The 455,652-nt window shown below is 44.1% G+C and overlaps 1 protein-coding gene and 1 pseudogene across 14 annotated transcripts; both read right to left on the reverse strand.

The window, feature by feature from the left end:
• Positions 1–313: 313 nt before the first annotated feature.
• On the reverse strand, positions 314–280,073 carry KIF16B (kinesin family member 16B). 14 transcript variants are annotated; one of them, XM_061125977.1, is made up of 27 exons: positions 279,973–280,073; positions 242,413–242,482; positions 237,715–237,828; positions 229,883–229,999; positions 227,657–227,754; positions 226,828–226,937; positions 219,368–219,510; positions 217,227–217,395; positions 216,909–217,040; positions 215,607–215,782; positions 210,709–210,774; positions 206,661–206,720; positions 143,142–143,261; positions 142,049–142,100; positions 140,365–140,502; positions 123,766–123,848; positions 121,791–121,879; positions 95,838–95,870; positions 95,420–95,473; positions 92,463–93,755; positions 88,858–89,010; positions 86,737–86,833; positions 85,975–86,025; positions 72,948–73,070; positions 54,552–54,641; positions 29,237–29,320; positions 314–1,491 (listed from the first exon to the last, which is right to left on the reverse strand). In XM_061125977.1, exons 1-27 carry the CDS (start codon positions 280,017–280,019, stop codon positions 1,333–1,335), a joined length of 3,921 nt encoding a protein of 1,306 aa, XP_060981960.1. In that variant the 5' UTR covers positions 280,020–280,073; the 3' UTR covers positions 314–1,332. The 14 variants fall into 14 exon arrangements, 12 of the variants coding, with proteins under 12 accessions (XP_060981960.1, XP_060981961.1, XP_060981964.1 ...); XM_061125982.1 differs by lacking the exon at positions 314–1,491 and adding an exon at positions 22,654–24,314; XM_061125978.1 differs by lacking the exon at positions 95,838–95,870.
• Positions 220,668–222,981, reverse strand: LOC133044520 (Krueppel-like factor 4; annotated as a pseudogene).
• Positions 280,074–455,652: the final 175,579 nt, after the last annotated feature.

A 455,652-nucleotide genomic window follows, 5' to 3' on the forward strand; every position in this document is an offset into this window, starting at 1 on the left:
CATTTTTTTTCATGCTAAACTCTGATATCTAATTAGTACAATAATAATTTCCCCCTTATCAGGATAATTGCATCTTTGAATATATATTTTTCAGACTGGAGAGCTCCGTTGCACAGGCATCTTCTAGAAGACTGAATGCAGGTCTGTTTTGTTACCCATTCATTTGTGACTTCAGTCATTACTGTAAGCCCATCTTCTACAAAACAAATGCTAAATTATACATTGTGTATCTTTCCAAGCACATTAGATAAATTTTTAAACAGACCAGGAGGAATGATCATGTCACAAGCTTAAAATAAACTAAGTTACAGGGTGGATTCCATAACTTCATTTAATATTGATAGCAGCTCCATTTAAACCTTGAAAAAGCAAATACCTTTAATAAATTTCATGTGAATAATTATATATTTTGATATAACTATCATACAGAGTGTGTACATATAGAAATCTATAGGTAGACTTATATACATTTCAATATATACCATACATATCTTTTTTTCTTCTCAAATTTTTCTTTTTAGTAAAACAAAGCAGTTTTACTTGTACATGGATGTGCGATGCTACATTCAGTCCTGAGTGATTTAAGGGATCATTAATAAACTACAGTAAATTCTAGTCTTGCAGCTTGAGATCCAGTAGATTCAGTAACAAAAATGTGAACGAAATGTTTAAAAATATGCATTCAACGAGGAGCTGGTTTTGTGCTTAGCAGAGAAAGCTCGTACGTGCACGACAGCCATTTGGTAAAAACTTCTTGAATATTCAAGATTAAACGAATATCCTATTTCAATGGATTTATAGAAGCTGATGTAACCTACATCCAATGTGTCAAGCATGGAAGACTCCAGTCATGATTGGACTGAAAATCCCTTTTGCAGAATGTGAAATTCTATGTAAACATCGGTGCTTAGGGATTATACAAAAAGTTCAGACTCAAATGGGGAAAAAAGAAAATACAGTGAAATAATTTAAAATGCTTTTCTTGGGATACAGCCAGCCACATGGAAGGGATATTAAAAAAAAAATAAGAGTATTCTGGTGAAAGGGGAAACCAGATGAAAGTCACGGGGGAGGTCTGACCAGGCACCCACCAGGGGAAGCCCCAGGCTGGCTCCAGGGGCCCACGGTGATGGAGCTTCCGGGACAGACCCTGCACACAATGAGAAGGCCACATTCACCCTGACGGGCGGGGGCGGCCGCCCCCAAGGTCACCGTGGCCAGCACGGCCCCGGCTCTGCTCAGGCACTCGGAGGCGGCGGCGGGGGGCCCAGGCCCCTGGCGGGGGGCTGCTCGGACCAGAAGGCACTGTGCGGCGGACTTCCATCTCCAGCCCTACCCCGTCCCGTGGCTGCTGTAGTCGAAGACGCCCTTCTTGAAGAACGGCGAGAACTCGCACACCGTGTGTTTGGACAGCGTCAGCCCCACCTTGTCGATGTGCAGCGGGGACGTGGCCGACTGGAGCATCACGCTGAAGAAGTCCCTGAGGTACCGCTGGGAAGAGAAGAGAGGCAAAGACACGGTCAAGGCACGGGCAGGGAGGAGGCGGCGGGGGGAGCGCCTAGAAACAACGCCCCTGCTGGGATGGAGGGGCTGCCACTGTCAGAAACAGGGCAGGGACCCTCCTCTGATGCCTTCCCCACGTCGGACCCACCTGGGGAGCAGCCACGGCGCCCAGCGTGCGGCTGACACTTCTTGGTTCTGAGCTCATAGGACATGTCGTCTGTAGACAGGCCCGGGGAACGCCGGGCAGCGGGCGCTGGGGGTGGGGTCTGCTTTCCAGCATCGAGCTGGTAGTTAATACCCAGCTTTTTCAGCCAAGTCACATGTGCTGACTCTTTGCAACACTATGGACTGCAGCCCGCCGAGTCATGTCCCCGCGCCCAACTCACTAATAGGAAGACCACTAAGAGGAAGGAGAACAAAACTGCTCATGGCCTGCACGATGCTAAATGCACATTTTTACTCTTGTTGACCGGGGGATTTTTGCAGAAACTAACGTCTCTGGCGCTAATATGTCCTTAGTCAATGTGTCGAGTGGCACAGGCCCTCTCTGCTTTGCAGCCTTCTTATACACTAAAGGAAAAGAAACACTGTGGGCAAGAGGGTCCACTGCAAACACCAACATTTACAGACCAACCAGTAAAGGAAGCTCTTGCGGAGATTAATTTGCTCTGAGCCCCGTGCTCACCCCCCACCCCAACCTTTGCACACGTCTGTGGCAGCACTGGCCTACTTCTGGCACCAAACTCTCAAAGCTGCTCTGAGTCCAAGACCCGAGATGCTGGGGCTGAAATCAGACATGGGCACCAGCAAGATGTGTTGATGGAAAAGAGAACATGCAGAAATATTTCATACAGTTCCAGTATGGCAGAGGTTACCTATAACTGAAAATGGGGTGCAGGGGGGTGGTTTTAGGCCTGAATCTTTATTACTCTCTCGGCTTGTTTAAAAAATAAAAATCCTATCACAAACTCAGAAGTTAAACACAGTAATCATGGACTCTGAGTAACAGAACAATTCTGTCTATGAAACATGGTCTAGAACAGCGGTTCCCAAGCCGGGGTGATCTGCCCCATAGACATTTTCACGGTGGGGGGTGGGCGTGTATCTAACAGGTAAAGGCCAGGGATGCAGCTAACATCCTACAATGCTCAACATCCTACAAGCCTCTGTGCAAAGAATTATTTATCCCAAATGTCAGTAGTGACACGGATAACGAACCTGTGGCCTGGGGGAAGCCAAATTCAGCTGGCTGAATGAATAGCCTACCTCCAACTTAGCTCTGAAAGAAGACATTCTGCTCAAGGAAAATCTCTTAGCTACTTTCTTAAAAACAGTAACAGGGACTACTAATAATTAACACTCGTACGGTAATTTATAGTTTCTAAAAATCTACCACCTAACTCTTTGTGTTTTACGGAAGTATAACTGATGCCCAGTGGCTGAGTACTCTTCCAAGGCAGGACCTGCAGAGTGCTGACACGTGGAGATGTCTGTGAAACCAGCAGCAAAGCAAGGTGACAGGCGTTCGGACCACACCCAAAGGGGTCCTGCGTCATCTAACTGTAGGTTATCTTCATGCTCTGCCTATACCTACCTCTTTCTTTTCTTTTAATTACTGTAACACCCATTATCTGGTGAGCAAGGCTAGTAATCCAGAGGAGACTTGAGAGCAAGGATTTTTAACTCAGGCTGTTTCCCGTGTTCAATATTCTTAACTTCCTGATCTCATGGTAATCGCTCAAGAAAGGCTCTCTAAACAAAAAGCAGGTCAGGTCAAGGTAAGAAGGTGTCAAAACCAATTGCTAGAAAATGGACACCTTGCTCCAGGACTTATTTGCCTCAAAGAAGCAGAAGAGAACAGCCTTGACTTTTCTGGGGGCAGAAAAGCCGGGAACATCGACCGAGAGGGACCTGAGGCCCAACAAACACGGTTACCGTGAAATACGCATCTGGCAGGAGGGGGACCGGGGCCGCCCCCGCGGGTGAGCTGTGGCGGCATCCCTCCGCGGGGTGAGGCAGGACCCGGGCCGTCACCTCAGCAGCTCCCTGCAGCCCACGCCCCCACGGCCACGCTCGAGCACAGACTGATGTCCATGCCGCCTGCCTTCCAGATGCTTTCTGACCAGACGGAAGGAACAGATGATGTATCAACATTTGTCATCATCAGTTCACGAAGCAGGGGCCCTTTAAAGGGCCAAGAAAGCCTGAAGGATACTGAAAAGAGAAGAAACAGTAAAAGCCAGAAATAAAGTGCAAAGAGAGGGGTCTGGAGATCCCCCTTCCCCACCCGGGGAAGCCCCGTAAAGAGAGAGCAAGGAAGCAGCTGCCAGTGATGGCTCTCCTTAAAATGAATGCGTCAGCATGCCTTGATGAAACCTCCTGAGAGAGGGATCTGATCCATATGATTCTCAACATTATGGAAGAGCCTTTTCTCTGTGATGAGTTCTTTGCTCAGCAGAATCGGGTGGCCTTGACTCCCTCTTCCTAGACCGCTTCTTGGTCAAAGAAAGGCTGTGAGTAGGAAGTGTTCTTTGTGGAGACCTCAGCATGCTCTGAAGTGAAGAGGTGATGTGTGGCCTTGGTTGGCTGTGTCCAGAACCACAGGCTTGCAGTGGGCTGAGCAAATCCTTTCTGGTGAGTGACGAACCCAAAGGCCCAGGGCTGGGACTGGGGACACAAGAAAGAACTAAAATTGCAGAAAGTGCCTGGGGTCACAGACAGCATCTCATTCTCTGTAATCCCCCACTGTCCTGGGACACTGCTGAGTTGGGGCAAAGTGCTTACAAGCAACCCTGATGACTAATATTGATGAGTTCATTTTTAAAAACTGAAATGTACAGAGAGAAAACAGCATCCATCATGAATGTACAGCTAAATGAGTTTTCAAAAAGTGAATGCACGGGTGTGCTGAGCACTGGGCTAAAAACATCATGTTTTTTAGAGCCCTGGCAGCCGTCCCCACACTCTGTCCTCCAGGGTAACCACTGCTCTGACTTCCTGTGCCACTGATCTGTTTTGCCAAGCTTTGAACTTGATACTGATGGGATCCCACAGGGCGCACTCTTCTGTGTCTGGTTCCCACCGTCTAATGTGACGCTTGTGAGACTTGTGCACCTGGGTGGGTGTGCTGTGGTCTGTTCCGTTTTCACTGCTGTGTAGTATTCCACGTGCCCCATCCACCCACTTACTGAGGTGGAGGGGTATGGAGTGGCGACGGGTTTGGTTCTTTTGTCTGACCTTTTCAGTAATGAAATCGACTTCTTTATAACGGTGTTGGGTGACTCAAGTTTATTACTATTCCTACAATAAAGAAGCTCCCCCTTAGGACTTGAGGCCTCAGTCTAATGTATTAGAACTCTGCTACTGCATGTATATCAACATACATCCGAATTATATATAAAATACATACTTAAGTACACACATTCATATTAATAAATTCTGCTGCCTGTGCTCCTAGAATTTTCCACAGCACCTGTGGCCAAAGGGAGAAAATTAAAGTGCTTCCTGTCAAAGCTCTCTCTAATGTTGAGTCCAAAGACACCCCCACCCTCCCTGGTATGTGAAAATGAGTCCAGGAACTGAGCCACCTCCCCAGGGCAGTTTACTTTTACAAAACTCAAAGACATCGGGAGCTTATGTGCTTATCAGGGTCAGAAGGGCAAAGTAGGAGAAGGATCTGTGAAATCCAATATCCAATTTCTGTTTCTTTCACATGGCTTCTTCTCCATGAAAATCAGAAAAGCAGACAAATTTCAATCTCTGTAGCCACTGTTGTTGTTCAGTCGCTAAGGCATGTCCAACTCTCTGCAACCCCATGGACTGGAGCACACCAGGCTTCCCTGTCCTCCATTATCTCCCTGAGCTTGCTCAACTCACGGAGATGCCATCCAACCATCTCATCCTCCGTCACCCCCTTCTCCTCCTGCCCCCAATCTTTCCCAGCATCAGGGTCTTTTCCAATGAGTCAGCTCTGCATATCAGGTAGCCAAAGTATTGGAGCTTCAGCTTTAGCAGCTATTAGGGATCACAAAAGGCCCGCAGGACACCAGGCTGCCCTGGTGGCGGGGTTGGGGGAGGTCACATCCAAGTTTCTGCTCTGTGAAACACCCCAGATCAGAGCTGCTGAGAATGGTGGCTGCACCTGCCATGGTTGGGAGACATTCCAGCCCTGCCTCAGCAAGTCAGATGAAACCCAATCTTCTTTCAGTAAGACTGCAAATCAGGAAATGGAATGCAGAGCAAGAGGGGGTCTGGGGATGTCCTGAGAGTGAGCAGCCGAGGAGATGGGAGGGACTGAGAGGAGATGGAGCCCAAAGAGAGGCGAGGGGCCAGCCGGGGGATGGGGAGGGGGATGAGGTGGGATCAGGGGTGGTGGGGAGAGAAGAGGAGGGAGAGAGGGGAGCCACACACCACGCCGGGGATGGAGGACCATGCTGCTGCTGCTGCTAAGTCACCTCAGTCGTGTCCGACTCTGTGCGACCCCATAGACGGCAGCCCACCAGGCTCCCCTGTCCCTGGGATTCTCCAGGCAAGAACACTGGAGTGGGTCGCCATTTCCTTCTCCAATGCATGAAAGTGGAAAGTGAAAGTGAAGTCACTCAGCCGTGTCCGACTCTTCACGACCCCATGGACTGCAGCCTACCAGGCTCCTCCGTCCAGGGGATTCTCCAGGCAAGAGTACTGGAGTGGGGTGCCATTGCCTTCTCCAGGAGGACCATGAGCTGCTTTCAAAGTTGGCAAAAAAAGGTCTAAGAACAATAGATATGTTAGACATTTATCTAGGTTTCTTTTAGCTGCTTGGACTGACACTGTAGTATAATGCATTTTCTTATCAATGCTTTTGGAAAATCAAATTTAGATGACAAGTCTTTACGGCATACTTCAGTACTGATGCACAGCACCTTGATTTCAGAAACTCTTTCTTCTACAGGTTGTGGGCATGCATATATATATATATATACATATATATGTGTGTGTGTATATATGTATGTATCTATGTATCTATTTTTTAAGTCAATCTGCACAGGGGCCTTGAGTGGGGTGGGGGGAGGCAGAAGTCACTGGGAGACATGGGCCCCCATGGGTCTGCTCCAAACAGAATGTTAAATGGCTTGTGGTTTTAAAAACTGCCCCCTCCCCACAGAACAAAAACAAAATCCTGTAAGGGACCATGAGCTTTCAAAAGAGGAGGCCAAGAGATCAGCAGAAGGATGAGAGGCACACAGATTGCCAAAATGCCCCGCACCAGGCTCCTGACGCCTTCTCTGCAAAGGGGTTCTTTCTGTCCTTTAACTCATACTTGCTGACACCCCTGAGCTCCTTGGGAACGTCCCCCACGTGGACACACCAGGCCGGCCAGCAATCGCCTCGTTCCTCTCACAGACAGGCCATTGATCAACAGCCTGCAATGCTCCAGGCACAGTGAGAATGTTTAATGGTCTATTTCATTTAAAGATCACAACAGTGTATGAGGCAGAGTCTATTATTATCTCCAACTTCTCAGAGAAAAAAAACCGCAGTCCAGGAGGCATTAAGTACCGTCCTAAAGGTGACAGAGCGTGGGAGTGTGAGGACTCACACCAGCTCTCCCAAGTCCAGAGACTGGTCTCAGTCCCCGGGCTCCGTCCGCAGCGCCCGCCAGCCTCCCCTTCTCGGGCTGACCCTGCTCTCCGGGTGCTGCCATCTCACTGGGCCAGGCTGATGGCACTGGGCGTCTCGGCTGCCTGGGCTTAGTAAATGCCACAGCATCTAGTACTGCCTGGGCCAGATGCTGCCTCTGCTGGCCTGACGGTGTTCTCATGGGGACGGGGGCTCAGGGCTGCCTAGAGTGAACGCTCCCCGCAAACCTGGGACAGAGGCCCCCTTCCTCTGACGCGTCTACCCTTCTCCACAGAGGCTATGCTCCTCTGCTCACATCCACAGACCTTCCTCACAGCGCCTTGCTGGGCACTGGTCATTTCTCGACCGCCCTTCTTCTGTTCCCCCTCCCAGACAACATTTAGCTTCCCTTCTGAAAAAATACCTCCCCATTCTTTAGGGATGGGTCATCTGGCTGACTCAGGGCAGAGGACTGGAGGTCTCTTCCTCTTCATCTTCTGGGATGGGCTCCTGTAGCTGAAGAGCTCGTCAAGATACCACGTGGAGCCTGCAGGGATGCAGGGTGCTCTGGGGCAAGCCTCTCCCAGAATGCAGAGCTGGTGCCATGGAGCATTTCAAGAGTTTGCTTAAGAAACCCGGGGCAGAAGCAGGAGAGCTCTAGGTCTGTCCATTCCCAAGCCCACTTGCTCACCAGGACCACAGCTGTTTCCTACTGTTTGCCTTCAACGCCCCTGGGGTGTTGGCAGGCGTCCGTCAAGAATAAGAGGAAACCTCCCACTTACAACATGCCCAGTTCTGGGGGTGGGGGCCGCCGTGGGCTCAGGGCATCTGCCCAAGATGCCTCTCTTAGGACAAGGTCCGTCCTGGGAGGCTTTCAGACATACTGTCTCAGATGGGTCAGCCCATGCGAGAGGTCCATTCCCAGCCAAGCATTTAGCTGGAAGACTCCTGCTTCAAACTCAGATACACACACGGGCCAATCTTTAAAATTCAACACCATTTCAAAAGTCAACCACTAAACATTATTAATCTTTTGAACCAAAAAGACAGGCTAATATGGTCTGTTGGCTGTGTTAATGAGTTCTGAAAGGCGAAACACACTCCCTACAGCAATACAGGGCAATTCAGCAAGAACTCAGTCAATTATCTTAGAGCTTTAGCCTGGTACCTCAATCAATACACTGCATTAAGGGGAGGGGGATGAAATATAAAGTGCTGCTACGTGCTACTTCACTTTAGACACTTTTGAAGAAGGTCATTATATTAACATGATTCACGTGTGACCTGTAATATGATTTCAGGGTTGGCTCTGGCTAAAAGGAAAAGTACTTAAGTTCCTGAAATAACCTTGGTAGCAGCTGGACTTGAAGTAGCTTCTGCTGGGTTTTTCCTTTCAACTTGGGAGCTTCTGGATGAAATGCTAGTCTGCTCATAGGGAAGACCTCATGCTCTACAGCTCATCCAAGCAAAAACCTGGGCGGTCAGAGGGACGTTGTTACATGGTGTGGCTGCTCCCATCTCACAGCCATTCCCCTTTCAGGTCTGGAATCTGGAAGGAAAGGCAAGTCTGAGAACAGGGAAAGTAGGGAAGGTGTGTGGTACCCAGGCTCAGTAAAGGATGTGAACAGGGAGCAAGGCCAGCATGTGGAGGGCTCAGCCTGGGGAAGGGCAGGGTCTGAAGGAGAATCCTGGGGGACTTGAACCTGGCTGTCGGGTCTGCAGGTATTTGTGCGAAGCCTTTCCGGGCTCAGGAGCTCCTATGACCCCTGAGACAGTCTAAGGAGGAGGAGGACAGGTGTCTGTATTCCTCTGTTTCCACATAAGAAGACTGAGATCTCAGGAGACAGGAACTTAGACAAGAAAAACGACTGTAAGAGACAAAATGACTGGCTCTTCAGATTTGGGAGAAAGTCCTCGAAATTATCAAGGAGAATCCTTTAAGCCCGTAACGTTAAGGTATAAATGTAAATGTACATGCAGCCCCTTTCTTTGGGGCTTTCCACGCCCTGCTCATGTAGGCTCAGAATCTACCCTGAATTTCCATCAGCTGCCACACACACATGTGTGGGTGTGTGATGTGTATGTGTGTGTCTAAGATGTGGGAATGAGAACAGGGCCTCAGAAGCGTTTGAAAGACTATCTTTTTTTTATCTTTTGGCTTCCTTCCTTCTATTTTAATTAATGGGAGGATAAAATCATGACCATTTTATGTTATTAAAAACTTTCTGTTTTAATAGGGCTCACGGCTGTAACTGCAGCCTACTGCTTATTTCATGGGCGATATTTCACCCCAGCTGTGTCATCTGAATGATTTCCCGGTCATCTCACTGTTGTGGAGCTCTTTTCATTTTACAAAATTTTAACACCAATCCATAATTTAATTTAAAGTTATTGAAATTATTAAAATTGAAATGTTCTTTAAAAATGTAAAAGTGCTCGAGCCACCTTTCCACCATGACATATTAATAGAGAAGGCAGTTCAGTGGCATTCCTCATTTCCAGAACTCACTGGCCATGCTGGCAGCTTAAAGACAACTCTAAGTCCAATAAGACTTAGAGGTGTCATTTACCTTGCAGTACTTGGGAGAATTAATCATTGATTGATGGGCTCTGAAGATGAATCTGGCCTGGATGGAGACACACTGGGATATTTCTAGACCCCAGAGAGGTCTGGTCACCACTGGCCATGTGTTATGAACCAACCCAGGTGGGTTGATGTTATTCACGGTCAAGTCTTCCCAGTTTTAAACTCCCATACATCCTACTCTGAACACCTCTCTCTGGCTACTATAGGAATCCTAAAATTTGTCTCCATTGGATCAACCACGCTGAGTTCCTTTCCCAACATGCCTCCAAGTGTCCTCCACGCTCTGATAAAATTAAGGACAGCCTCTGACCAGCAGCTTACTCAACCACTGCACAGCTACTGCACATGTGCTCCCCACGAAGTCACATGGGGAGTGGGCACGCGGGTGCTGATGGACAGAGCCTGCCCTCCCAGGGCACCTGGCTGCCCACGCCATCTCCTCGTGGTTCAGTCGTTCTTCCTGGTGCTGTGCTTCCATCATCTAAATCCTGCTCATCCTTTAAGGGCTAGATCAAGGTTTAAACTCTGTTGATGCCTCTCCCTTCAGACCCCATTCACGAGCCCAACAAACAAATATTTAACTGAGAGGTTGCCTCCTGCCAGTGCTGCTGGGGATTCAGTAAAAGACAAGCTTCATTCCCATCCTGAGTAACATGCAGGCTTTTCAGGGAGACTGTGGACAGGGAAAGCAGGAATTAAAATATGGCTCAAAAAAAAAAAAAAGGAATGAGATACTTTTAGAGCACCTAGGAAAGGCAGCCCTGGGGATTGGAGACATTTACACCAAGACCTGAAGGGTAAGAATCGAGCCTGTGAAGACACTGGAGAAAGATTCTGAAGGAAGCCTGTTCCAGGCAGAGGGCAGAGTGGGTAGAAAGCCTCACAGTGGGGCAGCAGAGCTTGGGGCATGGCCAGTGGTCCAGCAGGACTGGACTGTGCTCTCTTTAGCATGGGGGAGGCACTTCTGCACTGCCCACCAGATCAGTTCTCAACCAGGCCTTAGACCAGGGGTTCAGTATGTGTCTTGCGAAACTCTCTTCTCTCTGAACCATGGAGTCCTGCCAGGATGAGTCCTGTGACTTGCTTTAACCTCTAGGGTGCACTGGAGGTGATGCTGAGAGTGAAGCGGGCACCGTGCAGCTTCTGGTGCCCTGGCTGAGCCCAGTCTTCAGTGGAGCCACGATCCAAATGCGGCCACATACACGTGCCCTGGTCTGACAAGGACACTTGGAAAAGGAGAATCTCTCCCAGCGTAGGCCAGCCCATGTTCCAGAATCATAGCACCATAAGCAACAACATGGTATTTCTTTAAAGCACTCACTTCTGGGGTAGGTTATTACTCCGTAAGAGATTACCAAAATACATGTATTTGGGGAAAAGGTAAGAGGTGAGGGAATAAATGGTATCAGTCAAAACCGAACAGAAGTTTCTTTGTTGTCTGTTTATAATTTATGACTAGCCATAAATTACAGTCCTATTCTACTTCATGCCAACCTCTTCCAAGCTTTTCCTTATTTCTAACGAATAATTCTGTCTTTGCAGGTACTTCTTTCCTACCCTAGGTTTTAAAGTAAATACTTAGAATAAGTAGTCATCATTTGAAATATGGCATTTATTTCTTGATGTTAAATAGAATTCTGAGAGCTTCCACTTAAAATTCATCAGGGTGAAAATGTTCGTCTGTGATTACAGAATCCGAACTATTCATTACAGCTATTCAGAGAATCTTCTTTATGAGTTTAATGACATAAGCCTATTGTATTGAATTATTGTGGTACTGCATCAATTGGACTCATAAATTTAATATACTCAGTCTGGTTCACATATTTTAATAAAACCTAGCAAGCTTTAAAAATTTTATAAGGGATGTGCATTTCAAGTCCATGTGATGTACATTTTTATAGGTTGACATTTTGGCTTGGGGTATTAAGTAGCTTCAGTGATCTTGATGACCCAGCCGGGTCGAGCAGCAAGGTCAGGGTGAAACCCCACAAACAAACTGGCCACATGAGAAAGCCACTGTCTGCTTGAACTGAGAAGCTTGTTGAGCCTTTCTCCAGAGCACAAGTCAACAGCAGTCCCATCTTTTCGGCTTCCAGAGCGGAAGAGAGGAGTCAAGTGTTTGGTGCACCTGTGAGCCAGGAGTGATAGTGATGGAGTCTGACGGGCCACACTCTCAACTTTGTTTGGTGAAAGCAAAATATGCCAGGACACTGGGAGGAACCCAGCACCCAGGGCTCACTCTGGTTCTTTGACTTTTGTTTACTGGGTCTCTTTGCAAGAGATGGGTAACCGGCTAAAGACAGATGCAGAGCAACTTGACACCTTCAGCACAGAGGTGAGGCTGGAAGAGAGCCCTGGAGACACAGCTTGGCCGATCCAACTCTGCCCTGTGAGCTAGAGCCCCAGGCACCTGGTCACCCTTCAGCCACCACGCTGGGCATGGAGACACTACAGCGCAGGGACATGGAGTCCTCCGCTTCCTCACTGGACTGTCTTTTAAGGATCAGAATATTAAACGAGCTACTGTCTGTAAAAGCTCTTGGGGCAGGGCCCAGTTCACAAGGAGTCTTTATTAAGTCATCAACACTATTATCTATACAGTTTGGTCCTCTGGAAGTTGTTGGGTAAATCTGTTAACTCTCTCTTCTTTTATATGGGCATAGAGCATGGAAGTATTTAATGTTTTCCCCTTCAAAGGAAAGTAGAGGACAGCAAGAATCTGGATTTTTTTTTTTCTCCAAAGTCACCTAGTATCAGTCACTGGCAGACCCTTTATTTCAAGAGCTGCTTTAAAAGAAGGATGACTTCACATGTTTTTCAAAATGGGGAGTCATATTAAAAATGTTAAAAAAAATCTAACTATAAGGTAAATTAACTATCCTCTGAAAGATCATTTTGAATAATGAGATTCTGTAAAGTGCCATCTGGGGAAAAAACAAAAAACAAACTCCAAACCCCATTCTTTTGTTTCTAAGCTCGTGACTCCTCCCAGCACGGCATAAGCCTTCAAAGAGGTTCCTGACATCTGGAAAGAGAAGGACGACTCCTAGCGACCAACGAAACTGACAGACTGAACCTGCTGTGTGGCATGTCCAGCCACAAGGCACGTAAAGAACTGGTCCTAAAATACTTGAGAATTACTGGCACCCCTAAGCTCCCACCCCATGTGCAGCCCGGGAACGGGGTGCAGTGCGATGCTTCGAGACCCTGAATGACAATCTCGTCCCTTTCCACCAGCTGTGCCTGTGGGTGAGTAGGATGATCCTTCCCTTTCAATTCTGACCTAAGGTCCTCTGTACATCGATGGCACGTGTTCCCTGGATGGCCTTGAACTGGACCATTGTTGACCCTGAATTCAGGGCCAGGGGGTAAGCTCTGGAGACACTGGGGGAGGGAGACCCACTGCTCCCTTTTTGTTCTTTAGGCCAGGAGCCCCTGATGATCCCCGAGGGACTGTTTGCCTGGCAAATTACCCTCCTGCCTTGGGGGTTATCTCTCAGGGTCCACATGCCGCCCTGCACCCCAGGGGGGAGCCACAGTCATGTCCCAGGTATGAAGAGGACCGTGGCCCCGAGTGGTGGGCCTGTGACCCTGCCCCACAGGGAGGATCAGCTGGAGATCCAGATTATCTGCTCCACTGACCCCCTTTTCACAGGGACTGAGGTTTGGTGATGACAGGGAAGGTAGAGGCGGGGAGAAAAGCCAAACTTCTCTAAATGCACCACGTCTGATTTTCAAAAAGGACAGAGTAGGTCTATAACTCATATAAGGAAATGAAATACATTCCTTTACCAAACAGATATTACCTAGGGAGTCAAGCATCTCAATGAAAAATATATATATGTTGAATCCATGTGCTTCCTGAAAGACACGCTCAATTAGATGACTGACACAGAGATGGCCACTAGGTAAGCAAAACATCATGGGTTTTAAGAGGGTCTTCTTTCTCTCAAAGGGCTTTACTTATTTACTACAGAGAATGAAGAATAGAGGATAGAGAATGAAGTCTATCAAATCAATGTATAACTCAAAGTCAAACTTTTGAAACCTTTACCACTGTCCTGGACAGCTCATAAAACCCGAGGAGCCCCTGCAGAAGGGAGTGAAGGATGCCGCCAACCTGGAGCACAAAGACACACGAGCTTCCCTGGGCACCGGCGTCTAGCTGAGAGAAATGCCAAAGAAACCCAAAACTCCGTAAGCATCAAGCTTTCAGTCGTCGTGACTTTTCATATCTGTGACTGTTTTCAACTACGGGGCAGGGCAAGCAGGGCAGTGCCGCTTAAAAGGGGCTGACAGGATGTGGGTAAAGAGACGAGCTTACAGAGCGAAAGGAAACCGCGCCAGGTGAGGAGTCCTGGGGACAGCAACAGGGCCATTTAATCAAAGAAATGGGGGCTAACCCGACATCCACAGACTCTGCTGCGAGGAAACTGCCCGGCAAAGCAAGGAAGGTCAGTTCATAGGGACTATGCTAGTACCTGAATATACCCAGATCCTTTCGGATGAGGAACTGCAAATAAATGCAATTTTGTGAACTGGAAGATGAGCACTATAAATAGAAAAGGAAAGGGGAATCACAACATACAGCAAGAAGCATAAATACCCCAGACTGTGGAGACAGAGCAGACAGGGTCCCTCACTGCCCACAGCACTCACCAGTGTCTTAAGCATGAGCCTCACCTCGACCCCTCAGCTGGCTTAAAAAATCCATTGAGAAAAAGATGATGGCTTCATTTACTGCCATTTTCATCTCTGATTAGCAATTTTTTCTTCTTAATTTCACTTATAAATAATATGACACAGGTGATCTCAATTAGAAAATAGATTAGAGAAAGTTTTTTTTTGGTTGCCTGGAATATTATAGATGCAAATGTAAACACTTTGCAGTGAACTGCTGGGAATAAAAATAAGCCTGACTAGAAAAGGATGAGAGTTTTACATGAGCAAACAATAAAGATAAAAATTGTATGGAATTGGAACAAACTGATGTTTTTCTCCATTTGTTCCCCCCAAATATTGTCTCAAAGTGCTGCAGCAACACGGATTCATTACCGCTATGAAAAACGTAAGCAGCATGTACAGAAGAGAGAACGATTGTCTAGGGAAAACAAATAACCAGTAGAATCCTGAAATAAAGATGCAGTTTACAAAGGCAACAGAGGAGGTTTGTGGGCCCAGAACACGGTGAACACCTTTCATGTAAGAAAAGCACAACTCATTTGGCAGACAAATCTGAATGAATGGAGTGAAGGGGACTAAAGCATCTTTAAGAAAGCCTAATGCCGACTGGGTGGGGGTTTGTAGGAGGGAAAAGATAATCCGCCAGTGTCGATATAAATAGTGAGCAGAGAACTTTATGGAGACAGGACAGAGACAGTGGTTCTTAAACAAAAGCACAGGAAGAATTCTGATACTGTCTTTTGGGCTGCTGCAGCAAAAGCAAATGTATGAAGAGGAACTACCCTGACCCATGGAAATACACAAATCAACAATTTCCAGAAGCAAGAAGCAAGAAGCAAGGCCTCCAGGTTTATAACATGAAAAGATGCAAAAGTAACCAGTGGAGCTTTAAAGCAAAGGATGATGGGGTGAGAGGGACCACGTGGCAGAGTTTCTCAAACCTGCAGGGAAGGACCAGCCGAGGAAGGGAGAGACGGAAAGCAGAGGGAGGAGGTAAGAGGAGAATCAGGCCAGGAGGCTCAATATAGGCAAGTGGGACTCCAGAAAGGAAAACCCTCAAAAGAGGAAACGATCACAAAAATCCAGAGATGTCCAGAGATGAAGGACAGGAGATAAAGTCCATGCGGACAGAGGCCCAGAAAAGGGAGGGGCTGCTCACCAGGGAAGACCCCCGAGCACCCCAGACGCTGGGGACAGAGGTGGGGGGAATCACGACGCAAAGGGCTGGGCACTGAGATGGCTCTGACCCGCCTAACACCAGCTCTGGGGTCAGAAGACCAGGAAGCAAGCCCCCTAAACTACAGGGCAAAATGGTTTCCAACTAGCACATCCTGTCCAGTCAGGGGCGGGTGAAGAAAGACCTCATCAGACATGCCTCGAGAAACGCACCTCCTGTGCGTCCCTTCTCAGAAAGCTCCTAGGGATGTGCTCTGTTGAAATGAGGGGATAAGTCAAGGAGGAGGAGAACAGGGAGCACAGAAAGGGGAAACAACCTGAGAGGTGCAGAGGAGGGTGGAGGCCAGGGTGGACGTGACCCAGGTGTCTGTGAGCGCATCCGCAACTCACTGAGCCTACAAACTGTACACACATAGGACGGGGCAACAGGTCCGCACATACACAGACAGACACACGTTCAGACAGACACGCTCACTTTCTCTCTCTCTCACACACACATGAACCAACAGCAAAATGGTCAGAAAGGACATATGTCCAACCCAAAAGGATATACGACCAGCCCAGCATGAGCTCCTCTGAGAGCAAAGCCTGGGATCACTCATTTAGGGGTGACCTTGAAGCTTCCCTGGTGGCTCAGCTGGTAAAGAATCCGCCTGCAATGCAGGAGACCTGGGCTCCATCTCTGGGTTGGGAAGATCCCCTGGAGGAGGGCATGGCAACCCACTCCAGTATTCTTGCCTGGAGAATCCGCACGGACAGAGGAGCTTGGTAGACTACAGTCCATAGGGTTGCAAAGAATCGGACGTGACTGAGCAACTAACACACTTTGGACGTGGAAGCAAAGGGGTGGGAAAGCCAGAGAGAAAAAAAGGGGCTGTTGCTGAGCGGGTCACAGCCGTGCACTACGGCTGGGCTGGGTCCTGCTGGGTACGCTGAGAAACACCAACACTGCACTTCCAATCACCCCTGGAAAGGAGGGGGAGCCAGCAGGCTCCCCATGGAAAGACGTGCGGCCTCCCTGTGGGGTTCCTCCAGGGCCTCGCCCCACTCTGGGTCCCATCCGGGCTGGGTCCGCCTGGGCTTTGGAGGAGGCTGGGCGGGGGCGGGGGTTGGGGAGCAGAGCTGAGAGGCCCTGGGGACATGGCCCACATACGCTGGGCCTGTCGGGCAGGGCCGGCATCCCCTGGGGGCTACGGGATAAGGAGGAGCACGTGTGAGCTGTGGGATGGGCCTGGGGGGGATGATGGGGATCTCAGCCGGGGCTGCAGAGGGGGTATCCACACTGGGAGCCAGGCACCGCGCGTCAGTCTCAGCTCCTGGCTTGGCTGCTGCCCCGGCTCCTGGCTCGGCTGCTGCCCCCGCCCCGAGCTCGCACTGTGACTTCAGCGTGTGGTTTTCTGATGAGGATTTTCTGATTTCACAGCAAGCTGACTCATTACCTTCCTAAGGCTAAACAGTTCTTTTTAAAGACATTAAAATACAAGTTTTATCGCAACCTTAGGCGGTAAGAACTCAGGCGACTAATGAAACTCAGGTTTCATGCACTGAGCCTAGTGAATCTATCATCACGTGACTGCAAAGCATCCAGATGATGGAGACGCCCATGAGTCCCCACCCGCCAGGCTGGACTGTGACATGCTGGTGGGAGAAGTTGAGGCGGCTGTCGGCAAGGAGCCCCGGGCCTGGGCTACACTGCAGTCCTTCCAAGGACTCCTGGGCATCATGCTTTCTTGCTGTATCAGTGCCTCTTGCTGTATTATATAACTCTATCTACAGAATTATATCTATATACTATATTGATTATCTCTAAAATTGACATCTTTCTACGTACCTATTAGCTACACAGCTATAACCTCTCTACTATACCTATATAACTATATTTATAACTATGCCTATAATCATATGCACATAATATCATCTACAGTTAAATCTATACAATTATATCTTATTAGATGAAGGACAGAGAAGCCTGCCCATGCTGCAGTCCATGGGGTTGCGAAGAGTAGGACACGACTTAATGACTGAACAACAAGATCACGCTTTATCTTATTTGTAATTAGTAACATATCCACTGCATGTCTCCTCCTCCAGTGAGGATTAATAGGATGGTGATGCGGCTACGCCATCATCAGCAGCAGCCCTAAAGAACAAACTGGCTCCCAAGAAGGGACTAGACTGTTACTGGGACACCCCTTTATCTACACCCAAGACAATGCGTGCACTAGGGAAGAGGAAAAAGCATTATTTCTGGCAGAAACGAGCAAGCTGAACTGAACAGACATGAACACTGCTAGAAATGGATGATATAAAGATGACACTGTCACAGACATGACTCCAAATGGTCACTAGCTCCGAAACCATTTTAGTAACTCGGTGTCCCCGTAACGAGATGGGTGTTCTTTCCATCATCCAGCACAGCTATTCCCTCCCACTTTAGATGCATTTCTGACACTCCGCCAGGGCCAGGAGCTAATTAAGTGCTTCAATTTAGAAGACGGTCCCTCCCCATCCCTGCTGTGCTGCGGCAAGTGTGAGATGGAAGGGATGGCAGAGAGAAGAGATGAAAATGGCATTTCATTCTGCAGGGTAAACGGTGAGGTCAACAGGGGCCTGGAGCTCACAGCCGTCTCCAACCGAGGCAGGCCAGCTTCCCCCAGGCGCGGGCGACAGGAGTGAGGCCAGGCCACTGGCTCCACGCGTCACTGGGGATGCCTGCTTCTGTGTCAGAGGCCATGAGCCATGATAGGGAAGAAAACAAACAGGGGTCCCTTGCTCTATCTAGGAGCAGAGCAGGAACAATCCTCCAGCCATGGTTTAATTCTGTAATACTCAAGCTGCATTTCATTTTGCTTTTAAAAGTGACCTGGGAAATGAAAAATGTTCAGTACTGAACTCCACAGTGGAGCACGCCCAGCTCTGAAGCCCACCATATAGGGCTTGTGCTGCGATCTTCTCATCTGATGCTATTTCCATCAACAGGAAAGAGCCAGAGAATCCCGGTTGTTTGCCAAGCCCCAAAACACCTTGTGAGTGAGGGTGGAAGCCGGGAAGATGACAGATGTTAAGGATTTACTGGGGACTGAGGTGGGGTTCTCATCGGGACTGATGTTAAAGAGTATCAAAAGCCTCAAAAATGGAAAAATTACCACGGCAGCTGTATCTGGGGTGAACAGAAATGGCTTGTCATGGTTAATTTCATGTGTTGACTTGCTGGATCACTAAGCGCCCAGATATTTTGTCATCATTCAGTTGCTCAGTCGTGTCTGACTCTTCTGCAACCCCAAGGACTGCAGCTAGCCAGGCTTCCCTGTCCATGGGATTTCCAGGCAAGAATCCGAGAGTGGGTTGCCACATTACTCCAAACGCTATTTGTGTGTGTGTGTGTGTGTGTGTGTGTGTGTGAGACTGTTTATGGATGAGATGAACGTCTGGGTCAACAAACTGAATGGCGCACACCCTCACATGGGTGGGTCTCGTCCAACAGGCTGAACGGAAAGGCGGACCCTCCCCCGAGTAAGAAGAATGCGTGCCTGACTGCGCTGAGCAGGGACAGCGGTCCCTCCCATCTCTGGGTTTGAACAGAAACATCAACCTGCCGGATGGAACACACTCCACCAGCTCTGCTGGTCCTCTGGCCTCTGGACTGCGGCTCTCCCTGACCCGTGACTGCCGACCGCACATGTTGGGACCTCCAAACCCCAAGTTAGTGAAAAGCTAAAAAAAAAAAGCACTATTTCAGTGTCATCGACTGTGTGTAGAAATGCAAAAGACACAAATACGTTTAAAAGGGAATCTCACTGTCTGGGATGAATACTGTGGGTCTTGGGCACCCACGCTCATTTCATCACTGCCCTCGGCTCTCATTCTACAGAGTGGCGAGCCACGCTGACTCCACCTCTGGTGTGTCTCTCTAAGCCACCCACTTTCCTCCAAGCCAATGGCCAACACACCCTCCTTGAGGCCGCAGTCACGCCTTGTCTGGAAACAGTAACAGCCCAGCCACCGCTCTTTCCTGCCTCCATCTCCCCAGGTCCCTCCATTCTCTCCAGGGCAGTCAAATGTCAGCCCTCCTCTCGCCTGTGAACAGTGCTCCGTGGGCCTCGCTGTCCTGTGGCTCAGGTCCAAAGTCAGGAACACGGCTTTAGGATCTGGCTTTTCCTTCCCTGTCTACGTCCACATCAGTCTCATCTTTCTACGGCAGACTCAGATTCCTAGATCTCATCCCAGTCTCGCTGAATCAGAATATACTAGAACATGGTCTGAGAATTTATTATCTTTCAAAAAGCTACTTGAGATAAATTCAAAGATTGGCCACACGGGTTTGGGGGCAACTGCTTTGGGAGTCACGTCCTCTGATAACCTTGGAGGCGGTACATGACTATTTGAGTAGTTACCTGATGAGTCGTCTCCGCTCCGACGGGACCATGAGGTCCTTGGAGATGGGAAGCACTCAATTGATGCATGCCAGACAGGCCCAATCGTGCACAGGAAGTGGTCCTGAGCATGGGCAGTGACTGCCATGGTCAATGGATTGCTTTAACACAGACAGCAAAGACCGTCAAGAGGGAGACCACCAGACATCTCGTGCTTCCTCTGAGATGCGAGGGAACAACAGCACCACCTTTCCAGTGTTTCTGCCCCAGAAAATTAGACGTGAACTCAATCAAGCCACTCAGTCTAACAACTGGTTGAACTGTGGTGTTGGAGAAGATTCTTGAGAGTCCCTGGGACTGCAAGGAGATCAAACCAGTCCATCCTAAAGGAAATCAGTCCTGAATATTCATTGGAAGGACTGATGCTGAAGTTGAAACTCTAATACTTTGGCCACCTGATGCAAAGAACTGACTCACTGGAAAAGACCCTGATGCTGGGAAAGACTGAGGGCGGGAGGAGAAAGGGACAGCAGAGGATGAGATGGTTGGATGGTATCACCGACTCTGACATGTGTCAGAGCAAGCTCCGGGAGTTGGTGATGGATAGAGAAGCCTAGCATGCTGCAGTCCATGGGGTCACAAAGAGTCAGACACGACTGAGTGACTGAACTGAACTGAGAGGCACATGGTGAATGGCACCATGGGCTGCAACCAGCAAAACCTCAAATGTGAGAATTCCCTGGATAAATGACATGGTTTCATCAACAAACAAATGGTGAGAAAACCAGAGGGCAGGGAAATCTATAGATTATAAGACACTTTTTAGAGATTCATCCTAAAATATTCATGGATAAAATAATGTGATATCCCTGGTGGCTCAGTTGATAAAGAATCCCCCTGCAATGCAGGGGACCAGGGTTCAGTCCCTGGGTTGAGAAGATCCCCTGGAGAAAGGAATGGTTGCCCACTCCAGTATTCGTGCCTGGAGAATTCCATGGACAGAAGAGCCTGGAATGCTATAGGCCGTGGGGTTGCAAAGAGATGGACAAGACTGAGCAAAATAAGCATGCAATATGATAGCTGGCATTTGTTTTAAAGTAATCCTGTGAATGTGTGTGTATAGGGACTGAGGAAGAAATGAAACGCAACAGGTCACATGCTGACAATGATGAAGCTGGGTCATATGAGAGGGTGCCTTGGGTTTATAACATCATTCTTTCTGGTTTTTTAATATACACTGTCATAAGAAATAAAGTTTAACAAAATGTCTAAGCCATAAATTTCTATCTCATGATATCTCAAAGTACCTTTAGTGTACTGAAAGTTGGAGATGGTTATATAACCTTTTGCAGAGCAGAAATTTGCTGATTTTATAGGGCTGCAACCCTTGATTCTAAGAGTTCTTTGAATACCTGCTATCAACAAACCCAACACTCTTTAGGTAAAGGCGATTTCTCTTTTGAGCCAGAATGGGTTGCATAGGATTGCCAAGGAAGGCCCTCTGCTCCAAGGAGAACCAGGGCCATGTCCTGGAAAGAGGGTGATCTTCTCTTCTACACGAACATTCTAACTTTATCTTGATGTTAAAATTAATGTAACTCAAGTCCTTCTGCTTCTTCACACTAACTGACAGAAGATCATCTCAACTTTCCTGTCTGACAGGATGAAGGGGAATTTAGTTTTAGTACTGTTGAAAGTGGTAGAAAGAACCGAGAAAAAGGGCAGAGGAAGGGGCAGCCCGTTTTCAGATTTCATAAGCGACCCTTGAAGAAAAAGTCTTCAGATATCATACCGACAGTGTAATTAAAAGTAGCAACAGGTCACTTAGAATATCCAAAGTGATACTACAAGGCAGGTGAACATGAAGGCCCTCTGAACCAAGCATCAGTGAGGAAAAGCCTTTGTGGCGATACATGAAAATTACAGGGAAAGATAATCTTTATGACTGTCAATTACATCAGTATTCCACTGGGCCTCTCACCTAGCTTATGCTTCTGTGTGATTACAAGCAATTTCCTTCTTTTATTCCTCACTATTCAAACGTTTTAATTTTGAAACGCTTCTGTATTCAAATGTCTTAATTTACAAAGGCGGGTGCTGGGTGGGCACCTCACTGATTTGCATATTCTTAAAATCATTGATTCATAAAGACAGACATCTACCTTGAGTTTGGAAAGAACAAGTGAATAAAAATGGTGCTTGGCAAAGATAGATAAAATAGCGACTTCCAAATTTCAGAGTAATGAATGAGTCACTCTTAATGAAATATACATTATTATATGCTTAGCAGTAGAGAAAATATGTATAAAAATATAATTTGTTTAGATGATCACCTTCCTTATAATAATTAAAACTCAAACTCTTGAGAAAAATGTGTACTACTGCCACATTCATTCACCCACTCACCTACCTACCTACCACCCATCCATCCTTCCCTACTTTCTTGAGCAAAGCAATTAAAGGACAACAGAAAAATAAGAGGATGGAGGGAGGACAGAAGTGAAAGAAAAATGAAGGCAGAAAAAAGGGAAAGGAAGGAGATTACCAATGCATGATGACTACATTTATTAAAAAATTTTATAAAGTTCATAAATAAACTTTATTTTTAAGGCAGGTAAAGGTTAACAGAAAAGTGGAAAGGAAGCAAAATTTCTCATATCCAGCTCTATACACACAACCACTATTAAATTCACACACCAGAAGGTTATATCTGCTGTAATTAGTGACCCACACAGACACATCATTGTCACTCAAAGTCCACAGTCCACATTAGGGTTCACTCTTGCCTGTTCTATGGGCTTTGACAACATATTAAGTCAAATGTATTACGTCACCATGACAGCATCACTGTCTTAAAAATCCTCTGTGTTCTGTCTATTCATTCTTCCCCACCCCTGACCCTTTCACTGGGTCTGCAGTTTTGGCTCTTCCAGAATGTCATATGGTTGGAATCATATGGTAAGGGGTCTTTTCAGATTGGCTTCTGTCACTTAAGTCCTATGTATTTAAGGTTCCTCCATGTCTTTTCAAGGCTTGATGGCTCATTTCTTTTTAAAGTTAGTCATATTTCACTGTCTGGATGGACCACAGTTTATTTATCCAGTCACCTCCAGAAGGACATCTTGATTGCGTCCAAGTTTTAGCAATTATGAATAAAGCTGCTATAAACATTCATGTGTGGGTTTTTGTGTGAACATATGTTTTCAGCTCATTTGGGTAAACACCAATGATTTAAAATGCCAAACTGTATGGCAAGAGTGTGTTTAGTTTCATAAGAAACTTCCAAACTGCCGTCCAAAGCGGCGGTACCAAGCATTCCTGCCACCAGTGAAGGAGAGTTCCCGCTGCTCCACCTTCTCAGTGGCATCTGATATCCATGGAGTTGTGGATTTTGGCCATTCTAAAAGGTGTACAGAGATAGCTCACTGCTATTTCATTTTTGCATTTCCCAACTGACAAATGATGCTCGTAGATGTCCCTCCTATATTTGCCGTGGGTACATATTCTTTGGTGAGGAGCCTGTTCAGATCTTCTACTTGTTTTTTAATCGGGTTTTTCATTTTCTTATTGTTGAGTTTTAAAAGTTCATTGTATGTTTTGGATGAGTGCTTTATCAGATGTGTCTTTTGCAGATATTTTCCCCCAATATTGGTATTACCCCCAGGTAGTTATTAACTGGGGGTAACATCCGGGGTATTAATACCCCAGGTTGGTATTTTCATTCTCTTGGCATTGTCTTCTGTAGAGCAGAAATTTTCAATTTTAGTCAAGTCCAGCTTATCAACTGTTTCTTCCATGGATTGTGTCGTTGGTGCTATATCTGAAAAATCACTGCCATATCCAAGGTCATCTGGATTTCCTCCTACGTTATCTTCTAGGAGTTTTAGTTTTGCATTTTACAAACAGTCTGGATTACTGTAGCTTTTGAAGCTTGGGTAGTGTCAGTTCTCTAACTTTTTCTCCTCCAATTTTATACCAGCTATCCTGGGTTCTTTAGTTCTCCATACAGACTTGAGAATCAGTTTGTCCATGTCCACAAATAACTTGCTGAGGGATTTCACTGAATCCACAGATCAAGTTGGAAAACTTGATATCTTGACAAGATTGAGTCTTCCGATCCATAAACATGGACTATATCTTCATTGGTTTAGTTCTTTGATTTCTTTCATCAGAGTTTTTATAGTTCTCTTCATATAGATCTTATACATATTCTATTAAAATTTTACCTAAGTATTTAATCTGGGGTCCTAATGTGCATTCAATTGTGTTCTTAATTTCAATTCCAATGTTTCATTGCTGGTATACAGGAAAGTGATTGTTCTTGTATCCTGCGATCTTGACATAATTGCTTATCAGTTTCAGGAGATTTCTTGTCAATTATCTTGGATTTTCTATAGAGACAATCATGTCATTTGTGAGTAAGAGTTTTATTTCTCCCTTCTGAATCCAAATAATCTTTTATATCCTTATCTTATTGCAGTAATTAGAACTTTGTTTAATTTTAAAAGTAAACTGTATGTAACTCATATGACAACTGGAATGTAGCAATTTTTAACAGAAGAATTTCTAGGGTCTGCTGTGTTATCTATCCAAGGATTTTACATGTGTTCTCATTTAACCTTCACAACCACTCTATGAAGTGGGTATTATTAGTGTTTCCATTTTATGGATTAAACCCCATGGACTATGGCCCACCAGATTCCTCCATCCATGGGATTTCCCAGGCAAGAGCACTGGAGTGAGTCACCAATTCCTTCTCCAGGAGATCTTCCCACATCAGGGATCAAACCTGAGTCTCCTGCTTGGCAGGTGGATTCTTTACTACTGAGCTGCCTGGGAAGCCTGACTGCTCTACTACTTTCAAGAATACGCCCGAGAAATTTCTCAGGTTCCTATCTCCAAAGGTGGTGGTTTTATTCTTGAAAACTTTATTATTTTAGAGGATTCCCCCTGTTTGCATTAATTACAGTTACTCCTTGAAATGATAGACTATAAGATGATTAGCAGAAATGTTTCAAGTAGATGATAACATTTTCTGAAATTAGTGACCCAAAATGCACCTCTCATCAATCAACAAAAACAAAATAAAAACTCATCTACTAGAGATAATATAGGCAGATTTTCTAAGAATTCAGCAAAGGTGAGGCATGTGTAAAATATCATGGGAGACTGAGAATTCCATTAGATGTCAATTCTGCTGTCTTCAAATAACTGAAGAGTACAACAGGGGAAATTTGAGACATAAATGTATCTTTTGATACAAGCAGGAGAGTAAGAAGGGTCTTAAAAGAGGTGGAAGTGAAGTCTCACGGACATTCCAAAACAAAGTGTGCAGCAGACCCAGCTCATCTCAGACTCGGAGTGTGTGAGGGTTAAGAGGAGGCGCCTGCCCTAAAGACACTCTAGTAAAGACTGAGGCTTTGCCACTCACTGGCTACACAACCTTCTTTATCCTCCCCAAGACTTAATTTTTTCACCTGTAAAATGGGGATAATGATAGAAGCCATCAAAAGCTGGCTGGAGAAGTAAATGGCATGATGTACAGGCCTTTCACTCAGGCCTGGCACTTAGTAATGAACACACAGCCAATGGAGGAAGCTGTAGCACTCTGTGAAAGCCTGGGGAACTGCCAACATTCCACCCTCTTTGACCTACAACAATGGCAGGTGCGACCCAATGGTAATGGTATCTGCCTTTAAGTAGAGTATTGATAACAAGCACCTTTCCACTCCAGATAAACGCATCAGATAGAGACTGATGTGGCCATTTCCTGGTACATCCACAACCCTCTCTGCTGGGCAGTAGTCTGCGTTACTAGAAGGGCTGGGGGAGCTGGGAAGCATGTCACACAGGGTGAGTTGCTGTCAGAACCCTCTGGCTGCCCGACGGCAGACTCTGTCAACGACATGCACATTTACACTGACCAGTTTCAGTGGGGTCACAGAGGCAGCAACAGGGAGATCCGCCCACGTGAGAAACCTCCAAAGACCATGGCTCTTTTGGAGCAGAAGTGCTGCGTGGCATCTGAGCACAAGATGCAAAACAGTAACTGGCCAGATTCTCCAGGTGTAAACCAGAGCGGGCCCCATAACTCGGGATGGGTGGATCCCACACAAGTCTGTGAATAAGAGTGAGTTCTGGAGGACAAATTTACACTTCTCCACGTGGCATCACCACATCCTGACTCACTCCTGCCTTTTTCTGGTGCTACACACCCTGACCCTCACGGCTACCGCAACACACACCACTAATGTTCCTTTCTCCATGGTGAGAAAATTAATCTGTAGAACATCTTGTGACAGGCAGAAATTTCTGTTGCTACCCATCATCTTTACAATAATTATTTTAACATGTTTACAAGTAGGGTTTCTCTGATAGTTCAGTTGGTAAAGAGTCTGCCTGCAATGCAGAAGACCCTGGTTCAATTCCTGAGTCTGGAAGATCCACTGGAGAAGGGATCGGCTACCCACTCCAGTATTCTTGGGCTTCCCTTGTGGCTCAGCTGGTAAAGAATCCACCTGTGATCCAGGAGACCTGGGTTTGATCCCTGGGTTGGAAAGATCTCCTGGGGAAGGTAAAGGCTACCAACTCCAGTATTCTTGCCTGGAGAATTCCATGGACTGTATAGTCCATGGGGTCGTAAACAGCCAGACATGATTGAGTGACTTAAAAAAAAAAAGTTATAAAGTACGTGTCATGTCTTTCATGTGAAAACATTTCACATTTTTTTGCTGATAAAGTCAAACATGAGGTCCCAATCTTGGAGCTATTTTAACAGCAAGGAAGATCGAAATGCAATCGGATGCTTGCTTATGGAAGAATCCATAAGCATCCATAGAGTTGCTCTGTGCAGCTCCACTAGCCTGAAGAGGTTTGTAAAACTGTATTTCTGGATTTTAGAAATCGGCAGATAATTCCTCTTGTGCAAACACTCTGTATGTTATGTTATGTTATGTTGTGCCAGTACAAATGTGTGCTACTGTAATCTATCTTTCTGCATGTGCTTATGTATTTAACTATACCTCCAGGTAAAGTTTCACACACCAATGTAAACATGTGCTCTTAGAGGGAAAGAGATGGCTCATTCACCTTGATATTCCATGTAACACCTAAAACTATCCCCAGTATGTACCAGGAACTAAGTAAATGCAGACTGAATTAAATCACATAGGAAATTCAAGGGAAAATAAATGTTAATTTTCACATGAAAACCCACTAAGTCAGTGACTCTTGGTGTTAGACTGGGAAAAAAAATCACATAATAGTTGCATGCAATTAACCCAAGAATCTCACGTTAACTTTCCATTAAAGTGAAGCTGAATTACACTCTCTCCTTGACAAGAACATGATATTCTAAGACTTAACAGTCAACATGAGATTAAATATACTGAATTTAAAATATAAGCCCCTGTTTTCCTCCAAAGTGTAGAATCCACTCCATATGGACTAATGCTACAGGTAAGCCACCATCACGGGCTTGTATCAGCAGAGATGTTAACACTGAACTCTGTTCAATGCAGAGATGTTAATACTGATGCTCAACAGCTGACGGCTCAGTAGGGCTACACGGTTAAGCAGAGATCCTGGAAGAACAAATATGGGTTCCACCTGAAAGTCCCAAGAATGAAAGGGGGCCCTGAACTTCGCTCTGGCCCTGGAAGCTAGAGTGGAAAGCAAGAGACCCCGAGCGCTGGGCACACAAACGCCTACTCTGTTGTGGCATGGCTGGCACCTTCTGCATGTAATCAGAGCTCTGAGTAAGCTGCGATGACAACAGCTATTTCCTGTTGGTTTACAGACTCGTTTTCATACACTGTCATTCTGCACAGGTTTTAATGAAAGATGAGCCTAGAAAACTGAGGTGGGTAAGGGTTCGGTAAAGAAAACCATCACTAGTTCTGCTGTGAGCTTTAAAGTGTCTGTATGATACCATTAAACCTTTACAAGAACTTGGCTAAGCAGGCTCACCATGATACTCTCTGCTTTGAATGTAATAAGCTCTTCAGTCGGGTATCAGAGTCAGGCCATCTCATAGGATGATTTTTAGAGCTGTGCAATGATCCATCCAAACCTCATTCGTAGTAGTTTTTGGATCTTTTCTTTTTTTATTTTATTTTATTTATTTATTTTTTTTATTAGTTGGAGAAACACAGCTTAACTCTACCGTTTAACTCACAGGTCTATAAGCATGGCCACACCCTGAAACTCATCTTTCCTTAGTTCTACACCAAGGATCTTAAAACCCTAGAACGCCCCACCTCCTCATGGGCCATAACCTCCTGGCCTCCAATTTCTCCATGGTCCCCCCTCCCCATTTTGGCTCTCACTGGAACCTCCAGCCTCTGGATACTTCCCTTGGTTCACTGGTGTTCACTGCGCTCCATAGGCAGACAATTCAAACTGTGCCTCTCTCAACTGAATGAGAACAATACTGAAGTTTTACGCAGACTTTCACAATTCAGAAAGGGCTAGCTCAGGCCTCCTCTTATTTCATTTCATTTGCAAAAGGTCTTATTTTTTTTTATTCCTCTTAGAGCAGTGGCACAGGGGACTCTGCAAGGCCCGTAGGAAGCTTGTTGACTGCAGTGAGCTACTGTAATTTTATCTGCCGGCCTCAGTGGTTCAGAATGGCGAGAGAGCTGCCCACAATTGAAGGCCACCTGCGATCATGCCCTAGCATAGACACCCTGTCTCAGTAGCATCAGATGCCAATGAAATAAGCAGCTTTATCCTACAAAGAAAAACGAGCTATATAAAGCAGTCAACAACGCATGCTGGCAGAGAGGCAGTCAGAAAAACAACAGTTGTGTTGAAGCAAAGTTTTCCATGTAGCTGGCTCAGAAGACGAAGTTAAAGTAAGTCAAACAAAACCTAACGTGACTAAAATAGGTATGTGTCTTTTTGCTTCCAGCCATCTTGAAAAAGCAACAGCGATGCAATACTACAAATCTTCAGTTAATTAATTCAAGTTTTTGGCAGCAAGCTTTGTACCCCCATCCTGCATTGCGTACCATCTGTCTACGTGAATATTCAGTTCTCACCCACAACCTGCTTCCTAACCCTTGGAATAAATGTATCTCCTCAAAACCCAGGAAAACACTCTGTTAGAGTGGAGAGGGGGTGAGGGGAAGGCCTTATATTTTAAATAAACTGATCTCATTACTTTACAATCTGCTACTGCCATCTCCTGCGTTAACGATTGGCAGCACCTTCACAACTGTGAACCGTTAAGCGTTTAAGAGGACGACTTCTCACTGGTCAATCAGATGAGAAATTTTCTGCACACACAGGAAGAAAAGCTTGATTCTGTTACCTCTAATTGACTTCGCCTCTCAGCAATCACACGTTCATCCTTGTTTCCAAACAGTTTCTTTGGAGGGAATTCAAGGGTCGCAAGCTGAAATACATATTTTATAAGAGATGGATTACTATCACACTTAGGATCTTTGGGTCATTATTAATCTATTATTTGGAATCTCTATCACGGGGGGGGTGGGGGTGGGAAGAGAAAGAGGTTAGACGTTTCAAGTTCGTAAGTCCTGCCTTGCTTGGCCACTAAACAACTGTATGACTTCAGACCAGGTCAGGCTCCGCCAGGCTCACACAAGAGGCAGGAGGAGGCGCCTCAGAGGAAGGATGGACTTGAGTCTCAATGTTCAGTCCCAGATACAGAGTGGACTCTCTGCCAGATGCTAGTTCATAAGTTTCCTTTCTTAAAACGCAAGTTTGTTCTTCTTTTAGTCTTCTTCTTAAACTAGAATTATTTTTGTGTTGAGATGAAGTTTGAAAACTCAATAAGCACACTACCTACAGAGTTTGTAAGAGAGTTTTTATACCATTGCTGTGGTTCTTTCAACTTTCCACGTGGACTTTTCTCAGCTACTACTGCAAATGCAGACTGCCTTTGTGAAAAGAGGACTTCTCTTTCAGCCTTTCACCTTGTTTCCTAAAGAATAAATGTTTACAATTTGTTGTAGCCAGGTCTTAGAATTTCACAGGTATTATTCTTAAGCTCCTGTTCTCAGAAGGAGAAAAATCATAGCAAAAAGGTTAAGTTTTCTAATAGACTCCAAGACAAGTAAGAACTCTCTAATCTGGTGCAAACCTGACCTGCTCATGTGGCTTTGGCTGAATGAATGCTGAGCAGCAATAATTGCTGCTGTTGATGAAATTCACTTTTTCCTTCCTTCCTTCCTTGCCCTGTCAGGTTCAGACACATTGAGAAGCCAATGAAGCATTATTGAGGGAAAAAAAAAAGAACATTTCTCCCACAATCCTGGTCACAATGTGCCACACAAAATTCCTATTTCATGCATATGCAAATCTTGGCTGATTTAAATTTGTATTTCCACAGTGGGAATCAAAAATTAAGAACTAACATCTATATACATATAGGACTTTAAAACTTAGTATCAAAGGAGAATATACATATAGAAAAACACATACATCGGAAGTGAACATGTGAATTCTCAGCATCTCAACACACGGCAACCACCACCCAGATGAAGAAACAGAACATCCCAGGGCCCAGTAGCCCCCACTGCTCCTTCCCACTGCCCCCACATGCCCTGTGGAAGGCTGGTGTTAGCCTGACTTCTAACAGCCTGGCTCAGTGCTTCCCATTCTGAACTTCACGTAGACAGCATCAGGCAGCATGAACCTTCTGCGTCCGTCACTGCTCTACCTCATGTGTGTAAGGCCCACCCCGGTAACCACGTGCAGCAGTAGCTGCCTCGGTCCTGGGGCTGAACATTCCACTGGTCTGTTCAGTCTCTGGTTATGGGACATCTGGCTAGGTTCTGCGTTTTGGCCCTTAGGCATCGTGTTGCTATGAACATTTTTTCTATAGGTTTCCAATGCCATTTCCTATAAACGTTACGTAGGGAGTCCTGTTGGTCATAGTCTTAGTGGTGGTCATATGGAATGCAAGTGTTCAGTGGTATCTGAAATTATCAAACGGCTTTCCCAAACAGTTTTACTACCGACACTCCCACCAGTGGTGACTGCAAGACCAAATGGCTTCAGATCCTCGCCAACCCCTGATGCTGTGGTCTTTCTCATCAGGGAAATTCTGGTGGGTATGCCATGATTTCTGCTGTGGTTCAGATTTTCATTTTCCTAACGAGCCACGATGTTGAGCATCTTTTCACATGCTCATTGACCATATGGGGAGTGCCTGTTCAGCTCTTTTGGCCTTTTTTTCCCTGGTATATACCTTTTTCTTATTAAGCATAATTCTCCTTTTTGATTCTTCACAAGGATTGCGAAGGATTTGATTCTTCTAAAGATCTGAAGTCTTTAGAGGCCTTTTTTTAAAGTTAAATGAAGTCGTACAGAAGTTTCCAACTCCACAGCTCTTTCTACCAAACCAGAGAAACCCGGGGGTGAGAGAGGTGTGGGACCTCTTTCTCCTTTTCTCACCAATGTTTCAATCTGGTTGCTCACATCTGAAATCAGTTGAAGGTAAAGAGAGAGACCATGGGCAAGGAAGTAAGACAGGCTAATTCTGAATCATGACCACTAATTAGCTAGCTACTTTGTTTCTCTGAGCCTGAGTAATCTCTGCTGGAAAAAAAAAAAAAAAAATGCAGACAATGGTAGTAAATGTTACCAGGTATATTTAGTGAAGCAACGCCAAATGCACCTTAGCAACTCTTATTCTTTACTAGAGATCTGGTAATTTCTAAGAATGCAGCATGCCACTTTCTGTGGTTCCCTCTCTCCATCTCTAAACTGGTGATGTGGCTTCAAGGAGCAAAGAGATTTCTGGAACCCTGCCTTCACTGGCATAAGCACACTTCCCATATGTTGCAGCTTAGAGAAGACAGGTACCCAGAACGTGTCTTTTGGGCTCCATCCAGCCGCGACTTCATCTTGTACAAATGTGTTCCCCCCTCAAATGCAGTGATGTTGAAAACTTGGCAAGCATGCTTTCACAGTTGGCTGTCATTTTCTTACATGGCTGATGAGATGATGTGGTTTCTGTTGGGGAAACTCACAGTCACACTTACACACTCAATCAGAGCTGGTGCAATGAAAGGACCTCAGGCAGATGAACCAGGTAGGAAGCAAGCATCTGTATTTCCTCATGGTCAAATGGCTGTATGTACTCCATCCTGGGATGGAGGCCATAATGTGCCATGATGATCCATCCTGTGAAATAACTGTGTATAAACTATGTGTAACACAGTTGCTCAGATTTTAGGAAGAAAAGGGCGACCTTGAACGGCACTGAGGCACATAATCCTAAGACTATAATATTCAACCATCTAGCTTCAGAGATGAAGAAACACAGTTCAGTGACTTAGAAAAGTTCCATGTCATGGGGTGGGTGAGTCCAGATGAGGAACCAGGACCGACTCCAGGTTTTCACAACAAGGCTGTAAAGGGTATCCACAGAGTATGGAAGACTGTAGTGAAGGCCTCGAGGATCAGGGATCCAGATGAAAGAGAGTAACCCCTCCTCCAGAAAACTGATGAACAGCTGCTGGCAGTGGTCAATGGGCCCACCAAGAGCTGTGCACAAACCTCAGTGGGGACCTGCACTAACAAGGAAACAGAAGGTGACGGGTCAGTAACCATCGCAGGGACAACGGGAACTGGATGGGACTGGAGGCAGGGTCCCTGGAAGCCTGTCCTGGGATTATCAGCTCCTGTCAACGGACTCCATACATAATAAAACTTAAGAAGTATTGGAGGGAGGGAGAGAGGGAAGGGGAACAGAAGTTGCCACGTGAAGACGTGGCATGTGGAATCTGAAAAGAAAAGATACAAATCAGATGAACTAGTAAAACAGAAAGACACTCACAGACTTAGAAAATGAACTTATGCTTTGCTGGGGGTGGGTGGGGGTGGCTATATTTAAAATGGACAGCCAACAAAGACCTATTATATGGCACATGGCACCCTGCTCAATGTTATGTGCCAGTCCGGATGGGAGGGAGTTTGGGGGAGGATGGATACATGTACACATATGGCCGAGTCCCTTTGCTGTGTACCTGAAACTTCCACAACACTGTTAATCAGCTATACCCCAATACAAAATGTTTTTGGTGTTAAAATAAATGTTTAAAAAAAAAAACGTTGCCACATGACTCACGACTCAACACGCACGACCTGGTCCACATTCTTTCGGCAGGGCTGGGACATGAGCAAACTGAAGGAGCAAGGCAAGGCTGTGAGGCAAGGTATTAAAAAAAAAGTATTGCCTCCATTAAAATAATTACATTTACATCAGAATCAGCTCTCCAGCCTCATCCCTCTGAAAGAATGGCAACTACCTCCATTTCTCCTTTTTAGGGAATCTTGACAGTGCTATTTAAGCCTTGCCATCTATACGCTCTTAGGTTGAATGAGATGAAATTGCCAATTTTAAAGTTAAAAATGGTTGAATATCAGCAATTCCATCAGGTTAAACTCCATATAAAACTTCTGGCATTTTTAAATGACCGCTGAGGCGAACATACATTCCCAGCTGCCTATACCTGCCAAGGGCAAACGTTCTCAGTTGTGGGATTGTTGATCGGCTACATCTAAACCAGTATTCTTTCAAAGGAATATTTTTCTTAGAGCACTCAAAGATACAACAGAACTGGAAACATCTTATATTTAAAACATGCAACACTAGAACCTCCCTGGCAGTCCAGGGGTTAAGACTCCAAGCATCCCCTGCCAGGGGTGTGGGTTCCACCCCTGGTTGGGGAGCTACAATCCCATGTGCCTCCTGGCATGGCCAAAACAAACAAACTAACTAACAAAAGCAGAGCTGAAACAACAGCCAAGGAACCGGGGAAACAGTAACAGTACAGTGGGCACCAAAGCCACTTAGGGGCCACTCGCTGTCAATACAGAATGGATTACAGGGCCACTTTCAACATCAGCCCATCTTTTGAAAGGAAAAAAGCAGAAAAGACCATCATAGTCTTTTCTTGGATTAGAGGGAAAAGGGGCAGGAACTGATGCTTCATTCTCAGCATTATAAAAATCCTTATAATCCTTTGTATCTTTAATATTAGAAAAACCCTTAGAAGAATTAGACATCTGGAGTAGAAGAGAGGCCTGAGCGTTTCCTCTCTCCAAGTACGACCACCTCATTTCTTCTGAAGCAGAACAGCACAAGTAATCCTCTGTAGGTTTCATTTCTGGACTATGAATTCTTTAAGCTGTCCAAATGTTTTTAAAAATGGACAATTTACCAAGATAAAAAGAATCACTCGTCAGGACAAATGATGTGCCCGGGAGAGCCAAAAATAGGGAAAAGATTTCTATTGTGCAGAAAGTGTTGCTGTCTGAAAAGTAATATTTCCAACAAATGAAGAATACAAGCGAGGCTCAGCAAGGAGGTGACTGTCCCTGACTTTTCCTCTTGTGGCCCACATACACTGACATATGTTGTTTGTTTGTTTGGCTTCTCATGTTAAAGAGAAGATTGAAAGTAAAATCAATGATATTATCTGGATATTTACAATTTCTTCTCAAGTTCTTCATAGTTAGATTTTTTTTCATTTTTATGGCTTCATTTTTTTTGAACCTGGCACATAGTCAAGTCTGATTTCCATCAGAAACATCGGCAGGAACAGTAAACATCAGTGAGTGGAGGAGACTCCGCTTTCATTTCCTCTGTAACCTCTGATAAAGGAGAACACAGTGCCCTACCTTTCTAAAAATGAACGTTCCTGATGTCCTATATTCCTCACAACAACTCATGTAAGTATTTCTGACTTGTATAAAAATGATCAAGCTACTTGGGATTCAGTATTAAGGAAAAACTAACTTTTTTATTTGTACGAAATTCTGTCAGAATCATTTTCTGCCAGTTAGCTTGCTAATTTCTACTAAAGAGAGTATGCTGGGATTTTTTATTGCAGTTGTATTGAAACAACAGATCACTTTGGAAAGAAGTGACATCATAAAGTCTCGAGTTCACCATTCTATGAACAAATTTTTAAAAACTTCAGCTTCATAAAGAGCAAAAACCATCAATTTCCCCTTTTAACTTTCATGGAGAGAGTCTCATGTTAAAAAAAATATGATTGCAACAGAAATACTCTTCCTACAAACCGTAGCATTTGATGAAACAGCTCTGGTTAAAGACAGTGGACTAAAGCTTTTATTTGTTCCCCTTATTGCCTTCAAAAGCACCAAAGAGACGAAAAGTAAAAGATTCTGACTGCAAAATAGGAAACCACTAAGTCCATATGCCAGCCACGTGACCCCAGGGAGCCCAGCTTCCCCGCTGCCCTCCAGGCTGGGGGCCACAAGCCACTTACCAGAGCTGGCAACCAAACCCCTAGGTAGGTATTCCATGAAGCTATGATTAAAGACTGAAGCTGGGGACAAGGAGAAGGTGGGGGACAGCCGAAGCCAAGGGGGGCAGCGGGGGCTGCTAGGGGAGAGCCCAGAGCTGCTCAGGGTGTAGGTGGGAGAACAGCCCAGGGGCAGACACCTGGCTTCACTGTCACAGGCGCTGACCCCACAGTCCCCGCAAACACCAGAAAACAAGAAAAGGCATGTCTCAATGTGAAGGAAAAAACTGGTGGGACAAAACTTATAAAAATTCCAGGCAAAGGTTTAGGTATGTGGTAGATTGCTGCCTCCCTCTCCATAAGACCTGTGCCCTCCTTGTCCCCATGATTCACTGGTGCTCTCTTCCCCCAAATTAGCCTACATCGTAGCCAGCAAAATATAAAACCACACACTAAAGCCTGTCTGCCTCACATGACACTCTGCTTTCACATGACACATCGTGTCCAGCTTGCAACAAAAATGACAAGGCATGCTAAAAGCCAAAAAAAAAAAAAAAAAGACCACCAGTCTGAGACTATTCTAAAGTGAAAAATGTTGACTGAAAAAAGAAAATCCAGTGACACCATGCCCTCCTCCCCACTCCCTCTACCTGCTCAAAAAAAAAAAAGAAGCAAGACGAATTCAAGACAGAGATGGAAAAAACAAAACAACAACAAAATAGTAGAAAGTCCCAGTAAAATAAAGAAAAAGTTAGAATGACGACAATAAGAACACAGATTAGCTATTAGAGTAGGAAAAAAACAAGGCAAAATGAAATGTGCTAAAGGAAAGAAAGGCTTCCCATGTGGCGCGAGTGGTAGAGAACCTGCCTACCAATGTAGGAGACGAGAGAAGCAGGTTCCATCCCTGGCTCAGTTAGATCCCCTGGAAGAGGAAACGGCAACCCACTCCAGTGTTCTGACCTGGGAAAACCCGTGACACAGGAGCCTCTTTGGTCCGTAGGATCCCAAAGAGTCAGACATGACTGAGCACAATTGTAAGGGAAAGAAAATATGGCCCTAGAAGTTTATAACTAACACAAAAATGTCTTTAAACTGTGCTGGCCACAGGTAGACATTCTCAAACAGATAAAACTCTGGTAAAACAAATCAAGGTGAACCTTTAAAAAACATACTGGATGACCAAAAAATTCCAACAAGAGACAGTACAGTCTAAGGTTCTAAGGAATGAAGAAAGCAAGGTAAAGAAAATGCTGCCTCATTTTAAACTCACAACTAGGTGAGAATTACGCATAATTTATGTATAAAAATGTACTACAGTTTGACAATACAAAAATAATAAAAATTTTAAAACCAGGTTGGTGGGAGTAAATACACTGGGAGAATCTTATCTTTAAGATCATTTATAAAAGAGAAACACAATTGATAATTTATAAAATGGAAACACACCACATGAAAGCTAGCGTCTATCATTCCCTTCTCCAGGGGATCTTCCCAACCCAGGGATTGACCCCGAGTCTCCTGCATTGCCTGCAGATTCTTTATTATCTGAGTCACCAGGGAAGCCCCATTATTTTAATAGGCTAACAGGGTTTTGTCAAGAGAACGCACTAGTCATAGCAAACATCCAACATAAGAGATGACTCTACACACGGGCGTCACCAAACGGTAAATACCGAAATCAGATTTTATTACATTCTTTGCAGCCAAAGATGGAGAAGTTCTATGCAGTCACCAAAAACAAGACCTGGAACTGACAGTGGCTCAGATCATGAACTCCTTATTGCAAAATTCAGGCTTAAATTGAAGAAAGTAGGGAAAACCATTAGAACTTTCAGGTACGACCTAAATCAAATCCCTTATGACTATACAGTGGAGGTGACAAATAGATTCAAGGGATTAGAACTGATAGACACAGTGACTGAAGAACTATGGACAGAGGTTCCTAACACTGTACAGCAAGCGATGATCAAAACCATCTCCAAAAAAAAGAAGCTTCAAGAAGGCAAAGTGGTTATCTGAGACGGCTTTACAAATAGCTGAGGAAAGAGAAGCAAAAGGCAAGAGAGAAAGGGAAAGAAATACCCAACTGAATGCAAAGTTCCAGAGAATATCAAGGAGAGATAAGAAGGCCTTCTTAAATGAATAACGCAAAGAAATAAAGAAAAACAACAGAATGCGAAAGACTGGAGATCTCATCAAGAAAATTAGAGATATCAAAGGAAAAATTCATACAAGGATGGGCATGATAAAAGACAGAAACGGTAAGGACCCAAGAGAAGCAGAAGAGATTAAGAAGAGGTGGCAAGAATACACAGAACAAGTGTACCAGAAATGGGTCTTAATGACCTGGATAACCACAATGGTGTGGTCACACACCTAGAGCCGGACATTCTGGAGTGTGAGGTCAAGTGGGCCTTAGAAAGCATTACTATGAACATAGTGGAGATGACGGAATTCCAGCCGAGCTATTGCAAATTCTAAAAGATGATGCTGTTCAAAGTGCTGAACTCAATACGCCAGCAAATTTGGAAAACTCAGCAATGGCCACAGGACTGCAAAAGGTCAGTTTTCATTCTAATTCCAAAGAAGGGCAATGCCAAAGAATGTTCAAACTACTGTACAACTGCACTTATTTCATATGCTAACAAGGTGATATGCAAAATCCTTCAAGCAAGGCTACAGCAGTATGTGAACCGAGATCTTCCATATGTACAAACTGGGTTTAAAAAAGGCAGAGGGACCAGAGATCAGATTGTCAACATTCACTGGATCATGGAGAAAACAAGGGAATTTCAGAAAAACATCCAACTTATGCTTCACTGACTACACAAAAGCCCTTGTGTAGATCACAACTAACTGTGGGAAATTCTTAAAGAGATGGGGATACCAGACCACTTACTTGTCTCCTGAGAAACCTGTATAGGAGTCAAGAAGCAACACTTAGAATCAGACATGGAACAACGGACTGGTTCAAAATTAGGAAAGGAGTACAATAAGGCTGTATATTATCACCCTGCTCATTTAACTTACATGCAGAGTACATCATGCGAAATGCTGGGCTGGAAGAATCACAAGCTGGAATCAAGACTGCTGAAAGAAATATCAACAACCTCAGATACGCAGATAACATCACTCTAATGACAGAAAGCAAAGAGGAACTAAAGAGCCTCTTGATAAGGGTGAAAGAAGGGAGTGTTGGCTTAAAACTCAACATTCCGAATACTAAGGTCATGGCATCCTGTCCTACCTCTTCATGGCAAACAGAAGGTGAAAAAGTGAAAGCAGTGACAGATTTTATTTTCTTGGGTTCCAAAATCACTGCAGATGGTGACCGCAGCCACGAAATTAAAAGACATTTGCTCCTTGGAAGGAAAGCTATGCCAAACCTAAAAGCAGAGACATCATTTTGCCAATGAAGGTCCATCTATTCAAAGCTATGGTTTTTCCAGTAGTCATGTATGGATGTGAGAGCTGGACCATAAAGAAGGCTAAGTGCCAAAGAATTGATACTTTCAAATTGTGGTGCTGGAGAAGACTCTTGAGGGTCCCTTGGAGTGCAAGGAGATCAAACCAATCCATTTGAAGGAAATCAGTCCTGAATATTCATTGGAAGGACTAACGCTCAAGTGCCCATACTATGACCACCTGCTGCGAAGAGCCAATTCATGGGGGAAAAAACCCCAATGCTTGGAAAGACTGAAAGAAAAAGGAGAAGAGGATGGCAGAGGATGAGAGAGATAGACAGCATCACTGACTCAAAAGACATGAATCTGAACAAACTCTGGGAGACAGTGATGGACAGGGAAGCCTGACATGCTGTTTTTTCTTAAAAACACACTATTTTAGAGGTAATGGTGGAGAAAAATTTAATTTGAAGCTCAGAAATTTCTTCAGTTTTGATTTTCTTTCCCTTTGTTATATTCAAGTAAAATAAATTTAATGTTTCCAATTAAAAATGGCATATATACAATGACCCCAATGTTATAAAGTTATTTTATTCATTCTTCCTATTCTTTTTCTTCTCATCTTAATTTCTTTGTATCAATCTACATATCCGTCCCTTTACCTGCCCCTATCCATTTCAGTACTTTAAATAATGTTCATTAAATAGTAATATTAATTATATTCAGAGTATGATTTTGAGTAATCTGTTGCTTTCTTCTTGTATTATGTGAAGCTTTTATAAATGAGCATGCATCATTTTTAGAGGAACAATAAAAAGTGATTATTCTCCATATATACTTAAAGGAATGGTTAAATTAACATCATATGCCTTTTTCCTTTAATAACCTGAGATTTAGGGCAATCAGATTTCAAGTCTCAGCTCAGCAAAGAGCTGCTTGGATAATGTCTCTAGTTCTTAGTTTCATCGTCTATTAAAATGAAGGAGTTGAACTGAGATATTTCATTTTCGAGCTCTGAAATCCTGTATCTCAGGTACTAATGATTAAAATCTCTCCATGCTGAGTTACGAGAAGCACTTTTAGAAACCATGGAGATACTTAACTTGGCTATATCACATTTGAGAAGTGTACCTTACTTCCTGTAAAATCTTCATAGCATTCTTATTTTAAGTAAGGTGAACATGTGTATGGGAAAACAGACCAATATAATAATGAGATGTTACTGTTCAAGAGGTTGTAGAATTGAAAAAGGATAGAAACAAACGGGAATGCAGTATTGATGAGAAAACCTTTAAAATGGTATCACTTCCTGCTACAGTCATTATCCCTAGAGCAGGAGTGGGAAATGATGCAGACATTTTAGCTCTTATGGGAAAATTGTACGTTAAAGTTAAAAATGATGATTGAGGTCAAATATACTGGATATTTGTGAGAGACACGACAGGTCTAGAAAACACTGGAAGGAAACTGAACAACAGCCCTATTACCTACACTGCATAACTGTGAAATCTAATTATACAGAGTAAAACACAGGAAACAAATGAGGATTAAAATAGCACACTTCTTTGACCTAAGAGAAACATAATGGCAAGCTCATTCTGCAATTCAGTAAATAAAACCTTATTCTAAAGATAAATGTATTGAAACAAAAGCCATAAAAAAGAGAAATCGATAATTTTGAAGCCTACTGGTTTTCAGTGAAATCTGTCTTGCTCTTTTTCTCTGACTGTGGAGTCTAAAAATCCAAGTTATCAACTTTTATTTTGCATAATTGAGAAGCAAGCCCATAAGTTTCAGGCTGAACAATAACTGTATAGGAAGAATCACAAACAGAGTAAGAAAAGACAGTGGTTCCTTATAATACTAGCATTGCCAATTCATGTAATTATTTGTGAATCTCAGTTTTGAGAAAATGAAAAGAGTATCCATTTATTCATCAAGTTGGCCAGCTATATGTATATTAGAAATAGAGTCAGCATTCTCTGCTGCTTCATAATATTTCTAAATGATCTCAGCATGAAATTTTCATCTACAAGTTTGCTTTTCCCTTTTTGATTCCCAATGAACTGACAGAGCCTAATGTCTTCTAAGAGCCATCTTGCTCAAACTCTGACTTCAACGTTTATTACATTATAATAAGATAGGTCGGCCAGGCTGCTGCCATCAAAAAGACAAATTAAATGTAATGGAAAAGTCTGTTTTTATTAGAAGCCTTTCTCTCTTGGCCAAGTTCACTCTAGGTTAGCCAGGTGGTCTTGCAGGCAACAGACAGCATAGATTTTGATAAATGGCATCATTGTTTCTTTGGATATAAATAATGGCAGCCTTAATATAGAAAAGAAATTAAAGTCAGCAATAAAAAAAACCTCACCTATCTTTTATGGTTTTATAACAATTAAGCAGCTAAAGCTGGGTTATAAATCACTGGAGGAAAACATAACAACAACTAATAAAGTATGGAATCCTGACTAATGAAAGGAAAACATTTGACTTTTGTTACCACCTAATAAGAGTGTACTTTATTGTCATTCCTCATTTACTAGGCAATTTTCTTTACTCCTGTAATATGTGGCTACCTAAACAGTACCCAGTTTTTTTTTAAAGATTAGTGAGAAATGGGACTTCCCTGGTGGTCTAGTGGTTAAGACTCCACACTTTCAACGCAGAAGCATGGGTTCCACCCCTGGTGGAAGAACTAAGACCCTGAATGCCGCACGGAATGGCAAAAAAAAAAAAAAATTGAGAGAAAAATTCTACATGGCAAAACTATATGGTCAAATCAGCTTTAACCCACCTCTTGCCAGCAGACATAACTATAGGACAACTAGCAGCATCTGAAACACCCACATACTGAAGGTTTATGGTTGTAAATTTCAGCTTCTCCAGCTTTTGAGAAATGCAAATAATGAAAACTCATCAAAGAGCTGCCATAACTCTCACAGCTGACAAGAGGGAAGCATTTCTGACTACTCAAAATTAATAGCAGCTCCCAAGGCCTTATAAGAACAGCTGTCACTGAGAAATACACTCACAAACAAATACGCAATTCTCCTCCAAGTTTGACTTATTAGAGGCATGAAGTGGCCACTCTTCAGGACAATCTAGATAATCAAAGGAGCAATAAGCTTCCTTTAGACCTCTGATATGGTAACATGAGGGGCTTCCCTGGTAGCTCAGCTGGTAAAGAATCCACCTGCAATGCAGGAGCTCTCAGTTTGAATCCTGAGCTGGGAAGAGCCCTTGGAGAAGGGATAGCTTACCAGCATTCTTGGACTTCCCTGGTGGCTCAGACGGTAAAGAATCCACCTGCAATGCGGGAGACCTGGATTTGATTCCTGGGTTGGCAAGATCCCCTGGAGGAGAGCATGACAACCCCTCCAATATTCTTGCCTGGCAAATCCCCATGACAGAGGAGCCTGGAGGGCTACAGTCCGTGGGGTCACAAAGAGTCGGACATGACTGAGCAACTAAACACAGCACACAGTACCATGAGAGAACCACGCAGTATTTATGAGCATGTGCCAGGCACCTAGCTCAGAGCCTGGCACATCCTAGGTTCTCTTAAGCATCTGCCCAACGAACAAGGCAGAATCCTTTGCTGGCGGTCCACATGCAACAGCCAGCAATTATAATTAGGACATTCCACCATCAGAAGCTGCTGTCCTACCATCACTGAAGCATGGAAACTAGGTGAGATTCTAGGTGTAAAACTACAGCTGGAAATGCACTCAGACTTCCCTGGCAGTCCAGTGGTTAAGATTCCATGCTTCCACCTGGGAGGTGGGGCACAGGGTTTGATCCCTGGTTGGGGAACTAAGATCCTGCATGCCACACGGCACAGTCAAAAAAAAAAATAAATGTACTTATGAATGCACTGCCTTCCTTATATTTGGTACAAAGATTGTAATGTAAAATCCTACTCCTCCCAAAGCCAATATCAATTTTATTTAGGTATGAGCCAGGTAAGACAGATTTGAGGACATTCATGCATGTCGCAACAATTTTGCAAAGTGAGAAACATTTCAGATCTATGAGTATTTCATACTGCATTTTAAAGAAGAATTATGCAGTTGAATTAACTCAAATGCTTGTATTTTCCATCTGTTACTGTGATGCTAATTTGTCCCTTTCAGGGACTAAGAACATGACAGAAACCTGTCATTGCCATGACATTCGATAGAAGGAACCCTATTTCTAGTTTTCATCCATGGGGTCTTGCTATGTAACAGATCTTTATAGGCAAGAGATCATCTTCTTTCTGGTCTTGTCTGGAGCACTCTGCAAACTCCCCCTTTTTGAGTGACCATGGTCATGGAGACTCTGGGCCAAGAAGGCGGCCTAGGAGTCAGAAGACATGAACCTTGCCTGGGCCCCAAGTCTTGAGGTGACTCCAAACAAAACTCTCTCTGGGTATTTGATATCTAATTTCTAAAATGAAAACTGGACTACCCAATCTTTAAGGCGCCCCTGGAGTATGTATGTTTCATAATGTGCAAATAGTTCCAACCCAGTTACAGAAGTCTCCTTGCTGGACAGGAAAGCCTACTATGAGTCTATCTTTCATAGTCTTTGGTGCTCAAAGAGGCTATCAACCTGTTTTCTTGTCTAGTTTTCAACTTTCTTGTCATTAATTTTGACAGGATTATTTGTCACTGGAAATCAGCTTTTAGATTGGGTGATCTATAACAAGGACTATAATAATGAAAAATCAATAACGCTCCTGTGGTGGATGCAAAAGAAATGATAGGCAGCATCTTAACCAGTGATTCAAAGAGCATCATTTGGGGGCTATTTTTTTCCCTAACTACAAACACCCTCAGATCCCATGTCAGATTACTGAATCAGAATCTCTTAGCTTGGGGCCTGCATTCACGTATCTTAGAAAAGCTTCTGAGCTAATTAATGTCTTTCTCTCCCCAACCCACCTTTGAAAGCAGTGATTTAAATACGGATTATCTATCAGGCAGAGAGGATGGTGTAATGCAAGCCATACAGTGAGATACCTGGGCCTCTGATAATGTACCAGATCAGGGAGCTAGCAGTGTTCTATTTTTTGCCTACATAGCTGGTTGCTATTTAAAAATTCAAGGAGGCTGAGTGCTTGATGCGGCTGAATTTATCTAAGGCTTACCGAATGCTCCCTGTGGCTATGGTTGGTAGCTTTACAATTTGGGTGGTGAGTAGATTTGCAATTTTTATATTAAATTTGGAATGCTGGTTGTAAAACTGTTTAGAATGCATTTCAGTGATGGATGGCAGATAGCTGTCTAAGACAAATATAAAGCCAGTAGCCGGTTTCTTTTCTTTCCCTTTTTTGGTGCTGCTTTGGGGAAATTACTTGGGAAATAAAGAAGGTGAGAAATGGTCCTATCAGTACAAACTGAAAGTCCATATACAAATGACATAAGCTCCTGCCTAATCGTTTTCTTCTCCCAGTGATATTTACTGGGCACCCAGAGACTGCCAGAAGTGAGACTCAACAGTTGCTCTAACACAGCAATCTTTCATGTTCTACTTGAAGGCTCTGAAAGTGCTTTTCTCCCTCAGCTCCACACCAGGGAGAAAGGAGCCCCGCGCCGGGAACATGGCTGATGGATGCCGATCCTGTCTGACACTAGGGCACTCTGAAGACTCACTGTGATAACTCAGTTACGAGGCAGACAGACAGGCATGCCTGTTCCCAGTAACTTAGGCTCTCACCACACGTGGGCCTTAAAGTGACCTTAGCATTTATTTTGATTGTACGTTTTAATACTTAAAATATCCTGTTTTCATGGTTCATCCTCTTGCCTCTGGGCAGAACACAAACCTGCTTCAGAATCACCATTAGCCAAGATTATAAAAGGGCCCTCAACAATAGATTCCAACGCTTAACTGCTTTCACCACGAGATGTTTCTCTGGAGGCATAAGGGGTCCATTAGGCTCTAGTACTCGGGAGGACTCCTTGTTGAACGTACTAAAATGAGGTCCTTCGCATCTCTGGACTCCTAAAAGGAGCAGCTCCCTCAGTGACCCTCTGACCTCCTAGCCCCATGTCCTATACCTCATTCAACACACTCAGCCCATCAGACCACTCAACCAAGGAGGGGAGGGGGGAATGGGATGGGATACGAGCTCTTCATCATTCATTCTAATGGTTGAAAGGGAATGAGCTTTTAAAATAGTCTTTTCTGCTTCTGGATGAGCTATGCTTTTGTCTTGATGGACTCTCAGACTATGACCTGGACCCACAAGTAAACTTCACAGACATTAGACATCAACAGAAAACTCTGCCTCATCCATAGAGAGAAGAGGATATTTAATGGGGCTCTGTTTCCGAGCACATAACTTCACTGGTATCTAAAAGAGTTACACTGATTTTAATAGAGTGGAAAATGCACAGTTTTCATACAGATAAAGCACACTGCAGCAGTGATTCACATGACCAAATTTCAAAGGCATGCTCTCTGGCAGACACTGCACGGTTCTTTGTAGTTACTTTCAATAACGTGTTTCATCTGAGGCTCTCACGATCTTTTACAAACTAGCTGTGGCGTAATCATTTTATAGATGTGGACTCTGAAAACACAGGGTTTAATTTGATGAAGATTTCATACGAGGTCAATGAAGGGGCACGGAGAAGGGAAGCCAGGAGGAGCACTATCTTGCACAATAAATGTCAGTGCATCAAGGGGACAAACTAACTCAAAACAGAAGGCAAAGCTACTTAGGATCCAGAGGAAAACACTAAGATGACAGAACATAGATAGATAAAAATAAAACAACAATTTTAAAACCCTTGAATAATGCAGCACCTCCATCCAGGGAGCGCTCAGCCCACACACACAAGTGAATCTGGAAACAGACTGAGTGTAATGCTTACATACAAGCCCGGTCACCTGCAAGCAGCCTGCTCATCTTCAGTATTATTCAGGATGAATAATTTAGTTTTCTTTTTTTGTTCTGAAATTTGTCACCATAAAAAATAATGGATTAAATTTTTCTGTGATTTTTGCTTTTTCCCTGCCCACAATCCCCACACCCCAGAGTTTCAGGGAATCCACTGACCTCTCATCCTTTCAATTCACAAGTCCACTTTGTGTGTAAATACCCCAGAGTTCCTTCTATTTTCTTCACAGACATATGTTACACCTACTAACCAACAACCCCTGCCTGTGTTAACTGGTTCACCACCCGAGTGTATACAAAGCATCCCTTAGGGGCCCTTCAGTGGACATCATCCTCCTTAAGGAGACATTACAGTAAATAATTAAGCAAATGAAAGTGAACAAACAGGGAGATTAGAAGACTTAGCTGAACGACGCATAAGGAATTCTTAGGACCCTCTCACTAATGGGGTGAAGGCTCTCAGGGGTCTCAGTCACGCCGTTTCTGCATGCTTTCCCTAACCTTGCTTTTTCGCAAACTGGGTCTTTAAGGACAGGTGAACAACTACGAGAGTTCTTCCCAGAGACAGTCAGCACTTGCAGATAGGTAGATATCTTACAGAATGTACAGGGTGGTCTTCACAACAGTAAAAATCCGGAAACTGCCTGAGGGGCCGTCAAGTGGATTCTTGGAACCTGATCAGCTGACACGCCAACTGTTACCAGGCACCACTGCTCATGGGAAGATGATTCCTCGCTTAACAAGTAGATAAACTGTTTGTGAGCCAGGGAAACCATAGCTATCTGGGAGGAAGCCACAGCTTAAGGCTTCTCTGAGTGAGGTGACTCTTATAATTCAGCATGTCCCGCATGCAGATTCTGGACATTCTGCCCATGGAGCTGTTCCCAGAGAAAGTGGCTCTCTTTTGCCTAGGATTCTATATAGCAGACTGGTTCCTCAGGCCTCCCCACACAGGTCTCTTACCACCTAAATTATTATACCCTGGGAGAGGTGGGGCAAAGACAACAGCGCCTAGACAGCCATGCGGACTGTGGGGTTCACTGCGGCCAGGCCCTCCCTGCGCCTGGGCCCTGCTGGGAAGCAGTGATCTCTGTCTTACATCGTTCCTGGGCCACCCGGGCTGAGCAGGGCCTACAGACCGTGTGGAGGCAGCTGATGACATCAAGAAGATTCACATTAGATATAGGGATGGAGGTCATACGAACAATAATAAGAGTGACTATAATGGACGAACACTTAATACATAGATTCTTGATCTCAAATCCCAACACACACTTGGCAAAGAAGGCTACACCAAAGAAATGTCAACTTTATGAAAAAAAAAAAAATAAAGCTGATATTCAAGCTTCATCTTGAAAATCTTAAATGGACAATGCTGTCCTCTCAGCAAAACAAGACTGACTGTGATCTGGAATGACATGCTACTGTGTACTTAGAGATAATGCTTCTCCTCATTTCTGTCTGGATATTGTTTGGTTAGAAATAGGAATCAGAGTTGAGCTGCCTGGGCTTCTGCTCACAGGCTGTGTCACAAGAGGCAAGTCTCGCACTTCCAGCAGAGACCACGAACGTCAAAGGCAGAGCACAGCTTGGCAGGATGCACTCAGTGAATGGTGAGATGTCCATCAGAGCCGAGGCCTCGGAAAAGCTCCTTGGTGCTGGTGTAGTCCCACAGGGCTTGTGATGAGCTCAGCTTCCCTTTCTCCAGGCGGTGTTGTTTTAGGATCTCACTACGTGATTTCAACCACTACTCATATTCCCTCTTCTCTTTCAAATTCATGCGTGCTGTCTGCAGTTTCTCTTTCATAAACTGTTTTTTGTCCTCAGAAGGAAAAAACCAAAGTCGTGAAGCTGGACTCAGCATGGAAAAGCAACTTCCAGTCTTCGTTATTTACATCGGGAGTCCATCTTCAGGAAATGGGTTTCTGGGAAAAGACGCCTATTAACAGAATGGAAATTCCAGCCGGGCTTCGATATTCAGACCCTCCTTTGCAGCACCCAGTGTGATGGGTTTCCCGTGGCCCCACTGAGTCTCGGCCCTCCTCTCTACCACACTTGCCCCTTTTTACAGGGCTTTTAATTCTGGAAACATATTGAGCTTGGTCCCACCCCAAGGCCTTTGCACTTGCTGTCCTCTCACCTTCACATGAGCTCACCTCCAGATCTTCAAGCCTCCGTTTCTTTCCGGCACTGAGATCTCAGCTCAGTCTCACTCTTCTGAGATCAGCTTTCTCACCAACCCTTCTACAGCAGCCCACCGCCCAGCTCACACTGTCGCAGTGATTCGTTGTATTTCCCCATGGCACTTAGCACCATTGAAAACCCTCTTATTTACTGGGTTTCACTTGTCTGTTTATTGCACATTTTCTCTGACTCATGAGAGGATGGGTGCAGTAGTGTCGAACACAACGGCATGCACACTGCAGGGCTGCTTCAGACAGATTTACCACCGGATGAAAGGGGAAACCACCTCAATTTTTTTTTTTTTCCTTTGAAAGCCACTTAATTTTTTCAGCATTACGTAATACACTCTTCTTCCTTCTGAAAATAATTTTACACATGTGATCATCTCTGTTCATTAATTTTCCCATTAATTTTACCACAAAACAGCTTCAGTTCACAGGTTAACTTATTGTTGACCTCAGGTGACTTGTCTTCTACTATATCTTTAAAGATTGCTTGTGTCGGCTCTAAAATTTTCTTTAAAACGTTGATTCAGTCAGTTCAGTCGCTCAGTCATGTCCAACTCTTTGCAACCCCATGAACCGCAGCACACCACGCCTCCCTGTCCATCACCAACTCCCGGAGCCTAACAAAACCCAGGTCCATTGAGTCGGTGATGCCATCCAACCATCTCATCCTCTGTTGTCCCCTTCTCCTCCTGCCTCAATCTTTCCCAGCATCAGGATCTTTTCAAATCAGTCAGCTTGTCGCATCAGGTGGCCAAAGTATTGGAGTTTCAGCTTCAGCATCAGTCCTTCCAATCAACACCCAGGCCTGATCTCCTTTAGGATGGACTGGTTGGATCTCCTTGCAGTCCAAGGGACTCTCAAGAGTCTTCCCCAACATCACACTTCAAAAGCATCAATTCTTCAGTGCTCAGGTTTCTTCACAGTCCAACTCTCACATCTCATACATGACCACTGGAAAAACCACAGCCTTGACTAGATGGACCTTTGTTGGCAAAGTAATGTCTCTGCTTTTTAATATACTGTCTAGGTTGGTCATAGCTTCCCTTCCAAGGAGTAAGAGTCTTTTAATTTCACAGCTGCAGTCACCATCTGCAGTGATTTTGGAGCCCCCAAAAATAAAGTCTGACACTGTTTCCACTGTTTCCGCATCTATTTGCCGTGAAGTGATGGGACCAGATGCTATAATCTTAGTTTCCTGAATGTTGAGCTTTAAGCCAACTTTTTCACTCTCCTCTTTCACTTTCATCAAGAGGTTCTTTAGTTTTTCGCTTTCTGCCATAAGGGTGGTGTCATCTGCATATCTGAGGTTATTCATATTTCTCCCGGCAATCTTGATTCCAGCTTGGGCTTCATCCAGCCCAAGCGTTTCTCATGATGTACTCTGCATATAAGTCAAATAAACAGGGTGACAATATACAGCCTTGATGTACTCCTCTTCCTATTTGGAACCAGTCTGTCATTCCATGTCCAGTTGTAACTGTTGCTTCCTAACCTGCATAGAGGTTTCTCAAGAGGCAGGTCAGGTGGTCTGGTATGCCCATCTCTTTCAGAATTTTCCACAGTTTGTTGTGATCCACACAGTCAAAGGCTTTGGCATAGTCGATAAAGCAGAAATAGCTGTTTTTCTGGAACTCTTGCTTTTTTGATGATCCAGCGGATGTTGGCAATTTGATTTCTGGTTCCTCTGCCTTTTCTAAAACCAGCTTGAACTTCTGGAAGTTCATGGCTCAGGTATTGCTGACACCTGGCTTGGAGAATTTTGAGCATTACTTTACTAGCGTGTGAAATGAGTGCAATTGTGCGGTCGTTTGAGCATTCTTTGGGATTAGAATGAAAACTGACCTTTTCCAGTCCTGTGGCCACTGCTAAGTTTTCCAAATTTGCTGGCATACTGACTGCAGCACTTTCACAGCATCATCTTTTAGGATTTGAAATAGCTCACCTGCACTTCTATCACCTCTACTAGCTTTGTTCGTAGTGATGCTACCTAAGGCCTCCTTGACTTCACATTCCTGGATGTCTGGCTCTAGGTAAATAATCACACCATCGTGATTATCTGGGTCATGAAGATCTTTTTTGTATAGTTCTTCTGTGTATTCTTGCCACCTTTTCTTAATATCTTCTGCTTCTGTCAGGTCCATACCATTTCTGTCCTTTATTGAGCCCATCTCTGCATGAAATATTCCCTTGGTACCTCTAATTTTCTTAAAGAGATCTCTAGTCTTTCCCATTCTATTGTTTTCCTCTATTTCTTTGCACTGATCACTGAGGAAGGCTCTACTCTCTCCCTGTTATTCTTTGGAATCTGCATTCAAATGGGAATATCTTTCCTTTTCTCCTTTGCTTTTTGCTTCTCTTCTTTTCACAGCTAATTGTAAGGGCTCCTCAGACAGCCATTTTGCCTTTTTGCATTTCTTTTTCCTGGGGATGGTCTTGATCCCTATCTCCTGTACAATGTCACGAACTGCTGTCCATAGTTAATCAGGCACTCTGTCTATCAGATCTAGTCCTTTAAATCTATTTCTCACTTCCACTGTATAATTGTAAGGGATTTGATTTAGGTCATACCTGAATGGTCTAGTGGTTTTCTCCACTTTCTTCAATTGCAGTCTGAGTTTGGCAATAAGCAGTTCATGATCTGAGCCACAGTCAGCTCCCGGTCTTGTGTCTGCTGACTGCATAGAGCTTCTCCATGTTTGGCTGCAAAGAATATAATCAATCTGATTTCGGTGTTGGCCATCTGGTGATATCCCTGTGTAGAGTCTTCTCCTTTGTTGTTGGAAAAGGGTGTTTGCTATGACCAGTGTGTTCTCTTGGCAGAAGTCTATTAGCCTTTGCCCTGCTTCATTCCGTACTCCAAGGCCAAATTTGCCTGTTACTCCAGGTGTTTCTTGACTTCCTACTTTTGCATTCCAGTCCCCTATAATGAAAAGGACACCTTTTTTTGGGTTTTAGTTCTAAAAGGTCTTGTAGGTCTTCATAGAACCATTCAACTTCAGCTTCTTCAGCATTACTGGTCAGGGCATGGACTTGGATTACTGTGATATTGAATGGTTTGCCTTGGAAACAAACAGAGATCATTCTGTTGTTTTTGAGGTTGCATCCAAGTACTGCATTTTGGACTCTTTTGTTGACTATGATGGCTACTCTATTTCTTCCAAGGGATTCCTGCCCACAGTAGTAGATATAATGGTCATCTCAGTTAAATTCACCCATTCCAGTCCATTTTAGTTCACTGATTCCTAGAATGTCGACGTTCACTCTTGCCATCTCCTGTTTGAGCACTTCCAGTTTGCCTTGATTCATAGACCTAACATTCCAGGTTCCCATGCAATATTGCTCTTTACAGCATCGGACCTTGCTTCTCTCACCAGTCACATCCACAACTGGGTGTTGTTTTTGCTTTGGCTTCATCCCTTCATTCTTTCTGAAGTTATTTCTCCACTGATCTCCAGTATCATATTGGGCACCTACCGACCTGGGGAGTTCATCTTTCAGTGTCCTATCTTTTTGCCTTTTCATACTGTTCATGGGGTTCTCAAGGAAAGAGTACCCTTCTCTAGTGGACTGTACTGATTAGAACTATTAATTTCTCTGCAAATTTGTTTAAATATCGCTCACCTGAAATTTCAACTATAATGCCATTTTATTAGAAAGCATCCCTAAAACGTCCTTATACTACTTCTGCCCATCACAATTTACTGATATTCTTCCTAGAATACCTGTACCTCACTACTTTTTTATTTTTTCATTTATTTTTATTAGTTGGAGGCTAATTACTTTACAATATTTTGCCATACATTGACATGAATCAGCCATGGAACTTGTGTTCCCCATCCCGATCCCCCCTCCCACATCCCTCCCCATCCCATCCCTCTGGGTCTTCCCAGTGCACCAGCCCTGAGCACTTGTCTCATGCATCCAACCTGGGCTGGTGATCTGTTTCACATTTGATAATATACATGTTTCAGTGCTATTCTCTCAGATCATCCCACCCTCGTCTTCTCCCACAGAGTCCAAAAGTCTTTTCTATACATCTGTGACTCTTTTTCTGTCTTGCATATAGGGTTATCATTACCATCTTCTGAAATTCCATATATACGCGTTAGTATACTGTATTGGTGTTCTTCTTTCTGGCTTACTTCACTCTGTATAATGGGCTCCAGTTGCATGCACCTCATTAGAACTGATTCAAATGTATCCTTTTTAATGGCCGAGTAATATTCCATTGTGTATATTTACCACAGCTTTCTTATCCATTCATCTGCTGATGGGCATCTACGTTGCTTCCATGTCCTGGCTATTATAAACAGTGCTGCGATGAACATTGGGGTGCACGTGTCTCTTTCAGTTCTGCTTTCCTCAGTGTGTATGCCGAGGAGTGGGATTGCTGGGTCATATGGCAGTTCTATTTCCAGTTTTGTTTTTTTTTTCCCCAGTTTTTTAAGGGTTCTCCACACTGTTCTCCATAGTGGCTGTACTAGTTTGCATTCCCACCAACAATGTAAGAGGGTTCCCTTTTCTCCACACCCTCTCCAGCATTTATTGCTTGTAGACTTTTGGATAGCAGCCATCCTGACTGGCGTGTAATGGTACCTCATTGTGGTTTTGATTTGCATTTCTCTGATAATGAGTGATGTTGAGCATCTTTTCATGTGTTTGTTAGCCATCTGAATGTTTTCTTTGGAGAAATGTCTGTTTAGTTCTTTGGCCCATTTTTTGATTGGGTCATTTATTTTTCTGGAATTGAGCTGCAGGAGTTCCTTGTATTTTTTGAGATTAATTCTTTGTCTGTTGCTTCATTTGCTATTATTTTCTCCCATTCTGAGAGCTGTCTTTTCACCTTGCTTATAGTTTCCTTTATTGTGCAAAAGCTTTTAAGTTTAATTAGGTCCCATTTGTTTATTTTTGCTTTTATTTCCAATATTCTGGGAGGTGGGTCACAGAGGATCTTGCTGTGACTTATGTCAGAGAGTGTTTTGCCTATGTTCTCCTCTAGGAGTTTTATAGTTTCTGGTCCTACATTTAGATCCTTAATGCATTTTGAGTTTATTTTTGTGTATGGTGCTAGAAAGTGTTCTATTTTCATTCTTTTACAAGTGGTTGACCATTTTTCCTAGCACCACTTGTTAAAGAGGTTGTCTTTTTTCCATTGTATATTCTTGCCTCCTTTGTCAAAGATAAGGAGTCCATAGGTATGTGGATTAATCTCTGGGCTTTCTACTTTGTTCCACTGTACCCCACTTTAAGTGATAACTGCAACATTGCATGCATATTTTTAGAGTGTCAGTTATTGTTATATTTTCCTGGTTTATTGTCAAGCCTGTCTGATATAAATTTAAGATGCAGAAGAGAAGACCTTCTGGTTCTTGTCTGCTACTTATATTATGAGAATTTACAAAAATGTGCCTATGTAGAATGGCGTTGAACTAACGGCACTGAAAGAACTGATGTGAAGTAAGTAATGGAATGAAGTTACACACACACACACACACATTCCTGGTAAAGTTTGTATCCTTTTGTTTCAAGTAAATTGCTTCTCCACCTACTACTGGTGTGGGAATTTAGTAAGCTAACATGAAAATCTATACATTATTAAAGTACTGATATAGTAACTTACCATCAAGTAGTTAATGAGCTGCAAAGCTCACTGCAAAAACCAGTTGCTCTGTACATTTAATATGTACACAATTACTTCTTCTTATTGTCAAAATTAACTTGGGATAGGAAAAGTAAACTGCAGAAACAAACTTAATAACAACTTTGATGTAGTTACCTTCAGAACTGAAGCCTCTTGGGAACACTGAGCTAAAATTCATACCTGAAGCTTCTTCAATTTTTAACTGCATACTATTATGACAATGACTTAACAACAGAATTTCAGAGATAACTCAGTTTTTCCTGGACCCAAGATTCTTCTGCACATCAAGGAGTCACGTTATTTATAAAAAGGAATTCTTCTTTATGTTGTGTATCAGATAACAGACAGTAGAAGCCACGGAGGAAATACTATGTAATTAACATGAAACAAGCTAGGGACACATGTACGATTAAATTATTTTTAGAATATCATAAGAAACTATAAAAATAGGGCTAAACAGCCACACTTAGGGAAAGCAGGCTGAAAAGACAATGACTAATGATTGATTTATAGTCAGTTCAATCCAAAATTCCCAAAGAGCAATGCCTACACAAGGCTTCCTTTAATTGGAGCAAAAACAAACAAAAAGTAAGAATAATGTGTATCTCTTGGAAGATCCACATTAATTTTAGGAATACCTTCTTTTGCTGAAAAGTATTAAAAAACCAGTGTTTGTCCAAATTTTTAAAAAATGACTATTAATGTATCCACACACTCTGGGCATCTTATCAGATGCATGCAATGCCTCCTTACTTCTAGATAATTCTGTATTTACTATCCATCTCCCCTGCATGTGTGATGGCAAATTAACTTTTATGAGTTTACTCCTCATTATGTGGAAGTCTAAGCATTAATGTAGTCTTTTTTTAAGGGAAAAAGGGGCAAATTCATACTGAAAAATGTATTACTATTTCATTTTTATACATCTCACTCATGGTTGAGAAGTTGTAAATTGATCAAAATAATTATTTAAAATACATCATATAATTAATGAAAAGGACAAAATTCACTTACTGTTCCTTACTATCACCAAAATTCTGTGTTCAGAAAGATGTCTAAATTGTGTAAAATACAAATGTAACAGAGAACAAAAATCAAAAAGCTATCTTTGAAAGATGAGTGACTGAAGTAAAACTTGGTGACATGCATAAGCTAATACCTAAAGAGGAAGGAGGGGGCATTGACAGGGCAGCCAATGGCATTTACTTTTTAAAACAGATCTTCTTAATTGAAAATAACTATGTCATAACTCACCTCTGCATACTTCAGTTTCAGTGTTTTATGCATTTCTCGGAAACGACTGTATCGTCTGAACACGGTCCACGTCTCATCCAGGACAGTGATCTATTCATGGGGAAAAGTGAAACAAATCAGCATTAATTAGAGGAAAAGGTGACTCAGTTTCTTTAAAATAATTTACAAATTAACAAAAAGTGATTAGCATGTAAATTTCCCCAGAAGTGAAAACATTAATCTAGCGACACAAATCAGCCTTATAAATAACAACTGTGCTCTGCTGACACATGCATCTCTGCTTCCCAAATCTTGTTAGGAGCAGGATGCTCCCCTGTAAAGTGAAGGACAGAGTCCCCTCTTCAGGGCTTATCAGAAGTTCCCTCAGCTCTCCACGTGGGGCACAGAGAGGAAACGTCACGGCAGGACCTCTCAGAGCGCTGTGCCCACACAAAACGTTTACACTCTTATATAAAATGTAGTGTCGGTTCCAGATGCCACCACCATGGACAAGAGAGAAGCAGCAGCAGCAAAAAAAAAAGAGAAGGATGAGGAGAAGGAAGAGGGAGGGCAAAGGAGGAGAAGGTGGAGGACAAAGAGGAAAATGAAGAAAGAAAAAACTGTCTGCATGCCAGTGGTCATTAGCATCAAAACCCACACTATCACCTGCTTTGTTTCAGAGGAAGACTTCCCAGTCCAGCCTCCACCCGGCAGAGGCACTTCCTGTCCCTGTTGGATGATGTGTCCTTTGGACACTCTGGCACCCATCAGTCATACACCAAGGTCACGGGGACCTGAAGAAGCTGGGAGACACCACCCTCCTCTGTGGTCGCACTTGAGTCACCAATTCCCATCGCACCCCCACCACTGCTCCAGACCCATGTCCCCAGCCGGGCGACGACTTTTCTTTAGATGTCGCACAGCAACTTCAAGGTCAGCTTGTCTGAAACAAACCCATCCACTCTCCCCGGTCTGAACTCCGCTTCATCTCAGTGCCGGTCACGACCACCCACTGAGCCACGCCAGACGGACGCTGGTCCAGCTGCCCCACACACCACAGTCAGACAAGCCCCGGGCCCCGCGCCTTCCTCGGGGTTCTACCTTCTCAGCCTTTGCCACCACCGCCAGCTCACTCTGGGCCACCAGGTCCCACGTGGCCTTGGCTGAGCCTCCCACAGTGTCCCTACCCAGCTGCCCCTCCCATCCCTTCCCTGCACCACTGACGGGGAGCTTTCTAACACTTAAATCTGATCCTTCTACCTCCACCCGTAAGTCCCCAGAAGCTTCACGCCGTTCCTAGAAAAAGACCCACATTTTAGACTTGTGCCCCTCCAACAGCCTCTGCCCGCAGGTGTCTTCGCTCACGGGCACCCCCTATAAACCGCACACTCTTTTCCACGCTGGCCTCTGTAGGGGCCACACCCCTGAACCAGAAACCTCACCCCGCGCGTGAGAGGAACACCCTCCTCAGGCTGGTGATTCAGCCTGATTCGCCCACATGGAAACTCCTGGGGGTGAGCAGGGAAGTCGGGGATCAGCAAACCACCGGGATCAGCAGGGGCAGGACACCCATGCAGAGCCCTCGGGAGGAGGGGCAAGCCTTGAGTCTCAGCCTCAAGGTTCGCTCATTTCCCCAAGTGGCAAATGAGACGATTTGGGATTGTACAAGGATGTACGTTTCAGAACGTTCATCATCTGGCTCTAGATTCATCATTTACAACAAAGCTTCAATTGTAGCAGCTTTCTTCCTGTTTCCTTTTAAAAAGATATTTAAATAAGGGAAAGAAAAAAGATAAGTATGTTAACAAAAAAGCATTTAGCAAAAATGGTACCAATGTCACTGAAAGTTGGGAAATACTGCCCCTGGGAGCTCGGCTGGGGGCCTTCTTCCAGGCTCTCTCCTTCTCAACAGACCCTACCGAGCACAATCAGCAAGAGGGGGAGGGCTTCCTTAGGGCAGGAGCTCAGCCATTCACCAGCCTGGCTGGACACAGACCAGGTGGGCGTGATACTGCCTGCTTGCCAAGAAAGCCCAGCAACGAATGGAACCACACCTGTGACCTGGGAGCCGTAAGATGCTGGATGCTCCCCGGGAGACCATTCTGTCCTGGAATTCTGGAATCTACAGAAAGTCGCAGAAGCAGCCTGGGTCCCCCTCCTCCCTCAGATGCTAATGCTCCCTGGATCTCTGAGTGCTTCCACTGTTCCTCTTCAACTCACAGTCAATCATCTGCAAAATCCCCCCATTCCTAGCCTCTTTCGGGAACATCCCCTTCACCTTCACTCTAACTGGTCACCAGGGGACCCCTCCCCCTGCAGCCCTCTCAAGTAGGGACTCTGTTCTCCCCACACTCTGCAACCCATCATCCCGGGAGGTCGGTGGACGTGCTTGTGTTTCCACCCGACTTTTACACCACTGCTCCTCTGCCCTCTCTAAACGGCCCCACGTGAAGACCATGCCTTCAGATCTTACCTTTATCCATCCTTCTCACAGGCAATTCACCTCACTTACATCCCCGACTCCTTAAACATCTTGGGTTTTGCTCACTGTCATCTGCTCCCAGGCTACAGAAGTCCTGCCATGAATCTTGGTAATTAAATCAATGACAGATGATCCCTCCAATGCCCTGACCTCCTGTTCTTTGACTTCTGTCCTGGTTCCTTCCTCACCCAATGGGAAAACCATGGGCAATCAATACAACCATCCCCTTACATTCAACCCCAAATCTCTTCGTCCTGCTCTTGTAATTCCCGCGACTAGGCTAAACCACAACCTTGGTTAAATCCGACTGTCTGCTTACTCCTGGCCTGCAGCTGTCTAGCAGGATGGGGCTGCAGGAACACACACCACCGAACAGCCGCCTGGTCCTAATTCAGTCACAGTCACCATTCTGGAGTCAGGCAGGATGTCTCCCACCAGTTGGTTACGCCATGTTTCCCAACTCCATCCACTCTCCCACTCTCTTGGATGAGAGTTTTCTAAAGTTACCCCATCTTTCTCCTCGAGCCTTCATCACCCCCACTGCCTCGTCCTCCACACCTTTCTCAAGACAGCAGCCAGAGCAATCTTGTTAAAAACTGCCCGAAGGAGCCATTTCTTTGCTCAGATGGGACATCCTCTCAAGGAGTCTACAGTCTGTCTCCTCCCTGGCCTCGTCTCTGGCCGCACTCTCCCTGGCTCACTCTGCCTTCCTCGCTTATCTGGAATCCATCAAACATGCTACACGGTAAATGTGGCCTCAGGAAGCACATGTGAATTTTTCCTTTCTCTGGAATGCTCTTTCCATATGACTAGCTCCAGCACATCCTTCAAGTCTTTGTTTAAACGCCCACTTTCTCAGCGATGCCTCCTCTGGATATACTACTGCACCCCCCCACCCCTTATTCCCCATCTCCACAATACTTACTCCTCGTATTTTTCTACTAAGCATGTCTTCCTACCTAACATGGTACAGTTATGCCTTCAAGTCACTGTGGGTTGGGTTCCACCATAAAGTCTATATTGCAATAAAGTCAGTCACATGACTAAAGAGACATGCCTTCAAACAAGACATACAGATGGCCAACAAACACATGAAAAGATGCTCAACATCACTAATTTTTAGAGAAATGCAAATCAAAACCACCGTGAGGTTATCACCTCACACTGGTCAGAATGGCCATCACCAAAAATCTACAAACAAAAAATGCTGGAGAGAGTATGAGGAAAAGGAAACCCTCTTGCACTATTTGTGGGAAGGTAAATTACTGCAGCCACTATGGAGAATGGTATGGAGTTACCTTGAAAGACTAAAAATAGAACTACCATATGATCCAGCAGTCCCATACCTGGGCATATACTCTGAGAAAACAGTAATTCAAGAATACACCAATGTTCATTGCAACACTATTTACAACAGCCAGGACGTAGAAGCAACCTAAATACCCGTCAACAGATGAATGTATAAAGAAGATGCGGTACAAATGCACAATGGAATATTACTCAGCCATAAAAAGGAACGAAGTTGGGTCATTTATAGAAACATGGATGGACCTCGAGTCTGTTATACAGAGTGAAGTAAGTCAGAAAGAGAAAACCAAAAAACATACATTAATGCATATATGTGGTATGTACAAAAATGGGACCGATGAACCTATTTGCAGGGCAGGAATTAGAGACAGAGAACAGACTTGGGGACATGGGAGTGGGGAGGGGAAGGGGGGACAAGTTGAGTGAGTAGCACTGACATATACATACTACCACGAGTAAAACAGACAGCGAGTGGGAAGCTGCCGTGTACACGGCACACGGAGCCCAGCTCGGAGCTCTGTGATGGCCTGGAGGGGTGGGAACGGGGTGGGTGGGAGGCAGGTCCAAGAGGAAGGGGATGAACGTATATGCACACAGCTGAGAAACTAGCACCACATTGTAAAGCAATTATATTCCAGTTTAAAAAAAGTGAGTCACACAAATTTTTAGTTTCTCAGTACATATTAAAGTTACATTTATGTTACACTGCAGTCTATTAAATGTGTGTGTAATATGTTACATCTAAGAAAACAATGCTCATACCTTAATTATAAATACTGCTGAAAAATGCTAACCTTCATCAGATGACTTAAAAGTTGCCACAAACCTTCCATGTAACAGTACAAACCAAAAAACCCCTCAGTATCTAGGAAGGGCAATAAAATGAGATGTGCCTCTATTTGTTTACTTGGACGTCTCGTTTCTGGCTCTCTTCCCTGCTGGAGTGAGCCCCAGGAGAGCTGGGATTTCTAGCTGCTCTTTACCGCGCCTTAGAAAAGTACCTGATGCAGTGTGAGCATCCTGAGGAAGGGCTGGAGGGCAGAGCCTCGGGCTCAGCAGCAATGAGTCAGCAGGGCCCGTCTCTGTCTCTCTGGCGGGAGAGACGGCCTTAAGCACAACCGGGATTTGGATGTGGATGTGGGGAACTGGACACCAGCTTGCATGACTCTGGCCTGCACCCTCTTCCTTCTCATTGACTTCACAGCTCATCAAGTCGGACTGCATTTTGAAACCTCTAACTAATGAAACAGCTACTTCAAATATACCTCCTAATTTGGGTTTCATTCCTCCTTCCACAGTGGCCCCAGAACAAGGCTTTATAAGGGACAGCAGTTTCTCTAACACCTTGCATGTACCAGATCCTCAGGAGGACAGGCATGGATGAATGATTCCCCGGGCAGCAGAATCAGGGTGTTTGGGCACAAGACGACAGGACAGCAAGAGGACGTAAAATCCCCAGGAGAGCCTCCCGACCAAAAGCACGCGATGCCCGTCCTCCTGCTTCTGATATCAGCCCCTGGGGCTCACAATGCGAGGCAGGTGCTGCCGAGGTGGGGTGTGGGGCTGGGAGGAGACTGAGGAAGACACTCACTCACACCCTGATCACAGCACATGTCACAAGACATTAACTGTAGAATTAATCTTTGCCTCATCAATTTATATAACAGTAATTACATCAACATCTGCCTCTCTGCCCTAAAAGATGTAAGCCCTCTAAGAGAATGGGCCTTCGGTGGTAGCTGGGGTGGCGATGCAAGGGCTCTCACTGAAGAATAAATTAATTGAGCTACTACTATGTGTTGGCACCACCTCAGATGCTGGTGGTTTTCTGAGCGATGTCCTTACGGTTATTCTGCTTTTCGAAGAAGGTAAGGCTCCACTCTCTTGGCTCCATTAACTCTCTTCTGGTGGCTTCTCTGAGGTTCCTCTGAATCAAAGACTATTTTCATCAGTCACATAATAGTATCTTTTTGTTTGTTTTCTCTGTACTGAGGCGAGGGTGTATTCTCGATATATTTATAATCCAAGTTTATACTGAGGCATACAGAGATTTCTAAATTCTTTACCCTTGAGGTTTTCACCTGAATCCAAGTTAAACACAGGGATTACAAAGGTTCAAGCTTCCTGCTCTGTACATAAAACACTTAAATCTCCCCCTTATCTATCAACATGTAAACAAGATGTGGACAGTGACAATGAGTGAAGACCATTGTGAACACCACAGAAATGGTGGTCAGCTCCCCATAGGAAAATGGTCAAATCCCTTTTCTGTGATGGGGACACCTTCACGCCTAGAGTTGGGGAAACAGCACATGTGAAATTTAGGGTAACCCAGCAGAAAGGAGAAACAGCCATTAAAGTCCTATTTTGCCCCAAATTAAAACTGGGCCTGGGATGAGGTGCTGCTGCAGAGAGGAGGGACAGAAGATCAGCACACCCAACATATCAGGTCAAAACAAGCAACTGTTCTCTGCCATGCTGAGAATGCTGGGCATCGACGCTGCGTGCCTTGGAGGAGCCAATTCATTACTTCTCTCTCACTGAACAGGTCTGCAGATACAAATCCATCTTTTCTGGGCCATAAAATGATCAAGCGCAACTTAAACACCATAAATGTGTCCACAAGATGAACTGTGTTCACTTATGAACAATTCTCAATTGAGTGCTTTCCACAAATTTATGTTATATACATATTTTGCTGGTTTAAGGACTGTCAATTTCAGGACCTGTCATCAGTATATATTTGCTTGTGTAAGAGGAGAATCAACAGTTTTTCATTCAAAGAAAAATACTCTAACTGGCCCCAAGTAAATAAGCAGTTACTCACAGAGGTCTCCTCAGCAATGTTTATCTTTAAACAATGTTTGGAGGAGCTGCATCAAGTATATACAAAATTCCTTGTATTCCTTGTATTCATTAACAGTTCACAGGAAATGGTCTACCACCACCCTAATATATACTAAAACAAGTTTTGTCAGATTTCTGAAAAATAGAATCTTACGCAGTAACATAACTATGAACATGCTTGAGGAAACATGAACATATTACAAATATTTGAATCTGTATAACAGCAAGCATTAATAAATTAAATTCACTTCAAACACCAAATGGAACTGCCCAGGAGGCGGGAGGAAGCCAGCTGCCCATTAATCACAGTTGGCCATGTGGTCCTCCTCACCCTGGTCCACCTCTAGGATGGCCTAGGCTTTCTGAGAACCCACAGCCCAGCGCACTGGGATTTCCAGTGGGGATGCTCAACCCGCATGCGCTGCATCCGGTATCTGCCTCTGCTGTGATGCCCCAGCCTCTCACGGTCTCCCAGCCCTTCTCCTCTGATCACTCACCGGGAGCCCAGGGCGAACTGCAGGTCACTCTCCCTGCCCCGAACTCTCTGGCTCCCTAGACCTTCTGGTGGGGCCCCAGCAGAGTAACCCCCTCTCTCCTGTGTGCTGCCCAGCACTGCTGCAGACAGCCCCACAGCCCCTCCAGGGAAAGGCAGGGAACACTGGCACTAAACGTGCACTGTCTTAACTCCAGTACTCCTGGGCCCCCCTGTGGCTCAGCTGGTAGACCATTTGCCTGCTGTGTGGGAGACCTGGGTTCGACCCCTTGGTTGGGAAGATCCCGTGGAGACGGGAAAGGCTCCCCACTTCAGTATTCTGTCCTGGAGAATTCCCTGGAGTACAGTCCGCAGGGTCCCAAAGAGTCGGACACGACTGAGCGACTTTCACATCTTAAGTCTGCAGGCACTCCTACATGGAAATCCTTCTAAATTACACTTTCTGTGATGAGAATTTCTAAACGTTCTACATTTTCAATTCTCACAGATGGTGATATTTTACTGAGATGACTAGGGTCACCCAAGCCCAGCTTCTGAGCAGTCGCTTCACCCATGTTAAGAAAGATGCTGTTGCTACCGTCTTTCCCCCTCCCTTCAGCTTCCCTTCATCAGCCTCCTAGGCTTCTGCCTGAAAGCAGCTACCCCCCTCCAGCGCCGACCTCAAGCAGTATTACTTCCTGTTACCAAAGCATCATCTGAGCCCATCTGCGCGTGGGCTTGTCCCAGCACCCCGCTTCCCTCTCACTCCCACGTGCGAACAGAAAACCTAAGTCTTCTCGGGTGCCCATCACAAGCCTCCTTGTTCTGTTCTCTTCTTTTTCCCACTTCACTGACCTTAGAGGATGTGAACTGATTATTCAGCTCTTCTGTTCCTCAATGTCTTGATACTTCTAGTACAGTCTTAAAAAAAAAAAAGGTGTTACAGGTACCAAATAAATACTTCTTAAATAATAAGTGGGTGAATAATAAAGACAGTGGAGCCCAGAGTCTCTTCGTTACACACTTTTCTGTGATTTCCCCATTCCCTTTTTCTATGTTGAACTGTGGGCAGTAGAATGATCTGCAGCTCAGGCCTTCTCTGATTTACCTACAGATGTCTAAAGCTTTTGGACAACAGGTGCTAGAGGCGATAAGAAAGTAAAGAATCATAAAATTAAAACAAAATGTCATTCACCAGATTCCTTTGGAGAGAGGAGCCTCGGTTTAGTGATAAATGATTTGGGAGTAAGAATGAACACAGGTAGCTGAGAAAGAACTAAAACAAACACATCAAGAAACAAGAGGTGGTCTCTGAACTGCCTTTAAAGGGTGGGTTCTATTAACTGAGGAGACTTGTTTCTGAACATCATGTCCCCGGGTATGCAGGCATGGGGATACAAACCAAGGCAGGGGGTTGGAGCTGACATCCCCCCCGACCCTTAGCGGGGAGTGTGGGGGGCAGCAGCTGGAGCTCCCAGGGGCCATCTGGGAAAGGGGGGACGCTGGTATTTGGGGAGAACCTAACTGTCTAAAGAGGTATTCTCTGTTATTTACTCTGAGATGTAAAACGTTCTTCCTCCTCTGGCTCCCTGGGGACACTGCAGCAAAGCTGACGTACTTTTCTTTCTAGGGACCCAAAGGAGTGCTGAGCTCTCAGCCCAGTGGACACGAAGGAAAAGACAGTGTGTCAGCGACTGTCCTGGAGGTCCTGGAGGTCCTGGAGGCGGAGGGATGGGTGCCATCTGAACCGTGTCCTCTAACCACATCGTGAGTTCCTGAGCTGAGCTCACATCCCCTCCATGCAGTGTCTCTGTGAACTTGAACCGGAGCTCCACTAACTATAGAAATCCCATCTCCTCTGCACCTGTGGGAACATGACGGGCCCTGGCAGGAGGAGATGGTCTTAGAGAGAGCGCAGTGTGTGGGGAGATGGAGGTCTAAGGTCCAACCCTAGATTTACCCCCGCCTGCTGAAAACGTGGAAAGGAGGCTATGGGGCGCTTAGAGAATGAAGATTCCAGAAAGCCACGCAGATATAACGTCACTCTGCCTTATGATGCGGGAAGCGCCCCAGACATCCCCTGTGTAGATGCATCACCAGCAAGTAAAGAAGGTGCCTCGGAGCCTCTGGCTCCCGGACCTGGTCTGAACCCAGTGCGCCAGGCAGACAGGAGCCTGGCAGCCCACTGCTGGTTACAGAGCACTCTGCATGGCAGGATGTGCAAAATCAAACAAGGCTTTGGAGCTGGCCCAAACCTCAGCCTTCTGCAATAACCAGAAGGAATGCACCTTCAAAATAAGGATAATACCATTTATCTCAATACACTTTATACGGTAATTTGACGGTAAATTTGAAAGAATGTCAAAAGATTAAAATATTCTGATGAGATGGATGCCTTTCAAATCCAAGATCATTACTAAGGAGTACTTCTCCCTTCCCTAACACCTCTGAAACAGGTGAGGAACAGGCAGGACTGTAATACCTTAAAGTTGTGGTAAATTGGGAGAATGACAGCCTAAGCAATTTTCCTTCAAATTACTCAGATATTCAGAGGCAAAGCACCAAATGCAAATTATCCAGCAGTCATCACTGGAGAATGGAAAATGAAAGGCTCTGGACTAAGACAGACCTGGATCCTGACTGCAGCCCAGTCACTAATTAGCTGTGTGACTCTGGCGAAATTATGCAACTCCTCCAGCCTTAGTTTTTCCATCTGTAAAATGGACTCCTAACCTATAGCTAACACCTAACCTATAACTGAACTAAAAAAAGTGAAGCAACTAGCAGAGTGTTGCGGTACTCAGTACATAGTAACTGCTGCGCCCAGGATCACCTTACTGAAAAAACCCTTTTATTACACATATTGAAAGGCCAGGGCACCTGTGGAGAGCAACTGCAAAAAGGAAGTTCAAACCATTTTGTGATTTCTTTTAAAACAAATTTTATTCTAGGAAGAGTTGTAAAACTCCCCAAATTCTGAAATGAAGAAATATTAATAGATTCTTATAGCACAAAAACAAATCCGAAATGGAAATCCAAGGTAGGATCACAAGGTGATAACTGCTTTTCCTCTGGGCTTATGAATCAATCTCATCTCTTCTTCATCATTTCTCATGCATGCAATATTGCCTTGGTGAAGATAAACAACTGCCCAAGTAAAAACATGAAAGATGAGTTGTTTTGTATTAAAATAGGGGACAGGAAAGATGTTTATTCTTTTTTTTTTTTTTAGTGAAAGACAACATTCTCAAAGAGATGGGAGGCAATGCTTAAAAAAAAATTTAGGATAATATATGATTCTTTTAAGTCCTAATGTTATTTCTTCCACTTGATATTTGTGTTTGAAAATAGTCCACACACTAACTATTTGAATCTAGATGAACCACAGCTCGTGCGACCACCCATCCATCTCAACTCTGTGAATACACATGCGGGGAGACCATCTATCAGTTACTAATAAGCAGAGATTCAGATGCCAACACACAAATCCTTCTCAACATTTATATTCTACCAAGTTGGGGATGTTTCTAGAAGATGTATGTGCGCATAGTTTATCTAACAGACCAGAATGGCTCTTATTTCTGTTCTGCCAAATAAAGAGACATTTCCCTGACTCTAAATGTGATTTCTTCAGCTCCCAAACTGCACATTTTCTGGGCATTTCTCCTGGCAGATCTATCCACTATCAAATTCTCCAAGTCTGTCAAAACTTTAACAGCCCCAATTCAGAGTGCATGTGACCTGGCCTAGAATTCATGATAAAAGTTAAAGTACACACAGAAATAATGGCAACACTTGAAAACAAATAAGGATGTGGAAATGGTCACTATGTGAGGGCAACACTAAGATGTGGCCTCAACTTCCAAAAAGTGCAGGAAGTAATGACGTTGAGAAGGTCCATGAAGACGAGTAAGCAAAGGAACCTGAATGGCTGACTTTGATTCCATGGGCATTCGGTACCTCATCTACTTAGTTATGAGGTTCCTAGCTGGTGCTAGTGGTAAAGAACCCGCCTGCCAAAGAGGAGACTTAAGTGACTCGGGTTTGATCCCTGGGCGGGGAAGATCCCCTGGAGAAGGGAATGACAACCCACTCCAGTATTCTTGCCTGGAAAACCCCACGGACAGAGGAGCCTGGCAGGCTAGTCCATGGGGTCACAAAGGGCGGGCCATGACTGAAGTGACGCAGCACTCTACATAGTAGCTATGTGGCCTCAGGCAAGCCACTTAAGAGTTTCCTAGCTCATCGAATGTAAATAGCACCCCCTTCCTGGTACGTTTTCTACAGCTGGGGATGTGTCTTCAAAGTGCCTGGAACGAAGCAGGTGCCTGATAGATGTTAGTGTCCAAACCTGAAGCAAGACTGCAGACTCAGTTGCCTGCAGGGATCAGACAGGAAGGAAACTCCAAGAGGTCCTGTGAGTGTAGAAACAGGGAGCAAAGTGGGGGCCCACACACCACCTGTGCACATTCACTTCCAGGGAATGGACGGGGCCCGACAGGGGCTGAGCACAGCCGGGAGATGAGAGTGAGAGGCTTGTGAGATGCAGGCAAATCGCACAGAATGTGTCAGAACAGCTGAGTAAGCAAGCAGCATGTGAGAAATAACAGAATTCTTAAGACGTGCTAAATGCAGGCCCATCACTTATAAGGCAGGCTGAAGATGGAGGAAATCAACGTGATGGGACAATAAGAATGGCAGAGACAGAAAGTGCTGAGCTGTGATCATGTGCACTTTGGGCCGGCTTGTGTGGGCCATGTTACAGTCATCCGCAGGGGGCCCTTTCCCAGCCAGGCCCTGGGGAAGAGCTGGAGCCTCAGGGCTGCACAGGCTGATGAGGGTCCATGGAGCGGACACCTGCCGGGGGGGGGAGACCGGCGCTAAACACCAGAACAAACGGGAAAAGAAAGTGGGAGTGTGGCTGTGACACCTGCTATGGCCAGCAGTAGAGCAGGTTAAGGGGTTGAGTGGGGCGTGGTGTGGGGTCCTGGAGTCGACGATGCACTCTCCAAGGGAAACAGGAACACAGTCTCTCGTAAAGGTTATTTCCAGTTTTCCAGGAATAAAAACCCTCTGGAAACCAAGTTGTTTTTTTTTTTTTTAAATACCAGTGTTAGGTCATTTCTTTATATTATCATGTTAACATGTAAGTTAAAAGGTAGGGAATTTAAAACTATGGTGGAAACCTTGGCTTGTTTCTGTAACGTAAGGGTATGACCACCTCTCTTAGCCATAACCACGGATTCTGCGTCATGCTGAAATGCAACTGAAAAATTAAATTTTACCCAGTCTGGTCCTAGCTAACTGAGGATGGCAAGTATAACACAGGGTAACTGATTTCACATGTCAATCACTGAAAAGCAGTGGAAGCAGGAGTTTTAAGTTGACCTGCTGTGGTCCAGGTAGCGGAGGAACTTGTGACCGCTGCAGTTTCGTGCCATCACAGACTGTACAGGTATTAGGTTGGTACAAAAGTAACTGCAGTTTTGCACTGTTGAACTCTGCTATTTGATACTGGAATACATTCTTAAATAAATGTGGTAATGCTATACATCATTTTAATGTGCATTTCTCACTTTATGTTTTTTGCTAATGACTTAATACTTGCCGTGTATTTTATATTTATTTTAGACTATGGAAATGACGCTAGACAAAAAGCAAATATGAGCAATTTTCTTATTTGAGTTCAATATGGGTTGTAAAGCCCCAGAGACAACTCGCAATATCAACAACGCATCTGGCCCAGGAACGGCTAACGAACATACAGTGTGGTGGTGGTTAAAGAAGTTTTACAAAGGACACGAGAGCCTTGAAGATGAGGAGCGCAGCGGCCAGCCATCATAAGTTGACATGACCAGTTGAGAGCCATCATTGAAGCTGATCCTCTTACAACTACAGCAGAAGTTGCTGAGGAAATCAACACTGACCATTCTATGGTCACGCAGCATTTGAAGCAAACTGCCAAGGTATAAAAGCTCGGTAAGTGGAGGCCTCGTCAGCAGACAAAAATCAATAAAAGTGGATTTTATATGACAACTGGTGACAACCAGCTCAGTGGTTGGGCCAAGAAGCAGCTCCAAAGCAGTTCCCAAAGCCAAACTTGCACCCAAAAAAGGCCATGGTCACTGTCTGGTGGTCTGCTGCTGGTCTGATCCACTAGAGCTTTCTGAATCCCAGCAAAACCATTACCTCTGAGAAGTATGCTCAGCGAATCGATGAGATGCACCAAAACCGCCAACACCTGCAGCCAGTACTGGTCAACAGAAAGGGCCCAATTCTTTCACCCTGACTGCACATCACACAACCAATGCTTCAAAAGTTGAACAAATTGGGCTACGAAGTTTTGCCTCATCCACCACATTCACCTGACCTCTCGCCAATCAACTGCCACTTCTTTAAGCATCTCAACAACTTTTTGTAGGGAAAGCACTTCCACAACCAGCCGGAGGCAGAAAATGCTTTCCAAGAGTTCATCGAATCCCGAGGCATGGATTTTTATGCTACAGGAATGAACAAACTTATTTCTCATTGGCCAAAATGTGCTGCCTAATCATTCCTATTTTGATTAGTGAAGATGTGCTTGAGACTCGTTGAAATAAAAGTTCACAGTCCGAAACCGCAATTACATTTGCACCAACCTACTACGTTCAGCTGATGAGCCCGCCACCTTCAATGGAATGCAGCACACCATGTGCTCTCTGCCACGAGGAGCCAGGCTGCACGCCCGCAGCCTGTCTGCCACTGACATCAGCTGGCGGGACGTACACCTCTCCACATACATGCATACACAGCTCCAGAAGGACGTGCTGCTGGGAGACACTGGCAGGTATGACTTCACCCAAGGACGTCTTCACCCAGGGCTTTCCAGGCATGAGTCCTCCAGGGTCAATGAAATAAGGGTGGGGTGGGGTGGGGGTGTGTGACATGGAGATGACAGCTTCCTGTCCCGTCAGATGAGAATGTCAGAACAGACCCTGACCCAGCAACTATGATGCAGCCACACAGCGGGATGCTGCTAAGCACGAACAAGAAACAAACCACTGCTACACTTCACTGTACAGATGCATCTCTAAAAGGCATGTGAGAGGAAGCAGCCAGACGAAAGAGAGTCAATGTCTCCTGGTCCCATCCCCTCCACACACAACAGATCTGAGGAAGCTATAATTACCGAGAGCAGATCAGGGTTTGCCTGGAGCATTAGAAAGTTTCTAGAGTGAATGAAAACTTCAAAATCTTGATTGGGCTGCTTGATTTGGGTGTACACATATGTCACAGCTCATCAAAGTATACTTAAAATGGTGTAATTCACTGGGTGTAAATAATGCCTAAATGAAGTTGATTTTAAAAATTAAATTTGACCAAGACCCCAAAACCTTATACATATCCATTCTCACAGTTAGTTTATAAAAGAAAGTTGTTTTTAATCCCCCAAATAAAGAAGACATAAACGTCCTTTTGAATTAAAAACTCTTTTTTTTTCTCATTTTAAAGCTCAGTGATGGAAAGTTCCTCAGGACGCATTGTGGACCAGAAAGTGAGCATTCTGGCCCCTTCTCTGCCCACAGGTCCCCCGCCCTGCAGCCAACCTCAAACATTCCTTTAACAAGGATCACGACTGCTTCGTTTGGCAATGAATAGACCATGCTGGAGAGCTGGAGTGATCGGACTGGAGGTTAAAATGAAAATGGACAGGAATATGGAAAGTAAATAACTAATCAATTCTATCTACAGCAGAGTGGGCGGGAACGTAGGAGGTGGAGGAACGGGAAGGGTGCGGGAGAAGCTGAGAGACAAGCTCTCCGCAGTTGTCACTCTCTGCACACGTGTCCTCCTGGGCTCTCGGGGACCTGCCACTTCAACCACTGGGGACGTGCACCAGGGGGCCCTGTACCTGAGTCAGCTCGGCCCCTTAAATGAGCCTGATATAAAATATACATTAATATTACATATTATATCATATATAAGGATACCTAAGACTACACAGATTTTTTTCAAAAAATAGTATTTTTTTAACCTTCTCTTTTTAAAACCATTGGTTCAACAAGAGAATTTAGTAGCAGCCAAAATATTACCCTAAATGTGACGACTTGTTGTAGAAAACATTGCCTGTGCATGAAATAAAGTGATGGAAGGAGATGGTGGTTGCTGTTGCTCAATCACTCAGTTGTGTCCACTCTGCGACCCCATGGACTGCAGCACACCCGTCTTCCCTGTCCTTCACCATCTCCTGGAGCTTGCTCAAACTCATGGCCATTGAGTCGGTGATGCCATCCAACCATCTTATCCTGTGTCATACCCTTCTCCTGCCTTTGTCTTTCCCAGCATCAAGATCTTTGCCAATGAGTCAGCTCTTTGCATCAGGTAGCCAAAGTATTGGAGCCTCAGCATCAGTTCCTCCAACGAATATTCAAGATTGATTTCCTTTAGCATTGACTCTCCAGGCAAGAATACTGGAGTGGGTTGCCATTTCCTCCTCCAGGGGATCTTCCTGACCCAGGGACGGAAGCTGCGTCTCTCGTGTCTCCTGCATTGGGCAGGGCAGGTTTTTTACCACTAATGCTACCTGGGACGCCCAGGAAACGGTTAGCGTAGATCATTTTCAAACTCAGAACACTGAGGGAGAAAAACAACAACAACAACAACAACAAAACCCAAACAGTCATAAAGATGAAAGTCATTAAGGGATCTCCAAGAGTAAAATCTCACTCATTCTCAACACCTTATCCAGTACTTAGAATGTGGCCGGCCCTATTCCAAGCCTTTCACATACAAAAGCTCTTACAGTCCTCAGACCAAGCCAGCCCACAGGATCCCTCAGCCCCATTTCACAGATGAGGCGCGGCGAGGTTACCTGGAGGGGGAGTACCCAACCCCCAGCACTTCTCTAACAGCTCCGCTTCTACTGGAGCCCAGATACTTTTGTCTGTCCTGCCAAGGGAGGGACGGCACAGTCTCATCACGTGTGTGTCTAGGAACGGACCCTGATACCGCTGGGGACAGGGTGCACCCTACAGGGACGTGAGGCCCTCAGGCCACCGCCCTGAGAACGCACGAGGCAGCCCTTCCTCTGTCAAGAACTGGGACTTCTCCAGGCAAACGCTAACAGTCCAGTCCTGGTGCTAATAATGACAGCACCTGGGATGGGGACAGAAGGAAGCAGAGCAATGACGTGCTTTCAGCAGGGCTTTGATCAGCTCAGAGAGCGCAGCCGACACTTCATGTCTTTGGTTTCTCTGATTTGCCTTTACAGTTGCATCACAATTTTGGCCAGATCTGCATATGGCCAGCCTGTAATCTGCTTACAATTTTCATTTAAATCAACTCAGTTAAAAAGAATTAAGTATTTTCTTTACTCATGTCTTAAGTTCTACGCATGAAATCAATCTAACAATTATACTTTATTAGCACATTTATCCAATAAAATAAATCTCTGTACCAACCATGATCATTACATGTCCTCCAAGGCTGTGAGTTTTGAAGAATTCTGAGTTGGCGAAAGTCACTCTTTACCCTCTCATTTAAAAATATAGAAATAATATATATAAATACGCCTTACATGGAGATATTCACAGCAAACTTTTTTGGCCAATCCAACATATAACACATAGGTATGAATGGAACTTTTTGTTGTTCTGTAGTCACTAAGTTGTGTCCAACTGGTTTGTGACCCCATGAACTGTAGCCCACTAGGCTCCTCTGTCCATAGGATTTCCCAGGCAAGAGTACTGGAGCGGGTTGCCATTTCCTCCTCTAGGAGATCTTCCCAACCCAGGGATCGAACCCACACCTCCTGCATTGCAGGCAGATTCTTTACTGCAGAGCCATCAGGGAAGCCCCAAATGGACCTGTACACACACACAATTTCAAATGGCTGAGAAAAGAAATGGGGCAGGAATCAGGCATTAGGTCAGGAGCAACAGAAGCACTGGGTTAAGGACAGGATGGGACATTTTAATAAGAAACTGCAGAATCTGGACAAGTTCAGCCACCACCACTGCCACACAACAAGCATGCCTTCTCAACAGACACCTCAAATATATAAACTAATGCACAAGTTTTGTTAAAAAGGGGGTGGGGAGGGGATAATCAGTAGGTAGAAATAAGAACCTAAAAACTTTGATTAATTAGATAAGTTATTTGCATTGTTTCTCCAGGAAGACTGAAAGAACACACATGTCTAAAGGGAGGGATCCCCCAGAGCCTGAGGGCTCCCCTGAGATGCATCTGGGAGGTGGGGGGAGTGCTGGGGGAGGGTAGGCTGGCTTCAGGATCCCCCCACAGCAGATCCATGCTTATCTGCTTCTGCAGTGTCCTCCTCATACGAGATTCTCTGTTCAAAGGGTTCACTAAAGAGAAATCTGGAAAGCCCTGGTGATGTCCGATTTCCTTATTTTACCAGTGAGGAAACCGAAGCTCAAGGAAGGGGAAGACTTCAGGTCACTCAGTCAGCCGCAGTAGAATCCAAGTTTAGAGAACTCAACATCCAGACTCTGGCGACCAAAACCACCTCTAGGAACGCCCTCCCGCAGACTGGTGATCCTAGTGGACGCCATGGCACCAACACCCTCGCTCATCCTCAAAAGGGAAGTGCGATTACCCACCAATTCCCTGAGGAGGGGATGGCAGCTAGCAGTATTTAATGAAGCGTATGAGTCAATGGAACTCAACTAGAAATAAGATGAAGTCATTATCTGGGGAAGGATGAGGTAAGGAAAGAGGCACGTCTCTTCCTGAAAAGTCCTATAAGTCAAATAACAGATTAGCAAAGCGTCATACTCACTAATAACAGAAACAACAATGAAAACAACAGTAGGTATAATAACAACAGCCATAACGTATTCTTTATCATATACCAAAAACTGGAGTCAGCCTTTTATACGCACTTAACATCCCTGTGACGTAAATATTATTGGTCTAACAGATTTTAAAAAATTGAGCCAAAGTCCATGGTAGGATGGCCCGATTTCCTGGTTTGCCTGGGTACTAAGTAGTTTCCTGAGGCATAGAACCATCTATGCCCAAAGAAGGAAAATCCTGGCAATCCAGGGTGGCTGGTGACCTCACCTGTGGGCCTGGGAGGTGACAGCAATGTCCACGTCGGCCTGACTCCCCACCCACCACCACCTTCCATGGGGTAACTTCCCTCCACCTGTTCCAGGTCAGACTTTCACATACTGGTTTAAAGAAGGACAAGACCAGTATTGTACAAAACCACATGTTCCTGTGTAGCGTATCTCCTTTTACCAAAAAAGAGCACTGCAGAGCCTCATGCCTCCAGCCTCCAGGAGAGCAATGAAGGGACACTTACCTTGACCTCAAACTCGAAGTGCTCGTCCTTCCCTTGGCCGCAGAGGACATAGCGGGGGATACTAATTTTGATGGGGTCCTTCAGGTCGTCTGGATTTGCTCCCAAAGAGCGGGAAACCATCCGCTATCAAAGGCACAATGGATGGAAGAACAAAGAGAGACCAAGATCACTGCACTGCAAATACCCCGCCCCTGGCAGGCGGAGGAGAGTTTCAAGCAAAGAAAAGAGCATCCAACCAGCAGAGTTTATTTAGAAAAATGATGGTTTCCTTTGAAAGAGAAATGCTAAGTCTCTCATGACAAAAGACCATTGCTTAAGAGATACTAGTCCACAAAGGCAGCACGAAGGCACTTCCAAATGTTGTCTGGCTTTGATGTTCCTTTCAATTTACAGGAATGAGTAGGAAAAAAAGAACAGGTTACATATCCTGACTTAAAAAAATATATATGGTATAAGCCAGAATCTTTTCAGAAAGTCTTAATCACTGAATAACATCTTTTTTCTTCACCGACTACAAGACTGCGTGCTATACATAAAGCTCCAAAGCTGGAGATTTTATTCACATTCGCTTTAGTTTTAACTTCCAGGCATTTTCATAAGACAGTGTAGTGTGGAAAGCTCTTTAAACCACAATGAAAACAATCCCAAGTGTTTTCTTTAGGCTCCATCTGATTAACAATCAACTGAGCTCCCGACAAATGTCTATGGTCTGGATGGTGGCAAGGACGGGTTTGGCAAAGAGGTTAAAAAAAAAAAAAATCAAAAGGAATTCTCTTAAGTGTGAATGGGAGGAGATCTCTGAATAATCCTTTTTGTTAACACCAATGGAGGGCTTTACAAAACACTAAAAGACACATTATTGAAACAGCAGTAATAAAATCATTAAAATCATAATTACAGTTAGCACCTATTGAATATTTACTATCACCTAGAACTGTGTTGACCAGTTCAACTGTGTCATTTCATTTAATCCTCATGATCCTCCACATGAGGCAAGAACCATTATTAACCCAAATTATCAAGTAAGAGGCCCAACACCCAGAGTGTGGGTAAGGTGTAAGAGTTTAGGAAAATGGGAAGTGCTAAGAGCCAGGATTCAAACTCAGGTGAACTGAGGAAGCCCGTGTATATCACCACTGCGCTGCTAGCATGACCTTTATGTATTAATTTACATATTTTTAACTTTTTATTGGAGTAAAGTTGATTTACAAAGCTGTGTAAGTTTCAGGTATCCAGCAAAGGGATTCAGTTACACACACACACACACACATCCACTCTTGTAATTTATTTCTTTAATTAGAGTTGATTTACAATATTGTCTTAGTTTCAGGTATACAAAGTGATCCAGTTACAAATATTTTTCAGATTTTTTTTCATTATAGGTTATTACAAGTTACTGAATATAGTTCTCTGAGTATGGAGTAAGTTCTTATTGTCTATTTTATGTATAATGGTGGGAATCTGATAATCCCAAATTCCCAATTTATCCTATCTTTTCCCTTTAGGTAATGATAAGTTTGTTTTCTGTGTCTGTGAGTCTGTTTCTATTTTATATACAAATTCATTTATATAATTTTTTAGATTCCACATATAAGTGATTTCATACCATATTTGTCTTTCTCTGACTTGCCTCACTCTGTAGCTTTCAAGACATTTTAAAGTAAATCTGTCCACCTGAGATAAACTAAGCTAATAAACACCTTAGCACACAGAAAATAGATGCAAGATTCCACGATTATTAACTTTACTTATTTGACCAAAAAGACACCAGGGGCAACAAGCTCCCTCTCCCTCTGGGCCCTCGGCGCCTCAGCCAGGCAGAGCATGAAAGACCCAGCTTTGCCACGGGTGTGAAAGGCAGGTCTCTGGGAGACACAGAGGCGTGGGATTTGCCTCAGATGGCTCCTTTCCTCCAGCTGACACTGCAAACCTCCTGGCACAATATGAAGTTACCAGAGCCTTTTAGAGCATCTTAATTTTTCACTGCACAGCTGGTTACCCAAGATAAAAACCATTCATTTTATTGCAATGGTACACCTCTCTTTAGCTATCTGTGGTGTCAAAAACCATAGTGGAAATTCCTAATGAAAAAAAAAAAGTTGTTTGAAGCATAGGTTCATAAATCCTTTAAAGAAAAAAATCACTGTCTTCATATTTAACAGGTATATGAATACTGTACAGACCAGTGACCTGGGAGAAAATGGATCTTATCAGGGAACTCACCTAAATCTAGGACAGCCCTTTCCACCCCAGCATGCGCACGTGTACCTCAAGAAATGGTTCTACTAGATGGTACACAAAAGCCACTGCCCTGTTTGGGATCAGACAGTGAAGAATAACTGATCCCTTCATTGAGAAGAGACTATTTCTCTTCATTATTTTGCATGTCAAGGACTAGAAGTATTGTCAGCATTCCCACTAACATCTGGGGCCACAGTTTACTTCAATCTCACTGATTTCCCAGTAATTAAATATTAACAGGTAAAGAGAAATAAACACCTGCAGAAATGAACAACTGAAGAATAAGTCAGGAATCCAAAGACATCTGAGCAGAAGTATAGAGAAAAAGCACGAGTATGTGTTTCCATTGAATCACTGCTGCAACGGAATTTTTAGATGCTATGTTTTGAAATCAACAAGATATAAAGTGTTGAATTCTCAGGATATACTGTGCAAGGTTCCTGACGTTCTCCTAAACTACGCTTCTGTTGGGCAGGAAGGAAAGTTAACACAAATGTCTGCCAAATTTATTTTTTTATTTGAAAGTAGTTATATTTTGAATATAGTGAGATTTATTGTAAATGTGTGCTGCATCATATCATATCCTATTTTCTGTGAGAGTTTTTGAATATCTATGGAATTACTGGTTTTGGAATCAGTCACAGTTTCTCTACATGGGGCAAAGAAGAGTCTTAGACCGAGGAGGGGAAGCCAGTGGCACAACATGCCAGGAGGTAACGAAACATGAGAGGCTGTGGTGCGGAAGCTCCTCTTGCAGGAGATCTGGTAAACACATGGGATGTGTCAAGCAATTTTAAATGCACCACAGAGTGGCTCTACTTAGAAATAAAAGGTCAAGGAGAAGTACATAATTAGTAACTTAGATTACATTTCTATACACAAGAAATACCACTTTTAAAAATAAGATACAGAGAACTATTTTCTTCTGATAGCTTTTGCCAAAACAATGTTCAGTGTCAACAAATACACTATTTTTCCAGTGTCAGGGAAATACTATAGTCCGGTCCTCAGCCAAAGGAAGCAGACAGATCATAGGATCTATTTTGAATGTTCAGGTTAGAAGCTTCTCTTCCTTACTCAGGCTGTGTCTCCTTCAAAAGCAGCAAATAAAGGAAATTAACAGGAAGAAGCATTAGCATCCACTAGAATAGGTGTTGGCACTGCAGAGGGCACGGAGTGGACTGATCCCACAGGGAGGCATCAGCATTCTCCCCTAACTGCTCTAATTACGAACCAGATGGTTGAATTCAGTATACGCTGTAACTATGACAAGGTCAGGCCTCAGGACGGCCGGGTGATCTCTTAGCCAAATATCCACGCTTTGCTTTTAAAATACAGGCAAACCTGGCTTTTATCAGATTTAACAAAACTAGTGGTTCCCCTTTCTCTGTTTCCAGCATAGCACATATTTCTAATCCTTCCTTTTTCAACCACACGTGCCATAGTGACAGTTTTAATTAGAGGTCTCTGCATCAGGCACCTACTGTGACCCCCCCCCCCAGTTTGAAAACTGGGGTCTGGGGCATAGGCGGCAAGGGCCTTCTCAGGTATGAGCCCCGTCACAAGAAACAGGGCACAAAGGCGACCTATGTGAGCAGGTGTACCCTACGAACGTGGCAGAAAGCCAAGGCATGCTGGCACGCCTGTCCAGAAGGTGAAGCGTCCCTGAGCCAAGCAGGGACCTGGGGCCGGCCCCATGCCTGCCACTGACCCAGATGTGCTAAGGCACATGGCATACCTGCCCCCGGTACGCCCCCTGCCAAGGCTGGGGCTTCACAACTGGCCGACGTGTACAAACAACCCAAACTCTGTCTTATTTCAAAGTGACTTTAGAATACTCACAGCAGGAAACAGAAATATGAGTTTTCAAATAAAGGAGTATTTCTGTCTTTTTGCTATATACCTATATATCAGCAAGGATAAATTAGCCAGAAAATAACAAACTACTATATATAGATTCATGTGGAATATCTTATGGTAAATTCGAATCTGTGATTCTCAGTACAAATAGATTATTTCATCCACATTTGAGATGACTGACATTGTCTCAAGGTTTGGAAATACTGAATATCTTATGAACGATTCAACTTGAAACAATTAAAAATGTTCCCATCTTTCTCTAGTCCAAAGATAAGTTGAATGGCCCTGGTCTCTAACAATGGATAACCCATCGTTAGATGGACGGTTTAAAAAAGACTAGATAACAGGTTGAGTATGACTCACTGAGGATGTGGCAGCAACTATCACGTGGCTCTCATCACCAAACATGAGTCTAGGAGCAGAGGACCGAGGAGGGAAAAACAGGTGACCTTCCTCCTGGTTCTGTAGTGTCTTTAATGACCCATGAAAAGCGCCACTCCTCGTCAGTCGCTGATTTTTGCTGAGCCAAAAATCAGCGCCTCAAACTGTGCAGAATTCTCAGGTCCAGGAGAAACTAACGTGGGGGAATGGTGGGGACTCAATCACCATGTTTCTATGTTTCTGTGGAGTATACTGTTTAACCTGTCAACGAAAGGAGCAACTTGGAGCACGCAAAGTTATCTGTACTATATGCCACAATGGTTATATCCCAGCTTTTCTTCTGTAAGAGCTAAAATGCAGAGAGCAAAAAGGAGATATAAAGCATATCAAGAAACAATGGAATTGCTGCGAAACTCGTAAGGCAATTCTTGAAAAACAAAACTTATAAAAAGAGAAATAATCTTTAATGTCTGGAATTCCAACAAAAAAGTTAGAAGTCAGGAAAAAAATCAGCAGTTCTTCCAATTAATCATTCATGCCTATGAAAAAACAAATCAAGAAAAAAATGTATACAGGCACTGTCAAGAATAACCATGACCAGGAGATGACTTTGGCAAGAATATATGTCCTAGAATCAGGTCTGGGTTCGAGTTAAGTTCTCAATCGAGTGATCCTTTCAGACATGAAATGGAAATCGACAATTCCCCCATCCCAGCAGGATCACAGTGGACTCCAAAGGAACAGTATGTAGGAAACAACTCAGTAGGCTATAAACCACCGTATAAAGGGTGGTCGGGGCTGTTACCACAATGATCCACCGCATCTTCAGCAACAAGTGATTTTAACAAGATGACAGAAGAAAAAAAAAGTGAACACTGATTTGTAACAGAATCTCTTTCCTTCTCACCAACTGGATTATTCAGTTTCACTTCTTCTAAAGGAGAGTTTTTTGTTTTAATTACAAGACTGCGTCCTTAATAAGTGACTGGATGCTGGTAGTTCGGAATCTGTGTTATGTAAGAACCAGTAGGGGGTGAAAAGAATGTGAGCGGTAGAAGAAGAAAAATCAGAGGAGGTGAGAGAGGGCGCTGTGTCCTTGGAAGGCTTTTGATATGATACAATTGTGGAACAGACCTGCTCCACTCTGCCACAGAGCGGCCACCGGTGGATGAACTGCAGATGGAGGTCACAATGAGGAAGATTATGGGAAGAACGGTCTAACAGTGAGAGAAAGCGAAGGTGAAAGTCACTCAGTCGTGTCTGACTCTTTGTGAACCCATGGACTGCAGCCCGCCAGGCTCCTCCGTCTATGGGACTCTCCAGACGAGAATACTGGGGTGGGTGGCCATCCCCTTCCTCAGGGGATCTTCTCAACCCAGGGATTGAAACTGGTCTCCTGCATTACAGGTGGACTCTTTACCATCTGAGCCACCAGGGAAGCCCCTAACAATGAGAGCAGATCCCAGTGAATAAACTGCTTCAGAGGCAGGCAATGATCAGCCCATGGAGGGGTTAAGCAAAGACTGAATTGGGAAATAAGTTCAACTGATGACAGAGACTCAACACTTCCATCAGGGAGAGGTCCTATACGTTTTATCTGAAGTTATCTTCAAGAGAACCTTGGGAAACACGGCTGAATGCATCCGTGCGTGGTCCCAATTCTCTCTCATCGCCAGAGGAGGGAGAGGAGGGAGATACTCTTGCAGTGCTGCTTGGTGAATGAGTGCACTCTTCCTTGCCCTGGGCTTTGGACTTGGATGTGTGACCTGTGCTGGCCAACGCGATGTTGGCAGACACGATGCATGATTGTCTTTTCATGCTTCTGTCATCAACTTCGTGGCCACCGCCCCTTCCACACAGACCCCAAAATGAGACAGGTGGTACAGACCAACCCTAGCTGAGTTACAGATGACCCTGGCCTACAGCAGAGATGCCTCGGTTCAACTACAAACTATTAGTGAGAAATAAAAGCTGTCTTTTTTGGAAGTCACTAAAATGTTGAGGGTTGCCTGGTATTTGGCAATAGCTGACTGATATAACATCCATCACAAAAGGTATGTTAAGGAAGGAAGCAGTAGTAACTAAAAAGTGAGTTGTGCAGGCTGTGTAACTCAATCAGCAAAACGACCCCATTAGAAACTAGTCTGCCCAACAAGACCACTTGCCTATCTAAGAAGCACTCATAAAAGTGCTCCAATCTAGTTATCATTCAGAACTTTAATTCATCGAGGAAAAAGAATGTAAATAAAAATTACTGTAATTACTGCTGCTGGAAGGCATAAGCATTCTCTCCAAAGGATGCATGCACATTTTTTTTTAAAGTAACGAGAATGGGTAGACAAACTGTTTTGAAGTGTTTTTCAACAAAGACTAAATAAATTCACCCTGCCATCCACAAGTCTGCACAACAGGCAGCTGTGAGCAAAATGGATTTTAATCAAATTCAGATGAAACTGCTATCTCAAAAGGACTCAAAGAGGTATTGTCTAGAACACAGTAACAAGCTCTGCAATGTTCAGTGTTTATGCCGACATTACGACAATGCAAAGTGCCGTATAATAAAGTATGCATGAACCTATTTTTTTTTCTGATACAGGAACTCATTACCACTGAGAAGATGGTACCTCAGGCTGGACGCTGAAGCTGCCACACCTGCTCCGCTGCAGCAGCGTCCCAGGCTCAGAACCCCAGAAAAGGCGCCTGTGAGCCAGAGAGAGGCCCTGGGATCGAAGCCTTACCCATGCAGGATAAAGGAGCACACGTCCCTCCACTGGCTTCTCCCGGCCTCCTGACACCCTGAACGGTCACTTCATGATGGTAAATCAGGTCCTCAAATCAGGACCACATTTGATCTCAAGGTAAAAATGCATGCTTAGGTGAAATGAAGTGACAGGTGGAATCTGAATTGCCTGGAGGCTGCTTCTGTTTTCTAGTCATAGCCTCATTTCAGGCTGCGTGGCTCATAGAGCAGACTGTTGTCATAACCGATAATGTGATCTATATGCAGCACTCATGTCGCTGCACGCTCCATCTATGGACAATATTAAAGAACATAATTTATAACATGGCAGAATTCTGCTTCTGTACCTAGGAGGACGAGCAAGTCTGTCTAATAAGAACAACTCTGCTAAAACGGACTGCTTATGTACTGTTTCCTTCCCAACCACACTATCCTTCTCTGGCATCTTACATTCCACTGTCCCTGCTCTTCTCATTCTGTTCTTACAAAGAACACACAAGAAAATACTCAATTCAAATCAGGAGAAATATTGGTAAGATATTAGAAGACTCCTCTGGTTCATTCTGGAAGCTTTTTTCTGTGATAGAAGATCCACCAGTCAAGCAGACAGCAAACATTTTTTTTTTTAGCACTTAATTAGTTGTTGTTGTTCATTCAGTTGTGTCAACAAACTAATTTTAATGATGCCTTTATCACAGACTCAAAAGTCTTCATGTATAAGGCAAAAGGGTGTGAATGCGTGTGCGTGTGAGAGAGAGTGGCTGCCTCTGTGTGTCGGGGGGGAGGGATCATGGAAGGGTTAAAAACAAGCTCCACAGGAAAAGGAAAAAACATACGAATTCTACTTCCTCCAAAAAGATAAAAGACCCCACTTGGCCACCACCAGCCAGGCTGCAGCCAGCAGTGTGGACCCTGACACAGTCTCCTGGGTCCTGCCTCTCCCAGCTCCCTGCCCCCTCCCCAGAACCTGGGGGGAGAGGAAAACCAATGCTGGAAACACAGGGAAAGTTCAGCAGCTTGTAGTCAGCTCTGGTGGGGAAGGGGGGGGAGCTGTGCTTCCTGGCCAGAGGCAGGGGGTCAGTCTCTGGAGGGATCGGCTTGGCACTGGCCCACTCAACAATGAGGAATAGAAATGAACATCACTTCTACTGTACATGATGCAAAGATCTGACCGGAATAGAAAGTGGCCCTTGCAGCCCAGGCCAAAACGAAGGCCAAGTCGCTGTGGATGCGCTGAAGAGCAGCTGCCGTGACCCCAGCTGAAGTGCAGGAGAGGAGAAAGGGTGATGGGGAGGGGGCCTCCTTCCTCCCGAGATTCTGGAAGCTAGGAGAACACTCGAACTCGAGAAACAGGAGAAGAGAGGCAGGGCAACCCGGGGTCAGACGCTGGAAAACATAAACACAAAACGTGCAGGCCGCCTCCTCATAGGAATAATGACCAGAGATGGGTGGACAGGAAGGGGTCCACCAGAGGAGAGGCTCGGAAGAGCCAGCTCTAAGCCGCTTACGGAGGACGAGGACAGCTGGATGGTACCCGGAGGGGAGAGGAGCCGACCCAGGCTGACATGGCGTGAGCTCCCCCGAGAAGCAGGGCCAGCAGGGCCCTGTGGTGGGAGGTTGAGAGGGATGTGCAGGCCGAGAAGAAGGAGGGGGGTGGCAGGCAAGTGCCGGATGCCTTCAGGGAGGCCTCCTTCTGAGACAGCCGCAGCAGCCCAGACACTTACCCAGAGCTGAAGAGCCTTTCTAGGAGAGAAAAGCCTCAGAGAAAGGACTGGAACATGGGGGCACACGGCCCAGGGGGAAGAACAGTCCAAACAGCTGACGAGGGAGGAATTGAACCACAGGATGGAAAGGAAGGGGCCGGAAGTCTGAGCGGAGGACGACAAAGGCGATGCCCTGCAGAAGCCCCGGCAGGGAGTGGCACTGCCCCCATCCCACGTGTTATGGGAGGGGGCAGGTGTTGCAAACCCTCGGAGCCCCCGGGGAAGGCTGACAGACGCCTTCACTAACCTCGGCCAGGGGAGGACGCTGGGAAGGTGGCTGCCAGACCAGACACCTGCTCCGGCAGCGCACGTCTGCCTGCCAGCATCCGGCAGAAACCAACAGACGCTAAAGTACATGACCACAAGTCAACACACCCCGACATGCTTCCAGCACCTCACAAACAATGTGGCGGACCCAATTCACAAGGCTGACGTTCGGGAAAGTGAGGCGTGGTGGTGACAAAGGTATTTTATCAGTGCTCAGCTATTGTTTATTTCAGAGGAGATATTAAAATGTTTTACATTTCCTATTTAGAGAGGTCTGCATTTTTCCAGTTTCAAATCAATTAGCCACACTGAGCTATTCACAGCCCTGGACGGTTTTCATCGTGTTTATTCTATGTACAGCCTAAGAAACCCCGCAGAGTACTGCTACGAGGCTCCTGCCTAGAGCCTCGTCAAGTGTGAGGTCAGCCACAAAGCCTCGTCCCGAGAGTTGAAGGTCAGTTTCCAGACCTCAGGGACCACATCCCGGCTGCCCTGCAGATCCAAGGTGCTGCTGCATGGCTGAACCTTTCGGGCTTCCTGAGGGCGCCGGGAAGCACCACTTCCTGAATCTGACTGGCGTCTAAGTTTTTGGAGGAAGACGAGTTCGAGGGTGGATGATATCTTTGTCTCTGGAATGACGAGGCACCTGAATTCACTTAAGGCTCGGCATCTGACCACATCAAACCGCGTTCCTGGGGGCGGAGAGCTCAGAGCAGGGCTGCGAGGATGGAACACGCGGTCTTCCCTCACCAGGGCCACGTGGGTGTTCAGAAGGACGAGCGACTGGCAGGGGCCTTGGCCGGAGTCACCCTCGACTCTGACCGTCGTGTAAAGCAAGAGTTGAGCCTCTGCCAGAGACGGGGCGCCGGCATCCAGGTTGCAGTGAAGGAAGTAAATCAGGTCCACCAGGGTATTCTGGAATCTGGATGATAACCGGACTCCGTTTGCCAAAACTATGTCAGGGATTTCTGCCTTCCAGTCAAGGGAGAGCTGGACCAGATCTTCCCGGAACAAGGGATGCTCGGCGCAGGCGGCGGCCTCAGACGCAGACGCAAGGACGCACAGGAGGTCCCGGCATATCTGCTGGCAGAGGTTCTTGTTGTAAGGAAACACTGTGAGCAGCAGACTCTCCGCAGAGCCCAGGAGCCGAACGCTCTGCCCACCGAAGCCAACCTCAATCTCCCGGAGCCCAGAGAGGGGCAGGGCGTGAAACACGCCCAAGGAGCCCGGGGCGTCCAGAACCAGGGCGTACAGGGCGGAGCTGGACAGGAGCAAGCACGAAGGCCGGGGCGCCGGCTCCGCGCAGTTGGCCACGGCCAGCCAGTACATGGCTCGGGGTACATCCGTGCTGCCCCAGAGCTCTGGTAGGGAACCAGCCACCAGCTCAAGGAAGTCTGTGAAGGGGCATTCTTGAAGTTTCAGCATTTGGTCTGGAAATCGCACAAGGGTCTGCTTAAACACAGAGCCCCTTCTGGCACCTTCCAGGTCCAGGCAGGAGACAGAGCCCAGTGAGGAGCCTGAGAACTCGGTGACTGCGGGGCCAGCAGGCCGGCCCAGGGCTCGGTAGGGCGCCAGGCTCCCCGCCCGCCCCACGGCCCCTGCCTCGTCCCTGCTGCCAGCCTGAGCTTCCCTGGGGAGAAAAAGCGCTTCTGCTGCTGCCCCACCCATCTCCAGGAGCCTGTGCAGGGGTGAGAGCTTCAGAATCAGCAGCCTCGTGAGGAAGGTCGCTGCCTGCGAGGCCAGCCGGGTGGGGTTGCACAGGCTGTCCACGAGCCGGGCTTGGCCGACGGCCTCTGCACCTGCCCGCAGCAGGTGGCTGCTGGTGTCTTTGTAAAGGTCTGAGACCCGCTGGTAAACGAACCCCAACCCACGGCTTCCCTCTGGCTCCACAGTCATCAGGGACTCTGGAGAGCTCACCACTCGGGCTGCTGCCTCCTCCCAGCGGAGCTTAGAGGCCAGTGCCGCTGGGGGGACACTGGCCCGGGGGACCCTATCAGAGAGAATGAAGCAGAGGAGCTGGCTCCGCCAGGTCTGCTCGCACCTGCCGTCCACAGACACTTCCTGGGATGTATGCTGCAGCCAAGTCCAGCTGGACGTGAGCCCCGGGCTGGGCCCACCGTGAGGACTCGTCGGCTCGCTGAGGTTTTCTGACTCACCATGAAGATGTCCTGCACCACGGGTGCTGCTTTCGCTAAGAGGAGAGGTTTCAGTGAGACCGAGGCTTTCTGGTTGAGAGTCGCCTCTGTTACAACTGCTGCTATGTGACGGCTCGTGCTCCGAGGGCCGAGACCCCCACTGGTTTGCTCCCCAGCCTGGCGCTGAGCAGCTGGCAGAGGAACCGGGGATGCTCCAGGTCATGGGCAGGCTCCCGTGGCGGTTCTGGTCCACCTCCCCCCTCTCCTCTCGGCCGGGGGCATCAGTGACGTCTCTGGGCAGCAATGGGGCAGAACAGCTCTTCTGTCAAAAACAGGTGAAAGGGGGCTGTGGCATCTTTGCGATTCTTTTTGCATGAATGAAGATTCCTGAGGTCATTGGTTTTATCGTGTGGATTAATGCAGAGGTTCAATCGATAACCAAAGTCATTTGTGTTGATTGACTCATGATTTCAGAACAGAGGAACTGATTCACACACAGAGCATCAATTTCTGTATTTCACATCTTATAAATTGCCAAGTATTTTGATAGGAATATGTTAGATGGGATTGAGCCACAGTATCCATTTCTTGGTCTAATATTCTACCCTTAAAAAAAAAAAAAAAGACAGAATCCTAAGGCCTTTGATTCAATTTTCCAGGGGGCAAATTTAGTTGTGAAAATAAGTCCTTGAGTAAATGTCCAAAATGTAAGAGTAACCGGGGGCATACTTAACGTGAATGAGAAACTGGCAAGTATTCCAACCTCATGTGTTTCTCTGGCCTCTTGGTCTGTTTCATGGGAATCCTCCGTGTACATCTGCCCTGGTTAGAGCACCATTACAGTATCTGCAAACCAGCACCACAAAAGGCTCATGGCCAGCCTGCTACAGGCTAGACATGTGGATACAAAGAAGTGAGAGGCAACATCCTCTTCTTCACAAGGTCATCTCCTGAGGAGTCGGACATTCAGAGGGAGCCAGCGTTATTCCCGGATGGGTAGGATGGAGGGTGAGATGGTCCGTCTCCTGTAGGACATCCACCCCTCTGTCGCTCACTCTGTTCAGTGATGTAAGATTTCTACCACCTCCTAGTTTTGCTTTTTTTTTTTTGCTTTTTAATTTAGGAGTGTATGGGAAGGACAAGTCCCTCAGTGGAGGAAAATACAAGAAAAGCCTTACAAATCATATGCCCAAATAAACCCTGGTTTGACAAACCACTGGAGAAATAAGCTACCCAACCAAGAGTGTTTCCTCTGTGCCATTGCCAGCACGGTCCATAAACAGGCAGGGTTCCTAACACATTGGGAAGTACTTGGGTTCATTTCCAAACCCCCTATTTGATTCTGATTATATAATTCAGCCTCTTAAATGCAGACCAAGAGAAAGGATACTGTTACGAATGAAAAACTGGGCAGAGGGTCTCTACCACAGCTACACACATTCAAATAAAGTCAGAGCACTTTGCAACCGGCAGGATTCCGTTTAATTTTTAAGTCATATAATAGCTTGCCTTGCCTGTTAGCCATTAATCTCACTGGGCCTTCGAAATTCTAATTATGCAACTAAACATTAAGAAAATTTAATCACACAAGCATGCCGTAATTTAAGGCGACCCTATCAATCTGAAAAGTCATTACCTACCTCATATTTTAGCTTACGTTGAATGGTGCCATTGTAGAGTTTCTCATTATCCTGAAATGAAAATAAAAGCCTTCTATATTAAATTACAGCATGTTCACATAGAGGAAAAAAAACTGATTTGATTAGAATATTTATGAGAACAAAATTGTAAAGAAACATACTTGTCATTCAACAATGACCTTTCTTGAGAGTTTATATTTCCAAGGTAAACGTGACTGTGTGGATCTATCTGCCTATAAATGGAAGTGAACCATTTATTCCTAACCTTAAAATTCGCAACATAACAGTAAATGCAAGATTTCCTTAGGATACTTCTTCATTTGTAGGATAGGAAGGAAATGACTTCATTTTGATAAAAATCAACTAGTCACAAGTATGTATCCTCTCAAAGGCAAAACTGTTATTTCTACTCGGGATAATTTATCAAGTGAATTAAATACTTACGAAATTGATTATATTTTTGGAGAGAACAGAAAGGTGTTACGTGTAGAATTTTTGTAAATTAAGGTAAATAAAACATTTTAGGAAACTTCATATTCACTTAAGAATTTCCCCCACAAGTTCAAAATGTTCAAATAAAGTTACTCCTGAAATAAGACTATTTGTAAACAAGCTCCACCCAAGTAATATTTAATTATTCGAGAACATTTTATATTTCAGTTTTCTCACTGAAAAACTGTAAATGAAAGATCACCACCCCCAGCTGCTTAATGAAAAGTCATCTTGAAAACGACCGCCCGGACCACCAGCTCCTTCGCTCACCTTCACGGTGTCCGCAGGTTCACTGCTGCCATCACCAACCACACGCTGCAGGTCCTGCAGGCGTCTCTGGACCTCCTCCTCAATGTACGCACTGATCCTGAAAGCCAAGGGGACGGGAGTCCATAATCCCATCTAACCACACCCTTGGCAACCAGAAGCCTTCTCGTTCTAAATGCAAAACATAGCTAACTCAGAGCCTCCAACCTTTGCCTTCTTTCTAAGAGATGTGATATCGCGTATTCACTACCTTGGGTTTACCTCCAACAAGAGAGGCCTGGATAAATTACCGAATCCTGGGAACAGAAGGGAGACTCAGTTGTCCCGTCCAAATTCCCTCTTAAGTCCCAGGCAGAACGCCTGCTGTGGGACAAGGAAGAGTCAGAGACCCTCCACGGACTCAGAACTGACTCTGAGACCCAGCACTTCCCTCACCGAGCCTCGGTTTCCTCACAGACACTGGTGATATTTATTGTCACAAAACACAGTCATTTCAGAGGATTAAAAGGCAAGACAAAGAGGCGGATGCGGTCTCCACAGACGGCATGCTGTCTCACCTCATTCCTCCTCTCTCTCGCCGCTGCATCTGGCCGTGAGACACGACGCTTTACAGGTCTCTACCTGCCAAAAGGCCCGGCGAAGGGCCAAGACGGTGGAAGCCAGAAACAGCTGGCTTCTGAGGCAGCTGTCAGTCAAGTATGTGGCACTCCACACAACACACAGGGGAAACTGTATCAAGGGCAGCCACCCACCCAGAAGAACCAGGGAGAACAGAGGATTTTGGTTCCGTCAAAATCTTTCCAGTGACTCAGGCCACCCAAAGGCAAGGCTTTCTCAGTTCTAGGCTCCTGACTCAGGGTCTACAGATGCTGAATTACACAGATGGTTTTAAATGGGCTGTTTTGCATGTTTACATCTTGGCACACTAAAAAATTAAAAATCTGGTTTGATCTAAGTCTACACATAATTCTAAAAACACTTCTGTACTACTGACCATGGCTAAACAACTTTCAGATATGCTGGGTAAAGAGATTAATATATACGTAAAATAGCCCAAAAGAATGGTGCAAGGGTAGAGGAATACAGTATTTACATTTCAGTATTTCAGTAAAGAAAATCATATGCAACTGAATATGAGCCTCCTACAAACAAATTCTCTCCCTGAACCTTCACTTAAATTTTAAGTGCCACAGAGGACGACAACCTAGGTTTAAAGGACTTCAGAGGTTTGTGCCATTCTGAGTACATTTTGATATCTGAATAGCTATCTCCTAGTACCCAGGGCTCAGGACAGTGCAGTTTGAAATGTCCCCATGGCATAGACGGGGTGAGGGAAACAGTCAATTTTCTTACAGGCAATAAATGAATAGGTCGATTTAGCTGAAGGCTCCAAGCCACAGATCAACTCATGATGCCACCCAAATCGAAAATCACTTTCCTATGGTAACATCAGATATGCATGCATGCTCTTCATGGTCATTCTGAATAAACGGTGTGGTCTCTGCGGTATCTATTTGTAACCAATGACTTCTGTAAACTATTGGTCAGCACAAGGTCCTGCTTGGTACAATCCAATTAACTCTACTTTGCTCCTCTCGACCTGGCCTGGCATCACTCCTTTCGGGTTCTCCTGAACCTTTTTTTTCCTTTAAATATTTATTTATTTGGTTGCACTGGGTCTTAGTTGTGGCCTGTGGGATCTTCCTGGCATCGCTCAGGATCTTGCACTGTGGCACACAGATTCCCCAGCTGCGGCATGTGAGATCTTAGTGCCCTGATCAGGGAGTGAACAGACGCCCCCTGCATTGCAAGGCAGATTCTTAACCACTGGCCCACCAGGGAAGTCCCTCCCTGAACCTTTTAACAATTCTACCTTCTTACGCAAACTACTTGCATCAGCATTCTTCAGATGTGACTGGCCGAGTATCCGGTGTTGAGCCCTTTTAAAGGACATCTCACCCCACCAGGGGCCAGGCAGCAGCTGATCAAGACAAATATGTCTTGGAGACAAGTACTGCTCATCATCTTGTATAGAGTCCTTCATATGCACCTGGCCAATACAGGGCACCCTGAGTCATCAAATCACGTCACAAACAGGCCTGGCATCAGTGTGCTGTCAAGTACCTCGCATCCATCAGAGGGACCGGGTGAGATTTTTCTGCACTGGATGGGAAGCTGGAAGCAGCAGGCTTTCCCTCTAAGGTCCCACGATGCCCTTTTTGAACACCATCGACCTCACAGATCTTCAGCTTCAACTGCTGGATTTCATGCTCTAACCTACAAAGATGGAAGTTATGTGAATTCATTCATTAACAGTGTCTCCTGAGCTTCTTCCCTAGAAACCACAGGAGATCCAGACAAAAACTGCCCAAGGAGCTTTACCTTTTGGTAGAAAAGGTACTGCAGCCCTATACGATATTGTATAAGGTGGTAACAAGCCACAAGAGAGTTTCAGGACAAATGCCACAGACATCTAGGAGTTAAGAGTTCTACATAATGGGCAAAGGTATTCCTACTGTGCCCAGTAAATCCTCAGAGGTACAAGTGCAGGATTCTGAGCCCTGACCCTGGCTTCAACAAAACAGTTGGTTGTGGACTATACATCATATCCCAACAAGAATGTCTATTTGACAAAAGAGATTTTTGTTTTAAAGAATCTTTCAAAACCGCCAATCTAGGAGAACCTTCAAGGTCAAGGCAGTTCTAAATTGAGTCCACACAGGCCAGTGGGAATCTGGCATTTGGAGATGACAGTGAATGGTATTCCAGGTGCAGAAACAAAGGGACCAAGCCACAAAAACCAGGAATCTGCTCTGGCTAAGGCAGAGGGTATGGAAAAGGAAAAATAGGTGAGAGAGACCTAGGAAAACAGGCTGAGTATCTACAGAAATTAATAGAAACCATAAGCTGCGGAACCAAACATTTACTTTCAAAGGCAGACGATACAGCTAATACAAGGTCAAGTGTGTAGGAGGCTGGTCTCCCACTGGCGCAGGCGTGACTGAATTCAGGGCCATCAGGCCAAAAAGCCAAGCTGGCCCGTCAGTGTGTCCTGAGGAACACTAGACCCCTCTAGGGGCTGCAGCCCACTCACTGCTATGAGGCCTGGATCTCAGCATCTTCGTGTATCAAATGAGAGTAACTAGTCTCTCCAAATTCCTTTGGGTCCAAAATTCAGAGATTCTGGCTTTAGACGCCGACACGCTATGACACTGCCAGCTCTCACATCACCAGCAGCAACCTGACTGCTCTGCTCTGATCATGAAAGCCAAGTTCTTGGTTCTTGGACACATGATTATGGGATCACCACAGTAGGCGCTCCTGGGTTTCACAGGAGGCAGTGCCCAGCTTACCTCAGCCGTTCATCTGCCTACTGATTACCAAGTGCCAGCCTGCAGAGCACAGAGCATTCTCAAAGGAAAAGCGAGTGGGCACAGGGGAGGGATGTCAGCGCCCAGCTGGGGGCAGAGATCCAGGGAACAAGGTCCACACAGAATCTCAGAGATGGTAAGGAAAAAGAGCCGATTCAAGTAGGTGGTGGCCAAAGTTTATGATTAAGATGATGCCCATGAAGTTGTTCAAAGTCATCCTTCAGGGCTGGGCAGTGGGAAGGACTCCACCAGAGCAAAGAGGCTCTGGTGGGGCTCTGAAGGCTGAGCGGGATTTATACGGGTGGCAAGGGACAGCAGTGAGTCCCAAGGAAAGGGTCGAGGCACACGTGAAAAACTGGCCTGCCTGGCAGCAACTCTGCGGTCAGCAGACAAGAGGACAAAGGAGCCACGAGCTGGTGTTGAGGGGCAACCCTGCCACTTTCCAAGTGCCTGACACTTGTCCGCTGTGGTTATATAACCATCGAGGAGGAAAGAAGAAGAAAACGGATTAAACCTAGCTCATAAAGCAAGTTGGCAGAGGAAGACAAACGCAGTGCAGTGTTGGTCCAATCTGGCTCCATGTGAATCTAGTATTTTGCACTTTGGAAAATTCACAAATGGTCAGGTCAGGGTGCACAGCAGGCCCTGGCTCAGTTGGGAGAGCCCAGAGAAATAATAAGACACAAATACAAGACCCCCAGAATGCTACAGGACTCTCACAACCACAGCAAAGCGCAGAGAATCTGCCGGCCTCAATCAGGGCTTTGCAAAATCTACTCCCATCAAAACACACGAAGCTAAAAGCCTCCTTTGCACAGCTTCCAGAGAAATGCTGACATTGGGAAATCACTCAAGTGTATCTGCCATAATCGAGTATTAATACTAAATGGCCAGGGAGCGAGGCCGGCTGACAGAAGCCAGGGACGGCAGGCTCCGAGCCCCGCTGCATTCTCACCGTGAAGCGCAGCAGACAAACTGAGAGCACGCCCCCCTCTGCTTTGCATTTCCTGGGGCTGGAGGTTTGTCCAGCAATTTCATTTATGTAACAATCATTTTTTAAACCTCAGACCTATTTCTCTGAAGTCACAGCACTGTGGGTTTTGATTGTTTCACCTGTCACTGTTTTGCCTGAGGGAATCACCGGGGAGCTTGGTTAAGAGAATCATTTAAGCAGATGGTTTGAAAGGAGCCTGTCCTGACCCTGATGATGGCTGGGAGCTCCAGGAACACCTCACGGTATGTCTTGCCTTGTCACCAGCATGGATCCCAAGCCTCTGCCCATGTCAAGCTGGGCTCTGACAAGCCAGCAGGTGGCTTCTGCTGCAGCCCCGAGGAAGGTGTGGGAGGCAGGGGGAGGACTTCCAGGGAGACAGCCCCCTGTACCGGGGCTTCAGTTAAGATCCCAGTAGACCAAAGGGTCTGGAACTACTAAAGAAAAGCTCCATGTCCTCCTAAGGGTAAGGACAAACACTGCAGCCCCAAGAGGGAAGAGCCCGTCCACGCTAAGCAGGGCAGGAAGGGGCTGGACAGGGGACGAAGCCCCCTTGCAGAACACCACATCTGGAGACATCTGCAAACCACGTGGCTGCCAGTCTCGCTGACAGTCTTGGGATCACACCCACAGGGTTAGCAGAAAAAGCACCCTCCAGTGTGTGTGTGTGTTTTGAGGCCCTACCTCCGGGAAGCATGGGGACAGGAAGGAGGTGGAGGAAGAGAAACACTCTTCCTTTACTGTGAACACAGCGCTGGCTCCTAGTTCACAATCTCGGAAGTAGTATCAGTAAATCATCACCAAATGAGCCTGGAGAGACTTGTGTTCAGAACATCTGGAGAGCTTAATTTATTAATTCCGAATCCTGAGGCCTCCCATCAAGCACCGAGAACACCCAGGGTGGGGGGAGGACTGCTTCTCAGCTCACTGCCAGGCGTGGAAATCGGTGTCTACACCACCTGTGAACTCAGGAGCATCCCTCATCAGAGTAAGTGCTGCTCATCCTCACAGAGATGCTGAGGTGTGGGCAGGAGACAGGGAGGGAGGGGTGGGGGGTGGAGATCAAGAAACAAGAATCGGGGGAGGGGTGGGGAAATAGGGCTGGAAGCCTTTTCAGTATTCCATGGTTATTAAAATATTACATACACGATTAGAGGTCACTGAGGTAACAGACCAGGACTTGGTTTTTGTGTTTTTTCAAATTTAGGATGGTGATTCTAAAACAAGGATTCTAAGGAAAAAGAAAAGAGGAATTAGCCTTCACTGCTGTATCAGTCAGAGATACAGCATTCAGGGGTAGAAACCAAGCTATTAACCTAATGCCCGGGGCCCGGAAGGTGTGGCAGCGCTCCCCGGGCCGCGCTCACCTCTCCCGGTCCCGCTCCAGGGCGTCCTGCCCGGCCTGCTCGCCGCCGGCGGCCCGGGCGCAGCGCCTCTGCAGCGCGGAGTGCCTCCTCTGCAGCCGGGCCACCGCGCGCTCCAGCGCCTCGCGCTGCTGCTGCTCTCGGGACTCCAGGATCTCCTTCTCCTTCCGCCTCACCTTCTCCTCCTGCCGGGCCACGCTGGCCGTGAACGCGAAGGTGGCCTGCAGCTGCTGCAGCTGGCTGGCACTGGCCTGGTACTGCGCGAGCTGCTCTTCCTTTTCTTCCATCTCTTTCTCCACTAGGTACAGAGTGTTGTCCAGGCCGAGAGGGCCTCGGTCGAGGATCTCACGGACTCTCTGCTTCTCCTCCGACAGCCTAGGCAAATGCTGCTGCAGGAGGTCCTCGAGCTGACGCTTCTTACACTGCAGCCTGCCCTCCGCCGGCCCGGTCCGCTCCACCGCTCCGGCTGCCCACAGAACAGCCGCGCCGCCCTCCTCCGCCTTTTCTGACCCCCTCAATTCTTCCTGGCTGCCAGATGGTAAGCGCTCGTGGAGGATTTCCTGGTCCTCCTCCACCTCCCGTTTCAGGAGGTCCTGCTGCTGCACCAGCTCCTTCTCCAGGTTGGCCAGCGTGGCCAGCTGCCTTCGCTTGAACTCTAAGAACCGCAGCTGCGCCTGCTCGAGCTCCGGGCCGTCGCCACCCCCCTCGGCCCCGGCCTCCCTGGCGCGCAGGAGGGCGGCGCGGATGCCCTCCAGGTGCCGGCGCTCCTCGGCTGCGCGCTGCGCCTCCCCGCGCCGCGGCGGCCGCAGTAGCTGCTGCTTCGCGCGGAGCTGCGCCTCCAGCTGCGCCACGCGCAGGACCTGCTCCTGCTCCTGCTCCTCCAGCCGCTGCTTCTCCCGCTCCAGCTTGGCGTACTGCTCCTCCTTTTCCCTCTTGAGTCGCTCCAGCTCCTGAAATATCTGAACCTTCTCGGCCTTCTCGTGGCTGTTGAGTTCCTGCAGGCGCTGGAGCTCCTCCTGGACACGCAGGAAGCGTTCCTCCTCCTGCTTCTTCTTCTGCAGCTCCGTCTCCTGCTGCTCCCGCTGCCTGGCCTCCTCGAAGCGCTCCTTCTCGGCCAGCAGGTCCTTGAGCGTGCTCTCCAGGTGCGAGCTGCGCCGTTTGAGGCTCTCCTCCTGCTTGCGGATCTGCCGCTGCGCCATCTCCGTCTCCTGGCGCTGCGTCTCCACCTCCTGCTGCATCCGCTCCAGCAACGCCTTGTCGGACTTCTGCTTCTCCTCCATCTCTTCTATGAGTTTTCTGAAACGCAAAGCGGTGACGGGGTGTTATTTGATGGCTAGCTTCACATGCTGCTCTGACTTCTCCCTGAACTGATATGTCCTGGAAATGGACTTACACTGCACACCCTTCACTAAAATTTCAAAAAAGAGAACAGCACTTTCCTTTTAATATCCAGTGGCCTGCTGTTTAATTTTTTTCACTCTGTAACTGTCCAACATATCATTTGCCTAATCTCCTCGAGTAGCCTCTGATATCATTTCTTTGTAGTGCCTATAAGCATAATGTGTTATGCATGATATAATTTTAAAAGACCCCTGAGCTCAAAGAGAAAGAGCCGTGCCCAATTTAAATTTAAATGTGAATAATTTTATTCAGCCCAGTGGCTAAAACTCAGTGGAAATTCGGTGACAAAATGACATTAAATAAAAATGCTTATGCTGTCCTCAACTCATCGGGGTCAAATATCAAAGTCAAGATAATCAACATTTCATTGTTCCAGGTCAAATAACTACACGCTGTTGAGCACTTAATCACTAGTTTAGAACAAATGGCAATCACCATATGACCCAAAATATTAGTTTATTAATGCATAACATTGAAAATAATGGCAATCTCCATTAGAATACTTAAATGCATGATTCCAGGGGCTATGTGTCAAGTGTCTGAGAGAGCAAAGGGTCCCCACGGGGTGCTAACTCAGTGTTTCAAGGTTGGGAGGGATGGCCTCTAGAGCAAGAGCCCAGGGCGCTTCAGAGTGTGGGTGCAAGGTCTCTCTCCTGACCCACCCAAGCCCTATCTTACATGATGCTGGGAGCTAAACGAATTCATGTGTAACCTCCAGACTCCACCTTCTAGGAAATAAATATCCAGGGTACAGATTTTCTGTGGCCTTACTTTCTATGCTAGTGTCTGTCGTTGGTCCATTTCTTGGCTTGTTATATAGACCGGGAAAAAAATACAGCTTTTTCAAAGTATTATATTCAGAACCTATTAAAAAAGCCTCTCCAAATCAATTAAATAACCACACACACACACACACGTGCGTGCACAGACACATACCCCAAAAGAAAAGGGAGCTGAGAACATGCAGAGGTGGAGTAGAGAAGGTTATACAAATGGCCAATCAACGTAAGGAAAGATATTTAAAAAGTGAAAAGGCATAAGAAGGGGAACTGCCATTCTTGTGGCTTGTTTAAAACTCAGGGGATATTATTAAGGAAGATATACTTTTTAGTTAAGTTTAAATACATCTATTATTTGGTGTATTATATTTAATGAGTGTAGTAAATCTGCCTACTAACTCTATTCCCTCTCACAAGTATTTGAAAATGAACTAATTTTAAAAATCCAAACATTGAGACTATCCTGGTGGTCCAGTGGGTAAAGACCCTGCACATCCAATGCAGGAGACACAGGTTCACTCCCTGGTCCGGGAAGTTAAGATCCCATGTGCCGTGTGGCACAGCCAAGAAAAAAAAAATTAGTAATTAAAAAACAATTAAAAATTCAAACATGAAGTAAAATTGACCAGCTAAAGAAAAATGAGTTGCAGTCATCATATGTGTAAATGATGGACACTGAGCCAGAGGGGAACGACAGATGCAGGGGAAGTCAGTCGAGGACGTCAACACAGGCACCCACCCCTGTGTGGTGTGAATAAGACTCCACACCACGTGGCTTACCTTTTACTTTCTAATTTCTCAAGCTCTTCACGCTGCTGCCGCTCAAATTCAAGTCTAATAAAATCAGATGAAAAACGAGTTACTTTTCTGGAAGTGCTTTTTCACTCTTTCTCTCGAAAGAGCATCAGTTTGTCAAGCATGATTTTTAATCACTGTGGATTAGCAAGCTTAAAATGTATTCTCTGCTCTATAACTATGATTAGAAATTAGACATATTTTGGGGTGCTTGAATTCAGGCTGAGAAGGAACATACTTTACTTGAAGAAAAGGAAACAAAAAACACTACATGAAAGTCCATATAGTGGAAGCATTTCCACTATATGGAAGAAGCAGAGTTAAAGACGACTTCCAAATGAGAAGCATGCTGACCCCATGCAGTTTAGTCACGGATTAGTACAAAAAGAAGAACAATCTCTACCTTAGACAAATGGGTCCTTTTATAGGGAAAAAACTGCCAGGGAGGTAGAGAGAGAGAGAGCACAGACATCAATTAAGAAGAGAATTAACTGGGGAAACATCACAAGAAAAGCAGTAAGATACTTAATAGCCAATTGTCATGCACAAATTGAAACGTCTTTTCATACATATCACATTTCCCAACCTTCCCAAGCAAATACTCCAGAGTTGGCTGTTAGGTTTTGCACACTTCCCAGGATAATTACAGTGCTAATAATAACTGAGTGCCAAAAATAACTGCCCACAAAAGTCAAATTTATACTTTTACTACTTTATAGATGGTTCTACTGTATGTAGGTTTCTCAAGATCCTCCTGTAATCAGTAATTATATGATATAGCAGCTCCTGGGGGCTACAGAGATGATGAACAGATTGACCACATTGGTAGCAAAATAAAGGGAGCTAGGTCACTGGGCAATTTAAAATTCATTAAAATATGGATAACAAAAGTTGATTTCTTCTCAAATACTAGCTTGAATTACTTCAAGGTTGCACTATACCTTTTAAACAGCATGAACTGCAATTGTTAAACTTACACCTTTTCCTGTTGTGGGGGACGGCAGATCCAGTCAAAAAGCTACACTATGGAAAAATTCATTGTCAACTGTTTTCCTTGGATAACATACAAATCCAGGTTGGCAACAGTTACCTTTATGATGAGCTAATGAAAATTCAAACAGATCTGTCACCAACTGAATTTGGGTTACAACTGAGAGTACGATGTCTCAGGGGCAGCAGTGGGGGCGGGGTGGGGGGTTGGGAGCAGAATTGTGCTGTGCTGAGAGGTTTACACATTTGCTTACTCTGCCTTCCAGCAAATCCTGAAGGCAGCACACAGCATAAACCCATTAACATGTCAGGAGCCCAGAGCTCAGAGATGGGAAAGAACTTGTCCAAGATCAGGAGGGTAAGACACAGAGGAACCAGGACTTGAACCCACAACAGCCTGCTTCCAAAACATGCTAATTCATTCATTTTATGAGCAATGCTTCCAGTTTATGATGCATAATAAAAATATTAAATCCTTCATTGAAACTTATCATTTAGGGTTATATTTATTTTTCTTTCAAATGAAAATGGTCTGTAGATTATAGATACTGCCATCCATGAGAAGTCAATCATAAATCTATATGAAGAGTATTTGCCAATTCCCAAGCCTTATCTACATGTCATTACACTAAGTAGATGCAGGGCTTCATTAAAGTTCATATATGATCATTCTCTTTATATAATGGTAAACAGATCCTTGGGAATGATTCCTAGTAGGAGACTTTGATACAGTTTAGTCTTCTTAGAGGTAGAGTCAAAAAAAAAAAAAAAATCACTGGTGAAAACACTTTCAAAACCTGGGGATTTTCCTTGAATTGTCTTTATTCTCAATTTTTATTTTCTGTGAACACTGGCTCAATGTGACCATCAGCGGACAACACGGCTCTCCTCTGACAATGTCACAAAAGAACGGTCATAAGCCAAATGCTGCTCTGAGAGATTCGAATGAAAACCTATCACAGGACTTAGGAACTTTCCTGGAGTTTCAGAGGTCACAAGCTTGTCCTTACAGTGCAGGGGGCATGGGTTTGATCCCTGGTTGTTGAACTAAGATTCCACGTGCCCTGCAGTGTGGCCAAAAAAAAAAAAAACCAACACAACAACAAACCCTTATCACAGGACAGTTCACAACTCGCAGGTGCCGGGAGGCACTGCGCATGCTATGCCCCCACTTTGTTCTCTAACCTCTGCAGGTCTCATCCTCATTTTATAAGCCAGGAAACTGAGGCTTGGAGCAGGCAAGTAGCAGAGGGAGGGCTTGAACCAATTTGGTACTAAAATCTGTGCTAACCTCTACAACTGCTGGTAACTGGTGTCTCCAAGGGTCGTAACGTGTGAGTTTTACTATCTGCGTCTTCAGGCTGACACTCAGCACCTATGATTTCACTGAGCCCAGTGCCAGGCGCTGCGCAAGGCGCCAGGGATACAGTGTCTGAGAAGGGAGCTGTGGCCCCTTCCCCCGTGGGGCTTCCGGTCTGTAAGTGACAACGGGATAAAACCGGGAAGGGCACCCAGTGAGTCACGAGCCAGAGTGAGGAAGGACAGTGTTACACCTGACACATGGAGCCAGGGCCGATCTCAGAATTTGGCAGGATGAGAATCAAGGCAAGACTCTTGAGGGAACTTCCACCTAGGCTATGACAGTCTTCCTCGTGATGAAGAAGCAGCTTAGGAAAAGCTCTATAAAGCCAGGTCTTGGCTTCCTGGGGCGGGGGGAGGGGCGCGCGGGGGGTGGCAAGATCCAAAGTTCAGTGGGACTGCAGAAGCTCCAGGGTGCGGGGCCTTAGAAGTTATATTGAGGACTCTGAACTTGACCCTAAAGACGGTGGCAGAAAAGTGTCTCGGAACAGGGTTGTTGGAGGGCCCACAGACAACAGGTCAGAGGAGAAGCCAAGAAACAGATCCGGAGGACAGTGTCATCATGGATACAAGAGATGACAGAGGCAGGGCCAACGTTACAGGGACAAAGAAGCGCTGATATCTTCTGATATGCAGTCGTCAAGGTGACAGAACCTGGTAACGGCTGCACTGAGTTGTGATGGGAAAGAAAGAATCAAAGACGGTTTCCCGCAGGGTCACACAGTGGGTGGGGAGGCAGAGCATTACAGCCAAGAGGTTGCGCTCAAAGGTCAGTTGGTCTGAATACAGAGGCTAGTGGTCGGAAGGCTAGGCACGAGTTCTTTAACCTTGGGTGCTTTATTTTCACAGACTTAGAAGAAAATAACAGGCGTTCCCTCAAAGGAAACGAACATCCATCCCATCAAACAGGACAGTTCACATGAAACATCTGCAGAGAGCCTGCACACAGTAGGTGCACACGTCTGCCTCTCGCCTGTGACCTGAGGCCAGGAGAAGCCCAGCGGGCCAGGGGAGCAGCAGCAGGGGCGGCCGTGGCTGTGCTCACGGAGGTGCAGGCGAGGTGGGTGCTCAGCGTCCACACAAGAGTCAGTCCTCACCTGTCTCTCACCGCGGCCCGGGAGCTAGGCGCCATCTCCCCCTTTCCACACGCGAGAAGTGCCATGTCTCCAGTAAACGGCAGAATCAACTGACTCCAGAGGCCACCACAGTTTGTCTCTATGCTGCCTTCAAGAAAGGAAGCCCAGTTTTACAAGTACTGAATCTAATGATTCCAGGGTCAACCAAACTGACCTGTCCGGCAGGCAGGGGGAACACAAACAAAGATCTGGCACTTGGACCCTTCTCAAGGATGGAGACACAGACCTGAGATTCACCGGCATCCAGGCGGGAACGGAGTGGAGATGGATGAAGTTGCCCAGGACACAGGTGTGGAGTGAGACAGTACACGTGCACTTTCTGCAGAGCGCCTGTGCACAGTAGGTGCGCAAATCTGCTTCCCCTATGTGATCCCCAGAGACAAGAAGGAGCCCAGGGGCGGCCACGCTCATGTGGTCTGGAAGACCACAGACACGGCAGCACCCGGCGGAGAAGGAGGGGTCCTCAAGGCTGAAGACAAGCAGTCAAAGACAGAGAGAGAGAAGGTCCCCTTGATAAATAACGATTTCCATTTCCTCGAAATTAAGAGTTAAATAGACAAAGATGCTCAGTCTTAAACTTCTAAATAGTCTATGGAGAGTCATAATTACAAAGTCAGGAACTATATTTTAAATATGACGTGATATCAGCTGTTGCTGGCACTGTTTAGCTTCTATTAAATATTACATATTTACTAATCATACTTTAAAATGCACCTTTTTCCATAATCAATGATAATTATTTCAAAAAGCAAAACCTCAACAGACTGTAAAATATAAATGTGTGTTAATATCAAGGAAAGAGTATCTACTGCAATTGTACTTTAATACAGCTTCATTTTAAATAAGTGTAATTCACTATCTTGCTTTACTAGAATTATCTTGGCCCCAAATGCTAATTTCCTAAATGTTATAATTAAAAGGAAAATCACAAAAGGATATAATTTTTGCAGCTGTTTTTAGTGTTTTTAAATGACAGTTGGAAGTACACACACCGTGTCAGGGCCAACATAAAAGGCATAGCATACAATCTATCTGATGAGACATGACCTCTTTTGTGCGTTAAAAGACATCTAGCATTTGGAGACATCACTGCACATCTTGCGAATTATATCCCTGTTATTACTGACAATGAAAACACAAGGGGCTGGGGATTTCTCCATTTGCACCATTACACTGAAAGTGAGACTGTGATTATCAAAAAGGGAAAAAAAAGAAAAATTTTAATGCCTTAAAATCAGTGGTGATGAGTTTGGTACCTCTCATTTCACTTTCTGAAAGGAGGAAAGTGGCCACTGGAATGCAGTCAGCACCTGAGTGGCAGCTGCAGGGGGAGGTGGGCGGGACGTGGACGCTGAGCTCAGACCAGGAGGGAGCTCCCACCCCACGAGGGAGGTGAGCCGAAGGGGAGGCAGCCCCCACAGGAGGTACGAGAACAGGTAAGGGGAAAGTTCTTGGTCCATGGGGAGGCCTGGCTTTTTCCTATGTGACTTTCAGGTTATCATCAAATCCAGGCATGACCTCACGGGTGGCCAGCCCGTGAAGGTGCCCAGGGCCCTGCCCTCATGTGATGCTCTGCTATCATCATCCTGAAATTCTTAATTCTACATTTCACTATGCACTGAGCTCTGCAAATTATGCAGCTGGTTCTGATCAAGTATGTGTCATTTTTGAAAGAATCTCTGCTCTGTTGCCGGGATGTTTGGACTCGGTCCAGGGTCCGGTAAGGGACAAATGGAAAGGTGGCTGGAAACAACCAGTGTAGAGGTCCCCTTCTCCCGCATCCTTTCCAGGGACTAGATTTTGACCACAACCACAATGGGTCCTGTAACGGTTTAGCCCAGCACGGCCAATCTTCTCACCACCCTTCCACCCTCGGGAACTCCCTTCCAGCCAGTCTCAAATCACCGTACAGAAAGCAAATCCCACAGAGATTAGGGGATCTGAAGACTAAAGATAAAGTTTGGATTTGGGTATGACAGTTTGTGCAGGTCTCATCCAATTGTCTCCCTGACCTTGAGAACCTTGTCATTCAAGATGTTCTTTAAAGGCTGAGCAGAAACCAGATGCTACCCCAAGGGAGGCAAAGGGAAAGTCATGAAAGACTTTCCAGCCATTCTTCCAGACTAGACTCTGCCTAGAGAGGTCCTGCAGTCCTTCCTACACACATCAGAAAGCTACTAGCATGCAAACTAGCATGAGAAAACTACTTGTAGAGACAACTGAAACTGCCACATCAATCACTCCCAGACTCCCCCTTTTCTCCTTCAAATCATGTTATCCTATAGCAGAGTGATTTCATACAACTGTAATTCCAAGAGCTTACATCAATTGCACAATGCAATTTGATCTAGGAAGGTGTGAAATTAAACCCCTTTAAGGTAGACGTCGAAGTTTATAATAAAAGTATCCCCAGTACTCTGGGAGTGGTTTTCTAATGAACTTTCAAATCCTTGGTCTACAAAGTACTGGTAAAGATTTCCCAGAAGCCAGTCTTAAGCCTTCTGTATTGCAAATGGTAAGTGCTCAAAGAAACGAAGATTGCTTTAAAAAAAAAATAGTAAAATTTGATGCCATAAGCATTTTAAGTGAGTTTCTTCGCAGCTTATTTCTTGTAATAGTGCCATAACCTGCTCTAATAAAGACAGCCAGAACCACGTGTTAAACCCAGGAGACCTACCTGATCAAACCTAAGACCAAAGGTAATTAGAATGAAATGGGACTCAAGAGACCAAGTCATCAACCTGGCACACACCCCTGCATTCAGCTCCTGTCCTCCTGGACTGTACAGACCAGGAGACTGAGGCCCGGGGAGGCTCAAGGAGACGCCCAAGGGGACCTCCTCTTCATAGAAGCAAAGAGAAAAGTCCACCTCTTCCTACTCCTCCTCTATTCCTACCTCAACTTGAGAATTCCATCTCACCTACTCAACCAGACCACAGCAACCTGCACCCAAGAAACAGCCTCCCAGAGTTAAAGGTGGTCCACAGTTCTGAGGTGGACCTCTCCCCGTCGGACACACCAGAACAGTGCGCCACGAGGCCTGTTCCCGCCTTCATTCAGCCATGCCAGCCATGCGCCCAACAAGCCTTTAACAACCCCCTACTATGTGCAAGGTAGCATCTTAGACATACAGAACGGATAAGTTGCCTTCAGGTCTTAAGAGTGAACCGTAAGGGAAATAAAATACGTATGCATATCGATCACACGGAACGTGAGGAGCCTAAAGAGAAAGTCTCATTTTTAACAGGAGTCAGGGTGGAGGGAGGACACTTATAGCTGCAGGGACAGGAGGAGGCTGCATCGTCTATCTGAGCTGGGCCTTCACAAATGGACAGAAGGACGATGGCCATGATGTGAGCAGAGGGAAAATCAGGTGGAAGAAAAATAGTAGGAGGGAGATGAAAGAAACAAGCAAGGCTCTGAGCACGAAGCAGAGGGGCCAGTGGTTCATGCATCATCAACTCACTTGATCAGCATGCCATCCGTGTCCTAGGCCCTGAGACTCCGCAGAAGGAACCAAGTCCCTGCCATTGTAAGCCTTCCATTCTTGGGGGGATGGAGGAGGGTAAGTGAAAGTGTTAGTGGCTCAGTGCGACTCCCATGGGCTATAGCCCTCCAGGCTTCTCTGTCCATAGAATTCTCCAGGCAAGAAAACTAGAGTGGGTTGCCATGCCCTTTTCCAGGGGAATCTTCCCTACCCAGGGATCGAACCCAGGCCTCCTGGATTGCAGGCAGATTCTTTACCATCTGAGCTACCAGGGAAGCCCCTGGAGTTGGGGGAGTGGGGTAGCTAACTAATAGCGAGGCTTTTATGTAGTAAATGCTGTGAAAAAGACTGAAGTCAGGAGAGAGCGTTGGGGAGAGCTAAGGGAAGGGCGTGACCAGGAGGATGTAGTTGGTGCCACACGTGGGGGAAGCCAGGCCAAAGACTGGAGCACACAACAAGACTAGCATGGTGAAAGCCGATGGAAGCAGGGAACAGAGACAGAGTGAGGGCAGCTGTGGCCCAAAAGGGGGCCAGGGCCCAGACCCCCCAGGACCGTACAGGTCTAGAGGACGGACAGAGCCTTGTCCACCAGGCCTCCTGGAGGACAGAGACCACCTGAGCCGATTCTGCAACCTGAGGGCCTTCCGCAAGGCACAGAGCAGGTATTCAGCTCTGTGTACAGCTCTGAAGTCAGTGTCGTGAGACTCAGAGCCTGACCCTAGTTACAGAGAGTGACAGACACTTGGGCGAGGAGCAGACGACATCAGCCAGGGCAGAGCTCTCTGTGCCCTGAGAAACGACAACCTGCGGTGCTTCCAAACTCCTCAAGGTGAAAATGATTAACTGCAGCAAACGCAGAAAATACAGGGGAGGAAAATACAGTAAGGCCCCTCACCATGATCACAACATCTTGGTAAATGGCCTTCAACACCACAGCTGAACACACACACACACACACACACACACACACACGAGAAACCCTTTCCTCTTCATCCATATCTTGGACAGATCCCCAAATCATGAACTAACACCCTAAACACAGTTTCATATCATGCAGCCTTAGAACACAGATGCACCATGATTTACGGGAGCAATCTCTAGGCTGGAATTGTACATGGTAGATGATTCTGATAAAACGGTTTGGTGGGATCCACATGGGATAACCAAGGAAAAGGTTCATTTGTGAAAAGAAAAGCTGTGCATACCTGTGGGTACAGAGAAAGAGAGGGCGGAGGAGGGGGTTTGAACATGTGAAAAAGACCTGAAACGCACCACAGCTCCTCTGCCCTGGCAAGACACCCCTGAGGTGAAGAGCTCTGGTCTGCTTTGCACACCTGTGCTCCTTGGACTCTGAGTGCTAAGGGACACGATGCTCACGTGCTCAACCAGGCAGGGCTTGAAACTCACGGACCGAGGGAGGTCTTGACAGCACCTGTGACCTCCCAGGGTGTTCCTGTCCACCCCAGCCTGCCCCTGCCATCGCCTCTTCTAGGTCTCAAGCTTCCCATTCCTTATTTCTCTCTGACATCTCTCTCCGTCCCTCCGCTTGCTGCTGTAATGTAAGCAGAAAGTGAAGTGAGTGAAACTGAAGTCACTCAGTCGTGTCCGACTCTTTGCAACCCCATGGACTGTAGCCTACCAGGCTCCTTCCTCCAAGGGATTCTCCAGGCAAGAGTACTAGAGTGGGTTGCCATTTCCTTCTCCAGGGGATCTTCCCAACTCAGGGATCGAACCGGGGTCTCCCACATTCCAGGCAGATGCTTTAACCTCTGAGCCACCAGGGGAAGCCCAAGGCACTGTCAAATAGAGAATTCCAGGGTGTGTGGATTTAGCTGATAAAATAGTAAAGCAAGGGGCTTCCCTGCCGGCCCAGTGGTTAGGATTCCACACTTTCAACGCAGGGGCTGCGAGCTGGATCCCTGGTCAGAGAACTAAGATCCCGCATGCCATGTGGCAAGGCCAAAAAAGAAAAAAGAATAGTGAAGCAGGTAAGATTTATACAAGCTGATTAACTGCAATGTAATAAAAAATTTGGGCTTCCTCGGTGGCTTAGTAGTAAAGAATCCTGCAATGCAGCAGGCTCGGGTTCGATGCCTGGGTCAGGCAGATCTCCCGGAGGAGGACATGGCAACCCACTCCAGTATTCTTGCCTGGAGAATCCCAAGGACAGAGGGGCCTGGCAGGCTACAGTCCATGGGGTTGTGAAGAGTCGAACATGCCTGAAGCGACTGAGCACAACCAATAATTTATGGGGGCAAACAGAAGAAATAGTCCCAAAAGTCATCGGTGATGAAGCAAGAGTTACATGGTGATATAAACATGGAAGGAAGATGAGCATTCAGTGGCCTGGGCACAAATGCCCAGGAAAACAGTAAAAGGAAAAGCCAAACATGGAGCTGTGTATCAAGTGTGAGCTCACTGTTGTTTTTTTAAAAATACTCTTTATAATGCATGATTACAGTACCCAGCATACAATTAAATATATAGAGTATAAAATATAAGTAAATATTACAAATATAAACCAGTCATTATTTCTTGGTTGAAGGATTGTGAATACCTGTGATTACTTTATTCATTTCTGAATGTGTTATTTTTTGTAATAAGCATTTCAATTTATAATGAGACAAACTACCTGTTTCAAACATTTTTCTTAATCTACTCTGATTATAGCAACCGTCTTACTTCCTTTTTGCTCCCACAAATTTCTAGTTGATTTCCATTCATCTCCAGCAACAATGACGACTAACCTCAGTAGATCATAATATCTGGGGGTTGTTGATGGTGACTAAATATCTAAGGTCACTGATGTGGGACATGGCTTTTCAAGGTTAGCATCATGATCTGGGAGAAAAGAAGGGGGTGGAAGTGCCTCCTTAGGGCACAACAATTCACATACACACACATACAATCAATAATCACTTCTCAAAACACTTACTTAGAAGCAGGAGCACGTTATTAAGAAAATCAAAACTTTTCACTAAATATACTAAATACACAGACCAAGAGCCGGCAAAGAGCTGCAGCGAGAGACGCAGTCTTACCAATTATTTTAAGTGCCACCACAGGACTTGCCTGGTGGCCCAACGGTTGAGAGTGCACCTGCCAACGCAGGGGACACAGGTTCCACCCCTACTCCGGGAAGGTCCCACACGAACGTGCAGCTAAGTCTGTGCCCCACAGACACTGAGCCCACGCCCCAGAGCCGGTGAGGCTCAGCCCCTGGGCGTGCACCCCCGGAGCCCACGCTCTGTAGCAAGGGAAGCCACCCTAGCAAGCAGCCTGGGCACCGCAGCTAGCGAGGAGCCCCCACTCACCACAGCTAGAGAGAGCCTGCGCGCAGCAACGAAGATCCGGAGCAACCAAAAAGTAATTTAAAAAGAAAACCCACCCCAGCTGTGAACTTGTTCTTTATCTTTGACAGCAATGAAGACCCAGCACAGGCAAAAAAAAAAAAAAACAATATTCTTTAAATGATGAAATAAATAAATAAAAGAAAATGCTCTGAGTGAAGAGACAGGGAAACGAAATCTGGGCTCGGCTCGGCAGGGCCTCCCCACAGAAGTGACACTTAGGTGACTGGGATCTTATCCGACGGCACAGCACACGGAACTCTGCTCAGTGTTACCCGGCAGCGGGGTGGGAGGACGACTTTGGGGCAGCATGGATACACGCATGCGTTTGGCTGAGTCCCTTCGCTGTGCACCTGGGACTATCACGTGGCTAATCGGCTACATTCCAGCATAAAATTAAAAGTTTAAAAGAAATAAATAAGCCGAGATCTTTAGAGACAACGTACGTGGGATTTAGCATGTGAAGAGCGAAGGGACATGTGGACGAGTGGTCTGAGACCAGGAAACAGCGTGTTTCCAGCAAAGGCCTAGGGGCAACAACAGACACATATGTGTATCAGGAAACCATGACTCAATCAGCAGCAAGCTCTAATCAGATGAATCAACGAGTTACAGAGAGCGTGTGGCAGATAATCAAACGAGTGCAAGATGCTGCTGCGGAGGAGAATCACGCTGGCTGCCGTGTAGGATGAAGAGGAATCCGCTACCTTCCACCCTTGCCCATAACGGCCATCCATCACTGCACAGGGCACGTCCCTTCCTCAGCTACCACGTAATTCAGCTTCAGATCATACAATCGTATCAATACAACAGGGGAAACAGAAATGCCGCCACTGTGCAGACAACGCGAGGCTAAAGGGACCGAACGAAGACAGATGGCGCCTGGAATTCTACAGCTCATGGAAAACAAAGGAGCTCATCATTTACAGTGGCGCACAGTGGACTGATATTCAAGGACGAGAAAGAAAAAGGCTAAGTCAGTACAGACAGACCTCACTTTATTACACTTCCACAGATACTGTCTTTTTTCTTTCTTAAACAAACTGACGGTTTGTAGCAATCCTACATGGAACAAGTCAACCCAAGAGCTATTTTCCCATCAACATTTGCTCACTTCATGCCTGAGTCACATTTTAGTAATACATTTCATACTGAAAACTTTTTCATTATTATATTTGTGATAATGATCTGACCAGTGATCTTTTATGTTACTGTTGCAAAGACATTATGACTCACTGAAGGCTCAGATGATGGTTAGCATTTTTTAGTAATAAGCTTTTAAAATTAAAGTATGTATATTTTTTAGACAGAATCCTACTGCATACTTAACATACAACATAATGGAGTGTGTGCATGTGTGATAAGTCGCTTCAGTCATGTCTGACTCTTTCTGACTGTATGGACTATAGCCCGCCAGGTTCCTCTGCCCATGGGACTCTCCAAGAAAGAATACTGGGTTGCCATGCCCTTCTCCAGGGGATCTTTCCAACCCAGAGATTGAACCTGTGTCTCTTACATCTCCTGCATTGGCAGGCAGGTTCTCTACTGCTAAATATAATGGAGTAATACAGTATAGTTTTTAAAAGGACGGGGAAACCAATCACTTGGTATGACTCTCTCTATGGCAATATTTGCTCTATCACGGTGCTCTGGAACCCAGCCGGCCATGTCCCCGAGGCCCGCCTGGAACTGAAGCTGCTCTCTGTTAATGGCAGGAAGAAGTTCACTGTTTTCAGCTGCTTCATCACAAGTTCTCCAAGACGGTGCATCTTCACGAGCTATTTAAGGCACTATACAGCAACTGCCAAGTGAGTAAATGGTCCATGAAAAAGTGATACCACTGGGACCAGAGATGGGAAAGGAAGTCAGCCTTGTAGCAAAGCAAACTTCTGAAAAATAGAAAGCCCAATAAAGCAAACCAGCAAAGACACAGTACAAAACACATCAGCTTAAACACAGACTAACTACCAAATCACCAGCAACAGAAATATTTCCAACTACATGCATAAAAGTTTCATGCTCAAGGTCAAGCAAGGAAAAAAAAAGAAACGATGAAACAATGTTTAAAGCCCCAGAGAGTGAGGGAAGAACAGAAAAAATAGGGGTAGCAGGACACTCTATCCATGAGCAATGTGATTGTCCCTCCCAGGACCGACAGTAAGGACATGATCACACCTGAAGGTGCACGTCTTCCCAAGGGTATCTCCAGCTATAACCAGCTATTTCTGAAGTGCCTTCTACATGGGGTATGAGTTAAGGGGAAAACCTAGCTCACGTGTATTACATGGCAAGTAAAGTGCTACACTGGGTGCTGAGTGAACAGATTAGATCCTGCTGACAGGCATCAACAGGGAAGCTAAGCTCAGCAGACAGAAGAACACACCTTGTTACTGATGTCTCCTTACTCTTTCCCTAGAGTGATGCATTTATCTTTCCCACTGAAAGAAGGTAAGGGGAGTGGGAGGGAAGGAGCAAAGAAATGAGGAAGGTGAAAGTGAAGTCGCTCAGTCATGTCTGACTCTTTGCAACCCCATGGACTGTAGCCTACCAGACTCCTCTGTCCATAGGATTTTCAAGGCAAGAATACTAGAATGGGTTGCCATTTCCTTCTCCAGGGGATCTTCCTGACCCAGGGATCAAACTCGGGTCTCCTGCATTGCAGGCAGATGCTTTACCCTCTGAGCCAATGAGGAGGGAGAGTCTACGGAAGAAACCGGGAAGGGGTTGGAGAGAGGAAGGAAAAGGAAACCACTTTTTTTCCCTACAATCACTGTCAGCTGGTAAGAAGTCTGCACCAGTGTCTGGGAGCCTCTGGTTTTCTGCATCGCAATCCTGAGAACTCTTCATTCAGAATCTAGCTCCTTCTGGCTTTACATTCCAAAATCCCATCCTGACTCTTAACCTGAAAGGAGCGGGAAGGCTGGTGCTAACCGCACACAGCACGGAGCTCGGCACAGGACAAACCGTGCCTGCTGGATCCCTGCTGATGATCAGGATGCTCAGAACATGCTTGCAGAGGGAGCCTCTGGTAGGGGGATTCCCTACCCTCTCATTGTTGTGAAGACAGCCAAGAGCTGCACCCAGAAGGGTGTGCTCGTCCTGACACAGTCTACACTTCAAAAGGATTCCTTTCGAGTTTGCAAGCAGAGGGAAACTCTCATACGGTACTGGCAGGAAATCAATAGTGGTGATATGTACAACCATCCTATAGGACAGTTTGTGAATGTGTATTAACAGCCTTAGGACGTATTAAATATACCCTCTGGCCTGGTAATTCCATTCTACATTTTTCTCCCTTGAGGAAGTAATACTCAAGGATCAGCACAAAGATTTAGCTACAAATGTGTTCACCCCAATTGCTCGTCATAGCGCCAAACTACACACCACCACCTACCAACAGAAGATAAGTAAGGTGTGGAGTGGCCATACAAAGGAATTGCACATGGACTTAAAATGACAGAGGGTAACACGTATGAAGAGGAAAAGACAGGTAAGTGCAAAAAACTCTCACAAGACCAGTGTGAACCCATCTGGTAAAAGAACACATAAAAATCTATATAAATATACAAGTACACAAATGTACACATACATGCACAAACACACACAGAGAAAGACAGACATGACTAGACAGTGGGACAAACAGAAGTACAGACTGGGATATACGGCAACATGTTCACTGCAATAATGTCTTTTTTGCTTGTTTGTGAAAATAAAAAGTCGGGTTAAAAATAATCATCACTCAGGGACTTCCCTGGTGGTCCAGTGGTTAAGACTTCTCTTTCCAAAGCAGGAGGTGCGGGTTCCATCCCTGGTCAGGGAGCTAACATCCTACATGCCTCACGGCCAAAATACCAAAACATAATGGAGAAACGGTATTGCAACAAATTCAATAAAGACTTTTAAATGGTCCACATAAAAAAAAAAAAATCTTCAAAAAAATCATCACTCATCTGTCCTCATCCCCTGATGTCAGTGACTTGACTTGAGACCACCTTCAGGGTCAGGGGCCACGCACAGCTCCTGAGCTGGTGTTGATGCCCACCAATCCCATCCCAACACTATACTCCATGAAGTTCCCTGGACCACTTGCCAAACACAGGCGTGATTTTTGACTTTAGGTTATTTCTGGTCCAACTGGATTTGAAACCCAGGCATTTCTCCCCTTCAGAATTTAATTATCCACATACAGTATATCCATTCAAACAGGCTCCCCACTGGCTAGTGCTTACATAAAAATTTGTGTGTATGCACAAATAAAAATTTCTCCTTTTTACTTTCAAGACTGAAATGAACTTGGAATGCATATAATTTTGCTTTGAGCACTTTCAAAAAGCTGTGCAAGTGTCCACACTCTGCCAAGTTAGTTGCCTCGGAGTGGCGACAGGACACCTGAGGAGTGGGCTTGGTTTCTTCTTAGAGACACTGGGCCACTGAGAAGGAATGTTTTCCCTGCAGTGAAACTGCTTCCTGGCAAAGACCCTGGCTGGGCGCTTCTCTCAAGCGGAGCTCCCTCCCGAAGGAAGTCACTGGGCTGCGTCACCTCCTCCGAAAATCCTCTGGTACCAGGCACCACGCATGTGTGCACACACATCCTGGCTTCCAGAAAGCCAGTGATGTGGGCCAGCAGTCAGTTCCCAAACAAGGACCTTGGACACGGCACACCCAATGCCATGTGTCCACTTGGGCTGATAAAATGTTCTTGGGTAACAAAGATGTCACTTCTTAAAAGTTGAAATCTTGCTGTGATACACAGCATGGGTTTTTGGAGAAAAATTCTCTTTGGAGAATTACTAGGCTGCCTGTTGAAACCAGGTGCTCTGAAGATGAGCTGGGTCTTACTGGATACAATCATTTGCAAACCAGATTTAATTCTTCCAGAGAGCTCTGCTCTAAGAGGCACTGGATGCTAAGTAATAAACATTTTTACCCTACTGCAATAAACAAACTCAAATCTACATGATACCGAGGAAACCAAAAGATACATGTATGTGTAACAGTTAAGAAAGCCACAAAATGTGTAAGAAGTACATCTGTGCACCTGACAGCCTCACAAAGATGAGGCCCAGCTACAATGCAGACTCTGAAGTGTGTGGGACCATTTGAAGCACAAGGCCCTGGACACCTACGAGTGGACACACCTCCTGTTGCTGCCAAGTCCACATCTCAGGGAACATCTATGAAGTGCTCACTACATGCGAGATGCTGGAGATTCAAAGATGAGTAAGGCGTGGCTCCTGTTCTCGGGAAGCCTAGTGGGCAAGCAGGCAAAAGCATTAATGGCATGAACTTGGGAAAAGCTATGGTGATAAAGGTGTGAGCCAGACACCCGGCAGAGAATGAAGAGAAGCACTGAGCTCAATCTGGAGACACACAGCATGCCTCCAAGGAGACCACTCCTATACGCACCGTGGAAGACAAAGAGGACTGGCCGTGGGAAGGAGTGTGGGAGGGATTTGTAGAAGGCTTTATAGATGGATCTGGCCTGGAGAGAGCCATGAAAGAGCCATGTCCACTTATACCAAAGCATAAATTTCAAGGCAGAAAGTGACAGAAGATGACAGTAGTGGACAAATGGGTGACTGTGTCTGGGGCCTGGAAGGCATCCCAGAGGCACCGGGAGCCCGGCCCCATGCCGGGGTCACCACCAAGGGTTAAGGGGGGGATTGCAGTGAGCTCCATCCTGTGGCCCCAGGCTGGGCAGGTTCCAGGGGCAAGTCCATGAGTACCCCTCACCCCCAACCCAGCGTCACCTCGAGAGGAAACCAGGAATCCCATGCACTGCCACGGGAATCCTGACGACTCCAGAAGGTCAGCTACTTCTCACGGACTGACCGTGCTGGCCACTTAAAGAGGAAAGTCCCTCCCGAACGTTCTCCACAATGAGAAGCAGCAAGATTCTCAGAGGAACTTGTTGGAAGAGGAGGTGGGAGACTGGAAGGGGTACCTGGAGAGGCAGAGGCCCTGTGTGGAGCCAATCAGGGAGAAAAACTTTCCCGAGGGACAGAGCGGGATAAGATTTCTCTCAAGTGATGGAAAGCTGCTGGTGCTCAAGAGAAAGGAGCGGCTGAAACTCAAGAACCCAGCATCTTTACAAAGATGAAAGTTCGCGAGGGTTTAATGAGAGAGGAACTAAGAAGACGACAGGGTGTGTGTGTTGATGGTGGTGGTTGGCAGGGGGAGGCATGCTGGGGGTGGCTGACTTTATTAAGCTAGTACTAAGCATTAGGGAATCAGGAAGGCAGAAAGCTAGTTCGCCTAAGAGAGGGAAAGTTTAAAAGCAAAAAGAGAATGCTGACTCCAAAGCAGTCCTAAGAGAGGCAACAAGGCAAATCAGGGTAAGGGACCCTGAACTCTGCACGTGTCTCCAGGGCCAGGCCTGCTGAAGCCTGTGGGATGGATCCCAGGGTGGGGGGACACAGCCTTCTGCTGGGAGGAGCAGGCGGGCAGCCAGAGGCTGGGTAAGCTGCACAGCGGCCCAAACGCAGAGTCAGCCTGGAGGAGTGCAAGTGTCCCAGGCAAAGGCTACCGGCACCCTGACTCCCGCCAGGCTTTACCAAAGTCTGCCCATGTGCGTGCTCACACACTAAGGGGTCTGAGCCCCAATTCAGGGTCTTTTCCAGTGAGACAGTTCTTTATATCAGGGGGCCAAAGTATTGGAGTTTCAGCCTTAACATCAGTCCTTCCAATGAATATTCAGGACTGATTTCCTTTAGGATGGACTGGTTGCATCTCCTTGCAGTCCAAGGGACTCTCAAGAGTCTTCTCCAACACCACAGTTCAAAAGCATCAAATCTTCGGCACTCAGCTTTCTTGATAGTCCAACTCTCACATCCATACATGACTACTGGAAAAACCATAGCTTTGGCTAGACGGACCTTTGTTGGCAAAGTAATGTTTTAATATGCTGCCTAGGTTGGCCATAGCTTTTCTTCCAAGGGGCAAGTATCTTTTAATTTCATGGCTGCAGTCACTGTCTGCAGTGATTTTGGAACCCAAAAGAATAAAGTCTCGCTGTTTCCGTTGTTTCCCTATCTATTTGTCATGAAGTGATGAGACCAGATGCCATGATCTTAGTTTTCTGAATGTTGAGCTTTAAGCCAGCTTTTTCACTTTCATCAAGAAGCTCTTTAGTTCCTCTTCATTCTATGCCATAAGGGTGGTGTCATCTGCATATCTGAGGTTATTGATATTTCTCCTGGCAATCTTGATTCCAGCTTGTGCTTCCTCCAGCTCAGCGTTTCTCATGATGTACTCTGCATATAAGTTAGATAAGCAGGGTGACAATATACAGCCTTGACACACTCCTTTTCCTATTTTGAACCAGTCTGTTGTTCCATGTCCGGTTCAGACTGACACTCATCAGTTATTTACTGTACTTTCTGGGGGAGTAGACCTTGAGATTTTCCATCTTTCTGTATTTCCAAACACTGTTTTCCAGATAGGATATTCTTGAGAATATGGAAGAAAAACAGAGTGAAGAAAACCCACAATGAGTCAGTCATCTTTTCTGACCACAGTGCAGTAAGATTAGATCTCAATTACAGGAAAAAAATTGTTAAAACTTCAAACATATGGAGGCTAAATAACACGCTTCTGAATAACCAACAAATCATAGAAGAAATCAAAAAAGAAATCAAAATATGTATAGAAATGAATGAAAATGAAACCACAACAACCCAAAACCTATGGGACACTGTAAAAGCAGTGCTAAGGGGAAGGTTCATAGCATTACAGGCTTACATCAAGAAACAAGAAAAAAGCCAAATAAATAACCTAACTCTACACCTACAGCAATTAGAGAAGGAAGAAATGAAGAACCCCAGAGTTAGCAGAAGGAAAGAAATCTTAAAAATTAAGACAGAAATAAATGCAATAGAAACTAAAGAGACCATAGCAAAAATCAACAAAGCTAAAAGCTGGTTTTTTGAAAAAATAAACAAAATTGACAAACCATTAGCAAGACTCATTAAGAAACAAAGAGAGAAGAACCAAATTAGCAAAATTAGAAATGAAAATGGAGAGATCACAACAGACAACACTGAAATACAAAGGATCATAAGAGACTACTACCAGCAGCTCTATGCCAATAAAATGGACAACTTGGATGAAATGGACAAATTCTTAGAAAAGTATAACTTTCCAAAACTGAACCAGGAAGAAATAGAAGATCTTAACAGACCCATCACAAGCAAGGAAATCGAAACTGTCATCAAAAATCTTCCAGCAAACAAAAGCCCAGGACCAGATGGCTTCACAGCTGAATTCTACCAAAAATTTAGAGAAGAGCTAACACCTATCTTACTCAAACTCGTCCAGAAAATTGCAGATGAAGGTAAGCTTCCAAACTCATTCTATGAGGCCACCATCACCCTAATTCCAAAACCAGACAAAGATGCCACAAAAAAAGAAAACTACAGGCCAATATCACTGATGAACATAGATGCAAAAATCCTTAACAAAATTCTAGCAAACAGAATCCAACAACATATTAAAAAAATCATACACCACGACCAAGTGGGCTTTATCCCAGGAATGCAAGGATTCTTCAATATCCGCAAATCAATCAATGTAATACACCACATTAACAAATTGAAAGATAAAAACCATATGATTATCTCAATAGATGCAGAGAAAGCCTTTGACAAAATTCAACACTCATTTATGATTAAAACTCTCCAGAAAGCAGGAATAGAAGGAACATACCTCAACATAATAAAAGCTATATATGACAAACCCCACAGCAAGCATCACCCTCAATGGTGAAAAATTGAAAGCATTTCCCCTGAAATCAGGAACAAGACAAGGGTGCCCACTCTCACCACTACTATTCAACATAGTGTTGGAAGTTCTGGCCACAGCAATCAGAGCAGAAAAAGAAGTAAAAGGAATCCGGATAGGAAAAGAAGAAGTGAAACTCTCACTGTTTGCAGATGACATGATCCTCTACATAGAAAACCCTAAAGACTCTACCAAAAAATTACTAGAGCTAATCAATGAATATAGTAAAGTTGCAGGATATAAAATTAACACACAGAAATCCCTTGCACTCCTATATACTAACAATGAAAAAGCAGAAAGAGAAATTAAGGAAACAATACCATTCACCATTGCAACAAAAAGAATAAAATACTTAGGAGTATATCTACCTAAAGAAACAAAAGACCTATACATAGAAAACTATAAAACACTGATGAAAGAAATCAAAGAGGACACAAACAGATGGAGAAACATACCGTGTTCATGGATTGGAAGAATCAATATTGTCAAAATGGCTATTCTACCCAAAGCAGTCTATAGATTCAATGCACTCCCTATCAAGCTACCAACGATATTTTTCACAGAACTAGACCAAAGAATTTCACAATTTGTATGGAAATACAAAAAACCTCGAATAGCCAAAGTAATCTTGAGAAAGAAGAATGGAACTGGAGGAATCAACCTGCCTGACTTCAGACTCGACTACAAAGCCACAGTCATCAAGACAGTATGGTACTGGCACAAAGACAGAAATATAGATCAATGGAACAGAATAGAAAGCCCAGAGATAAATCCACGAACCTATGGACACCTTATCTTTGACAAAGGAGGCAAGGATATACAATGGAAAAAAGACAACCTCTTTAACAAGTGGTGCTGGGAAAACTGGTCAACCACTTGTAAAAGAATGAAACTAGAACACTTTCAAACACCATACACAAAAATAAACTCAAAATGGATTAAAGATCTAAATGTAAGACCAGAAACTATAAAACTCCTAGAGGAGAACATAGGCAAAACACTCTCCGACATAAATCAAAGCAAGATCCTCTATGACCCACCTCCCAGAATATTGGAAATAAAAGCAAAAATAAACAAATGGGACCTGATTAAACTTAAAAGCTTTTGCACTACAAAGGAAACTATAAGGAAGGTGAAAAGACAGCCCTCAGATTGGGAGAAAATAATAGCAAATGAAGAAACAGACAAAGGATTAATCTCAAAAATATACAAGCAACTCCTGCAACTCAATTCCAGAAAAATAAATGACCCAATCAAAAAATGGGCCAAAGAACTAAACAGACATTTCTCCAAAGAAGACATACAGATGGCTAACAAACACATGAAAAGATGCTCAACATCACTCATTATTAGAGAAATGCAAATCAAAACCACAATGAGGTACCATTACACGCCAGTCAGGATGGCTGCTATCCAAAAGTCTACAAGCAATAAATGCTGGAGAGGGTGTGGAGAAAAGGGAACCCTCTTACACTGTTGGTGGGAATGCAAACTAGTACAGCCGCTATGGAAAACAGTGTGGAGATTTCTTAAAAAACTGGATTTAGAACTGCCATATGACCCAGCAATCCCACTTCTGGGCATACACACTGAGGAAACCAGATCTGAAAGAGACACATGCACCCCAATGTTCATCGCAGCACTGTTTATAATAGCCAGGACATGGAAGCAGCCTAGATGCCCATTGGCAGATGAATGGATAAGGAAGCTGTGGTACATATACACCATGGAATATCACTCAGCCGTTAAAAAGAATTCATTTGAACCAGTCCTAATGAGATGGATGAAACTGGAGCCCATTATACAGAGTGAAGTAAGCCAGAAAGATAAAGAACATTACAGCATACTAACACATATATATGGAATTTAGAAAGATGGTAATGATAACCCCATATGCAAAACAGAAAAAGAGACACAGAAATACAGAACAGACTTTTGAACTCTGTGGGAGAAGGTGAGGGTGGGATGTTTCAAAAGAACAGCATGGTAAATCCATGGCTGATTCATATCAATGTATGACAAAACCCACTGGGAAAAAAAAATAATAATAATAAAAATTAAAAAAGAGAAAAAAAAAAAAAAAAAAAACAAAAGAACAGCATGTATACTATCTATGGTGAAACAGATCGCCAGCCCAGGTGGGATGCATGAGACAAGTGCTCCAGCCTGGTGCACTGGGAGGACCCGGGGGAATCAGGTGGAGAGGGAGGTGGGAGCGGGGATCGGGATGGGGAATACATGTAAATCCATGGCTGATTCATATCAATGTATGACAAAACCCACTGAAATGTTGTGAAGTGATTGGCCTCGAGGGTGGTACTGGCACAAAGACAGAAATATAGATCAACGGAACAAAATAGAAAGCCCAGAGATAAATCCATGAACCTATGGACACCTTATCTTCAACAAAGGAGGCAAGGATATACAATGGAAAAAAAGACAACCTCTTTAACAAGTAGTGCTGGGAAAACTGGTCAACCACTTGTAAAAGAATGAAAATAGAACACTTTCTAACACCATACACAAAAATAAACTCAAAATGGATTAAAGATCTAAATGTAAGACCAGAAACTATAAAACTCCTAGAGGAGAACATAGGGAAAACACTCTCTGACATAAATCACAGCAGGATCCTCTATGACCCACCTCCCAGAATATTGGAAATAAACGCAAAAATAAACAAATGGGACCTGATTAAACTTAAAAACTTTTGCACAACAAAGGAAACTATAAGCAAGGTGAAAAGACAGCCCTCAGATTGGGAGAAAATAATAGCAAATGAAGAAACAGACAAAGGATTAATCTCAAAAATATACAAGCAACTCCTACAGCTCAATTCCAGAAAAATCAATGACCCAATCAAAAAATGGGCCAAAGAACTAAACAGACATTTCTCCAAAGAAGACATACAGATGGCTAACAAACACATGAAAAGATGCTCAACATCACTCACTATCAGAGAAATGCAAATCAAAACCACAATGAGGTACCATTACACGCCAGTCAGGATGGCTGCTATCCAAAAGTCTACAAGCAATAAATGCTGGAGAGGGTGTGGAGAAAAGGGAACCCTCTTACACTGTTGGTGAGAATGCAAACTAGCACAGCCACTATGAAGAACAGTGTGGAAATTCCTTAAAAAACTGTAAATAGAACTGCCATATGATCCAATTATGTTTTAATTCATGGGTAATAGTTCTCTGTGCAAGTGGCAATTGGAGGAGGCAGCTAGGATCAAGGGAATGAATCTATGTTGAAGTATTAAGTCATCTGAATTTGAATTGGTACAGATGAGCACTGCAAAGGTAGCAGATACGAGATGCATGGATGCAGGTCACCACAGCCGCGTCCACTCATCCAGCACGTTTCCTCAGCCAACCGCAGACCGACTCTCACTGAGTTCTCAGACTACCTTGGCCCAAGTCTTCACTTCTTCATAAGACCCTCTTCCCACCTTTTGCCTGAGGATCTTGAACATGAACTTGAGGTTATTCCACCAATTGCAGTGTCATTCTGGAACTGACTCATGCCTCAGATACACATTCCTTTGCATGATGTGCCATTTTCCACCATTCGGAACACACGTGCCCAGAGGAATTAGTGAAAAACCTTCTCCCCTACAAAGGACATGTGTGAAATGAACTGAAAGCCACTCAGTCATGTCCGACTCTTTGCGACCACATGGACTATACAGTCCATGGAATTCTCCAGGCAAGAATACTGGAGTGGGTAGCCTTTCCCTTCTCCAGGGGATCTTCCCAACCCAGGGATCAAACCCAGGTCTCCTGCACTGTAGGTGGATTCTTTACCAGCTGAGCCACAAGGGAAGCCCAAGAAAACTGGAGTGGATAACCTATCCCTTCTCCAGTGGATCTTCCCAACCCAGGAACTGAACTGGGGTCTCCTGAATTGCAAGTGGATTCTTTACCAACTGAGCTGTCAGGGAAGCCCCAAGGACATGTGCATCTCACCATAAACTCATTATTAATCTGTTTGCTAAACGTTCATCAAGCATGATACATGAATGACACTGTAGAATATAGAAATTAGTAAGACTAGCCTCTGACCTCTAAAAATTTCCAACCTAGTAGGAAAGATACACGGACTGGACTCTCACCCCACTGCCAGCCAGGAAGGTCACTCCTGCTGCCCTTACCTCAGAATCAGGTTTGCCATCTGCCCAATTGTTTAAATCCAAAGCCTGGGGACAGCCCTCAATTCCATGATGCTCCATCTCCATGACGACCACCCAGACCCAAGCCGCTGGTACCTCCCACCTGGACTAAGGCAGCAGCTTCCTAAATGGTCTCTTGTTTCTACACTACCTTCTCCAAACGCCGCATGTACTAACATCTGCAGTAAATTAATCTTCACGTTCCTCTACTGCTTAAAGACATCTAACAGCTTCCCAGCACTCTTGGGAATAGCCAAATTTTTTCCAGGGGTGTCCAAAGCCCACATCAGCTGGCCCGCTGCCCTCCCGGCATCCCGCCCTCCAGAGACTGCACCCATCTGCTCTACCCTCACCCCACCCTCCTGGTTGGATGCCATGTACCTGCTTGCTCTTCCTCTGCCTGGAGACGTCCTCCCCCTTCCGGTCACACAAGCATCATCCTCGCTCTGCACCAGCCTTATAAGAAATGTCCCCGCCTCAGGAGGCCTCTCCGGACCTCTCCATCTAGGACTGCCAGAGTCGTTCTACTTTCATCTCATTTTCATTTCCTACCCTTATTCATAAATGACCTGTGATGGCTGCTCCCCTGAAGTGACCTGTAAGCCCACCAGGGGTCTTATCGGGAACCGTGTCCCCAAGCGGAGAACCGTGTCCCCAAGGGGAGAACCATGCCTGCTTCTCAGGAGGGGCTGAGAAAGGACCTGCTGGCAGACAAGTGTGCATCACAAAGAACAAGACAAGGCTGCCAGAGATGGCGTGATGAGCCGTGAGAAAGCCGTGGGAGGAGGGAAGTTAGGAACAGCATCCAGAGGAGGCCGTGTGCACTGCGCCTTAAGGACGGGCAGACAGCATCACCAAAGGCGCACCAGGCTCTGGGACTAGAAGAGAAGAAGCCCCAAAGGCATGACTGGTCCAGGGCGGTCTGAGGACGAGCGGGACCCAAAACGGAACAGTTGGTGCCCAGCGTAAGGGGCGGGAGGGCGGGCTGGCGGCCAGCACGGATGATAGGGAGTTGAGCTGTCAGCAGGGTGGGGCGGTTCACCGAGGCCTGGGATCTTACATTTCAGACCAGGAAAAAAAAATCACTGAAAAGTTTGAGGGTGAAGCTACTACATTCTGACCTACATTTCACAGACACTGAGAAAAACCACTTCAGCTTAAATACAAGCAAACAACAACAAAATAGCATCACTTTTAAGAGGATGGCATAGTCTCCTGTGTTTGGAGGAGATCCCATCTGTAAGGCCTGGGAGAGCGGGCCGCAGCTTGCAACACTGTATCCCAGAGCTCAGGCTGAATGCAGATTACTTTCTGTTTTCAGAGGCATGGAACAGTCACGTGTCACTGCCAAGTCTACTCAGAGTCGAAGCCGCCACCATCGAGAAAACGAAGCTGGTATCTGGATCCTGGGACAGGAAATGGGTTCCAAGTGGGGAGATGAATCCACCCATGTAAACACACTGCACACCCCAAAGATTCAAGCAGCCCCACAACACTGAACAGATGGGAACGTGCTTCTTAAATGGAAGACAACCCTAAACACCTGCATGTTATGTTAAACCCAAATAAAGTGAGCATGTGAAAGATGCAGTCTCAGTCATGGTAAAAGGCTGCTATTAAAACCAGACAGAGGAATTAAAGACCGACAACCTAATGAGCTTCCCAAGTACCAATAACCCAGCTGCTCTGAGACTGCTCTCATGTTTCAGGGGTCTTACCAATCACCAAGAGTTAGTCCAAGACAGATTTACCTAAAAAAGCACAACTCCTCTCAGTAACCCTGTCATAAGATGGAAAGGCTTCATGAACGGTGCTGGCAAGGGCTGACACAGAAGGGACCTGCCTACTTGTACATCCAGGAATTCTGGAAGGAGAGAGGGCCCAGGAGTCTGCAGCCAGTGGTCTACTAGCCAGACCTGGGCTTCCGCCCACTTGCCGATAGAAAGATGAATACAGAAACATGATCAAAGGCGCCCTCCCAGCTTTAAACTCCTACAACAGTGAAGGAAGTCCTTACAGGCGTGTCTACTGTACACAAACAGGAGGACTGACCCGAACTGAGGGACGAGGTATTCAGACTTTGTGAGAAGTGCTGAGACGGGGGCAATGGGCCATGGAACCGGTTCCCAGGTGGGAAACTGTGCCCCACGTGGGGAAAGGCAGGAAGGAACAGAGTCAGAGCACAGGCTGGGAATCAGGCCGACCTGGGCTCACACCATGGCTCTGACCCTGAAACTGGCAAGCAAACCTGTATGAACTCTACGTGTGAGAGTCACTGTGAGAAATACAGGAGCTGACGAAGATGAGGCACTCAGAACAGTGCCTGGGACAGTGACGACCAACGAACCATCAGTTCTGAAGATGGCAGTGTTGTCAATTTTAACACATTTAGCTATGAGATTTACCTCCACTGTTTTACATGAGATTCTCTTTGCAGGAAAGATAAAATAATGGACTCTTCACACGCCTGGCAAGGACCCCAAAGTCCTTTCATCCACTTCTCTGTTTTGAGGCATTTTCATGACCATGTCGGGGATGGAACCATGGAGGACTCAGGCAATTAAGCTAACTGCTCAAGGTCCCCCACCACCAAGTCCATTTAAACCACCACCGTTCTCAGTGGTCTCCTAGAGCCTGGAAGGAGTGAACACGACTCCCTGGGCATCTGAAGCCCTAAGAACCAAAGCTGTTTCTGCGATGACACCACAGTTACAAAATGAAGTGAAAGGACCTGAGCCAAAGGGATCGTGCACGGAGCAATCCAAGTGTCAGCTCTAAAATATTAGACTGCTATGAAAAGAAGAAGGAAGCCGTGATGAGGCTTACCAATGCTGATTACTTAAGAATCAGAGTGCATCACCTCATATGTGTTGTGATTATAATTCGTTAAAGGATACTCATACACAGTGAGTGCTGGAAAGGAACCTGAAAAATCACTATGGCTGATTTGATAAAAGAGGGTTGACTGCAGAAGCTTTATTTAACTGATTCTTTTTCTTAAGTAAGCGACTTTAATGGGGTCGACAGAGCAAACACAACCACAGGGGCGACCCCAGGGAAGGTGACGCTGCAGTCCACTCACCCTGGGTTGTAGAGCATGACGGCAGAGAGGTTCTCACGGGACTTGGACAGGTCGCTCATGGACAAGCTGAGGGAGGGCAGAAGGCCGCTCTAAGAGCAGACACAGGGCAGAGCGGTTACCTCGGTGGCAGGAGAAGACCGTGCTCTGCGCACACCCCTCTCTCCTGGGGAGAGGCAGTGAGGAGCCCAGCACCCTCCAGGAGCCCACACACAACTGGCCTCCCTGAGGACAGAAGCTGGGGCAGCCAAGCCCGGGGTCTATCCGGAACCCAAGCCCCACGCTAAGGCCAGCAGGGTCTCACACCCGCACCGGAGCCGCTCAGCCCCGAGGGGCTCCCTGACCTGCTGCTGCATCCAGGGAAGGAGGGGCCCTGGCAGCGGCACCCACGCCTGCCGAGGGATGGGGAGGAGGAGGGAGACCAGGAGAGTGAACGCTGGCCCTGCTCTGCTCCCACGGAAAGTTACTGGCAGTAACTTCCCTCTCCTCCCTGCAACGGGGTCCCAAAAGGGCCCTCCAGGGAGACCTGGGCTGAGCAGACAGGAGGCTCACAGGCTTGAAGCAGCGGTCCAGAGAAGACTGGGGTGGGGACTGCCGCTTTCTGGTTATTCCCACCTCAGTCACTGGGGACCCCAGCAGTCCTGAAAAAGTAGGCTGAGGCACGGGGCTGTGGGACTCGGGGCGGGGGCTGACACCCCATGTGAGGGATGAGTGACTCGGGGTGAAGGGCTGACCCCCTGTGTGAGGGGCCGTGTGACTCGGGATGGGGGGCTGACCCCCTGTGTGAGGGGCCATGTGACTCAGGGTGAAGGGTTGACACCCCGTGTGAGGGGCTATGACTCGGGGTGAAGGGCTGACACCCTGTGTGAGGGCCGTGTGACTCAGGGCAGGGGGCTGACACCCCGTGTGAGGGGCCGTGTGACTTGGGGCGGGGGGCTGACACTCCGTGTGAGGGGCCATGTGACTCGGGATGGGGGGCTGACACCCCGTGTGAGGGGCCGTGTGACTCGGGGCAAGGGGCTGACACCCCGTGTGAGGGGCCATGTGACTCAGGGTGAAGGGTTGACACCCCGTGTGAGGGGCTATGACTCGGGGTGAAGGGCTGACACCCTGTGTGAGGGCCGTGTGACTCGGGGCAGGGGGCTGACACCCTGTGTGAGGGGCCGCGTGACTTGGAGTGGGGGGCCCACAGCCTGGGTGAGGGGCTAACACATCTGGGCCTGCAGTCAGGGCTCAAGTCCTGAGGCCACAGGACAGGCCAGTCTCAGCCTCTGCTCTCACTCATCTGTGACTTGGGGGTACCAACAGTTCTGTGGACACAAAGTGGTTCACAGGGAGGCTCCACGTGGTTCTGCCTCAGACATCTCTGCTTCACTCGTCCTCCGTCTAAGCTCAGCGCGGTGCACAAGAGCTAGACTAGACAGATGGCTCTCCCTCTCACCCCTTCCCTTCCCTCTCTGGTCCTTGGCCCACTTCCCCATCTAGCGCTTCAAGCGCCCCCGGACGTCCCCATCCAAACAAGCTGCAATCTCTTCCAGTTGTTCAACTGTCCTAAACTCGCCCCCTCTCTGCTTCACACCCCGATCAAAAATCCAACTTACTAGGAATGAAAATAAGAGGTGAGCAAAGTTTTGGATCAAAGTGATTCTGGTGTGGAAGTAACTCTTAAAACAGATGCTCACGAGTGTAGGGCACCCTCCACTTAATGTGAAAAGGTGTCCACCTCCTTTTGAGGGGTGGGGACGCTGATGAGCAGCGTGGAAGAGCCGCATGTCTCCTCCACGCTGGACCTCGCTCGCTGTCCTACTCCACCAGCCGACCGTCCGCAGGGAAACCAATGCCCTGGAGTCAATCCAGGCTGTGGGCTGGTTCCTGCTCCAGGAAGTCTGACTGCTGGAGCCAGAGCAGAGACCCCTCTTCCCCCACCCCCAGGCCCACCCAGAGTGGACTTGGCTGCTGGGGATTCCATGCTGCTCACCTTCCTCTTCTCCCTGAGCTTGGCGGCCTCCTTTGGGTTGTTAAAACGAAACATGTTGGTTCTTCCCAAGAGGATCATGGCGCCTAAGAACACACAGAAACAGCAGTGAGTTTACAGTGAGAACCTGGTCAGCAGAGGACACTCTAATGTGGAATTCTGCAGCTGAGATGTGATTCCCAGGAACGAGAGGAGGCTTTCATCCCAAAAGTCTGCTTACCCAAGCCAATTCTACACCTTCAAATGCTTTTAATTTTTACAGCCAAGTGTCACAATATTTATGTCACCCAAGGCACAAGTGAGGGGTTTAAGTACTACAAAATCATGCAAGATTTAAAACTTAATATACACATAATTAGACTTTTGACTGTTGAGAAGAAAAACAGAAAGCAGTTCTCCAAAGAGATGTTGGGAGAGCAAACAAAGTATAGCGTCACCAATTTAGGAAATGTTTATTAACGCCAATGAAAGCAAAAACCTCAAAAGATGGTGCTTTCAAAAGAAAAAACCCAGTGAAACTGCCAGAGCACAGGTCACTGTTACTAAAATCTCCCTCAGAATTTGATAGGAAAGAAAACGTGCACGTGGAGTGTCTACTTCCTGTAAAGACGCTGCTTCTTGTGAAAATCCTGTTAAAATTGACATGGCTACATTAGACATACAAGAAGGGCTCCTTCTGACTGACAAGGGTCCAAACTGTACAAGGGGCAAAAGGATGGAATGTAAACGCACAAGGGTAACAAAATCATTAGGTGGGGAGGCAAATTTCAGCTTGACTAAGCCAACAAGCAAAAAGGCACTTTCTAAGGTCAGAGCTGTCCAAAGCTGGCACAGATGTCACAGGAAGCAGTGAGCTCCCCGTCCCTGGAAGCATTTAAAAGATGCACTATATGAGCTGGTCCCTCCTCCCAGGTGACGCAAGTGGTAAAGAACCACTTGCCAATCAATGCAGGAGTCATAAGAGACGCAGGTTTGATCCCTGGGTCAGGAAGAGCCCCTGAAGCAGGGCATGACAACCCACTCCAGGATTCTTGCCTGGAGAATCCCATGGACAGAGTAGTCTGGTGGGCTACAGTCCATAGGCTGCCCAGAGTCAGATGTTACTGAAGCAACTTAGCACGCAAGCATGTATCACACCTCAGAGTCTACCAAGCCTTCAGCACAGACCCCCACGTTCAATCTTTGCCCTGAAAATGAAGGCAACGTATTTGTGAAGATAAGACATTTGTATGAGAAGTCTTCGACCATGAAGGATCAAAGTGATGAGTTCAGGATGCAGAATGGGGAGACAGACTCTGGCACTGAGGGCCTCAGCTGGGTCTCACAGGACAAGCAGAGGACAAGAGAGGTGCTCCATGTGAGGGTGACTGGGGAGAGGGGCTAGGCCTGAGACAAGAGATGGGTCTCCTGAGGTTGGAGAAAGGAGAGTCAAGTCCAGCCAAAACACAGGGCATCTGAAATAGCAGCAAGAACCCATATTGGACAGATGAGGTAGAAAGAGACCACGGAGAAATAGCAGCCAGGATAAAGAATTTGCAACACAAAGGTCAGAGAAAAAAGTTCAGGTTCTGGATGTGTTTTGTGTGTCCCATACAAATTAAAAAAAAAAAAAAAACCAACAGTTATAACTCCATCAGTCAGTTCAGTTCAGTCGCTCAGTCGTGTCCCCATGAACCACGGGACACCAGGCATCCCTGTCCATCACCAACTCCCATAGTTCATCCAAACTCATGTCCATCGAGTCGGTGATGCCATCCAGCCATCTCATCCTCTGTCGTCCCCTGCTCCTCCTGCCCACAATCCCTCCCAGCATCAGGGTCTTTTCCAATGAGTCAACTCTTCCCATGAGGTGGCCAAAGTATTGGAGCTTCAGCTTCAACATCAGTCCTTCCAATGAATACCCAGGACTGATCTCCTTTAGGATGGACTGATTGGATCTCCTTGCAGTCCAAGGGACTCTCAAAACTTCATAGTTCTCACATGAAAGTCTGAGTTTCTGGCTTCCCTTCAAAAATTAGGAGATCTGGGGTCAGGAGGTCAGTGCTGCCACTGGGTTGCTGCCTGTTGCCTCCCCCTGACAGGGCACGTGACTTCTGGTTGGCCACAGCCATCAGTCTCTATTGGGTACCAGCTCCCCCTGGACCCTGAAGGTAGCATCAATATCTCACATGGCCACTCTGGAGCTTCAGACAGGCATATACATATGCCTACTTCACATACTGTCTCAGAATCTCAAAGGAGCTTCAAAATTCAATACAGTTAAAACCTAGTGGGTTTGGATCAGAACCCAGGGAGTAATCAAAGCACTGGTTCTGGTGACTGCTGTTATTTAGCAGAAATGGAGCCAAGAGGAGAAGGACACAGTTTGGAGAGACTCAGAAGGGCAGCAGTGGATATTATCCGCCCAACAATCTGCTTATCCTCCTCACATAAAACTGCATTCATGTGTTTCCCAATTATGGAACAGCACCGTGACCGTAATGAAGAAAGGTGTTTCCCATGCCTTTTATGACTGGGACTCAAAACTGTGTGCCACACAGAAAGTCAAAAATCAAACAGCCATGCCTAGGATATATGTGTATTTAATGCTCTTAAAGTGACATTAGAGATTAATAAAGCAATCTCATTTGAAGTGTTAATTATCTCTAATCGAATTTTTTTTCCTGTTAATCAAATGTCCAGCCATGCAAGTTGAAAATTGCTAAAATATGTTAATGGAAAAATAGGATAGTATTTCAGAGACATATTTCATGGTGTATTAAATGAATGAAAATAATCTTGCCACCCATGTATGTGCATGAAATACATATAAAAATCTCTTTGAGGAGTTATAAAAGAAAACAAAACCACCCGTGACTATTCCTTGCTTCCATCCAAATAATGTGTAAAAACTGCTTGGCACATAAAAGGGACTCTGTTAAGGCTGGTCCCTTCTCTTTCCTCCACTGCATTCCTTTCCTGAACAAACCTACCTACTGGCTGTGCATCCATTCACTCAACAAATACTGAGTGGGCACTTACTGTGCTCATCACTGTGACAAGCACCAGGGGTGAGGATGCAAAGAGGAACGAGTTAGACACAGGCCTTGTCCTTAGGGAGCTTGTAAATAAGGGGAGAGAGGTCACGCAGCAAACAACTTCACCAACAAACGCAGAGCTGCAATCAAGGAGAGAGGCGCTGCCTCCGGCTCAGGGGGCGCCTGAGAACCGGGCGGAGCGCAGGAGAGTTACGGAAGGACGCCCTGAGGGAGGCGGTGCCTCAGACAAGCTCCGGCGGCAGGAGAGCAAATGCAACAGAGACAGGAACAGACGACGAGATGATGGGAGACAGAGAAGCAGAAGCCAGGGAGAGTACTGCCCAAGATGAGGCCTGAGAGCAAGGGAGGGACAGAGCGCGTGGAGTCACTCGGCACACATGGACTTCATGTCCAGGCAACAGGAAGACCCCGAAGGCCTTTGTGCAGCAGCAGCATCACGTGGCTGGACTTGAGTTTCAATCCAACTCTTTCTACTGTTTGAAAAATGAACCAGAGAGCAAGAAGAGATGTAGGTAAACAAGACAGGTGACTATTGCAGCCGTCTGGGTCAAAGATGCTGGCAGCTCAGCACCGGGTGGGAGGGAGGCGTCAGAGGAGGGGAGTGAACAGACTGCAGCCGGCCAGGACTCGTGCTGGGCAAGAGACAGGGGCCAGGGAGGTGAGAAAGGCGGCTCTCGGCGAGGCTTCACCCGCAACTAGCTGGCTGAGCAGCTGTTCACACTGAATGAGAACACCGGAAAAGGATCAAACTCGGGCTGGGGCAGAAACACTGAGTGTGGTCTCGGACATAATGAATTGGCGATGACTTTTGCAGGTAGAAGGGCGTGAAGCTCCGGAAGAAAGGCAGGGAGACCTCTCAATCTGCCCATCTAACAACCTACCCACTTTCATACCTACTTACTCATATATACATATATATATATACACACACACACATGCCTATTTTTGATAATCTGCTGCTCTGTGCTGAAATATAGAGTATTTTAAGATGTTTTCCTGATGTTGGCAAGTATACTTTTGAAAGAATCCCTGGTTTTTGTCAAGTACATTCTTTCAAATGATGGAAATTAAGAAATTTAGAAAGTTGGAGGATTAAAAATTGCTTTTTAATCCTAACAATAACCAAAAAATTATACAGATGAGATACAGACCTCAAAATATATAGACAGACAGATACACACACATACATACGTATATCTCTAAGATCTGTGCATATACACAAGTACATACAAACACATGCATCGCTACAGATACCAGGTAGATAAGTGTACATACATGTGTGCATATATGTGCGTGTGTGAGTGTGCTACATCTCTTTCTATATATTTGAGTCATCTCTAATAAGGGAAGCCACAGCTGTGGTAAAGTCACCTGAGGAGAAGACAGAAAGGTGGGAACCAAGAGAGCCCAATGCCGAGTACCTAAAGCAACTCAGCTTTTAGTTGCTGAGTAGAAGAGGATGGACCCCTACAGAAACAGAGACGGGCCATCAGAGGGGAGAAGGAAAACCTCAGAAGTCAGGGAAGTCATGGTCGAGGTCTCTGAGTGCACAACTCATTCAAGAAGTTTGTGTATTCTTCCATATACTTGACACATGAATCAGCTACACTTCAATAAAACAAAACAGAAAAAGAAGTTGTCTGTATATGAAGAGAAGGAGAGTTTGTGGTAGCTGGAGGAGGGAGATGACAGATCCCATGGGATATTTTTGTTTAAAGGAGACTTTTGAGTATATTCAAAAGGCAAAAAGCTGAAAAGAAAGAGGCAACGAAGGAACGGATGAGAGTGACCGGCTGTGCAAGGCCTCCGTAAGAGACCCAGTGCCTGTGTTCCGCCCGCAGTAAACCCTCGCGGGCTCAGCGCCCTCACCAAGCCCTCAACACTGCCTTCTAGATCTCAAATTTTCTAACTATGATTGACTCCCTGATCTGAGGTTAATGCGATTAATCACAGCAGATGGACTTTCTGTGATGCACTTAATTTGCATGTTTAGAGTGTAGCTAAACCTCCTTGAAATATATGATGGCATCTTTGAGATCCCTTGAGATCCTGTTAAATACTTGAGGACAGACAAATCCCGGGGAGTCTTAAAAGGGGATGGAGCAGGAACAACATTATAAAAGGTAGACAGACACTTGTTAACAGCAAAAACAGCTTTACTGACGTCTCTTGTGAATAAAACCACTGAACAAGGCTTCATAGGAGATTATCTTAATATTTCAGGCACGCTGAAAAAAATTAATCATGTAAACATTTCCAGTGATTTCTAAGCAGTGTCATGATAATAATCATTAATATCACTATTAATTACAGTCCTCAAATTTCATGTGAGATTTTTCTAATTCTGCTACAGCCCAAATAAATCAACTGTTTGAAATCAAATGGTGTCAAATAAATATTTCTGAGGCGATGGTGTTTGAATTATTTCACTCTGAGTTACCATTAATAAAAACATATAAGACAACTGTATTCCCAAAAGGGCATGGTCAAATGTAATATGAGCTTCCTGGCTGAAAAACAGGTACCATTTGAAACTCTGCTTCAGGGCTCCAAATTCTGCATTTAATCCTAGTTCAGAAAGCCCCTCCCCAGCAACTTCCTCCCCAATATATGCACAACGTAACGCCCTGCTCAACCACGCTCAGTGAAGGACAGGTTTTCATTTTCGACACAACAGACTTAGAAAAGCAGGGTGCGATGAGGGGGTGGGAGGGAGGCTCAAGGGGTAAGGGATGTATGAATACTCACAGCGTTGTACAGCAGAGACCAACACAATATGGCAAAGCAATTACCCGTCAATTAAAACTAAATCTTGAAAAAGTTTAAAGATAAAAAAAGAAAAGCTCTTGTCCGGAAAAAATTTTCTGGAATGGTATATCACATGAAAAGTTGAGTGAGGTAGAATAGGTGAAGCTCTTATTTCCTAGTTCAAGCTAAAAGAAACTTTCCTTGTGTGTGATAATTTTAAGTCATATGAAAGATCTTTAAGATACTTAACACTAAAATAAGTTAAGATGACAGCACCAATTAGGGGACCTGACTGAGTCTAATTTCCACTAACATGTGCCAATACTTAAGAACATTTGACATAACATGTCCTAGGTCTTGGACTCTTGTGACACAGGCTTTTAAGACACCTGAAATACAACAGTTTCCCTCTCTCAAAAACGGTTTTGGGCAGCAAGATAGGGAAGACTTAAGATTTGACATGGTGCTGGTGGAGGGTATGAAATTTTTACATGAACACTAACAAATTCTTATAGGTCACATGGCTTGGGGCTGACAGCTGGCTCAGGTAAGTGACATGCACTGGGCATGAAGAAGAGCAGGTATAAAGCATGTCAGCAGACAGCCCATTAGCATTTGTGAAGGATGGAAATGCATGTGACACCTTACAAAAAGCCACCTAGGCCCTGTATTCTCCAAATGTTCATAGTCAAATGTGGATTTACAACTTCCTGCTTTAGATAAACCACTTTTTCACTTTTTTTAATTTTTTTTACTTTATGGCTCAGTCATGTCGGACTCTTTGCGACCTCATGGACTGTCCATGGAATTCTCCAGGCCAGAATACTGGAGTAGGTAGCCTTTCCCTTCCCCAGAGGATCTTCCCAACCCAGGGATCCAACCCAGGTCTCCTGGATCGCAGACGGATTCTTTACCAGCTGAGCCACAAGGGAAGCCCAAGAATACTGGAGTGGGTGGCCGATCCCTTCTCCAGTTGATCTTCCAGACCCAGGAATCAAACCAGGGTCTCCTGCATTGCAGGCGGATTCTCTACCAACTGAGCTATCAGGGAAGCCCCTTGTTCGCTTTTGGTGAAGTGAAAATTGCAGATTAGATTCTAGGACTCTGGAGAATACAGAAAACTGATTTTCGGTCTTCATTATTGAGATTTCTAGCCAAATAACTGACAGGGATCATTTGCTCCAACTGTGTACACAGGTTCAGTGTGGAGCTTTATAAAATTTCAAGATGCACCAGTCCCACCCCTGCCAAAGCAATTTTTAGTTGCATGTGCATGGGTGTTGGGTGAGTGGGAGATGAATCTTTTCCTCTTAAAGCCTCAGGGGAGATACAGTAGACAATAAAATATTAGATTCTGCAGCACTGAATGGAAGATAGTACACTAAGTGGTCAAACTCTCAGCACAGTGGCCCCTCAGTATCCATGGGGGTTTGAGTCCAGGTCACCTCTGCCCCTCGCCACAGGCAGACGTCTTCAGGACACTCAAGTCCCTTATGCAGAAGGGCCTAGTATCTGCATATACCTACACACAGCCTCCGGTACACTTTAAATTACCCGAGCTTACTTAGAGTACCTAACAGAATGTAAATACTATGTAAATAGTTGTAAATACAATGTAAATGATATGTAAATAACTGCCAGAGCATGGAAAATTTCAAGTTTTGCTTTCTGGAACTTTCTCCCTGAACAGTTTTAATCTGCAGTTGTTGGTTGGATTCACTGGGATGCAAAACCACATACTGAGGGTTGACTGTCATTTTCTTTCCATTCATACCTAGTAGCTCATACTCTCTGTTACCACCAATACTGCTTACTCTCTCACTAACAATCTCAACTATCCAGCTCTTGCTTCCAACACCCACCAAGCTGTCCACATCCTAGCCTTCCTTCCAAAATGCCTCTTTCTCCCGTCTCCCTAAACACAGACAGTCTCCTAACTGCATCAACTCCTTTTCTTTACGGTTCACCCTCAAGCCTCCTCTGGGATATATAAAAACTGGGCTGCCCTTCACCTCTGTGAATGCGTTCTCATTCCCCTGCCTGGTGAGCACCTTCCGCAGAGAATCCATGCCCCCAGCCTGGGATCTGGGAGTGCTACAAACCTGCCAAGCCTCAGCCGCCAAGGCGACTTGGCCTCCTGCTACTCTGCTCCCCACCTCACCCACTTTCCAGCCTTTAGATAATTCTTCACTAGACACTCTGGCCCAAGTATATCTAAGTCACTTTTCACCAAGGACCATTATGACAAATTCATTCATTTCAGAGCTCAGCTTTGGGTAAATCTCTCCTTTCTCATCAGTCTGTAGCTGATGAACTCTAGAGGACAAGTTCTGGTTCTGCCCAACGTGGAGCAGCACCCTCCACCTCAGTTGTGAGAGATCACAGATAATAAATGTAATGATTCAGACAAGAGAAGAGAAGGGTTTAAAGAAACTGACAAACGGTTGTCTCCTGGGCCAAAGCCTGGGGCAAGAATGTGTGATTACCCTTGGTCTTCATACTAGAGTGTGCATCAGAGTCACCTGCATGACTTGTGGGGTCAAAAGAATCTAGATTGCTGGGCCCATCCCCAGATTTTCTGATTGGATGGGTCAAGGATGGGGCCTAGGAAACTGCATTTTGAAAGGCTCCCAGGTAATGCTGATCGTGCTAATCTGGGGACACACTAAGAACTGCTGGCTTTGGGTACAGTCTTAAAGAATAGTTAGGTCTCTGACACTCAACAGTCTCTACTGACGGAATCATACATGTGCAAGCGACAGGTGTCAGCTTTGCGGATCTCCAATTAGAGGAAGAGATCTAATGATAGCTTAAGGGCAAGTGCAAGGGAGTTGAAGGGGAGATGAGACATTGTGATCTGCTGGCTTTTTGTGAAGTGTGGAAGGTCTCTTTCGTTCTCCAGACATCTTGGCTAAACTGCTAAAGAATTCCTCTCCCTTTCTAGTTGCACTACAATTCTTTTGTAATTTGTCACTGAACAACTCATAGCAGCCCTTCAACAGATGAGAATGCTATCAAGGCTCCTGAGCTCCACTCCAGACCACCTGCTCCCTCCCAGAGCTGGAATACACACAAGTACATTCTGGCGCTGAAGCATGACACATTCAAGTGCACCGGAGGGTGAGGTCCCTGGACGGACTTGCCGCAGCACTGCTCACGGCAGAGGTGAGCATGCAACGGCTCTGACAAACCAGCAAGACCAGCGCAGTCCACTGATGCTGAATGGAAAATTCATCACGTTTAGCAACTATCACCTTTAGTATATACATACTGGGGTAAAAAGAAAAAAATAATTAAAATTAGAAAGAATAGTTCCTAGCAACTATAGGACAAAGGTTGAAATACATTTTTAATGATACCTCATTTGGTTTTTGTACATTTCATATTAAACATATGAAAAAATGGGGGGAAAAAAAAAAAACAACTAAGGTCTGAGACTCTATCAAAAACAACTCAAGGCCCAGGGATTAGACACCAGAGTCAATGCATCCTTTATTCTCTGGCAAAGGCCTCCTCTTTCTATGGAATCATGGGAGTGAGGAAAACTACACTTCGCAGAACACATCCATTGAAAAGCAAGGTTAGATGCAATGCTGCAAATCCTACCACTGTCCCTAGAAGGACCCAAGAAAGAGTAGAAAAGCTTCAGGTGCAGAGCTCTAGACATATACAATATAGATGTAATCACAGCTACTTCTCAGAGTATTAGCAAGTACTTTTCTTTCTAATGACTTTATCAGATTAAAACATTCCTGTAATTAAGGCAGAGGAACTACTATTTATGCAATCTGAATGAAGTTAAGGCAGTTGACTGATACAGGTAAAAAAATTTCCCCTGCCATGGTGACAATCTGCTAAACACAGATAAACCTCCTACTAGTTGACATTCACAAGTGTCTTAAGTGATTTTTATAAGGAAATGGGAATTACTACATGACGTGCTTTTTAATGGCACAGCCTAACCAGCACATTTCCAAGTGAATATTAATATCTAATGAGAGAGACATTTAAATACCAAGTATCAGCAATATACCGGGTCTTCTCACATGGCTCAGTAATACAGAATCTGCCTGCAATGTAGGAGACGTGTGCTCAAGCCCTGAGTTGAGAAGATGCCCTGGAGAAGAAAATGGCAACCTACTACAGCATTCTTGCCTGGGAAATCTCATGGACAGAGGAGCCTGGCAGGCTGCAGTCCATAGAGTCACAGAGATTTGAACACGACCAAGTGACTGAGCGTGCAGGCACCAGCAACACACCGGTGGTGCTGGCTGAGACACCAAGTCGTGTCCGACTCCTGCGACCCCACGGACAGCAGAGCCTGCCAGGCTACAGTCCATGGGGTTCCCCAGGCAGGAGTACTGGAGTGGGTTGCCATTTCCTTCTCCAGTGGATCTTCACCACCCAGGGATCAAACCCGGGTCTCCTGCACTGCAGGCGCATTCTTTACCAACTGAGTTACAAGGGGAGCCCAACAATATACTAGAGACTGGTAAAAAGATAGGAAGCTGCTAGTGAACCAGAAATCCAGGCAAATGCAGAGTTATATCATGTTATACTTTAATATCTGCAGTCTCTGTTCTTGATACCTTTACTTAAAAATAGCTTCATGAAAAAAAAGTTTTTAATTTTTTATAAAATGGCTTCATGAGTAAAAGCCAAGGTAGTTTTTGGAGTATGAATACCCTGCTGTTTTTAATCTGTGTCCCTGTTATTACTAGGTTTAAATAAAGTGCATATACCTTTTGGGGAGTTTGATCTTTTTTCCTTTAAATATGAAATCTTATAGCTGAACATCCTCCTGAATTCCTGCCTGATTAATCCCCTCCCCACTTCTCTCCAAAGGTTAACACTATTCTAAAATAGGCATGTCCATAAGATCCAGCAATTGCACTCCTGGGTATATATCCAGACAAAACCACAATTCTAAAGGATACATGCACCCAATGTTCACAGCAGCACCAGTTACAATAACCAGGACGTGGAAGCAATCTAAATGTCCATCAACAGATGAACAGATAAATAGGAGATGTGGTACATACATAAAATGGGATGTTACTCAGCCATTAAAAAGAATGAAATAGTGCCATTTGCAATAACATGGATAGACCTAGAGAAAAACAAATACCATATGATATCACTTAGATGTAGAATCTAAAATAGTATACAAATGAACGTATGTATGAAACGGAAACAGACTCACGGCATGAAGAACAGACCTGTGGTTGCCAAGGGAGAAGGGAGTAAAGAAGGGATGGTGTGGGAGTTTGGGATTAGCAGATGCAAACTATCCTATATTGAATGGATAAATAACAAGGCCCAACTGTATAGCACAGAGAACTATATTCAATATCCTGAGACAAACCATAATGGAAGAGAATATGTAAAAGAATACATATGTATAACTGAGTCACTCTACTGAATAGCAGAAATTAAACACAATATGTAAGTCAACTATACATCAACAACATTTTTGAAGAAGTAGGCATGTGTCTCATTCATATCTTTTTATTTTTGCTACATGTTTTTGTAACCACAAACAATATATCATATTTTCTCTGTTTAAAAAACATGTTCCAGTTCTTACTTTAGTAATCTTCAAAAAAAAATTTTTTTTTTTTTTTCAAGAAAATTTAAATGGAGAATTCTAACCCTCAATTTTCCGAAGAAAATTACACGTTTTCCCCTTGAAGGGATCTTACAGTCTCAAAGTGTGTAGGTTTTTTTTTTTTTCAAGTTACCATTTTACCTCTCTTCTGTAATGCCCTGAAACATAAAGTTGGCTTACCTTTCTCTGCCCTAAGACCTACCATGGCATTTATATTTAGTGCACTGTGTTTTAATGGTTTAGCATTTTTCTGTCAATTTCATTGACGTCCACACTGAGAAAGCTGCTGAGCAACAGAGTAGAATTCCAGAGGAACTCAGCCCATCAGGTCTGAAAACCATGCCACCAGGGTAATAAAACAATTAAGAGTGCCCTGAAGGGGAAGATAATCCTGACAATTTAAGTTAACCTTGAATGCCAATTAGGAATCCTGATTTCCTAGGACAAGTCATAGCTTCAATATGAAGTTCAAAAATTCAGTTCTAGCCATTCCTAACTCAAATAGGCATCTTTTTCAGACGGACTTGATAAGTTTTAAGATTTAAAAACCATTTAATGAAAACACTGCACAGGAGATGCATTTATTATTCACCTTCCATGCTCCATTCCACAAGAGAACCAGAGACATAATCATCACTACATAAACAGATGGCAATGGGATGATGAAGGAATAACGCTATTAGATAGCATCCCAGACTCAATGCGAGAATGTGAGTACACTTGGAAGCCTGGCGTGCTCTGGTCCATGGGGTCAAAAGAGCTGGACATGACTTAACGACTGAACAAGAACAATGGAATTATAAGCCATTTCCATGAACTAAATGAAAAAGCTAGTGATTCTTACAGGATGACGGGAAGATAACTCCAATACTAAATTCTAGGCTGTTCACATATGAAACAATATATGCTCTAAAAGTCCCTTTTTCAGTATGTAGTTTAGAACTCTGGAGGTCGTTTTCTCACAAAAGCATCATTACATATTACAGTCAGCTTCCAGGAAAATCCACAAGAGACTAAGCCATAACATGGCAGGCGGTCTCTAGAATCCACTCAGCAGCCTTCTCAGCATCCAGTAACCAGGACTGTGGGTGGTGTAAGTTCTAGAAGCTCCAGGGAAACAGGGCTGCAGCAAGCAACGCACAGGAGGAGATTGCCTGATGGCCGGACTAAAGAGCCAGGCAGATCCAGCAGCTGACACCGACATCTGTGGGCTATTTGTATTAAAGCACTGCTCATGCTAAAGAATGTCCCCAAACCAACCTCAACTACAACTCCTTCTCTAACTCCCTGTGAGTGATTCCACAGACACACCAGGCTGCATCTGGAAGAACAATGTTCTAAGAAGTCCTGGAGCCAGACACAGAATTCCGTGGGCCTCTTTTCCACCCGGTTTTAAATTAATATCTTCAAAGGCCCTTTGTGCCCAAAATGATCAAAACAGATGATCACAGAATACATATAAGAAAGGTTTTTTCCTTTCTGTTTTTGAGCAGTTAATGTATACAGCTATGTTCATAATTTTGTATACATGAATAAACACAGTTCAACAAGCACATAAATTAAAAATCTTCAAAGTTTTATCAGAGAAAATAGATGAAAATTCAAATATGAGAAGAGGCATAGTGAATAAACCCGTGTCAAGATGGAAATACATTTTTTTAAATGTGAGTAAACTGAGTGAAATTAGAATCTTAACTTGTCAAAGGACATTTTAATACAACAAAACAATTCTAAAATTTCTTCAAAAAAATTAAGAGGCATGAATAGCAGAAAAACTACCCAGATAAGAACAGAAATTATAACATATTATAAAATATATATTATATATAAATTATAAGTATTCTAGGACTGATGATGAAGCTGAAACTCCAATACTTTGGCCACCTGATGTGAAGAGCTGACTCACTGGAAAGACCCTGATGCTGGGAAGACTGGGGGCAGGAGGAGAAGGGGATAACAGAGGATGAGATGGCTGGATGGCATCACCAACTCAATGGACACGCATTTGAGCAAACTCCAAGAGACAGTGGAAGACAGGGAAGCCTGGCATGCTGCAGTCCACGGGGTCACAAAGAATTGGACACAACTTAGCAACTGGGTAACAACAACAACATAACACAACAAGCATTAAAACTGTGTGATATAGGCACAAAAGTAGAAATACAAGAGTCCTGGAACAAAGTAAAAAGCCAAGAAATAGACATGACTTTTTTTTCTAGGTAACCTAAGTTTCTTCAAAAGGGAGGTGGTGGGAAGGTTTATGCTAATGGTACACCAATGTGGGGAAAAATTAAATTAGATCTATACTTTATGTACCAGTGAACCTCAGAAGCATGAAATATTTCAAAATGATTCCAGAGGTGTACTCATGCATTAACAATGATACTGAAAACCAGTACAAGTTGCTCATAAAATTCTGTAACAGTAAACACAGTCAGCATCACAAGGGCACCTCCCTCTGACCTAACTGAGGGAGACGCAGCCAGCACAGAGGTCTCTGCTGCACAAGGAGACACATCCTTTGCCTCGCATCATGACCCCTGCACCACCCCCGCTGCCTGAAGCAACAGCAGCAGGACCCTCACCTGAGGTCCTGACAGAGGACAGACAGGTGGTCTGGCTGTGGTCCAGATCTAGTTACAGAATTTATTTGCAGTGTCATCTGTCAACTGTGTGCCCTCCAGTTACCCCTGTTGTTCACACAAGGGCCTGTGTGTTCCCAGATAGGGGCTGCCACTGAAGAGCCTTCCATGGTGATGTCTTGTCTGCCAGCCAATTATCGTGACTTTCTGGGCCCAGGGCAGAGACAGCTTCTCACCATGATTAACAGCACTGCCTGGCAAGCACTACTGCCCTTATTGCCAGGGCCCTTGCCCTGGCTGCAAAAAAGCAGGGAATGCTGCTTTGGTGATGATCACCAGGCTCTCACTGCGTCCTTTGTTTGGTCACCTACTACTGCTGACCTTGGGCCCTCCTGGCCAGTTCCAGGGCACCAGCTATCTCCCAAGCTCAACTAACCTTGAAACCGAAAAATACTGACAGTGAAAAGTGACGAAGACATCAATGGCTAGATGAATGGGTGGACAATTTGGAGATGGTTCGTGGGCAGGTGCTCCATCATCTGGTCTTAGAATGTCTCCGATGGACTCTGTACTTCCTAAGAAAGCATGATCACCTTTGTCCATGCTCCATGTACTCTGTTTCTAAGATAACACCTTGCAACTGATTTCTTGTATAATTTCACTAACACCAATAAACTACACGCTTTCCAGACCCCATCTGTACAATTCCTGTATCACAGATACAACATTATAGTATGTAAGCATGAAAAACTAAAACTATAAAAACTATGTATAATATACTAAAAAGAGCTTAAGATATAATGTCGACATCTCTCTTCCTTTCCTTCTTGCAAAGTTCAGCACAAAAGCCATTAGACAGGGCTGGACAAAGCAAGCATCAGACTGGGAAAGGAAGGCAGCTTCGGCGCAAGGTGAGGAAGGTGTCTGCACTGGAAGGGTGGGGGCAGTGGTGGGGCGCAGAAGTGTAATGCTCAGCGTGGGGCATCACAGCCTGAGCAAGAAGAGGAGGGTCCTAGAATGAGGGGAGGGCAGAAGCGATAGGATACTGCTTACATAACGGGAGTCCAGTTCATCACTGTCAGAAAAGCGGCTACAAGTAAGAAGAAGGAGAAAACTAGAAAGAACTCTAAGGTACTGGGTTGGAATTAGAGGCATTGGTATGAACTCCTGGTTAGAAATACAGATACTGAAATACAGATATTTCAATATATCAATACAAACAAATACAGAAGTATAGTTGTATATGTTATACACACAGACTCATTTTCCCTAACTCTGACGTGAGCAGCAACACTTCAATGAGCAATGAGCACATCTACTGCCCAGATCTTGGCTTCTAAATCCCACTCTCCACTAAAAGGGAGCAGAACTGGCTGATTCCAGAAAAGTAGAAGATGAGCCTGGAATACCTCATTTGTCAGAAAGTAAGGAAGTAATCACAGACAATAGGGACAAACCAAAAGAACACAAAAAACAACTTGAAAGAATTCCCACTGGCCAAATCCAGGACAATCTGGGCATCAAAATAAGCAATAATAGACAATGACCAAACTTACCAATAAAATAGCAACACGTGTAACCTCGCTGATTTAAATAAATGAACAAATAAATAGCAATAAAGGAAAGCTCTTTCTCACAGTAAAAAGCCAACTGATAAGTGTAGAAAGAAGAAAATCGCCACATAGCAACCATCGGAATAACAATTAAATCAGACCACCTCCCCTCCTCAAAAAAACCCAACTGATTCTCAAACCAGAGGGTGAAAAGTAGGAGCAAGAACAGAGTATTTATGATTCTGAAATACCTTCCTAATATCCTTATTAACTAGAAAGCGGGGGGGGGGGGGGGGGGGCGCGGTGGTAGATTAACTTTACTGTGAAGTAAGCAATCAGGTAACAAGACGTGAGAAAAATGCAGCATCATTTCTCTACCGTTTGGCAGTTTTCAAAACTGCCAAAGTCATAAAAGTCAAGGAAAGACCAAGGAACATGTCCAGACTGAAGGAGACTAGAGAGACGTGGCAGCTGAATAACGGACACTGTTGGGACAAACGGCCAAGCTCAAAGGGTGTCTGAAATCAGGTGGTGGGAATGCACCTGTTACTTCCTCAGTTTGGATGGCTGCATAATTCCTCCTGCTTGGAGGAAACACACTGAAGTACTCAGGGACCCTGAGCAAGTAACTCAAATATCCTTGCAAACTTTCTGTAACACAGAAATCACTTCAAAGTAAAAAAAGATTTGATACAAGATCCTGTGTGCTATAGTTATAATTGGTCATAAAAAGAATATAAATAAGGTAATAAAATTATTAAAAGAAGCCATTGTGTTAAGGTCTTGCACCTGAAGGGCACTTTTTTAACTTAATATAATTCCTTTAAAGTCACAGTTCCATAGTAGCAGTAACTTTTAAGCCACAACACAGACGTTTAACTCAACAAGACGATGGGCATTTTATAAAGAAATACTCCAGCAAAACAGAAAAGAGCCTAATGAAGCTAACAGTCTTCATCCTTTTTATACCTAAACAAAATAATTAGTCCCAGGATGCACACGTTCCCCATTACCTAGCCAACTTGTTTTTAAGAAAAGACATGTACGAAGAACTGAGAACCAAAAGCCAATACCTTGATTGAGGTGTGTGGCCTCCGTGATCTGAACGCCGTTCACAGAGCACTGGGACCCACTCAGGGGGATCAGAGTGACCGTACCCCCAACATTCTCAAAGATGCAGTGCTCACTCTCCAAGTCGAGGCCGTGAAGAACTGAGAAGGGAAAACAGAGGAAGAAAATATGTCCTTTGGTACCTGGCGCAATGATTCCCAACCTTCATTTATTTTCTCAATTTGAACTGTGAGGGGAACACTTATGTTTAGTGAGAAAACTGAACTTCACGAGTTCACAGTGTCAACTGACAGAATCAGCTCTTACATGTCACTCAGTGGGGCTGGATATCACCGGAAACAAAGGACTTCATCTTCAGGAAAAAAACAGCTGAGTAACGTGACTTAGCTGATTACCACTGAGACGCTTTGCGTGAGTCTGAATGAACTTCCTCCTCCAGTTACCCGAAGGTCCCAGTAAAATGGAAGGGGCAGATGGCCCCGTGGTTCCAGGACTTACTGTGACCTCACTCTTACTGACGCTGCATTCCTGGAGCACAAACCAAAGGTGAAAGATGAACGTGGGAGGGCGTGGATCTTGGGAGGCCCAAGAAGTCTCCAGAAGTCCTGAGGTGAACTTGACCTCCACAGAGCTCTCAGAGCATGTGGCTGCCAAGGGCTACCTGCTCCCACCCAACCACCCTCCTGGTGACACATGGCCAGGCAAAGACACGAACACCCGTCACACAAACCTACGCAACTTCAGGCACAGTTCCTGGCCAGCTGCTCAGAAGCACAAACCAAACTGCTTCCACTATGCTCCCCAGACCTACACTGTGAACAGAACTTTTCTGTTTACAGAAAACACCTGTGCTGGGCACTTAGCATCACGAACAACAAACCCGAAGGTCAGCACATAACTTAACGATGAGAAGAGGAGGCCTGCTGGCTAGTTTCACCCAGAGACTTCCAGGAATTGGTTTCCAGCTCTCCCAAGTTCACGATAAACAGTAAATACACGTAGACTTGAGTAACAGCTTACACTGGGCAAGAAAGCAAGTTCATTGCCAGCATTTCTGAAAGCCAGCTGAAAAGATACAATTCTTCCCCCGCCAATCCCCACCTTGCCTGCTCCACCACACAAACAGACACACACTCCACCATCACCACATGCACGCTCTGATTTACTCTATAAAGCCTGGCAAGACCTCACCGGGCTCAGGGGTTACAGCGCTGGTTAGCCGAGTACCGCACAGAGACTGTGGGAAAAGCCAGGAGATGCTGCTCTGCGTGTGTGAATGCTGGGCATGTGTGTATCTTCTGTCCTCGCCTATGTGCAGGTACGTGCCAAGTGTGAAGGATTTCCCATCAAAGGATCGTATATCTTTTATCTGTACCTATTAGGATGTCTCCACTGCGACCAGGGGTGAGTGGTTTAAAGAACAGCCCGCCTGAAAGACGTGGCTGAGGACAGAAGGCACGTGGGGTGTGGGGAGAGGATTCGCAGCTCCATTCTAGTCACTAAACTAAGCATTCAGTGTTGGTCATTTGAGCCGAGTTCAAAATTATGGAAAGACACATTCTGATCAATGTTGTATTTGAAACGTTTCCTTTTTTATAATTACTTCAAAGTCAGTTGTTCAAAAGCAAGTTCAATGAATGATTTCTTAAAAACCACTGGGGAGAGGAAGCTGATAAAGATTCTCACCAATATCTTGTTCTGTCGAAGCATCTTCTCTGCCGACATGTGTCTGACCTTCCTAGGGAGAAAAGCCAAGCAAAATTTATTAGTAAGAACATGAAGAACGGTCTCCTCTCCATCTTTCATGGAAGCCCCAGAAACCTGCTGACAGGTGGGCGAGCTCTGGCCCAGGCAGAGTCCCCTGAGGCTCTGTAAGCACAGTGCGTGGTGTCCAGAAAGGGACACAGGACTCCTGAGGCTCGGGGCTCAGCAAGGCTGGCCTCCTGTTTCGGCATCAGTAACCTGCCTGTGACTGCAATTCCACAGCTATTCCCAATCCTTTCCAACAAATCTCTCCTCCAGCGGCCAGGGGTTTCTTTGTGTCTAAAGATATGGTTTAGGGGAGCCCGCAAAACACAGTATGATACTCTTTCCATTCTAAGTCATGGATCAGAGAAAAGATACTGAAGTCAAGGTTACAGAGCCCACCACTGATGCAGATGAGGAAATTCTTATGTTGTGAAAGGGCTACTCTGTTTGGGAGCAGGCCCAATAATGCAGGCGGGACCTGGTGGTTCAAGAATCTACCTGCAACGCAGGGGGCCCTGGTTCAACCCCTGGGTCAGGAAGATCCACTAGAGAAGGAAATGGCTACCCACTTCAGTATTCTTGCCTGAAAGATCCCATGGACAGAGGAGCCTGGTGGGCTACAGTCCAAGGGGTCGCAAAGAGTCAGGCATGAGTGAGTGACTTTCAGACACAACTTCATAACTAACCTGAGGGACCAGAAAACTGTACATACAAGCAATCGCAGTTTAGGTGCTGGTAGCCTTTCTTCCTAAGTCTGTCTTTTTGTTCCTTACCTCCCTCTTATTGGTTCTACAAATTAGAAGGCAAAGGGAATGGATCTTCATTTAGCTGTAGGATGACATAAAACAGGAATTCCTAATACCAGAGAATCCCAATGAACCAGTGAAAATCCCCAAAGAGCTTGAGGATTTGTTGTGCATTCTTTACTGTCACAGAGTGTTCACGGACACGGAGTATTACATTACACCTTGCCAGTGTCCAAGGGAAAGCAGAAACCAAACTGAAAAGGTTCCAGGCAAGCAGTTTCTACCTTCAAGTGATACAGGATCATGCCAGTGCTCAGGAGGTCGTCATAGATGCCGATCAGATGGGGCAGCTCGGAGTCCAAAACAACCCCAATCCCTTCCTTCCTTAGGGCCAGAGTCTGTTCCTGGAATTAGGAGGGAAAGAAAAGGAAGAGGTTACTTTGGGAAAAGAGAACTTCCTGTTAGGTGCTCACTAGACTTTACACAGGTTTCTCCACTGGGTCAGTGGAGAAAGAATCCACCTGCAGTATAACAGCCGAAGGAGACAGGGGTTCGATCCCTGGGTGGGGACGATCCCGTAGAGGAAGCGACGGCAACCCATTCCAGTATTTTTTTTTTTTCACTCTGGTATTCTTGCCTGGGAAATCCCATGGACAGAGGAGCCTGGCAGGCTACAGTCCATGGAGTTGCAAAAAGTCAGACTGACGGCACGAGCATGAGCATGGAAGTGTTAAAAATGAGCCATGTTTTTACTGCTCATGAAAAAAACTGCAAGAAAAAAGGATCATAAACTTCATGCTGAAATCCTGGCATATGGTGGCAAAGTGAGCTTGGAACATATAAAAAGCTCAATATAAAATGAATTACATTTATTGTCAGATAAAGATTTATATACATATGTATAAATGCACATACACACACTCACACGAAGCTAAGCTCAAATCTTGCCTTCCTGAGGAAGGGGTCCAAAGACCAGTCGACTACAAGGTAATCTTTCTCCCACTTCAGAACCTTTATTTCACTTAATACCTAGATGTCTCCTGATTCACTGGTTCTTCTTGCCGGTGACTAGGGTCAAACTCCGCATGTCTATGACAGCAACCCCTTCCTGTGCATTAACTCCCATGGACCAGAGGTGGCTAACCCTCGGAGCCCTGCACCACCTTCTACCCACTGACCATTCCCACCTGCTAAGGGCTCCCACCAACCACCGCCACCACTTCCCTCGGCCCTGCACCGCCCCCCAGCTACCGCCAACTTCTCTGTGCCCCTTCACAGGGAATCACCTCCAAAGAGTTCCCTACTTGTGGTCCTCCAGGTCCTCCCTGACTCTTTGCTCCCAGGGACTCAACTGTCTCCTGAATTTACTAGCAATCTACACAGTCATCCCTGTAGCAATTTACTAGCAATCTACACAATCCCCCCCTAGAGGGGGCTGGTTCCAGGACCTCCTCGGATGCCAAGATCCAAGGATGTTCATATCCCTTATGTAAAAACACATGATTTGCATATATTCTACACACATCCTCGCTTATACTTTAAGTCATCTTTAGATTCCTTATAACACCTAATACAATGTAAATGCTACGCAAGTCATTGCAAACATAATGAAAATGCTATGCAAATATTTGCTGGAGCAAGGCAAATTCAAGTTTTACCTTGGGGAACTATCTGAAATTTTTTTCCCCCAAACATTTTTGATGAGCGGTTGGTTGAATCCATGGATGTAGAACCTACACACACAGAGAGCTCAACTGCATGCTAATGACGCTCAAACCTTAAGTTAAGGGGAAGGCAGACCTCTCCCTTAAAACTCCCCCCTCATGTGTACAAACCTCCCTGCCTTGATATACCTGTCGCAACGCCAAGTAGGCAGCTCAAACTTAACACCTCGAAAGATCAATCCTTGATTCCCACTGCCTGCCACACCTGCGCACTAGCCCTTCTCAATAAATGCCAATCTTTCTTACAGTTGCTTGGGCCAAAAACTAGGCTGTCCTACTGTTTACAACAGCCAAGACGTGGAAGCAACTGAACGTCCATTGACAGAGGAATGGATTATGGAGATGTGATACATATATCATGGACTATTAGTCAGTCATTAAGAAGAATGAAATCATGCCATTTGCAGCAACATGGATGGATCTGCTGCTGCTGCTGCTAAGTCACTTCAGTCATGTCCTACCCTGTGTGACCTGACAGATAGCAGCCCACCAGGCTCCCCCGTCCCTGGGATTCTCCAGGCAAGAACACTGGAGTGGGTTGCCATTTTCTGCTCCAATGCATCAGAGTGAAAAGTGAAAGTGAAGTCGCTCAGTCGTGTCTGACTCTTCGTGACCCCATGGACTGCAGCCTACCAGGCTCCTCCGTCCATGGGATTCTCCAGGCAAGAGTACTGGAGTGGGTTGCCATTTCCTTCTCCAATGGATGGATCTAGAAAATATTATATTAGGTAAAATGAGCCAGACAGAGAAGGAGCAATATCATATGACATCCCTTACATGCAGAATCTAAAAAGAGAAGATACAAATGAACTTATTTATAAAACAAAGATTCACAGACTTAGAGAACAAGCTTACGGCTGCCAGGGAGAAGGATAGGGAGAAGGGATAGTTAGGGAGTAACTAACACTACACATACACTACACACTGCTATATTAAAATGGATAACTGACAAGGACCTACTGTATAGCACATGGAACAGTGCTCAGTGTTATGTGGCAGCCTGGATGGGAGGGGAGTTTGAGGGATACATGTGTATGTATGGCTGAGTTCCTTTGTTGTTCATGTGAAACTAACACAACATTGTTAATTAGCTATACCCTAATACAAAACAAAAAGTTTAAAAAAAAAAAAAAGCTATCCTTTGCACATGCCTTTCTCTAAACCCTTCAACACTCAGTATTGACTCTAGCTTCAAAATATGCGCCCAATCCAACAACAAACCACAGCACCACACTGCTCCCAGGCCCCAAGCACCAGCACCTCCAGCAAGATGGCCGCGGTATTTCTGGTTGCTCCAGCCCGTGCCCAACCCAGGGTCCACGCTCTCCTCTGCAGCCAGAGGGATGTTAGGGCAGGCCACTCCTCTGCCGGGGTCAATTATGCAGCCTCCTTTGCTCTGCCAAAGCCAAAATCTTTGCAAGGTTCTACGAAACTCCGTGTGACCTCACATCTCCCTGACCTCCTGCCACTTGCCCCCAGCACCCTCCTGCCCGGGAACCCCAGCTCCCTGCTGCTCTCCAAACCTGCTCCCACCTCAGGGGTTCCTAAGGGGGTTCCTTTTACTTTTGTGGCCACTGTTCCCTCTGTTCTTATTTACTCTTTCCCTTTCCCGACTAGGTTTTCCAATCTTGGCAGCACCAACATTTTGAACCAGATGGTTCTCCGCATGCAGGGCCGCTCTGTCCACTGTAGGAGCCTTAGGAGTGTCCCTGGTCTCTACCCTCCAGGTGCCAGTGAGACATATCCCTCCCCCAAGGCTGTGAGATGTCCCCAGACACCGAGAAATGTCCCCTGGGGAACGAAATCTGCCTCAAGAGAGACTGAAGCAGGAGAGACTTGCCTTCAATGCACACAAAACGTGGCCCTCACTTCCTCAGGGCTCTGCTCCAAAGCCTCCTTCCCCACCACCCCATTCAAGACAGCAGTCCCTAATCTCCTACCCCGAGTTGTTTCTCTCTTAGCAGTTACCACTCTCTGCACGTTATATAAGAGCTTATCCCTTGTCTCTCAACTAGAATGTAACCCAACGCCTAATTTCATGTCCGATACAGAGATGCTCCTCAGTGAGGATCTGTCAAATGAGCGAATGAGTGGGCAGACACTAGGAGAAAGGCAGGCAGGAGGGTCTCAGGGATGAGACTGGGAGGCCCTCAGGCCCATCTGCCCTGAGACAGCAGACTGGAAACCCAGGTTTCAGGGCACAGGCGGAAAGTGGACAAACTCCAGCAGAATGAGGTGGAAATACCAGCCTGCAGGCCGGGCTGGGCTAATGAGACTGCGCCCCATCCCAGAGCACAACACCAGGCTCAGTGACCACAGGCCGATGGGAGCCGTGGAGGAGCCAGTCCCGTGCTGCTGATGGGGGCCCTGGGGCAGGGGTGCTCTGAGTGAACACCTCCCTCACCCCCTCATGCGGCCGGACATGCTGAGCACACTGCAGTTCTGGACTCCGAAGCCCAGCACAGCCAGAACAGAGCTGGCACTCCTCAAATCCCTGGATCAAATAACTGCATCCTGTGTCATTTAAATATTGCATCAGAGCCTCCACCACACGCGTGCAGAGCTGGAGTCAGGCCAGAGGGTGACGGAGCGGAGTGGAAAAGATAGATGGTTAAAAAAAAACAAAAACATAAAAATCACCACTTGAGAGAAAGCAATTTAATTTAACAACCATTAAATAGATACACAGAGGAAATGACCAATGCATAACTTAGATTCAAGAAAAGGAAATGAAGCGTATCATTGTTCTTCAATTACTCCTCTTATCAGCCGAGCTCCCTCACCAGGCCCAGAACATCAGGCTGAGAGGCCGGGACTTCATCTTCCCTATTCACCACACCAAGGCCCTTGGCAAATCCTGACTGAAATGAACCCTCAATATACCGACCCCAACTCCTGCTTCTCCGGCAGAATTCATGCTTTTTCTCTTGCCATAAAGTGGAAAGTTTGTGGGTTTTTTTTTTTTAAAGATATATATTGCAGTGGAGAATTTAATCATACAGCCTCATTTCATAAAACAAGGTCCTCCCTGGCAGGCCTGGTAGCTGTGAACTGTGACAACACTGCACTCAGGGCAGGCGGCTCCCGGCCATGGACTGTGCCCAGTCGCCAGGCTCTTGTGAAAAGGAGAGGAGAGACTGTTCTCCGAGGTCCAGACACACAGTATTACCCTTCTCCATCAAAGTACACAATAACCCAAAAAGGAGAGTGGTAGGGGGGGGTGTTTTAAACTCTCACAGCTTCCACTCACTCAAACTAGAGAGACTGTTTAGGATACATCCCGGCATAGTTTAACATTGTTTTTTAACCCACTGGAAAACATGTTCTTTTTCCCTCCTTAAAATAAGTCTCATACATAGATTTTAAAAATCATTTTAAATTTGTAACTTCAGAGGCGTTAGGTCAAAAGCATTACTTGTCTCATCCCCAGCACGTGCGCGCACACACACATACACGCACATTCTCTCTCCCTCTCACACACACACATTTTCTTCCACACATAGAAGGGATAAAACCTGAATTAACAGAAAGTCTCTGAGGATCGGAGGTGGGGGCAGATGAATTTATGATTAACACTGCCCTAAAGCTCTATGACATTCAAGCTGCAGTCACTATATGATATTATAAAAGTGTCACCTCATAAAACTAAAAACGAGGGTTTAAATTATTGCTTGAGTGAAAAAGTAATTTCAGACAAAAATATCTATCACGTATAAAATATTTATTGAGTGGCATCTACTGTTATACATAATTGATGAAACACCTCTTTCAGATAAGATGGAATATTTAACAGAGCAGAGCTGGCAATCCCTTTCCCAACACCAGGCACACGGGGTTCCAAAGACAGAATGTGGTCAAAGATGTATGGATGCACATATTCTGTATTGAAACAAAGCTTCTGACAACCAGTGTTTGAATAAAAAGGAAATTATAGCCTGACAAAAAGTATAAGAAGATAGAGTCCACTTAAACATGATGCTCATCACATTTCCAAAAATATGTTCAAAATGATTTTCTTCAACCCTGAATCTAACACCTGTGTCAGGGACTTCCCTGGTGGCCCAGTGATTAAGGAGCCACACTTCCAAGGCAGTGGGCCTGGGTTTGATCCCTAGTCAGGGATCTAAGATCCCACATGCCTTGAGGCCAGAAAACCAAAACAGAAAACAGAAGCAATGCCGTAACAAATTCATAAAGGCTTTTAAAACGGCCCACATCTATAATAAAATTTTTTTAAAATCTTCAAAAAAAAAAAAACCTGGCCCCAGCAGTGCCTCCTCTGGCATGACGAGGGATTCAGGTGAGGAGCAGGCACAGCTGCCAGGGTTACAGTGAGAAGCCACAGGGCCTGGCTCACTGGCATGTCCCATGTGACTCCACACTCCTTCGTTAGACTCAGCAGGAATTCTCCCTGTTTTCATCACAACCACATCCTTAATATCTAGCCCTGTGCCTGCCAAAACACAACAGCCTTCCCGAAAAAGTAGGTGAAAATCAAGACAAAAGCTTGTCAATAAGAAAGCTTGTTTCTCCCTCTTGAGAAGCCTTCCTGAGAGCTAGGTCTTGCCTGGGAAAGACTGGGAAAGCTCTGGCAAGGTGTCTGCTCCACCTGAACTCAGAGTTCCAGAGGGACAGAAACTGTTTCCACACACCGAGTAGGTGGGTGAGCAGGGCTCACCAGGCACCCAGCAGTCACTCAGTCACTGCTGATTATTTGGCACTGTAAGTAGTTGGTTTTACATGTTTGTTGTTGTTGTTGCTAGCCAAGAATTAAAAGCCAGGCTTTTTTTCTGGTGAAAATTCTGTTTATGAAGAATCACGCGTTTCACTAACTAGAATTGTGTGGAACTGCCTCACAGCAGACTGTGCACTTAACTTCCGCAAACCTGACTATAACAGCAGAAGAGGAGGGGGCGCCATGATGGGGGCTTAGAGAACCTGGCTGGCTTGCGTATGAGGAGGAGGGAGGGAGTCAGGCGGATGGGAAGACTCTTATTAAAAATAAAATTATCTTCTAGCATAGATGCTTTTAATTAAAAAAAACACACCTGTATGTGATTTCATTTGAACTTAACAAAAGGAAAAGCAACTGAAGTATTTGTTGAATTTTAACCAGCTGTGCCTGAAACCATGTAGGTTTGTGTGACCAGTGTTTGTGTCCACTCCTGGCCATGCATCACACACAAGCAGGTCAGGGTGGTCAGGCGGAGCTGTAGTCAGCTTTGCAGAAGTTAAGTGCACTCTCTGCTGTGAGGCCACCCCACAAAAACCAGGAGCCACTGAGAACTCTGAAAACAGGGACTGGTTGACACATAGAACACAAACCTGACTAGGAAGAGGGAAAAGGGAAGTGAAATTAGGAAGGAAGGAACAGCCTCATAGACTCTATGTGACAATTTGACTGACTAACCTTAAGACTCTTCCAACTGTTTTATATGCTCCTCTTAATGAGAAATAAGGAAACTGGAGAGTTTGCAAGAGTTGCAAAAATCTGATAAATATCAAAAAAAGATTTTTATTGCTAGGGAAAAAAAGTCCTGACACTTCCCAGTAATACTTTCCAGACAGCTCATCAAGTAGATATTGCTGACTTATTAAAAAAAAATAGCTCACCAATTTGACTAGCAAATGTTGTCAAGTAATTTGCATGTTTCTTTTATAATATACAAACGGTAAATAGCCACAGTCAACACAAACCAATTAGCTCTGAAATCCTGAAAGTATACAAACTGGCATTCACCCAGAAGCTTCAGTTTCTTGTATATCCTTGTGCACAAAGAAGAATCCTGTCCATGTAACTGAGGAAGGAAATAGCTGCCAAGATAGCCAAAGTCGATGAAGCTTGTACCTGTCAACTGCCTGCAACACCATCCCACCTTCCTGCACCCTTTGTTCACATAACCTGGCCCGGCAGGGATAAAAAGGAGTAAAGATCTCCACTTTCCTCCAGGAAATAACTTTTTATTCTCACTGTGTTCCCAGAGAGCACAATGAGGTGAAGAAAAACAACCTTTGCTGCCTAGAGGCACATCCACGTCCCTGCAAGGCTTCCTGGTAACGTGTAACCTCCCTGTGAGAGCTCTACTGATGCTCCTGGACTCCTAAGATTTTAATTACAAACACAGGGAAGGGAAGGAAGAGCCTGTGAGAATCCAGGACTGACTGGAAATACCTGCACTGAAAGCGTCAGGCAGGTACCACAGACCCAGACAGGCCAGGGAGGGCTGGAAACCACCCTTGTCCCAATGAGGATGAAGGAGAGAGATGGTTCTGGGGAGAAGAAAGACTTAGCAATCCAGCGGCTGAAGAAGGAAAGGAAGGATCAAGTGGGGCGACCTCGACGTCACCCTGACCCTCCCTGTGCCTCTAAGCCCCCTGCGAACCCTCAGCAGATCCACCAGCTCTACCCACACGGCGGCCGGACTCGTCCGGGACCATAGGTCTCCACGGCCGCTGCCACCCCCACCGCCTGCGTAGTCTCTGACCGCCCCCGGGGGGTCCTTCTGCTTCGTCTCTTGCCAGCCTGCACTCCGTCCTCCACACGACGGCCACGGTCTTCTTCCCACAACGCCAAGGGTTCGCACACAAAGCCCTTCAATGGCGTCTCGTGCGTTTAGCACAAAATGGCGCCCGCCGCTCGCCTCCTGGGGCCCGGCCCACCGCCTCACTCCGCCCGCCCCACCCTCCACGGGACCCCCAGCCTCCAGCCACAGGGGCCTCCTCATGCCCAGCGGGGCCTCGGCACACGCTGTTCCCTCTGCGGAGAAACTCTCCCCCTACATCTGAGCTTGCCCCTTCCTGTCAGCCAGCCCGTACCCGCCGGCTGCCTGCTCTCTGAAGACCGAAGGCCCGGCTAGTCAGGCGGACGAGGCCCTCGCTCACAGAGAGCTCACCTCCGACGGGAAGAACCGCACCCCTCCTCTCCCTGACCCCAGGCACACCCCGCCATTCCACCCGGCTTGCTGTTTCCAGAGCACTCCAGTCTCCCAAAATTATGTGCGTTTATTGTCTGCCTGGCCCCCCGGAAAGCAAGTACTGGACCCAGGACAGTAAGTCAAGCTCAGGAAACAGGAGCGCAGGTGGGGGGCGGCGAGGGGCGAACTACCGCTTTGAGCCCAAGGCTGACCCTGTCTCGCGTCAGTCCTATGGGCACACTCGCCGCCTGGCAAAAGCAGCTCCTGAACCTCAAAGGAATGCTTCAAACGGCCAGAGACATCAGAAGCTTGTAAGGGAATGTTGCTTGCATATGAAGGTTGGATTCCAAAAGACAGTCATCATAAATAATTTAACGCGTGTTCACAACATCTGTACCAACCGTCAGAAAGTTGATGTCATGTTGGCACCTATTACTGCTGCTAAGTCGCTTCAGTCGTGTCCGACTCTGTGCGACCCCACAGACTGCAGCCCACCAGGCTCCGCCGTCCCTGGGATTCTCCAGGCAAGAATACTGGAGTGGGCTGCCATTTCCTTCTCCAGTATTACTAATACATTATAAAAACCGAAGTAGGAATGCAAAAACCTCGCTCCCTGGCCCCCCGCCCCGAAACAATCCATGTTATAGTACCCGCGGTCAAGACAGGACAGATGGTGAAGAGCTCCGGACTAACCAGGGCAGAAGCAAGAAGGGAAGAACCTGACAACCTCCTCGCCTCCTCCCCAGTACTAGCAGATAGACCTCTCCGGGCATTCCAGCCACTACAGTAAACAGAACTAGTGTTGTCCTTTCAGTGAACAGAAGCTCTAGGGACAGTTCAATTTCCATCACACCTCCCAGTGAAGAAACATTCTTGATGTAAATTCTGAACAGCTAACTGCTGGCAGGCAGTTCAGAGAGATGCTACGGATATCTCTCCGATGAAACCGGCCTTCACTGGATGAGCAAATCACCCAGATGTCAGGATTTAAATTATGCAAAATGCATAATCCCAATTAAAGAAATTACGTGTGAAAATATGCAAGAGCAAATTTCCTTGCATTAATATTTAACTAGCCTTTTTAAGTAGAGCAGGATCTTGTGATCACAAGAACTTTAGTGTATCTGACCTAAACGGAAGCCCAAAATACTCAGGAAGGTTCACCAGAAGGATCTAAAAGGGCGTGTTTTTTGTTTTGTTTTGTTTTGTTTTTATCATTTTTATACAGCACGAACTTTAACCCAAGATGAGAAAGCAGAGTGAAAGGATCACTTTAAGTGACACATTGTAACCCAGAAAGCTCCAATCTGACATCAGCCTTAAACTTCAATCTTATAAAGCTGGCTTCCTCATTGTTCTTACCCACAGAAATATGTCCCACTTGTCCCCACCTCCAGTCTTTGTTCCTGGGGCAGCTCTCTAAATCCTTCCTCTCCTGAGTCCTAGCCATCCTTCCCCTCCCCCAGGAAACACCTAGAGTCTCCTCACGTCCACAGCGGATCCTTCCTCTCAATGACCACAGTTATCTGGCCTGATCACTTGCATCTTAGTCAAAAATGACTAGTGTCTTTACACCCATGCCCTGCTTGATCAGTAGGTCAGTCAAGGAGTTTTTTAAAACACCATGCCTGACCCCTGCAGGGGCTTCCCTTGTGGCTCAGCTGGTAAAGAATCTGCCTGCAATGCAGTAGACCCTGGTTTGATTCCTGGGTCAGGAAGATCCCCTGGAGAAGGGACAGGCTACCCACTCCAGTATTCTTGGGCTTCCCTTGTGGCTCAGCTGGTAAAGAATCCGCCTGCAAGGCAGGAGACCTGGGTTTCATCCCTGGGTTGGGAAGATCCCTGGAGAAGGGAACTGTTACCACTCCAGTATTCTTGCCTGGAGAATTCCATAGACTGTATAGTCCATGGGGTCACAAAGAGCTGGACATGACTAAATGACTTTCACTGACCCCCAGCAGTTCCTTTCAGTAAGCATCTCATTTAAAGTTGGACCTGGTAAGGGTATTTTCTTAAGTTCCCAGGTATTTTGCATCCATAATTTTCTGTATTCCCAGTAGGAATGAGCCTCTGATCTGCTGGGTGCACTCAGGATTTCTGAAGGGAAAGTGCTGTACTTCATTCTCCAGCCAGCAGAAGAATCTGCAACTCGTTCAGCTCACACGAGCATCTGCTACTACCTGCCAGGTCAACTTAAAGCTGTCTGCTATATTATACAGAAAATGTCTTCAGCTTCTGTTTCAAATGTGTGTGAAGGATATATCAATGATTCAAGTGTGTGTGTGTGTATATGTGTGTTAGCTTGGGCTGCCATAACAAAATACCACGGACTAGATGGTGTAGACAACAGAAATGGACTTTTCACAGTTCTGGAGGCTTAGAAGTTCAAGATTAAGATGTTACCAAGAAGCCTTATTCTAGGGCTCCTCTCTTGGCTCACAGAGAGCCGTCCTCTCACCATGTGTTTTCATGGCCTTTCCTGGGTGTGTGCACATCATGCGGGGGAGAGAGAGAGGTAAGGCCACAGGCCTCCTGGATTAGGGTCCCACCCTTATGACTTCATTTATCCTTTCCTTAATTTCCTTCAAGGGCCTTACCTCCAAATATAGTCACACTGGGAATCAGGGTTTCAACAAACAAATTTTGGAGGGACACAATGCAGTCCATGGCAGGGTTTGTGTGTCTAATATATACATCATATACTTATAAATATAAAATATATTATAAATGCAATACATGTATTGAGGTAGATGGGAGAGACAAGAGAGATACTGAGCCTAGTAGAGATGTCTCATGCAAATTAGAAACAGAGATTATTGTCTCTGGGCAGTTTTTTCTTTATACTTTTTCACTTTCCCAATTTTCTATAACAAACACACTTATAATAATACAATGCAGGTAATAAAGAGTTTTTAAATAAAATAAAGGAATATACTTCCATATGAAATTTCTTAAACTTAATTTACTTAATTTATTCCAATTCTCATTTAAAATATATTTTAAATAATCTCAAGTAATCTCCAAGGCCGAGTTTTACTGTATGTTGTATAACATTCTGAAGCTGGAATTCTAAAATGATAAGACAAACATGCATCAGCCAAACTGAAAGCCCAGAGACCATTTCTCCAAACACCCTCAATATGGAAAATCAGGCCACAGCTAACATACTGAGTAGTGAAAAGCTGATAGCTTTCCCTCCAGGATCAGGAACAAGACAAGGAAAAAGAAATAAAAGGCATCTAAACTGGAAAGGAAGAAATAAAAGTGTCTTTATGTGCAATGACATAATATTATATATATAAAACTCAAACTCTACCAAAAAAATCTGTTATAATTAATAAATAAATACAGTAAAGTTTCAGGACACAAGGCCAATATACAAAAATAAGTCACATTTCAATACCCTAATAACAAACTTTTAGAAAGAGAAATTAAGAAAACTATGACATCTACCTTGCATCAGAAAGAACAAAATAACTAAGAATAAATTTAACCAAGGAGGTAAAGGATCTGTACACTGAAAACTATTAATGAAAAAACTGAAGATACAAATAAATGAAGAGATATTCCATTCTTATGGAATGGAAAAATATTGTCAAAATTTACAGGTCCATTCCACTCAAAGTGATCTTCAGGTGCAATGCAATTCCTATCAAAATTCCAATGGCATTTTTCATAGAAATAGAAAAAAAAAATCCTAAAATTTGTATGGAGCCACAAAAGACTGAACAGCCAAAGCAATCTTGAAACAGAACAAAACTAAAGAAGGCATTATGCTTCCTGACATCTAACTATATTACAAAGCTACAGTAATCAAAACAGTATGATACTGGCATAAGCACACACACACAGATCAACAGAACAGAATAGAAAGCCCAGAAATAAACCCACACACAAGTGGTTAATTAATTTATGATAAAGGTGCCAAGAATATGCAATGGGGAAAAGACAGTCTCTTCATTAAATGGTGCTGGGAAAACTGAACAGTCACATGTTAAAAATAAAACTAACCCCATACTTTACAACATACCCAAAAATAAATTCTGAAAACATAAGTCCTAAACCATAAAACTCCTTGAGGAAAACACCGAGGGGTAAGCTCCTTAACATCAGTCTTGGCATGATTTTTTGGGGACATGACAATCAAAAGCAAAGGCCACAAAAGCAAAAGCTCAAGAGTTCACAATGCTGCTAACAACAGCATGTAATTTAAAACTTATGAACTGTTTCTGTCTGGAATTGTCCCTTTAATATTTGCAGACTGAGGCTGACCACAGCTACTAAAACTTTAGAAAGCAAAACCACAGCTAAGGCAGGACTACTGTACATGAAAAGGTGCTCAACATCACTAACCACCAGGGAAATGCAAACCAAAACCTCAATGACATCACCTCCCACTCCTTAGAATGGCTATGACCAAAAAGAAACAAGTGTTGGTGAAGATGTGAAGAAAAGGGAACCCTCGTGCGCTATTCGTGGGAATGTAAACTGGTACAGCCACTATGGAAAACAGTACTTTTTTGAGGAGGTTTCTCAAAAAATTACAAACAGAACTACCATATGATCCAGCAATTCCACTTTTGGGTATTTCACTGAAGGAAATGAAAACAGGGTTTTAAAGAAATACCTGCAGTATCCATAATCACTTCAGTATTACTTATCAAGGCCAAGATATGGAAACCTAAATGACTATCAGCACATGAATGGATAAAGAAAATGTGACACACACACACACACACACACACACACACAGAACTACTGTTGGCCAAAAAAGGAAGGAAACTCTGCCATCTGCAACAATAAGAATGGACCTTGAGGGCATTATGCTAAGTGAAATAAGTCAGAAAAAGATAAATACTATATGATCTCATCCATAAGTTGATTCTAAACGAACCCAAGTAATAGATACAGAGATCAGACGGGTGGTGGCCAGAGATGGGGGGTGGGGGGTGAGGTGAAATGGGTGACAGTGGTCAAAAGGTACGCATTCACAGTTAGAAAGTATCAGTACACAGGCTACAGGGATGTAACGTGCAGCCTGGTGTCTCAAGTTAACAACACTGCGCCATATAATCAAAAATTTCTAATAGGGTAAATCTTAAAGTTCTCATTACGAGAAAAAAAAAAAAATGTGTACCCAAGTGAGATGATGGATGATAACCAAACTTACTGTGGTGATCACTTGGCATTATATACATATATAAAATCATCATTTGTACACCTGAAACTAATACAATGTTTCTGAATCAATTACATTTCAATAAAACTGGGGAGAAAACAAACAAAAGCCAAACAAACAAAAAGAAGGACAACCTTCAGGTGTCCAGAAGCTAAAGGAACTTTCAGTCACCCTTTTATCAGCAGAAATCACACCTGAAAGACCTATTAATGCTTTCAGAAAAATTTACCATCCTCCACGGGCATCATGATTACACTCTTGAAAATAATATTTAAAACTCTATGTAAGAACTAGTAAGGGTGCCTCTGCATGAAGTTGTGATGTCACATGACATCGGGATGCCTAGCTCTTAATTAAGCAAGAAATCAACCAGTATTAAAGCAAAGATCCTCAAGTTTGCAAGCTTCTTTGTATCATTCTGTCACATAAAGTAGAAAGATTTAAAAAAAAAAAAAGAAAAGAGGAGGCGGTCTCCCATCAGTGAAAAGTTAACTCCAGCAGGACTTGATGCAGAAATTCTGCCTGTTTCCGTGTCGGCATCAGAAGGAAATACAGAAAAATGGAAGAAAGACACCGAGAGAGAGAGGGGAGGAACAAGAGGAGGAGAACAAAAAGGAGGAAAAGAAAAAAGAAAGGGGCCAACTGCTGGCTTCCCACAATCTCCTTCAAGGAGGTGCTCACGTCAAGCATCCTGGTAAGTCAGTGAAGACACCCCCAGGGAATGGCTCACCACTTCTCCTAGTTCATAATAAAACCTGCTTTTTATGGAGAAGAGAGCGTGCACACCTCTCTTGTCTAGTAACTTAATATCCACCCTACTCAGCAAAACCCAGTGAGTCTAATGAATCACTGTTCGGACAGCTCCATACACTGTGAGAAGTGCTGGCCTGTCAAGCGCACACCCTGGTACAGAGGTGAGTTTCTGCCCTGGCCATGCAGTCAAGTCAGGGATGAGAGATGTGACCAGGTACTTAATGAGGGACTAGATAAAACCCCCTCCAGGAATCCAAGGAGTTAATATTTTCCAACTGGTCTGCCACTCAAATCCCACCCTATAAGAGTTCATGTCCTTCACATCGTAACTTTACATGGACACCAGTCCCAAAAGACCAGCACCTGCTCCCTCAGTCTATTTAGCAGAAATATATGTGTATGTCTTGGTTGCATAAATACTCTTTTATGGTCAACAATATTTCACACAAGTATTCCTGTAAGTGATATGTTACACTTGGAAACATTATTAATATACCTTTAGTAAGATACATTGCACGGTAGATCAAAAGGGCACATTCACTCAGATTATGCAAGAGGAGGACTTTCAAAAGCCCAAACAAGAATTTGAACACTGCCTGCACAGGCCCCAATAGTTTATTAAAATATCAAACATAACCCACTTGAGAAAGAGAAATTACATATGAAAGCATTTTACAAGTAAAACATGTGGCCAAGGTTATAGAATTGTTCAAGGAAAGTTGAAATTCAAGATAAAAAATTGTGTTTCCTGATCTAGTCTGTTCAAAGTAAACAAGACAAAAGGTACACACGTGACATTTACCAATCACATACTTCAATTATTTTTGCTAGTAAATGCCACGCCCACCACTTATCTATCAACATCTAACTTCTCATAATCGACAGAGTCAAAAGCAACCAAACAATCCTTTTCTAAGCCATCACAAAATCCAGACCGTAAAATCCTCGTCCTTCATTCACTACAAAGCCATTTACATATTGGCAATGGGATGCAATCTACTTTGGGAAACCAGCAGTGTCTTCCACAGTTAAATACTATCTATACCACGTGGCCCATCATCCCACCCTCAGTGCTGGCTCCCCAACACGGGTCAAAGGCCCCATCAGGCCAGCTGCCTGGATTGGTACTCTCCATGGGCTGAGAAGGAGTTTTACAGGGACCTCCCTGGAGGTTCAGTGGTTAAGAGTCTGCCGTGCAATGCAGGGAACATGGGTTTGATCATTCCCCCAATCAGTCCAAGTACAAACCGTTTTCCAGCCCTGGCGAGGTGTCGTCTCCCTTTCCCGGTGAGCTGTCATGGTTCATATCAATGCTTAGAACAAACCCGGCCATGACAAGCATTAAGGCGCTGTTCTGCTGCTACACTCTGTTTATAATAACGGAGAAGTGTGCTGTCTACTTTCTTAAAAATTTCCACCCCAAATGGGTAACATCTCTTTCTTTGCTCTAAAGTCCATAAACTTGTATAACCTAGAAAACAGAAATTTACAGCAAATGCCTCAGTCACCAGAGCAGATAAGGAACAGTTTCTTTTGATATTAAGTTATCACCAGGAATTCACTCTGGGCAATTTTGTAAAAGATGAAACAACAAAGTACATATAAATTTTTAAACTGTGTTACTGTGCTATCGCTGAGTAACAAACTATCACAAACTTGGTGGCTTAAAGCAACACAAACGTACTGCATATATACGGCTTCCACAGGTCAGAAGGCTGCACACGGAGCTGTTCTCTGCTCCGGGTCTTGCAGGGTCACAATCAAGGTTCTGTGCTCTCACCTGAGGCTCAGGGTCCTCTTCGAGGCCCATTCAGGATGGCGACAGAGTTCCTTATGGCTGTAGGACTGAAGTCCCCATTTTCGGTTTTTTGCCGACTGTAGGCGAGGGGTCACCCTCAGGTCCTAGCCAAGTGGCCATGACAATGTGACAGCTTACTTCGAAGTCAGCAAGAGAATCTCTCTCGAGTCTGCTAGGCCAGAGTCTCATATAATGTAACACAATCTGGGGAGAGACACCTCCTCATATTCATGGGTCTCATTCACCTGCATGAGTGTAGACGTCACACAGGGAATACACAACAGGAGCAGGGATCTTGAGCCAACTTAGGACCCGGCCTCCCATAGAATGAATAAAGGGAAGTTACTTCTTGAAGGTATTTACAACTTTAAAACCTGGTACTTTTTTTTTTTTTTTTTTCCTTCTGAGACACTTAAAATCTGAAGTTTCACAGAACTAAGATTAGTTAAAACTAAGTTTTTTCCTAATAAGAAAATAACCTAGATTCTTTCTACTAAGGTTTTCTACAAGCAAAGAAAAAATTGTATATATACCCAGTTGCAGTTAAGCAAATTATTTGAAGGAATATTCAGTTGCAGGAATAAAATTCTCCTTTCTATTATGTCTGTCCTAAAAATACTCTCAGTCCATCCTTCCTCATTTAACTGACATGCCTCTTACAGAAGCAGCATTGTCAATTGATTAGAGTCTGATCCTCCCTCTCTCATCTTTTTTTAAAAAACAGTAACCGTAAGTAATTTCTTTTCATCTAGCACTATTAAGCATTGAGTCAATCAACTTTATAACTTTTTAATCTTCATTAGAAAAGTAACAGAATGTATAACTATTACCCACCTAGAACAGAGACCGAAGTCTATATTTTAACTGAAGTGTAAGCTCCTTGAATTCTGGGGGACTCATTTATTGTTGAATTCAACATAGCCCCAGGCATACACTCCTTTTCTCATCTTGAATTTCAACACGAGACTAACAAAGGCTTTTAACTTGGCACTGAGAATAGGAAAAGATATTATATTCTTTTCACCCTTTTATGCATAAATTTATGTATAAATAGAGGATTATGCAGAATAGAAACTATAACAACAACCTGCAGTGTTCATCAATCAAAGAAAGGATGTCTTCTCCAGCTTTGCAGATTCCTCCTCCTGGAATCCTGCAACACTCTGTTTTATAATTAACATACTTCTCATGTGCCCAAGAGGGAAAAAAAAAAAGAAATATTTACCAAGTTACAGTCATTTCCACAGGAGTTCACTGAGGTCAGGACTATGCCTACACCTCCCTGCACCTGCCATGGTTTCTGGCACGCACACACACACAGTAGGCATTTTATCATTGTTTGATGACTATCGTGGGTTCACGTAAGATGTGACGAATAACATTAGTAGGACAAGAGGTGTCAGCTCGATCTGAAGACACTGCTTAAGGAGCCATTTTGCTGCAGTTCTGCTGTTTTTGCTATTGCTGGTTTGTTGTGCAAGGATAAGATGATGCTGGGGCGGCACCCGCTACAAACACAAAGACCGGAGGGCTGCGGCTGCGCGCTGTTGTGTCTTGGTCAGTCCTTATTAAGTCACAGGGCTTCCGGACAGTGTCTATTCACAGGCACTCCACGCTTGTGCTGAGCAGCAGCAGGGCGCTCTCATCCCACCTCCTCGATCCAATCCCGGGCCCCCACGCATGACCCATGACCTCAGCTCTTTAGCTTGCTCTCTCAGCTTTACAGAAGCAAGGATAACAGACACGTTCACATTTATCTCAGAAGGCACGTGAGTCCACCTAAGATGGTAAGCTGACTCATCCCAAACCACGTAGTGCCTGTTACAACCAGGTTAAAGTTCACTAAACGTTACGTGCCTATTGCTTCATCATTAAAACAGGTTATTTCTCAATAGGGCTAAATTTCCCTTTGAGAAAACAGTGATCTCTACTGAAATGGCGTGGTCCTCTCAGAGACAGCTTTGTCTAACCTTGTCCCGTGTTTAGTGGTGTTCCCACGATGTTCTCAGATCTGCTTTTTAAAATTACCAACAGATTGTGTTATTCCAACTATTTTTTTTTAATCAGTAGTATACCCAGAACAAAATTCAAACTGTGAAAGGAGTATGCAGTGTAACACCACCCTTCAGCCCTACACCCCAGCCAACCCGCAAAGACATCATCACTGCTGCAGTGCGCTTCCCTTTCTGCACACAAGAGGAGGTGCAGAGTGGGTGCCGCCCTGGGCCTTGTTCTCTCTCTCCACTTAACCGTATCTCTGGAGCTCATTTCACATCAACGTGTAAAGAGCTTCTTGAGGTTTTATACGCTTACATAAAATTCCGTTGTGTGGATAAGCTCCAATTTACTTAACCTGTCGTCTTTTCACAGGCATTTAAGAGGCACTCAGAACCTTTCAGTGGCAGGCTACTGCCAATATCACGCTGAGATGAACACCATTGTGTGTACAATGAACCGCCAGTGCTGGCTGAGGGAAAAACCACTGATTCTCATGGACACGTCAGAAACTATGCAGAACCTCTCCTCAGGGCTTGGGTTCTAAATGAGCCAAGTTCTACACTAAATTGAGACCAAAAAACCTCCTGTGTTTCCAAAGGCCAAGTGGACAGGTGCTAGTTATCATATGTGCATTTATTATGGTTTTGGAGGGGGAGAATAAATTTATTTAACGTTACTGTGTATGTATACATACACATGTATCCATATATGTGTGTGTGTTTCCCTTAATCTGAAGTCATTCTAACCAGACTCTACAAGAATTAATATAAATATACTTTTAAGTGAGCAATTGGAATAACAAACAAAAGTCACAAGCTGCTCAGAATTCCAAGTGTTGTAAGATGTCCTAAGGAGCAGCCTTGATGGCTGTTTGGGCTTCAGTGGTAAAGAATGCACCTGCAAAACAGGAGCCTCAGGAGATGTGGGTTCGATCTCTATGTTGGGAAGATCCCCTGGAGGAGGGCATGGCAACCCACTCCAGTGTTCTCGCTTGGAGAATCCCATGGACAGAGGAGCCTGGCAGGCTGCAGTCCATGGGGTCGCAGAGTCAGGCACGACTGAGCACACGCATGCAGACTCACTGCTGTGTCCCATTTTCGCCCACCTGCACGCTGAGGGGAGGACAGGGAAGCCTGGCAGGCTGCAGTCCACGGGGTCGCGAAGAGGTGGACACAGCTGACAGACTGAACAACGACAAACCACAGCTCTCAGGCAGGGCAGGTATGCCAGGTCCTTCTTCAGAGACTCACAGGGTCCAGAGGGGAGCGATTCAGGGTGACACATGCACATTTCCCACAATAAGCACAGAAAACAGACACAAGTATTCAGAAACTTTAAGAGCAATTAGAGTAATTTTATGAGTACTGAATTTAATAATAAAATACTGGGACTTGTATTTTTGTGTATGTCTTAATTTCCATTTTATTCTTCTAGTAATTCATTCTAGAATTGTTTTTTATATAAGTACCAGTGGCCAATAAAATTTTATATTAAAAAATGTAAAACAACCCTGCATTTGACTATGGACAGAGCCAACAATCTCCTCTTTCTGTAAATCCTGCCAGAATGGGCAGCTTACAGGAGAGGACTAGTCTGTGGACCAAATCCTGATGTCACCAGTGCCCCAGACAGAGTGGGAACGATGAAGCGAGGGAAGGAGGGTCTCGTCTTCCATTAAAACAAAACCCTGTGGATCAATTAAAGAGAAAACAAACAGGAATGCTGGAAGGCCATGTCTTTGCTAAAAGGTAAATTCAAAAGTTTAGAAGAAACCATAAGAGCGGGTCATTTTAATGAGAACAGTGTCGAACACCAGCCAATTCCAACTTCAACTGCCCTGTGGTCTAATCAAAACCTCAGATCGGGGTTAGATTTTACTTTAATTAATCTAAGAAACCGCTGTCTGGCTTGGGCAGACATTTGTTAAATGTCACAGTGGCCTCTGGGGCTGCGACGGAACCAGGCGGCAGCTCTCCTGCACCATCTTGATTCCATTAATGCCCACCCATGGGAACCTTCTACGTCTGCACCCTCATATGCCACTATGACATGGTCAATTCTTCCTGGTCTAATCCAATTAAAATAGAGTGAAGTAACATAAATCTAAAAACTTTAACAATCCCTTAAAATATACTCTACCCTTGATTTAGTTTAAAAAACAGAGAGAAATAAAATATGGCTACCAATCTCCAGTTACCTAAAAGGTCCATGAGCTCTAAGTGCTATACAGAGAAAACATTGATCTAATTCCTAAGGATCGTACCACTTAAATCCTAACTATTGCATCAATTTAGGCTTAAGACTTCAGTAGGCATACTAGGTAGGATGGTGGGTTTCTGAACACTTGATAGCTTTCAAGCGATCCCAACTAAAACTTGCAAGCAAACTCAAGAAAGCATTAGCAAGTCAAAAGAAAAAAAAAAAAAATCACCCTTACACTGAATTAAATCCACCCACATTAACCAACTTTATTCTTGCATTACCTCTTAAGAACAAGAACCTGGTCTTTTTAAACTTGACTTTCAGAGTTCCAGCACAGAGCAGACACTCAAACTCAAAATAAATGCCACTTACAGATTAAGCAGCACTGTAAATCCTTCAAATCATGGACTGTGCATGAAAACAGAAAAAGAGGAAAATGTTTAATGCATCTCTTTAGGGGGTTATCCAATCTACCTTAGATGGGGGCCACTTAGAACATCTTTTCATTTTCTCTTCCTCTTGTTCTAAAAGATTAACTATGACCAAGGAATTCCACTCTGCAATTAGACAGCAGAAGAAAGTTGCAGATAAGTAATAAATCACAGAGACTCGTTCTAAGGTGAATATATCTCAATGTTTCTGATGAACTTCTTGAATTAAGATCGGAGGTCTGCCCTCAACTTCACTAATCACAGGAAGCAGGTGAAGGGGTCCTAGAGGGTGACCTGCACTTTCACTGAAGAAAGAAAAAGTGTGCAGAAACATACACTGGAGAAGTCCATTAACAATGTCCACCTCGAGTCCAAAGCTCCTGGCTTCTGATGCAACTGCTGAAGCCAGAGGCTTCCACTCTCACCTATGTCCATGCTGAAAGCTAATGAAAACACAGAAAGAAATGCAAACTGACACTTTGGAATTCAGAAATACTGGCAATGATGGGTCACATCCTGAGAGATATTTCTATCAGGAAATTATGGACAGGTAAGTGAGTAAAAAGAAAGACTGCCTCTCCATTCCGCCACTGCCAATTCTTGGCAGGAGGAACCTCCTTTCTGAAGCAGCCTAAACTATTTCATCATCCCAAGCCAGCCATCCCCAAAGCTAGTGCTCTTTCTGCATTCACTGTCACCTGCAGTCGGGATGGAAGGAACAAGCCACCGTCTGCTCTATCTTGGCACAGGATGGAGGGGACATGCAGAGACGGGGCTACCCACGCAGTATCATGCTGCAGCTCTGCCCAGAGAGCGCATACAGATATCTCCATTTATTTTAGATAAATCCTCAAGTCATCCCACAAAACACAACGGGAATAGGCTATCCCCCTCCAGAAAGGCAAGCTGAGCTAGGACAAATGACTGGAGGATACCAAGAATCTGGCAAAGGGCAGTTCACCCAAACCAGGCCTTCATCTCATGTCTGGCAAAGAATTCTAACAAAGAAGGCAGTGTTGGGGACCAAGGAAAACCCCCAAACAGGTAAAAGCCATAACGATCAACAAGCTCAACTAACCACAGACATAAGTAACAACAATATCACAAGGTAAACCAACACAGACCAACATCACGGACAACAAGCAAGCGACAAGAGAGGCAACAAGAATCAACACCAGGGGCCCTCCTGCAAACTGTGAAGAGAGGAGAACAGTGCAGGGAGAGCTGACCATGAGAGGAAGGAAAACGGAAAATCTGTGTTAGAGGCAGACAAGAGAACAGATGACAGAGAAGCTACGGAATCAATGAAAGACGCTGAAAGGAGGCAGCACCTAGGAGGAAAAGGTCTCTCGGAGTAAGAGGGCAAAAGGAGAAGAATTGTGTTTAAATTTTTAATTAAAGAAATACACTTTAAAATCCTACATGTATCAAAATAAAAGGGAAGGACATTTACAAAGGAAAAAAGCATTAGGCTGGTAACAGGAATTACCCATGGCAATAGTGAATTCCAAAACCTAAGAAAGTGGCCTTCACAACTTCTCCAGGGGAGAAGATCAAGAACAAAAAAAATTCCACACCCACGTGGTCCTTCCATTTGCAGAAGTAGCAGAAGCACCAAAAAAGACAGTCTGCAAACTCACTGCAAGATGATAAATCAGAGATGATCTAAACAAAAAAACGTAGACTGGATACAGGCAATTACAGGCTAAAATGAGCAGCGACAAGCATGGAAACCATTCAAAATCAAGACTGTTCTTATCAACTGTTGGAAGGCAGGTTATAAAACTGGATTTGCATGTCAAAATAGAAAGGTAAATTAAATAGAATTATTAATGTTAGAATATAAAACATCCATCCACAGCAGTAAAATGAAATGGCAGATGGTGGGGGCAGGGGGAATAATTCCCAGAAAAAGTAGGTGCTAGAACTAAACTGAGTTCGCAAAATTTAGTTCAACAAACATTCACTGGGCACCACTGTGAGCCAGGCCCCACAGTACACGAAGGTGAACTGGAAACACAATCTTCAAAGAGAGTGACTATAAGACTGAACTGCCGAAATCCTAGGAAAAAAGTTTACGGTGGTTTAAAAAAAAACAAACAAACAGGAAAACTTCTACCTTTCAGGAAAGGAAGTTTTATAACTGATATACTGCGGGAGGCTCGGCCATGGTACAAGAAAAGCAGACAGAAATGTTTTAAAATTCTAAATGCAATCCCATCTACTTTCATATTAATCTATGGTAAAGTTCACTTGTATTTGAGTTTTGACCTCTTTCTATTTTACAGACTTTTACTAGTTTAGACCATAAAGGAAATAAATATGAAGGCAGGAGAGACACTGACACCCCCACACACACCTTGGGGTCAGTGTCTGTCCAAGCTAGGACCAGCACCACAGCATAAACACTTTAAGAGCAAGCCCCAGCTCTACCACTCAATGCTGGCTGGCACTCACAGCTCAGACACCCATCAGGTTTCCCCCAGTGAAAACACCCAAACATCAGGTGACTGGCTTCAAGTCGGCAGTGCCCTGCTGCAGAAGATTTCCCAGCATGAGGCAAAGGGCAGGAGAGCCGCAGAGGGCCAGGGGTCTGCGACCACATCTGCAAACACCTGCACAACAGGCCTGTCCCTCTGCTCAAGCGCACCGGGTTACACCTCCTTCGTGATTAGTCCTATCATTCTCGTCTGGCTTTCTCAAAGGGATGTGCTGTCTCCCTCCTTGGGCTCTAAGGTCATCAAAAACAAGGAGAGCATCTCACTGGGGTTTCTAATCCCAGCACCGAACACTGCCTGATATCTGGTACAGCCTCAACCGATGACATGGGGCTGAGCTGAGCTTTAAGTGAGAAGAGACGCATGACATTTGGAAACAAACATGCAGCATTTCAGATCTACAATACGACTGACAGGAGTTCGATTCTGAAGAGACTTGAACATGCCATTCTTTGGAGAGAAGCAAACAGGAAAATGGTGTGAGCGGGTTATAGCTTTCTGTTTTCCACCAAAAAACACTGCAGTTTGTTTTCAGTGACAAGTAATGTGAGGATATGAACAGTGTTGCAGGGCAGTCTGGATGGTAACAGTGTCATCTCCTGCATGCCTGAATCTTCTCAGACAGCTTTGGGTCAGTCAAAAATCATATACCCATGTTTCTTCCACATTATGTAGAAAATAAACCTGTCAGCACATACTCTGCAAGCTGCTTTCCAAGCTCGCACAGAAAGAAAAATACAAATGAGAAAGACTGAAATAGAGCAAGTCAATTAGCATCTCATGTGGCTCACGTCTTCAGGGAAAACATTTCTATAATTGTAACTTCCTTATTTGGCCCTCTGATGGGAGGCATTTATAGCAGCAAATGCAAGATGCCCGCTAGACTTGAGAGACATAAAAATACATTTCCTAGAATAATGAGGAGCAAGAAAAACAACACAGCCCCTCTCGCCACTCAGAAAGTTTATGAAGCATACACAACTGCGCTTTGCTTGGTGTTTAAATTTTCACTGACGGTGATTCCCAATCAATCACAAATGACCCCTAAATCCCTCTCTAAAGTTGCCTGATGACTTCTTTCTTTGAATCATTATGCCACTAGCATTAAACTGAAATAATTATCACCATGCAAAAAATAAAAATAAAAAATAAAAGAAATCCTTATTTCCCAAAATATTTTAGTCAAGTTCATTTAAATCCCTACCTTGTGAACTTGGCAAACGGAAGATAAGATATGGAGTAATCATTAGAGAAACTCTGTCTCGTGTTCACAGCATCCAGCTTCTAGTTGTGAAGATCACACACCCAGGGCACACAAAACGTCCCCACAGATGTCTGCAGAAAGGTTTGGGAACGGCTACTTTTTTATTCAGACCTTGGTTTCATTTTGCTTTAATGTTCAGCATTTTAAAATAAGCTCACAGATGATGAACCTGGAGTGAAGTTATTATACGGAGTGAAGTAAGTCAGAAAGAGAAAGACAAGTACCGAATATGAACACATATACATGGAATTTAGAAAGACGGGACCAACAATCCCACATGCAGGGCAGCAAAGGAGACACAGATGCAAAGAACAGACTTCTGGACTCTATGGGAGAAGGCGAGGGTGGGATGATTTCAGAGAACAGCACTGAAACACGTACATTACCACATGTGAAACAGATGACCTGTGCAACTTCAATGCATGAAGCAGGACACCCAAAGCCGGTGCTCTGGAACAACACAGAGGGACACAGCGGGGAGGGAGGTGGGGGGGGCTCAGGATCCGGGGACACATGTATACCTGTGGCCGATTCATGCTGATGGATGGCAAAAACGGCCATAATATTGTAAAGTAATTATCCTCCAATTAAAATAGTTAATTAATACTGCCAATAAAAAAAATTCAGCTCACAAGTTTACTTATTTTAAAAGGAATACAGAGGATCTATCTGGGTTTGGGAGGAGTACGGGAATTGCCCACAAGTGAATCCTCCCAATTCTCCTAAAAGCCATGAAAAGCAAGTAGAAGGAACAAAGCCTCTTAGGATGCCTACTTCAAATAATATGAGGATGTGGGGGAGCCAGTGGAAGGGATGGCACCGAAGTGCCCTCTGCGTGCAGGGGAGGGGAGGCCACAGGGAAGGACGCGGCGGGCGGGGAGGGGCAGTGCGGAGCAGACCCGGGCAACGTGAGACGGCGTTTACCACCAGGAGGACAGGGGCTCCCCTCGCCTGGAGCTGCTCCGGCAGGCCTGACAAAGGCAGGGGACAGCAGGCAGCGGTGGGAGGCAGACGGAAGAGGTTTGGAGGGCGACAGGAGAGCCAAGAGCCAGTGCCTCGTGGCAAAGAAGCTGCTCTTTCAGGAGCAGCAGCGGAGATAGGCTTTTCTGAAAAACCAGAAGGCTTCTCTAAGCCCCCTAGCCTCACAGGATCCTGAGGCTAGTAAGTAACTCAGGAAAACACAAATAATTCCAATAAGAATAGAAAAGCAAGGAAAACTGCCATATCTACTATTGAAAAACAAAATTATTTCTCAGCAGAAGAAAATTCACCAGAAAAATCCAGCTGCAATGCCAGAAGGTGGCTATAAAACATTCCAGGAATTCAAAGAAATGACTAGACAACAACAGGAAGAGAAAAGATGTACAGAACTCAGGGGGGATGAAAAAGAAAAAATTACTAAAAAATTAAGACAATTATTTGGCCCTTAAATAAAACATTCTCTTAACTTCGCTAAGAGAAATACAAATCAACACTACAACAATCTATTTCTAATATATCAGACTGGCAAAACTTTGTAGTCTGACAACACACACCGTTGACAGGCTGTGGAGAAAGCAAAATGGTACCCTCTAAGGAAAAGAACTAGATTAATTTATCCTTGACTCAAGAATTTCACTTCTCGAATTTTATCCTATGAATTCAAAGGAAAAAGTATGAGCTGATTTTCTCACACAACATACACACACACACACACACACACACACACACACACACACACACAAATTACTCAGTTATGCCTTACAATATTGCTTACATTCCAAAAGGTTAAAGAAAAAAATGCTCAGTAATATAGAACTCTAGGGGCCAATCGACATTGTACTGGATATACAGTGTGATATACTGTATCATAGTATACTGAATATCCATCCAATACAGTATATCCATCCACATAAGGATGTACTGTGCAGCTATAAAAAAAATGAGGAAAATCTATTAAGGAGAACCAGGATACATGAATAAAATAAGATGTAGAACAATGTATATATTTTCTGGTCTTATTTTTTGTAAAAAGTGTGGAGAATAAAAAAAAAAAAAAGTGTGGAGAATAAAAACATATTCATATTTGCTTTCCAAAAGCATAAGGCATATTCATATATTCCTATTTTCCAAAAGAAAACCTTGAAAGATAAATAACTAATAAAAAGTTACTTATGGGGAAAAATAAAAGATTTATCTACATTATCTTTCTATATTAGTTTACAGAATTATATAAATATACTATATAATGAACACATATATGCATATATATACATTTTATTTATGTATAACACATAATATGTAAATATATGTATAATTTAAATTTTCAATCCTAAAACTGAAAACAAATTGAAATAAATGAATTCCATCATTCATCAAAATGAAAACATAACCACATAAACAATTAGTCATCATTTCAAGTGAACATATAACACAGAATTCTGGCCATAAACCCTCCTTAACAGAAAGCATTCTAAGGGTAAAAGACCTACAAATATTTTAAATGACATTCATTAATTTTATTATTAGCTGTAATATTAGCAACGCTGTATTGAAACAGCTTTCAAATCAAATAGTAAATAGATTAAATCAAATAAATAATGTGTCAATGGTCTTAGGAATCAAGATTTTCAGTTAAAGGTAAAGACATATAATTATGAGATCAAGCAAGTTAAACACAAAAACTGTATTTACTAAGTAGTTTACAAGCCACAGCCCCTAGCAGCAAGGAGCAAGGTCCGTCTCTAATGCAGTTCATCACCAACAGAAACTGAAGTCGCCTAAAGAAAGGGCTGGTTTCCACTCTCGGACAGAAAAGATTCACTATGGGCGTGGGACACCTTGTTCTGGCAGAGATAAGGTTTTCAAAGATACATAAAGTTAGATAGGAACACTGGTTGAAAAAACACCACAAAGTTCTCTTAAAGCTGTGAGAGACTGCACATCAAAAAAAAAAAAAAAAAAAATGATCGTGGTTGACTAAATGCAATGAAACTAGGAAATCCCATATTCTAGAATAATAGTCAACAAAAGAGAAAGCTTAGACTTCCCTGGTGGTCCAGCGGCTTCCCTGCTGGCTCAGAAGGTAAAGCGTCCGCCTACAATGCGGGAGACCCAGGTTCAATCCCTGGGTCAGGAAGATCTCCTGGAGAAGGAAATGGCAACCCACTCCATTTTTCTTGCCTTGAAAATCCTATGGATGGAGGAGCCTGGTAGGCTACCATCCATGCGGTCGCAGAGAGTCAGACACGACTGGGCGACTTCACTTTCGTTCACTTTTCCTGGTGGACCAGTGGTTAAGACTGTACTTCCAATGCAGGGGGTAGGGTTCAATTCCTGCTCAAGGAACTACGATCCCACATGCTGCATGGCCAAAAAAATATAAAAAGCCGGGTGTAGGCAAGGATAAAGTTGGAGGTTGGGATTAACACATACACACTTCCACATATAAAACAGATAACCAATAAGAACCTACTGTCTAGAACAAGGAACTACACTCAGTATTATGTAAGAACCTGCAAGGGAAAAGCATCTGAAAAAGAACGTGTACATATATGTATGTGTGGGCGGCTGAATCACTGTGCTGTACGCCTGAAACTAACACAGCTTTGTAAATAACGACAATAAAACTCTTCTTTAGATAAAAGAAAGAGCCGACAGGGGGCGGCGGGGGGTGACCTTATTTGTCATCATTTGAAATAGCTATGAAACCAACTCCTTACCTTAAAAAAATGTCAACTACAGAAAAAAACTTATGTACTTATCCTGCCTTTTCAGAAGATTTAAATGGGCCCTGGTGATAAGGGAAAGCTCAGCTTTACAGGAAGAAGGCAATGGCACCCCACTCCAGTACTCTTGCCTGGAAAATCCCATGGACGGAGGAGCCTGGCAGGCTGCAGTCCTTGTGTTCGCTGAGAGTCGGACACGACTGAGCAAGTTCACATTCACTTTTCACTTTCATGCACTGGAGAAGGAAATGGCAACCCACTCCAGTGTTCTTGCCTGGAAAATCCCATGGATGGAGCAGCCTGGTGGGCTGCCGTCTATGGGGTCGCACAGAGTCGGAAACGACTAAAGTAACTTAGCAGCAGCAGCAACAGACGAACACTGGTTAGCAAAGGAGAGAGGAATGCTAAACCTAGAAAACACTCTGCAACTTCTAATGAAATCACTGATTCAGGCAAGAGTTATCAACTGTTGTCAAAATCAAAAGGTAAACAGTTTACAGGAACTAAAGGGACAACGTATTTTCTTTAATTCCACTCCAGTGTCCAACAAGATTCTGCATACAATAAAAACAAAAATCCAAAAATGATTATTATTCATTTCAATTATTATTTACATGCTATTAATATTTTCATTACTTTGTCTTGGAAAAAACAAGACAAAAGGGCAGCAGGCTAAATTAAGGAGGGTGGACAAGCTACAAACTGCCTGCCGCGACGTCCTATATATTCTTTCCTGTACAGCAGGACAAACTTACGACCTTCATCACATCTTATCTGCCAAAACAAAGAGGGGGCATGCCTGGCTAGGTAATTCACGGTGTCTGCAAGTTTAAAACAAAACCCTTCCTCAGCAGAGTCCCCCATCTACCCTGATCCCAAGAGAACAGTCCCCATGGGATTTCACAGAGACCCAAGGATAAGTCCTTGACAACCTCTCATATTAAATGTGTCAACCTGCTTTCTAGGGCATTTCTTACAACGTCCTTCAATACAACTTAATGGGATGAGGCCAAAAATCAGTTCAACTGAAGCAGTTGTACTGGGAGCTAATTTGATCCAGTCCAGAGATACAATTCTGAAGGTCTGACCTGAATCAGAGAAGGATTTCTAAGGATCTAGAATCCAACTCAACACACTCCATTCAGATAAAAACACGGCAGACTCGGATTTCCTCTGGGAGGCCCAGTTTGGAATACACAGCTCTCTGATGCCTAAATTCTCAAACTGACATTAATGCCACTGCAACAGACTACTTCTCTTTTTTCAAAACAAAAATGCAAACAGAAAAGGGCTTCCAACGATCCTGCTACAAATAGCCTCACTTTTTCTCTTATTCCAATTTAAAACACATACACATACACACAAACATACACACACGCGTGTGGGTGTGTGCTAAATCACTTCAGTCGTGTCCGTCTCTTTGTGAGCCTATAGACTGTAGCCCACTCCTCTGTCCAGGGGATTCTCCAGGCAAGAATACTGGAGTGGGTTGCCATGACCTCCTCCAAGGGATCTTTCTGACCCAGGGATCGAACCCAGGTCTCCTGCATTGTAGGCAGATTCATTACTGTCTGAGCCACCAAAAAGACAAAGATAGGCACTAAAAGAGATCACTAATATCCGAACAGCTAAAATGTAACTAACCTGCCCAAATTGCACAGCTAGGAACTAGTGCACCTGGAAGTGGACTCTAAGTAACCTGCCTTCAGAGCAGGACATCCGACACTCCTCTGCACTACTCTCCACAGCACACCCTTCTGCAGAACCGTGCGTGCTGTCCCCCAGCTGGCTCGGGAACAGCACAAAGACGCGGCCTAACTCACTTACCCAGTGGTGAGCCGAGACCACTGCATAGAAGCCGTGGCTCAGTCAGCCGTGGGAACGCCTGCCTCACTACACAGTTCTGGGCTTCAGGAGGACAAGTGTCTATTTCTAAAGCCACAGGGTAAGAACAAGTCTATGACCCCTGAAGATTCCAGTCATGTATCAAGTAAGACACAGAATCATAAATGAGGATAATCCCCCTCTCCTCACCCTATTTCCCCAACTGTTCTCATGTACAGGCCAGTCCGAGATGGCAAATAAAATGAGTCCTGGGTTTTATTCTTCCCAGTAACGTCTTACTCTTGCTGACAACTCTTGCTGATAAAGAACCCTTTACGTTGGTACAGGTTCTGGATAACCCTTGGTCAAATTACACTTCAGGCCTGCAAGAAGGGCCTTTTTCATATGGGCACACGCATATATATACATACACACATACAAATCGTGCCAGTAACCTAATTGTTTCTAAATCTGTGTACACTGCTGCCAAATGACAATTACACATATTCTGAAAAGGACAGAAAACGAAATGTTGAAAGTGTCTGCGAGCAACATCTCAGCCCAGAAATCACAGCCACTGCTCCTTAGCCAAGAGTGAAGACTCAACCGTTGCCTTTGCTCAAATGAGTCACAGACTTGTGATTTCATGTTCTTCACATCTGCTTTATGAGATGTTGAAAAAGGGGAAAAGGTAGGTACTGAATGCGACCTGCCCTCCAAAGCCTTCACCTGCTTCATCCATAAAAAGCCTGGCTGTGGTTTATGATCCAGTAAGAAACAGCTGAGCAGGCTGGGGGTGAATGCTGCCTACCCTACTAGTCAGGTTTTGTTTTCTACTCTAGTCTCAAGTAGAAAACAAAAAGGATGACTATCCACGCCTTGAAAAGTCTTTGTCTCGTGCGATCCTGAAGCTTCCAGCTCCTGTGTTTGTAACTGTGTAAACAGGTAGCTAGTGGGAATCTGCCAGACAGTGCAGGGCGCTCGGCTCAGCGCTCGGTGACGCCCTAGATGGCGGGGACGGGGGACGGGAGGGAGGCCCACCAGAGAGGGCATGTGTGTATACACATGGCTGATTCCCTGTGCGGTACAGCAGAAACCAACACGGCACCGCAGAGAAATCATACTTCCCCAAAAAATAAACAAAAGGTCATACCACAAATAAATAAACAAAAGTGAGTGATCCCTGGTGGCTCAGATGGTAAAGAATCTGCCCACAAATGCAAGAGCTGCGGGTTCGATCCCTGGGTTGAGAAGACCCCCTGGAGAAGGAAATGGCAGCCCACTACAGTATTTCTACCTGGAGAATCCCATGGACAGAGGACACACGACTTAGTGAGTGCACAGCAACAATCTAAGGAAAAACAAAAAAGAAGAGCAAGCCCTCCGGACTGACCCCCTTCATGGACAAGGACCCGCAACAGGGCATCAAGGTAGTCAAGGGAAGCTTCGCTGCTCAGCCACGCCTCCATCACGGGTCCACGAGCCTGCATCACTGGTTCAAGATCACAGGAAAAAGGATGGATGTGAAATCCTTTTACTCTTTGGAAACGAAAAAAAGCTGACCTGCACTACCCAAGAAAAGCACCACCCAGAGGAAAGCCCAGAACCAGTGTTTCGGGGGACGGTGGGGGGCAGTGCAGAACAAGGGGTGCTAACAGGTTTGACTTCACAATGCTCTGCTACTTCAACCCATCAAGAAATCTATTAAAGATTCTGCCACAACCCAGATCAAAACCATGTAGTTTTGCTCTGGGCCACTTTCCTGCCCAAATGCAGCTGCTGTGAGGACAGTCCAAGGAGGCAGTGACGGCTGCCAAAGATGAATGTCAGTTAAAGAAAAGGACACACGCAGCATGAAAAGCGGCCCAAGTGAGCAAGCCTGGCGAAGAAACACGGCAACAGAAAATGAACACGGTTGCTCCGTCTAAAGAGAAAATGTCAAATGAGAAACACCTCACCTTCTCACAGTGCTCACTTCTCGCAGTTACGCGTTTTTGCCACCTGGGCAATTGCTCATCCAATGGTTGACATAAAAATGAAAGCGATCATTAAGAAACCAAATCCTATTAGAAAAGCCAAAACAGGAAGCCACTGCTGCAATTCATGTTCTAACAGCATTTATGACTATCAATTCTTGATAAATGGTCTGACCTGCATGGGTAACATGTGCTGTTTTTTTCCAGAAAACTCTGTCTTTATGAATAAATGTGACTTAATATTCTTAAAATGGTATGCAACTGTTTGAAACATCAGACTTAAAAAATGCCAAGTTCATGCCACGATTAGATTCAGAAAATAGCTTCCATTAGGTGGAATGAAAAGTGAAGGAAGGGAGCTAGGGTTAGAAGGAAGGGAGGAAGGGAGAAATTCACGTTCAAATGTGTTCATACACACACGCACACCACTCCACACACCACTAACCACGCTGCAGGAAAAGAGATTAATTAGATCATTTCTGGAAAGTGCTCTGAATTCTTTGGAAGAAAGGTGTCCGTTAATAAATAGAAGGTATCCGTTTTCTTATTATTCTAAAAGGCATTTCCATTCACTTCCGGATGAAATATAACTAATATCCAGTTTGCTTTCTTTTAACAATGAAAATGAATCAAATCAGAAGTCTCTTTAGAACTTCTATTAAGCAAACACCAATTCCCTATTCACCAACTCTAATGCTTATATGATTACCACTTTTTAAACAAGTGCCTCAAGTCATGATTTCTTGCCGAACTAAATTACTATAAATTTAATTATAGGCATAGAAGTATTGCTCACTTTTGAAAATTACGCCCTCCTGACCAAGACTATCAGGAACATTTACCGATGACCTGCCCTGAGTAACATGAGAAGCATGGAACACAGCGCCTGACCTCAAGAAGCTTGCAGCTGGAGGGAGATTGACACAGAGCTGGAAAAAGGAAGGAACAGATGCCTCAGTTAAAACGGTGTAGAGCCCAGAAGGGGGAGCTCCCGTGCCGGACAAGGAAAGCAGGTGCTGGTCGGTGAGTCACTCAGCTGTGCCCGGCTCTTTGCGACCCTATGGACTATAGCCCCCAGGCTCCTCTGTCCTTGGGATTCTCCAAGCAAGAACACTGCAGTGGGTTGCCATGCCCTCCTCCAGAGGATCTTCCCAACCCAGAGATGGAACCTGCGTCTCTTATGTCTCCTGCATGGGCAGGCGGGTTCTTTGCCACCAGCACCACCTGAGAAACCCCACAAGGAAAGCAGAGCCCAACAGAAAGAAGGAAGACTTCCTCTTCTAGACTGGCAAGAGCTCAGTCAATGACAGACTGTCACAACCTAGCCCACCAAAAGCCAGTACAACTAATCTGTCTCTAAAAGAGTTACCCGGACTTCGTGGGGGCACAATGGACAAGAATCCTCCTGCCAACACACGGGACACAGGTTGGATCCCTGGTCCGGGAAGAGCACATGTTATCTTGGAGCAACTAAGGCCAAGCGCCACAACTACTGAACCTGTGCCCGAGAGCCTGCGTTCCACAAGAGAAGCCACCTCAACCAGAAGCCCATGCACCACAATAACAAGCAGCTCCACTCACCGCAACTGAAGACCCAGCGCAGCCAAAAATGGTTAATCAATCAAAAAACTTCTTTGCTTATCCCAAATAAACTCATTTTTGCTGGAGAAATAACTGGCAGCCTATTTGTTTTAGGTCAAGAACTAAAACAGAAAAAGTACCCACCGACATCATCTCTAACCACCACTGTGGCTGGGCTGGGTGTCAGGCACTCGCCAAAGAATCTTCCTGAAAGTCCAGACCTCCCTTCAGAAAGTTCTAAGCCAATTTCTAAAATGGATCTGCATTCCAGGGAAGCTGCGCTCTTGAGTACGCTGTCACCCACCCCTGGGACGCAGAGGCATCACTGCCACCTCGGATGACTACTGTAACAGAACGCAGTCTGTGCCTTTGGTTGGAGCGTGTGGAGCTGGTGCGGAGGCTGCTTTCATCCTAAGCCAAGGCGCCATCAAAGTGCTTAGATTTGTTGAAATTATTCTGACTCTTTCAAAATCAGCAGGTTGTCACTTATCCCTGCTACCTGGCCCTGGCTCCTCACAGCTCCTATCCCACTTCTAATTTGCTTTTTCCTAATCTCCTGTGGGCTGGGAAACTCAGAAATCCTTCTTAAGATTAGTGTGCACTGAAGGGTCTCTCGCTGAAGTTTCCGACACATTTCAAATCCTTTCTGGCCTTTCTCTGCCTTCTGAGCTGTGCTCAAAGGCCCCCCATTTCAGTGCTCAGCTACTTCCTAGGCACCTACCAAACTCACCTGTCTCAGTCTCACCTCTCCACTCACAAACGCCTGATTTAAAAGAACAGTAAGTATGAAAATGCAGAAAATGAGGAGCAGTACTGGGTGGCGGGAGAGGGGGAGGACCCGTATCTAAATAATGGAAATTTCACCTGGTTTTTGCTATTGATCCAAACAAAATGAGACAGAAGCGGCCAGTACCTGCACATCTCATGGTAATGTGCTTTTAAGATAAATAGAATTTGCCACAAAGAAGTACAAATGAAAACTAAATGCAGGTTGGCTTCAAGTAGCAAAAATAATCTAAAATTTCTCAACTCCAGGAATGGGGAGAAAATAGAGCATACGGTCTAAGCTTTAGTAAGAATACTGTGAGTCCCACAGACACTGCAGCTACCCTTCACCTGCAAAAGCCAAGAACATCCCAAGCATGACACCTCCATTCCGCCAAGAGATATATCAAAACGAAGAAAGGGCAACCAGTGGTCAAACGCACTGATGAGAAGCAGTAAAGATCAGAAAAAGCATTGGGTTTAACCTAAATATAGCCTAGATACAGGGAGAAAGTGGACCTTGGAAAGACAGTATAATAATAAATCAACAATCTGAAATTAAAATCCCAAGTCATGGACACTTTTAAAACATTCTCCTAAATATCTGACAAAGAAGAAAATAAAACTGTAATTAAAAACCTATACAAAAATATAACATTACATAGCAAAACACAGAGGATACTGCCAAATTTATACCCAAAGGAAACTGTATAGCCTTATATGACTTCATTTTTCTACAGAAAACATAAAATAATCAAAATTTTTTAAATATAAAAAAAAGAATAAGGAAATAAGACATAAGCAGAAATTAATACTTTGAAAACAAAGATAAACACACGACTTGAAGGTACATATAGGGGAATAAAAGAAAGGCAAAGTTTTAATACAACTAACAATAGAGGGAAAATATAAATATGCAAAATTAACAAAGAGAAAGATGAAGAATCTGCATCTTCTGGGTAGTTTTCCAACCTTTTTCTTAACTCACTTTGACTAAGGAACCCAAAGCTTATGAAACTCATTGGTTCCTCCTTCCATGGAAAAAATCAAAAAATAGGAAAGAAATGAAATCATGTCACCTCTGCTTAAAATACAGGCCCATTTTATCCATCACCATACCTAAAAAGATTTAACAAACATAATAAAGTATATTGATCATAGTGAACCCAATCTTAAAGAAATTTATCATTTATACATTTTAAAAAACCCAAAGAATATCAATGATTGAAAACCACTACCCAACTCAAGCCAAACTGAGGACCCTGACTGACAGCAGAGCTCTGCCTAAAAATTACAGACCTCACGGTACTGACCAATAATTTCCAATTCATCCACATAAGGATCAAGTCCTGGTGACCTAATAAGTTACTAACAAGGAACTGTTAGGTATGAAAACAAAAACTCACAGAATTGTCTACCCAGAGAACTGTGATCCCAGAGAACTGTGGATCATATGACCAGAATAATTACAAAGACATGGATTCTTTAGTAAGCTTCTGGCCTCCTAGAACAAAGGGGGGTATCTGAGAATTACTGTCCAAAAGCAGAAGACCCAGACTGGAAGTTTTCTAAGGAGGGAAACCTTCCAGAAGATACTGAGCGTGGCTACTTACGGGGATCTGTGTCCAGACCTCAGAGTTCTGCGTGTGTGGTTCTCTAACATGGGCGTGCCTGAGAAAGTGCCCACAGTACACCCCTCCATGACTCCCCTCTTCTGTCCCACCTCCTGTCACAACTGTTCTTCCCTTTCACACCAGCAAGACATACCTGGTACCCATCCTGACTTCTCTATGGTGCACTCAGGATGCCAAACAAGAGAAATTTTCAACATTTGGTTTAAATCTAAGCCTCCACAATCAGGCCAACTCCCTGCCTTTCTCTTCTGGCACATATTTCTGCTCTGGGCAAACCTGGTGACAGACTCTGGGTATTCAGTCCTGTGCTGGGATGCTCTGGATTCAGATACGCCAGAGAGTCTTGACAAAAAGGCAAGCAGATGGATGGGACATGTTGAAGATAGTCTCCTTATCTCACGGTGGCAAAAGCACTACCCCCACCTCTCCCCTCTAACTACCTTAGAACTGGGAAATGGAAGTGATGGAGATGCCACAGAAATAGATATTAACATACCTGCTTGAACTGAAGAATGAAGGCAGATGGTTTTAAACTAAAAGCCTATATTTTCTCACTGGAATGACAATAATTCTACAGTTCCATTACATGCACACACACAGGGACAAAACTACATTTAAAGTCAATATAGAAATGCATTCTCAGCCTTCCAGTGTATATGGAATTTTGTCTTAAAGTGAAAACACAACAGGTGTTATTGACAGACATCTGACACGTCGGGATAAAGTCTTTTTGGTAAACTTCCTGGAAACTGAGAAAGTGAATGCTTCCAGTAACTGAGTAACAAAGGACTCGTGGAAGTTGGGGGGGTCTCCAATTCTTAACCTTCAACAAAATAGGAGGACCAGGTCTCAGCTGGTCACCACACAGAGTGTTAAAGATTTTCGGCAAGAGATCATCACGTGACTTTTTGCTCCTCTCCGGACACCACTCTGAAGAATGAATGGCTATGTCTGAAGGAGCCCTCCCCCACGACCATCAACTCATATAAATATAAGTGAAAAGATCCATCAAGGGGAAATCTGTGCCCCCGGACAATGTCCCTGTGAATAGCCATCTACCTGAAGGGACTGTCCCATACAGTTTATTAAATGACATGTCTCTGAAAGCACTTCTAATGTTTAATAGTCAGTTATCAAAATGCACGCTTCTGAACTTCCCTGGTGGTCCAATGGTCAAGAACCCCCCTGCCAATGCAGGGGACACCGTCAGTCCCCGGTCTGGGATGACTCCACGTGCCGGGCAGCAACTAAGCCCGTGAGCCCCAGCTCCTGAGCCGGCGCCCGAGAGCCCGCGCCCCACAGCGAGGAGCCGCCCCAGGAAACCCGCGGACCAGGCAGGGCACAGCCCCACCCGCCACAACCAGAGAAGCAACAAAACCAGAACAGAAAACAAACGAATCGTACACTTTTTAAAAAAGAAAGAACACCTACCAAAGTTTTAAAAATGTATACTCCTATTGCTTTGATCAAGTATGTACCACAAGTAAGTATGATGGCACTCACTCTGGAAGAAATCTTCTTAATCATCACAGCCTCATGGTTATAGGAAATACTCTTAATTACATTTAAATTTATTTGCATGATTTTATTATAAGGGATTATGATAAGATGATCAAAGGGAAACATCCAAGCACAAAAAAATCTATTAAACTAGGGAAAACTTCTGTAGGGCAAACTGGATACACAAGTTCAAGGAGAAAAGAGAATGGTGTAAAATTTCCGACTGTAAATAAATTTCATTTATTTTTGCATGGATGGTGGTGGATTTTGAATCCCTATGGTTTTACATTTCACTGGATTCATGTAAAGGAGTGATTATTTTTTAAAATGTCAATATTTGAAATCCACCAAAAATGACACCTTGTGCAGATGTTAAATACATAACAAAACATAGACACCAAATTACAAATGTTTAAGGAATGCAGAGCTCTGAAAACTTCTTGGGCAGGTGAGCAAGTGCAGACTCAGAAGGCCCCTGCCCTCCAGTTCCCAGCACGGCCACAGCCTGTGACAAGCAAGCCTGCCAGGCTCCGGCGGTTCCTCTCTGGCGCCCAGCTCCCTGCTGGTGGGTTCTTCAAATAAACCGGTCTCTGAAATCCTGTGTTTACTCTCATACCTGTTTCCCAACTGCCTGCCACAATGGCAAACAACAGTCATGCAAAAAGTGCCAATTTTCAAAATGATATCAAATTACATTTGCCAAAGCTCTGAGAGCACTTCCTTACTCTTTGAGAACTTGTTCTAGCCGACTATTTATCAGCCACAGGAGAGCACATGGGCTGAATTTCAGACTAGATGAAGAGAGGCCAGGAGATGAGTTCTTCGCCACCATGAGTTCTAGGACTGACCTTTGATAAACCCTCATGCCCTTTCCCACCCATTTAAAAATAAATGTGGAAGAGACCACGACCCTGATCCTGCTGCAGAAGTGGCCTCAAGAAAATGAATACATGCCTGGAGAAGCATTTGCAGCTCTAAGAAGAAAGAAATGCTCAACACTGGGACAAGAAATGATTTTCAGCTATCCTTTATTCTAGTGTATTCTCTGCCCCGAGATAAAACTAGAACCAACCGATTCCACGCAGAGCTGCAGGCTGCACTCGTATTTAACCACCACGAGTGGAAAGTCTAGAGAGGTTCAGAATAGAAACGATTCTTACAGCTCCACAGCCTCTCTCGACATGGGAAGCGGTCAGACAACCCCAGCCCATCCCTCAGCCTCTGCCCTCCTCCTGTGACGCCTTCCACACGCCTCTGAAGTGCTATGGGTGGCTATTACAGTGAGCCCCTGCATTATTTATTTTAAATCATTTTTAAATGTGTTAATTTAAAACATGTGGCTGCCTGTCTATACACACACATTCATTCCCATCCAGGGCACACACGTGTATACAAAGTCTCTACATGAATTATTTTAACTAATTCAACAACCAAAGGTGAAAGAAAAAAATCACTACTAAGACTTCCAGTAAGTGTCCAACACGTCCACATTTCCAGTGCAGAACATTTATTTCACCCCATCACATACTCAGGTCTACATAGCCAAGGCTGAGCAGAGCATCAGTCTTAGTGAAACAATGAAATCATTCCTCCTGTACTTCTCTCTTCCCTTTTTCCCTTAAACTTCAGAAATGTGTAAGAAAATCAGAATGATGGAAGCTCAGTGGCAGTGGAAACCAGGTCTGTCTTGCTCCACGTTGTGAAACAGACCATACGACAGGGACCCAGATGTAGAACATGAGGTTCCACTATCACACAACCCAAGTGTGTAGGGCAGGTAGGCAACATAAGTTTAAATCAAGTTTGCTTAGTTTATGCTGATAAAATTATTTTTTCCAGCTTTATTGAGATATTACTGACATATATGTAGGTTTAATGTATACAATGTGATGATTTGACACCCACACTTGTTGCAAAACAATCACCCAATAAAGTTAGTTAACACGTCTATCACCTCACAGAGTCACTTTCCTGTGAGTGTGAGTGTGTGTGAGTGTGTGTGAGGGTGTGTGAGGGTGTGTGCGCGTGTGTGTATGGTGATGACACTCAAGATCTATTACTCTCTTAACAACCTGCAAGTACATGATACTGTATTAACTACAGTCACCACGCTGCACATTAGATCCTAGAACTGAGTCACCTTATAACTGGAAGCCTGCCCTTTGACCAGCATCTCCCCATCACCCTCACCCTTCCCCCAGCTCCTGGTAAGCACCGTTTTACTCTCAATTTCTATGAGTTCAGCATTTTTAGATTCCACATGTGAGATCATACAGTGTTCGTTATTCTCCGTCTCACTGATTTCACTCAGCATAATGCCCTCAAGGTCCATCACCTTATGCAAAAGGCAGATTTCCCTCTTTTTAATGGCTGGATAATATTCCATTATATAGATATCTATCTCACATCTTCTTTATCCATTCATCCATAAATGGACACTTAGATTACTTCCATGTCTTGGCTCGTTAAATGCTGCAGTGATGTGGCTGCAGATATCTCTTCCAGACAGTGATTTTATTTCCTTCAGATATAGTCCCAGAACTGGAACTGCTGGATCATATGGTAGTTCTATTTTCAATTTTTGAGGAACCTTCAAACTGTTTTCCATAGTGGCTACACCAATTTACACTCTCTTCAAAAGTGCAAAATGGTTCCCTTTTCTCCACATCCTCACCAACACTTGTTATCTTTTTGATAAGAGCCGTTCTGACAGGTATGAGGTGGTAATCTAATTGCGGTTTTGATTTGTATTTCCCTGATGATTAGTGATGCTGAGCTTCTTTTCTTGTACCTGTTGGCATCTGCATGTCGTCTTTGGAAAAAATGTCTATTCAGGTCATTTGTTTTTAACCCCTGTCAAATAGCTGGTTTGCAATTATTTTCTCCCATCTGTAGGTTGCCTTTTCATAAAAACTTCTAGACACTGGTCTCTGCACTGAATTTTTGGAAGTGATACACCAAAAGTGCAAGCAATAAAAGCAAAAATAAACAGGTGGGACACCTTAAGTTTAAACACTGACAGTTTAAGGTGTCCCACTTGTTTATTTTTGCTTTTATTGCTTGCACTTTTGGCGTATCACTTCCAAAAATTCAGTGCCAAGACCAATGTCTAGAAGTTTTTTCCCTCTGTTTTCCTATAATAATATTACGGTAATAATCTTACATTTAAGACTTTAATTTCAAGTCTATTTTTGTGAGTGGTAAAAGATGGCATCTAATTTTATTCTTTAATGTCCAGTTTCCCTAGCACCACTTTTATTGAAGACACCATCCTTTCCCCATTCAATATTCTTGGCTCCCTCATCAAACATCAGTTGATCAAATATACATGAGCTTATTTCTGAGCACTCACTTCTGTTCCATTGGTCTGTATGTCTGTTTATACACCAGGGTCATGGTGTTTTGATTACTATAGTTTTGTAACAAAAATACAAATTATTACAATGGGCAAAACATGACTAAGATGAGGGTCTGAACGAGAATCCCATTCTGGGATTAATTTCAAAACAGAAAAAGAGCTAACTTCTGGTTTCTAGCTCACCACGCAGGGAGTTTAGAAACCATAACAGCCTAACAATAAGTAAAAAAACTTGGGGGAGGGGGAGGCCCTGAAAAGCCAACAACTTTTCTTAGATCCGTCAGAGAAGTAAGGTCACAGGGCAAACTGCTATCCTTACGACTGGAGAGACAGTCAGACACAGACGATTACATCTCACTGGAGCAGAAACCCAGGAGAAGATGCCACACTATGAAAACCTAACTGGTAATCTGACAAAATGGTGGAGGCTCAGAGTGGACAGCTCTGCGGGTTAAAAGCTCCAGGAAGCCTCTGCCACTGGTTGGGAAGGTCCCAAAACCTCTGTGAGATAATTTCCCAGAGCTCCCCCAGATCCTCACAGAGGATATCAGAAAAAGTCCCTCTTGCTTTCAGAAGAAGGTGGGGAAAATAGCCATTTTTACATATGTCAAAGCCCTTGGGTCTTCTTACCAAGGAGAAAACATTTTGTGGGAGTCTAACCTTCCTGGAGGGCTTCCAGTGGCTCAGCAGTAAAGAATTCACCTGCAATGCAGGAGACACAGACTCAATCCCTGGGTGTGGAAGATCCCCTGGAGAAGGAAATGGCAACCCGCTCCAGTACGCTTGCCTGGGAAATCCCAGGACAGAGGAGCCTGGCGGGCTATACAGTCACAAAGAGTGACTGTAAGAGAGAGTTGGACATGACTTGGTGACTAAACAAGAACAACAAACTTGCTTGGGGGAAGAGAAACACACAACTCCAGCCCGCTCCAGCCACACCTAAGGGGACGTGGGACAATGGAGAGGCACTGTGAGGGTCACAGTCCAGAGGCACCGGCCGTGGAGGAATCCTTCACCAAAATGAACTCCAAACAGATCACAGATCCAAAAGTAAAACTCCTAGAAGATAAAATGGGAGAAACCCTAGATGACCTCTGCCATGGTGCAACTTTTCAGACACAACACCAAAGGCAATACCAATGAAAGAAACTATCGCCAAGTCGGACTTCATTAAAATTCAAAACTTCTGCTCTGCGAAAGACAGCATCAAGAGAATCAGAGGGTCAGCCACGACTGGGGAAAAACGTCTGCACTCTTGGTGTTGTATATTCTAGGGTCTCTGACACGTGTCCTATGACGGAACAGCTTCACTGCCCTAAAATGAGGCTTATCAAGATTAAGTAATTGGCCAAATTCACAAGTGGCCAAGCCACAGTTCAACCCCAAACTCACAGGCTCAGAGTAGATGCTCTAAACCACCAAGCTCTACCAAGTGGGAGCTCTGGGATAACGTAACTCTAGTGTGCTGCAAGCTCTGGTACAAAAGTAAAGAGCCGAACCCAATCTCTGGAATGGAGGGACTCTTGTACACTCTGGGGAAACACTTCCTGAATCCCATCATGTGACGTGTACCACAGTATCACGAACATTCCCATGACAACTCCTGATGCACTGTGAAGAGTCAGAATCCCTCAGTGGGCTGGTCACCAATCCACTGACCCTGCATGCGGCCCTGCTGACCTATTCCATGTGCCATCAACGCACTAATGCCCCCTCTAAGGACTGGCCAAGTCAGGATCTCAGCACCTCGTTCCTTGAGCTAAACAGGTTTCGGCGGCCAACCTCAGAACCTGCCCACAACTGAGGGTCAGTATCTGACGGACAGAGAGGAGTCCAGGTTCTGAGAAATGGTACATCACTCATTTTGGGGAACATAACTATCTTCTAATAATGAATACAACAGAGTTTCAACGGAAAACTTTTCACTATTTTAATAGCAAAAGACCAAAAGGCAACATAAAAAGAATTAAAAAAGCACTTTTGTTCTAAGGAATCCATTTAGGCTACAAGGTTTTCATAAAGTCTGGACACAAAACTGAAAAAGGCCATTTGGCTTGAGGCCAAGCAGCCATTCTCAGAACAAAGTGAGTGTGAAGTGCACGTCCCTCCTCAGAGCCACAGACACGGGAGCACAAGCCTCCCCCAAAGGCCTATAAACAAGCCTGGCTAATTCTTTTCACCCAGAACTGCCCAGATTTATTTGAACAAGAGTTTCTGTTGTCCACCCACGCCCCCTCCACCCCAGCAAGAAACCGTATTAACACTGCAACAGTCCATCAACAAACAGTTCTGAGTGCCTGCTTTGTAGCAAGAGCTCAACTAAGGGCTAGAACTAGAAGCATATCCAGTGTCCTGCTGAGGACACTTGTTATAACTACAAGTTGGAAATCATTAACCAAATATCAGGGACCTGAAGAACATACACAGGGATTAGAGAAGACACCTCGGGAAACACTGCTTGGTGGAAGGGCACTGGACAGTCAGACTATTATTTTCTGACCTAAACCCACTGACTCCCTGGGTTCGGGTGCCAGATGCCCCAGTCGGGGCACAAGAAGGGTGGAAAAGACCGGCTCTCAGGCCCCGTCCATTTCAAATATTCTACGCCATTAATTCAATGTGAAATGAGAGAAACGGGTAAGAAATTTCAATATACTACTCAGACACTTCAAAAGACACACTGATGGCTCAGATAATGAAACTAAACTGGAAACGTCTCCAGAATGTACATTGAGAATTTAAATGAGCTCTGAATATGTTTCCTGAAGCAATGATGAAACTGTGAGAGAGCTTTGGCGGGGGGTGGGGGGGGGGGGGGTGGTTTGAGTTCACCGTGACCTGATACACACTCTTTCTCCAGCGTGGGACCCCTATCCCCCCATCCCCCTGCTCCAAGCCCACTCAGTTTCCCTGGAAGCCCCAATATCCCAGAGTAACGGCTTCATCTGAGCCCCAGCCATCAGGAAGCCTATATCACCCCACCCAGGAATCCCAACAGCAACTGAATTCTACACTGACTTCAAGGGCAACTCCTCTCTGAACCGTTTCTGATCGTCTTCCAGAAGGCTTGACCTGTTGACCAAGGCCTCCCGTACCTCCACCAATCCTAAGACTCATTTCCGACTGGCTGGCTCACTTGTTAGCTGTGTGACAAGTTTCTTATCAACTCCAGCCTCCATCCTCTGTAACAGAGCCATCAACACCCACATAGTAGGACTGTTACAGATTGCAACCAATTACTACTACCTGCAGAGCGCTTTGAAGAGGGCCCGGCAAGTGCTTGTGGTCAAAACCGCCTTCTGCTTTCCCATTCTTCCTCCTGGGCAAAATCCCAGTTTTGTTAGAGATGGCAGGGTTCCCCGCTGAAGACATTATTCCCAGACTTCCCTGCAGGCAGAAGGGGCCATGCGGCACAGCTCCCGGCAAGACAGAAGCGGGGCTTAAGAGAGGGATGAACTCTGCAAAGATACACCCCGCTGCCATTCCCAGGCCTCCTAACTAAAGCTCACGTGTGATTACGTAGTTGCAGAAACTGTCTCGAAGACACTGAGAGAAAGACCAATGGAATGTCACAGACCCTGGTTCTGGACAAACCACTGAAGCCCCAGCAGCAGCAGCCCAGCTCTGTCATCCTCATCCAGGGAGGGGAAAAACCAACAGCCCTCCGCTGGCTTAAGGCACCTTTTCTCCGCTCTGCAGGTACCATTATCTGCAGCCAAATGCCCCCTTGATAGAGTTAACTGTTATTGACCTAGAACCTGTAACAATTTATCTCACTATTGATTTGAAGTTTGGTCTCCCCAACAGATGGAAAGTGTCTTATTCATGTTCACACAATCCATCTCACCACGCAGGTGCTCAAAAATGTTCAGTGATGGACAAAAAGACAATAAAGCCATTCATAGTTTGTCCCTAGACTCTTCTAAGAGTCTAAGAGAAAAAAAAAAAAAAGATTCGTCTTTGTCCCTCCCTAGCTAAACTGGAGATACTGTAGATTATTTAGTGTTTATAAAATGCCCACAGAGTGCCTGAAACTAAAGCTCTTTGCCTAACAAGCCCTAAGACATCATTGCCAGGCCCCACTTTCAAGGCCTTCCCAAGTGCTCCATCATTTAGTCAACTCTTTGCGACCCCCATGGACCGTAGCTCATCAGGCTCCTCTGTCCACAGGCTTCTCCCGTCAAGAATACTGGAGTGGGTTGCCATTTCCTCCTCCAGAGGATCTTCCCAAAGCAGGGATCAAACCTGCGTTCCCCGCACTGCAGGTGGGTTCTTTATCACTGAGCCACCAGAGAGGCCCACCTTCACAAGCAACTCGCTGAATCCTCACAACAGCCTGAGGAGACAGGCGCCGTTACCTCTCTTGCACAGATGAGCAATCTGAGGCACCGAGAAGTTAAGTAAGTCACCCAAGGTCACAGAGCCAGCCACTGGCGAGGCTGAGACTGGACTCCAGGCAACTGGACTCGAAGGTTCAAGTCCTTACCTTACTCTCAGTCTCCATGGATGGCTGTCTCCTTCCTCCTGTTCCTACAACAAAGGCGAACAAGCTGGGAGAAAATTCACTCTGATTCTCTATCAAACTCCTTGGCTTCACAAAGCAGGAGAAACCAAAGAGGAGAAAGCTGCAGCCACCATCCCGGGAGTCAAGGTTACTTTGCTGAAGTAAATACGGTCAGACATAAATTGGTGAGAAAGAGGGAAGGGGTTCCACATTGTAATTCTCTTAAGAACTTCCGGAGTTGAAAAAGATTAACTAACTGAAAAAGGAAAACTAAGAGCTGAAAATGAGGCAAATGTGAGGTAAAAGAAGAAAAGTCTTTTAAGGGGCAAATATAAGCAAACAAACAAATAAATACAAATAAATGACAAATAAAGCTTTCTACTGCAAGCTAGTCAAAATGACTACCTACTACCCAGATTAAAAAAATATCTTTTACCTGTAAGATAGTATCCAGTGATTTGAGGCAACTTTGAAAAAACTATTTTAAAAATTAAGAAAATAACCTCCAAATATGTGAGGGTTCATATTTACATCTTTCAGCATCAATTCCAAAGGAGGCTGCAAAAAGACGTTCCTTCTACTAAACTCTTCACAATTTACCTCGCTCAGACTCTATCCAGAAACCAGTAAATAGGCGCCAGTCCACTTAGCAACACCAGCCAAGTCCTTTCACTACCAAAGACCCTGGAATTAAAGACGGGAGGAGAGCTGGTTCTTCCTATCTCTAGCGACATCTAGTGCTGAGAAACTGAAATACACTGTGGAGCACAGTATTCCTTCCAATTATTATAACGATAACCGCCTACTATAAAATCAGAGTACGTATAATTCAAAAATATATCGCTTTTTCCATAACTGGAATTGCTGATTTTCAATTGTCTTCTAGCCCCCAATTTAAAGAATCTCATAAGATTAACCCATTGAGAAGATACAATTGTTTGAGGGGAAGAAATCACTCTGTTCTCCAATTTTTCGTTTTAAATGCAAACATAAGTTTATTTACCAACAGCAGACTGGGAAGTTAGGAGATTTTGCAGACATTAAAAGACTCCTCTTAAAATTAACCAAAAAGCACTCTGGCTTAATATAACAATAATATAATACAAGCCATTTATTCAAAACCAACTTCAAAAATCTCTGAAGAAGAATAATTTAAATGCAGATGAAGCCCATTATAGGATGGCTTGCTGATTTAAATATGCCATGGGCTAAAGCTTGTCTCCAGATTTTACATATTAAAATTATTCTAAAAGATGTGGGCCAGCCATAGTCTCTTTATCAAAGTAAAGCACCACTTTGGAATTAAGAATCTAGGCATTTGGAAATCATTTAAAAAGATAAGTAAGATATAATTAAGGAGCACTGGATTAGGAGGAAAAAACCCAGTCTAGCCCTGCTTCTAACTCTATAGAGTATCAAAACCAACTCATTTAATTTCTCGTGGCTTCAACTTCCTCACTAAAACAAAAAGTTTTTATTTTGTGAGATGAGGGAAGAGTTTCACCTAAATTCCTTCTTGGGTTGTTTGTGCTATGCTCTGTGCTTTATGAACAAGATGATCTTTACAATCTAGGAGCATTTTTTAAAATCAGCTAAATCACAGGCAATGACACAGCACTCTGAGAAATTCAGGACAAAGACTCAACAACGGAGATTTGAAGTGAAATCACTGCGGAGTATATAAAGCTATCTCCCGGACAGCTCAGCGGTAAGGACTGCACTTGCCAATGCAGGAGACATGGGCTCCATACCGGGATTGGGAAGATTCCCCGGAGAGGGAAATAGCAACCCACTTCAGTATTCTTGCCTGGAGAATCCCATGACAGAGAGCCTGGATGGCTACAGTCCATGGAGTGGCAAAGAGTCAGACACAAGTTAGCAACTAAATGACAACAACTTGAGCTTGATCAAAGACATATTAAACTGCACGCACTCCTCCTCCCCAACATTTGCTGTTTTCTGGAGTGACAAGATAGCAGAGAAGAAGGACGTTTGCTCATCTCCTCCTGCGAGAAATTCAAAATTACAACTCGCTGCTGAACAACCATCGAGAGGAGAATGTTGGATCCACCAAAAAAGATACCCCACATCCAAGGGCAAAGGAGAAGCCCCAGCAAGATGGTAGGAGGGGCGAAATCTCGTCTAGAATCAAACCCCATACCCGCCAGAGACGCTTGGAGGGCTCAAACAAAACCTTCTGCACACCAGAACCCAGAGACCCAAAAAGACTGAGCATTCGCTAAGACCTTGTATGCTCTAAACCATAGGAGTGCTGAATCCTGTTAGTTAAGATTTTCATAATTCACATAACTCAAGTGGGCTTTGTCACTAAACCAGGATATTCACAAACATTCTGGTCAAGTGAAGTTTTGCCACCAGAAAAACTGAGGTCTTTCCTTAGTGTACAGGGAATGTTTACTGAAAAGGCTAAGATGAGAATGAGGATGTAAGTGATTTAAAAGATTTAAAATCTGTCTGGAGTTTCCGACTACAATTATGTTTACTACTCTAACTTTGCAGAAAGAACGCTGACCTAGCTAAAAGCAACAGTTCTATCTTAGAAGAGCTGATAAATGACCTGTAGGGGTGGGGAGACCAGAAGGAAGGGCAGTCAAACTCCACAAAGACAGGAAATGAGGAAATGAGGTGAGTTGCATCTGGAAGACCCCCCCCATCCCCCGGCAAGATTTGGGTCGGTTCCAGCTCACTGCACTGGTATCCCCCAAGGATCTCAGGAGGGAGCTCCCCTCAATGGGCACCTGTGACGGGCTGCTGTCTGAATGAGTGACAGCTCTCCAGGACTGCGGGGGGCGATGAAGAGCTAGTTTATGGACAACCAAGGTGACGGGCGCTGGAGAAGGCTGCAGCAGTGCCCGCAATGGAGGGCAGGAAACGCTAGGACAGCGCACTTGATGCCAAGGTCTCAGGCAAGGGCATTTGAGAAATGAAGCTAATTAAAAATGATGGTAAGTGATACCATCATCAGGAAATTCAAAACAGAACCACCATGTGATACCACTGCACGCTACTGAAAATGGCCCCCAAAACTCAAAAGATAGAAAAGAGCAAATGTTGGGGAGGAGGTGAAACAACCGGCTCTCTCACATGGCAGGTGGGAGTGTGAACGGTACAACAACTTTGGAAAACTATTTTCACTCCCTACTAAAGAGGAGCAGACACTTGCTCTACAACCCAGCAACTCTCCTAGGCAGACACCCAAGAGAAACATGTACATTCGTTCACAGCACGGACAAGAAGGTTCACGGCGGCACTATTTCTAACAGCCCAATCCAGGAAACAACCCAAATTCAAAGAGTATAATGAATAATCTGTGATACAGCCACATTACACATTATGTAATATTATACAACAATGAAAATAAACGCAACGTTGCAAAAAAGAGATGGCTCTCACAAACATAATGCAGAGCAAATAAAGCCAGTTATCAAAAAGAAAAAAAGGAAAAGAAAACTATGTCCTGTATGGTTCCTTACATACAAAGTTTAAAAGCAGGATAAACCAAACTATGTTTTTATTTTTTTAATTAATTTTAATTGGAGGATAATTACTTTACAATACGGTGATGGTTTCTGCCATACCTCAACATGAATCGGCCACAGGTCCACATGTGTCCCCCCCCCATTCCTGAAGCCTGCTCCCACCTCCCTCCCCACCCTATCCCTCCCCTCTGGATTGTCCCAGAACACCGGCTTTGGGTGTCCTGCTTCATGCACCGAACTTGCTCTGGTCATCTATTTTACACGTGGCAATATACATGTTTCAACACTCTTCTTGCAAATCAAGCCAGACATCTTTCTTGAGGGGAGTGATGCCTAGAAGGGGGCATGGCCGGGACACCCGGGGCTGAGAACGTTCTGCTTCTTCACGCAGACACAGGCTATATGGGTGCCTTCATTCTGTGCAAACCCATCAGGCAGGACACTCGCATTTGTGCATTGTGCATACATATGTGACACATAAATGCCCGACTGAGAACCGCTCCCAGGGTGCATTCACAAAGGAAGGGTGGTCCAAAACAAAAATTCCCACAGCAAGTGGGCCGAAATGAAACCATCAGGGACCCCTGAAGACAGAGAAACGGGGAAGGGTCCCATACCCAAGACAGGTGACCCACAGGGATAATTCCATGCAGCCTCCTGAGAAAGAACCCACATCCTTCTCAAACAGAAGGAATCCTGAGAGCTCACCTCACCACCCACCTGGTCATGACTGACAAAAAAACTGAGACAGAGACAGACACAGACAGAATAATTTGCTCAAAGTCAGACAACTAGTTAGGGATAAATCCAAGTGTAAAAGCTGGGTCACCTCAATTAAGACAACTAATTATAAAATGGTCAAGATATTTCAAAAGAATGAGTTGTGCAACCACCCTGAATGGGTAAGAACTCAAAAAAGGACACAGCTGTTGTCCATTTCATTCAAATGAGATAAGCAGTGAAAGGTGACCGGTGCACACAATATCCACAAACAGAAGGGGACCTCAGAGAGAGGGGAGGAGAAGACAGTCTTGCAGGAACTGGGACACAGCACACTGACTGTGAGTGAAATACAGCAAGACTTCCACTGAACCCCTACACTGCCCTTCCTCCTACGCAGCACTTAAAAAGACAACACTCTGCACATCTGGACTACTTTTCCTTGCAAAGAGCACATTTCAGATCTCTGTTTTATAAACAAACCACCACTGCAGTGAAGAGCAATAGAACACTTGTATAAAAGCAAGTCTCATATAAAGTAAAACTATTACCTACAAAGGTAGACAAGAACACCCAGCTGGTTGAATATAGTTCAAAGAAGTATCTGAAAGATGCTCAGAGAAGTCATTAACACAAGAACAAATGCAAATAACACATCAGGAAAAAAAAATGATACCCAGAGAAATAACCATGATTGTTTTATAGAAAAAGACTAGAAAAGAGCCAAGGCGGAAGAAATGACTATGCCCAACAGTGGTAGAAATAAAAAACTTCAGAGTCTTGATTAAAGAAAGAGCATTACAAAACACAAAAGGAAACCTGAGCCATTATTTCAGAGAAAGCAAATCTTGTCTTGACATTTATGGAGATAACAGAGCAGATGGTGCTGAAACAGTGGCCATCACCTGTGTTGGTTTTTAAAACACCGATGAATAACCAAATTCACAGCCAATAAAGTATCCCTTTTTCAGACAACTTTTTTCCATCAATCTTTAAAACACAAAAAAGCAAAAAAGACAAAGGTCAGAGAAAGACACACACACAAAAAAAGCCAATAAACTAGAACAGGGGAATAAAAAGGTCAGTTTGGAACAATTAAGAACTAGACAGCAGAATGGGGTCATGAGCCAACTACGAGACAGGGTTCAAATTCCAACCTCATCTATTCCTTCCTTAACTGAGTACCCTCTGGGCCTCAGTTTCCTTGTCTGCAAAGTGAGAAAATAAATACTCTTCCACTTTGCACAACATTGCTGAGCAGAGCAGAACAAATTAACACAAACAATACTTAAAGTTGTGCATCTATGTGGCTATCAAACATTTGAGATGCAGCTAACGACTCACTGGTTTAAACTTTAAACTATGCTCAGCTGAGCGACTAGAAAACTTAAATATGTTTGGAACACAGTTTGCAATAAGAATCTATTTTTCAACTGTAATTTCATAAAATCAAAATACAGATCAAGTGCATCCAATGTAAATTTCACACTGAGTTGAGAGGTACTGCAAATGCAAAGGTACTGCAAATTTACGTCATGTCAAAGACTTATTTTAAAAATTATATTCCTCATTAATAATTTTTATATTGATTATATGTCAAGTGGTAAGTTTTTTATATAATGGGTTAAATAAGATGTACTGTTAAAATTAATTTTAGCTGTTTCTTTTTAAATGTGTATTAGAAAATTTAAACTCCCATATGTGGCTTCCATTACATTTCTATTAAACAGTACTGGCTTAGAACAATGCCTGGCACACAGTAAGAGTGCAGTAAATATTATCCACTGTTATCCCTATTAATATTACCGTTATTAATTTAAGTGCAAGGCAATTTAAGAGAGTACGAAAACAATTTAAACATGTCTCTAACTTCTGGACCTCAGAGTTGAGCAAAAGAAAACCAGACATACCATAATATTATAGCTTTATAGAAAACAAATCATCAAATATCATCTAGCTGTGAGAAAAGAGGACTTGCAGGGAAAAAGAAAAATCCACAAAGAATGTATTCAACTCACTGAAGACCTTCAAAATTATCATTCTAAAAATCGACAGAAATTACAATTTGTGTTACCCACCCAGTTCGACTATATACAGGTGACAACAGAAAAAAAACAAAAATTACATGAGGAACCCACACTGACTAAAGGCAAACATCTGTGGCTGGTGGATCCGGGGCGGGGAGATGCTCCTGCCGGGCCCAGACCTAACCCACTGGGGCAGGGGGTCCTCTGCTCTGTGGCCCAGACCAGCTGAGAGTCACCTGTACAGAGATAAGGGACCTTTGGATTGGGGGCACTCTGATCATCAATACTGGCAAGACGTATGCAGAGCCAAATTCTTCGCAGGTTTGGAAGCCAGAAAAGAGGGGGCCCGCTGAATGTACACACCCAACAAAACATGTTCCCATACGCTCCTAGAAGCACTATTCATAGTAACCAGAACACTGGAGATAACAACCCAAATGGAGCTAACCAACAGGAGAATGAATAAAGAGTGCAGTACAGTCGCATAATAAAGTAGAAACTACTGCTCAACAAAGCATGGGTGCATCTTAAAGACGACAGCCTGCATGAAAGAAGACAGAAACAAACACAGAATACGCTGCAGGAAGCTCAGGACGGCCAACACGCCTCCACCTAAGCGTTGTCTGAACACCTCTGGGAGATGAGGACAGGAGCGAACCCCTGGGGAGCAGGAACAGTCTGCATCTTGACCTGGGTGTGGGTTAGAGGGAGGCTACACACAGATGACAATTCACGAGCTGGACACTTCAGACATGCGCTTTTTTATAAGTTCACCAAGGCGCACATTTCAAATGTACAACTTTGTGTATGTTGAATCTCAATTTGAAAAATAAACTCAAATGCCTATGTGAGGTTTTTTAAAAGGTCCTGTGAACAGACCACCTTATTTAATGACAAATAATCTACTCAGTTGAAATGTCTTTTCAAATACCATCACCCGATGTCTCCAAACACGCATGTGTGTGCAATTTGGGGACTATAAAACTCTGCAAGAAGTTACATGGGCCACTTTCTTCTGGGAGCCTTCGCCCATATGATAAACATATCACGATGTGCTTTGTAGGCCTGTGGGTCCCAACTCCTGTGAGGCTCCAGGCTACTGTTTAAAAAAAGAGATTTAGGGGTATCATCCCCCACAACTCTCGATCCATGACACTGCAGAGCCCCAGAAAATGGTCTTTTAAAAAGGCCCCCAAGAGATTCTGAGCTGAAAACACTTCCCTATGGAAAATCAACTGGTATGAAGTGCAGAATAACTGGTACTTATGTTGCTTTGGATAAGAAACTGGACTTGGTGACTGAAACAGCATCATAGCAAGTTCTGTGGTTTCATTTCAGTCCCTTAATCTCCTGGAAATGCCAGTATAATTTTTACTTTAATAGCAAGGACAGGAAAGCCTAAGTAGAATACAATGATACAGAGTAGATTGGGTCTAGAAGAAAATGAGCATCTTTGGTGATGTTCATGTTGCTGGAGTCTTCCAGGGAGAAATCACAGCTGTTAGGAAATCACTCCTCTCATGTATGACACTCAGACGACTTCTCAGGAAGGCTGTTCTTAGCTGGTAAAGCCAATGTTATTAATATGAAGTATTACAAAAGAGTGCAAATCTATAACCCCTTGCACATATCAGAATATCCTGGTAATAAATATTCACTCACAACCTAGGTCCATATTTGTTTTTCAGTATCTGCCCATGGCTAATGATCCTGTCTTACAGATATATACTTTCTGAAACCACCACTTCTGCTAAGAGACTTGGAACTCTAGCGCCTGGAGTTTGGAGAAACAGTGGTCATCCTTAAATGATGCAAAGGCCAAATCAGCCCAGATGCTAAGGAACAATAATCTCCTAAAACCTGCCATTGCGCTCCAGATGGAGGGCAGTACCAACTCGCCGCTCATAGCAACGGTTGCTAGGCAGGCTGGGCTGGGATACGTCAAGTTAAAGGGGTCGATGGGAAATGAAGCCAAATTTAAAACCACATGCGTAAAGCCGAAGAAGAGAACAGGCGCTCATTTAGAGTTCTTTTTAAGTCACATAATCACCCTAGAAAAGGAAGGGAAATATGCATAAACACATGGAATTCACTGTGTGCCACCCTTCAATTCTAACACCAGAGGAGACTGACTTCTGCATGGAATGTTCCCACGAGGGTGCAGATACCCAAGGGCCTTTCACACAGCATCCCGGCTGGACACAGGGCTTCTGAGTCAGCAAGGAAGTGACTGAAAATATTTTCTCTGAAGTTCAGACAGTTCAAATCCCTGGGTGAGGAAGATCCCCTGGAGAAGGGGATGGCTACTCACTCCAATACTCTTGCCTTGAGAATTCCACAGACAGAGAAGCATGGCAGGCTACAGTTCACTGGGTCACAGAGAATCAAACACGAATGAGCGACCAACACTTTCACTTTTCAAGAAATAAAAGAATATTTCCACTGCATTACATCTTCTCTTTGCCCTGAGCATATTTCACAACGTATACTTCACAATGTAAGTGACCAGGCTCTGCGTCTCCATTAAAACACAGAGGGCGTCACCAGGATCCACCTGCACCCACCGCCCCAACAGTGCACAGCATCTCACCCCAGCTCAGAGGTGGGCCCAGGTTCACCCCGACCAACCCACGTAACCCATTCTCTTTATCAGAGTGACTGGCAGAGATAATCCGGGCCTAAGCCAGTCAGCACAGGGATTGGTTCACAAGCACATCATTCAAGCAGCGCAAAGCTCAGAACTTGGCTGGAGACTCTGAACCCAGACTCTGAATTTAGATGGTGTGGTGGGGAAACAGAAAGCCATCATTGCTGCTCTCACCCGGCCATTCTGAGAGCCTAAAGATGAAGGCCTTACCCCAAAAAGGCATAACCAAGTCCCAGAGAAGCAGAGCCGGTGCCCCCATCAACCCATGCCTAAACCCCACCCCACCACCTGACCACTACTCTTCTGCCTCACAAGCCAGTCTGGAACTGGGTTTTCTGTTATTTGAAATTAACAAACAAACATAAAACACTGCATAATAAAATGCCTTGTAAGTAATGCCCCATTGTAGCTGCATAAAACTATACTTTTTAAAAGTTTGCACATACATCACTTCTGGTTCTTCTGGCCAATGAGAAGACATATATTATTGTCAAGCCAGTTTTACATATGAAAGGATGGATTTGGAGAAAATAAAACAAAAAAAAATGGTCAACTATATGTGAAATCTGAAAGGAAAAAAAAAAACCCTGAGCTCACAGATTGGTGGTTTGGTGGCTGCCAGTAGAGGCTCAGACAGTAAAGAATCTGCCTCCAGTGCAGGAGACCTGGGTTCAAACCCTGGGTTGGGAAGATCCCTTGGATGAGGACATGGCAACCCACTCCAGTATTCTTGCCTGGAGAATTTCATGGACACAGGAGCCTGGCGGGCTACAGTCCATGGGGTTGCAGAGTCAAACATGACTGAGCGACTTTCACACTTTTTTACACAGGGTGGTAATGTGAAGTGGAATAAATGAACGTGGTCAAAAGGTACAGAATTTCAGCTATAAGATGAATGAGTCCTGGGGACTCATTAATAAAGTTAATAAAAGTTAATAAAACTTCTTGCATGTTTGAAAGTTGCTAAGAGAGCAGATCTTAAAGGTTCTCACTACATGAAAACAAAAAAAGTAATTATGCTGAAGAATGTTAACTATATTTACTGTGGTGATCACTTCGCAAAACACACAAATATTGAACTGTTATGTTGTACACTTGAAATTAATACAATGTTAGATGTCAATAATACCGCAATAAGAAAAAAAAAGGAAAAACTGGCTAACATTACTGTAATGCTTACGATGCTGACTATGTGTTGGACTCACCTTATAGACAGGTACCATGACTGTCTGCATCTTACAGAGAGACTGAGACACGGAAGGGCCAAAGGGACCAAGGTCAGCATGTGCAGAGACACAAGGCATCAGGCCAGGCAGGAGGAGGACCACCTCCTCGCTCCTAGGGTCTCTCCACCTCCCCACTCCTCTGCAAACCCACGACTCTGAGGACTCCTCCAAGGTGAGTTAAGTGTGTTTCTGGGTGACATGAACAATAAACTGATTGTACCGTGAAATGGTCACTGTTTAAGCTTTCCTGCCAACAAAACCAAGTTCCTACCGTGTAGCACCTCCAGAGAGTTCAGATGCACATAAACCATTACTTCCATATGACCAAGGCAATCTTTTCCTCCCTGACTGCAGCTATAAATAGGCAGTAAGAGCCCGTCAGCGTACATGCCTCACTGCAAAACATCAGAAGGAAAATCCCCTATGTATTCAAAATAATTTATCAGGTGGTTCCAATGTTTAACAGGGCACATTTGACTTATTTCTGAGCCTTCCGTTCCGAGAAACGTTACTCAAAAGTAAGAACCAACATACACTTGCAATACCTTTATTTATGAGCAGCTCCTTCAAGATGAAAACTGCCGCAGAAAATAAGGTAGCCTTGGCATCGTTGACAGCATCAGAACTGGTCTTGGGAACAGCTAGCTGAGCCTCTGACTCTGCCACATTCTCAGTCAGCCTCCAATGCTAAGGCACCAAGAGTCATCTCCCCTATTAATTATCAAATCCCAGTTTCAGAGCACAATGAACTTTATTACTTCACCTTTTATATTAAAAAACAAGTGTAAGAGCAGAACTTTAGAAAGGGGAGAACACAGAGTCTGATGGAAATTAACAACCAGAGAAGTCGACAAACTAACAACCACATACCATGAATATATAAAGGGCAGTAACGTCTTTTTCCTCTTGCGTCAGACTGAGAACCAGCCAGCAGGGCAGTCTGTGTGAATGCACTACAGAAAGACAAAGGGCTTTGCACCAGGGGTACCGACAGTTAACTTTTGTCCAGACACAGACTCATTCACATTAGTCTGCACACTGAAGCAGGGAGACAAATAATTTCTCTCACAAAGTTGGAAACAGTACGTGCGCCTGTCTAAGGTCAGAATTTTGAACCATCAAATCCCCAGATGGTTGCTAATAAGGAGGGTGACGCATGGCTGAAAGAGTTGTCTCCTCTTTCATCCGAAAGCTGAGCAAAATCAATGCCTGTAAACAGAATTCTATCCTAGAGCTACCCCAGGTTCAATTCTCATACCAAGAAGAGGTCAAGTTTAACTGATACAAATGGAGACACCGGCCACAGAAGATGTCACCTCTCCAACTGGTTTGTCTGTAGGTTATCTAGAAACCAGAATATCCAGGGCCCTGCGCGGCAGGAATTCAGAGGTCCGTGACCTGCCTGGCGTCAAGCCTGCCGAGCATCAGCTCCAGGTATCTGCGCTCCCACCAAATCCATTACCCTCCCCAACACACGTCTCCTCCGTGAAATGGAAAACCGCAGACAGCAGGAAAAAATTCTTTGATAGGTTTCTGTAATCTTCTAGAGACAAAAGTTCAGCTGATGGATTCTATCATAAAATGGAAATAAGTTGGCTTAAAGTATGCCTCTCCATGAAATTCGAACTCAGAAAATCTAAAGCCAGTCAAGGATTCCAATTTCATTTTACTCTATTTCTTATTAGTCAAAACATTCTGAAAGAACCAAAAAAAACAAAAAAGTTTCTCCATCAATGTGTTTCAGGCTCCTGCCACAGGCTTGCAGTCCCCTGCCTCTTCTGCGGCCCAGAGACGGAATCTCAGGACACTGGCACAACTTAAGCTGAAATCATGTGCGTTAGGATCGCATCATCATGTAGATTCAAATATGCACCACCCTCCAATTCAATTCAACATTATCTATCGTAAGAAAAAACTCCAAACAATGCCTGGTGAAAAAAAAAAGAAAGAAACACTTTAATTCAACAAATCGCTCACTTTTCAAGGACAAGTCTCTGCAGGGACAGCCTCTGCCTGTGAGCAACCTGCTTCCCCCACCTACCCCATACCAAACCAGTCAGATTGCCCTTGCAGGGCCGTGAAAACACAGAAGCCGGTCACGCACTAGAATAATCCAAGGATATGTCTGCAGTAAGGAAGAGACCCTGTTTGTTGAGAACTGGGAAGAATAACCCCTGCTGGGGGAGTCGACAGAACACACTGTCCGGGCTGTGAGCATCTGGGCTGTGAGCATCCACACTGCAGCCCGGCCCTGGACAGACCTGCACAGACAGAGCCGCGGGCCCTTCTGCCAGGCCAGCCACCTGAGCGGCCCACGCTGGCTGCGACTTATTCTGGAGCGCGGGGCTCAGCACGTTATTTGGAAGTCAGATAATAAAGTCAGATAAAAAAACTACCTCTGAAAGTTTCGTTTTAATCATTTAGAAGACACTAGAACAGAGAAATGAAAATGCATTGAGAGCAGACAAACCAAAAAAGGTGCATACTGGGTGGGGTTGCGGGGAGAGGGCGTGCGGGTGAGGGGTCAATGGATGGAGGGATTCTGCGTGACTTGAAAAAATTCATCAGCAGTAAGACGTACAAAGCCAGGCCAGAAGGGACACAGGCAGGATATGAAGTAGTCACTTTATAAACCATCCCAAATACACAGCAGCCAATGCCACGTGGAAGCCACGGAAAGCGGGCAGACATGAAGGCCCTGGAATGCACCGACCCCAGGCCTGGCAGAAGCCAATTCATCACATTAAGTTCCAAGAGCCAACAGTTACAGCAGCTAGAGACAAATTCAGTCAGAATGAAAAACCCACTGGGGCGGCCAAGGCCTCTGAGCAGCTGGCAGTGCCCCGCGTCAGACAGAAACGCCAGGTGTTCACAGCCCGGGGGCTCTAAGACAGGGAGCTGGCTACCCTGCTGATGGGAGAGCCGGCAGCCGGTGGAGCCGGTGAGGCCACCCACGGGCTGACGAGGCCAGGAAACCAGCAGTGCCCCGGGAGGACGGGCAGGTGAGGAGGAGACCCTGGAAGTCAGGGCTGTATCGCCAGGCGGTACCGCGCCAGGGATTCTTCAAGGAAACGGCATGAGAGCGCTCTGGTTCCTCCCTCCAACCCCTCACAGCAAATCCCACCCGGCACAGGGCAGCCCACTCGGTAGCTCCCCACGATACAGGCCAGAGCAGGAGAAGGGAAAACCCGGACTGAGGGCAAGAGAGCCCAGGATGGCCCCACCTTTCCTTCCCTGCTTTTCAGGTCCAATACACAGACCTGGAGGGGCAGACCCATCAGCCGGGCATCTTATTAATACACAGGTTCCGACTTCGGAGCCTGCACTTCCAACCAGTGCGCGGACGACACTGATGCTGCTGGCCCAGGAACCACACACGGAGCAGCAAAACCTAACCGACCCCAGGGACGAACCAGACCGTAGTCAACAGGAACGTGGCCACATTCCTTCTGAGGATGAAGAACACAGTCGTACATGAGCCTTTCAGATGGTAATGAGGAAAACAGGATGGAATGCACAGGCAGGAGCTCCAGCCAAGGACTGCTGCCTGCATGCCACCTCGCATTACCTTCCCCGCCAGCTCACCAGGTGTGTGCGGGTCGTGGTTGTTACGAGCTGAAATGTGCCTCCCCGAAGTTCAAATGCTGAACCTCTAAGCCCCAGTAACTCAGGATGTGGTTGATTTCGGAGATATAGCCTTTAAAGAGATAATTATGTTATAAAAGAAGCCATGAGGCTAAGCCCTAGTCCAATCTGACCAATGTCTTTATAAGAAAAGGAGATTAGGCCGCAGAGGGTGCCCAGGGCCGCAGGCACACAGAGAGGCCACATGGGACCCAGAGGGCAGGCAGTGCTCATAAGCCAAGGAGAGGGGGAGGCTTCAGGACAAGCCAGCTCCAGCGAGACCTTGATTTCGGTCTTCTAGCCTCCAGGACTGCAAGCAAATAAATGTCTGCTGCTTAGGCCTCAAGTCTGTGATGTTCTGTTATGATAGTCCCAGCAAACCAATATAAAGATTTTGTTTTAGTTCCTTGATACTACTACCAGTAACTTTTCACCATATGCCTGCTCTGTGAGAAACAGTTGAGTTTCTAGGAGCTGATACACAGAATGATCAAGACACAGTCCGAGCCCAGGTCCTGCTCCTACTAGAGGAAGAAAAAACAAGGATCACCAAACTCCAATGATGATGAATGTTGGGAACAAGGCAGAACCAAAAGCCCTTACAAACGCCAGGGGAAAACAAAATCATTCCACCTGAAAAGTGGGACAGAAGAGGGATCAGAAAGAGCTTCATGGTGGGTTCTGAGGGGCATGGGAAGGGGAGGACCTGAGATGACAGAGCAGCGCAGGCACAGGCCGGGAGACCCCTAGAACCCAACACCCAGTGAGGACAGGGACCCACAAGGCATCTGGCCAGGTGGGCGCAGGGTAGGGGGAGACCAGGAGCTAAAGGCAGATGGAACTATGGAACTGGGAAGGAGCTCAGCGCCTCTGAGGACCAGCAAGGGAGTCTAAACTTTAATTTCTAGAAATAAAGATTAATGAAAATGAGGAAGGTACATTAACAGGCAAAAGAACGGATAAACAGTGTGAACTGTAGAGGATGATAAAGCCTGCATTACTGCCCACCTAAGAAATGTCTCTTCAAGGTCAACACACTTCACACTGTCATCAGCTACTTGCATCATAATCCCGAGCACTTTATCACCTCTTGCCTCATGACCTTAGATACAAGGAAGAGGTTGCCATCCACCCTGACTTTCAAGCTAAGGATAAATGACACAACCCACGAGTAACTCAGGAAGAGAACTAAAGCCTGAGATACAGCTGGAAGGTCCAAGCCCCAGGATCGTGCAATTATCACCATGGCGTCACCAGCCCAGCTGCAAACACCCAGCATCTCATCAGAGCACCTTTCACCCCTCTTCACCCCACTCAACACGCCTGACTCTTGACTCTTCACTCATCCCCAGCAAGGAAAGCCCCAGACCAGATCACAAAGAAGGGGACAAAGTCACTCCTTGGTTTCTGAGCATCTGAGAGCTCGGGAAAGAAAAGGCCACAAAGCTGGCTCCTAGTATGCCAAGAGGCACTGAAGCATCCCGTATCGCCCTTCAGTCCCCCAGACTATCTCACACTCAGTCTTCTCTCCAAAGGTCTCTCCTTGGATGTTCAGGATTCAGGGCTTGGAAGGGACAACACTGACAAGTTGGCAGAGTCAACGACCAGCACTATGGTGAAGATGATCCTGGGAATCTACTGCCTCACTGGGCTCATCGCTAGGAACAAGCAAATGCAGTGGAAAAACAAGGTCCCAGAATTGAAGATTTGTATTTTAACAGGGGCACACGTCAATTAAACCACTGATATCAAAGCAAGATTACACCTTTATACCCTTGCCACGGCCCCGTGGGTGAAATACACTTCTCCCTCCTTGACTTTCTGTTCAGACTTGCTTCCATCATGATATGAGCAGACGCTTGAAATGTGCTTGCAAGACCAAGTGTGCCTGCTTCTACATTGGCCATAACCACGGATCATGCCTAGGACAACCAGCCAGTCCCAGAGAGTGACAGACAGGCCTGGAACCCACCCGCAGCCTGGCTCCAAGCCCAACCAGACCAGCCAAGCAGCCAATATGCACAGGCATGAGGGACAATGCATGCTATTTTAAGCCACTGGACTGGAGTGGATTCTCTGTAGCATGACTGGAACAAGAGCTGATGAAGGAACAGTCGGGCAGCAAAAATACCAGGAAGAATCACAAACTGAAAAGACACGAATTCATCGCAAAGCAATCTCTTTCCCCATCAGTTTCCAAAGAATGTTTTCAAAAGTATCTAAGTAGCCCTTTTCTTCACCTCAGCCCTCAGGCACTGTCTTCCAATAAGAGATGAAGACAGCTCTTAAAACACCAAACGTGAGCAGAAAGCAACTACGGGTTTAAAACACAGACACCAGCAGAGAGATCTAAAAAGGGCTTGCCGGGTCAAAAGAAGGGAAAAATCTGAAACATCGTGAGCCCTTCTCATAACTTTCAACACTGAGCACATAACACCTCGCTAGTCTTCTCATCTTAAAAGTTAATAAAAAATAAAAATAGTAAGATTTATGAAAAACAGAGTTGGAACTGGAAGAGGATTTATTTAGCTTCAGGGTCCACAATAACATTCGGGGAAAAAAGCGTTAGATAAGGTTCAGGGGTTCACCATGGTGAGTCTCAGTGTGGACAGCTCTGCAGGGCTGTTATAAACCCCAGCACAGTGACGAGGGCAGACCCCGCAGAAAGGGGGGGCTGGCATCTTTGCATTCACCGCCGCACTGCTGCCTATGCTATGAGGCACATTATATACCAACGGCTTTGCAAATAGCAAATGACTTGATTTCTCTTTTCCTTATGTGCAGCAAACTTTAGTCCTCTCTCAGGCAAATTTGCTGAGGAAAGTATACATCATGCTATGAACGGTCCAACAATCAGGCTTCTTAACACTGGGGCTGTGACCCCAACACCTCCAAGTGGGCGCGACAGAGACGATGATGAACAGTCTCATCTCTGCCCGTGCTTACTCCCACCCAACTCTTCAGAAATGCAACTGAAGTCTTTGCTCAGTTTTCCTGCACGAAAACCTCTCGACAAAACAAACACTGAGAAAGTACCTTAAAATAACATGACGCTATCATCATCATCGGGAGGAAAGACAAGAAAGTCTGGATGCAGAAGCCTCACTTACTGCATCCCTTTTCACAGCTGGAAAGAATGTCTCTGGGACCACCACGACCCACGGCCACTGAGGACTGCAGCTCAACTCTGCTTGTGAGAAATAAGCGTTGTGTCCCCCAGAGCAGGCCAGGCTGCCTATGTGGTACAAGGAAGCTTCACATAAGACGATGCTGACCCCACTCTCAGAGCGAGTAACTCACTGGTTATTGCAGGCCTTCAAAAGTCCCCCCTTCAACCCTGTGCGAAGGTCACCCTCCTCACGTGAAGGCCATCCAAGTCAGGGTTCTGCAAAGACACACAGCTAAACCTCATCATCCTACCAATATTCAAGGGAGGCCTCAGTCCTCTGGGCAAGTTTTACCTCCACAGATCTTAAAAAAACCCAGGATTGAGTAATCATCTCTGAATCGCCTTCTCTCATGTGTAAGGACAGACAGATGCTATCAAAGTGTGAAATTCCAGGCTGAACCTCAAACCTGACGTGGCTGATCCTCCACAGATGACACAAGTTTCCTACCAACTCGGCAAAAAAATGGGACCACAAAGAAATGTGTATTGTGAAGCATAAAGTATGAAACATGGAAGCTATTACTGACATCTTTTCACCATGAATCTTGCCAAAAATGCAGCCCATCACTGCCTAGCCTTTAAGACACACAGGAGAAAAAAATTCCAGAAGGAAATTACTAGTTGAGAAACTTCTTAAGTCTAGCATGCTACACACCTACTCTGCAGTATTGCCAAGGGAAGTGGTTTTTTTTTTTGTAATTCATTTTTTTAACTGGAAGAAAACTACTTTACACTATTGTGATGGTTTTTGCCATGCATCACCGTCAACATGAACCGGCCATAGGCATCCACGTGTCCCCTCCCTCTTGAACCCCGTTCCTACCTCCCTTTCCACCCCATGCCTCCAGGCTGTCACAGAGCACCAGCTCTGGGGGCCTTGCATCACACATCAAACTCCCACTGGCTATCCATCTTACATTTTTTTTAAACATATTGCTTTTATATTGGGTTTAACAAAAGGCAGAAAGACAAAGTGGGAGCTCTTGAATATTAAATGGAATTTAACATCTGTTGAGCCAAAAATGGAAAAAACTCCACAAGTGAGAGTGAATGCCTTAAGTATGAGCATCATCTCTAAACACACAGCTTTAATGACTAATAGTTCCCTTTTTTGTTTCTTTAAAATCAAACCAGAGTCCCAACCTCCCAAAAGTCACTACCCAGTTCCACTGACCTTACCTTAAGCGAAGCACACAACTGCCATATTTGATGGAGAAAGAAAAGAGTTTACCTACTTAAGCAAGCACAGTAAGATTATGACACCTTTTTACAGTCCTTACTTTCAAAATATTTTGGGTTTCGTTCCACTTATTTGTCCATTCCTTGGTCAATTCTTGAACCTAAAAGAAAAAAACATACATATGTCATTGCTCTATAAAAAAAATTACTGTGATTTTCTTTTAGAAAGCTTTCAAACTTTTATAGATTATAAAAGAACGTACTATACTTTTTTAAATTAGATAGCAATGCCTCAAAGTACCATCACCAAATATAAATCAAACAAGCTGATCTCACCCTACAACCTACATTACGGCAAAGGAAAGAATAGAAAAAAATTTGTCAAGTTGCGTAGAGCTTTACAGCAGTCTTTTTCAAGGTGTACTTAAATAAAAGCTGCTTCCTTGGATATTAACCAAAATTACAAGTTCAAAGATGCCATCATGCCATTACATGGGTTAATTTTTCCTGATTATACTTTAGGTCCTAAGAAATGGTGATTTACTTTACTTTCTAATTAGATGTGATGATTAAATCACCTTGGAAACCATTTTCTTTTAGGAGATAATCTGCTTTTGTAGCTAATTAATAGGGTTTCTAAATCTCATTTTATCTTTTTTTTTTTTAAGGTGGCTCTTTAATTGACTCTTAGTAAAGGTAAAAATATCTTTTTGATAATAATCAGCTTCTTTCCAGTCTGCAGTAACTTAAGGGAGAAAATAACCCCCACTGTTGAACACAGCACAGTTGGAAATAGCTTCTCAGTTAATGAAAATACTCTGCTAGTTCCACACAACTTTTTAAATGACCTGAGTGAGTGATTCATTAAGAAGTAAAGTGATACCTGATTGAGAGGTAGAAAAAAAGAATGGAAAATTCTGTCAAAAGCAATATACTTCAGATTAAGAGAAAGTGACCTCCGCGGGGCTGAGGGGCGTGCGGGGCGCACACCCTCCCGAAGCCCCTTCGCTTCTGTCCTTCAGTGTTCCTGCCACCTCCCCACCCAGCAGCAGACGCCACCCCAGGCCACCTGACTGGTCTCCCTACCAGTAAGTTACCCTTTTCAACCAGGTCAAAGTGGAAGCACAGAATACACTGGATTACGTGCTCAATGCTAAGAGGAAGATACTTTCCACAGGCCATTAAGTATCATAAACGGACGTGAGTCAGAAAGCTTCAAGAAAGGCTGAGTGGTACTTTATCCGAGAGCAAAACCGAAACACCTCTCACTCACCTTGTTCATTCAATGGCTAGACATTTTACTCCTCAATTTACCACAAACACCCTGGAGAAGGAAATGGCAACCCACCCCAGCATTCCTGGCTGGAGGATCCCATGGAGAGAGGAGCCTGGTGGGCTGCTGTCCTTGGGGTCGCTAAGTTGGACATGGCTGAGCGACTGAACACTTACCGCAATTAACTACAGGAGTTCTAAGGTAGCGTTTTTTTTTTTTTAAATAAAATATCTTCCTTAAAATGAGACAGATAAACTTACTTACGAAACAGAAATAGACTTAGAGAAGGAGAATGAACTTAGGATTGCCAGCGGGGGCGGGAGAGGAGGGCGGACAGTTAGGGAACTTGGGAAGGACATGTGCACACTGCTGGGTTTAAAATGGACAACCAGAGGACCTAATGCACAGCACAGGGGACTCTGCTCGATGTTATGAGGCAGCCTGGCTGGGCGGGGGTCTGGGGGAGGATGGATGCATGTACACGTACGGCCGAGCCCCTTTGCTGTTCCCCTGAAACGACCACAACACTGTTAATCAGCTATACCCCAATACAAAATAAAAGGCTTTAAAAACACATCTTCTTTAACTGGGCTTCCCCGGTAGCTCAGCTGGTAAAGAATATGCCTGCAATGCAGGAGACCCCAGTTCAATTCCTGGGTTGGGAAGATCCCCTGGAGAAGGGATAGGCTACCCACTCCAGTATTCTTGGGCTTCCCGGGTGGCTCAGACTGTAAAGAATCTGCCTGCAGTGTGGGAGACCTGGGTTTGAGCCCTGGGTTGGGAAGATCCCCTTGAGGAGGACATGGCAACCCACTCCAGTATTCTTGCCTAGAGAATCCCCACGGACGGAGGAGCACACACACATCTTCTTTACCTAGTTATTAATGTCAAATCTATCCTCTTCTTAGTAAGAGAAGAAACAGGACTGAGCCTCTCTACTTTCTTTTTTAGCTCACTAGTACTAGTTAGGCAAGGCTGTCCTGCCCACCCCCCTGGGCCAGCCACACACACAGGCTTTCCTTTCATCACTCAAGTGACGCCAGCCCCATGGGTCACAGGGCTTTTTGTGATGGAAAAGCTTTCAGAGAGGGAATATTCCTACACCTTCTCTCCCTACAGACGTAGAAGAGACTGGGGTGATGAATTTACTAATTTATAATAATCAGTTAACAGGTTCTCACTGGCAATTTATCTGAGAAACACCAAGTATTTAACAAATTATGCTTTGGGATTTCACCAACAGATAAGTTCTCCCTGAAGAAACGTAAGCCAATTAATCCTTTTCCAATTCAATCAAATAATTCCAGCTTTTGAAGAACTGTAAGTATGCCTTGGGTTTCTTTTACCACTGAATTTAAACCAAATAATCCTCCTTTTTAAAATTCAGGAAAAAAATGCAAAGTCTGATAGCACCTCTCACAATGTGACCAGGTGATAAAATTTAGAGCCAAGTGGATGGCAAATAATTTTAAGAGGTCAGCAAAAGAAGAGATGAAAATTTAGAAAATGCTATTAACAAGAGTCATGTCTGTCCCCACATGTATCACGATTCAAATTAAAATGTTTAAAAAAAAATTTTTAATGTTTATTGGTTTCTATTAACTTGCTAGGTATTCCTGAAAACTATCAGTAAGAAATAATTTAAGACTATATCCACACATATCAAGGGTTTTCCTCGTGGCTCAGATGGTAAAGACTCTGCCTGCAATGCAGGAGACCTGGGTTCAATCCCTAGGTCAATAAAATGCCCTGAAGAAAGAATGGTCAGGAAGACGCCCTGAAGAAAGAATGGCCCTGAAGAAAGCATCCTTGCCTGGAGAATTTCATGGACAGAGGAGTCAGCAGGCTAAGATAGTCCATAGGATAACAAAGAGCTGGATACGACTGAGCGATGAACACACACAATCCGGACACATCAAAGTCCTCAAAATTAAAATCTGAAGTACCAAAAAATAAAATGTCAAGAGAAAAATAGGGATTAAGAAACTAATGTTTTCACTAATGCTACTATCAGCAAATTAATCAGCATAATTATCCAGGAGGTGTCAACAAGTTCCTAACTACACTGTGATTTTTATATCTTCAATATTGTGTATTCTTGAAAGAGCTTTACCAACAGAATCCTACTTTCTTTCTCAATCTGCTTCAAACATTTGGCACAGTGAACAAAATCCACTCTGAAAACATTATTAATACCTGTTTCTCTTTTCACAGAAGGTCTTTTTCTTTTAAAAAGAAAAAAAAAAAAGACAGTATAGAAGCAGGTCATCCATGAAACTAGTTTTCAGAAAGCACCAGCACATAATACTGGCTTCAGCCCAGGACACACTCTCTTCCAACCGCAAATCCCACTTTGCTTAAGAGCAGCTAAGCACCTTCCCAGAGTATTCGGTGATTCCCTAAGTGCTGCAATTCCCACTAGTAAGTAAAAGGATGACCAAAACACCCCACGGTGAGGCTGTGGGGACCAGCATGTGAACACAGCCTCCCTCTCCTGAAGGTCCACCAGCCTCACCGCCTCGCGCAATGGCCCAGTCTCGGCTGCAACGGCCCAGTCTCAGCTGCATTCAACCCTTGACTACCAGACAAACCCATCTATTAAGTCACAGAGGACACAGGAGATACACCGGAAGTCAACGAGTGTGCGTCTTTAAAGCTCGGACGGGAGTGTTAACTGTCATGAAGAGAGAAACTGAGTCTCAGACAGCAAGTCCTGGGCTGGCCAAAAAGTTTGTTTGGGTTTTTCCTGTAACAGCTTGTGGAAAAACCTGAACAAACTTACTGGCCAACACAATACTAAAAAAGAATCCACTTAAAATAATGAAACTCACGATTAAAAAAAAAAAAAAAAAAAAACAAGTTAAGGTGTCACTTACTCTGGCTTCGTTCTGCTGAAGTTTCTCCTCCATACTTAAGGCTGTGGGGGAGTCCAAGAGGGCAATCTGCAATCAAACCACAAAAAGCAGCGGCAATGAGTGTACACCGATAATCCAGAGGAAGGGTCTGCCCTGACACTGCAAATCATCAAAAACTGCCACATAAACTATTAGAGGTGAAAAGTATTTATTTTCCCACACCTCCTCAAAAGTGTTAGTCACCACAAAATCTTTAATCTGCAGGGTACATGCCTCATAACATTAAAAAAACCACAGCATCCTGTAAAACTACATTTGCAACACAAATCAGCAAAGACAAGGAAAAAGACAAACACGTAACAGGCTGACATTTTATCAAAATCAAACACAGTCTAAATCCCTGGATCCTGAAGGACTCATCCATTTTCAATGTGCACAAAGTACAGGTTCAAAAAGCGGGGTTATTCAACCAGAGGTTTCTGAGATTTATCCACAGTGACACGTGCAAATGACCCTCCTTCATCACCACTGCTGGATCACACCCTGTTACAGTAAGGCCGGGCCACAGTCTGTGTGTCCATTTGCTTTTCTGTGTTGCAAAGATGGGTGTGAGAGTGACAAACCCCAAAATCAGGTTCACCCTGAGGGGACGAGGCAAGGCCGGGATGGGAGCGGGAGACCCAGCCAGGCAGAGCGCACAACGGGCTTTGACTGCATTCGTAACTCACAACCCGAGAGGCAGGAACGCAGGGTCCCGGACGACATTACCTGAAAGGAAAACGGAAGGGGGGTCTCCCTCCCTCTCCCCCTCTCCAGGCCATGGGCAACCTGTCTCACCCATTCTGCTGTGCAGTTATTCTGGTCATATGCAAGTGCGTTTGTGTTGTTTTTCAAACATAAACAGCATGAATGCTATTCTGAATATTGCCTTTTTCATCTCACAATCTATCTTGGGAAAAATTCAGCACAAATAAATCTATTTTATTCTTTGTAACAACTCCAGCTCCACTGTACAGCACTCCACTGTGCGATTATTCTACAATTTATGTCCACAGTTTCCTCTTAATGGACTGGTAGTTTTCCTCATCTTCTGCTTTACCAGTGATGTTACAGTGCCTATCTTATGCCAGCCGCCTACAGTATGCAAAGCAGTACGAACAGAATAAACTTCCAGAAGGGAATGTGTTAATCATCTACATGCATGACTATTTTCATTGTCCTCCTCCACAGAGGCTATCACATTTCCTTGACTACCTGGTCTGCTTTTGCCCATCTTCACAAACACGCTATCATCTAGCTTTACTCTGTGACCCTCCCAGAGATGTTGTCTACCTTGAAAGTTTACATGTAATGACACTTTTATTATCCAGCTATTATTCAAAGTTTACCTGCAAGTTCAGCTACACAAATGAGAAATCCTTTCTCCTTCCATCTTCTCTAACTCATTGCCTTCTTTGCTTCCTGGACTGCTCCTGCCTATTTCTATGTTGTTAATTTTCCTGCTATCTTCAGACACATTTAAGAGAGAAAAGTTAATGGACATTTTCTCTCTGCCAAACTCAAAGCAGAAGTCTGAAAAGATGCTTTAAATATAACAAAAGAGAACATGTGAAAAGAGAAGATATCCAAATGCTTGACTTCATTAATCATTGGAGACACGGAAACTACAATCATTCTTTGATACCACGATGCCCCATCAGAATGGTCTATGATGAAAAAATAGGTAATACCAGCTATTGGCAAGGACCTGATGCAACTAGAACTGGCACTTTCATATATTAATGGTGGGATATAAGTTGGTATAAAAACCTTTAAAAATTATTTGGCAGTTATCTACTAAAACCAAACATTATGTACCCCTTCTGACACAATTCCACTCTTAGGTATAAACTTAACAGAAATGAAGCTGGATGTTCACAAAAAGACACAGAGAAGACAGTCCACAGCAGCAACAGTAGCAGCAAAGAGAAAATCTCCAAAGCCCATCAAACAGAACCGGGGAGTGGGTGCACACTCGTATGATGGAACACAGCACAGTGATGATCATACGTGGACCTGAAACCACACGTCCCACCGTGGATGAATCTCACAAGGCCTCAGATGCAAGCTGCCCACATCATCCGGTGCCCAACACACTCCCGCCAGCCCCGTGAGGCCCCTCAGTCTGTCCTCTCACTTTCACTTTTCCCCCTGTCCGTCAATCCTGCTGCCTGCACTCCGTCACCTCCCCAGCCTGTACCACAGGCCAGCACCCTTGCCTGTCTGGAACTTTATGAAATGGGTTTTGTAGGTCTACGTTTTGAAATTCCATAAATTTGATCTTATATAAAAGCAAGAACAAGAGTATTTACTACATGATTACATTTATATAAAGAACAAAATGAGGCAAAACTAAAAACTAACCCTGCCTGAAGAAGTCAGGATAGAGGTTATCCTTGAGGGGAAGGGCAGGTGGGTCTAGGAGAGGAATGTGAAGAGAGTTTCTAGGGCACTGGGGAACGTTCTGTTTCTTGATAGAATGCAGGTCAGATGGGTGAATACAGCTTGTGAAAATTCACAGATACATACACTCAGAATGGGTGTCATTCTTCAATGGAGAGTTCACATGGATGTATATATACATATATACCACTGCATATGTATCTGTCTATAAACCTATGCAGCAGAAGCAGATACACGTCAGAATCTTTTGCTGTATTTAACTGTGCTTTTGAAACTCATACACGTGGCATTTTGCGTTGGCAAGTTATTAAACACAAAATTATTAAAAGCAGGAGCTTTTATCTGGCTGTACTTCAACAACCCAGAAATGGAGCTCTGACTGGAGCAGCATTTTCAATGAACCACAGCAGCATCTGGAACAGGATACTGTGGGAAAACAAGAATGTCACCAAAAAATTTATACAGAGATTTTTCTAATGAGCTCTTAAGAGCCCCTGCTTATTTTATTGAGCATCACAAATTTAATTAATTTTGGATAAGCTTGTATTGTCTCACAACAATTTATAGCTTCACAGTACAATAAATTATTTTAAATTGGACTCATTTTTATTGTAATGTATTGTTTATCAGAGTTTATCGTCACTGTATCCTAAAATACACAACAATCTTTTCCATCCTCACCCCCAAAACTACAGTAACTAAAATAACCTTTTAATGACTGTAGTGGTCTTTGGCCATGAAAGAGAAAGAGAACCAAAGATCACAAAGTATAAGGCAACTGGCATATACGACACCTCTGAGACATTCCTCAGACAGAATCTGCAAACGTTTGAATTAAGTTTTTCTGCTGGTGTGATAAGGCTCCTTTCAAGGACTTCCTCAGTTTAATGTTTAACAGGCTGATCTTTCTTTTCCTTCATTCTCATGACTTAGTAAATGTTAACCACAAAAATTTTCCAAGTCCTTCCCTTCACACACAGTAGCCTGGGTGACCCTATCAAACCACCTTTATATGTTTACCTCAGACAAATATTTTTAAAACATTGAAAAAAGATCCCAATAACAGAGTACATAAGTGAAAATGACAACTGTGGCTGGCATCACCAGTGATTCGAGCCTGGTAACACCACGAGCTGCCGGACCCGTTGTGCTGACGGCTTCCACGCACACACAGGGAAGTTCCACGTCAGAAAGCACCACTGGGACCCCCCTCCGGTGGTCCCGGGGTTAAGACTCTGAGCTGCCAGTGCAGGGTGCAAGGGTTCGATCCCTGGTCAAGGTACTAATCCCAAACGCGGAGCAGGATAGCCAAAGATTAAAAAAAAAGAAAGAGTACAATTGTGTGGAGCTATTTTTAGGTGCAGAGATCAGCTCCCAGCCCACTCCAGTCCCCTAGTTTGGAGAACAGCAACTCTCGGGGCTTCAGGATGCTGGAAACTCTGTGAGGCTCTTGGCCTGTTGAGTCTCATGAGTCAAACTGCTCAAGGGATGTCAAGGGCTTCAGGGGCCCCATGCTCCTGGAGGGAAAGCTGCTCTAAAGACAGCTCTGTGCATTTAAACAAAAGCTGGGTTCTTTGTTTTTCTTTTTAATGATACACTTCAGACATCCATTCATGGGTTAGGAAAATGGGAAGAAATGTTGGGGGTTGTTTTTCTTGGCCATATCATGCAGGATGTAGGATCTTAATTCCCCAACCAGGGACCAAACCCATGCCCCCTGCTTTGGAAGCATAGTCTCAATTAGTCAACCACCAGGGAAGTCCCTCTTTATTTCTAACCCCACTTTAACTCGAGTGTTTTAAAAAATGATCCTGACTTTCTCTCATGACAGTGTCTAAACCAACCAGCATGGATCACACTGTGATCACAGAAGTAGCTTGGAACACGCACCATGCAGAAGACTACAGTGAAAAGGACAAGGCTCCTTCACAAAAACCCCGAAGGATCCTGAAGGGAGGCTGTTTCCGCCATCATGTGGGGGCCCAGGCACATCACCTCCGCCAGGCCACAGGGATGTCTCAGGACCCCGCATCACTAACCACTGCTGTAAGGGGAAGTACCAAACAGAGACTCAGAAAGGGACTCAGAGGAGTCTCTCCTTCTGTTAAAATACATCTTCAAGTCATAAAATGCTTCGGTAGAATTTTAAACATTGCTCCAAGCACCTCGATTTCCTTCCACTAATGGAGATTTTGCTGCTAATCCTACTGCATGCTAAATTTCCATCCATAATTGATAACTATTAGGTAGTTAATCATCTCGGGTTTAGTGGATAAAATCTTAAACACAGAGCATATAATGAATTCGAAGGCCAACAGGACGGTGATGTTAAGGAGAGACCGGGCTAACTCACTCAAAGCTAGTAGCACTTATTTACTCAAATCAATACGACTCCCGAGATGAGTGTCTCATTAAGATCTAGAAATAGATGCCATTACTCAAAGAAAATTACCCGTAAGTCTCAGAAAAGAGCCAACCTGATTCCCCTGGGCAAGCAGCGTCTTCAGCCTGGCTATTTCGGCTCGCAGTTCACGGATGAGCTTGACGTTGGCGTCCTCATTAATGGTAGGCTTGTTGATGATGTTTTTGGCTCTATTTGCATAGCGAAGCGTACTTAGGGTTTCTCCGTAATTGACATCAGCAGGTGAAATGGCTGTGAAGAATGAATTCAAAAAATAATTTATCCAGCACTCTGTTTCATTTAACACAAAGTTGGTTTGTAATTTAAAAGTCAGATTAACCCCAGGTCGCTGGATAGACTAAATATTCATTACTGCAGTCATGAATATTACAAATTATCTGGGACTCACAGGAAAAGTGCTCACTATGCCAAATTAAATGCCATTTCACTCTTCTTCAGTTTAGAATTAGCCATCTAACCAAATCTAAAACAAGACTGGAAACACTCCATTGCAACTTAGGGAGTTTCCTCTGTTGAACATATAAGTAGAGGATTTCAAGACTATTTACACTTCTCAAGATAAAGCAGAAATTTAAATCCTTTTAAAAGAGTTCTGGCAAAACCTACCACCTATGAAAACCCAGAGTGTGATAACTTCTATAAAGAGTCTGTAGATCAGCTAATGCTCTTCCTCCCAAAGCTTTGGTTGATCACATCCCCACCTCAACCCCAACAAACTTTAGAGCTAAAGTGACTACACAATTGCATCTGGGGTGCACACCCCTGGGAAGACCCCTGGCCTCCACAGGGACTGCATGGCTTGGGCAGGAGGAGACGTGGAGACAAGAAAAGAGGGTGGGGGTGGAGCTGGAAGGGAAATTCTCAACAGTTATCTCCCCCTGGCACATTTTCCCCTCTGTTCTGCTTCTTCCTGTTAACTAGTGAAAACATAGAGGTAGATTATTGTTACCCTATTCACCACACTTTTTCCCCTCAATTCTTAAATTCCTTATTTTCTGCTTTTAAATAGAAAAACAAAGTTGGGTTATTTTTAGTTTATGTCTAAAGTTGGCATGAGTTGGCAGAGTTGGAAGTTTCTGTCCTATACTTTAAGCACCACTGAGAGTCACCCTGCATGGACGTCAGTTTGCATAATCAAGAAAACGGTAAGCTAATGTAACCAGGAAGAGGGGGAAAGAGGCAATAATACCATACTGCAGACTGGATCACAGTATTTTTCTTCAAAATAGAAAATTTCTTTTTCTTTTTTAAATAAAGAGGTGCTACTGCCTAATGAAATACTTTAAACTTAAAATAGTCACAATCAGTTCATATGAAACACCATACGTTGAGAAGAAAAAAAAACAAAACTTCTTACTGGCTATCATGATCGTTTTAGAGTTTCCGCCGAGGCTGTCTTTCAACAACCAAGTCAAAACAGAATCCCTGTAAGGCACGAAAACTTGCTTCTTCTTTACAAGAGGGTTTGTTGCATCCTGAGATAAATCAGCTGCAGGGAGAAAGAAAAGGTGGGGGAAGGCAAAGACAATTATTAAAGGTTGTTTTTTTTTTTTCTTGAACTTGGCTTCAAAAAACCTTGAAGCTGTTATTCTAGTTCGTAAGACAAACATTAAACCTAAGCTCTTCACGCCACCGTGGAGCACCGGGAAGAGGCAGGAGACGAGGGTGAACCCACCTAAGGCAGAAATGACGTTGCCCAGCGTCACAAGGGACTTGTTGATGTTGCCCCCTTCCTTCAGCCGGACCCCCGTGGCACCAGTGGCGTCCGCCCGCTCGCTGCCCGCGAGGTCGACCAAGTGGATCTTACTCACAGTTTCAGACGGCATTTCAGAATCAAACTTTGCCTGTGGTGAAATATAAATGCAAAATGGAAGCGGTATAAAGAATGCCAATGTTTATGTAACATTGTATGTTTGTTTTTCTCCTGTGTCATTCATATTTATTAACCTTCTCTCCCCAACTAGATTATTATTTAACAGAAACAAAATCTTTTACTTCCTCATTGATAACTAGCATTGGACTGGCAACATATTTAGCAATCAAATTATTTTTGGTTGACTAAATTATTTTAGCTTTTTTATTTTATATCAGAATATAGTCAATGAACAATGTTGTGATAATTTCAGGTGCACATCAGAGCGACTGAGCCATACATACACATGGCTCCATTCTCCCCCAAACTCCCCTCCCATCCAGACTGCCACATATGTTTATGTGTTTATAACACAAGTTCAAGGGCTTTCCTCATAGCTCAGTTGGTAAAGAAACTGCCTATAATGCAGGAGACCCGGGTTTGATCCCTGGGTCGGGAAGAACCCCTGGAGAAGAAAATGGCAACCCACTCCAGTATTCTTGGCTGGAGAATCTCACAGACAGAGGAGCTTGGCAGGTTATTGTCCACGGGGTCGCGACTTAGCGACTAAACCACCAACACAAGTTCTAATTATTTCCCACTCCTCACTGTGATCTCTCAGGGTAGATTTTTTAATTTTGTTTTTTCACTGGGCTTCTTCCTGATTACAATAATTATATTGGCCTCTATTGAGAAGCCGACCATATGTGAGTCTTAAACTTTCTGAAGAATCACGAATTCCATTATCCAAATCACTCAGTCATTCAACAAGGGCTGAGTCTGACCCTGGGAAAGAAGGAAGCTAGGCCCTGAGGGGCACTCACTCCATAAAGAAAAATATAAGCAAACAAATAATTAGTTTTGCTCTCACCTAAAATCTTGAACAAGACAAGCATAATGGCTTTCCAAAATATGATAAACATAGACAATTATGTGAAAGATCATGCAACCGTTATCTGATGTTAACATACAAGTTGTTTCACAATTATAAAATAGCGAAAATCTTAAATACTGTATTGATTCTGAATTTTACCAAAATTTTTCTTTCCCAAGACTTTTAACCTTTCAATATGTTTTACAGTCTGAACCAAAATGTCAAGAAGAAATTACTGCATTTTGATACAAAAGCAAGCCTCTTAGAAACTAGGGATGGCCACATCCTAATCCACATTAACCAGAAAACAGGAGAAAAACCAGTAACCGTAATAAAAGGTACACATTTCTGGAGAATTTATCAGGAGTTATTCCAACTGACCTTAGGGAATTTTTTCATCTTCTTTGCTCTCTGATCCCCCTCATGAATTACACTAAGTCTTTCTACCTGACATGTTCAATGGTTAATACAGGCCAGACTCCCCCAAACTCCTAATAATGTGCTGAGCGCTGACAGGACCCAACACTTTTAGGCTCATTGGTTTCACTGGCCTCGGTGTTAACATATTTCCCCTGAGTCATTTTCACGTGCGTTCTAAACACTCTCCACCTCCAGATCAGAACATTAATATGTAAAAACATCCCTTGTCCTTTAATATCATCTTAATAATCACAATTAGCATTGCAGGGTGAGTTCCATGGAGCCATAAAGGACCACTCCCCTTAGACCACTCAAGGTGATGAGTTCCTCACCCTGGCCTCCAGCTGCTCTCTCTGGCAACAATCTACCACAGAGCTTGCAACAACGAAAACTCTGGCTTAACTAAACACACAGCACCTTTTTTCATGTGGAGAACAGGGCAGAAGCCTGCTAAATATGTCTTAGGGGTCTTCATCAGGCTACATCTCAAATGAGCATGTTTGTAAGTGCAGAGAAACCATCACACAGCGCATGTTCAAGTCTAAAGAACAAGAAAACAGCAGTGGGGAGCCTCTGAGGCCCCCGGCTCAGCATAGACCAGTCTGCAGCCGGCGCTGATGAGCACGTGAAGCGCTCAGGGGCGGGCCCCCCGGCCCACGACTGCCCTCACCTGCGTGAACTTGATGGTGAAGATGGCGTGAGACCGGCTGCTGACGTCATTCATCCCCGTGGCGGCGGTGGTCCGGTTGATGTTTCCTGCGTCCATAAGCTCTTCAACATCACCATAATTCTGCACTAAATGTTTGGATAAATCTGAAAAAGAAGAGGAGGGTGAAGAAATCTCCCCAGTAGATAGTAGAGGCAAGAAGAGAGGAGGTACCTCTACAAAATAACACACGACTGTACGATCTGTGCGCTTCCCAAGTGGCACAGGGGTAAAAATCCATCTGCCAATGCAGGAGAGGAGGGTTCGATTCCTGGGTGCGGAAGCTCCCCTGGAGAAGGAAATGGTAACCTACTCCATAGTTCTTGCCTGGGAAATGCCATGGACAGAGGAGCCTGGCAGGCTACAGTCCATGGGGTCACAAATAGTCAGACACGACTGAGGGCACATGCATTTGCACCTGTAGAAACCTGTGGTGGTTTCTAACGCAGACTCAGGAGCTAACTGCCTCGGGTCAAGTCCCAGCTCGGTGGCTGACCAGTGGACTCGTAAGGTTGTGAAGAAGTCATTTAACTTCATTGAGCCCCGGCCACCTCTCCTGATAGGGCATGCCTATCGCATAGGCTATTCAGGATAACCACGAGATATCACAGTCAACACCATTAGCCCTAATCACAGTCAGGGAAAATGCAAACACTACCTCCATGCAAAACATGATCACATTCTTTAAAATCCTTTTTAAAGAAACTTTTGATTCATTTTTTTTGAGAACATTCATATGCTTTTATACTCAAAAACTACAAAAAGTACACTGTTCAAGGGTCTTTCCCCTCCACCATCTGATAACCTACCCCACACTTTCCTGTCAAGCAACCCAACATTCTCATTTTCCCAAAACTTTCTAGAAATAAGCCATATGTATACAGGACATTACATAAATATTAAACCATCTTTTTCCTCCTTTTACACATGGTAGCATACCATACACATTGTTTTGCATCTTGCTTTTTTCTGTGTAATAATACATTGAAGAATTTTGTGTATCAAAGTGATCCCTCATTCATTTTTATGGCTGCAGGGCACTAGACTGCACTAGCACTAGACTGTATGTATGTACCATAACCAATTTAATAGTCTCCTATTGAGATGACAGACATTGTTTTGAGTGTTTGCTTTCAATACAAGCAATGCTGCTACAAATAATCTTGTACACAGGTTTTTATGAGTATGTGAATAATTCTGCAGGACAAATCTTTTTTTTTCAGATAAAATATTATAGGTTTATTTAAAACTTAATTCTCACCTTGAGTATGCAAAATACAAACTCCACAAAATGTTCTTTTTTTTACTTTGTAGTTTACAAATATACAAAATAGAAGTTTGCTTAAATTTATATTATATATTTATTAAGGCAAGGAGCTATATAGAAAAAAAATTTGTTCTGCTTAAGGCATACTTGGGAATAAACCATTATACAAATTATTACACATCTGAAACCTCAATACATAACAGACTATATAAAAGATTAAAGTAAACCAGGTGTATTTACCTGACTTAGGTCATAAATTTAGATCAGAAGACAAAAACAGATTTTCCTTGTCAAAGTAAGCAGCAGTTTGAGAATTTGGGCCTCATTTGGTACCTTTAGAACCAAGACTTACCAAAGAACCATTGTTTAGGCCACTAAACACCATTTTCTGTACCTGAATTTCTTCCTCTTCTTCTAAGAGCGTCATAATGACTTTTAGAAGGCAAACAGAATACAATGTGATCTTTATGCTTATATTGCATCAAAACAATTCAAGGGGTTCTGGTCTTCCCTCCCCCCAACTTTCAGATCTAATTTATACCCTGATATCCACAACTTCCAGTCACCCCCTTGACGTTTTGTAAGTCCAGAAATATATATATTCAAGTTGGATTTAGAATTGGAACGCTAGAAGATCCAGTCACAGACTCCATCTGTTTTTTTCGTTTTGTTTTTTTTGAGTTTGTCTTTTGGTTTCCTGTGTCTCCTGATTATCCATTCACAAGTTTACTCCTTGGGAACTTGACCATGACTGTAGTGCTTTCTAGCTGGGTTCCTCCCCTCACCAGGAAGACAGTGCGGTCACATCCACTGTTTGAGGATTTAAAAGTGCTTCTTCGTGTGTAAGGGAGGTGGTCCAACCTGGAGAATGCCCGGTCGCGCTTCCGGCACTGCCCTGGGTGTCTGCCATAGTGCCTGGTCAGTTCATCTGAGCGGGCAAACTTCCACCCTCGGCCATCCCAGTCACAGTGGGAAGGTTTCGCACCTGTGTGCACCTGTGTGGGGTGCGCAGGTGTGCCTGGAAATGAGAACTCTCCCGGCAGGTTTAGCCGCAGCCTGCGTAATCACAAGTGTGAGAGGCCGTCCATTCCCGGGGCCACGACCTCCTCCTCCTCTTCGGCTTGGGCTCCTCCGGCCTGCAGGAACCGGCTGGCACGAGCGCTTGGTCATGGCGCGGTGGGACGTGCGTCTGCATCTGGTCAGGCAGGCAGGGAGGGTGGTTGGGCCCAGGGTGGGGATGGAAGCCCAGGGGGAGCGGCAGGGCAGGGTGACAGTCCGGGCTGCTCAGCAGTTCCTCGGGACCAGGGTCGGGGTGGCCCTGCTGGGGAGCTGCCGCCCCAGGGGAAAGTCGTGCGCAGGCTGCCGGTGGTCACTGCTGAGGGGAGGTCCAGTGCCCAAGCGGGCCTCGAGGAGCCGACAGACAGTGCATGAGGAGACAGCCTCCCGCTTGATCTTTGGGCACACGCGCGGCGGCCCGCCGCTGTAGGGCCCACCACCACCGAGTGGCTGCCTTCCGGGCCGCCTGTGCGAACACCGATGACCGACGGGCTGCCGTACTGGCTGCCAGGGGCACTCAGGCGCCCTCAACACGAACGTGCCCACCAGTCCACCACCTGGCGCTGCGGCAGAATGCACACCGGGTCCAATTTGGGCCACAGAAGCTCGGCCACGAAGCCGCTGGAGGGGCTCACGTCACTGATGTCCGCCAGGTTGATGGGAGCCTTCGGAGGGGGTGCAGACTCCCGCTGCTGAGGAAGCCGCCGCCCACGCCGCCCCCGCACCGCTGCGCCCAGGTCGCCCCAGCCGGGATCGATTGCTGAGGCTGCAGGTGGAGGGTGCGCTGGCGGGCCGCTGCTCCATGGGGAAAGCGAGGATGAGGCTGATGCCTACAAGGACGCCGTGGCGGCCACGGGCTCCTGATGCGACAACGAGCTGGAGAGGATAAGGTCCAGGTCCAGGAGATCACGGAACTCCCCCGCCTCCCTCCCAGGCAGGAGGGCCGGGCTGCGGCTGCAAACTCCACCACTCTCCAGGTCGGTGGCCGTCGCCGCGGCCGCCACCCAGGTAGGGGTGGCCGGGAAGTACCGGGGAAGCCGCTTCATGTTGGGGAGCTCCTTCTGCCCAGCGGTCATTCGGAGCACCTCATCCTTCCCGCCGGGCCAGACGCGAACGTGGGGAGGGAGGCGAGAGGCGCCTCGCTGGCGGCCACATCAGACTCGCCAGGTGGCTCATTAACATGGGGGCCCAAAAGGTCCTCAGGAGTCCAAAGCGGTAGGAATATCCAAACCCCAAAGTCAAAGAAGAGGAAAAAAATTTAGAAACGAAGCCAAAATCAAACCGCAAACTGACCAAGATCCTTCTTCTTTAGATTAAATACAAAAGGGAGATGCCTTTAAAATAAAAGTTGCTTTGTCAACAAAAGTTCTTAGAAAAGTTGTAAACTTGTAAAGATGGACAATCAGCAAAGCGCGTTAAGCAGGGCCGGTGGCCAGGCTGCGCTCTCTGCGACTCAGCAGCGTCCCCCACCGCTGCTGGTCGCCGAGGCTGTGGCCGGGTGGCACGCGACCGGCGCAGCCAGGTAAGGCTGGCCGCGGGGGCGCGGATCCGCGGACCCGCCAGCGGCGCGAGGCTCGGGGTCCAGGGGGCTGCACGGGGCGCACACTGGCGCGGGCGCACGGGGGGTGGGGTGCCGGAGGGGCGGGGAAGGGCGCTTCGCCCGCCACCGCCTCTGCCCCCACGCGCCCTCCGCGCGCCGCAGCCACGCTCGCTCTCTCAGCCGGGGCCCCCAGAATACTGTCTAGTCAAGGCTATGGTTTTTCCAGTGGTCATGTATGGATGTGAGAGTTGGACTATAAAGAGGGCTGAGCGCCGAAGAATTGATGCTTTTGAACCGTGGTGTTGGAGAAGACTCTTGGGAATCCCTTGGACGGCAAGGAGATCCAACCAGTCCATCCTAAAGGAGATCAGTCCTGGGTGTTCACTGGAAGGACTGATGCTGAAGCTGAAACTCCAATACTTTGGCCACCTCATGGCGAAGAGCTGACTCATTGGAAAAGACCCTGATGCAGGGAAAGACTGAAGGCAGGAGGAGAAGGGGACGACAGAGGATGAGATGGTTGGATGGCATCACTAATTCAATGGATATGAGTTTGAGTAAACTCTCAGAGTTGGTGATGGACAGGGAGGCCTGGCGTGCTGCAGTCCATGGGGTCGCAAAGAGTCGGACACGACTGAGTGAACTGAACTGAAATTCTTAACAGGGTGGAATTTCTATTGAAGCATATACAAACTGTTGATGGATATTGCAAAACTGTCCTCCATAGAAGGCAATTTACACACAACAGTAACAATGCATAAGACTGCATTGTGTCTCCCAACACACTCCCATCAGGTTCCTTACAGCTGCTGGGGACAGGTAACAGAAGCTATCTCAAAGAACTTTTATTCTGCTTTCCTCTGATTATTAGTGAGGTCAATCTTCCTTTCCTTCATTTAAAAATCATGCGTATTTCCAGGTGGCCAACAGACAAATGAAAAGATGCTCAGCATTATTAGATAAACGCAAATCAAAACTACAAGGTACTCCCTCACCCCTGGTCAGAATGGCCATCATTTTGAAAATCTACAAATAAATGCTGGAGAGGATATGGAGAAGAGGGAACCCTCCTCCACTGCTGGTGGCAATGTAAGTTGGTGCAGCCACTGCGCACACAGTATAAAGGTTCATCAGAAAACTGAAAGCAGAATTACGTATGCTCCAGCAATTCACTGGCTGTATATTCCTAGATATGCAGCCAGCCAAGGTACATGTACTCCTGTGTTCACAGCAGCACATTTTACAATAGCTGAGACATGGAAACAACCCAAACATCCCTCAAAAGATGAAGGGATAAATCAAGATGTGAGATGCATACATATATATACACGTGTGTGTATACACATCAATAAAAAAGAATCAATCAATACCATTTGTAGCAACATAGATCCAACTACAGATTATCATGCTAAGTGAATTAGGTCAGAAAGAAAAAGACAAATATCACATGATACCACTTCTATGTGGACTCTAAAATATGGCACAAATGAACCTATCTATTAAACAGTAACAGAATCACAGACACAGACCAAGGGTAAGGGGGTTGTGGGAGGAATGGAGTTGGAGGCGGAGGCCAGCAGATGTAAGCTATTATATACAGAAGGGATAAACAACAAGGTCCTACTGTATAGCACAGAGGACTATATTCAATATCCTATGATTAACCATAATGGAGGAGAGTCTTTTTAAAATGTGTGTGTGTGTGTGTGTATACACACACACACACACACACATATATATGTATAACTGAATCACTTTGCTGTATAGCAGAAATTAACACATTTAAATCAATTTTTTAAAATACTGATTAGAAATCATCAATATTTCTGTGGACAACCTAGTCACATCCTTTGTTCATTTTTCTCCTTGGTAGTGGAGCTGTCTGTAATTTACAGGAGCTCCTTATATATTAGGAAAACAAGTCCTTTGTCTGAAACTTGAAAAGATCCTCTCCGCCTTGTAAGCTGTTTTTTCACTTTGCCTATGGTGTTTCTACCAAGTATAAAGTTCAGTTTTTGTTTTGTTTCAGCATTTCAAATTTAACACTTTTATTTCATGGCTTCTGGATTTTAACTAAACAATTTTAAAAGCCCTCCCTTCTCCAAATTTCCAGAAAAAAGTAATCCAGGGTTTCTTGCAGTCATTATGTCACTTTTTACATTTAAATCTTTGATCCATTTGCCATTTACTCTAGTATAAAAAGTGAGCTCTGGTACCATTTTTTTTTCTTCCAGACAAGTTAATAACCCATATTCCCCAGTGTTTGAACAGCAGATTTATCAGAAACTAAATCCCCATTAAGTATTGACAGTAGATTCTGATTTTTACCCTGCTTGATTAACCTGTCTCTCCACAAACCCAGCTCTATAGTATGTCTTAACATTTGATAAGACAGTTAAAGGGAAAAGGCAGTTAGGCTAAAAACTATTAACGATAGTATTTATCACACACTCCATGGAACAAATACATAGTTACTCACCTTGCTGTGGGCATGAAACACAGAAGTTCAATCGAAAATTTACTACAATGCAGATGGGGTCCTGTTAGCACACCTGGCTTTCCAGGTGAAAAGACAACAGAAGCAGAAACATCTCTGAATCCATGACCAGTTCTCAGCCCTGCCTCCAGTGAAACAGGCAGAAAGGACACCACCAGGACAGGAGAGGCTGTCTGTGTGCGATTCCTAGTCCTTGGCCTCCCCTCAGCTGCCGCACACAGAGTGTGCAGAGCTGGCTGTTCTAGGGGCAGCCTTCCGTCCAGCCTGTTGTTAGAATAGCTCGCAGGAGCCAGTCCTTTACCCATCGCTCCTGGGGACAGTCCTCCCAGCGGACAGTGACCCGGCGAACGTGTCACAGCGCAAAGGCCGAGAACACAGCACGGGAACCTCAAACACTCTTCCCAAAGGTGAGGGGTCTCAGAATCACCCTACAGTCGTGTTACCGTTAAGATGAGTAAAAACGCACCCCTGAAATGCAACGCCATTTAAAGAAGCTATAGAGTTGCCTGAGAACTTTGGAAGTTTCTGGAGTTCTTAAAGGTAGACATGATCTATTGGCAAGCCCCTCAAAATCAGCTAATGGCCAGTAAAGTAGAAGCACATTAAATGAATAGAGCACAGTGGCGTGCTAACTTGCTTCAGTTGTGTCGGACTCTATAGACCCTACAGTCAGACTCTATAGACTGTACAGTCGGACTCTACACTCTATAGACTGTAGAGTGTATAAGACTCTATAGACTATAGCCTACCAGGCTGCTCTGTCCATGGGATTCTCCAAGCAAAAATACTGGAGTGGGTTACCGTGCCCTCCTCCAAGAAACCTAACCCAGGTATCAAACCCTGCATCTCTTACATCTCCTGCATTGGCAGGTGCCTTCTTTACCATTAGCACCACCTGGGAAGCCCCGGTGTTCAGTGGCAGCATGTGTAATTTTCACTATAATTAAACTCCAAAATTAGATTTTTTCAAATGTCACCATTATCCTTCTTCTTTTTCCTCTTAAACTATTACTCTTAAAAAAAATTCCCAAGAAGAAGAGAGCTGTGAAAACATCCGCTCTTACCTTCCACATAAGGCCCCTCTTTTGGATGCTCACGGACTCTTAGATTGAAGGTTTTGGATGACTTCCGTCTAAGTAGATCTCTCACACGTTCATTATAAATTTCTAAATAGCTAAAAATGTCAAACAGAGTTGAATTCAGTAAAATTACTTCAGGCACTAATAACAACAGCAGCAGCAGCATACATTTACGGGAGGTAACTATGTATCAGGTACAGCACTTTACGGGGATTATTTCCTTTAATCCCTACAATAGCTCAGAGGAAGGTACTATCATCCTCGTCTTACAGACTAGGCAGTAGAGACTTGGGGTGATTTAAACAGCTTGTCCAAGACCTCACAACCTCCAAGAGCTCAGGCAGCCAGGAGAATACCCTGATTGCCATATCTGCCCCCAAACCACTGACCAAACTGCCTCTCCACACAGGTTTAAGTTCAAGGAGACGGGGGAGAAAACACCTCAACCGCCCAGATTTATTTAAAGATCAGAATGACAGTGATCCAACCAACATAAAGAATAACACAAACCTTATTCAAATAAAAGAATAAGGCAAGTGGGTACACAATGAAAGGTCAAAAGCTCACTGCATTTGAGATGAGCATCATACATTAGTTTCAGACCAGGCTGGGTTACCTCCACTAACCTCCGAAGCCCTCATCCAAATGGTACCCAAGGAGGTCACTGAACACACTTGTGCTCTGAGCTTGACTTCCACCCAGCACAGCGCAGGAGAGGGAAAGGCAGACTATCTCCTCAGGGATCCAAAGGCCTTATCCATTCCTCACGCTTTGAATCCAGCTCACACACACTCACTCAGGCCATAAACCCTACCTGACTTCAGTTCGAAAAGACGCCTCATCCCATCTGGTGGTTTCGTTTATCTGACTGAAGAGCCCTTCACAGATCCGGGGTATTAAGCCAGAATCGCCCTGCAGTGGGAAAGAGGGGTCCCTCAGCTGTAACTTGAAATAAAAGCACCTGATGATTGCATCTGCAGTGGGCTGGGGTGGACTTTAGACTCCAGGGGCCTACAGGCCCACCCCAGGGACCTGGGCACACCACTCACCCCTTCCAGGACTGCTTCCTATCCTCTGAAATAAGAGGATTGAGCTTTGTAATTCCTACATGCTGGGACCATAGTAATAGACAGTAGTCAGGTGTCAATCAGCTAAACTGTGACTTGCAAATGTAAGATGTATTCTCTAGCTTTCAAACCAGAGTCTACTGCTGTAAAACAAATGTTAAAAAATTTGATCTGGTCAAAGGACAAAAAAAGATGAAATACACGCTGGGCAGAAACCTTAGGAAGTCCTCAAAGAAGCTATTTGTCTTACAAAGGAGGTGATGACCACATTGAAACATACAGACTGTGATGCACTAATTCCTACCCTGGCCTCCCCTCGACAGAAAGGTTTTAATACATCACATTACTTATGTGATGTGAGTATAATTATAGTATTCATGTTTCAGTCGGCACTGACAAGCTGACAAGCTTCAGAATGGTACCAAAGACAAGGAAAAATGCTCCTGTTAGGAGGCCAAACTCTGAGATTTCAATGTTTTCTTCTGAAATCTCTATTTGCACCTAATCTCCCATTCCCCCCACCCAAGAAAAAAAAAAAAAGATATATATACATATATATATATACACACATTTATATATATATCATCACAAGGTTTAGGAGAACTTTTTTTCCTTTATACCATTAAATCAGTGCCAATTTTTGTAAAAGAAAAATTGGCCCTTTCACCACACTTTTTGTTCTTACTTTAAAAAATCAAATAAAAAAGGAACACCCAAATGGTACTCAATTGTAAGGTCAGAGAAAAACAGCTGTAACTTGTGAGTGCTTTGTAAATGGTGAACTTACATAAACTAGCTAAGAGAAAATCAACAAGCAAAAAAAAAAAAAATTTTTTTCTTTCCTATTTTTTGGCCACACACAGCTTGTGGTATCTCAGTTCCCTGACCAGGCATCACACCCATGCCCGCTGCAGTGGAAGCTCAGAGTCTTGACCACTGGGGAAGTCCCATAAATTTCATTTTTAGAGAAGGCTTTTTTCCCAAAGCACAGCAGGAAAAAAGGAAGGGTGGAGTAATGGTGAAAGGAAATGTGAAACTGTTGAAATCGTCTGTTCTTCTCTTATTTTTCCCTATTTCTCAGGACTGAGGATTCACAGCACTGCATTTACTTCTCCTACTGCAAAGAAGACGCCTGGATTTAAGGAGCCAGGACACATGGGCTGAAAGGCTTTCATCCAGAAAGACCTATCCTCCTTTACTGCATTACTTCTCCCACGAACCACCAAACCTGCAGCATCTGGGCCCCTCTGAGCCTGCCGGCAGGAAGCCCAGCCAAGCTCTGCTAGGTGCTCGACTCTTAGAGTCAGTGAACAGTTTTCCAAACCATAACATGAGAAAAGTAAAACACAGGTCTGGAGAAAACACATAACGGGATAAGGTTCTGCAGTCACTCCCAGCTTCTCCTCTGTCATCTATTTTGGGGCACGTATGATTTTAATGTCCTTATGTATAGCATGACTACTAAACTCTACACACTACGTTTATAACTGTGTAGATGCTATATAACCTGTGTAATTCTAACACTTTTCATGTATTCACTGGATTTATGCAGTGCCTTTCCACCAAGGAGATTCTTTTTTTTCTACATTTTTCTTGGGGAAAAATGTTTTGAATAATTTTAAAAAGAACAGAGTTCAGTAATTTTATTCAAACTGTTGGGTTGGCAGAAAAGAAGAATAAATTACTTGCGGGCCCAGCACACTTTTTTTGATAAGATTATAAAGCCTTTAAAAACGGAAAATGAACTGAGACTCCCATCCATTATTCATGCTTATAAACTTAAAACTATTTCTAATTTTAAAATCTCTCAAAGGAAATTTCATCCCATTTATTACTGAGCTTTATCTTCCTACTAAAGAATGATGAAAACACGAAAAGCACGTTTAGTACCAACCACGGAGACAAAAGGGACACTCTCATGAGTCCAAAGAGAAAATGAGAAATTTGCTTCCCACACAGTGTAAGCAACGTACAGAGTCTCCCATCATAGTGTATGACTTTCCTGATCCGGTCTGCCCGTATGCAAAGACACAAGCATTATAACCTTCGAACGCAGACTTCACGACATCTGTGCCAAGGGTTTTGAAAACCTGGAAGCAAAAAAAAAGAAAAAAACCAAAAGATATAATTGCCATGGATTTTAACAGAAGCCCCTTCAGCGCTGACAGTATTCTTGAATGCCACTTTCATAGGATTATACCATGTAAAGAAGTCACTGAAGAGCTGTTAACAGCAGAACACATGGAGTCCAGTTTTTAATCAAAAGAAGCCTAACAAAGCAAAAGGCAATCTCATCCTTTTTCCCACCTGACAAAAGAGTCCTAAAATATAAAAAGGCAAACAAGGCGAAGTGACAATCATGGACAGAGGCAGAGACGATTTTAAAGCATGATGACTTACCATCTCAGAATTAAACAGACTTATAAAGTGATTCATTCTATACCAGGGCTTCCAGAAACTAAATATTCAAAACCTGAAAGTCACAGCAGCCAGAAGTTATGGCCCAAACCGTGCCAAATCAATGCCGTTGTTTTAAGGATACGGCTGTTCATCAGAGTCAGTCTCCAGAGGCTCTCACCAGCCGAGTGACGGGTGGGTGTGGGTGAGGCCGGGGTGATGGGCTCCCTTGAGTCAGAGTCCAGACGATTTTCCCTCTTTGGCTATTTTCCCAGGAAGATGGGCTCTGTGGGGCCTGGGACGGTGCCCACAGTCCTGAGTCCATGTCTGCACCCCACAACTGCAGTGGGACGCCCTGGGGAATGGAAGGGAGCGAAGGGCAAATGCTTGACCTACATGATCAATGGGAGTGAAGCAAACCGAGATGCCTCCTCACCCTACTTATCCCAGCGAGGGAGGGGACCAGCCAAAGCTTTCTAACCCCCACCTGGCCTCTCGGACCAGGACACCACGGGCACGAAGAACACCTCCCTCCTTCAAAAACAAGTCAAGTCAGCAGCTGGAGAGACAGCAGAGATGGGGGTGCGATCAGGTTCTCAGTCAGGGCAGGAAGACGTGTGGGATGCACACAGGCCGGGGCAGGATCCGCATCAGCCCCGCGGGAGAGCGAAGTCTCTGTGAGCGATGCCCGCCAGCCAACTCCAGAAACACCACCACCCCGTGGGGACCTGCGCCCTGCGGGCAGACCCCGCCCCTGACAGCCTGATGACCACCGGGCAGACCCCACCCCAGAAAGCCTGATGACCACCTGGCAGACCCCACCCCAGAAAGCCTGATGACCACCAGCCAGGCAGACCCCACCCCAGAAAGCCTGATGACCACCGGCCGGGCAGACCCCGCCCCGGACAACCTGATGACCACCGGGCAGACCCCACCCCAGAAAGCCTGATGACCACCAGGCAGACCCCACCCAAGAAAGCCTGATGACCACCGGCCAGGCAGACCCCGCCCCCGACGGCCTGATGACCATCAGCACCTCTCTCCCCTCCCCCCTTAAGCATCCCACTACCAACACAGGCTATCAGCCAGGATGCCTCCACCCCCTCATCCCGCCCTTCCGTTCAGGCTTCCTCTCCTCAGTCAGAGGTGTACAGCCTGTCCCTTCCACCAAGCCATCTCCACGGAGGACCTCTCATTACCCTCCTTCACTCTGACTTGAGTTTCATCCACTTCTGCTTCAGGAGCTGGCATTGTCTGATCTTTTTCTCACAGTCGGATGGTTAAGTCAACCTTCAACTGTGTTCGTGACCCACCCTTGGGGCAAGCAGTGTGGCCAGGTCCGCTGTCAGGGGACAGGTGAGGTGGCGGGCCACAGCGGCCACAGGGCTGAGACCCACAGCCCCCTCCCCAGCCCCGGCCTGCACGCTGGCTGGCGCTTAGCATCGTCCTGGAGGCCCCAAGCCCACGCGGAAGGCCTTCCCTCACCCCCTCTACACACACATCCACACACACCTCCATGAAGCAGCAGAACCAGGAATCCCACAGGGACTTTGGGCTCCCAACAAACCATCTGAGAGGTTGGTTTTCACCACCAAAACAGAATAGGAAGAAAACTGTAAATATTTATTTAATTCTTCCTAATTAGACAAAAAAAGAAATGACAGATTATCATTTTTAACACTTCACAGGGTGCCAGTGGAGAGGAAGAACAGCCTTCCAAAAGCTTCCCAAAGAATAAAGGAACAATCTCTCATACTTTTATCTGGGGCTAAATAAAGTCACGGAAAATACCATATTTAAACCAAACCCCAAGGACTTCCCTGGTGGTCCAGTGGTTAAGATTCCATGCTTCCACTGAAGGGGGCCTGGGTTCGATTCCTGGGCAGGGAACTCAGGTCCCACATGCCACAGGGTGTGGCCAAAATAATGACAATAATAAAAAACAAACCCCAAAGTTTTCAAGATGGAATTCTTCCCTTGGGTTAAAATCTACCCCCACCACTTTACTCCTCATTTATTCTCTAGAAAGCTACTCAGCTGGTGTTCCGGACTCAGGGGGCCTGGGGTAGGGCAGGGCTGGTGGACAGGACCCTGCAACAGGCACAGAAAAATGCAGGCCCCGGGGGCTGAGATGCAGGCCTGGCTCCATCTCAGCTCCAAGTCGGCTGGGGACCCTGAGAATCAGCGGGACGGTGCCCACACCTAGGGGCCCCCGGCAGGGAAACAGGCTCCCCATGGCAGCTCCCACCAAGGACTTGTCGACCACGGTCCACCAACTGAGGTGGGGACGGAGGGGCCGCTGGATGGGCTGATGGGCTGCCCTCCCAGGCAGGGACCCGGAGACCCACCAGCTTGTCTGAGAGGCTGTAAAGCTGATTCCAGAGCAGAGGGAGGCACTGCAGGGCCTCGCTGGAGAGCAACTGCCCACAGGCGGGCACCGTGCGAACAAAAGACTCTCCGTCCAGCTGTCAAGGGGGAGATTTTAGGTCTCAGGTTTTCTCTGGGGTCGAATCAAGGAACAGGCAAGCGTGAGAGCAAAGCCTCCCTTTGGAGCTGGAAGGCCCATTAAGAAAATGAGACCTTACTTAAATGGTCTTTAATCAAGATGAGTATGGACTTCAACTGCTCACTGATTTTTTTTTTTCTAAATTTAAAATTGATTTGGAAGGAAGAAATATTAACCATCATCTTACTTGGAATTTGTTTAACATTATGGGAAACCTGACTTGTACTACAGTAACGGGCATGATATACTGTCTCAAGGTGCCTTTACATTTTAATCATTTTTAAAGAGAAGAAAAAGACAAAGGGTGACCTCACGCTAAGCTGATGATCTTCCCCCTATTTAGAGCAGGTGTGTGACCTGTCAGCTCAGCTCCTGGGCAGGATCTGCCGGCATGAAAACGTGAGCCCAAACAACACCAGCTAATAAAATCAGAGGTGAGGGAGACTGCCTTTTGAACAGAGTAGAAAATGGGTGTTTTCCCCAAAATGCCAAACTTATAGAAAAAGAGATCAGATTTGTCATTACAGGTGGGAAGTAGGGAAGGGAGGAACTGGAAGAAGTTGGACAAGAGGTACAGCTCTGCAGTTATTAGAGAAATAAATACTAAGGATGCAATATAAAAGTGATGACTACAGTTAACACTGCCACAAAGTATACAGTAAAGTTGTTAAGAGAGCAGATCTTAAGAGTTGTCATCACAAGGAGAATTTTTTTCTTTTTCTTTTCCTTGTATCTATACGAGAAGATGGATGTCAGCTGAACCTACTGTGGTCATCATTTCACAAGATATATAAAGCAGACCACCATGCTGTATACCTTAAACTCACATGGTGATGTATGCCAATTACTTCTCAACAAAACTGGGGGAAAAATGCAAAAAATAGGTATTTTCCTGCATCTCTGCTGGTTCTAGTAACATGTGGTTCTACTAGAAAGCAGCGTTCACTCACATATCTCAAAGGTTTTATCAGTTTTGAAGTGAGTATAAATAACCTGAGACTGTTCAAAGTCAAAGAACCCAAACGGCTGAAGCTCAGTCCGGAAGCTGGGAAGTGTGCTCCTGAGTTGCAAACTCTTCATAGTCTCACTATTTTTAACTCTGGGAAGGTATTTTTGCCCCCTGTTACTGCTTCCCTGACCTTAACTCTCACTGAATCCAGGAACTGCCACCTGTTCCCATAAACGGACCACCAACCGCAGACGAGGCTTCCCGGTTAGCAAACGCATGCTGGGCACCTCCCGGGGCCAGGGCCCGCTGCCCACGCCACCACTCCCGTGCCTGGGCTTTCCCTCAGCACAGTCCCTGTCCCCAGCGGCCGCAAACCCAGGTTCAAGGCGGGGAAAGCCAGCCACTACCCGGGTAAGTCAGGAGGGAAGCCTTCGTGGTACTTCCTTCATCCTCTGGTGAAGACTCTCTAAGGAGCGGGGAAGGAACCAGCTTTCCCCTTAAACTCTCTCACACCGGTCTCCTCACCCCCATCCCTACATGGAAGCCCAAGTCCGGATTCCACTAGCCGTAACATTCCGTTCTTCGCCAGACTCCTAGCTACCAACGTTGGTAAGTCCATTCATCTCAGGACCAAAGTTACCTTCATTCCCTCGCTGCCCATTTCCTCACTCAACTGGGCGGCCCTGCCCACCTGTCACTGAGGACACACCCACCCTTTCTCTCACACCACAGGGCCTTCCGGTGGCATCGCCTCTGCCCTCAACAGCAGCCCTAGGATGTCAACTCCGCTTCAACTCAGTGGATTAGATCTGCGGACTTCCTCTAGTCCACTGAGTTACTTACCCTGAGTCTCTCTGACAAAGAAAAATGGAGGTACCGCTGACCTCGTTCGGTTCCTGAGGGGCTTAAACGAGGCAGCGGCCATGAGCACCCTGCAGCGTTTCTGAGTCCGGGGCAAATTCCGGCAACACGAGTTGCCCCTTCCTCTCCCTGCCCCTGCCTCGTGCCAGGCACCCCCCGCCTCCGCTCGCAGCCCCCATTCCTTCTGCCGTCGTCCTGTCGATGTTTCCCTGATGATGAACCGACATCTTCCAGGCACAACCCCTCCAGGCTCTTCCTTGGAACAACTTCTCCAAGTTCACAGCCCATCTTCACTCTAACCCAACACTTACGTTGCCTCAGAGAGCCGTCTCCACGAGACATTTCTAAACCAACTACATTTCTCAGATGTTAAGGAGTACGCAGATCATCTGGGGCTCTTCTAAAAATTCAGTTTGGTTCAGCAGGAATAGTCCCTGAAATTCTGCATTTCTAACACATCCCCAGGCAATGCTGAGATTCCAGCACGTGGACACACCAGGGGACAAGAAACTCGCCGATGATAGCACTTCAAGATGCTACCACGTGGGTAGGACAGCCAGGTTGGGAATTCTATTAGGTTGGTTGGAATACATTCTTAAATAAATGTGGTTATGTTATACATCATTTTAATGTGCATTTCTCGCTTTATGTTTTTGCTAATGATTTATTACTTGCTGTATATTTTATATTTATTTTAAACTATGGAAATGATGATAGACAAAAAGCAAATTCGAGTGATTTCCTTACTCAAGTTCAAAATGCGTCAAAAGGACCAGAGGACAACTCACAACATGAATAACACAGTTGGCCCAGGAACTGCTAACGGACATACAATGCAGTGGTGTTTCAAGAAGTTTTGCAAAGGAGTGCCTTGAAGATGAGAAGTGTGGTGTCCAGCCATTGGAAGTTGACAATGACAGTGACAATTGAAAGCCATCATCAAAGCTGATCCTCTTACAACCACACGAGAAGCTGCCAAAGAACTCAACGTCAACCATCCTAGTCATTCAGCATTTGAGGCAACTTAGGTGAAAAAGCTAAGTGGGTGCCTCATGAGCTGACCAAAAATCTTAAAAAAAAAAAGTCGTTCTGAAATATCGTCTTCTCTTATTCTATGCAACAACAATGAACTATTTCTCAATCAGATTGGGACGTGCAACGAAAAGTGGACTTTATACAACAACCAGCTCAGTGGTTGGACCATGAAGCTCCGAAGTACTTCCCAAAGCCAAACTCGCACCAAAAAAGGCCATGGTCACTGTTCAGTGGTCTGCTGCCGATCTGCTCCACTACAGCTTTCTGAATCCCAGCAAAACCATTACATCTGAGAAGTATGCTCAGCAAATAGATGACATGCACTGAAAACTGCAACACCTGCATTCGACACTGGTCAACAGAACAGGCCCAATTATTTTCCACGACAACGCCTGACCACATGTCACATAACCAAACTTCAAAAGTTAAACAACTATGCTACAAAGCTTTGCCTCATCCGCCACATTCACCTGACTTCTCACCAACTTTCTACCACTTCTTTGAGCATCTTAACAACTTTTTCTGCAGGGAAAATGCTTCCACAACCAGCAGGAGGCAGAAAATGCTTTCCAAGAGTTTGTTGAATCCTGAGCCACAGATTTTTAAGCTACAGGAATAAACTTATTTCTTGTTGGAAAAAATGTGATTTTAATGGTTCTTATTTTGATTAATAAAGATGTGTTTGAGCCTCGTTACAATGATTTAAAATTCACAGTCCAAAACAGCAATTATGTTTGTACCAACCTTAATACCCTCAGTTTAACACCTCGAGACCTGAAGTTACAATTAGAAAAAAGCTGTTAAAAAATAAAAGAAAAAAAAAAGAAAAAAGCTGTTAAGAAGCCAGGAAGAAGCCCAGAGATGCAGCCAGTTTCTCCCACAACACTGTGCTCCCCCAGGACCCCACTCTGCTCTAACACCCTGCTTGTCCCACCCAAGGAAATACACGAGTCCTTCTGGTCACGCGACACGTCATCACGCGATGGTCCCTGGAGGCCCTTCGGGTCTGTTCTTATCTGCCAATGTCAGGTCTACATTTCAGATCACAGAAGTCCACAGCACAGGTTTCCTGGACAAACCCCACCTTCATTCTATGTTCCACAAAGATTCTGGGCAAAACAATCTTTCTTTCTAGAATCCTTCTTTCTGGAAACTACAATGGTGCACCCAAGAAGGGGAAATGTGACTTAGGTTTGAAGTCTACATCCTACAGCTCTGCATCTGGGTAGGACTCAAGGTCAAATGAGCAATCTGCCAGGCTTAGCAGTACACACAGGCAGACCTCAAAGACACTGCGATCCAGTTCAGATCACCGCAACAAAGCAACAACTGCAATAAAGCTAGGCTCACAAATGTTTTGGTTCCCCATGCAAATAAAAGTTATGTTTATATTATATTGTAGTGCATTAAGTGTGTGGTAGCATTATATCTAAAAAGAGTAATACACATACTTTAATCAAAAAATATTTTCTTACTAAAAAATACTAACCATCATCTGAGCCTTCAACAAGTCATTATCATGTTGCAAGAGTAACATGACAATCACTGGTCAAATATGATAATAATGGAAGAAGTCTGAAATATCACAAGAATTACCAAAACGGGACACAGAGACACCAAGCGAACAAACGGTATTGGAAAAACGACACGAACTCACTTACACAGGTGGCCACAACCTTCGATTTACAAAAAAGAGTATCTACAAAGTATAATAAACCAAAGCACAGTAAAATAAAGCATGTCTATAAACGTCCCCCTCAAAATGCTCTATTTGCAGAGCTCCTTTAAAACTGTAGTCACGGCCAAGTTTTGAAACAAAAATTACGACCATGCTCAGAAGTGGAAAAAAAACTCCACCTTTTGGGGATGGAATTTATCTCAGGCCTAAGAGAAATGGTGCTATGTAACAACCAAAAAGCTAAGTTAGCAAAGACTAATTTTATATAAATCATATTCAGAAAAAAAAATTAGCCAAGACGTTTTAAAGAGTTTTAGGGTAGGCATGTTTTTCTCAACATGAAAATAAACCAAAATAGAGATTTTTGAAATCATCATACCATTTCTTGAGAAACATAATCTGGACTTTCTGTATCAGCAGAATAAAAAGAAAAGTCATAGGTGAAGGTCTTGGTCCGTTCTCTTCCTGAGTCCCCAGTCCCTCCTTCTGGTATCTAGAGAGAGAAGATTGTGATAACAAGAACAATGCAATAGAAAAACCATAATAATGTAAAGAATACTGTTAGCTGACAAGTAATCCACCCAATTCAAGGGAAAAAAACAATTTGTTAGAAGTTCACAACAATTGCCATTATGCATTATTTATACCCTGATTCAAATCCATTTACTTCGTCCTGACCACTTTCTCAATGAAGGAAGGAAGGAAGAAGAAAGCAAACATAAACTCCTCCCAGCCTCCTATTCAGGCTCTCTACAGTATGACCCAAGGCTACCTTTTCTGGACTTTTTACATGATTACCTTATATGACCTGACACTCCGGCCAAAGCTAGAGTCTGTACAACCCCAGGGGGTGCTGTTCACACAGATGACAGTGTGAGAACAGACGTGTGATCCACTGGCCCCACTAAAAACTCCAAGTCAGACGCCTCCTCTTCCATAAGGCTCCCCTTGGCACTCCATCCAGAAGTAATTTCTCCCACCTCTGAGAGATGAGCCTCTCCCAGGACACATCATATTATGAGTCTATTGCATATGTTTGCATACATCTCATCTACCTTGCTATATACCAAAACTGAACAAAAAAATCATGTTTAAACATCTGCATATGCCACCAATGCCTCACACAGCTCCCTGGATATGTGCTAAATAAATTTAATCGGTATCATATTTGCCAACATAATTCAGATACTACACTATGTCTCCTTTTCATCATAGGGGACTGGAATGCAAAAGTAGGCTTCAAGAGACATCTGGAGTAACAGGGAAGTTTGGCCTTGGAGTGGAAAAAAAAAAAAAAAAAAGGAAGCAGGGGAAAGGCCAACAGAGTTTTACCAAGAGAATGCATCGGTCACAGCAACACCCTCTTCCAGCACAAGAGAAGACTCTACACGTGGATATCGCCAGATACTCAATAGCAAAATCAGATTGATTATATTCTTTGCAGCCTAAGATGGAGAAGCTCCTACAGTCAGCAAAAACAAGACCGGGAGCTGCCTGCTTCTCAGATCATGAACTCCTTATTGCAAAATTTAGACTTAAATGGAAGAAAATAGGGAAAACCATTAAGCCATTCAGATATGACCTAAATAAAATCTTTTATGATTATATAGTGGAAGTGACAAATAGATTCAAGGGATTAGATCTGATAGACAGAGTGCCTGAAGAACCATATAGAGGTTCATAACACTGGGAGGTGGTGATCAAAACCATCCCCAAGAAAAAGGAATGCAAAAAGGCAACATGTCTGTCTGAGGAGGCCTTACAAATAGCTGAGAAGAGAACCAAAGGGCAAAGGAGAAAAGTAGATACACCCATCTGAATGCAGAGTCCCAAAGGAGGTAAGGAGAGATTAGAAAGCCTTCCTAAGTGAACAATGCAAAGAAATACAGGAAAACAATAGAATGGGAAATGCTAGAGATCTCTTCAAGAAAATTAGAGATACCAAGGGAACACTTCTTGCAAAAAGGAGAACAATAAAGGACAGAAATGGTACGGACCTAACAGAAGCAGAAGATATTAAGAAGAGGTGGCAAGAACACACATGATTTTTCTATCATACAAAAAATGTCTTAATGACCTAAATAACCGTGACAGTGTGGTCACTCACCTCATGTCAGTCATCCTAGAATGTGAAGTCAAGTGGGCCTTAAGAAGCATTACTTCGAACAAAGCTAGCGGAGGTGATGAAATTCTGGCTGAGTTATTTTAAATCCTAAAAGATGATGCCTGTTGAAGTGCTGCACTCAATATGCTAGCAAATTTGGAAAACTCAGCAGTGGCCACAGGACTGGAAAAAGTCAGTTTTCACTCCAATCCCAAAGAAAGACAAAGCCAAAGAATGATCAAACTACTGCACAATTGAAGTCATTTCACATGCTAGCAAGGCAATGTTCAAAATCCTTCAAGCTAGGGTTCAGCAGTACCTGAACCGAGAACTTCCAGATGTACAAGCTAGGTTTAGAAAGGCAAAGGAACCAGAGTTCAAACTGCCAACATCTGTTGGATCACAGACAAAGCAAGGGAATTCCAGAAAAACACCTACTTCTGCTTCATTGACTACACTAAAGCCTTTGACTGTGTGGATTATTAACAAATTGGATAATTCTTGGACCACCTTACTTGTCTCCTGAGAAACCGGTGTGCAGGTCAAAAAGAAACAATTAGAACCTTAAATGGAACAACGAACTGGTTCAAAATTGGGGAAGGAGTACATCAAGGCTGTATACTGTCATCCTACTTATTTAACTTATATGCAGAGTACATCATGTGAAATGCCAGGCAGGATGAAGCACAAGCTGGAATCAAGATTGCAGGGAGAAATGTCAATAACCTCAGATATGCAGATGACACACACCACCCTAATGTCAGAAACAGAAGAGAAACTAAAGAGCTTCTTAATGAAGGTGAAAGAGGAGAGTGAAAAAGCAGGTTTAAAACTCAACAGTCAAAAAAGCGAAGATCATAGCATCCGGTCCCAACATTTCATGACAAGTAGATGGGGGGAAATGTAAACAGAGACAGAATTTGTTTTCTTGGGCTGCAAAATCACTGCAGATAGTGACTGCAGCCATGAAATCAAAAGATGCTTGCTCCTTGAAAGAAAAGCTATGACAAACCTAGACAGTGTATTAAAAAGCAGAGACATCACTTTGCTGGAAAAGGTCTATCTAGTCAAAGCTATGGTTCTTCCAGTAGTCATGTACAGATGGGAAGGCTGGACCATAAAGAAGGTTGAGCACCAAGGAATTGATATTTCTGAACTGTGGTGCTGGAGAAGACTCTTGAGAGTCCCTTGCACAGCAAGGAGATTAAATCAGTCAATCCTAAAGGAAATCAGTCCTGAGTATCCATTGGAAGGACTGATGCTGAAGCTTCAATACTCTGGCCACCTGATGCAAAAAGCCAACTCATTGGAAAAGACCCTGATTGAGGGAAAGATTGATGGCAGGAGAAGGGGGAGACAAAGGATAGGATGGTTGGATGGTATCACTGACTCAACGGATATGAATGTGAACAAACTCCAGGAGACGGTGAAGGACAAGGAATCCTGGCATGCTGCAGTCCATGGGATCACAGAGTTGGACACAACTAAGCGATTAAACATTATATGTACTATAAGCTGTAAAAAAGAAAAAAATTTAAGTTCTTATTATTAAAATGTTTAAAACTCCAGGCACCTATTGCGGTTGTATCAAACAAGGCAATGTTTGCAAAACTCAAAAAGCAACAGAGTAATCAAGGAAAACGAGATTCCATAACACATGAAGAAAGGATATTCATCCAATGCTCGGGTCTCCCCACTGGTTCCAATAAATACAGTATTAGAATGATTGGACTTTGCAGCCCTGTGAACACATAAAGACAGAGGAAGCAGAGCAAAGCGAAGGTAACTAACAGCAGAGAAAGAGTGAGCGAAGCGAGAAGACGTGGGTGATCAGAGGAGGGGAAGCCAGGTGCGGCTGGGCAGAGCCAGGAGGAACAAGCCGTGCAGGTCAGCAGAGCAAGAAAGACATTCCACTGCAGAGGCCGCAGGCGAGAGGCAAGCACTGGCACCTCAGAGGAGGCCTCTGGAATCCCCCAGGGCACGGCCCGTTTGAAGACGGGGCACAGTACCCGCTTCCATCACTGGGGATCAGGTTACAGGACTTTGAAACTAGATTACAGAGCGTCCAGTCCCCTGAGCCATGAATTAACAGAAATCCAACCAGAGAGTGATCTGTACTTGGCCGCAGGGCAGCAGGCCTCTGAAACCCAAACCTGTGAGCTAATGACAAACCTCAGAGGAGGAGGGGGTTGGGTCCTTAGGGGCGAGATTCCTTTATTACTGATTTTACACACTTCTTTTCCCCTTAAGTGGAAAGCACCCAGGATATTTTAAATACAAAAGAACTTGCCATCTTAGAAAATTCTGGGATTTTTTTCACTTTTTTTTTTTTTTTTTCAGAAAAAAATTTCAATTTTTTACATTTTTTTTCATCTCCTGAGTTTTCAATAGTAATACCAGCTCCTCCTGCAAGGTTTATGAAGTTACTTTCAGTAGAAATGAAAACAGGGACTTCCCTGGTGGTCCGGGGGCTAAGATTCCACACTCCCTATGCAGGGGGCCTGGGTCCCATCCCTGGTCAGGGAACTACATCCCACATTATACAATGAAGATCAAAGACCCCGTGTGCCACACCTGGGACCTGGCAGAGATGAATAAATAAATAAAAATAAATACTTTTTTAAAAATGAAAGCAAATCTGGGGTCGAAGCTTATAATAATCCACAATGAGCTAATTTCCAGGCTAAAAATCCACAATAGGATAGACGATAAAAATGCCTGGTCTCACGTCCCCCAGCTGCGGCCTGGCTCTGCAGCTAAGGTCAACAAAACCAGAGGCAGGACAGGTGACAGGTATCACCTGTCACCCATTTGCTCCATGACCGATGCCAAGCCAAGTCCAAGCTGATGTCATTAACTGAACGAGAGAAGAAAGCTGTGGAAACAGATGTGTTGTACTCACCCACAAACCATTTAACACTGAAACAAACCACGTAACTCACAGAACTGGAGCCAGGCCAGGTCCCTACTTGCCTTTAAGTTTGTGATGGTCGTTTTGCTTTTCTCCATTTGAATAATGAATTTGGCTTCCAAGTCCTTTTCCCTGCAACACAAGTAATTCAGTATTGGTTAGGCAGGAGAGAAAAGGGTGTTTCTACAATTTTTGTTGTGTCTACTTTTTACGTACGGCGATCTGTTTTTATTCAGCAACGTGAGGCACAATCTCTAACTCCTCCCAAATCCTTAGGAACATAAACATGAGGACACACAACACAGAGGCCATTATCAAAAACTTAAGGCTGAAAACGCTGTATTACTCAAACCCTGGGAGCATTTCTACCTGGGAACCAAAAGGAGTATAAATGCAAAGACAGCGTGAATGGCGATCTGGGCAAGAGGGGCCCCGTCCACCCGGGACAGAGGAAAGGCACCTTACCCTCCACCCAGGACCAGCACTGGGAAGAAACAGCAGTGAGTGCTCACAGCCAGGATGCTTCCAGAGGCAGCCAGGTCACCGCCCTCCCCCACCTTCCCTCCACATCCATCCAGAAACTGTCATTCCCAGAAAACACTGGAACAGGAAGTTAGGAGAACTCCTAAAATAAACAAGCCGACACCCACACAAGGGAGTGGGGCATCCCTGGTAAAGGAAAGAGGAAGGTCTCTAAGTACTGCTGTGGACAGAGGCCAGGGGACGCTGAGTAGGAAACTGAAGGTGGAGAAAAGCATACATGGGATGCTACCCATGTGTATTTAAAGATAAAAAGGATAACCTATTTATCTTTCAAAAGGGCACCTAGGGAGAAAGAAGAGACAGAGAACAAAGCTAGATTTCTACAAAAACATCTTGATTTGTAGACTGTGTTTAGAATGACGAAGATAATTTACACAAAAATAAAACAATTTTTATTAAATAACCTAGAACCCAAAAGTTTTATGACCAACCTAGACAGCATATTAAAAAGCAGAGACATTACTTTGCCAACAAAGGTCCGTCTAGTCGAGGCTATGGTTTCTCCAGTGGTCATGTATGGATGTGAGAGTTGGACTATAAAGAAAGCTGAGCGCCGAAGAATTGATGCTTTTGAACTGTGGTGTTGGAGAAGACTCTTGAGAGTCCCTTGGACTGCAAGGAGATGCAACCAGTCCATCCTAAAGGAGATCAGTCCTGGGTGTTCATTAGAAGGACTGATGCTGAAGCTGAAACTCCAATACTTTGGCCACCTCATGTGAAGAGCTGCCTCATTGGAAAAGACCCTGATGCCGGGAAGGATTGGGGGCAGGAGGAGAAGGGGACGACAGAGGATGAGATGGCTGGATGGCATCATCGACTCGATGGACACGGGTTTGGGTAAACTCCAGGAGTTGGTGACGGACAGGGAGGCCTGGCGTGCTGGGATTCATGGGGTCGCAAAGAGTCGGACACGATCGAGCAACTGAACTGAACTGAAAACCCAAAAGTAAGTTGAAGTAAATCAATCTGTGTGCTGCACAGTGAGAAAAGATCTCATGCTAGATTCCTTGGGCAGGAGGAATCTAGACTAAGGAAAAACAGAACTATTAACACAAAGCAATCGTCAAGTTTTTTTTAGGCATATTTTGGTGATAAAATAAGTGTATTTATTCTAGCATTTCTGTCTGCGTATTGAGGGATAATACATGAGTAATTATGTTGCTGCCCCTGATAACCAAGGTTTTTGGTTTGAAAGGAGATACAAACATCAGATTTGTTAGAAAGAAACTGTAAGACCAAAATGGAATCACTCAAGCTAAGCCCCACCAAGACCTAATACCTAACTTAAGGCAGCTTCAGCCTCTCCCAAGAGTAAGTCTTGAACCAGTCCATCTGGAAATTCCTGGTCTAAGGTAACCTGCCTGGTAAGAACCCCTGCAGTCCCCCAGGGAAGCTGACTTGGCCAGAAATAATCCACTTTTTTTTAACTTCCTTGTCACAGCCTCCTTCTGCCCATAAAAGCCTTCCATTTTGTACAGCTCCCAGCAGGGCCTTTCTACTTGCCAGGTGGGGAGGCTGCCAGATTCAGGAATCATTGAATAAAACTAATAAAATCTTCAAATTGATTTGGTTGGATTTTTTTAAACAGATTGATGACGCAAGGTAAAAACTCCTTAGTCCTAAATCTAAACGGGAAATCTAAGATGAACTTCACCTGAAATTGAAAAGAAGTACTCCCCAGCCTTGTCCTCGGAAAAGGCCTAGAGTCTTATGGCCAAAGTAGTATCTAAATACCATTTTCCACTAAGGTACACCAGGGCTCACTGGAGAAGATTCAATTCAAATATACAGGCAGACCTCAGAGATGCTGTGGGTTCCTTCCAGACCATGGCAGTAAAGCGAGTATCACAACACAATGAGTCACATTAACTCTGCTGTTCCCCAGAGCGAATCAAAATTATGTTTAAAATGTGCATAGCATTTTGTCTAAAAAAAACAAGGTACATACCTTAATTTAAAGTTACTTTACTACTAAAAACTGCTAACCATTATCTGAGCCTTCGACAAATGGCCATCTCTTTGTTGGTGGAGGGTCTTGCCTCAGTGCTGATGGCTGCTGGCTGAGGCAGCTACGGCAGTTTCTTTAATATAAGACAACAGTGAAGTGCTCCTCACTGATTGACTCTTCCCTTCATGAACAATTTCTCCATAGCATGCAATGCTGTTTGATAGCATTTAAACCAAAGACTGATCTTCAGTCCTGGATGTTCATTGGAAGGACTGATGCTGAAGCTGAAATTCCAATACTTTGGCCACCTCATGTGAAGAGCTGACTCATTGGAAAGAACCTGATGCTGGGAGGGATTGGGGGCAGGAGGAGAAGGGGAAGACAGAGGATCAGATGGCTGGATGGCATCACCAACTTAATGGACATGAGTTTGAGTGAACTCTGGAAGTTGGTGATGGACAGGGAGGCCTGGCATGCTGCGATTCATGGGGTCGCAAAGAGTTGGACAAGACTGAGTCACTGAACTGAACTGAAACCACAGACTCAAAATCGGAGCCAATCCTCTCAAACACTGCTTTAACAACCAAATTTATGTGATATTCTAAATCCTTTGTGGTCACTTCAACAATCTTCACAGCATCTTCACCAGGAGTAGATTCCATCTCAAGGAACCACTTTCCTTTCTCATCCATAAGAAGCAACCCCTCATCCATCAGAGTTCTTTCATGAGGTATAGCAATTCAGTCACATCATCAGGGTCTACTGCTAAGTAGTTCTCTTGCTATTTCTACCACCTCTGCAATTACTTCCTCCACCTAAGTCTTGAACTCCTCAAAATCATCCATGGGGGCTGGAATCAACTTCTTCCAAATACCTGCTAATGCTGGTATTGTGACTTCTTCCCACGGATCATGCATGTTCTTAATGGCATCTAGAACGTTGAATCCTTTCCAGAAGGTTTTCAATTTACTTTGCTCAGATCCATTAAAGGAATCACTATCTATAGCAACTACAGCCTTATGAAATATATTTAAAGAATAAGACTTGAAAGTGGAAGTTACTCCTTGATCCATGGGATGCAGAATGGATGCTGTGTTAGCAGGCATGAAAACATTAATCTCCATCACATGGGTCACCAGGTCCATTGAAAATGAACAGAAACATTTTGAAAGGAATCTTTTTTTTTTTTTTTTTTGAGAAGGTCTCAACAGTGGGCTTAAAATATTTAGTAAACTATGTTGTAAAGAGATGTGATATCATCCAGGTTTTGTTGTTCCATTTACAGAGCACAGGTGGAGCAGACTGAGCATAAATTCTTAAGGGTCTTAAAATTTGCTGGAATGGTCAATGAGTAGTGGCTTTAAAGTTACCAACTGCATTACCCAGTGGCAGTCCTAAACGACATCTTCTTCCAACAGAGAGCTGTTGTGTCTACACTGACCATCTTTGTTTAGTGCAGCCACCTTCATTAACGATCTTCTTCATTAACTAGATCTTCTCCATCAGTTTGCACTCGGACGTCATGGAGACAGCTTCTTTCCTTAAACGTCATGATCCAACTTCTGCTGCCTTCCAACTTCTCTCCTGAAGCTTCCTCACCTATCTTGGCCTTCACGGCATGGAAGAGAGTTAAGGCCTTGCACTGGATTAAGAGAATGTTGTAGCTAGTTAGATCTTCTATCCGGACCACTCAAACTTTCTCTACATCAGCAATAAAGCTGTTTCACTTTCTTATTCATACCTTCACTGGAACAGCAATTTTAATTTTCTTCAAGAACTTTTCCTTTGCATTCACAGGTAGGCTAAATATTTGGCACAAGAGGCCTAGCTTTCGCCTATCTCGACTTTTGACATGCCTTCCCCACTAAGCGTAATCACTCCGAGCTTCTGATTTGAGATGAGACAGGCACCTCTTCCTTTCACTTGAACACTTAAGAGGCCACAGTACGATTATTAAGTGGCCATTTTCAAAATTACTGTGTCTCGGGGAAGAAAGAGGCCCAGACATCATATCATTTCCCAACCTGGCTTGTTCAATAACAACGACCATAACCTGCAGGGAATGTAAAGATGGAAGCAGAACCTATAGACTAAAAAAGATTTTAGAGACTTATCCACTGACTGGATCTCAATTCCTACAGAAAAACATTTTTAGAAATTATATGACATGAGGGAAATATTAACTCTGACTAGATATGTGATTATACTACGAAATTATTAAGTGTAATAATGCTATCATGTTGAGTCTTACAAGGTCTTGACCTTTTAGAGAGAGACACTGAAATATTTCAAATGAAATGATGTCTGGGACTTGTTTTCAGATAATCTAGTAGGGGGTGGAACCGGGAAGGGGTAGCACCCAGACCACCTCAGGGTGAACAGAGACAACAAATACCAGCCAGAACAATTATGCCTGAAGAGTATGTGGCAGTAAACACCATTCAGAGCTACAATGGATCCCCAGGGCCTGATTCAGCTTTTCCAGGCCAGTATGAGGAAGGCTGGGGTTGGGTGAACAGAACACTGGCTCAGAGACAAATAAATGGAATCCCTCTCGCCATGTGGAGCTTCCACTCCACCCTCCAGGTCTTTGGGCGAAGCTTCCACTCCACCCTCCAGGTCTTTGGGCGACTCCACTGTGAACCCAAAAGTGAGAATTGCCTCGGGGAAACCCCGTGTTCACGGAGCTGGAAAACAAATACTTATCTTCACAGCATTCAACTTCCAAAGCACGTTCTGCCCACTGAGAAAGCCACAGGATTCCTTTTGTTAATGACATCCCTCCCGTTTCCACCTGGGTCATTTCTTAGTCATTCACCAATCTACTGTGTCTAGCTCTTGCACTTTAAAACCACTAATACTGTCAACAAATACCTGCCAGGAGCACAAAAACCACCCAGGGATCTGAGGACTAGTCCTTGACAGGTGCTCATATCACTGGCCAATTCTTACTCATAAAACAGGAAGAAAGAAACTTCTCTGATGGTCCACTGGTTAAGACTCCATGCTCCCAACGCAAGGAGCTTGAATTTGATCCCTGGTGGGGGAACTAAGATCCCACGTGCCGCCAGTTCAGTTCAGTCGCTCAGTCGTGTCCGACCCCATGAATCCCAACACGCCAGGCCTCCCTGTCCATCACCAACTCCCAGAGTTTACTCAAACTCATGCCCATTGAGTCGGTGATGCCATCCAGCCATCTCATCCTCTGTCGTCCCCTTCTCCTCCTGCCCCCAACCCCGCCCAGCATCAGGGTCTTTTCCAATGAGGCAGCTCTTCACATGAGGTGGCCAAAGTATTGGAGTTTCAGCAGCATCAGTCCTTCCAATGGACATCCAGGACTGATCTCCTTTAGGATGGACTGGTTGGATCTCCTTGCAGTCCAAGGGACTCTCAAGAGTCTTCTCCAATACCACAGTTCAAAAGCATCAATTTTTCAGCACTCAGCTTTCTTCACAGTCCAACTCTCACATCCATACATGGCGACTGGAAAAACCATAGCCTCAACTAGACGGACCTTTGTTGGCAAAGTAATGTCTCTGCTTTTTAATATGCTATCTAGGTTGGTCATAACTTTCCTTCCAAGGAGTAAGCGTCTTTTAATTTCATGGCTGCAGTCACCATCTGCAGTGATTTTGGAGCCCCAAAAAATAAAGTCTGACACTATTTCCACTGTCTCCCCATCTATTTCCCATGAGGTGATAGGACCAGATGCCATGATCTTAGTCTTCTGAATGTTGAGCTTTAAGCCAACTTATTCACTCTCCTCTTTCACTTTCATCAAGAGGCTTTTTAGTTCCTCTTCACTTTCTGCCATAAGGGTGGTGTCATCTGCATATCTGAGGTTATTGATATTTCTCCCGGCAATCTTAATTCCAGCTTGTGCTTCTTCCAGCCCAGCACTTCTCATGATGTACTCTGCATATAAGTTAAATAAGCAGGGTGACAATATACAGTCTTGACGTACTCCTTTTCCTATTTGGAACCAGTCTGTTGTTCCATGTCCAGTTCTAACTGTTGCTTCCTGACCTGCATACAGGTTTCTCAAGAGGCAGGTCAGGTGGTCTGGTATTCCCATCTCCTTCAGAATTTTCCGCAGTTTATTGTGATCCACACAGTCCAAGGCTTTGGCGTAGTCAATAAAGCAGAAATAGATGTTTTTCTGGAACTCTCTTGCTTTTTCGATGATCCAGCAGATATTGGCAATTTGATCTCTGGTTCCTGTGCCTTTTCTAAAATCAGCTTGAACATCTGGAAGTTCTCAGTTCACATATTGCTGAAGGCTGGCTTGGAGAATTTTGAGCATTACTTTACGTGCCGCCAGGCATGGCCAAAAAAAAAAAAAAAAGAACAGACTTCACACTATACACAAAAGTTAGAGATGGATCATAGATCTAAATGCAAAAGATTAAAACAATAAAGGAAAAAATATTTAAATACAGTAAAATGAAATTGCAGGTCACACAGTGCCCACCACTCTTATCACTGGGAAGCCAGAGGGGAAGGAGCTCCAGGCTCAAAGCTGGGCGTCTTTGAAAGCCGCTAAGTTTAAAAGGCCCTCCCCAGGATCATTGACTCCAACCCATAGGAAGCCACAACAGTTACGTGCCCAGTTTTAAATTAACATCCACTCTATAAAGACACCAAGGAAGATAGTGACTGAATGAGCCACTTCCGAATCAAAATTGAAGATGCTCCAATAAATCAAAAAAAAAAAAAAAAACTGAAGACACTCAGTGGGTTTCAACAGGTTTGTACAACGTTGAAACAGCAGATGGTGGGCGGGGTGGGATGGGGTTGGGGAGGCGGCAGGCTCGCTTTTCCGAGGGTCCAGAGTTTCCTCGGTTCCTCAAAGAGCTCTGTGCCCCAAAAGATGCGAACCCCAGCTCAGACCCTTCTTATTCAAGTGCAACCCAGGAACCAGGAGCCGCCAGAGCTCATCAGCAACGAGGGATCTTGGGTCCACCGCAGACCCACTGAACGGAACCTTCTTGGGACAGGAGCCCCAAGGGACTCCGGTGACCACTGACACTGGAGCGCCAGGCTGGAGCGCTATCTGAACACGACAAAGTCATAACCGGCCTCACAGTTACTCTCACAAAACAAACTCTACCATGTGATCTGCTTCCTACACTGGGAAACACGCTAACTTGGTACTTCGACCTTTAAGTCTTACTTGCAAAATCGCATGACAGAACTGGAGATCACCTCGGTCAGCTGACACTGTCCTGACTCTTTGTCCTGAGTTGCACAGTGGCTTCAAACCAAGAGCAATACATGTCTAACATCATCAGAGCTCAGAAGTCATCTCAGTGTCCTGACCTCCAGGCTCCCTCATCCTTAGTACCCGGCCAAGCTTCCAGCCCTTTCAATACCCAGATGGTTTCCTAAAATCATTGTAAGGTTGCTGCCAATAGCTTGAAGTCATTTTAAGTCACAGCACAGGTCATCAAGATAAATAAGGAAGCCATCTGTTCCAAAGAAAATTTCACAAATAACAATTTCCTAGATTGCTTCTTTCTTAAGCATAAAAAGTAAAACTGTAAAAAAAGATGTATCTATCTTTACTCTGAAAGTAATCTCTAAGAACAGCACTATAAATATAAAGAAGCTAGCTAGAGATTTAGCTACAGACAGTGAATCTCAATCTAGTTACGGAAAATACGGGAAAGCTGATGTAATCTCTAGAAAGCGGTTATGATGGCTGGGGTGATTAAATGCTGAAACGAACCCCTGATGCCCTCATCCCTGGTGGATTCCAGGCGGCTCTCCGGCTTCCTCGGACTTCAGAGACAGAGGAAAGGCAGGCTGTGGCCCCTGGCTCCTCTCTCTCCACCCTGCTGACCCCCCCATGCAGGCTCCTCGTCCCCTGGAGACTGGCTGCTGCTCCAACCTCTTCTGCACCCCCAGGGTTTCTAAGTATCGTGGGTGGCTTGAGAATCCACAGGACGCTCCCTCCGGCAGCCTTGCCTTCTCCCCCTCCCCCCAGCCAACAGTCCCACCTGACCTACCACCAGGCGGCCGACCGTGGTCACCTCTGCCACCACCCCAGGTCGGCCACCAGGTCCTCCTGGGGTCTCGTTCCCTCCAGCCTTGTTCCTCCCCGCTTTCTGGACACACGGAGCATCACGTGGTTCCCCGGCTTTACAGCAACTTCCGCGGGCGACAGGGTGAAGCCCAGCTCCTGGCTATTCCCACGGCCTCCCGACCCAACTCAGCCTACCCATCCACACGACCCACAGCCCCCTCCCGGGCAGGGCTCGGCCTGCCCTCCGTACCTTCCCGAGCCTTCGCTGAGCCTCCGCCCAGCCCCTCGTGAGCTGGTCTCAGCCCCCCAAGTGTGAACCGCACAGAAGGAAGGACTGCCCGACAGGTGTGCACGCCTGCACCTGGCATGGTGGGCGCTCGTAAGACAGTTGCTGAATGTGACGGACCAGCTGACGAGAGACCGAAGCGTGGAATGCACACCCCTCTGCAGCCTGCTCCCCCCCAGGGCATCCCCCTCCTTAGCGCCGCTCTCCCTGCGGGGCTCTCATCACTTCTGCTTCCAGATTTCCCACTCAGGCCCTCGAGCGAGGCTTGTCCCAGGTCTAGCCTGACCCCCCCACCCTGTGAACCTTCAAAAACCCCTTCATCCCACCCACACGGGCTTCAACCCTGATGGTGTCACCTCTCCAGCTGGTCTAGAGGGTCCCAGGGAAGCAAGAAGCCCACTTCCTCTGCACCCCACAAGCGGAGCCCCCTGCACAAGGGCAACACCCACAGCCACAGCTCACTGCTCCGTCTTCCAGTCCTTTGGCTAAAATCCATGCCACACCAGGCTCGGGTCAATTTCCTCTGACATTTACGAAACATGGGAGATAAATCTTGACATTTTTCTCATGTTGAGGAAAATAAATCATCCTGAAATATTATTTGAACATTGATTTGATAATAGAGCAAAATGAACTATGTCTCCCTGGCCACTTTGGTGAATTGGGTTTCTCAAGCGAAAAGTCAATTATGGTTCACTCATATAAATAAGTAATTTATTTGAAAGGTCTGGAAACTAGATCATAAGATGCTACAAATGAACCCACCAGAATAATCAGACTGAGTTGTAGATCAATATTGGGGGGGTGGGGAGGAGAGAAAGGAAAAGATGCAAAATATCCAATCAGAGAAAGAGATGAATTGTATCAGCTGGTAGATATAAGAGTACAGAAAACTTGTTTAAAAAAAAAAACTAATGTTAATTCAAGTATTTTTTAAATGTTTTGAAATTATTCAGCAATTCAGACTGATTCCCCTTGTACAGCTGATAGTGTTTGGGCATCCCATAACAGAACAGTGAGGCTGGGAGACGCTGAGATCCCCAAACTGCGTCACGAGCCTGGAAGAGTCCAGAGAGTGGTTCACTCAGCCTATCTCTGAAGTGAGCTAGCATTCCCAAATTCACCTGAAAAGTTACATACTATGAACCAATACTTCAACTGCCTTCGTTTGGGGGGCAGGCGGACACTCAAGAGCAAAAAATTTTAAACTCTGTTTTTAAAAAGAATGCATGAACGTAATCTTTAAAATTGTGAATCACTACATTATGATATCTCTTATATGTGGAATCTAAAAAAAAAAAAAGTAAAAATGAACTTATTCACAAAACAGAAATAGAATCACATATAGAAAACATGTAGATGCAGAAAACAACCTTACAGTTACCAGTAGGAAGGTGGGGTGGGGGGGATAAATTGGAAGGCTGGGAATGACAAACACACTACTATTAACATAAAATAGATAATAAGACCCTACTGTAGGGGACGCCCCCGCAGTCCAGTGGCTAAGACTCCACACTCCCAATGCAGGGGCCTGAGTTCAGTTCCCAGTCTGAAAACTGGATCCCACAAGCTGCAACTGAGTCTGCATGCCAAAACTGAAAGATCTCACATGCCACAATGAAGACTGAAGATCCCACACGCGGCAACAAAGACCCAGCGCAGCCAAATAAATAAATATTAAAACAAAAAAAGAACCTATTGTATAGCACAGGGAACTCTCTTCAAGACCCTGTAATGACCTCTATGGAAAAAGAACCTTTTAAAAAGGGTGGATGTGTGTGTAAGCGATCCACTTTGCTGTACCGCTGAAACTAACATAACATCATTAGTCAACGACACTCCAAAAACAAAAAATTTTCAGTCGTGAATCACTATATGGTACAGGCCTCCCAGGTAGCTCACTGGTAAGGAATCCACCTGCCAAGCAGGAGACACGGGATCAATCCCTGGGCTGGAAAAATCCCCTGGAGAAGGAAATGGCAACCCACTCCAGGATTCTAGCCTGGAGAATTCCATGGACAGAGGAGCCTGGTGGGCTGCTGTCCATGGGGTGGCAAAGAGTCGGATACAACCTGGAGACTAAACAGCATGTGGTACACCTGCAACTTATATACTACTGTATGCCAACTATACTTCAATTTAAAAACAAAACACAAGTGTAAATTAATTGATATAAATACAAAATAAAAAGAATGACCTCCATGGGTACTACTATGGGAAGAAGTCCAAGGAACAGTGTTAAGTGCGGACAAGAACCAAGCACATAGATGACATCTAGTTTGCAATCAAATAAGCAGATAAATAAAGCAGAGAGAATACGCACATTGATGCTTCTAGATGCACAGAACACCTCTGAACATTTGCAAAATGATAAGTGTGACTGACGCTGGTCGCCTCTGGAGAATAAGTGGGAGGAAGACCTCAGGGGATGAGAAAATGAACTGAAATATTTCACTGTGGGAATTATTTCAGCATGATTGGATATGACTTTGATTAAAGTAAGTTTAGTTAATTAAAAGGCAAAACGTCTCTGACCTCAGGCACCGGGTGGCTCCTCAGCACCCCGGGGTGCGTCCCGGTTCTCAAAGGGCTGGCTCACTGCCCCGGCTCTCCCGTCACAGGGGACACCCCCCCCAACCACCCACCACCTCCATTTGCCTCCGCCACACCCCCACTCTCCGCATGTCCACCAGGCTCCACCAGGTCAATATTCAGAACCAGGCGAGATCCCGCCTTTGCAGGAAGCAGTCCTGCTCTCCAAGTGCTCAATGAGCCGTTCACTCCTCCGCCCCACCCAATGGCACTTTTACCCTTAACAGGGCAACAGAAAAAACACGGGAAGCCCAATTAAACTCCAATCTCAGATAAACAAATGTTTTAATATAACTGCATTCCAAGTATTGCCTGAGACCTATTCAGACTTCGCGGCTCTTCCACTTAGATGCAATTATACTCACCTCCCTCTCCCAACCCAGAGAGGGAGCAGCCTCAGTGCCCATCGCAGTAGCAGAGGCTCCATTAAGACGTGTCGCCTCGCCCGCCCATGTCATAGCTTGAAATCAAACTCAGGGCAGGCCACTCTCCTGCAACCCTCTCTCCCAGGCTACTCCTCAGCCTTTCCAGCTGGTTCTGAGCATGCAAAGATCTTGCTGACTTATCTTAGCTGCTGTTCATAAAAATCATAAAGCATTGGCTCAACTTTTGCAAAAAACCCAAGGGCTTTTCTCCTGAAAGACACACAGGAGTGGGTTTTCAGGCCATCACCCTGACTGCATCTTGGAACATGGCTCGCCACACAGCGGTCAGAGGACAGTGACCCACATCCCAGTGGGGAGCTTGCTCTGCTGGGCTGTCCACGGCGAGCCAAGGGCAGCATCCAGCCTCCAATGCTGGGAGCGTCTCTGGCAAGTGAGATCCTCTGCTGGGCCGGGACCCTCACCATGGGACAGAGCTATCAGGCTGTGCTTCTTACAATCTCCCCGGCCGCAAGAGCGTGCGATAAACCTAAAAGATGAGGCAAAGAGTCAACTGTTCCAGGCTGGGACCCCCAAGGAGCGGATGGTCTGAGGAAGCCTGGCAGGCAGGGTGTTCAAGAAGGTATGCCCTTGGGGTCCGACCCTGGAAGAGGACAGGGCAGCAGGACGGGCAGAGAGGGCAGTAAGCTGCGACCAGACCCAGGGGCGGTCCCGGCTGACCCATGGGCTGTTCTGGAGGTGCGGGGGCCTTTCACCACCCACACTGTACAGCTAGGGACCAGGACCACCGGTTGCCTGGGAGAGGGGCCTAACCTCAAGCCCCCCAGGGGCTGATACAGAAGGCCACACAGACAGCACCCAAGCAGCCAGGCAGCCAACGCTTCACAAAAGATGCTCTGCACATCATGGCACAGGGTCCCCCACCCCAAGTCCTCTTAAATCGATGCTGTGGAGGACACTGCTGAGCGGCAGCTTCAACCACCAAACCCCAGGCCAAACCCCCAGCCGAGAGTGAAGAGCCAGAGCTGCAGGCCTTAAGGCAGGCCTCAAACCTGCTTAAACCTGCTTTCAGGCTGAGCACCGCAGAATTGATGCCTTCAAGCTGTGGTGCTGGAGAAGACACTTGAGAGTCCCCTGGACTGCAAAGAGATCAAATCAGTCAATCCTAAAGAAATTAGTTCTGAATATTCATTGGAAGGACTGATGCTGAAGCTGACGCTCCAATACTTTGGCCACCTGATGCGAAGAACTGACTCACTGGAAGAGACCCCGATGCTGGGAAAGATTAAAGGCGGGAGGAGAAGGGGACAACAGAGGATGAGATGGTTGGATGGCATCACTGACTCAATGGACATGAGTCTGAATAAACTCTGGGAGATGGTAAAGGACAGGGAAGCCTGGCGTGCTGCAGTCCATGAGGTTGCAAAGAGTCGGACACGACTGAGCGACTGAACCACCACCTGCTTTCAGCTTTCCATTGAAGGAAGGACGGCCTAACCATCAGAAGTGTCTCAATACCCAACAGGCTGCCCTGAGACATGCAGAATCATCAGAGAAGGTTTAGCCAGAGATCTAAATGACAGATCCTTATCCAGGATGCCAGATGGGGAGATCCGGGTATTCCTTCAGTCCACAAATATTCGTGAGACCTTCAAATGCCAAACAGCTCTCTCAGCACAGGGATAAAGTGGTAAACAACACAGAGTACTGTCTGGAGTCTTCATTTTAGGGAGGGCGTTAAAAAAATAAATACCATTGTAGATACTGGTAAGTGCTGGAAAGAAATGAAAGGGTGTCCTGGGCTAGGACTAGGGGCAGAGGCAGGGGGAGGCAAGCAGTCAGACAGGACCTCTCCACGGGGTGGCGTGGGAGCAAGGGCTGAACCGCAGCGAGGCAGAGAGCTGGGAAGGCAGCCCAGGTAAAAGCAACAGCAGGTGCAGAAACGCTGGGGCAGGACCCAGCCAGAGGTCCGGGGAAGAGAGGGAAGGCGGGTGGGACTACAGGAGGGGAGGCGGGGAGCAAGACAGGCCAAAAAGGGGGCAGGGGCCAGATGACACCAGGAACCGACGTGGGACAGGAAGCCTCAGACACAGGGAGACAAGGGATGGCAAGACGCTTCTACATTTTTAAATGATCCCGCAAGCTGCTGCTCAGACTCTGGAGCAGGAAGAGAGCGCAAGGAGACCAGTAAGGAGGCTAATACAAGCCACACAGAGACACTGGACCAGGGGTGAGAGCAAACCTGTTCAAAAGACGACACGGCCAAACCCGGGTTCATAAGCCCTGCCAAGCAACAGAATCATCTCAAGAGCCCAACCCCGGCTTCCCAGGTGAGACTCTCCAGGATGGAGACCCGGTGTGGTGATTTAACCTCCTGCGAGACACTGATGACCAAGCTGGTTTGGGAGCCGCTGCCCTCGTTGCCCAGTGATGCCCTCCTCAACCCAGGAAAACTAGAATCCTAAAGTGTGGGGAAGCCTCACAGCCTTCCAGCTCCTTCTCAGGTACCCTCTGCCCAGTGACGCCCTCCCTTCCTCTGAATCCTCGCCAATTCCAGGACAAAAACCCAGAGCAGGGTTGTGCCTTCTACGGTATCACTGCTGCTTCCGGCTGGGGCTTCTCTTCTGAAGTCTAGAACATCACAGAACTGACGAACACCATTACGTGGGGAGAAAGAGCAGGTAGCAAAAGAGCGTGCAAACTCTGATGCAGTTTGCAGCAAAAAAGCAAGGAGGGAAGAGAAAATAGCATGTGCATAAACCAAGTAACTATATTCTCAATTTCCCTAAAGAAGGTCATAACTGGTAGCATTCTAAAAGCACAGGAGCAAGGTTAGTTCACTGCATATAATGGAAGCCTTACCCTGGGCATTACGCTTAATTGTGCCATGGAATCCTGATTTCAGCTGAGAAAAGCTGGTAGAAAGCTCAAGAATTTCATATGAGACAAACTCAAGCCTCAAATCGCGAAGGACCAAATTGTGCTCAAGACTGAAGACGACAATGACACTTTCTCAGGGAATTCTGGAGGTGACGCGGGGGAGCACCTGAGATCAAGATGCTGAAGGCTGGAGAGCCGAGGGGAGGCTCGTCACCGCGTGGAGGCGACAAGAGAGGGTGGGCTCAGGAGACAGGAGCCCAAGCCCACCCCTGGTCTCACCCAGAAAGAACCCGAGGCCCCAGAGGTGAAGTGACCGGGTTGAAGCTGCTCCTCCAGAGTCAGCCTTGGGAAAGGTTAGAGGGGTTCAGCCACAGAGGACCATCGAGGGCATGCCAGGACCCCAACTTGATTTCGGCGACATCCTCCTCAAGGTGGGAGCTCTGCAAGCTTGGTACCCATGGGATCCCAGTGGGCAGGTGAGCACATTTAAAGGGTCCACAGGAAGATTAGTCTAAACAGATGCGAGTCACCGGCTGCAACAGGTGCTGGATGGAGGGGCACAGGAAGCCCATCCAGCCTCGGCTCCCACCCACGCCTGTCGCCGAGCTCCCTGCCATTCTAAGCTAGCCCTTCTTCAAGACACATGAAGACCCTCACACCGGTCCCGCTGCCTGGAGGGCGCTTTCCTCCTCCATCTCACTTACCCTTCAAGATGCTTAACGATCCTCCTCCTCCAGGTCTTCCTAGATCAGCCCTAGCCAACATCTTCTGTGTGAAGTCCTACCATTAATCACCACACCCGGGCGGCGACGGCCCACAACACACCACGGAAGCTGCCACGTTCCACCCACTTACGGCGGGGCCACTACATTTCATCTTCCCCACCAGTCTAGATGCTTCCCAAAGGCAGAGGTTATGCCCTACTTTTGATATCTACCCCGACACGACCTGCCGTGTCCTTATATACAGCGAGCACTTGGATGAATGGATGAACAAAAGAATGAGTAAGCAAATGAAAGAATAAACGAAACAGCTGAGATGAAATAAGATACTTTTCTTCAATTCAAGCACTAAAGTGAAGGAAATGCTTCCAAGTTTATGACATGTTTTCAATTTTTAAACGCAGGTAAGTACACCCCCATAAACACCAGTTCACTTGGCAAATGTCAACTCCAAAGCAGACACGAAGCTCACCCTTCCTGCAGACCCACAGCTGTGACTGTGACTCCAAGAGTGAGTCACAGGAAAGAGGAAAAGCAAGGATGTGCATGTAGCCAAACTTCTTCAATGTGCTTCTCCAAACACACAATCGACCTATTCATGTTTTCCTTTAAAGTGAAAGTTTAAAAGGGTAGCAATAATATAATACTGAGAACATAAGAAGACCTGTTAATACTTCTTTTGTTTTCCTGCGCTCAGACATTAAGCTGACTGACGCACAAAGATATCAGCCTAGCGCTACAGCCCCGCGAAACACAAAGTTCTGTCTGCTCTGCACTCACCACCACTACCACACTCCTTCCAGGTTTACCTCCATTTGAGAAAAATGTTCTCAGTGGCAGCTTTTGAGGAAAAAAAAAAAAATACAATAGCTGGCCGGTAAAGAGAAGATTGATTCCTTTTACAACACTGCCAGCTAAGTACACCTGGCAGAAGGGTGTGCTATGAAATACTAAACTGCAGGGCTCTTTCTTCAGGACTTCACTTGGAGTCGGAGTGAAAGAAGATGCAATCGTGGTCTCTCGCAGCGTTTCCACCAGGCCCGGCCTCTGGTGTTGCCCAGCCGACTGCGTTAATCGTCGTCAGGAGAGCACCACGCTTCCGTGAGCTGGGTGCAAATTCTGACTCAGTAGCTGCGAGATGTTGGCACTTCATTGAACTTTGCTGAGCCTTTGCTTCCTCGCCTATAAAAGTACTAAGCTTCCCTCATGTATAATCTTTGGCTGAAAGATGTGACAGAGGAAAGCAGACCACACAAGGCCCCACACCAGCGAAAACCAAAGTACCCTTTCGTTTCCACCACAAACCCAAGACCCAACCATTTATTCAACATATATTCACGGTGCCTCTCCTGCCCTCTGGGACTGACATTCATTTTAACAAAACCTTTCCAATCTCTTCCCAAAATAAGTGGAAATGGAGGGAATCCAGAAAATAAATTTTGCCAAATTTTCTAGCCAGATCTCACAAAAATAAGCAACCACCAGAGAGCTGATCTTCATAAATTTTGTTTATATAATGCTTATCATTTGATGAACGACACAATCCAGAGGTCATAGTTCGTAAAAAAGATAAGAATATGAGAAACAGGGACTTCCCTGTGGTCCAGTGGCTACGAATCCAAGCTCCCAGTGCAGGGGGTCCAGGTTCAACCCCTGGTCAGGGAACTAGATCCCATATGCTGCAACTAAGAGTTAGCATGCTGCCATGAAGATTCAAGACACCACACGCTGCAACTATGACCCAGTGCAGCCAAATAAAAAAATTTTTTAAACTTCTATTTAGAAAAAAAACAGAACATCAGAAACACCAATATTCACTTAAACACCTATGATTAGGTCTGGTTCTTCCTGATTTAGCACACGGACCGCGCCATCTGAAGACACGCCAAGCTTCCCGCACCGTGGCCAGCAGCCCCACCCCCGCTCCCCGGGGCAAGCGTGCACCGCTCACTCATACACACCATTAATGGGAGCCACAGCGGCCAGAGGCAGGAGGAGGTCAGTGGACAAACACACTGGTCTCCCCTCACAGGGCTCTCCGGGGACGCAGGGACATATGATGGTAGCTCGTGCCCACGATCACCCCACGAGGATGAGAGCAAACAGGCTGTAGAAGACAAACCAGCATACAGACTGGGTGAGTGTCCAGACCAAGGAGAGACCCGGCTGCGGTCAGCACGTGAAACAAAGTCAGCCCAGAAAGGAAGCACAATCATGACCTAAAATGACACTTTTATCCTGGGAGAGGGGCGGTAGGCACCAGAGGGTTTCACCTGGGAGAAGGGCATCAACAGGAGGAAAAACCCCTGGGGCTAAGGAGCAAACCCCATCCCACCCCACACAGGCTGGCAGCATGCTCAGAGCTATGGCTGAGATTTGGATCCAAACAGCCGGGCTGAGGTTCCACACCTGTGACCAACCAACACTTTGGGGACCACGAGGCCCGTCCACCCATCCCCAAACCTCCTCTGAGGGGGCGCCACTTTCAGAGGGCAGACCCCAGGGCCTAGGCGGAGGACCAAGCCTGGCAGGCACCCAGAGCCCACAGACGCTCCCTCCAGACCGCGTCTCCCAGGAGCTCCCACGTGCCCTCTCTCCTGATCTTCATGGCAACCAGGAAAGCACCAGCATCTCTAAGCGCTCAGCGAGACTCAGGGATGCTTGTGGCTCGACAGTGGGACCGGCAAACGTGGACGACGCTGACATGCAGGCGAGTGGGGAGGGAAAGGTGCAAAGTAAATGAGTTTTAAATATAATAAAGAAAGGAGGAAGAATTTTAAACCTCCATTCTACACCAAAGGTTTTACAGTGGCACCCGGGGTAAGGACTGACACATGCTGTGTTCTAAAACACCTACGTGGGGAGGTATAAATTAGGAGTTTGGGATTAACAGACACACTACTACACATAAAACAGATAAACAAGGACCCGCTGTGTAGTGCAGGGAACTGTGTTCGGGATCTTGTAATAGCCTATAATGGAAAAGAACTTGAAAAAGAATATAACTGGATCACTGTGCTATACACCTGAAATTAACACAACACTGTAAATCAACTATACTCCATTAAAATTATAAAAGATTATTTAAAAAATAGATAAAATACCTTTAATTCGGGGTGTTTTTTTTTTTTTTTTTTAATCCATGGCGTTGATGTGGGAGGCAATCCTGGCAAAGACCAGCAGGAAGGAAGGGAAGTGAGATGGAGAAAGGACAGAGGTGTATTAGAGGTGTATTATCAAGCCAGTTACACTGTGGACGATGGAGCTTAGTTTCACCTGGGGACTCTGGAAACGGTGTGACATCCAGACTTCAAAGTTACCCCACTGAAGGGTGAGGGAGGGAGTGGGGGAATTTATACTCTTGTGGCTCACTGGTTGAGGGCTGGTTCAGGGGTGTTAATTACCCAGTGTTTTCAGCCTGTTTCACTTTGGTGCCCAAGACAGTTGTCAGGCAGGAAATGCAGGTGTCGGCAGCTGGCATGTCATCACATGTTAAAGATCAGAAGGTTTTACATACAAACATACAAATCTGGGTTTCAGACTTCTCTGGAAGCAGAGGACTGTCTTGCATCCGCACCCACAGGACAGCAGGACCGGCTCCTGGCAGGGTCCTGCCGGCCTACTCCTCACCTGGCTCCCGAGGCCTGGGAATTGAGGGCCCCCACCCCGCCACTCCACGGCAGGAAACCCGCAGACGTCACGGACAGAACTGTGCCTCTAACAGTAAAACCCTTGAGATGACCATCTGCCAGCAGACTTAAAGGATCTGACCGTGCCTTTTCAAACCTCCTGTACCTTCCGCTGGATTTCATGACCTCCGCCCACCCACGGTGCCTGGACAGGAGGACAGAGTCCTGGAAAAGCTGGCAGAGGCCCCGAAACTCATCAAGCTGACTTTTAGCGGTACATGATTTCACTCAGCCAGGAGCAAGTAAGGCTTGATTTGTTCAGGAATTAAGGGTTTATTGAAGAAACCACCAGCAAGTGGCTTTCTCTCAAATCCTTTTGTCTTGTCAGAGTGGGCTGCACCCTCTGATTATTCCTTCAGACGCCTGGACAGTATCTTCATCCCCGAGTGTCCTCAAGACACCTCGAGAAGAAGAAACTACCCTTCCCGGAGCTGTAACGCTGGTGCAGCATTCACAGGCTCCTGATTCAAGAACTCACCCTAGATTCCTTGAAACCGAATACCCTGCCACAATTTACACACAGAAATCAGAGCACTCACCTCGTCATCAAGCCTGAAGGGCCGGAGGTCAGAAAGTCCTCTTAACCCCCCGTGCTTTCTGCAGTAAAACAGAGAGCAAAACAGGTCTGGCCTCATTTCTGGGGCTCTGCTGAGCGGAGTCCTCACACAATAAAGCAGGCCCCTCCTACAGCGGCCACACGGGGGCCAGGAGGTCTCAGGTTGCACCTGGCCAGGCCTACAGCTCCCATCTGGACGTCATCCCCAAGGCGGAGATGAGGAGGCGGGGAGCCAGCCCTCCTGCAAGGACAATACGTGACACCGAGTGAGCAGTGCCTCTTCTGTCCCACTCAAGTCCTCAGCTTCCAAGTGTCGCCCTCCCATTCTCTGATGATTAATCAAGCTCTTCCATGTGGCCTCCACGCCGCTGCACTCCATCCACGCTGCCTCTGAGCCCCTCATGTTTTGTGGCTCTGCTGTTGGCCTTAAGCTTGGCAAATCCCGTTCAACATCTGAAATAGGAGACTCTCCAACAGGGGTTGCTGAGACCTGGCCCCAGGCTTCCCCGGGTCACACGGGAAAGAGACTTCAGAGCAGCTGTGTCTGCCTCTGAGGTTAAACAGTGGATAAAATCATCACACTGAAGCCACACAGAGAAAGCAAACTGCTGGTCTCTTCCTAGCAAATGCGACATTAACACAGCCATGAGGAACGGCTCTCAGCTGCTCTCGAGAAGCCTCGGGCCTCTAGACGCTGTTCCCTCCACCCGCTACACTCGCCGGTGCCCGCTGCAGGCCTGGCTGAGCCGCCTCTCCCTCCAAGGACCTTCCCCAGCACCCCAAGTCTCAGCGAGGCCCTGACCCCCACTGCAGGCTTCCACTGCACCACGGGGCCCTGTCCCACAGCTGCAGGGCCTGCGCCGGGCTGGTGCCCCACCGGAATCCCAACATGCAGCCCAGCGGCTTCTCACAGTCTGGGGCGGGGAACTGTCAGGGGTCACAACCCTTTTCACAATGACACCGGACACCACGTGCCTTTTCACTGTCACTCATAACTGCTCAGTGAGGCTTCCCAGAGGCTACAAGACGTGCGATGACAACGTGCTCGCATGTTCTGCTAAAAACGTCTGCTCTGGAGTTTCCCTGGTAGTCCAGGGGTTAAGACGCCACACTTCCAGTGCAGGGGACTCGGGTTCGATCCCTGGGCAGGGAACTAAGATCCCACTGGACATTCACCACAGTCAAAAAATTTTAAAAACAATAAACACTTAATTTAAATATAGAAAAATAAAATTAATATGTCTTTTACCTCTAATGTGGTAAAGATACTGATGTAACCCACAAAACAAAAGCTCTCTGGGTTCATCAATGATTTTTAAAGGATCTCCCAAACTTTTGAGAACTGCTGGTCTAATATAAGACCTGGCATACACCTGGCAGAGTTTGATCAATCTATCAATCAGTCAATGATGGGGAAATGAAACCTCCTCCAGAAATACACTGAGGTCTACTTTGCAGTCTGGTACAGACAAAAGATGGAGAAAAGAGGTGGCCAAGGATCAGGGATTTTTGCTTTTTTTTTTAAGTTGACTCTTTCTTAAGAAGAACAGATTCCCCAGCTAGCTGGCGAGGCAGGTGGGTGGGTGGGTGGGAAAGGAGATGAATGAATGGGTAGATGGGAGTGAGTGGTAATGAGGAAGGATGGATGGGTGGATGGACGGACGGGTGGGTGGACGGATGGATGGATGGACAGGTGGGTGGATGGATGGGTGGGTGCGTGGATGGAGGGATGGAGGGATGGGTGGGTGGGTGGATGGTGGCAGGACAGGTCGGTGGCTGGGTGGATGGTGGACGGATGGGTAGGTGGGTGGATGGTGGATGGATGGGTGGGTGGGTGGCTGGGTGGCTGGGTGGGTGGAGGGATGGAGGGATGGGTGGATGGCTAGGTGAATGGATGGGTGAATGGTGGATGGATGGGTGGGTAGATGGATGGAGGGATGGGTAGATGGAGGAATGGGTGGATGGATGGATGGGGTGGATGGGTGGGTGGAGGGATGGGTGGATGGATGGAGGGATGGGTGGATGGGTGGGTGGATGGAGGGATGGGTGGATGGATGGAGGGATGGGTGGATGGATGGGTGGATGGATGGGTGGATGGAGGGATGGGTGGATGGATGGAGGGATGCATGGATGGATGGATGGATGGGTGGATGGGTGGATGGGTGGGTGGATGGAGGGATGCGTGGATGGGTGGGTGGGTGGATGGGCTGGGTGGTGGTAGCGGCAGAGCAGGTGGGTGGGAAAGTGGGTCCACTCCAATTCCAAGGCACTAGTTCCCACCCCTCTGCGTTCAGTCACACCTGATGCCCCACCAGCGCTGCCTGTCAGTCTCACTCGTTGGCTTTCTAACACACGGTAGAAAAGTGTTACATCCATTTGTAAAACAGTTCCCATTACCTACAGAATCAGCTTTAAGTTATACCATTTTAGGACAGTGAAAAGGAAGAAACGACAATGAAGTCCAGATGGCACGACTCCCAGAATCTGGACCTCCCGGGCCTGTCCCCGGGCTCACCAGCCATCTGAAGTTTCAGACGCGTCACAGCACTGCAGCTCCCCAGTCACACTCCCCAGCTTAGGGCCGATGGACCCTTTCTGCTTAAAATGCCATCACCCACCTTGTCTGTGCAGCCAACCCGTGCACGAAGTCGTGCCCCCAGTGGCGGAGTCTTCTGGGCTGTTCCTCCCAGCCCCGAAAAGGTGCTCCACTCAACACCTCTGCAGCCCCCCACCACCATGCCCTGACTACCCACCGTCACCCACAGAACTGGGGACATTCTCTTTGTGGCTACGGCTCCCACGAGATCATGAGCTACTGGAGGGCAGGGATCGTGAGCCTGTTCATCTCTGATGAAAGGAAAAAGCCCAATAAAAGCTCAATGGCTGGACAGATGCCAAGGTCACCAGAAAAACACCTGCTCTTCACCACACGAAACCCATGTAGTCCACAGAGCTCCATTTCTGTTATAACATCTACCTGTAGACTTGAGCTCACATTGATTCTCCTTTATCCGAACATACACTGCATTTAATTATCTATAGAGACCCTAACACTAGGTGACAAGTCATTACTGAGTTATGCAAGATTCTGCTCCATCATCACAATAATCATGTGAAACCCCAAAAGGCACAACACGAAACTGTAAGTTCCACCGACTTGCCTGCTCTGTGCAAGCCCCTTACCGCCACGAATTCCTTACGCTGTGAAAATAACCTTACAAGTAGGTATCATTGTCCTCGTTGTACAGATGGAGAAAGAACAGACCAGCAGACTCAAGACTCCTTCAGAAAACCACGCAGGTAGTTACTGGCAATAGCAGGATGCAACTCTGGGACCATCTGACTTACCTACCTTTCAACACCCATGCCTCTCTTACCCCTTCACTGAGCACTGTGTGAAAGTCTGGGATTATGAGGCAGTGAAATTTTTGTCCTGCTAATTTAATCCAGCCACAGTACTGAGATGTCCCTCCAAGGAAAAGATCCCACACGAAAAAGCAGTTTCTCTTATGCAAGAGCACTTAATGTCTGCTGAGTGAAGGGAGGAATGAGTAAGAAATGGAAAATCAATAACTACAAACATGGGCCAAAGCCTGAAAAAGATGGCAGAGAAAATAAATCAGATTTATCCAAGACTGATTATCAATAGCTGTCTCTCAAAAGTCAGAGGAGAATATAATGAAGAGGGAGAAAGATGGTAAAAGCAAAAACCACAAAATCTTCTGACTCTTTATAATCAAAAGAGAGAGGAATTCCAGCCAAGATCAAATTAGAGACAATCAAATCCATTCCAGAGCACCTAGGTTCCAGGAAAGAAAGAATAAATTCCTTCCACTGGTCCTTTAATTCATTTATTAGTTTTCAGAAAGAACAGAAAATCTGAAAGCTGTTAGTAGGAAGTACAGGTTAAGTTACCACTAGAAATAAGGTTCTCTTGGGGAGAAGTCCCGTCGAGGATTAAAGGTCCCCAACTGTCCTGTTCATTGACATGTGGAACAACTAATCCAACCAAGGGGTCAGCAGCTCAAATAATCAAGGATGCCAGCAGGCGAAAGTCCTCAGTCCTTCGAGTAGACAGAGGTACTGGGGCCTGGGAGGAGGGTACCTACTCTCACCCTTAATACAGTGTATCAGTACAGTCAAAGGACAGACCCTAAGAACAGGAGAAGCTAAAAAAGGAGATATTTTACAAGACAATTAAATGTCTTGAGATCTTAGACCAGAGAAAAAGATACTATGGGGGCAACTTGGGAAATCTGGATGAATCAGACTGCTGAATAATACTGTATCAAGTTCCTCGCCTGGTTTTTAATTATACTATAGTTGTACAAGGTGAAAGACACATGTGAACACTGCACTATTTTTGTAACTTTTGTACATATTTCAAAATGAAAAATTTTTTAATGTTTTTCAAAACAGAAGAAAAACATCTCAACTGGATCACCATACATGAGCACCAGCCCAGGACTACAGCTGTTTTTCTCATAGTTGCCCTTTTATCTGACCAAGCAGAGATAACTCCTATAAAAACACTAACTTTACAAAAAGGAAGCGAACAGACCAAAAGCTAATATTTCAGAAGCTTTATCTCTGCAACATGCTTCACTTCTGAGCTAGTCGCCATCAACCTGAATGGTTTTTCTTGAAAGCTCCCTGGGAAAGTTCAAGTCCCACTCAGAGGGAACTCACAAAGTGACTTACCTATGCTCCAAGCTGAGTCACTGTAATGATTTAGACTTTGTTAACAAACCTGAAAGTAAGAATCTGGAGGTGCACCCAGGCAAGAGACCCCAAGACCAGGAGGGCACAGGGCTTGCGAAAGAAAGCTCCTGACAGTGGACATCCCACGGTCGGCTCAAAATCCTAGATTCTTTGGCTGAAAATTCACATTCTAAGCTTTATTTATCCTCTTGGGGTCAAAAGCCCAACCCCCACCCCCAGTTTCCCCAAGGAAAGAGGACCCCCTTTCTAATAATATCCTAATTTCAAAGTTCTCTCACATAGAAAAATCAGATTTTACCAAGTTCTGCTCTGAATGATGAATTAATTACACTAGGGTTTTCAAACTGCCGATGATAAAATCAGTTTAGTGGATAATAACTGTCTTTTTTTAAAAAAATGAAACAGTAGAGAGTAGAAAACATCAGCATGCACTGGGCTGATAAATGATTTACTGCAGACGTTTCAAGTGCGTAGTCCTGTACAATCGTCATCAGCCTTCCAAAGCACGAATGTCCTTCATTTTAAACATGAATAATCCTTTCTCCTCCAGCCCCTTCTCCTGAGGGCCGGAGAAGGGGACGACAGAGGATGAGATGGTTAGATGGCATCACTGACACAATGGACATGGGTTTCAGTGAACTCCGGGAGTTGGTGATGGACAGAGAAGCCTGGTGTGCTGCGGTTCATGGGGTCGCAAAGAGTCAGACACGACTGAGCGACTGAACTGAACTGAATCCTTTTTTACTAACTCAGAGGTAGAAAAATGTTTTAAATGAAGCCTATATTCACAGGAACTTTTATCAGAAAATCTGAAATGTTCCCACAGGCAAAAAAATAAATAAATACTGTTGCAAACTGAAGGCAAAAACTTTTCCTGCAAAGTATTTCCTTCAGATGTGTGCATTAATTACAGAAAGGAAAAAAAATGTAACAATACAGTGGACACCACCTTGACCAAGGGACCAAGGTCAACATCACCAGTAACAGGACACACTGGCATTACGAACCATAATGGGAGATGAAGGGCACTTACGTGGCATTCTATAAATGCTCCATACGCCAGAACTAAATAACTTCAATTTAATCATGACAAAATGTCAGAGAAACTCAAACTGAGGGACATTAAGAACAAAGCTAGTGGAGGTGATGGAATTCCAGTTGAGCTATTTCAAATCCTGAAAGATGATGCTGTTTAAGTGCTGCACTCAATATGCCAGCAAATTTGGGAAACTCAGCAGTTGCCACAGGACTAGAAAAGGTCAGTTTACACTCCAATCCCAAAGAAGGGCAATGCCAAAGAATGATCAAACTACCTCACAACTGCACTCATTTCACATGCTAGCAAGGTAATGCTCAAAATCCTTCAAGCTGGGCTTCAACACTCCATGAACTGAGAACTTCCAGATATACAAGTTGGATTTAGAAAAGACAGAGGAAACAGAGATGGAACACCTGTTGGATCGTAGAAAAAAGCAAGTGAATTCCAGAAAACATCTACTTCTGCTTGACTACACAGAAGCCTTTGACTATGGATCACAACAAACTATAGAAAATTCTTAAAGAAATGAGAATACCAGACTACCTCACCGGCCTCCTAAGAAACCTGTATGCAGGTCAAGAAGCATCAGTTAGAACCGGACATGGAACAACACACTGGTTCAAAACTGAGAAAGGAGTCCATCAAGGCTGTATATCATCACCCCACTTATTTAACTCACATGAGAGTACATCATGAGAAACACCAGGCCAGATGAGGCACAAGCTGGAATCAAGACTGCCAGGGGAAAAATCAGTAATTTCAGATATGCAGATGACACCATCCTAATGGCAGAAATCGAAAAGGAACTAAAGAGCATCTTGATGAAGGTGAAAGAGAAGAGTGAAAAAGATGGCTTCAAACTCAACATTCAAAAAATGAAGATCATGGCATCCAGTCCCATCATTTCATAGCACAGAGATGGGGAAAAACTGGAAGCAGTGACAGACTTGATTTTCTTGGGCTCCAAAATCACTGCGGACAGTGACGGCAGCCATGAAATTAAAAGACGCTTGCTTCTTGGAAGAAAAGCTATGACAAACCTAGACAGCATGTTAAAAAGCAAAGACACCACTTTGCCGACAAAGGTCTGTTCAGTCAATGCTATGGTTTTTCCAGTAGTCATGTACGGATATGAGGGCTGGACCATAAAGAAGGCTGATCTCCTAGAAGATCAAACCAGTCAATCCTAAAGGAAATCAACCCTGAATACTCATTGGAAGGAGTGATGCTGAAACTCCAATACTCTGGCCACCTGATGCAAAGAACTGACTCAATGGCAAAGACCCTGATGCTGGGAAAGACTGAGGATGGGAGAAGGGGGCGACAGAGGATGAGACGGTTGGATGGCATCACTGACTTGATGGACATGAGTTTGAGCAAATTCCAAGACAGTGAAGAAGAGGGAAGCCTGGCATGCTACAGTTCATGGGGTCACAGAGAGTCAGACACAACTAAGTGACTGACAGCAACAGCTACTAAATAACTCACTGGCACTCTCGAGAGTCTCAGAAACTCACTGACCAGAAGAGTTTAAGCAGACAAAGGAACTAAATAGCACGTGGGATCCTGCACTGGATCCCGAAACAGAAGGAGGACGTTAGCGGGAAAACCATGTCCAGTTACCAGGATTGCCCTTGTTAATACCTTGGTCCTAACAACTGCACCATGGTTACACACAATGCTGATTCAGAGGAAGCTGGGGAAAGCATATACGGCAACTTTACTGTATAACTATTTCAAGTTTAAAAAAAATTTTTTTTTCCAAAGGATCAGCTGTGTTCTGTCCCATAAACCACATATCACTGAAAAATAGTGTTTTACCACCAATCCTCTAACCTTAAGAGATAAACATAACACAAATTTGATATGTATCGTTTATAATTAACTTAATACATGGGCTTCCCTGGTGGGTCAGATGGTAAAGGATCTGTCTGCAATCTGGGAGACCAGAGTTCAATCCCTGGGTTGGGAAGATACCCTGGAGAAGGGAAGGACTACCCACTCCAGGATTCTTGCCTGGAGAATCACATGGACAGAGGAGCCTAGCAAGCAATAGTCCATGGGGTCACAAAGGGTCAAGCTCGACTGAGTGGCTAACACTTTCAGTTTCACTTTTTCAATTTCATACACAGGGAAAGCCCAAAGCCATCCTTGTCCTCACAGAGGCCTTTCCTTGGCCCGCTCCTACCACCCCATCCCCTAACATCTAACCGGAAGATCAAGATTCCCCTGCACTCACAGGGAGCAATGTGAGGCATCCCAAGGATGCTGACTCCTTATATGCATCCACGAACTGAGAGACTGGGGAGGAGGTGACAGTCATTAAGGCAGCAAGTACGTTCTGAGTGCCCATCCCTGCCAGGCACCGTTCTGGGCCCTCGGAAAACAGCCATGAACAAACCTGACAAGGTCACCGGTTTCATGGAGTTTGCGTGCAAGAAGGAGGGAGACGATAAACAAGAAATGAAACAAAAATCCTTTCACATGCACACACGCAAAACTCAATAATGGTAAAGGCCATGAAGCCAGATGACCAATTCAGTGTGATAAAGACTTCTCGGAAGAAGTGGTATTTGAGCCAGAACCTGATCTTTCTCTAATCCCCAGTTTCCTCATCTATAAAGTGGAGCTAAAAATATTCACTCCTGCGGACTGTTGTCAAGAATTAAATTAGATAATGATGGCAAATGATTTAGCAGAGTTCCTAGTGAGTGAGTGCCTAGAAATAGTAATTGATGACAAAAATCCCTTACCAACACTATTACAGTGAAAGCAAATTCTCAACTGACTTTAAATTCTATATTGAAATTTGCTCCATGTTTCAATGAAGAGACTGCTGATCACAGAAAACAGTTCCTTCCCCTCCGCGGGGCAGCAGCAATGAATAATGAATATGCTTGGAAATGAACAAGGCAGGAAACACAAGCTCGGTGCAGAGTTGGAGGAAGAGAAGGGACCCACCCAGGCCCCTCTGGCGGTCCCTCCCATGTGCCTGACGAGAGTCACTGGGCTGAATCCAAGGGGAGAAGGACTATCTTTCCGTCAGGGGTTTCTCCAGGCAATCCAGGCCTCCGAGAACGACCGGAGGCCCTGCTCTGGGGAGGGGATGGGGGTGCTGGGGCGTGGTCACATCAGCCCCAGGCCAGAAGTATAACATATTTTCTCCCACAAAACAGGCCTTAGCAAGATTGCGTCCCAATTCCAGGATCCACAAAAATAGAAAAAGGTATTGAAATAATTTAGAAAATTAATCAGGAAATGAGACTGTGTAGGCTAAATCAGCTTTAGACCAAAGTGCTCTCTCTACATTGCACCACTGGACATTATAAAATAACCTCTAACACAAACACACACACACAGATGCCATGAATAAAATAAAGCAAAGTTTAATATGAAATTATACTTACTAAATACTCAAGTCACTTAACATATTTCAAACTTCTGGTACTCACAAGTACAAGTGCATCAAACATATTAAGGTAGTTTTAAATTTTGTGTATGAAAAAAAACACCAGTCATTTGCTTCAGGTTACCTGTCAACTCCACCTGAAAGCGGAGGAAGTCAAGTCTTTCCTAAAAGAAAGGAAAAAGCCTCCATCTGCCCTAGACTCCTTGAGTCAGGGTCAGCGCCAGCACAGCGCTTCCCAGGGAGTCTCCCCGCAGGGTGGGCCCCACAGCTACCCACCCGAGTGCCTACTGCCTGGATCCCCCACCAGCATCCTAAGCCAACTCAATTCACCACCGAGGCCCTTTACTCCAACCTGCTCAGCCCACATCCTAACCTTGGGAAAGGTCATGCCTCAATTAACAGGGCCCACTCAGCCACTCAGTCATCTGGCTCTTCCCCTCTCTACGCCCTACTGACTGGTCTTCAGAATGTTTCTTGCAAATGCAAAACACAAGATATAAAACAGTTATACATTATGCTGTTACACAATCAGGGGGGAAAAAAAAAAGACTGGATTCAAATGCACCAGAATTTTGGATCACCTCTGGATCATGAAATTATGAGCAATTTTCAAATTGATTTCTTGGGTACACTTATCGCACACACTTTTTATAAGCACACAATCAAAACAATATTGTGAAAGTTTTTTCAGGGTCCTGTTCATAAGTTTCGATCTCATGCCCCTTCCTATTACTCAGAACTCCACCCTCATCCAGAGTCCCAGCCCTCCCAGTTGCACTCCAGTTCTCTGAACATCTGCCACAGACATCGGGGCTTGCAGCCCAGAATATGGCAGCAAAGTCAGTGGGATAGTAGGGCAAAAAAGGCACTCAGCACCGCCCTTGGGAAACAGTCAACCAATGCTCACTGTTGCTAGAGCTGGTCGTAGTAGTATTTCTCTACACTGCTATTGGACGAAACTTCTGAAAAGCCATCAGCAGCTCCCAGTGCCTAAAAAGAGCAACCAGTATTTATTACAGGGCCCTTACGCTGAGGCCTGATACTGTTAGCAAGGGCTACTTCATGCAAAAACCGTCTCAGCCCCACGAGGGGCTCCCGCGACAATCTCCACCTCACAGGCGAAGAAACTGAAGCCCAGAGCACCTGGGTAAAGCACCAGATCCAGAGCAAGGACGCGGCAGAGCTGGGGGCCAAACCCAGCCCGGCCAGCCTTCCCGTCCACCAGAAGTGTCCACAAGGACGGACATGCCCTGCTCCACATGTAGACACTGAGCCCTTGAAATGTGACTTGTACAGCTAAGAAACTACATTTTACATCTTATTTCATGTTAATATAAGGAGCCGCACACAGTCACAGGCTACAACACTAGCCAGCACAAGACGGGACTATAAAAGCCCCAACTCCCAAGCTGAACAAAGAAATGTCCGCAGAAAACCCTGCCTACCAACCTCTCAACCAATCCTTAGCAAAACCGCCAGTTCGCCTAAGATCCCCGGTAACTGTATTCGGTGCCATCTGCCAGGCATCCCCGCCTGTCCTCATCTGAGCCTTCTGTACTATGGGGGGGGAACCCATTCTCCTCCACGACCAAGCTGTGTGCCCTCAGGCAGGCTGTCTGGGTCTCTGAGCCTTCGTCCTCATCTGCAGAACGGAGGGACTGTGCCACCTTTCAAAGGGCATCCGTCAGGCAAGCACTTCACAGACCCCCCTTAAATGGTGGCCGCTGAAACCCCTTCTTCAGGGCTCAATTCAGTCTCCACCCTCTCCTCGAAGGGACCCTGGGAAGCCAGGAGACCTCTGCCTCCAGCCTCCAGAGCCCCCTGGAGGGCCCGACAACCACACGCGGATTCTGTGGCTGCCAGCGTGTGTGGCTCTGGCCCTGACTTCTCCGCCAGCGGCCCAGCCGCCCCCCGAGGCCAACAGCTCTGTCATCAGTGAGCCCAGGAGGACAAGCGCCCGGCAGAGGGCTCCGGGGGGAGGCGGGGCCAGCTCAGCCCGCTTTATTATCTGGGGGGCCGTTCCGTTTCCCCTCTGTCAAGTGGGGGTGAAAGCCTGTCAGTGAGTTGGCGGCAGGGGGAAAAGAAGCGGCCAAGCTGAAGAAGCGAGCGCGTGCCTGGCGCCATCGAGGCGGCGGTTCCACAGACACCTCCCACCCGAGGCTGGTGCCGAAGGAGATCGCAGAGGCCTCCGCGGAGCTACCTTCCCCGCCACGCCTGCTCTCCAAACGGGAAGGCTTCAGCAGAGCCTAGAGACATCAACCCCAGCCAAACAACCACCGGCATGTTTTCTTTTCCTTTTAACTTGACAGACATGACAGCAAATTCTACCTGAGAGGCTAATCCGGAAGAGAGGCTGAGAACCGTCATGGATAGACGGTGTGGGTGGACCGGTGTGGGTGGACCGGCCTTGTCAGATGAGAAAGCGCATTACAAAGCTAACATCTGTTCTGCTGCTGGCCCTCAACAAAAAAAAAATCTGGGGGGGGGGGGGGGGGGGACATTTTTAAAATACAAGTTATTGCATAAAGGTTCGATCGTGAAATTCTAAAACTAACAGTAATAACAGCAGCCATGGCACCCCACTCCAGCACTCTTGCCTGGAAAATCCCATGGACGGAGGAGCCTGGTGGGCTGCAGCCCATGGGGTCGCTAACAGTCGGGACAGGACTGAGCGACTTCGATTTCACTTTTCACTTTCATGCACCGGAGAAGGACATGGCAACCCACTCCAGTGTTCTTGCCTGGAGAATCCCAGGGACGGGGGAGCCTGGTGGGCTGCCGTCTTTGGGGTCACACAGAGTCGGACACGACTGAAGTGACTTAGCAGCAGCAGCAGTCTTCACAGAGCCCATGCTATATGCCAGGCACCACGTGTAGAACTTTGTCCCATGCATGTATCTCGAACCCCATGAGTGTTCTTCACACTGCCAACTGCAACTCATCAGTAGATCTTAAAGTCAATTTAGCAGACCTAAAAATAGAAATTTGGGGGGTTTCCCTAGAGGTCCAGTAGTTGAGACCCTGGGCTTCCATTGCTGGGGCTGTGGGTGGGATCCTGGTCAGGGACCTAGGATCCCACATGTCCCAAGATGTGGCCAAAAAATTAATTTTTAAAAAAATTTTAATAGAAAATTTTTAAAATGAGACAGAATACGATAAAATCAAAACTATGAGTGACCTGCATGTAACACTTCATAAATCTTTTACATATCTACAGGGCTTCCATTTTCAATGTGTTTCTTACTGTGAGTCATAGTAAAAAGTATTTGGAAAAAGACCTTGTCTCGGACTTCCCTGGTGGTTCAGTGGCTAAGACTCCGAGCTCTCAATGCAAAGGGCCTGGGTTTGATCCTGGTCAGGGAACTAGATCCCACATGCTGCAACTAAAAAAGATACCACATGCCATAACTAAGACCCACTGCAGCCAAAATAAATAATTATTAAAAAAAAAAAAAGAAAAAAAAGACCTTGTCTCACAAAAGATTTTATAAGGTATATATAATTATCATCACCATTTTGCAGATGTAAAAATTGGGGCTTAGGACAATTAAGCCTCTTGCTCAAAGGTACCCAGCTGGTAAATGACAGCTAAAACTGGAACCCAGGCCGTCTGCCCTCAGACCCCAACCATGTAACCCTGGTAGATAGGATAGATGACTCTGAAGAATCACCTAGTGTTTCCAGGAAAAAACAAGCAACTGAAACCGATAGGAAATGGACAAATTAGTTCCCAAATTATTATTTTGCTGGCTCTTCAGAAGGAAAAAAAAAAATCTATCTCGTAAGACCGTAAAAACTGAAACCAGTCAAAAAAGAAAAGATGAGGCATCAGACCAGGGGAAGAAATCACCAAGAAAAAGGCAGAGACAGTACATAAATAGTAAGCTTTTGCCCACAAAAATTATGAGTGAACGAAGTGTCTGCTGACATTTTATTCATGTTATAAAGCATAGCTGTGACTGTGCTAGGAAACTGACTTTTGGACAAGTTAACTATCTTCCTCAGTCTGGAAAATGGCATGATAATCACAGCCTCTACCTGTTGATATTATGAGAAACATTAAATGAGCTACTACACCACCGGTTCAGAGAAAACTCTCAATAAAGGGAGAGGCTTTATAAAGAACGTAATGGCTTTGATGGAACGTAATGGCTTTTTCAAACCTCAAACTACTACTTCTGCCACATAACCAAAAGCCACAAGGTGGTGCTGGGGTTCAGGGGGGGCCACCCCAAAATGCACCTCCATGGCATACTGATTGTTTTAAAGTTACTTAAGAAACGGTCAACCTATGAGGGAAACTCTGACCCTCCTCTGTCCCCCTGAACTCCCCGAAAGCAAGAAATCAATCTTCCATGGGAAAGGCATACGCCCTGTCTGTGGAGGTGGAAGGACACCCCTACTGCCAAAGACAGGGGATTCTGGACCTTGTTCTTTTTTAATGTGCTACCCCAGGGGGCTTCCCTGGGGGCTCAGTCAATATAGGAGGTGCAGGTTCAATCGCTGAGTCAGGAAGATCCCCCGGAGAAGGAAATGGCAATCCACTTCAGTATTCTTTCCTGGGAAATGCCATGGACAAAGGGCCCTGGTGGGCTACAGTCCACAGGGTCACAAAGAGTCAGACACCACTTAGCAAAGAAACAACCACCCCCAAGCCCAAACCCTGTTTAGATTCCTCACTAATTGGGCACACAAAACCTAAGGTTCTTTGACCTTTCAATTCCTTACAAGTTTGTTTCTTTTCCACCTGTTAACCTTTCATCAATTTCATTATTAGACCAGCCACAAGAACTCACCAACAGGGAGAGGAAGAAGTTTCCTCCTCCTGGACAATTATTAAAAAGGAATGCATCACATTCTGTCCTTAATCAAGCACTGGGTGCCTCTTCAGAGGACTGGTGACCACACAGGCTCCTGGCTCAGAGTCAGTATCTCACCCCCTTGCCCCATCCTTCAACAGGATGCAACCCAACCGCCCTATCACCCCAGGCCTCTCCTTCCTACTGGCTGCTTCCTGTTTGCCTTCGGGCTTGTACCCTTATTTGCAAAAGCCAAGACAGGGAAACAACTTAAGGGCCCATCAACAGATGAATGGATAAAGAAGACATGACCACACACACACACATAAATATGAATATGTGACTATTACCCAGCCATGAAAAAGAAGGAAATCCTGCCATTTGCAACAACACAGATGAATCTTGAGGGCATTATGCCAAGTGAAAGCAGTCAGAGAAAGAGAGCTACCGTATAGATGGCCCTGATGGGGGTCAAAAGTCACAAACTTTCTGTTATAAGATAAATCCTGAGGATATAATGTACAACCTGATGACCATAGTTAATACCTCTGGAAGGTATTTGAAAGCTGTTTTGAGAGTAAATCCTAACAGTTTTCATCACAAGGGAAAAAAGATTTTTTTCTTTTTTTTGGAACAACACGAGATGATGGATGTTAACTAACCTTATTGTGGTAATTATTTCACAACATATACAAGTCATTATGCCGTATATCTGACACTTACAAATATGTCAATCACATCTCAATCAAACTGGGGGAAAATTCTTTTAACAACTTCCTTCAAACCTTCTGGACAATGAGCTAAAAATTCTTTCTGTGGCGCCAATGACTTCTTGGATAACTCTTTAAAATTACATAAACAAGTTTTGAATTATTAATTATAAAACAACAAGAGCAAAGTAAAATCTCAAACAGTGAAAGGAAAAAACCGTCTTCTATCCTGGCCTAATAGACTCTTCATCAGCTCTCCTCCCCGGAGTTAGCTGTCAGGTTTCTTTCGAATCACTCTATACAGATACGGCCATGTGTATGCATGTATGTGTACATTTTTAACAACTCTACAACAGTGTATGCATCTGTGAGTATCTTGCTTTTCTTACTTAATTCTCTATCTTGGAACTCTTTTTAAGACAAAGATCCTAAGAGTCTTTTGTAAGTATTAAATTGTATTCTACCAAATGACTAGGCCACAATTTTAAAATTCCCCAATTACTGTACATTTAGGTCATTTATGATTTTTTTGCTGTTGTTATACAAAGAATGATGCAGAAATATCCTTACACATACATCTTGATAGATAGGAACACAATCTATAAAATAAAATCTTAGAAATAAAATTTCTCAGCCAAAGAGTTTATAAATTTCATATCTTGACAGCTACTGTCAAATTTCCCAACATGAAAGTTTCAAAGGTGTTGACCCTTTATGATCCCATCACCAGCACTCGAAGTTCAGCTAATATTCACCAATCTCATTGGTGAAAAATGGTTTCTTACAAATATTATAACCTGCACCTCTTTATGAGTTAAGCCAAGCATTTCTGGTTGGCCATTAGTATACCTCTTTCCACTTCACTGCCAACTTCCGGAACATTTTCTCTCCTTGAAATTGCTCTTTGGAAGGTTATCAACACTCGTCTCCTAGACCAAAGACCTCATCTTACTGGCATTAGCAGAGCACCATCTTGACAACACCAGACACCAACAAACACCACCTCTTTTGGGAGCCCCTTCTCCTTTCCTTTCACGACCATGCGCTGTGCTCTGGTTCTCCTATACCGCTACAGGCCAGTCATCTCCCTGGAAACCTAAAAGAAGCATATCCCAGCGCCCAACCTCTGATTCCCTCTTCTGATGGTAAACAGTCTTCTTTTTTAATCTACTGTGTATCTGTGCTTTATACATAAAAATAAGGTTTCTAGGAACTTCCCTGGTGGTCCAGTGGCTAGGATTCTGCGCTCCCAACACAGGGAGCCTCGGTCTGATCTCTGGGTCAGAGTATCAAGATACTAGATCCCGCACACTAGATCCTACATGCCGCAACTAAGACCCAGCACAGACAAATAAATAAACAAAATGTTTTTTAAAAAAAATTTCTCCTCCTGAGAAATCACCACCTCACTGTAACATTCTTAAACTGTCATCCATGTGCTAAAAATTTCCAAATGCCAATCCTCAGATCACCGGAGATTCGTGTTTTCTTCCAGTCTTCTCGACACCAGCAAAGAAATGGATGTCCTTCCGAAACTTCAGACAGTGAACCTCATCAACACTTGAGGGAGCACTCATTCTAGTGGGACGCTGTGCTTGTATTTGACATTTACTGCATCTCCTGAAACTCACAAACCCAAGAGAACACACGTTCCCCAAACCTCTCCCACCTTCTTAAGCACCAAACCTCAGTTAGCGACTCTCTATTCTTCCCCTCTCCCCACCTTCCCACCCAATGAACTGCCAATTCCTGTCAATTCTGCCCGCAAACTGTCTCCGTGGATCTGTCCAGGCTTCCCATCCCCACCTGGAGCCAGACTACTGCTTCCTTGGGCTCAGTTGCTCAGTTGTGTCCGACTCTTTGACCCCATGAACTGTAGCCCGCCAGGCTCCTCTGTCCATGGGATTTCCCAGGCCAGAATACCAGAGTGGGTTGCCATTTCCTTCTCCAGGGGATCTTCCTGACCCAGGGATCAAACACAGGTCTCCAGCATTGGCATGAGCTTAATAAATGCTTTCTAGTTACTCAACACAATCTTGTAGCATGTGCTCCAAAGCTTCTTTAGTTCAAAGAAGGAAAAGAAGGTTCATTTGTTGTACATGTAAATCCAAAATAGAGAACAATCTTTTAAAAACACCTAAATGGGGCCCATTTGTTTTGTAGGACTGAATATACATAGAAATGTATATGTCTGACTTACCAAAAAGTCAAACTTCTTCCCTAAAAAGCTTTAGAAATAACTTAAAAATCACAAAAGCACTGGTTTCCAATAGTTACAAATCAGAATAACGACTCCCTGCCTGCCAACAGAAAAACAGATTCAGGTAAATCAAAGAAGGCTGCAGCAATCTCTTGATTTTATAATCCTCTGATGCCTCAATCAGCTGTCAGAACTAACAATGACCTCCAAAGTCAACACAAGAAAAGTAGCAAAGGCCATATGGCAAGTTAAAATGTTCAACTTGCTTGAGAAGCCAATAAAAACAAGTGGCCTTGTGTGAACTGCTCCTACCAACTGGGAAGGACACATCCTATTTAGATCCACTTCATTCTTTAAAGCTAAACCAATTTTAAAAGTAACTATTCTCAAGCCAGTGATTATAGTCACTGAAAAGGAAGAACAGATTATTCTTCAGAGAATGCAGAGTCAAATCATTCTGTAAAGCATCACTTAGTAGAAACATTCAAGATTAAATTATAACCACCTCCCTATTAACATCGGCATATTTCAAACACGTGTACTTTAGTGTCCTTGAATTTTTTCTCCCAGGAAGCAAAACTTATTAATATAAGTTTTCCATCCGCTCTTTAACCTGAAGTTAAGGACGGCGAAACTACTGATCAGAAGTCAAGGTTCACGTTCGGTGAATCATAATCATCTCTTATTAAGAAATTAAAAAGTTACAGAGATAATAGTGAGAGAACTTCTGAGTTGGCACAATTGAGGGGACTTCGCCTCACAGCTCTGGTGCCCCGTAACCACGCTCGTGAATTTACACCTTCAGGAAAGTAATCCCTTGATGCTTTTCAAAGGGGGAGGGAAAAACTTCCTCAAATTCTCAGGACCGGGAAGAGTTTACAGGAATCTTCTCCGTGGCGCCGTAAACTCTTTACCCCCGGAGTCCCCTCCGGAGCAGTGTAAAAGCGAGAGCAAAGCTTCAAGTTGCCCCAGGCCCCCAGAGGCCACCACCGGGCCCGGGGGGCCGGGGACCGGCTCTGAACTCCAAGTCCAGGACGGCTCTGGAGGGGAGCCGGACACCAGCTCCCTCCGGGCGGGGAAGCGCGCGGGGGCCGCCTGCGCCCCAACCCCTGTACTCACCTGCGATTCATGGGCCGGACCCTCACGGCCACCTTGACCGAGGCCATCGCTCATGCCGGCCCGGCCCGCGTGCGCTCGCGCGGCCCCGCGCCCGCCGCAGCCCGCGGCTCCCGCCCCCTCCCCCTGCCCCCGCCCCCGCCCCCGCCCCTGCGCTCGGGCCGGACTCCGGGGCCGCGGCTGCCCTCCGGCCCCGCCTCTGAGCATGCCCAGAGCGACTCCGGCCCGCGTGATCCGCGCTTCGGCGGCGCCCGGGCGGCGCGCGGGGGCGGAGCCACGGTGCCCGGGAGCCGCTTCCGAGGTCAAGAAATCAGGTAGTTCGAGCCTCAGGGCCGCTGGGCACGGGGCGATTTCAAGAAAGCCTAAAACCCAACCTCATCTCTTGAAAAAACTGGAAGGAGGCAGAAGAGGAGTTCCCAGCAATTTAGGGCCAGCTCAAGAACCACAATCCTGAGGTCAGATTACCAAAAACAGTATTTCAGCCCTAACCATGGACCTGGCTTTACCCCACCGGGGGAGTTAACTCATCCAATTTAAAACCGGAGCAGAGAGATTATCACAGCTGGATAGTGGGCCACTCCTCAGGTCCTCTCTACTATTCTGACGCTGTCTGAGCCTGTGTTCTGGACCCCTCAATCCAGGGATACGAAGAAATGAAAATAAAAAGGTTATGGCAAGAATTGCTATATTGGCTGAAATCAGATCTTAATTGGACTTTTTTTGCACTTATGTTACAGTTTGGGCTTCCCAGGTGACTGAGTGGTAAAGAATCTCCCTGCAGTGCAGGAGACTGGGGTTCCATCCCTGGGTCGGGAAGATTCTCTAGAGAAAGAAATGGCAACTTGCTCCAGTATTCTTGCCTGGAGAATTCCAAAGACAGAGGAACCTGGTGGGCTACAGTCCATGAGGTTCCAAAGAGTCCGACAGGACTTAGCGACTGAGATCATACATGTTACAGTTCCATCTTCAAGGAATTAGGGGTGGGAAGGACTCTCTCCTGGGGCTTAGGGTCTTGGAGAAATGAAGTCCAAGGTCCTGTCCCTGCTCCCGGAGAATGCACATTCATTCAGTGGGTCCCTCATGCATACACTCTTTGGGGCATTCGTTCACACACACCCAGGGGCCCACCTATGAGCCGCAGGATTACCTGCGGGCCACATTAACCAGAACATCAATTCCACCTTTCTCCTGCTGCCCCATTCTGGGCCACTCAGCCCACCCATCCCAGCCCCACGACCCCACTCTTCCTGCCTCCGGTCTTACAGCTGAAGGGGGGTGGGGGCGGGCAGGAAAACCCACAGAAGGCAGTGCCCATACTCAAGAGCCAGTGCGCCCCCGGGTTCCTAATGGGCCACAAAAGGATGCCCTGCCCCCATCTCCTCCTTGCCGGTATTTCACACCCCCAGGGCACCCTGAGAACCTGGTAGGGGGCGGGAGGGCACTGCTCCTCCACAAGCCCAGCTATGACGGGGGCCGCAAGAAGCGGAGGCTGGTCTCCTGGGTTTGAGCTTCGGCTCCAGCATTAGCTTTGGGTGGCCCAGTCTGCATTATTGGGCGCCTCTAAGGCTCTTGCTTTATCTACAAATCAGGAACAACTGGTTGTTGGTTCACGCTTTGAGATGATGCCTGCAAACACGTGACCCACTTAAACGAGGAATCGCCGCGTCAGCTTCCCTAGAGCCCTGAGGCTGGCCGGGAATTAGCACCCTGCGAGTTCCTAGAGCCCGGAGACCCATGACTTTTCCCCTTGGGGAGCGCGGGGCTGGGTGCAGATTAGACCCAAGCGGCGGGGAAACCAGGCGCGCCGGTGTCCGGAGCGGGCCGGGCATGCGCGGCAGCGGCGGGCGGGGTAAAGGCAATGCGGAGAAGCTCGCGCGGCGCGGGGGATGCCCGGGCAGCGGGGGATGCCCGGGCAGGGGCGGAGCCCGCCTTATATGGGAGCTGAGCGAGGACAAACCGCGCGGGCCGCCTTCCCGGGGGGCGCGGCCCATCGTCTGCGTGAGCCGCCGCCGCCGCTGCTAGCGAGCACTCTATTCGAGTCGGGGGCTTCAGTGCACAGAATATGCGAGTGGCCCAGAGCCGACACAGCCAGCCCGTTTCTTAAAGACAACAAATTACACAAGCTTGCAGGAGTTCAAGATTAAAAGCTGTTTTCTGTGTCTAAGGCTTCACTGGTTGGCTCTTTGGAAGGTTTTGTTCATTCATTCATTCATTCATTTCCAACACGCTGCTCTTGTCTCTAAACCCTCTCTTCCTTCGTGACTTTGTCATTTGACGAAACAGACCAAAGCAGCCCCATAGACACTTTGGCCTCACCCAGCACTCCTGGAGCTTTTGAATAAAAGTGAGGCAGTTAAGTCTTCAACTCACGCTGGGCAGGGTGGGACAGAGACTTGGCCGGAGAACATTTCTAACTCAGAGTGAAAGAAGTCTCTGAAAGGGAAGACGAACGACAAGATAAGGAGGTGGCTCTACTTGTCAAAAGCACATTTCTGGAGTACTTTGCAAACCATAACGCTTATACACGTCACCTGGGGAAACTTGTGAACTGGCAGATTCTGATTGGACAGCTCTGGTGTGAAACCTGAGATGCTGCTTTTCCAGCAAACTCTGTGGGTGCAGCTGGTCTCAACTGGCCTAATTTATGGGGCTCGAGGCTGGAGGTTGGGCTCAACTGGGATTACTGGGAAGCCTGTGCGTCTTAGCCTCGAAAAGTTAGACGAGGTTTCTTAGTTGGGCGAGGCAGCCTTTCAGGATGGCACGCCCGGTGACTCTGTTGTAGCTCCGTTTGCCGACTTCCCGAATTGGTCAAAGGCAGCAAGTCCAGCATCGATGCGGAGGGCGTCACCCCCAGGAGCAGGTACCATGAGAGACACCAAAGTTACAAATCTACCAGAAGGTCCCTGAACTTGGATTGGGGGATGGGGGGGCGGGGCGGGGTGTAAATATCTGTTATAGCCTCTAAGTAAGATATATTCACTTTAGTAATACCAGAGATTTTGACACCTCTAGAAATTATGGATTTTCCTGTTCAATTTTTATTGTTTCAGCTTTCTCAAATTGTTAAAAGTCACTGTTACATTGAAATTATGGTCCTCATTAGACTGACACTACATCTTGTTATTTAATATAACCACATGCGTTAGTCTATCACAAATTTATCTTTTTTATATCTTGCTCACTGTGTTTCATTAAAATTGATTTTCCTTTCCATCCCGTGTATTTTATGCATTTAAAAAGGTTATTCTGAAAATGACATTTCACCAGACAACCAAAAGGGTACAGGGCACAAAAGCATTTAAGAACCTACAATTTGGAAATTCATTTCATTTGGATGAGTGAAGGGCAATTCTAGTTTCAAAAAAAAAAAAAAAATTGAGTGGTGATGGAGGGAAGAAAAGATTCTGAGGCCTATGTTAAAACCCGAATGGGGGGCTTCCCTGGTGGCTCAATGGTAAAAGAAGCCCCTGCTAATGCAGGAGACACTGGTCCAATCCCTGGTGGGGGAAGAGTCCACATGTCGCAGAGCCACAGTGCACCCCAACTATTGGGCCTGTGCTCTAGAGAATGGGAACTGCAACTGTTGAGCCCACACTTCAGCAATTACTGAAGACAGCACGCCCTAGAGCTGGTGCTCCACAAGCCACTGCAAGAAGAAGCCTGGGCACCACAACTAGAGAAAACCTGGGCAAAGCAACAAAGACCCAGCACAGCCAAAATTCAAATAAAATTGTAAAACAATAAAACCCCAAATGCTATCAGATAAGAATGGAATATTGACCCCATCACCCTTAAAGCCGTGTGTGTATATATGTGTTGGTTTGCTTTTGTTTTCTTGTTTCGATGTAGCTTGTTTGGGTTTTCATTTATTGTTGAATTCTTTTTTTTCCTCTAATGTTTCACAATCTCAGCACTGCCAAATAGTTGTGACTCATGTAAACTCCCTGAGACTTAGCTTCTTCATTTCAAAGTGAGATCGCATTGAAATGTTTACTCCACTGCAAAATATTTGAATCATCTTGAAATACCATTATCAGAAAAAAAAAAAAACCCACCCTCCTATCAGCTATATGTACAGTTATATATTTTTCCTCTAGTCTCTAAGGAACAAGGTTGATTTACTCTCTCACCAGTATGACTTTCAAAACCTTGATGAACAGCAGACTGGCACACTTCAATTGGAACATAGAATACAACTGACATCTCAGAAACCCAGTTGTTTTCCTGTTTGCAAGTACTGACTTCAAGCATTATATCACACAGCACACTTAATATCTTCATGTGGGTGTACATCATGGGACTTAAGTTGGATTTAGGAGGTATACAGTAAGTCAAAAAACTAAAGTAACTATTCTTCAGGTTCTCAAACAAATACATAATCGTATCAGAGACAGAAATCATAGATATGGAACACATATATACATATATACACACACACATATATACACAACACATATACACACACACACACACACACACAGAGCTTTAGGGGTGATAGGATTAATATTCCATTCTTATCTGATAGCATTTGGGGTTTTATTTTTTTACAATTGTATTTATTTATTTTTGGCTGTGCTGGGTCTTTGTTGCTTTGCCCAGGCTTTCATAAACATGGAAGATTTTCATGTTCTAAGTCATAAAATTTTAAATTAAATTTAGAATCTCCTAAAATACTGAACATTAAAAACAAAATCATTTGAGAAAGTGTACTCGGGGAACTGAGAGTGAAACCTGAGCTCCAAAGTAACAGTAAAGATAATCTTGAAAGTCATACATAGTAATTTTGTTGGCAAGCTATAGGCAGGTAGCTGTGAAAGGCAGTTTTCTTTTAGAGCAGAAGTGAATAAAGAAATCACAGAGACTCAATTTAATAGAAGCTATCACCCTAAATCACAGTCATTTTATACACTAAGATAGAAAAAAAGATTATTTTCAATTGCATATAACTAGACCTATGGTCACAAAGAGTTCAGAATCGATGGACTTTGTAGAGTCTGGAAGCATTTCAACTTCTTCAGAGTGAGAAACCACATTTAGTTGGAGAGATGAAGAAAAGTTTCATGGATGAATTGGTTGCAGAGACAAATCTTGCAGGACAGACAGTATTTGAGCCTCAAGATGGATGAGGAGATGACTTCTGAGGTGGAGGAAATACCTTGAACAAATATTCAGAGACAGGAAAGGAAGGGTCCTGCCCTGGTGGCTCAACTGATAAAAGAATTTGCCTGCAATGCAGGAGACCTGAGTTCAATCCCTGGGTTGGGAAGATCCCCTGGAGAAGGGAAAGGCTACCCACTCCACTATTCTGGCCTGGAGAATTCCATGGACTGCATAGTCCATGGGGCCGCAAAGAGTTGGACATGACTGAGCCACTTTTCTTTTCTTTATTTCTGCCCCAGAAATAGTGAGAAAGGAAAGCCTCTTTACCTAGAGCATAGTGTTAGAGGTTTAAAGATAGTGATACAGGGCACTTCCCTGGTGGTCCAGTGGTTGAGAGTCCACACCCCCAATGCAGGGAACTATCTCTAGACGGGAACTGGATCCCACATGCCACAACTCAAGGTCCCCCAGGCCAAACCAAGGTCCCGCACGTGGCAATGAACACTCCCTGTGCCGCAATGAAGACCAGTCACAGCCAAATAATAAATATTTTAAAAAATAAAGCTGGTGAGACATTCTCACACTCCCCGCCCCCCACACCCCTGTCCTGGCAGTGTCACTTTGCAGCGCTCGTCAGGGAAAGGAGTCTTTTTCTCCACCTGTTTGTGTGACTGGCCTGGTTACTTGCTTTGGCCCACCAAATGCAGCAGAATTAACTTTCCAGCCTAAGCTTGGAAAGACTTTCTGTGCCTTCACTTTTACTCCAGGGACCCTACCACTGTCATGTGAAGCAAGCAAGCTCAGGCTAGCCTGCTAAATGATGGCATGACCGGTCAAACCCAGCGCCACCATCAATAGCCAGCCAACCCCCAGACATGGGAGTGGGACCCCTTGCAGCAGCCAGCCCCGGCCACTTCATAAGCTGGTCAGAGGTTTATGAGAGCAGCCCGGAATGACAGAACCTGTCCAGACCAGCAGAACCACCAAGCTGACCTGTAGATGGACGGGGATCAGGATGCCAAAATATGCAACTGTGGCATAGAATTGTCTTAAATCTGAAGGCAATTAACAATAAACCAGCACAGGAAGAGCTCTTTGCCCTCCCCCATCTTCCAAAAAGCAGGACAGAAATTTCCCCTGGTGAAGCTAGTCCTCCTCCCCTCCCCCATACCAAAAGAACATGCCTTCTTACTAGAGGTAGAAAGGCAGCGCACCTTACTAAACTAACTTTTATCTCCCATTTGTTTCCCCCACATACTTACTTTCCCATGATTTACAACCACCCAGTCCTTACAGCCACTAGGAGATGAGAACCCTGTGCCTTTTTGTAGTCACGTCTCCACAATGTATTGCCTTTTGTTAAAATAATAAACTCCAATGCCTAACTGCTTTGGATGTTTTTCAATTCTTTTCAGTGATGCCTTCCATGCAAATTAAAAACCAAACCCTTCTTCTTGGTCTAACCTCAGCTAACCTTAACCTTTAACCTAATGTTAATCTAACCTTCCCCTTAACCTATCCTAACCTTAACGTTAATTGAGAATGGATGGTGAAAAGAACAGTTTGATCTGTTAGGTTGTTTGGCCAGTTTAATTTGCACACCCATGTTATCAACTCAAGAAGGTAAAGGAAGCTTTTTTTTTTTCCCACCCTGACAAGACTCATGAGCAATAAACCAGTGGTGGTCATTTAAGCCATTTGGTTTAGGGTAGTGTTGTTATTCAGTCACTGAGTCATGTCTGACTCTGTGACTCCATGGATTGTAGCCCAACAGGCTTCCCTGTCCTTCACTATTTCCCTGCGTTTGCTCAAACTCATGTCCATTGAGTCGGTGATGCCATCTAACCATCTCATCCTCTATTGTCTTCTTCTCCTCCTGCTCTCAATCTTTTCGAGCATCAGGGTCTTTTCCAATGAGTCAACTCTTCTTATGAGATGGCCAAAGTAGTGCAGTTTCAGCTTCAGCATCAGTTGTTCCAATGAATATTCAGGGTTGATTTCCTTTAGGATTGACTGGTTTGATCTCCTTGAAGTCCAAGGGACTTTCCAGAGTCTTCTCCAGTACCACAATTCAAAGGCATCAATTCTTCAGCACTCAGCCATCATTATGGTCCAACTCTCACATCTGTACAAGACTACTGGAAAAACCACAGCTTTGACTTAGGGTATGTGCATGTTATTGATTGCCTCCAAATATATCCTCATCTTATCTAAAAGAAAGGTTTTGGATAAATGGGATAATTCAGGAGCCTTGTTCAGTTCAGTTCAGTTCCTCAGTCGTGTCTGACTCTTTGTGACCCCATGGACTGCAGCACGCCAGGCCTCCCTGTCCATCACCAACTCCCAGAGTTTACTCAAATTCATGTCTGTTGAGTCGGTATGCCATCCAACAGTCTCATCCTCTGTCTTCACCTTCTCCTGGCTTCAGTCTTTCCCAGTATCAGAGTCTTTTCCAATGAGTCAGTTTTTTGCATCAGGTTGCTAAAGTATTGAAGTTTCAGCTTCAGTATCAGTACTTCCAATGAATATTCAGGACTGATTTCCTTTAGGATGGACTGGTTGGATCTCCTTGCAGCCCAAGAGACTCTCAAGAGTCTTCTCCAACACCACATTTCAAAAGCATCAATTCTTCAGCACTCAGCTTTCTTTATAGTCCAACTCTCACATCCATACATGACTACTGGAAAAGCCATAGCTTTGACTAGATGGACTTTTGTTGGAAAAGTAATGTCTCTGCTTTTTATTAGGCTGTCTAGGTTGGTCATAACTTTTCTTCCAAGGAGCAAGCATCTTTTAATTTCATGGCTGCAGCCACCATCTGCAGTGATTTTGGAGCCCCCAAAACTAAAGTCTGTCACTATTTCCATTGTTTCCCCATTTGCCATGAAGTGATGGGACCAGATGACATGATCTTAGTTTTCTGAATGTTGAGTTTTAAGCCAACTTTTTCACTCTCTTCTTTCACTTTCATCAAGGGGCTCTTTAGTTCTTCTTCACTTTCTGCCATAAGGGTGGTGTCATCTCCATATCTGAGGTTATTGATATTTCTCCCAGCAATCTTCATTCCAATTTGTGCTTCATATAGCCCAGCATTTCTCATGATGCATTCTGCATATAAGTTAAATAAGCAGAGTGACAATATACAGCCTTGACGTACTCCTTTTCCTGTTGGAACCAGTCTGTTGTTCCATGTCCAGTTCTAACTGTTGCTTCTTGACCTGCATACAGGTTTCTCAAGAGGCAGGTCAGGTGGTCTGGTATTCCCATCTCTTTAAGGATTTCCCACAGTTTGTTGCAGTCCACACAGTCAAAGGCTTTGGTGTAGTCAATAAAGCAGAAGTAGATATTTTTCTGGAATTCTCTTGCTTTTTTGATGATCCAACAGATGTTGGTAATTTGATCTCTAGTTCCTCTGCCTTTTCTAAATCCAGCTTGAACATCTGGAAGTTCACGGTTCACAACATACTGTTGAAACCTGGCTTGGAGAATTTTGAGCATTACTTTACTAGTGTGTGAGATGAGTGCAATTGTGCGGTTGTCTGAACAGTCTTTGGCATTTCCTTTCTTTGGAGTTGGAATGAAAACTGACCTTTTCCAGTCCTGTGGCCACTGCTGAGTTTTCCAAATTTGCTGGCATATTGAGTGCCACACTTTCACAGCATCATCTTCCAGGATTTGAAATAGCTCAACGGGAATTCCATCACCTCCACTAGCTTTGTTCATAGTGATGTTTCCTAAGTTTCCTGCTTGACTTCGCATTCCAGGATGTCTGGCTCTACGTTGGTGATCATACCATTGTGGTTATCTGGGTCATGAAGATCTTTTTTGTATAGTTCTTCTGTGTATTCTTGCCACCTCTTTTAATATCTTCTGCTTCTGTTAGGTCCATACCATTTCTGTCCTTTATTGTGCCCATCTTTGCATGAAATGTTCCCTTAGTATCTCTAATTTTCTTGAAGAGATCTCTAGTCTTTCCCATTCTGTTGTTTTCTTCTATTTCTTTGCATTGATCACTGAGGAAGGCTTTCTTATTTCTCCTTGGTATTCTTTGGAACTCTGCATTCAAATGGGTATATCTGTCCTTTTCTCCTTTGCCTTTTGCTTCTCTTATACTCACAGCTATTTGTAAGGCCTCCTCAGAAAACCATTTTGCCTTTTTGCATTTTTTTTTTCTCTTGGGGATGGTCTTGATCCCTGCCTCCTGTACAAAGTCACGAACCTCCATCCATAGTTCTTCAGGCACTCTATCAGATCTAATCCCTTGAATGTATTTCTCACTTCCACTGTATAATCATAAGGGATTTGATTTAGGTCATACCTGGATGGTCTAGTGGTTTTCCCTACTTTCTTCAATTGAAGTCTGAATTTGGCAGTAAGGAGTTCATGATCTGAGACACAGTCAGCTCCCAGTCTTGTTTTTGCTGACTGTATAGAACTTCTCCATCTTTGGCTGCAAAGAATATAATTAATCTGATTTCGGTATTGACCATCTGGTAATGTCCATGTTAAAGTCCTTGTTAATGTCCTTGTTAATCATATAGAAATATGAGCAACATAAACAAACAAACAAACCTCAGAGCTGGGACCCTAATCAGGGGACTGTGGAGTTATTGTTTGAAGCTGAAAGCCTTTGGGGTCATTTTGTACATGTAAGAAGACCAAGGCTCAGACAGGAAACATAACCGTAGATTCCCCCTTTTCCCACTGCCCACCTCCCTCAGTGAACTTATCACTGAAGCCAATTCGTAGAAGAGCAGATGCTCTCTGAACACACTGTGTTTGCGCGGCATCCTGTGTGCCCAGCAGAAATGTCTTTTCCTCTCCTCCTGGGTCCAGCTCTCCCTTTGAGGTTGATGGTCCCTAGTCTTCCCCCACTGCACCAGTTCCTGGCAATTGCTCCCTCTTCCAAATGCCCTATGACATGATCAGCACTTGTTACTCACTGGAAAATTTCCAAACTTGGTTTTCTGTGTCTCTCCCAATCCGAGTATAAACCCTTGAAGGGTAAGGAGTAGGTCTTAGCAGTTGTCTGCATTCCCGGTGATGCCAGATTGGCAAATGTTAACATTGACACTTAGCAAAACCAATAAACTCATTATACTGTTCTGTTTCTGTAGATGGCCAGTATATAAAGATGAATTTCTATGTGACGATTCTTTGGCCCATTTTTTGTCCTTTTCTGTTCCTCTAACCAGGTCATAACATAAAGGTTATGCCATTTGTTACTGTCAAGCTTAATTAAGCCCATTATAATTTGTTAACCCCTGTGCTTGCTTCATAATTAACACTGATTAACAAACACGTACAAAATAGGCCGTCAGCACTTTCCAGAAGCGCTGATGACAATTATGTTGGTAATTCAATGCAGTATAGAAGATGATGGGGTAGTTATTTGCACTCTCTTTACATAAGGAGACAAATATGTTACCATGAAAAACTAGCCTAGAAACTAAGCAGTTTGTTCACTAGATTCTCCTGATTAAACCTTCGCCCTGTGTATCCATCTACGACTGTTGAAACCTCGAATTACTGAAGGCACAGCTCCAAGTAACTTGCTTCACTGCATCACTGGTCTGAAAGAAGGAAGCATTTCAAAGCCAACAGAAGGAAGGAGGAGCGGCCAGTCACAGCAAAGCAGCCCCAAAGCTCAGACAGACAGTGATGCGGCCAACATGGCATTCCGTAGCTCTGGGCTGAGTCCAGGGCTTGATGGCAGCAGGTTGAAGTTTCACAACGATCAGCGCCGAGAGTCATTGGCTCTGAAAAGCTCTGAGTGACTAATTACTTGAAAATAAACTATTTGCCTATCCAGAATATAAAATACAAACAAGCAGAAAAATCCCCATGCGTGCTCAGTCGTGTCTGATTCTTTGTGACCCCATGGACTGTAGCCCACCAGACTCCTCTGTCCATGGGATTTTCCAGTCAAGAATACTGGAGTGGGTTGCCATTTCCCCCTCCAGGGAATCTTCCCGAGCCAAGGACAGAACCTGCATCTCCTGCATTGGCAAGCAGATTCTTTACCACTGGGCCACCTGAGACGTTCTCCCACCACTACCCAAACCTCTATATTCTAATACATCCAGGATTGTGTTTAAGTTCCCTTTCTCTCTGACCTCAGAGGCCATGGATGTATTCTTGGCATCTGGGTTAAGAGTACACCACCAGGCTCACCTGTGACTCTAGTCAACAGTCAGTGGGGATGGCGCAGTTGAATATTTGTGTTTGTAGGAATAGAGATGGGCTGTTTAGGAGCTGCAGCAGTTTCTGTTCTGCACAAAACATGTAAATGGGACTCTGCCCCACTGCCCTCCAGGGAAAGATTATCAGAATTGTTACCATCCAAATCAATTGGCCCTGTGCAGATGACTTCATAAGGAGGCCGTGGACTTCTGTTACTGCTGTGGAAATCTTTCAAACCCTAAAAGAAGTGTTAGTTCAAAATAGTGTGCTTCAAATTTGTTATTGAAAGAGTCGTAATGGTCAGGAAGATCCCTGAATTACTAGGACTTCTATATACACATGTGGCTCATCGAGAAAAACCTGCCTGATGAAAAAACATGGAGAATTTTCTGAAGGCATATAGCTTATGGGTATGGAAACTGGACTCTGAATTCAAATGTCTGTGTCCTCAGAGCTGGGATTTCTTTTTTTTTTTTAGCCCTCCTCCTCAGCACAGGATGTGTTGGAGAAAATGCTAGAAATGGAAAAGCAGCTGTCAGAAGCAGAACTAAATAAAAAAAGAAAAAGCACAAACATGCATTGATACAAAGGGTGACATTATTGACATCTGTCCTGGTGTCCACAACCTTCCTACCTGTCGTTATCAAACATCATATTTGGGGTCTTATATCAACCCCATCAGGGTCCCCTCCTCTCTCCCTCTCTCTTCCTCTCCTAACCATGTTAAAAAAGAAAGAGACAATAGGCCCAAAATGGAGTCACTTATGCTAAGCCTCATGTCACCAACTGATCACCATTAGTCACTTAGTTCTGTCCAACTCTTTGTGACCCCACGGACTGTAGCCCAGCAGGTTTCTCTGTCCATGGGATTCTCTAGGCAAGAATACTGGAAGGGATTGCCATTTCCTTCTCCAGTGGATCTTGCCAACCCAGGGTTGAACCCGGGTCTCCTGCATTACAGGCAGATTCTTTACCATCTGAGCTACCTGCGAAGGCCAAACCAAGATTTAATGCCTACCTTATTACAGTTTCCCTGGTGGCTCAGCAGTAGAGAATCCACTTGTGAATGCAGGAGACATAGGTTCGATCCTTGGGTCAGGAAGATCCCCTGGAGAAGGAAATGGCAACCTACTCCACTATTTTTGTCTGGGAAATCCCATGGACAGATGAGCCTGGCAGGCTACAGTCCATAGGACTGCAAAGTCAACACAACTTAGTGACTAAACTAATTAATTATAGTTCCAGCCCACACTTCACACTTGAATGGAATCTTAAACCAATTTCTAGAATTACTGTCAGCACTAGTGATGTAATCTGCTTGATAAACCCCAAACATCCCCTAAAATTAGATGATCTCGCCACAAACAGTCAGCTCTTTCACAGTATAACTTCCTCATCACACTGCCCTCCTGTCTATAAAAGTCTTCCACTTTATACAGCTCTCCAAAGCTCTCTTCTTTCTGCTAAGAAGGACTGTTCCCCAACTCGTGAACTGTTGAACAAAGCCAATAAAGATCTTTCTAATTTACTCGGTTGAATTTTGTTTTTTAACAACTACAATACTTTTTTTCTTCTCTTTTTCTAAAATAAGATACAAAATCCATTCAGCAGGATGCATAAAGTATACAAATCTAAACTGTACACCTTAATGAATTGTTTCATGCATATACACTCATGTAACCCCCACACAGATGAGATTCAGAACACGTCTATCATCCCAGTAATGTCCATCAAGCTACAGGCTTTTTATTTGAAAATTGGGCTTAATGAGGTACCATTTTAATACAGCAATATTTTCCCTAGTCAGTTCTGTGAGTCTTGACAAATGCATATAGTTGTGTGGCTACCAATAAAATCAAGATATAGAATTGTCCCATCACTCAGACCCACCTCTGAAAAAAAAATTCCCCTCTGCATCATTGTAGTAAATCCGTCTCTCCTTCTCCAACCCCTGGCAACCACTAATCTGTATTCTGTCCCTAGGGTTTATCTTCTCTAGAATGTCTTATAAATGGACCATACAGTAGGAGTCAGGCTGCTTTCACTGAGCATAATACATTTGAGAGCCATCCATGTAGGTGAGTGCATCAATAGTTCCTTTTTTTATTCCTAAGTAGTACTTAATTATACTACATTCTGTGTATTTATCAGTTAAAGGATGCATGTTGTTTCCAGGTTTTTGACAATTATGAATAAAGCCACTATAAACGTTCACTATAATATAGGATTTTGTGTGAATCTAAGTTTTCATTTCTTTTGGGTAAAAACCCAGGAAGTGGATATCTTGGTCTAGCTAAGTCCATTTTGAACATTATTACTTTTTTTAAGTGGAATGGTTTTTCAGAGAGCCTGTGCCATTTTGCATTCCCATCAGCAGCATAGGAGATTTTAATTGCTACATTTTCTTATCAGCACTTGGCATCACCAATTTTTTAAAGTCACTTCACTAGGTACGTGGCACAGATTTTTGAAGCTGGATAAACATGTTCACAGACTTTATTGCTGTCTTCAGAGAATACTTAAAATCAATCTTAAACATCTCTCTCTCTCTCTCTCTCTCTCTCTCTATATATATATATATATATATATATATATATATATATATATATGAGAGCTACTTGGCTGCCTGTTAATTAGGGAGTTCATGTAATGATCCTGACTGGAGTTACCTGTGCTCAGTCAGTCCAGTTTTGATTAGTTTGTTTATAACTCAAGCAGCATCCTTGCCAATTTCTTTAGCACAATTGTTAAGGGTGAGAGTCCTGCATCTTACCTGCCACCGCCCTGCAGGTGATGCCTCAATGTGACAGCTCCTCACTTCCTCTGGCATCTTTAAAACACTTTGTAACCTAGCTCTAACCACTCTGTTTATGTGTGTTTTCTGTACCCAGAAGATGAAATATCTTCAGCTTCTACTTTCAATAATATATCTATCAAAAACTAGATAGCCGGCGGGAAGCTGCTGCATAACACAGGGAACTCAGCCCAATGCTCTGTGATGACCTAGAATGGTGCAGGAGCCGGTGGGAGAGAGGCTCGAGAGAGGGGATGTGTATGTGGCCGAGTCTCGGTGCTGTACGGCAGAAACCAGCACAAAGCCATTATCTTCCAATTTTTAAAAATCTGTAAGTTTCAGCAGGAAAAAAAAGAATATATCTATCAAAAACACTCTAAGACGCAGGAAGGAGAAACATGCTTCATTGCAGCAAACAAGCTGTCATGCTTAGGCGGTCCCTAGAGAATTCAATCACTTTCTGGCTCTGCCTTCAATATGCACAGATCATATTGTACTGTTGTCTAGAAATAACTGAGGCTGATTTTTCTGTCTTGGGCAGAAAACACACGTAGTCAGAACCTGGTCCTCTCAGACTGGTTTTACAAATCCCTCCCTCCTGTGGCTTTTCTCTGCATTTCTTTGCTGGCACCTCATTCATTTGCACACACCCACCCTGTCTGCTGGTTCTAATGCTGTGCTGTCAGCCTTTAGCCTGTGACATGAGTCACCTCCTATGTGTTACATATGTCCCTCCTCTCCCCTGCCCCAGCAATTGCCATATCTCTGCCTCATCCCTAAACAGAAGAACACACTAGACATCCTCAGCTGCATCCTCTCATTTTTTCTAAATTATATTACTTACTGTAAATTATAAGATATACATACAGAAAGGATAAATCCAAAAGGTACGTGAGTGCCTGCTAAGTCGCTTCATTCATGTCAGACTCTGCGATCCTATGGATCATAGCCTGCCAGGCTCCTCTCTCCATGGACTTCTCCAGCCAAGAATACTGAAGTGGGTTGCCACATCCTGCGAAGAGCCAGGGACCAAACCTGTGTCTCTTATGTCTTCTGCATTGCAGGCAGGTTCTTCACCACTAGCACCACCTGGGAACCCTAAATCCTAAAGGTACCCAGGCACACAGATCTAGAAGGCTCTTGTTTCCTGGTTCCCCAGTTCCCTTGCTCAGAGTTAACTAGTTACCAGTGTCTTGTGCTCTTCCAAAAAGAGGTAGTCTACAAATCGACAACACATAATCTAGAGATTTTTATTCTTTGCAGAAACTATAACAATTTAAAACATCTTTATGTGCCTTTTTTCCACATAAAATATATATCTTGTAAAAGATTTCATCTCAGCATACCTACATATACTATGTAAACCTCAATAGATTTGCCTTATTCTTTAAAAAAGTTATTTAATGCTCAATGTTATATATGTACACATGGTTCATTTCAGCAAAGTCTTTTTAAACGTACCTAAAATAATGACTTAGTGGCTTAAACAAGATAGAAGTGTATATCATGAGAAAGATGAGCAGAGTTAGGTGGCTTAGGGCTGGTGTTGGTAACTATAGTCTCAGAGACTGAATGTCCTTTCATCTTGTTGTTCCTCTGTTCTTAGCACATGGATTTCTCATGTTCAAAGGTGGCTGCTTGAGCTCCAACCTTCATATATGCATTCCAGCCTGAAGGCAAACATGCTCCCTGTCAAGAAGGACACACCCCAGCTCACAAAATCCTTTCAGTTTTATCTCATTTTCCAAAACTAGTCACGAAGCTACACCTAGCTGGAAGGGAAGATGGGAAATGTCATCACAATCCAGGGAATAAGTGGAAAATTGGGGGTTCTATTAAGAAAGAAGGAGAGAAGAATGAATACTGAGATTCACCAATCAGTTTTTGTCCCAGAATTGTTGCTGATTCATTAACTCTTACAAATACAGCTGAAGTATATATCTTTGTGAACCTTCTATTTCATACTACGTGGGAAGATCTGTAGAATTTCTGGGTCACATGGTGTGTGCATTTTTACTTTCATGGATATTACCAGTTGCCACCCACTGACAAGGGAATGATGCATACCTGTACCGACATTGTGATAGTGCTCCCACATCCTGAACAACTCCGAGTGCTCACAATTTTTATTTTTTGATCTTTATCTTTACCAATGTGATAGCTAAAATACAGTACCCTCAATAGTCTTGACTTAATATGACTTTCTCTTATTTTTAGTGAAGCTGAGTACTTTTTCAAATGTCCAGTCATCATTTGTATTAATAGTATTTCCTTAACTCTGAACGGTTTCTGTCATTTGCCCATTTGTTCACTGGATCATTTCCTTGTTGCCATGTAGAAATCCTTCATAAGTTGGGGAAATAAGCATTTTCAGTAGTACATATGATAAATATTTTTTCATAGCTTTGATTTTATTTATTGTTTTTATTTCCATGACTTTTTAATGGGATGGAAGCCTTTATTTCTTTGTTTCACAAGGAAAGTTTAGCACCGTTGGTTGCTATTTGGTGGTTAGTCAGAGGGATTGAATTCCATATCCTCACTCCAGTCTGACACTTCATATCCTACAACCTTGGCTGGAGCAGCCATGGGAGCAGCAGCCACAAACACAGACGCAGCAGTCAAAAGGTCTTGACTTCTGCAGCAAATGGAAAGGTATAATCAGTTTCCACAGACCAAGCCATGACCACTTGGCCCTGCTGATGACAGAATGAATTATCAATGCAACAGGTGGGCAATGGATCTGCAGACATAGGAGGGCAACACTGCAGACACCCCCCAGGAAGCAAGAACACAGTTTGTGATGTCAGGGACCTTGGGTTTACAAATGCTGGATGAGGCGTCTGAGGGAGAAGGGGTGATTTTCGGCGTGTTCCTCAGTGTGGTTTCATGGCTTCTCCCTTTGTTTCCAGTCTTAATTAGCTGCACATCACTCAGGATTTGGATGGTAATTTTTTTTTAATGTGGCTAAATTGATCCCTCTTTAAAAATGCTTTGGAGCTTTGGGACAGTCTTAGGAAGGTGCTTTTCATACCAAAGTCATTTTTTAAAAACTCCTGTGATTTTCTTTTTCATTCTAGTAATAATTATAATCAAGTTGGTAACTTGATTTATTTTTACATGACTGCTGGTTACCCTGGCACCCTGACCCATTCACCTTCCTCCACTGATTTGACAGCTTGGCTACATCTCAAAGGAAGACAATAGTTCTTATTCACTTAAAATGGATACATCTTAATTGTACTTTCTATTTGTTAGCTCCTGTACTGTCAGTGATATTCTTCACTACCTTTTAGAGTCACACATTGCAGTTGTATCCAGTTTGCAGTGAGAAGAGTTAAGCATCAGACCCATCTGCTCACAGCCTAGATTCCAAACCATGTACTGCTAAACAGTAGAGTGTTGATGGGGAAGGAATTCAGGCTATAGAGGTTTTTCTAGACTGACAAGTGTCCACCCCAAATTCATATGTTGAAGCCCTAGTACCTCAAAATGTAACTGTATTTGGAGAGGGGACCTTCAGAGAGGGAATTAAGTTATAATGAGGTAGGTAGGCCCTGGTATCTTTATAAGAAAAGGAAACCAAGATGCAGACGAACACAGAGGGAAGTCCACACGAAGACACAGGGAAAGTCTGCCAGCCAAAGAGCGAGGCCGAGAAGAGACCAACCCTGCTGACACCTCGGACTTTCAGCCTCCAGAAACGTGAGATGCTTACTGTCTGCTGTCAGAGTCGCCCGGTCTGTGGGACTTTGAGATGACAGCTCTAGGAGACTCACACAGAGGTACATAGACCTGGCTGAATCAACTAGGGGTCTCTGGCAGCAGGTTGGAGAAGTTTAGTCAGAGCTGCAGGCTTGGGTCGCGTTCTCTGGACTCTGAGGAAAGATCTGCAGACAGCAGGTATGCTGCTAGTGGCCACAGGAGCCACGCCTGTGAGGGGGGAAGGCGGCTGGGAGAAGAAGCTGAGCTGTAACTGCAGCAGAAGGCTCAGATGATCCGAGGGGCGGCTCTGGACCTGAGATGGCGGTGATGGTAATCCAGACTGAGCCAAGAGGGCCAGGTCTTTGTACCCCTGAAGGCTGTGCCCTGGACGAGATCCTAAACCAGGTGAGGGAGTTCTGTGTGCCCGAGGGCAAGCACTGGCAGGGCCTTGGCTGTGAGCCATCAGGGCCAGCGCCTCTGCGGCCCAGGAGAGGGGACCCGATGGCACTCCCCGCATCCACCTGCCCGTGCAGAAGGGGCGCGCACAGCTCAGAGGGGCAGCCTGAAGGAGCAGCGCCCAGCAAGGGCTGCCCCAGAGTGGCCTGGGGAGTGTGGGATGCAGGAACAAGTGAGACCGTTTCTCGTGCAGCGATCACAGGGATGAACTGGCCCCACCATCACTGTGCTGTTCCTTTCAGGATTCTGACTCACAGGATAGAGTGACCTTGATCACCTGCTTGCTTTTGAGCAGAGGAGGGCATGACCCCTTGACTGACAGTCCCCAGAAGACTACACAACATGGGGGTAGGCTGTTTCTGAAAAAAGGAACCCCTGGAAGAAAGGAGACTGATACTGAGCAGGTGAAAATATTGAACCCAGGCCATCTGAGTTGGATTCTCAGTCTTGGGTGTCCTTGGGCAAGTAGTTTGAACTGTTTCATCTGTAAAGTAGAAATAAATATTACCTACATCATAGGATGCTTCAATCTTAAGTGATCTCTCTCTCTCTGTGTATGTATATATGTGCAGGTGTCTGCATAAATGAATTATACATACATACACACATACATATATACATGGTAGACGCTGAAGAGATCAAGATGAAATGGAAACAATACATGGAAGAATTGTACAAAAGAGATCCAAATGAACCAGATTACTATGATGGTGTGATCAGACACCCAGAGCCAGACATCCTGGAGAGCAAATTCAAGTGGGCCTTAGGAAGCACTGCTCTTAATAAAGTTAGTAGATGCAAGAGAGTTTCAGTAGAACTAATCAAAACCCTAAAGGATGATGCCATCGAGGTGTTGCATTCAGTATGTCAGCAAATCTGGAAGACCCAGTAGTGGCCACAGGACTGGAAAAGGTCAATCTTCATCCCAATTCTCAAGAAGGGGTGTACTAAAGAATGTGCTAACCATCAGACAGTTGCACTCATCTCCCATGCTACTAAGGTCATGCTTAAAATCTCACATGCTAGGCTTCAGCATTATGTGAACCAAGAACTTCCAGATGTCCAAGCTAGACTTAGAAAAGGAAAACGAATCAGATACCAAATTGCCAACATTCACTGGATCACAGAGATAGCTAGGGAATTCCAGAAAAACATGTTCCTCTGTTTCATTGACTACGTCAAAGCCTTTGACTGTGTCGTTGTTGATCACTTGCTCAGTCATGTCCGACTCTTTGAGATCCCATGAACTACAGCACGCCAGGCTCTCCTGTCCATCACCAACTCCTGGAGCTTGCTCATGTTAATGAGCAATCAAACTCATGTTGATTGAGTTGGTGATGCCATCCAACCATCTCATCCTCTGTCGTCCCCTTCTCTTCCTGCCTTCAATTCTTCCCAGCATCAGGGTCTTTTACAATGAGTCAGTTCTTTGCATCAGGTGGCCAAAGTACTGAAGCTTCAGCTTCAGCATTAGTCCTTCCAATGAATATTCAGGACTTATTTCCTTTAGCATGGACTGGTTGGATCTCCCTGAAGTCCAAGGGGCTCTCAGAAGTCTTCTCCAACACCACAGTTTAAAAGCATCAATTCTTCAGTGCTCAGTTTTCTTTATAGTCCAATTCTCACATCCACACATGACTACTGGAAAAACCATAGCTTTGACTAGACAGACCTTTGTTGGCAAAGGAATGTCTCTGCTTTTTAATATGCTGTCTAGGTTGATCATAGCTTTTCTTCCAAGGAGCAAGCATCTTTTAATTTCATGGTTGCAGTCACCATCTGCAGTGATTTTGGAGCTCAAGAAAATAAAGTCTGTCACTATTTCCATTGTTTCCCCATCTATTTGCAATGAAGTGATGGAACTGGATGCCATGATCTTTGTTTTGTCAATGTTGAGTTTTAAGCCAGCTTTTTCACTCTCCTCTCACTTTCATTAAGAGGCTCTTTAGTTCTTCTTCACTTTCTGGCATTCAGTTCAGTTCAGTCGCTCAGTCGTGTCCGACTCTTTGTGACCCCATGAATTGCAGCATGCCAGGCCTCCCTGTCCATCACCAACTCCCGGAGTTTACTCAAACTCATGTCCATCGAGTCGGTGATGCCATCCAGCCATCTGTCATCCCCTTCTCCTCCTGCCCCCAATCCCTCCCAGCATCAAGGTCTTTTCCAGTGAGTCAACTCTTTGCATGAGGTGGCCAAAGTATTGGAGTGTCAGCTTCAGCATCAGTCCTTCCAATGAACACCCAGGACTGATCTGCTTTAGGATGGACTAGTTGGATATCCTTGAAGTTTCTGGTAGTGTTATCTGCATACTGAGGTTATTGATATTTCTCCCAGTAATCTTGATTCCAGTTATGCTTCATCCAGCCCAGCATTTTGCATGATGTACTCTGCATATAAGTTAACTTATATAAGCAGGGTGACAATATACAGCCTTGACATGCTACTTTCCCAATTTGGAACCAGTTCTGTTGTTCCGTGTCCAGTTCTAACTGTTGCTTCTTGACCTGCATACAGGTTTTGCAGGAGGCAGGTAATGTGGTCTGGTATTCCCATCTCTTTAAGAATTTTCCACAGTTTGTTGTGATCCACACAGTCAAAGACTTTGGCATAGTCAACAAAACAGAAGTAGATGTTTTTCTGGAATTCCCTTACTTTCTCTGTGATCCAATGGATGTTGGCAATCTGATCTCTGGTTCCTCTGCCTTTCCTAAATCGAGTTAAACATACGGAAGTTCTTGGTTCACATACTCTTGAAGCCTTGCTTGGAGAATTTGGAGCATTACTTTGCTAGCATGTGAGATGAGTACAATTGTGTGGTAGTTTAAACATTCATTGGCATTGCCTTTCTTTGGAATCAGAATGAAAACAAACCTTTTCCAGTCCTATGGCCACTGCTGAGTTTTCCAAATTCGCTGGCATATTGACTGCAGCATTTTCACAGCATCATCTTTTAGGATTTGAAATACCTCAACTGGAATTCCATGACCTTCACATGACTTTGTTCGTAGTGATGCTTCCTAAGGCCCACTTTACTTCACACTCCAGGATATCTGACTCTTAAGTGAGTGATCACACATTTGTGGTTATCTGGGTAATTAAGATCTTTCGTATAGTTCTTCTATGTATTCTTGCCACCTCTTCTTAATATCTTCTGATTCTGTTAGGTCCATACCATTTCTGTCCTTTATTGTGGCCATCTTTGCATGAAATGTTCCCTAGATATCTCTAAAGTTTTAACTGTGTGGAGCATAATAGACCATGGAAAGCTCTTAAAGAGATGGGAATACCAGAACATCTTACCTGTCTCCTGAGAAACCTGTATGTGGGTCAAGAACAACAGTTAGAGCCCTGTATGGAACAACTGATGGGTTCAATATTGAGAAAAGAGTACGTCAGGACTTTCTGCTGTCACTCTGTTTAATCTATACGCTGAGCACATTATGAGAAATGCCGGCTGGATGAGTTACAAGCTGGAATCAAGATAGGTGGGAGAAACAACAACCTCACATATGTGGATGATACCACTCTAATGGCAGAAAACAAAGATGAACAAAAGAGCCTCTTGATGAGGGTGAAGGAGAAGAGTGAAAGAGCTGGCTTAAAACTAAATATTAAAAAAACTATGATCACGGCATCCAGCCCACTCATGACAAATAGAGGGGGAAAAGGTGGTAGTAGTGACAGATTTCCTCTTCTTGGGCCCTGATATCACTGCGGATGGTGACTGCAGCCATGAAATCAGATGTTTGTTTCTTGGCAGGAAAGCCAAGACAAACCTAGACAGTGGGTTGAAAAGCAGAGACATTATTCTACCAACAAAGCTCTGTATAGTCAAGGCTATGGTCTTCCCAGTGGTCACATATGGCTGTGAAAGCTGGACTGTAAGAAGGCAGAGTGCCAAAGAACTGATGCCTTTGAACTATGGTGCTGGAGAAGACTCATGAGAGTCCCTTGGAAAGCAAGGAGATCAAGCCAGGTAATCTTAAGGGAAATCAACCCTGAATACTCATTGGAAGGACTGATGCTGAAGCTAAAACTTCAGTATTTTGGTCATTTGATGCGAACAGCTGACACATTGGAAAAGTCCCTGATGCTGGGAAAGATTGAGGGCTGAAGGAGAAGAGGGTGTCAGAGGTGGCTGGATGGCATCACCGATGCAATGGACATGAACTTTGTAAACTTTGTGAGACAGTGAGGGACAGAGAGGCCTGGCATCTGCAGCCCATGGGGTTGCAAAGTCAGACACAGCTGGGTGACTGAACAACAACACATATATACACACTCATATGTTCATGGTGCCTATGTAAAAAGAGCCTCCATTTATTTGAGTGTCTATGGTCCCTAGGACCTCATCAAGTACAGCTGACCCTTGAATAACATGGGGATTAGGGGCACCCACCCTCCACCCAGTGGAAAATTTATAGTCTGCCCTCCATATATGCAGTCCTTGTATCCACAGTTCTACATCCCTGGTTTTAACAACTTTCAGATCATAGTGTACTGTAGTATTTGCTATTAAAAAAAAATATGTAAGTGGACCCACACAAACCCACATTTTTCAAGGGTCATCTGTATTTCCTAGCATTTCATCTATTTGCAATTTGCTTCTTCACCTCTTCTTTGAGAACAAGAGGGACACTTCATCTTCTTGAAAGTGCTAATCCTCAAACTCTAGATTTGAAACACCCCTTAGACATGCTGCCTCTTTTTGCAGAGAGGACTGTGGAATTGCAAAGTTTCACAGTGTTAGAGTCTTCATATTCAGTGTGGGGTGTGCCTGATTTTGCATTGTAAAAAATGAAGAGAAAGTAGGAGTATAAAGAGAAACCGAAAGAAGAGTTTGCCTAAGGGATCATCTGCTCACTGGGGGATGTATAAGCAGAGCTTTCCCAGGAGGTTCTCAACACCAGGTGGCCCAAGGCAGGGGCAGGATGAGAGCAGGGTGCCCTGATGTCAAGACACGGGGGGCCACCTAAAGATCAAACATCAGTGAAGTTTCAGAGATGAATACCCAGTCCTGTTTCTGCCTTTGCTAATTCTACAGGGCAATATCTATCCTGGGACCAGGCAGAACTTGAATGGAGATAGGGATGGTGAGGAGAGGACAGGGCAAGGTGGAAAGAAATTGGCATTTTCTCCCAAACATCTATTTTCAAAAAGAAATCTAATTCCAGCAACAAGATGTCAGCTTTACTCCCAAACATAGCCACCAAGAGGGATGGCTTCTGTGGACACTTCTCAGCTTGCAAATATTTCCCCTCCGAGGTCACACAAGGAACTGATACATCCATTTCCCTGAAATAAATGCCATCCTGGAGGTCTTCCTGTCACTGTCGGGGTGACGAGCAGTGTTCAAGGAGGGGAATAATGACATGGCAGAGTGATTGAAAGGGTTTGGGATGTGGTTTCCTGTTTGGTTCAGACAAAATAAAACCATTATCTGTGCTTCACCTTTTTCATCTGTTTCCTGAGCTCTCTTGTGCCTGAAGCCCGTTGCAGCTTTCAGGAACAACACCAGCTTGTCACAATTATAGATCAGTTCATCACCACAGGCAGTCTCCAATCTCCTTGAGTTCTTTCCAGGGGAAATGACTTTTCTGGGTCTACCTTATCCCTGGGTATTTTGCCTTTTGAAAAAGTTGGTGCTGTACTCATCCATTATCTGCAGAGAGCTGTCAGACAGCACACGCCCGGGAACCCTGAAGAATTTGCAGGTGGCCATCTACGAGAGACCAAGAGCCCCCATTAGCTGGTGGGTCAGCAGAAATGAGACACTCAGACATGTGGACTTGGTGGAGACAAGTGTTTGCTGAAAAGGGTTAAGGATATGCTTGATGTTGAAGAACTTAGGGTTCCCCGGTGCATTTCTTATCCATTGCTAAAACATGGCCAGGTCAGTAGGATCAAGGGGGCCAGGACATAGTGAAGATGTCAGGAGAGTTCTAAATATCCTCAATTTTACACTTGCTACCCTAGGTTACCCCTGCTTACTAGGAAGCCACATCCTTAATATCCTGGCCCTTGACCTTTCTTTATCAACAGCAGCCCATCACCAGACCCATGCAATTTCCAGCTATCAGGTTGCTGCTGACTCTTTGCTGCAAAAGTTCTTTCCATCCCAGGGTATATGTTTTTTTTCCAAAGTACAGACTTCAATCCAGCCCTACACACATTAAATGTGTACCTTGAAATCTACAAAACACTGTTGAGAAGAAATAAAAAAGATGTAAATAAAAGAAAAGCTATTGTACTCATGGATAAAAGACATGTTACAGTAAATATGGTAATATTCCCCAAACTGATCTGCAGATTCCCACCTGACTTTCTCGCAGAAGTGACCAAGCTGATGCTAGAATTCAGGTGAAAATGCAAAGGACCCAGAATAGTCAAAACAACCTTGAAAAGAAAAATAAAAAAAGGCAGAAGGCTCACTCTTCCCATTTTAAAAACTTACTTCAAAGTTACAGTAATTAAGTCAGGGTGGTACCAGATAAAGATAGACATATAGGTCAGTGAAATAGAATTGAGAATTCAGAAATAAGCCTTTATATTTATGGTTAACTGATTTTTGACAAGGGTACCAAGACAATTTATTTGGGGAAAGAATAATCTCTTTAGAAATGGTCCTGAGACTATAGGATTTCCACATGTAAAAGAATGAAGTTGAATTCCTTTCTTACACCATTAATGCAAAATAAATCTTAGACCTAAATGTATAGCTAAAAACTATAAAACTCAGAAGAAAACAAAGGAATAAATCTTATTACTTTGAGTTAGGCAATATTTTTTTAGATCTGATACCAAAAACACAAGTGTCAAAGAGAAAAAATGATATATTGAATTTTATAATAAAATTAAAAATATTTTTTCTTCCAGGTAAATCATGAAAAAAGTGAAAAGACAACCCATAGAAGTATAGAAAATATTTTGAAATGTTTACAAATCATATGTGTGTTAAGGGAATCAGACAATCTAGCAGCAAAAAGACCCCAAACTAAAAAATGGATGAAGGCTCTGCATAGTGACTTCTTTAAAGACAATATACAATAGTCCAAGTACGTTAAAGATACTCAGCATTACTAGTCATTCAGTTCTTGCTCAGTCGTGTCTGACTCTTTGTGACCCCATGGACTGCAGCACGCCAGGCTATTCATTAGGGGAATGCAAATAAAAACCGCAATGAGAGCCCACTTCACATCCACTAGGACGGTTGCAGTCAAAAAGACTCACAATAACAAATGTTGGCAAAGATGTGGAAAGACTTAAACCCTTTGCTGGTGAGAATGTCTAGTCACTTTGGAAAACTGGCAGTTCCTTAAAACGTCACACACAGAGTTACCATTGTTGTTTAGTTGATAGGTTGTGTCTGATTCTTTGCGACCCCATGGTCTATAACCAGCCAGATTCCACTGTCCATGGGATTTCCCAGGTAAGAATACTATAGTGGGTTGCCATTTCCTTCTTCAGGAGATCTTCCCTACCCAGGAATAGAACTTAAGTCTCCTGCATTGGCAGAAGGGCTCTTTACTACTGAACCAGCAAGTAAGCCATATGATTCGGCATACAATTCAGCAATTCATAGATATAAGTTCAAGAAATCTGAAAATACATGTCTATAAAAACACTTATACACAAATATTCATAGCAATATTATTCAAATTAGCCTGTAAGTGGAAGCAACCCAAATATCTGTAACTGATGAAAGGATGAACAAAACATGCTATATCCATACAACAGAATACTACCCAGCCATAAAAAGAAATAAAGTATGAATACATGCTACAGCATGGATGAAACTATTACGCTAAGGAAAAGACGACAGTCAAAAAAGATCATCCAGGAATCCATTTATAAGAAATATGTTAAATAGCCAAATGTATAGAGACAGAAAGTAGAGAGCTCCAGGAAAAGGAGAATGGTGGGGGGGGGTGACTTCTCATGGGTATATCTCTTTTAATAATATTCTAAAATTATTAGTGAAATTTGCGTAATTCTGTGAATATATTAAAACCATTCATTGTACATGTTAAGTGGCTATACTGCATTGGCATATGAATTTTATGTCAATAAAGTTGCTTTTAAAAAGTGTAAGTTTTACTTGTTTTGGCTTTGTTTTTAACATCACTGTATGTATTGCTATACAGAAAGTCAGCATTGGAGAGAAAAGAGAACAAATTTAGAGCTTTTAGGGAAGAATGCCCAATAACTTGCTTTAAATGATCAATCACTTGGGGGCGAAGTGACACACAAAATAAATATGGAAATAAGCATTTTTTCCTTCTGTTCCATAACATGAACACACTGACTGCTATAGAAACGGAAAAGAAAACTCCAATAATGTTTGGCTAAAATATATACAGTTACATTTAATAACACCAGGAAAAATTTCAGAGCACTACAACTGAACATATATTGAAAGGCTCTTTGAATTACCTTTCTAGATTTGATAGTAATACTATTCACCTTGAAGAAATTGAGGAGATGGTAGGAAAGGGAAATAAATAAAGTGGTTGTTCTGTATGTGACTTTGGGAAGGAATTGTCCCTTGGCTGGGACTATACGCCAGCAGAGACCCATCATCATACTATTGCACATTCATAGCTGCAAGCACACCTAGAAAGACTGGATTCATTATCCATGGCAGACCTTGGTCCTCTTCACCAAGATAATAGGAGCCTTACTTCCACTTCTTTATTGTGCCTCACATTTTACATGAAATGGCTCAAGTCCAAATCTTTATCAGTGTCATTCACTTGTGTGTATGCATGCTCAGTGGTGTCTGACTCTGCAACCCCATGGACTGTAGCCCACCAGGCTCCTCTGTCCGTGGAATTTCCCAGGCAAGAATACTGGAATGGATTGCCATTTCCTCCTCCAGGGGATCTTCCTGACCCAGGGATCAAACCTGTGTTTCTTGCATTGGCAGGTAGATTCTTTACCTTGCATGAGCCATTTCCACTGGTAAATGTCCTACAGTTATTAATTCAGTGGAGTACCATATTTATCAGGCTAATGTTGAAAGTAACTATACAACACATTCTGTAATCAACACACTGGCTTTTATAAAAGAATTTCCTTTCAAGTGGTGACATGTTGGTTCAACTTGATCTAAATTAAATAAATTAACATTTCAAGAGACAGAACTCTGTGGGTGTTTTTTCATGTTCTCCTAACCCAATGGAACCTAGAAAGAGGTCCATTGATCTATATGTACCTAATAAGTTGGTAAGAAATGGTACAGAATGGAGTGGAACCACAGACTACCAAAACCAAAGAAATGAAATGATGGATGGTCTCTGAGAGACACACCAACTTTGCTTCTTGGGATGCTCACCCCTGGCAGCCCTAGGGACCTGTGCTCACATGACAGGTATTTAGTTTTAATTAAAAAAATATTTTTGATCATACCATATGGTATGTGAGATCTTAATTCTCCAACCAGGGATTGAACCCATGCCCCCTGCATTGGGAGCACAGATTCTTAACTATTGGATTGCTGGGGAAGTCCTGACAAGTATTTGTTTATAGAAATTCAACAGAGCAGGTAGGCAACATTATTTGTGGAATAAAAAAAGTACCAAATGATATGACCCAGTATTGCTTACAAAATCAACTGTCAAGCTTATTTTTCTCAGCCTGAGGAACTTCTAATTTTAAAGTTTGGCATCTTGTTATCTGCCTGAGAAGCCTCTGGGCTAATCACACATTTGGACAGAGCTGAATTATTCAGCTTGTCTACCTTTGTGCTTTTGTGACCCTAACAGGCTGCCTGGAAAAAAGATTTGAAAGTATCCCAGAATATCCCAGTTGACACAAGTAAAATAAACTAAATGAAAAATGCCTATATTTTGAAAATAATTTTAAAACTCTCAGCTAATCAGGAAAAAAGCCCCACTTCCTTTTACAATCTGAGATTGGCCCACTGTGTATATAATAATACAAAAATACATAGATAACAATTTGGTTAGCCTGATCATTATATAGACAACCTAGGAATTCTCCAGGCCAGAATACTGGAGTAGGTAGCCTTTCCCTTCTCCAGGGGATCTTCCCAACCTAGAGATTGAACACAGGTCTCCCGCACTATGGGTGGATTTTTTATCAGCTGAGCCACAAGAGAAGCCCAAGATTAGACTGGGTAGCCTATCCCTTCTCGGATAGGATCTTCCCAACTCAGGAACTGAACTGGGGTCTCCTGCATTGCAGGTGGATTCTTTACCAACTGAGCTATCAGGGAAGCCCTTGACAAGCTTGATCATTATATAGACAACCAAGTCAGATAATTTAATATCTTCCTTTTGCCCATGCCACTCTGCACGTGGGGTCTTAGTTCTCTGACCAGAGATTGAAACTTAGTCCCTTCATTGGAAATGCAGTCTTAACTGCTGAACCGCCAGGGAAGTTCCCAAGTCAGACAGTTTAAGTCAAAGCAAAACAGCAGGAGGAGAACAAGATGGCGGAGGAGTAGGTGGCCGTGGAGTACATCTCTTTCCACGGATACATCAGGAACACACCTTCAGACACAGAAGTGCATGCAGAACAGCAGCTGACAGGAGCACCTGACCAGTGGGAAAGAGTATACAGAACCACGCAAAACTCGGTAGGATGAAGGAACTAAGGGGAAAAATAGGAGTGTCAGTAGGACTGGACTTGCCCTCAGTGGGTGGGGGAACTGAAACAGGGGTCTGATCCCCATGTTGAGGCAACTGTCTGAGTCAGAGGAGAAACATTTAAGGCTGAGAGTGAAACAGCTGATCCGTGGCAGCCTAAATGGAATGAGAATCAGACAGTCCTTGCCGCAGCCATACAAATCCTGGACAGGGACGAGGGTACCGTGGAAGGTGCAGTGGCTGGGAGCTGGAGTTTGGGGAGTGTGGAGCAATCCCAGGGTGAGGGCTGCTATTGACTGTGGAGAGACGGATGAAGGGGAAGTGAGGGAGGAGATTGTGATGGGAAATGCCTGTGGAGGAAAAAGCCAGGCAGCCATGGAAGCAAGGCGAAACTTCTGAGTCATGCGTAGGGGGTGGAGCCATCACCATAGCCTCTTTCTCCCCACACGCCAGCATCAGCAGCTGAACAGTAGAGAGGCCGGCCCATCAAATGCCTGATGCACTGAACTACAGAGCAGGACCCCACCCAGGGTGCCCCTTTAAGTGCCTGATGCCCTGAACCACACAGTAGGACCCCAGCCAGGGTAGCCCCTCTATGTGCCTGACACGCAGAACAACAGAGAAGGACCCCAGGCAAGGGAGCCTCTAAGTGCCTCAATGGACAGAGCTGCGGAGAAAGACTGGCCAAAGAGGCCTTCTGATCGCCAGCTACAAGGCTCAAAAAAAGGCTCTGATAGGGCCACAACTCCTGCGGCAGAGGCGTCCGTGTCCCTGCACACTGGGCACCGCCAGGGTCCCCACGAGCCAAGCAGCTGCACCACCTTCATGCTCAACCCTCACTGGGGCGAAGTTGCCCCAGGCAAAAAAAGTCTTACATCTATGTGTGCAGGGTCGCTTCAGTAGTGTCCAACTCTTTGCAACCCTGTAGACTGTGGCCTGCCAGGCTTCTCTGTCAGGGAGGGGGATTCCCAGGCAAGAAGACTGGAGCATACTGGCCAATACTGGCTGCCACACCCTTCTAGAGCACTATATTTCCTGCTGCCCTAGCCGCCAACTCCCCTGAGTACCTGGTGCTGCCAGAACCCCTGCGACCCAAGCAGCTGCAGCACCTCCACACCCGGCCCTCAGAGGGGCAAACCCAAGTCCTCCAGGGCAGCCTCAGGAGCAAATCCAAGTGGACGACCCACATGAAGAGGTGGGAATAACACCACAATTGAAACCCAGGGGCAGTCTGGCAAAGGAAGAAGACCCAAAACCTTCCCACCAGCTGTACAAGCTGCAGATTAAATCCACATGATCAATGAGGCAGACTCTGTGTCTGGGGAATATATAAAAGGTCATTGAGAGCTCTCATGAAAGAAAACGCACTAGTTCTGATCGCTGTGGACCCTGGAGGCAAGCACACACACCAGGAGTAGGACCAGATTAGAATCTGAGCTGCCCCCACAGCAGGTCCAGAGACCAGCACAGTGTTACAGGGCATCCTAGGGAGGTGAGCTGGACTGTGACTCCCAGTGAGGGAAAGGACTCTGACAGCAGTGACTCCAGAAAAACATTTATTATTCTTAGGTTTTGACTTTCTTTGTAGATTCTTTTGGATTTTTCTATTTTTTCCTTTTTCACACGCTCTGCTGTAGTTGTCAATTTTATTTGCACTATGAAATCTAATTAAGTTTTTGAGCTTTTTTAAAATCTCAGTCACATTTTTTTATTGCCATTATAAACCTCTGCCTCTACATTGGGCTTTTGCAGTTCTATGGAATTTTCCGGCTTTTTTTTTTTTCTTTTCTCTTTTTTTAATTTTAAGTTTTATTTTTTTAAGCCTATTATTATTTTTCTACATTTATTCCTTTGTTTGCTTTTCCTGCTGTTCTTTTCCCTTGCAGTTAGTTTTTAATGTATACACATCTCCTTTCACTTACTCACTTTAGTCGCTCAGTCATGTCTGACTTTTTGCGACCCCATGGACTGCAGCACACCAGGCCTCCCTGTCCATCACCTACTCCCGAGTTTACTTAAACTCATGTCCATTGAATCGGTGATGCCATCCAGCCGTCTCATCCTCTGTCATCCCCTTCTTCTCCTGCCTTCAATCTTTCTCAGCATCAGTCTTTTCAAATGAGTCAGTTCTTTGCATCAGGTGGCCAAAGTGTTGGAGTTTCAGCTTCAACATCAGTCCTTCCAATGAGAAAATCTTCTTTTTCTACCTCTAACTTTGTATATCTATTCTTTCTTTTCTTTCGTCTCAACATATTTCTTAGTTTTATTTTCATTGCTTTATTCCCCAGTTGGCACCTTCCTCTAGTTTTGTTTTCCAGTTTGTGCTTTAGTTAGTTTTGTTCTAGTAGATATAATTTTTGGTTTTCTTTGTTTGCCATGTTGATCTATTTATGTTATTTATGTTGCACTGTTTTGATTTTGCTTATGGGTGTGTATGTATAGTGTATATTCACTCACACTTTTTATTGTTGCTATAAACCTCTGCATCTAAGTTGGACTTTTGCAGCTCTGTGGAGTTTTCCTTTTTTTTTTCCCCCCTGTTTTTCTTTCTTCTTCCATTTTTTTTCCTTTTCTCTTTTATAATTTTAATTTTTTAAAAAACCTATTATATTTTTTCTACATTTATTCCTTTGTTTGCCTTTCCTACTGTTCTTTCCCCCATTAAAGCAGTTAATCTTTAATGTATATAAATCTTCTTTATCTACCTCTATTTAACTTTGCATATCTATTCTTTCTTTCTTTTCTTTCTTTGCTTTCCTCTCAACATATTTGTTAGTTTTATTTTCATTGCTTTATTCCCCACTTGCCACCTTGCTTTAGTTTTGTCTTCCCATTTCTGCTTTAGTTAGTTTTGTTCTTAACTGGTAAATATAATTTTTTATTTACTTTGTTCACCAGGTCAATCTACTGTACTTTATTTTTGTTGAACTGTTTTGACTTTGCTCATGGTTACATATGCATATGTGTATGTTCCACTATTTTAATTATTATTTGCCAGATTTTGTAACTGCCATTTGTCTGGGGTTCACCTTTGGTTTCTTGTCTTTTGATATTTGTTTTAATCTCATTTAATGCCATAACAAACCACTTGTGAAATCTTTGTTCCTGACCAGAGATCAAGCCCTGAGCCTTTGGAGTGGGAGCACTGACTCCAAGACCCTAAACTACCAGAGAACTAACCCTAGGGAGTATCAAGCAGTAAGAACTCACACAGAGGAAACCACTTGAATACAAGACCCAGCATCACCCAACCACCAGTAGCACCCTGTGCAGGACACCTCATCTAAAAAACAAACAAAACAAAAATACAAACCCAATCATCAGCAGATAGGATTACTACCTCACTCAGCCTTGCCCATCAGAGGAAAAACAAACAAACAAAAACTCAGCACAAATCTCACCCTATAGAAGCTTACACAAACCACTGCACCAACCTTAGGCCAGAAACCAAAAGGAAGAAAGAATTCAACCTCGAAGCCTCAAACACAATAAGTTAGAAAATAATGAAAAGGCAGAGAAATACTACCAAATGAAGGAACAACCTAGAAACACGAAGTCCAAATAAATGAAGAGGAAATGGGCAAACTACCTGAAAAAGAATTCAGAATAATGATAGCAAAGATGATAAAAAACCTTGAAAACGAAATGGAGAAAATGCAAGAATCAATCAACAAAGACCTAGAAGAATTTAAAAAATAAACATACAGAGACAAACAACACAATTACTGACACTAAAAATACTCTAGATGGAATCAATAGCAGAATATCTGAAGCAGAAGAATCAGTGAGCTGGAAGATAAAATGGTGGAAATAACTTCTGAAGAGCAGAATAAAGTAAAAAGAATGAAAAGAGCTGAGGACAGTCTCAGAGACCTCTTGGACAATACCAAACATTCGAATAAGAGGGGTCCCAGAAGAAGAAGAGAAAAAGAAAGGGCATGAGAAAATTCTTGAAGATATTATAGTTGAAAATTTCCCCAACATGGAAAAGGAAATAGTCAATCAAGTCCAAGAAGCACAAAGACTCCCATACAGGATGAACGCAAGGAGAAACATGCCAGGATACATACTAACAAATACTAAACACAAAGAAAAAGTATTAAAAGCAGCAAGGGAGAAGCAACAAGCAACATACAAGGGAACCCCATAGGCTCAACAGCTTATCTTTCAGCAGAAACTCTGCAGGCCAGAAGCGAATGGCAGGATATATTTAAAGTACTGAAAGGGAAAAATCTACAATCAATATTACAGTACCTGGCAAGGATCTCATTCAAAACTAATGGACAAATAAACAGCTTTTCAGACAAGCAAAAGTTAAGAGAATACAGTACCACCAAACCAGCTTTACAACAAATGTTAAACAGACTTATATAGTCAAGAAATACAAGAGAAGAAAAAAGATCTACAAAATCAACCCCAAACAATTAAGAAATAGGAACATATGTATCAATAACACTTTAAATGTAAATAGATTAAATGCTCCAACCAAAAGACATAGACTGGCTGAATGGATACAAAAACAAGACCCATATATAAACCCACTTCAAACCTAAAGACACATATAGACTGAAAGTGAGATGATGGAAAGATATATTCCATGCAAATGGGAAGCAAAAGAAAGCTGGAGTAGCAATCCTCATATCAGACAAAATAGACCCTGAAATAAAGAAAATTACAAGAGATAAGGAAGGACATTACATAATGATCAAGGGATCAGTCCAAGAGGAAGACATAACAATTGTAAATATCTATGCACTCAACATAGGAGCACCTCAATACATAAGACAAACACTAACAGACATAAAAGGAGAAATTGACAGTAACACAATAATAGTAGGAGACTTCAACACCCCACTCACACCAATGGACAGATCATCAAAACAGAAATTAATAAGGAAACACAAGTCTTAAATGATACAAATTAGATGAGATGGATCTCATTGATATCTTCAGGACATTTCATCCAAATGCAGAAGAATACACCTTCTTCTCAAGTGCACATGGGACATTCTCCAGGATAGACCACATCTTGGGTTACAAATCAAACCTCAGTAAATTTAAGAAAATTGAAACTGTATCAACCATCTTCTCTGACCACAGCGCTAAGAGACTAGATATCAATTATAAGAAAAAAACTATAAGAAACACAAATACATGGAGATTAAACAACATGTTTCTAAATAACCAACAGGTTACTGAAGAAATAAAAAAGGAAATAAAAAAATTTCTAGAAAGAAATGACAATGAAAACATGACAACTCAAAACCTATGGGATGCAGCAAAAGCAGTTCTAAGAAGGAAGCTTATAGCAATTCAATCCTACCTCAAGAAACAAGAAAAACATTGGATAGACAACCTAATTTTACACCTAAAACAACTGGAAAAAGAACAAAAAACCCTCAAAATTAGTAGAAGGAAAAAAAATCATAAAGATCCAAGCAGAAATAAATGAAAAAGAAATGAAAGAAACAATAATAAAGACAAATAACACTAAAAGCTGGTTCTTTGAGAAGATAAACAAAATTGACAAACACATAGCAAGACTCATCAAGAAAAAAAGAGAGAAGAATCAAATCAACAAAATTAGAAATGGAAAAGGAGAGGTTACAACAGAAAATGCAAAAATACAACGGATTATAAGAGACTATTATGAACTATATGGCAATAAAATGGATAACCAGAAAGAAATGGACAGATTCTTAGAAAAGTTCCATCTTCCAAGACTGAACCAGAAAGAAATAGAAATTATGAACAACCCAATTACAAGCACTGAAATTGAAGCTGTAATCAAAAATCTCCCAAAAAACAAAAGCCCAGGACAGATGGCTTCACAGGAGAATTCTATCAAACATTTAGAGAAGAGCTAATGTCTATCCTTCTAAAACTCTTTCAAAAAGTTGCAGAGGAAGGAACACTTCCAAACTCATTCTACAAGGCCACTATCACCTTGATACCAAAACCAGACAATGACAACACAAAAAAAGAAAACTACAGGTCAATATCACTGATGAACATAGATGCAAAAATTCTCAACAAGATTTTAGCAAACAGATTCAGCAACACATCAAAAAGCTCACACACCATGAACAAGTTGGGTTTATTCCAGGAATGCAAAGATTCTTCACTATATGCAAATCAATCAATGTGATAGGCCATATTAACAAATTAAAAGATGAAAACCATATGATCATCTCAATAGATGCAGAAAAAAGCCTTTGACAAAATTCAGTATCCATTTATGATTAAAACTCTTCAAAAAATGGGCATAGAAGGAACCTACCTCAACATAGTAAAAGCCATATATGACAAGCCCAGAGCAAGCATTATTCTCAATGGTAAAAAACTGAAATCATTCCCCCTAAGATCAGGAACAAGACAAGGGTGTCCACTTTCACCACTATTATTCAACATAGCTCTGGAAGTTCTAGGTACAGCAATCAGAGCAGAAAAAGAAATAAAAGGAATCCAGATCAGAAAAGAAGTAAAGCTCTCACTGTTTGCAGATGATATGATATACTGTATATAGAAAACCCTAAAGATAATACCAGAAAATCACTAGAGCTAATCAATGAATTTAACAAAGTTGCAGGATACAAAACCAATACACAGAAATCACTTGCATTTCTATATACTAACAATGAAAAATCAGAAAGAGAAATTAAGGAATCAATCTCATTCACCATTGCAACAAAAAGAATTAAATATCTACGAATAAACTTACCTAAGGAGACAAAAGAACTGTACACAGAAAATTATAAGACACTAATGAAAGAAACCAAAGATGACATAAACAGATGGAGAGCTATTCCATGTTCCTGGGTAGGAAGAATCAGTATTGTGAATATGACTATATTACCAAATGCAATCTACAGATTCAATGTGATCCCTATCAAATTACCAATGGCATTTTTCACAGAAATAGAACAAAAAATTTCACAATTCATATGGAAACAAAAAAGACCCCAAATAGCCAAAGCAGTCTTGAGAAAGAAGAATGGAGCCAGAGGAACCAATGTTCCTGACTTCAGATTATACTACAAAGCTACAGTCATTGAGACAGTATGATACTGGCACCAAAACAGAAATATAGACCAATGGAACAAGATAGAAAGCCCAGAAATAAACCCAGGCACCTATGGGTACCTTATTTTTGACGAAGGAGGCAAGAATATACAATGGGGCAAAGACAGCCTCTTCAATAAATGGTGCTGGGAAAACTGTACAGCTACATGTAAAAGAATGAAATTAGAATACTACCTAACACCATGCACAAAGATAAACTCAAAAAGGATTAAAGACCTAAATGTAAGACCAGAAACTACAAAACTCCTAGAGGAAAACATAGGCAGAACACTCGATGACACAAATCAAAGCAAGATCCTCTATGACTTACCTCCTAGAATAACGGAAATAAAAACAAAAGTAAACAAGTGGGACCTGATTAAACTTAAAAGCTTTTTCACAGCAAAGGAAACTATAAGCAAGGTGAAAAGACAAACCTCAGAATGGGAGAAAATAATAGCAAATGAAACAACTGACAAAGGATTAACTTCCAAAATATACAAGCAACTCATACAACTCAATGCCAGAAAAACAACCAATCAAAAAGTGGGGAAAAGACCTAAACAGACATTTCTCCAAAGAAGACATACAGATGGCTAACAAACACATGAAAAGATGCTCAACGTCACAAATTATTAGAGAAATGCAAATCAAAACTACAATGAGATATTACCTCATACCGGTGAATGGCCATCATCAAAAAGTCTACAAACAATAAATGCAGGAGAGGGTGTGGAGAAAAGGGAACGCTCTTGCACTGTTGGTGGGAATGTAAATTGATACAGCCAATATGGAAGATGGCATGGAGATTCCTTAAGAAACTAGGAATAAAACCACCATATAACCCAGCAATCCCACTCCTAGGCATATACCCTGAGGAAACCAAAATTGAAAAAGACACATGTATCCCATTGTTCACTGCAGCACTATTTACAATAGCTAGAACATGGAAGCAACCTAGATGTCCATTGACAGATGAATGGATAAAGAAGTTGTGGTACATATACACAATGGAATATTACTCAGTCATAAAAAGGGACACATTTGAGTCAGTTCTGATGAAGTAGATGAACCTAGAGCCTATTATGCAGAGTGAAGTGAGTCAGAAAGAGAAAAGATAAATATCATATTCTAATGCATATATATGGAATCTACAAAAATGGTACTGAAGAATTTATTTACAGGGCAGCACTGGAGAAACAGCCACAGAGAATAGACTTATGGACATGGGAGAGGGGAGGAGAGGGTGAGACGTATGGAAAGAGTAACATGGAAACTTACTAATGTAAGTTTACCATTTGTAAAATAGATAGCCAACAGGAATTTACTGTACGGCTCAGGAAACTCAAACGGGGGCTCTGCATGAATCTACAGGGGTGGGGTGGGGCGGGAGATGGGAGGGAGGTTCAAAAGGGAGGGGATATTTGTATACCTGTGGCTGATTCATGTTGAGGTTTGACAGAAAACAAAATTCTGTAAAGCAATAATCCTTCAATAAAAAAATAAACAACAACAAAAAACTAAAACAGCAAATTTTAAATTGTCTTTTCTGGGAAGCAACCAAGCTTGGATGGACACTGGATGTACAGCACAGTCAATTCTCTATATATTTTCCTAGAGATTTTGCTTACCCAGAAAGGCCCACATGTTTCAGCACTGCAATGACAGGAATGTTTCTTCCCCATACGCTGATCCATAAGCAGAGTGGAGAGATGCAGGAAGAAAAACCAGATCATGCCTTTCCTGGTCCCAAAGCAATGGCAAGATGGTGCCAAGACATAATGAGACACGAGGGATTGTTGGCCTAAGGTTTAATTCAGCCAGGTTAGCTGGCTGGTGAAGATGGGCAATTCATTACTCAAAATTTTATTCAAAACAAATCAAGAGTTGCTGTTCAATACTGATTTAATTCATTCTTCACTGAATCCACAGCATTAAGAGAATTGCTTGAGTCATGATCCCTGCTCTCATCTTGTCTGCTAGAGGGAGACAAATAATTTCCACACCTCAGGATAAGTGCTAAGGTAACAGGATATTATAGAAACCAGGTGCCTCCAACCCATCTCTGAGCTTCATGCCTGCCTTCCACAGGGAAACTTGATTTGGCTAGAGGAAAGAGCATTTAATTCCTGTCACACTAACGAGAGGCAGATGGGATGGATGGTCGGTCCCCCTCGCTAAGAACGCCTTAGGTGCACTGGAAATGAAAAACAAGTGCTAAGCTTCCATTTGTCAAATGTTTGCCAGAGTTGGGGTTTTTTGTTTTATTTTTTGTTGCAGGAATATACAGAGAGGGAGCAGGTGGGGAAGGTACAATACCACATACACCAGCCTCCAGAGATTCAATTTTCCATTACTGTAAATACTATTCACACAGGTGCAAAAAGCTCAGGTTTATTTCCTAAGTCCTAGAGTTAATGAGTGCTGAGAGTAAGGATCTCAGACTCAGTAATTGCAGGAAAGTGGCAAAACCAACACTGAGGCCTGGCTGTCAAGCTCCAGGGAACACAGAGGTGGGAGCAGCTAAGCGTGCTTCTGGGGTCCGGGTCCGTGTGCACCTGTCAGTCACCCTCCTTGCTCACCTGAGTTAAGTGGAGAGGGGAACATGCAGATCACGGGAGGGTTTCAGAGGATGAGGCTCAGCCTTGCAGTGAAAGAGAGATGATCTGCTTTGTCACGTACCGCTTACTCTGTTCTTTAGGTTCTTATTTTTTTAAGATATAATTGGCTTATAACACTGTATTCATTTTAGGGGCACATCATAATGATTTGATATATGACTGTATTGTGAAATGACCACCGCAAGAGGTTTAGTTTATACCCATCGCCATACATATAAGTCACATTATATTTCGTGTAAGAGAACTTTTAAGGTCTATTCTCTTAAGAATTTTTTATTATAAAATACAGGATGCAGTATTGTTAACTATTGTCACCATACTGTACATCACATCCCTGGGACTTATTTTTCTTATAATTAGAAACTTATCCTTTTTGACCACACTCATCCATTTCACCTACTCTCCCCCCGACCCCTTCACCTCTAGCAACCACAAATCTGTATCTGTTATTTTGTTGTTGTTGTTTTGTTTCATTTAGATTCCACACATAAGTGAGATTATACAGTATTTGCCTTTATTAGCCTGATTTATTTCACTTAGTATAATACTATCAGGATCCATTCCATATTGTCACAAATGGCAAGATCTCCTTTTCTTTTTCATGGCTGAAATACATATATCACATCTTTATCCATTTATCTATAGATGGACAATTAGATTGTTTCCATATCTTGGCTTCAGTGAACATGGTCGGGGAGGGGGTGTGGTGCAGATGGCTTTTGGAGATGATGATGTTTTCTTCAGGTTCTTTTTTAGAACATGACTTCTTTCCAACTCTTTTAGAATTATACTATAGTTATGTAATATTTCAACATTGGGGGAAAGAGGAGGGAAGGGTACATGGGAAGTTACATTTCTTTGCAACTTCCTCTGAATCTATAATTATTTCAAAACAAAAAGTTTTTTAAAAGTCTGCTGTTGCATTAGGCATAAAGTAAAATAATAATAGAAAGAATAGACTCTCTCTTCATTAAAAAAGGTAAATCCTGTATGCCTATTTGTTAGGGATGTGTTTTACCTTAGATAATATTTTTTACATAACTGCCACATGATTATCACTTCCTCATCATACAGTTGTCCATTTATTTACTAAATTCCTTCATCCACTGAGTATTAGTTGAGCGCCTGTTGTATGCCAGGGCATTGCTGTAGGTGCTGGGCATAGAATGCAGAGTGAAAATAAGATTTGTCCTCATGATTCTTATGGTTTAATAGGGAAGACAACCATTTAACAAATCTCAAAAGAAATGCATAGTTGTCATTATGACAAATACTCTGAAGGGGAAGCACACAGCAGGATAACAGAAGCTTCTTCTGGAATTCTCATAAGAACTAAACGATACCATATGTGAAATACTGTTTATCCCATTAACTTGTTGACAAATGTTACTGGTCATTAATACTTGGTGCAGATATGGAACTCAATTTTCTTTTAAATTTAGCCCTTCTGTAAGTACCCCAATCACTATCTGTCTTAGTCCTCTCAATCCTCTCTGGCTAGACACACTTTCCCCGCTCCCCCATGAACTTCAGATGCTGCCTGCCCACCCACTGGACACACACACACAGAGCTGCCCCAAAACACTGCACAGAGGCATAACGTAGCACAGGCCTCTGAAAACTGGCCTTGGACTCTCCGAGCAGCTGGCTTCCCTGACTGATTACTTCAGGGCAGTCAGAAGCCAGCTTCTTTGGAGGACCTGCTAGCACGACACTGGGAGGATCCAAGTGCTTTTGAGAAATTGCCAAGTTCAGTTTTCAAAGAGCAGTGCATCTGCTGACTCTGTATCCACTCCCATAGGAGACATTCGGCCTACTTTCCCCACCATGGAAATCCCTTGGGACCTTCAGTGTGGCCAGAACCATTCACATCTCAAGCACTGGAATGATTTTCAGCACCTGAGCTGAGAGGCATGGGTGAATTGATGGGTGCTCATGCAGGGACCCAGATTTCGAGGAATGAGGGGACAAGAAAAGTCAGTGGGGAAAGACACATCTCCAAGAAGACTCTGGCAGCCTCACCATCATCGGACAAGAGCCACGGGGTTGAAGCATTTGGAGTTAAACAAAATATCTCTTGAGATACAATCACTCACCTTGTGAGTCACTTCATGTTGGGGCTGGGGACACTGAAGATGCATCTGGAACCCATGCTATAAGTGGTGATGAGCGGAGGAAACAGGAGATGGGGTGGGGGATGACGAGCGTGGTCCTGCTGAACTTGAAGGGCTGGACACCACCAGGCAGAGGTCTTCAGAAGACACCTGGCGTTTCACGCCTTTACCGTCAGCAATGGACTGAGATGAGAGGCTGTCCAAGCACCAGAGGCTGCTGAAATGGTGGATGCGATCCAGCTCGCTCAAGGAGCGCCAGGGGCCAGGTGGTGCCAATAAGAGCCAACTGCTGCTGCTCTGGCAAGACCACCTTCTGTGTTACTTTGAACCGTCGCCACGTGCGTGCTCCCCACCTCTCTGTGCAAATCCTGCACCCCTGGGCCTTCCACAGGATCCATGCTTCTCCTGTGACTGTTGAAGGAACACAAAAGCAGGTGGGCAGACACACAAGCCCCACGACTGACTTAGGACAAGGTACTGAACTCACTTGGCCTCGATCCCTCATCTGGAGCTGGGGCTAATGGGAGTTCCTGCCTCAGGGTGTTGTTGAAATATTCAAGCTTTTGATACAGTATCTGTTAGTGCCTGACAAATGTCAGTTATTGTTAATAGTTGGAAAAAAGCAAGAGACACACACAATAGCAAGAGACTACGCACAATATTACATCAAAGTAGCAGTTTGAATCCAATTGTTGACAGTAAAATTCATGATACCCTTAAACTTAAAGCACATGTTGGATGCTCGTGGATATCCATGTGTATATATATAAGTATATAAGTGTTTGAGCACCCACACACATGCACATGCCAACATACCTGCATACACATCTGCCTTCTTCAGGAAACATCATTGTACCCATTTTTCTTCAGAGCACTTGTTGCAATTACTAGTACTGAATTTCTTTCTTGTGACTTTCCCTCAGTTTGTAAGCATCACGAGAGCATGGACTTAGGGCATGGACATGGGCATGAACTATCCCATCACCTGGCCTTGACAATGGCACATGGAGGAGCTCAGTGACGATTTAGTGGCTGAATGGATGGATGGACAGAGAGGTTGAGCTGAGAGTGGCACCCCCAACATTAGCTCCAATAGAAGCCTTTCCTAGACAAGTACTATTCCAGTATCAAATAATGTGAGAAAATAGACTGGTTTACTTACCCAATTCCCTAACAGACTTCCAAATTGAGTTTTTTTTTTTTTTAAAGCCTGGAAAATAAGATGAGTCATGAATGAATCAAAGTGCATTTCTGGATCGTGAATATGTGCTATAACATCTCAGAAATCAAATTTCTCCCCAGCCTTGCTCCTTTCCAACTGCACATGTGTGCCAACTCCTTGTAGAAGGTATTAAACTCAACCAACAAGCAAGAACTGAGTAAGCGTATGACATTACACTAGCACTGCATGAAAACAGTGAGATTTATGCCCCAAAGGAACTAGAATGCTCTAAAGCTACATATTTTGAAAATTAGCTTTTTCAATTTCTAACACTTACTGAATTCTTCCTACCTTTCAAACACTGTTCAAGGCTGATCTCTTTTTAACTTTGTGATGACTCTTTGAATCAAGCATAAATTATTACCATGCTATATTGAAGAAGTTGAGGCACAGAGAGACAAAGTTACCTGCCCAAGATCGCACAGCCATATAGGGAGCCAGCCCTTGGGAGCTAAGCTGTTTACCACCACACTTTATTTTCTCTCAGCAGAACAGTTGAAGGTGACAGTGGGGTATGTGTTCAGAAATTGAGTGTACAGAGCTTGGCTTATCTTTCCTCAGTTTTCTTTTGGACAAGGTACACAAGAAATAATCCCCTGTTATAAGAAAAACAACTCACTGTATTGTTTCAGAAAACTTGAATGCAACATCAGTCTAGGAACACTGTTTTTTCATTGTTTCTGATTATATCAATAGTTATTAGATGCGAACTGATCCCTTACAATGTATATGGGTTTTATTCTCTGGCATATTGCATGATCAACAGAAGGGTTCTGCTACTAAGAAGGTAAAAATAAAATTGAATTAAGACAATAGCAAGTTCTGAATCCTCCCTTACTGTGGTGGTTTTAAAACGTCTACAAATTCTTGTATGTTCCTCACATTGAGAGGTGGCATCCATGTCTTGCCCCTTGAATCTGGGTTGGCCTGAGTGACTGTCTTACAACCAAGAGGATGCAGAGGAAGTGACACTGTAAGACTTCTGAGGCTAGGTCATAAAAGGACTCACCCTGTGCTCCTGATTCTTGTGGATGCCTCATTCTCCCAACACTCATTCTGGGACATTCCCTCCTGGGACCCAGATTCCGTACTGTGAAAAGCTCAAGCCACACTGAAAGGCTACCTGCAGGCTGTCAGTTCCTGCAAAGCCTCCTCCTTGATCATTCTTGTCCAGGCACCAAACATTTGAGTGAAGTACTCTTCGACGACTCTAGTCCGGGGCCATGAGGTCACAGACAGACTTAGTGTCCTTCAAGATGTTAGTAGCAGAGATAATCCATTTCTGCTGTGCCCTGCCTGAATTTAATACAATGGCTATTTTAAGACCCTGGGGTTTTGGCGGGGGGGGGGGGGGGGGGGGGGGGTTGTTACAAAGCACTATAGTACCTAGAACACCTCCCTTCACCCAAAAGGAGATCTTTGCTCCTAAATGTTTCTATTACTGTCTACTCATACATCTACACTTTCTATAACCTCTGTTACCTGGGACACACACATCTTCACTAAATGTTTATTGAATGAATGAGCTATAGATAGTGCTTACATTTTGTTCTAGTTATTTTTTTACTTTTATTTATTATCATTATTATTATTTGGCTGCACCAAACATCATGCAGGATCTTTGTTCCCTGACCAGGGATGGAACCTGTGCTCCCTGCATTGGGAGCACAAGTCTTAACCACCAGACTGCCAAGGAAGTCCCACATTTTGTTCTAATTATTTTTTAATGTTCCATCTTCTCTGATAGACTATGAAAATTCAGATGGGGTCATCTCTAAGGGCACATAGCAGGTTCTTAATAAAATTCTGTGAGATTGAATTTGCAATGGTTGACTTGGAAAATATACAGGGATGGATTTGGCTGACTTCTATAACACTGTCTGCAAAGACCTATGTTTTTAGAGAAAAGCAATGTAGGGAAAAATCAAATGAGGGCAAAGGGATGTCAATTATAATCCAATAATGTACACAGCCTGAACTTGTAGCCCAGGCATCTTCTGGGCCTAACCAACACTGTCTATCTGGCCTCCCAGGTGTCTGGAGGTGTCTGGCTTTGAAGAAGAATAAAGTAGGTGTTTGGGGGCCTGGGCTCACTTTCTAATACTCCTTACACCTTCATGTCAATGAGTGCTCCCAATTAACACATCTTAAATGCTGGGTGCACCCCTGAAACTGCCTAGGCCTGATTCTGCCCCTAAGGAGATAGAAGTTTTGGGACAGACTTTTCAGGTCTTGGCTCCAACCATATTCTAAGGTAGCTGGAGCCAGAGGCCAACCTACCAACTTTTAAGATAATCAGACTCTTGCAGACAAGGAAACTCAGAAATACAGAGCAAGCTGAACACTAGATTGGATGCCTGTGGAGAGAAAGCCCATATGTATTTTAGAGACAAGAGTCCCTGGTCACCCTTCAGAGCCCCATCCCACCACTCCCCACAAGTCCCCCAGCCCTGTAGAATTTACAAGAGGGCCCTTTCAAACGGCAGGCCAGGTCTCTAAACATTTCTACTGTCAACTGAAGAAAGAACAAATCTTCATCCTAGGTCGAGAGGGAACAGAGCCAATGCTCCTTTACATCTAGAGCTGCCCTTGAAAATATGAGCTTATTAACCTCCGAATAGATGAAGGAAAGAATAAAGGGCTCCTAGGGCAAAACTCAGCCAAGAACGGCTCCAAGGGTAGGTTTTATTAGTGATATAACCTCTTCCTTCAGGAATTTTATGGGGACCTGTCAGGTAGCAGAAATCTTGGCGCCAGAAACCACCCGGCTGCTTGGAATCTGAAGGCCTCGGTTTGAAAGCATATTCTCTGCAGGGTCTTGATGTATTTTTAAGAAGACAGGCAGGAATTACTTATTCCTCCCAGCGTATGATTTCTCATTTTTCTTTCAGCAGAAATGGGGAATGAATTGCTCTGGGATTTGCAAGCTTCCTGAGCATTCAAGAGGGTGGCAGTTAGAATGACAGTAATGACTCAGGCCTCCCCGGAGGGTGGCCCCTTCATTACTGGAACAGGCTAGGCTCTGGCTTCATCATTCATGCCCTGCCATGCCGTCCACCACTCCACTTCCCACTCTGTCCATCCTAGTTTCCCGTGAAAGCTGGCCTGTCTCTCTCCAGGACAGCCTGTCAGCCTCACAGGCCACCCCTCCAAAGGGGACATGGGCTGGAGCAAACCCTGAAGAATCCCTCCCTGCTCCATCCCTACCAGCATACATGCACACAGACAAATGCACACATACATGTGCACATGTGAACATTTGAGAGAACTTACACTTAAGTGAACATTGTAAGCAATGCGAGAAATGGATGATGAATCTTAAGGAGAAAGGTGAGGAGTGGGGAGAGCTGGGCCTACCCATTTAAATTTGGGGATGGGTAAGGAGCCAAGGAAAGTTACAACCAAACTAGACAGCATATTAAAAAGCAGAGACATTACTTTGCCAACAAAGGTCCATCTAATCAAGGCTATGGTTTTTCCAGTGGTCATGTATGGATGTGAGAGTTGGACTGTGAGGAAAGCTGAGCGCCGAAAAATTGATGCTTTGGAACTATGGTGTTGGAGAAGACTCTTGAGAATCCCTTGGACTGCAAGGAGATCCAACCAGTCCATCCTAAAGCAGATCAGCCCTGGGTGTTCATTGGAAGGACTGATGCTGGAGCTGACACTCCAATACTTTGGCCACCTCATGCAAAGAGTTGACTCATTGGGAAAGACCCTGATGCTGGGAGGGAATAGGGGCAGGAGGAGAAGGGGATGACAGAGGATGAGATGGCTGGATGGCATCACCAACTCAATGGGCATGAGTTTGAGTAAACTCCGGGAGTTAGTGATGGACAGGGAGGCCTGGCATGCTGGGATTCATGGGGTCGCAAAGAGTCGGACACGACTGAGCGATTGAACTGAACTGAAGGAGCCAAGGTTCCTGGTGAATTAGATATACCAGAACTGCAGAGCAAAGGAAGGGACTGAGTTTCACAATCTAGTCATTCACTTCTTTGCACATCTTCCTAACAGACCATAAGAGAGTGACCAGCTAGTACTGTATGCAGTGATACAGAAGAATCTCATAAATGGAACCTCAAGCTAAAGACAGAAAACACAAATGAGAACTGAATACTCCTTTTAAGTGTAAAAAAAATCCAAAAAGGCTGGGGGTGGGGAAGTCATGACAGTGAGGGACCAGTGACTGGAGACAAGGAGGGACTTCTGGAGGCTGGCCATGGCTTGTTTCTTGTTCTGGTGCTGCTTATGTGACGCTTTTATATTTGTGAAAATTCATCACTTATCTGCATGAAACAACTACAAAAAGCTGATCTGGTCCCTGCCCTGCTTCAAGGGATTTCTTGCCTGGCCACTGGAATAGGACAGATTCCAAGTATCCAGTTCACTCCGTTGACACTTCTCCATGAAACCTTCCTTGATTTTCGCTTTCAGAAATAACTCGGTTATAACAGGGACTTCATCACACGGCTACATGTCTGACCTTTGGGTGTGTTTCCCCAATTAGATCATAAGTGTCTCTAGGGCAACAACTGGTCTTACTTATCTTTTGGGTTTGGGTGCCCAGAACAGTACTTGACATGCGACAGACCCTCTATAGCTAACTCTTGACAAACCCATGGATGAACACATGAATGAAAACCTTCATCATCTCTGAGAACCCCGGTCATCTTGGTGCCAGCAGCTTGGGGCCACTGGCCCAACGTGAGAGGTGGAGGGGTTAGGATTTAGCTTCCTATGATCATGGATCCCTCTCTTTGACTTGTCACTCAACCCAGTCCACCACCCCACTGAAGGATCTCTAGCTTCAGTCAACAGTGACCTCATAAATGTCAAATTCAATTGGAACTTTTTTCAGGCTTCACTGCAGGGAATCTCTCTGAGGCATCTGAGGTTGAGCATGTCTTCTTCTGAGAACACCTTTCTCTCCTCCTCCTCCCTGACAGTCTCTCCTGGCCTCTCAATCTTCACTCCCAAGCACTCAAGCCTAAGGTCACTCCCATCCCCACATTCACACACACATCTCCACTCGCCCCTGTCTCTCAGCTCTGGGATGCTGAGGTCCCACCTTCTATGGGAGAGCACTTGCTGGGTGCCCCACAGACATCCAAGATCCAATAACTGACCCTGAATTTAGTGCTTTTCTCTTCTAAACCTGTTCTTCCTCTTTTGTGAAGGCCCTGTTTAGAGAGAATGGCGTCACCCTCCGCCTCTACCAAAGCCATAAACCTGGGAGCGATGCTCCCTGTCCCGCACCTTTCCTAGCAATTCAGCTCTACGTCCTAGATGGTTCCTGCTTTGCATCTCACTTCCTGTTGCCTCTTCTTCACCCTCATGATTACGACTTTAGTTCTGGTCCCTGCCCAGAATTTTGCAATAAACGTGTTAACTATCTCCACTTCTGGCCTTCATTCTGGGACAACGGGGTCATCCTGAAATGCAAATCAGATCACATCACTTCTCTGCTTCAAATCCTTGCAGCACCACCCCCCCCGCCCCCTCAACCCCTTACCTACAGATTCATTCCAAAGTCCTTAGCACGGACTGCGAAGGCTGCCTACGATCTGGCCTGGCCTGTGATTCCCCCTCTAGCTTTTTCTGGCACCACACTGCACTTCATCTTCAGCATCCGAGATCTCACTCCTCCTAAGGACCCAGAATGCCTGGGGCTGCCTCTGCCCCTTTGTTCTTGCCCTGAGTACTGCACAGCTGGCTAGGACACCACGCTGCTGAGTCTCGACCTGAGTGTCTCCCAGCTGAAGCCCTACCTCCCCACCCTGCCAGGTTCCAAGTCTTCTCAAGCCTCCACTGCCGTGGCAGACCTGCCCCATGCTCCCCTGCACTGAGGCGCACATCCACCTTCCCTTTCTAAACCTCGGGGCCACGGTGATGTCTTATTTGTGTTGCAGTGACCAGCACAGGGTCTGACACAGGCACTTAGTAAAATACCCAGGGGATGTTCTTACTGAATGAATTACTTACAACTTTGTCTCTGGAGTTCACACGGAGGCTGAGAGAAACAGTCCAGAAAAGCACATCCAAAGTCTAAATAAATGGGGAAACCTTAAATACAACGTGGAGACCTCTATAGTGGAGAACCGCGGTGTTTGCCTGCCTCTTGGCAATAGCCCCTCAGCTATCCTTGGGGAACCCACTTCCCTCCACTGCGTACAGTACTGAAGGGCTCTCAGAGGTGGGTCAGCCAGACTCCTGGAAATGTGAAACATGAATGAATCTTCCAAAGACAATAAGAAAATAGCCCCTTCTGTCTAGAATCTCAGCATCATGCTGGTGGTAGCTTACTGTGAACAATGCCTGATTTGTGATCTCCAAAACAAGATTTAGCTTCGGGACAAGGGACCAGGCTTGAATACTCAGAGCTTTTGTGAGGCAGAAGTTTTTTTACAGTGAGGAAGGACAGAGACATAGACTTCAGGAGGGGGACAGAGAGTGCACCACTTGCTAGTCTTATCAAGGCCTTATATACTTTTACCAGACGCACTCCCAAAACATACATCTCAAATTAACAGGATTAGAACTAACAGCAGAAAGGTCCTACAGACCCACTCCCACAACATACAGTCTTAAGATAACAAGATTAGTCAGAAGATTCTTGTTGAAAAGGAGAAACATGTCTTCAAGCAAGATATATTTGTTGTTATATAATCCTTAGTACAGCTTTTAAGGTGCGTTGTTTTGATGTGTAATCATTAACTCTGGGCTTAAAGAAAATAACATCTTATGTGACTAACACTAAAGAATGTAGGGGGAAAAAAAAGAATGTTTGTCTTTTCTCTGCCTTGAGAGCCCCAGACCCCTTTCTCCTTCTTGAGGGCCCTGGACCCCTTCTTCCTTGAGGGCCCGAGACTCCGTGTCAACCTACCTAAGAATTAACCCTCTCATTGGTTCCTGTCCTCTTGGAGACAAGGCTGGTCAGATTTCTCTCATGTTTTGTGGGCACCCCCATCCCTCTGACAAAGCGCATCGCTCCCTTCATGGCACCAAAGACGGGTTTCTCCAGCTTGTGCCTAAAGAGCCTTTTTAGATTTAACAATGCACGAGCTTGTTTTCTATTCCTGGCCCCGCTTCAACGGCTGCTTTCCTAGAAGTCCTCCTCACGCAGGTGATTTACCTGTTGGCTGCCTTCTGCTGGAACACCTGCTTCTCAACTCTTCTTGCCTGCCCGTGCTTCTAAGACTGACCTGGCTGTGATGTGAAAAGAAGAATTGTTTGAAAAGCAGAGGCTCTGATCCTTAAATATGAGGAAAGTCTCTACTGTTTCCTCCAGGCAGGGGTGCTGCCTGGTTGGGCCAGAGTGAGTGGGAAGGAAAGACTGGTGTAGGGGTTGGAAGTAGGGAACGGACGGAGAGAGATGAGGGTGGGAGAGTCACAATAGTGGACAGAGGGGCCAGAGCAGGAAAACGTTTAAACTACCATCCAGGACCAAGACTGAGTGTTATGGATTTTGCTTGAGGACACCCTGATCAGCTGCTTTTATTTTACCCAAGTGGGAAGATTGACCGATGGTTATTGATCCAAATGGAAAAAGAGTATCCTAGCCTTTAATACTGGTTTTCCAAAATCTCACCTGCAGAGCAGTTGCGTGGAACTCACAGTGCATTTTCTCATTCAGTTCAGTTCAGTTCAGTCACTCAGTTGTGTCTGATTCTATGCGACCCTATGGACTGCAGCACGCCAGGCCTCCCTGTCCATCACCAACTCCCAGAGTTTACCCAAACTCATGTCCGTTGAGTCAGTGATGCCATCCAACCTTCTTATCCTCCACCATCCCCTTCTCCTCCTGCCCTCAATCTTTCCCAGCATCAGGGTCTTTTCCAATGAGTCAGTTCTTCGTATCAGGTGGCCAAAGTATTGGAGTTTCAGCTTCAACATCAGTCCTTCCAATGAAAATTCAGGACTGATTTCCTTTAGGATGGACTGGTTGGATCTCTTATTGAAATAATGTAATAAAAGTTGGCCATGAGGTCCAAGTTAGGCTGGGATGCTCTATGTGTGGAGTCATTGGCTCTTTTGATCATCCCTGACTCTTGCTGAGCTCAGTAATCAGATGCAGGCAGCGGAAATATAGGAGAGACATGGAGTGTGACCTGGTGCCTGCTCACTGGCCAGCTCCCCTGGTAAGGAGGATGGAGTTGTGAGCAGAGTCAGAAAGCCCAGGGTGCAGGGCTGGATGCTCTGAGGATCAGGGGGTGTTTCTGCCTACTTCTGGTACCAACACTTCTATTTCCTTGGGGCATCACCTTCCCCCAACCTCAGTCTATGTGTAGTAGGTGGAACAGGCTCCACCCCCATTCAGCATCCTGGCTGAGCATGTGACCCTGGCCTGACCAATAAGAGAAGACCCTGACAAGGCTTGTGAACCAATCAGAGCCCATGAAGGGCTCAATTCCAAGACTTTCCTTAGAATTATTAAGAAAGGAAACTCTTTCAGCTGGAGTTGCCTGGAGACTCCATCTGGTCTTAAGAGGAAGCTTCCAGGAAGATGGAGCCTGCCCCGGGACAAGTTGAGCTTAGAAGTGAAAAGAACGGGACTGAGTCCTGATGATGTCATTTGAGCCCCTGCAGTTGTCAGCTCCTCTGGAATGTATGGTTATGCCATTTTAGCTGGAACGGCCTTTCTTCTCCAAACCTTCCTAACACAACTGCCACAATCACAGAGGCACCCCTTTCTCCTTCCCCTGAATGCCAGTGGCACTTCCTACCTAGAGCTCCCAACTTAAAATGGTCACTTAGGCACCTTAAGCTCAATTAGATGCTACCAGAAGACAAAAATGAGCAAAATGAAGTTACTGTCCTTAGTTCACAGTCTGGTAAAAGGGAGAGGACAAATAGAGCTGGTTGTTGAAGAAACTGAAGCACAGAGAGATAGAGAAACCTGCCCAAGGACACACAGCTAGTAAATGCTGGAGTTTGTACTCAAACCCAGATGTCGTGATTCCAGAGACTGGCTTCTCTCTGAGACTGCTTCTTCTCAGAGACTGCTTCTTCTCTCTGAACTGTGAGCTATTATTATAGGCATTGTCCTCATTGGCTTTCCTCTTGGAGAAAGCTGTGAGTTGGGAAGTCTTTGCCCAGAGGCTGGAAGGGTCTCTCCCTGGCCTGAGGCTCTGCTGTGGTACCTGAAGGCCATTGTTCTGCTGGTATGAACATTGTTCTGCTGGGATGGTCTTGCTTTGTCTTTGCCAAGTTCAGCCTTATGAATCATCACTACAAACAAAGCTAATGGAGGTGATGGAATTCTAGCTGGGCTATTTCAAATCCTAAAAGATGATGCTATTAAAGTACTGCATCTAATATGCCTACAAATTTGGAAAACTCAGCAGTGGCCACAGGACTGGAAAAGGTCAGTTTTCATTCCAATCCCAAAGAAAGGCAATGCCAAAGAATGTTCAAACTACTGCACAATTGCACTCATCTCACACACTAGCAAAGTAATGCTCAAAATTCTCCAAGCCTGGATGACCCAGAGGGATGGGATGGGATGGGGAGGGAGGTGGGAGGAGGGTTCAGGATGGGGAACACATGTAAATCCATGGCTGATTCATGTCAATGTGTGGCAAAAACCACTACAATATTGTAAAGTAATTAGCCTCCAACTAATAAAAATAAATGAAAAATAATAATAATAATAAAATAAAAAATCAAGACTCCCCCAAAAATTCACAAATGAAAAAATAAATAAAACTTTGGCCAACTAAAAAAATAAAATAAAAAAGAAAAGAAAAAAAAATTCTCCAAGCCAGGCTTCAAAAATACACGAATCATGAACTTCCAGATGTTCAAGCCGTATTTAGGAAAGGCAGAGGAACCAGAGATCAAATTGCCAACATCTGTTGGATCCTAGAAAAAGCAAGAGAATTCCAGAAAAATACCCACTTCTGCTTTCTTGACTACGCCAAAGCCTTTGACTATGTGGATCATAACAAACTGTGGAAAATTCCTAAAGAGATGGGAATACCAGACCACCTGACCTGCCTCCTGAGAAATCTGTATGCAGGTCAAGAAGTAACAGTTAGAACCAGACACAGAACAACAAACTTGGGAAAGGAGTGTGTCAAGGCTGTATATTGTCACCCTACATATTTAACTTATATGCAGAGTACATTATGCGAAATGCCAGGCTGGATGAAGCACAAGCTGGAATCAAGATTGCTGGGAGAAATATCAATAACCTCAGATATGCAGACGACACCACCCTTATGGCAGAAAGCAAAGAGGAACTGAAGAGCCTCTTGATGATAGTGAAAGAGGAGAGTGAAAAAGTTGGCTTAAAACTCGACTTTTAAAAAACAAAAATCATGGCATCTGATCCCATCACTTCATGGCAAACAGATGAAGAAACAATGGAAACAGTGAGAGACTTTATTTTCTTGGGCTCCAAAATCACTGCAGATGATGACTGCAGCCATGAAATTAAAAGATGCTTGCTCCTTGGAAGAAAAGCTATGACCAAAAGCTAGACAGTGTATTAAAAAGCAGAGATGTTACTTGGCCAACAAAGGGCAATCTAGTCAAAGCTATGGTTTTTCCAGTCATCATGTATGGATGTGAGAGTTGGACTGTAAAGAAAGCTGAGTGCCGAAGAATTGATGCTTTTGAACTGTGTTGTTGGAGAAGACTCTTGAGTCCCTTGGACTGCACGGAGATCCAACCAGTCCATCCTAAAGGAGATCAGTCCTGAATATTCATTGGAAGGACTGATGCTGAAGCTGAAATATCTATACTTTGGCTACCTGATGGGAAGAATTGACTCATTGGAAAAGATCCTGATGCTGGGAAAGATTGAAGGCACGAGGAGAAGGGGACGACAGAGGATGAGATGGTTGGATGGCATCACTGACTTGATGGACATGAGTTTGAGCGGGCTCCGGGAGTTGGTGATGGACAGGGAGGCCTGGCATGCTGCAGTCCATGGGGTTGCAAAGAGTTGGACACGACTGAGTGACTGAACTGACTGAAGTTCCGCTGACGGTTAAGTAGGAGTGGTCTTGCGACCTGCACTCCAGCCCCTCCCCCACCCCAGCAGGGTTCTCTGAGGAACTGGGGGAAATCTTAGCTACTGATTCCAGTTCATCTGTTACCACAGCAGTTACAGTCATCCCTTCAAATCTGTGAGTTTCACATCCATGCATTCAACCAACCATGGGTTGGAAATATTTGGAAACAAAATTCCAGAAAGTTCCAAACAGCAAAACCTGAATTTGCCATGTGCTGGCAACTATTTACATAGTACTTACATTGTATTAGGTATTATAAGTATTCTAAGGGTGATTTGAAGTATAGAAGAGGGGCACTTCCCTGGTCATCCAGTGGCTGAAACTCCATGATCCCAGTGCAGGGGGCCCAGGTTTGATCCCTGGTCAGGGAACAAGATCCCACATGCCACAACTAAACATTGCATATGCTGCAGCTAAAAATAATAATAACACATTTTTAAAATCCTGCATGTCACAACGAACATACACTAAGACCTGGTGCAGCCAAATAGATAAACACTTTTTAAAATAAAAATGAAGTATAGGGGAGGATGTGTATAGAGGTTATACACAAATACTACACCATTCCCTGTAAGGGACATGAGCATTCGTGGATTTTGGTATCTGCCGGGTCCTAGAACCAATACCCTATGGACACCAAGGGACAACTGTCCTTAAAATTCCATTTCTTCTTCACCATTTTCAGTAAACTCACTCCAGCAATGTCTTTGTCCTGCCTTCCCTCCAATGTGTCACCTTCAGACTTAATACAGCAGAGACTGTAGATGTCAGCAGGGTGGTGATGAGGGAAAAACCTCTCAGGAAATCCCACGTGGGCAGAAACCTTGGGACAAGCACCCTCTGAAGATTTCATTACCGAGGCTGAGGAAAAAGCAGCCAATCCTGAATTACGCCTGTTTCAAAGCTGGCCCATTTCTCTAGTGCTTTGACCTCAATAAAAAAAGAAAAATTGAAACAACGTCCTTTGGAGAATGCCAGTAAATCATTTCAGCCTTGTACAGGCTAAGAAGCCAATTCCCTGATCTCTGTATAGAAGCTGTTTCCCTACTATCTCAACAAGTTCTTTGGTCTAGACCCTTGCTACTTGAAGTGTGGTCCATGACCATCAACAGCAGCGTCCCCCGAAAGTGTATTAGAAACATACTCTCCTCCCCAGTCCCAGATCTACTGAATTGAAAGCTATACTCTGCAGGAAACTTGGGGATGCACATTTAAGTCTGAGAAGCATCAGTCAAGCCAAGTGATGCTCAATCTTTAGTAGGTGTTAGAAGTCCCGAGAGGACTTGTTGAAACCCAGCTTTCTGAGCACATGGCAGGGACCCCTTGCCTCGTAGGGGAGCGACTCATCCCAGGCTGGGATTGCAGAGATGATTTCTCTTGGAAACCAGCTAAAACCCTCACGCCTAACATCCTTGTCATCTGTGTCAAACACAGCTGTCCACCTTTATTCCTCTCTGCCCACACTGTTCTGGCATATACTCCAACCACATGCCCATTGCCCCGTCCCAGCTGACCCTTCCATGAAACCTCAGGAGCATGGAGCGGATACACGGAGCATCATCCGTGAATGTTCCTTCCACCTCTGGCCTTCCCGAGCCCTCCTGGCTCAGCCCCAGGTCAGCCACTCCCTGAATGCTTTCATTGTTTATCACTGCTATCTCCCTTTTGTATGACTCTTCAAGGCTGCTTGCGTATGGTTTCCTACTGCCCCTGAGACCCCTCTGCCTTCCTGCGATCCTTTTCCATCCTCTGAGGCTTTGGCCACGGCCTCCTTTCTTCTGGGTGACAGCATCAGCGTTTACCCAGCCCTGCCCTACCCATCCATTCTCCAGTGGTGTAGCACTATATGATGAAATGAGAATGGACTGCTCCGTTGTCTTAAGGATAAACATCTAGCTCCTTACTGTGGCCAGAGTATTAAGATTTGCAGCCCAGGCCTCATTTCCTGCTTCCCTGGTGGCTCAGAGGGTAAAGTGTCTGCCTGCAATGTGGGAGACCTGGCTTCAATCCCCAGGTTGGGAAGATCCCCTGGAGAAGGAAATGGCAACCCACTCCAGTATTCTTGCCTGGGAAATTCCACGGATGAAGGAGCCGGGGAGGATTACAGTCCATGGGATCGCAAAGAGTCACACACAACCGAGCAACTTCACTTTATCTCCTGCATCCCTGCTCTCCGTCTATGCTCCAGCCATTCTACACAGCCTCTGCCCAGAACTATTCACACTCTCTCCCTCCCTTTCTCTCCCTAAATCCCCATTTACCTCTCATGACTTATTCCAAGTGTTATATCTTCTGGGAAATCCTTTCTGATCCCTTGGTTCTTGTGGGTTGTCCTTGACACACATACCCAGAGAACCAGGTATGTTTCTCCTCTGCCCTACTGATTGCACTGTTTGCCTAGTTGCCTTTTAGTTGTCTGCTTTCTGCCCATACACAGGGCAGGGCTTATGGCTCATTCTGTTTGCACCGCTTAGGATTCTGTTAAGTTGCAAGTTTCAGAAACCACCCTAACAGTGCTTTAAACAGACTAGGAGGTTTGTTTTTCTCACATAACAAGAAGTGTAGAGATCCTTCTCAGTGACTTGATGATGCTGCCAATGACTGATTCTTTCAAGGGTTTTATTCCAATGTCTTCAGGATAGTCTTTGTCCCGCATGTTCATGTCAGGGTCCTAAGGTGGCTCTTCCCCTCCAGCACCCCATCTACTTTCCAGAGATGGGAGAGGATGAAGAGCAAAGGAGCCCACAGTTTGAGCCAGCCCCCTCCCAGCCGCAAGGAGGGCTGCGACATGCGGTTTGTAACCAGACAGGCTGCTGCTCTGAACAAAATCAGCGTTTCCTTAACAGGAGAATGGATATCGAGAGGCCACTGTTGGCATCTTCCATATCCTAGAATCCTCAGAACTTAACAGAACCAGCGAAGGGTAGGGCTTAATAAATTGTGGTTGAATGAGTGAAAGAACTGTAATAAATACACACAGCCAGAGCCATTGGGACCTAGAAGAAAGACATCAGAATCAAACAGGTGGTGCTGGTGAGGACAGCCGTTGACTCATCCTGCTTTGACCCGGAGGGAGGCCTCACACACACTGTCTCCGGGGACTTCCCTCCAGGTTGACGCCCTTCCATCTCTCAAGTTCTTCCCTAGGTCCCGGGTACTCACATGGTGCCCTTTATGGAGCGGCCCTGAGGCTTGATGGAATCTTAGACCAGCATGATTTTCCCAAAATGCTCTAGGCTCTGAGGCACTCCTCCTCCAGGCTGAAACAGTTTTTACTACGGGAAAATTTGAAAATGCAAGTGTACCAAAAAGACAAAAACAAAGACTTCTGCAAAGCAAATAACATTTTGAGGGTAGAGTCTTCTAAATTTTTTTATATTTAAATATCATAAAACAAATTTGGAATGTACACTATATACTATTTACACTATATACGCTAGCGAGCTAGCCCTGGTGGCTCAGATGGTAAAGAATCTGCCTACAATGCAGGAGGCCTGGGTTTGATTCCTGGGTTGGGAAGATCTGGAGAAGGGAATGGCAACCCACTCCAGTATCTTGCCTGGAGAATCCCATGGACAGAGGAGCCTGGAAGGGTGTAGTCCATGGGGTCACAAAGAGTCAGACACGACTGAGTGACTAAGCACACAGGCATACTACATACACTATACACTCATGTAATTTCCCTATTTACTTTATCATAAACATCTTTCCATGCCAGTTAACAAGTGTTTCCTGTCATTTTAAGTGTTGCTACCTTGGATTCCATTGTAATGTCTTGTTTATACTTGATCTTCACTTTGCATCCACAACTCCATGGATCAGCCCTCAAGGTTTAAGTTGGATATGTTGGCTAGGGTCCTGTGAGAAACAGATGCCAGGAGAGAATGAAAAGGCTGAGAAGTTTCCTGGGGGAAATGCCTGCAAAGAACAATAGGAAGAGGAGACAGGAGTAGGTGGCGAAAGCCTTCAGAGCATATGCCTGAATCCTGGGAAGGGAGGGAGAGAAACACAGGGGAGTGGGGTACGGAGAGCCTCAGACTGCACTCCAGCTCTGAGAAAGTCACAGCCAGACCACGGGGGAGCCTCAGAGAGAGAGCTGCTCATGGTGTGACACCTGGCAAAAATGACCTGACTCAAGTCCACCCCCACCACGTTTCATCATGTCCTCAGCATGAATGCTGAGTGATCTGAAGCTGCAGCAGCTGGAGGCTCTCAGCCAATGACATTCCTCTCAGCAGGTTCTCTTAGAAAATTCCTGGATGCCTTCGGCGTGCTCTCAGAGATTCAGTTATTTCCAGCAGAGTACGAAGTTGGAACATGACCTCATTAGTGTAGAATAATGAGCTAGCCATCCAAGGCCCAGAAAAGAAGCTCTTCTGCTAGGACACATGTCAAGGAAGGCTTCTCCCCTACCCACACCATGCCGGCAGGAGTCAGGGATCTTATTGGTTTCATAGAGTTGACTCTGGATGGGCTGTTTGTTTACCTGATGACAGAGAGAGCAGGCAATAATTAGGAGATAAGTAAGCCCATGGTGTGGGCTTCCCAGGTGGCTCAGTGGTAAAGAATCTGCCGGCAATGAACGAGACTTGGGTTCGATCCCTGGGTCAAGATACCCCTGAAGGAGGAAATGGCAACCTACTCCAGTATTCTTGCCTGAGAAGTCCCATGGACAGAGGAGTCTGGTGGGCTACAGTCCGTGGGGTTGCAAAAAGTCAGACACAACTTAGTGACTGAACACAGCACAAACCCATGGTGTACAGTGCAAAGAATCAACAGCTTGATCAGAACAGTAACTCTCTGGGGTCACTGTGGGAATGCATTCTGGGTCCTGCATGATACCATCAACCTGGCAGCCTATACTGATCTCTGAAGATTGACTGTGACTACTTGAGGCATGCCGGTCTAGCTGGCCAGCTACTACGGCCCTGCCTGGTAGAGAGGTTCTATTTTAACAGTTTCAGCACACTTCAGTTCTCTCTCTAATCCAAGGACTGAAAACTCACATTTCTACAGGGGGGCTTCTTCTCCAGAAGCTGTACCTGGTGCAAGAAATTGGGTGCCTTTACTTTGCTGCCTGCGTACTCTCAGGGGAGGGAGGGAGGGGGAAGGACAGAGCAAGGGAAGAAGCTGAGCCAGAACACGGCCTCAGCTGGGGTGGGCACTCAGCCTGGTGCCAGGGGGAACGCGGGAGCAGGAGATACATCGCAGAGTTGGTCCCACCCCGAGACAAGGAAGCAGAGGAGGGTGGAGTAGTGTGAGCTTCTTGCACACACCTGTGTCAGTCCAACATTAGCTAGGAGAGCACCTAGTGGGGAAGCACACACAACTTCTCAGGAGGCAGCCCCAGTTTGGTGAGAAGAGAGAGCCGGAGGAGGGAAGAGCTGTGAACAGTAGTGTTCGTGGCAGGTGGACGATGGGGTATTGGACTGGGGCAGCGCCAGCATCTACTACACGTGTTGGAGTGAGGAATACCTACGGCTAAGAAAAGTGAGAGGCAGGGGACTTTCCTGGAGGTCCAGTGGTTAAGAACACTCCTTCCAGTGCAGGGGATGTGGGGTCAGTCAATGGCTGGGGAACTAGAGCCCAAATGCCACAACTAGGAGGAAGTCCACATACCACAACAAAAGATCCCGTGGGACACAACTAAAAATAAATATTTTTAAAAAGAAAAGAAGAGAGAGGCAGGTTCTGTGGCAAACAGAGAATACAGGTTCTGTCTGAAAGAGTCACCTGGACCCCTTCCTCAGCCAAGTACAGCTGGCTTAGCATTGTCAGTTATCTGATGAGAGCACTTGAAAGTCTGGACTTTTAAACGTTTAGCAAACACTAGGAAGTCAAACCAAACCCTGTGTGGGTCTACAGCGGTCCATATCCATGGACTCCTGCGTGCTCAGCAGAGCAGAGTCCCTATCCTGAGCATGCGTGCTTCATATCAGGGCTGAGGTCAAACACAGATTAGTGACGCGGTTAGAACTCAGTTCTTCTGCAAGTGGTGGAAAACCAAAAATAACAATGGTTTAAACAAAATAAAAAGTTTAAAGAAAAATGAAAGTGAAAGAGGAGAGTGAAAAAATTGGCTTAAAAACTCAACATTCAGAAAACTAAGATCATGGCATCTGGTCCCATCATTTCATGGCAAATAGATGGGGTAACCATGGAAACAGTGAGAGACTATTTTCTTCGGCTCCAAAATCACTGCAGATGGTGACTGCAGCCATGAAATTAAAAGATGCTTGCTCCTTGGAAGAAAAGCTATGACCAACCTAGACAGCATATTAAAAAGCAGAGACATTACTTTACCAACAAAGGGCAATCTAGTCAAAGCTATGGTTCTTCCAGTAATCATGTATGGATGTGAGAGTTGGACTAGAAAGAAAACTGAGGACTGAAGAATTGATGCTTTTGAACTGTGGTGTTGGAGAAGACTCTTGAGAGTCCCTTGGACTGCAAGGAGATCCAACCAGTCCATCCTAAAGAAAATCAGTCCTGGGTGTTCATTGGAAGGACTGATGCTGACACTGAAACTCCAATACTTTGGCCACCTGATGGGAAGAACTGACTCATTGGAGAAGACCCTGATGCTGGGAAAGATTGAAGGCATGAGGAGAAGGGGACAACAGAGGATGAGATGGTTGGATGGCATCACCAACTCGATGGACATGAGTTTGAGTAAGCTCCAGGGGTTAGTGATGGACAGGGAAGCCTGGCATGCTGCGGTCCATGGGGCACGACTGAGTGACTGAACAGAACTGAACTGAAAGGAGAACAGAAGTTTTTTTCTTTCCTCTCTCTCTAATGTAAACGGAGTCTAGAGATGAGCTACTCAGTGCTGGCAGGGCAGCTCCATAATGTTCAGGAACCCAGGCTGTCTCCACTGTGTGCTCTGCCATTTTCAAAGCGCAGCTTGTTTCTTGTGATCTGAAACTGTGCTGCCCAGCATAGTAGCCACAACCCAGTCCTAACTGACATTTTTAAAAACTTAGTACAATGAAAAAATGTAGTATTAAAATTTAATTTGTCTGTTTCTTTCTACTTTTGTTTATTTATTTGGCTGTATTGGGTCTTAATTGTAGCACTCATGTAGCTGCATGTAGCACTCTTTAGCTGCAGCAGGTGGGATCTAGTTCCCTGACCCGGGATTGAACCCAGGCCCCCTGCATGGGGAGCATGGAATCTTAGCTACTGGATCACCAGGGAAGCTCTCTTTCTACTTTTAAAGATGTGGCTCCTAGGAAGTTTAAACTGTGTGTGTGGCGTTCACATGCAGCCTGCCCTGTATTTCTGCTGGACGGCACTGCCCTTAGACGACAGCTGGAGCTCCACCTTGTTCTCGCCAGCAGGAAGGAGAAAGGGCAAACAATGGCAGGCCCTGCCTCCTGACGAGGTTTCCTGGACATCGCACGCAGTATTTTCTCTTACATCCTACTGGTTAGAACTTAGTCACAAAACTACAACTGAGTGACTGAACAACAACATCAAAGTACAAAGAAGGCCGAGAAATGTGCTGGACAATCTGGCACAAGCTGCTGTTCCCACTTTGCTTCCCACCAAGCACCGGCATGAATCTGCTTTTTCACTAACACACCCACCCAACTACACTTACTCATCAAATATTTGTCAGTCCCTGCTTTGTGCTGGACGGTGTAGCATACATCAGGAGTGCTGCGGCAGGTAAGGGCCTGGCACGCCGGAAGGGTTTCCATTTAATGGGCATGGGCAGCCTTGTGACGTGAATCACAGCTATGAGCTATCAATTTTACAGGTGAAAGATGGACATGCATAGGAGAGACAAAGGCTTCTTGACAGAACCAGGAGGCAGCGCTTGAACTGAGTGTGGGCAGCCGTGGGGAATGAGCCGTGTCCTGGGCTGCTGAGCTGGTGTGCAGCTCTCCCTGGTTTAGGGGAGAATGAGGCTTGAGAGGCCAGGCAGATTTCCCCGCTTCCTCCCTCCCAAGGTAAAAAGAGCTGAGCCTTGAACCACTTCTGATCCCCGGACAGTGGGGAAGGAGGCGCCTGGAGGGTGTCCCTTCTTTCTTTACTTTTCTCCATGTGACCAATATGCTTTTTTTTTTCTTTTCCGCATAAGCATCTGGTGTTAAATATAGCTTAGGTGAGCACGTCCATGTGGGTGGGTTAAAGAGAACTGAGGCAGGAACACATTGATCTGCTCTGCTCAGAGCCTGCAAGATTCCAACCATCAGCTTTGATCTCCATTTTCCTCTCTCCCATCTCCTTTCCTTCCTCCCTCCCCCTCAACCCCATCAATTAGAAAACCTAGGCAAAGAAACAGGCTGGGGTCCTTACCACCATTTCACTGACCTGGGAGGGGCCAGCCCGAAAGGGTTTTCTCCCCAGCTGACCCTCCGGGGACCACCCAGGCTGCCACAGCCCTCACTCCATCCTCAGCTTTCATCCTTCACCACAAATGGGAGGTGGTGACTCCACTCCTCACTGCGCAGGACCTTTAAGCTGGGTTAGCCTCCCTTTCCATCTTTTTAAAAGCACAAAAAAATCCCTTTTAATTCCTGGGTCAATCAACAACATTAGGATTTTTCAAATGTCCCATTTATAGGAAAGTCAAGGGAAGCAACAATGGCCAAGAGCAAAACAAAGACATCAAAGCATGAACCAAGGTGGAGAAAGCAAGTCTGAGCCTGGCTTGGGTTAGACCCATAGGGCACTGAGGGTGGAGCAAGACAGAGCCTCACTCTGAGCTACCAGGGAGAACTGGGCGGAGATCCAGCATCAGACTGCCTGGGCTCCTGGAGTTTCATTCATCTGACCCCAGGCAAGTCGTTAAACCCTTTTTGTTTGTTTCTTTATCTATAAATCTAGCACCTACTTCAGTTCCATTCAGTCGCTCAGTCGTGTCAGACTCTGCGATCCCATGGACTCCAGCATGCCAGGCTTCCCTGTCTATCACCAACTCTCAGAGTTTACTCAAACTCCTGTTCATCGAATTGGTGATGCAATCCAACCATCTGTTCCTCTGTCGTCCCCTTCTTCTCCTGTCTTTAATCTTTCCCAGCATCAGGGTCTTTTCCGATGAGTCAGTTCTTCCCATCAGGTGGCCAAAGTATTGGAGTTTCAGCGTCAGCATCAGTCCTTCCAATGAACATTCAGGACTGAGTTCCTTTAGGATGGACTCGTTGAATCTCCTTACAATCCAAGGGACTCGAGTCTTCTCCAACAACACAATTAAAACCATCAATTCTCTGGCACTCAGCTTTCTTTCTAGTCCAGCTCTCACATCCACACATGACCATTGGAAAAACCATAGCTTTGACTAGATGAACCTTTGTTGGCAAAGTAATATCTTTGCTTTTTAATATGCTAAGCGGGTATAGCTTTTCTTCCAAGGAGCAAGCATCTTTTATTTTTTAATTTTTTACTTTTTTTCTTCATTTATTTTCATTAGTTGGAAGCTAATTACTTTACAATATTGTAGTGTTTTTTGCCATACATTGACATGAATCAGCCATGGATTTACATGTGTTCCCCATCCCGATCCCTGCTCCCGCCTCGAGCCTCCCCATCCCATCCCTCTGGGTCTTCCCAGTGCACTAGCCCTGAGCACTTGTCTCATGCATCCAACCTGGGCTGGCGATCTGTTTCACCCTTGACAGTATACTTGTTTCAATGCTATACTCTCAGAACATCCCACCCTCGCCTTCTCCCTCAGAGCCCCGAAGTCTGTTCTGTACATCTGTGTCTCTTTTTCTATTTTGCATATTGGGTTATCATTACCATCTTTTTAAATTCCATGTATATGCGTTAGTATACTGTATTGGTCTTTATCTTTCTGGCTTACTTCACTCTGTATAATGGGCTCCAGTTTCATCCATCTCATTAGAACTGATTCAAATGAATTCTTTTTAACGGCTGAGTAATATTCCATTGTGTATATGTACCATAGCTCCCTTATCCATTCATCTGCTGATGGGCATCTAGGTTGCTTCCATGTCCTGGCTATTATAAACAGTGCTGCAATGAACATTGGGGTGCACGTGTCTCTTTCAGATCTGGTTTCCTCGGTGTGTATGCCCAGGAGTGGGATTGCTGGGTCATATGGCAGTTCTATTTCCAGTTTTTTAAGGAATCTCCACACTGTTCTCCATAGTGGCTGTACTAGTTTGCATTCCCACCAACAGTGTAAGAGGGTTCCCTTTTCTCCACACCCTCTCCAGCATTTATTCCTTGTAGACTTTTGGATAGCAGCCATCCTGACTGGCGTGAAATGGTACCTCACTGTGGTTTTGATTTGCATTTCTCTGATAATGAGTGATGTTGAGCATCTTTTCATGTGTTTGTTAGCCATCTGTATGTCTTCTCTGGAGAAATGTCTGTTTAGTTCTTCGGCCCATTTTTTGATTGGTTCATTTATTTTTCTGGAATTGAGTTGCAGGAGTTGCTTGTATATTTTTGAGATTAATCCTTTGTCTGTTTCTTCATTTGCAATTATTTTCTCCCAATCTGAGGGCTGTCTTTTCACCTTACTTATAGTTTCCTTTGTAGTGCAAAAGCTTTTAAGTTTCATTAGGTCCCATTTGTTTAGTTTTGCTTTTATTTCCAATATTCTGGGAGGTGGATCATAGAGGATCTTGAACAAGCATCTTTTAATTTTATGGCTGCAGTCACCATCTGCAGTGATCTTGGAGCCCCCCGAAAAATAAAGCGTGTCATTGTTTCCATTGTTTCCCCATCTATTTGCCATGAAGTGATGGGACCAGATGCCATGATCTTAGTTTTCTGAATGTTGGGTTTTAAGCCAACTTTTTCACTCTCCTCTTTCACTGTCATCAAGATGCTCTTCGGTTCCTCTTCGCTTTCTGCGATAAGGGTCGTGTCATCTGCATATCTGAGGTTATTGATATTTCTCCCAGTAAACTTGATTCCAGCTTGTGCTTCATCCAGCCCAGCATTTTGCATGTTGTACTCTGTATGTAAGGTAAATATATAGCCTTGACATACTCCTTTCCCAAGTTTGAACGAGTTCATTGTTCCATGTCTGGTTCTAACTGTTGCTTCTTGACCTGCATACAGATTTCTCAGGAGGCAGGTCTGGTATTCCCATCTCTTTAAGAATTTTCCACAGTTTGTTGTGATCCACACAGTCAAAGGCTTTGGCACAGTCAATAAAGCAGAAGTAGATGTTATTCTGGAATTCTCTTGCTTTTTCTAGGATCCAACAGATGTTGGCAATTTGATCTTGTTCCTCTGCCTTTCCTAAATACAGCTTGAACATCTGGAAGTTCACGGTTTACATACTGTTGAAGCCTGGCTTGGAGAATTTTGAGCATTACTTTGCTAGTGTATAGATGAGGGCAATTGTGCGGTAGTTTGAACATTCTTTGGCATTGCCTTTGGAGTTGGAATGAAAACTAACCTTTTCCAGTCCTGTGGCCGCTGCTGAGTTTTCCAAATTTGCTGGTGTGTTGAGTGCAGCACTTTTACAACATCATCTTTTAGGGTTTGAAATAGCTCAGCTGGAATTCCATGACCTTCACTAGCTTTGTTTGTAGTGATGCTTCCTAAGGCCCACTTGACTTCACAGTCCAGGATGTCTGGCTCTAGGTGAGTGATCACACCATTGTGGTTATCTGGGTCATGAAGATCTTTTTTGTACAGTTCTGTGTATTCTTGCCACCTCTTCTTAATATCTTCTGCTTCTGTTAGCTCCATACCATTTCTGTCTTTTATTGTGCCCATCTTTGCATTAAATATTTCCTTGGTATCTCTAATTTTGTTGAAGAGATCTCTAGTCTTTCCCATTCTGTTGTTTTCCTCTATTTCTTTGCATTGATCGCTGAGGAAGGCTTTCTTATCTCTCCTGGCTATTCTTTGGAACTCTGCATTCAAATGGGAATATCTTTCCTTTTCTCCTTTGCCTTTCACTTCTCTTCTTTTCTCAGCTATTTGTAAGGCTTCCTCAGACAACCATTTTGCCTTTTTGCATTTCTTTTTCTTGGGAATGGTCTTGATCCCTGCCTCCTGTACAATGTCACCAACCTCCATCCACAGTTCTTCAGGCACTGTCTATCAGATCTAAGCCCTTGAATCTATTTCTCACTTTCACTGTATAATCGCAAGGGATTTGATTTAAGTCATATCTGGATAGTCTAGGGGTTTTCCCTACTTTCTTCGGTTTAAGTCTGAATTTGGCAATAAGGAGTTCATGATCTGAGCCACAGTCAGTTCCCCATCTTGTTTCTGCTGACTGTATAGAGCTTCTTCATCTTTGGCTGCAAAGAATATAATCAATCTGATTTCAGTATTGACCATCTGGTGATGCCCATGTGTATATCTTCTCTTGTACTGTTGGAAGAGGGTGTTTGCTATGACCAGTGCATTCTCTTGGCAAAACTGTTAGACTTTGTCCTGCTTCATTCTGTACTCCAAGGCCAAATTTGCCTATTGCTCTAAGCACCCACATAGAGGGCAGTTAAATGAGTTAAGGTTTTACTCTGTTAAAGATTACTTTAGCTTTCAGAGCTTTCCCCAGAGAGTTCTTTCCCCGGAGCCTGGCCACAGTTAAGTGCTAAATAAATTTAGCTATGACATTGTTATTACTAAAAAACAGCAGACACATGGCCTTGGGTCTGCCTTGACTTATACCATTAAAACTTTCTCCAAAGGCTGAGGAACTAGTTGATTTCTTACACTCCAAGCATCATTGTTAACCTTGAGCCAGAGTCAGCACTTTAAAAACCTGGAAAGGACAGACCTTCCTGATAGACCAGAGGCTAAGACTCTGCACTCCCAGTGACGGGGCCCAGGATTTGATCCCTGGTCAGGGAATTAGATCCCACATGTCTTAATTAAAGATCCAAAGTTCTGCAATTAAGACCCAGTGTAGTCAAATAAAATAAAAATTTTAAAAATGGAAAGGAAACTATCAACTTTGTGTGGACTTTTAAGGCAACCATGTCTTCTTCCTGTCCACGAATTCCTGTTAGAGGGAATGTGGTCCCCTTCTCACAAAGGACTTCAGTGGCTCAAGCTTAGGGCTGGATTTTGTGCTGAAAAAGATGATGCCCTCACGTGGTACTCCTCAGTCCCTCATCATCTCCTGCAGCTAGATCTGAGGGTTACGTGCTGGCTTTGAGTAGCAAGCTCCTTCCTTCCCTCCCTCCCTGTCTCCTTCCTTCCTCCTTGTCTGTCTGTCTTCTAATTTTGCTTTGTTTTTGCTTTCTGTGTAGACCTGTACCAGGATCACAGATGTGGAGCCTTATACCAAGGTCACAGGACAAACATCTCCCATAGCAACTGTTGCCATGAGCCTCCTAATCAAAATTGTCCAGTTCCCTGACCCCATATTAGGCAAAACACCCACTCTATTTCCCACCCCATAGCATCCTAACCAACCACCTAATGCCACCCTTCCAGCAGGAATTTTCTCTGTCTCAAAGCTATAAAAATTGGTTACTAGCCCTCAAAATGCTTCAGCTCTCCGTGAGCCAACCTGCACTTCTAACAGCATCTCCTGCTCTAATAAACTCTATTCTCTCATTCTGCCTCTGTCTGAAAGTGCTTCTCCAACCCACTCACAGACCACCACACTTTCCATGATTATTCCGTAGAGGAGAAAGAATAACTTTCTTTCTGTGCTAAATTCTTGGCTGAGATGCCCCTGTAATAAAAGATAGGTTAACAGGACAAAAAGAAAAACAATTTTTATTATGTATGTATGAGAGCACCACAAAGATATGAGACTAGAAACAAATCCAGACAGTTGAGGCTTATACACCTTTCTGAGCTAATGGATGGGGTCAGGACTTCAAGGGGGGAAGGTGAGAAGAGCAAATGTTTCATAAACAAAGGTGCCCTGCCATGCAAGGAAGTCTGTCAAGCAAAAAGTTCTCTCTGGCAATAGCTCTCTTTGCAGTATAGGCCCTCTTTCTAATGTATATTTCCCTTCTGAAAGGGTAACTTTTATTCTGTTTTTAGAGCTTCTCCTTGGGCTTCCCTGGTGGCTCAGCTGGTAAAAAAACATGCCTGCAATGTGGGAGACCTGGGTTTGATGCCTGGGTTGGGAAGATCCCCCGGAGAAGGAAACAGCTACCCACTCCAATATTGTGGCCTGGAGAACTCTATGGACTGTACAGTCAGTGGGGTCACAAAGAGTTGGAAACTGTGTCTTCAGTTTCTCAAAATAAACAGCTCAACGTAACCTTTCGCCTCCAGAGAGGCATATTTGGGGTAGCATGATCTTCTCCCTTCAATTCTCATCTTTTAAACAAGCTAACAGAAAAGAGCCAGTAGCCCATTCTTCACCCTCAGCCCTCTGCCCTGAGCCTAGGGGTGGGCACTAGGCACCTCTCAGACTGCTCAGAGCATCACAGAGGCCAACAGCAGCTCATTTGTGTGTGAATAGTTCTTGGTGCAGGTGTCAGAATTCCAGGTGAGTTATTTAAGATCCTAAAAGATGATGCTGTTAAAATGCTGCACTCCATATATCAGCAAATTTGGAAACCTCAGTGCTGGCCACAAGCACTGGAAAAGGTCAGTTTTCATTCCAACCCTCAAAAAAGGCAATGCCAAAGAATGTTCAAACTACTGTATACTTGTGCTCATTTCACATGCTAGCAAGGTTATGTTCAAAATCCTCAAGCTAGGCTTCAGTAGTACATGCATCGAGAACTTCCAGATGTACAAGCCAGGTTTAGAAAAGGCAGAGGAACCAGAGATCAAATTGCCAACATCCTTTGGATAACAGAAAAAGCAAGAGAATTCTATAAAAACATCTACTTTTGCTTCATTGACTATGCTAAAGCCTTTGACTGTGTAGATCACAACAAATTGTGGAAAATTCTTGAAGAAAGGGGAATACTACTAAACCACTTTACCTGTCTCCTGAAAAACCTGCATGTGGTCAAGAAGCAACAGTTAGAACTTTCCATGGAACAACCGACTGGTTCAAAATTAGGAAAGGAGTAAAAGGTTGTATATTGGCACCCTGCTTATTTAACCTATATGCAGAATACATCATGCAAAATGCTCAAACTCATGTCCATCGAGTTGGTGATATCATCCAACCATCTCATCCTCTGTCATCCCCTTCTCTTCCTGCCTTCAATCTTTCCCAGAATCAGGGTCTTTTCCAATGAGTCAGTTCTTTGCATCAGGTGGCCAAAGTATTGGAGTTTCAGCTTCAGCTTCAGTCTTTCCAGTGAATATTCAGGATTGATTTCCTTTAGGATTGACTGGTTTGATAAACCAGTCATTCATCCAGCTGGATGAATCAAAAGGTGGAATCAAGGTTGCTGGAAGAAATATCAACAACCTCAGATGTGCAGATATACCTCTCTAGTGGCAGAAAGTGAAGAGGAACTAAAAAGCCTCTTGATGAAAGTGAAAGAGGAGAGTGAAAAAGCTGCCTTGAAACTCAACATTCAAAAAACTAAGACCATGGCATACGGGCCCATCACTTTATGGCAAATAGAAGAGGGAAAAAGTGAAACAGTGACAGATTTTACTTTCCTTGGGCTCCAAAATCACTGGGAATGGTGACTGCAGCCATGAAATTGGAAGATGCTTGCTTCTTGAAAGGAAAGCTATGACAAATGTAGACAGCATATTAAAAAGTAGAGACATCAATTTGCCAACAAAGGTCCGTCTAGTCAAAGCTATGGTTTTTCCAGTAGTCAAGTATGGATGTGAGAGCTGGACCACAAAGAAGGCTGGGTGCCAAAGAACTGGTGCTTTCAAACTGTGGTGCTGGAGAAGACTCTTGAGAGTCCCTTGGACTGCAAGGAGATCAGTCCACCCTAGAGGAGATCAGTCCTAAATATTCATTGGAAGGACTGATGCTGAGGCCAAGGCTCCAAAACTTGGGCCACCTGATGCGAAGAGCTGACTCATTGGAAAAGATCCTGATGTTGAGGAAGATTGAAGGCAAAAGGAGAAGGGGACAGCAGAGGATAAAATGGTGAGATAACATCACTGATTCAGTGGACATGAATTTGAACAAACTGGGGGAGACAGTGGAGGCCAGAGGTGCCTGGCATGCTGCAGTCCATGGGGTTGCAAAGAGTCGGACACAACTTTACCACTGAACAACAATATTATAATGAGCATATAATTAAATAACCGTCTCTTGTGTCTCCTGCATTGGCAGGTGGATCCTTTATCACTGCACCTACAATAGGCCCATACATGGTTTCTTAGAAGAATGCCCATGATGTATGACAGAAATAAAAATTTTGCAAAAGTGTGTATATATTATTTTCATTAGGAAAATGGCAAGTAGGTGAATATAAAAATTGTCAGCAAAGTAATGTCTCTGCGTTTTAATATGCTGTCTAGGTTGGTCATTAACTTTTCTTCCAAGGAGCAACCATCTTTTAATTTCATGGCTGCTGTCACCATCTGCAGTGATTTTGGAGACCAAAAAAATAAAGTCTGTCACCATTTCCATTGTTTCCCCATCTATTTGCCATGAAGTGATGGGACTGCAAGGAGATCAAACCTGTCAATCCTAAAGGAAATCAACCCTGAATATTCACTGGAAAGACTGAAGCTGAAGCTGAAGCTCCAATACTTTGGCCACCTGATGCAAAGAACTGACTCATTGGAAAAGACCCTGATTCTGGGAAAGATTGAAGGCAGGAAGAGAAGGGGATGACAGAGGATGAGATGGTTGGATGATATCACCAACTCAATGGACATGAGTTTGAGCAAGCCCTGGGAGTTGGTGATGGACGGGGAAGCCTGGCGTGCTGCAGTCCACGGGGTTACAAAGAGTCAGACATGACTGAGCGACTGAACTGAAAGTAAAAATGTGAGTGTAAATATGCCTCGTAGGCATAGAAAGGGACTGGAGGTATGTCTATCACAGTGGAATTATGCCCCCCATGGAGTGGGGAGAGTATTGGAAGAGTTGGAAAGAGGAGTTAATTGTATTTATCTTATAAATCAATTAAAATAATTATAAGGGGATTATGGATGGACTTACTGTTGGTGAGTTTTCTATATTTCAAAACTAGAAACCTTAAGAATTCTTGATGAACACATCTAGTAGAGATGCTTGATTACTCTATCCTGACACTTCTGCTAATATCAGGGGTTCTGATGAATTGAAAACAATGTACACCAGTACTGGAGCTTTGGGCCTTATTTTTATCATGAGAAATGTTTTCCTGTCACTTAAATTTGACCATTAGTTTCATTTCTTGAAAGAAAAAAATTTACCTTTCACAGCTTTCCAATTTCAGGCAAGAATGTTGGCTGGAGATAAATACGTAAGGGAATACATGAAGAATAGGTGTTCCTGACTGACATCTAATTGCTGCAGGGAGTAGGAAAATGAAAATGTCTCTAAGGAATCTCTTCTTTATTTCCCCGACCAACCTGTCTCACATCAGCCGAAATGGAACAATTTGTTGGTTTTCTTTCTTAACTGAACCGGAGAGATGTTTTAATGACTCTTTGTTGGTGAGCTCATGATACTCCCAATATATTTCCCCTATCAGCCAATTTCGTCTTCGTTGTTCACAGAACTGTTGCTCTGTCTTTTGAGAAATGGAAAAACTGTTATGGTTAAATAATAAAGAGATAATGCTGGGTGACAAATGCCTATAGAAGCAAGAACCAAACAGATTTAGTATTATCCAGTGAATTGTGAGGCCTCCCAGTGTTAGAGAACCCACCTGCCAGTGCAGGAGACATAGGAGATGTGGGTTCAATCCCTTGGTCAGGAAGATCCCCTGGAGAAGGAAATGGCAACCCATTCCAGTATTTTTGCCTGAATGATCCCATGGACACAGGAACCTGGTGGGCTCTTGTCTATGGGGTTGCAAAGAGTCGGACACGATTTAGCGACTGAGCACACACACACACGGTTGAGTTGTGACCATAATTCACGTTTTCTATTTGAAACAAAGAAAATTGGTAGCAGGAGCCCTGCAGCAAATCTCCCTATATCTCTTTTTTGTAGCAATTGTCTGGTTCCTAACTCTTAGATCATGACAGGAAGAGGCCAGGGATGGCCCTGAGCCTGAAGATGCAGGGTAGGTGAGGTGATGTCTTTGGTTGAGTTGCTCCCAGCCCATCCAAGTGGAACCTGTGATAAGGATTTGAACACAGCGGCCAGGGATCAGGCAGGTAAGATGGGAAGGGAGGAAGACAATCCGAGGGGTGTTATTTGATGGGGTTGCATCTCCACCCGGTAGTGGGAGCTTAGTTCTGCTGGGAACATCTGGGAGACTGTGGAAAACATGCCTCAGAATTGATGTTCCTGAAAGGCAAGTATACTGGGACGTTTATCCTCCAAATCTCATTGCCTTTTGGCTGAGAGGGAGCCTGTAGTGTGTCCTAGATGTTTCAAGATGCAAAGGTGAGGGCCAAGGAGACACAAGCAAGGCATGGACAAAATCTTGCACAGATTGAATGCATGAGGGCAGGTCTGTGATGCCATCTTGTGATTCCCAAAGTTGGGTCAGCCTATCTTTCTAGTAACATTGAAATAGATCTCAGGGAACAGGGTTACAAGGGAACATGAGACAAGGAGACAGAAGAGGGATGAAAAAGAGGCAAAGAAACATGAGAGGAGGAAAAAGAAATAACAGAACATGGAGAAAGTCCCAAGAGGCAGACGGTGTAGCAAAGTGTCTCTGTGCTATAGGCCAGCTGTATTGTCAACATTTGCAGTCAACTGGGGATGGTGAAGGATAGGGAAGCCTGGCGTGCTACAGTCTGTGGAGTCGCAAAGAGTCAGACATAACTGAGCGACTAATCAATAACATGATAACAAAATAGGTATAGCTGATAAAGGAAGAGTGAAGACAATTCTTGCTACCCCTTAATAAGAACTACATTACTGTCACTTAAAAAGCACCAGGCCTCATGTTGGTTGTTTCACACAGGTAAATTGTCACTTTCACATCCTGTGAAGTTTTATTATCCTTTTTTTTTTTTTTAAGCTAGTCCCCCTACCAGGGATTGAAATTGGGCCCTTGGCAGTGAAAGTGCAGTGTCTTAACCACTGGACTGTCAGGAAATTCCTGCATTGCCCTTATAGTTGAGAACACTGAGGCACACAGAAGTTAAGTGATTTGTAACTCACCATTTGAATCTCAGCTAGCTCCAAAGTGTATGTTCTTTCCCCTACAGAGTGGTACGCATGCCATATTACTAAGAAGATGACTTCTGTTTGTCAAAAACTGAGTTTGGAATCAGGTTGAGCACATTGGTTCAAGCACACCATCCCTTGACATTTAAGTCTTCAGCTTTGACACAAGGACATAACCACTATATATAAAATAAATAACTGATAAGGACCTATTGTATAGCACAGGGAGCTCTACTCAGCACTCTGTAGTAACCTATATGGGAAAAGGAGCTTCCCACTTTTAAATTAATGTGGATATTAATTTAAATATTAAAAAGATATCCACTCTTTTTAAGAGTCTTTTCCCATATAGTTACTACAGAGTATTGAGTAGAGCTCCCTGTGCTATATATATATATAAAGTATGTTTTATATATATATATATATATAATTGATTCACACCTGAAACTAACACAACATTGTAAATCAACTTTGTTGCTCAGTCTCTCAGTCATGTCCGACTCGTTGTGACCCCATGGACTACAGCATGCCAGGTTTCCCTGTCCTTCACCATCTCTCGGAGCTTGCTCAAACTCATGTCCCTCGAGTCGGTGATGCCATCCAATCATCTCGTCCTCTGTCATCCCTTTCTCCTCCTGGTTCAATCTTTCCACACATCAGGGTCTTTTCTAATGAGTCAGTTCTTTGCATCAGGTGGCCAAAGTATTGGAGCTTCAGCGTCAGTTCTTCCAAGGAATATTCAGGACTGATCTCCTTTAGGATGGACTGGTTGGATCTCCTTGCAATCCAAGGGACTCTCAAGAGTCTTCTCCAACACCACAGTTCAAAAGCATCAGTTCTTCGGTGCTCAGCCCAGTGTCCAGGAGTCTCTGGCAGAGGTGTGGGTCAACAGTGGCATGCTGCAAGGTCAGGAGCACTGAACACAACAGTCCTGGGGGCTGTGGCATGCTGGCATATGTCCTTTTGAAGGAGGTCGCCATTACTGCCATTGTTACCCCTACCATAGTTGGGCCACAGGCCAGACTACAGAGAGGGAACACAGTTCCACCCATTGATAGAAAATTGGATTAAAGATTTACCGAGCATGGTCCCACCCACCAGAGCAAGACCCAGGTTTCCCCATAGCCAGTGCATCCCATCAGGAAGCTTCCACAAGCCTCTTATCCTCACCCATCAGAGGGCAGACAGAATGAAAACCACAATCACAGAAAACTAACCAAACTGATCACATGGATCACCGCCTTGTCTAACTCAATGAAACTATAAGCCATGCCGTGTAGGGCCACCCAAGACGGATGGCTCATGCTGGAGAGTTCTGACAAAATGTGGTCCACTGGAGAAGGGAATGGCAAACCACTTCAGATTTCTTGCCTTGAGGACCCCGTGAACAGTAAATCAACAACACTCCAATAAAAACTTTTAGAAAACCTGTTTTAACCTGATGTTGATAGCAATTAAAAGGCCACCGAGGATGGAAGCACTCCGTCTAGGATGGAGGCCTGCTAGCCCTTCCAGGATGGCCCGTGCATTGTGCTCAACCTCCCAGCTCCCTGCACAGAACCCAGGTCCCAGAGGGTTGTAATCTCTGACCACGTCTCGTGCTGTCATCCTTAGTGTGGAGGCATTTAGGGAAGTGTACCGCCAGCAGCAGGTGATGACTGTCCCTAACTGCTTTGGGGGTACCTATGAGTTGCATAAGGGTTCACTTTGAGAACTAGTAGAAATAACTGATGTCTCACATCAGGTTCCTTAAAAGCAAAGTCTGAGACAGGTTTTAGTTGGAAGGTAATTCATGGGGATAGGGAACAAGGTTTTTTGAGTGTAAGAAGGACTGCTAAGCCAGAAGACATTTTGCCTACGGGAGTCATAAGTCAGCTAGAATAATCAAAGCAATCCTGAAACTGGGAATTGAGTCAAATCAGTACCTTCATGAAGATCGCTACATGAATATCTGTATATATGACTGGCAAGAGGGAACAGAATTTCACCCTTGTTTTCAAATAGAATAAAGGCCTTTCAATTTCTTTTTAAGGAAATAGGGAAGATTTGGGAGAGACCTGACTACTTGAGATCCCAGGGAAATTTGGCCAATAAAACTTGTTGTGCTAACAATCCCATGTAAGATTCCTTCTAGGCTGCTCAAGTTATCAGATCCTGCCAATCTTATAGTGACCCAAGGATGTCAGGAGAGCATGCAGAGTACTTTCTTTGCCCAGGCAGACAGCCAGTCTCGATGCCATACAAAGTGATGTTGTTCCAGCTTTACTGCTCCAAGTATTTGACACCTGGAGGAGGTACCTTCCCCGTGGAAATGGCACCATACCAGACTGCAATACCACAAAGACCTCCGCTTAGTCCGCTTTGATTTTTCTTATTTAGTTTTAATTTCTTCAGGACGGGAGTCTTAGCTGAGTACTTGATCCTCAACAAATATTTGAGGAATGAATGACTGAACGAATGAGTGAGTGAAGGGGTGCTGACTATACACCTCCGACTGTTGCTAGGTTCTTTGCTCCAGAGGGCGCCCCCACCCCATCCCTTCCACACTCTGGGACGCGGAGCTCTGCAAGCTGCGAGGCTCCTTGCCACCTGGCTTCTGGGCAGCTTCTGCCAAGAAGAGACCCAGAGGGAAATTGGAAGGCTGGAAGCGGTGCTCAGCAGGGCTGGGGGAGGGAGATGCCAGAGTTCCTGTTTTGCTGCTGTTCCCCTCAGCATGTCAGCATGGCCCCGCCACGGCCCTTTCCCCAGCAGCGTAGGTTGGCTCTCGTTTTCAGCCTCATCCTGCTCTCCCAGAATCAGTCTCATCTCCCCTTAGAAGGACCCCCACACGCGCGCACACACACAAAAGGACCTGCCACGTCTGTGAGGTGCACCCACACACTTAGAGGTCTGTGTCTAGCTCCACGGGGCTCCTCCTCCTAGAATCTGTCCGAACTCTGATTTCTGCCCCTCGTTCCCCTAGCCCTAAGGAGCTGCATACTGCAGCTGCTTCCTGCAGTTACTGCCTCAGAATATCCTTTTGCTTTCTTCCAATATCTGTGTAATTACATTCTCTCTGTTAAAATACCTTGCGTCGCTTTTGTTTTCCAGACACTGACTCTTACATGATCTTTTAGCAACCTGTGATGTGGGTGCTGGGCTTTCTGTATTATGTGATCATTTATATTTACCTTTGAGAGACAAACGGCCAAATTGTTTTCTGGAGGGCCAAATCATTGTGCATTATCACCAGTAGTGGATGAGAGTTTCGATTGCTCCACATTCTCGTCAGCACTTGGCATTGTCAGTTTTTGTTTTTTAATTTCAGAAATTGGCCATGAAAGCACTTAGGGCACACGATGTATGTATGTATGTATGTATGTTCACCTCAGAAGGCTGCAGAGCATCGTGGCTGAGTCCAGACCCCGCTGTCAGCCTTGGTGCTCAGTACCTTTGTAAACGTGGATCTCAGTTTCCACATTTATGAGGATAATGATAGAATATCTACTTTAAAAGGTTGTTGTGAAGGCTAAATGAGTTAATATATGTAAAGCACTGGTACAGAATAAGTACTACTTAGTGTTCTTGCCTGGAGAATCCCAGGGACAGGGGAGCCTGGTGGGCTGCTGTCTATGGGGTCGCACAGAGTCAGACACAACTGAAGTGACTTAGCAGCAGCAGCAGCAGCGATAATTATTATTGCTTTTATTTTACCCAGGGCTGGACTACTGCTTTGCTACCTGGTGCCCAAATTTGCACTAAAAACAATGCTGAGAGGTCATACCTTGAAGCTTTTTGATGGCATTTTCCATCTTCTCAAATTTCTATACCACAGTTCTTTTTAGAAGCTATTCTGTGTAAAATGCAATGCCCATCCTCACTTTGCAAAAGTTCAGTTTTAAAGAGAGCATTTAAACTTCAGTGATTAAAGAAAGCATTTGAATTGTTATAGATTCCCATCTCCATCCAAACAATATGCTTTTAATAGGAACACAGCTTGTGATTTATACTGTTTCGCTTTGATCTGCAGTGCAGCATGCATCATCAACATTAAGATGAAATTACTCTGCAATCACACACGGAGCTCATACTCTCAGTAATTGCACAAAGAAAACCTCATTATTCTGCAATATGCACTTCAAAAACAAACATAAAACCTTCTCTCCCTCTAGTGGCACATTTAAAAAGCAACCTCAAGTATCACAGAGGCTGGTCTTGCCTATTAAAATCAAGGGAAACAAACAGAGAGTTTACCCAAGACTTAGGACATTAATAATATTTGTTTATTATCGATCGTGGTGAAAAGTTTGCACTTTATTTATGCCAGATGATATTGCTGTCAACACAACAGGCTGGATCACAGCCATAAGAGTTTTGTGATTTATACTCACTTGGCACTTTTATTTTTTATTAAAAACAATAAAATAGAAGTCTACAAATATTGTGTAGTCAGAGATTCTGATTGCAGGCAGCCTGTTGGGAGAATGAGATACTCCCCCTGCCCTGCCCTTAAATGTTTATTATCTCTGAATAATGATGCCTTTCTGCAGTGAGTAAGATAGTGTGTGTGCTAAATCACTTCAGTTGTGTCCGACTCTTTCCAACCCTATGGACTGTAGCCCACTAGGCTCCTCTGCCCACAGGATTCTCCAGGCAAGAGTGCTGGAGTGGGTAGCTGTGCCCTCCTCCAGGGGATCTTCCTGACCTAGGTACTGAACCTGTGTCTCCTGCATTGCAGACAGATTCTTTCCCACTGAGCCACCAGGAAAGCCCTTGTAAGGTAGTGTCCCTCCAAATTCCAGTCCACCTGGGACCACAGAATGTGATTTTATTTGGACATAGGGTCTTTTCAGATATAATTAGTCAAGATGAAGTCACACTCGGTGAGGGTGGGCCTTAAATCCACTAGCTGGTACCCGTATAGGAAGAGGAGAGGACACAGAGGGAGACAGACACACAGGGAAGACGCTCCCGTGAAGATGGAAGCAGGGACTGGAGAGATGTGAGTACAAGACAAGGAACGCCAAGGGCACCAGCAGCCCCCAGAGAGGCACAGAGAGGTTCTCCATCAGAACATTCGCAAGGAATCAGCCCTGCTGATAACACCTTTAGTGTGGATTCTGGACTCTTGCACTATAAGAGAATACATTTCTGTTGGTTTGAGCCTGCCAACTTGTGGTCATTTGTTATGGTCACCCTAGGAAATTAACACAATTACTCTGATGGAGAAGAATGAAGACCGTTTCCATATTTACTATTGTGTGCCTAGGCACTCAGTAAGCAATTTATACAGATTAATTCATTTTATTCTCACTGTCGCACTGGGATAGCTACCATGGTGATATGTTGTTTGCAGATGAGTAAAACCGAGTCTCAGAGAAGTCACATGACTTGCTTAGGGCCTGTGACTTTTACAGTTTAGGTGTGGCTGCCTCAGCTTCTTTTATACCTGGCAAGTGTCTGAGATTTTTCTTTTACTACTTCACTTAAAACATCCATTAGTTTTAAACTTTGTTTTATTGAAAAATATACCACTATAGTAAACTATGCAAATATATATATGAATGTATAACTTAGTATAGTGGTATATTCTTTTATATATATAAAAGAATATATATGTATGTATATGTAGTATACATATACATACATATATATACACACACACACATATATATATATGTAGTATAGTGAATTTTTACATATGTGAACACCACACAGATCAGCAGCCTAGAAGACCCTACCATGATCCTTCCCAGATAATATGGCTGCAAGAGTTTTTATATTAAAATATTACAAAAAGTCATACAGATTCTTTACAAGACTTTAAAACATAACAAAGCTATGAAAATTAATAATTTTCCTCTCACATCATCCCTTATTCCTACATCCAGCATTAATTACTGTTACTGTGTGAGGTATATATTCTTCTAGGCCTTTTCTATGTTATATTTTATTTATATATGTGGATACACACATAGTCTTGTATAAGCAAATATGTCTTATATGTGCACATACATGCACAAACACATTTATGTGCACAAACATTCATGCATGCACACACACATCATTTTCCCAAAATGGTATAATTTTATAAATATCCTGTAGCTTCCTATCTTTTCACTTATAGACAAAAATTCAATTAACTGTCAAGTTAAGGGGAAAAAAAGAATTTTATTTGAGTCAAACTGAGGATTAAAACCCAGGAAGCAGATTCTCGGAAAGCTCTGAGCTCTGTTCTCCCTGTTAGAAGTTGAAGGTGTGGTCACATACATTTTTGAGACAAAGGATTGTACACCAAAACAACACACTGATATTTTACATAAAGTTCACCAAGGACACACAGTCCCGGTAAGCACAGACAAAGAAAGCAGAAAGTTACCATGACTCCTACAGAGCTGGGAAAGAACACTAATATTTTAAGAAGTCACATTGCTGGCATTAGAAAAAAGAAAAAAATTGATCTTTATGGCTAGGCAATCTTCCCATCTTTGAGGAGCCCTGGTTAATGTGTAATGCAGATACGCATTGCACAGGGGTTGGGGGTTGTACTGAATCGCTTCAGTCATGTCAGACTCTGCAACTCTTACGACTATAGCCCACCAGGCTCCTTTGTCCATGGGATTCTCCAGGCAAGAACACTGGAGTGGGTTGCCATTTCCTTCTCCAATGAGTGAAAGTGAAAAGTGAAAGTGAAGTCGCTCAGTCATGTCCGACTCTTAGCAACCCCATGGACCGCAGCCTACCAGGCTCCTCCATCCACGGGATTTTCCAGGCAAGAGTACTGGAGTGGGGTGCCATTGCCTTCTCCGATTTTATGTTTAGTCCTGCCTTAAAATATAAATTTTATTCCATCACACTGAAAGTCCTACCGTTTTTAAATTTTCAGTCCATATAGACCTAGCTGGAAAGCGTAATACTTGGGATGCCACCAGCCATTTCTACTTTAGTGGGAAAGAGATCTCTAAATGAAGTCACTGGGCAAGAAAACAGAGTGACGCAGACTTCCCGGTTTGGCCCACTCCACTCCACTCTGTTACACCCCAATAACCTTAGTCCTAGAGGCTGGAAAGCTAAAGCCCACATTTGAAAGACTCCCTTGCACTTTGGGGAACCAAGTTACCTCCAGGGACACCTGCGGTACTTGGAAGGGAGCTGTGAGACAGAGACCTCCAGTCCTTCTTTTCCTCTGATGTTTCTGCAGAGAGCTGTGGCCAGCCGCTGAGGAAGCGGAAGTCCCAGGCTCTGTTTATCATCCTGATGAAGGGGTCCCTAGGTCCCAGGCCAGAGGGGCCCATTTATCAGGATGGGTCAGGATGGGTCACAGCCAAGATGACATGCTCTTGGCAGGAAGGGTGTGAGGATGGCCTCCTGAGCCCAGATCACTTCAGGGCCCACGTGGCCTGGGGGGCCGTGGGTAGGGTTTGTGGCTTCCTGACCCTGGCCAGGAAGCAGCTCCTTTGGGAAGACTGTTCTTGGTGTCATTCCTGGAAACAGCCAAGAGCCCTTCTGCTGTGCTCCCAATGGTTTTACAAACATCTACCTCCCTGCATCAAATTCCTTTCTATTTACAATCAGGTGACTTCTGACAACCATAATTAAACTATTACAGAAAAAAAGAAGGAAGGACAGAGAAGGGGAGAGAAGACTGGACAGTTCTGCTTTGGGACAATGTCTCTAAATTATTCACATACATTAGTGGAAATGAATCATTTCAGTTCATTAATTGATAATGAAATAAGTAATACACAACAGATGACCTGAAAACATTGGCTTTTAACATTGTGTTAGAACTTAATATTGATGTTTCATACCCTGGAAATTCAAACTGCTGTTGGGAGTTCCCACCCTGGGAATGTGTGACATCTCTTCTCTTTTTCAACATTTCTCCTCTCTGAACATCTCCCTGGATGAAGGTGACCAAAGTCATCCCTCAGATTAAGTTCTAAGCTTGGCGAGCCTGTAGGTAAATTTCCAACACATGTGGCATCATGGTATCACAGGTGTCTTCTGGTTTCTTTCTTTTTTTTTTTTAATTTTAAAAGAGAGTCATCTCCACACCAAATTACCTGACTGTTGGGAATATGCGAGAGGATCTGACCCATCTTCATTTCTATTTCTTCCATTTCTGTCCAGAGTGAAAAAGGAGAGAATTTGTTGGACCAAACTTGAAGATATTGTGAAGTGGGTGCTACAGAACTTATGTCAATGTCTGCTATCACAGAGTGGTCTAAAGTACTTTTGAAACGCTGTTGAATTTATTCAAAGCTTCTGCAGCTTTCCAAAAGAATATCACCCCCCCCCACCCCGTCTTCAAGCATGTAAGCAAAAACAATTTTCCAAAAGAGTAGCCTTACAAAGTTAATGGAGTATAACAACACCAAAACAGCTCCCCGTAAGTGAAGAAAGTGTTTCATTGTGAATCTCACTGAAAGAGAGAAAGAGAGGGGGAATGAGAACCCTAGGGTGCCTCTATCCAGGAAGCCCTGCTTAAAGCTATAGAGTTTTTGAGGACTCTGTTCTCTGCAGTTTCTAAATTGGATCTAGATTCATTTCTGGCTCTGAAGAGAAGAAATTCATCTTCTTACCCTACAGCCTCCAGAGCATGTCTGAAGCCAGGAATGTACACTGAGAGTGGTTTTCTCACCGGTGTCACAAAGGAGAAACCAACAGGGGACGATAAAATAACTCAGGTTAAGACTTTGGCACCTCGGTCTCCAGACTCTGGCTTCTAACTTCTCCACTTTCACGCTAATTAAAACAGAAGATGCTGATCCTCTGAGGTTGACGCCTACCCACCCCCTCTCTCTTCCTCTGTGGAGCTTTACGTGCAGACTCTGCCAGGTCTTACTACCTTGAAGACCTTTAATATTCTCAGTCATCATATTATCCACATTATTCATAATACCCACATTCCACGTTGCTGCCTCGGTCCTGCACGAGAAATGCACTCACTTTAGTCTAGTTTCTATTGACCAGAGTACTTAGAAATAACTTTTATAATTTAGAGCAGGGATTGGAAAGCTATGACTCCCAGGCCAAATTTGTTACTATCCTCAAACAAATATATATATAATACAAAAAATGTACTATAATATGTAAATGAAGATATATATCTTATATATCTGAAAGAGATACATAACACTTAAAATATGTATATATATCATACATATATACCTAAAAGAGATATACATGACTAAAATATATACATATACACATATATATACATACACATACATATATAATACATATTGTATATGTATTATATATTGTATATAATATAATTATTATATTATATTAAAATTTATATTATGTATTACAATATGATATATTATTATATCATATATCATATATTATCATAAAAATAAATCATAAAATTATTGATATTATATAAAATACTATATAAATATGATTATATAATATTAATTATATATTATTATAATTATATCATATTATTAATTTAATGTTTTATAAAATATCATTATTATAAAATAATAAATCAGAGTTATTATTATCATATATATATCATATAAATATCATATAATTGTATATTATTAATATACATTAATATATTAATATTATTAACATATAACATTAATATTATATATAATAAAATATAACATATAATTATATTATACATTATATAATATTAGTAATTTTATGATTTATTTTATAATATGTTATATAATACTAAATTAATAATATATTCATAATTATATTATATAGTAATTAATTATGAATATTTAATTATAATTATAAGGTAATTATAATTATTATATACAATATATATTTATAATTATATAATATATAATAATATACTATGTAATTATAATTATAAAATAATTATATAATAATTATATAATTATGAATATATTAATATATAATTATATACTATATTATATATAGTATCTATAAAGATATAATATATCATATAATATATCATATATATAATATATTTATCTGCTATATTATAATGTATCATAGATAATATATTTATCTGTTATATATGATATATTCTAAAATTATATTATTTTTATATATTAAAATTATAATATATAATTATATTTATAAATATATAGAAATATAGAAAGTATATACATTATATATATAATATCATATATATTATATTATTATATCATATATTACTTATATATATAGAATTATATATTATATATCACTATTATATATTATATTAATATATTAATAATTATATTGATATTAATAGAATATATAATATTATATAATAAAGAATATGTAATATACAATCATTTTAATATATAAATATATAGTATGTTACTATATATAATATAATATCTAAAATACATAATATACAATATATAATTAAATAAATATTATATAAATTATATATATTGTATAATAATATATAATTTATATATTATATATAAGATAATATATATTATATATAATGATGTGATATATGATTATGTATTATATCATTATATATATTATTTATATATAGTTATATATATTATATATTATAATTATACAATTAATATAATTATATATTATATATATTATATAATAATTATATATTATATATATAATATGTTTGGGACTTCCCTGGTGGTCCAGTGCATGGACAATGCACTGGACCAGCTCCACTGAGCTCCCAATGCATGGGCCCAGGTTTGATCCTTGGTGGGGGAAATAGATCCCACATGCCCAGTGAAGCCAAATAAATAAATAATTTTTAAATGTTTATATCATATACATATATATATATATATATATATATGAAACATATACCTAAAGATATTGAAGGGGATCAGAATGAGTCCCCCCCAAAATATATGCCACTTTGGCATGCAGACTGTTTTGAGATGAAAGCAGTCAAAGCCCAGCAAATACAAAGAAACAAAACAAAAATAACTTTTTACCCTAAAGTGCCCAAAAGAATTTAGATAGGGAGCCTGACCCAGAAGGAGAGCTATTACTAAGAGATTACTTTTTATCTGAATGGCCCATCTCTGTGGCAGGACAAACATCTAATTACAAAAGGTCCGCTCTTATCCTGCAAAGGCACCCTTCTCCTTTGAAGCCCCTAGCTCATTCTTCAACTCGCATGGCATATAAACCTCCATCTCGAACTTGCCTTTGGGTCTCATTTTCCTTGTGGGGTCCCTTTTATGTATGTAATTAAATCTTTTGTTTTCCTGTTAATCTGTCTTATGTCAATTTGATTATTAGATCAACCAAAGAACCTAGAGAAGGATAAAGGAAAAAAATTTTCCTCTCCAACTATGTAAGTATAAACCTAAAAGAGAGCATCTCATGTGCTATCTCCAATGGTATGTTTGGATGTATCAGGGTGTGTTTCAGGCTTGGCCTGAATGAGATCTGGAACTGATTAGTGATTAGTGTAAGTGTGTATCTGCCCTGCTGGACAGACCACATGAAGCACATTAATTTGGAAGTTTTTCTCCCCATATTTTGGTCTATGAGCCCAGCTGCCCACATTATGAAGGACCGGATCCTGACTGTTGCCTCACTGTGACTGGTCATGGCTCTGAATTCTGCTGGCTCATTTACGTGGGACAGTGACCAGTACACACTGCCCAGAGTCCTGGGCTGACCCAGCCGGGGTGAAGACAGTGCCGGATGTCCAGTCATATGAAATGCCCAGGGCAGATTATGTAACGCTTGCACATGTTCTTCCTTCTTAGCAGGAAAACAAAGGACACTTCCAACACCCAGCTGTATCCCCTTGCTTTGTGTAAGTGGACACCTTCCTAGTTCTGACTGCAAGCATCTTGGACTCTTCCTGATGGCTGTCTGTGAGCCCTTCCAGAGCAGGGTAGGAAGCGCTGGGGAGTTAATGCCTGAAGAATAAGCCAGAGCCACTAAATAACCCAGCTTCCTCACTTCTTCGATGTGACATCTCTGATGTGAGTGCTACACAACATCCAAGAGCTCCCCAGTGATTTTTTACAATTATTTTATTCTTTTTCTTCTTATTTTATTTATTTGTTGAAATTGCCATGCAGCATGTGGGATCTTGCCCCCTACAGTGGAAGCACGCAGTCTTAACCACTGGACCACCAAGGAAGTCCTTTGCCAGTACTTTTAAGCTCAATCTTCCCCACCATCCCACTCTGACGTGATTTCTGTGTTGACCATGAAAATGCACCTCTTAGACCTCTGACCACAGAGAGTATGGCGGACACACATCCCACAAAGGCGCTCTGAAATCCACCACTGCGCTGGCCCCACATCTGGGCCTCCCAAGGGCTGTGTGCCACCGGGGGGCTCAGCACAGCAGGGGAGCTGAGGCAGACCCAGTGTGGGGAGGGGGGAGACACAGGTCTCCTCTGACTGCTGACTGCGGCTCAGGGATCTGCCACTGGCTTCGCCAAAATGTCCTTAGAGCTGCACCACGGTCTCAGACTTTCCCATCAAGCCTCCTCCCTTCTGCTCTACAGGGGTGATACCTGCAGCTCCACCTTTAGTTTTTAAATTGGAGTATAGTTGATTTATAATGTCATGTTAGATTCAAATAAACAGCAAAGTGATTCAGTTAAATACACACATACATAGTTCTCCAGATTCTTTTCCTTTGTAAGTTATTATAAAATGTTGTATATAATTCCCTGTGCTCCACAGTAGGACCTGATGGTGTATCCATTTTATATACAGTAGTGTGTATCTGTTAATCCAGACTCCCAGCTTATCCATCCCCACCCTCCCTTTCCCCTTTGGTAACCATAAATTTGTTTTCTATGTCTGCGAGTCAGTCTCTGGTTTGTAAATAAGTTTATTTGTATGATTTTTTAAGATTCAACATATAAGTAATATCATACAACATTTGTCTTCCTCTGTTCAAATTACTTCACTTAGTATGATAATCTCTAGGTTCATCCATGTTCCTGCAAATGACAATATTTCATTCATAATATTCTGAATAATATTCCATCATATATATGTATCACTTCTTCTTTATCCATTCGTCTGTCCATGAACTCTTAGGGTGCTTCTATGTCTCGGCAATTGTAAATAGCCATGCTGCCACTCCATCTGCATTATTTCCATCTGCATTTTCAACCTCATAAGTGGTTGAAACCTCATATCTCTTGCACATCTAATCCTATTTTTCTTGGAGGACCCAAACTAGCACCGCCTCCTTCCTTTCTTTCTCTCACTCCTCCCCTCCCCTGTGGCGGCTTCCTGGGTGTGCAGTCCTTCAGTTATGTCCAACTGTTTGTGATGCTATGGACTGTAGCCCGCCATGCTCCTCTGTCCGTGGGGATTCTCCGGGCAAGAGCACTGGAGTGGGTTGCTGTACCCTCCTGCAGGGGATCTTCCCAAGGCAGGGATCGAACCCATGTCTCTCACGTCTTCCGCACAGGCAGTCAGGCGGGTTCTTTACCACTAGTGCTCCTGAGATCACCTTCCAAACAACACTTATATCAGGAGTTGGCTTCTGCTGGGACCCCAGCCTACATGACACTTCATAAGCACTTTTCTCATACTGTGTCTACAAGGCAAGACCAGGCTGACTAACAATGCAACCTCCTAAATTTCAGATGCCCAACCCAAACCTCCAGTGGGAAAGCCCACATTCTGATGGCCTTGATGCGGTGAATAAGACAGCAGCAGTCTGCGCTGTAGTGTCGTATTGTCTCAGCTTCAGGGATTCTCACACACCTATTAATGTCAACTCCATCACGGCCCTACTGCCATCTTCTCACCAAACTGAGTATCCAAAATCATTATCCACAGCTGACTTGCAAATTACTCCTCTCCATGTTGCTTTATGTAGACTGAATAACAAAAATCCATTGTCAATATTAGCATAAAGTAGAGAAGTTGAAAATACTCCATACAGAGCAGACCTGTAGATAATCAGATTGTGAACATGTTCTTTCATAAGACTCATGATTATTTTCCCCTTTTAATGGTTCATGGGACTCTGACCTAATTGCAGATGTTATAGAAACTGGCTGAAAAAGCTATTAGTGTAACTGTATTATGTTATTTCCTGTTGATTTATTTTTAAGCTTTCTCTCTATACTGCACCTGTTTGGTACTCAAAAACCCAAGTGTTCTGAATAAACTGCAACATAGTCAGCAGGAGCATAAATGTTGCATGATACATAACTTTCTAAATAAAAAGGAGCTAGAATTAAAGAGAAAAAGGGGTAGTTAGATATCAAAATGTTATCTCATACTAAATCTGTAATCTGGGGAGGTATTGTTGATTCTCAAGCATTTAACTTCCTAATTCAGAGAAGTCAATAGACCTTTAAAAAATTTTTTTCTTATGTGAGAACTAGATATTCACCTTTGTGGCTGTATGAGGAGTACCAGTCTTAAATGGGTGGTTTTCCTCTGTGAGTTGGCAGGATATTTCAACCAGTCAGCTTTTTGGCAAAGGGGCTGGTGTGCTTAAGAGCCAGAAATACTCCATTAGTAATTGTTGGTTAGGGGTGTGTGTGTGTGTGTGTGTGTGTGTGTGTTGAGGGCATTGGTCTAGCTCCAATGTCTGTCAAAATGGCTTTGAATTACAGTACCTTTCCAAAACACTCCCTCTTCCACTGATTCCTGAGTGGACACACTTGCCACCTTTAACATCCTTTCTTCTTGTCCCCATCAACTATGTTGTAAACTAACTGGAATATTCCAGGCTGGCTTCACCTTCCTAAAGAAAGTGTATTTCTGTGGCTGGAACAACTATGTGAAAGGTTAAAGGTTGAGGGGACCTTTTATCTTCATGTGAAGCTGAGCTGGGAGAAGTTGTGGAGTAAGAGTTGGAATGTTTGAAAACATATAACTCCATAACAACATTTTAATAGGGGTTATCTTTGAAAATTAATCATACCATGATTTTTTAAATCTGTAGAATGTTTAGATTGGAAGGTGTCTTAGAGTCGTTAGGTCCTAATTTTATTTGTGAGAAAATTTAAGCTGTTGGAATTTGCCTGAAGGAAAAACTTCCTTCTATCCTCTTATGTTTTGTACCTGAATCCTGTTAATCAAACTGACAAAAGACATTAACAAAGAAAATATACAATTTTAAAACTGATGTTAATATTTTTTACACACATGAAAGATCCTCAAAAAAGAAGTAAAAATTCAAAGAAGCAGTTTGAATTTAAGCAGAAGTGGGGGTGGGGCTTCTTATATACCATTTAAACAAATGAGTAATAAATTGTGGAGGAGCAATTAGAAAAACAAAGGGGGTTTAGGCTTCCCTGATAGTTCAGTTGGTAAAGAATCTGCCTGCAATGCAGGAGACCCTGGTTCAATTCCTGGGTCAGGAAGATCCGCTGGAGAAGGGATAGGCTACCCACTCCAGAATTCTTGGGCTTCCCTTGTGACTCAGCTGGTAAAGAATTCACCTGCAATGTGGGAGACCTGGATTCAATCCCTGGGTTGGGAAGATCCCTCAGAGAAGGGAAAGGCTACTCACTCCAGTATTCTGGCCTGGAGAATACAGACCATGAGGTGGCAAAGAGTCAGACATGACTGAGTGACTTTCACTTTCACTTTGGGCTCTTAGGGGTGATAAATTGTGGGGGAAATGGCTAGGAAATATATAAAGAAATCTATTGGAAGGTAAGGGTTATTTTAGTAAAGTCTGTTTAAGCAAATTCATCTCAGTGTGACCACTCCCCATCCCTCTCCAGAGATGAAAGTTAGTCTCTCTGTCCTGGTACAGAGGGACACCTTCCCCAAAGGAAAAATAATGTCTAATTTAGGAGATATGGCTAGAGCAGAGAACCGTTCCTGCATCAGTTACTTTCAGCTCAAAATAATCCTTATACCAAAGTGGCATATTTGAGGGTAGCATATTCTGATCCCCTTCAGGTTCTAAGATGATCCAAGAGAAATGAATCATATAGGAGGTCATCCTGACATATTGAACATCTAATTCAAACCTCAGAATGAAGGAGCAGAGCAGAAAGCTTGTCTGCCTTGAGAGTCCAGGAAACAAAAAGCAGAGATGAATCAGGGGTTTCTTCATTGTATCCCACAGAAGAGAAATCAGAAACTCCAAATGCCAAGGTTAAAAGAGAAGGAAGAAAGACTTTCTTTCAACTTGCCAACTTTATAAGTGAAGCAATGGGAGTCTACAGAAGTTAACTGATCTCTCCTCAGTGATTTAGACACACAGAGCAACTGGTTGTAGGTCTAGAACCCATTAACCAAGTGTACCTGTGAGGGAGCTGCAAGCTACAAGAAACAAAAGTCTCAACTTAAAATGGCTTCAGCAGTGAGGGGAATCTTACCTCTCATAAGGACTATTGTCAGAGAGTGGCAGCAAGGTTGACTAATTCAGTGGTTCCACAAGGTCATCAAGAATCAGATTCCACTTTCTTTAGATCTTCAGGTTAACGCCTTCATGGTTTCCAAATGGCTCCCAATGCCACATCTTACTTGCAGTTAACTGTTCAGTGGAAAGAAATGAAGCTATTTACTCTGAGGTTAGTAGGAATCCTTCCCAAATGACTTCTCTTAGACGTCACATTAGCCTGGATTACATAAACCTTATATGTTATTAGTCAGTTCAGTTCAGTCACTCAGTCGTGTCCGACTCTTTGAGACCCCATGAATCAAAGCACGCCAGGCCTCCCTGTCCATCACCAACTGCCAGAGTCTACTCAAACCCATGCCCATCGAGTCAGTGATGTCATCCAGCCATCTCATCCTCTGTTATCCCCTTCTCCTCCTGCCCCCAATCCCTCCCAGCATCAGGTCTTTTCCAATGAGTCAACTCTTCCCGTGAGGTGGCCAAAGTATTGAGTTTCAGCTTCATTCCCTTCCAATGAACACCCAGGACTGATCTCCTTTAGGATAAACTGGTTGGATCTCCTTGCAGTCCAAGGGACTCTCAAGAGTCTTCTCCAACACCACCATTCCAAAGCATCAATTTTTCGGCACTCAGCTTTCTTCACAGTCCAACTCTCACATCCATACATGACCACTGGAAAAACCATAGCCTTGACCAGATGGACCTTTGTTGGCAAAGTAATGTCTCTGCTTTTTAATATGCTATCTAGGTTGGTCATAACTTTCCTTCCAAAGAGTAAGCGTCTTTTAATTTCATGGCTGCAGTCACCATCTGCAGTGATTTTGGAGCTCAAGAAAATAAAGTCTGACACTGTTTCCACTGTCTCCCCATCTATTTCCCATGAGGTGATGGGACCAGATGCCATGATTTTAGTTTTCTGAATGTTAAGCTTTAAGCCAATTTTTTCACTCTCCCCTTTCACTTTCATCAAGAGGCTTTTTAGTTCCTCTTCACTCTCTGCCATAAGGGTGGTGTCATCTGCATATCTAAGGTTATTGATATTTCTCCCAGCAATCTTGATTCCAGCTTGTGCTTCTTCCAGCCCAGCATTTCTCATGATGTACTCTATATATAAGTTAAACAAGCAAGGTGACAATATACAGTCTTGACGTACTCCTTTTCCTATTTGGAACCTGTCTGTTGTTCCATGTCCAGTTCTAACTGTTGCTTCCTGACCTGCATACAGGTTTCTCAAGAGGCAGGTCAGGTGGTCTGGTATTCCCGTCTCTTTCAGAATTTTCCACAGTTTATTGTGATCCACACAGTCGAAGGCTTTGGCGTAGTCAAAGCAGAAATAGATGTTTTTCTGGAACTCTCTTGCTTTTTTTCGATGATCCAGTGGATGTTGACAATTTGATCTCTGGTTCCTCTGCCTTTTCTAAAACCATCTTGAACATCTGGAAATTCTCTTAGACCTCACATTTTATTAGCCTGGATTACATAAACCTTATATGTTATTAGTCAGGATTACCTAAATTACACATTTTATTAGCTGGGATTACATAAACCTTATATGTTATTGGTCAGGATTACCTAAATTACACATTTTATTAGCCGGGATTACTTAAATCACCATCAAGGAGATTCCCTTCCTTCCATACCCTTGGGGCCAGAGACAGTGTCATCAGAGGAGGGTAAACACAGTAATAGATTTAGTTATCTTGCTTCAAGGAAGAAAGAGAAGGGAGAGAAGGAGTTAGACAAAGAGCCAGCACCTAGGTCTGGAATCCAACACCCAGGAACGTTCAAGACCCAAAGTTTACTATAGAATTTGGGGACAAATCCAGTAAAGGTCACTGGGCTTTTAGAACAACGCTCTTGGATGATGAAGCTGAGATGTTTCCTGCATTACTGAAAGGGCTCAAAGCTGTCACCTAGAATCTCATCAAGAAGGCATCACTGAACACTTAATTAATTTGAGATAAACTACATTCTTGGAGACTGTATGTAGAAAGTCCATGCCCAGGGGATGTCTGTGGCTGATAATAATTGAAAATGAAAGAGTTGAAATTCGTCCAGCTTCCACCCATATGAAGTACAGAGGGTGCCTACCTTATCTGGCTCCAGTTTTGCCCTTCTGTGGCAGAGTGAATCTGCTAGGCTCTACCACATGCAGGATAAAGGGTTGTACAAGAGTTCCCACATCCCTTTGCTCTGAAGCTCTGCCTTATCATAAAACCTGTGAACAGCCTTCTAGTGACTAACTTAGCTTTCCAACTACCTTAATCCTGGGAAAGAGATATCTTGGATGGAGAATTTGAACACTGAATACTGCAAAGGCATCTTTACTGCAAATCAATAAACTGCATCATTCTGGCATACGTATTAATCTTTGATGGGTTGGGTTTGTGATTAGAAGTGAAAAATAAATAAGTCAACCCTGTACGTTCACAGATGAGGATTGGACCACAAGCCCATGTTGTCCTTGTCAAGGGCAGACCCCTTGGGAGGTCCTGCTAGGGCAGCCAGCCTGCCAGCCCATGAACCTAGCTTGCTCCTCTCTCTCTGTTGCATGGTCATCACTGCACTGTGGGGCAGGGCTCTGCAAGCTGACATGTATCAAAATTGAGTTAGCTCCTGGTGGGGAGCTTTCCTAATCCTGTCCAGCCACATCCCCTTTGTAGTCTTGCTGCCCTAGCTTCAGACTCTTAGTCCCCTGTTTCCACTGTGGGCTGTGCAGACTCGAAGATTGATGACGTTACTGGGCTGTGGGGAGCTCTGCAGAGCTTTGGCCTCCTGGAGGGCATCAATTTGGCTCCCCCATTTCCCTTTAGTGGTAACTGAATGTCAGGATAACAGATGGAGGGTGGGGAGAATGAACCAGAGTTTTACTTTCAGGGCTTTGTGAAGGAAGGAAGGGTTAAGATTTCCAAATTTCAAGGGTTTTAAAATTTTATATTAGTTTGGTGTCTGCACTTAACACTTTGGTAAGTAAAGAAAATGTAAGTAATCATATTTCTCAACTCTGGTTTCTAAACATTTTCTTTATGAGAGTTGACATAGAACCATCCAAAAAGAGATCTCCCAGACTGACTGAATGAGAAAGTTAACTAGAAAGAATTCTGAGACAGTGGTTAGACATTTATTCATCATTAGAGTCTAAGTCAGTCATCTTGTGTGTGTGTGCGTGTGTGTGTGTGTGTGTGTGTTAGTCGGTCAGTTGTGTCCAACTCTTTGTGACCCCATGGACTGTAGCTCACCAGGCTCCTCTGCCCATGGAATTCTCTAGGAAAGAATACTGGAGTGGGTTGCCATCCCCTGCCATTCTCCAGGGGATCTTCCCAACCCAGGGATCAAGCCTGGGTCTCCCAAATTGCAAGCAGATTCTTCACCATCTGAGCCACCAGAGAAGCCCCTACCTTGACCTGCCCACAAATACTAAAATATTTGTCCTACCTACTTTGCCATCTGGACATTGGTTCATTTGACCTTTCATCATTCATCCCCCTCCAGGTAAATTATATTTTCTCTTAGGAAACTCCTCCTCCTCTTGGCCTTGAGTTTAGTTGAAGATGACCCTCACTTCCCCCTGGCCTTAATGGTGGTCAGATGATCCAGTACTGGCCAATCAGTGTATTCTATGGGTCGCCCAAGAAGTTGTAGGGAAAGAAAAAGCTTCCTTCAGCCCTTTAAGGGTGGTTGCCTGGGTCTGAAAATTAAACCGACAAAAATTAACAAGTGAAAAACATACTCATTTTATAAAAATTTTATATGTGCATTAGAGCCTTCCCAAAAGAATGAAGAGCTGAAGAAGTAACCAGAATGGGCAGCTTTTAAACCCTTTAGACCAAGAAATAATACATCTGTGAAGAATTGGTTAGATACAGGGGTTTGGGCTGTGGCTGATAAATGGTGAAGAAATAACTAGGTAAGTTTAACATTTACTTGCAGATTCCACTGGCACCATTGCTGGGTTGATATAAGTCTGTCTCTAGTGAAAGGATAATTAATTCCTGCTTTTAGGCAGAAAGGGGGAGATTTTTCTGCATTTACTACTTTTTAATTGCTTTCAGGTAAAAATAATTTTTATACCAAAGAGGCATATACCAAAGAGGGTGACAAATTTTGATTTTCTTCAAAGTTGGTCCAGCAAAGGGAACAGAACCTAAGGTGAGCCTAATTACTTAATTCTGAGACTCCTCTTGGGCCACTTGGAAAAGAGAAACCATCTTCCCTATGGTATTGCTAACTGTAGAAAGGATGCAAGCTTAAAGACCTGATGGCCAACCTGAGAATTATGTCAACATAGAGGAGAGTGAGAATGGGCCATGGAGAAAGGGAGAGATGAGCCATGATGATGTTATTTGAGTTCATGAATCCAATCATGCCTGCCACCTGACTTTTCTGTTACTTGAGTCAACAAACTCTTTTTCATGTAAGTCTCTTTGAGTAAGAGGACTCTCATTTATAAATTCAAGAATTCTAATGTAGTCAACAAGTTATGTCAGCTTTAACTTCAGATTTTATCCCCCTGGCATCATTACTCATCCTCTCTGACTCTGCCATTCGAATCCCAACCCTTGTCTCCAAACTTCCTTCACCCAAGCCACCTTCCTAACTGATAATTGTGTTCATTCTGGATCAGTGGTTCTTAAATGTTCTGTGTGGCAGAATCACTTCTTAAAAACAGATGTCCAGGTCCTGACCCCAGAGTTTCTGATCCGATAGGTCTGAGATAGAGCCCAGTAATTTGTAATTCTAAAAATTTCCCAGATGATGAGTATCATTATTCTAGACATGCTGGTCTGCTGGCCTTCTTGATATGTCTCAACATACAGAGGACTCTCCCAGTCCAGGGCCTTCATACTGGATGCTTTTTCTGCCAGGAAGACACTTTCCCTGGATATTGTATGTAATTGAGTTCTGACAAATACCTAATGACTGGGACTTCCCTTGTAGTCCAGTGGTGAAGACTCTGAACTTCCAATGCAGGGGCTGTGGGTTCAATCCATGGTTGGGGATTGATGCTATACCTCACGGTGTAGCCAAAAAAACAAAACCAAAAAACAACTTAATGACTGACTATCTGAAAAAAAAAGTCTTCATTCACAGCGTTTATTGATTTCTGGCATGCAAATCTTCCCACTACGGCTGACTTTAAGCTGCCTGTGTAAGGTCATTGAAGGTGAAGTTGGGAAGAGATGTGCCTCTTCTTCTCAAGAGCCAGCATCAGCTGACTCAATGCATCAGTGATCAGGTGATGTTATCACATCTTTGCTCAATGTCACTTCCTCCAAGAGGGCTTCCCTGATAACAGGATAAAAATCCTATAACCATTCCCCAATCAATTGCTCTTCTCTTATTTTAGTTCATTGCATTTATTTCCACTGACGATGCATTTCTATTCCTAAGTTTCCTTGTCCCCTGCTGAGTTGTAATCTTCAAGAAGGCACAATTTTCTGTCTCCTTCCAAGCTGAGTCCTCAGTGCCTAGAAGGATCCCTGACCCAGGATAGGTGATCAATAACTATTTGTTGCAACTAGAGATCATCATACTAAGTGAAGTAAGTCAGAAAGAGAAAGACAAATACCAAATGATATCACTTATATGTGGAATCTTACATATGACAAATGAAGCTATGTATGAAACAGCAGTAGAATCACGGATATAAAGAACAGACTGGAGGTTGTCTTGGAGGAGAGGGTTGGGAGAAGGATTGAGTGGGAGGTTGGGGTCAGCAAATGTAAGCTATTATATATAGGATGGATAAGCAAAAAGTCTTCTTGTATAGCACAGGACACTAAGTCAATATCCTATGATAAATCATAATGGAAAAGAATATTAAAAATAGAGTATATATGTATATGTATATATATAACTGAATCACTTTGCTGTACAAAGGAAATTAACACAACATTGTAAATCAACTCTGCTTCAATAAAACAAAATATCGATTGATTTAAAAACTACTGGTTGACTGCATGAATGGATTTATGTACATATTCATTCATAGTCTGTAATTCCACAAGGGTGTAAACTTTGTCTAGTTTTGTTCACCATTGTGTGTTCATCCACATATATCAAGTAAGAGATAGTTTTTGATCCATCAAGTTGCAGATAAGTTAATATAAAAGTGCTAAGAAAAGTGGGAAATAGGGATAGAAATGTAACAGGAGCTCTACACCCACCTGGTCTCTAAACATACATAATGGAAAGTTTCAGCCCTGATAGGAAAGAAGGAAAGACAGAGAAGATCTAGAAACATCTCTTCCATTTAGAATCTCATTATCCACAGAGAGAAACAAACATATTGTTTAAGGCAAATCTTTGTCTCAGGGTCTGCTCCTGGGAGAAACCAAATGCGACCAGGGCCAAGGGGTTCTGACTACGTGTTTAGCTTGTTGATCTCAGGTCCACAGCTGGGCAAGCTCAGACCTTCACTGGAGTTTTGAGAGTACAAGTTTGACAAGGCTAAATGCCTCCCCAAAAGTGCATGTAGCAGATATATGGATGGAAAACCAAGAAGCCAGAATTTCACTATGTGCTGAAGACCAAGAGCAGATCCCCAGCTCCCTCTACGTGAGCTGCTGTGTCAGACAGTGTCTCTGAAAAGGAGAAGCTGTGCGGGGAGCCTGGTGGGTGTCAGCCCGAGAAATATGAGCAGCTCATCTGCATATCTGTTAGTGACCTTCCAGAATGACAGCCAAGCCACCAGCGCTTCCCTGTTTGCAAATGATAGAGATCTCATTTCTGGGGACATCGGGATTGATGTGGCAGCCGCGGTGCCATTAGACCTGGAAGATGCTCTTTTCTCATTACTGTCTCCTGGCAACATAGCACCAGATGCTGCCGTGAATATTAACGATCCTCATTCATGTAACCTTTAGTGCCTTCCTCCAGCTCCTCTGGGCTGCAGCGGGGGACCACTGCTATCTGCTTCTGTGGGCTCCAGCTCAACAAATCTTTTCTTCCTCTCCTCTTGTTTGAGAAAAGAATTATTAATGAGATTTTTATCTAAGGAGACAATTTTTACTTCTCTATGGAGACGCTCACTTTTCAAGTCAAATCCTATTTTCTAAGGAAGATAACGGCAGTCCCATTCTGCTGGAGCTTGTCTGCAATGGCTTTTGTTGACTTTATCTGCTGGTTGGAATATGTAATTTGTCTAATATCTTTGCTTCCTCATGTGTGAGGTTTAAAAATAAATGTGCAATTGGGCAAAGGGGAAAATCAAATAGCACTAAAATCTCAGTGGGTTTCATAGTTCTTATCAGCCTCCAACAACTTCAGGGCTGGAGTGATGTGTGTAATAGTGGTCTCCCCAAGCTCATCTGCCTGCTGTCCCTCTGTTTCTCACACTAAGGGATGTACCTTTAAGAGGTGAGGCATAGGAAAATGCTCCAGGCAGGCTGCCTAGTTCCTTTAGCACTCTGCTTTGTTTCTTTCTTTTATTTATTTATTTTTTAAAATATTTATTCATTTGACTGCATCAGGTCTCAGTTGTGGCACAAGGGATCTTCGCTGCATTGTTCAAGATCCTCCAGTGCATTGCACAGACTCTCTAGTTATGGCTCAGTAGCAGCAGTGTGGGGTCTCCAAAGCACGGGCTTCAGCAGTTGTAGCATGCGGGCCTAGTTTCTCCTCAGCATGTGGGATCTTAGTTTCTCCATGAGGGATAGAAGTCATGTTGCCTGCATTGCAAGGTGGATGCTTAACGACTGGACCACCAAGGAAGTCCCTTCGTTTCGTTCCCTTAGACCTCTAATACACTGGCCAGAGGTTGTCCTTGAGAGCAATTTAAGGCACTGCAGAGAGTAGAATCTTTCCCTTTCCTTTTCCCTTCCTTGTCCTAATATGCAGTGAGAGATGTAATCAGTGGTTTCAGAATACAAACTCTAGAAGGATCAGGACAACATATGGCTTATTGACTTCCTATTTGTGGATTCCTGGGCTTGTTGCTCAGTCTCACTTAGCCACAGTTTTGTATCTGTAAAATATAGCCAAAGGCACCCAATCCCCCAGGTTGCCAATAAGTTAGATGATATAGGTATGCGAAATGTTTAACCCAGTGTCTGAAACATAGCAAGGACTCATTAAGTCGCCTGGTATTGTTCAATTGTTTAATCAATGGCCCCAATGACACCTGCTTCCTGGTGTTGACATCAGTCATAGTCTAGAGTTGGCTGTGTGACTTGCCTTCACCAGTGGACATCGGCAAGAGTGACTGGAAGAACGGCTTGATAAGAGCTTGAGCACTGGGGCTTTCCCAGAGGGAAAGCCCCCATCACATAAGGAAGCCTGACCTAACCCACTGGAGCAGGAAGGGCCACATGGAGAGAGAGAAAGAGAGAGAGAGAACGGTTTGGCCAACCCTCAGCTGAATGCAGCTGCCCAAGTGAGACCAGCTCAGGGCAGGAATTCAATGAGGTTAATGATGGAATTTTGAGAAAAATATCTTTGCTTAAGGTACTAAGCTTTGGAGTCATTTGTTATACAGCAAAGGTTAACTGATAAACCTAAAGGCAGCTGCTTTCATAACTGTTGTCTTAGTTAAACCACACAATAATCCTGTGAGGCAGATGATGTTATTTTCTACTTTACTGATGAGGAAGTGGAGACTCAAAGCTAAGATATGTATCTCCTTGGTTGTCCAGATCCTTCAGACAGTTGCTGAGGGAGAAGAGCAAGGCACAGAGCACATTTACTTACTTACGTAATTTTTTAAAATTGAAGTATAGTAGATTTACAGTGTTGGGATAGTTTCAGGTGTATAGCAAAGTGATTCAGATTCTTTTCAGATTCTTTCCTATTATAGGTCATTACAAGATAATGAATGTATTTCTCTGTGCTATAGAGCAGATCCCTGTTGTTTCTCTATTTTTTATATACAGTAGCTGTGTGTATGGGCTTCCCTGGTGGCGCAGATGGTAAAGAATCTGCTTGCAATGCAGAAGATCTGGGTTCTATCCTTGGGTTGGGAAGATCCCCTGGAGAAGGGAATAGCTTCTCACTAGTGTAGCCTGGTGGGCTAAAGTTCATGGAGTCACAAAGAGACACAGCTGAGCAAGTGTGTATCTGTTAACTCCTAATTTACCTCCACCTTCCACTTCGGTAACCATAAATTTGTTTCTATGTCTATGAGTCTGATTTTGTTCTGTAAATAAGTTCATTTGTATCATTTTTTAAATTCCACATATAAGTAATATCATATGGTACTTGTCTTTCTCTATCTGAGTTCACTTAGTATGATAATCTCTAGGTCCATCCATATTGGATGGAGGAGCCTGGTGGGCTGCAGTCCATGGGGTCGTGATGAGTTGGACATGACTGAGCGACTTCACTTTCACTTTTTACTTTCATACATTGGAGAAGGAAATGGCAACCCACTCCAGTGTTCTTGCCTGGAGGCTCCCAGGGACGGCGGGGCCTGGTGGGCTGCCGTCTATGGGGTCTCACAGAGTCGGACACGACTGAAGCGACTTAGCAGCAGCAGCAGCCATCCATGTTGCTGCAAATTACATTATTTCACTTTTATTTATGGCTGGGTAATATTTTATTGTATATATGTAACACATCTTCTTTATCCATTCCTCTGTCGATGGATATTTAGGTTGTTTACATGTCTCGGCTATTGTAAATAGTGCTGCTAAGAACACAAGGGTGCATATATTGATATCTCTTCCAATTGGAGTTTTCATCTTTTCTGGATATCAGCACAGCGCATACTTAAACAGTGTTCTCAGATGAAACTAAATCTCTCCATTCAGGTAGGATCCTATGTGGGATCTTTCGGTATCTGTGAGCTTTTCGAATATACAGTCAAAGAAGCATGACTGAGCAGAGGAAATGAGCTTACAGACTAGCCCTGCTCTCCTCCCATACCTCAACAAAGGAGGCTGGCGACAGTTTCCCATCTGACGTTTTGGTCACCACTGATGGCTTTGCAGATTCACTGGTGTCACTTTCCAGGCCAACCGAGGGATGGAAGCTTCTGGTGGCTGCCGGTCCTGAGAGCTTAGATGCAAGGTGATCTTTCTGACGTCGTCCCAACCCTGACTCTGGCTGACTGTCTTTCAGTGGAATAAGATACTGCATACCCAAAAGACCCCCAATTTCTATTATCAGAAACACATTCCTTAGGTTAAACTTTGTAGTCTTTAAAAATCTAGAAATTTCAAATCTGCCTGAAAGGACAACACATCAGTCCAGTTAATTTCTTACTTCAGAGCAGGACATTGAGTAGATTTATATTGGTTTTTGTTCAGCGTTGATGCATTGGTCTGGAACAGCACTGTCCAAGAGAAGTAATGTGAGCCACAGATATAATTTTTAATTTTCTAGTAGCTACATTGAAAACTATAAAGCAACAAATGGAATTAATTTTTAAATGTTTTATCTAACCCCATTCCAAGCTCTTTTTATTTCAATATGTGATCAATATTTTAAAAAAATTATTAATGAGATACTTTATATTATTTTTTTCTTACCAAGTCTTCAAAATCTTGGATATGTTTTAGGTTTATAGCAGATCTCAATTCCAACTTACCACATCTCTGATGCTCAGTAGCCACACAGGGCTAGTGGCTACCACATTGACATCAGGGGTCTAAAGATCCAGTTTACTCGATTGTAAAGTGGGGACAAAAAGTTGCTCTCCTGATGTGCTGTGCAGATGAAATACAATTATCTGTGAAGTTCTATGTCATTCCTAAAGGATCTCGCGGGGTGGCCCAAAACTCCTCTTGCAGTTTTAAGCTTTAACAACTTCAGAAGTATCAACGTCACAACCTACAAAACCCATCCTTCAGAAGTTTGACTGTTTACATTCACTTGACACTTGTTTACTTTCACAAATTTTAAATAATACATTTTATATTTAGTTTTTCACATGCCACCGTTACTGGGTGATGCTTTCTCAGGCTGGTGGATGAGCAGTTGGCAGTTGGGTCCTCTGGTTTGGCAGTCTCATCACCTCATGTAGTCCCATTAGGCTGTTTCTTGTGGCAGTCATGTCGAGACTCTCAGATGGGGACTTCCCTTGTGGTCCAGTGGGTAAGACTCTAAGCTCTCAATGCAGGGGGCCTGGGTTCAAGCCCTGGCTGGGGAACTTGATCCTGCATGTATGCTGCAATGAAAAACCCAAGAGCTACAACTAACACCCAGTGCAGCCAAAATTAACTATTTAATTAAAACTCTTATGGATGAAGTGATGCCTCAGTTACTGGATGATGACGGAACAGCGGCTGACGAAAGTTTACAACATTCGAAACTGACTGGAGTGATACCTAGCACAGGAAGGTGGGGATGTTGAATTTAATAGGAACATATTACTACTGTAAAGTTTTACTAATTGATCTTTCAGATGCTATTTGTTGTAGGCTTATAGCATTTACACTTCCCATGTATTAATAATTAAAGCTTAAATTGGCACTAGCCTCCTGGACACTCTATATTATGGTACTCACCAAAATGGTGATTAGGACTGTCTCCCCCAGTCAATCCCAGCATGTCTCCACAAAATCATCCCCCAAAAGGACTGTGCTGCAAAGGTTGTTATGTCAGCTCTGAGGGTCAAGAAATCAGTTCTCAATGGCTTGGAAAATTCCTTGCTCCAGTGAATCTGTGAGAATGAAGTCCTACCTAACTCAGGGCTTCCTAGGTGACTCAGTGGTAAAGAATCTGCCTGCCAATGCAGGGGATGTGGGTTCGGTACCTGGTCCGGAAAGATTCCACGTGCCGGGGAGCAGCTAAGCCTATGCGTCCCAACTACTGAGTCTGAACTCTAGAGCCCTTGAGCTGCAACTATGGAGTCTGTGTGCCTAGAGGCTGTGCTCGGCAACAAGAGAAGCCACCGCCACGAGAAGCCTGCACACAGCAACTAGGGAGTAGCCCCCGCTTGCCCCAACTAGAGAAAGCCCACGTGCAGCAACAAAGATCCAGCACAATCAAAAATAAATATTAATGTTTTTTAAAAAAGAAGCCATCTGCAGACAGGCAGTCCAGGATGGGTTACCTACCTACCTCAGAGATCAGGCAGCAATTTCCCCTGCACTGTGAGACAGCTAGGCTGCTCTGAATTTTTCTGGAGGCACAGAGGAGAAGGACCCTGCAACAAGGCACAGAGATCCTGGATATTGTATCTAAACTGCCATGAAGTGAAGCACAGCAGTGCAACTGGTAATCGTGAAAAACCCACCAGGAAAGCCTAAATAACTTGTTTTCAAAATCAGGAGAATTCATGTTTTTTGAAGGCTATGGCTAAGATTTTCATTAGTCCATCTGCCCACCTCTGTGTTTATTAAGAAAAAGTATCCCTTCTTCTGAGAAATAAATAGCCCTGCCCCAGGGTACATGGCTTGATTTCAATTCATCTGCTTGACTGGGTGTCTTTGTAGACAACCTGTACAATTGTACATGATGGCCTTTGCTACCGTTTGTTTATATTTCCTCTCAAGACTGAAATGGTACAAGTGAGGCGGCAATCTAGCTGGCTCACAGATCGGTTTGAATGGGCTATGGTCCATATCCTGCCTTTCAACATTAATCTAATAGAATCTCACCTTGTCCTTTTAAGGACAAAGAAACGGGGGGAAAAGAATCTGAAAGTCATTAATGTTATTTAGAAACAATGGGATTCAACGTCTAACCTCTGCTATACTACTAAGAGACACTTCACTTCATTAACATTTTATGCCTTTTCCCCAGAGCAATTGAATATATCACATGTCACAAGACCAAATTACATTTATTCCCAATAATTTAAAACTGGAATTTGAGCCAGGAGAACCCAGAAAGGAAGGAACGCTTTTTCACCGCTGTCTAAATGAGTTGTACTGTTCCCGAGTGAGGCCGTGGCCCTTTAGACCAGAATAACACACACTTTTACCCAATGAATGAAGAAATAACACTAAAATTATGTCTAGTTCATTTTCTCTGGTTTTGATTAGAGATTAAACAATTCCCAAAGAATTGTAAAAACAAGAGACAATATACAGGCCCCATGTGTTAGAGCAGATGGCATATGGAAACTCAATGAACTGATGATAAAAATACATATCCATAGTATTGACACTTATTGGTGTAAAGAGAATTTTGAAAATCTAATTGGCCTTCCTGATGGAAAGACAGTCATTTGGCTTCATTATTCTAACTAAAGATGGAAAGAGAACTTGGTCCCTAGTTTCAGAAAGAATTTTAGAACTACCCAGACACTTCCTATAATTGCACCATTATTTTGCTGAAAACGACAGGTCAGGAAATCTTCATTTTCTTATGCCATTTCTGGACTAGTAAACACTGCCTTCCCTCTCTCCCTGTCACATACACGCACAAACACACACGCTTCAACCGGCTATAATTCAATGTAATAGTTAATTCCTTTCAGTCTAATTCTCTCTTTTGCATCCTGTGGTTATAATGTGAACTCATCCAGAGAAATGAGGAAAGACAAACTGCCTTTTCATCCAGCTTTGCTTGTGGGAGAGTTCAGAAAACCTCTCACTTCAGCTGCGGTATGCAGCAGACACTGTGGTCTCCTGCTCAGGTCCCCTTGCACCTCCCCCATCTCAACACTTGTTGAGAGCATTCTTCTGTAAGTTTGCTTCTCTTGACTCGGCTTTCTCCCAGCCTGTGTCTAGACTGAGTCAGAAACACCAAAGAGTTAATGCTATCAGGAGTGTCACTTTGTCAGTGATGGATAGGATTGGAGGATAAATACCCCTAGCTCCCTCACCCCTTGAATAGGACAAAGTATGCTCCAGATCATCTTCTCACCTAGGGACCTGCAGACAATGGTTGCAGGACAAGATACAAGATATCTGGTTAAATGAGAATTTCAGTTAAGCAATGAAAATTTTTTCCGTTAGGTCTATACTAAATATTGCATGGGACATTCTTGAATCAAAAAAATTGTTTGTTGTTTATCAGGCATTCAAATTTAATGGAGTGTTTTTATTTGCTAAATGTGGTGACTCTACCTCAGAGAAGTTGAACCCCAGTTGCCCACATGGTCACCTATTGATATTGTAGAAGGTTCTGGCCTCCTTGGAATCACTTCACTTTTCTCCCACCCGTGCTTCCTGAGACTCCTTCCCACCTTCAGATGCCCTAGAAATAGAGCAAGGGGTTCTTACACAAGAGTTTTATTGAGGGAATGCTCTGAGGAGAAACCTGAATGAATGCTGAGAAGCAGGATGGAGGGGGGTAGGGGCTGAACAAGGGCGTGGTTTTAGGAGGAGTCTGACTTCAGCTGGATTCTGTGGGACACTCTGGAGACCATGACTTTGTAACACTCTGGAGTTACAGGGGACTGACCTTTGCCACCTCCCCACCCCCATCCTCCACTATTCAGCTGTTGGCTGTTTATCCAGATAAATGCAAGGCAATGGATATGGGCAGATACCAACAACATTTATGATTCCTCGCAAACAGCTAGCCCTGGTATTTTGTCTCAAGGTCAATTTCTGGGCAAGTCGAATGTAGAACACTGTTGGTAAAATCCTTAATGGTTCCTAATTCCTCAAGGACAATCATTTCCCTGAGGAATATCTGAAGGCTGGAACTGCAACTTACTTGCAATGCGTGTGTGTTAAGTTGCTTAGGTTGTGTCCAACTCTTTGATCCTCTGAACCATAGTCCCCCAGGCTCCTCTGTCCATGGGATTGATTCTCCTGGCAAGAATACTGGAGTGGATTGCCATGCCCTCCTCCAGGTGATCTTCCCAACCCTGCATTGATAGGCGGGTTCTTTACCACTAGCATCACCTGGGAAGGCCTATTTGCAATACTTCATACATAATAAATGGTCAATAAATATTTGTTGAATTGAATTGTACATGGAAGCATAAATTATGTATAAGTAATATAACTATTAATAAAAATTATATTTCTGTTTAGTATCTACTACTGTAAACTAAACTGGGTTTCCCTGATAGCTCAGCTGGTAAAGCACCCACCTGCAATGCAGGAGACCCTGGTTCAATTCCTGGGTTGGAGAGATCCCCTGGAGGAGGGCATGGCAACCACTCCAGGGTCCAACCCCATGGACAGAGGAGCCTGGCGGCTACAGTCCCTGGGGTCGCAAGAGTCGGACTGAGCGACTAAGCACAGCACAGCACTATACACTAAGCTAGGCACTCTCAGATTACTCACTTTTAACAGCAAAGAAAACCCCAGAAACAAAAAAAGCATTGCAGTCCTGTCTCAAAACTACTCTGGAACTAGTCCCAGCACTGTTAGATAATTAGTGAATTAACAAGATGTGGGAACTCAGAGTCCTGCTAAATGTTGTTGAAGCACAAATGAAGCAGCTCCAAGATGGAAGTTGAGGGGACATCCCTGGTGGTCCAGTGGTTAAGAATCTGCTTCCCAATGCAGGGGGCATATACTCGATCCCTGGTCGGGAAACTAAGATCCCACATGCTGTGGGTCAACTCAGCCTTCACCCACCACACACTGCCAAGAAGACCCAGCATAGAAAAAAAAAAAGAGAGAGAAAGATGGGAGTTGAGGCATGATAAAAGATCTGCCTTCCTAAAATATTTCCTCTGGGAGCCCCCTTTTTATGTAGGTAGCTGACTAGGTCAAGGAAATGCACTGCATGTCAGAGCCCTTGGGGAGAATCCGAAGGCCCACTCACTCATCAAGCTGCCATAATCTAAGGCTGCAAGATGCTGCCTCTCCCAAAGAAGCCACCCAGCCTTCCTGACACTGCTTGGTGGTGCTTCCTGAATCTTTAGGGGGTACGCACTGGGAGAGGAGGAACGACGGATGAGACACCGAAGCATCACAGATTGAGGAAATCAGTGTAAACAGGGTGATGCACACTAGCTCTTGTAAGGCAGTGGCAGTAGGCCTGGGGTACAGGACACACTAGCTTGGATGGGCCTGTGACCAGGTCAGTCACGAAAGACAATGACCAGAACTCCAGGCACAGAACTGCAGCAGGAACAGACATAATGTGCCCTTGGGTCTTTAAGAGCCCCCGTTTGAAGACAGACTTGACCTTAGAGGAAATAAGCCAAACAGGAACTGGAGGAATAGAGGTAGGTTTTCAGAGTTTTTTTTTCCAAAGGAAAATGTCTGGAATATTTGATGTTGTGTAATGTCAGGGTGTATGTATATCTATGTGGCCAAACCCTGGGCAGTCAGAGGCAGCAGACAAACTTCAAGTTCAGGATTAGACAAAAATGTAGGAGCTGAACTAGGAATAAGGAAGTATTAGAGAGAGAGCTAATGGTCAACCATGTTGGAAGACTCTTTGGTCATATCCATGAAAACTAAGCACCTGAACACTCTATTATCCAGCGATTCCACTCCATTGAATATGCCCAACGAAGTTACATGTGTTCAGCAAAAGTTAAATACAGAAAAGATGAAGACAGCATTGCTCTGATAGCCCTGGACTGAAACAACCTAAAGGTTTATCAACAGTGGAATGGAAAACTGTGGTACATTCACGGCTGAGTGACTAATCTCAGCAAAGCACATAGAAGAATACTACTAGCTAATAGTGCTATCGACCGCTAGTAGTGTTCTCAAAATAATGCAACTAAAAATAGTAGTAATATCAGAAGAGGTCTGTAATTACAGGCAACAACACAGGTGATTCACAGCACAACCTTGAAAGAATCTAGGCACCGAAAAGTACTTACTTTGTGATTTCATTGATAAAAAGGAAAAAAGTTCTGGCAAACCTAATTACAGTGCTGAAAGTCAGAAGAGTGGTGACTTTGCCCCAGGGATGGGCTAGTGACTGAAAATGGGCTTCAGGGGGCAGCTCCTGAGTGAGTGGTGGTCTACTGCTTGACCTGAGTTTGGTTACTTTGTTAAACTGGTAAGTTCAGTTTGTGAAAATTTGCGGAGTTGTAGTTGGGGTTTATTCTATATGTATACTATTCTTCAATAAAATATTAAGTATAATGTAAAAAAGGGAAACTACATAGAAGACAGAAGACAAAATTCACCTGTGTCCTGACTTTGCCGAGTGGCAAACCCCACCCCACCCTATCATTGTTTTCTACAGAACATGTGAAGGCAAAACAGTGTAGGTAGTTGAATAGTCATTGGCTTTCCAAGTGTGAAGGGACCAGTGGTCAGCTCCTTCTAGCTCCCCTGAGAGCAGACGTCCCCCCATATCATCCTGGACAAGTTATCTTAGGGACATGTTTCAATATTCTGTTATTTTGTCATTAGTGATAACCACTCTATGGACTGCAAGGAGATCAAACCAATCAACCCTGAATATTCGTCAGAAGGATGAATATTCAGCAACAGCTGCTGAAGCTGAAAATCCAATAATTTGGCCACGTGATGTGAAGAGCCAATTCATTGTAAAAGACCCTGATGCTGGAAAAGACTGAAGGCAATAGGAGAAGGGGACGACAGGATGAGATGTTTACACAGCATCACTGACTCAATGGACATGAATCTGAGCAAACTCTGGGAGATAGTGGAGGAAAAAGAAGCCTGACCCGCTGCAGTCAATGGGGTTGCAAAGAGTCAGACACAATTTAGCAACTGAACAACAATAACTGTTTGAATATATGCACAAACAAAAATGCAGATTCATAAGACAGTTCCAGGGACACCAGTGTAGGGATTCCTAGATCTTCACGCTGCCACAAGTGTGGTTCAGGCACACACAAATAGGTCTATTTCCCGTTTTATCATTTTCTTCAGATTGTCTTTTGAATCTCCTTTTTTGTTTGTGTATATTTTCTTTTTTTGTTGTTGTTTATCTTTTCCTTCTTATCTTTATCTTTTTGGTGCCTATTTTCAAATAAGGACAAACACCACCCTAAGTGGTGCTGGTGAGTTGGGGTTACATGATAGAAATCATTTGTCCATTTTAGCATCATGGAACTCTGGGCAGTTTTTCCTAGAAGACGGTGATCTTCCCAGGACTCAGACCTATGACTTCTCTTCCCTCTCTTCTTCCTATAGTCTCCAAAGTCAAATCCTCAAAGCAATTGTGTAGGACAAATTTTCTTTTTACCTGTCTGATCTGAGTCTTGTCTTACTTCTGACCTATGGATGGTCAGCTGTCAAATATCCAGGTGACAGTGAAAGGATGAGCCCCCAAATTCTCAGAATATCCTGAACCTTCACCCGGGGCATGGGTTTTCACCTCCGTTTCCTCGCAATCATTCATCAGGTCTGTTAAGCAGTGGCAACAATGTTGGGTTCATGGGTTAGCTCTTTCAATCTCCCCTGCTACCTACCTTCTGACTGAGCTAGGACCTTCCTGAGGATAGTGGAAGGGGAGAATGGGCCCCTCTTGGCTAGGAGCCCTGATGCCCATCTGTGGGGAAGCACCATGGGATCCGATAGCCTTGGCAGGGTTATAAAGGTTCCAGTTTCACTTGAATAAACTCTTCTTGAACACTATTTCCGGTGTATTTCCACAAATCTGTTTCCTCAGAGTGTTCAGAATTCATTCTTTTTTGGTTCTCCTGCTGCTCAAAGCAAGTAGAAACCCAAGGGATCCAGCCTCTCAATGTAAAATAAACACAATTCTTTCTGGACCAGCTGAGCCAGAAGAAAATGAGGCTGGAAAAATGAATGAGACACAAGCTAAAGCAAGTCCAGCTGTCCTCTTCCCTCTCTCAATGTTTCTGTCTGCCTGGTGAGTGAATGCAGGGACACATCACACCCTTTATCCAGCTGCCCAGACTAGTCCATGTGCTTACTTACTTACAATGCACTCTCCTATAGTTCTGCTTTCAAAGACTTCTTTGTGGAAAATAATTGTCCCTCCCCTTTTCCTACACACCATCAACCTTCCTCCTCTTGCCCCTTCCCTTCTAATCCCAATGCTGATCTAATACACATTTGCATGCCAAGGTGCCAACGACTGATGATGTTATAAATGATTACTGCTTCAGGGTCACCTCCAGCATCCTGGCCAACTGCCAATTGCTCTTAATGATGGACCTTGACCTTCTAGCCCTATTCCAGACCACTCTAATGACTCAGATGCTTTGGACAGAGCTCATCACAGAGGTATTGCCAACCACAGCTGGGATCCAGACCTCAGTCAAGCTCTGAGCAGGGAACTGAATCCCACACGCTGCAGGGCAACTACTGAGCCCTCACACTGTAGAGGCTGTGCTCCACAATTACAGAAACCTGCACAGAACAGTAGAGGGAAAAAAAAAAAAAAAGCCTTCGAACCACAAAGGAAAACTCTCATGCTGCAACGAAGACCCGGGACAGCCAAAATAAAAAATAAAAAGATGGAATGTTTAGACAGATAGGTTAGTGATAAAACAAACAAAGGGTCAAAAATTGTAGAACCTGGATGCTGGGTGTCTGGAGCTCACTGTACAATTTTTCAAAAAAAATGTTTAATGTTTGAAGGTTTTCATAATAAAGTACTGGGAAAAATGTAAGCAAAGTAATTGCTGTGTCAAATAAAGGATCTTAGATATAATACAAAGGAAATAAAAATAATTAGTGATGAATAATACATAAGGGTATCTACAATAAATACATAAATGTTTATGAAAACAAATGACCAAAACTGTCACGAGAGGTAGAAAACGTGTCTAAGTGAATATTTTTTAATAAGTGATTTTTAAACAATGTCAGGAATGAGTTAAGCAGTTATCCAAGAGTGCAGAAGGATGAATTGGGAGAGGTTTGATGAGCGCCGAGATGTGGAGCACTGAGGATGGAAAAGGAAGCCTGACCATTGTTACTAGCTCAGCTTCCCGTTCTGCAAGCGACAATCCTCCCCTTATTTGATTACACGAAGATCAGAGTGATTTTTCTCCAACTTGTGTGTGCCTTGCAATCTCCTGGAGGACTTGTTAAGACACTAGTTGCTGGGCCCCACCTCCAGGTCTTTTGATTTCCATAGATCTGGGGCGGGGGGTGCGGGGTGGGAGGCTGAGGGAGGAGGTAAAGGCTTTTCCTTCCTAAAGAGTCCCCAGATGCTGCTGCTGCTGGCCCAGGTCACACTGAGAGCAGGCCCTCAGTATAAGACTGCTACTACTTTAGTCACTCACCCCACCCTACATCTTCTCTTTTCATTCTCAGCAATTCAACAAGTAAACAGATAATTTTTTTACACAAGTAATTACAGGCAGAGACTCAGATATGAGGAGGCCTACACAGGATTAATCTCCAAGGAACAAGTATTTAATAATTTTGGTCATCGTATCTGTTTTGTATCCTTGCATTTCTACTAAAATACTATAATTTTCCCTTAATTGAGTGGTACATACAGTATCACTTATGTGGGAAGGTACTTGTTTTGCTCTTTCCAGATGTGTACATTTTTAAGGGCTTAGATTTTATATTAAAGCATTAATTATTCATGTAAATTATATTAAAAGGTATTTTGAGAGGCTATAATTAGTTTTGAAGGGTATGTCCTAACACCAGCAAAAGGGGAGGATGCCCTAGTGATGATTATAGCTAATAACCCTGTACTATTTACCTGGAGATTGCTAAGAGAGTAGATCTTAAATATTCTCACCACAAAAAAGAATAAATAACGATGTGACAGGTAAGAGGTGTGGTAGCTAATGGTGGTCATTTTGCAGCATATAACTGTAACCACCACACTGTACTCCTTAAACTTACACAATGTTCCATGCCAATTATGTCTCAGTAAAGCCAGAAAAAGGGGGAGGGGGGGTGCTCACTTATCTTTCATAATGCCACATGTAAGTGGAAATCTCTGTGTACACATGTTAATGCACACAGGCACACACATGGGTGTGCATACACACTAATGCATTATAGGCAAAGGGCCTCCTTGAAATTAATAGTATTTCTTTCATATCTTAATTTAGAGATTAAAAAAAATGTTGGATGTAGTGCCTATCCCAGCCTCTTCCAGCCCTCACCAGCCCCCACCCTGGTGAAGAGACATATTAATAGAAAACAGTGGTCACTGCTGACAGTTGAGTTAGTAGCTGGGAAGATGGGACACAAAATGAAAAATTGCTGTCAAAACAGAAGCAGTAATACAGAAATAGAAATCACAAGTAAAAAAAAAAAAAAAAAAAAAAGATTTGGAGGCTGGATCTAAGAGACCTAAGCGAGACTAATAGGCATTCCAGATGGAGGAGCCGGGACAGATGGGAGGGAGTTAATCACTAACATAATTGAAACTTTGCTCATTTGTCAAAAGACTTGGTTTATAGATAAAAGTGCTCATGGAGTTCCAAATGTGATTAATGAAAAACTACACTTCTGCACATTCTGGTAAAATTATGAATGAAGGATAAACAGTACAATGTTCCTTTTCCAGGCACAGGAAAAGGGCAACATTAGCAGCAAGCTGTTGCCCGATATGGGCCAATCCCACATTCCCTCTGTTTCTGAAACTTGCAGGACCTAAAGGAGTCTGCTTGTTCTTCCACTCGCTCCACTTTGTGTGGCAGATTAAAGATGACTGCAGATTCTTTGTCACTTGCTTTTGAGAGGTAGATATTTTGTTCCTCCTCCCCTAGAAATCTGGGCTGGCCCAGTGGCTGCTTTACCAGTAGAATGTGGCAAAATGATGCAGGGCCTGCTCCAGACCTGGTCTGTAAGAGAACCAGATGCTTCTGCTTCCTGCTCCTCAGAATGTTCACTCTTGGGATGGATGGTCATTCTCTAAGCCCAGCTGCCATGCTATGAGGGAGCTTGAGCCACATGAAGAGGCCATGAGCAGTCCTTCCTGCTGACAGCCCAACTGAGCTTAGATTCTGGGAAAGATAGCGAGTGGTCAGAATCAGAACCCAGGCCTTAGTGGACTGGGAGGGAAAATTCTGGACTAGACAGGCTTTAGTAATCCTATCAAACTTCACCTCCTTCAATCTTGTGATTATGGCTGAAGTGATGCAGTAGGACTTCTGAGGCTAAGTGATAGAAGACCATAGAGCCTGGTTCTTTGATGGAGCACTCACTCTAGGAACCCAGCCACCATGCTGCGAGGAAGCTCAAGCAGCCTATGGAGGGGACCACATGGAAAGTTACCAAGCCTTGCCGTTCAAAATCCTGGCTGAGTTCCCAACCAACAGAGAGCACCACCTTGCTAGCTATGTGAGTGTGCCTTCTTGGAAGTGAATCCTACAGTTCCCGGGTGAGCTGTCCCAGTTGATGTTTAATAGACCAGAGATGAACTGCCCTTGTTGAGCCCTGCCAAAATTGTGGATTCATGGGCTAGGAAAAAAAAAAAAAAAGGATGTTGCTTTAAGCTACTGAGCTTGGAGTTTTGTAATACAGCAACAAATAATTGGAAAGCAGCCCCATCCCAAAGGCTCCCTTCAGCCCTCACTACAATACCCGGGAGGTTTATGGCCACATGTCTGGGTCTGGGACTGAGGGAGATACGCTAAACCTAAAGCTCCCTCCCAGAGATTCTGATTTAATTCAGATCAAGTGACACTAACGTGCAGCCAAGTAATTCTAACTCACTTGCACCTAGAACAATTAGAAATTATGAGGTTGGGGTTCAGGTATTTATGTGTCTCAAAACTCCCTAGGTGGTTCAACTATATGACCAGAATTGAGAACTTTGTATCTAATCTATCTACAAAGAGAACGTTAGAACCATGCTTCTCACACTTCAATGTGCATACCAGTCACCAGGGGAGCTTGTTAAACATGCTGATTCTGACTCAGTAATTCTGAGGCAGGACCCCATGTCTGCATTCTATTGACTTTCCAGGGGAAACTGATGCTGCTTATTCCAGAACCACATTTGGGCCAGCTAGGAGATAAAGTGCTCAGGAAGAGGAAACAGAAACATCTATACAGTGTCCACGGTAGCTTTTTAGTACCTGTCTGAGGGCCTCACACTGGCCCCAGGGGCAAGAAGTACAAAGGGTATGGGAACCCAGTGGTTGCCAATTCAGAGGTCACAGTGAACGGAGAGGCTATCTCCTGGCCCCAGGTCTAGAACCGAATGAAAACATCACTATGATGAAGGGGGTCTTAGGCTGGAGTACATGATCATCTGAAATGAGCCATTTTCCTGTTGATATACCCCAGGATGTGCTTTGCTTCAGGAGGGCTTTTGGACATGATTTTGTGGGTCCTGTGGTCCAGATCAACCTACCATGAGAGACAGGAGCTGTTCAAAGCCACAGCAGCTGGGCCTCTAGCTTTTGATGTTTCTTCACCAATAATCTCACTGAGGAATGTTGAACTGAGAAGCTGGAAAAGAATCACTTTCAAGTCTCCAACAGCATCCAAAGAATGTTGAGTAAATGACCCTGTCGAGTTTTGCTCCAGGTTATGGATTAGGAGGCAAACTCTTTCTGCAATGTCTCAGCTCCAGATGAGAAGGAACCAGAGAAAAGTGATTCATGCTCTAGACCAAGGGTTGGCAAACTATGGGCCCCAGGCCAAATCCAGCTTGCATCCTGTTTTTGTATAGTCCTTGAGCTCAGACAGCTTTACATTTTTAAAGGTTTATAAATGAACAAATAAAAAAACAAAGATGAATATATGACAGAGCTTGCATGTGACCCACAAAGTCTAAAATATTTATTATTTGGTCCTTGACCAAAACAGCTTGCTAACCTCTGTTCTAGATTAAAAACTCAAATACCCTTCTCAGTCGTCTTCCGTGCCACTAGAAGAACAAGGATCCTCCAAGTATATTTTTCAGGAGTAAACAGGAAATCAACCCATGAGAAATCTGGATTAGTCCTTGCAGACACCATGTTTGAATGGGCTAAATATGAAGATCTAGAAAAGAAGGATTTCTAATTTTTAAAAGCAGAGGAAGCAAGATGTGAACCTTTTACATCATAACACAATCATGTTTCTCAGTTCTTTCATACATTCACTTTTTTATTTCTTTATTTTTGGCTGTGCAGGTGCATGGGCTTCTCTAGTTGTGTTGGGCATGTGGGTTCTTAGTTCCCGACCACAGATCAAACCTGTGCCCCCTGAAGTGAAAGCTCAGAGTCCTAACCCTGGACTGCCACTCAAGGGATTCAGTTTTCTCTTCCTTTACTAAATAAATCATTTCCTTAAGAGGGAAAAAAGAAATGAGGAAAAGGTACTCTTTGCCACATTGGATCTCTCCCTATCAATCTTTGTTTTGAGATACAGAGAGACCCAGGAACCCAACCGTATCAGGGTAGAGCAGCAGCTAAAACAAATATTTCCCAAGCCTTCATGGCTCACTACAATAGAAGCTTATTTCTTGGCGATATAAAGTCAAATGTGGATATTTCTGGTTTGTTTCTCACCTGATCTGAAAAGTATCTCAGGAATTCAGGCTCCTTTGAGCTTGAACACTGCCAGTCCCAGTACATACCCTCTAGAGCCTTCACAGAAAGACCGAGGACAATGCAGAGAAGGCACTACCCACCGAAGTCTGATAGGGATACATATCCACTTTTCCTCACATTCCATTGGCCCAAACTAGTCACAATGACCCCACCTAGCTGTAAGACAGCCTGGAAAATGTAGCTCCTGGCTTGGTGAATCTCATAATGTGTGAACGAAGCCAGACAGAAAATAGTATACTTGGCATGCTTCCATTTATATAATGTTCAAAAATCTATAAAGGGAACCTCTGCTGTCAGAAGTTTGGATAGTGGTTGCCTATAGGTTAACTGGTAACTGGAGGGATGTTAGGGAACTTCTAGAGTTCTCATGTTCTCTTTCTCAAGCTGGTTTCTAAGAACATGGATGTGTTCCTTTTGTAAAAATTCACTGGGCTGTGCTTGTCTGTAACAAGTTAAAATATTTACTTTTAAAGGTCTGTAACAATTTAAAAATTTTACTCTAAAAATAGGGATACTATAACACTGTTTATATGTGGAATCTGGGAAAACGGTACAGATGAACTTATTTGCAAACCAGAAATAGAGACACAGATGTAGACAACAAATGTATGGATACCAAGGTGGGGAGAGAGGTGGGATGAACTGGGAGATTGGGATCGACATATGAACACTACTATGTACAAAACAGGTGACTAACAAGAGCCCACTGTACAGCTCAGGGAACGGAGCTTAATGCTCTGACCTGATGTGGTGACCCAAGTGGGAAGGAAATCCAGGAAAGGGGGCTGTATTTATACACATGGCGTTTACTTGGCTGTACAGAGAAACGAGCACAACACTGTAAATGGCTATACTCCAATAGAATCAATAAAAACAGGGACACTAGAGAGGATGTTTGCAAAATAAAGAGAAAAAAAAATAACGCTGAACTCACTTTAAACCCTTTTACCATGGGTAAGGCACTTTACATCTTTTAACCTCAGTTTTCTCATGTGCAAAAATAGGTAATAATAGCTACTTGGCTTGGATTGTTTGAGGAACATGGGGCCATAGAAACAGTGCTTACAATACAGAGAAGATCAACAGCCACTAGAACCAGGACATCTTTGTGAAGATATATATTAAAAGATTTATGGGTGAATGATATTTCAGACATATGTCAGAATTATGTGTCATATGAAATGATTTGGCAGACATATGTTTCAAAATTATACAAAAGAGGAGAAGGCAGATAAAGGTGTGAAAGTGAGTGGACTTGCTGGGTGATGGATACACAGAACTGTGGCTCATTATTCTATTCTGTTGCTTTTGTATTTGTTCAGAATTCTCCATAATGAAAAGATAAAAAGAAAAAAAATTAACCTTATAATATGGTGTCAATGGCATGGAAGAAAATCCAACAGACAATCATGGTGCACACATTTTAACAAGTGCCTCATAACCCGTTCTTTTGGCACAAAATATCAATACAGTCATTGAGAAAATGGAAACAAAAGTGATTCAGAATTAAACTCCAAATGTGAACAATTTTTAAGAGTACTTTAAACAGTTTTTCCTGAATACTTTGCTTTTCTAATGTTTGAGAGAGATTAATGAAAAAATGCTTAAATGAATCTAATTCATTCAATAGGGCTAAAAAAATTCAATGCTGTTGTTAAAAAAATTTAATAGGGATAAAAAGCTCTCTTTCGTTAGGAAAAAAATTTTAACTGACAAAAATGCATTTACTTGAGTTGGGATTGATAATTTTTTTCCTTGAGTGGTATATAAAATATATATTATAACACTATTGATAACTTTTTAGTTTTGATAAAATATAAAACTTTGAGTGGCCTGGTTAGCCTCAGTTATTTGTTCCTGTCCAATGGGGAAAGATTGACAAGTACTATACTATTCTTACTTGTCAACTTGGCGGTTTTTGAGAGATTCTTTTGCCAGTTACAGATTTGAGTATATATGATGATCTTACTTAAAGTCTGGTCAAGACAGAGAAGGTTCTGGGGGCCTCTTTGGTGGCAACCTTGGTGGCAGGTTTTACATAGCTGTTCATCATTTCTCTTGCTTAACCACTTAAAATAGCAGAAGAAAATATCAGAAAAGAGCCTTGGTGTCAGCTAAGGACTCCAATTCTATGGAGGTAAGCTTTGCAGTGGACGCCTTAGTAAAAACAGAAATAAGGGAGTACTGGCCTGGCTAGTTGGACATACATGGTAGTAGGAGCTGGCTAGAGCTTTAGAGGGCATCTGACCATCACCATCATTTTATAGGCGAGGAAAATGATGCTCAGGGTATCCAAAGGTAAATGGCAAGCTGAACCATGGCTGGAAAATGCATCTCCTGGATTCTAAGATTCTAAGATCAGTCCTAATAAGTACATGCTTCCAGGGTCTCCTAGAAGCAGAGGCTGAGATGGATATTCTTGTGAAAGTGATTTGTTGGAGAAGAATTATCAGGAGAAAGGATGTGAGGGGACCTGGATAGGACAAGGAATAGAAGCTAAGCACGCAGGTGGTTTCAGGCTCGTGTCCCCACCAGGAACTCAGGAGCACAGAACGCCACAGAGTTGGTCTGACCTTGAGGCAAGAGGGCCTACCTTTTGAACTCCATCACAGCTGTTGGCTGTGGGCAGCTGGGTCGCTATGGTGGCCTTTGGTTACTGGCTGAATTTTGCCTCCCTGAAATTCATATTCCTAACTCCTAGTCCCTCAGAAAGGGACTGTATTAGGAGATAGGGTCTTTAAAGAGATAATTAAGTTAAAGTGTCATCATCAGGATTGGCCCTAATCCACCACCACTAGTGTCTTTATAAGAGGAGAAAAATTGAACAAAGACACACACACACATGGAAGACCATGGAAAATAGCAGAAGAGGATGACCGCCTCCAAGTCAAGGAGAGAGACCTAGGGATGAAACCAGTGCTCTGACACCTGGCCCTGATCGGACATGTGACCTTCAGAACTATGAGGAGAATTTCTGTTGTTTAATCCACCTAGTCTGTCGTCTTTTGTTACGTCAGCCCCAGCAAATGAATGAAACTTGACCAAGGGCAGTTCTCTACAGAGGCTATGCTCAGCGTCACCTGCCACCACGCCCAGCGGCTGGAGGATGGATGTCGTGGTTGGTAAAGGGGTCCACCCTCTAAGGTTATGGAGTGGCACCAAGGGGCGACCTCTTCGAGGGTGCTCCACAAGCTTTTAGAAACCAACATTTATTTACCAATATTTACCTTCTACTCTGGGTCACTCTCAGAGGACACAGAGGGACACAGGGAGAATGGAAATTGATGGTTTCATATTTCTCAGAGCAGAAATGGAAGGGAGATGGAGGCTTATATGAAACAGAGGAGGAGAAGGAGGATGTGGCTTGTTTTTCTTAAGTGGGAAGCGTGGCAGGACCTGCTGGGTAGGAAAGGAGAGTCTACAGCAATCTGCCACCTCTCTTCCAACACCTGATGGAGTATGAGCCATATTGATGACATGGGGATGGCATTACTGGACAGACTGTCTTTCCTTGTTACCATAATCCACTCTTTTCTCTAATGTTTTTACCACATTTTTTACTCTTGCCGACTGGATGAGAAATTTTAAGGAAGACAAATTAAATCATTGCTGAGGTTTATCAAGTTGATTTTTCCACCCAATCACTTTCTGTGCTTAATGAAGTGAAGGAAAAGTTATTGATCAGAAACTTCTCTGGGACACTTTATGAGCAGGGTAGCAAAACATAATTCTTTTTAATAGTCAGAAAGTTGGCTACTTCTAACCTGCAATATGATTTTCATCAGTGAAACGGAACTCACTTTTTCAAGTATTTACTCCATTTTACTTTCCACCAGCTATATTAAATTGCTACTAAGCAAGACAAATTCCTACCATAATTTGGATAGCATATTTTGGGGCAAGATCACATAAATCCTGGTATGACAAGGAAGCTTCCATCACCCTGATATAGTAAGGCCATCACAAAAGTGAAAACGGTAATGCTGCCTGAATGGGAAAGAATGCTAAATGACTATGCTCAGCAGAGTCAAGTCTTCCTATGTGTGAATAAAATAGGCAGGATTCCAAGACCTTGTCTGTGTGCACAGAGGCAGATCCACCGTAAAGCGAACGAAGCTTCAGCTCAGCAGCCCCTCACGTACATGAGCACCTCCACGGCTCTTACTTCCTTCTTTCAGTTCGGTTCCGTCGCTCAGTCGTGTCCAAATCTTTGCGCCCCCATGGATGGCAGTATGCCAGGCTTCCCTGTCCTTCACCAACTCCCGGAGCTTACTCATACTCATGTCCATGGAGTCGGTGATGCCATTCAACCATCTTGTCCTCTGTCGTCCCCTTGCACTGGAGTTTCAGCTTCAGCTTCATTCTTTGCTTATTGACATTTTTACTCCTTTCCTCTAAAGTGGACTCCCAGGGACTTCTCTGGTGGTCCAGTGGTTAAGAATCTTCCTTGCAATGCAGATGACATGAGCTCGATCCCTGGGCAGGGAACTAAGATCTCACATGCAGAGGAGCAACTAAGCCCATGTGATGCAACTAGAGAATCAGTGTGTTGCAATGAAAGATCCTGCAGAATGCAATGAAGATCCCCATGCTATACCTAAGACATGACACGGCCAAATAAATAAATAAATAAATACTTTTAAAAATAAGTAAAATACAATGGACCTCCACATTAGCTCCATTTCCAGGCTCCCAGATTGGGATCTGCCTCCTATTGGATACAATTTTGCCAGAAGAAATTATCATGAGTGAGACACTTATTCCAACATCTATGAAGGGAGAAAGACAGGCAGCTCATGAGAGGAAACATTCAATACCTACACCTGCTGCTTTGAGCACACAGGACAAACTTCTTTCATCAACAGTTCCCCAAAGTGAGTACTGCTTGGTGCCCTCTGTCTGCTATTTAGCTGGTCCCTGGGATAGAGCTGTGTGGGCAGCTGGGTGAAGATGGTACTGCATAAAGCAATTTTATGAATACTGAGTCTATCTGTGGACCAGTGTTTTCCAGCTGGGGGTGATTTTGCCTTCCATGGAACATCTGGTAAAATCTGGAGACACTTGTGAGCGCCACGACTGAGAGGATGAGACTGGTATCTGGAAGGTAGAGAGATGCCAGGGTCGCTGCTCAACATCCTGCAACGCCCAGGACAGTTCCCTGGACCAAAGAATTACCTGGTTCCGAAGGTCAGTGGTGCCACAATTGAGAAACCCTGCTGGAGACAGTAGAGGTGAAGATTCTGGCATTAAAGTCCGTAGATCTGAACTGAAGCCTAAGTTTCCTCATCTGCAAATGAGGATAATACTGGTGTCTGTCTGCTAGCATTGTTAAGACAGTTACATGAGGTACCAGAGGGAAGAAGCTTGGCACAGGGCCTGACCTATAGTACTCATCAAGTACTGGCCACTGTTGCTATTATTATATTAAAATCCTAAAATTTTATATACTTTGAACAATAATAAATCTTTACTTACTCCCAAAGGTTAACCTCTTGATAATTGTATTTTTCTGTCTAAAATAAGGAAGAGTAAATTGATGAGTGGTATTTAGACCTGGCTCAAAGGAGTCAAGGGATTTAGTGATGACATCCGTTCTCTCCTCACCCTAGAAGTTTCCACAGAGAGGATGTAGAAGGGGGAGTCAGTGTATGACTATAGAAATCTTCAGCTCTAATTCAGCTAGATCAGCTCAGCTTTGATCTGTTTCATTTCTTCTTTGAGGAAGAATTGAAAAAAAAACTTTGAAAAATTATTGAACTAAAAGCTTCATCCAACTAAAACATGTCATGATTATGTAATAGTTTAAAATGCTTTCAACATCTGTAAGCCCAAATAAATGTCTGAACCTTCTGAGTAAGACACAAGATATTAAGAGACATCTTTTTCCATGGAACTTTAATAGGTTTTATGTGAAGCAGAATAAAACCAGAGAGAAAAGAATCTCATTAAAATTGAGTCTGGGAGGGATGTTCTTTATCTGGATTTTCTTGGTCAATATCCTGACTCTTCTCTTCAGACAGGAACCACCTCATGCAGATACCCACGTGTAAACATATGTAGAGAGGTCCATTGACACATGGACTTATAGTCTGGAGTGAGAAATCTGTCCCTTGCACTGGGTAAACAGATATGCCAATGAACAGAAAGATGCTTAGTGGGTTCTGAGATGCAGCTCCCATCTTTAACCAGGCGGATGGGGGACAAGCTCTGGGTCTGAACAGAACTTTTTCAAGTATTTTCCTGGAATCACAGGCCTGTTCTGCCCCCTGGAACGTCCTCTTTGTGCTGTGTTGGGTTTGTGCCTGTGGCTCCAGGAAGGACCACTCTGCAGATGCTGACAGCTCTGTGTCTGCTTTCTCTCTAGAGGTACAGTTACTGTCTGGGGCCTACATCCTCTCAGTGTGCAGCATCCTAAAAATCACTCTGTTGGGAGCAGTATCTTTGCCTAAACAATGAACAGAAAAAGAACATCATGTTTGGGCTGGACTGGACAACGCCTGGGTGGCAGCAGCACGGAACAACTTCCCAGCCACTCTCAGAGCGTCCTGGGTGTTGGTCCACGGCACCATGTCCATGTGTGGCCCGCCTGCCCTATTTGTGTGACTGTGGCAAGAATGCAAATGGAAACTCAGCCTGAGGTTGACTCCGTGGCTTCTTAGCCTGATTCCACCCTGCACAGCAAAGGACCTTGTACCAATAAACATGGACACCTGGCCTCCAAGTTCAAGTCCCATTCACATCCTCCACCAAAAGCTACCCCTCAGGCCTAGGGGTGCGTAACTTAGCATGGTCACACTTGAGAATAAAGACCAAGGGAAGAGGTTCCATGCAGAGCATCCTGGGGTCTGAATGGAAGCACAGGGTATCTTCATGGGCACATTTCCTGAGCCCTGCACACATCCACTCTGGAAAGGGACTAGAGCAAGGCCTCTGATGTACAAGACCCAGGGCCCTGGGTCCAAGGATGGTACTACATCCCCAAATGGGATGATATTATGCCTAGTTTCTGCTTCTTACTTTACTCATTCAATAACACTATATAGAAGTCTTTGCATGCCACAATTTGTTCTTTCTTTTCTTTTTTTAACTTTTAAAAAATTTGTTCTGTCTTAATGCCTCTATACTATTTCATGGTATTGTCCTCAGTTGCTCAGTCATGTCTGACTCTTTGCGACCCCATGGACTATAGCCTGATGGACTCTTCTGTCAATGGAATTTTTCAGGCAAGAATACTGGAGAGGTTGCCATTTCCTTCTCTAGGGGATCTTTCCAACCCAGGGATCAAACCTATGTCTCTTGCGTCTCCTGCCTCGGCAGGCAGATTCTTTACCACTGAGACACCAGGGAAGCCCCATTTCATGGTATAGATACATCATAATTTCGCCAACCTCTTCTCTGTTAGTGGATATTGACTGACCCATGTCTAGTTTTCAGTTATGAACAATGCTGTTATAAGTATTTACATATGTTGGTGTTATTTCAATGTATTTTTGTATTTCTGGGAATGGAACTGATTTATCAAGAATATATAATTTAGGGACTTCCCTGGTGGTCCAGTGGCTAAGACTCTGTGCTCCCAATGCAGGAGGCCCAGGTTCAATCCTTGGTCAGGTAACTAAAGCCCACATGCCACAACTAAGGGATTACATGCCACATCTAAAGATCCCACATGCCACAACTAAAACCCAGTGCAGCCAGATAAATTAATTAAAAAAAAAATAAACAGTTCAGGGAAATTTCCTGTGGGTCCAGTGGTTAAGAATCTGCCTTGCAATGCAGGGAACATGGGTTCAATCCCTGGTCAGGGAACTAAGATCCCACATGCCATAACCAAGACCTGACACCAGCCAAATAAATAATAATATTTAATAATAAAAAAAGAATATACAGTTTAGACTCCAATGGTTACTGCCAAATGGTCAATGCACATGAAATGCAAGGAAATGCAATTTACCCTAACAACAAAGCATTATTTTACATCCATCAGATTGAGAAACTATAAAGAAAAAGAGCTATAACATCACTATAACTCCAGGGAGAAGCATCATCTCATACACTGCTGAGGAAAATATGAAATGTCCTAGCCTTCCTGGAAGGCAATTACAGCTTATTTATAGGGTCACAGAAATAAGACAAGTCCCTTGTCCTTAAATGTTTCCACTTTTGTGAACAAATAAAGACATGATGACACTATAGTCTCACTCCCTTTTAGATTATCCCTTCCACCCCCAGGGAGTGGAACAGAAAGGCTAAAAGATCATGGACTTCAGGTACCTTCAGCAAACCTCACATGAGCTCTTAGAAATTCATCTCCTGGTTGGTGGTGGCTGATGCTGTTCACATTAGACACACGGGGATGGAAAGAAAGGGTGGGACTCTTGAGGAAATGAGACTCAACACATAAGCGCATCCCTGGTGATCCAATGGCTAAGATTTCGCCTTCCAATGCAAGGGGTGCAGGTTTGACCCTGGTTGGGGAGCTAAACTCCCACATGCCTCATGGCCAAAAAACTAAAATTAAAAAAAAAAAGAAGCAATATTCTAACAAATTCAATAGACTTTAAAATGTTGTTTTTCATTCACCAAGTCATGTCCAACTCTTCAAGACCCCATGGACTGAAGCACACTAGGCTTCCCTGTCCCTCACCATCTCCCGGAGTTTACCCAAGTTCATGTCCATTGAATCAGTGATGTTATCCTACCATCTCATCCTCTTTTGCCCTCTTCTCCTTCTGCCTTCAATCTTTTCCAACATCAGGGTCTTTTCCAATGAGTCAGCTGTTCACATCAGATGGCCAAAGTAAAGGAGCTTTAGCTACAGCATAAGTCCTTCCCAAGAGTATTCAGGGTTGATTCAATAAAGACTTTAAAAAATAATCCACATCAAAAAAAAAAAAATCTTTGGGACTTTCCCAATGGTCCAGTGGCTAAGACTCCATGCTTCCCATACAGAAGACCCAGGTTTGATCCGTGGTCAGGGGACTAGATCCCACATGCCACAACTAAGATCTGACACAGCCAAATGAATAAATAAATCTTTTTTAATCTTTAAGAAAAGCAAGCAAGTAAGCACTGAGGACAGTGCCCCTTTCCTCAATTGAGCAAATTTTCTGTGCAAAGGTCCTTAGTCTAGGCTGTCTCCAAAGTCCCTGTTCGGCAATGCAGAAGCCCATGATTCTTTTTTGAGGATTCTCTCCAGCTAAGAAGTTTCCAGCCATAATTCAGTAGCATCTTGTGTTTTCTTCTGGGTCAAACAGGCTGTGAGACTTGGTCCTCTCACCCCACCCCATGCACACATGCTTCTGAAAACAATATGGATTTTCAGCATGGTTGATAAAATAGAAAGATTAAAAAGCCTAATTTTTCTTTTTATGATAGATAAGACTAATTAACTATAAATGTCAAGTACCCACAACTTAATTAATTCCAGTTCATTTAACTACAGTAATTAGATTTTTTCCCAAGCAAAGCAACAGTCTGTTTTCGAAGGTCATAGACTAATACTACAATGAACAAGGCTGAAAGACCTGCACTTTGGATAAAAGGTGAGGGCTGGTGCCTCTGGGGGAAACAGGCCACACAAAATAAAACATAATTGGCAGGCTGATGAACAGAGTTTGTTTGAAATGTATACATACTGCATCTTTGATTAATAGCACCAATGAGTACTTGAAATTAAGCCTTTAAAATTTTTAGAGACTTTTCATTATAATGAGAAAATTGAAAATAAGAAACCTGACTGGGGTTTGAGTCAGACCCTCAGGAAGCCAGAATTCTATTTAGTGAGAAACTTGTCTTTTGTTTAAGAAAAGCAATTTTAATGAGCATATTTTATTATATATACACCAAGTTCTCCAGGGCATAATCTGGATGAGAAGAGATTTAATCAAGGAAGGGTTAACATGTTTGCCTTTAAAAATAAAAAGCTTAAGAAAGTTTGAAGAGGCTGGTAGGGGCTTGTGGTAACTGGGAGAAGGATTTTGAAGGATATTTGAAAAGAAGTTAATAAAAAGGCGTGGGGTGGGAACCTCCCTGTTGGTCCAGTGTTTAAGAACCCACCTTCCAATGCAGGGGATGTTGGTACAATCTCTGCTGAGGAAGTAACATCCTACATGCCTCCTGAAGCAACTAAGTATGCTTGCCTCAACAAGAAGTCCCAGGTGATGCAACAAAGACCCCAGGCATCCAAATATGTAAACATTTTTAAGTTGGTAACTCACAAAAGCTCCCTCCGATTGTCCTCAGGGCACTCAGGCCCCGTCCTTACCCTAAGCAATGCCGCCAGCTCCTCTCCGTTCTGCCCCCACTTGCTGGTGGCAGATGTGGGCGTCTGGGGTACTTTGCTGCTGGGAGTTGCTTTTAGGCACGTAATCTGTGGGTTTTATTTATTGTTCCCCTCCCAGTCAGGTTGCCCTCCGAGATTCAAAAACTTCCCCCAGACCCGCCAGTGCGAGGGTTTCCTGGTGTTTGGAAACTTCCTCTATTAAGATTCCCTTCCCGGGACAGATCTCCATCCTTAGCTCTTTTGTCTCTCTTTTTATCTTTTATATTTTGTCCTACCTCCTTTCGAAGACAATGGGTTGCTTTTCTGGGCGCCTGATGACCTCAGCTAGCGATCAGAAGTTGTTTTGTGAAGTTTGCTCTGCGTTCAATTATTCTTTTGATGAATTTGTAGGAGAGAAAGTGGTCTCCCCGTCCTATTCCTCCGCCATCTTGGCTCCTCCCCAAATAAGTAAATATTTTTAAAGGGTTGGGAGGGAACCCAAGATACACAGATGACATGTATTCATCCATCTGTAGATAACGAAAATCTACAAAAGATGGAAGAAATTTCCCAAGGAGTGAATGTGGTCAATGTAGTTTCAAATGAAAATTCAGTTTTAATTTGTTTTTTGTGCTTCCTTCTGCCCCCATTTCCACAAGAATTCAATTAAAGTCTTCCAAATGGAACTGGCTCATGAGAGTGGAGTGTTTGGGAAAAGAAGGAAGCCCCTTGTGTCCAACATGGGCCAAGGACACAGAAGGAAGGTCACAACTGTGGAAGCAGGAGGAGCTGGGTTTCAAAGGCAACAGTGGGGAAGGAAAGGCATATGGCAGGGAGGATTGCTTCAGTAGAAAGAATGCCTCCCTAACAAGGCTCGGTGGTGACCTGCCAGAACCTCTGTGAGTACATGGCATGGGGCTGTTGACATGAGACAAATAGACTGCCAGATATTCTTCAAGTAAAGGTGGATTTATTCAGGATCAGCAGAGAATTGCAATACAAGGTCTGCAACTATGATGAGCCACATGCAAGATCCCCAGATAGCAAGGCAGGGAGAGCGCTTTTATAGAAGGGGTGAGGAAGTTGGGAGGGGTGAGGAAGTTGGGAGGGCTGTAGGAAGCAAAGAGACTATTGAGTTTTCACTGGCTGAGTTCTTGTCAGGAATGAAGAGTCTTTCTGCCCGCTGTTGAGCTCTGCTATTGCTACAGGGTATGAGAGCTGCCCTTCTGGTCACCCAACTCTATTTAATTGAGGTTTCATACTTATTAATCTATACAGGACATAGGACTTTTCCGTACTTTTAAAATTAATTTTTATTGGAGTATAGTTGCTTTTCTGTTAGTTTCTGCTGTTTTCACCCTTTTCTAACTGACCCATTCCTTTCATTTGTGCTATGCGCGTGCTGTGCTTAATTGCTCAGTCATGTCCCACTCTTTGTGACCCTATGAACTGTAGCCCGCCAGGCTCCTCTGTCCATGGGATTCTCCAGGCAAGATACTGGAGTGGTTTGCCATGCCCTTCTCCAGGGGATCTTCTCAACCCAGGGATCGAACCCAGGTCTCCTGTATTGCAGGCAGATTCTTTACCAGCTGAGCTACCAGAGAACAGTGTGCTGGTTCACTTCCACCCCTCAAAGGTTTCCAAACAATTTAAAATTATTATGAACTCACATATTTAAATAAATTTGTCAAGTTATTATATTTGTTATCATCTTTATTAGGTGCTCAGATTTTCCCATCTCTGGCCCAAGGGAGCTTCTTGAAATTACACAAGCCATTTTAAGAATTTTAGATATCAACCCTGAATATTCGTTGGAAGGACTGATGCTGATGCTGAAGCTCTGATACTTTGACCACCTGCTTGAAGAGCTGACCTACTGGAAAAGACCCTGATGCTGGGAAAGATTGAAGGCAGGAAGAGAAGAGAGTAAAAGAGCATGAGATGGTTGTATGGCATCACCGACTCAATGGACATGAGTTTGAGCAAACTCTGGGGACTTCCCTGGTGGCTCAGATGGTGAAACATCTGCCTACAATGCGGGAGACCTGGGTTCAATCCCTGGGTTGGGAAGATCCTCTGGAGGAGGAAATGGCAACCACTCCAGTACTCTTGCCTGGAAAATCCCATGGATGGAAGAGCCTGGCAAGCTACAGTCCATGGGGTCACAAAGAGTCAGACACGACTGAGTGACTTCACTCACTCACTGGGAGACAGTGAAAGACAGGAAAGTCTATCAACCTGCAGTCCAAAGGATTGCAAAGAATCGGACACAATTTAGTGATGAAACAACAAGGTATAACTTACATTTAACATTATTTCCAGGTTTACAATGTAAAGACTCAGTATTTATATGTATTGCAAAATGATCATAACAAAAAATTTAGTCAACATCCATCACCAAACACTGGTTACAAATTAGTTTTTCTAGTAATGAAAAATTTTAAGATCTACTTAAATGATTTTTAAATGTCACAAATCACTTTTAATATGAAGCCATTTTAAACCATTTTTTTGAATATGAAGGAAAAGGGAACACAACATTTTAAACCAACTATACTCACACAATTTTTTTTTTTAAAAAAAGGAAAAGGGTAGCTGTAGAAAGATAGACTCTCAAGGATATCAAGGCAGCAGACATCTGTGAACTGACATTCTTCTGGCTGTTTCTTATCACCTCTTCCTATCATCCTTCTTTTTCAAAAACTAGATCAACTGACCTTAGTTCACGCAACTTACCAGGCTTAAAGTAAAACCTTGACTAAATTTCCTGTGTATCAGCAAGATCCTCTATGACCCACCTCCCAGAATATATGGAAATTTGGAAATAAAAGCAAAAATAAACAAATAGGACCTAATTAAACTTAAAAGCTTTTGTACAACAGAGGAAACTATAAGCAAAGTGAAAAGACAGCCTTCAGAATGGGAGAAAATAATAGCAAACAAAGAAACAAAGGATTAATCTCAAAAATATACAAGCAACTTCTGCAGCTCAATTCCAGAAAAATAAATGACCCAATCAAAAAATGGGCCAAAGAACTAAACAGACATTTCTCCAAAGAAGACATACAGATGGCTAACAAACACATGAAAAGATGCTCAGCATCACTCATTATCACAGAAATGCAAATCAAAACCACAATGAGGTACCATTTCACACCAGTCAGGATGGCTGCTGTCCAAAAGTCTACAACAATAAATGCTGGAGAGGGTGTGGAGAAAAGGGAACCCTCTTACACTGTTGGTGGGAATGCAAACTAGTACAGCCACTCTGGAGAACAGTGTGGAGATTCCTTAAAAAACTGGAAATAGAACTGCCATATGACCCAGCAATCCCACTTCTGGGCATACACACTGAGGAAACCAGATCTGAAAGAGACACGTGCACCCCATTGTTCATCGCAGCACTGTTTATAATAGCCAGGACATGGAAGCAACCTAGATGCCCATCAGCAGACGAATGGATAAGGAAGCTGTGGTACATATACACCATGGAATATTACTCAGCCATTAAAAAGAATACATTTGAATCAGTTCTAATGAGGTGGATGAAACTGGAGCCCATTATACAGAGTGAAGTAAGCCAGAAAGATAAAGACCAATACAGTATACTAACGCATATATATGGAATTTAAAAAGATGGTAATGATAACCCTATATGCAGGACAGAAAAAGAGACACAGATGTACAGAACAGACTTTTGGACTCTGTGGGAGAAGGCAAGGGTAGGATGATCTGAGAGAATAGCATTGAAACAAGTATACTATCAAGGGTGAAACAGATCGCCAGCCCAGGTTGGATGCATGAGACAAGTGCTCAGGGCTAGTGCACTGGGAAGACCCAGAGGGATGGGATGGAGAGGGAGGTGGGAGGAGGGATCGGGATGGGGAACACATGTAAATCCATGGCTGATTCATGTCAATGTATGGCAAAAACCACTACAATATTGTAATTAGCCTCCAACTAATAGAAATAAATGAAAAATAAATAAATTTCCTGTGTATTTATTAAGTTCCAAAGAAAGAAAGAAAGAAAGTGAAGTCGCTCAGTCGTGTCCGACTCTTTGTGACCCCATGGACTGTGGCCTACCAGGCCCCTCCATCCATGGGATTCTCCAGGCAAGAGTACTGCAGTGGGTTACCATTTCCTTCTCCAGGGGATCTTCCCAACCCAGGGATCGAACCCGGGTCTCCTGCATTGGAGGCAGACGCTTTAATCTCTGAGCCACCAGGGAAGCCCAAGTTAAGTTCCAAGTCTGGTCCAAACTGTGACAGGCAATGCCCCCTTCTCTGGTGCCCAGGCTCTTGACCCTGATGTGTCCCCATTGTTTGTGAAGGCAGTCACAGTGGTGATTTTCCCAACTAGACTTGACTAGTAGGATTAAACTGGACAAGGCGTCATCAATAAAAGCTACAGTGAAAGGTAATCATTCAATAGTTTGGGTAATCCTTCCTTCTTGAAATGACTTGCTGTGATTGATCTGTAAAGGAATTCCATCCTTGCAGGGAGTTTCCAACCATAGGTTATTGGGTTTCTGGCCCCTGACCAGAGTGGGCAATGCAGATGCCACTGTCAATGGCATTGCAGCTATGCTGTGACTATGAGGAAACAGGTAGGAGCAGAGTGACATTTCTCCTTCCCAACTGTGCTGGCTGTTTATACATGAGTCGTATGTCCAGTTCCCAGAAACCTTCCCTCAAAACTCTTCATGGATTCTCAGAAATGATACCTGTCTGTCATGATACCCATTTTCCCAGATGCTCAAGGGCCAAGAAGTCTTTCTGAGGCTGCTACTTTGGAAGGATCAAGTCAGGGTCCTGGGGAGTACAGGGGTCCTTGGTGAGGATGGTGACCCCCTGCTCTAATCTGGCCAGTGGAGTGTCCACCACAACGGCCTGGAGTGGAGATAAGAGACCATATGAAAAATTCTTCTCCTTGATGTAGAAAATATTGAGTCAAGTGAATTTGAATCTTGGCTCTAGCATTTGTTCATTACATTGTCTAATGTTGGGTCCTATCTGAAAGGAGGTTCTGAGAACAAGTCTTGAGGGCAAGTAGTTACCTTGGGAGGTGGTTCCAGGAAGTACACATATGGGATGGGGAAGAGAGGAGGGGAGGGGGGGAGGGGAAGGACACCTCGACAGTACGGGAATGAGAAATTGACTGCTATGGGCAACTGTCTCCTTCCTGCTGGGGGACTCCAGGGTGCTGTGCAGAGCATGCCTCAGCATCACCTCACACAGGAGGAGAGGAAGCTGGAGCATTTATCCACTGACATCTATCCATGTGGCCCAGGGACTGCTCCTAGGGGTGCAAACACTCTAGCCTTTCTGTGCTGCTCTGTGTGGGCTGAGTTTGCTTCTCCAACCGGAGGAAACCAGGCCAAAGCTGACAGATGCCTCTGATCTGACGTCAGCAGGTGTATGTGAGTGGTGAGTCTACCACAGACATGTTAGGCAATGTCTCAAAGCCTCGGTTTTCTCCTGTGGAGTGTGGAGATCACAGCAGCCACTCTTCCAGCTTCTTGTGAAGGAGAAAAGCTCATGTGAGGGGGTGCTTGGCACAGTGCCCTCGAAGTAGGTACCTTCCTTTTTCTTGTGGGCTCTCCATAGCTATGGCAGCAGATAATCCTGGCAACAGGCTCCGTGCTTTACAGAATTGAGTGGAAGGAGGGGGTGGGGTGGAAATGGCGGGTAGACGCTGGGTTGAGCATTGCTGGTGAACAGGAAGAGAAGCATCAGGTAGAATATGGTATCCTCGTTCATGGGGATGCTTCAACATATTTGCATAGAAAGATAAGATTTGTGCAGTTTCTTCATAAAGTTTTCCCAATGGCACCTCTTTAGTATAATACATGATGTGTTTCAAAAGCTAAATTGCTGACTGGCATCTTAAAGTGGAATCTTTGCTTTGGGATCAGGCAGCAGAATATGTATAATTTGAACCAATATATTCCCTTCCATTCTTCAAAAATTAAGTACTTTCTGCCATTAACTCAAGGCATTCCACACTTCCATAGGGGAGGGGAAATCATCTCACTTGAGAAGACTATCCTTCTTGCTTCTTCCTTTGACAGTTGCAGAGACCAAGACAAGAGGTATATCTTGGTAAACAGGGTATGAACCCCACCCTGGAAAACTCAGATTCCAGTTACATCAATCTGAGTCCTCATGACATGATAATATCCAGAGCCTCCTAAAAGAAAATGGGAACATCATACTCTGTTTCTGAAATCGAGCTGTGGTAAATGGGTTACAAATTGCTTTGAATCTTCTCCTGGCAAAGAAGTGAGCCAGTGCAGCTTGCATGCATCTGTGGGCAGGTGGGGCTGTGCTGAGTCGTTCTTGTTTTGTTCTGTTTTTATTGCAAGTGCATTTGGGTCTGAGTGTGTGTATGTGTGTTTTGGTGAATGATCTGGGCTAGAGAATAACTAGGATCAGAAATCTAACCCATTATGCCTCTTTCTGTTCTTACCTCAAGATGAATGTATCAGTCAGGATAGGCTAAGCCATGCCAAGATAACGAACAGTCCCTAAATTCTAGTGGCTTACACAAGCAAAGGTTGATTTATTGCTCCTTCTATGTGTCCCTCAAGGGTCAGCTGGAAAATGATCTCTGCCTTTGTTCATCTAATCTCCCTTCAGGACCTAGGATGATCAGTAGCCATTATCTGGGAAGTTTCTAGTAGCTATAGAAGAGGAGAAAGAGGGAGAGAGAGAGCACCCTGGATGTCTTCCCATCAGTTATTAAATGCCCGGCAGTTCCCTGGTGGTCCAGTGGTTAGAACTCCATGCTTTCACTGCCGAGTGTGAAGGTTCAATCCCTGGCTGGGGAACTAAGATCCCACAAACCTTGCAGTGCAGCCAATAATAATAATTAAATGTCCAACCTAGCAGTGACATACATCAGTTGTGCTCACAGCTTATTGCCCAGAATTGACCATGGTTGCCAATCAACCACCTGGGGCTCTAGGACGTAGGATGCTAACATGTACCCAGAAGAGAAAGAGAACTGAGCTATCCTGGTGAACAGATGTCATAGCCACTTCAACCTGAGTTGGGGCCAGAGGGGTTGGGGTCATTGTAACCTTCCCACTATTATACAGAAATGTCCCACCTCAAAGACACAGTATTACCATATTCAAGATACAAAATTTCAATCATTTATGTCTAGATCAGCTTTGTCCAGTAAAACTTCCTGCAGTAATGGAAATATTCTCTGTATTGACCAATAGAGCAACCTCCAGCCAGGTATAGTTATCAAGCAGTTCGAGTGTGAGTAGGGTGACTGAGCAACAAATGTTTAAATTTGAATTTAGCTTTAATTAACTTAAATTCAAGTAACCACTAGTGACTATGTTGTATTGGCCAACATAGTTCTAGACCACTGAAATCCATACTATGGATTTCAACAATTATAACATTACCTACCCCCTTAAATTTGTATTGCATTCTATAGTTTTCAAAATGTTCCTGTATATACCGCTTATCTCATATGATCCTCCCAACATCCTTAAGAGATAGACAAATAAGGTTATAATACCCATTTTATAGATATGAAAACCAGAATTCAGTGAGTTTAAGTGATTTTCTCACAATAGTGGGAGGATTAGTGGTGCAGAGACTAGAAACTACGTCTCGAGGCAGAGGTGTACCTTGTTTGACATTAGCACTGTTTGTCCCTCAGTAAATACTTGACTCAACACTTGAAAACTCTAAGAACGTCAAAGCTAACTCATCTCTCCTTCCTTTGAAGCACTGATTTTCATAAGCACTTCCATAACCCCTTTTGAATATTATTCATATTAATCACATAGTAAGCTTCTATTAATCATACTCTTTCTTGAATTGCTGTCAGTGTAATGTACGGATTTCCTTTTTTAAAAAATCTAAGTTGTAAACTCCTTAATTTTAAATCTAAGTAAGCTGTAAATTCCTTAAGTTTCGAAACATTTCTTTCTTTGGTCATTTCCTCAGTGCCCAGAGTGACCAACTGTCCCAGTTTGCCTGAGAGTGAGAGGTTCTCAGGATGTAGGACTTTCAGAGCCCAAACCAGGATAGTCCCAGACATGGGGACAGCTGGGCACCCAGGGGCCGAGCAAAAGGCTGAGTTCACAGGTTGAACTGAACTGAATATTAAAATAGTAAAGATGTGTTTCAGTCACCACCCTTACCATAGTCAGCTAAGCGTTATAGGTACTCCATAAATGGTTATTTCAGTTTTATGGCAAAAATAAAGGGTGATAAACTTTGCATATGCTTCTACATGCGTGCTAAGTCACTTCAGTCATGTCTGACTCTGTGTGACTTGTATGGACTGTAGCCCACCAGCCTCCTCTGTCCATGGGATTCTCCAGGCAAGAATACTGGAGTGGGTTGCCATGCCCTTCTCCAGGGGATCTTCCTGGCTCAAGGATTGAACCCACATCTCGTGAGGCTCTTGCTTTGCAGGAGGATTCTTTACCACTGAGCCACTGGGGAAGCCCTTACATACACTTCTTTATGTCCAAATAGCAAACCAAGGAAGTGGATGCGGAAGGGGTGGCGGGGAACTGTGTTATGCCAGCCTACCTCTCTTCTATCTCTACATCTGGTTTGAATGTTATTTCCAAGTGGAGAATAAAAAGGAATTATGTGCTACTGATCCGGATGTAGCAGATAGCTATTCTAAAGTTTGAATGTTTATTTTCAAACTTTGATGTTTTCTCTCATTCCTTGAACCAACAATAACCTTCTATCTCTCTCGGGAGCAAGACTAAGTTCTTGCCTTGTGGACTTCCCAAGCCTCTGCTCTTAGACACAGGACTAGAGCTTTGATTTTGATCTGTGTATTTGGAGTGGGGGAAGTAATTCTCTATTGTGCCTTGAGCCTCTGAATGCCTCAGTCACTACAGCATATTGATTTCCTCGACACTTCAAATGAGAAAGTGCCTTTTTTTAAATTTATTTTTTTATTGAAGGATAATTGCTTTGCAGAATTTTGTTGTTTTCTGTCAAACCTCAACATGAATCAGGCATAGGTGTACATATATCCCCTCCCTTTTGAAGCTCCCTCCCATCTCCCTCTCCATCCCACCCCCTAGGTTGATACAGAGCCCCTGTTTGACTTTCCTGAGCCATACAGCAAATTCCCATTGGCTGTCTATTTTACACATGGTGATGTAAGTTTCCACGTTACTCTCTCCATACATCTCACCCTCTCCTCCCCTCTCCCCATGTCCTTAAGTCTATTCTCTATGTCTCTTTCTCCAGTGGTGCCCTGTAAATAAGTTCTTTGGTACCATTCTTCTAGATTCCATATATGTGCATTAGAATATGATATTTATCTTTCTCTTTCTGACTCACTTCACTCTGTATAATAGGTTCTAGGTTCATCTACCTCATCAGAACTGACTCAAATGCATTCGTTTTTATGGCTGAGTAAGATTCCATTGTGTATATGTACCACAATTTCTTTATCCATTCATCTGTCGATGGACATCTAGATTTCTTTCAAGTTCTAGCTATTGCAAATAGAGCTGCAATGAACAACTGGATACATGTGTCTTTTTCAATTTTGGTGCCTTTTGAATAGCAAAAAGGCAACTCTTTGCACAAATCCTGAATGACAGTCTCCTGCATTTGTATGCAGACTTGGAGTGTCTTGGGCGCTTCTCATCACAAGCAGCAGCTTTGTTGCACTCTGCATCACTACCACCTGGTGTGGCTTCCCTGGTGGTTTCCATGGTAAAGAATCTGCCTGCAATGCAAGAGACCTGGGTTTCATCCTGGGTTGGGAAGATCCTCTGGGGAAGGAAATGGCAACCCACTCCAGTATTCTTGCCTGGAGGATTCCATGCACAGAGGAGCCTGGCAAGCTACAGTCCATGGAGTCGGAAAGAGTCAGACATGGCTGAGTGACTAATACTTTCACTTTCATCACCTGGTGAACTTCATCAGGACCTCTACTGGCCTGCATTTTATCCACTAGGTGTGTTTTTGAAACATTGGAGCTTAAACTTGCTTTTTTAAAGCTGTGTGATTTTGTTTTATATTATGTTTTTTGGCCACACCACATAGCATGTGGGATCTTAGTTCCCCAGCCAGGGATCAAATGTGCACCCCCTGTATTGGAAGAGCAGAGTCTAAACCACTGGACCACCAAGGAAGTCCCTAACCTTATTTACAAAAATAAAATGCTTTGGCATTTGGTATCTGCAAGAATGTTGTAGAAGAGAACTTACACAATGCAGAGAGGATTGGTCCAAGTAACTCACCCCTCTCTCCCTAAAGTCTGATATCTTATGAGTTTAGGTATCCTGAATTGTCAATTTTACTGATAACTTTAGAGATTTGTCCCTTTCATTGCCAAGTGACCTTCTATTGGCAATGGCCCCTAATGCCTTAGATTTATTCCTATTGAAATGCCTAGAGCAGGGTCTCAATCAGCAGGTGGGACATTAGCATGCACAGACAGACAGCAGTGATGGAAGAGACGGCAGTGTTGCGTGCATTGCATGCTATGAAGTGGACACAAGCAGAAATTGCTGAGGTCCTCTTAACCTATCCCTAAGTGCCTTCAGACATAGATATGGAGATAGAAAGGAACAGTAAGAATGTCAGGGAACTTTTAGCCTGGGCCACAGAGAAGGTGCAATCAGAGTAGAATTTTCAAGTAAAATGAATCCAAGGAATGTAGAGAATTGAACTAAAGAATAAAATTAAGATCCACTAAAGAACTCCAAGCCATCAGTTTGTCAATTAAGCAACTGCAATCATAATCCAAACCCTCCTTTGAGATCGGCTGATGCCCAGCTTAAACCATAAACCAACACAGCCAGAATCACCAGCGTGGGACCCAGTCATAATTTTTTAAAATTCTCCAGCTATGAAAAAAAAATAAAATTCTCCAGCTGATTTCAATGTGCAACAATGTCTGAGGACCACTTTTAAGGAGAGACTGTCACATTCTGAGTTCCTTCTCGAGGAAAGGTCATTAAGGGAAACTTCTAAGTTACGGTGGAAAGAACACAGAGCGGGTGTGTGCTGCAATTACATTGCACATTCCATTTTGGGGATTTGTTTTTTGGCTCAGTGCTCTATTTCTGATCTTAACAACAATGATATAATAGAGAGATTCAAGTCAGGTCCCAATTTATGCACCTTCCCAAATTTTCTCAGTTCCAAATTTATCTCCTGATGGAGAATCTTGTTGCCACCATCAACTAATCTACTGTTAATTCACAAATGTGCTCTTGCCCAATGTCTCTGTGTCCCCTACCACGGGGGTGGGAGACAGCATGTTCCAGGCTGCTGATGTGGGACTTGGTGTCCCCTCGGCATCTTCTCTCTCACTGTGACTTTGATGCTTTTTTGCTGGTGGGCATCCTCATGACTAAATAGCTGTCTGCTTTTTCTTGCAGCGAACTTAGTAACCCAACTCCTGGTGTTTGCTTTCCTTCTATCTTAGTCTCACTTTTCTTTTCTCTTCACTCTTGGCATCCTGGGGTTGCAACCCTTGATAAAACTGTAAGAGTAAGTTTTGCCAAGTGTTTTATTCTTAAGGAGACCCAAGCTAAGACAGTGTTATTATCCCAACAAATGCTAGTCTATTGGTCTCCAAAGCCTGTGCTTTTTTCACTCTTTTATTTGCTGCCTCCTAATTGCCAATCATCGAAATTGCTGGATCATCGAAAAAGCCAGAGAGTTCCAGAAACACATCTATTTCTGCTTTATTGACTACGCCAAAGCCTTCGACTGTGTGGATCACAATAAACTGTGGAAAATTCTGAAAGAGACGGGAATACCAGACCACCTGACCTGCCTCTTGAGAAACCTGTATGCAGGTCAGGAAGCAACAGTTAGAACTGGACATGGAACAACAGACTGGTTCCAAATAGGAAAAGGAGTATGTCAAGGCTGTATATTGTCACCCTGCTTATTTAACTTATATGCAGAGTACATCATGAGAAATGCTGGGCTGGATGAAGCACAAGCTGGAATCAAGATTGCTGGGAGAAATATCAATAACCTCAGATATGCAGATGACACCACCCTTATGGCAGAAAGTGAAGAAGAACTAAAGAGCCTCTTGATGAAAGTGAAAGAGGAGAGTGAAAAAGTTGGCTTAAAGCTCAACATTCAGAAAACTAAGATCATGGCATCTGGTCCTATCACCTCATGGGAAATAGATGGGGAGACAGTGGAAACAGTGGATGACTTTATTTTTGGGGGCTCCAAAATCACTGCAGATGGTGACTGCAGCCATGAAATTAAAAGACACTTACTCCTTGGAAGGAAAGTTATGACCAACCTAGATAGCATATTAAAAAGCAGAGACATTACTTTGCCAACAAAGGTCTGTCTGGTTAAGGCTATGGTTTTTCCAGTGGTCATGTATGGATGTGAGAGTTGGGACTGTGAAGAAAGCTGAGCACTGAAAAATTGATGCTTTTGAACTGTGGTGTTGGAGAAGACTCTTGAGAGTCCCTTGGACTGTAAGGAGATCCAACCAGTCCATCCTGAAGGAGATCAGTCCTGGGTGTTCATTGGAAGGACTGATGCTGAAGCTGAAACTCCAATACTTTGGCCACCTGATGCGAAGAGTTGACTCATTGGAAAAGACCTGATGCTGGGAGGGATTGGGGACAGGAGGAGAAGGGGATGACAGAGGATGAGATGGCTGGATGCATCACTGACTCGATGGGCATGAGTTTGAGTAAACTCCAGGAGTTTGTGATGGACAGGGAGGCCTGGCGTGCTGTGATTCATGGGGTCGCAAAGAGTTGGACACGACTGAGCGACTGAACTGAACTGAACTGGAGGAGGGAGAAGAAGTGGATCTTGATCCTTACTTTGCCCCTGACTTTCAGTATAACTTCAGGAAAGCCACTTGTCTTCTTGCAGCCTGTTTCCCGACTTCTAGAATCAGAGTTGGGCTATCAGATGCTCTTAAACTTCTGAAATCCATGGGTTTCTTTGACAGTTGGAAGAACTATGAATTATTTCTCAGAATAGTATTTTTAAAAGCAAAAAATGAAGTACATATAGAATTACAAAAGCCACAACTGGATTGAAGTACACTTATCAGGATAATATATGCGTGTATATCTCACAATAGGTGTGAAATGGTATTGCATATGCTTCTTTACTCGTCTTTCTTTTCTTCCCGTTTCATTGATATATAAATGACATGCAGCACTGTATAAGTTTAAGTTGTATAGTATGATTTGACCTACATATATCATGCAGTGATTATCACAATATACTCATGTCTTAAACAGTTACCTGTTTAATAAATATTATTTCTAAGTAGTGATAAGAATGCTATTTTGAGATACTTGTAAAAAAACACCCCAGGAGGCAATAGGCTGTAATGATCCCAGTTGAAATGAACAGTGCTCAAAGAATATACATGATCATCAGATAAGTTCATGGTGTGACAATATTTTACATAAGACAAAGACAGGACACTCTAGAAACACAAAGATGACTGAACACTTCCCCCTTATGATGAAGACAAGTGACTACAGCTTCTTTATCACTTGCAACTTTACCCTTGCCTTAATTCTCTTGTCCTCCAAATAAAAATGATCCTGATGTCCAATCACTGAATGATCCACTAGTACTGACAGGTTCCATCCTAAATTGTCACCCCCAACTTCCTTCAAACTTCCTAAAATACTCATAACAAGCCCAACCCCACTGCAATCCCATCCTAATTCCTTCTTACTCAGAAGTCCAGGATTTCTCTGGGGTATGCTTTCTTTTGCTACAGGAAGCTAAACAAACCTAACTATTTGAATGATGGTTGTATTCCTGGTGGTCTTTGGATGAAGGCTTTAACTTCTGCAGCAACTGTAATGAGATGTGAAAATGTAATATGTGTATACTAAACTAAACGCTTTCACTGTTGGAAATATGGATTAGGTGACTTTAAGTAAATACTGGTTTTCCTTTTGGTATATAAGTAAAAGTTTACCCAAGTTTAAAAAAACACACAATATAACTGTGGAGCTGAGATTCAAATCCAGGGACTCTGGGTTTAGAGACTGAATGTATAACCTCCATGCTTCACAGCCTCTAGGCATAAAGAATTAGAGAGGACAAAACATAAGTAATTACATACCCATAACGAACCTACCCACGATAGACAACCTACACACAACATCCCTAAGGGCAGTTAGAGAAAAACTTTAGTTTGTACTAAAACAGCCAGCCGTGGTAGAAGGAAAATAACTAACCACAACAATATTCCACTTGTACAACCCTTTGTACATTACTGGGCCATATGCCCATGAGCCTCAGCATAATGAGGTCAGACCCCCAGGCAAAGTTTATGCTGGCATAGCCTAAGTCTTTTCTTTTCCTATAGGATCCAAAGAGCCTCATGATGAGGGTGAAAGAGGAGAGTGAAAAAGCTGGCTTGAAACTCAATATTTAAAAAACTAAGATTACGGCATCCAGTCCCATCACTTCATGGCAAATAGAAGGCGAAGCAGTGACAGATTTTATTTTCTTGGGCTCCAAAATCACTGCTGCCAGTGACTAGAGTCATGAATTAAAAGACTCTTGCTCCTTGGAAGGAAAGCTATGACAAACCTAGACAGCATATTAAGAAGCAGAGACACTACTTTGCCGACGAAGGTCCATCTAGTCAAAGTTATGGTTTTTCCAGTAGTCGTGTGTGGATGTGAGAGTTGGATCATAAAGAAGGCTGAGTGCTGAAAAACAGATGCTTTTGAACTGTGGTGCTGGAGAAGACGCTTGAGAATCCCTTGGACTGCAAGGAGATCAAACTAGTCAATCCTAAAGGAAATCAACCCTGAATATTCACTGGAAGGACTGATGCTGAAGCTGAAGCTCCAATACTTTGGCCACCTGATAGGAAGAGCCAACTCAGTGGAAAAGGCCCTGGGAATGCTGGGAATAATTGAGAGCAAGAGGAGAAGGAGGTAACAGAGGATGTGATGGTTGAATAGCATCACTGACTCAATGGACATAAACTTGAGCAAACTCCAGGAGATAATGAAGCACAGGGAAACCTGGCATGCTGCAGTCCATGGGGTCACAAAGAGTCGTACATGACTTAGTGACTGAACAACATAAGATCTATAAGAGATGTAATACCTGTAACAGAAGAGATGAGTCCTTCTCTGCTCATTGTTGAAGCTTTTCTATTTATATACAACCAATATTTACCAAATGCTGCTATTGACTGACTCATGTCCACCAACCTCCTCCAATTTCTATGTTGAAGCCCTAATTCTCAATATGACTGATTGTATTGGGAAATAGGCCCTTTAAAGAGATAATTAAGGTTAAATGAATTCATAAAGGTGGGGCCCTAAATCAACTGGATTGGTGTTCTTCTAAGGAGGACTGTATTGGGAGATAAGCCCTTTAAAGAGATAATTAAGGTTAAATGAATTCATAAAGGTAGGGCCCTAAATCAACTGGATTGGTGTCCTTATAAGGGTTGGGCAAGCAGGAGGAGAGACCATATGAGGACATAGCAAGGAGGCTGCCACCTGCAAGCCAAAGGAAAAAACAACCTTGCCAACACCTTAAACTTGGGTCTCCAGGCTCCAGAACTGTGAGGAAATAAATCTCTCTTGTTTAGTCTCCCCATTTGTGATTTTGTTATGACAACCCTAGCAAACAAATGTCTAATGAGTATGCTAGATGTTTTTACACGTCATTTTATTAAATTATCACATCCGGGACATTGCTGAAACCACCTTCCGTTGGCTTGTGAGAGCCAACTTAAAATTTTAGGAATTTTGTGAGCTGATTTTTAGGACATCCATTATTAAAAATTAAGCTATGCATGTGTTAGTCACTCAGTCGTGTCCGACTCTTTGCGACTCCATGGACTGTAGCCCATTAGGCATATCTGTCCATGGGATTCTCCAGGCAAAAATACCAGAGTGGAAAAAAAAAAAAAAAATACCAGAGTGGGTTGCCATTCCCTTCTCCAGGGGACCTTCCCCACCCAGGGATCAAACCCAGGCCTCCTGCCATCACAGGCAGATTCTTTACCGTCCGAGTTACCAGGGAAGTGGCAAAAATTAAGCTATATAAACGTAAAATGAAACAAATTATATTCTTAAAAGGTGATGAATTTGCAAAACCCAATACATCCTAATTATTTTACTGCATATTACTATTATCTGTGTCCTTGAATTTATGTCTGTTGTATCTGAATGGAGGAAATACTGCATAACAGGAGCATAACATGCTCCCACAGGTTGATAGTTTGAAACAGGCCAGGTTGGGGATATTTACACCACGGAAATAGGCAAACCATACAAGTCAGGGTTTTTTGCCATGCTGATAGTTAGTTGTTAAACATTTACCAACACGTCTCTGACCATAATAATCTCACAAAGAAAGCCGTCTAATTCCAGATTTATAATTGAGGAGACTCTGGCCACTAAAACACAAGACTCAAGCAAGAAACAGGCCCCGTGGTTCCTGCACTGAGGCTCTTGGCATGATACCACACTGCCTCTCTGTGCACGAAGGAGGAACTGCTCTCACTCTGCATCTCAATGCCCGGCTGCCCAGCAGACATCTGATGGAAAGGGCTTGTGTGCTGAGTGAGGGTCTAGGCCCCGCCTCCTAAATTTCTCTGCCCAGCATGGGCATTGTGTCATTCTACTACCCAGGAGAAAGAAGGCCACTTGCTATAAATCCCAAGATGCTGGGAGAAAGCTCTGGGTGAAGCACTCTATTACAACCATAATTTGCAGTCCGTTGTAAAGGACTTTAATTGCTTCAAGGTATAGGACTTGCCTGTGTGTGTCTGCAGCACGGTAAGACGAACGGGGAGCTGAGTCCAGGCACCTGTGGAGTTGGGAGCAGTGGCCTGACCATTCAGAGATGGATGTTCAGAAATGTGGACTGAAGACCCAGCAGGGAGTCTTCAAAATAGCCCTCAGAGAAGCTTCTTTGATGAGCTGCGGTGATTCAGCGGTTCTGCACCGTGCATTCATGCTCAGAAATCACACAGCTTTGCAGGCATTGTAAGACATCTCCCACCATGCAGTTAAAAGAAATGTGCTTGCTGCAGTAGCATTAACGATCTACTGCCAGTTATTTTGCTCAGGTACCTTCATTTTAAGGGACAATTTGATTTTTGTTGTTATAGATTATTGGGTGTACACACGTTTAAATAGGCTAATTATTGAACCACTCCAAAAAGAATCTCAGTCAAGTCATTTTCCCTGGAGAATAATCCAGGAAACTTTACAAGACTAAATGTGTTATTTTACCCTCCGCAATCCAGAAGGTCTAAAGCCCAATTTACCTAGGCTGTGGGTGTGAACCTCCTGGAGAGCTTTAGAAACCTTGATGCCTATAGCTCACCACCCAGAGATGCTGACCGAAGGGGTCTGGTCTGGCTGTTTGAATGTTTTAAAGCTCCCCAGAAGACTCTTGTGCACTGTCAAGTTGCAAACAACTATTTTAAAACTTTGTATCTCAAAGTGTGGTTGATCTGTGGACCACCAGCATCAGGGAACCTGTTGTGTGAATGTGAATGTCACTCAGTTGTGTTAGATTCTTTGCGATCCCATGGGACATAGCCCGCCAGACTCCTCTGTCAGTGGGATTTCCCAGGCAAAAATGCTAGAATGGGTTGCAATTCCTTTCTCCAGGGGAACTTCCCAACCCAGGGATCAAACCCGGGTCTCCGGCATTGCAGGCAAATTCTTTATCATCTTAGCTACCAGGGAGTCTGTTAGAAATGGAGAATTCTGGGACTTCCCTTGAGATCCAATGGTTAAAGACCCCTGCTTCCAGTGCAGGGGGTAGAGGTTTGACCCCTGGTTGGAAAACTAAGATCCCACATGCTGTGAGGCATGGCCAGAAAAACAATGGAGAATTTGCCCCAGATACATTGAATCAATCTGTATTTTGACACAGTCTCTAGATGATTCAATTGTGCCTCCAAGTCGAGATTGTCTAGAACCCAGAAAAAAATGCTAGAGTCTAATCTTGAGACGGACACGGCTCATCTTCCTTAATTCAGACTATAAATATTTTTTTTTCCTCATTCCTCATATCCAGTTAGGTATCTAGTCCTGTTGATTTTCTTTCCAAATAAGTCTCTCTTGTGTCTCAGAGCCAGCCCCTTGCCAGCTCTTGCCAGCCCCTTGAGGGCAGCTGCTGAAAAAAAATCTTTTCACTGCATCTGCTCAAAAAATTCCCATGGACCCCCTATATCCCATCATTTCAGATATGAATCTCTCTACCTGAATCCAAGGCCATCCTGCGTCTGGCTCCAGGCGACCTGTCTAATCTGATTTCCCCCGTGTGTCCCTCTGGTGCCAACTGGCCTTTTCACCAACTACAACATGCCAGCCAGTTCTTCTTGATGTTGGCTCCTGGAAAGCCATTCCCTTGCCATCTTCTCGGTGTCTTTCCAAACCTCATTCATCTTTCAAGGCTATTTCTTTTTGCTCTGGATGCCTCCAGCACTGATAACCTAACATATTTATTAGCTCCTCATCTCAGATTGGTCACCAATTTTCATGCCCCTCATCCAAGCTGAGCGTGGAGTGCCGAAACAGAAAATGTACCCTGAAGATTAACTCAGCTTCTTTCTGTTCAGAATAGGCATGGTCTCCCTCCTTCCCCTTGAGAAGGCACCCCAACTGACGCCACCCCATGACCCCATATAATTACCCCATATGATTACCATTTGCTCCCAGCACTGAGGTCCAGCTTGGGGGTTTTGCCTCTTCCATCAGGATAGGAGGCCTCAGGTTCAGTCTGGCAGGCTCTCTGGGTCCAGTGCTGTCATCATTAATTTAGCAGATCGTCATGCTGGGAGGTGGTGGTGGAGGTGGGTGGAGAGAGGCAGAGACAGAGATGATTCACAGAGTAATGGCAATAATAACTCATGTGCGTGGAGGGCTGTCTCTATGCTAAGCATGATTCCAAGTGTTTTACATATTATTTCTCTATTTCAAAAAAACCTTGTTGCTATAAAATAAAACATAGACAGAAAATCAAATAAAACAGATAATGAACTATTATAAAGCAAATACCCTTGTGAACACCACGCATCTCAATGAACAGAACCTCCCTGGTGACTGTGGATCCGCCCACATGTCTCATCCCAATCAAGATGTCTTGTTTCCTTTCCCCGCAAAACAAAACCATTATTTTAACTTTTACAAAAACTCTGGTTAAATACAATAGCACAAAATTTACCATTTTTAGTGTGCAATTCAGTGGCATTACATACGTTTACATTTTTGTTCAACCATCACCACTCTCCATCTCCAGACCTTTTTCATCTTTCTTTGTTGAAATTCTGTCCTCATTAAACAATACCCCAGTTCCCCTCCCCATAGTCCCTCACAACCACAATTCCCTTTCTGTCTCCATGAATTTGACTATTCTAGGTCTTTCATATAAACTCATGTAGTATTTGTCCTTATTTCACTTAGCATAATGGCTTTAAGTTTCTTCCAGTTACAGAAAGTTTCAGAATTTCCTTCCTTTTTATGACTGAATCATATTCTATAGTATGTATGTAGCACGTTTTGTCTATCCATTCATTTGTTGATGGACACTGGGGTTGCTTCTGACTTTGGCTATTGTGAATAACATTGCTATGAACAGGGCATATGTATACATATGTACAAATATGTATCTTGACTTTCATAGTGAACACTTTGAAAATACTTTTATCAGGGTCCCCTGATGGCTCAGTGGTAAAGAGTCCACTTGCCAGTGCAGGAGACAGGGATTCGATCCCTGGTCTGGAAAGATCCCATACGCTATGGAGCAGTTAAGCCAACGCACCACAACTATTGAGCCTGTGCTCCAGAGCCCGGGAACGGCAGCTACGGAGCCCACACAGCCGAGAGCCCCATGCTCCACAACAAAAGAAGCCAACACAGTGAGAGGCCTGTGCACTGCGTCGAGAGAGTGGCCCCCACTCCTTACACCTAGAGAAAAGCCTGTGTAGCAATGAAGACCTAGAACAGCCAAAACAAATTAAGTAATATTTTAAATAAATAAATTTATTTTAAAAAATAGTTTTATCATCCCATTGTGCATATCCAAGCACTTTAATTTGGTCTTGACCATTCCTTACAATTTTGATATAATATTTCTTTTAATTCTCTTTTAATGTACACTTTAAAAATAATATTTCTTATACTGGCAAACCCTATGCAATAGGTATTGGGTTGGCCCAAAATTTCATTCAGGTTCTTCTGTATGATGTTATGGAAAAACCCAAATGAAACTTTTGGCCAACCCAATATTACTACTGCCCCATTATGCAGATGAGGACACTGAGGTTTCTCAAGGCCAAAACGCTAGATGGTAGTGGAGCCAGAATTAAGATACATTGATTCCCACAAATGCTTTTTCAACTACACTGGCCATTTTTCATAACTTTAGGTTCATTACATTAGTACACTTATTCAAGATGCATATTAGCGTCACTTGGACAGCTTTAAAAGCAAAATCATGAACTAATTAAACTAAATAAATTTGTTGCTTGTGGGACTCCAGTATGTTTGAAAGCCTCTGTAGTGAGGTGATATTTGAGCTGAAACCCAAATGATAAGAAGGAACCCTCAAGGATCAAGTCAAAGAAAGTAGATTCCAAGCAGAAAGATCAGCAAGTGCAAATGCCCTTAGGTAAGGCTCACTCAAGGAACAGAAGAGTTAATGTGGCTGGACCTGGCTGACAGAGGAGAGAGCAGGAGAGGCAGGGAAAGGTACAAGGGTCAGTCCTATTGCCTGTGGTAGGGTATCTGGGTTTTAAGCAAATGCAACAAAGAGGAAGTCACTGAACAATATCAGGCAGAAAAACAGCATGATGTGAGGTGCATTTTAGGAGAGTCATGATGCCTGCTGGGTGAAAATTGGATTGTGGGGAGCAAGAGCCCTAGATGCAGTTAGGAAACAGAAGAGTCTTGAGTAGGATGATGGAGGCTTGGAGGGGGGTGGCAGGTGCATGGAGAAAAGAGGACAAGCTTGGAAAACAGAAACCAGTAAACAGAGGAGGCGTTTTCAGTCTTCAGAACTCAGTATTATGAGCTTCTCCGATGAAATGTGCCCTTAACACAAACACCCTATAAATACGTAATGACATGGATATCATTAAAGGTGAGCTCTTACCTCATCATTTTTTAAATTTAAGTGGAGAGAAATGGGAAGCTGATTGAATTATTCTAACTCTTGAAATCCTTTGAGGATTGATGGTTCCAAAGGGAAATTAATATGTTAGGTGATGAAAGTTCCAAGTTTTCTGTTTCAGTTCAGTTCAGTCACTCAGTCGTGTCCCAGTCTTTGCGATCCCAAAAACTGCAACACGCCAGGCCTCCCTGTCCATCATCAACTTCCGGAGTCCACCCAAACCCATGTCCATTGAGTCGGTGATGCCATCCAGCCATCTCGTCCTCTGTCGTCCACTTCTCCTCCTGCCCTCAATCTTTCCCAGCATCAGGGTCTTTTCAAATGAGTCAGCTCTTCGCATCAGGTGGCCAAAGTATTGGAGTTTCAGCTTCAACAGCAGTCCTTCCAATGAACACCCAGGACTGATCTCCTTTAGGATGGACTGGTTGGATCTCCTTACAGTCCAAGGGACTCTCAAGAGTCTTCTCCAACACCACAGTTCAAAAGCATCAATTCTTCTGCGCTCAGCTTTCTTTATAGTCCAACTCTCACATCCATACATGACTACTGGAAAAACCATCGCCTTGACTAGATGGACCTTTGTTGGCAAAGTAATGTCTCTGCTTTTTAATATTCTGTCTAGGTTGGTCATAACTTTCCTTCCAAGGAGTGAGCATCTTTTAATTTCATGGCTGCAATCACCATCTGCAGTGATTCTAAAGCCCAGAAAAATAAAGTCATCCACTGTTTCCCCATCTATTTGCCATGAAGTGAGGGGATCAGATGCCATGATCTTAGTTTTCTGAATGTTGAGCTTTAAGCCAACTTTTTCACTCTCCTCTTTCACTTTCATCAAGAGGCTCTTTAGTTCTTCTTCACTTTCTGCCATAAGGGTGGTGTCATCTGCATATCTGAGGTTATTGATATTTCTCCTGGCAATCTTGATTCCAGCTTGTGCTTCCTCAAGCCCAGCATTTCTCATGATGTACTCTGCATATAAGTTAAATAAGCAGGGTGACAATATACAGGCTTGATTGACATACTCCTTTTCCTATTTGGAACCAGTCTGTTGTTTATGGACCAATTAAAACAGGGAGTAATGTTCCAAGTAGACCCTTCCCTTCCTTCTTTAGAGAATTAATGCTGCTCAGTGATGTCATTATGGTAGAAACAAAGAGGTCAATGTAATATGACTTGGGTAGAGGGTGAGTTGCTTTCCATACTGAATGCAGTTGAAAATATAGTCAATGGAAGGACCCGCCTTTTGAGTGTGTGTTCTCTCTTCTGGGCTTGCAAAGGCTAATCTGATGTCATTTAGCACCATACTCCTTTAACTCAAGAAACAGTGTATCTGACAGGATGAATATCATATAAAAATATTGTGATTAAAGCCATTTCCTTTGGGCACAGCCTCACTTCTGTGGCATGCCTGCCGTAAATACTGAATGACTCTCATTGTGAGAAAACACCAGACAAAACCAAATCCTCTTCAAAATGTCAAGGTCATAAAGAACAAAGAAAGGCTGAGGAACTATTCCAGATTAAAGAGAAATGTCAACTATATGCAATGTTTGACCAGAGATGAAAGAACACAATTGAGAGAATTGCTGTAATTTGAATATGGGCTGTCTATTTGATAATCATATTTTATCAATATAGTAAAATAACCAAGATTTGATAATGGTATTTTAATTACAGAAGGGAATGCCCTTCTTCTTAAGATATGTGGGCTAAAGTATTTAAAGGTAAAGGGTTATGATGTCTGAAGTTCTGAAGTGGTTCAGCAAGATTTTAAAAAAAACAGGAAAAGATACATAGAAATGTGAGGCAAAATATTGGGTTGGACACAAAGTTCAGTTTTTTCCATGACATTTTATGAAAAAACCCAAATGAATATTTGGCCAACCTAATACTCTTGGTAAATCTAGACAAAGGGTATACAGGTCTTCATTGTTTCATTTTTGAAATTCTTCCATACATTTGAAATACATGGCTTAAATAGAATGTTTTAAAATTAAATAAAAAGAAAAAGCCAAAAAAAAAAGCCATTTTCCTTTATAGGTCTGATTATAGTTTCTACATTGGAGAAACACCAAAATTTCTAATTGTGACTGCTCACACACCAAAAAACCACAAAAGCACAAGGAGAAACTGCCCAGGAATCTCAGCAGAAGGTTCTGGAATTGTTCCCATCCAGTCTGCATGCTGACATCTGAATCCATTCTGTCCCATATGTAGTCCCCGTTCTTCTGCCTTCCAGAACTTTTCAGGATCTCTCTGTTCTCCCTCTATGATTTGTGATTATTCTCTGGTTTTCTCCCCTCTGCAACTCTCTGAGTAACTGACTGTCTTTCATTCTGCTCTGGGAATCATTTTTTATTTTAGCACCTCAAAAAAAGTCACCTGCAGTGAATCCCTATGGTGCACTTACAGACACTCCACGCGGTGATTTACGTGCTGGGACTCCAAGACTGGAAGGCTGCCCCACAAGTTACCCCAGAGGGACAGGGCGGCCAGAAGAGCTGCAGGGAGGAATGCTGAAGGAGGGCTGACAAGAAGCTGCAAGGAGCCACGGCCTCTGATGTTTCTTTCTACGGAGCTGTGCTTGGATCCAAGGGAGCCTAGTCTTAGCTGTTTCAGGGTCTAGCTCTGTGACCTTGAACTTTTCTCTTACTCTCACTCTCCTCACCGGTAATAATCAAACTCAAGATCCTCTTAGGTTTAAAATTATTCATTATGACCCTTCAGATTCTCTGATTCAACTCCCTCCTCATGACACCACATAGCATTGCAATCTGAGGATTGTCCATGAGACATGAAATAATCGATTAACCAGTGAAACATGGTGAGCAGTTTCTATGAGCCCAGATCTGTTCACAATGATTACAACTCAGAGTCCTGAGGCAAGCAGACTTACTTCAAATATTGGTTCCTTCTGTTCTTACTTGCTCTCAGAATTTGCTCTCAGTAAATGGACAAGTCATTTACTCTGCCTAAAACCTCAGTTGTCTCATCTGTAACATGTAAACTGTAACAGTACTTATTCTAAAAGGTTATTGAGAAGATTTAATGAAGTAATGCATATGGTACCACATAAAGAGTATTCATTAAAAACAGTACTTCTAAGTACTATTAATAATATTCTATTAGAATGTAAGAAGAATCCCTTGGACTTCCTAGATGGTCCAGTGGTTGAGAGTCTGCCTGCCGATGCAGGGGACATGGGTTCGATCCCTTGTCCCAGAGGATCCCACATGCGTCAGAGCAGCTAAGCTGGTGCACCATGACTACTGAGGCCTGCATGCCTGGAGCTAGTGCTCCAGAAGACAAGAAGCCACCTCAGTGAGAAGCCCATGCACTGCAACAAGAGAGTAGCCCCCACTCACTGCAACTAGAGAAAACCAAGACCCAGAGCAGCCCTAAATAAATAAATTTAAAAAAAGAAACTCTTTCATCCAGGATACTCTGATTGAAGTTACATGATTGAAGTTTATTTAACAACCCAACAACAATGCAGAAAGATAAGAAATTTAGTGATAAAGTCTATGTGGCAGAGACAAACAAGGTTTTAACAGGTGAAAGAGAAAGTTTTGGCCAGGATTGGAATTATTCCTGGCTTAAATATTCAAGGTACTACTAAGTATGGAACAACAAAAATATATGTGTAAAATTTTATTTTAAAACGTATTAAATGTAAAACTAATACATGGATACATCTAATTTGAAAAAATAACTTTAAGTAATATAGAGTTAGAAAAAGTATTATTTAACCAAGTCTCACTATCCTCCACAGATATAATCACTATTATCAGTTGGGATAAATTCTTTAAAAGACTGTGTCCTTCTATTTATTTTTGTTTACGAATTCTAAAGCTAGGAAATAAAGGGCCTAGTGTTTGTGACTGTTGTGTTAGTTAGTTGTTCCTTTTATCCATATGAAATATCTCTTGGGTCCAGTGATTAAGACTTGGAACTTAGGGCTCTCTGAGCTTCCAATTTAGTGGGAGTGGGTCCAGTCATTGGTTGGGGAATTAGGAAGCTATACATTGTGTGGAATTGTCAAAAAAAATATTATCTCTTGTCCATTTAATGCTTTCCAATTCTAAACTTGCCTAGGAATACTGATTTTCAGTTCTGTTTTGGTAGCATTTGCCTCCTATAGCTTTTATGTCTATTTATTTTCAACCTTTTGACATGCTTATGCTATTGATACATTTGTTAATAACACAGAGCTGGGCCTCTTCAACTTGAGTGATGTTTTTCTTTATTCTGTGATTTCTTTTTCTAGTATTGCTTTCAGAGCTCTCACTCCATTCACTCTATTTTCTCCTAAAATTCTTATTAGACATTGTCACTTCTGACTTCTTCCTTCAAACCCCTTAATTTTTCTTCTCTACCTCATAATTTTGGTTTTTGTCTTTTTACCTGCTTTCTGGTAGGATTCCTCACCTTAATCTTTCAGGCCACTGATCTATGTTACACCAATGTCTAATTTGCTGTTCAAGACATGAGTTGTTAATTAAAAAAAAAAAAAAAAAATATATATATATATATATATATACTTTAAAAAAATTTCCTAGATCTCTAATTCAGCAGTTTTTATGGCTACAATATCTTCTTAAATCTGTCTGAGAATAGGAATTATAATCATTCCAAAATCTTCTACCATTTACCATCATAACTCAGTTTCTTAATTTGTTGCATTTGGTGCCCCTTTTTCAGTTGCTGATTCACTCGAATATTTGCATATTCTTGCTGATTTCCTATTGCCCTGATTCTGTGAATACTTTGTCTTCGCAGGGCAACCCTTTCAGGGATTCATGCATTATACTGGATAAGGGGGTTTGCTTCCAGTGAGGGTGGACTGCCAGTCTCTTCAGGTCTGAGAGTAGCAGGTGGGCACAGGATGTGTTGTTGGGCAGGGCATACCACCTTCTAGACAGGAGCAATTTCCAATACTTTTGGTCACCATCTTCCTGAGTGTTGACCCTCTCTCCCATCTAAATGCCAGATTCTTCTGCTGAGACTAACTTGGTCCTGTTGAGCTTGTCTGTTTGCAGTGTCTCAGCTAGGTCCTCTCCCACTCTTGTCTTTGCCACCTCTAGGCTGGAAGTGCCCCACATTTTATAGAAGTCCTTTCCTATACAAGTTTTCACTTCGCATGGTAAAATCTTATTTTCCTTCTGATCTACCGAAAACATCTCCTCTTGTTTTCCAATCTGATTATCTATTTATTTTTCAATATATATTTCTCCTATAATTGGTATTTTCGTGCAACAGGAAGAAATTACAGAATATTGTCAGCAGCCTGTGTCTTTCTGATTAGACTTTAAAAAACTGTTTTTTAAGTTTTGTTCTCAGGGATAACAGGAAATAGTGTTGTATTTATTTATTACAAGGAGTTATCTTTATATTCTATCAGAGTTATATTTCAACTCCTTGAAAGCATATTGCATTATAGAGATGCTCTTGTTAGAAAAGAAATCTTTGAAGAATGCCAAGAGTTATCTTGGCAGAAATCCACAGTAAACAGAGCTCTGGCTCAAAAAGACCACAATATGCAGTCTTCCAGATAAATGACCCTGTAAGAGGAGGCACAGTTCTGCATCTGACATGTTGTGTGTGTGCATGTGCATATGTAAGCCTATGTGCTTTTGATAGAAAAGTTTTATTTTGCAATTTCATGATAATTGTGACCAGCTATTGGCCAAGACTTGATATTAAATTAGGAAATAAGTATAACGAGAACTTGTAACCATCCCATGAGGAAGATTCTCTTACAGAGAAAAAATAAAATATGACTTTTGCCTTTTCCTCCATAAAATAGCAAACTCAGCATTAAGGTTCTGCTCTCATATATAAAGTTTAGTTTTTTAAAATGTTTATTTGGCTGCACCAGGTCTTAGCTGCAGCATGTGGGATCTAGTTCCTTGGACCACCAGGGAAGGATCAATTTCAAAAGAATCCTTTGACCATTTACTCTGCCTGTAACAGTCTGCTCTTCCCTCTTGAACTCGCTTCTGAGCTTATCATTCATTCTTTGATATTTAGTCATAAGCAGGGTCCAGCTCTTTTGTGACCCAATGGACTACAGCCCGCCAGGCTCCTCTGTTCATGGGATTTCCCAGGCAAGATGACTGGGGTGGGTTGCCATTTCCTTCTCCAGGGGAATCTTCCTGACCCAGGGATCGAACCCACATCTCTTGCACTGGCAGGCAGATTCTTTACCACTGAGCCACCAGGGAAGCCCCATCATTCATTCTTACATTCACTGTATTAGCTAATTTTTGTTTCCCAATGAACCACCCTTACTATCATAGGGCTTAAAACAACAGTCATTCATCTAGCTCAAGCATTGACCAGGTGCTCTTCTGTCTGGGTGAGGCTTGACTGAACTCAGCTGACCTCATTCATGCATCTGTAGTCAGTGGGTGATTTGGCCAAGGGCTGCCTGGGCTATTGGTAGAGGTGATAAGGAAGCTGGTCTGATTGATCCACTCTCTTATCAGCCTGCAGGCTAGCTCCCACTGCTGCAAGTGGAGGCTGAGCCCCAACAGCAGAAAGAGGGTAAAACCCAAAGCGTGAACCCCCGTGAGGCCTGAGTTAGCCTCACACTCGTTAGTGTCCCATTGCTTAGAAACCATCACTCACAAGGTAAAGACTATATCAAAGAGTGAAAGAATTTGTAGCCATTTTGCAATCTACCAATGCATTTTAATTGATTCTATTATTTCAGTTCTCCCAGACACATTGAAGATTTCTCCACAAAATTTAAGGGATTAAGAGAAGAATATCATGGAGAAATTACAGCAATTACTTAGTAATTTCTTATTCTGAAATCTGAGATTGGGTAGGAAAACTGAGTTCCAGACTCAGCCCATCATTTTTTTTTTTTTAATCAGCGTGATTTTGGATAAACCATACAGCTTCAGAATTAGATTTTTTAACATTTAAAATGAAGGAGTTGGATGGGAATATCTTGGAGGCCACTCCTCTCACTCCATTATTAATAAAAAGAAATTTGACATAAGGTATATAAAAGCAAACAAACTCTTTGGGAGAATTTACATAAACAAAAATTCTTCCACACCAAGCAAAAGTATAGGAATTTCTATTCCAAGAATATAAGCACTAAGTATTCCCAGACTTGGTCTGTGGATACTTAATCCCCAAAGGAAATTCACATCTCTCTTCCTCTGAGCTGTCCACTTAGTCTCTGACCAGATTTCCTATGAAGAGATCAAGCCAGTGGACTTGAGCCTGGCCTTCTTGCTTGCTGTCCTCTCGTACCTCAAGTTAACCTTGACCTCACTGAGAGAGACCACGCCCTTTACCTTCTTGTTGCTCCTAGTAGTGTCACATGTCAATCATCAATAAACATTGGTTGAATGAATGAAATAAAACTAACCTGATTTCCCATACTGAGTAGATTTTGCGTATGTTTCTTTGTGAGTTGATTTGTTATGGCCACGGGAGTGGGAATGCACTTTGCTCTGTAAAATGGAGCAATCCTTGTGTTCTCCAGAACATGAATCAGAGATCTCTCTCTCTTTGGAGTAGGAAGTGGTGAGGAAATCGAAGTTCAGCCACCACCTGGGCATCACTGATCTGGAGCTGCTACAGTCCCTTGAACCTCAGTTCTATAAGGTTGAGCCTTCTCAACAGTAGGGAGGCAAGTCCATCCATGCAGCCCTGTTGACCTACATATGTATGCCCTGGCCCATCCCCCATCATCGGACACAGCACCGAGAGGAAGATGGTGGCAGCGGGGTTGGAGCGAGGAGGGAATACAGCCTCATCACGTTCTCCCAAGAAAACCAGCATTTGGATAATCAGCAGGTGACCAGAATTTTTTTTTTTAAGTCATTGACTTGCCATCCAAGGTCTGTCATTATTCTGTCCTGGGTTTTGGCCAAGATTATCTCTGAAAGTTTCCATCTTTTAAGATGGAAATAAGCAAACTCATACTGAAAATGGGACTTCTTCCATTTATCTTAAATAAACAACAATAACAACAAAATTCAGCAAAGAAAAAAAAAATCCTTGTCATTTTCATTGACTCAATAGTTATTAAATTTAATGCAAGATAATTTATTGATTAACCCAGTGAAGTCGGTACTAGAAACCAGTCTTGCAGAGGGAAAAAAAGATATCTGATTTGGAAAATTTATATTCAAGAGATTCATGTTCATTTTAAACCTCAAATTGTGACTAGTACTGAAAAATTGAGGCCTTAAGCTTCTGATTAAAAGTTGATTTAGGAGTGGCCTTACCCAAAGCCAAGGAAATATAATAGAAATTTTCATTATCTCTCTTGCATGATTGTCCTCCAATTAGTTAATTAACCCTTAATTCTTACACATGATACTCCTGTGAGAGAGAAAGCTGGTAAAGCCCTGCTATCTTAATGAGAAGGAACATGAGGCAACAGGATGTAAAATGATCTCTTAAGTCAGAATGAACTCATGTCAGAACCAGTGCAGAATGCTCATCCTCCCAGGTCCTCTCCTTGCAAAGAGGGGCACCTCTCATTAAGCAGATGGTTGCCCTTCGTTCTCCACCAAAGGCAGCCTTTTCAACTTAAAGCAAGAGGGAGTTAGACTCTGCACCACATTTTCTGAAGACTTTTAAGACAAGCAGCTCTGACGCCCTGTCACACCTGGGTTTCCCAATGTTGACTACTTACAAAGGGCTTGAAAAAGAGAGAGAAATGGTTGTATATAAAGATACACTGATCTTTACTTTCTTATGACTGGCTGCCTTCATAGGGAGCTAGAAATTCAAAGTTGGGAGCAGATTTTCAGAGCATTGTGCAGGCAATGAAGGCATTGTGATTGCCCAGCCACATTTACAACCATGATTTTTAAAATATTTTTGAGTGGTTCTTCCACACCGTCTTGAGGGATCAAAGTAAACAAAGTAAATGTTTTGGTGGATATAATACACTATTGGGTCCCACAGCTCTTTATTTCAAGATTAAGAAGACTAAGAGAAATTGCAATCGGAATAAATCTGGAACACTGGAAGGAGAAGGTTCTCTTAATAAGTTGGCAGATAGACCGTGAAATCCCATCTGAAGAGCAGAAACAACTTGGCTCCTCAGCACTACCTTCATTCAAATTCATGAAAGAATAAATCAGCAGTGTTTGAAGTGCCTCAGAGCAAGTATGAATGTGACAAGTACAGAAGAAATATTGAAGGCAGGAATCCAGCTCCGTGTGGCAGGGTTACTGAAATCTGCTTTATTCCCTTTTGAACCATTCAAAGGAAAAAAAGAAAGAAAAATATAGTATAAGCAGATGTTTCCTTTTCAATGTTTTTAGCAAACATTCCGAGCAATTGGACACAGCTGCGTTCCTTGGTCCGCACAGACCACCATTGTACTGCAGCTGGTGCACGGCTGGTTAACAAACAACTCGTGGGATGCTTCCTTACAGTTTGTCCGCCTCAGTCCTCGGGGATTCAGGCTGCAAACCTTGTGAGTTTTGATGTCGTCGGGGAAGAGGAAGCTTCCAGCCCCAGCTTACAGGGATGCAGTTAAGGTCTCACGACCTTGGTCAAAGAATCTAATTGTCTTCCCAGATGCCATGCCTTTCCCTCCTTCATATGTTCAGAAAGTGACTATATTTGGAGATGGGTTTTAAAGAGATGATGAATTTAAAATGATGCCCGAGAATTGGGCCCTAATGGACATCAAGTTAACTGATGTCCTAGGACACAGAAACATCAGGGATACACAGGCTCAGAGCAAAAGCCACGTGAGGACATGGACAGAAGGTGGCCGTCTACAAGCCACAGAGAGAGGCCTTGGGAGCAACCATCTCTTCCAGGACTTCCAGACTCCAGAGTTGTAAGAAAATATAATCTTGCTCTTTAAGTCACCCAGTCTGTGGCACTTTGTCAAGCAGCCCAAGCTGACTAAGGACAGCTCTTGATCCTGCCAGGCATTCAGCACTCACCAGCAAAGTAGCAAGCCCACTACATCCAGGCATGCAATAGGAGAAATGTTTGTTGAATGAATGCCTGAGTGAAAGAATGAATGAAATGTAAATGCCTCTCCTTCAGTTTCCTTATTTCTCTAAAACAGGTGCAGTTCCAGTAACTCCATCACGGTGCTGTAGCTGGACATAGCTTTCAAGTGCTTAGAACATTGTGGCCAGCACATGGGAAACCCATAAGTGTTTGCTCTTGTGACCTTTACTATTAAGCTTTGTAATTGCTTTCATCTTTTAGAGGCTTTATAGACAATGAGCCTTAAAGTAGGCAATGAGATGCTTTCTTGAGTGCCAAGAGGATTTTACTTCATGTGGTTCTAATAGAACTCAAGCTATTTTCCCCTGTTTATCCTCAGTTGGTTTGTGGACCAAAAAATCACAGACATTAGAAATGGATGTGATGGATCCCATCACATTTGTCTCATTCTTCAGCATTGGGTTAGGTTGTTTTATGACTGTCTGGTGTTTTATATCAGGAGTAGGAACAGACACATTTCAGTCACTCCGCCACGTCCGATTATTTACAACTCCATGGACTGCAGCACACCAGGCTTCCCTGTCCATCACCTACTCCTGGAGCTTGCTCAAACTCATGTCCATCAAGTCAGTGATGCCATCCAGCCATCTCATCCTCTGTCGTCCCCTTCTCCTCCAGCCTTCAATCTTTCCCAGCATCAGGGTCTTTTCCGGTGAGTCAGTTCTTCACATCAGGTAGCCAAAGTACTGGAGTTTCAACTTCAGCATCAGTCCTTCCAATGAATATTCAGGACTGATTTCCTTTAAGATTGACTGGTTTGATCTCCTAGGTGTCCAAGGGACTCTCAAGAGTCTTCTCCAACACCATAGTTCAAAAGCATCAACTCTTTGGTGCTCAACTCTCTTTATGGTCCAACTCTCACATCCATACATGACTACTGGAAAAAACCATAGCTTTGACTAGATGGACCTTTGTCGGCAGAGTAATGTCTCTGCTTTTTAATATGCTGTCTATGTCGGTCATAGCTTTTCTTCCAAGGAGCAAGCATCTTTTAATTTCATGGCTGCAGTCACCATCTGTAGTGATTTTGGAGCCCAAGAAAATAAAGTCTCTCACTGTTTCCATTGTTTCCCCGTCTATTTGCCATAAGGTGAAGGGACTAGATGCCATGATCTTCATTTTTTGAATGTCGAGTTTTAAGCCAGGTTTTTCACTCTCCTCTTTCACTTTTATCAAGAGGCTCTTTAGGAACAGAAGGAAGGAATAAACCCATATTCTTCACTTTCCCCATTCCCCCACCTCTCTAGCAGATGCCTGGACCTAAAGCAAGCAGGACTTGGGCCTGGACTGTGCATTGGGTGACCAAGTTCCTACAGAAATGTGTTAAAAGTATAAAAAATGTTAGACTGTCCATGATTTTTCTCTTAATAATGCTTCCTCTGTGGACTCGATTTTACTTCTTCTTGCTCACAACTTTCCTTAGCTTCATATGGTTACATCAGTTATCCCCGCTCCCTTCCACAGCACAAGCCCCCATCCTGGTAAAGCTAATAGAGCCAACTTTTGCACTCTGTATTTCTTGATTACAGAGGCACCCTTTTTCATGCTCCATTAATCTCTCAAAAAACTTCAGATCTGGATTGCAATGAAAGTGTTTCCGACTTTAACCTATCTGCCTTCCATCGGGCTTTGTTTATGCAATGCTCTCTTGGAGGATCCCACGTTCCTTTTGTGTCCCTGTGTCATTTCTGTTTTGTGGCTAATTATTAATTTGAGGTGTCTCCCTATTACCTACACATTTGCCTGCATCCTTCATCCCTGTTAGGTCAGGGGCTTGTGGAAAGCTCCCGTGGCAAGTGTTTGCATTTTCTGTAACCCAGGTGTGAGCAGAGACTGCTTATAAGCTAAGGGATAGGAGGGGCCGGTCCCCTGTCCATGTCTGCCTTTGATCCCTCTGCCCATCTGTAGCACCTCAATTCTTTATTTTCTCCCTCAATTATTCTTTTCTAAGCACTCCGTGTAGTGTAGCACACTGAAATTGACAAGTATGCCATTGAGAGGTAAGGCAGAAAGGGAGAGTGTTTCAAGTTTTAGATTCTGAAATGCCTTGTGCCTCCAGGAAAAGCAAACCAGGAAGGTTCAGCTACTAGGTGGGTGGGGAACATGGGACCCAAAGGATCGTGAGCTCACAGCAGCAACCAGAACAAGGAGAATAGAAACAGGTGCCAACGAGGTAAGAGGACAAGGGGAGCTTGTCCCAGCCAGCTGTCAGCCCTAAAAGCAGAGGGTGCCAGCCAGGAAAGCTGCCAACAAGGGAAGAGAGAAAGAGGATGATGGAAGAGGTGAGGGAGAAACCTAGAAAGAACGGCTGAGCACAGCCTCCTGCCTCTCACCTCTTCAGAAAATGATGCTCTGTCCCAGGACTTCCTCGACAGTCCAGTGGTTAAGACTTTGCAGTTCCACTGAAGGGGGTGTGGCAACTAAGACTCTGCATGCCACGTGGCCAAAAAAAAAAGGGGGGGGGGCGGTGATTCTCTGCTTCACCACACACCACTTGTCTCGAAGGGCTTGGGACATGTCCATAATCAGCTCAGGCCCAGAGGGCTGGCTGGCCCCAGGGCCTTCTTCCTGGCAAGTGGAATTTCCTACTGTGAACTAAAGTCAGAATTTTCTTCTAGTCTTTTCCCAGTGTAATCATAGAAGCATAGAATATTAGAGCTATAAGCAATTTGGAGATTTTCTTATAAACCCTTCATTTCATGCTTCCTAGTAGCACACAGAGAAGTTGGGATGGGTGATTACCTACTATGTGCCAACCACAATTTACCATTTCTGTTTATTTTTCAGTATGCTTTTTATTGAAGCATAACATCCTCAGATAAAAATGTACACCTCGTAAGTGTGTGGCTCAGTCTGTGTTTCACAAAGGGAAGCCCTCATACCCATGGAAGCAGTATCCATATTAAGAAATACAGCATCCCCAGCAGCCCAGGAGTGCTCACTGTGCCGCTTTCCAAAGGCAACCCCCTTACACCTCCGGCAACCTCCATCCTGATTTCTGATAGATTCATTTGTGTGTTTCAGAAATTTACATAAACGAAACCAAACAGCAAAGCCTATTTTATGTTTAACTTTTTCACTCAACATTATATTTGTGAGATTTATCCGTGTTGTTGCACGTAGCACTACTTGGTCCATTTTTGTTGTCATGTAACGTTCTATTGTGTAAAAACATACTTACTCAATCTCCTTATCCATTACACTGTTGAAAGACATATGGGTAGTTTCCAGGAATATTATGAATAGTGTTCTGAACCTTCTAGTGCATGTTTGTTATTGTGTTGCTACTAATTTTGCATATCTATTGAACATTAAACTTGGAGCAGAGTTGCCAGGTCATAAAATATTCCTATGATCAACTTCAGTAAATATAGTTAAGCAGTTCTCAAAAGTGGTTACACATAGTGACTAAGCAACAACAACAGCAATGTGTGAGTACTGACTGCCTTTTCCATTTTAGCTCTCCTGGAATGTGGTGCTCTGGAGATTCAGAGATGTGGAGTGAGGGGTTTTATTCCTTTAATGGAAACAAGCAGTGAGCTGTTTAGTCTATGCTCCTCCTGTTCCTCATGCTTACTGTCAGAACAATCTACAGGACCCTATCAACCTGGAAATATTTAATGCCTAAGGCAGAGTGATAAGAAAAAGTATGAGACAAAGAGGTCACACTCAACTTGGGAAGTTAAGAATTCTACATATGGCTTCCCTGGTAGCTCAGCTGGTAAAGAATACGCCTGCAATACAGGAGACCTGGGTTCAATCCTGGGTTGGGAAGATCCCCTGGAGGAGGGCATGGCAGCCCACTTCAGTATTCTTGCCTGGAGAATCCCCATGGACAGAGTCGGACACAACTGAGCGACTAAGCACAGCACACATATGACTCCAACAGGCCATAGTTAACTACTCAAGTGTTTAGAACTGATATTAAATGTTTTCTTATCGTGTGTTAAATGTTGGGTTGTTGTCTTTGTTGTTTTTTCAGTTGCTAAGTCATGTAGCCCTCCAGGCTCCTCTGTCCATGGGATTTCCCTGGCAAGAATACTGGAGTGGGTTGCTATTTCCTTCTCCAGGGGATCTTCCTGACTTAGGGATTAAACCCATGTCTCCTGCATGATAGGCAGATTCTTTACTGCTAAAACACCACGAAAGCCCTAAATGTTGGATCCTAATTAATAAATGCAAACAGTAGAGTTGGTCCCCAAGTGCAGAGAAGGGAGAGAGGGACTTCAGCTGGGCTATAAGTGTAGGATGCTTGCAGGCAGAGAAAAATAGAACATTTCATGACATTTTCTGTGCAGATGGGAGTGCACATTTGTATCTATGTAACACTGAGCAAATATTTTAATATTGACAATTACCTAAATTGCCAGCACTTCAAGAAGAGGCTTGATTATGTAAGAAACACAAGGCACAGGCTTCAGCCATGGAACATTTCAGAGTTAGTGTCATCCTCCAAACTCCAGACTGTCTTCATGTATCTTGCATTAGCTGTGACTTCAGTCATTTAGAGAAAAAGGTGCTTTGAAATTACAGGAGGCTTAAAACATGGTTTGTGTGCTGTCATCAACTGTTTAGAGTAGGGAAATGGATTCTACAAAATCTTCTTCTCACCTCGCATTTTGAAATAATGAAGTAAACCTCTCATTTCTTACAGAGACTTAAAAGGAATAAATGTTACCACAATCATATATTTCTGTGATGCATTTAACTTGATGGGTATCTTACCCACCAAGTTGGAAGGATGACAAAGAGGACCTTATCTCCAAATATTAATTTTTCACTTTTTATCTTTAGAAAACAAAACCTCAGGCAACATCTCCTACTACAAAGTACATTTCCCAGCCTTGTTTGTAACTAGGTGATCCCATATAACCAAGTTCTGTCCAAAATGATATAAACAGAAAGACTGAAACTTCTGAGAAAACCACCTAAGAGACAGTGAGATAAGCCTTCCTCCTTCTTCCTCTCTGTTGCCTGGAATGTGGATATAGTGGCTGGAGCTCCAGCAGTCACCTTGGACAGGAGATGATCTTTTGAAGCGAAGTGGAAAAATACAGCAACAAAATAAAGCAGAAACATAGAGATCTATAAAGATCTTCCATGACCTATGAAGTGGTCTAGCCTGCTGATTTTCAGTTGTCTTTTAGCTAATAAACTTTTGTGAATTTAACGCACTGCAAATGAATTTCTGTTGTTAGCAGTGGAACATGACATTTCCACTGATGCAGATGGATAGAAATGTATAATCCATATATTCCATACTGCAGGCTAGGAAGCCTGCAGACTATGGCCAATCACTGCGTCCTAACGGCATTTCCCTCCCAACAGGTGTCCTAGTAGAGAGGGATTTGCACCCAGCCCTGGTTTGGCTTCCTGCACTATTTATGAAAGTCACTATTGGGTCAGTCTTGTTTATCCCTTCTCTCGATTCTGGGTGGATCTCAAGATTGTGGGGACAAGAAGTATATATCCTCCCATAAAGACTGAAGACCTTTGTTATGACCTTTATATCAGAGACATCCATGAGCTTCCTTGGTGGCTCAGTGCTAAAGAATCTGCCTGTCAATACAGAAGACACAGGTTCAATGCCTGGTCTCAGCAGATGCCACATGCCATGGAGCAGCTACAGAAGTGTGTCACAACTACTGAAGCCTGAGCATCCTAGAGCCAGTGCTCTGCAACAAGAGAAGCCGCCACAACCAGAAGCCCACTACAGAGTAGCCCCTGTTCGTCACAACTAGAGAAAAACGCAAGCAGCAATGAAGACCCAGCACAGCCAAAAATGAATTAATAAAAAAAAAAAACTGAGAGACACATCCTTAGCCCAAAAGACTTGAAGTACCTTGAAGGAGTAATGATTATGTTGCCTTGACATCCAACCCAGAGAGATGAGAAAAACATTCCTCTAGAAAGCTCATGTGGCAGTTTGTTTTTTCCAAAAGTGAACACAAGAATATCTCTGGCCTCACATGAACTTTGAAAAAGTTTTCACATCTCTCAAGTGGAGTCTATGTCCCCTTCAATATCCATCTCCACCCCATGTTGCATTTCTAGTTCTAGGAACTGACAGTCACTGAACAGAAGTGTCACTGTCCACACTTTATCCACTCAACTGTTTTATTGTAAAATACCATGTGCTCCATTCAAAGGGCCTAATTATTATCAGGACAGAACCAAAATGTTGCTGTTGGGATTCATGCTCTGTGAAAGCAGGCAGGGAGCATTAGGAGCAGCCATCCATTTTATAGATAAAGACACCAATGCCCAGAGAGGGTAAGTTAATTGTTCAGCTCACACAACTAGTAGCATAAAACAGGGTCTTCAATTCAGAGCTGTGCCAGAGCCAGCTTGTGCCAGCATGCTAGGATCAATTTTGACATTTTCAGGAATTTTACAGGCCTGTGACCATGACGGGAATATTTATACCAGGGGAACTGGCAACCTGTCCAACTCAGGGCTTTCCTCTCCTCTCCTCCCCCTGGAAAGCTAACTGTTACAAGTTTGCCTGCACACCATTGCCCTGATGGTCACTCCTGCCTTGAGAGATGGAATGGAGGTCCCCTGGGCTCTAGGCTTTTTTCTTTGTTCTTGTCAGCCAGATTTCCTGCCCTCAACAGGGTGCGGTTCCTACAATATAGGGCTTCCCATCTAAGCTTCCCTCCAAAACCTGAGTGTCTCATAGTCACCTGAAGATCAATATATTCAAAATAAAATGCTTAATTTCCCAGCTGCCTCCTCCAGCTTGCTCTCACCTCAACACCATGCACCACTATTCCCCCCAAAGAATCATACTGGAAAACAGAGAGGCATCCGTGATTATTCTTTTGTTTTCCTCATATTGTGGTTAAATTGTGCCTCCCTAAAGATATGTTGAGAAGTCCTAACCCCTGGTACCTGTGAATGTGACATTATTAAGAACAGAATCTCTGTAGATGTAATTATGATGTAAGTCGAGACCATACTTGTAAAAGACTTAATGAACAGAAGCCTCAATCAAATGGAGTCGGGAGACCAGAAAGGGAAGCTCTGGTGCCCTGTGACAAGAGCAGAGCCCAACAGAAGGAATAGTGACTCTCCTCTTTCCTGGGGAGGACTCAGCCAGTGAAAAGCCATGGATTCTTTGCTTGCTATGACTAACATTCCTCTCCTTCTTTATAAAAGCACTTTCCTTTTCTTGCACTTGGCTCGGCATAGTTGCAGAACTGCAATTCTCTGCTGATCCTGAATAAACCCATCTTTTTGGAGACATGTCTGGCAGTCTATTTGTGTCAGGTTGACATGCAACCTAGATAGCATATTAAAAAGCAGAGACATTACTTTGCCAACAAAGGTCTGTCTTGTCAAGGGTATGGTTTTTCCAGTGGTCATGTATGGATGTGAGAGTTGGACTGTGAAGAAAGCTGAGTGCTGAAAAATTGATGCTTTTGAACTGTGGTGCTGGAGAAGACTCTTGAGAGTCCCTTGGACTGCAAGGAGATCCAACCAGTCCATCCTAGAGGAGATCAGTCCTGGATGTTCACTGGAAGCCCTGATGCTGAAGCTGAAACTGCAGTACTTTGGCTACCTCATGCGAAGAGTTGTCTCATTGGAAAAGACCCTGATGCTGAGAGGGATTGGGGGAAGGAGGAGAAGGGGATGACAGAGGATGAGATGGCTGGATGGCATCACCGACTCGATGGACATGAGTTTGAGTAGACTCTGGCAGTTGGTGATGGACAGGGAGGCCTGGCGTGCTGTGATTCACGGGGTCACAAAGAGTCGGACACAACTGAGCAACTGAACTGAACTGAACTGAACTGATATGCTAGAGTAGGGTAAATCCTTAGTCCAATATGACTGGTGTCATTATAAAAAGAGAAGAAGAGACAAAGAGAAACATGGGAGAGATGCCATATGATGACTGAGAAAGAGATTAGAACAATGTGTCTGCAAAGCTAAGGAGCATCCAGGCCTGCCAGAAACCACAAAAGCCAAGAGAACAGCATGGAGTAGATTGTCCCCTAGAGCTTCAGAGAGAGCATGGCCTGCAAATACCTTGATTTCAGGCATCTAGCTTGCAAAACTGTGTGAGAATAAATTTCTGTTATTGTTAAACCACCTAATTTGTGATCGTTTGTTACAGGCTCTAGGAAACTAACACATCTTACAGTCCCTAGCCTCTTCATGTTTTTTCCCACCACCAAGACCTATCAATTATGTTTCCAAATAGAACTCAAATCTGTCTGCCTCTCTGCTGCCACAATAATTCAGACCTCTCTCATCATCAGCATGGATACTGCAACCATCTCCTAACCGGCCCATGCTTGACCGCTCCAGTTCATTCAGAAGGATCCACATAAAACCTCAGATCACATTACTCTCTGCTCAAACATCTGGTTCCCATTGCTCTTAGCATAGCTTCTGTGTCTTTACATGGCTCACAAGATGCTACCTGAGCTCCTAATCTTTAAAGCCTCACCTTCTCCCTTGATGCTCTAGCCATTGTTTATTTTTTATTTGTTTATTTATTTTTAGTTCTTCAAATTTGGCAAGTTCTTTTTCATCTCAGGACCCTTGCCAGAAGTACTCTGCCTGGGGAACTTTCCACGGACTTCCTCCTAATTTTTATCTTTCTAATTGTCTGCTCCTTCTCACCTTTAGGTTTATAAAACCTTTCCCTCCATCTCTGCTTTTTTCTTCCTCTGATAGATTGCATTTTCAAAGATGATCATAAATAAGATCCACATATCACCCACCTTTCAATGGCCCAAGACACTGCACTCTGAAGGCAGTCTAAATATCCTCAAAAGAGCACACCCAGGAGAAATAAGCTTGACCACCATGGCATCACCAAGTTCCTCTTGAACTCTGAGTCAGCCATGAAGGAGATAGAAGGCAACAGTTCACTTATGTTCACTGAATGTCAAGGCCAATAGGCACCAGATCAAACAGGCTGTGCAGATGCTTTATGACCATGATGTGGCCAAGGTCAACATAGATTAGACCTGATGGAGAGAAGAAGACACATGTTCAGTTGGCTCCCTTCTATGATTCTTTGGATAGTGCCAACAAAATTGGGATCATCTGAGTCCAGCTAACTAAATATAAATTTTTTCACCATAAAAAAAAGATGGTGACCATAATGGTAACTCCTTCCTACAAACTTTGTACAGCGGGAATTTGCCATTCCATCCACACCATGAAATAGAATTCAGTTTCCTTTCACTTGAATCACAGTAGCTACTTCAGCTGACCTTATGATTCACTCATAACCAAGAAGAAATTGTTAAAAGTTCTGTTGTGTGACTCTCCAGTTCAAGGCCAAAAGTCCATGAAGCTTCTACCTAATATTCTTGAGATGCTTAGTCTAGGGGTATCTGGCCCCTATGTTGTGTGTGTGTGTGTGTGTGTGTGTGTGTGTGTGTTAGTCCCTCAGTCATTCCCAGTTCCTTGTGACCCTATGGACTGTAGCCCCATCAGGCTCCTCTGTCCATGGGATTTTCCAGAGTGTGTTGCCATTGCCTTCTCCGGGGGATCTGCACAACCCAGGATTGAACCCAGGTCTCTTGCATTGCTGGCAGATTCTTTAATGTCTGAGCCACCAGGGAAGCATACCCTATGTAGGAAATCCAATTGCCTTGAGACCACCAGGCTGAAAACACCATGCCTGGTCACTCCAGTTGACAGTCCCTTGCGAGCTCAGTCTTTTAGTTACTCTTTCTTCCAGACATGTGAGTTCAGCTGTTGGGATCCTTTAGAGCAGCCCACTCACCAGCCGAGTCCCATGGAGTGACTTCAGCAGCTCCCGAAGGAGTAGAAGAACCACACAGCCACACCCTGACTCTGAATTCCTGACCCACAGAATCTGTGAGATATAATCAAGCAACTGTTTTAAACCATTAAGTTTGGGGGTAGTTTTTATCCACAGTAGCTACTCACAACTCACAAATGTTGACTTACTGGTCTGACAGCTCCGAGAGACCAGAAGCTCCATGAGGGCAGGTGGCACCCAAGCAGCTAACATAGGATGCACAATGTGGTAGGTGTCCAATAAAGATAAGAGGACCCCAAAGTCTTAGTGCTCAGACTTCTGGGCTACCCTGCACTGAGGGGAGCAAGGGAGGAGCTCTTGTCTTAGCCACTTGTAATGGAACCTGACATTTGCAATTTCAGGCATGAGGAAATAACTTAGAACTAATTTCTTTCAGGCTTCTAAGCTGACCAGTCTTATTTAGCACCTTCTACTGAAGTGACAAAATGTATTACAAGCTCTATTAATATCTTTCAGGAGCTGAAGTAATTTGGTAATTCTAAATGTCAGAAAGTAGCTTCATATTAAAGCTGAAAAAAAAGTCTGTGATTAAAAGGACACTATCCAATATCAGTAAGAGATAAACACTACTTTTAACTTTTTTCACCATCCATTTAAATAAACTCATTAACCCACGTGATGATGTTTCTGCCAGTGGATATTGAAGAAATTTACAAAAGTTGAACTGACCCACATTCACCTTAAATAAAATAGAATAGGAAGTACCAGCTTCATTTACATAATTGTTTTGGATTCCCCAGACAGAAATAATTTCCAGGGTTGTCTTGTCTGAACATAATCTGCAATTTAAACTGGAGGCTTCATTTTTTTTTTCTTTCAACTTCCTTGTGATAAGAATCCTAACTGTCTCATGATGTTAAATCTTGCCTGAAATGTTTTATACATATCCTGGTCTTTTGTATCAAAATGACTCTGACCACTGTAAAATCAGAATGTGAACATGACACCTCTTTATTTCCTCAGAACCCTTCTCTGAAGGTATGTGGGAATGCTAACCAACCACTAATTCTTCTCTCAGCTAAGCTTCAAAATATTTTCTTATACAGTATTCTTACGTAGCTGCTCAAAAAATCTGGGATTAAATTATTCAATGAAGGTCACTCAGAAGGTAGATCATATATTAATAGTTATAAATTCATTACTTTGATTTTCCCTTCAAGAGAAATTATTCATCTCACATACACAGCTTCTCATGTACTTAAAAGTACTCTGTAATTATGAGGCTGTTTTATAGAACTCTTTTGAACCTTCTAAGAATTAGTTCTCAGAGATGGCTTAAACTAGTGCATAAGTCAGGATGGGTTAGGCTATGCCATATTAACAAATATCCCCTAAATCTTAATTATTTCTTGCTTATGTTCATGACCAATTTGAATTGATGTATGTAGTGGTGGGAGTTGTCCTCCAATTTCTGTAGTCACTCGTGGACCTAAGCTTGACAGAGGTCCCAGCTTGGACATGTTTCTAAGATCACAAAGACAGAAAAAAGGACACTTAGTAAATTGTGCATTAGCTTTTAATGCTGCTGCCTGAAAGTGATACATATCTCATGTCCTCATGCTTTGTTGGCCAAAGCAAATTACATGGTCATGCCAATTTGCAAAGAGTGCAAAAAAGCGTAAGCCCTTCATGAGACAAAGAACCAGCATGTCTGTGCACAGTTGCAATGACTTCCAAAAACTAGAAGGTGAACTGGGAACTCACAACCAGGTTATCTCTTGTCACAAGAGAACAAAAAGTCCAGACTTTCTCACTCTCACTTAAGACTGATAGCCAAATGCCAAGGGGAAGGCAATTAAAATAAAGGAGAGTTTCAGAATAAACGGCACCTCTTGGAAAGAAATAATTGATTTGTGTTTTCATTATGTGTGCACTGCCGAAGAATTAATGCTTTTGAACTGTAAAGTTGGGGAAAACTCTTGGGAGCCCCTTTGACTGCAAGGAGATCAAACCAGTCAATCGTAGAGAATCAATTGTGAATATTCATTGGAAGGACTAATGCTGAAGCTCCAATACTTTGGGCACCTGATGCAAAGAGCTGACTCATTAGAAAAGACCCTGATGCTGGGAAAGACTAAAGGCAGGAGGAGAAGCGATGACAGAAGATGAGATGGCTGGATGGCATCACTGATTCAATGGACATGAGTTTGAGCAAGCTCCAGGAGGTGGTTAAGGACAGGGAAACCTGGCGTACTGCAGTTCATGGGGTCGCAAAGAGTTAGACACAACTGAGCGACTGAACAATAACAACAAAGTTTGCATAGGAAGAAAGTATTCTGTGTCTCCAGAGTTAACTATTGTGGAATGCTGGATAGTAGACCAAACACTCTTAAAGAGGAAATGTTTAGGGTCTTGCAACCTAAAATGTGGTACCAACAGCATGAGCATCTCGAAATGTAGATTCTCAGGCCCTATCTCAGCTCTACCAAATCAAAACTTGATTTTAACAAAATGGTTAGGTAATCCATGTACACATTAGTATTTGAGAAGCACTGGACTGATTAGGATATCTGTTGTATGCCCATGAAATGAATGACATACTATGCTTGAAATTATATTATAATTGAAATTAAAATTTTCATTTTAAAAGTTTTGATTTTTAAATTATCATAGGGCTCAAGACTCAAAAAAATTTACAGCATTGAATCATAGAAGCAAAACCTGCTACACTTAAGAATTTTATATGCGTAACATCTTGCTTATTAGGTGGGCCTCATGGGACTGGCATCTTATTAATATTTTTCCAGTCTTGAAGGGAATGGCAGTCCTGTGATGTTACTTAGTGGACTTCAAGGGGAGGTCAGAATGCATCATACAGAGCACAACTTATACATAATGCTGAATAGTAAAGAAGTTCAGGTTTTCCCCCCACAATTTGCCAAAAGTGAAAGTGAAAGTCGCTCAGTAGTATCTGATTCTTTGCTACCCCATGGACTATACAGTCCATGGAATTCCCCAGGCCAGAATACTGGAGTGGGTAGCCTTTCCCTTCTCCAGGGGATCTTCCCAACCCAGGGATCAAACCCAGGTCTCCCACACTGCAGCTGAGCCCCCAGGGAAGCCCAGTTGTCCAATCTACAAAGGCAAACTACTGCTTCCAAACTGTAAGGAATCATACCGACAATATCTGACAGTATCATACTGACATACTGACAGGAAACTGACAGTATCATAGCCTATCTCAGATTCCACCTGTTTTGGGGAGAGGGTCTTATTCTCATGTATGTGAAAGACATCTTACTATTAACAAAGTAGTACATATCAGAGGTGATAGTCATCATTTATGGATTTTTTTCTTTCCTAAATATAAGACTATTTCCAAAAAGAGTGAAATAAAAAGAAATGGTTGCACAAAATGATTTATTCCCTGAATCGGGGGGTTGGGGTGGTTTTAGGAAGTTTCAGACTACATAATCCCAACAACCTAGGAAAGTTAAACCTGATTTGCGGCTCAACAATAATGCCTCAATTTGTTTAATGCTTGTTGTGAAAATAATTTCACTCTACATAAATTTCTTAATGTAATCACCGCCTGGGGAGAAAAAGACAATACAAGCAAATTGTCACACATTTTGTGGTTCTATATAACATAAATAAGCCAAAATTTATCCACCAGTTTTATGATGCATTTTCCTTTAAACATGGCTCCATCTCAAAATTACTGCAGCAAGATACTGAAAACACTAATGAGAAACATAAAACATGTGCAGATAAGCTACAAAAATGCTTCTGTATTCAGTGTCACCAAGAGATGCCTCAGTTAGCCTTATAATTTAGATATCTTGACACAGTTTTATTCCCAACTGTTGGTGATAATTTTTCTGCTACCCTTAAAATAAGAAGTTTCATCATCAGTAGCTACATTAAGCTTAGCTAGTGTTATAGTGTTGCTTCTGGGCTTAGTTCGATAAAAAATCCTCTTTCACAGGAAAGTAAATCATATTACCTAACTGAAATTTGAGATACTGGACTCAGCAGAACTCAGAGCAAATCCATTTGTTCTTCTGGGATTTTTTTAAACACGAGTTTTCCAGAAATACACTCACAGACATAGAAAACTAATTTATGGTTATCAAAGGCAGGAAGAGGGACAAATTAGGGATTTGGGATTAACAGATACATACTACTATAGAAAAAGATAAACAACAAGGACCTACTCTATAGCAGGGGGAATTCCCCTGCTATATTCAAGAGCTTGTAGTAACCTGTAATGGAAAAGAATATTAAAAAGATAATGTGTGTATTTATAGATACATATAATACATATAATACATATACATATATGACTCATTTTGCTGTACACCTGAAATTAACAAAATGTTGTAAATCAACTCTTCTTCAAATTTTTAAAGTGAATTTTTGACATCTGACCCTCTCAACAGGTGAATTTTGCTATAACGGAGTAATGGTTGTTTTACAGTACCAGTTTGGGTGTTATGTTCTTAATATAGTTATGTAGACAGGTGGTGCAGTGCTTCTCACAAAACCAGGAAAGCACCTATCTCCCCTTCTTTTCTTTCCCAGTCCTACTTTCAATGACTGTTTTCTCCAAATCACTAAGGAAACCATTGCAGACCATTAAAAGGCTATTGAAAAGCCCACAGCAACCACCCAAGGACAGGAAAATGCACTGGCTCTCTTAGAACTTGTGAAAGAGCCTGCAGATCATTGCCACTGAGTTGACCTTAGAAGATTTTCTTCTCACAGTGTAATGTATAGTAGCCATTGTTCAGTGGTTAACAGAACACCACAGGCCTCTCTCTTTAGGTCTTGTCAGGATCTGTGCGAGGGTTGGAAAAGAATTTCCAGACAAGAGGTGGAATTTAGAGCTGGGACACTGTTAGAACTTCAGGCTGGATCCAGGGAGAGCAGAAGCCTTTCAAGGGCTGTGTGTGTGTGTGCGAAGTCGCGTCAGTTGTGTCCAACTCTTTGTGATCCTATGGACTATAGCCTGTCAGGTTCCTCTGTTCATGGGATTCTCCAGGCAAGAATACTGGAGTAGATTGCTGCGCCCTCCTCCAGGGGATCTTCCCAACCTAGGTATCGAAACTGCATCTCTCATGTCTCCTCATTGGCAGGAGGATTCTTTACCATTGGTGCCAATTGGGAAGCCCAAGGTGGCTATAGCCTCATGACAGAGAAAATTCCTGCTGGAAAAGTGACCGGTGAGGATGCTATAGGGTGGGTGATAGGGTGGGTGTTTTACCTCATATAGGGCCAGGGAACTGGCCAATTTAGATCTGGAGGTTCACTGCAACAGTTACTATGGGGCTTGTTCACTTCCAGAGATTTTCGTCCTGTGACCCTAGTATAGGACTCCCACACTCATGACTTTGGTGTAGGGCTCCACAGGTCTCTGCATTTCCTGTGGTATTTTCTGCCTTGGTAGAGTGAATTTGCAAAGTCTTATCTTACTCTTTTTTAAGTTATAATGAGCTCTTAGCCAGAACCACTTACATAATAAAGTTTCTCCATCCTCATTATCATCAAACAGAATTAATTAATTGCTCAGATGCCAAAATTAATGTGCAGGGCAACTTGTCTTTTGCTATTCAGAAGTGGTTTTGGTGGTCCAGTGGCTAAGACTCTGTGCTCCTGATCCAGAGGGTACAGGTTCAATCCCTGGTCAGGGAACGAGAGCCCACATGCTACTACTAAGACCTGGTTCAGTCAAATAAATTAATTAAATAAGTACTTTACTTTAAAAAAAAAAAAAAGAAAAAAAAAAGAAGTGGTTTTATTTAGTTTATATTCTCTTTTAATGAGTTAAGGATATTCTTTTTACTCTTCTCATAACTTCTTCACTGAGGATTATTTACATTCTTTCAAATTTTTACATCTAAATATTAAAACAATGCTTTTCTGTGACTGCATAATATTATTTCCTACACTTCTTGTGCATGTTCCTAACATCACATTTGTTCAGTGTTGCCTAATGAATCTTCATTCACTTATTCAATACATATCAGCCACTTTTCTAATTACTGAAGGTACTTGAGTGAACAACGTGTTATGGAAACACCAGTCCAACACACAGTGAGGCACAACAATATCAAAATGATGGCATTTGGAGCAGAGAAAGGTTTGTCGAGGGCCCCAAAAGGAGATGGGTGACTCATGCCTTAAAAACCCCAAACTCCCTGGAACCTTTCAGCAAAGCCCCTTCCTAGGAAAGGTAAGGGAGGGGCGTGGTTAGTTGCTCCAAATTTTTTGGTGTCAGAGCCTTTGTTCATTGATTTTTTATAAAGAACCATTTTTTTTTCCTTATTGAATTTGTTACAATATTATTTCTGTTTTAGGTTTTGGTTTTTTGACCAGGAGGCATGTAGGTTTTTAGCTCCCTGACCAGGGATTGAATCCCTATCCTCTGCACAGAGAGTGAAGTCGCTCAGTCATGTCCACCTCTTTTCGACCGCATGGACTGTAGCCCACCAGGCTTCTCTGTCCATGGGATTTTCCAGGCAAGAGTACTGGGTGGGCAGCCATTTCCTCCTCCAGGGGATCTTCCCAACCCAGGGATAGAACTCAGGTCTCCTGTATTGCAGACAGATGCTTTACTGTCTGATCCACCAGGGAAACTCCAGGATAGAGAGGCAAAATCTTAACCACTAGACTGCCAAGGAAGTCCCAGAGCCTTTGTTCTTGAGGTCAGCTCGTGGTCAGGTAAGGAGGTTCCTAAAACCTGCCACCAAACAAATGTTGTTCTCTGTTCTGACAAGAAAGGGAGTAACTGTCAATAAGCGTCAATAACTGTCCAAGGTCCAGTTCCTGGCTAAGAGAAGGTAGGTCTCATCGGTGGCTCCCTCAGGGCCTGGTCTGCAGACCCTGCTCAGCTGTCATTGCTGAGGGAGCCAGGGGCCCAGGACCCCACTGGCCCTTCAGGCTCCTCGGGATGCTTACAGCGGGGGGCAGGCCGCACAGACTGCGTCCTATGCAGATGGCCGCTGCCATTAGGTCACAGAGACAGGGACGGGGGAGAGGTTCGCTGCCGCCTCAAGACCTGGTCCCCCACGGGGCAGCCTTGGTGAGGGCCCTGGAGCTCTGAAGGGCCTGGGCCCCCCAGCTCACCCGCTGGCCCGAGGCCAGGTAAGCCACAGGGCCCCAGTAGAAAGCTGAAATTTGCCTCTCACCTTGCTCTCCTCCTGACAACCACCACTTGGTCCACCGGTTGGCGGAATAGGCCCCCTAACGGTTGCTCGCGGACAATTTGTTGCTTGTAGGAGGGGCCTGCTGCAGCGCCAACCAATGGCTGAGCAGGACCACTAACGGTCGCTTATTGACAGTTACTCGCGTGGGGGAAGGGCCCATTGCCGCGCAGAACAATGGCTGAGCAACCGTTGGTGGTCTCACAGTAAGCGTTGTCTGGTAATGGGGTGCAGGGTAAGGTTGCCGCAGCAACAGCCAGGCGGACTGCTGCTTAGGGCCTAGGCTCTAATTACAAAAGCAGAGAAAAATCCCTACCCTCAAGAGATTCGAATTATTTTCAAGTTGTTGCACCTTTTGGTAATTTTTAAAAAATAATTCTTTATGTAGCTGTGCCATGTCTCAGTAGTGGCACATAGGATCTCTGATCTTCCTTGCGGTTTGCGGGATCTTTTTACCCACACTTTTCAGTTGCAGCACATAGGAACTTTAGTTGCGGCACTCGGTATATTTGAGTTGCACCATGCGAACTCTTAGTGGGATCTAGTTCCCTGACTAGGGATTGAAACTGCACCCCTTGAATTGGGAGCACAGACCACCTGGACCACCAGGGAAGTCCGCAGGTGACCTTTTAGAATAAAAACTCCAGCTTATAAAACAAATGTATTTGGCCTCTTTATCCATATATCTGAGTTACAACCAGCATTCAGAAATAACACTTATGAACTATTTATTTGGTGCCTGGCAATGTGCTTATCACTTTACGTTTTGTTCACTTAATACAAAAACTCCAGAAGGAGGTGCTGTCATGATCTAGTTTACAAATAGAACACTGAGGCTCTCAGAGATTAGTTAAGGAGAAGATAAAAGATTTGATTTTTCTTGGCTCTCAACAACCATTTCATATTCTAGATGATGCTTTACACACATGATAAGTGGATGAATGAACACACACGTGTTTTGCCCATTTGGCTTACCATTAAAAAACAACAACTTAAAAAAGAAACAAAACAATTTGATGACCCTAGAACGACCTACCCATTTCGTGGAGAGAAAAGAAGATGGGAAGGGTGCTGGGAAATTAATTTTTTTTTTTCAGTAAGTTTAGGTAGATGATTTTTATCAGTGTTTGTTTATTATTGGAGGTGGTTACCTTATCAGATGAGAAACTGGGCAGAGATATCAATTCCCTCCACTCTGGGGCCTCAAATGCTTCTGGGATTCAAGCAGTTCAGTAAAGTGTTAGAGAAGAGTTCTCTCAGAGTTCCAAGAATTAGAGGAACCTTGAGAGGTGATTGTTAACAAGGGGCAGTCAGAGCCCAGGGAGAAGGACAAAACCAGAGCATCTTCCCCCACACTTGGCATAAGGAGCTTCCCCTTGTAAAACTAATCATGTTACTGAAAGTGTGTGTGTGTGGTCCAGCAGCTCCTCACTCAAAAGCCAATAAACAGGCCAGGCTGGTGGAAAGGAAAGTTTGCTTTGTTTCAGATGCTGGCAACAGGGATGGCGTTGGGGTGGGGTGGGTGGCAGACATCTTCCAAAGGCTGATTATTCTCCCCACCCCACCCCACAGCAACCAGTAGGGTAAGAGCTTTTATAGACAGAACTGGGGAGGGGGGCTAAAGGTAGAAACAGCACAGGCATCTCTAACAGTCATCTTCAAATTGGTCATCAGCGGTCTCACCAGCATCATCTTGGTTCTTTAGCTACAGTTAATCTTCAGTTCCAGGGTTGGCTTGTTCCCATTTCTTTCTGGCCAGTTCTCAGAATTGTGTCAACTCATGTCCTGGTTACAGTCTACTCATCATGTAGTTAACTTCTCTACCTGGTATTTTAGTATATTTAAGACAGCTCACAGGATGTGGCTCAGAATATTAGCTACAGCCCTTAGGAAGGAACTAAAGGTCTTTGACTATGCTTAATAACTACCTTATTATTTAGTCTCCTTTGTTTTCCTTTGTTTCCAAATTTCTCACTTCTCTGCTTAAACTTATTTTTTGACTAAAGTTTTCCACAGACAAAAGGCAAGCAGAGGACATGGTGGGGCGGGGGTGGGGGGAGGACCATAGGGTCCTGCTCCGTTTCAAACTTCCTTTTCTCTGATACTCCTCAGTCAGAGAAAAGAAAGGGAATGAACTTTCATGGTACTTGGACAAACATCTGAAAATTACTAGACATATTACAATGAGGATAATAATCAAAATGTACCTTTGTATTTTTCTCTGGTCATATTTTTCTCTTAATGGTTAAAGCAGATGTACAATGTATATTTAATAGGCCACAAACAGGCTGTTTTGGTTAGCCTAAAGTTCAAATAAATCATGTATAGGCCAGAATGACTTGTCCATGCCTCAATATGTGAACATTTCTTCTGTCGTTTCCCCCTTTTAATTGTAACTCCTTTCATGACAAGCATTGATAATCAATATATTTTTCCAGCGTTGCTCTTTTGCTTGCTCTGGGTCCATGCATGTCCCTGGGTGCAAGGCCTCCTTTTTGTTTATATACTTGCCTAGCTGTCCGCGTTGGGGGAAAACTAATCAGATACCATGTTAGATATGGTATGTTAATAGGGAAATGCTTTATAGGCCACACATTTTATCATCTATACCCAACTGTCACACAAACATTGTACATGTGCTTTAAGTAGTAAACTTAAAGCCAGCAGTGCTACACATCATGAATAGTTATACTCCGTGACAATTTTGCTGGACCATTTTTCCATCCTGAACATTAGGGTCTAAAGTAAGATTAGAAACAAAACAATTATTTTCCATTAGAAGTCTCTGTTACCTAAATGGATCAATATTCCAGGATAATTTTCCTTTCTTAACAGACAGAAAAAAAATTCAGTCTTGTGTCAGTTCACTATTAATAGCAAAATTCATATACCTAATTAAATTCAGTCTAATCTTAATCCTGACAACATACAAAATTCTTTTCCAAAGTCCCTTTTTCATAAACCTTTTATCACTTTCTGGATCCAAACAAATTGTCTTGTGTTTCCTCATCCAGAAACAAACAGCATTCAGAACAAAATTATTATCATCATTTCTCCTCAAGAAAAATAATTCCATTTTTATACATTTTCTTTGTCAACAACACATATCCTATTTGCTTTATACACTGAAATGTTTCTCTTATCATTTTATATATCACAATTTTTGACTCCTAAATATTTTTTTTAAAAATCCAAGAAATTGAAGAGATTCAATCCAAGAGATTGAAATGTTACACAAGCATTTTCTGATTGGCAAACTAAGAACATATTCCGTAACCTCAAAAAACATACAGTTTTTTCATAGCGTAATTTTTCTTCAGTGGTACAACATGAATTTGGTTTAATAAACCAGACTATCTTTAGTTTCCCTCTTGGTTTTACAAGAAGACAAAAGTAGGTAAATTTAGATTTGTTTTGATTTGTAAGCGCTTATAAATTTTTAAGGCAAATTAAATAGAGCTTCTTTACAAATTAACCTCAGCAATATTATCTGAAGACAAAAACACATATTGAGACATACAGATATCTAGACAAACAGAGGCCTCATTTTTTATATTTCATGAATTAGGCATTGCAATTAAACTTACCAGTTTATGGATAATAGACTAGTCAAACTTACATTCTCAATTTTAAAAGGCTTCCCCTCTTTTTTTCCCCCCTTGGCTTGAAGTTTTACAATTAACCCAGGGCTGAGTTCAGCTCAGTGCAGTTCGGTCACACAGTCGTGTCCGACTCTTTGAAACCCCATGGACTGCGGCATGCCAGGCTTCCCTGTCCATCACCAACTCCCAGAGCCTGCTCAAACTCATGTCCATCCTGTTGGTGATGCCATTCAACCATCTCATCCTCTATTGTCCCTTTCTCCTCTCGCCTTCAATCTTTCCCAGCATCAGGGTCTTTTCCAATGAGTCAGTTCCTCACATCAGTTGGCCAAAGTATTGGAGTTTCAGCTTGAGCATCAGTCCTTCCAATGAATATTCAGGACTGATTTCCTTTAGGATGGACTGGTTTGATCTCCTTGCAGTCCAAGGGACTCTCAAGAGTCTTCTCCAACAACACAGTTCAAAAGCATCAATTCTTTGGTGCTCAGCTTTCTTTATAGTCTGACTCTCACAACCACACATGACTACTAGAAAAACCATTGCTTTGACTAGACGGACCTTTGTTGGTAAAGTAAGCTCTCTGCTTTTTAATATGCTGTGTAGGTTGGTCATAACTTTTCTTCCAAAGAGCAAGTGTCTTAATTTCATGGCTGCAGTCACCATCTGCAATGATTTTGGAGCCCCCAAAAATAAAGTCTGTCACTGTTTCCACTGTTTTCCCATTTATTTGCCATGAAGTGATGGGTCTGGATGCCATGATCTTAGGTTTCTGAATGCTGAGTTTTAAGCCAGCTTTTTCATTGTCCTCTTTCACTTTCATCAAGAGGCTCTTTAGTTATTTGCTTTCTGCCATAAGGGTGGTGTCATCTACATATCTGAGGTTATTGATATTTCTCCCAGCAATCTTGATTCCAGCTTGTGCTTCATCCAGCCTGGCATTTCTCATGATGAACTCTACATATAAGTTAAATAAGCAGTGTGACAATATACATTCTTGACATACTCCTTTTCCTATTTGGAACCAGTCTGTTGTTCCATGTCCAGTTTTAACTGTTGTTTCTTGACCTGTATACAGATTTCTCAGGAGGCAGCTCAGGTGGTCTGATATTCCCATCTCTTTAAGAATTTTCCACAGTTTGTTGTGATCCACACAGACAAAGGCTTTGGTGTAGTCAAGAAAGCAAAACTAGATGTTTTTTTGGAACTCTTTTGCTTTTTCGATGATCCAGCAGATGTTGGCAATTTGATTCCTGGTTCCTCTGCCTTTCCTAAATCAGCTTG

The sequence above is a fragment of the Dama dama genome, chromosome 23, assembly GCF_033118175.1.
Source record: "Dama dama isolate Ldn47 chromosome 23, ASM3311817v1, whole genome shotgun sequence".
Classification (NCBI taxonomy): Eukaryota; Metazoa; Chordata; class Mammalia; order Artiodactyla; family Cervidae; genus Dama; species Dama dama.

Coding starts and splice junctions, on each gene's coding strand:
- KIF16B (XM_061125973.1), bottom strand. CDS start 280,019: ATGGCCTCGGTCAAGGTGGCCGTGAGGGTCCGGCCCATGAATCGCAG. Junction 219,511..226,827: donor AGAGGGGCCTTATGTGGAAG/GTAAGAGCGGAT, acceptor CTTCTTTTTCAG/ATTTATCCAAACATTTAGTG. Junction 86,026..86,736: donor AACCTGCGGACACCGTGAAG/GTGAGCGAAGGA, acceptor TTTTCATTTCAG/GATAATGAGAAACTCTACAA.